Consider the following 576716-nt stretch of genomic DNA (forward strand, 5'->3'; position numbering starts at 1 on the left):
TCGTTAAAAAATGAACTATCCCGGTAAATAACCACTGTGAATGTAATATCATCAGCCATTAAAGCCTTGGTCGTGTTTGCACCGTCACCTCCACTTTTCATTTGGCCGATCGTTCACCTCCATATGATTGTTTACCCATTTTGAGGAACAGCTGCGAAGAGTGATTTCACCTAGCCATCCTTGTGACACTGCCGTGATTGGAAAATTCCAACCTGTACCTGGAATCAGCTGCTAACCCTGTTTATCACTCGTTCCTCAAAAGACGAGTCTTCTTTAAGCTCTTTTCAACTGACTCGTAAAATATGAAAAGATTGCCGAGTTTTGGCCTTCCAGCTCGTTAAAGCGACCGGAAGAGCTATCCCTCCTCTAGATTTTAATCTTTTTGGACCTGAGGGATTATTGCACAAAAAGATCGAGCGCTTGTTTTATTCGGCTCGTTAAAACTATCGAAAACTCATCCCTTCTGTATTGTTTTATACTTTTTCGGACTTAAGGGATTAGATGATGAAAAAGGACTTTTGGAGTTAACTTTATGTACCTTTTCAGACTCTCTAAAAATGAAAAGGACCGAGTTATCCTTGTCGTTAGACTCGTTAAAATCATTAAATAACGACAAACTTGTCTTTAGACGAGAACGAGTTTCACTATCGCTAGGCTCGTTAAAACATAGCGATGGGCTTGCCCGAAGGGCAGGTTATAGAACAAGCATATGTTATCCTCCTCAAGCTTGACAAAAATAAAGAGGTACTGGTCAGCAATGACTGGGGAAAAATTGGGAGAAACTAAAGAAAACTTTGATGGTAGCAAGTCGCTCTTGAACATGACAGTTTTCCTCCGTACCACAATCGGGTTGGGTTGTTTCATTCACCGGTCACATCCATGGTCTCGCCATACCATCCATATTTGGGGTAATGCTACCGATCCATCGCATCAGTGTCGCCATATGTTCAAGAGAAGTCGTTCAGAAAAGTCAACCGTGTCCCATCCACTGCCATACATTATCCTTCATCCTTTCATGACCGCCACCCTGAATCATATGTCACAGATCGTTTTCACCTCCATTAAAATCATTAGCTCCGTTCCGTGTCACTGATGTGGGATTCATTAAGGCCCTCCTTTGACGGATCGCTTCTTGTCGACATCAGCTCATTATCCAAGAAGTTGATCTAGGAACAACCCCTTCAGTACTTTGAAGCTTGCATGCCTCAATGGCAAGTTTCTCACTTCCGACGACAGGTATACATCAATGACCTTCGACCGAAAGATTTTGCGTGGTGTTCGACGCCAAATCCTTTATTCACACCACGTGAATTGTACTGCAGTACCTTGAGGGTCATTATCATTATCGGTGATTCCTCTCGCGCTTGTTAACGGTTTACATCATTGACCGGTAATCAAGCGATGTCTTTCCATGTTCGACTCCAGAACATTTCTCACATGGATCGACTTGTACTTAGAATGAAGATCGAATGAGTTTGAAGACCCCGGATCTAGTTTCATCCATCCGGGCTGCGATATATATTCAGGAAAGATAAAGACATTGACATATACATCATTGCAGCAGATAATCATCCTACTCAAAGGATGATAATTTCATCAAAATTATCAGTCTACCATCAGACGATTGTCTGTTCTATGTACAGAAAAATGAATTTATAAAGCTGAGCATGGGAATGCCCGCCTCAGCTAGATCATGAAAGCAGTATGAAAAATAATGTATTGTATTGTATCTTATTACAGGTCTCCTCCCAGCATTGGATGAACTTCGGATCCCCCTGATAAAGCATTTCACCCGATAAACGGCCTCATACTTTAGGGGGCAACTGTTATAGACATTTTTGTGCCTTATAGCATTGAGCATGAAATGTCCATAATCTAAGGGATCCAAAGTCCCTAAACATGTTGTTCCTACCCCTAGAGGAACAAGGCTAACAAACCACAGCAATTCACAGAAGTTCTCCACCAGAAACTGCTCAAAAACAAGTCAATTCAGGATCATTTCAGTGGCTACACTAGCTGTTTGCGCTGAATGTCAAAGCCAACACTGGCTACCTGCGTTGAATGTCAAAGGGAACACTGGCTACCTGCGCTGAACGAGAATGGACATGTGGCAAGCTCATTTCTCAAGGTGTCAAAACCCAGGAAGCTTCCAAAATGACACTTGCCTCAGGGAATTCGACTGGTGATGAGTAAGAGGTTCCAAATCTCCAAGTGGAAGCAAGAACCTCCAAGTGGAATCAAGAACTGACAGAGGGAGAGGACACTAGTCAGATCTCAAGCTAACTCATCCTCTCTCCAAACATCTATATATGGATCTCTCCTCCATGAGATCTGGAGGCTGGAATTTTGTTATTGCAAAGAATTGTTGTTGGTTTGAGACTGGAACTATTGGGTGCTTAATGCTTTGAAGGGGGTGAAGATAGGAATTCCATTTGCTGGGAAGGAGATGCTGGATTGGAGCCCTCTGGGTTGTATCTCTTCCTGAACCTTGTTATTCATCAATAAAGCTATCTTGGTTTCTCCTATATACTGATGTATCTTTGATGTATGATTGCATTAGTATGTTTAGTTTATTTCTAATCCTGAACTAGTTATGAATATGAATCCATGTCTTGTGTAGTGTTCTCTTCTTGTGATCTTGCAGAAACCTCTTGAAGCTGGGCGAGCGAGAAGGCAAGTAGCTGGGAATCCTCCAAGAGAAGAGAGACCGGATCGAGGGACAAACGGAAGACACCGGTTAGTCCATCTATCTCTCTTCATCCTTAATTCATAAAGGAAGAAATATTAGAATAGCTGTCTCTGTTTGTTGCTAAGGCACTGTCACACCTTAGGTGGATAGGATCGTCCTGCATAGGCATTTTTCCCCACAACATCTGTGACTACTCCGATGGAACTCAACTTCAAGAAGCTATGTGTAAGTGCTGCTGGGCCCGGATTTGCGAACCCTACAAAGTATCGTCAACTTGTGGGGGGTTGATGTTTTTGGTCAACTCACATCCTGACATATGATTTGTTGTGAACACATTGAGTCAATGTATGGTCGAGCCTCGTCACATTCATTGGATTGCTGCTAAGAATCTCTTGAGATATCTCTGGGGCACAATCCACTATGGATTGAGATACTCTGTCAGGAATTTGAGGCTACATGGATATATAGATGATGACTAGGTTGGTAGTGTTGTGGATCATAAAAGCATGTTTGGGTGTTGCTTCTCTTTGGGATCTGCTTCTATATCTTGAATGAGCAAGAAGCAGAAATCGGTTGCACTAGGCACCGCCGAGGCTGAATATATTGCTGCGAGTATGGCCTATTGTGAAGAACTCTGGTTGAGGAAGCTCTTCAGTGAACTATTTGAGCACGTGATAGATACCACAATGATCTTCTACAACAACCAAAATGGGATTCATCTATCAGAGAATCCCTTGTTTCACAACTGCTCCAAGCACATTGATATCATGCACCACTTTATCTGGGATATGGTACAATGAGGAGCAATAAGGCTCCAACACATTAGGACAGATGATCAGGTCGCAGACATTCTCACGAAGCCTTTGAGTAAGGTCCAATTCTTAATCTTCCAAGAGAAACTTGGAGTCATGGAATGACCCTTCTATGAGGGTCCTGTACGAATTAGACACTGAGCTTTGGGAGCTCCTAGGGCTTGGGGTACTTCTAGGAGCTATGAGCAACTATAGGGTGAGTGGTTCACCTTCCCCTACGATTAACATATGCATAGGATGAGTGGTTCACCTTCTCCTATGGCATATCAATAGGATGAGTGGTTCACCTTCGCCTATGGCGTATCAACAGGATGAGTGCTTTACCTTCTCCTGTGTATGCCCTGGCACACATCCTACCCATAGAGTCCAGGAATCATGGGAAGTACCTCTCATCTAGCCAATGAGTTGGGAAAAGATGGTTAGGGACCATAAAACTACTGATGGATGCATCGTATATTGTCGTACTCCCTATGACTAGGATGCATTGTGTTCAAAAACTTGATCTGGGATCAAGGACTGAATTTTATTGGTGGAGAGTGATATGATCTTATGACTCACTCTCGAACACTTCTTTTTCGTCATTACTTCAATGTTCAACAGAGCAGAGCAAAGTAGAGCAGTTAGCTGATGACATGGATGGTACATGATGATAGGATGGCATGATGACAGATGGATTGGCAGGTGGAATTTTCCCTAGTTGAGAGGGAGTGCTAAAATTAGAAACTAGGGCCAACTTCCACCTTAATACAACTCATATGATGATGATTATTATTGCATTAGATTCCTCTTTTTGAGAGGTACAATTTTGATATAAAGGTCATCTCATTCTGACAAGTAGAAATGGAATATTGAATTTATGATTTCTAATCGATAAATTGTCGAGGTCGACCTTAGTGAAATGTAATCATGAAGCCCATGGATGTGTCTCTTCACACTCAACGAAGTGTATAAATAGAAGTGACGCTTCTTCCATTGCGTATTTTAATGAAGAAGGTATTGAGAGGGAGCTCATTGTTCCCTATTATCCCGAACAAAATGGATTGGCCGAAAGGGAGAATATATCAATTGAAGAAGGCATTCGAACTATGCTCCTTGATCAATGCGTACCAAAATTATTATGGGGAGAAGCAATAGTGACAACCATGTACATTAAAAAATAGAAGTCCCCATGAAAGTCTTAATAATACAACACTCGAAGAAGTATTCACAAGAAAGGAGCCCAGTGTGGATCACCTCTGAATCTTTGGAAGTTCAACATACATCCATGTTCCAAAGAATAAGCGAAAGAAGTTGGACTCTACAAGTATCAAGGGAATATAGGTTGCATATATTCTCTCCCCAAAAGCATATATAATCTATATTAAGGAAGGAAGACATATTGAAGTAACCAGGGATGTCATATTTGATGAAAATCAAGCATACAAGAAATCAAAGGATATTCCTATTGATTCTGATGAAGAAGAAGTTCCCATATTTGAAGAAGAAATTCATCATGAAAACCCTACTACAAATCAAGAAGAAGAAGAAGGACCAAGTGAGCCTATTCAATCCGTGGTCATCCCAATCACAAGGAAAAGGCTAAATTGGTTAAGAGCTACATTAGAATATGTTGAAGCACATGAAGCTGCAAAAGGAACCTTCAAAGAATGTAAGAAACCAAAAAGATACTTTGTTTATACTACATACATGACAAAGTTAATTGAAGTCGAACCATCTACATTCAAGGACGTTTCTCATCAAGAGGTTTGGAAGAAAACAATGCAGGAAGAATATCAATCCATCATGAAGAATGGGGTTTGGGAAATTGTTCCTCGACCTAGTGACAAATCGTTTGTCACCTCCAAATGGATCTGTAAGAGCAAACATGTTTTTGATGGAAGTATAGACAAGTACAAAGCGACATTTGTTGCAAGGGATTTCTCTCAAAAGGAAGGCATTGATTATGAAGAAACCCTTTCTCCCACAACAAGGTACACTACCATTAGATCTTTGGTTTCATTTGCTACTACAATGGATTGGAATATCCATCAAATGGACGTGAAGACCGCATTTTTGAATGGGACCATTGATGAGGAAGTGTATATCGAACAACCTAAGGGATTTGAAGTTAATAGCAGGGAGTCTCATGTTTGTAGACTTACGAACGCCCTATATTGTTTGAAGCAAGCACCTAGGGCATGGTATGCAAGGATGGATGCATACCTACTTAGAATTGGGTTCATGGAGATTTTTTTTGGTCCAAATATCTACATCAAGGTTGTGAATAATAAGCCTGTCATTATTCTACGATATGTGGCTGATCTATTCATCACAGGTGTGGAGCGAAGAATTCAAGAATGCAAAAAGATCGTGGCAGTTGAATTTGAAAAGAAGGATCTAGGACTAATGCACTATTACTAGGGTCTAGAAGTATGGTCGAGACCTGTGGAGATATATTTTGGGCAAGGAAAGTACATCATCAAATTGTTGCAGAAATTTGGGATGATGGATTCCAAGTCGATGACTACTCCTATGATAACCAATCTCAAGAAGTTGAGGGGCTCGAACTCTAGTCTCTTGGATCCTACCTCCTATCAACAGTTGGTGGGTTCCCTAATGTATCTGGTAAATATTAGGCCATGTATATGTTTTGCAGTAAACATTCTTAGCCAATTTCAATTGGAGCCTCGGCATGATCAATGGATCGCTGCCAAACATATGAGCCTCGGCATGATCAATGGATCGCTGCCAAACATATATTACAGTATCTTCATGGCACTATACATCACTGCACAAAATATGATAGTAAGGAAGTCGGGCTAATTGGCTTCACAGATTCTAATTGGGGCGGCAGTGAGACTGATGGAAGGAGCATTACTGGCAGATGTTTTAGTTTGGGAGCTGCTATGATCTCAGGGATGAGTAGAAAGCAAGATCGCATTGTTTTAAGTAGTGTTGAAGCAGAATATGTGACTACATGTGAAGTAGGAAAGGTGGTCATTTGATTAAGGTAGCTTCTGAGATATTTGTTCAAGAAGTCTCTAGGTCCTACTGTGATTAATTGTCACAATCAAAGTTGTATCAAGATGTTTGGAGATCCTGTGTTTCATGCTAGAACAAAGCATATCAACAATAAGTTCCATTTTATTAGGACCTGGTGCAGGATGGGATCGTGAAGTTGGAGTATGTTTCGATAGATGAACAGGTAGCAGACACACTAACAAAGGCTCTTCCTAATAAAAGTTTGAATATCTAAGGAACTTGCTTGGTTTAGTAGATATTGTTGATTGTATTCATGATAAGAAATTGGAAGAAATTTGTTAATGCTTTGCGAGTGAAGCATTGCCTAGGAGGACATCTGGCCGACACTTTGTGTTGATGTCTAGATCCCAAAGTAGGGAAGGTGGTGTGGGTCATAGAGATCTGAACATGGATACACACTTAGGTCCTTGGGTTGGTGGTTAGCTAGTAAGCCTGATCGTACCTAGAGAGGCTGAAAGCTTGAGTCCAACTTATTCCCAATTGGATAGATTCCCTTGTTAGGAATCTAGTCCGTGGCATTACAGTGCCTAAATTGATGAGAGACAAATGGATAGATTGCCCTAGTGAAGAACCTAGTCCATGGCATTGTGGTGCCTAAAGTTATTTGTTGTTCATATAATTTGAGATCTTCCCTTGTATTTGTAGATTATGAATAACTCCCCAGTTAAGAGGGAGTGTTGGAAAATGTATATAGGTCCAGTTTTCATTAATGTATTTGATTCATCATAAAATGTACTTGTTAAAAGAATAAATAAAGTAATTTTTATTATTGTATCAATGACTTATTAAAGCATGGGTTTCATGCTTGGGTCATCATTATATTAATCAAATTCCCCATTATGGACTCCTAGGATTAATATTGAGTTTATAGAGTCATTGTACATTCAAAGAGACCCTTCTTGGGCTTTTGAATCATGTAAAAAGGTTTACTATTGAGTCAAACATAATTTATGTAACCTCCATGCCAAGTCAACCTAAAAGAGATCAAGTCGGCCAAAGGACATCAATTTGACCTCACTTGGAGCCTATTAATGGAAGGAAGTTAAATTCATTTGGAGCATCTCATCTCAGCCTAGTTTGATATCTCTTAGGAAGATGGAGAAGTGTGAAGTGGGTCTAAGGAAGCAAAAGTAATTGTGAGTTGGGTCAAATCTAAGGAGAAGAAGAAAATTGAAATTTTGGAGCTTATCTCTCTCTATTTCATGCCCTAGTTTGGGATATAGAAGTCTTCCAAGTTTTGATGTTGCCTGATGTTGGAAGTTGTTGCATAGTCGAAGTCACTAGAAAGCAAGTGTTGTTGGAAAGAGGTCGAAGATCTGAGAGGATGACTTGGTGTGGAGGGAAGGTTTGGTCTTTGCCTAGGGTGAAGAGTCTCAAAGAATACTATTGAAAGGAAGAGAAATTTTTATTGGGTTTTCCCCTCGAGGGGAATATTGATTGGCATAGTGCCTAAATCTTTTGTTTCTTTTGTGATCTTCATACATGCATAATATGGTAATTGTTTGATGAAATATAAGATAATAAAGAAGTAAAAGAAGCCAACATAGCTCACAAGTAATTATCAAGTAAGGGGAATCAAACCCTAATCTATATTCATTGATTCTCCAACACTTAGGACAAAAATCACATTGGCACAAAATGGGTTTTCAGAAACACGTTGAATGAGGATGGATAGGTAACCAAGAGTAAGGCATGATTGGTGTGCAAAGAGTATGCACATGATGAAGGAATATATTTCGAATATATATTTGCACCTGTTACTAGGATGGCAGCCATTAGTATGTTCTTAGCCTATGCTTGTTCGAGAAGGATCAAAGTGTACCAGATGGACGTAAAGTCAGCAATTCTTAACGAAGAATTGGGAGAAGAGGTCTACATAGAACAACCTGAAGGATTTCTACTTAGTGACAAGAAGGATTATGTTTCCATGTTGAAGAAGGCTTTATATGGTCTCATACAGCATCCTAGAGCTTGGTATGCCCATCTAGACAAGTACTTGCAGAAACAAGGTTTCAGAAGACAAAATGTCGTTAACAACCTTTATGTAAAGGTTGAACAAGACAATTTCACTATCATTAAAGTATATGTAGATGAAATCATCTTCAACAACGATGATGACAGGTTAAGTAAGAAGTTTTCATCAGACATGCAGAGACAGTTTGACATGTCATTACTTGGTGAGATGACCTTCTTCTTGGGACTTCAGATTTCTTAGGAAGACAAGGGCATATTCATCTGTCAAACCAAGTACATTAAAGAAATGTTGAAAAGGTTTCAAATGGAAGACAACAAACCAGTTAGCACTCCAATGGTGACTAGTTGCAAGTTGAGCATGGATGATAAATGCAAGGATGAAAACAAAAGAATGTATAGGTCAATGATTGTTAATTTATTGTACGTATCAACTTTGAGGCCAAATGTGATGCAGGAAGTTAGAAAAATAACATGTCCTCAAGTAGAACCAAAAGAATCTCAGGTTCTTGTAGTGAAGGCAATTTTTAGATATCTCAAGGGAACAACACACTTTGGCATATGATATGTAAAAGGAAATGATTTATCCATCACAACTTACACATATGTTGATTGGGCAGGCGGTGTTGATGATTGTAAAAGAACCATTGGAGCACCTTCTACTTAGGTGAGTGTCTTGTATCATCGTGGAGCAATAAGCAGTCTTCAGTCTCTTTATCCACAACAAACGCAGAATACTATCACCACTAGCATGTTGTACTCAGGTCCTCTGGATGAAACAAGAGTTGCAGGATATTCAACTGAAGTTTGATGAGTCGATTATGATGTTCTATGACAACACCAATTTCATACACCTCTCCAAAAATATAGTCATGCATTCAAAAATGAAACACATTCTTATCAAATACCATTTTGTTCGAGAATAGGTTGCAAAAAAGAACATAAAGCTAGAATACATAGGTACAAAGGAGAAAATCATTGATATCTTCACCAAACCTCTACCATGTGAGACTTTTAAGTATATTCGACAAAAGCTTGGGATTATACCATGTTCACATTGAATTTTGTTCTATCCATACAAACAAACAAGGGGAGTTAGATAGAACAGAAGAAGCAAGCAATTTGTCAGGGGCAATCACCCTTTGTCATTCATGCAAAAGGGGGAGAGAAAATAGGTTAGAATGATCAAAGGCATAGAGTTAAGGGGAGAAGTGATCACAGGGGGAGTACATGTGATGCCATCAATGACAAAAGGGGAGAATGTTGAAATGTGGTTGACATTGATGTCAACCCAAGTAGCACCATAAGACACATTTCCTTTGTTGACAAAAATGGCATAGAAAATCACAGTTTCTCAAGCACAAACCATATTCGTTAGATTCTCCTTGTCATGCCAATTCCTACGGTATGTGGCACACCATAAGGTCCCTCATGGTTTGACAGATATGCTTATTTAAAGTTGATATACCCATCTAGTGGTTAAAAACCCCAACAAATGGTTGATGTGGCAATTTATTATTAGTCGGAAAATCATAAAGTCTAAAGAGGTCTTCTATTAACAATTTAAATTAAATATTTGAGCTAAAATAATTCATTAAGGGAATCCAAATTCAAATTAAGACCTATATCAAGTCGACCCTATCTTTATTTTGAATTTTCGCTCCAAAATTTTTGAAATTCAACTATTGGCTTCAAATATAGGCCCTAGTGCTAAAGTTGTCTTTGTTAGCATTTGAATCTCGGTATATATTTGAAACAAAAGATTGTGCCTTAAACATCGATCTCAGGAAAATCCATGAAATAATAGTCATTCCTTGAATAATGCGTTATTGAGGCAGTACATTAGGTCAGGAAGAAGGCAACATACAAAGCAATGAAAGACAAGTAAATCCTTGCCAAAAGGCACAAGTATTATATCTCAATCTCATTGACATATGAGTTTACAACACACTGAAGAAGTTTGTTCATTTGTTTTTGAAGTTGTGCAATGAACAACGTGTACATCATAGGTCCGAGTAATTTATTCAGAAATTGAAGTAGTCTAGACTTTAACAATGGACATTATAAGGCATCTGCATGTCAAGGAGAACATCTACAAGTAGATGCATTAGCATATTCTTGGCAGCAATAAACATTAACATACTTTTGGCAATAGCAAATAAGGCAGAGAGCATCAAACCATCCAAGCTTGTCTACAAAGCAACATTTCTTCAAATACAAAGTTTTTGTTAGCAGGGTTAGGGTTTTATTTATTGAAGAAAGTGTAACTATGTTCAGTTTTCATGATGACATGATTTTTGTATTTGATGTAATAAAAGGAAATAAATTATTTTTGTAATCTTGCTACATGTGTTTCATGAGTAAGAAGTGTCTCTTGGTAAAAGACTTCTTCTTGAAGTCTTTAGGATTTATGCCTATGTCAAAGAATCATGTCATGAGTCCATGTAAATGTATACAAGTCTTCAACAAGTGTAGCAACCCTCCAAGACCAAGATTAATGCCTCAAGAACAAGCACAAGAAGTCTGCGAGCGAAGATGATCATGTCGGCTACAAAGAAATATGAATTAAATATATAAATACAAGTTATGTCGACTTGGTATAAAGACACATCAATTCATGAAGTTATGTTGGCTCACATATGAACCCTCACCACTATATATACCCACGAAGGGTTAGCTCAAAAGAACAGAACTTCACACTTCTATCTCTCTAAAATTTCGGGTAATAAAAAGTCGCAGTAAGAAGCCACAATAGCCGTAGTCTTCAGGAGATGGAGCCATAGACATAAGGTAGCCGTAGTGAGAGGTAGCTGCAGGCATAGAAGAGAAGCCGCAGTCAGGGAAATTAGCAGCAGTCAAGGCCTCGAATGAGACAGAGCCGCAATAGGGTTTGATTGCACCTTGTCTTGGGTTTTAGGTGCAATCATGATTGCGAGTACACAGTGGAGCAGGCAACATGTGATCTAAGCATACAAATGGAATACTCTCAGCATAGTTTCAAGTTCTGGGAAAAATCATATTTCGACATACTTGTAGATGCATGGATATCGAATGGATAAAAGAAGACTACACAGTATTAACATATGAGCTCTATGTATGTGTGTAGATTTGTGCTGAAATGCAGTATTGATCATCATAATCACAAGGGTCTACAACGATGTCACAGCCTTAATGAATGTACATAATAAAAGACTCACTGTCTCGGTCTGAAGAGGATTACAATGATCCCTATAGTCTTTATATGCTCTCTTGGCATACGATATTAATATACAGTGATGAAGATCATGGTGTTGCAGCAGTAATGAAGAGCATAATGTTGTAGCAGTAATAAAGGGCATGTTGTTGCAGCAGTGAAGAAGATCACAATCATGATGACCTATGTGGTGCAGCGAAGAGAATGATCTCAATAGTGACACGAAAAGGATTGATGGCTTGGTCTTGGAGAGGCAGATTGAGTCTTGGTCCTCGTCTTGGTATTCGTCAATAGAATCTCTATAATGATAATTTACGCATGGATTATCCTCTCCAAGAGGGAGAGCTTTTGGCCCTAGCAGAAATCCAATCACTTGTGTTCTTGTCTCTTTTTGTGTTGATAGCAGTTTGATGAAGCTAACTCACATATGTTAATAATGAAGTAACATTGAGCTAAAATAAAAATGTATGAACACTTCACAAATTGTTATCATGTATAAGAAGAATCAACCTAACTATGTTTGCACTAGATTCTTCAACATTATTTGCAGCAAGGTTTTTGTTGAAAATCTATGTAAGTGGATCATTGTCCTTGGTATGGGATCCCACAATAGTTGGTGTAATTTTTATCATTTTTAGGGTGGTAGGGTGGTGATATGCAAGTGATTGAAGTCACCTTTAGGTTTTTTCCTGAAAACACTTTAGGATGGTAGGGTGGTGCTAGTGCGATTTAGTGATTGCAAGGGTGTTGGAGCATCCTATCAGCGGCAACTAATAAAGCCATGGCATTACAAATCCCTTCTAGTTGGAGTTGGAGAATTGAACACTTTTCTTGAATACTAGGGAGTTGGGGCTTCCCTTTTTAATCGGCGTCAAAGCATTTAATGTACTCGTAAATTATTAAAGAAGAGTTCGATGGTTTTTCTCAAAAAAAGAGTTTCCACCTAATAATCTAGTGTCTACTATCTTTTTATTTTGTGTACTGTTGATTTATGTTTTGATTTCGTGTTGAAGATTAACTAATGCTCTATTAAAGAAAAATTCACTATTTGTAAGTGAAATATTGATTCACCCCCCTCTCAGTGTTTCCAACACGATCATCAAGCATAGTTGGAGTTTTTTATGGGTTGATGGAAGCAACTTTTACATGAGGCCAAATCTTGTCATGCGACGATGTATGAGACAAAAAGAGATTTATGATATATTAAAAGCTTGTCATGATGGCCCTTATTGAGGCCACCTGTTAAAATGGCAACTAGGCCCAACTTCCACCTTAAGACAACTCATATGATGGAGATTATTATTCCATTGGATTCCTCTTTTCGAGAGGTACAATTTTGATATAAAGATCATCTCATTCTGACAAGCAGAAATGGAATTTTGAATTTATGATTTATAATGGATAAATTGTCAGGGTCGACCTCAGTGAAATGTAATCATGAAGCCCATGGATGTGTCTCCTCACACTCAACGAAGTGTATAAATAGAAGTGACCCTTCTCTCAGTTGGACATCATCTCAACTCATCACATCATCTTCTCTCTCCTCTCTTGATTGGTTCGTATAACTTGGAGGCTCTCTACTTCACACGTGTGGAAGAAGACAGAATTCTGCACTGGTTTTGGAGGCCAAAAATTTCAGAGATTAGGGCATGCGTTGACTAGCATTGACTTGGAGTATTTGACTAGTGTTTAACTTAAGTTTTGTGGGAATAATTCTGATTTTTGTGGGCCGCATTCATTGGCACGTGTTTTGAGGAATTTGGGGACTACTTGACCATGTTTATTTTGGCATTGACTTTTTGTTTTGACCGCAAAATTTACTATAGACTTTGACTGGGTTGACCGAGCTATTTTGGGTTGACTTTAACTCCCTTGGTAGTTTTCATTCTTTTGTTGTTGACCAAGCTGCTTGGAGGACATTTTGGGGCAACTTTGACCATCATTGACTTTTGGTTAGGGTTGCATTGACTATTGACTTGGCAGGACTATTTTTGGCATGAAATTCTGATAGTTATACTCTCTCTCTCTCTCCTAAACTATTGAAGTATAATAAGAACATTTGATCAAAGGGTTTCCCCACATCGGGGTTTGTCATTGGCATCCACCACATCTTGTATCCTCTTGTCTTGGCTTGTTTCCTACACATGTTTTTAAATTCTATCTGCATTTACTATCAATATGTTTATGTCAATGTAATTGCTACTAGATATAATTGGAAATTATCATTGGGCTGCTAAAGGAACATTGAAGTAAATTGTGTTAAAGCATAAAACATACCATTGTTATCTAAAATTAACATGGTATCAGAGCTCAGGTGAAGACAAAGCCCAAGCAAGATTGAAGCAAAGCAATCACTAAGAGAAGTTGTTGGACAAGAACTTGGAACTAGTCCCAATGACGACTACATCTTTCTTCAAATCCGATGACAAGCTCAAGGAAAAATCTGACTATCATGCATGGAAGATGACTCTAGATTTGACATTGGAATAAAATGATGCTATCGACTATGTCAAAGAAATAATAGCAGAGCCTCCTTCAAATGCATTCACACCTGCACAAACAAAGTACAAGAAAGGTGAGGTTAAAGCTAAGAAGATTATTGTTGATTATATTCATAAGCCTTTGGCTGCCTATATTTCTGATTTGGAAACATCTAAGGAGATGTATGATAAGTTGGTTGGGATGTTCAAAGTAAATAATGCAAATCAAGTTTTCTTTCTCAATAACAAGTTGAAAGACATCATGATGGATAGAGGAGAATCCATCCAATCCTACTTCATGAGGATTACCAAGATCAAGAAAGATCTTGTATCTATTGGAGAATTCATTGGTGACAGGGAGCTAACTCTTATTGCACTTGGAGGTCTTACAAGAGATTGGGATGTGTTCAACACTACCATCCTCAACAATGACAATATTTCGAGATTTGATGAATTATTGGCTAGATGCACTCGGGAAGAATAAGAATGATGGAAAGAGACAAGCCCTCCAATGGAAACAATCCTACCACCTTCTCCTCTCATGCTACGAGGAAGAACAATGTTGGCCCAAGAAGACAAGGTCAAGGGTTCAAGCTGGAATTCAAAGAAGGAAGAAAAGGAAGATGCTTCAATTGTAATAGGTTTCCCCAATTTGCTCAAGAGATTGTCCTCACAAGAAGGATACTCCGAGATATGATGATAATAATAACAACTTCAAGGGTAATGGAAATCAAAGGAACAACAGGTTCAACAACAAAGGAAAGAGGAATGCTCTCACTACTTGAAATGGAAATGGTCGTCCTCCCAAGAAGTCGAGAAGCTTGAGGTATGAAGAAGTTAATTTTGTAAAGAAAAAATATTTTATCTTATTTCTACCCTCTCCACCGCCTATCCTCCAGATATATTAGATCATTGGTTGATTGATAGTTGTGCCTTAAGGCACTTCACTAGGTACAAAGAATATCTCTCTAACTTGATTGAAAAGAAGATGAATATGGAGATTTTACTTGGGGATAAAGCCACTTATCCTGTGCAAGGAATTGGGACTATTAATGTTCACTTAAATCAAGGTAAAATCCTCCACTTAGAAAAAATGTTATATGTACCTAATCTGATTTAAAAAAAAAAAATGTTGTCTCTATTTCTACTATGGAAGACAAAGGTTTCAAGGTGACATTCATTGATGGGAAGGTTCATGTTTGGAAAAGGAACCTAAGAGATGCATTTACTCTTTCATTCAGGGTTGAAGGTCTCTATCAGGTTGGAGGAAGTCCACTGGGAGTAATGACTTGTGATGCTTCTCTTATGGCAACGTAGATCTATAGTGACAGAATGGAGGTGATCCCAGAATGAACTATAGATCTACGTTGCTTACCTGAGCATAACGTAAGGGATATCCTTGCACTCGGAAGCGCAAGACCCTCCGGACCTTCCCAAGGGATATCCTTACCTTGGGTAGGATACCCTGACCTCCCTTCGCGGGGGCAAGGATGAGGGGACGAACTGCTTTCTGCACCTACCTTCAAATGGCCCGCCTCCTCAGAAGAGCCTGCCCCTCACAGCGGATGAACAACATAAACCAGCAAATCAATGGTAAAGGTCAGATCCTATCAGACCCCATCTACCCCCCCCTATAAGGCCTTACCCGCAGCGTGACTCAAGGCCTGTGGTAAGGTGAACAAGAATCTGACCTAAGGAACATGCTGAAGCGTGACTACAAGCAGCCAGTTATTTCTCTCTTTACTGAAGGTGCTACTTCTGGTTGAAGCCTAGCTTGCCCACTTCGTTGGATCCTGTTAGCTATCTCTCTAACATGCTTGTCAAACCATCCGAATTATGGCACCGAAGATTTGCTCACCTTCACTTCAAATCCTTATCCAATGTAAGGAAGATGGTCACAAGAAAGCCCAAATTCAGCTTAAATCCTAAAGGTGTTCGTCAGGGATTTGAAGTTGGAAAACATACAAGGGGACCATTCCCCTCAAGTGAAAATAAAACCAATGATATTCCTCAATTGGTCCATTCTGATCTATCAGGTATGTTGCCCATGACATCTTTGGGTGGATATTTGTACTATGTTATTTTTGTGGATGAATTCTCTCGCAAAACATGGATCTATTTCTTAAAGAAGAAGGACGAAGTGTTCAAATGGTTTCGTTCTTTCAAAGCCTTGGTCAAGAATCAAACAAGGAAGAAGCTCAAAATATTGAGTACCGATAATGGGACCAAATATGAGTCAAATGAATTCAAAGACTATTGTAGAGAAAATGGCATTAAGGAGACCACTACTGCATATACTCCTGAAAAGATGTTGTCTCTGAAAGGAAGAATCGTACTATTGTGGAAGCCACTCGTGTTATGATTCATGAACAAGGTCTTCCAAAGTTCTTATGGGGAGAAGTTGCCAACACCTTTGTGTATGTCCAAAACCGATGCCCACATCAAGCTTTGGACTTTAAGACACCCAAAGAAGTTTTCACCAGTAAGAAACTTGATGTTTCTCATATTAGAATTTTTGGTTGTCACGTATGTTTTCATGTGTCGAAAGAGAAAAGAAACAAACTAGATGCATCTGGGAAGAAAGGCACCTTTGTGGGCTACAATGAAACTTCGAAGGCATATCGAAACTATACGTCTAGTCAAAGGGAACAGGAATAAAGTCATGATGTCACTTTCGATGAAGATTTTGCTCTTAAAAAGATCTAAGATCTTCCTATCCCTAGAAAGAACAATGATGATGTTGATGTAGAAAAGCAAGATGAACCTCTATTTGATGAACCAATGCTCGACATTGAAGTTCCGATGGATCGCATTGATCAACCTCCTAGTGAGCCCTATACTTCAAGAAAAAGACCTTGTGGCTCAAAGATACTCTTGAAGATGTTGAGAAACATATTGCACCGAGGCAGATATTTCGTGAAAGCAAGAAGCCCAGTAGGTACCAAGGGTATTTAGCTGCAATGACTACCATTGTACAATCTGAGCCTTGTACATTCAAATGTCATGAAACAATAAGTTTGGAAGGATGTGATGAACGAGGAGTATGAGTCGATCATGAAGAATGATGTCTAACATGTGGTTCCTAGACCCAAGGACAAGTCAGTGGTCACTTCAAACTGTCTCTACAAGATCAAACATGGAGCTGATGGGAGTGCTAAGAAATTCAAAGCCAGATTTGTAGCTTGAGGCTTCTCTCGAAACAAAGTAGTAAACTACGATGAGATATTTGCACAAGTTTCCTAATATACCACCATTCATTCGATCATAGCCCTTATCGCTTCGCAAGGATGGAGCCTACACCAGATGGATGTCAAAACTGTCTTCTTGCATCGTTCACTTAACAAGGAAGTCTATGTGGAGCAACCCAAGGGGTTCAAGGTTCAAGACCGTGAGACACATGTATGCAAGTTGAAGAAAGCCCTCTATGGGTTGAGGCAAGCCCCTAGGGCTTGGTATGAGAGGATCGATAGTTATCTTATGAAGTTGGGATTTACAAGGAGCATGTTGATTTGGGGTAGAATCGGATGTGCTCTAAGCCTCAAATTTTGCAGGGAGGCTTGGGCACAGGTATTCCAAAGAACCCAGAAAGTGTTTTGGGAAATTCCACCCAGAAGTGATTTTATTAAAATAATTAATACTTTTAATGGGGTTCTATTGAAGCCCCGAAAATCGGGTCTACAACAAGGGGGATACCCACTCACTCCGAACCTTGGTTGGTAGCTCCTTTTCTGTTTGGTATAGCAGGTCCGACTGGGGATATGGGACCAGTTTCCCAATTTCCGTGTGTGTGAGAAAGATGAATACTTTTGTTTCTAACAGTTTCTAAATGGAATACTTCTACTCTAATTCTAATCTAATAATAAGGAAAATATATTCTAATAAACAGAAATATGTAAATTTATGCCAACCCGGGGTGTGATCTTTCTTCTATGCAATCTAAAATGATTTCAAACAACAACTGGTAATAAAGATCATTCAGCTATTATGAGAAAAGAATTCAATAAAGATGAACCACTTCGCATAAAAAGTTAGACGAAACAGTTGTGAAAAACATATCGCATAATGGGCTATTCATACACTAAGCATAAATAAATAGCTATCACCGTACAAAAGTGCCAAATGATAACTCAAGCATTCATACCTTAATATATAAATAACTGAACTGGAAATCACTCTAACACAAGGCAGAAATAGTTAAGAGATAGAAATACCATTTATAACTAGTCCTACTCATGAGCTTCAAGTGATCACGATTTATTTCTCCTTGATCAAATATCCACTAAGAGTACAAAAGTGCAACATCAGTAGCATATATCAAATGAAAACATCAATAAATCATGTTCCATTCATTCATCAAAACCTCCTCAGATGGTACAAAAGTGCATGTTCTGGGGATAAGTTTTTGATAAATTTCAGGACTCTTTTCTAAATGCATGAAAATGGTTTAAATACTACTAACTAATTCTAAAAATAAATTATTACAAAAATATAGGATGCGGTTTAAATGACCGTCATCTTTTCAGGAAAATAAAACAAAATTAAAGCTAAAATTGAATATAAAATTAAACTACTTCTGTATTTGGTCCTTGAAATCGCACGCATGTGGCATCTGTTTGAGAAGAGCTGGCTGGCTGACTTCCGCTTTTAGCTGAGCTGAGAAAACAAAATCGACAAGAGCTGGCGCCATTTTTCCGGCTGAATTAATGATACACTTTAACAGTCATCCACTAGCTATGTGGCTTTACCAAGTATGCCTAGTAATAATCCCAGTTCAACTTGGTTAACCCTTGGATTGCTTTTGCCTTTTCTTGAACTCTCTGTTTCCAATCTGCCTCTAGCGTTACTTTCTTGCGATTTTCAGGACTTGCAGGTGACTGGGCAACCAACAGCTTTTCTTTTCTAGAAATTTTTCTCAGCGATGCGCAATTAGCGCTACTGCGTCCGTTTCTTGATCTGGGTTTCCTTGATGCGTTTTTCGCCTTTTGCGCTTTTTTCTTCCAGCAGATATAAAGTTCAATATTTGTAAACATAACAGTTCCGTAAGCTCTTGACCTTGAGTTTTAAACTATCTATTTCTAATTTCTGCACTGTCCAGTATCCACTTGACCATGTCCGTGTATGGGAGGATTTTTGGCCTTGCTGCTATCCGGTGTAAGAATGAGCAAGCTAGCTCTGTAAGGGATGCTTCTAAAGAACCATTTGAGCCCGCGGTAGCAACTACTTCCATTACTATGGGATTCTCCTCTTCGAGCAGATTATACATGCCTTCCCACGTAGCTATTCCCGCGTCTCTGTTACAGGTCGTGTCTGTATACAAGGGCGCCATTTCCTTTTCTTCAGTGCTCGGGGCTTTGCTTTTCTTTCCCATTTTATCCAGCATATTGCTTTGTATTGGCCTCTGTTCTCCGTTCCTGCAATTCAAAAATGAAGTGAACATGAATGACAAGGAAGGGTGATGGGAAAGTTTTAAATGCCACAGACATACCAAGTATACCACCTTACGTGAAATGATTCTTTGAAAAGCACGCACCCATATTCCTTTAATAACTGACAACTAACTCATTTATTAGCATTAAAGCACATAACCAAGTGTCAGCTTATGGAAAATACTTTTCTTGAATAGCGTGCCCGAAAGATCTGCGATGGAGCGATTTTGCGATTTGCTTCGCAACATCGCAGATCGCAACATCGCAAAATCGCAGAATCGCAAAGTTAGCGACTCATGACATCGCATTATCGTATTATCATTGCATCGCTGTATCGCAAAATCGCAATATCGCAAATCGCATAATGTTATGCATCACAATATTTGTTAACCTATTTTCTGCGAAATATGATCTGGTGATCAGCGTCATCGCATATCGGCAAATTGAAGTGTTTCAATGTGAGTTGTGCTGAATGCGATGCGATATCTATTTATTATCGCATATCGCGATCTCGCAAATGTTGGAATTGTGCTTATAAGGTGGCATCCCGCTATCTTATGCGATGCGATATTTCCTAAGGAAAGATTTGCATTTTACCTTATCATAAAACTTAGCTTTTTTAGATTTTCCAAGGGAGGTTTCCTAAGCTTATGATGGTAATTTTATTTGAAAAGGAAACTTAACCACTACTTTGATTTCTTAGATTTTTAACTAAGGGTCCCCACTTATTTAGTATTAGGAATAACACTAAATAAGAAGGGGGGTTGTTGCTGGCCACAACAGGTTCCTAACTCTAAACTTAGAAAAATTAAAATATTAATGGGTATTAATCTAATCAGGGGTGAAACTTCTATAAAAAGCCATGGATCAATCCAAAATGATCTGAGCCTTTAATTATGTTTTAATCTAGGCCGTTGGTTGTCCAACAAGAAGATATAAGAAGGGGCTTGAGGGTCATTTGGAAAACACATAGAGAGATGGAGAAAATCGATTTTCTGAAGTGAAGTTCTTAGGAGGACAAATCGATTGAGAACTCTTGCAGTTGAGTGAAAGGGATAGCAGCTTCCAGAGAGATATATTCTCAACCGGAGATACACCAGCAGAGAGAGGCAATAAGTGATCCAGATGCCTTGACGTAAAGGCTGACGCAGGGCCAGAAGGGCCACGCAGAAGTGATGGAGAAGGAGAGAGAGAGTCGAAACTCAGAGCAGAGGGTTGGTTTCAGCAGTCGGAAGCCAGGGTGTGAAACTGGGACGCTGAGAGAAGTGACTTTGGGTTACTGATCGATTCCCCAGTTGGGTGATGCATTGCCTGACAGGGTTGACATTGGGACATCGTAGAGGCATCACAAGGCTACTGCAGTGCCTGCCAAGGGCACCTCATCCAACAGCCAGAACAACCAAGACTTTCTCTCAGTGATTGTGTGAGGTAAACTCATAAAGTTTCCGCCAGTATGCCTCTCTGTAACTGAATAACCCTGTGAGGTATTCAATGATGTATTCAGATTTTATACTACTTAATAATAATAAACCCTAAGAGTTGTTGCACCGGTTTTCCTGCATTGGGTTTTTCTAGGGACTTTTGTCCAAAAATAATTGTGTCCTATGTGCTTCTATTTTCCTTCCTCAATTTCTATGTTTCGTAATCATATTTAATTGGTGTAGGTTGCTTCAGTAATTTACTTCAATGTTTCATGAAGAAATCTGAAATAAACTTGTAATGTAATTTACAATTTAGGTGAAGTTGATTTAGCTAGTTGCAGAAGGATTCCTGAGATTGTTAGATCTAGGAAATTTCACAAAGCGATGTTGATCCGAACATATACATCAAGGTTGAAAAGGACAGACCTCTCATTATGGTCCTTTATGTGGGTGATCTCCTTCTGGCAGGTGATGTCCCTCTCATTCATCAATGAAAGAGGGAGTTGGCTTCCGAGTTCGGGATGAAGGACTTAGGACTGATGCATTATTTCATAGGGTTGGAGCTCTGGAAAAATCCAGGTGAGATTTTCCTTTCTCAAGGACAATACATTGTAAAGCTACTTGAGATGTGAGATAATGGAATTCAAGTATGTGACTACTCCGATGGAACTCAACTTTATGAAGATATGTGGAAGTGCTATTGGGCCCGGATTCGCGAACCCTAACAAGTATTGTCAACTTGTGGGGGGGTTGATGTTTTTGGCCAACTCATGTCCTGACATATGCTTTGTTGTGAACACATTGAGTCAATGTATGGTCTAGCCTCGTCACATTCATTAGATTGCTGATAATAATCTCTTGAGATATCTCTGGGTCACAATCCACTATGGATTGAGATGTAGGTTTCAACCCTATACAGAAATTACCTGCATACGAATTATAAAACATAGAAAATAAACAATGTGAGATCATAACACATAAAACACATATACACAGAGATTTTCCCCTAGATCCCAAAACCGGGACTACCAGCTTGATTTTTCATTATGTTCCTTTCAATGTTACATTACATATTTATACATGCCGAAGCATTCGATACCATGGACCGAAAACCATCACGTCCAAGAAACATGTGCAAAAATCATGCACAAAACCATAGGGGTCCGCCCATCCTAACATAGGTTCTAAAACCAAAAATTTTCGGGGCGCTGCGCCAGACCCCATAAAGTGGGGTTATGAGTGCCCCTCAAACCCCCTATTAACTATGTGGAAAGAATATAACACAACCCAACATTCTCTCACTTGTTGTTTTCTTTCCACAGGGGGCCATAAGAGAGCTTAGTCATTTTCCCAGCCCTGAAATGCCCATTGTCTCTCTACGCCAAGAGAACTTCTCAGAGCTCATAGATTTTGTCAATGCATCTGCAGTATTCTTCAAAGTGTCCATCTTTACTAGCAACACCTTTTTGTCTTCTATCATATCCCTCAAAAAGTGATACTAAACATCAATGTGCTTTGTCTTTGAATGATATGTAAGGTTCTTTGCCAATAAAATTTCACTTTGGCTGTCACAGTCTATCCTTATAGCTTCCTGTACTAACCCCATACTTGAACACAATCTCCGCAACCAAACTGCTTCCTTGCTTACATGAGTGGCTGTCATGTATTCTGCCTCTGTAGTTGATAGTGCCACTACAGATTGTTTCTTACTCATCCAACTGACTGCACCTCCAAATAGGTTAAACAGATACCCACCTGTAGATCTTCTCTGATCCAGATCTCCAACCCAGTCTGCATCAACAAAGCCACGAATATCCAACACTCTGTCCAATCCTGGTGATGAGCCCCAAAAATGGGTAACTTATTGGGCTCATTTTTCCTAATTGTTCTTCATCAATCCACCATTTTTCATAGTTTATGCATGTTTTTTTAGTATATTTATGTTAGTTGAACGAATGAGAATAGTCACTTGACCAAGAAGGCTCACACGTGGTTATTGCAGAGTTTTGGACAATTTTTGGACCAAGGCCAAGCATTTATGAGCCAGATGACAACCAAGCATGAAGGAACAAGGGTGAGGATTCGTAGGAAGAGTGTTTCCTGCACTAAATGGCCCCTTCCTCGAATTCTCCACCCTAAGCTCGGAGTTCAATAGGCCACCGAAAAGGATTCCCAAGGGCAGCCGAGCAGTTTTGTGTAAAGTGACTGATCACTGGCAGTTCGAGCAACCGAGCCCCTCGAATTAAGGACAGCTGTTGGAGACCCTCATAGTGCATAATAAATAGGAAGGCTTCCAGCCTTCGTAGGTTACTTTTTTGAACAATTGTATTCTGCACTATAGTGCTGCCAGTTTCTCAGCTCATTTTGTAGCTTCTGCTGTACAACTTCTTTTGTGACATGGTTATTTTTGAGTAATGGAAAGCAGTTTCATTTGGCACCAATTCTGAGCTTCTTCTTAGGAGCCTGCAGCTCTTGGGGTTGGACTCAACCCAAGTGCCAAGGCTTCCTTTGTATACTATTATGTGTTGTTGATGTCTTTATCAAATAATTTTTGTTAAGTAGATTACGGTCTTGCTTGGTTACCTAGGTCATTGTTGATGATTAAAAAGGCTTTTCATGTTCAGATTGGTTTGATAGGTTGATAACCGAGAAGATCTTCAGAAAAAGGCTATCAAGCACCCCTAATATCACCTCTCCCTCCGTGGGACCATGAGCTGGGACCAAGGTGTCGTTACCGCCACCAAAAACACTGTCTTTGCTTCGTCATGCAATTGTTAGTGTTAGATTCTCATTTGTGGAAGTTAATACCAGTTGTGGATACATGTTCAAGTCCATGATTGCTTAGGTTGCATAGCCATTTCACATGATTTTTTTGCCAATAAACTTCTATTCATTTTCTTTGCTGATATTTAGCTCAGATTAGGTTAAAGTAGCTAGGTCTTTGGTTTTCCAAGTCTTTGTTTGAATAGTTTGGAAAATAACTTGCAGAGCACCTGTGATACCTCTTTGCCTACCCCTACTCCATCAATACCGCCTGCTCCGTCCTCTAACTCTAATTCTTGCCTCACATTTGCTAAGTTCCCTCAATTTGACCTAATTTCCATATTTTTGTGCAACATTGCTCTACCCCTCCTTGAACAAATCCAACGATCCTTATCACTCACCTGCTTCGTTTCGCCAGGTTCTGGACCCCTCCACATCATCATCCAAACTCCATACCCACTTCTTCACCTTTTTTTCCTCCATCAACCCTTCAAAATTCCCTTTCGGAACATCCTGTAGAAACATCCTGTAGAAGTTACAGTACATCCTATAGAACCCTTGCAGACTTCCTGTAGAAGCTCACGAAAGCGGTTTCTTGAGATCCGAACACTGTGAAACTCTCTGGAAGGGTGCTAGGGACCCCTTAGGCCCTCTTCTAACCTTCCCAACCTCCTGCAAGCGCCTACTCCATTTCCTTTCGCCAATCAACCTCTGCACAGTCAAAAACAGTTAAAGCACATGCAAAATAATTCTGACAAATTACTCAAAAATGCAAAAAGATGTTTTCTTCATATTTCTCTTCAGAAGTAGCTTAGTCACATGCATTTTACCTTTCTAGAAGTCAATGGCATCCATTTCTGTAGCTTTCATCCTTTTACTTGCACCAGTAGGGTTAGTCGGTAAAACTAGGGTTTGCTAGGGTTTGCATTTCCTTTCAGCTTTCCGCTTCTTTTTGCAAGTAGATTAGCCTCCTTTGAGTTAGCTTTCGTCCATCATATTTAAAAGCTTCTTCTAAGAGCTCATAGAAGTTGGCTTAAGCTCCTAGCGGACTTGTGCCAGCTGATCAAGTGACAATCGCGACAAGAGCTAGTACTTGTGCATATAGCACCGTCGCTTCCAAGTTTGTTACGAACTACCGGGTTGATAAAAGTAAAGAGGGGAGCCCTAGGTGTTGCAACATTATCGCTGCAATACTGGAGCCCACCACCTGGTCTTTCTTGGTAGCACAAACCATAATCACTAGTGCCACGCAAATACTTGAAAACTCGCTTCACTGATGTTCAATGCTCCTTCCCCGGTTTTGACATAAACCTGCTCAATACTCCCACTGCAGGTGTAATCTCTGGTCTAGTACAGACCATTGCATACATCAGGCTACTAACTACACTTGCATATGGAACATGGGACATGTCCTCTTCCTCTTCTTGTGTCTTGGGACACTGTTCAATAGATAACCTCACACCTACAGGAATAGGAACCTTCACCGGTTTACTATCCTGCATATTAAATCTCTGCAATATTGTCTCGACATACTTCCTCTGGTTTAACCAAAGCTTCCTCTTTGCCCGATCTCTTTTAATTTCCATGCCCAAAATATAGTTTGTAGCACCAAGATCTTTCATGTCGAATTTGGAGGACAATTGGGTCTTCAAATCCTTGATAATTTCTTTGTCATTTCCAACCAGCAACATATCATCCACATACAAGACCAAATAAATAACACGGTCACCAATTAATTTAAAATACACACAATGATCTGCTTTGCTTCTGGTGAAGCCAAGTCCCCTTATAAATGTATCAAATTTCTGATACCACATCCTTGGTGACTGTTTTAACCCATACAGAGACTTCTTTAACTTGCATACCAGTTCTTTCTTACCCTTCGCTGCAAAGCCTTTAGGTTGCTTCATGTAGATTTCTTCTTCCAGATCCCTGTGAAGAAATGCTATCTTCACATCCACCTGTTCTACCTCAAAATCAAAAGCAGCAGCAATAGATAAAAGTAATCTAATAGAAGTTACCTTGGCAACAGGAGAAAAAATATCACCAAAATCAATTCCCAGCACCTGGGAATAACCTTTTGCTACCAACCGAGCTTTGTATTTCTCCACTTTTCCTTCTACATTTGTCTTCTTTTTGAACACCCATTTGCTGCCAATGGGTTTCCTTCCAGCCAGCAACTCCACCAGATCCCAAGCCTCATTTTTGTGCAAAGATTCCATTTCATCAACCATGGCCTCTTTCCAGAGTTTTCCATCCTCTGAATCTACTACTTCCTTTACAGTTCTGGGATCATCATCAGTAATAGATAAAGCAAAATTTGAACAGAAAGCAGATGGACTATACCTTTCAGGCTGCCTTCTTTCTCGAACTGATCTTCTCACAATCGAAGTTTGTGGCTCTTCATCTTTTGATTCCTCCTCTATTGTAGAGTCTGATTCTTCCTCCTTTAGCTCAAACTCTATCTTCTCAGGTTCCTTTCGTTGGACTTCATGCTTAATAACATCTTTCACCTCTCTGAACACCACATCTCGGCTGTACACAACCTTCCGTGTGACTGAGTTCCAAAGCTTATAACCCTTTAAACCATCCTTATACCAAATAAAGATGTACTTTTCAGATTTACTATCCAACTTGGTTCATTTCTCCTTTGGAACATGTACATATGCATCACATCCAAATACCCTCAGATGTGAAAGAGAGGGTTTCTTACCGGTCCATACTTCTTGTGGAGTCTTATCCTCCAACGCTGATGAAGGTGACCTGTTGACCAGCTAACATGCAGTATCCACCGCCTCTGCCCAAAATTCTTGTCCTAACCTGGCACCACTGAACATGCTTCTTGCCCTTTCCATCAACGTCTTATTCATTCTTTCTGCAACTCCATTTTGCTGAGGTGTATATGGAGTAGTCTTCTGTCGTGCTATACCACACTTCTTACATAATTCTTCAAATTCCTTACTGCAAAACTCTCCACCATTATTTGTCCTCGGCACCTTTATCTTCTTCTCTGTCTGATTTTCCACAAAAGCCTTAAATTCTTTAAACCTGTCAAAGGCTTCAGATTTCTTCTTAAGGAAATATATCCATGTATTCTTGAGAAATCATCTATAAATGATATATAGTACACAAACTTACCTAGTTATAGAACCTTCACAGGTCCAAACACATCACTGTGCACAAGTTCTAATATTTGTTTCACCCTCTTACTACTAGAGGGGAAACTCACCCGATTCTACTTCCCATATACACAATTTTCACAGAAATCAAAATCCAGAGAGCTATTACTCATACCTTTACCATGAAATATTCGAAGGCCCTTCTCTCCAATATGTCCAAGCCTTTGATGCCACAACATGGTCTTCTCTTCAGAGACCACTAGATTTTCTCTTCACTTTCAGGAACCACAGAACTATTGCACCCATCAATAACAGTGCTACCTTACAGCTTGTGCAGAGTTCCAATCCAAACTCCCCGCATCAATACCAGTGCTCTCCGAACCATCTTGCAGGTATCCTTCTCGAACACTGTTTTTACACCTGCATCATCTAGCTTGCTTACAGAAATCAGATTTCTGGCCAATGTAGGGATATGCAGAACACCTGGAAGTGTTCTAACTCTTCGACCTTGCAATTTCAACTTTACTTTTTCGCGACCAACGATTCTAGCCTTCCTATCATCCCCTAAGAAGACATCACCACCATCATATTTCTCATACTCGCAAAACCACTCTCTATGGGGAGTGAAGTGAAAGGATGCCCCTGAGTCAATCAACCATGCCTCATGATCTACATGTGTACTTGAAGAAACTAAGTACACATCCCCACTTTCATCTGAGGTGGTTTTTGCCTCTGCAGAAGGAGCCTCATCAGATCCCTTTCCTTTGTCAGGAGCTTTAGATTTACAGTTCCTTTTGTAGCGCCATTCCTTTCCACATTTCCAACACACCACCTTTACAGGTTTTCCTAGAGATTTAAATCTCCCTTTAGATTTAGATCTCCCACTCGATGACTTATTTTTGTTTCTGTTCTGGGTCCACCCTTGTACAGACAAAGCATCACCATTTTGGCTCTCCATATTTTTCTGTCTCATCTCCTCCATCAGCAAGGATGAGACTATTTCATCAAAATGCAAGGCAGTTGCATTGCTACCTATTGCAATAACCAGACTATCCCACGAATCTGGTAAAGAACACAACAAACTGATGCACTTATCTTCATCTAAAATTTTAATATCTAACTGACTTACCACAGTATTAAATGCCTTCAGATGCTCTATGACCGAGTCTCCATCTTTCATCCTCAGGTTATACAACTTTTTCCGCAGGAACAGTTTATTCACCAGAGACTTAGATTGGTACAAAGTCCCTAACTTATCCCACAAATCCTTCGCTGTAGCTTCCCATGATACATTCAACAATACTGAATCTGAGACACACAATCGTATTGTGCTCTTTGCCTTCCGATCCAACTTCTTCCATTCTTCATTGGACACTTCTGTTGGTTTAATACCTGGATCTCCCGCGATCCACTGATCTTTATCCACTAACAGATCCTCCATCTTGAGTTTCACAACTCAAAACTCTGACCATTAAATTTCTAGATCTCTATCTTTCCACTGCTCGCCATCTTCTTTCACCACCAAATCGATCTCGTAGATCTCCCACTGAACAGGGTCTACCACAGGCCTGAGCGAAACCCCTCACCAACAAAGGCATCCCCTTGAAGCCAAAACAGCTTTGATACCAAATGTAGATTTTAACCCTGTACAAAAATTACCTGCATACGAATTCTAAAACACAGAAAATAAACAATGCGAGATCATAACACATAAAACACATATACACAGATTTTCCCTTGGATCCCAAGACCGGGACTACAGCTTGATTTTTCATTATGTTCATTTCAATGTTACAATACATATTTATACATGCCAAAGCATCCAATACCATGGACCAAAAACCATCGCGTCCAATACTATGGACCGAAAACCATCGTGTCCAAAAAACATGTGCGAAAATCATGCACAAAACCATAGGTGGGTCCGCCCAACCTAACATAGGTTCCAAAACCAAAATTTTCCGAGGCACTACCCCAGACCCCATAAAGTGGGGTTATGGGTGCTCCTCAAACCCCCTATTAACTACATGGAAAGAATATAACACAACCCAACATGAGATACACTGTCGGGAATTTGAGGCTACATGGATATATAAATGATGACTGGGCTGGTAGTGTTGTGGATCCTAAGAGCATGTCTGGGTGTTGCCTCTCTTTGGAATCTGCTTCTATATCTTGGATGAGGAAGAAGCAGAAATCGGTTGCACTAAGCACCGTCGAGGCCGAATACATTGTTTCAAGTATGGCCCGTTGTGAAGCAATCTGGTTGAGGAAGCTCTTCAGTGAGCTATTTGAGCACGTGATAGATACCACAATGATCTTCTACGACAACCAAAGTGGGATTCATCTATCAGAGAATCTCGTGTTTCACAACTGCTCCAAGCACATTGATATCATGCACCACTTTATCTGGGATATGGTACAACGAGGAGAAATAAGGCTCCAACACATTAGAATAGATGAGCAGGTCACGGACATTCTCACGAAGCCTTTGGGTAAGGTCCAATTCTTAATCTTCCAAGAGAACCTTGGAGTCGTGGAACGACCCTCCTATGAGAGTCCCGTATGAATTGGACACTAAGCTTTGGGAGCTCCTGAGGCTTGGGGTACTTCTAGGAGCTATGAGCAACCATAGGGTGAATGGTTCACCTTCCCCTAGTGGTGCGTTGGATACAAGGTGAGTGGTTCACCTTCCCCTACGATTAACATATGCATAGGATGAGTGGTTCACCTTCTCCTATGGCATATCAACAAGATGAGTGGTTTACCATCTCTTGCAGATGCCCTGGCACACATCCTACCCATATAGTCCAGGACCCATGGGAAGTACCTCTCATCTGGCCAATGAGTTGGGAAAAGATGGTTAGGGACCATAACACTACAGATGGACGCATCGTATACTGTCGTACTCCCTATGACTAGGATACATTGTGTTCAACAACTTGATCTAAGATCAAGGACTGACTTTTGTTTGTGGAGAGTGATATGATATTATGACTCACTCTCGAACACTTCTTTTTCGTTATTACTTCATTATTCAACAGAGAAGAGCAGTTAGGTGACGACAGGGATGGTACATGATGATAGGATGGCATGATGACATATGGATTGGTAGGTGGAATTCTCCCTAGTTGAGAGAGAGTGCTAAAATTGGCAACTAGGGCCAACTTCCACCTCAGGACAACTCATATGATGGAGATGATTATTTCATTGGATTCTTATTTTTGAGAGTTACAATTTTGATATAAAGATCATCTCATTTTGATAAGCATAAATGGAATTTTGAATTTATTCTTTCTAATGGATAAATTGTCAATGCCAACCTCAATAAAATGTAGGCTCATCAAGCCCAATGGATGTCTCTCCTCAGCCTCAACGAAGTGTATAAATAGAAGTGACCCTTCTCTCATTTGGACATCATCTCAACTCATCACATCTTCTCTCTCCTCTCTTGATTAGTTCATACAACTAGGAGGCTCTCTACTTCGCACGTTTGGAAGAGGATAGAATTCCAGTCTAGTTTTGGAAGCCAAAAATTTTAGAGATTAGGGCATGCATTAACCAACGTTGACATGGAGTATTTGACTAGCGTTGAATTCGATTTTATGGGCAGAATTCTGATTTCTGTAAGCCACATTCATTAGCACATGTTTTGAGGTGTTTGATGATTGTTTGACCGTGTTGACTACAACGTTGACTTTCTAGTTTGACCACAAAATTTACAGCAAACTTTGACGGGTTGACCAAGTTTTTGGGTTAACTAACTCCCTTGGTAGGCCGCATTCTTCTACTGTTGACCAAGCTGCTTGGAGGACCTTCTGGGGCAACTTTGACCATTGTTCACTTTCTGGTTAGGGCTGCATTGACAGTTGATTTGACTAGTGATTTGGTAGGATTGTTTTGAACATGTAATTTTGATATTTGTACTCTCTCTCTACTGAACTATTGAAGAATAATAAGATTTGATCAAAGGGTTTCCCCACATTGGGGTTTGTCCCTGGCATCCACCACATCTTGTGTCCTCTTGTCTTGGCTTGTCTTTTCACATGTTTTTATGTTCTGTCTGCGTTACTATCAAGGTGTTTATGTTAATATGATTGCTATTGGATATAATTGAAAATTATCATTGGGTTGTTAAGGGAACATTGAAGTATATTGTGCTAAAGCATAGAACATACCATTGTTATCTAAAATTAACACCACCTTGCATATAAGAGGATGAATAATAAAGAACTCCATTAAGGATACTATTGACCCTCTATTTTCCAAGTTTCCAAACAATACATGAAGAGATGTGACAATGTTTCATGGATGGGAAGTCTTGTCAAATCAAATGAAATGCCATTATAAACACAACTACATATAAAACCCTTTGAAAAATGGGCTCTTAATTTCACTAGACCCACTAACCCTCCATCTTGATGAAACTCCTAGATCCTAGTCCGCACAAATTATGTTACAAAGTGGACAAAAGCAAGGACATTACCAGCAACAACAAAACAAGTAGTAATAGATTTTCTCCATGACATTACCAGCAACAACAAAACAAGTAGTAATAGATTTTCTCCATGGAGAATATTTGTTAGAATTTAAGTACCATGAAAGGTTGTTAGTGATGGAGGAACACAATCCACTTCAAGATTCATTAAGGGTATCATGGAAACATATAAGATCAAACATACGGTGACAATTCCATATCATATGTAGGCCAATATCAAACATACGGTGACAATTCCATATCATATGTAGGCCAATGGGTAGGTGGAAGGGGCATAAAATTATTGAGGCCATCATAACAAAGAACTTTCAACTCTACCTCAAGGACTACGTAGAAAAACTTCTTAAATCATTATAGGCCTACCAAACGACATTGAAAAATACCACTGGTTGCAATCCATTTGAGCTAGTATATGGAAAGAGAGTCCTTCACCAATAAAGACAAATGTATAGACCCCGAGGTCGACAATGCAACTTGGCATGAACTCATCCAAGGCATAGCAATAAATAATTCTTCAAATCAATGAGCTGGATGAACTTTGTCAAGTGGTGCTACATCGGGAAGCCATTACTCAACAACAGAAAGCTCTATGGCATGATAAGATCATAAAGAAGAAAAGATTCTACAGTTTTAGATTGGTCCTTGTCGTTCGAATCAATATTTAAGGACTTCAAAGAAAAATATCATATTGCTTGGCTTAGCCCATACAAGATCGACATTATATATGATAATGGGTCCATTAAGCTTTGTACCAATGATGAACAAAGTGTTGAGCATAGTGTTTCCATTGATGTCAAATGAGAAAGGTAGACAAATGCATGGTGATGTCAAGTTCAGGGGGAGTCCTATGGTTGCTACAACATTCAGTAGAGAACCATCATAGTAGAAAGTTATGTAAAAATGTTATAAAATATTATAGCTCTAATGGTTGGATGGCCAAGCATTTGAGAGAAATTTCTGCCTAGAGACCAGCTCATATGTATATGGAAATGCCTCAATTGGATAGTGCTATGAAAAAGCTTTCCAACGGTATGTTGAAGTCTAGAAAAGGCCTTCTAGATTAGGAGTTACAACCATACAAAGTATGCATATTGAAAGCTCAACAAGCAAGGATCCACAACTCAAGGTTCCTCCTCCCTTGAGTTTTGTTCGAAAGATTCTTCCATTGAAGACTTACACGGATTATGCACTGAGGTTGGGACTTAGGTGATTCGGGCCATGTTGGAAATATGGCCTTGTTGTAGAAGTTTGAAAAGGGAAATCCTCCCCAACCCCCAACTTGTGTGAGACCTGATCTTAGTCATGCCTTGTCAAAGGTCAAGCTACGCAACAAAGTTCGGCAGGAGAATAAAGCCCCAATCCCCGACCTTCGACCAATGTGGGACCTTGTTCAGGAAAACAATGGGCAAAAGTGATATGTGGAGCACAAGGAGCAACCAAAATGACTAATGATGTTAGCTCAAGGTGATACGATGGTAGAGGAAGAGGAACACTTGGCATGTGTTTTGGCACTTTCAAGAGGCTACGTGGGCCAAATCCAAGTGACACATGTCACAATGCAAAACATGCCACGTGGCTCTATTGAAGTGAGCATGACATAATTGTGATGTAAGCTGATGATGTGGCAGAGTTCTCGAGATATGTGTTAGGAGGTTGGTTTGGTGAAGTTTTCCTAAGTCATGCCTCCAAGCTCGACAGGGCTCTGAGCTAGTCGGGCATGTCGGGCCTCCAAGACTATTCAAGTACTTAGAGGTAAATACAAATGGATAGCAGGAAGAGCGAGCTGATTCACGACCCTATGACTCGTATTGAAAGGCATGCCCAAGGCATGATAACGGAGCAACGCCTGCAATAATGAACACCATCCCTAATCTTTAATGACGACTAAGGAGAATTGATAAGGTGGGCAATAAGCACGCAATAAGGACCATGACCTACAAAATAATGAATGGAGAGAGATGTTATCTGAACGAGCAAATTTAATGATGGAACGAAGAATTAATTATATGGATTGCAAAACCTTCAAAATATGTTCTCGAACTTATTACAGTCGAATCTGCTCTTAGAAGCTAAACAAAGAAACAATAGAGACCATACTTATCCTAGTTGGGTGAGTGAACTAATCACATATGCAAGCTCTTAATTGAAGACCAAAATGCCATGGTGTGCATTAAAGGTGTTGGTTGATGCACTAAGAAAGTGTAATGTTCACTATGCCATTGCTGAGAAAAAATCTATGGGAACATAGAGTCATCGGGGGAAGGAGCTATGTATGTTGAGTGAAGAGTGTAGACTGTTGAAAGTGAGCATGTACGTAATAGAAGAGATATGGTTGCCAAGAACTGATAATCATATTAAGAAACTAGTGGCCAAGACAAAAGCCAATTTAAGAGTGAAGCGTGTAGTGTGAATAAGGCCTGTAGCGTAGAGAGGAAGGTGCAATGTGGAATAGTTGACCTAGTTTTTGTACTTTTGTGCAACTGTTATGGGCCTTTGTTTTCTCATGTTGAAAATTGTACAAAAAGTTGAACAACTGGCTAAAGCAAGTGGTGGCCTGCATTCATAAGAGGGTGCATTCATTGGAGCCTCTTGTAAGTGGGTGCTCACAAACATATTGATATTCAATACGAGCTTAAATAAAGTCGTAATAACAAATAGATTGGTGGTTTTCTCCCTTTGGGTTTTCACATAAAAGTTTTGTGTCAATATATGCATGTCACTCAATCTGATGGTTTATGTGTCCATGTGAATGGTTTTACATTGTTGCCTATCTATTGTGTTGAGAATGCTCACGAGTAATTTGTGCATTTATGGAAACAAATCAAAAGTTACGTGGAAATCCAAAGATTATCGTAAATGACAAAGATCTCACTTTCACTACAATTTTTTTGACATAACTTTTTTGTTGTCTTAGTACTCAATTAGCTCATAGCTCATCTTATCATCCTCAACCAGATGTGCAAACTGAGATAATGAACAAATGTTTGGAAGTGCATCTTCGTTGCTTTATATCTGATAAACAAACACAATGGTTCAAGTGGTTACCTCTAGTAGAACGGTGGTATAACACTTCCATCCCTCAAGAAAAATGACCCCATTTATGGTGCTTTATGGATATCATCCATCGTCTGTCACTTTATCTTTACGAGAAAATTCTAACGTTCACACAGTAGAATATCACATCAAGCATCAACAACAATGTCTCCAACTATTAAAGGATAACTTGCCTTTGGCACAGAATCAAATGAAACACCAGACATATCAATATCGCGGTGAAAAAAGTTTTGATTCAGTTGATTGGGTATTTTTACGGCTACAGCCATACAAACAAATGCCCCTCAAGCAAGTTAACAAGGATTAATAAGTTATCACCCAAGTACTATGATCCTTACAAGGTGTCGCAAAAGATTGGTACTATGGCATACAAATTGGAGTTGTTTGCATCTTCACAAGTACACCTAGTCTTCCATGTTTTATTCTTAAAGATTGTTATAGGTAACAAGCTCCTAGTTCAAACTATATTGCCAGAACTATATGAGGAAGGAATAATCATATTAAATCTTGAAGTAATCATGGAAACAAGAATCCTATGACTATGGGATTGATCAATTTCAAAGTATTTCATTAAGTGAAAGAACTTACTTGTTGAAGATTCCACTTAGGAGGATGAATGTTACATACAAAATCATCTAGAAGTACTCAAGCGTTGAGACCAACACTTTCTTCAAAGGGCATGTTAAGTCCCTATTCTACTAGTGTAGCCCCCGATTCTTATTGTTGTGTCCCATAGAAGCCCCCTATTATTATTGTTGTGTAGACCCTATTTATATTTTGTCCCCTTAGACTCTTGTATATATCAACAAAGTCTTGTCATTTGAATCATCCAATAATTGTTCATTTATGTGATGTAAAGGCAGGTTTCCCCCTTAACTTATAGCCGTTAATCTATCTTTTTTTTTTTTATCTTTTTGTGTTATTTTCATCTGGATACATAACAAGCAGAGTTCATGGCTCGCAACAAATGAGAATATATTCATCACTCCATAACACAAATAGAGGTGTTCTCCAAAACAATTGTAAAGGGATGTGCTCAGTGGTGGAAACAAGGCACAAAAGATATGTGTCGAAAAGATCAATTCAATCCCAAAAACCTTACAATGGCTTCAGAAAGGGTGCACATATATATCAAATGCAGGAAGCACTGTGAAAATGAATAGAGAGGCCTCAAGTTTCACTACACAATGACCTAGCTACCAACCCCACAATATCGAATTGTTTATATAATTATTAAGAAAGAGGTGCCTACATACTACAAGAAAATTGAGAGAAAATTGAGAGAAAATATCATTCCTTCCCCTATGATGCAAGGGATGTTAATTACAACATCAACAACTTCCATGGGGGTCACTCTAACTTTGATGATTATATGGTTGTATGAGTACATGCAATGCTTTTAGCTGTGGGTTGATAGTAGGTGCCCAAATTGACATCTCCTTTCAACACGCATTCAACACATTTTTGAATGCCTTTTTATCATCTCATACCATCTTATAACTCATTTTTCTCACAACAATGCATTTTTTACCAAGATGCAGCATTTCTCTAATTATGTCAATTTTAATGTTCATTCTCATGTATTACAAAAAGAAGTCTTTTAATGCTAACTAACAAGATTCATGAAAAATACTTCATATAACCTCATGTAGGTACCCCTGGAGACAACAACAAAGGATTTGGAAAAAGTTCAATTGTGACAACACCTTTTTGTTGTTATAACACCTAGTGTTACTGCAACACCTTTATGTTGGTACAACACTACCGCCACATCATTATTGCAACACCTCCATTGAGTTTTTTTTACAACACCTTACTGATACTACAACATGTCTCAAAGTACAAATGTTGCAACATGTCAGTGTTGATGTTGTATATGTCTAAGTACCAATGTTGCAACACATTGGATTACTGATGCTACAACAAATCTATGTACCAATGTTGCAACATGTCAGTGTTGATGTTGTGTATGTCTAAGTACCAATGTTGCAACACATTGGATTACTGATGCTACAACAAATCTATGTACCAATGTTGCAACACATCTAAATACTTGTGCCACAAAACCTTGGCACACCAACAATGCAAGCAATTGCTACATCTCCTTACCTGCAATGTTGAGACTTCATGGATAGTTGTAGTAGTGCGACACAAGTCAACTACCAGATGCACAAATGTCATTACCAGTTGCCCCACAGAATGATTGACCACTTGATTCCAAACAAAGGAAATAATAATGGTGGTTGGTCATCTAACACGGAGAGATTGACCGTAACTAATTTAACCTGAAGGTTAAGTGAGTTGGTAAATGTCTCATTTTTCCATATTTTGACTATGTTGTTGTAACGAAGGGAAAACAACCTGAGGATTAAAGATTCTCATCATTGTCCCTTGATTTCATGATCAAATTGGGAGATTGAAGCATTGTATAAATGCCCCGCTCTACTTGATCCAACAGCAATAAAGAGAAAGAAAAATATTGTAACTACTTTTTGGTTAGTGTTAACTAAAAAGACCTTGTTAGTTCTTGTTCCATTTCCACTATGTGTGCGTGATGCACTGACAGTTTAGGCATGTTGCTGCAAATTTAACCAGTGCCTCGTTTAAGGAGGCAGTCCCTCCTCATTAGTCAGATGTTGTCTATATTTTAGTTATGGTAGTTTATATTTTCATTCACTATTTGATTGGTTTGATTATTTAGTTTGTTTCTTAATTATTCATATTGCTACAACTTGATAAGCAATTTACTCTATTTTCTAATTATTAATGTTCTTGCAAATCATTAAGTGATTTCCTCGGCTTTCCACTATTGTATCTCATCAATTCATGAGCATCTTTGTTGTGGAGTTTATGAGCATGCAATTAACTTGATCAAGTCACCCACTTACTTTACTTCTTGCGCATTTACTTTCTAGCAAGAGTGATTTTTTCTCCTACTTGTGATTACTTTCCAACAAGAAAGATTTACCTTTTTGCAAAAGTGTTATAGTTAATATTTCAATTCTTACAAGTGCATTATGATATTTCAATTACTACAATTGCAATATTTCAATTCTTACAAGTCTGGTTATTCAATTCCTATAATTGTAACTTTCAAGTCCCGCAAATGTGATTTACTTTAGTTGGTGACTTGTGAATGAACATTAACATCCAACTATGTCATACTTAATTAATATTACCTAACTAGCAATTACCATATTGCATTTGCATATACGATGCACTATAGATCGCAAGTTCTATACGAACACCCTATTGACAATTAAATGTACATCTTCTCACTTATCTACCAAGTAATTGAAAAGTTCATCATCTAACTCAACCCCTATACACATGCACATCGTCTAACTCTAACCCTCTATATATTCATTTCATGTAGCTCAACATCCTTTTCATTTGTTTCGTGAATGGGGTGTGAGCAAGTACATAGGCTTCTGTATGGCACAACTTCCCACACAAGTAGTTTATCTCAAAATATAGGGACAATTTCATCTATTCTTTTTGCATCACTATGCGACCTTATTGATCTTGAAATATTCCCTCGTTAAAAGGTATAACCAAGTAAACAAGACCCCTTCTAATAAATTTATCTTTTGAAAAAATTACTTTATCCCATTTATTTTTACCCACAAGTTTGCTTTCTTCCCAAGCCATATAGCAGAGAATAGGATTTTTTTTTCTTGAAATGACTTGTAGAAAACGTTGAAATGCCTAAATCTTTAACTCCTAAGATTTAACCCAAGAAATATATTTGTACTCCACCCTTGTGTCAAATGAATTTCTTTTATCTTCTACTAAAAGGAATCATTCCATCCAAGGTTTAGCCTACGTTTGAAATTGTGATCATATGTCACAATTAATGGCAAACCTTCCTCTGGAATATTGAATATATAAATCTCATTATTATAAGAAACACTCTACAGAGCTATATCACCCTTAGTCCTTAGATCAAATATATTGATGGACATCTACTACCACAAAAATATACATTTATTTAAATTTAAGAAATGAAATTATGGGAAAAATTGAACTAGAGTTCATGTAGTGCAACTAGAACTAATTGTTAGATTATAAACATACTGCTTTCTACTGCTAACTCTATCTTGAGTACTAACACATGGTTATTTCTTGTATAAATGAAAATGCTTCTAAAAAATAAAAGGAAACATTACAAGCCAATCTAATATAATGGAATTGGTAACTAACAACCACAAGGTGTAGCCAATTAAGGTTCAAGAAGACTTTGGCCTTACAACATTTGTCATTAACTTTTCTTTAACCTTCAAGGAGATCAATGATGATATTGACCTGAATGTGGCTAAAACAATGCCATCTACAATCTCCACACGAAGTCACCTCTTACGGAGAAGCTAATAATGAACTAGCCTAATGGAAAGGAATTGGTGAGTAATACCCATATAATGGAACCAATCAAGTGCTAGAGGATTTCGACCTTCCAACATCTACCATTGAATTTTCTTTAACCCTCAAAATTGATCAATAGTGATATCGACCTTATTGTGGGTAATGAATTGATGTGGCTAAAACAATGCCATCTGCAATCTCCACACGAAGTCACCTCTTACGGAGAAGCTAATAATGAACTAGCCTAATGGAATGGAATTGGTGAGTAATACCCATATAATGGAACCAATCAAGTGCTAGAGGATTTCGACCTTCCAACATCTACCATTGAATTTTCTTTAACCCTCAAAATTGATCAATAGTGATATTGACCTTATTGTGGGTAATGAATTGTCATTCTTTAACCCATTTGGTTGCTCCTTATGGAGAAACTAATAAGAAAGAGGATGGATCATTAAAAGGACAACAATCTAGTCCCTTTGTTTAAGCCTCATGTTGAAATGTGATTAAGAATGCCAAAAGAATCCAATAGTTTCAAGGCAAATTACTTCCTAACATAGAAATGTTACCTCAACATAAAATACAAAATGGGTAAGAATGGAGATTTTATGTTCGTTGAAATGAGGAACTATGAGACTTCTACCAGATGAAACCTGTAAATCATTAACATAGATTAAACACAACTTCTAGCGGTTAGCAATGGCATATCAAACACTGGATATGATTTTTTTAATCTAAACGATCAAATACACATCACATATTGAAATTTTGACATGCAACCAAAGAAATTGAATGGAATGCATGTCATGATATATATCAATCTTAATTTCATAGAAAGAATTATTTTCTTGAAACAAATAATCACTATCAAATGATTCTTATATTTCACATTTATAAAAATAATGTTTACAACATACCTTTTTACCATCAATATTATTCATTAAAATTGGGTTGACTACGTTAGAACTTCAATTACATTTATTTCATAACTTACGATTATAATTATTATCAACAAAAGAATTTTTTTTACTCTTTTAGAATTATTTTATGAATTTTATGTTAGTTATTAATATTTTGAAAACACTCTATAACTTATTTTGTAACTCATTTATTTGTATAAAAATTATATTTATCATGTCAAGAAAACCCTTACATAAAATGCATATTATAATGATTTGAATTTTAACACGACAATTCAAATTACAACGTATTCCAAAGCTCCATCAAGTGCAAGTACTCAATATAATCATTTTATTTAAAGGCATGCCTAGGTATAGAGATGACATATTGCATAACATAGACACTATGCACATAATCCAAGGGTGGCTAGATTAGGAATTAATTATTGCCCCCAACACACGATCCAAATAATGAAAATTAGCCCTGATATCATAGACCATTGGAGTCGACAATGATGGATCACATCATATATTTTTACTGATTTGAGCACTTTGTTGTTAGGCCAGGGTCTCATGTACATCTTTAGTTGAACCAACCCCAATTGTGAGAGTCAACCCATGTACTAATTTCCCTTCACTCAAAATAGTATTAAAGAAAGTTAATTATTACATTTAAACATGTAAGAACAATGAAATCTATAAACATTAATTAAACTATAATAATGATTATTGCCTAATAAAATTAATAAGCTTTGCAAGCATTAACAAATTGATACTTACGATAAATTTTCAATAGAATAAAAAACTATAAACGTTTGCAACTATAAAAAAATTATAATCAAATTCCATAAAAATATTTACAATTATAATCTTCATACAAAAAATATATACATTAATAAAACTTTAACCATTTTATTTTCTTCGAAACATCAAAATTATTAAACATAATTATCATAAAGCACCATAATTATAATATTCATTGTAATCAAAAGTTTGACGATAATCAAATATTAATGAAATTATAATTACTTATATTCTCTATTCATAATAATTAAAATTACAAGTATCCATAATTAGCCATCTTTAACAATCTTCCATTATTTGATAATTAATCAAAATTATAAACATATATAAACATGACATATTATAATCAAATTTTCATTAATATATTTCTACCATTTTCATTTTTCTCAATTATTTGATTGAATGAACACAACAATTTAATAACCATAAAACATTCTACTTAAAATTCATCAATCATTTTCGCAATTTTTCATTTAACCAACATATCAAAATTATAAACATTTATTTAATAAAAAATATATCAAAATTATAAACATTTATTTAATAAAAAATATATCAAAATTATAAACATCTATTTAATAAAATATATACAAAGTAGAACATTCTACTTGAAATTCATCAATCACTTTTACAATTTTCTTTTAACCAACCTATCAAAATTATAAACATTTATTTGATAAAAAAATACAAAGTAATAATGGCTAGGATTTCAACTAATCATTTGGAAATCTTTATTAATTTAATAAAAATGAAAAAATCTATAAACACTAACAAAACATTTTTTTTTCTTTTAATATTTTAAAATATAAATAATCATAAATTTATCATTATAAAAACATTTAAAATAATAAATATTAATAACAACCAATCATCTATAAAGAATAATAAAAAACATTATAATTAATATTTATTGATCAAAACTATAGATATTAAAAAAAAACCATTTAAAATCACAATTATAACATTTAAAATCACAATTATAGGTAATCTATGATAAAGAATAATAATAAAAACATTATAATATTGATCAAAATTATACACATTAATAAAAACATTTAAAATGATAAATATCAACCAATCATCTATAAAAAAAATAATAATAAAAAACATGATAATGATAATATTTTGTTCATCAAAACTATACATATTCTTAAAAGATTTTAAAAAATAAATATTAATAACAAACCAATCATCTATACAACCTTTAAAAAAATAAAACTATAAATCTCTGCCAAATTAAAGTATTATAATCAAAATTTTATGATTCAACTTCTAAAAAATAAATAAATTATCAACCTATAATTCTGATTATAAATAATATATAATAAAAAATAATAAAAGTACATTAAAATTAAAATTCTATTAATCAAAACTATACACATTAATAAAAATAAAATGATAAACATTAATGAGCAACCATCATTGTACAATATTTATTGTTTTATTATTTAATTTAAATATAAAATATATTTACTTTTAAAAATATAATAATGTGTACTGTTATTAATATTATTATGTATATAATAATATATTATAAACTTGGAAACCATTTATAAATCTTTTCTATTATGTAAAAACAACATTAGAATCCACAACTTACATTATCGAAGAAAAGAAAGAAGTCCAGTACCCCTTGAAAAAGAAGCAGATCAATGTAACCCTATATGGAAACTGTTATTAATATTATTATGTATATAATAATATATTATAAACTTGGAAACCATTTATAAATCTTTTCTATTGTTTAAAAACAACATTATAATCCACAACTTACATTATCTGTTATTAATATTATTATGTATATAATAATATATTATAAACTTGGAAACCATATATAAATCTTTTCTATTGTTTAAAAACAACATTAGAATCCACAACTTACATTATCTGTTATTAATATTATTATGTATATAATAATATATTATAAAGTTGGAAACCATTTATAAATCTTTTCTAATGTTTAAAAACAACATTAGAATCCACAACTTACATTATCGAAGAAAAGAAAAAAGTCCAATACCCCTTGAAAAAGAAGCACAACTTACATTATCGAAGAAAAGAAAGAAGTCCAATACCCCTTGAAAAAGAAGCAGATCAAAGTAACCCTATATGGAAACTGTTATTAATATTATTATGTATATAATAATATATTATAAACTTGGAAAACATTTATAAATCTTTACTGTTGTTTAAAAACAACATTAGAATCCACAACTTACATTATCGAAGAAAAGAAAGAAGTCCAATACCCCTTTACCCCTTGAAAAAGAAGCAGATCAAAGTAACCCTATATGGAAACATGAGCTTGATAGTGTTAGAAACATATTTCAAAAAATACAAAAAAATGAAACCGTAGCGTAAATTGAAGACAGTAAGAGATGAAATTATATGTGCGCCGCTAGAAAGCATGCTAAGTAGATTTTATTGTAATAATGATCTTACAACCACATCTTCTATTGGAATGTTATTATTATCATAAGAAGTTAGTTTTCTATATTCTTTAATTAAGGAATGGTATAAATAACACCATTATAAAGTCAGAATCCAACTTTAATCAGACTTTAAATTCATTAAATAAGTCAAAATCCAACCTTGATAAGACTTCAAATTAATTAAATAAGACCCAAGCTGGAAATAGATCTCTGTTTTGGGCGCTTTTTAGGCTTCATCCTTTTCTTTTTTTTACTCCCCCTCTCGATCCAGTGAATGAGTCAGAATAGTATTGGGTCTGCCAACTAGCTACAAGTCATCCCCTCGCCACGATTTGGTCCTCCAAGGCCTGCTCATGGCTAGATCGACCGGGGGTCCTCCGGCGCTTTTCTGATTCCCGCTCGTCTGTAGGGTTACCGGGCCCGATCGGCCTTACAAACCACTTGCTTGAAAGGGTCGGGCAGTATTATTGGATAAGGAGGGATGTGGGCGGAAGCGGGCAAATGAACACAGAAGGAATGGGTGGGCGCTGCTATCGGAACCATAGGAGAGAATAGAGAATGACTGGTCCTCTCTTCAATGCTTGCATCGGACTTGCTTAGCGACAGAGGGGCAAGAGCCATCCCGAACCAAGCTTATCACGTGAACCATGGCTTGTTATCGTACTCATGGGGAATAAATAGATAGGGTGAAGATCTAGTGCTGTTGTTGGGCTGGTCATCATCCCGACCTCGCTAGTTAGTTCTTGGGCTACACTGAAGAGGAAGTTTGGGGCTACACTCGCTATTCAGGGTTATACGTGAAGCCTACCCGCTTGAAAGCCTACTCTTGCCTACCCTCAATGAGAAGTTAGATAGATGTATACACTTTATGGTGCAGGATGGAAAGGAAACTTTCTATCTCCAACTACCCAAGCACAGGAATATGACCCGCCTTATGAATCGCTAGATGGGAAGGGTGAGGCGCGAAGCCCTTGCCTTTAGATTGTTTATCTCCCCGGCACGCCTAGTATGCTCTTCTACAAGCTTGGCCTGCACTACTTCCTCAACCGCAGCAAGAGGGGTAGGAGCCCCTTCCCCGAACGACTTGTGCCCAAGAATTCATGTCTCAATTTATTGTTTGAAGGTGGAATGTTGAGTTGAAAACTCCTCCCTCTCCCTATTCAAACCAATCCAATGCTCCAGGGCTTGCTTCTAGGAGGACTATATATAAAAAGACTCCATCTTCAGGTTCTTTGAAAAATAAGGCTCCAGGGCTTAAGGCTATGGATCTTCCAACCATATTTCACTTTCATACAAATAGCATTTCACAACGTTTAGAGCTATTGCGCGGGGGCATGGATAAGCTAGAATTGCTGCTATTGCTGGTACGGCTGGAATTGCTTTTAGGCTTGAGGAACCCGGCTGCTGCTGGCTTTTAGTTAGTGTAGGCATCGTTCGTTACTTGCCTCGTTAGTTACTGGCAGGCTGCTGGTTGAATTACCCCGGGCAGGAGGGTCGAACCCATAATGCTAGAACCTGTGACTAGACCCACGATTATGGTGCTTCGCGAAACAAGAGCATTGAACCCACCAGTAGTAGATTGACCTGGCTTGACATCCCACCCATTGTAATCAATACACAGAACGATATAGATTGAGATGAGTTCCCCCATGTTCCCATCAGAAGACATTGAGCCATGCTTGTTTACTTACGCTATGAATACCTAGGGATTTGAAGAAACGATAGGACACAGTGGACCTGCTTCGAACTTGCTGCTTGCTGGATAGCTGGACAGAATGATTGATGGTACCGCTGCCTAGAATAATGAAGAGGGTGCCTACAATACAAATATGATTCTGAAAGGAGGGGAAGGAAGAGCATATTTTCGAAAAAAAGTTTGAGTATGTAGATTTTCATATTTCAAAAAAAAGTTATGTGATTAGAATTTTGGATCTGTACTAACATTTTGGGTGGACAGTACACCCGTTCTCCTAGACCTTGGGTGGCCAGTCCATCCTCGTAGACTTTGGGTGGACAGTACACCCATCCTCATAGACTTTGGGTAGACAGTCCATCCATCTTTGTACTATCTACCCATTCTCCTAGACCTTGGGTGGACAGTCCATCCATCTTCGTAGGCTTTGGATGGACAGTACACCCATCCTCGTAGACTTTGGGTAGACAGTCCACCCATCTTTGTACTATCTACCCATTCTCGTAGACCTTGGGTGGACAGTGACCAGTCCATCCATCCTGGTAGACTTTGGATGGACAGTACACCCATCCTTGTAGACCTTGGGTAAACAACCACCCATCTTTGTAGACCTTTGGACAGTCCACCCATCCTGATGGTCCACCCATCCTCTTATAGACCAAATGCAAGCATGATGAAAAGAAAATAGTGTATGGAAATATTTATACATGGAAAGTATATTTAAACACAAAATGGTATATATATATATATATATATATATATATATGCTTGTTTTGTACCTTAACTATTTAATTATTTTTATATGCTTGTTTTGTAACTTAACTATTTAATTAGTTTTAAATAATACGAAATAACAAATTTTATATTAAAAATAAAATATATAAAATTATAATTGGATAATAATAATATGTTTATTTATGGGATAAATAAAAATAAAATTATAATTTAATAATAATAATTAATCTTATGTAAACTATGTGATTTGAGATTTAAATCTTTTATATTTACCTTGTGAATCATCACTGAAACACCGCACTTAAAGGTTATTTTGATATCAATTAAAATTTATCTAATGGTACATCTAAAAGTCATAATGATAACCATCTAGCAGTTCATCTAGAAGTTATACCTTCGGGATCATCAATGAACCACTATATATAAATTCACGTAAAGGTTACATTGATATCAATTAAAATTTACCTAAGGGTTCATCTAAAGGTCATAATGATAACCATCATAACAGGTCATCTGGAAGTTATAGATGAACACCATCATAACAGGTCATCTGGACGTTATAGTGCTTCATCTAGAAGGTCATAATGATAATCATCATAACAGGTCATCTCGAAGCTATAGTATGGTTCATTTAGAAGTTAATGTTATCTAAAAGTTATTCTAGTTCATCTAGAAGTTAACTGTTATAGTGGTTCATCAAAAAGGTCATAATGATAACCATCATAACAGGTCATCTAGAAGTTATATTAATTTATCTAGAAGTATAAAAGGTTATCTAGAAGTTATAATGGTTCATGGTTCATCTAGAAGTTAAAAGTTAGAAGTTATAGTGGTTCATCTAGAAGTTAATTGCCATCTAAAAGTTATAGTAGTTCATGTAGAAGTTAATTGTTCTTCTGGAAATTAACTGTTCATCTAGAAGTTATAGTGATAATCATCCAAATAGATCTCATAATTCATGTAGTTATAGTGATAACTATCCGAATAGACCTCATAACTCATGAAGAAGCTACAATAACACTGTTCCAAAACGACCCATATAGGAACTAGCCAATTCCTCTATGTACAAAAACCATAAATTATGAAATATTTAAATTTAATAAAATTCATAAGAACAAGCCCATTGCCAATTCCTCTATGTACAAAAAACCATGAATTATAAAATATTTAAATTTAATCAAATTTAAATAGGAACTAACCCATTGCCAATTCCTCTATGTACAAAAATCATGAATTATAAAATATTTAAATTTAATAAAATTCATAAGAACTAGCCAGTTGCCAATTCCTCTATGTACAAAAACCATGAATTTATGTACAAAAATCATGAATTATAAAATATTTAAATTTAATAAAATTCATAAGAACTAGCCCATTGCCAATTCCTCTATGTACAAAAACCATGAATTATAAAATATTTAAATTAAATAAAATTCATAGGAACTAGCCCATTGCCAATTCCTCTATGTACAAAAACCATGAATTATAAAATATTTAAATTTAATAAAATTCATAGGAACTAGCCGATTGCCAATTCCTCTATTTACAAAAACTATGAATTATAAAATATTTAAATTTAATAAAATTCATAGGAACTAGCTCATTGCTAATTGCCAATTCCTCTCTGTACAAAAACCATGAATTATAAAATATTTAAATTTAATAAAATTCATATAAAGTATCAATTTAATTGATGATAATATATTAAAATATATATCATCGAAATTTCTTCTAAAGCTAGTGGATAGAAAGGGCCACTCGGATACCAATAGTACGGGGCCCTCTTCAAATTATTAATATAAATTTCAATTTAATTAATAATAATAATAAAACAAAAGAGCGGCCCTTTCTTATGCCTTGACTGTATATTGGAGCTGCCGGGGAAAGTACCACAAACCGATTGCAAGTTTCGTGCTGGACACAGATGGACTCTCCACAGCCCCTCCAAACCAACAATATACTCGTCATGGAACCTCTTCATTTTCAAGCATCTTTGCGCTGGCCGCAGATAGACTCTCCACAGCCTCGGTTAATGTTTAAACCACCACTGTATCCGTTCATCCCTTAATTTTGTATTTTTATAGGTCCACAGCAGATAGACTCTCCACAGCCTCGGTTAATCTTCAAACCACCAATATATCGATTCATCCCTTAATTGTATTTTTATAGTCTACAAAATGGTATGCATGAGACTGCTGCGTGTTACCCAGCAAAATGGCGTTACACACCAAAATCGGTAAGTCAATCACTCAATAGGAGAAACAAAATTTACCCTAAGCCAACCAGCCAAACCAACAGTATACTCGTCATGAAAAGATGCTGGCCGCAGATAGACTCTCCGCAGCCTCGGTTAATCTTCAAACCACCAACATATCAATTCATCCCTTAATTTTGTATTTTTATAGTCCACAAAATGGCATGTATGATACTGCTGAGTGTTACTCAGCAAAAGCGTGTTACCCACCAAAATGGGTAACTCATAGGAGCCAGTAGCCCCTGATATTCACTTCTCGATAATGACATGCCATGTGCCTCCCCTATCTGCATCAGCCATACAACTCTCACCCTCTGCCATTTCCTCCTATATGTAGGTGGGCTGCTATTCAAAAGGTCTTTTGATCATTTTGCAGTTGGCTGCTTATACTTGTTTGTTTTGCACATATACTTGCTTGTTTTGAGCATTTAGTATAGATAAGGGATGATCTAGAAGATTGACCAATCTTGATCGTAAATTTGTTCTCACCTTACCAGAGGGTTAATCTGGAATATTGACTGATCTTAATTGTAAATATGTCCTCTCACCTTACTGCGGGTTAATCCTTATCCCCAGTCTACTGGGACCTCCCTCAAGGCAGGGTTAATCTGGAAGATTGACTGATCTTAATTGTAAATATGTCGTCTCACCTTACTGCGGGTTAATCCTTATCCCCAGTCCAGTGGGACCTCTCTCAAGGCCTTAAGGTAGCACTACTTGAAAAATGCACACTGATATCGCATGTTCACTTTCCTTACACCATACATGCCACATTACAAACCCCTTATATACCATCTTCATTCTTCAGGTCTAACTTATCATTGGTTCATTGGGCTTTGGAACCCTCCTGTCCACATCTTATCATTGGTTCATTGGGCTTGGGAACCCTCCTGTCCACATCCTAGAGTAGGGTCGGGAAACATTGCCCCGGAGCTTGATGCAACTTAAAGAATGAAAAAAGAATAGTATGACCACAATTAAAGGAAATCAAAATGCAAAAGATCACCTGGACATAAATTACTTACTGCATGGGCAGAAGCCTAGCATGAGCTCTACCTGCCTCATTAACCATCACCTGGACCCTGAGCATTTGATTCTCCATTTCATCGAAGGAACCCTTCCTTGATGAAGATAAACTACCTCATCTCAAGGGGTAAAATAAAATGCTATATCATGAAAAGCAGCATCAACACCTTAAGCTATGCACCCAAAATAAATGCATAATAAAAAAGAAGCAAAAGGCACACTAGAGGAGGGGAAAACACGGGCTGAAGAGGGTAATTCATGCATCCGTGATTGCTCCCTCCACCGGATTTATACACTTCAGATGTGGACTCCCATTAGTTGGTCCCCTTTGACCATGGCACTTGGCGATGAAGCATTTCACCTCCATTGCCACTCATTTACACTAACACCTATTCATTGAGGAGTTGATCTTGAAAATGCCACTTTCCCCTTGGGGCTTGGAAGCACCTAATAGGGTTTACTATTGTCCACCCCTATCAAGGTAGGGAACACCTTTATAGGACTTGGTCTAGTTAGATAATGAAATGAGATCCAAGTTTGAAGTATTAATATACCATTAACATGCAAGTTTGGTCCACTTACATGCTTATATGATCTTAGTCTCTAATGAATGGTTTCCTTTGTTGGAATTTAAGTTGGTCTTGTCAGGTGGTCTAGTTAGATAATGAAAGGAGATCCAAGTTTGAAGTATTAATATGCCATTAACATGCAAGTTTGGTCCACTTACATGCTTATATGATCTTAGTCTCTAATGAATGGTTTCCTTTGTTGGAATTTAAGTTGGTCTTGTCAGGGGGTCCACAACAGCACCCCAGGGCTTGAGGGAACCCACTCCAACAGTACCCATGCCTTTCAAACAGGTTGATGACTCGACAAATGCAACATTGCCCACATACATCAGATCGTTACGAATTGTGATGACATGAGCAATTGTTGCACATCCCATAGTACCCCTAGGCCATTGATCTTCTTTGACCCGTTTCCTTTGTTGGAATTTAAGTTGGTCTTGTCAAGGGGTCCACAGCAGCACCCCAGGGCTTGAGGGAACCCACTCCAACAATACCCATGCCTTTCAAACAGGTTGATGACTCGACAAATGCAACATTGCCCACATACATCAGATCGTTAAGAATTGTGATGACATGAGCAATTGTTGCACATCCCACAGTACCCCTAGGCCATTGATCTTCTTTGACCCAGCGCAGAGGATTCTTGATGATTACAATACTGGACCCAGCATGCCCCCAAGTCGTCCTTGACACTATGTGATGGGGAGGCCATGATTCATAGCCCAAATGAGGATCGTCTTCCATAAGACTAGGGAGGGCTTGTTACACCTAATGGAACCCTAACGCTTGAGAGAGGAGGCATTGCGTTGACCATTAGAAACCCATGGAGATGACATGGTAACAACCCAATTGGATTTTGGACCGTTGGAGCCGCTTCGAGGATAGATTTAAGGAGTGTTCCTCAATGATGGATGATCATGACACATGGAAACACCACCAGCCTTATAGTCCAAAAGGGGCATGATGTTATCATTTAGAGGGTTGTCTCACACATGTGGGTCTTTTGTCGCATTATTTCCACATTCAGTTAGTGGGTTGGCTTGTAACCCAAGGATTATTTTATGCTTACTCATTGTTAAACTTGTTTAGGGACTTCTCATGCTAAAATTAAGTGAGGTAGACCTCATATAAAGAAAGGCCACTTCACATCTCATTTCATCATCACTTGTGGACTATTTCGACCTAACATTTGTAGCCTTGTTCTCTTGTGTAGATGTGATCTTTGTGGATAATTTTCCTAATGGAATCTAGTCCTTGTTGTGGAGACATCACGTTGGCATATTGAAGGATTTGTTCATGAATATCTTGTATCTTTATTGTTAAATATCTTTTAATGGTTTCTATGTTCTTATTAATTGCATCATCTTTATATGAAATTTTGGTGAAATATTGTATGCTTTAGTTAGAGAACCTTGGACATCCGTTAAGGACCTCCCAGAGAGTTTTCCTCATGATTTTATCCCCTCATAAAGTGATAGCTAGGGTTTCAAAAATGGAAAACTAGGGTTTCCCCCCTTACTCCCTTATAGGGTTTGATATCTCCATAATAGTTGTCCTTAGACTCCATCACCCAAGAAGTAGGCATTTGCTTCCACATCAAAGATCAAACCATACCACAATTTTATTTTTCTCTTTCTCATTTTTGGCCCTCCAAGGAAAGTCATTAAGGCTAGGGCATAAGGACGAATTCAACTAGGGCTAAATCATTGGCTTGTTGAGGTGTTTCTTATGGATTAAACCTTATTGCATCAAAATCTAGCCTCTCACATAATTAGAAACCCTAAACCCTAGTCTAGCGTTAACGCTTCAACTTAAGGCTTGTTGATGACTTATGGTTCCTTTAGTTGATCATGACTAGTCTTCACAAGCATTTTCATGGTCTTATATGCCTATGTGACCCACTCTTGTTGCATATTCCTTAAATCCTAGGTTATAAGTACCCTTGATAGATTCCTTGGAGAGCACATTGTCCCTTATTTCATTGGACTGAGCCTTGTTATTAGTCTGAGTGCCATCATTGAGCTTATCCCAACAGTCATCTTTGAACCATTGTTAATTTTCCACAGTGTTCTATGTTGTTATAATCACTTTAAAAATAATTTCTTCAATTTCAATCACCCCAACAACAGTAAAGCAATTATAGACAGAACAATAAAAATTAAATGCACAATAGAAGATAGCCAAGCACACTGAAGTCTGAGACATTGTGTTTTGATCAAAGAACAAGGAAAACCCCACAAGGGGGAAAACACTTTGATCAATTCTTCTTCTTCATTAGTCAATCAATGTTCAACATGAGATACATAGTCCAAATAGTACATCCAACAATCATTCAAAGTCAAACCCTTGACTTGCCAAATGAACCAATCCAATATAAGTCAACAATGAGAGATAAAGTCAAATTTGGTCAAAGGTACAAGTCTACAATTTTTGGCCTTGTGAAAGTACGGTCAATCGTTGCCCTAACCAGTGAATGTCAACACGTCAACTGCTTAGAAAAGTTCTGTAAAACTAGCAATGAATTTGACCTCTCTTGCGCAGTCAAACCTAGTCAAAACAATCCCTAAATTCTTCCTCCAATTCGATCAAATTTCATAGTCAACCTACGCTCAAACCCAGTCAAAGTGCCCAAAACAGTTCGATAACCTGCAATAAATTGGAACAAAATCTCCCTGCAAGAGCTCAGTGAAAGCATGTTTGAACTCTCTCTCTCCTCCTTCGCATGTGTGAAGTAAACTTGAGGTATTTCAAATCAACTCAAACCATTTTGTGTGAATGAGATGTACCAAATGAGTCAATGATGATCTATTTATATGGTGATTTGGAGGGTCAATTTTTTACTTGAGGCCAACTTTACTTTTTGAAGATGACATGGAGCCTCTACACTGCTCGGCAGTTGAGTTGTGTTGGAGCCGCACCACTCCTCTCGATACCACTTCTCTAATGAAGTGGAAGTTGATCTCGATGTGCTTCGACATGTCATGGAATATTGAATTCTCTAAAACTCTGATCTCGCTTTGATTGTCATAGTATATCACGGTCGTATCAAGCACCTACTCAAACAACTCTACAAAAAGCTTTCACAACCACAATGCCTCGTAGCTAGCCATACTAGCTGCAATATTGTCTGCCTCCGCTATATTAAGAGCGACATATTTTCTCTTCCTGCTAATCTAGCAAATCATCGCAGATCCCAAGCTAAAGCATCATCCCAATGTGCTCTTCCTGTTAGTAACACTCTCATCCCAACTTGCATCTATATATCCATGCAATCGCAACTCATAGTCGATAGTATATCTCAAACCATAGTTGATCATCCCATGTACATATCTCAACACATGTTTTGCGGCCACCCAATGAGCAAGCAAAGGCTCCTCCATAAACTGACTTAAGGCGTTAACAACAAAACATATGTTTGGTTTTGTGTTGACCAGAAACATCAAAGCCCCAATCAATTATTGGTGCAAAGAAGGCTCTGCTAGAACTGGTCCTGCAACTTCACCACGTAACTTCATGAAATTTGCCTCCATCGGTATGTCCATGGATTTGCAATCCACCATCCCAAATCTTTCCAAAAGCTTGACAACATATTTTCCTTGGCTAAGGAAAATCTCACCGAGTCTCTGCTATTAATTTGGCAACTCCATAACAAATCCCAACAATTGCATTGAATTCCTCTTTTCGAGAGGACCAAAACTGACTTTTGAAGCACTCAATTCCGATAAGGAAAAGTGAAATTTTGAGGTCAAGCCCACAAGTACAAAAATGTCAAGGTCGGCCTTGGGTCAAATGACACATCTCAAGGATAAGATGGCACCCCTCAAGTTGCATATAAATTCAATTTGGGTCCTCCTCATTTGGCACCTCATCAACTCACAACATATCTTCTCTCTCCTGATTCTATTGGTTCGTACAACTCAAAATTTGCAGGATATAACTAACATGTGCGAAGGACAAAAGTCATTTTCTGATTGGGCTGAATTGCAGGATTGTTTCTCAGCATCAACCAAGAACTATTTGACCATCTTTCACTATGTTTTTGGGTGGAAAATCTTTGTTTCTCTAGGCCGCATTGGAGGGCACAAAGATCGAGGAAATTTAGGCAGGTTGACTCGCGTTGACTACATCACTGACTGCGGAAGCAAGTACAAACTTTGACCGAGTTTCACTAGTTGTTTTGAGACTATTTTGGATTGACTTTGACCAGCATTCTAGGTCGCATTTGTTGCTTCCTTGACCGAGCTCTTTTGGAAGGTTGACCATTGACTTTGTGGACTGGTTAGGGTTAAATTCACTATTGTTGATTGTTCCCGACTTGGACAAAATTACAATTGATTTTTGTTTACTCTCTCTCGTCTCTAATTTGACAAATAGAATGACATTTTGACTTGACTAGATATTGGCTAGTCGAACTTTCACTTTGACTCTTGGATGTTGTACTCTTTTCACTGAAAATTTGAAGACAATCTAATGGAAGAAGATTTGCAAAGGGTTTTCCCCCTTGTGGGGTTGTTCCCTAGTCATTGACCAAATATTGTGTCTCTTGTCTCTTGGTTGTCTTTCATTGTGCATTTGAATAATTGTTCTATCTACTATTGCTCTACTAAAGAAATGGAAATTGTTAAAATGGATGCTATTGGATAATGTTGAAGTAATACTTGTAGCATAGAACAATTGATGAAAACTTAACATCGTATCAGAGTTGAGGTGAAGACAAGCCCAAGACAAATAGAGCAAGAGAATCCATCATCCAAGTAGTTGATTGAAAGGGAAAAATCTTTTGGTAGAGATGTTTGCCTCTTATTTCAAGGACAATGATAAGCTCGCTGACTCATTTGGCTTTGCCGCATGTAAGACCAAGATCAATGTCACTTTAGATGAGTATAATGTTTGGGAGTACGTGGAAGGAAAGATCTCACCACCACCAGAAAATGCTCCTCAAGCCACCAAATCCAAGTATAAGAAGATTAAAGCTAAGGTGATTATTATTGATTCTTTAAGAGATCATTCACTTGTTTATATTTCATCCTTGAAGACTTCCAAAGAAATGTATGATAACATTGTTGGCATGTATAAGGTAAACAATCTGGGCCACATAATGGAATTGAAAAATCAACTCAAGGATTCTAAGTTGCATAAGGGAGAAATTGTGTAATCATTCTTTATAAGAATCACTGAGATCAAGGACAAACTCCGGACTGCTCAAGAAGTTATACCTAACAGGGAACTGGTGATGACTGCACTTAGTGGCCTTCCTTCTTCATGGGACATGTTCATTAATTCTATCAGCAATAGGGAAATGATCCCTTCTTTTTATGAGCTACTTGCTATATGCAATGAAGCGGAAAGATTGATGATATCTAGTGGGAGAATTAAAAGGCTAAATGAAGGAGAGTCCACCACCTTCGTTGCTCAAGGGAAGAAGCAAAATGTAAATAAAAGAAAGGGAAAGCCATCTAAATCAAAAAGACCTCTTCAATCCAATCGAGATTCCAAGGATTCAAGAAGGCGAGAGAGAGATGTTGAATGCTACAACCGTCATCAAAAGGGTCACTATTCTAAAGATTGTCTAAAAAAGACAAATGATCCAAGAAGAAACTCTTCAAGGTCCTACAACAATAACCATGGCTTCAACAACAACAGGTCGTATGAAAGAAGAGATGATAGAAGAGATGGAAGGAGAAATGAAAGAAGAAGAAGAGACTCTCCCGATGATTGTGAATATAGCTATCAACCACCAAATGCTAGTTTTTTGTAGCATCAGAGGTGTTTTAGTCTCGAAACTTTGTGTAGAGGCTAAAACACAAGAGTTCTCCATAACCCAGAAATCATTTATGGAAATTCCACCTAGAAATGTCTCAATTAGGTTATTAACCTATTTTTAAATACTTCCTAAGTCTAAACTTAGGAAAAGTGGTTAATTGTTCAGTACTAATTGAAAAATGTGTGAATCATTCAGAAACTCACACAGATCTATCCAGAAATAATCTCAACCATCGATTATGTTTTAATCTTGGGCGTTGGGGTCCCAACTAGAGATTATATTAGGATATCGATGGGTAGATCGAGAACATACGCTTGAGATCGATTTCCTTGGGCAACTCGATTCTCCAAAGAGCAGCAGTAGTTGCGGGAAGAGTTCAAGCCAGAGAAGGGAAGCAAAGATAGAGAGGGGCAGGGACAGTGAGTCTGGAGGAAGCCTTCCATATCCGGAGACTCAGCTACAAGAGGGTCGAGTTTCCTCAGTCAGGTTGCGCAGTGCTGATGCAAAAGCTTCAGAGGCAGAGATTGATTTAGCAACACAGAGGGTCGATTCAATTGCCAGAGGTCGGGAGAATTTCTGGAAGGGGCCAGCGAGTCATTCTCAAAGGTTGGATAGGGCAGACAACTTGATCGATTGCAGTTTCAGGAAAAGCGTAAAAGTACCTGCACAGATTTGACACAAACGTTGACGCAGGGGTTTTGCGGAGCCCACTTTGTGCCAGTTCCAGAGCTGGATTAGTGTCCGGTGAGACAAAAATTGTCTCACTAATTTTTGTGACCAGTTTTCTTACAGATGATTGTAAGTTTGGGTATCCAATTGTACTCGTATTTTTTCTCATTGTTGCCTAATAATAAAAAACCTCATCTGTTGCAACCGGCTTTCCCTCATTGGGTTTTTCAGAGGACTTTTGTCCAAAAATAACAGTGTCAAATTTTTGTGTGTGTGACAATTTTTTCCCAATTTCTGATTTATCCTCCGCAGAATTTAATTTGTGGAAATTGTAGTTTCTGAATAATTTTTGTGGCCAGTTTTCCTATAGAGGATTGCCAATTTGGGCATCCAATGGTACTTGCATTTTTTCTCACTGCTGCTTAATAATAAAAACCCTCAGCTGTTGCAACAGGGTTTCCCACATTGGGTTATTCCGATGACTTTTGTTCAAAAATAATTGTCAATTTTTTGTGTGTGTGCCAATATTTTCTCAATTTCCAGTGTATTTTCTGCGATATTTTTGTGAAGATTGCAATGTGATTATTTCATTGTTGTCATAGCAATAAACTAATAATTAGTTTACAGTTAGAAGAAATAATTCCAATGGCTGCAATAAAATTTCAGTAGTGAAATTTTCACACCAAAGAGGTCAAGGAACTCCAGGTATGAAAGTAATGCTACTAATCAATCTGAATATATTCTTATTTTTGCATCTCCTCCAGATACTTGGAATAGTTGGTCGGTTGATACTGAGGCCTCTCATCACTTCTTTGGATATAAGGAGGTTCTCTCTAATTTGGTTCAGGAGACCAATTTGAAGATTATTCTTGCTGACAACGCCACTCATCCCGTAAAGGCCTTTGGTTTTGTCAAATTTCAACTAGACTCTGGGGAATCTGTTTTCCTTCATGATGTCATGTATGTGTCGGGATTGAAGAAGAAGTTGGTATCGATATTTGCTCTAGAGGATAATGGAATGAGGGTTGCATTCATCAAATGAAAAGTACTTACTTGGCCTGCTGGATCCTAAATGAGAAATGCCTTCACATTGGGATCTAGGTTTGAAGGACTCTATAGAGTCACTGGAATACCCCTTCCATCTATGGTCCATAACAGAAACCATCAAAGCAAGTTGTGGCACCGAAGACTGGCCCATCTACATTATGATGCTCTTCCAAAATTGAAAAAGTTGGTCTCCAAGATTCCCAATGTTTAAGCTCAACATGAAGGAGTATGCCCTGGATGTGCTAGTGGCAAGTGTACAAGGGGACCATTCCCTTTAGCGAGAACAAGACGAAAGACATCCTTCATCTCATTCATTTTGATATATGTGGTATGATGCCTCTACATTCACTTGGTGGTCATCTCTATTACAACACCTTCATGAACGATTTCTCAAGGAAGACATGGATATATTATCTGAAGCACAAGGATGAGGCATTCAAAATATTCAAGGAGTTCAAGGCTTTGGTTGAAAATCATACAGGGAACAAAATAAAGCTCTTCAGGTCCGACAACGGCAAGGAATACATCTCAAATGAATTTATAGACTTTTGCAAGAAGGAGATTATTGTGCCCTACACTCCCGAACAAAATGGAGTGGGTGAGAGAAAGAATAGGTCCATTATGGACGTTGCCTGACCCATGCTCCATGATCAAAAGTTGCCAAAGTTCCTTTGGGCTAAAGTAACAAACACAACAATATATGTTCAAAATAGGTTGTCTCATCAAGCTTTGGACAACAAGACCCCCGAGGAAGTATTCACAGGGGTCAAGCCTGAAATTGGTCATCTCCGGATTTTTGGCTACGCCGTACACTTCCATTGTCAAAGGAAATTAGTAGCTCTGCTTGGTACGCTCTCCTCTCATTGGTGACACACTCCTTTAGGTCGTTAACGGTAAATGTATTAAGATAGAATGCATAAAGGATTCATACAATACGCCGGTGATTAGGAGCGAATAGTTCGTTTACCCATAGTGATAAGCAGTCCTTGGGCTTAGGGGAGGGTTTAGTCCCTCGATTAGTCAATTGAGAAATCTGATCAATAATGAAGTGGATGAGTCGCTGGCACAAGGGGATTAGTCCAAATGAAACAAGCTAGAAGCCACATGAAGAAAAGGTATGTTTGTTGGATATAGTGAAGATTCTAAAGCATTTAGAATATATATTTTTGGTCAAAGGAATATTGAAATTAGCAAGGGATGTTACATTCGCTGAAGATGTTTCCCTTGGAAAAGCAAGGGACCTCCCTCCGCCTCCTCCTCCTGAAGACAAGAGTGATGATATGGATATTCTAGAAGGTCCTTATGTGCCTGAATCTAAGAAGGACATCATTGATGATTCCATGGGGCCTATGGACCCCTTGGATCCTTCTCCATGTGATCCCCTTGCGAGGAAGAGACCACTTTGGCTCAAGGACACACTACAAGATGCTGAGAAACATGTTGTTGTTCATGGAACATTTACAGAAAGAAAGAAGCCATACAAGTACCAAGCATATGTTGTTGCTATTAGCAACATGATTAAAGTTGAGCCTCATACCTTTGAAGAAGTCTAGAAGGATGCTATGGCCGAAGAATATGGATCTATTATGAAAAATGATGTTTGGGATGTTGTGTCGAGACCAAAGGATAGATCAATGGTGACCTACAAATGACTCTACAAGATCAAGCATGGGGTTGATGGAAGCATTGAAAAATACAAGGCGAGGTTCGTAGTTCGTGGATTCTCCCAAATAAGAGGCAGAAGATTGAGATGATATATTTGCTCTTGTGGATTGATATACAACCATTCCTTCAATTGTAGTCCTCACTGCAAGCCTGGGATGGACTCTTCATCAAATGGATGTGAAGATTGCCTTCTTGCATGGTTTCATTCAAAAAGAAGTGCTCTTTGAACAACCTCAGGGATTTGAACTTCATGACAGGAATACCCATGTATGTCGATTGAGGAAAGCTATATATGGATTGAACCAAGCCCCTTGTGCTTGGTATGCGCGTGTCAATAGCTACTTGATGGTGGGATTTACAAGAAGCACTATTGATCCAAACTTGCACTTGAAAACAATCCAAGGTATGCCTCTCATTTTCGTATTATATGTTGATGAATTATTCTTGATAGGTGCAGACCCTCTCATTCTAGAATGTAAGAGGGAGTTGGCTTCTGAATTCGAGATGAAAGACCTTGGATTGATGCACTATTTCCTTGGACTAGAAGTATGGCAAAAGTCGGGCGAGATTTTTCTCTTACAAGGAAAATATGTTGTAAAAACGCAAGAGAGATTTGGCATGGTTGAGTGCAAGTCCATTCCTACACCTATGGAGATGAATTTCAAGAAGTTGTGTGGAGAGGTTGTCGGATTGAACCTAGAAAACCCTTATGAGTATAGACAATCGATTGGTGCTCTAATGTTCCTCGTGAACACTTTCCCTGATATATGCTTTACAATTAACACTGTGAGCCAATTTATGCCCGACCCTCACCATGTACATTGGGTCGCTGCCAAGCATGTATTGAGATATCTACATGGGACTATTAACCTGGATTGATCTATGCCGTAAGAGATGCTAGATTGCATGGATATACAGATGCAAATTGGGCTGGTAGTGTTGTCGACAGGAAGAGTACTTCGAGATGCTGTTTTAGTCTTGGATCCGCCATGATATCATGGATGATCAAGAAGAAGAAATCCGTATCACTTTGTATTGCTGGGGCCGAGTGTATTGTAGCCAACCTGACAAGTTATGATGCAGTTTGGTTGAGGAATCTCTTTGGAGAGCTATTTGAGCAAGTTTTGGACACGAAAATCATCCATTGCGACAACAAGAGTGGGATTCGTTTGTCAGACAATCTTGTGTTCCACAACAAGTCTAAGCATATAGAGATCAAATACCATTACATCTGAGACATGGTGCAGAGAGAAGTCGTGAGACTCCACATTGCGACAAATGAGAAAATAACTAATATCCTCACAAGGCTTTGCCAAAACAGAACTTCTTAGTCTTCAGAGAGACTCTTGGATTGGTTGAAAGGACCATTTTGAATAAGGGTCTAAGTTGATCAAGAACACTGAACAATGCTCTTTTCCCCCTAGTTGAGCTCCCAAGGTTAGGAATGGAGCTATAAGGCTCCTGGGGATGAGAGTGTTGAAGAATCTAGGGCAATTGTAGATAATGAGATTCTTCTTGCAGGATAACTATTTGTGATGTATTTAACTTTTCTTCTTAGCACAATCTTCGCTGGTTGTTACTATTAGAGCGTGTCTTCTTAGTTCATCAAATAGATACCAAAAACAAAGACAAGAACACACGATGTTGGCTTTCTGCCAGGGCCAAAACCTCTCCCTCTTGGAGAGGAAAACCCACACAAAATTCTTCTTATAGAGATTACAAATGATGAATACCAAGACCATGACCCCTGGCCTATTAGGCCACTCCAAGACCAAGACCATGACCCCTGGCCTATTAGGCCACTCCAAGACCAAGACACCAATCCTCTTCTTCGTCACTGCTGAGATCATCATCATTACTGCTACTTCATCGAGGTCATCATTGCTGCACCTTCACTGAGATATTCATCATGACAATGAGATCATTACTGTTGTCTTGACACTGAACTCTTCACCATATTGATGCTACAATTTGTAATTGCAACAAATTGTTATCTTACTGCACCAAGACAGGGGTATATTTCATTGTTCCATTACCGAGACTGTAATAGAGGTGGCACCACATAATCTTCATGTCTATTGGTTTTACGAGACCTCAGAGAGACTTCCGAGTTGCTTACTGCAATGATACCACAGCTAGGGATCCGAATGATGTTCTCCATTCAATCTGAGCTCTCTTACTGTGTCACTGCTCCGATGTTGATCTCCTTTCCACACAAAACGCAGAGATATTACTGAGCTTTCCTTCGTATCTTATCATCGAAATTTAAGAAGAGAAATCTGAACTGTATAGTGTAACATGATACCCTGAAACATATTCTCCAATACAGAGATCTGATTACTGTATCCTTTACTGAAATAACCCGAACATGATGACTGTGATACTTCTCCGAAATCTCAAAAATTGCGAGGTACTGTGACTGTAATTACCACCAAAATCTCAGAGGTATCCGAGTCCTCTGCTCTGTCTTTTTGCAAAGATCATTGCCACGTATTTATAGTATTTCGTCCTCCATAATTAGCTGACATGATAGTGTGAAGAGGTGTGTCCGTTGATGCAAGCCGACATGACTTATATTTAATTTGCAGGCCGACATGACTGTGTTTGTACATTGTTTATCTTGCAGACTTCTTTGTGCTTGTCTTGGAGGGCCTTTTAGACTAGTATGCATTTACACATAGGCTCAAGAAGAGCTCCTTATACATGACTATGACTCTTTGACTTTCCTACACTTATGAAATGAGAAAGAAACTCATTCATTTAATTTACAAAAATAATATTTCCTTTTCTTGACAAGTACAAATATCAAAGTTACATTTGTAAATACCAAATCTAGTTACACTTTATTTAACACTCCCTCTTAACGAGGGAGGTATTTATAATGGTACTTGGTCATTCTCAATCTGAAGAATTTTTCATAAGAAGAATCAGATTGGTAACCCATCTGTATAGCATCATAGTAACCAACATTGTTTCCACAACAAGGCCTTGACTGACAGCTCCATCTCTCATCAGATCAGATCAGAGCACAATGTTGGTGAGACCAATGAGTATAGACACCTTAGTCACCTTCATCATTGTCTCTCAAGGTACATACACACCCGGGTGTTCACTGAGTATGACCTTCTAGGACTATTCTTATCTTGGGTTCCCAACCCTCAAAGAATACCGGTCCTCTTGCCTACTCTTGTCTTGGATGCCCTACACATCCTCAAAGAGCATCGGATGCCAGATGATTACAGAATCCTCCATTCTTTCTTCCAAAGTGAAGACAAGAATGTTGTGTCTACATTTCCATTCATAGCCTTCACCTAGACTTACTATTGTTAGTCCTAGTCTAGTGCACGACACATGAGATAAGAAAACACAATTATCACTCCTTTTTAATCAAGGGTGATTTAATCCAAGCTCCCTCTTGATAAGGGACCTTTCAGAGCTCCCTCTTAGCTAGGGACTCTTCTATACATCAACAACTTCTTCGTGGGTCCTTCAACTGCTTGATCAACTTCTCTCTTGATGTCATGAAAATCAATTGAGCTTCTTCCTTGTAGGGCAACAGTCATCGATCACTTCCCTCCTTGGTTCATCATCTCATTCCTTTCTTCATGGAAAGTGCCCTTCTTCATATCTGGAACCTTCGTTCTAGGACTAGTTCTTTCTCATCATGCTTCTTCCATCCATCACATGAATGCTAGTTGTACTTGTATTTACAACTCTTGTTCGAGTAGCCCTGCATTATCCAGATATTATTCAAGAAATCAAAACATCATATTGGATCAAATCATACCTTACGAGATGGCTTTTCATTGTGACATCTTCTTGTAGGTATCAACATCCTGCACACATATTGATACATCTCCCAAAGATATCCATTGTCAAGGGTCTTCATCTTTTTCAGAGTTTCCACAGAGTTCATATCTTTTTGGGAGATTTCCTAGTCAAATCTTCTTGGTCTTTTGAATGTTGATTGCCTTCATCAAGGTTGCATATCTCACGATCTCTTCCTTCTCCACACATTCCATTCCGAGGTGCTTTTAATAAGAGTTTCTTAATTGTGGTCAACCACCTCATACTTCATATGAGGACATATTATGTTGATTTCATCTAGTATATTGTGGTCAACCACCTCATACTTCATATGGGGACATATTATGTTGATTTCATCTAGTGTGTCTTACGTCTTCTTGCATCCTTTTAGAGGAGGAGATCATTTTTTGTTGAAATTTGGTACCGGAGGACAGGTGGTTCCCTTAGGCTTTGATCTTTGGCCTAGGGAAAAGTGTCCAAAAGAATTTAATTTTTCTGCTAAAGTGACTTTATAATTTTATAAAGTTAAATCTAATTTAAAAGTGACTTTAAGTGATAAAGTTACTAAGTCTAATTTTAAAGTAACTTTTATAAAGTAAATGAAAAATTAGAAAGGAAAAGTGACTTTGGAAATAAATGACTAAGTGGGTCTTTATTAAAGTGGGGTGAATTAAAAAATAGAAAGTGAAATTTAAATGAGCATTTAATCTCAACCATTGATCTAAATCTATTTCAGCCATTGGATTTAGAGATCACCCAAAAGTCACTTGGAGTTATATTAAAGGAGGAAAAGGAGGAAAAGACCATTCATTCTTTCATGAGCAGATTGGGAGAAGGAGAGCAAGAGAGATTTCTGAGCAGGGAGGAGAAGGAGACAACAGCGTGGCACACATTCCAAGGCAGCAGTTGAGCAGATTTGTACAGCTGATTCAGCACATAGTGAAAGGCAGATTTTTGCACAAAAATCGAGGAGCAGTTTGCTGATTTTTTTGCACACAAAACGGAGGCCGGACAACATTTATTGCTGTCCTGTTTGCTGTAATTTCCAGATTGCTGTGAGGCACGGGAAAGGAAATAAGTTGTAAATTTGCTTGCTGATTTTTTGCTGAATAATTCTCACTGTAAAAAGGCAATTTTCAGAAATAAAGAAGAGCTCTCAAACTGGTTTTCCCCAAGAGTTGTAGGGGGTTTTTCCAGGGTCAAGTTGACCAAAAATATCAGTGTTTTAATGGCTGTTTTTGATTGCTGATTTTTAATTCTGCAATTTCCAGCATTCTAAAAATTTCCAGAATTTGTGTTTTCAGCAATATTTATTTTTTTCAGTCTGTTAAATGTATGGTTATGGGAATGGGCATTTAACTACATGGGAGAAATAAGGAGAAACTGAAAACCGGGGTGGGAAAACAGATATTTTTACATGGTATCGGAGCTTGAGTCCTGAAGGACAATTTGGGACAGCAAAAGGAAAAATTACAGTTGCTGATTTTTCACTCAGAAAATTCCAGCAAGCTGATTTTTTCATAAACAGCAGTTTTATCTTTACTACAGCAGTGCTATTTTTCAGTTTTAGGACAGCAGGATGTCATTGGGATTGAGAGTGGAGGATAGGCTGGATGGGCATATAAATTACAACGTTTGGAAGGAGAGAATGCAGAGTATCTTTGAGGAGGCAGAAGTCTGGGATATCATGGTGCATACCGCACAGAACCCTGTTGTTGTGCCCACTGATGTTACTCAGTTGGCTGAGTATAAAAAGAAGAACAATAAGGGTAAGAGGCTGATTCTAGACGGAATCAAAGACCATTGCATTCCTCATGTGAGAGGAAAGAGCAATGCCCATGAGATGTGGACAGCATTGTCCAATCTCTACCAGAGTACCAATGAGAACCGGAAGATGGTCCTGAAGGAGAAGCTGAAGAACATTAAGATGGGGAATGATAGTGCAGCTGGATATCTCACAAAGATTACCAATGTGAAAGATGAGTTGGCAGCGATTGGAGAGGCCATTCCATCCACTGAGTTGGTGCGTATTGCAGTGAATGGCCTCCCCCGTTCATGGTTGAACTTTGCTGATGGGGTTTGTGCACGTGAGACCGTTCCCACATGGGAGAGGTTTTGGAATGATTGTATTCAGACAAAGATCAGGAAAGGACAGCTTGGGGCAGCCAAGCCAGTTGAGCAGGATGAGGACGTAGCACTGGTGGCAAGAGGCAAGAAAGGCAAAGGGAAGAAGCAGGCTTCCACAAGCGGTGGTGGGGGCAAAGGCAAAGGTAAAGGTAAACAGGGGAACACACAGAAGGACTATTCCAAGGTGAAGTGTTGGAATTGTCAAAAGATGGGACACTATGCAGTTGTGTGTCCGGAGAAGAAGAAGAAGAAGAAGGGGAAGAACCAGGATGTGGCAGCTTCAGCAGAGATTGAGGACTTTACTGGTCGTTTTGACCAGGAGTTTGCGTTCACTACGTGTGAGTCCTCTAGTGCAGGATCACCTGCCACACAGGTTCAGAGGGAGCATGCTTTTCCCTCGATTAGCGGAGCATCTACAGGTATCTGGTATGTGGACAGTGGGGCTTCACGTCACATGACAGGAGTCCGTGAGTACTTCTCAGAGCTTTCAGAGTGGCACTGATATTGAGGTAGTACTCGGTGATGACAGAGTTGTTAGAGCAGTCGGGGTGGGGACAGTGACATTTCAGAGGGAGTCCAAACCTCCCTTGAAGGTGTCAGAGGTTCTTTATGTGCCAGGGATGAGGAAGAACCTCATATCCGTCTCAGCTTTGGAGGACAGAGGATATGAGGTACTGTTCAGGGGAGGACAGGTGTTGATGTATCCCAGGGACACTCCAGCTGATTCAGCTAGAGTGATAGGTGTACGCCATGCAAAGGTGTACAAGTTTGCATTTCAGCCCCTTTTGGCATTGAGCAGTAGTACCGACAGCAGAGCTAGCAGTTCTGAGCTGTGTGAGATTTGGCACCGCAGGATGGGACATATGTATCATGGAGCCTTGAGGACATTGCGGGAGATCACTACAGGTGTGCCAGATTTCAGTACTGATCACTTTGATACTTGCAGAGGTTGTGCGATGGGCAAGTTTGCCAAATCCCCTTTTCCCAGCAGTGACAGCAAAGCGACTGGGATACTTGATTTGATTCATTCCGATGTGAGCGGTCGGATGTCTCATGTTTCCTTGAGTGGATATGAGTACTATGTCTTATTCATTGATGATCACTCCAGGAGGACCTGGATTTATTTTTTGAAGACCAAGAGTGAGGTCTTCAAGCGGTTTCAGGAGTTCAGAGCTCTTGTGGAGACTCAGACAGGTCGAAAGATCAAGTCCTTGAGGTCGGACAATGGAGGAGAGTACACCCTTGGAGAGTTTGTTGACTATTGTGCGGAGGCAGGCATTAGGAGGGAGTTCACTGTTCCTTACAACCCCCAGCAGAACGGAGTTGCAGAGAGGAAGAACAGATCCATCATAGGGGCTGCCAAAGCCATGTTACATGATCAGGGGTTGCCATTGTTCTTGTGGGCAGAGGCCTGCAACACAGCTGTTTACTTGTAGAACAGGAGTCCGCATTGTGCCTTGGGGCACATGACTCCGGGGGAGGCTTTCTTTGGGAAGAAGCCTGATCTTGGTCATCTTCATATCTTTGGATGCATTACATACTCCTATATACCCAAGGAGAAGAGGACCAAACTAGAGCCCACCGCAGAGAAGGGTATCTTTGTGGGCTACAGTGAGACCTCAAAGGCCTTTCAGATTTACATTCCTGCACAGAGGAGAGTTGTTGTCAGACGGGATGTGAAGTTCGAGGAGGACAGGGCCTTTAGGAGGTCACGGGAGTTAGAGTATCTGGTTCAGCCAGACCCTCAGCAGCAGTTGAGTCAGTCGCAGGGATCCAGTGGGCAGGGATCAGGAGGATCCGGAGGTACATCTATGAGGATGTCAGGTCCATCAGTGAGCAGTGGCTCGCCGAGCCAGAGGGGTGGTGCTCCGGGCAGCATGCAGAGCAGTTCACAAAGCAGTTCACTAGGGAGTCCACTGATGGACAATTCACACGGTACCTCAGCTTCTACAGGTTCAGGTGCAGGCAGGAGGACAGCAGACAGACAGTCAGGAGTTTAGGCTACTGATGATGATGAGGAGGAGGAGTTTCATTCTCCAGTGGGAGAAGTGCGCTCAGGGAAGAGGAAGCCCAAGTGGCTTCAGGACACCTTGAGAGATGCCACATCTGTTGCTGAGCCGAAGAGGCCGGTCAGAGAGAGTAGACCACCTGAGAGGTTTTGTAGTTATATGACGATGGTTACCAGCATCCTTGACTCCGAGCCTTCTAGCTATGAGGAGGCAGCTAGCCAGCAGGTCTGGAGAGAGGCCATGCAGGAGGAGTATTCTTCTATCATGAAGAATGATGTTTGGGACAATGTTGCACGAAGCGGGAGCGAAGCGGAAGCGTTTTTTGGAAGCGGGGACGCCGAAGCGTCATTTTCCAAAAATCTAGGAAGCGAAGCGTCCGCGGAAGCGTCTGCTATATATATATATATATTTTATATTTTTTTGCATTTATACTCAAAACAAACATCCCAAATACCAAATTAATTGTAGAAGACATGAAAACATGCATATTTTTGCATAAATCAAGATAGATATAACATCCATTGTATATTAATGATCTAGAATCTAGATTCTTCTCCTCTTGTCTAGCCTTTGCCTCTACCTCGATTGTCTAGGGATATTAGTCAACATTGCCCAATTTTGATCAAACTACCTAATTCAAGACTTAAAATATGGTAGAAAACGCTTAACATGTTTGATCGATGATTTTGACTTGATTGAAAGGTAATTTTTTGCTAAGGGCGTGCCGCGTGACAAAGGAGTTCAACAATTAACACCACCAACACCAGGGTACATATAGGGCTTGGTGCTCTTGATTAAATGCTAATCGCATACCTTCATACTTGATATAATCTAATGAAATGCCACAATCCCATTGATCCTGAATACCTGAAAACTGTTAAGTCTGCTGAATTTTGAATAGGATATGAAATTCTATTTTCTCCATATGAAGTCCAATGAGGCTGGAACCACTCTCAAACATTCTGAGTCATTTCATGGTAATGTTAAAAATTTAAGTAAAATGATGAAAATGAAAAATAAAGGAGAATGTCACTTTTACTTTAAGAATTTAACATTACCATGAGGGAGCATCTGCTATATTTATATTTTTTTTTGCTTTCATTTGTCACCCTAACCCAAGGTGGACCCACCCCCAACAAGCAAACTCACCTAAAATTGAAAAAAAAATTGAAAAAAAAACGATTTTCTAAATGCTTTTCCGGAAGCTTTTCAGGAAGCGTCTGGGAAGCGTCTGGGAAGCGCCGTACGAAGCGCCAGCGCTTCCAAATTTCCAGGAAGCGTCTAAAAAAGCCGAAGCGGCGCTTCCGAATTTCGGAAGCGCGCTTCCGGCCAAGCTTCCTAGGCGCTTCCGTACGGGACGCGCTTCGGGGCTTGGAACGGGGGGGGGGGGCGCTTCGTGCAACACTGGTTTGGGAGGTGGTGCCGAGGCCTGAGGGCAAATCCGTGGTTACTTCCAGATGGCTTTACAAGGTAAAGCATGCTGCAGATGGCAGCATTGAGAAATTCAAAGCGAGGTTTGTGGCTAGAGGGTTCTCCCAGGTAGAGGGAGTTGATTATGAGGAGACCTTCGCTCCCGTGGCTCGATATACTTCGATCCGCTCCATTATATCGATAGCAGCAGAGATGGGTTGGAAGATCCACCAGATGGATGTGAAGACCGCATTTCTCAATGGCTTCATACAGGAGGAGGTGTACATTGAGCAGCCACAGGGCTTTGAGGTGCATGGGAAGGAGTCCCATGTGTGCAGACTGAAGAAGGCCCTTTATGGCCTGAAGCAAGCTCCCAGAGCTTGGTACTCCAGGATAGATACATACTTGCAGGGGATGGGTTTCACAAAGAGTGAGGCAGATCCGAACCTTTACTTTATTGTGATTGGTGAGGAGCCTCTCATTCTGGTGCTGTATGTGGATGACTTGATCATTACAGGTGCAGAGAGACTCATAGAGCACTGCAAGAGAGATCTTGCGGCGGAGTTTGAGATGAAGGACATCGGCCTGATGCATTACTTTTTGGGTTTGGAGGTGTGGCAGGAGGAGGGGCATTTCTTCCTGGGGCAGGGGAAGTATATTGTGGACATCCTTAGCAGATTCCACATGGAGGATTGTAGACCCATGTCGACACCGATGATCACCAACTGGAAGAAGCTTCATGCTTCGGATTCCGAGTTGGTGGATCCCACATTGTACATGCAGCTGATTGGTTCCTTGATGTATTTGGTCAACATTAGACCAGATATCTGTTTTGCAGTCAACACGATGAGTCAGTTTATGTGTGAGCCTAGGAAGGTTCACTGGGTGGCTGCAAAACACATTTTGCAGTACTTGCAGGGGACAGTGGATTATGGTCTGGACTACAGGCAGGGAGATGGAGTGAGATTGGCAGGATACACTGATTCTGATTGGGCAGGTTGTGCTTCTGATAGGAAGAGCACTTCAGGGTGCTGTTTTGGGTTGGGTTCAGCAGTAGTGTCATGGTTCAGCCGGAAGCAGCAGTCAGTAGCATTGAGTTCAGCGGAAGCAGAGTATATGGCAGCCAGTCTAGCTAGTTGTGAGGCCATCTGGCTTCGCAAGATGTTGTTTGGCTTATTTGGTCAGCCGTCGAGACCTTCAGTGATTTACTGTGATAATCAGAGTTGCATTAAACTCACGGAGAATCCAGTTTTTCATGACAGGTCAAAGCATATCGGGATCAGATATCATTTCATCAGAGACTATGTTCAGAAGGGAGTTGTGAAACTTGAGTATATTTCCACTGATGAGCAGGTTGCAGATATTCTTACCAAAGCCTTACCACGGGGCAAGCATGTCTACTTCAGAGACAAGATGGGTGTGGTGAGGAACACCTTCCTCAGTAAGAGGGAGTGTTGAAATTTGGTACCGGAGGACAGGTGGTTCCCTTAGGCTTTGATCTTTGGCCTAGGGAAAAGTGTCCAAAAGAATTTAATTTTTCTCCTAAAGTGACTTTATAATTTTATAAAGTTAAATCTAATTTAAAAGTGACTTTAAGTGATAAAGTTACTAAGTCTAATTTTAAAGTAACTTTTATAAAGTAAATGAAAAATTAGAAAGGAAAAGTGACTTTGGAAATAAATGACTAAGTGGGTCTTTATTAAAGTGGGGTGAATTAAAAAATAGAAAGTGAGATTTAAATGAGCATTTAATCTCAACCATTGATCTAAATCTATTTCAGCCATTGGATTTAGAGATCACCCAAAAGTCACTTGGATCACCCAAAAGTCACTTGGAGTTATATTAAAGGAGGAAAAGGAGGAAAAGGTCATTCATTCTTTCATGAGCAGATTGGGAGAAGGAGAGCAAGAGAGCAAGAGAGATTTCTGAGCAGGGAGGAGAAGGAGACAGCAGCTTGGCACACATTCCAAGGCAGCAGTTGAGCAGATTTGTACAGCTGATTCAGCACATAGTGAAAGGCAGATTTTTGCACAAAAATCGAGGAGCAGTTCGCTGATTTTTCTGCACACAAAACGGAGGCCGTACAGTATTTATTGCTGTCCTGTTTGCTGTAATTTCCAGATTGCTGTGAGGCACGGGAAAGGAGATAAGTTGTAAATTTGCTTGCTGATTTTTTGCTGAATAATTCTCACTGTAAAAAGGCAATTTTCAGAAATAAAGAAAAGCTCTCAAACTGGTTTTCCCCAAGAGTTGTAGGGGGTTTTTCCAGGGTCAAGTTGACCAAAAATATCAGTGTTTTAATGTGTTTTAATGGCTATTTTTTATTGTTGATTTTTAATTCTGCAATTTCCAGCATTCTGAAAAATTTTCAGAATTTGTGTTTTCAGCAATATTTATTTTTTTCAGTCTGTTAAATGTATGGTTATGGGAATGGGCATTTAACTACATGGGAGAAATAAGGAGAAACTGAAAACCGGGGTGGGAAAACAAAGATTTTTACATTTTTCTCTTGATCATGCTTCTCAAGATAGAAGTAATGATCCATGTTACCTGCAACCATATAACATGACATTATAATATTAAACATAAGCATACATACCTTATTTTACCATCAAGTCATCAAGGCTTTCATCAGAGATTTTTTAGGATCTTGTATATCCCCAACTGGCAGATGTTTCCTTTTTGACTTGATGTATGATGAGCCTTGTCCTAGATGACTTCTTCCTTTCCTTCAATGCCCACTGAGGTTCCCAAGAGCTATATCCTTCATGTTTGTCTGTCATGAATTTTGTCCTTCATGATTCCCATGGTGATGCCACGAGCTCTTGTTTCTAATGCTTCCATGATGCCACGATGCATCTTATTATCGTTGTCATATCTTATAATAGAAGCTTATGATAGGACCCTTTTGTGAGGGATACCATCTTACTCATGAGAGATTTGTTACTCCCTCTTTCCATGGCCCTTTTCTTCAGCTTCCTCCATATGTCCGGTGATATGAGCTTCCATAATTTTAGCTATACCTATTCTGCCTTGTTTGAGGACCAAACTTCCCTTTCCTTTCTGCACATGATTTAATCCTTTACCCTTCAATACTTTTGCCATCAACTTGTCTTTCTTTATTTAGCATAGAGACCATAAGTTGTCGAATGAGGTAACCTTCTTATCCCATGGATATTTGTTACCTTGATTGTTAGTGCATTATGGTTATCTTCCTTTCTAGGTCTTGTAGATGGAAGATATCCTACATCCTTTGATACCCTTTACTTTCATGTAGATCAGATTTCATGTGACCTCCTTCATTACATCTCAATAGAATGAGTTTATCATCTACATCCCTTTGATGTCTCCAATATTGCTATGTGAGGGGATCTTTCAGAAGCATCCCTTTCCATAAATTTAAAGGAGACTTACTGCTTCTTAGAGGACTATGACTATTCACCTTCTTCATGCAAGGAATCTTGATGACCCATCAACTTATAGATGTCCTTGCAATTCATGAAGTCATTTAACCAAATTTATAGATTGAAAAGATACTGACATGTCATGTGAAGATGAAATCTTCACCTTGATCATGTTGATGAAGGTTGAAGAAGATGTACAAGGGCTTCTTCTTGGATGATCTTCTTTCAAGTGATAAAGCCTTTCCTTAGAAAGGAAAGGTTGTTCCATTTTGATGAGGATGATTTGTTGCTTCCTCGAATGGTCTTTTTCTAGGGAAAGCAAATGATCCTTGCTTGATTATAAGATTGAAGATGGCAATGCCTTCTTGGCTTCAATATGCTCTATGGTCGGGACTGCTTCAATCTTTTTCAAAATGATGATACCTTTGAGGCCCTTTGCGTTTCATTGCCTTGTATATATCTTGATCAGAGTCTTGGTGGTCTTTTGATGATGGTGATGTGGAGACACAAGTTCTTGATGCGGAGTTAACTTGTTGTTATAGACTAATCCTTCAATCTTGACAAACTTCTTCAACATTGCTTTGATGCCCTTCTTGAAGACTAATCCTCTTAAAATTGGCAACTACGGCCAAACTCCTTGTGCATCATCTTCTTTATGGCAGCTGATATTTTTGTTGGATCCCTCTCATCGGGAGGTGTAGGATTGATCTAAAGATCACCGATTCCCATAAGTATTCATTGAGTTATGAATTTATTTGTGTTATAAGACAATTCCTCAACGCCGGCCAGCGACCAAATAACCCCCACATGTGCTCAACATTTTAGTATAAAAGGAGATGACTTGAGAGTCATTTCACAAAAACTTCTCTCTTGATTTCTCTCCACATGTCTTGGGTTTTAGTGTGAGAGAAATCTAGGAGGAAGAAGCCCTAGACGTTGGAGGAAAGGAGGCTGCCCTAGCCGCAGCAAAGAGGACAAGCGAGGGAAGCTATGGAAGGCAACTACATTGACCTAAAGGAGCTCATGGAAAAAGTTTAATGCAGCTATGCAGGAGGCCTTAACAAGCCCTAGCCACAGTCCTAAACAAGCCCTAGACGCAGTCCTAGCACAGCCCTAGTAACCTAGAGGACGCAGTCAAGAAGGAGGGTTATGACATGTCCTAGCCACGGCATACGGAGGCAGGAACAACGTGTTAAAGGAGGACTGTTTCAAGGTGATTTTTAGGATGACAAAGCTGCTGTTAGGAGGTTAGAGGAGCTGGGCTAGAAGGCCGCAATACTGAGACTACTTCAGCAAAGGAGAGGGGACGATAAGGTCACCTTTGTGACTGATGGCACAGACAAGCTACCTTGCTGCTGGCCTCATGGTGACTTTCAATGCATCACGATTTTCAAGGGTGTCTTCACAACGGTTCCTCCAAATGCTTCAAGAACTAGTCAACGATCTGCTCCAATATGTCCATTGTCAATATCTTCTTCACTTGTACAAGCTTCCAAGTTCACTGTTTAATACTTCAATGTCAAAGTATTTTACTTCTCTCCCACAGATCCTTCAATATCCTTTATTGTTCATTGTCCATTAATGCTAAATCATTATTTTTCATAGGACTGCAATCCAAGCATGTGATCACTGTTTAGAAGGTTGAACTGTGTCACTGGTATAGGTCAAACATACTGTTTTAACTTTTAACGAGGATCCAAACTGCTCAATACTTTCAAGTAATCCACCAGTGCTGCTATCTTGACTCTCCAAGAAGAAAATATCATTGTTCACCCAAGAGGAAAATATCCACAAGAAGATTCACCACAGGTACACCAGTAAATATAATTGAGTACACAATTGTCACAGCTGAACAAACTGAACATTGTACTGAGTAGACTGAATACAAAGGTGAAAACAGCAGTCTGAAAGCTGAACTAGTCCACAGTCCGAGGTGTCACTGTCCACAAATGTCTAGTGAAAAGAGCAGTCTGAGTGGTGAACTAGTCATAAAGCTGAAGTATTATTACTTCACTGAAGTCTGAGCACCGAAAGTCCGAATTTGAACAACACCCACAGTCCCACATTCAACGAAAAAAACAGTCCACAGTGCAGCGAAAATGTTTGATACACAATCCAAGTTGAAAAACACCCACAATCCGACCTACTTCAATTCTGTGGTGAGGACTATCTCCACAGGTTGTTGCCACACAGTTTTAGAAGTATCTCTCCACAAAATGTAGTCACTGTTCTGAGATCTGCACTTCTTTTGCTTTTAGATGATATTGATAACCCAATCACAAAAATTAGCCCAAACAGTCCTCCTCGACCTCCTATCCTGCTTCTGTTTCTTCTCTGAAATCTTGACAGAAAATTGTCCTTGAAATGAGTGTCTGCGCTTTGTATTTATAGTGATTTCGACTCTGGAATGAAGGGGCACGACCTTTGGAATTGAGGCCGACGAGATATAATTTTGCACAGGTCGGCTCACAATTAGGTGTAATTTTCCTTAGTCTTAAAAATTCAATATCTCACAAACTATAGGATTTTCGAAACAAGAGCTCGTTGGAAAGCTAAAATTATGCTCTTCAAGATGGTGTAGGTCTCATGGTGAGATTCTGCCTCTAAGGTGGAGAAAAAGATTTTTTAATGTGACTGGTCATTAATTAGTGCAGAAATGGAGGACATCAATATTCTTTCATAGATGGGCTTCTCCTTCATGAATGGATTTCTTCATTGTTTTTTCCTTCTACTTCATAGGGTCAACATGTCACCATGTCCTCAAGATAGTGCAGAGATATGTCATCAATCAAATGCAGCATCATGTCATCTTTCATCACCGGAGGTAAGGACATCAAGGATTGTGGCTTCACATCATTGGAGGTAGGACATGTCATCATGTATTCTTTCATTACGAGTGTTGGAGGTAAGATAGTGTATGTCATAGGGATACAATGGCAGTCTTCTAATTATGTACATCAAGAATGGTCATCAAGTGCTTCTAGATAATTAGGTACATGATTGGCACTTCTTTCATCAAGAGTAATTTTGACATCTTCATCATCATCATCGGCATCTACAAGAATATTTGCCATCCCGGCATGCCATATTGACATCATCATTTGGTACCAGGGATCTCAACAATATTTGCCATCTCGACCAATGCCATATTGACGTCAATGACAACCTTGATTAACAAACACTCCCTCTTAACTAGGGAGGTATTCATAATCCATACAAGGTACTTGGACATTCTGAATCTGAAGAATTCTCATAAGAAGAGTTAGATTGGTAAGCCATCTGTTTAGACTCATACCAACCAGCATCGTCACATAGCAAGGCCTCGACTAACAACTCTATCTCTCTACAAGATCAAAGCACAATACTAGCGATACCAATGACTGATAGACACCATCATCATTTTCTCTTAAGGCACATACCCCACCCAGGTGTTCACAAGGTATGTTCTCCCAGGACTATTCTTATCTTGGATTTCCCAGTCCTCAAAGAATGTCAGTCTTCTACGACTACACTTGTCTTGGATTCCCTACCTCATCCTCAAAGTGTATCAGATGCCAGATGTTTACCAAATCCTCCATTCCTTCTTCCAAAGTGAACGCAAGAATGATGGGTCTATCTCTCCTTATGGCCCTCACTAAGACTTATGGTTGTTAGTCCTGGTCTAATGCATGAGACATGAAGTAGAGAACAATATTTATCACTCCCTCTTAACCAAGGATGGCCAACCCATTCCTATAAGAGGAATGTACCCAAGCTCCCTGTTAACCAGGGACTTGTCCAAGCTCCCTCTTAAATAGGGACATGTTTTCAACAGCTTAGTGGTTCTTCAATGGAGATCACGGTACCTTCAGCTACTTGAAGAGCTCCCCCTTTCGATGTAATGAATTTCATCTTTATCATCATAGATCCTTTACCTTTTAGGACTTAGTCGTAGGGCATCAGCCATCCATCACTTTCCTTCATGAACTATGTCAGTCATGTCATCCTTTTCTTCATCGAAAAGCGGTCTTCTAACCCACATATGGCTTTTCTTCATTCAACTACCTCTTCCAAGTCATGTTTCCTTTAGGATCTATCATCCAACCACATGAGTGCTAGTTGTAGGTGACATCTACAACTCTCTTTTGGTAGCCTTGTATCAACCCATCCAAATATTGTTCAAAAATAAAAAACGAACATCAAATCAAAGATACCTTTTGTGATGACCTTTCATCATGACATATGCTTCTTGCAACATCCTACACAGTTATAGACATATCTCCAAGATTCCTAATGTCAAGGGTCTTCTTCCTTTTCAGATTTTATGAAGGTCTTCATACCTTTCCTATGGAGATATCATACCGAATCCTTCTAGTCATCGAATGTTGATTCTCTTCCCATAGTTGCATCTTTTACGATCTCTTCTTTCTTTCTTCACATATTGTTCCCCAGGAACTTCCATCCATAGTTCCTTCATCTTGTCAACCACCTCATATTCCATATGAGGACATATTATGTTGATTTCATCTAGTCAATATGTGAGCATGCCTCCATCCATCTTTTCATCGAAAGAGATCCCTTTCCTTTGATCATACTCATGAGGTAGAGTATCCATCCATGCTATCTAGTATCTACAACAACATCATGACATGACTTAATTCATTCAACATGTGCATACATACCTCTTTTCTTCTTTTGTACATCTAGGCTTCCTTCAACAGCTTCCTTTTCCTTGATTGAGAGTACCTCAACCATCTCGACACGCTGCATTCCTTTGTCACCATATCATCATTCTTCTAACTAATTAATCCCATCCGAGGTGGAATTCTCAGCGACGCACGCACTTCTTCCAAGAGGTGAACATTCTAATGAAGATTTCAATGGAGGATCTTGATTATCCTCATCTTGCAAATGCTCTGTTCCAATGGCGTATGATGAGCTTTACACTAGATGACTTTCTTTCAACCATATGCTTTCAATGAGATTACTAAGAGCTACTTCCTTTATATGATGAGTGTTATACACTTTTACTTCAGCTATCTTTCAAGCTTCTTATAATGATGTCATGAGCTCTTGCTTGAATCGTATGCTATTACGATGCCATCCCCTAAAATGATGCATCCTATCATGCTTTACAGTGTTTTCTACTTTACTGTAATTCTTTAACCATGGTAGAGGTTTTCCACCTTTCCTTATTCCTTGATATGAACTAGGCATCCATAGTTTTTCAATTACATCATGAATAGTACCTAACGGTCTAAGGGTTCGTATAGTTCCCTCCTTCCATCATGCTTTTCAAAACAAAGGATCATCCCATCCATCTTTACTTCTTGTACCTACAATATTTATTGACAAGCACGCCATGCAAAGTATATGATACCAAAACATGATGTCAAGTTATCTTTCTAGGGTTTTTATTCAATCAGGAGGTCATCCTAGGGTTTCTTAAGTTTAAACCCTAGATCATATTAATTTTTCTTCATGTCACACTATGGTTTATCCCATGCCCTAGAATCATAGAAGTCAAATCATAGGGAACAAGTACCTTAAGGTTAGGGTTTCTAGTTACTAGGGTTTCTTATGGGCCATCTATAGTTCAAAGTACAAACCATAAAGTCATGATTTCAACCCTAAAACATCTTATGATTGACCCCTGAAAATAAAAAATATCATACATACCTCATGGATACTAACCTGTAGTATTTAGTATTTTAGGATGCCATGGTTCCTTGAAAAAGGTATTGTTATCTTTGCTGACCTTTTTGCTACCTTCAAGACTTTCTTTTACTGCCCTTTTGATGGGACTTGTTTCTCCACGAGTTCCTTATAGAATAACTGTAGCTCCTTTCTGCTACCTTGATGGCTCCGGGACTTCTTTGCAACATAAATTCATAATGAAGATTCTTCTTGTTGCACTTATTTTCTGCCCGTAGTTCCTTGTTTCAATTGCTTATCAAAATGTATAGATGATTATCAAGGAAATTCCTTTGGAAGGCTGACCTTCTTGAATGCTTGATTGTGTAACAGAGAACAAGTATATATGATTGGTGTCTGTGTTATTAGTGCCATAGATGTTTGATTCATCACAAACTTGGGTTTTGCAATCAGTGAAAGGAATACGATACATCTTCACCGCCTTCACTAATTGGTCTTTTTGAGGATTTCGATTTTGAAGATGCTAATAGACTTAATTCTGAAGTTGCTACAGTAGGATTGTCTCTTTTGACGAAATGTAAACAATCCTTTCCTTTAAGGCTCAGGTATTTGTTATTCTTACTAGACGACTCAAATTGATTTGAATATTTGAATTAGGCCTTCGGCCTTTTGAAACAGTGATATAGTATCCAATGTTTTTAAAACCGGAACCGGTGACCGGACCGGTCCACCTAATGAACCGGTTTACCGACCGGAACCGGTCTAACCGGGACTGGTTTGGTCTAAACGAACCGGTTTTAAAAAAATACATTAAATAATTAATTTTTAATGAAACAAAACTATTTTTAAGATGTAAAACCATGATTCCAAGCCAATAGAGACAAAATATGCAAAGTTTGCTCATTTATATACCATGTAAAGGTGAATACATCAAAATGGCACCAAGTGCAATACATATCATCAACAAAATAGCAAAATACATAAGAAATGAGGCTCTAAATGGCCTATAAAGTCCAAAAACAATGCTGCAAGCTATGAGGCCATTGGCCTACTACAAGTCTACAGTATACACATGATCAATGATCAAGTTCATTACCACTACTAGACACAAGATCATCATCAGGAGCTACATAGACATCATCTGGTTCAGAGTCTGAGGATGCCTCAGCCTGATCTGCAACCTCAGTATCAATGCCACCAATGACAATAGAAGTGGACCTAATGGAAGCACGAGTTTGTCGACCTGGATGACTAGTGCCTTCCATTGGTTCTTTGCCTTTCCTTGATGCCGCTATTGATCCTGGTTCTGATGCCACCACATAATCTGCTTCATCCCCTGCCAAAGCCATGTCGATATCAAATTCAGCCTCAAACACAGGTTCTTCAGTCTCCTCCACCCATTCTGATGTTGGATCAATATCGTCCAACACAATGGGATCTAGATCATGAGCTTTTCTCATCATTTGGAGCTCTAATTGCATTTATTGTTTACCCCCAAACCATGAAATCCTGAAAACCATTAAGTCTGTTGAATTTTGAGTGAAATATAAAATTCTAGTTTCTCCATATGAAATCCAATGAGGTCGAAACCACTCTCAAACATCCTGAGTCATTTCATGGTAATGTTAAAAATTTAAGTAAAAGGATGAAAATGAAAATTAAAGGAAATGTCACTTTTACTTTAAGAATTTAACATTACCATTAATTGCCAACATTGTTAGGGTTGAAACACCCTTAGTCCCCCCCCCAAAACCCCTCAAACACAGTCAAAAACATGCTTTTTTAACTTTATGGTGGTTGTGCCTAAAACCGGCCGGTTTAGGACAAAACCGGCCGGTTTGTTACAAACCGGCCGGTTCCGTCCTAAACCGGCCGGTTTTCACCGGTTAGGGCACAAAAATGGAGAAGTCAGCATTCAAACCGGGTTTTTTGGCCAGTTTAGACCGGCAGGCTTGCTAACCGGCCGGTTAGACCGGTAACCGGTTTTTAAAAACGGTTTTTAAAACACTGATAGTATCCCTCTGAAATCACTTTTTTATGCACACAGTTGTTGCATTCTAGTAGCATTGGAAGTGCTCTAAGTCTCAAATTTTGCAGGGAGGCTTAGCCACATGTATTCCAAAGAACCCAGAAACAGTTTTATTAAAATAATTAATTATTTTTAATGGGACCCTAAGTCTAAACTTAGGAAAATAAAATAATTAAAGGGTATTAATATAAACTGTGGGTGTAACTTCTAGAAAAAGATGAGGATCAAGTAGAAATGATCTTAGCCATTGATTAACTTCTAATCTGCGCCGTTGAATGTCAACGAGGAGACTATTTAAGGAGGCTTGAGGGTCAATTGGAAAGACACACAGAGTGAGTTTAGAAGTTCGATTTTCTGAAGCAGAGCCACTGTCAGGAGAATATCGATAGTGAGTTTGTGTAGTGAGGGGTAGGGATAGTTGGGTTGGAGTATCTTCTCCAGAGCCCAGGATACGCAGCAAAGAGGTAGAGAGACACCAGAAGGAGGCAGCACAGGACCCAGGAGGGGTTGACGCTGAGCCAGAAGGGCTCACACAGAGGTTGACGCTGAGCCAGAAGGGCTCACGCAGAAGTAATGCAGTTTCCACGCAGAAATCTGAGTTTGTTGAGGGAGCATACACTTTTGAGTCGGGAGGGCTAAAACTGCTCCAGAAGACAAACTGATTCCCAGTTGAGTAGAAGCAGAGCCCTAAAGGCTCATGCAGGAGCAACGCAGAAATAATCGGGGACACGTTGGTTCAGCTGCCAGATCAGCCAAAACTTGCTGGGTAGAGTGAGGTAATCTCACAAATTATTTTTTCCAGTTGTATTTCTCTCTAACTAGATTGCTGGGAGGGCATTCAGATTCGTATTCAGAAAACTACTGCATAATAATAAAAACCCACAGAGTTTTTGCACCGGTTTTCCAGGAACATTCGTCCAAAAATAACTGTCACTTGTGTTGTATCTTTCTCTATTGTTATGTTCTTGTTTCAGCATATAATTTTAATTCGTGTAGGCTACAACGTGTTAGCTTTGATATTTGTTGTAGGAAGCAGTGAATAGTTTGTTTCAGTAATTAACAAATAGGAGAATTTTAATCAGTTGTTGCAGCAGGGATTCTGGTTTACGGAATTTTCACAATTTATAGGTCTACTTGGTGAAGGGTTGATATTGTAGCCAGAACTTCGCTTGACTTTTGGAATGATTTTGGTTCCTTTCAATGCCTTGAGAGAGAAATGTAGTTCACCGTAACTTCTTTGTTATTTTGAGATCAGACCTTGAGAATTTTGTGCCCAAAATTTTATCAAGCTTTCTTCTTAAACTTGGGCCTCAAGTATTCTTAAAGATTCAGCGTTTTCTTTGATGCCTTGATTGTTCTTGATACTCCTTTCGATGCCTCTCTTCAAGCTACCTTTCCTTATCCTGCTACTGTAGCTTTGATACCAAGTTGAGAAATCTAGGGGCAACAAGATGAATGATTTCTCTTACTTTGATCATTGCTTGTGATGACTTTTTACTTCTTCTTAATTAGATTCTTCTTCAACTTAATTATTATTGTGTTCCTTTCATCAAACAATTATCAAAACATAGAGAATAATGAGACAAGACGACAAAAGATATAGGCAATCATCCAAGGCCAAAATCTCTCCCAGTGAGAGGAAAACCCACAAGAATTCTCCTCTTCTTATAGAACTTCAATTGACGAATTAGAAGACCTATGACCCTTGACCGAAAAACTCCTCCAAGATCAAGTCACAATTCCTCTTGAAAACTTGACTTCTATCAAAGTCAACCCAAGTCTCTTAGCTTCAAATTTGTCTTCTCATCATAAGCTCGGACCTGCACCTTGACTGTGATTTTCTGCCCTTCCTAAAGTAACCCTAGCTTGCATGTGTGACAAAATTATGGTGAAGATAGCTTCTCTTCTCCTTTTCTTGGGTCGCAGTCCCTTCTCCAATGGCTCGGCTTGAATATAAATGCTTCTTCCATCCTTCGCTTTGTTTCTTGATTGACTATAGTTATGATTTACTGTAGATGATGAAATTCCCTATCCACAGCACGCATGTGTGAGAGATTACCCAAGATTTACTGTAGATGATGAAATTCCCTATCCACAGCACGCATGTGTGAGAGATTACCCAAGAACAGACCTTAGAAATACTCATTTTTCCTTGCCTTGCCTTCTCCTTTCTTCGCTATGTTCTGCACTTTAGATCGAGCTTCTAGTGATGCGCTTGAATGCCCTTAAAGGTGGACGACTAGCCTTGTATATATAGGCTTCTTCTATAGTCTCGATAGGCCGAGGTGATCTTCTTATGCAGGCGGACTTGTATTCCTTTGAATGTTGACTTGGTGTGACATTGTAACAAGGTCTTGGAGGGTTTTCTTGACATATTTGACTAAACAAATATTTTCTTTACAAGCTGTAACATGCCCACATCGGTCTTCCACACATGACAATGACTCAATTGAATTTATGACAAACCTAGAAGCACTCAATGGTTGCTTGACCTAAAAATTATTTTTTTCCTTGAGCATGAAACACATTCCTCAAGAACAACAATAATAAATGTATCTCTCTCTTTTCATTAAATACATAAAATCATGAGTACATATGTCATTATCAAAACCAAACCTAGTTACATATTTCAATAGATAGAATAGTAAAGGCAATGACAGTGGAACACAATCAAGAGAAAAAACAAAAGAGACACCAAATTTGGTTAAAGACCAAGGAAAAACCCCACAAGGGGGAAAACCCTTTCAAATTCTCCATCTTATTAGATTGCCAAAAAATGTTCAGCAAAGAAAGTACAATGATCCAATTCACCAATAAAGAGTCCAGGTCAATAAGGCTATAGTAGCCCATGTGTTCCATGATCCATATCATGAAACATGCCGTGTTTCACCATGAATCAGACTCTAGCAACTTCCTATTGATGAGTGGAAATTGATGAGTGGAAAAGTCAACCCAGGCTGTAGACTTAATTAGGTCATCTTGATCCATCCACTTTCCCCTGTCGCTTAGCGTATTACCAGGCTCTACCATGATCCTAATAGACAAATCTGATCAAAGTCAAAGTTTCCAAAACTGATCCAAGTTTGTGGTCATCGGTCAACATTACTTTAGGTCACAACCACGGGGACCCATTGACCATCAGTGCAACTATAGCCCTCCAGTCACGGGGAGCGCCCTATCAACCGAGCGATTGTAGCCAAATTTTCCTCGCTCCAACCCTGTGGCTCTAGATTATTTTTTTCTCCTCGCATGTGTGAGCTAAGACCCTACAATTTTGGACCTGTATGAACCAATTTCAAGAAGAGAGAGATCGAACCTCTAAGAGAAGAAGAATGAATGAGTGATTGATGTGTCCAAATGAGGATGACTTTACTTATATTTATATGCTTTCAAGGGTAACAATTGCACATGTGAGTTTTCATCTTAAAAATACATTTTTCCTTAACCAATTTAAATTTTTCCAAGGGCTAGGAGGGGTCATTCTTGATGACAAAGGTTGTCCAATGAAGCGAATTTTCCCTATGTTGCCAAATTAACACTGATCCTATATTGCAAAAATGAAAATCAGGCTCATTCCTAAACTTGGCACATGCAACACCCCTGTAACACGAGTACTTCTCCCAAAACACTTGAGTTTATCCAGTCCTTTTTATTATTCTCTACCTTGGACCGTTCGCTAGAGCCTTTCTTGGCCTTGCCTTTTCTTGCTAGGGCCATGTTCTCATCATCCTCATGTTTTTGGGTCCAACTGCTACCACTGCCACTAACAAGACTCACTCTAAGGTCCCTCTGAGTGAAATCACCCCACGAATGATCCCAACTCGATATTGTATCTCGTCCATTGATCACCTGAATGAATACATCACACTGTTTTCAGAACCCATTCAAGGTCTTTTTCACCAGTTCATCATCAGCGAATCAATCTCTGACAGCTGCCAACTCGTCCTTGTCAAGTCGAACACTAGTGAGGTTACTAACAACATATTCACACCTATTCATCCCAGTATTTCTCAGCTTCTCTCTAATAATCAACTTCCTATTCACGGTAGCATCCTGGAACAGTTCAGGAATGGCATCCCACATCTTCTTCGTTGTATCCAAATCTATGATACTTGGAACAATGTGATCGTTAACCCTATCAAGAATTATTCTTGTTGCCTTGGCATCTTCCTTCTTGTATGCAATGAGTTGTGTTGGATATATTGGTGCGTCTACAACATTGGTCACATATTCTTTGAGATCATTCTCTTCCAGCAACAACGAAATTATGGCTTTCCAGACACCGAACTTAGAAGCTCCATCCAATCTGTCCTAATCTCCTAATCCAACTGAAGCCAATTATGAAAACACTCGGAAAATAAACAAAACCCAAATAAATTTGAAGAATATCAAACTGGGTTTTATAAACTCTCGATTTCTCTTCCTATGGCCTGTGTTGATCCTCTTGTACCCTTAGATTTGCACTTCACTGAGTTGCTATGATACCATGTGAAAATATTGTAGTACTGGTTATTATTCTTCTATCTTCTGAGATTATTTGTCTTTTGTAAATGACTTACAGTAATCACAACTGCAATTTCACCAAAAATTAATCATAGTTACTGAGAAAATAACACACATAAAAATTGGACACCAATATTTTTAGACAGATTGTCCCTGGAAATTTAGTTCTACAGATGAGGGTTTATATTATTTTATCAGCAAATCAAGGATTACATAAATTACATGCATTTCACTAGCAAAGCTTCGACAACTTTTCTCTTCAAGTCAACTCACCAAATCGAACTAGGAAATCATGTGTCTCCCTCTGCAAATCAACTCAGCCTCTCCTAAGTCATTCGCACCTCCTCTAGCAACTCGCACTGGCATATTGGAAGGATGTGAATTGGCCTCTCTGAATCTCGCACCATCTCTAGAAATCAATCTCGAGTAATTCTTCCCCCAGCAACTCGACTAACCAACTCTCATTGCCTCTAGAATAACCTCATTGTTAGTGTCTCCCACACTATCACTGCAAATCTGCAGGTTACAGTTCTATGAACCAAAGGATTGTTGGAGTTCTCACGAACTACTCATTAGAGCATCTGGATCATGCACTCTATGGTGAACTCATGTCCCTGAGTTGGAGCCAAATGTTACCCACCAAAATGGATAACCCCAAGAAGAAAACTTTTCTCTTGTTCTTGACAACCAGTCGGTCAACCACATAGCCAACAGCCCCTGACAACCTCCACTAGCTGATGATATGCCACATATCTCTGCCACTTGCTTCAGCGATTTGCTTCTCAGCATTCGACATGAGCACATGCACGAAGGCGAGGTTGAACTCAAAAGGTACTTTGGTCATTTTGCAATCGGGTACTTATGCTTTTGTTTTGGGCATTTAGTATGGATTATGGGGTGATCTGGAAGAATGATAGGCTTCGACCATGATTTTGTTATCTCACCTTAAATGGGGGGTTAATCTTTGATCCTTGTCCAACGGGACCTCCATTAATGGCCCTATGGGTATAAGAGGGTCAATACTTGTGAAGCCTTGATTAAGAATCCAAATAGCATAAAGTTCCCTCTTCCCATATGTCATATATAACAATTACCATCTTACATTATAAGCCTTTATCTCACCTCCATTCTTCGGGTTCAACCTGTCAAGAGTTCCTTGGGATTTCGCACCCATATGTCCACATACCTGGGTAGGGCCCAAACACTTGGCCCAAGGAGGTTGATGCAACTAAAAGAAACAAAAAGAGCACATCGTGGCCACAACAAGATCATGGAAAGAAAAGTCAAAATGCAAAAGATGGCCATGGACATAAAGATTAGCACATGGTCAAAAGCATAGCGTGGGATCTACCTCACTCATACGGCCATCACTCAGTTCTTGAGCACTTATTTCTCCATCACATCAAACGAAGGAACCCTTGCATGTGCCAACCCCGATTAGCGATAGGTTGACTCATCGTTAAGAGGGAATACAATTGCTACATCATTCAAAGCAAGCTCTAATCCTTGAGCTATGAGCGAGAATACAAAGAAGAATCAAGAAGTAAAAGGCAGGCAAGAGGGGTGGAAAAATAAAGGCTGAGTTGGTAACTCATGCATCCATGAAAGCTCCCTCCTCACATTTATACACTTAGAATGTCGACACCTCCATTAACTCGCCCTTTTAACCATGGCACTTGGCCATGAAGACTTATACCCTTCGTTACCATCATTACTAATCACTAACACCTATAAATTGAAGGGTGGGCCAAGAAAGTGCTACTTCCCCTTTGCGGCTGGAAACACCTAATAAGGTCGACCTTTAACCACCCATACCAATGGAGAAAACACCATTGCAAGATCAGGGTCCTGATTTTGGAAGGGTATCCTTGTTTGAAGTATTAAATAGCCAAGACATTCAAGTTTGGTTCACTTAGATGCACTAATGATCTTTGAACCTAATGACTAATTGCTTTCACTAGAATTCATGTTGTTTTTGTCAAGTGGTTCAGCAACCCAGCGCTTGGGTACCTTCTCCACAAGTACCTAAGTACTCCAGAGAAGTATATTGGCACAAACAGGTGAAGTGTTGAGACTCTTAGGCCTCCTAGTAGGAGCATCAGATGACATATGTCCCAGAGCACCACTTGCACCAAGCATGTTGATTTAGGGTACCATCGGATGTCCTCTAGCCTCAAAACTTGGTGGAGAGGCTAAGACACATGAGATCTCCAATACCCAGAAATGGTTTGTGCAGATTCTAAACAGTTTGACAGATATTAAAATAATTAATATTTTTAATGGAGTCCCCAAGTCCAAACTTAAGGAAAATAAAATATTAATGTGTATTAATATAAAACTGTGTTAAAATGGTCCAAAAGTCATGGATCAAGCCGGAATTAATCATAGTCGTTGATTAGGGACTTAATCTCAGCCATTGAATAACGAGAAAAGTATAAAAGGAGGCTTGGGGGTCAATTGGAGAACACATCGAGTTGATCAAGATTTCGATTTTCTGGGGCTGGGTTTGTTGAGGAAGTCGAAAGAGCGATCAGAGTTGCAGCTGAGGGGCAGTGAATACAGAAGCAGAGAGGCGGAGAGAGTATCGAGAGGATCAGCGCAGAATCCGGGAGAGAGGGATGCAAAGCCAGCCAGAGGTTCACACAGAGCCAACCAAGGCTCACGCAGAGGCAGCTAGGAGCTGCACAGTGCCTCAAAGAGCCAGCGTGGGTGACACAGAGGCTATAAGGGTTGATGCAGTATTGGCAGAGGCTGACGCAGGGCAAGCCAGGGTGACGCTAGGTAGACGTTGGGTAGACGCTGGGCTGACACAATCCCTAGAGGCTGACGTTGGGGTTTTTGTCGGGCATATTGGCGCTGGGAGCTGTCGGAGTGTTTATCCAGGGTTTCAGTCGAAACATCTGTCTCCGACTGAGAGCTACTACTGCCAAGATTATTCTCTGTTGGGTGAGCCGGTTTTGGCACGCACATTGTATTCTGAAACTGCTTAATAATTAAAACCCTTAGATAGTTGCACTGGTTTTCCCGCATTGGATTTTTCCGGGGACATTGGTCCAAAAACAACGGTGTCACTTGTGTGCTTGTTTTGTTTCATTCAGTTGATGATATGTAATGTGTTGAGCATGTACTTGTATTTATTTTCAGTATTTACATGGTAAATAACTTGTTATTTAATCGAAACAAGTAGGCAGAAATAAATCAGAAAAATACATCAAGGGTTTCTAACAGTTAGATTTGGAAATTCCAACATGTTATCAAAGCGTGGTTGCAAATCACAGGAGAACTGAGGACATCGGCCGAGCAAAGCAGCAACAGTAGAAAACCGTTGTCCCGAGGGACAAAGGTTGTTCCTAGCAGAGAAGCAACAAGGAAGGGGTCACGTAGTGACTACATCATCAAGTTTGAGTCGGGAAGAGGATCAGCGCAGTGGCAGAAGGGAGAAGACTCGACCTGCACAGTGTCTGGTCATCTTTCTCAGTCAGGGAGGATTGACGCCCGTGGCCAGGAGGTGCGATTTTGCTGGTGCTGGGATTGCGTAGAGCCTAGAAGCTCTAACCTTCATTTTGTTGGGGCTTAGGAGGCTGTGGGTAAGTTGCAGAGTGAAGCTGGTGGGGTATTCTAGTCAGAACAGTACCTAACAGGGCAAGACCAAGGAGGAGGGAGTTTCTACCGAGGATTTCTAGCCAAGAAATCTGGATCAGTGGTGCAGTTGCACTAACGATCAGAGTGGGGGCATCGCGACATTGGCAGAAGGGTTTCCAGGAGGGAAATCAAGGCTCAGAGGTAGTCACACCAAGAACTTCCAGGAGGGAAGTAGAGGAACAGCGAGATGGCAGTGAATTGGGTAAGAGACCAAGATAGGCTGGACGGAGCCTTAAACTTCGTAGTCTGGAAGGCTAGAATCTTGTCTGTTCTAGACAGGAATCGTGTCAAGCACTTCGCCTTGAGGACAATAGCGATCCCAGTTGACCCAACTGAGAACAACAAGTATGAGGAGGAAATGGCAAGGGCTAAGAGCATCATCCTTGACAGGGTCAAGGACCATGTAGTACCACATACTGTCGAAAAGGACACAACAAATGAGATGTGGGAGGCCCTAAAGAAATTGTAACAGCACACTTCTGTGTAGAGAAGGATGATACTTGAAAATCAGTGGCAGTCATACCAGACGCAGAAAGGGGAACAGATCGACACCTTCCTCGGTCGATTGAAGGAGATTTGGGATCAGTTGACTTCCATAAGGGCCACGCCGGATAAAGAATTGATGGTGAGAACAAGCCTGAACGCAGTGTCTGAAGACCAGGAGGTGTTTGTCCAGAGCATACTAGGCAGGGCGACCCTTCCAAAATGGGAGGAACTGTGGACAACTCTTCGCCAAGAAGAGATCAGAACGCTGAGTAAGGCAAGCAGCAGCGGTAAGGGGATCAGAATCAAGGAGGAGGAAGAGGAGGATGCTGCCCTAGCATCTGAGGGAAAGCAGGAGAAATGGAAGAAGAAGGACCTCTCCAAGGTCAAATGCTTCAACTGTGGGGAACTGGGTCACTATGTGAGCTAGTGTCCGAGGAAAAAGAGCAAAGGAGAGGCTTCCGAGACCAAGTCTGCACCAGTAAGGAAGGAGAAGGAAGTGGAGACAGATGATGTTTGTGCCATGAGTGCTCATGTAGCACTTGAGAAGTGGGGAGACATCGAGCTATAGTCAGGCGGACTATGGCAATGATGGGCAGGATCCTTGAGGTACCCAATCTCTTGGATTATACCTTGCCATGGGAGCCCCGAAGAGGAGTAGCAGAGTTGGTGGATGGCAGTAGAGACGGATGCAGATGGAGCGTCAGAGGGAGCTACAGTGCAGGATCCCCAAGACAGCGTGAGGCAGCAGTGTGAGATATATAGAGTTGTTGCAGCATCACAAAGGTCAGAGAGAGAGCACTTGTCAGCGACAGAGGGAGTTTCAGCATCGAGGGTGTCTCTAGCTTGACAGAGATGTCAGAGTTGGGAGATCAGTTACATACCTCTCAATAACTGAGTTGCAATGCAACAATTAGTAGTGGCAGTGTTATGGGCAGCACGATGCAGCATGATGAGAGGGATTGCAATGCAGATGCAGCAGTGGTAGTGGTAGAGCCATGGGTAGCAACACGGATGCAGAGGGATTTGTTGTAAAGATGCAACAGTGGCAGTGGCAGGGCCATGGGTAGTAGTACATGATGAAGCGACGTCAAAGGATGTCGGGCAGCGGGCCTAGCATCAGCATAAGGACCGATGCTGAATGATTAGGGTGATGCTCAGTTAGGAGTATTACTAGAGCACAGTGGTTGCTAAGAGGGAGTGTTGATTTGGGGTAGCATCGGATGTGCTCTAGCCTCAAAACTTGGCTAAGAGGCTAAGGCACATGAGATCTCCAACACCCTGAAATGGTTTGGGCAGATTCTAAACAGTTTGAGAGATATTAAAATAATTAATATTTTTAATGGAGTCCCTAAGTCTAAACTTAGGGAAAATAAAATATTAATGTGTATTAATATAAAACTGTGTTAAAATGGTCCAAAAGTCATGGATCAAGCAAGAATTAATCTTAGTCGTTGATTAGGGACTTAATCTCGGTCGTTGAATTGTATAAAAGGAGGCTTGAGGGTCATTTGGAGAACACACTGAGTTGATCAAGATTTTGATTTTCTGGGGCTGGGTATGCTGAGGAAGTCGAAAGAGTGATTAGAGTTGCAGCTAAGGGGCAGGGAATACAGAAGCAGAGAGGCAGAGATAGTACCGGGACAATCAGCATAGAAGCCGAGAGAGAGAGACGTAGAGCCAGCCAGAGGTTCACGCAGAGCCAGCTAGGGATCACGCAGAGCCAGCCAGGAGCTGCGTAGTGCCTCAGAGAGCCAGAGTGGGTGACGCAGAGGCTCTAAGGGCTTACACAGGGCAAGCCAGGGTGATGTTGGGCCAGAAAGGGCTGATGTAGTCCCTAGAGGCTGACGTTGGGGTTTTCGTGGGGCAAATTGGAGATGGGAGTTATTGGAGTGTTTATCCGGGGTTTCAGCCAGAACATCTGTCTCCGACTGAGAGGTACTACTACCAAGATTATTCTCTATTGGGTGAGTCAATTTTGGCACCCAAATTGTATTCTGAAACTGCTTAATAATTAAAACCCTTAGATAGCTGCACCAGTTTTCCCGCATAAGGTTTTTCTGGGGACATTGGTACAAAAACAACGGTGTCACTTGTGTGCTTGTTTTGTTTCCTTCAGTTGATGATCCGTAATGTGTTGAACATGTCCTTGTATTTATTTTCAATATTTACATGGTAAATAACTTGTTAATTAATCAGAACAAGTAGGCAGAAATAAATCAGAAAAGTACATGAAGGGTTTCTAATAGTTAGACATAGAAATTCCAACAACGGATGTTTGATCACTTTGTACTAGATTTAGTGATTCTTCATGATGACACAATTGGACCCAGCATGCCCCTAGGTCTGCCTTGACACCAATTAATGGATGGCAATTGATTCAGAGCCTGGATGAGAAAAATCTCACCATGAGAGACTAGGGAGGTCTTGTTGCACCTGAGAAGCCCTCAAAATTGGAGCAGAGGAGGCCACTTTGAGCAATTGGAGACCCATGGAGACCACTTTGTGGTGCCCCAGCTAGATCTTGGGACCCCATGGGAGGAGATGAGGTGGATTTGAGGGCCAAACCTCAAATCATGGACTTGGCATGCATCTACACTACCTTGGACACCCCATCAACCTTTAGGCATAACATTTGGAGCACCTTCATTGGATGACGTCAACCCTAGAGAGCTTATAGCTCACATGTGTGGGCTAATTAGCGCATATTTGATTCAAGTTAGTGAGTTGGCTTGTAACCCAAGTACATTGTCGCATAAAACTTGTTTTAGGAGTGTGATTAGGTTAATTAGTACTCATCCTCATATAAATAGAGGAGAGTATCATTATATCTCATCATCATAATCACTTGGACTTGAATTCGACCTTCTTGAGAATTTCGACTTGGCTTATAACTTGGAGAGTTGTGATTCTACAGAGTATTCTTGTCTATTGGAGCTTTTTCTTAGAATTGGGGAAGTTATCTTCGACAAATAAAGGATTATTCATGCGTTTTATCTTGTAAGTGAACCTTGTACTTGATAAATCTTCAATTTTGATGTCTAATGTATGGAATGAATTGATGATCTAGGATTTTTCTATTGTTCTTTTATTATTCAAGATCTATTGTATAGAATCTAGATATCATCATTGTATGCATTACTCATGTATGAAATGTGAATGAAAATCCCCTTGGTAAACCTTTGTAATAGTTCTCCCAAGTGACCTTGATCCCTCACAAGGATAATGGTTAGTGTTTTGTGCTAAGGCATCAAAATACCCTTACTCCTTTGTAAGATTTAGCCATCCTTTCACATCCATAGACTCCATTAGCCCAAGGACTAGCCACTGGCCTTGACAATTTGGTGATCACACACAATTTCATCCTCAAACTCAAATTCGCTCTCTCGTTTCTAATTTCAGCCCTCTTAAGCATAAGTCGTCCATCTAGGACTTCGTGTCAATTAGCTTAGGAGGAGGATTTTGGAATGTGGAGAGATTCAACATTGATGGAAGAGTTGATTGCCTCAAAATCATCTTCCTTTAGTGGCCAATATTTCCATTTCAAGACCTAATTCTCTTGCCCTAGGTAGATTTGCCCTAGAAAATACCTAGTTGTTGTAGAGCTTCAACTTGAGGGTTTGATCAAGGTTCCTTGTTCCATTGGTTTGGTAATATTCATTACAGTGAATCTTTTCTTGGTCTATTGATCCTAGGATATCCCATTTGGCTTGTTATTTCTCAAGCCCTAGGTCAATTGTACCCTAATTTCGTCTTACTAAAGGATATGACTTGCCTCTTTTTCCTTGATTAAGCCTTGTACTTAAGAAGAAGCTTCCTCTATAAGCCTCAAGTGTCACCTTAATCCTTGAACCTAGCATATCTTTCATAGTTGACCTCTATAACGGGAAGCCTCCCATTGGTGAAAGTCCCTAAACAACCGGGGGTGTTGGCTATGGTGATGGTGGGCCACACCTCATTGTTTTCACTTAGTCTAGTGCATTACCTTGTAGGGTACGCCTCTACAAGACCTGCTAGATTTTGAGGCAACACCCGACACATAGATTATCCTTATAGGTAAGTACAGGGAAGCCTCCCTTTTGGTGAAATTCAATTAAAGAGCAAGAGGAGAAATGTTGAGGTGAAAATGGCAATATCTCCTCATTGTTTCTACAAGGTTTGGCCATCACCTAGTAAACGTCGTCACAAGGCCTACTAGATTTTATGGCAACAATATGGATGGGTACGACCTTTTGATCTACATACGAGTACGGAATTTGAATAATTGTTGTTGGGGCAACCCAGCGGCTAATCTACAACAATTCATATGGATTCATATAAACTTCAATAGGAGAAATTAACTACTTGATTCAACAGCTAGTATAGCCTGGGGGCTACAATTATTGTTTTCTTGTATGTATGACATCTACATCTAATTAACTGTTGATGTGTTGCTGTGGCTGACAAAATTGTCCAAACTGTGCAGCTCATCTCTTGCGGCTTGTTTTTTTTCTTGAACAATGCGCAACTTTTTACTTCTCTTGATTTTTGAGTTTCATTAATTGTAGTGGAATGTTATTTTCTTCACCAATACATTCTTCTAATTTTCTTTTTCAATCTAAAGTAGAATCGTCCTTCTTGAAACAAGGTTTTTTTGAACTATAATTGACCAAGGGTCAATAAATTTTTGGACAAAGACCTTATAATCAAAGAACACTCTAAAATTTTGAGTTTGCCTAAAAACCTATATGGCCCATGGCCGAAAATCAGAAACTCATATCTAATACCAAATGTGACAACCACAACCTCGCTCACCAATTAAAATATCTAAAATAGCTTAGAATATAGAAATATCTATTTAGGATAATAAATAATATATTGAATAATATATGAGAAAATGATATTATATAAAGATTATAAATCATGAGTCCTGTTGTCGCGCAGATTGGCACAACAACGCTCAGACCGGGGGCTGTCACTCTGATCCCAGGTCTCTCCGTTTGAGCCTGTCTCCCGCGGCTAAGGGGGGTAGACCCTGCAAGATGATGAGACCAACTGTCGACCAGTTGGTTGGGAGACACGAGACACGATAGCACTAAAATGGATTTGAAGTTAAAAGACCAGTGCCTTAAAAGATTTTTTAATGAAATGATTACTTGTTAAATGAGATAAAAACGTTAACCGTGAACAGCAATCATTTGTCATCAGCTAAATCATAATGCTCAAAACGATATCTGGCAACTGAAAATTTAGAAAGATGAATGCTTTAAACCACCACGAATCATAAACCATTAACTAGATATCAATTTCGCATCTCGGCTTGAAAAATTTAGATCTCAGCATGAAAGATATGACAATTCCCGAAAATAACTGAATCCTAAAAAATTTCCACAAAATTTTTATATTTTTTCGATTTTTTTTTTTTTTTTTTCTTTTTAAATAAAATCTAAAAAATTTATCAAATAAATCTAAAGGAAACTTGAACTAAAATTAATCTAAGTTAAACTAAAATCTAAAAAATTATAAATGAGAACTTAGCTAAAAATTAAAACTAAATCTAAAGAAATAAAATGAATCTTTTTATTTTTTATTTTTTATAATAAATCAAAAATCTAATTTAAAATCTAAATTTAAAATATAAAACTAACACATAAATCAAATCTAAATAAACAAAATAAAGTCTAATTAAAACAAAACCTAAAACATATACATTTTTATTTTTATTTTTTGATCTTTTTTTTTTTACTTTTATGAATTTATATCAAAATGAAACTAAAACTAAAAAAAGAATTAACATCTAAAAAAAACTACGGAACTATCATAAACTAAAAAAAATAAAATGAAATCTAAAATCTAACTAAATTTAAAACTAATATACATCAAAATTCCTAAAACCTAAATCGAACTCTAACTTAAAACTATTGCTATAAGAATGTTATGAAACGACTGAATATAACAAAAACCAAGTCGTAATACTCTGCGTGAAACACGGTTTGCGTAACAGGGTATAACACAAAATTTTCGATGGCGTACTGCCCGTTCGACGCAAGGAGGAAACCATGAACTACCTACGCTGCCCTAAGCGCATGAATCAAAACTCAAAGCTAAAATCTGAGATCACGTTTCGACTGCGGGTAACACGATATGGCATTATAAATTACTTTGATACTTACCTGGAGAGAACTGCGATGATGGTCGATGGTGGGGAACTTACGCTGAGATCAAAACGACGCAACAGTTTCACGCGTAACAGCTGTACACCGCATACACCCCAAGAAAAAACGGAAATGCTGGATGCTAGAACCCTACAGCTTCGATACACATTTAGCCACGGACTTTCAGAAGAAAAATGATGAATGCTAAAGTCTGGAGATGATGATGGTAAGAAACGCAGAGTGTTGAACGCTTTTCCCTTTGATATAGTCGATACACAGCATGTAACCTGAGCCGGTTGATGATTTTCGGCAAGTGACGGCGGCAGTAAACGCTTGAACAGATTTTGAAACTTTACTTGGGCGATGTCAGCGGCCTGAAATCGATTTTGGAATAACCTTTTATACAGTTGGTGCAAGGCAGCAATGATGCCCAGCTCATCACCTGATCCGCTATGAATATCGATTTGCTTTTCAATATGCTGGAGAAGAATATTTTTCACGCCGGCAGTTTTGCTTTGCACGCAGTCATGTCATGAGAGTGAAAGCGGATAACCACAGCAAAATGAGCAAGGAGGGGAAATTTTGATGCAGGATAAACAAAAAGCATGAAGGTCTGGCGATGCAGTTCGCTTGAAGAAAAACTAATTTTGAAGGGAACCAATGAACAGCAAGCCGACTGCCCAGAAAACAGAGAAGCTCTTCACAAATTTATATTTAGCAAACCCCTGAAGGAAAACCCTGTACCTGCAATTGCAAAGAGACAAAACCCTAATGAAAACCGAATAAAACAAAATCCAAAAAAACCTAATGAAAAAATTTGAAACTCTAAGACAGCTAATAAATTTACAGATTTTTGGCCCCTGAAATAGCCAGATTCAGCAAATAAGAGCAGAAATACTTTCAGATTTATCAGAAACTTTGAACTTCACTGTGAACAGAAAGAAAATCTCTCAATGTAAAACAGAAAAGAAACTCTTAATGATTAACCCAGGGCACAGTCAGCTGGGCTCTGCACAGAAGAGCCTGCGGGAGTTGGCTGGTTCAGCCGAGAACTTCCCCGAACGCCCACAAAATATCCTTCAAAAAAAAAATGTTTTCCTGCACATCTCAAGCAACCATCAGCAAAGAGAGAGAGAAAGCTGCTAGATCTTAGGAAATAATGGAGATACCTGCCATTATTTCAGAAACCCTAGCAGCCTTCAAACCCTAGCAGGTGAACAAGATACCTGCGCTCACACTACTCTAAAAACAAGCTATGATTAATGGCTGAAAACTGAAATATGCATAAAATTAAAGATCTCACAGCAATTCCAGAGAGTAACACCAACACGATTTAGACCCCAAAGTCTTCTTTATTAACCAGAAAATCAGATTACAAGAGAGCTTTCAGTACAGATTCACAGATCAGATGACTTGAAATGACCCCCTAAGACCCTATATAAAGGAAATGATCCTAACGGCTAGTTCAAGTGATCCATGTAGAAATGATCTCGACCGTTGATGAGGATCAAGACATCTCTTGATCTCATCCGTCGATTTATTAACTTAAAATATTATTATTTTATTAGTTAGGGTTTTTTGCTTGATTTTTTAAATTTTTTTATTATTTTTCATTATTTTATTATTTTTATTCATTTTTTAATTTTTTAATTCATTTTAAAATGGATCACTGAACTAAACCTTCGGAAACATCACCTAGGACCTAGGACTTAGGACTCATGAGGGGATTTAAAACATTTCTCGACCCTCAGGACACATTACATCATGACTTTTACAAAATTACATCTTAAGGGACAAACCCATTTAATACAGACCCTCACAAAACACCCAGCTCTGCGACACAACGATAATCTAGCAGATCAACACACTAGGATTCTCCTAAAGTTCTAATGACAAAATCAATCCCGGCTTTGGGGTCAGGTTTGAAGGAAAACTCTGTCGATCCGTGGATCGGTGAGACAAAAAACCTTCCGGGACGTAGATTATCATCAGAAAGTTAGGTCCACCTAGGCAAATTACATACATGACTTCATGTCTGCTAAGATTATTTACAGTTAATTCATGCAGACTGGGTTTACAATCAAAAAAATGAAGCTGCTGATGATGGAAGGATGGCACGGACATGCTGATCAGGTGCTGCTTCTTTCTGTCAAGAAAAACGGGGTGCACTGCATGGGTAGTTGACCAGTAGAGGTCAACATCTGGCTCTACTTGGGGACACGTTGCTGCTTGCAGGAATGTGAGAATCCAGAATCTGCATCCATACAACACAAAAAATAAGTAGCGTCCATCCCAAAATCAGCATATACATTAAGCACAGGAAAGATAAAAGCTCTTCATTTATTAACTATCTAATAACATGAAAAGTAAATCTAATCCCAAAACAGAAATGAAATGCTGAAAAGACGAGGAGTAGAGTTAGAAATACAATACAAAAATGCCTCACGGCATCAGATGTGTTCAATATAGTGCATACTGAGCATTTGCCTGCTTTCAGGCAAATCTGTCGGCTGCTTGTCGGATGTGCCATGCCCAATTTTGCATATGGTAGGACTCTTTCCTATCCGAAAATCAAGCTGCTCACGGCCGTCTGATGTATCAAATCTTCGTCTCATCTTCTTTCTCTTACGCTTTTTCTTTCTGGCAGGTTGAATTACTGATGACCTGGTACTTTCTGTTTCAAAGCTATCAGATGAAGTATGTAAGATATGCATGCTATGTCTTTCTTCATCTTGCATCTGATCTCTATCATTCTTAAGTCTGTCTGGATCACCCTCAATCAACCGTCTTTCAATCGAATCAACAACCTCCCAATAATAAGATGAATCTTGTTGCAGCAAATGAGAAGGCTCCTGATCTGTTGATGTTTGCTGGTTTCTCTCATCTTCCAATTGCCGAAACCTTTGAACTTGTATTTTAATGGCATCCATCTGACTAGAATGTTGAACCTTTATATTACTGATTTGTCTGGCATGGTGTTCTTGCATGTCTTTTATTACTTTAACATTCTTTTCCTTTATGTCCATCAAGCAATGTTGTATAAAATTTATTTCTTCTTTATGGTTCGCTTGTATGTCAGCCACTTGATTATTATGGTTGAACGTCATGATGGTCATTTCCTCATCTATGGTTAATAGCTTGTTTTGCATAGAGTCAATTTCCCTATCATGATCAGCTTTCATGGTCACCATATTTTCCTCTAAGATCGACAACCTGCTTTGCATGATTCTAATTTCTGTTTCATAATTAGTTTTTATGTCCTCAATTTCCTTAGCATGCTGGTTTTGCGTGACTTCAATCTCTCTATCACGTTTCTCCAGGTGAGTGCATAAAGTTTTCACATCATTGACATAATTGTTAGGATATTCCGACACATAGGATATAGTTAAGTTCAACTTGGTCTAGTATAGAGTTAGGTTAGAGTTAGGTAAAGTGTGTTTCTTTACCGTTGTACATTTTGTAACTTACAATCCGACGGTCACGATATGTAGTGATCCGACGGTTCACTCTCACCTCGGTATTACCGACACTTGATCCGTGGCTTGACACCCGATTGGTCCATGAGTTCTATTTAAAGCGCATGGAGGGTCATTGTTCGGGCAATCCGTGCATGAGAGAAGCTTATGTAAATTTTCATTCTTTGATTAATAAATTGTCTGTACCCACGTTGGGACAGGCCGTGGACTGTTTCCCTCCTTGCACTCTGAGGGTTTTAACCACGTCAAAAATACTGGTGTATTGATTTGAGATCTGGTTGTGAGCGGTGTCCTTTTGGTATTCTTCTGTGGAACTTACCCTGTAAATTCCTACATGGTATCAGAGCTATTTGAGGGCCGCGTCCGTTGGTGATCCAAATCTGAAGCCGGTAGAACTGCATGCGGCTGTCGTTTCCTAGATCTGCTGTTTCTGACTGCTTTCGGGCCGAGAGGACTGCTCTGTTGCATTCGGAGCATCTGTTTCAGTGAGGAACCCCTTTCGTTTCACGCGAAAAGGTTTCCGGTAGCCCTAGCTGCGTCATTTTTCAGATCGGGAGGTATACAGTGTTTTTTTTTTGCAGTTTACTGTCATTTTCTCTCTGCTTATTTCGGTTTCGGTTTATTTAGCCTTTTTTTTCCCGGATCTATACCTTTCATTTCTGCGTATGCTCTTTGCCCTGCGACTCTGTGCGATCTGGGCAAATCAGAAACAGAAAGAAAGGATTTTTCTCATGCGTATGCTCTTTTCCCTGCACCTTAGTGTGATCTCGGAAAATCAGAAACATTGAGGAAAATATTTAGTTTTTCGGCTAAAAGCTAACTTTGAGATTTTTTTTAAAATTTCTAGTTTTTTGGCTAAAGCTAACTTCGAGCCGTAAGGTTCGTTTTTTCTTTGGATATTCGTGTTGGGTTTTGTGTTTTGTGTTTTGTAGGGGAAAAGAGTCTTCCCAAGGCAAGCACGCAAATCGAGGCCCCCCCCCCCCTCTCTCTCTCTCTCTCTCTCTCTCTCTCTCTCTCTCAAATCTTTTGTATAGATCAATTGGTTCAAAGACCTTTTAAGAGAGTAGAGGTCTTGGGTTCAAGTCTCCATTTTGTGGGGGCGGATTTTTTCATTCCCGCACATTCGCGCACTTTGCCGGTTATGTCTTCACTCTTGGTTCAGGACCTATTACATGGGCTTGTAAGAAACAGGCTGCCATTTCTCTTTCGTCAGCAGAAGCAGAGTATCGTGGTGCCGTGGAAGCTAGTAAGGAAGCCTTGTGGCTTCGTCAGATCCTATCAGAGTTTGGCTTTGAGCAGCAGCATCCAACCACACTTTGGTGTGATAATCAAAGTGCCATTCAGCTATGCAAAGATCCAGTCCAGCATCAGCGCAGCAAACACATTGAACTACACATGCACTTCATCAGAAAGCTCATTCTTGACCATGTTCTTGAAGTGCAATATTGTCCAACGGATGATCAGGTTGCAGACATCTTCACAAAGGCTCTCACAGAGGCGAAGTTCACTAAACTTCGATATATGCTTGGAGTTCAGGAAGTTGTCACTAAGGGGGGATAGGCTCTAGTGCCTCCTTCCTTCTCCTATTGTGTCATATTTGTAAATCCTTCAATCCTATCCCAAGTTGTTCTTAAGGGGGGATGTTAGGATATTCCGACACATAGGATATAGTTAAGTTCAACTTGGTCTAGTATAGAGTTAGGTTAGAGTTAGGTAAAGTGTGTTTCTTTACCGTTGTACATTTTGTAACTTACAATCCGACGGTCACGATATGTAGTGATCCGACGGTTCACTCTCACCTCGGTATTACCGACACTTGATCCGTGGCTTGACACCCGATTGGTCCATGAGTTCTATTTAAAGCGCATGGAGGGTCATTGTTCGGGCAATCCGTGCATGAGAGAAGCTTATGTAAATTTTCATTCTTTGATTAATAAATTGTCTGTACCCACGTTGGGACAGGCCGTGGACTGTTTCCCTCCTTGCACTCTGAGGGTTTTAACCACGTCAAAAATACTGGTGTATTGATTTGAGATCTGGTTGTGAGCGGTGTCCTTTTGGTATTCTTCTGTGGAACTTACCCTGTAAATTCCTACAATAATTAGTTTGATTGATTTCCATATTTCTTACCAGCATCATTAGATCTCGTATAATTTGCTTTTGCTCTTCTTTTTCATTGTCATTTGTCCCTGATTTTTCACTATCATGAACTTGATCTGCAATATTTTCGGTGGATGAGACATTTTGACATGAAGAATCGTCCTGGGATCTTTCAGCTGGACCTCCTATCAAACTACTTACATTCTGTTGCACAATTTTAGAGGAAGAAGGCAAGCTGTTTGGATAACCATATCTATCTTCAAAAGCATTGATAATATCAGCCAAAGAAGAGAAAGAATCCTTAGGAAAATTGTTAAACCAATTCAAAGCATCATCTTTTAAAGAAAGGACAAATAGACGCATTTTGATATCACCATGATGAAACTGAGGGGGTCTGCAATATATGATCATGAAGCGGATAAACAAGTCAATATGCCTTTTAGCAGCGATTGGATCACCATCTGAAAAAATAGGCAATTCAGGAAGGGCCTCCTCCGGAAAATCATGGAGACGGTGAGTAAAACGACATGGTTTAAACGAATAATCCATGATGAACAATAAGGGATGATAGAACTAGATCTTTGCTCAAGAAAATCAAAAGATGAAAGAAGTGGAGTCGCCACTTGAACAACAAATCTGATTCTAAGATCCGAGAAGCAATCAACAAACAGATATGCGGTAGGCTTCTTGTCTGGGAAAAATGAGAAAAGTGGAGTCGCCACCCAAACAAGAAACAAAACCGAAGAGATGCTGCTGATGTATGATGAAAAGATGCCAAAATATTGAATCTGCCAGCTCAACCGAGAGACGAGAAAGATGAGAAGATGAATGATTGAAAGTCGTTGAAACACCAAGGACAGAAAAACTCTATCCCCGGCAACGGCGCCAAAAATGTTGTCGCGCAGATTGGCACGACAACGCTCAGACCGGGGGCTGTCACTCTGATCCCAGGTCTCTCCGTTTGAGCCTATCTCCCGCGGCTAAGGGGGGTAGACCCTGCAAGATGATGAGACCAACTGTCGACCAGTTGGTTGGGAGACACGAGACACGATAGCACTAAAATGGATTTGAAGTTAAAAGACCAGTGCCTTAAAAGATTTTTTAATGAAATGATTACTTGTTAAATGAGATAAAAACGTTAACCGTGAACAGCAATCATTTGTCATCAGCTAAATCATAATGCTCAAAACGATATCTGGCAACTGAAAATTTAGAAAGATGAATGCTTTAAACCACCACGAATCATAAACCATTAACTAGATATCAATTTCGCATCTCGGCTTGAAAAATTTAGATCTCAGCATGAAAGATATGACAATTCCCGAAAATAACTGAATCCTAAAAAATTTCCACAAAATTTTTATATTTTTTCGATTTTTTTTTTTTTTTTTTTTTAAATAAAATCTAAAAAATTTATCAAATAAATCTAAAGGAAACTTGAACTAAAATTAATCTAAGTTAAACTAAAATCTAAAAAATTATAAATGAGAACTTAGCTAAAAATTAAAACTAAATCTAAAGAAATAAAATGAATCTTTTTATTTTTTATTTTTTATAATAAATCAAAAATCTAATTTAAAATCTAAATTTAAAATATAAAACTAACACATAAATCAAATCTAAATAAACAAAATAAAGTCTAATTAAAACAAAACCTAAAACATATACATTTTTATTTTTATTTTTTGATCTTTTTTTTTTTACTTTTATGAATTTATATCAAAATGAAACTAAAACTAAAAAAAGAATTAACATCTAAAAAAAACTACGGAACTATCATAAACTAAAAAAAATAAAATGAAATCTAAAATCTAACTAAATTTAAAACTAATATACATCAAAATTCCTAAAACCTAAATCGAACTCTAACTTAAAACTATTGCTATAAGAATGTTATGAAACGACTGAATATAACAAAAACCAAGTCGTAATACTCTGCGTGAAACACGGTTTGCGTAACAGGGTATAACACAAAATTTTCGATGGCGTACTGCCCGTTCGACGCAAGGAGGAAACCATGAACTACCTACGCTGCCCTAAGCGCATGAATCAAAACTCAAAGCTAAAATCTGAGATCACGTTTCTACTGCGGGTAACACGATATGGCATTATAAATTACTTTGATACTTACCTGGAGAGAATTGCGATGATGGTCGATGGTGGGGAACTTACGCTGAGATCAAAACGACGCAACAGTTTCACGCGTAACAGCTGTACACCGCATACACCCCAAGAAAAAACGGAAATGCTGGATGCTAGAACCCTACAGCTTCGATACACATTTAGCCACGGACTTTCAGAAGAAAAATGATGAATGCTAAAGTCTGGAGATGATGATGGTAAGAAACGCAGAGTGTTGAACGCTTTTCCCTTTGATATAGTCGATACACAGCATGTAACCTGAGCCGGTTGATGATTTTCGGCAAGTGACGGCAGCAGTAAACGCTTGAACAGATTTTGAAACTTTACTTGGGCGATGTCAGCGGCCTGAAATCGATTTTGGAATAACCTTTTATACAGTTGGTGCAAGGCAGCAATGATGCCCAGCTCATCACCTGATCCGCTATGAATATCGATTTGCTTTTCAATATGCTGGAGAAGAATATTTTTCACGCCGGCAGTTTTGCTTTGCACGCAGTCATGTCATGAGAGTGAAAGCGGATAACCACAGCAAAATGAGCAAGGAGGGGAAATTTTGATGCAGGATAAACAAAAAGCATGAAGGTCTGGCGATGCAGTTCGCTTGAAGAAAAAATAATTTTGAAGGGAACCAATGAACAGCAAGCCGACTGCCCAGAAAACAGAGAAGCTCTTCACAAATTTATATTTAGCAAACCCCTGAAGGAAAACCCTGTACCTGCAATTGCAAAGAGACAAAACCCTAATGAAAACCGAATAAAACAAAATCCAAAAAAACCTAATGAAAAAATTTGAAACTCTAAGACAGCTAATAAATTTACAGATTTTTGGCCCCTGAAATAGCCAGATTCAGCAAATAAGAGCAGAAATACTTTCAGATTTATCAGAAACTTTGAACTTCACTGTGAACAGAAAGAAAATCTCTCAATGTAAAACAGAAAAGAAACTCTTAATGATTAACCCAGGGCACAGTCAGCTGGGCTCTGCACAGAAGAGCCTGCGGGAGTTGGCTGGTTCAGCCGAGAACTTCCCCGAACGCCCACAAAATATCCTTCAAAAAAAAAATGTTTTCCTGCACATCTCAAGCAACCATCAGCAAAGAGAGAGAGAAAGCTGCTAGATCTCAGGAAATAATGGAGATACCTGCCATTATTTCAGAAACCCTAGCAGCCTTCAAACCCTAGCAGGTGAACAAGATACCTGCGCTCACACTACTCTAAAAACAAGCTATGATTAATGGCTGAAAACTGAAATATGCATAAAATTAAAGATCTCACAGCAATTCCAGAGAGTAACACCAACACGATTTAGACCCCAAAGTCTTCTTTATTAACCAGAAAATCAGATTACAAGAGAGCTTTCAGTACAGATTCACAGATCAGATGACTTGAAATGACCCCCTAAGACCCTATATAAAGGAAATGATCCTAACGGCTAGTTCAAGTGATCCATGTAGAAATGATCTCGACCGTTGATGAGGATCAAGACATCTCTTGATCTCATCCGTCGATTTATTAACTTAAAATATTATTATTTTATTAGTTAGGGTTTTTTGCTTGATTTTTTAAATTTTTTTATTATTTTTCATTATTTTATTATTTTTATTCATTTTTTAATTTTTTAATTCATTTTAAAATGGATCACTGAACTAAACCTTGGGAAACATCACCTAGGACCTAGGACCTAGGACTCATGAGGGGATTTAAAACATTTCTCGACCCTCAGGACACATTACATCATGACGTTTACAAAATTACATCTTAAGGGACAAACCCATTTAATACAGACCCTCACAAAACACCCAGCTCTGCGACACAACGATAATCTAGCAGATCAACACACTAGGATTCTCCTAAAGTTCTAATGACAAAATCAATCCCGGCTTTGGGGTCAGGTTTGAAGGAAAACTCTGCCGATCCGTGGATCGGTGAGACAAAAAACCTTCCGGGACGTAGATTATCATCAGAAAGTTAGGTCCACCTAGGCAAATTACATACATGACTTCATGTCTGCTAAGATCATTTACAGTTAATTCATGCAGACTGGGTTTACAATCAGAAAAAATGAAGCTGCTGATGATGGAAGGATGGCACGGACATGCTGATCAGGTGCTGCTTCTTTCTGTCAAGAAAAACGGGGTGCACTGCATGGGTAGTTGACCAGTAGAGGTCAACAAGTCCCATATAAAAACTAGGTGGGAGTGCCCTTTCATGAATAGTCATGTCCTTTTGATAAGACACATCTTTTCATTACAATGACTTTTCATTAATTAAATATTATTATTTATTATTTATGTTATTTTATATTAATAACATTGATTTAATCCTTTAGCCTTTTTTCCTACTACTAGATCACTAAGATAATGAAAAATTCAAACAAAAAGCATTATACTTTTCAACATTTAGAAATGTATAGCAATCACACTCTATATGGGCTTCTAGAACATAGGTTGGTGAAATGTTCATGATGTAAACTTTTGTCATGAATTAAATTATTTTATTTAATCAAAGAGTCACTTATCATTGTGCAGTCTATACATGCATTGGAAACTACCATTAATAACATATCAATACATGGTAGATTCGTACGTTTGCCATGTTTGCCGTGTTGGAGGCAAAACACTTGATTCCTTTATTTAATTTACCAATTTTGAAGCATTCCCTCTAGATCAAGAGGGCACTTTCATCCTTCGTATATATGTAGTCAAGAAGATAAACAGACAAGATGATAAGGGCCATTGTTCTCTGAAGCAAGAGTTGTTAATAAATAGCGCAATCAAGAAAAGACAAGCACAGTGGCAGAAAAGGATTTCTGTCATTCTTCCTACACATTGTATTGATCTCATGACTTGAATTTATAGTGCATTAATTGGACCATTCTAGATCTGGATCTCATTGACAAGTCCAATCTTTTGTCATCTTCAATTTGAAATTGTTGAACTAATCTTCGATGAAGATATGCCTAAAAAATACACCAGTATCTGGACGTGAACAACTGTTATGTTTGAACATTCCATTTCTTTATGAATATCACTGATTTTCATTGATTTGAATAGACTGGTCACTATGTTGGAATTCCCAAACGATAAATGAATTTTAATTACTTTGAATCTTGAATCCTGACATATGATATCCCCCCTTGTCAGGTGCAAGGTGAAAAGCTTTTCAATAATCCATTCTGGAAAGGATCCAAGTTGTGTCTAACCATCTTCACTTCATTTGGTTGACTACTAACCATCTCCACTTCATTTGGTGGTTTTTTTCGTTGACCATTAACCATCTTCCATGGATATTGGTGGTTTACAGTTTACAACTAACTAATATGCTTTGAATAATGTGGCGGTTTCTGGATGACTACTAACCAATCTACTTTGAATGATGTGGTGGTTTCTGGATGACCACTAACAAATTTTCTTTGAACACTGTGGTGGTTTCTAGTTTACCACTAACCATTTTAACTTGAACAATGTGGTGGTTTCTAGTTTACCATTAACTATCTTCCATTTTATCAAGTTACTTTCCCAGCTTAAAGCTGTAGGAGAGTTTCTTTTACCATTGTGCCCCTGTCCATGAGGTGTGGAGAACACGATTTCTGACTTCAAAGAACATATAGAATTGGATTTGTGCCATGCCCAAAATCATCTGGAATACCTGCTTGACAGCACTTTGCTTTTTCCATTTCTTCCTTTTTCTGTCTTTATCTTTGTCTTGATGACGCAACAACACCGATGTAGTTGTTCTACCTCTTGTTTACATCTCCAAGAATTTATCCATCTGTAATGGATTATTTTCTGAGCTTTCTTCTTCTTTCGGCACCTTTCAAATGGATGGTTTGTCCTCCAACAATGAAGACAAGGGTGGAGATCAAAACACTAACTCTCTATGTGACCAATTCTACAGCAATGTTGGCATTTGTTTTTGAGATTGTGGACATCTTCAAGAAATCCTACGCTCACAAATAAATTGGTTTGGATTAATCCGAAATATGCAAGTTGTTTCTTTTTTCATATCCCAATCCATGTCGATTTCTATCGAATGATAACTCTTCATGAGGTCTGGCAAACATGTTCAAAGATGTCTTGTGTGTCACAAGTTGCATCAACCTTTTGTAATATTTCATATGTTTCACGTGTTGCATCAAAATTTTGGATAAGATCCTTTGTATCATATGTCTCATCAATATTCTCCAGTAGCTTCTTTGTGTCACAATTTACATCAACATTCTGGATGAGTTCATTTGTATCACAAAGCATTAGCCTTTTGTATGAGATCCTTTATGTGACAAATTGCATCATCCTTGGTTGTGGATGTTGCATCAAGCATGTCATCAATTTGATCTTGCTTTCTCGTAAGTTTATTTGAAGTGTGTCAATCAATTCATCTTACATATATATTTGATCTTGAAGATCAAAAAGCCAATTGTTCAATTCATTTATCTTTTAATTCCTTGATTTCTTGAAATGTGTTTTGTCATTGCTTTCCTCCTTTACCCATTTTTTTCGCACTCACTCGCTAGGCTTGCTTGATTTTATGTCGCCTTAGTTTGTCGGGTACCTACCGATCATGCACCCTAAAGTGATTTTTACAATGAATGACTTTGACGGCTCACTTGACCTCCTTATTGAATTCCAAGCAAGTCTTTTTACTATTAACTTTTGTCTTGAAGACATCATTTGACATGAAAAACTTTCAAGTGCACACTCGCAGTATCCTAAAACCCTTATTCCATTTCAACGTGGTCTAAGATTTCCCTGTTAACTTTTACCAAAAAAAATTGTTCTTTCAATACAAAGTTTCTCCCTTAACTAAAAGGAGATTCCTAAAAAAAAACAGTAACAAAATCAATTTTAAAAGACCCAATATGATTCAAGATGATGATGTCATCTCCAAGCGTAAATATTTTTGAAGGGAGAAGAAGAAAACTACATTTTTTAGTTGTATTTCCAACAAATCTCCTTATAGGTTTACTCAAATGTTCAATGTTGGCACCCATTGGATGCGGAATTAGATTCTACATCCAACCAGTACCCACTTTGCATATTTTTGAATAGACACGTACCAAAAAGAATTCAAAATACATGAAAAACATCTTTCTCTCTAAATACTTCTCAGTAGACCCACACCAAAAAGGATTCAAAATACATGGAAAATGTGTTTTTTTCTAGAAACACGTATTTTCAAGTATTTTGAATTCTTTTTTATAACACATTATCTTCATGTATTCGAATTATTTTCAATATGGGCTTACTCAAAAGGTGCCTACACTTGATATTTGAGTAAACCTATGAGGATGAAAGTATAAGATACAATATAAAAGTAATTTATTTCCTTTCCTTGAAAAATTGATAACTTTTATATTATGATTTTAACTATAATTTTATTATTTTTCTTAGGAATTCTATTTTAGACCTCAAAATTCCCCTAATGTATATGGAAAATTAATTTGGTGTTCCCTTTTGTTCAAAACTTGGTCAACCATTTTACAAAAAAGCGAAAATTCCTTCTATATATAAGCTCCTCTAATTTTCTTTCTTTTAATTTATCTTTCTATCGAAGTATATATAAAGGCAAAGACAAAAAGATGATATCGACATATCTTGTTTATAAGACGATGAAAAAATATAAATATAAATTGTGTTACCTTTCACAAATGCAACCATCAAATTCCATATTATCAACATTGGTGACAACTATGGATTGTTATTGTGTATATCCTAGAAAGCTATATATTTGTTATTTCAAGGTAAGGATCACTTTGAAAAGCCAGTGTGCACACTATGTGAGAGAGAAGAGCATTGAGCCACACAAATCTAAAGCATGAACTCATGATCTAGATAGTACATCTACTCCCAAACAACAAAACTACCAAGACGAAAAACAAGGTGAAGGATGCAACTATGCTTGAGAAGGATGCCACCGTTAAACCATATATGGAGACTCAAATGTTCGATACATTGCAAAACCAATAGAACAGAAACACCTTTGAGCCTCCCAATAATCTCTTACCTAGGACCTGCAACTAATTATGTTGCACCAAGCATACAAAAATAGGAAATCAGATCCAAAACAATAACTTGGATTTTAATTTTTCAAAGTAAAAAATAACCATTAAAAGCTCAAGATCTAGAATTATAAACCCTAAGAATAATAAAATTGTTAACATATAGTTGTAACCTGTCACAAATAACCAAATTATACCCCGCACTCTAGTTGATAAATGCATACTTCACTGAAAATACATAAAAAGCACCAAATTTCAAAATGCAACGAAAATGGTAACAATCTGATAGGGTTTTCCCTTTATTGCATATCATGCTTCCACTCCCAATGGAACTTCTCCTTAGCTATTCAAAACTCAATCTATGGGTCGGTGTGTCAGACCCTAATAATTAGAGAAATAAGAAATGGGCAGAGGCATGTAAACAAAGCTAAAATGTGATAGAATGATGCCAAGATCATGTATAGAGGAGGAGGCATTGATCCAGGGAAAAGCTCCAACAAATCCGATTTGAGGAACAAAACACTGAGTGTGTTGGTAAGAGACTCAATTGTGAGAGTTGAGAGTGTTGAACAATGCAATGAGCCACACCCAAAAGCCAAAAGCCAAAGCCATCACCTACTACATGGTAAAACCCTAAAGGTTGAAATGAAGCAAACCAAAAAACCATGAATTGTTTAAATCTAAGAGTTGTTCGCAACAATTTAAACCAATTATGAAGTGATAACCTAAATCCATGCCCATGAATTCTCTAAGAGGTCATGTTGGCACCTCATCCACAGATATCTTCAGCATGATTTGCAATGTGATCAAATCTAAGGTTGTGTCAATATTGGAATGCTAGTGGTGAAAATCTACTAATTGGAAGGAGTGCCCACAGAGTCTATAAGAAGTCAGTGAAATAGGCTCCACGAATCTTGCTTTCCTCCATAATGTAGCTTCGCTTCTTCCTTTTTCATGCGCATCTCGGCAGTATCCTCCATGAACTACAAAGATTGAACCTCCCATGAAAAAACTATCATGGAGAACCTTCATCATCAACCTGTAAGCCACTTCCCATGGAAAAGCTATCAGGCCCTAAGAGTTATATCACTTTGATACCATTTTAATAATTAAAGCAAGCAAGACAAGACAAGCAAAGTAGCGGAAAAGGCCTTATGTCGTTCTTCTTACACATTGTGTTGATCTCATGATCTAAATCAATAGTATACCAATTGGGCCATTCTAGATGTAGATCTCACCGACAACTCATCAGTGGATCATGACAACACCTCATCAAGGATAAGGTTTACAACTCGTGTCTATATGGTCTTGACTTTGTGATTGTCTAGGGACTCACAATCTAAAAAAAGTAGCACAGTGGAACACCCTTATGACTTGAAAAAAATTCCACTCGAAAAAAAAATGTCAAATAAATAAAACACACAATTTCCAAAACTACAAACTAAAAGGTGTAAGAATTAAAAAGTCTTGCCCCAATTTGTAAGAATCACCTACCTTGCATAATTGCCAACATTCCTCAAGTCCAGGTAGAAAATTTCAAGTGCACTCAACTTTTCTCAATCTATCTAGTCCCCATTAAAATTTGTTCTTCAATATTTCACACAACGCTTACCAGTTTTCCCTGTTGACATCTCTTAAATTAAAAATGTTCAAGTACACTTGCCGCTTCTCCGTGTATCTAGTCCCTGATAACTTTGTTTCATCAATATTTCAGACAACTCTTAAGATCTATCAAATTTTATCAGTTGACCCTCAGTATTAAAAGAGAGCGTTTCAGATGTAAAATCTAAGTAAATGTAAGTAACTTTGTTGATTATTCATACTTACCCAGGATTTCATATTTTTTTTGCTAAAAAACATGTGTGAAACAACTCACTAAAATAACTATAAGCACAGAGAATTTACAATTCCAAACCAACAAGAATAAAAAAAAAAATGGAAAAAAATGTACAACGTTCACTTTTTCTACAAATGTACGGGCTTCACATTAACAATCCAGATTCCACTTTATTTACAATATACATAAGAAATTGGATTCGTCCAAAACCCTTGGTGTGTCCCGAACTCCACGAACCAGACACGATTCGCTAGGACACATGTCCCATGAGAGTGTCTGATGTGTCCTGGAGAGCGGGATTCAGGGGACACACGAATTTCGACAGCATGTCCTGCGTGTCCCGATTTCTGTACATGGGTCCCCTAAAAAAGTGTGTCATGCAGCCTATAAAGCCCAATTTGGGCTCATTTGGCACTCATTCTTGAGTGCGTCTTCTGCTGTGAGTATGTGGAAGCTTGTAGCAAAGGGTTTGGGAGCATTTTGGAGGTTATTCAATCAACAAGTAAGTGCATTTTTCTTTTATTTTTTATGCATTTTTATTACAGCAGTTTGTATGTGCATTTTTTTTACAAGTCTGTGCATTTATTTTTACAAGTTTGTGCATTTTTTCTTTATTTTTTACAGCATTCATGGTTCAATCAAGGGCAGCAAGGAAGGGGCAAAGGATGGGGAAGAATGGGGTTTGGGAGCATTTTGGAGGTTATTCAATCAACAAGTGCGTGCATTTTTCTTTTATTTTTTATGCATTTTTATTATAGCAGTTTGTATGTGCATTTTTTTTACAAGTTTGTGCATTTTTTCTTTATTTTTTTACAGCATTCATGGTTCAATCAAGGGCAGCAAGGAAGGGGCAAAGGGTGGGGAAGAATGTCCACATTGGTGATGCCCCTCCTATTCCAATTTCATCAAGGTCTATAAGTGTTCCCTATATTGGAAGTGGGGTTGCAACAGTAGCTTCAAATGTTGAGGGCAGAATGAATTTAGAAAGACAACAGGCTCAAGGAAACAAATATCCCTTATGGAAATATGTCACAAGAGATCAAGGGTCAAGCAGCAAGTTGAAGAGAGGAGGCAATGTTACTTGGAAATGCAACTATTGCAATAATCATTTCAAGAGCACTTATTACCGTGTGAAAGGTCATTTGTTGGCCTTATCAGGCTGTGGTATTGCAGCATATACACAGGTGTCTTTAGCTAAGAGGAAAGAAATGGAAAAAGAGGCCAACGTTGGTGTGGCAAGGGTGGTTGCATCATCTAAAATAACAACAATGATGATCCCCTTTCATTCTTGAGGAAACACAGGAACAAATTTCCATTTGAGATTTTTGGTGGGGGTGTGGGTCAAGCAACAAAAAGAAAGGCAACAACACTTGGTCCAATGGACAAGATTTTCAAGAAAGAGAAATGGGAAGAGCTTGATCTCACCATTGCATTCTTTTTCTATTAGAAATTCATATCCTTTAATGTTGCACAGTCACCTTTATTTCTTGAGATGTGTTGAGCTCTAACTCAAGGGGTTCCATCAGGGTCTATGCCTCCTGGGTCAGAGAAGCTTAGAACCACATTGTTAACTAAGGCAAAAAAAGAGGTGGACAAAATGCTTGAGCCTATTAAATCAGCATGGCCAACATCAAGGGGTCAGTACTGTTTCTAATGCATCGGCAAATCCAGCACACCACCCACTCATCAACTTCATGGTGTCTTCCTTGAATGGACTGTTTTTCTTGAAACCAGTGGATGCACTTGGACAATACAAGGATGCAGAATATATTGGTGAGTTGTTCATTAAAGTTATTGAAGACATAGGCATTGATTCTTGTGTGCAAATAATTACAGATAATGCACTTGTTTGCAAAGTTGTTGGCATCATTGTGGAAGCTAAATATCCAAAAGTATTTTAGACACCTTGCATTGTCCATTCCTTGAATTTAGCACTTACAATTGCTTTTGATGTGCCTTTATTGGAAGTGTTATTGAGGATGCACGGCATATCCGCAACTTTGTACAAAATCATACAAATGCCCTCACAATCTATAAGGAATACACCCATCTATCATTGTTGAAGATTGCAGATACATAGTTTGCCTCTTCATCCATCATGTTGAAGAGGTTGAGGGAGGTTAACACCGGTCTTGGGGCAGTTGGTTATTTCAGAGTTTTGCTCTTTTTGGAGAAACACAGATTAAGCTGCAAAAGAGTCAAGAACACAGTGTTAGATGATGCTTGGTGGGAGAGGGTAGATCTCACTATTAAGATCATGGACCCTATCATTGCTTTGCTACGATTTGCAGATATAGACCAACCCATCCTAGGAGAGGTTTATGAGGGATGGGATTCCATGATTGAGTCCGTGAGGACCATTATTTTACAAAGTGAGTTCCCTGAGTATGGGACATCATCAAAGGCCTTCTTCACCACCATACAAGATATTCTTGTCAACGTATGGGACAAGAACTGCACACCTTTGCATTGTTTGGCTCACTCATTGAACCCAAAATACTACAACCATGAGCGGATGAATGGTGGACCTTCCCACAGATTCCTTCCTCACATGGATGGTGAAATTTCACAGGGGAGGAAGGATGCAGTGAAGCGGATTTTTCAGGATAAAGCATCCCTTGATGAGGTGGAGGAAGCCTTTGCAGAGTTTTCCATTGGCATTGGTCGATTTGCAAGATATGATGTGATCAGAGACGGGGAAGCTAAGAAGCCCTATTCTTGGTGGGAAACACATGGGGCAGCAAACCCTCCTCTACATCAGTTAGCCATGAGGCTCCTCTCTCGGGCGACTTCATCCTCTTGTTGCAAGAGGAATTAGAGCACATATGGGAATTTGTATAATGTCAAGAAGAGCAAGCTTGAGCAGTCCAAGGCAGAGATAATGTTGTGTGTGCACAACAACCTTTGTCTTATTTATAGGTAGAAAGATGAGTGGTTGAAGGGAAAGACAAAGAGGTGGGATGGCTTTCCTGATGATATGGGTTTGGACAACAGTGTTGTGTTGGCATTGGCCGACTTGGAACTTAATGAGCCAGTCCTAGAGCCCGTCACTTTTGATGATGGTAATACTCTTGAGGGGTCATCCACCACACCAGCGTCTACAAAGATGACATTAGATACAAAGGAGGATGCAGCAGAGGAGAGCAGTGGTGACCATGACAGTGATGTTGATTTTGAAAATGATGATTGATGACTCATGAGCTACCTACTGCCTTGTACTTGTAGTTGGTTTGTATTTTCTATTACTATTTTACGTTGGCATTGCTACTACCTATGTAAGACATTTTTTTATTTTGATAACTTAATGAAAAAACTGCAGTTTCTTGTCTTTCTCCTACTGGATTATTGATGAAATTGTCACAATTGTATTTGTATGCATATTGTTACTTTGTAAAACTTACAAATTTTAAATTTACAATGTAGAATCTAGATCTATGTTTGAATTTGTATCATGAATGAGAATTTGTGTAAGAAATATCTAATTTTTAATATATATATATATATATAACGTGTCCTACGTGTCCTGTTCCAAGGGGTCAATATGCCCATGTCAAACACTGAAATTTTTGTGTCCTATGTGTCCCATGTCCCCATGTCAGGTGACTTAGCAATATACATGAAAAGATTTCCAAATAAAAGAGTAAGACTTGTCATATTGAAAGTCAAAATAAACTACATTTTTTTGTCTTTTTTATTGAAAATTATCGCTGTTGATTTGGGGTAGCATCGGATGTGCTCTAGCCACAAAAATTGGTGGAGAAGCTAAAGCACATGAGGTCTCCAATACCCAGAAATGGTTTGGGCGGAATCTAACCAGTTTGGGAGATATTAAAATAATTAATATTTTTAATGGAGTCCCTAAGTCTAAACTCAGGGAAAATAAAATATTAATGTGAATTAATATAAAACTGAGGTAGAAAGGTCCAAAAGTCATGGATCAAGGCAGATCTAATCTTGGTTGTTGATTAGGGACTTAATCTCGGCCATTGAATTGTCAACAAGAAAAGTATAAGAGGAGGCTTGAGGGTCACTTGAAGAACACATCGAGTTGATCAAGAATTCGATTTTTTGAGCTAGGGTTTGCTGAGGAAATTGAAGGAGTGATCAGAGTTGCAGTTGAGGGGCAGTGAATGCAGTAGCAGAGAGGCAGAGATAGTACTGGGAGCATCAGCGCAAAAGCCGAGAGAGGGTTGACACAAAGCCAGCTAGAGGCCACCAGAGGCCACGCAGAAGCAGCGAGAGGCCACATAGAGGCAACCAGGAGTTGCGCAGAGCTTGAGGAGGGCCAGCATGGGACACACAGAGGCTCCAGAGGTTGATGCAGAGCCCCGAGAGGCCGACGATAGGCTGACGTTGGGCTAGAGAGGCTAACGCAGACCCTAGACGCTGACGCTGGGAGATTTCGTGGGGCAAATTGGGGCTGATATCTGTCTCCGACTGAGAGGTACTACTACGGGGGTATTCTCTGTTGGGTGAGCCATTTCTGGCACCCAAATTATATTCTGGAACTGCTTAATAATAAAACCCTCAGATAGTTGCATCGGTTTTCCTGCGTTGGGTTTTTCTAGGGACATTAGTCCAAAAATAACGATGTCACTTGTGTGCTTGTTTTTCCTTCAGTTGATGATCTGTATGTGTTGAGAGTGTACTTGTATTTATTTTCAGTATTTAAATGGTAAATAACTTGTTAATTAACAGAACAAGTAGGAAGAAATATATCAGAAAGTACAGGAAGGATTTCTAACAGTTACACTTAGAAATTCCAACATGGTATCAGAGCATGGTTGCAGATCAAAAGACAACTGAGGCATCAGCCGAGCAAAAGCAGCAGCAGCAGAGACAGTTGTCCTGAGTGACAGAAGTTGTTCCTAGCAAAAAAGCAGCAAGGAACTGGTGACGCAGTGCCTATGTCATCAGTTCGAGCCAGGAAGAGGATCAGCGCAGTGGCAGAGAGGAGCAGACCTGACCTACGCAGTGCCCGATCATCTTTCTCAGTGAGGAAGGATTGACGCCCGTGGCCAAGAGGTGCGGATTTCGCTGGTGCTGGGATTGCGCAAAGCCTAGAGGCTCTAACCTTCAGTCTGCTGGGGCATAGGAGACTGTGGGTAAGTTGCGGAGTAAAGCTGGTGGGGTACTGTGGTCAGAACAATACCTAAAAGGGCAAGACTAAGGAGGAGGGAGTTGTTGTCGAGGATTTCTAGCCAAAAAATCTTGATTAATGGTGCAGTTGCACTAATGATCAAAGTGGGGGCATCTCGACATTGGCAAAGGGGTTTCCAGGAGGGAAATTGAGGCTCAGAGGGAGTCACACAGAGAACTTCCAAGAGGGAAGTAGAGAGACTCGGAAGAGTCAAAAGAGGAGCAGCGAAATGGAAGTGAACAAGGTAAGAGATCAAAACAGATTGGACGAAGCCTCAAACTTCATAGTCTGGAAGGCCAAGATCTTGTATGTTCTAGACAGCAATCGTCTCAAGCACTTCGCCTTAAACACGATAGCGATCCCAGTTGACCCGGATGAGAACGAAAAGTACTACGAAGCAATGGTGAGGGCCAAGAGCATCATCCTTGACGAGGTCAAGGACCATGTAGTGCCACATATTGCCGAAAAGGACATGGCAAATGCGATGTCGGAGGTCCTGACGAAATTGTATCAGCATACTTCCGTGCAATGGAAGATGCTACTAGAAAATCAGCTACGATCATACCAGATGCAGAAGGGAGAACAGATAGACACCTTCCTCGGTCGAGTGAAGGAGATCCGGGATCAACTGACTTCCATAGGGGCCACGTCGGATGAGGAGATGATGGTGAGGACTGCATTAAACGCAGTCTCAGAGGATTGGGAGGTATTTGTCCAGAGCATACTGGACAGGTCGACCCTTCAACATTGGGAGGAACTGTGGGCGGCTCTTCGTCAAGAAGAGACCAGAAGGATAACTAAGGCAAGAAGTAGTGGCAAGCGGGTCAGAATCAAGGAGGAGGAAGAGGAAGATGCTGCCCTAGCATCTGAGAGAAAGCAAGGGAAAAGGAAGAAGAAGGACCTCTCCAAAATCAAATGCTTCCACTGTGGGGAACTGGGTCACTATGCGAGCCAGTGTCCGAGGAAGAAGAGCAAGGGAGAGGCTTCTGAGACCAAGGCTGCGCCAGCAAGGGCGGAGAATGAAGTGGAGACAAATGATGATTGTGCCATCAGTGCTCATGCACCTCGAGAGAATAGGTGGGGAGACATCGAGCTGTAGTCAGATGGACTACAGGCGATGAGGGGCAGGATCCACTAGGTACCCAACCTCTTGGATTATACCTTGTTATGGGAGCCCCAAAGAGGAGTAGCAGGACTGGCGGATGTCAGTAGAGATAGATGCGGATGGATCGACAGATGGAACTATAGTACAAGAGTCCCAAGACAGCATGACGCAGCAATACGAGATGCACACATTTGTTGCAGCAGCGCGGAGGTCAAAGGGGGAGCACTTGTCAGTGACAGAGGGAGCTTCATCATCGGAAGTGTTTCTAGCTTGACGAAGATGTCTGAGTTGGGAGATCAGTGACTTACTTCTCAGTAACTAAGTTGTAGTGCAACAGTTAGCAGCAACAATCTTATGGGCAACACGATGCAGCTTGATGAGTGGGGTTCCAGTGCAGATGCAGCAGTGGGAATGGCAGGGCCATGGGTAGCAGCACGGATGTAGAGGGAGCTGCCATACAAATGCAGCAGTGGCAGTGGTAGGGCCATGTGTAGCAGTACATGATGCAGCAATGCAGAGGATGTTGGGCAGCAAGCCTAGCATCAACACAAGGACTAATGTTGGATGATCAGGGTGATGCTCAGTGAGGAGTATTACTAGAGCACAGTCCTCGCTAAGAGGGAGTGTTGATTTGGGGTAGCATTGTAAGTGCTCTAGCCACGAAAATTGGTGGAGAGGCTAAAGCACATGAGATCTCCAATACCCAGAATGTTTTGGGCATGCTCTAACCAGCTTGGGAGATATTAAAATAATTAATATTTTTAATGGAGTCCCTAAGTCTAAACTTAGGGAAAATAAAATATTAATGTGAATTAATATAAAATTGAGTTAGAATGGTCCAAAAGTCATGGATCAAGCCAAATATAATCTTAGCCGTTGATTAGTAACTTAATCTCAGTCGTTGAATTGTCAACGAAAAAAGTATAAGAGGAGGCTTGAGGGTCACTTGGAGAACACACAGAGTTGATTAGGAATTCAATTTTTTGGGGTAGGGCTTGCTGAGGAAATCGAAGGAGTGATTAGAGTTGCAACTGATGGGCAGTGAATGCAATAGCAGAGAGGCAAAGATAGTACGAGAGCATCAGCACAGAAGCCAAGAGAGGGTTGACGTAGAGCCAGCCAGGAGTTGCGCAGAGCCCGAGGAGGGCTAGCATGGGACACGCAGAGGCTCTCGAGGCTGACGCTGGGCCAGAGAGGCTGACGCAGACCCTAGAGGCTGACACTGGGAGAGTTCGTGGGGCAGATTGGGGCTGATATCTATCTTCGACTGAGAGGTACTACTGTCGGGGGTATTCTCTATTGGGTGAGCCATTTCTGGCACCCAGATTGTATTCTGAAACTGCTTAATAATAAAACCCTCAGATAGTTGCACTAGTTTTCCAGCAATGAGTTTTTCCAGGGACATTAGTCCAAAAATAACGGTGTCACTTATGTGCTTGTTTTCCCTTCAGTTGATGATCTGTATGTGTTAAGAGTGTACTTGTATTTATTTTCAGTATTTACATGGTAAATAACTTGTTAATTAACAAAACAAGTAGGAAGAAAGAAATCAAAAAGTACAGGAAAGATTTCTAACAGTTATACTTGGAAATTCCAACAATAGCCACTTTTATAGTTGCATGTTTTAACAAAGAACCATCAAAAGATAATTAAATACATAATAGCATCTACCATACAATTTTTAGTTGTAAGATAAGATAAAATAAGATAATTTTATTAATATCCAATGAATGACAATAAATAGGTGAATGGGACTGAAGGATACAACCAATACAAGTACAATGTGCGAGTGCAAATGCAAATCCTAGAAAATGCCAAAGCTAAATCTTGGATAAAATGAAGTAAAGAAGGATACATTCATAGGACAGCCTCAAAAACATGTATATAACCAGACTATGTAGAAGGCTAAGTGAGCAAGTCCAAGGCTCGAAGTCGAAGATGTCAAGAGTGCAAAAGTGTGATAGCCGATAGCGAGGGGGGTAGAAATGGCATTGGTTGACTATTGGAGTCTTCTAGATCCAACGAAGAGTCTAGTTGCATGATCCTGGAAGCGATGTAGAAGCGAGCGTGTTAAAATTGGCAACTAGGGCGAAATTCCACCTTTGGAAAGCTCATATGATGGAGATGATCATTGCATTGGATTCCCCTTTTCGAGAGGTCCAATTTTGAATTTATTCTTTCTCATGCACAAATTGTCAAGGTCAGCCTCAGTGAAATGTAGGCTCATAAGGCCAATAGATGTGTCTCCTCACCCTCAACAAAGTGTATAAATAGGAGTGACCTCTCTCCTCATTTCGACATCACTCATCTCATTACATATCTCTCTATCTCCTCTCTTGATTGGTTCCTACAACTTGGAGACAGCCTTCTCTACTTCCCACGTGTGAAAGGAGGATGAATTTTTGGATTTTTTTGTTGGCCAACTTCAAGAAAACAGACCAACGTTGACCAGAGCCTATTTGACCTTTGTTGACTTCGATCTTGAGGGCAAAATTTTGATTTTTGGATGTCGCATTCATTAGCACAGAAATCAAGATGTTGGGATAGTTTGACTAGGGTTCACTTCAGCTTTGACCTCATATTTCACTGTAAAAATTGCAACAGTGTTTTCTCTCTCCCTTGACTAGGTTGACCGAACTGTTTTGGGCTGACTTTTACCCTCTTGGAAGGCCGAATTAATCAGTTGTTGACCGCGCTGCTTGGAGAACATTTTAGGGTTGCTTTGACCAGTGTTGACTTTTTGGTTAGGGTCTTTATTGACTGCTGATTTGTCAGGACTGTTTTGGGCAAGTTAATTTGATATTTGTACTCTCGCTCTCTGTTGAACTATTGAAGAATAAAAAGAAGATTTGATCAAAGGGTTTCCCCACATTAGGGTTTTTTCCCTAGCATCCACCACATCTTGTGTCCTCTTGTCTTGGCTTGTCTTCTGCACTTATTTTTATATTCTATTTGTATTTATTATCAACATGTTTAAGTTAATGTGATTGCTACTGAAAATTATTGGAAACTGTCATTGGGCTAATAAGGAACAATGAAGTAAATTGTGCTAAAGCATAGAACATACCATTGTTATCTAAAATTGACATGGTATCACAGCTCATGTGAAGACATAGCCCAAGCAAGAGTGAGGAAAAGCAATCACTAAGGGAAGCTATTGGACAAGAAGTTGGAACTAGTCTCAATGACAACTACATCTTACTTGAAATTCGAGGACAAGCTTAAGGACAAATTCGACAATCATGCATGCAAGATGTCTCTAGATTTGACATTGGAAGAAAATGATGACATGGACTATGTCAAAGGAACAAAAGTGGAGCCTCCTTCAAATTCATCCGCAACTGCATAAACAAAGTACAAGAAAGGTGAGGTTAAAGCTAAGAAAATTATTGTTGATTCTATTCAGAAGACTTTGGTTGCCTATATTTCTGATTTGGAAACATCTAAGGAGATGTTTAAATAACTGGTTGGGATGTTCAAACTAAATAATGCAAATCAAGTTCTCTTTCACAAGAACAAGTTTAAAGACATCAAGATGGATAGACAAGAATCCATCCAATCCTACTTCATGAGGATTGATCAAGAATGATCTCCTATCTATTGGAGAAGTCATTGGTGATAGGAAGCTCACTCTTATTGCACTTGGAGGCCTTAAAAGAGAAAGGGATGTGTTCTGCCATCCTCAACAATGACAGCATTTTGGGATTTGATGAGTTATTGGCTAGATGCACTCAAGACGAAATAAGGATGATGGAAAGAGACAAGCCCTCAAATGGAAACAATCCTACCGCCTTCTCCACTCATTCTAAGAGGAAGAACAATGTTGGTCCAAGAAATCAAGGTCAAGGACTCAAGTCAGGGTTCAAAGACGGAAGGAAAGGAAGATGCTTCAGTTGTAACAGGTTTGGCCACTTCACTAGAGAGTGTCCTCACAAGGATACTCCAAGAGATGATGACAACAATAACAACAACTTCAAGGGCAATGGCAATCAAAGGAACAACAGGTTCAATAACAAAGGAAAAAGGTATGCTCCCGCTGCTCGAAATGGAAATGGTCGTCCTCCCAAGAAGTCAAGAAACTCCATGTATGAGGAAGTCGTTTGGGCAAATTATAGACTTATAATTTGACAGACATAAATTATCAACCAAGGGTAGGTAAGCTTGTGAGATGCTGCGCAAAATATATGCAGGCTAATACCTTAAGTGCTTTCTAATTAAACCATTCATACACACAGCTCTAATGTCTCTTTTCTACATCAACACTTGGCAACAAAGACTATTGAGTGGATCCAATCATCCCTCTACAGCTCTTGATATTGCTGATGTTGATCAAAAAAGATAAAAGACCAAATAGACAGTCATAAAAATCAAGAAGCTAAAACCTAATTAAATGATTCCAAACGCATTTATCAAATAAATTTCTTCATCCAACCATTTCACATATGCTGCTAAAATTCAGAAAAGAGAAACACTAGTTGTGCAAATAACTTACTGATGCATAAAAATAATCAAAAGAAATACAAACACTGTAACTAATGGAGTTGTGAGCAAAGGGGGCCCTCCCTTACTCACAACCCGTCTACTGTTAAAGGAGTTTACACCAGGAGATCAACATAACATATAACTTTCTATTAATCTGAAGAGTATTACAGAGATGTAACTACTTGCTATCAATAACTAAACAGAATGAAAAATAGCTCTGCTGAGTTTGATCGATGACAGAAAGCATGGATGAAACTAATTTCCTTACATCGCTAGAGTTTTTTCCCAATACGGCCATCGAGAAGAGGACTGGAGATCTAGGCGGTTTCAATGATGAATTCGAGGCAACCAATAGGATAGCGTCCATGTAGGTGGATTTCCTCATAAAACCCATGTTCTCGTTCTTCTTTAAACTAAGTGGAACATATCCAACCACCGATTATGCTACAGGAAATCTGGGCGGTTACAGGAAATCCGCATCTACAGGAAATCACGAGTGTTTGCAGGAAATCCGCAACCACGGTTGTTTGCAGGAAATCCGAGACCACGACTGTTTGCATGAAATCACGGAGCTGCTTCAAATCATGACTAATTTGCATAAGATTTTGATCAGTCAAAATTGATAATTCAATTAGGAAACGATTAACTTCAAGAAATACTTAAGAACAAGGTAAAATAATACTTTTTAAGATAATTTGCATACCGTGAGCACACAACACCCTTTTGGTCAAAACTTAGGTAATATAGGCGAAATAGGAGTAGTTAGGAATCAAAAAGAGTTCAAAAAGGGGGCAGCAAGGTCTTAGGAGGCTATCAAAAAGTGAGCAAAATGGGACTCAACATCTCCCCCACACCTAGCTTCTTGCATGTCCCTTATGCAAGCAAAAATGTTGCATCCTCAGGAAAAAAAATAAGTTCGTGCCCTGTGTTGTAGCTACTGCAACCAAGTGGTCTAATTGGGCTCTGTTGGACTCTTCCCTAACCAGATTCTGATACTCCTCATTCTTTTTCTGCAGGTGATCAATTTGGGCCTGTTTCTTCTTCATAATTCGAGTTGCCTTCTGATGCCACTCATCATACTCCTTCTGCATGCGTAGGCTATTTGCCCTCAGGGTTTCGTTCTCCTTTCGAAGGACCCGCTCAGATAGAGTAAGCTCAGTAATGGTTTCCTCCAATTCCTTTCAGGATTGTTTCTTCTTAGAAGTTCCTTCTCTGTCATGGTGTCCTTGAGAGGACTGGGGAAAACTCGGCTCCTCTCCAACTATTTTCTCTTTGCTTTCCTGCAGCTGTGAATTCTGAAAAGGCGCGACCTCCACTTCTCCTCTGTTAATAAATTTAGCTAACACCACCTTCCCTTTCCTTTTGGACAAGTCTCAGGACCCCTTACTCTTTTTATCAGTTTTAATTGGTGGTACCCCTTCCTCTACATTTTCCTCTATTGCCAGCTTCGTAGCCTAGCTTCTTGTAAAGTGCTTGGCAAGGGTAGAAGGGCCCTTCAACTTGGACTTTTCCCTACGGTCTCCCCAGTCACCACCACTTCCTCTTCTGTCAACGGACCATGGGTTCGGGGTTTCTTTTTCGGATTTTCTACTAGCTCTTCCTCCTTGGGTTCTGACAAACTAGGGTCCTTCTCATCCTCCAGGAAGTAATTCTCTAACAAGAATTCTTCCCATGTTTTATTCTTCTTCCGCGAAACCTCTATCATGATAATTTTTATCAACCCATACTGATAGAGGTTTCCCACTATGTGGGTTGCCCTTGACTTGGTAGCAGTGGACATTTTCATCAGGGACAGCCTTAAATAGTAGGGCAAATTAAAAACCCTGTCTCGGAAGTGGCCGAGAAGATGCATATGAAACAAAAATGCTAGTTGAAAACAGCCTTCACAAGTTATGTATTTTTGCAAGAAAAACAAAATGTGTTGATACATACTTCTAAGGAAATCTTGTGGGATTCCCTTGCTCCAATAAGGATTTGCATGTTCTTTCCGGAGGAAGGGTGTGCAAATTTCTTTGTTAAACCGTTGATTCTTGAACCAGTGCTCCCCTTCCTGTGGGATGCTGCAAGATCAAGCAACTAGTTCCTCTATCAACCTAAATTGAACATTCCCCACCTGCGCTTTGTCGCCATTTAGATTCAAAGCAAAGGACTTTGTTACCTCTGAATTATGCCCACTAAATTTCAGAAACAGAGGCAGCCACCCTGCCTTCTCCAATCTCGCTTTACTTCAAGGGTCGACATCCAACGGCACGACCCTAAGGTTCAAACCTGACAGCAGAACGCATGTTCAACATAGCTAGGGACGGGAGAGAACAGAGTTGATTCAGCTCACAGAGATGCCTCTAAGACTTAGCGCAACAAAAAACTCAACAACGATAGTTTAAATTTGGAAGTATTCAACAAATATGGCAATTTTTGAAAAACGCAAGATGTGATCATGATTGTCATCATGATCCGTCCTGCAGGATAAATCTTGAAAAGATAGTCGAAGGATGTGTCAGAGCAATGATGGTCGGGAATGGAACTCGATTTATGACATAACAGCTCGTAACCGCCTTCTTCCACAAGGGTTACCATGACTTACTTTTATGCAAAATTTAAGAATTAAAGTATCATTACCTTTTACCTTAAACATTCTGTCGCTAATCATACCTTACCAACCTTACCTTTCAACGGTCTAGTACAGGAATGACCACTGATCATATGCACAATTGTATAGTTCATGGTCTCTATCAATAACTGTTAAATTGGCAACTAGGGCAAAACTCCATGTGGGTCAGCTTATTTATGGCAGCTGATAATTTTATTGGATCCCTCTCGTCGAGAGGTGTAGGATTGATCCAAAGATCATCCGATTCCGATAAGTATTTATGGAGATATGAATTTATTTTGTTTATGTAATTATTATCAAGCCGACCAGCTCTTATGTAGGCTCTAGAAGCCAAAACATCATGTCTATTCAACCTTACGCTTTTAGTATAAATAAGAGAGGATGTGAAGTCTTTTAGACACTCTCAAGGTGATCTCCTCTCCACGTCTTGGGTTTTTGGAGTAGGAGACACCAAGAGTAATACGCAGACCTACAAGACTTGGAGAAGAAACGCAGTAAACAAAGCCCTAAATTACAGTCATATATGGAACCCGCAGTCTATACAGGAAACACATTTAGGTATGGAAATACGCATAGCAAAGAAGAAAAGTAATACGTTGTTCTTGGAAAACCTAGCCGCAGTTCATGAAGAGATACGCATCAACTCAGTCATGATATATGCTCACAGGCCCTAATCCACAGTGAATCTGGAAGCGTGGTTACTCACAACACTTATACGCCGTTTATGAAGAGATACGTGAGTTCATATATACGTTGGGGTGATACGCTAGTCAATGGACAATGTATGCTGGTCTATGGGCAGTGATACGCTGTGACCTATCCGTAGCAATATATTTATATTCGCAAGCAAACCACGCAGTGATATACGCAAATAAAGATGACCACAGTAAATACCCTAAGCCGCAGATGTTGGATAGTCATATGCTAATATAAACATTGGACGCTGCGCAATAATATAAAAGCTGGACGCTGGGCAATCACTGGACACTGGACAGTATTACATAAACGCTAGAGTATTATAAACATTGGACGCTGGACAATTTTATAAAAGCTGGACAGTATTATAAACATTGGACGCTGGGCAATAATATAAAAGCTGGACGCTGGGCAAACACTGGATAGTATTACATATCCGCTGGATAGTTTTATAAATGTTGGATAGTATTACATATACATTGGACAATTTTATATATGTTGGACAGTCTTACATATACGCTATTTATAAATGTGTTTGTTGGGCAGTTGCATATATGCTGGACAGTTTTATAAACATGTTTGTATACACACAACTATGCCCTATACGCTGTGCAGACAAACGCATCTACGTAGTTAATGAAATACGCTGCTCGTGGAACACATCAAAGCAGTCAGTGAGATATGTTGCTCGTGGATACGCATCAATACAGTCAATGATAAACACTGCTCATGAGGCACTTAGCTGCAGTCCTCAGATGTAGCCACAGTCTACACAGTCATGGTTACCTATATATGTTGTTCTTTACGCAGGGCAGAAAAATTCATATGAAGTCATTCATATGACACGCACAAGACAACGAAGCCACAGTCATAATAGAGCCATAGTAAGGAATGAAGTTGCAGTCAACCGCAGTCAAGGATGGGTCTAGGGTTTGGCTGCGTCCTCAGATTGGTTAAGGAACCACAGAACTAAAGAAGCAATTGTGGTAATGAGATAAGGGTTCAATGAAGAGATCCATAGCATACAACACTCTCAACATGTTTCAGAGAACAGTGACAAGCATCATATATATGCATGATCACGATAATCTAAAGGGCAGCATGATCAGACAATGGGACTGCATGTTGATGTATGAGGCATCATCAATGAGACTGCATGCTTATGATGTATGATAATGGGCATGAGCAGCATGATGATAAATAGGGTTGCATAACGATGGAAGATGTTGCATGGGCAGCATGATGATGAAAACAGATGAGATGGTGCTACACGGTAAGGTGTGGTAAATGGAAAAAATGGATAGGTGAAGCTGCCACCTTAGAGAATCAGTTGAAGCAGAATGTCTTCAACTGATCTCAGGTATCATCATTATAGGAAATGATCTATGCTCAGATCCAGATAAGTCAAAGTGTTGACTTCTATTGTAAATGTATTATCTCTCTCTCTCTCTCTCTTTCTCTGCTGAACTTTGAAGATAAAAGAAGATTTGATCAAAGGGTTTCCCCACACACTGTGGGGTTTGTCCCTGGCTTGTGCCACATCTTGTGTCCTCTTGTCTTGGCTTGTCTTCTGCGATTTATATTTATGTTCTATCTGCAGTTTATCTTAATGTTGATGTGATTGCTAACTATGAAAATTTAAATAAATTGCTCTAGCATAGAACATACCAAAACTAACATGGTATCAGAGCTGAGGTGAAGACAATGCCCAAGCAAGAGTGAAAGAGCAATCACCAAATACAGTTGGGACAAGACAAAAGGATCAATGGGTTCCTCATAATTCACCTAGGGTGAAGTTGAAGCAGAGAATGTTATTAGAATGGCGCTGCAAAAAGTTCAGATCTAAGGGTAGGAAGGAAAGGTAGATGTCTTGGTTATGAGTTCGGCCCTTATGCGAAGGAGTGCCCAAATGACAGAGATGCGGGTCATCAAAGACAATGGTCGACTCTTCCACGAAAGCAAGGAACCCCAAAATCTCTTTTATGTACCTGATTGAACCTGATATCCATCTCGAAAATAGAAGTCAAAGGTTACAAGGTGGCACTTATCGATGGAAAGGTACGTAGATCTTTTGAAGATGTTTTTGAGTTCAGGGTTGTATCAAGTTGCAGGAAGTCCACTGGGGACCATGTCCATTGACTCAGCACCGGAGGTCTGTGAGACAGATGGTGACTAGGATGCCTGAATTCAAAAAGAAGCATGAAGGTACATATCTGAAAAGTACCGAAGGAAAATATTATAAGGGGACCATTCCCCTCATGCAGCAGGTTCACAGGTTTGGAACAACCCGAGGAGTTTGAGAATCATGATCAAGGAATCTCATGTATACAGGTGGAAGAAAGCCCTCTATGGCTTGAAGGAAAACACCTCGGGCATAGTATGAGAGGATTGATAGCTGTCTAATGCAGCTGAGATTCACTAGGAGTGAAACCGATCCAAACCATTACTCGAAGGTTGTGGATGATAAACCTCTCGTACCGGCACCTATGTCTGACAGGTGCAGACCCTCTCATTTATAGAAGACAGAGGGAGTTGGATTCTGAATGTGAGAAGATAAGCTGCAAGCTTGTGACTGCCTCGAGGATCTTAACTTTCAGAAGTTATATGGTAATGATGTCGGACCAGATTTGGGAAATGCCTCTGAGTTTCATAAACTCATTCGCGTTGATGTTCTTGGAAAACCTCCGTCCGGACATCTGTGTTGCAGTTAGCATGGTGAGCTCATATTTGGTTGAGCCTCACTAGATTGGTGCCAAGAATATTCTAAGATATCTTCAGGGCACAATCTCTCATGAATTGAGATACACTGCCGGAAATATGAAACCACATGATTATTAGAATGATGAGTGGGCAGGTAGTATGGAGGAACACTAGAGCACTTCTCAGTGTTGTTTCTCTTTGGAATTTGCCTCGATATCCTGGATGAGCAGGAAGCAGAAGTCGGTGACTCTGATCACCACCAAGGCAGAATGCATTGCTGATAGTATGGCCTTCTGTGAGGCAGTCTGGTTGCTGAAGCTCTTCAGTGAGCTGTTTGTACATATGATGAATACCACTGTGATTTTCTGTGACAACCAGAGATGGGATTCGATTATTGAGGAATCCCGTATTTGACAATTGCTCCAGCAGATAGACATCAAATACTGCCTTATCTGGGATATGGTAAGTCGATGAGCAAGGAGGCTCCATCGCATTGAGACTGATGTACAGGTCACTGACATTTTGACAAAGCCCTAGGGAAAGATCAAATCTGTGATTTTCCCATACGACTTCGAGTCATCGAGAGACCTTTGTAAAAGGGTCCTGCATGTTGCATACATTGAGCTCTGGGAGCTCTGGGGGGCTTACAGTTCTACTGGAGCAACATACGACCACAGGGTGACTCACCCTCCCCTGGTGGTGCGCACTGGAACAAGATGATTCGCTCTCTTGTGTAGCAGGATGATTAGTTCTCCTGTGAGGCCTGGATTGATGTGTTCTCCATGGCGATTGTAGCAGGATTGATGTGTTCTCCTGTGAGGCCTGGATTGATGTGTTCTCCATGGCGATTGTAGTAGGATTGATGTGTTCTCCTGTGAGGCCTGGATTGATGTGTTCTCCATGGCGATTGTAGCAGGATTGATGTGTTCTCCTGTGAGGCCTGGATTGATGTGTTCTCCATGGTGATTGTAGCAGGATTGATGTTTTCTCCTGTGAGGACAGGATTGATTAAGTTCTCCTGTCGAGGCATCCTACCCATGCAGTCTGGGACTCATGGGAAGTACCTCTCATCTGATCAATGAGCAGGGAAATGAAGTTAGGGGCCATAGTAGTACCGATGGACGCATCGTTGTATCTACCGTACTCCCTACGCTAGGATGACCTCCATTGATCTGGGATCAATCGTACTGGTCTGGGACCAGTGGTAGGATTTGTACATACTATGACGCTGACTTCGTGTCGGCTGAGACTGGTCTGGGACCAGTGGTACATACTCCGAGACTGACTTCGTGTCAGTGCAGGACTGGTCTGGAACCAATGAGAGTGGTACATACTATGACGCTGACTTTGGGTCAGTTGAGACTGGTCTGGGACCAGTGGTACGCACTCTGAGTCTGACTTCGGGTCAATGGAGAATGGTATGAGACATTCTCGATCAATTCTTCTTCTTCATAGTTCAGTAGAGCCAGCAGAGCAGAGCTAGCAGAGCCAGCAGAGCTAAGCAAAGCCAACAGAGCTGAGTAGAGTAGAGCAGAGCCAATAGAGCTGAGCAGAGCAGAGCTAGCAGAGCCAGCAGAGCAGAGCAGAGCTAGCAAAGCCAACAGAGCTGAGCAGAGCAGAGCTAGCAGAGCCAGCAGAGCTAAGCAAAGCCAGTAGAGCTGAGTAGAGTAGAGCAGAGTTGAGCAAAGATGGGCAGAGCAGTGCAGGGCACTGATGCAAGAGATAGTACAGTCGGACATATGGATCAGCAGATGGAGTTCCCCTTAGTTGAGAGGAAGTGTTAAATTGGCAACTAGGGCAAAACTCCATGTGGGTCAGCTTATTTATGGCAGCTGATAATTTTATTGGATCCCTCTCGTCGAGAGGTGTAGGATTGATCCAAAGATCATTCGATTCCGATAAGTATTTATGGAGATATGAACTTATTTTGTTTATGTAATTATTATCAAGCCGACCAGCTCTTATGTAGGCTCTAGAAGCCAAAACGTCATGTCTATTCAACCTTACGCTTTTAGTATAAATAAGAGAGGATGTGAAGTCTTTTAGACACTCTCAAGGTGATCTCCTCTCCACGTCTTGGGTTTTTGGAGTAGGAGACACCAAGAGTAATACGCAGACCTACAAGACTTGGAGAAGAAACGCAGTAAACAAAGCCCTAAATTACAGTCATATATGGAACCCGCAGTCTATACGGGAAACGCATTCAAGTATGGAAATACGCACAGCAAAGAAGAAAAGTAATACGTTGTTCTTGGAAAACCTAGCCGCAGTTCATGAAGAGATACGCATCAACTCAGTCATGATATATGCTCACAGGCCCTAATCCATAGTGAATCTGGAAGCGTGGTTACTCACAACACTTATACGCCGTTTATGAAGAGATACGTGAGTTCATATATACGTTGGGGTGATACGCTAGTCAATGGACAGTGTATGCTGGTCTATGGGCAGTGATACGCTATGACCTATCCGTAGCAATATATTTATATTCGCAAGCAAACCACGCAGTGATATACGCAAATAAAGATGACCACAGTAAATACCCTAAGCCGCAGATGTTGGATAGTCATATGCTAATATAAACATTGGACGCTGCGCAATAATATAAAAGCTGGACGCTGGGCAATCACTGGACAGTATTACATAAACGCTGGAGAGTATTATAAACATTGGACGCTGGACAATTTTATAAAAGCTGGACAGTATTATAAACATTGGACACTGGGCAATAATATAAAAGCTGGACGTTGGGCAAACACTGGATAGTATTACATATCCGCTGGATAGTTTTATAAATGTTGGATAGTATTACATATACATTGGACAATTTTATATATGTTGGACAGTCTTACATATACGCTATTTATAAATGTGTTTGTTGGACAGTTGCATATATGCTGGACAGTTTTATAAACGTGTTTGTATACACACAACTATGCCCTATACGTTGTGCAGACAAACGCATCTACGTAGTTAATGAAATACGCTGCTCGTGGAACACATCAACGCAGTCAATGAGATATGCTGCTCGTGGATACGCATCAATACAGTCAATGATAAACACTGCTCATGAGGCACTTAGCTGCAGTCCTCAGATGTAGCCACAGTCTACGCAGTCATGGTTACCTATATATGTTGTTCTTTACGCAGGGCAGAAAAATTCATACGAAGTCATTCATATGACACACACAAGACAACGAAGCCACAATCATAATAGAGCCATAGTAAGGAATGAAGTTGCAATCAACCGCAGTCAAGGATGGGTCTAGGGTTTGGCTGCGTCCTCAGATTGGTTAAGGAACCACAGAACTAAAGAAGCAATTGTGGTAATGAGATAAGGGTTCAATGAAGAGATCCATAGCATACGACACTCTCAACATGTTTCAGAGAACAGTGACAAGCATCATATATATGCATGATCAGTAAAATGCAGCATGATCACGATAATCTAAAGGGCAGCATGATCAGACAATGGGACTGCATGCTGATGTATGAGGCACCATCAATGAGACTGCATGCTTATGACGTATGATAATGGGCATGAGCAGCATGATGATAAATAGGGTTGCATAACGATGGAAGATGTTGCATGGGCAGCATGATGATGAAAACAGATGAGATGGTGCTACACGGTAAGGTGTGGTAAATGGAAGAAATGGATAGGTGAAGCTGTCACCTTAGAGAATCAGTTGAAGCAGAATGTCTTCAACTGATCTCAGGTATCATCATTATAGGAAATGATCTATGCTCAGATCCAGATAAGTCAAAGTGTTGACTTCTATTGTAAATGTATTATCTCTCTCTCTCTCTCTCTTTCTCTCCTGAACTTTGAAGATAAAAGAAGATTTGATCAAAGGGTTTCCCCACACACTGTGGGGTTTGTCCCTAGCTTGCGCCACATCTTGTGTCCTCTTGTCTTGGCTTGTCTTCTGCGATTTATATTTATGTTCTATCTGCAGTTTATCTTAATGTTGATGTGATTGCTAACTATGAAAATTTAAATAAATTGCTCTAGCATAGAACATACCAAAACTAACAATAACAAAAATGACTAGTACTTTTTCAAATTATTTTGGAATAATGTTCTGTCTATTCTTTGTTCTTCAGGCAATCAGTGGTGTTGCTACAAGAAATGGAACCGCAATTGCTGAACTTCTGCAGGATACCGTTTCTTCCCCTTTGTATAGTTCATTACACATGAATGGGGGTGTTGATGTTGAATGTGCAATGATCTCATTGGATTACCAGCCATTAATGAGAGTGAGGACCAAGGTACATCTAATGCATCCTATTAGGTGTGAATTTATGAGTTGTTGTCGAACCCCCTGTAGGATCCAACAGTCAAGGAGCCATAATGAATCCCCATTGTTACTAGCGAGACACCCTGTCATTAAGACAAACAAGCTTCAATGCATCACAAGACTCTGATCTTACACCCAGATAGATGTCAATGGGCCCAGGTTGTTGGAAGGAGGGCCTTAAGAAATCCCACATCAATCCAACACGAGCAAACCAAAAATTAACTAAACACATAATTTATTGAGAGGATCCCAAAGGATCTATTGACCTGTGATTTTATCGAGCCCAAGGTAGTCCATGCTCACTAGATTTCAATTTTAGAGAGTCTGAAATACTAAGAAAGAAGACTCCAAGGGGCTCCATTTCCATAAATAGTCCATTGGGCCTGGAAAAAGGAATAAACATGTACCCAATAGACATTCCTCTCATAGTTTACTGAGCACAAGAAGGAACAAAGTAAGCTTAGTTTATTATGGCAAAAAATCAAGAAGAGGTAGTGAAAGGAATGACTTCCTTCTCCACCATTTTCAGCGCCTTCACAATCACTTCCATAAATTCCTCCTTAGATTGGGGTTTTTGATATAGCTTGCATCTGTGCCATTCACCAAGAAGGTAACATTTCCATCATCAATTGTTTTAACCCGAACAAATCCATTATCTAAGACTCTCTCAACTTCATAGGAACCCATCCACTATGTGTTGAGTTTCCCTTTAAAATTCTTAAATTTCGAATCAAACAACAATGCCCAGTCTCCCTCTTTGAACTACTTTTTCTTAATGTATCTGTCGTGCCATTTAGCTTGTTGTTATTGGATCAGATCAGTATGCAGAAAAGCATCCTGCCTAATCTCATCCAGCTCATTGAGCTAGAGGATTCTCTGTTGTTGTACCTCATTAAGGTTTATACCAAAAACTGTTGCCATCTTAAAAGTTTTGATCTGAAATTCAATTAGCAGTAACACTCATTTTCCATACACTAATTCATACAGAGAGAAGCCAACGGTAATCCTCCATGTAATCTGATAGGGCCATAATGCCTCAGGAAGTCGATCAGCCCAATCCTTCTTATGCAATTACACTGTCTTTGTGAGGATTGTCTCCAACACCTTATTTGTTGATTCCACCTGCCCATTGCCTCTAGATGGTAAGGGGTGGACTTCAAATGAGTAATATAATATTTTTGTACAATTCCCTGCATAAGCTTTGACACAAACAGAGTAACCTGATCAGTAACAATTTCCCGGGGTAACCCAAATCATACAAAACATCAAAAAAAAAGAAATTCTACCACTGCTTTCTCCGTTGCTCTAGGTAGTGCTCTTGCTTCCACCCACTTCGTCACATAATCAGTACAAACCAAAATATACTTCTTACCTTTGGACATAGGATTGATGGGACCTACAAAATCAAGAGCCCACCTCTCGAATGGTTCTATGAGAACTTGTGGCTGCAAAGGCATTTCATCTGATTGGACAGGTCACCCTATTCTCTAGCAGTTATCACATTTACGCACATACTCCTTTGCATCTTTAAAAAGACTCGGCCAATAGTACCCAAAGCAGAGGATCTTATAGGTTGTCCACTTATTTGCAAAATGTCCTCCACAGGGTTCATCGTGACAAGCTCTCAAGATATCATACATCTCGTCCTCCCTGACACACCTGCGAATAATCAAGTCAGGTCCAGTGCAAAAGAGGTCTCCTTTTACCCAAGAGTAATTAGCACTTTTCCTAATAATTCTTTTCTCCTGACTAGATGAAAAGTAGGGGGGTAACTTTCCTGCAACAAGGTAGTTGGCCAAATCTGCAAACCAAGGTGTTTTAATAGAGATAGCAAACAAATTTTCATCGAGAAAGTTATCATTAACAGGAACATCTTCACCTGCATGGTTGGGCCTATATGGGATATTAGCTACCTGATTTTCTTTTCCGAGCCTGTCCAATACTATGACATCAAATTCCTGCAACAGCAAAAGCCACCTAGTAATCCTGCCATTAGTCACTGGTTTTTCCATGAGATATCGAATAGCAGAATGATTAGTATGTACAAAAACTACATAACCATTGATGTAATGTCTAAACTTAATAATATCATAAATTACAACAAGGAATTCTTTCTCAGTTATGGTGTAATTCAGTTCTGCAGGAGTTAAATTTCTACAAAATAAATAGCATGGGTTACGCGATTTTCGTTTTGGCTCAATACCGCTCCTATAGCAAAATCAAAGGCATCGGTGGAAATATGAAAGGGAAATTTCCAATCTGGACCTCTCAAGACAAGTGCTGAAAAAAGTTTTTCCTCGAGTGTATCAAATGCATCTTGAAACTCATCACTCCAATGAAATTCAGATTCTTTAATCAATAATTTAAACAATGGCGAGGCTATCTTTATAAAATTCTCAACAAACCTTCTGTAGTAACCTGCATGTCCGAGGAAACTTCGAACTCCCTTTTGACTAGTTGGTGGGGACAACTTTTCAATTACTTCGATCTTAGCCGAATCAACTTTAATTCCTGTAGCAGAAACATGATGACCCAAAACAATACCTTCAGCCATAATCATGAAACATTTTTCATTACTCAATGAAAGATTAGTTTCTCTACATCTTTGCAAAACTCTCCTAAGATTATGTAGAGCTTCTTCAAAAGTATCACCCATTACTGTAAAATCGTCCATGTAAACCTCTACGCAATCATGCAAAAGATTAGAGAAAATACCAAGTATCACCCTTTGAAATGTGGCTGGTGCGTTGCATAAACCAAATGGTAGTACCTTATATGCATAGGTTCCCCAAGGACATGTGAATGTTGTCTTCTCTTGGTCCTCTGGAGCTATCCTAATTTGGTTGTACCCATTGAACCCATCTAGGAAAGAAAAATACCTCTTCCCTGCTAGAGTGTCCAGCACTTGGTCTATAAAAGGCAAAGGAAAGTGATATTTTAATGTAGCTTTGTTTAGTTCCTTGTAATCCACACACACTCGCCATTTACCATTCTTTTTAGGAATGACAACCAGTGGGGATACCCATTGGCTGTATGAAATAGGATAAATAAACCTTACTTTTAACAATTTTTGCAACTCATTTTTTACAATTTCTCTCAAAGCGGGGTTCATTCTCCTTTGCAGTTGTCTCACAGGCTTGGCATTTCCCTCTATGTAGATATGATGAATGCATGTATCTGGGTGAATACCCCTCATGTCTGTGTATTCCCAAGCAAATGTATCCGAAAAGTCTTTCAATGTCTAAATTAATTGCTCCTCCTGTTCAAGAGTCAAGGCAGAATTGATATTTAGGGTTTTTCCAGAAGAAATTTCAATTACCTTACCTCCACATTCAGTCATTGAATATGCAGGAAATGCAGATAAGAGGGTTGAATGTAATTCAGTTGTTGTATCATATTTATAAGAGTTCTGCAGGTTAGTAATGATATCTAGATTAGGACTAAATTGCCCCTCTAAATGTTGTGAAAAATCAGGATTAGAAATATGACAATTTATCAGATTTTCCTCCGAATTTTCCTTAAGGCTCATGGCTTGGGCTATTGTCAATACTGGGTGAATAGCTTCTAAATCATGTTCTTCATCATCCCAATAGGTATTTTCCAACTTTAGGAGAGGTTTGGCAAGGGGGTATAGGTTGATGTGTTTAGTTTCAGCCCCATGAGCGATGGTCATGTTTCCAGACCTACACCCTATGTAGGCATCAACCGTAGCCAACCAAGGTCTCCCCAAGATCAAAGGATGCCCTCCCAAGTTGGTCTTAGGTTGAAGAACATAGAAATCTGTAGGGTATTCCTAGGAATCCAATGAAATGACAATGTCTTCTAATACACCCTTTGGCTTTACCTTAGACCTATCTGCCAATTCTAACATGGTAGGAGTAGGAAGTAAGTCAAAGGATCCTATGTGAGACAATGTTTCCATGGTCATCACATTGATGGTTACACCTAAATCGATTAGAGTGTTTCTTATTGGATACCCATTGATAAAGGTGGTAACCACAAGGATCCCAGGGTCTGCATATTTCTCAGTAACAAATCCGGTGGACATAAGACTTGCAAGTTTTCCACCTACTTGAATTGTAGAAGGTTCCTTTTGTCTCCCTAGTTTCTTAGTACATAGCTCCCTCACTATTTTGGCATAAATAGGGATATCCTTAATTGCTTACAGTAACGGGATCTTAATGCATACATTTCTCAGTTCAGACACAAGATTGAACTCGGGCTGTTTTATTTTCATCTCCAACCTCTTTGGAAAAGGAGGCTGGACAATATGAGACGAGGAAGGTTCTTGTGACTTTAAAATGATTTGTTCGGCTGGTTCTGGTGTGGTTTCTACTTCAAGTGTATTCAAAGTGTCTTCCTCTATAATCTCTTCTATTTTTCTGGGCCGAGTCACCACTTTTCCTGATCTGAGTTTGGTTTCCAGCAGCGACACAGGAAATTCCTGCAACGACACAGGAAATTCCTACAGCACGGGAACAGAAATTTCCTACAGAGGCTCTGGTGTAATGCAATAGGTAGTAAAAGTAGGATAGGTGGCACATCCAATATTGTGAGTAGATTGAACGGCTTTATTGTTGGGATTGGGTACTAGTTGGGCAGGAAGTTGTGTAGGTCGTGGTTGATTTCGTGGGGCAGGCAACTAAAGTTGTTGTTGTTGTGGCTGACCCATTTGTTGTGGCATGGATTATGGTAGATAAAAATTTTGAGGGGGGTAATTTAATGCAGCAAGATAATGAAAATTCCCCTGCCAATATTGTTGTGGAGGCCAAGGCTGCCAGGGCATTGGAATCTTCCACATCTGATTCTGAGCGTAAGGAAATTGAGAATGTTGTTGTAACATACCTGTAGGACGTGGCTGCCATGGTTTTTGAGGTGAAATTGCATAGAGTGCATTGACAGCTTCCTGATCTGCTAGATATGCTTCTTTAATCTCTGGAAGAGAAGGACACTGATCAGTAGAATGATCAACCTCACAAATTCGACATACCTCTATACTGTTTGCAGGACATTCCCTCAAGGGATGTTTCTTCCTACACTTGGAGCAAAACACAGCCAAGGCTTTCTCCACTTCCTCCTGCTTCTTCTTAGCCTGTAAAACATCTAACTGTGAAGACAAAGTGCTAAGAATGTCAGTTTTAAAATTTTCAAATAAGTTTCCCATTTCAGCGCTGGTTACCCCAGTGCCTGCAACTGATTTAGTGAATCTAGAAGAGTATTTCTTGATCATTTTCCAGCCTTATAATTTCCCCTCGAATATCATCGACACAACTCACACACATCATCATAACTTAATTTTGATACATCACCTACTACCATCAAGTTCAAAACCTCGAGAAATTCTGGTCTTATGGCACTCAGTAAGATTGTCCTCAGGGTTTCCTTGTTCAGCTGGTTCATCTTACATCTTTGCAAATTATAATGGAATCTCTCTAGGAAGTCTTCCAGGCTTTCTTCCGCCTTTTGGGTCATGCCAAAGATTTATTCCCTGATGTCCCTGGTCTTAACATAATCTTGGTACTTTTTCAATAACGCCTTCTTCATGTCATCCCATGTTGAAATGGAATTCGCAGTTAGTCCCATGAACCATCTGCGTGCTACATCCTTTAATGTGGCAGGAAACAACTTTAACTTTTGAGCATTTGAACAGATGTGTAGCTCCTGCACAATACATCAAACTCGAATATGAAAGCATCGGGATCTTCACTAGAGGTACCACGAAAAATAGGCAAAGCAGAGGGAGGAATGTTTTTCATCTGACTGGTCACAACAGAATCTTTGATAGGAAATTTGAATGTAAATGGTTCCCCTTCCTTCTCATAATAGTCCCCATCTGTCGTACCAGTACCCTCTAAATGAGCCATATTAAACCAAAAAGGAGTGGGACCTTGGTAAACTACAAATCCTTTAGAGTCATCTGCCTGGAACTTTGGTTCTTGAATAGGATTGAAGAGGAATTCTTCTTCAGGCTGACCACTAAGCAAAGACAATGTCCTCCTAGTAAGAGGAGATTCTTGATGAGCAGCAACAGAGGATTCTCTGTCAGAAGGATTCTTCTCTGTTGTGGGGGTATTGCTCTGCTTAGGATTAGTTGTCGATCCTTGTTCAGAATTGTCAGTCCTTGGTTCAAATTCCCCCTTGTTCTTTGCAAGCTTCTTTTTCCCTGCCAGTTTATTAGTGAATGAAGTGGTTCTCACACCACCACCAAAAATTCTTGAAAATTTATATTGGCCCCTATATTAAAAAAAAAATCAAAACTTCTACTTACCAAATAATCAAGACATGGCTTTGGCGAATTTTGATCTCTGCAGGTGCGTAGGCCTTACCCCACGTCTTACCACTTCGACTCCCCCAGTCCTGAAAAACTCAAACAAAAAGAAATCATACTAAAACACTTTCAGTATCATCCCTTAGCACCTCCCCGGCAACGACGCCAAAATGTTTGGGCAAATTATAGACTTATAATTTGACAGACAAATTATCACCCAAGGGTAGGTAAGCTTGTGAGATGTTGCGCAAAAGACATGCAAGCTAATCTCAAGTCCTTTCTAATTAAAACATTCATACACACAGCTCTAATGTCTCTTTTTGCATCAACACTTGGTAGCAAAGACTATTGAGTGGATCCAATCATCCCTCTATAGCGCTTGATATCGCTGATGTTGATCAAAAAAGATAAAAGACCAAACAGACAATCATAAAAATCAAGAAGCTAAAACTTGATTAAATGATTCCAAACGCATTTATCAAATAAATTTCTTCATCCCACCATTTCACATACACTGCTAAACTTTAGAAAAGAGAAACAATAGTTGTGCAAATAACTTACTGATGCATAAAAATAATCAAAAGAAATACAAATACTATAACTAATGGAGTTGTGAGCAAAGAAGGGCCTCCCTTACTCACAACCCCTCTACTATTAAAGGAGTTTACACCAAAAGATCAACAGAGCATGTAACTTTCTATTAATCTGAAAAGTATTACAGAGATGTACAAGTCTGATATGTTTGACCAACCAGTACCCTTGCAAATGAAACATAATGAAATTTATACAAGTTCAAAGGAATATGTTTGCCTGAATTAGGAAAACTACTATGTTGTAACTACTTGCTATCAATAACTAAACAGAATGACAAAATATCTCTGCTGAGTTTGATCCATGACTGAAAGCATGGATCAAACTAATTTCATTACATCATTGGAGCTTTTTCCCAATATGGCCATCGAGAAGAGGACTGAAGATCTGGGCAGTTTCAATGATGAATTCGAGGCAGCCAATAGGACAACGTCCATGTAGGTGGATTTCCTCATAAAACCCATGTTCCCATTCTTCTTGAAACTAAGTGGAACATATCCAACCACCGATTCTGTTGCAGGAAATCTAGGCGGTTACAGGAAATCCACATCTACAAGAAATCGCGGAGTGTCTACAAGAAATCGGCAACCACAACTGTCTGCAAGAAATCACGGAGCTACTTCAAATCATGACTAATCTGCATAAGATTTCGATCATTCAAACTTGATCATTCAATTAGGAAACGATTAACTTCAAGAAATACTTAAGAACAAGGTAAAATAATACTTTTTAAGATAATTTGCATACCATGAACACACAACACCCTTTTGGTCAAAACTTAGGTAATATAGGCGAAATAGGAGTAGTTAGGAATTAAAAAGAGTTCAAAGAGGGGGCAACAAGCTCTTAGGAGGCTATCAAAAAGTGAGCAAAATGGGACTCAACAAAAGTTAATGTTGTAAAGCAAAAAGAATTTTATCTTATTTCTGTCCTCACCACTACCCCTCCTCCAGATACATTGGATCATTGGTTGATTGATAGTGGTGCCTCAAAGTACTTCACTGGGTACAAACAAGTTCTCTCTAACTTGATGCAAAAGAAGAAGAATATGGAGATTAAACTTGGGGATAATGCCACTTATCCCATGAAAGGAATTGGGAACGTTACTCTCCACTTAAATCAAAGTCAAACTCCTCATTTAAAAGAAGTGTTATATGTACTTCATCTGAAAAAGAACTTCGTCTCTATTTTTGCGATGGAAGATAAAGGTTTTAAAGTCACATTCATTGATGGGAACATTCGTGTTTGGCAAAGGAACCCAAGAGATGCATTCACTCTTAGATTCAGGGTTGAAGGTCTCTATCAGGTTGGAAGAAGTCTGTTGGGAGCAATGACTTGTGATACTTCTCTTCGATCCGAATTATGGCACCAGAGATTTGCTCACCTTCATTTTAAAGCTTTACATGATGTAAGGAAGATGGTCATAGGTACGCCCGAATTCAACTTAGATCATGAAAGTGTTTGTCAAGGTTGTGAAGCTGGAAAACATACAAGGGGACCATTGCCCTCAAGTGAAACTCAAACCACCGATATTCTTCAATTGGTCCATTTTGATCTATCAGGTATGTTGCTTGTGACTTCTCTCGCAAACATGGATCTATTTCTTAAAGAAGAAGGATGAAGTGTTCAAATGGTTCCACTCTTTCAAAGACTTGGTCGAGAATCAAACAAGGAAGAGGATCAAATATTGAGGACTGATAATGGGACCGAATATGAGTCGAATGAATTCAAAGACTATTGTAGAGAAGTTGGCATTAAGAGAGAGACCACTACTACATATACTCCTGAACAAAATGGAGTTGTCGAAAGGAAGAATAGTACTATCATAGAAGCCACCCACACTATGCTTCATGATCAAGGTCTTCTGTGTTGAAGAATCTAGGGCACTGATTTCATGAGATTTTTCTTAGCATGATAACTATTAATGTTTAGCTTATTAGCATATTATTTAACATTAGTGCGTCTTCTTTAGTTCATTAAATAGCTATAATAACAAAGAGACAAGAAGACGACATGTTGGCTTTCTAACACGGCCAAAACCTCTCCCTCATGGAGAGGAAAACCCGCACAAAACTCTTCTTATAGAGATTCCAATTGACGAACACCAAGACAATGACCCTTGACTAACTAAGCCACTCCAAGACCAAGACAGTGATCCTCTTCTTCATACTACTGAGATCATCATCATCATTATACCATAGAGACATTCATTAATGCTACAACATCACTGAGAATATTACTGAGCTTCCTGATCCAGGAGGATCTTGTCAGCGTAGCATGAGGAGTCTTCAGTGGTATAAACATTGAAGTGATCGTCAAATGATCATTGGTCGATGAGGTCTTGAACTTTATCAGCTTTGTCAATATTCGTCATCAGAATTCAGCGTCTTCAGCTTTGACAGTGATGTTTATGTTTCAGGTTGTCCGATGTTGGTTTCAGTTCCGCCGGTGATGTCAATGGTTGATATTGTTTTCATGATGTTCGAAGGATATGGTTTTGTACCTGGTTGTCGACATGTGGGTGTCGTCATTCCGCCAAGGCTTGATTGTCAAACGTGGTCCATGGTTATCATCTTATGGGTTTGAATGTCACATTGTGACAATTGATGTAAAAGGGGTTTCTTTTAGATCAAGTCTAAATCCTAGCTCTAAAAAAAACATTGTACCATTCAAACCTAATGATAAAACCTAACACTTAAACTAAGTCTAAAAACCTAAAACCTAAATTCATGTATTAAAATACATTAATCCTAAACACTATCTCGGGCCATATCAATACATTACAAACCTTGTTAAAACACATAAACATTACAATATGACCCACGATCCCTAACCGTTGGCCTAACCACATCGAAACAAACCGCAGCGGGCCATGTGAGTGGACAAGGGATAAACCGTCAGGGTTAATCGTATTAGACCGTGACTGCGCAGGAATTTATAACTAATCGTTGACATGAGAACGCGGTGCAGTTAACTCGTAGTCATGGGTTATCTCAACGGTTTGGTGGACAGACATGGTCAGGCAGGGTTAGCAGTGGCATGTGAGTGTCGGAACTGCCGGATTAGCCGCAACAACCAACCATTAGCAAGTGAGTCACCGGAACCATCGGCCTAGAGGTTACCGCAAACTTGTTCACATGCGGTGTCAGTGCTTCCTCTACCCAGTTAGCTAGCCGCTAACGGATTAGGGTTATTATATGGTATTTTTGGGTTATGATTGTTGTTTAAACACTAAATTAATTCTAAGACCATGCAAGTCTATCCCTAGGTGGCAAATCATGACTAGACCGAGCATTTGTGACCAAAATTAGAGTTGATTCACTCCTAAACTTGGCCTAAGGAGGTTAGAGTGCATTTGCAAGGCTATAAAGACAATTTGGCTCGTTGAAATGAAGGAGAGTGGTTTTGAGTTCTGTATGCAGATTTTGGAGGATATAGGTTGTTTTGTTTTCAGTGTAACAGGAGCATCCGGACTCAGAATTGGGAACCATGACAGGCGTTGGAAAGCTATTCAGAGAGCTTTCTTGTGACAAAGACCAGAAGTTTCTGCATGCACAATCAGTCTGGTTAATTTGTTGTGTAATCAACCTCATCGGATTCAATCCTAATAAAGCGGTCACCCATATTGAAAGTGAACCCAGAGACGTAGTCCATCAGGGACGAACTCCGTAATCAATCTTGTTGTCTGGTATCGCTGTGTTTTTGTTGTTTTTCACTTCTGTTTACATATTGCTTATGTTTTAATACTGTTGTCAATTCATCCTTTTTCAATCGATTCTCACGGTTAAAGCACTTTAAGTTCACATTCGGTTCACTAATGGCATTAATCAATTCTACTTCAGTTTAATGTATGATCATTTTAGATCATATAATTCGGTATCAGAGCAAGTTGCGTTTGTAGAATTTTGCCAATAAATTTTAACCAGTTCGAAGTCGCAACGTGGAGAAGGAACACTCGAGGAGATTGATCCAGAGATTGGAAAGCGAAGAGTCGCTCATAAGTCGACCATGACAGGATCTGATGCAGGCGAAACCCCTGAAACTAAGATGAGCGAGGAACAGTTTCAGCAAGCATTCTTGAGTATGCAGCAGATATTTGGAGAACTCTACAAAGATAAGAAGGTGAGAGATGTAACAACTTCTTCAAAGACATCAAAGAAGGACAAAGGTAAAGGCAAGGCTGATAAACCTCCTTCACCTCCGTCATCTCCATCATCATCATCTTCTTCTTCTTCTAATGCAAAATCTGAAATAGAAAAGAAACCTAAAAAAACATCTCTTTTGAAACCTGATGTAAAATTTGAGTTACCTATTTATGATGGCAAAATCAATCGTGAGAAGTTATAATTGGATTAAGCAGTTAGAAGTGTATTGTCGTATTCAGAACATTTCTGACGATAAAATGAAAATTCAGTTAGCTACACTTAGAATGGGGGGAGCAGCTTTAATCTGGTAGGAAAGTAAAACCCAAATAGATGTAAAGCGGAAAGGTAAAGTCATCTCTTCATGGTCTAAGTTTTTAAAAGCTCTTAGAAAACAATTCTATCCTTTAGGATCCATGCAACACACTGTTATTAATTCGCAGCACTTGAGGCAAGGTAAAGGGCAGAGTGTTCAGGAGTTTACTCGGGACTTCAAAAAGAAAGCATTGGCGCTTGGTATTTCATTGTATACACGTGAAACTTTATTAAAACACATCGGCAATTTACATTCATATTTACAGCATCCTTTATTGATGTTTAATACTGATGATTTTGATGAAGGGTGTGTTCAAGCCATACATATTGAATCAGGTGGCAGACCATTCAAGTTTTCACCACAATCATCCAAAGAGTTGGAAATCAAGGATTCCAATGACAGTAAAGGGAAGAACAATTTGAAGAGAAAGAAATCAGCGACAGCTCAGAAGGAAAGACCTACTTGTTCTCATTACCAGAGAATCGATCATGATGAATCTAGGTGTTGGAAACTTCATCCCGAACTTAAGCCAAAGAAGTTCCTTAAGGAGAAGGATGAAAATAAAGCAGATGCAGCAATCCAACAAGATCTAGGCTCTGATTCAGGTGATGAAAGGAGGATAACTGCCATAGTTTCGACAGGTAAAACTTTTAACACTGGTTCAAGTTCGAATACTATTACATCTTCATCAAACATAAATCCTTCAAATGAGGATAAAAGAGTTGAATTATTTAACATAAGGATAACTTCTAAGCACACAAAGATAGATACAATGTTTGACAGTGGATCACAGGAAATTTAATATCTGAATATTTAGTTAAGAACTTGGGTTTGGAGACACGGAATCATCGAAGACCTTACCCATTAGGATGGCTAAATAAATCAACTCAGATAAAAGTCACAAAACAGTGTCGATTAAGATTTTCCATTGCAGCGAATTACATTGATGAAGTGGAATTAGATGTGGTTTCAGTAGACATATGTGGAGTTGTCTTAGGAAGTCCTTGTCTTTATGATCATGATGCAGTTTTTTATAGGAGAGAGCATAAATATCACCTTAAGAAAGATGGGGTTGAATTTATTGTCAAGGCACATAAAAGTAAAACTCACTTGTATTTAGTTGTTGCTAATCAATGAAGCGATCAATAAGTTCAAATAAGAGATTTGTACTCATGTGTGTAAACGAACATAAGAATCGAAATGATGTTTGTTCAAGTTATGAGTCCCAGTTTAAAGATAGTTTGATCGAAGAGGTAGAAACTTTTTCAGTTCTATTTAAAGAAACCAAACATCTTACTCATAAGCAGGGAATACAACATGAGTTACAGTTGATGCCTAAAGCTCCTCTTCCTAATGTCAAAATGAATCAATTCAGTCCAAGTTTGGAAGTTATCAGTTACAGGGATGCAGGTAAGTATTAGGGAAAGTCAACGTTAAATTTCTCTTGTATTGTGTCGACATTTCATGTTACAAACAGTTTGGAAGCCTCTTTTCAAGTGGAGAGGAAGCCCATTTGTTTTCATATCAAAGCCTTTTCTAAAGCAGTGTCAAAGTATCCAATACATCTAAGGGAAACTTATGCATCAGGGGAAAGTGCTAATCAATGGAAACATCATTTAATGAATGAAGAAACAATGATTCAAATAAATCATCCGACATTTCAATACTTTCAAAATCAAACTAAGTTGCAGCACTTTTCACCTTACAGTTTGATGAGTTTATTGCAGCAAGTTCACTTAGTACTCAAGAATCAGGAAAGTATATCAAATCAAGTCGTTGGTATGATGTCCAGAATGTCTTTGAATGTTTCTGTTATTCTGCAAAATAGATTGTTAGTACATGTCAAAAGTATTGAACAATATTCTGCAGAGACTATTTTCAAAGATGTTTATGAATCACTAATTCATGGTACTTCATGGAAGGAAGTCAATTGCCACGTTCATAACAAGTTGTTTGACCATCTTCGCAAGTTGTCATACTACAGATGGATGGCACAGGTCACAAATCCAGAGGATGTCATGATCAGCATCATCAGGGTCATCACTTTCAGGGATTGATTGAATGTATTGGTACATCTTCCAGACCAGGTGGAGAGTGAGGGAGCTCTACCCTCATCTACTATCCGTTCAAGTCACACTGTTGTGGTCCAAAAGCTTTCAAGTGGAGAGGATTGATCCAAGAGGATCTTGTCAATCCAGCACGAGCGGAGTCTTCAGTGGTTCAAACAGTGAAATGATCGTCAAATGATCATTGGTCGATGAGGACTTGAACTTATCAGCTTCGCCTAATCGTCATCAGCACTCGGTGTCTGGTGTCTTCAACTTCGACAGTGATGTTTATGGTTCAAGTTGTCCGGTGTTGGTTTCAGTTCCATCGGTGATGTCAATGGTTGATATGGTTTTCATGATGTTCGAAGGATATAGTTTTGTACCTGGTTGTCGACATGTGGGTGTCGTCAGTCTGCCAGGGCTTGGTTGTCAAACGTGGTCCATGGTTATCATCTTATGGGTTCAAATGTCACATTGTGACAATTGATGTAAAAGGGCTTTCTTTTAGATCAAGTGTAAATCCTACCTCTAAAAAAAACATTATACCATTCGAACCTAATGATAAAACCTAACACTTAACCTAAGTCTAAAAACCTAAAACCTAAATTCATGTATTTAAATACATTAATCCTAAACACTAAACCCTCTCGGACCATATCAATACATTACAAACCTTGTTAAAACACATAAACATTACAATATGACCCACAGTCCTTAACCCCTGCCCTAACCGCATCTGAGCAAACCGCAGCGGGCCATGTGAGCGAACAAGGGATAAACCGTTAGGGTTAACCGTATCAGAGCCTGACCGCGCAGGGATTTATAACTAACCGTTGACATGTGAACGTGGTGCAGTTAACTCACAGTGGGAGGTTATCTCAATAGTTTGGTGGACAGTGACGGTCAGGTGGGTTTAGCAGTGGCATGTGAGTGTCAGAACCGTCGGATTAGCCGCAACAGCCAACCGTCAGCAGGTGAGTCACCGGAACTGTCACCCTGGAGGTTACCATAAATCTGTTCACATGCGCTGTCAGCGCTTCCTCTGCTCGATTAGCTAGCCGCTAACAGATTCGAGTTATTATATGGTATTTTTGAGTTTTGATTGTTGTTTAAACACTAAATTAATTCAAAGACAATGCCAGTCTATCCTAGTGGCAAATCATGACTAGACCAAGCATTTGTGACCAAAATTAGAGTTGATTCACTCCTAACTCAGCCTAAGGAGGTTAGAGTGCATTTGCAGGGCTATAAAACAATTTGGCTCGTTGAAGTGAAGGAGAGTGGTTTTGAGTTTTGTATGTAGATTCTGGAGGATATAGGTTGTTTTGTTTTCAGTGTAACAGGAGCATTTGGAGTCACAATTGGGAACTGTGATAGGCGTTGGAAAGCTAATTCAAAGAGCTTTCTTGTGACAGAGACCAGAAGTGCCTGCGTGCACAATCAGTTTGGTTAATTTGTTGTGTAATCGACCTCCTCGGATTCAATCCTAATAAAGCGGTCACCCATCTTGAAAGCAAACCCGAAGACGTAGTCCATCAGGGATGAACTCCGTAATCAATTTTGTTGTTTGGTATCGCTATGTTTTTGTTGCTTTTCACCTCTGTTTACATCTTGCTTACATTTTAATATTGTCGTCAATTCATCCTCAATCAATTCTCACAGTTAAAGCACTTTAAGTTAACATTCAGTTCACTAACAACATTAATCAATTCTACTTCAGTTTAATGTATGATCATTTCAGATTACTTCCACTGAGAGACTCATCATAGCTATGAGCTTCACTGTCGCTGCATCATTACAGAGACCCTCTTCATTTCGAATACACCGAGACTATGAGATAGTGATCATCAATATAGTGACCGTGTCTATGATATATGTAAGTTGAGACAAAGTTTGATATAGATCCTTCTTGCCAAGGGTGTAGACACTTGTGACTGCATTTATCATAGCACTGAGATTTATATCATCTCTTTCCACCGAGGAGTATTAGCAATGCACCAAAACATGTACTAAGGAGGAGACTAAGATTTCTTGCAAGGTTTTAGATGTGACGAGATAGTATCTTTGCTTTATCCATCCGAGAGTGTATTCCTTCAAAGTATGCAAGGTTGCAGACCCTGTACCCATCTAAACTTCTTCAGAGATATGTGAGATTCTCTTCTACTGTTTTGCGGTGACTCTAGTTGCCTATTTATAGGTGTTATCTCTCCATATCAAGCCGACATGACTTTTATTTAAATTCTTTTTGTTGGCCGACGTGACTGTCTTTTTTCATCGTTTTGCTTGCTTGTCTTCAAGAGGATTGTGTTGGTCTTGGAGGGTTGTTCTCAGACATTAGGTTGACCCATATACATTATACGAAGGCTCAAGAAGAGATCCTTATATATGACTTTGACTCTTTGACTTTTCTAGTCCTATGAAATGAGCAAGAAACTCATTCATTTAATTTACAAAAATAATATTTCTTATTCTTGACAAGTACAGAGATCAAAATTACGTTTGTAGATACCGAACCTAGTTACACTTTTCTTCAACACTCCCTCTTAACTAGGGAGGTATTTATAATGGTACTTGTGTTGGAAATAATACTGAGAGGGGGGGTGAATCAGTGTTATCAAGTCAAATATTTCTTTCTCAAAATCAAATGATATACGCTACTTCAGTTAATTAAACCCGCATATATACGCAATTATGCAGAAGGAAACCCGCATATACAATGCAAACTTTTAAATGACTTTATCTTTCTGATGATGATTATTAATCTGTGTTCGAGAATCAAATAACCAGTAACCAGAAACAGTAAAACAGAGCAGAAAGACAATCGCACACAAGAACACAAGATATAAGGTGGAAACCCAATGTGGGTGAAAACCACCTGCTGCAATTCGTCTCTATCTTCTCTTTAATTACACTGGTGCAGTCCTTTACCAGTACGCAGGCTGCAACCTGCAGAGAGCTACAACCCTCTCTCATTTTCCAGCTTCTCCTGGAAGGGAGCTACAACCCCCTTAGCTCTTGCACTAGCCAAGATACTAGTATATAGGTGCTGGCCTACAGAAGGCTACAACCTTCTCTTTCTTTCAGGGACCACGTTTCATGAATTTTCAGACTAGATCCACAAATAGCATCAATCAAACATCAAGAATTTCTGCATCAACCAATCACCTTTTCACCAATCAAAACTGAATCAAAATAAACACTTCTCTGACGACTGTACCCAGATCACAGTAACAGTAACCACACACCAAATCTAAACCCAGAACACTGCAGCAATAAACAGAAGCAGCAAGATCACAACTCAAAATATATACGCTACTTTAATAGCCTGAAACCTGCGTGCATACGCTTCTGCGTATGGAACAACCTGCGTATACGTTGTTTTACTTCACTGAGCCAGCGTGTATACGCGCCTTCGCTTCACTGAACCTGCGTACAGATCTATAAAGGATAATACGCTCTTTCAGATATTCACACACTAATTAACCCAGATTATCAGTTTTATAGATCAAGCAAGCGCCACATATAATAGATCAAAATCATACAAAGATACTATCATTCAAGCTTAAGGATTATGATCCATCAATAGAACTTATCCATCTCTATGCGCTAAGGTTCCTCCTCCATTCAGATTCAGATCTGCACCATAACCCAATTACCAGTATTCCAGATCTAGCACTTTATCAGATATTCAATAACAATTCAAATGATCCCTTGCCACATGATCTCCTTCCTCTTTTATAGTTTTAGGCCTTCCACAATACCACGGTCCAAAACCATAATAAACCAATACCACGAACCCAATACTTGGGATCAACACGTCTGACGAGGTACCATGGTCCAAAACCATAGGTTCAAATACCAAGGACTAACTACCACGGACCAAAGGTAAGTTCTCCAACATATACGCGCTTTTCCTTGCATGAAAGTGCATGTATACGCACACGCGCCTTTGAAACGTCTAACCCGCGTGTATACGCGTCTTCATCTAGATGAACCTGTGTATATGTCTTTTCCTTCATTCTGAAAGCCTGAACTAAGATCTGTTACCAAAGAGAGTTGCCATCAAGGACAACACCTGTGCCATAGCTCCAAACCTGTGCCATAATGCCAACAACTTGGTCATTCTCAATTTGAAGAATTTCTCATAAGAAGAATCCGATTGGTAACCCATCTGTATAGCACTATGTTGCAGGAAACATGGGGTAGGAGCTCGTTTCCGTACGGAAACGAGTACGAAACGCTGAAACGCGTTTGGTACGGCCCTGAAACGCGTTTCAGGGCCATACGACCCACGTTTCAGCATTTACTTGTGTTTTTTTTTATTTTTATTTATTTATTTGTTTTCTAATCTATTCTTACGTTAGCCTAGTGACTTCTAGTTGCTTCCAAATGCCTGTCTAAAGTTATAAAAGTGAACTTTTGCCCTAGTGTTGATATGCAGTTCATGGTAATGTTAAATTCTTAAAGTAAAAGTGATATTCTCCTTTATTTTTCATTTTCATCCTTTTACTTAAATTTTTAACATTACCATGAAATGACTCAGGATGTTTGAAAGTGGTTTCGCCCTCATTGGATTTCATATGGAGAAAGTAGAATTTTAGATCTCACTCAAAATCCAGCAGACTTATCTGTTTTTCAAGATTTCAGGATTGAGGGGATTGCAATGTTTCCATTGGATTTTATCATGTACTAGGGTATGGAACTTGTATTTAATCGAGAGAACCAAGCCCTCTATGCAGGGGAGACTCCCAATAATCAAGAGAATGTAGGGTACTAGGGTATGAAACTTGTATTTAATCAAGAGCACTAAGGTCATTCGACTATGTAGGAGGAGATTCCCAATCAAGCACGAGACAAAAAATTAGAAATTTCTCGTGGCTGATTTTGGATATTTCTATTTTCATTATGTGATTATTCATGAGTAAATGCGACGTAAATTTAGATACTTATAGTTTATGCATTGACAATTGATAATTTTATCATAATGTAATAAATTAGAATGTATCATGTATGCTTTATGATTGCACATATTTCTTAAATGTCCTAATATATATATATATATATATATATATATATATAGATATATTTGTGTTTCCCCGTTTCCAAAATTTGGGGAGGTCGTGTTTTGTATCGCTTCCCGTTTCGGAAACTCGTACCCGTTTCCCTGTTTCGTGCAACCTTGGTAGAGCATCATAGTAACCAACATTGTTTCCACAGCAAGGCCTTGACTGACAGCTCTATCTCTCATCATATCATAGCACAATGTTGGCGAGACCAATGACTATAGACACCTTCATCATTGTCTCTCAAGGTACATAGTACATACCCACTTGGGTGTTCACTAAGTATGAGCTTATAGGACTATTCTTATCTTAGGTTCCCGGCCCTCGAAGAATATCGCTCCTCTTGCCTACTCTTGTCTTGGATGCCCTACACATCCTCAAAGAGCATCAGATACCAGATGATTACCCAATCCTACATTCTTTCTTCCAAAGTGAAGACAATAATGTTGTGTCTATCTCTCCCTCTTAGCTAGGGAAGATATTCCCATTCCTGTAAAGTAATGCATCCAAGCTCCTTGTGACCAAGGACTTGCTAGAGCTCCCTCTTAACACGGGAATCTCCTTTCCATCAGCAACTTCTTCTTCATGTGTCCTTCAATTGCTTGATCAACTTCTTTCCTTGATGTCATGAAATTCAGTTGAGCTTCTTCCCTGTAGGGCATTGGCCATCGATCACTTTCCTTCTTGGTTTGTCATGTCATTTCTTTCTTCATGGAAAGTGGCCTTCTTGGTACGTATCTGTAACCTTCTTCATCTGGATACTTCTTTGTCTTCATGCTTTTTTTAGGAATTTCCATCAACCACATGAATGTTATTTGTCCTTGTGCTTCTTGTTCCAGTAGCCTTGCATGAACTCATCCAGACATTATTCAAGAAATCAAGGCATAACATTAAATCAAATTGTACTTTTTAAGATGGCTCCTTATTATGACATCTTTTTGTAGGTATCAGCATCTTGCATGCATGTTGACACATTTCCCAAAGATATATATTGTCAAGGGTCTCTATCTTTTCTAGACTTCTAATAGTCTTTGTATCTTTCCAAGAGATTTCCTAGTCAGCTCTTCTTGCTCCTTGGATGTTGATTGTCTTTATCATGATTGCACATCTTACGATCTCTTTGCTTCCTCACACATTCCATTCCAGGGGTTTTCTAATCAGAGTTATGTAATTATAGTCAACCACCTCATATTTCATATGAGGACATATTATGTTGATTTCATCTGGTGTGACTTGTGTCTTTTTGCATCCTTTCAGAGGAGGAGATCCTTTTCCTTCGAGTATCCTTCTCAAGATAAAGTATTGATCTGCAACCATACGACATGACATTATAAAACTTTAATACAAGTATACATACCTCATTTTACCTTTAGGTTGTCCAAGCTTCTTTCAGCAGCGTCCTTGATTGAAAGATCTTCAACCCCTTGAACCGCTCTTACGTCATCATATCATTATTCATGAACTCCACAGATTGGAGTTTCTATTGAAACACTTGCTTCATCCCTAGATCAGTGAATCTTCTAGTGAAGATTCCATCAGAGAGTCTTGAGGATCTTAAAGATCCTTATCTAGCAGATGTTTCCCTTTTGTTGCATGATGAACATTCTTCAAATGTTTGAGTTCTGCAAAGTTGTTGCCTAAAACTTGCCTTCTTTCATAGAAACCCTAAGTTGTTGACAAAGGTATCTTACTTATCCTTGTGATTATAGTCACCCTCGTGATGATGTTAAGAAATCTTGTTTCTAATACTTCCCTAATGTCACATCATATCCGATAATATATTGTAGTCACATTCTTCACAAGATCTATGAGCCCAAAAGGAGACTTATAGAGAGAGACTAACTTAAAGAATTCTACTCCCTCTTACCATGGGCTACATTCAGCGTCTTCCATCTAGTGACATGAATTTTCTTTTCCTGCTATCAATGTTCTTTTAAGAACCATATTGTTCGTAATTCCTTTTCTAGCTTCCCTAATGTCTACCTTATGAATTCAAAGGAGAACTTATTCAACAACTTCACTCCTCTATCAGGAGTAAGACTATCCTCCTCATTCTATGCAAGGACCTTTTTCATGAGAACTATGACTATCCTCCAATATTTCTATTTCCTTGCAAAACAAAGTCATTAAACCAAAAACATGAAAGATACTTACTTGGCATGTGAAGAGGAGATCTTCACCTTGATGCTTCCTTTGCTTGAGTTGCCCATCATGAACCACTAGTATCCTTTTACCAAAACTTCTTTGGAGACCTTCTAGCATCATGACATTTGTGATCTTGACATCACCGAAACTGCTTTATGATCTTGAGATCATCTTGACTTCTAATTCAACTTCAAGGTGCTTTTGACTCCTACATTTGAAAACATTGTTGACATGCTAGTGATATTGTTGTCCCACAAGTGGACTTTATCACACTCAACATTCCTAGGAGTGCATCAACAAACACCTATATCAAGCATTATCCAAACAATGATAGTGATATAGAAGGACTCATGTGCTGATCCGAGCACTATGCTATTGAGATCATGTTTATAGACAAGATCTGAGATTGTGACAAGTATATTGTTATGACATTGTACCGAGATAGTGATATCTATGAGCATTGTACATACGAGTTGTGTAGAGAGACACTATGTTGTGAGAGCCCGAACTTCGAATTCATGATTGTGTTTTTATTGAGATCATCTTTTGTTGTACCACCAAGATCTTGATTGTCATTTCATCTCGAGGTCTTAATTAACTAGATCTTCAAGTTAAAATATGTATTGGAGATTTTGATCCATTGAGATCATGATTGTCTCATCATAGACTTTATCGAGATCATAACCTATGTTAGGATGATGACGGTACCTTGACCGAGAATATAATTGTGATCACCGCAATCTTACTTATCATGGTTGTGCAGAGAATATATATATATATATATATATATATATATATATATATTATTGTAGTAGTACTGAGTTTCTTATCCAACACTGTGTGCTTCCTGTAGGATCTTCACAACCATTATTCGTATCCCAAGAAATTACTGAAACAGAGATACCAAAATGAACACGTTAAGTCTATTAGTGTTTATTTCCATCATGATCATGCCGAGAATATATTACTTAGTGACTACGTTGAAGACTTCGATTATGAGGAGATCAAGACAGTGATTGCGTTGATGCCAAGAAAGTGTTTTCATTGAGACAAAAATCGTAAGAGTGTCGAGACAGGGTATTCTTTTCTTTCACCGAGGCAGAGTATCTACCGAGTTCATATACCAAGATATTATACTTTGATGTGCTCATCAAGACTGATACAGGAGTTTGAATATGTCACTGTTATGCATCACCGAGAGCCTGTACCTTCCGATACCATCTAAAATTTTAGAGTGATCTGAGGTTCTATTTTACTGTGATGACTCTTTGATGATGACTATAGAGACAAATTTTGTTGTTTGTAGATTTCTGGTTGTAGAATTGTTCCTCCAATGTCTCTTTTCTGCCCTTTATTAGATTGCAACCATAGCTCTGATACCATGTTGAAGAATCTAGGGCATTGATTTCATGAGATTCTTCTTAGCATGATAACTATTAATGTTTAGCTTATTAGCATATTCTTTAACGTTAGTGTGTCTTCTTTAGTTCATTAAATAGCTATCATAACAAAGAGACAAGAACACAAGATGTTGGCTTTCTTCCAGGGCCAAAACCTCTCCCTCTTGGAGAGGAAAACCTACACAAAATTCTTCTTATAGAGATTCCAATTGACGAACACCAAGACCATGACCCTTGACTAACTGAGCCACTCCAAGACCAAGACACCGATCCTCTTCTTCATACTACTGAGATCATCATCATCACTATACCAAAAAGACATTCATTATTGCTGCAACATCACTGAGAATATTACTGAGCTTCCACTAAGAGACTCATCATAGCTATGACCTTCACTGTTGTTGTATCATTACAAATATTACAAAGATCCTCTTCATTTTGAATACATAGAGACTGTGAGACAGTGATCATGAAGATAGTGATTGTGTCTATGATATATGTAAGCCGAGAAAGAGTTTGATATAGATCCTTCTTGCCAAGGGTGTAGACACTTGTGACTGCATTTATCATAGCACTAAGGATTGTATCATCTCTTTCCACCGAGTATTGGCAAAGCACCAAAACATGTACTAAGGAGGAGACTGAGATTTCTTGCAAGGTTTCAGATGTGACAAGATAGTATCCTTATTGTATCCGTCTGAGAGTGTATTCTGAGCTTCTTCAAAGATATGAGACATTCTATTCTGCTCTTTTGTGGTGACTCTTGCTGCCTATTTATAGGCAGTATGTCTCCATATCAAGCTGACATTACCAAGTGAACTGATGTGTCTCCTTTGCAAGACGACATGACTTCTATTTAAATTCATTTTGTTGGCCGACGTGACTCTGTTTTTTCATCGTTTTGCTTGCTTGTCTTCAAGAGGATTGTGGTGGTCTTGAAAGGTTGTTCTTAGACATTTGGTTGACCCATATACATTACATGAAGGCTCAAGAAGAGATCCTTATATATGACTTTGACTCTTTGACTTTTCTAGACCTATGAAATGAGCTAGAAACTCATTCACTTAATTTACAAAAATGATATTTCTTTTTCTTGACAAGTACAGAGATCAAAATGATATTTGTAGATATCGAACCTAGTTACACTTTTCTTCAACATTCTAAAGTTCTTATGGGGAGAAGTTGCCAACATTACTGTGTATGTTTAAAACAGATGCCCACATCAAGCTTTGGACTTCAAGACACCCGAAGAAGTATTCACCAGTAAGAAACCCGATGTTTCTTATTTTAGAATTTTTTATTGTCCTATATATTTTCATGTGCCGAAAAAGAAGGAAACAAACTAGATGCATCTGGGAAGAAAGGAACGTTTGTGGGCAACAGTGAAACTTTCAAGGCATATAGAATCTATGTCACTGGTTAAAGGAAAGTGGAATTAAGTCATGATGTCACTTTCGATGAAGATTCTGCTGCTAGGAAAATTCGTGAACTTCCTATCCCTAGGAAGGACAATGATATTGTTGATGCAAAACCTTCTTTTGATGAACCGATGCCTGATGTTGAAGGTTCAATGGATCCGATTGATCCACCTCCTAGTGAGCCCACTACTTCAAGAAAAAGCCCTTTGTGGCTCAAAGATACTCTTGAAGATGTGGAGAAACATATTGAACTGAGCGGGACATTTCATGAAAGCAAGAAGTCGAACATGTACCAAGGGTACTTAGCTGCCATGAGTACCATTGTACAATTTCAGCGTTGTACATTCGAAGAAGACGTGAAACACCAAGTTTGGAAGGGATGTGATGAACGAGGAATATGAGTCGATCATGAATAATGATGTCTAGGATGTGCTCCTAGACCCAAAGACAAGTCAATGGTCACTTCAAAATGGCTCTACAAGATCAAACACGGAGCTGATGGGAGTGTTGAAAAGTTCAAGGCCAGATTTGTTCCTCAAGTCTTTTCTCAAAAGGAAGGAGTAGACTATGATGTGATATTTGCACCAGTTGCGCAATATACCACCATTCGTTCGATCATAGCCCTTGTCACTTCGCAAGGATGGAGCCTACACTAGATGGATGTCAAAATTGCCTTCTTGCATGGTTCGCTTAAGGAGGAATTCTATGTAGAACAACCCGAGGGGTTTGAAGTTCAAGATCATAGGACACATGTAGCAGGTTAAAGAAAGCCCTCTATGGATTGAAGCAAGCCCCTAGGGCTTGGTATGAGAGGAATGATAGCTATCTTATGAAGCTAGGATTTACAAGGAGCGATGTTGACCTAAACTTATACTTCAAAGTTGAAAAGGACAAGCCCCTCATTCTAGTCCTTTATGTGGATGATCTCTTTTTGACAAGTGATGACCCTTTGATTCATCAATGCAAGAGGGAGTTGGCTTGCAAATTCGAGATGAAGGACCTAGGACTGATGAATTACTTTCTAGGGCTAGAGGTTTAGCAAAAGCCAGGTGAGATTTTCCTTTTTCAAGGAAAACACATTGTGAAGCTACTTGAGAGATGTGGGATGGTGGATTGCAAGTCCATGACTACTCTGATGGAACTCAACTTTAAGAAGCTATGTGGAAGTGTTACTGCACCAAGATTAGCGAACCCTTCCGAGTATCGCCAACTTGTGGGGGCCCTGATGTTCCTAGTCAACCCCCGTCCTGACATATGCTTCACTATGAACACGTTGAGTCAAGATTTCCGCCAAGAATCGCTTGAGATATCTCCGAGGCACAATCCACTAAGGACTGAGATACACTGCGAGGAACTTGAGGCTACATGGATATTCAGATGTTGACTAGGCTGGCAGTGTGGTGTATCGTAAGAGCATGTGTGGGCTGCTTCTCTTTGGGCTTTGCTTCTATATCACGGATGAGCAGGAAGTAGAAATCAGTTGCACTAAGCACCGCCAAGGCCGAATACATTTTTGCGAGTATGGCCTGTTGTGAAGTTATTTGGTTGAGGAAGCTCTTCAGTGAGCTATTTGAGCACGTGTTAGATACCACCATGTTCTTCTACGACAACCAGTGGGATTTGCCTATCAAAGAATCCTATGTTCCATGACCACTCGAAGCACATTGATATCAGGTACCACTTTATCCGAGATATGGTACAACGAGGAGCAATAAGGCTACAACACATTAAAACATATGAGTAGGTCAGAGACATTCTCATGAAGCCTTTGGGGAAGGTCAAATTCTTAACCTTCTGAGAGAGACTTGGAATCATGGAACAACCCTCCTATGAGGGTCCCGTATGAGTTGGACATTGAGCCCTAAGAGCTCCTGGGGGCTTGGGGTACTTTTGGGAGCTATGATCGACCATAGGGTGAGTAGTTCACCTACCCTAATGGTCCGCTAGATCCAGGCTGAGTGGTTCACTTTCCCCTATGATACCCCATGGTCATTAACATGTGTGTAGGGTGAGTGGTTGACTAGACTAGCAGTGTGGTGTATCGTAAGAGCATGTTTGGGTACTGCTTGTCTTTGGGCTTTGCTTCTATATCACGGATGAGTAGGAAGCAGAAATTGGTTGCACTAAGCACCGCCGAGGCCACATACACTGTTGTGAGTATGGCCTGTTGTGAAGCTATTTGGTTGAGGAAGCTCTTCAGTGAGCTATTTGAGCATGTGTTAGATACCACCGTGTTCTTCTACGACAACCAGTGGGATTCGCCTATCAAAGAATCTTGTGTTCCACGACCGCTCCAAACACATTGATATCAGGTATCACTTTATCCGGGATATGGCACAATGGGTAGCAATAAGGCTACAAGACATTAAAACATATGAGCAGGTCACAAACATTCTCATGAAGCCTTTGGGGAAGGTCAAATTCTTAACCTTCTGAGATAGACTTGGAATCATGGAACAACCCTGCTTTGAGGGTCCAGTATGAGTTGGACACTGAGCCCTGGGAGCTCCTGGGGGCTTCGAGTACTTCTAGGAGCTATGAGTGACCATAGGGTGAGTGGTTCACCTACCCTAGTGGTCTGCTACAGTGATGACGATTAACATGTGTGTAGGGTGAGTGGTTCACCTACCCCTACTCGGACACATGTATGTAGGGTAAGTGGTTAACCTTCCCCTACGATTGACATATGCATAGGATGAGTCGTTCACCTTCTCCTATGGCATATAAGCAAGATGAGTGGTTCACCTTCTCCTACTAATGCCCCAACACACATCCTACCCAGAGAGTCCGAGACTCATGGGAAGTGCCTCTCATCTGGCCAATGAGTTAGGAAAAGATGGTTAGGGACCATAGCACTACCGATGGATGCATCATGTACAGTCGTACTCCCTATGACTAGGAGGCATGGTGTTCAAAAACTTGATCTAGGATCAAGGACTGACTTTTGTCAATGGAGAGTGGTATGATCTTATGACTCACTCTCGATCACTTCTTCATTATTACTTCATGGTTCAGCAGAGCAGAGCAAGGCAGTGATGACAGGGATGGTACAAGATGACAGGATGGCATGATGATAACAGATGGATTGGCAGGTGGAATTCTCCCTAGTTGAGAGGGAGTGTTAAAATTGGAAACTAGGGCCAAATTCCACCTTAGGACAACTCATATGATGGAGATGATTATTGCATTGGATTCCTCTTTTCAAGAGGTCCAATTTTGATATAAAGATCATCTCATTCTGACAAGAAAAAATGGAATTTTGAATTTATTCTCTCTCATGCACAAATTGTCAAGGTCGGCCTCAGTGAAATGTAGGCTCATAAGCCCAATAGATGTGTCTCCTCACCCTCAACGAAGTGTATAAATAGGAGTGACCTCTCTCCTCATTTGGACATCACTCATCTCATCACATATCTCTCTCTCTCCTCTCTTGATTGGTTCGTACAACTTGGAGGCAACCTTCTCTACTTCGCACGTGTGAAAGGAGGACGAATTTATGGGTTTGTTTGCTAGCCAAATTTCAGGTAAACAAACTAGCGTTGACTAGGGCCTATTTGACCTCCGTTGACTTCGATCTTGAGCGAAGCATTTTGATTTTTTGAGGCCACATTCATTGGCACAGAAATCGAAGTAATTGGGATAGTTTCACCAAGGTTGACTTCAACGTGGACTTCAGGTTTGACTGCAGAAATTACAGCAGTGTTTTCTCTCTCCTTTGACTAGGTTGACCGAACTATTTTGGGCTGACTTTCACCCTCTTGGAAGGCCGAATTAATCTATTGTTCACCGAGCTGCTTGGACATTTTGGGGCTTCTTTGACCATCATTGGATTTCTGGTTAGGGGTGTATAGTTGACTGTTGTTGATTGTTGATTTGTTAGGATTGTTTTGGGCAAGTTAATTTGATATTTGTACACACTCTCTCTCTCTCTCTCTCTCTCTCTCTGTTGAACTATTGAAGAATAATAAGAAGATTTGATCAGAAGGTTTCACCACATTAGGGTTTTTCCCTGGCATCTGCCACATCTTGTGTCCTCTTGTCGTGGCTTGTCTTTTGCACTTGTTTCTATATTCTATTTGCATTTACTATCCACGTGTTTAAGTTAATGTGATTGCTACTGAAAATAATTGGAAATTGTCATTGGGTTGATAAGGAACATTGCAGTAAATTGTGCTAAAGCATAGAACATACCATCGTTATCTAAAATTAACAAAGGGATAGTCCTAACATCATAGGCCAAAGGAAAGAAGCTTTGCATAAGTCCCTGTCTGCTCCTTTATGGCTGGGGAGGAACCCATATAGGGGAGTTGTTCGGGAACTGTCTGGTACTAAACCCTCTGACGCTCTAGGTGTGAGCTCACTGATGTGTCGTAAAAGAACTAACTAAATATACAAGAGAATATACAATAGCTTCTAACTTAAATTTCCAATTGCAAGAGAATATGATATCTAAGTTTATGTGATCCTTTTTCTGGTGTTCCTTATGTCATGGTTAGGATGGACTTTTAGGATTGGAGGCAGACTAGTCACAAGTGCAGGTTTACATCATCAACAGGGCGAGGGCCTTTTGGAGATGTTTTATGGGGTCTAGAGGAGTTCACTTGCCATATTCCATCATTAGGATTGAATCCGCCACTTGCCATATTCCATCGTTAGGATTGAATCCACCACTTGCCATATTCCATCCTTAAGATTGAATCCGCACAACTTGCTTCTCGTTCCATTGTATTCTGACAAATCTCGTAATACAAGGTTATTATTGTGCCTAACTCAATTAATTACACTTAAGGTAGCATTCTAAGAGGAATACTTGGCGTAACACCTTAGTGTAAGAGCTTGTTGGAATTGAAATGGGAATATCTACGGGACGGGATGTTTAGAAGTGATTTTCAATGGCATAAGAAGGCATGGTGGCCAATTTACCATTTTCCCACATTAAAAAGTTATTTTAATTGAAATAAAAAGAGGGAAATGAGTTCGATGATTAAACTAATAATAAAATAGCAGGTTTTAGAGGGGTCCATCAGATCTATAAAAAGAGGAGGAGTAGAAGGTCAATAGAGAACATCTTGGATTTGATCTTTCTTCTTGTATGAGAGGTTTGAGAACTCAGTTCTCTACTTCATTTGTAGCCCAAGACAAAAAACCCTCGGGTGATTTAGTGAGATTGGGCGAGTACCCATCTCCCCTTGGTGAATTCATCATGAATTCACAAGAGAGTTTAGCAGTGCAATTCATGTCAGTTTGGAGGGTTGTTGCAGTGTAGAAAATTATCTTGCAACCCAAGTTTTCATCTCAGCTATTTTGGTTATATATGCATGTAACCCCAATTTACCTATTATAATAAAAGTTGAGATTGTTCCTATTCACCTTGTTGTTATTTTGTTGTATTCTATTGCTTATATTTTTACATGGCAATGTTTTGTCAAATGAATGGTAATTTTATGGAGAAATTCTGGTTGACTTAGATTTCTGCAAAATTAGTCAAAAATCTTGTTTGGGATATTACAGTGGTATCAGAGCTGGATTTTCCTACCAACCTCGAGGATTTCAATTTCAGTTGCAGCTATTACCGAAGGTTTTAGGATCATTTGCAGTGATTCCGCAAAGTGTCAAATTCCTCTATAATTTTGTTCCAAAAAAATAAAAATAAAAATAAAATAGAAACAAAACAAAAAAAAATCCGGATAAGCTGAACACCTAATTCCTGCAAATGAGAAATTGTTCGACAAAATTCTCTTATTGAATGTGCGACAAAACTCCTAACAAATTGTTGAAGACATAATTGAAATTAGACAAATCAACCCAATCTTATAACCAAGCAATCGATCAAATTATGGGCTCACCATAAATTTGGTCCTCGGATCAAAAAAAAAATTGGGCCATTATATTTTAGCTATACAAAGGACCAATTATTCATAGGAGAGAGGCAGTATTAAATTTAATATCAATTTTTTATCAAACGCTATCAAAAATTTTCAAGGGACAGCCAACGCATCAGTATTGGAAGGTCATAAGACCTCACTCATCAGCGTTGGTTCAAACAGTTAATTGAGAGAGTCAATTCATAAATTTGCAAGTGCGATGGGCATATTGCCACTGGAGTATTTGTGCCAAGGTCGAATTGTCTTATGAATTTACAGTAATCACAAAGGGGCAATATTGTGACAACAACTTGGAAGAGATTATTGCTTTAATATTGTTCCAGGCTTGAAGGGTGGTGCTAAAATCCGTCATATTTCTCAATGATCTGTCCCTCAAGAGGCCGAGGCAATTACTTAAAAGGCAACCGGGGTGTCGTATTTCTGTACAGGCAGAGTTCGTGGGATCACTTTGGGTCGACTTTCACATTCACGCAGGGGCAGTTTTCCACATACTCACTGGCGTCGAATCGAGAGATTACTAACCAAGGGTTCCAGTCTTAGATGTCACATCTTCTCGAGTGGAGCTTGAGTATAGGGACTATGTCAAATTAACATCATACGCAAAGGAGGTATGGTGTTGGGTCAAGGAACCAAGGCCCTGTCAACATACACACATGGTCGACAGGTTATGGCGGACAGTTGGGGCCAACACAAGACCAAACCAAGCCTAATTTCAAGAATCTGCGGTTGCTGTGAGGATAGTGGGGGTTGCATATACATAGCTGAGGCCTTAGGAGTTGTCCCACAGTGAACTGTAGAAGACATATGCGTGGGATTTGTGGAATGAATCAAAAATTGTGAAGAGTCATAATTCTAATGCCAAGACCATCAAAAAGACGTGTTGATCGGGTTGCAATTTTCCGTCTGGATTCTCATTGCCGCAGAGTCTTAAAATTGCACAAGATTGAGCCAAATCCCTAGACAACTAACAAAGACAAGTTGCAACAGGTTCAAGCTTCTCGTCACTAAATAAGAGTCAAGTCGACTCCAAGGACATTTGTTGCTAGACCGGATCGTGATCTTATTCATATTATGCAGTGCGGGATGCGTGGGCGGTTCTAAACAGCGTCAGCAATTGCTCGGCCGCACTGTCATACCTGGGCATGAAGATCAATTTGTCGCTAGATCTCGCTATTGTAGATGGCACTATATTATTGTTGTGAGTTTGTTGGTTTAGATTCCATCATGGCAGGGTGCCAACTTGATATGATGGCCAAAGCAAGTAGACAATCCCTGGAAAACTCAAAGACTATGGACTTGTGCATGTGATTGTCCAGCGTACTATTTTATTCCAGATTCGATAGTTATCAGATCGTATTTCCTCGTCAAAGGAAACAAGGGGTTTTGAGTGCCATTAGCCATAAATTTCCAAGGGTCCATACTCCATACACAAGTTGTCAAATTATTAGTGCACCAACCGTAAAAATTATAAGTCTGCATTCCTCATTGTGCATTTGCTGATCAAATCACTTCACAAAGTCAATGTGCTAGTTGTGGCTATTGTTGTTGGATGGGCATGATTAAAAGTTGTTACAGTGAGACAGTCAAAACGCCTTGTTGAAATTACATCTGCACTTGGTCACTGCTTTGGAGGGTGCCTAGCTGATCCTTATTCCATAAATTTATTGGAATAATAGGGGCATTTCTACAAGGGGATTTTACCTTGATTTTTTTTGGTATCTTTGCCATTGTTGTACTGGTCATAAGTCTTGTATAAGTCAGCCTGACGTACTGTCTTTATTAAACGAAACCATGGAGAGGTTCACAACACTCATGAATGAATTGAGAAAATTCAACAACATAGAAATTAGTTCCTTAAACCACCATGCAACATTGGACCAAAAATCCAAGAAAGACAACAAACCTTTATCAAGGGGGATCTACGCCATTCTTCAAAAAGAACAACCAAAGGATCTGCAGAAAGAGCTGAAGATTGTGTGCAAAATCTTTGCACTTGGGAAACTACTTTTCAAATTAGATGAACTGGAAGCACTCCTTTTCGAAGTGAACCAGTTAGAAGGGAAGTAACTAATTTGGGCTCTAAAACCAGCTATGCTTGCTCTCATACAACACAATTTCTTGGAGGAACTTTGTGAAAGGGTAAGACTTCCAGTTGGATCTTGTCTCAGTAACATCATGAGACTAACCGCCCCTATAGCTCCTTACAATGATGATGTTATGAGGAGAATTTTCAAGCTGATGGTAGAAACCTTGCGAGACTTGGATAACTCTGTGGGTCCTGTTGCACACATTTTGTCAAAGTTACAAAGGAAGCAATTGTACCATATTTTTTTAAAGGATCAAGATCATCAGCCATTAATTTTTGAGTCATTGTAAACCAATTCTGCAAAATTTGTAATGTGAATGATGTTAGTAAGACCCTGTATGTATGTGAAACCTAGTTAAGCCTATTATTTTGGCGACGAATTTCATCCTAGGAGGTTTTTCGTCTCACTGATTCATCTGTGTTTTTAAACATAGACAATCAGCAGAGTTTTTCCCTCCAGCCTCACCCCAAATCTAGGGTGGAATTTATCGTTAAAGTCTTAGGTGAGTCCTAGTGTTTTAGTCGAGTCTTTTGTAAAAGTGATTTGGGAATAATTTACGCTAATTCGCTAAATTATTTTACTACAAATCACTGGGTCTACTAGATCATATTGTGTCGCAAAATTGGGTGTGTACTTTGAGGGTCCATAACGAACAGGCGTTCCCCCTTTGAGGGTTGAAATGTAATTATCTCATGTAAAAAATATTTTAGTGCATGGTCCCTTGTACTTAGACACCATGGCTAAAATATTAAAGGGTGGAAAAAATATTTAATCCCTTCAAGTGTCAATCAATTATTTTTTCTGGCAAAACATAAAATTATAGGGTGGAAAAAATATTTAATCCGCTCAAGTGTCAATCAACTAATTTTTCTAACAATAAACTAAACTTAAGCCTAAGCAAAAAAATTAATTAATTAGAGTCAAAAAATTAAATTGCTACAGAAATTAAATGCTTCAAGGGGAAAAATTCGCGGGTCTTAAAGAAATTAACTTTTGAAAGTCCCCCGCCAAGGAAATATTGGACATTTCAAGAAAAATTGGACCCTTGGGCCTTGGTGGTGAAGTCAAAGTCAATATTTTGAGGAAATTAGCTCAAAATAGTTATTTTTGAGCTAATAAATAATGGATTAAATGAGAAATTCAAAAATTCCTAAAAAATAAGTATTTTCGAGGGCAGAGATTAAAAGTTGATCAAGGATTTATCAACAGTCGAGATTATTTTAACGCGGATCAAACCAACTAGCCGTTATTTTTCCACTTGGAGGATTTATCTATAAATTAGTGGTCATTTGTATCTCAAGCCATGATAAATTTTGGCAAATGTAACTCTGTAAAGCTATTGCCCTGCTGGGAATGTTTTGAATAATCACAATAAAGAATTTTGGTTACAGTTCATGGTGTCTCTGATCTACTGATTTGTGGTATGTGTTGGGTATGGGCGATTGGGATTTTTTTTGGGGGGATTTTGTAAATTTTGAATTTTTGCATATATTTGGGTTTTAGGTATTCGTAAATTCATTTTTGAGGTGAGATAAAATGCAAATTGTTAGAGCTAGATCTAGGCCCTTGAGGGTAAGATCTAGCCTCTACAAATTTTTAAAGGGCTAGAAACTGAAGAATTTGCAGGAAAATTGCATATCTGAAGAAAATTTATTTTTTGGTGAGGGTTTTGAAATTTTTTAGGGCCTTTGGACCCAACATCCTCCATCAGCGTCAGCCTTTTCCCCCTGCATCATCCTTTTCAGCGTCTAAGAGTCTGGCGGTAAGCCCTTGAGGGCCTCGACCTCCTCTCTAGCCTTGGTCGTGGGCTTTTAAGCCCTTGTTAGGCTTGGTTGTAAGCCCTAAAGGCTTCAGCCTCCCCTCTAAACCCTAGATGGCAGCACTAAGGGCTTGTCGTAGGCCTTTTAAGGCCTCTTCCTGCCTCGACCTCCTCTCCAGCCATTGTCATGGGCTTTTCAGGCCCTTTAGGGCCTGGCAGTAAGCCCTAAAAGCTTCAGCCTCCATCTTTAAGCCTAGATGACAACCCTTTAGGGCTTGTCATGGGTCGTTAAGGCCTCTAAAGCCTAGCCGCAACCCTTTTAGGGTCATTTCCTGGATATAGAGTAATTTACTTGTTGTTGTCGTAAATCTATCTTAACAGTGAAATATAAGTTACATAAGTGATTTTTATTGCTTCATGCTCTAATTAGTTCATTGTGGAGAAGATTTATGATATTGCAACCTAACATTTACTTATCTTGTTAAATGGTTTAAGTTACTTTGGGCAATGAAATTTAATTGGCATTTGAATATCTCTTTCTTAGGTATCTTGGTCTTGAAAGAATCTAAAGCGTTGTTCTAAATTGCATTCATTGATTAAGCATCTTGTGGAAGATAAGTTTATTTTTGGATTTGTTTAACATTGGCACCTGATAATTGGCACATCTTTGTTGATCATATTGTCTTTGCATTTTTAAGTACTCATGTCATTAAAGATCAATAATAACTTAAGTACTTAAACATTAAGCAATATTAACCTAAGCATCACTCTCGACCTTGCATAACCATTCTAGCTCTAGTTGCATCAACAACTTACCTCCAAGCATAAGCTTGGTTGATAATCATCTAGGGCCACCCTTTCTCACTTAGCTTGAGGGATTCAGCACCTTTCTAGTGGTTAACACGGTCACCTTGCAGTCGTCAGAGCCATAGTCTCTGCAGCATAGAAGGCATCAGGTGTTTGGAACACAGGAGGAGGTATCGTTAATCAAGACTTTGCTTGCTTCTCCTTGGTGTCCATCCCACAACCTACTATAAAAACTAGTCCCAAAACCATCAAGAGGAAGGTCTTACTTAGAATAGGCATATAACTAAAAGTAAACAAGATCCTTACATCATACCTAGGATTCAGGATTTGCATAGCATATAGGTTAGTGAAGCATCTAAGCAGCGATTGTCCATCCGGTTACTTGGCCTCAAACTGATAATAAGCGAGAAATTGAATCCATAAGGCACTAGTCTCAAATTTGAATTTATTCTAATCCTTAAATCTTACTTAAATTAACCAAGTAGCTAGACCACTCAATCGTGTCTCCCGGACTTGTTGGTTGCTAACTTATCCTTCATCTTCACATTTCCATAGTAGAACGGAGTGGGCAGGGAGCAGATTCACAACCCTTGCCCTAAGTCGTTTTCACAGTGTTTGTACAATCTAAGCGACAACATGTCCTACATTTGAAAAGAAGCTTGAAGTTTTGGAAATTATGGCCATAACTAGGACTTATGAAGTCATGTTTGATCTAGAGTGTGATGACTTGATTTTGCAAATGTTCCAATGCTTTTTCAGCATTAGGAGACATCATCCCGACTTAGTCAAAACAAACATGCAGTCCATCTTGTCATCATGTATGGGAGGTCATGATGTCATTTGCCAAAAGTTGTAGTCTCGATTGTTGTTCATTTTGAGGAGAGAACAGTTGGGCTCACCTGCTGCTTATGAGCTAGTTGAAAGGTTAGTTGAGCAAAACATAAATCTGCTCAGGACGCAGATGATCAAGGAGGAGCAACTGAGAGTTAATGGGACATGCAGCAGGAACGAGTTAAGGAGAAAGAGTCTGTGCTTCATCTGAAAGGAACCTTGGGGACTTGACAACTCATGCACAAGTGACACAGAGCGAATGATAAAGGAGATCAGAGTGAAACTCATTATGACTTTCCAGATGAGGATTCTTCTAAAGAGCATCAGCAAGCATGTAGGGATGGTGGCAGCAGCCATGTTATGCATAACTATCTGGTGGATAGGTTTGATGAGCAGCAGATTATTCCCATACGAGGAGGATAATGGGGAGATGAACTATCAATAGAAATCCAACATGGTGAGCACATAGAGGAGCTTGAGCAGATCTGTAGAGATGTTGACAACGGCCCAGATATACATTCGTGTTCGATGAGCCAGCATGTGCAGCACACAGTGGAGCATAGTATGCTTGATGGGCCATTTTTGGAGAGTCAACTAGCGGCTCATATTGAGCCCATGATGGAGGAGAATGTGCAACAGTCCCCAGGGCCAATCATTGATGGGGGGAATATGGTTGTGCAAGATGCCAGCAGAGAGGTAGTCTTTCCATACATTAGTCATCAGGAAGCATTAGGACCTCATAGGATAGTTTTGTAGGTGATGAATGGATCAGTGGGGCAAGGAGTTTTTGGTCAGATGAGGAAGGCTCTTTTGGAGATAGTGGTGCATCCATCTTTGGGTCTAGCCATTGACAAGGTGCTACTAGATGCAGTGACAACTAGAAAAGCTTTTGTATTTCCATTGTAGCAACCCTCTCCAGGAGTACATAGACAGGGCGTGCAGCATAGGTTGCCCAATTATAAGGAGATAGGCAGGTATCCCTAGACATATTTGGTTGATTGGTTGGGCATAGCTGCATGAGTTGAGCATGGTGTAGCGTAGTGGACTTATACCATATACAGGTGCACATGCATCCAATCCTTCCCACGGGATCGATTGGCAAGAGATTATGAGTTGGTATCCTATTGGTGGCACGATACTCTCAGTTGGGAGCATAGTGCAGCAAGGACCCTTCAACATGAGGAGTACTACATGCTCCAGTTGGTGGTGGGAGGTAGGCCAACAACTTTCAATCACTTCAGGCCTGAATCTACTTAGTGGAACTGGCCTTTGGCCCATGCCAACGGTTGGACTGGAGACAGGTGATGAGTTGGTACGTGGTTAATGCAACAGCATTCATAGCTAGAACTATAGCATAACGAGAGCCATGGGGCATTGATGCTTGTTCTAGGTGGCATTGGGATCCAGGAGGATTTGTCGATGATAGTCAAAGATTGGTCTGGGATCCGAGCATTCAGATGTCCTTTCATCGTGGGTTGACACAGAGGCATCACATCGCCCAACGGTTTGTATGGGATTCAGGCATTGGGTCCCAGTTGCATAGGGCCCTTAGACTGGTCAACAAGTTTGGATTGCTTCGCGGCAAGCAATCTTGGGGCGGGAGGATTTGTTATGTTCCTTTTTTTCGTGTTCCTTATGTCATGGTTAGGATTGACTTTCAGAGTTAGAGCCAAACAGGTCACAAGAGCAGGTTTAAGTCATCAGCGGGCTCAGGGGCTTTTCGAGATGTTTTATGGGGTCTGGAGGAGTTCACTTTCCATATTCCAGCATTAGGATTAATTCTACATAGCTTGCTTCTCATTCCATTGTACTTTGAATATTCCCATAATACAAGGTTATTATTGTGCCTGACATAAATAATTACACTTAAGGTGGCATTCCGAGAGGAATACTTGATGGAACACCCTAGTGTAATAGTTTGTTCGAACCGGAAAGGGAATATGTTTATTTGGGTCACTGTTGTTAAAATCGCGATAAAATCGCGATTTTTTCGGAAAATCGCGATTTTATTGTAAAAATTTCTGTTTTCCCACCCCGGTTTTCAGTTTCTCCTTATTTCTCCCATGTAGTTAAATGCCCATTCCCATAACCATACATTTAACAGACTGAAAAAAATAAATATTGCTGAAAACACAAATTCTGGAAATTTTTCAGAATGCTGGAAATTGCAGAATTAAAAATCAGCAATTAAAAACAGCCATTAAAACACATTAAAACACTGATATTTTTTGTCAACTTGACCCTGGAAAAACCCCCTACAACTCTTGGGGAAAACCAGTTTGAGAGCTCTTCTTTATTTCTGAAAATTGTCTTTTTACAGTGAGAATTATTCAACAAAAAATCAGCAAGCAAATTTACAACTTATCTCCTTTCCCGTGCCTCACAGCAATCTGGAAATTACAGCAAACAGGATAGCAATAAATGCTGTACGACCTCCGTTTTGTGTGCAGAAAAATCAGCAAACTGCTCCTCGATTTTTGTGCAAAAATCTGCCTTTCACTATGTGCTGAATCAGTTGTACAAATCTGCTCAACTGCTGCCTTGGAATGTGTGCCAAGCTGCTGTCTCCTTCTCCTTCCTGCTCAGAAATCTCTCTTGCTCTCCTTCTCCCAATCTGCTCATGAAAGAATGAATGACCTTTTCCTCCTTTTCCTCCTTTAATATAACTCCAAGTGACTTTTGGGTGATCCAAGTGACTTTTGGGTGATCTCTAAATCCAATGGCTGAAATAGATTTAAATCAATGGTTGAGATTAAATGCTCATTTAAATCTCACTTTCTATTTTTTAATTCACCCCACTTTAATAAAGACCCACTTAGTCATTTATTTCCAAAGTCACTTTTCCTTTCTAATTTTTCATTGACTTTATAAAAGTCACTTTAAAATTAGACTTAATAACTTTATCACTTAAAGTCACTTTTAAATTAGATTTAACTTTATAAAATTATAAAGTCACTTTAGGAGAAAAATTAAATTCTTTTGGACACTTTTCCCTAGGCCAAAGATCAAAGCCTAAGGGAACCACCTGTCCTCCGGTACCAAATTTCAACATTTATCCCCTACCCGCTTAAATCGCGATTTTTATACCAAAAAATCGCGGCCTTTTTTTTATACCGATTTTTTCGGAAAAAATCGCGTTTTTTTGAAAAAATCGCAATTTTTTCGAAAAAATCGCGATTTTTTCCATAAAAATCGCAGAAGGTCGGGGCAGCGGGCTTTTAATAGGCAAAAACGATTTTTTTTATGTCATTATGTTGTCTGCGCGCGGAGGAGGAGGAGAAGAGGTGAGGGAGAGGAGCTGAAGGGTTTCCGTCGAATTTGGGAGCGAATCCAAATGGTTTTAGGAAAAATCCAAGACAAGATCACCAATTTGTCCATAAAAAAGGTATGTAGATTAATTTTTTTTGTTTTGCTTCTATAAAAACTTTGTTTTACATTGTTTTTAAAGAATTTTTTGTAATTTTTCATTGATTTGGGATGGGTAATTTGTTATGACTATGAGAACCAATTTTTTATTTTTATTTTCTCATTTTTTTTAAACATTGTTTATTTTTTTTGAATTTTCATTGTTTTTTGGCATTTGCCATTGGCATTTGGTTGGGTAACTTGGGTTTGGAAATTGGGATTTTGGAAATAATTAACTTGTAATTTTGTAAATGCTAAATTGTAATTTGTATTATGTAATCCTAAATTCCTATTTCCTAATCCTTATTTTTCCATAGGTTTGCAAATTCAAAATTCAAAAACAAACATGCCAAGGAAATTGGATCCTTTCTGGGAATATGGTGAACCTAAAACTCCGAATGATAGACAAAACTTGTATTGCAAGTTGTGTGGAAAGGAGATATTCGGGGGGGTGTACAGGTTGAAGTTCCACCTTGCACAAATCCCTAGACATGATGTGGGGCCCTGTCTAAATACAAGTCCTGAAATTATCCAAAGAGCCATGAGAGCATTGGGAGAATTAGAGCACACTAGAGAGGCCAAAGAAGAACTCAAAGGGCAACTAAAAAGGTCAGCTGAAGGAAGTGGGCCAGGTGGCACTGGTTCTACTGCAGCGTCAGTCAATCCGGTAGCTGCATCATCATATTTTGTTCCTCGAACCACACCTGGTTCACAACCAACTATCGGTTCAATGATAAAAAGAACTGAAAAAGAACAAGCTGACAGGTTGATGACAAAATTTCTCCTCTGGAGTGATATTCCTTTCAGCATTATAAGGAATAATCCATTTTTCCAACCTACTGTTGATGTTATTGCTAGTGTTGGCCCGGGGTACAAAATCCCTTCTCTTCATGATTTCAGAGGCCGGCTTCTTCAAGATGAAAAGCGTGACTGCACCCAAAGATTGGAGGATTTTAGGGCATCATGGGCACAAACAGGATGCACTGTTATGTCAGATGGTTGGACTGACCAAAAGGGGAGAACCCTTATAAACTTCTTGGTTAGTTGTCCCAAGGGGACTATGTTTATCAAATCTATTGATGCAACTCATCAAATCAAAGATGCAAGAACTTTATGTGATTTGCTGGATGTGTTTATTTTGGAGGTGGGTGCAGAAAATGTTGTCCAAGTCATAACGGACAATGCTGCAAATTATGTTGCTGCTAGTAGAATGCTTATGGACAGGCATCCTACTTTATTTTGGACACCTTGTGCTGCCCATTGTATTGATTTGATGTTAGAGGACATAGGGAAAATTCTCTTTGTCAAAGAGATTGTTGACTCATCAAAAAGCATCACAAAATTTATTTACAATCACACATCTGTGCTTAGCTTGATGAGAAAATGCACCAACAACAAAGAGTTGGTGCGCCCCGCCATTACACGGTTTGCGACGAGTTTCATATCTCTTCAATCCCTCTTGAATTCTATGTGGGATTTGAAGAGAATGTTTCTTTCAGAGGAGTGGCGTGCTTCGTCAATGAGCCGCAAACCAGAAGGAGAGGCCGTGTGCAGACTAGTTTCATACCAGGAAGACTTCTGGGCGGGAGTGCAGGAGGTGTGCGCTGTTACTGAACCTTTGGTAAAGGTTCTTCGGTTGGTTGATGGTGAGAAGCCCGTAATGGGCTATTTGTATGAAGCCATGGACAGGGCCAAAGAAGCCATTTGGTCCTACTATGATGATAAGGGAGATGATGGGTTTCAGAGACAACTCCTTCTATGGGAAGTCATTGATGAGCGATGGAACAACACACTCCATCGTCCCATTCATGTTGCTGGGCTTTTCCTGAACCCTGCATTTTCTTATGCATGTGGGTTTGATTTTGATGTTGAGGTCGTGGAAGGACTATTAACCTGTGTCCAGAAGATGGTGAGATCTCCAGAAGAACGTATAGAGATCTCTAGACAAATTGAGACATATAAGATGTCAGGTGGCACATTTGGCTTTGAGATGGCTGTCACTGATAGGACGATTAAAATGCCAGGTATTTTTTAGTTTGTACTTTGTAACTTTGTTTCAAATTTCATTGTCTCTTCAAATTCCATTTTTTTCTTATGTTTATTTAAAATTTTATTTGTAATTTTGTTGTAGACGCATGGTGGAAGATGTATGGTGTCAGAGTACCCCTTTTGCAAAAGCTTGTCGTACGCATCCTCACCCAAACATGCAGCTCCTCGGGATGTGAGCGCAATTGGAGTGTATTTGAAAAAATACACAACAAGAAGCGCAATAGGTTAACACTTAAACATTTAAAATATTGCAAATTTCCAAATAAATTTTTGAATTCATTAAAGTTTTAAACAATATTTTTTTTATAATATTAATTATTAATTATTATTTCATGAACTTTGTACAGGTTGGAGTCCCATAGACTTAATGACATGGTCTATGTCTACTATAATCTTCGATTGTGGGTGAGACAACTAGAGAAGACACCTGATACGGAAGCCATCTCATTGGATGGGATTGACACCACTGCTGAATGGAGGGTTGAGACCGAGAGCCCTCTCATGGATCCCACTGATGATTGGTTAGTGCAGGATGAGGGGGAGGAGGAGGAGCAGGAGGAGCAGGAGCAGGAGCAGGAGGAGGAGCAGGTGGAGGAGGAGGAGCAGGAGGAGGAGGTGACACCGCCTACCCGGGCTACCACTACCACCAGTAGAGGACGTGGTCTCCGTCTACCTCAGCCTCCTGTAGCTGCTACTACTAGTTATTCAGCTTCTAGAGCACGTCAGACTCCACTGCCATTTCCACCAGCACAGGCACCAGCGTCTACATCTAGAGGGAAAGAGAAAGTTGTGCCATTTTCTCGCAAGAGGGGCAGAGGAAATCAATAGGATTAGACTTTCATTTTATTGTATATGACATTATGACATGATGAGATACATTATCATATTTTTTGTTGATATTTTGAGGCTGAGTTGGGACTCAGGACTTACTATTCAGGACATGATTCAATGTTATGTGTGATTTTAGCGCTAGAAATGATATTAAACATCTTATATATTAGTTTTTTTATCATATTTATGTGTCAATGTATTTATTTTATGTTGTAGATGGTTTAGATATTAAAAAAATTGAAAAAAAATGAAAAAAAATGAATATTTTTGTGCCAAACGCTTTTTTCCCGCTTTTGTCGATTTTTTCCGCTTTTTTCCCGGCGCCGATTAAATCCCGCTCGCGCTTTTAACAACATTGATTTGGGTAGCATCAGATGTGCTCTAGCCACGAAATTTGGTGGAGAGGCTAACACACATAAGATCTCCAATACCCATAAAGGGTTTGGGCAGATTCTAAACAGTTTGAGAGATATTAAAATAATTAATATTTTAATGGAGTCCCTAAATCTAACTTAAGGAAATTAAAATATTAATGTGAATTAATATAAAACTGTGTTAGAATGGTCCAAAAGTCATGGATCAAGCCAGATCTAATCTTAGCCGTTGATTAGGGACTTAATCTCGGCCGTTGATCTATCAATGAAAAAAGTATAAGAGGAGGCTTGAGGGTCACTTTGGAGAACACACCAAGAGATCAAGATTTCGACTTTCTGGGGCTGGGTTTGCTGAGAAAGTTGAGAGAGTGATCAAAGTTGCAGCGGAGGGGCAGTGAATACAGAAGCAGAGAGGCAGAGATAGTGTCGGGAAAGTTGACGCAGAGGGCAGAAGCCGGAACTGTCGGGAACAGCCGGAACAGCCAGGAAGGTTGCGCAGAGGGCAAAAGCCGGAATCGTCGGCAACAGCAAAACCTATCGGGAACTGCTGGAACTGCCGGGAGAGCTGACGCAGAGGGCAGACGCCGAAACTTTCGGGAACAACCTGAACTACCGAGAACTGTCGGGAAAGCTGACGCAGAGGGCAGAAGAGGTTGACACAACCACTAGACACTGACATTGGGGTTCTTCGTGGGCAAGATTGGAGCTGAGGAGTTGTCGGAGTGTTTATCCAAGGTTTCAGCCAGAGAATCTGTCTCCAAAGGAGAGGTACTATTGCCGAGATTATTCTCTGTTGGGTAAGCATCTGTCTCCGAAGGAGAGGCACTATTGCCGAGATTATTCTCAGATAGCTGCAACGGTTTTCCCGCATTGGGTTTTTCCGGGGACATTGGTCCAAAAACAACGGTTTCACTTGTGTGCTTCTTTTGTTTCTTTCAATTGATGATTTGTAATGTGTTGAGCATGTACTTGTATTTATTTCCAGTATTTACATGGTAAATAACTTGTTAATTAACAGAACAAGTAGGTAGGAATAAATCAGAAAGTACATGAAGGGTTTCTAATGGGTTAGACTTAGAAATTCCAACATAATATCAGTAGGATGGGATGGTTAGAAGCGTTTTTTAGTGGTCTGGAGAGGTATGGTGGACAATTTACTATTTTCCCAAAGTATAACAACAAAAAAGAAGAAGATATTTTAATTGAAATAAAAAGAGGGAAATGGGTTCAATGATTAAAATAATAATAACCTAGCAGGTTCTAGAGGGGTCCATCAAATCTATAAAAAAGGGAGGAGGCCATTAGAGAACATCCTGGATTTGATCATTCTTCTTGCATCAGAGCTTTGAGAAACCGGTTCTCTACTTCCTTTGTAGCCCCAAGATGGAACCCTTGGGTGATCCATCTCCCCTTGGTGAATTCTTCCTGAATTCACAGAAGAGATTAGTAGTGCAGTTCATGTCAGTTTGGAGGGCTGGTGCAGTGCAGCAAATTATCTTGGAGGCCAGCTTTTCATCTCAGCTATTTTGGTTGTATATGGATGTAACCCCAGTTTATCTATTATAATAAAAGTTGAGATTGTTCCTGTTCACCTTCTTGTTATTTTGTCGTATTCTTTTTCATCTCAGCTATTTTGGTTGTATATGGATGTAACCCCAGTTTATCTATTATAATAAAAGTTGAGATTGTTCCTGTTCACCTTGTTGTTATTTTGTCGTATTCTATTGATTATATTTTTGCATGGCAATGTTTTGTTAAATGAATGGTAATTTTATGGAGAAATTGGTTGAGTTAGATTTCTGAAAAATTAGTCAAATATCCCATTTGGGATATTACAGTTTAGCCAGAATCTAGGATGACTGTCAATAGGGCATCCATAGTGTGTTCGCTGCATGTCTTGCAATGACAGGAAGTTTTGCTAAACTAGAGCAGTGGGAAACTTCTAGTAAATCACTGAAGGCCCCATGACAGGAAGAAACCAAAGTTAAGAACTGGTGTGTCAAAAAGACAGGCTACTAGAAAAACAGCAAGAGAGCCTGTCCATGACGACCACTTTCTAAGCTGAAATAAAACTGAAGAATTAGCTTTGCTGCTGAAAAACTAAGACTGGTATAACAATATGATGTTTGGCAAAACATCCATGGGATTCATTCATAACTACCTCTCTTTCCTTTTTATCAACAAACGGAATGTTTTTGGGTTCTAGCTTCTTTCTGAATCTCAATCTAGATAAGACTGTATATGATGCACAGAATCCAACACCTTCAATAGAGCATGTATTGATCGATGATGTAGCAGTAATATGACCATTAGTAGTTGCAACACATACTAATCCAGAATTTGCAGCAACATTTGAATCCAGAATGCCCTTGGCAGGGTTCAAATTAGCATTGCACTCCATTGCAGAACCTGGGCATGAAGGAACACAGCTTAAAAACTTTGAAAGGCTTTTAGAGGGTTTGGGATCTTCAATATGCAATCCGACCAACATTGTTTCTGATGAGTTTAGTTCCAATTCCTGTATCTGTGGTCCATGCTCCAAAGAAGTTCCTGAATTATGTAGAACCTGTTCAGGTATTGAATCCTTACCTAAACATGCTGGTTGTGTTAGTATTCCTATAGCATTCGTAAATGCCGAGTTTTCACTTTTCTCAATGTGATCTATACTTGCTGGCTTATTGGAATCTAATAAATATCGTTCAGACACCGTCTGATCACTTGTTTTAGGATTGGACATTTTATTTCCCATAGACATAGCTGGCCTAGAATTCCCAGGGCTTGATGATGGTGTCAAGTCCAGAGACAGTGACTTGAAATCGTTCAGACAATTAGTTTCATCTTTCATAGTTGTCTGAAAGATATTATTGGCCATCTCAATTATCTCTGAAGGTTCCTTGTTTACAAATAGCCCATAAGGAGACAAATATAGAGGCATTGATGTTAAGTTATGACTAATAGCAATGCTTTTAACATCATCTACAGAATTATAAACAAAAGCAGCAGAGTTTGCAGCATCTACAATTTGATCATGTTTCTGAAACGACAACCCTGCACCCAACAAACATGACTTAAGTAGTTAAATTTTAGAATTTAATATTTTTTTTTCCACTTGTAGAGTAGTATCTTACAGCAATCATCAAAGAACACCATAAGTTTTGTCATTCTAATCAGATTTTTTTAGCGTTAAGAAAATCTTCAAAGTGTACATACCATCAATTTGACCAGCCATATACGTTGGCAAAGCTTCAGGCACAGAATCTTCATTTTCCCTGATATTCTGCATTAAAATTCACTTGGTGAGTGCAGCAAACCCCTATCCCTTTTGCTCCTCTTGTGCAACCAATGAACATCAAGACCTAATAAATTAATATACAGACGTGCAAACAAACATATTGATACATCCCACAATTCACCAATTTAATGAGAAAACAATGGCAACAAATACTGCTGCCACATACTTCACAGCAAAGCTGCTGATCTTTCCCAGTCACAAGAATGTGGATGCAGCAGGTGCTAGGTATGTCAGATAGAAGATTATCACATGTTTGAAAATCAGAAGCAACTATTTTGAGCTGTCTAAAACCTCCAACAAACAACTGTTAACTGTCATCATAATTTATTCAGTTTTTTTCTCACCTCTGAGTCCCATTTCTTCCCAGCAAATCGATCAAAGTACAGTTGCTCCATTTCTGGACCACTGCCATACCAATCATTTCGCGTATTCTGTGAATGTCTTACAGTTACATCTTTTTCATTTCTTTCTGAGGAATCTTCCATTTTGTGGAGTTGCATGCAAACTCCTCTTGTAGCTGTACCCTCAAATGAAAATCCTTGCTTATGACTCTGCAGAACTGGACAATGAGAGCATAACTGGATTCCGGTTTCCTCGCGATCAAAAGAGGAATAAGGAACCTCCCATAAACAAGAATCATGATTCTCCAGCTCCCCTATGGAAGGTATTAGATTCCTGACTTTTATATAACCTCCATTCAAAATATCATCACAGGTATCTCCAAGAGAAGTATGATATGCTTTAGAATTAGTATATTCCTGTGAGGCCACGGACAACATTTCTTCTAGCATCCTTTCTTCTTCAAAATATGCATCCAAACGTCCATTTGGAACTCCGTACTGAGGAAAGCTAATATTAACTGGAATATCTTGGAGCTCACTTTCGACAGATGGAAGACATGCAGATTCACATTGTATTCTTGGAGTGTTTGGCATAGCATCAACCTGAAAAATATCAAGATAGTTCACACAAGCTGTCAGATAAAAGGAGATCAGAACTTATTCGACATGGTATAACTAATAGACAGAGTAAGACAGGAAAGTAACAGGTAACAAATGTGAAATCCACTAGCCAATTGAAGGAAGAAATTGGAATGTAAGTTAATCCATGCTGCTCAAAGTTAAAATCCAATAAGTCAAATGAGTAAAATTATACACACTTGTTCAAACAGTAATGACGAAAGGGGATAATGTTCATTTGATTAACCTGCCTAAAAATTTTAAAAACCTCGGAAATAAACTAGAATTCCTTTGATGAGATATAACTATTTGAAACTATAAAGCAGGAAAGTAGCATGCAAGCAACACCAATGCCACTAAGTATTTGCATGGAGAAGAAATTGCAATATAAATAAATTTTTGCTCCTTAAAGGTAATATCCAACAAGTCAAATCAGTAAAATAATACACACTGGTTCATACAAGAATGAACAAACATGATGATGTGGGTGTTATAAACTTGCTTGAAAGTTAAAGACCTCATCCAGATTCCACATGCACGATGAAAATTATTGAGTATAGGTGTGAAGAAGACTCTGGAAACTACACTCTGGCTTTCAGAACATTTGAGCAAAAAGGGAAGTACTGCAAAATTCAATTTGCTTTAAAATCACAGACACAACAAAGACAGAAAAAGGATTCATTAATACTTTGGATGAAGCCAATAACTCCATAAAAACCTCAAAATAATCTAAACAAGACCTAAACATAAGCCATGCAATCAACCTTCCGAGAAGTAAGGGAGACATACAGAACCAACAACAAACCTGTGTGTGAATTGTGTCCTCATCAGCTGCTACACATGAAGGGTTTGGAATAGTGTCATCCAGCAATATGTCTAACCATTTATTAAGTGGTGCACTATCTCCAGTTGTATCATGTAGAATCTTGGATGATATTTTTGATGGTAAATGTAAATTTGCATCAATCCCCTCCACTGGCTTTGACGGATCTTCTGACTGCACTTCCATGTCACCAGTGTAACCAGGGGAGGGAATTTTCATTGTAGGAGATAAATCACCCTTCCCAAGTGGTGCCGTGTACTTTCCTCCACTTTTTGTACCAAGTCCACTCTTCTTGAAAACACGACATAAGACAAAAGCATTCTGCAAAACAAAAGCAAATTAGAGTCAATAGCCGCTTCAGAGACCGCTGATAATTATAATTCCACACTTATTCATGAACATTACTTAATTAAAGGACTTACATAACTTCTAGACTCTTAGAAAATGGAGAGAAAATTATAGGCACTACATCAGTGCGGTCTGTTATTCTCTAAAGTTGCATGATACAGGGAAACTGGTACAAGTTTCCAAAATGGAAATGTGTAGGAATCGTGAACCCTTTAAATTTTGGACATGGGGAAACACAAAACACACACACACACACACAATGTCCAATTTTTTAAATAGCACATTATATTGAGACTTTTCAAGAAAGCATTATGAACAAATGAGCAAGAACATTTAAATGACAAACATAAATGACAGTCAATGTTCCACCATCACGTATATTGTGATCCTCATCATTAGTATCACACTTTGCCTCTTACCAGGCCTTTGCCTCTACCTTGATCCTACATTGTGATTTTGATCACATTGATGGAGTTTGATGCTGCTAACTTGGAGTTGCTTGGATGGTTGCGAGTACATAGTCATTCTTTGCTTGGAGATGCTACTTATTGGTTCAGTTGGTGTTCTGGGTTGGAGAGGGCTCAACTCTTCTTTGGTGGATGGTTATGGTTGAAGGTCTTCTCATGATTGTAGGTGCTATTTTCACGCCTTTGGATCACTCTCTTGACATATGGATGTTTGCTATTTCATCTTTCATCTCTTCATGTTACATCCTCTTCTTGGAGCATCTTAACGACTTTTTATGTCGATGTTATGATATTGATTTGTCACTAGGGGCAGGTGACATACTACATAGTTTTTGAGTCTTGGATTTTCATCCATTGGATTTTTGTTATCGGGGCATACTTGATGATCAGATGCCATTGCACTTTCTCATGTCCCCTTCTCTTATGTTGTTCATGTGATGGAGTAATGTGTGTTGTCTTGGTTTGTGGACAGTGGAGCATTTCATCATATGACGGGATCTTGAGATATCATCACCAACATGGCCAAAGAACCTAGATACCTACATGTGAAGCTTGAAGACAACACCATGTATGCAATAGAGGGCATTGGCAGCGTTGAGCTTTAGATCGACTCAGGGGGTATCATGGATGTGCACCAACTGATGGTGTACCAGGGTTGGAAAAGAATCTCCTATAAGTTTAGGCCATGGCGGACAAAGGACTAGAGTTCACCTTCATGAGAGGTGAAGTAGTTGTTAGCTTGAAAGGAGTTGATCACAACAAGAGGCAAGTAATTGGGAGCAAGGATAACAACCTATATTTGTTGAGAGGACGGCTGGTGAAAGCTCTTGTACTAGAGAGTGACAGCCAAAGAGAGCTTTGGCATAGGAGGATGGTACACCTACACTACAGGACTCTTCCTTTGTTACGAATGAGGTTACAAGTTTTCCAGAGATCAGGGTGGAGCAGGAGGGAGTGTGCAAAGGGTGTGCAAAGGATCGAGAAGGAACTCACAATGCCTTACAAGCCTCAGCAGAATGGGGTTTCCGAAAGGAAGAACAGGACCATAGTGGGAGTAGTGAAGGCAATGATCTATGATCAGGACTTGCATATGGTTTTGTGGACAGAGGCCTGCAATACAACTATTTGTTTGTAGATCACGAGTCCTCACAGAGTATTGGAGGACAACACTCCTAAGGAGATGTTTACAAGAGTGAGACCCGAGGTGAGTCATTTACGCATCTTCGGCAATCCAGTTTATGTCCAAATTCCTACAGAAAAGAAGATAGAGTTGAACCCATCATCAAAGAAGGTAATTTTTATTGGCTATAGTGAGTACTTCTTGACCACACATGTGTCAAGGATCATCTTCATCATGCAGCATCTAGATTATCATTGTAATCCAAATACTGCAACCATGTGAGCCTTTATTGTAAAAATGATTCTAGCATGACTATGAAGCCATGTAAAAACATCTACCTAAGCCTATGATTCTTAGCAAACACTTTCACTCAAGAGAGTTTTTCACCCTCCGCTAATTATTTGTGTTTCTGAACCCAAATAATTGGCAGAGTTTTTCTCCCACACATACCCCAAAGCTAGAGTGGGGCTTGATGGTGTCTTATGTGAGTCATAGTATTATCAATTCTATGTATTTATCATACTAGATCATCTACGTTGAGTCACAAAATTTGGTTAAGTCAAAAGGTCATGTTGTAATTGTAAAATTCCCCTTTTGTATGGGATGTTCATGTAATAATTATTGTAAAAAGTGTTTTCTAGGAATATTTCAGGTGGATGATTAATCATAGTTAGACATCATTGCCTAAATATTTTGTAGACCCACTTTGAGGGTGAAAATATGTCTAATACCCTCTAGTCATTTTATTTATTTCTGTCAGCAAATGGCAAAATTATTAAGCCAGAAATTAATCAAAAAATTAAATGAGAGAAAATTAAATTCTCTCCAAGTGTAAAAAACTATATAAATTGATGAGGTACTTTTTCAAAGTCAAAAAACAAATGGCAAAATTATTAAGCCAGAAATTAATCAAAAAATTAAATGAGAGAAAATTAAATTCTCTCCAAGTGTAAAAAACTATATAAATTGATGAGGTACTTTTTCAAAGTCAAAAAATTAGAAAGGACTCATTTCCAGGGCAGAAAGTCTCACTCAAATATTTGTTGAGCCAGAAAAGAATATTTTCTCAAGAAAAATTGATTTTTTGGGTCAAGCTGGTTGGTTGAATGCGAGAATTACAATAATTCTATTTTTTTTTAAGATTTTCTAGTGGTCCTGTTGACCATGTACATGTCGACAATTCCAAGAAGCAGGGTATCAAGAAATGGATAAAAAAATTTAGTGATTATCATCATTGTAATCCCAAATACTATTATTTTTATGGTAAAAATGATTCTTGTATGATTGTTAAGCCATGTAACAACACCTAGGTAAGCTTATGATTCTCCTCAAAGGGTTTCACTCTAGGGAGTTTTTTAACCTCCCTAATTACTTGTGTTTATAAACACGATTAATTGGCAGAGTTTTTCTCCCAGATACACCCCAACGCTAGGGTGTAACTCATTGACAAGGTCTTAGGTGAGTCCAACTGTTATCGAGCCAATATATTTTATCATACAAGATCATGTCTCTTGAGTTGCAGAATTTGGTTGAGTCTTAAGGGGTTGTTTCTATGTGTACATTTCCCCTTCTATGGGTTGATTATTGTAATACTTTGATGTAAAAGTGTGTTTAGAAATATTTTTGGTAAATGGTTCTTCATAATTAGAACATCATTCCTAAAATATTTTTTAGATACACTTAGAGGGTGGAAAACTATTTGTAATCCTCTCTTGGGTCTATAATTTTGTTTTCTAGCAAATATAAGAATAAATTAGCCATAAACTGTCAGAAAATAGAATGAAGGGAAAAATTAATTACCCTCCAAGTGGAAAAATTATCCAAAAAATTATTGAGGTTATTTTCAAAGAAAATAATTCAAGTCAAAAAGAAAGCCATCATTTTCAAGGAAGGATGGACCAGTCCAGAAACTCGTTGGGCCAGAGAAAAATATTTTCCCAACAAATCGAAATTTTTGGACCTGACAATTAATTATTTTGCACAAGTAACGATAATTCTGTTTTTGAAGATTCTCCAGTGGTCCAAAATTAAAAGTTTGATTCCTCTAGCACAGTAATCAAGGAAAACCGAATTCTTTTGGAGATTTGTGCCAGCTAATCAAGGGGTTGAATTTTTTTCACAAGGATCAAGCCATGGATCGAGCTACTGGTCATTATTTTCCACCTTGAGCGATTGATAATTCTCATTTTCCTATATAAGGATGCTTTCTAGCTCCTCATTGTCATTTATCTGACGATAATCCAATGTACTGAGCTAAGCTCTTTTGGAAGATTTTTAATAAAAAATCTTTGTGGTTTCATTTCGAGGTGTGTCTCTCATGATGATTCATGGTATGTGTTGAATCTTTTTAATGCTCTAATTGTGTTCATTATTGAAGGTTATTGTTCCATAGCCAATGGTTGGATTATTTATTAGCACAAGTATCTTGCCTTATGTATTGGGCTAGAGTAAACACATTGAACATAGTAGATCTAACAGGTATCTCTAGATCTCTAGTTTTCTTGTGTCAAACAAACCACTTTGGAACTAATAATATATCTTTTAATTGTGAAGAGATCTTCAAGTGATTCAACCCTTGGGCAACCCCCACGCACATCGACTTTGAGGTGACCACACCTTGTTTGGACTTTGAGCTTATCTAACAATTTGTGGTGCAGGGATTTGGCTAGTACATCAAATAAAAATTATTTCTATCAATTATTTTCAAATTTCTACTTGGGCTAAAAAGATTAATTTGCTAATTAAAGCTTAAATTTAATTGTGAATAGTGTGAATAATTTGCGAATAATTTTGTAAATAGTTTTCTAACCCTTGTATATTATTTTTCTCTTTGTAAATAATATTTTGGGGCTTTTATTTTAAACTTTTCTAAATCTAGTGGTTTGGCTCTATTTATCTAACTTGCAGGTGCCATATCTTGAGGATTCAACGACAAATGTAAAGTCTATGTGTCTAGCCCTCACCTAGCCTAGACAGATAGGGTTTGGGGCCTGGGCCACATATTCAGCAGCCAACCTTAGAAGGAGTCGACCATCCTTTTGGAAGATAGCGTTCGGCCAAGGAAGGTTGATCCGGGCCTTAAAGATCTTGATCTGCAAGACCCAAGTCCCAGAAAATGCAACGCCTAGCCTCTTTGAGGGAGACGCTAGCCTTAGAGGGCTTATTTGCTACAGGAACTGGGGTTTTTCACAAGTATTTTCCATTTGAAGGTTTGGTAGATAAATTTTGGTGGTTGAAATCAAATTTTGTGGTTCATACTTCACTTGCTTGCTTGACTAAGGGCAGTCGCAGGGTTTTGGAGGCGCCTATTAGGCCTAGTTGCAGCCCTATCTAGGCCAAAGAAGCCTAGTCGTAGCCTTGAGAGGGCCTAATAGCCCTAGCCGTAGCCTTTGTTGACTTGAAAAATACTTCATTACCCATTTTTGGCATAAACAATTGGTTTTTACAAGCTTAATCATAATTTTCTAAGGGTTTCAAGGGGTTTCTCAATGAATATTTGCCATTGATCGATAAGGGTTTGAACTTTCTTGGTTAATCAATGGTTTTGCAGGGCCACAATCCACTTTCAAGAAGTTTTGTGGGCTAAATTTAGCCTTTAGTCTTAGTCCTAGGCCTGGAAGGCCTTTTCTAACTTAGTCGCAAGGGTTTTTTGGGCTATTAGCCCTAGTCGCAACCCTAAAGGGCCTCTGGACCCTAGCCGCTAGCTTGATTTATCATCGAAACCGATTATGGGGCTAACAAATTTTGTTTGCAGGTGTCCTTGAAGGGTTTTATCAGTTGTTTAGAACTCAAGATTGGTTTTCAAGGGCTTATACTTGACAAATCAACCTCCCAAGCCTAGTTACGAGCCTAAGAGGCCCCATTTCCCCTAGCAGTGAGGGATTGAGTGGCTACTCCTTTGTTTTCAGACTAACATCTTGTGGTTGCAAGTGTTAGGGAGCCTTCATTGCATCTTTGAAGCTTATCCAAGCATCATTGGTGCCTCAACTTGGCATACTTTGAGATTAGGACACAAGGCCTCAAGGGTTTGGTCTCTCTTTCTCCTTGTTTTCATTCTTTCCTTGACTATCATAAGTATTCAAATCTGAAGCTAATCATAACAGTGACATAATTTCATAATAATCATCTTGAAAAAGCCTAAGAACACTTCCTAATAAGCCTAAAAACCTATAAGATTGACTCACATTAAGTAAAGGCCTATTCATCATGGTTATTGCCTTGTTTGCAAGTGATTTTGGGACCATCTTCACAATAATAAGTGGACTGATCTGATTGGCATGAAATTCTTTTGAAGTTTGGTGCATCATTGATAAGAAGAGCATTGGTTAACTAATCGCATTTGTCTCTTTTTTTGTCTTGAGGATAAGCTAACTCTTGCATCTTTCTCTTTGCATTCTTGCATCGTTGCATTTTGTCTCTCTTCCTAGCATCCATAGTTAGTTAGATCAAGGTTGCGGGGGGAGCGCCACCCCCCTCAAATTACTCCTGAAGCATGCTCTACTCGGGAGCGACTCGGGAGCATGCTCCCTAAAAAACATTGCACTCCCTATTTTTTCAGGAGCGAACAAGGGAGCAGCCGAGAGCGCCTGCTCCCTAACCGCTCTCGTTCACTCCCGAAGCAATTCCCGTCAACGACAAAGGCGCACGACAGACGAGCAAGGGAGGGGAAGGAAAAAATGAGATAAAAGGCCCTCCTCCCCTCCCATTACTAACCATTTGCACATTGACAAAGCAAAAGAGGGCTTTTGGAATTGGAGCTTGAGTTGAGGAGGAAGATTGAGAGAAAGATTGAGAGGATTGCTTGGGAGCTTGCAAGGGAGATTGGAGCTTAGGATTGAAGGCCAAAGAGGTAGGATCTAGACTCTAATCTAGCATTTGTGTTTTTTTATATGTTTATTTCTAAATGAAAATGTTCTCCTCTCTTTCCTATTCCCATTCCTCAATTTTTTTGCAAGCAAGAAACTATAACTCCATCAAAGAACATCATGGCTACATGGCTTGCCAATCTCTTGATGTTGGTTCCTTTTTTTGTTATTATGGTGATGGAGAGTAGAAGAAGGAGGCTTGATCATGATGAAGAGGATGAGGAAGTGGGTTTTCGTGGATTTGAAAACCCTAAAGAGGAGTAGTACCTTGGTGAGGAGGAAAAGGAGAGTGGAGTTGATGAGGGCACAAAAACAAAAGCACAAACACCATTATGGAAATATGTTTCTAGGTTTTGAAGCAGGGAAAGGGGGTTGAACCACTAAATTTACATGCCTCCATTGTAAAAAAACTTACACAGGTTCATACACCCGTGCTAGAAAACACCTCTATGGGAAAAGTCCATGGGATGGAGATAAACAAGTAGGAATCAAACCTTGTGTGTGTGTGTCATCACCACATAGAGCCAAATACAGGGAATAAGAGGAAGCGCAGAGGAGGAAGTAGTACCTTGGTGAGGAGGAAAAGGAGAGTGGAATTGATGAGGGCACAAAAACAAAAGCACAAACACCATTATGGAAATATGTTTCTAGGTTTGAAGCAGGGAAAGGGGGTTGAACCACTAAATTTACATGCCTCCATTGCAAAAAAAACTTACACAGGTTCATATACCCGTGCTAGAAAACACCTCTATGGGAAAAGTCCATCGGATGGAGATAAACAAGTAGGAATCAAACCTTGTATGTGTGTCATCACCACATAGAGCCAAATACAGGGAAGAAGAGGAAGCGCAGAGGAGGAAGCCCAATACAGAGCTAAAAGATCAAAGGGTTTCACACATGATAGCCCACAATCACCTAGACAAAGAACACCGTCAACATACTCCAAAGCTAGTGGATATGGAGGCATGGGAACAAACATCCCTTTAAGGCATAGAACCATATCAAATTTCCTTGATGCAGGGTGTAGGAATAATGTGGATGCAAAAATTTACTAGTTTCTCTATGCATGTGGGATACCATTCAATGTTCTTCACTCACCTTATTGAAAGCAAATGGTTTATGCCATTAATGATGCCCCCAAAGGATACAAGAGCCCTGGGTATGACAATGCTAGACCCATGGGACTTGATCATGAAAAAGCAAAATTAACAAACGCTTTGAGTAGCATGACAAATTATTGGAATGAGCATGGGGTATCCATTGTATCTGATGGATGGACAAATGTAAAAGGAAAGTCATTGATAAATGTTCTTGTCGTGTCTACTAGTGGTGCAATCTTCCTTCTACCATATGATTACTCATAAGCAACATGCATCACAAGTGTTAAAGATTAGTCTTACAACAAATACAATAGATGTGCAAAAACTTGTTGGCATGTTAGTAGGCTTCTGAATTAAGCGAAAGTTCCAGACACATCGTTACACCATACAGCACTAACCCCGCATGCGGAGCGTTGGAGCCACTACTTACTCCTCAAAGAAAAGATTACAAACTCTCAAGGCTGTGCGGGAGGAGCTGAGGTGAAAGTCCTTTGCATGTACAAATGAGGGGATATTTATAGCCAAAGGGGTGAAATTGACTATAATATGTTGAGCATGCACCAGTGTTTATTTTCAGTATTTACATTGTAAATAACTTGTTAGGTAAAATAACAAGTAGGTAGGAATAAATCAGATAAAGTGCATGGAGGGTTTCTAACTAAGTAGACCTAGAAATTTCAACATTCGGTCACTGGTAGCAAAAAATACGCAGTTCCCGAGGGAAACTAGTAGTCAGCTGTTGTGTCACTAGCAGCAAAAACTACGCAATTCTTGAGGGGAACTGGTAGTCAGCTGGCGGGAGCTTGGCAGCAAAAACTACACAATTCCTGGAGGGAACTGGCAGTCAATTGTTGGATCTTGGCAGCAAAAATTGCAGAATTCTTGGAGGGAACTATCAGTCGATTGTCGAGACCTGCTAGTGGGAAAAATGGCGATGATGCAGGGAGGCTGGCCTGTTGGTCACCTCTACGCAGTTTCTGAGCTGAGCAGACTATTGGGCAACAGAGGACTTGCTCATGAAAACTGCGCAATTTTTTGGGTGAGTAGTCAGCCAACTGTTGGGAGGGTTGGCTGGAAAAACTGCGCAATTTTCTAAGGGAGACAGGGACAGGCACTGGGTGTGTGTCCGACATTTCTGTGCAATTTTCTCAGTCAGCGGAGCAGTCAAGGTCTGCAGCCTCTGCGCACTTTTTGAGGGGAGTCGATCTTGAGGTGGTTGCCGGGTCAAACTCTCCAGTTGACCAGCATGAAGGTTGATTGATTTGCTTGCGGACAGCGCAGCTTGAAATGGCTTGCTTTGTGCTTCTGCACTGTTCTGGGTGACAGTCGATCGGATTGATGGCGAGGTGATGGTCTGGTTGTCAGAGGGGAATCCAGTCGTCAGAACTTCAACAAAGTGACTAAGTGACTGAACGAGCGAAAGATGCATACGTGATCTTGCAAACACAAACTTACATGACTTGACGACGAAAGGGCTCAAACCATCCAGAGACATATGCCCAACATCACTGACCGACGGTGTAAATGACAAGCACAACACTTGTGATTGATCGTTGGTCAACCGTGATGACGCTTGTGCGACAGTGAATGTGACTCTGTGTGTGAGTGCAACAGATGTTTTCATAGCGAAAACAACAAGTACACACGAAGCGAAGACTTTGAGTATAACTAGAACATGGTCACAAGCATAACTTTGACATCAACATGCAAAACCTTGGGTGAAAATGAAGATAATTTTCACCATGAAATGATCAAGCAAGGTGGGTGCGAAGACTCACACAAGCTCACGGAGTGAACCCGAGTGTGTGCAGTCATCAAGTGAGACTCTCAAGGGAGGCTCCGAAATTGGGTGCAGGCCAAAATTTTGGAGGGTGGTTGTAGCCACTACAACAATTATATAAAAAATCACTTCCAATTCGCTCCCAAACCAAGAGCTTTTGAAAATCTTGCTCCCCACTTCCGCTCACACTTCCAAGTAACCAGGAGTTAGATGCATTTGTTAGTCTATTCTTGCATCGTTTATCATTGTTAGCAATCTCATTATTCCAATTGTGCTTGTTGCTATTGTGCTTAAAGAACACTAAAGCTTCTTCTGTTCCTCATTATTTCATAACATAAGTGTAAGAGAGCCATTCTAATTCAGGGATGAGCATCTTGAATGATTGAGTAATTGGTATTGCTAATCTTATTTCATTGAGATAAAGTGTTCTCTAAAGTGCTTCATTTATTTGCTATTTTCATCTTCTAGTCTTGTGTAACGTTGTGAGCATCTTGATTTCAAGTGGTTTAAAATTGTCATATTGGAGCATTTTACAAACCGTAATCTCATTGAAGCAATCACTCAATTGCATCTTCATTCTAGGATTACAAGTGCAGTTTTAAAATTTACCTCCAAGCATAGGCTTGGTTGAAAGAGAGATAGGACCACCTTCTTCATCCAAATTGAAGAGACTAGACCCTAGATCGCAGTTAATACTTTCTTTTGGAACAATAGAGCAAAATACTTTGGGGTTTATTCATGGTGGTGTTCCTCTTCTGCTTCTTGTGGTAATGTTTTCTGAATCGTGTGCTTAATACTCTACTAGATAAAATTGTGTAAGTTACTATTTCATTAGTCAGTTGCTCCATTAACTATTTGCAAGGTATCTAGCATTAGTTACTGAGTTTTAGAGAAACATTTCAATTTGATCTATCTAGCAAGTATCTCTAGATTTTGAGAGTTATTATGTTATTTATGCCTTTATTGATCTAATAATTTGATCTTAAGTGTGTAGAGACTTCTGGTATTCAGATCTTGGGTGTCGGGAAGTCTTTGGTTAAACCAACCCACTCTCAAGTCAAGAAAACTCAAGATCCCATCTTGTTAAATTTTGAGGCTTATCCAATGTTGCACGAAGCGGGAGCGAAGCGGAAGCGTTTTTTTGGAAGCGGGGACGCCGAAGCGTCATTTTCCAAAAATCTAGGAAGCGAAGCGTCCGCGGAAGCGTCTGCTATATATATATATATATATATTTTATATTTTTTTGCATTTATACTCAAAACAAACATCCCAAATACCAAATTAATTGTAGAAGACATGAAAACATGCATATTTTTGCATAAATCAAGATAGATATAACATCCATTGTACATTAATGATCTAGAATCTAGATTCTTCTCCTCTTGTCTAGCCTTTGCCTCTACCTCGATTGTCTAGGGATATTAGTCAACATTGCCCAATTTTGATCAAACTACCTAATTCAAGACTTAAAATATGGTAGAAAAAGCTTAACATGTTTGATCGATGATTTTGACTTGATTGAAAGGTAATTTTTTGCTAAGGGCGTGCCGCGTGACAAAGGAGTTCAACAATTAACACCACCAACACCAGGGTACATATAGGGCTTGGTGCTCTTGATTAAATGCTAATCGCATACCTTCATACTTGATATAATCTAATGAAATGCCACAATCCCATTGATCCTGAATACCTGAAAACTGTTAAGTCTGCTGAATTTTGAATAGGATATGAAATTCTATTTTCTCCATATGAAGTCCAATGAGGCTGGAACCACTCTCAAACATTCTGAGTCATTTCATGGTAATGTTAAAAATTTAAGTAAAAGGATGAAAATGAAAAATAAAGGAGAATGTCACTTTTACTTTAAGAATTTAACATTACCATGAGGGAGCATCTGCTATATTTATATTTTTTTTTGCTTTCATTTGTCACCCTAACCCAAGGTGGACCCACCCCCAACAAGCAAACTCACCTAAAATTTAAAAAAAAATTGAAAAAAAAAACGATTTTCTAAATGCTTTTCCGGAAGCTTTTCTGGAAGCGTACGGAAGCGTCTGGGAAGCGTCTGGGAAGCGCCGTACGAAGCGCGCTTCGGCGCTTCGGAAGCGCCAGCGCTTCCAAATTTCCAGGAAGCGTCTAAAAATTTCAGAAGCGCGCTTCCGGCCAAGCTTCCTAGGCGCTTCCGTACGGGACGCGCTTCGGGGCTTGGAACCGGGGGGGGGGGGGCGCTTCGTGCAACACTGGGCTTATCTAATGATTTGCTTTGCAAAGATTTTGGCTATTGCTCATCCATAAAAAAAAAAATTCTCATCTATTCCAATTTATTTGTGCAATAAAGATAGATCTACTAATTAGAGCTTGAAATTTATTGTGAATATTGTAAATAATTTTTCTAACCCTTGTAATCATTATTCCTTGTATGTATAGCCTGTTTGGGGTTTTATTCTCTCATTTTCTTTGTAGATTTGGAGGGACGACTAGAGATTTGTCATTTTGCAGCTGCCATACTTCAGGATCAAGACCAGTTTGATATTTTTGTAAGCATTGGCCCTCACCTCGCCTAGCGGCTAGGGTTTGGGCATCATTGCACTTTGAAGGAGTCGTTCAACTGATTTGAGGGGGGAACAAGGGTTTTGACCCTTGATCTGGCCTCTTAAAGCCTAGATCTTTCATACCCAAGCCTATTTTCCTCAATGCTCTATCAATTTTAGAGGCCGCAAGCCCTATAACAGTTATTTTCATTACAAATCAAGGTTTTCATAAGGGTTTATCATTTAAAATATTTTGCAAATAATTTTTTTGGCATGATCTGACTTTGGATTGTATTGCAAGCTCATTGCAAATTTTTCGAGGGCTGAAAAGTATGATCTCCAGTGCCATTTGAAGTAGTCGCAAAGGGTTTTTAGGCGAATTAGGCTTGGTCACAGCCTACAGGGCTAATAGGCCAAACTAGCCTAGTCGTAAGCATTGGAAGCATCACAAATTCATTACATTTTATCTCCATGCTAATTTGACCTTGTTGCAGGCCCAAATAGAATTTTTGCAAGGTAATATCATTGGTTTTTCATTGAAAATTTTCAATTATAAAGTTTTGATCGATTGAATGCTCGTTGTATTTTATTAGTGAACTAATTATGGTTGATTGCAGGACTAATATCATCTTGGGAATTCATTGGCTCATCAAATTTTCCTTTCTAACCCTAGCCGCGAGATCTAGAGGCCCTTCTAGCCTTGGCTACAAGTATGAATTTGTGGTTGCAGGTTAGTGTGGCTCTTTGGAAAGGGTTTCAATGTTATTTCAAGGCCAAAGCATAAATATTTGGGTCATTACATTGATATATCATTCACCAAGGGAAGGTCACAAGGGTTTAAAGCCTTGATCCTTCTCCATAATCATCTTTTGCGGACTATCATAACAATTAGATCTGAAGCATTTCATTGCAAACCCTAATCACAGGAATAATCATAATAATAAGAGCCTAAAAGCATTCAAAATTGTCACATAATAATCACAAGAATCATAGCAAGTATCTAGGCCCTTGTTTCTTGCCTTTTTGGTGACTCATCTTGTTAATTATGGACTGATCTTGACTAATTAGTAAACTACAGTAGACTGATCTCATCTTTACAATGGTTTCTCTAAGGTCTGATGCGTTTCTTCTAGCTTTGAGGTTAATCATTGTGCAATATTGTGTCATCTTTAATAGCGACAAGTAGTAGATTAGCATTTGTTTTGGTTCTCTAGTGATCTTGTCAGGGGTAAGCCTTTGTCTTCTAGTTATGTCACTAACCATCTTGTTAAAGGTTGAATAGCATGATTACAAGGTTGCATTTCATCATTTTAAATCATTGTTAGCAATCTCATCTAATTGTGCTTGTGTAATCGTAAGGTTCCACCTATTCTAATTGTTATATTACACAAGTGAAAGAGAATCCTAATAAGCATGTATAAGTAATCAAACACCATTGCAATCATTGTTCCATTGAGTAATTTTGAAGTGCTTCACTAATTGCAATTGGTATCTTGTAATCTTGGGCTGATGAGTGATACTTGAATAGTTTGGTTACAAGTGGTTTGACATTGTTCATATTGGAGCATTTCGCATAATTTTTATCTCTTTGAAACTATAACTTGGTCATCATCTTGCACTAGCATCCTAGTTTAGATTGCATCCTTAGCTTGTTGAATAGAAAGTTAGGGACACCTTCTCCATCATTTAATTTGAGAAGTTAGACCCCCATTCATGGTTAACACAGGTGATCTTGCAATTCTCTTGTGGGCAATCCCTTGTAGGAACGAAGGAACTTGGGTGGTTAGAGGTCCTGGGGAGGTATCGTTAAAAAGACTGTAGCCTCCTTCCCAACACTTCTTTCTACAACTTTTTTTGTGACTAGCTTCAAAACAATTGAGGAGAAGGCTTGACTTAGATTAGGCATTTAATTAAAAGTGACCAAGATCTTGCATTTCCCATTAGTTTAGATCTTGCATTCATTCATCATTGATCATTGGTAATTGGAATTGTGGGCTAAGTTTATAATTGCAAGTTTATTGTGTTTGGAATAGCATATTTTATCTTCCTTGAGATTGTCTTTCCTTAAAGTTTACTACTCATATCTCTGATTGTCCTGATATTTTTCTTGGGCTAACATTTCCTAGCAACATTGCTAACCTTATAGCTTCATTTGCCATTATGCAAGTTCTTAATTTATTGTAACTGAAACTGCTTAAGATATTTGCATGGCAGAAGAATGGTCCATCTAATGATCAAAGACGGCCAAATATGCTCGAATCTACCAATTTGGTGCATGATGCTCCGCCTTAGCTTGTGATGCCCTTCATGACGAGGTTACATGCCCTATGGTGAAGAAAATTTGGGATAGTGGAATGGCGGGGACAAGTGATCAGATAAATATTATCGATGATGAATATCATTTGCGAAGATTGGATAAAAGTAAAGGAAAATAGTCGTGATGTTAATTCTCTTACATCCTATTATAATGTCAATAACTTTAGTGAAGAAAGGATATGATATCTGAGTTGTTTGGTGAAAACCTACTCCAGAACAAGTCCTAGATATTGCAAAAGATAAAGGATTAACATATCAGCAAAGGAATAGAGAACAAAGTGATAATCATATTTCCCCTCGATGTTCTAACCCTGGTGTAAGTTCTAGTTCTGGATTGAATATTGATTTGGGAGGATGGTTAAATAATGCAAAAATTTGGGTTCCTGTCACCAAGATATTAAAGATTCCCTCTGTGAAGAATAAACTATTAAAGGCCATTGAAGCTCCTCATGTTAATGTTTATCATGAACAAGCCCCTGAAGTTGTCTATCAAAATGCCCCCTTATATTTGCAAACTTTGGCTTTGTATAACAACGATCATCAGTTGTTCTTCATTACTTTACTTGTTAATGGGTTTTGATTGTATAATTGCATGTTGGACTCTAGTGCTTCTACCTGTGTTATGACCAAGAGGGTCATGGAATACCTCAATTTGATTCTAAGAAGATTGAAATTCATGGGTTAATTGAAGATGCGTAGGTACATTTGTTGCTTTACCCTGATATAATGATTGCAATGGACATTGTTGTAGTTGTTGTGTCGAATGCTTGGGGTATGTTGTTATCTAGGAAATGGGCCTTTGATCTAGGAGGGAGTATTCAGAAGAATTGGCCATATGCTACAATTCCTTCTCCTAGAGGTAGTGGATTTGTTAGACTTAAGAGAGAGCCCGAAAGGAGATTCCATGTTGAAGACCCCAAGAGTCCCCATAATGAGATCATGTTGGATCAACCTAACCTTGGGAATTATGCTATTTTGTCTAACTCCATAGTTCCCTCAAATTTAAAGGTTTATGAAGTAGTTAGTGATTTAAAGAGTAAAGTATGGTATACGAATTTTGATGGTACATTTTCCACGTACGGTAAGCGTGTTGGAAGAGTATTGAAATCTCCCCTTCGCCATGTTTTCTAATTTTCCTATAGATTGGAATTTGAAGCTACTAATAATGTGGCTGAATATGAAGCCATGTTGTTAGGTCCTTAATTGGCGAAGGATTTAAAAATTAAATCGCTTAGTATCAAGGGAGATTCAAATCTTGTCATTATGCAAGTTAAGAATAAATTTAATTGTAAAAATGAAAGATTGAGGAAGTACTGGAATGCAATATGGGACACTATGGAACTGTTTGATGTTGCTAATATTGAGACTATCCCTACAGCAAATAATAATCAAGGTGATTAACTTGCAGTTGCTGCATCTACTTTGCAGATGTCTGATGATTGGTAAATGATAAGGTTAAAATTGAAATTATCTTTAGGCCTTCGGTACCTGATAATATTGAGCATCAGCAAGTCTTTGTTGATGAAAGACATGTGATTCACTTTCTTAATAATTTGGATGAATTTTAAGATTTTAAGGTAAGTTGTAAGGAGGAATGATATGATAATCATGAAGATATAACAAATCCTACTCCCAAGAATATTGCAGCTTTGCAGCAACTCATTGATAGGCATGACGCCACAAAAAGAGGAAAGAAGAGAATAAAATAGGTCCAAGGGAAATCATTGAAGTGAATATTGGTACCTCTAGTGACCCGAAGATTATTAAAATTGGAAAAGGTACTAATGAAGAAGAAAGAAAGAAAGAAATTGATTTACCTCATGCATACAGAGATGTTTTACCATTTTCTAAAGATGAGTTGAAGCGTTATAGGGAAGATGTTATGGAGCACACTATCCCTTTAAAAGATGAAAATGCTAAACCCTTTCGTCAAAAAATTAGGCAGAAAAATCCTAAGTTAGCCCCATTGGTGCAGAAGCAACTTCAAAAGATGCTCAAAGCGAGTATTATTACGCAAACTAGGCATTCTTCACGGTGTTCTAATTTGGTGTGTATTTTTTAGAATGTGAAAATTCCTAAACCCATAATCCCTACTACAGCATACTGATGTTACTTGTCCTACTTGTTAATCCGTGCAAGTTATTTACTAAGTTCTACGATAAATATCGAAGTAAATACAACCGCAGCATTCACGAATTAAAATAATATGCCGAAACAAGAAACTGAATAGGAAAGAGATACAACACACATCTACACAATTATTTTTGGACAAATGTCCTCGGAAATACCCAATGCGGGAAAACCAGTGCAGCGGCTCTTAGGGTTTTATTATTATGTAGTAGTAATTTCTGAATACAACTTCAAGATGCCTTTAATTTCCTAAGTTTAGACTTAGGGTCCAATTAAAAATAATTAATTATTTTAATAAAACCGTCTCCAGGTGGAATTTCCCAAAATGATTTCTAGGTATTGGAGAATGTATGTGTCGAGCATACCTGCAAATTTTAAGACTTAGAGCACATTTGATGCTACCAAAAATCAGCACTCACTATTAGTGAGGAATGTGCTCTAACAATGCAACATGTTGAACCATCACTCTGTTCTGTAACATCTCCTTCTGTGTTGCTGATGTCTAACATCTTGTCCACCAACTACTATGCAAATGTTGCATCTGTACTCTTGTTGACCATGCCACAGTCAACACTACATATGTACTGCAATTCCCTCTCAATTCTGCATTCGTGTTGCTGTTGGCACTACCACTGCCAACTACATTTGCATCAGCAATGGAAAAGTATCCCAAATTACTGAATTGGTGTTCAGTATGATGTATCTCGTTGTTGCAGTCTAACTGTTGCTAGTCTCTACGCTGACCCTCTGAAGCCTCTATGCTACTGCAGACCTCTGGTCTGTGCCATCTGCACTGCTGCCAACTCTGCTTTGCGCTGCTCAGTCTCTAGCGCTATTGCAACTGTCACTACGGCACTCCTCTGCACCGACACTGCTCCATCCTACTACTCCTGATTTGGGCTCCCATAGCAAGGAATTGATCCGAGAGGTGGACTCCACTAGGATCCTTCCCATTTGCAGTGCTTTCGAACTACAACTCTAAATCAACCCACCTCCCTCTTAGAGGTATCTCCGTTGTCATGGAAAACTAATCCTCCTCAATCTTTGCGACTGCAACCTTTGGATCATGCTTCTCATCTTTATCCTTCTTCCTGAGAGGACACTATGTTGCGTAGTGACCAGGTTCATCACCCCTGAAGCATTTGATCTTCGAAACATATTTCTTCTTCTTTCGTTGCTCCTAACACCCCTTGGATGTGAGGATTGCATTCTCTTCCTCCTCCTTGGGCTTTGACCCACTGTTGCTGCTTCCGTCAAGTTTACACTTGACCAAGTCCCTCCTCAGCTCCTCTTGCTTAAGATTTGCCCACATCTCATCCCAGTTTGGCAAAGTCGCCTTCCCTGGGATGCTCTGGACAAAGATTTTCCACTCCTCAGATACTGAATTTAAGGCCAATCTTACCATCTCAGAACCTTGAGGTGTTCACCCTACAGCTACCAGCTCGTCTCAAGTCTCTTGAAGCTTAGTGAGGAATGGATCATGTGTTCCCCCTTCTGCATCTGCATAGATCTCATCTTCTGCTCCAAGTACATCTTCCGCTACACAGAAGATCCTTGATACAGCGTCGACAATGCATCCCACATCTCCTTGGCAGTGTTTCTGCCAGCGATGTGACAGACTATATGATCCTTCACTCCATCGAGGATCATTGTTTTTGTCTTCGCCATTTCTCCCTTATAATTCTTGAGATGATCTGGATCTATGGGCTCAGCTACCACACTATCAACGTAGATTTTGAGAAAATGCTCATCTAGAAGGCATGACATCCTTGACTTCCACATCACATAGTTGGATGCCCCATCCAACTTGTCCTGATCTCTCAATCCACTGGTTGTCATCTCTGCCAATTGAAAAAGTTGAATAGCCTCCTCTCGCCTCTGCGCAGCACTGCACTACACACTCCCTTCTGGAGCTTGTAGATTTGCCCCTCTATGTTGTTGCTCAGGTAGTGAGAATTCAAACTCCTTGGATGGAAGTCCTCTGATGAAGAATTCCCTCAACCGTGTCTCTCTCTTCCCTCTAATGTCATTATGCCCAACAACTGCCTGCAGAACACTGCATCCCACTAGAAAATTCCTCTTCGTTGAAGCTTTTGCGATGCTTGCTTTGTCGCTGACAAATTTCGATCTGGAAATCCTACCTCTGTCGAATCACTCAGAGAGAGATTTACCAAGAAAATCTTGCCCTCTTGGCCTGACTGCTCAAACACTTTGGGGATTCGAATCGCTACCTCTGCAAGAATTTCGAATTCCTTTCTTCCTTCAGCAATTGGTCTTCCGGCTCTACTCTTCTTGCTTCACCTGCACCTCTGATACCATGTGAAAATTCCTAAACCTAGAATCCCTACTACAGCAAATTGATGTTACTTCTCCTACTTGTTAATCCATACAAGTTATTTACTGTGTTCTATGGTAAATATCGAAGTAAATACAACTGCAGCATGCACTATTTAAAATAATATGCCGAAACAAGAAACTGAATAGGAAAGAGATACAACACACATCTACACAGTTATTTTTGGACAAATGTTGTCAAAAAAACCCAATGAGGGAAAACCGGTAGAGTAGTAATTTCTGAATACAACTTCAAGATGCCTTACCGGCAATCCAGTTACAAAGGATATCACTGACAGAGAGATTTGTGAGATTACCTCACACTATCACTGGAAGTCCTGGTTGATCCAACCCTTGAATGAACAGCCCCTGGTTGCCTCTGTGTAGTGTGTGCGTTAGCCCAGCGTCACACTATATAGGATTTGTGTCACTCTTCTTGGATGATAGATTTGCCTCTGAGTTTCAGAGTTTTGCTCTCCCGGTCTCGCACCACGCCTTTCCGCTACAAAAATCGAACCCTCAAGCAAATTTTGGACTATCTCAAGGCTTCTGTGTGGCCATGCATAGCTCTACGTCAACCTCTTTTGACTCAACGCTGCCTTTCCTGGATCTCTCTGCCTCCTCTGTTGAGTAGTTCCGGATCAGGTGAAATCTCCAACCAAAACTATCCCTGTTGCTCACTGCAAAAACTCATTTCGAATTTCTCACTTGCAACTTTTCTGCTTCAGAAATTCAATCTTCTAAACTCTCTCTGTGTGTGTTTTCCAAGTGCCCCACAAGCCTCTTCTTATATCTTTCCGTTGCATAGTCAACGGCCCAGATTAACTTCTAATCAATGGCTTAAGATTATTTTCGCTTGATCCTCGCCTTCTTCTAGAAGTTACACCCACAGTTTAGATTAATACCCATTAATTATTTTAATTTCCGAAGTTTGACTTAGGATCCCATTAAAAATAATTAATTATTTTAATAAAACCATTTCCGGGTGGAATTTCCCAAACCAATTTTTGGGTATTGGAAAATGCATGTGTCTAAGCCTCCCTGAAATTTTGAGACTTAGAGCACATTAGATGCTACCAGAAATCAACATAGAAACTTTGATCTAGCATGTAAAAAGGATAATTACCGTTGCCTAACATGGAAACCATGTTGCAAAGAGTAACTGGTTCAGGAATGATGTCTCTGCTAGATGGTTTTTCTAGTTACAATCAAGTCTAGGTAAAGAAAGAGGATCTTCATAAGACACCCTTCAGCACACCAAGGGGAACATTTGAATATATTAGAATGCCTTTTGGATTAACTAATGTTGGAGCCACTTTTCAGCGGGCTATAGACTATGCTTTCAAGGGCTTAATTGGTAAAATCATTGAGATATATCAAGATGATCTTACGATCTTTTCCAAGGACGATATTAGTGATCATCATAAGGCAACCTTCAACACACCAAGGGGAACATTCGAATATATTAGAATGCCTTTTGGATTAACTCATGTTGGAGCCACTTTTCAACCGGATATGGACTATGATTTCAAGGGCTTAGTTGGTAAAATCATTGAGATATATCAAGATGATCTTACGGTTTTTTCCAAGGACGGTATTAATCATATAGATCAATCAACGAGATTTTTAACAGGTGTAGACAGTTTGGAATATCCTTGAATCCTACTAAGTCTGTGTTTGGAGTAACTAAAGGTAAGTTGCTTGGTCACATCATTTCTAACAATGGGATCAAGATTGACCCCGAGAGACTTAAGGCTATTCAGAAGATCCCCTTGCCTCACAATCTTAAGTTCCTTCAGTCATTCCATGAAAAATCAACTTTGTTAAGAGATTCATTCCAAACTATACAGAAATTGCTAAACCTATTCAAAGTATTTCGAAGAAGGATGCCAAATTGTTTGGAAAGATGAAGGAAAAAAGGAATTTCAGGAAATCAAGGATTCTATCATCAAAGGTCTTGTTTTACTTATCCTTGATTATTCTAAGGAGTTTTTCTTTTGCTTCAGAGGATACAATAGCAAGTTTATTGCTTCAGAAAAATAAGGAAGGTCATGAGCAGTGGATTTCATTTATGAGTAAACTGCTTCAGAACTTTGAATTAAATAATAGTACCATGGAAAAGCAAGCTTGTGCCTTGATTAAGTCCCTTAAGCATTTCAGGACATATGTGTTGTATTCTAAACTTATAGCTTTCGTGCCATATTCAGCTATTAAAGATATATCAACTCAAATTGATTGCCTAGGGACTCGAGCTAGGTGGGTCACAAAGATTCAAGAGTATGATTTAGAGATAAGACCCACTAATCTTGTTAAAGGTCAAGGATTGGCTCAAATGTTAACTGAGGCAAATGAGAAGGATTTAGGCTTGATTTGTGAGAATGATGTTTCAACTTCCCTTGAGCTTCGGAAATTAGGAGAGCTTGAATGGTACAAGGATATTATTTTTTATTTGCGAAATCTCACATGTCCTAACCATATAGTTGCTCATAAGGTAAGAGCTCTAAGATTGAAAGTAACTAAGTATTGCATTAGGAAGAATGGCATTGGATGGCGGAATCCTGAAGGCATAATACTTGGGTGTGTTGACGAAGTTGAATCTAAAAGGCATATTTCTAAGTTTCATTCTAGATATTGTGGTGGTCATTACGCTGCAAAGACTATTATCGACAAAATTCTAAGAGTTAGTTGTTACTAGCCTTTGATATTTTTTAATATGCACAGATTTGTTAGAAGTTGCCAAGCTTGTCAGTTGTTCACTGGGAAGGAAAAGTTAGTTGCTCTGCCTTTACAACCTGTTGTTGTTGAAGCACTTTTTTAGCATTGGGGTCTGGATTTCATCAGGAAATTTCATGAAAATTCTAGCAATAAAATGATGTTCAAAGTAATTTATTCTATAAATGTAGATTTTGTTGTAACCTAACCCTAATTTACCTTGGAAAACATAAAAATAAAATAAAATTTAAGGTTTTAAATTTAGTGATTTTAAGAGAATTGACATAATAGTAGACTAGTTCCTAAGTTGCACGAAGCGTCAAAATGTTTCGGAGTTTCTGAAATGGGCACGTTTAGAAACGTCACCTCCAAAAAATGGAAACATCAATCGAAGCGTTGTATATGTATATATATACAAAAATAAATTTATAAATAAGTGAATAACACATTATCTTGGAAAAAAGAAGGAATAAGACCATAGATGACAATTTAGAAGGAAAACCAAGTCTATATTAACTGTCCTAAATGATTACATGATGGTCGAGTTTCAGTCAAGTTTTGGAGTTTCGGGTACAGGTACGGCGTGAAACATCGAGTTCCTAGAAGTTTTGTGCAACATAAACTAGTTCCTTTCTAAATCAAGGGGCTTGTTACCCACCAAAAACGGTAACGCTATAAGAGAAAAAAAAAAATCTCCCACATTTGAAAACCAACCAGCCAAAATCCCATGACATTCACTTCTTGATGATGATATGCCATCTGCATCAACCATGCATCTCTCACCCTCTAGCATTCCCCTTAAGTAAAGGTGGGTTGCTACTCAACGTGTACTTTGATAATTTTGCAATCGAATGCTTGTTCTTTTGGGCATTTAGTATGGATAAAGGAGAGAATTGGAAAATTGACCAACCTTGACTATAAATTTGTTCTCTTGCCTTAACAAGAGGGTTAATCCTTTGACCTAGTCTAGTGGGACCTCCATTGAGGCCATAGGGTTATAGGAAGGGCACTACTTGGAAAACCTAGATTGAAATAGCGTGTTCATTCTCCCTTACACCATACTTAACAATGTCCATGTCCCAATATAAGCCCTTTATACACCATCTCTATTCTTCTGGTCTAACTTACCATTAGTTCATTGGGATTTGGCACCCTCTTTACCACATCCTTGAGTAGGGTCGTGAAACATTGCCATGAAGATTGATGCAGCTAAAAGAATGGAAAAGCATACCATGGCCACAATGAAAGAAAAAGAATATCAAAATGCAAAAAGCAGTCGAGCCATAAGTTACCGCATGGGAAAAATCTCAGCATGAGCTCTACCCTCAATATTAGTCATCACCTAGTTCCTGAGCATTTGATACTCCATTTTACCAAAAAGAACCATTGCATGTCCCAACCCTGATGAGTGATAAATTGCCTCATCTCAAGGGGTAGCAATTAAATGCTATATCAAAAAGAGCAAGCTCTAACCCTTGAGTTATGCACCCAAAATAAAAGCAGTATCATGAAGACGTAAAAGGCGCACTAGAGGGATGGAAAAAGCAAGCAGAGTAGGGTAACTCATGCATCCACGATTGCTCACTCCATTATATCTATACACTCGAGAAATGGACTTCCATCAGCTGGTCCCCTCACCACAGCACCTTGCCATGGAGTATTTCCACTCCATTGCCACTCATTACATCAACACCTATTCATTGAAGGGTTAACCTTGGGAATGCCACCTCCCCTTGGGGGATGGAAGCACCTAATAAGGTTGACTATTAGCCATTGCTACGAAGGTAGGGAACAACTTTACAAGACTAGGTCTAGTTAGATATTGGAGAGATAAATAGACTAGCAAATGTAGCTTTTCCCACTTATAGCAGATCATTTGGCGGTATGATGACTTGAGCAACTAATACACATCCTAGAGTACCCCTAGGACCCAAGATGTTGATCTTCTTTTGCCTAGCACAAGGGATTCTTGATGATTGCACCACTAGACCCAGCATGCCCCTGGGTTGGCCTTGACACTACTTGATGGGCAAGCCAAGATTTAAAGACAAAATGAGGATGGCCTTCCATAGGATGACTAGGGAGGGCTTGTTGCACCTGATAGAGCCCTTATGCTCGAGAGAAGAGGCACTACACTGACCATTGTAGACACATGGAGATGATGCGAGGCACCCAAGCTTGATTTGGGACCCTTGGAGTCGCTTTAACGTTGAATTTGGGGAGTACTCCTCACATGATGGATGATCATGATGTTTGGAAAGCCCTTTAGCCTTCATTTCAACATGACATAGCATTTGGAGCCCAAAAAGGGCATGATGTCATGATATTAGAGGCTTACAGGTCACCCGTGTCGGTCTAGTTTGGCATTAGTTCACATTGAGCTAGTGGGTTGACTTGTAACCCAAGGTTTACTTTTGTTTACTCATTATCAAACTTGTTTTAGGTTCTTCTTAGTTAAAATTAGGTGACATAGACCTCATATAAATAAAAGGTCATCTCACTCTTTCATTTCATCATCACATGTGGACTATATTGACCTTCTTAGAGATTTTGTCCTAGCTCTTGTACCTCGCTACTCTTATGGAGATGTGATATTTGTGGGTATTTTGTCATTGGAGACTAGTCCTTGTTGTGGAGACATCATTTTGGGATAAACAAGGATTGTTCATTGATATCGTGTGAGTACTTTTATCGTTGAAAATATTTTATGGTTATTGTATGCAATGTATCTTGCTAGGGTTTTTTTCTATATTCCATGTCTAAATGCATATCCTTGTATGAAATTTTGGTGAAATGTTGCATCGTTTAATCAAGAATCTTGAACATCCCTAGAGAACCTCCTAGAGAGCTTCTCCATTGCTTTTATAACCGTATTGAATGATAGCTAAGGATTTAAAGTGGAAACTTAGGGTTCTCCCTTTACTCCTTGTTGTCGCTCAAATTGTTCAAGAGAATGTGACAACGCTCAGAGCAGGGGTTGTCACTCTGATCCTTTCCCTCTTCGTTTAAGTTGTCTCCTAATTGCAGACTAAGGGCTAAACGGGGTAGTCCGTATAAATGAAGAGATGAACTACTTGTTGGAAACCAACAAGTAAAGGAGACACAACTATATGGCCTAGCAACTTGGTTAGGATTAAGAGGCAAGCATAATTATTAAGCACCAATTGATTAGATTTAATAAGATTGTTAAGTTAGAAACAAAAGAGATCACTTTCCAATACTTGCACTCACAAAATATTGGATCAAAACTCCAAGATCAGACCTTAAGGACTACTACAAACACAAATTGTTAGCCAAAATACAGGCACAAATAGTAGATCAGACTTATTTATAACTAGCTAGCAAGGCAAAGGTTTGAATTTGCAAATTTTGACCACCAACAAGTGGTGTTTAGCCCTTGAAGCTTGATGATCATCCCTCCAAAGATCTGCAACACAAATTTATTAACTTCAAAACCCTAAACGATGATGGATCAACCCTCTTAGAGCTAGCGGCTAGGGTTAGAAGGCTCTCTAAGGCTAGCAGCTAGGCTTGAAAGTGCCTTTAGGGCTAGCAACTAGGCCTCCAGGAGCTAGAATGATAAATCAAACCAACTTGTGGCCCTTAAATCCCTTGATGGAGAGCAAGCTTGCAAAACCATAGTTAGCTCACAAAATGACAAAAATATGATGGAAAACCATTTCAAACCCTTTGCCAAAATTCAGTGTAGGCCTGCAAAACAAAAGATTAACCTTGAAATCACTTTCAAAAAGTCAAATAAAAGCCTTCTAGGGTTGCGGCTTAGGCCTAGAGGCCTAATTAGAGGGTTGTGGCCCTCTTGGAAAAGCTAGAAAAGCCTACGGCTAGGGCTTGTTAGCCCTTTAACCCCAGCAATTAGGCCAAGAATGGCCTCTAGGCCTTGCGGCTACGCCAAATTAGCCTCAAAATGCCAGAAAATGCCTTCAAGCTCAAGAATACACCTGCAAGACAACTTCATAAGCCCAACAAAAACCCTAGTTGCGACTGCAGGAAAGCCCTTTATGGCTAACGACCTCTTCTTCCAATCTCAGCGTGCAAAAATGGGGACTTGGCTCTTGTAGATCTTGGTCTCCATACCCTACATCTACCCCCACAAACCCAATACACCTTGCAAAAAGGTAGGATGACTCCTAATGTTGGCATTCGTCTTGAAACACCAGCAGTTTAGGTTGAATAGAGGCTAGTCACTTCTGCCTTTGACACTTTGAGATCAAACGCCTACAAGATAAATAAATAGAGCCCAAGACACAAGATCCACAAACTTCTCAAATAAAAACCCAAAAATAATTATTTACAAGGGTTACAAATATTTACACAATTACTTACAAATTATCTACAGTAATTTACAAGAGGAAATTAGCTCTTTTTAGCAAATTAAACATTATTAGCCCAAGTAGATATTAGATGAACAATTTGATAGAAGTAATTTTGAATTTACTTGCCAAACCCTTCAAAATAAATCATTAGATTAAGTACTGAAGCCAAACAAATTCGATTTCTTCCCTCAATCTATGTACTTGGGATCTCCAAGGGCTAGAGTACCTGTAGATCTCTATTCAACTCAAAAGATTGATTGTTAGTTTCAAAGGTATTTGGATCCACACTTAGAACCCTCAAGATCTAGAGATACTTGTTAGATCATGTGAGTAATAAACATGTATCCAAGATCTAGCACCTAAGGCAAGATACCTATACAAATAGATGCTCCTACTACCAGCGATTGAAACAACAATACTCAATAATATTCCAAAATTAGAGCATGGAGCAAAAAAAAAACCAGTACATACCACAAATCAGTGACACAGAACCACCTTGAATTGAACCTCAAAGTCTTTATTAATGTAAAATACAAGCAGAGCTTATAGCTCAGTACAAAAAAATCAATCTAGTCAGATCCTCAAGCCATAAGGAGCTTAAGAGCATCCTTATATAGAAAAATGACGGACTAACCCCTCCAAGTGGAAATAACAACTAGTTTGACTTGAGCTTGGAGAAAAACAGCTAGAAGCTTCTTGGTCCATGCCAAAATCAAATCTTGTCCCTTGATCTTGAAAAAAATCGTATCTATTGATAAAGGCCTTGATCCCGATCCTTTTCCCTTGAAAATCGATCCTTGACTAAACTATCATGGTCCAAAGATTATTTTTTCTCAAAAATTTAACTTTCCCTTTGTTGGAGGACCTCATAAAATTTATTTTTTCCGAACCCACGAATTTTTTATTATTTGTGATATTTTCCACTTGGAAGGTAATTAATTTTCCATTCATTTTATTTTTTGGATAATGTTTGGCTTAATTTATTTTTAATTTTTGTCAGAAATTGAAATTAAAAAAGACATGAAGGGATTAATTATTTTTCCACCCTCTAAATGTCTCTAAAAAAAATTTAGTCGTCATATCTAAATATGAGTAAGCATGCACTAAATTATTCCTAGACGCACTTTTACATCAAATATTCCAATTTCATCTCTTGGAAGTGGAAATACACAGACATAGAAATTCAACCAAATTTTGCGACAAGACACATGATCTAGTATGAAAAATACATAGACTCGATAAACAATAGGACTCACCTAAGATCTCGTTAATGAGTTACACCCTATCTTTGGGGTATATCTAGGAGAAAAACTCTGTCAATTATTCGTGTTTACAAACAAACATAATTTGGGGAGGTTAAAAAACTCCCTACGATGAAACCCTTTGAGAAAAATCCTAGGCATAACTAGGTGTTGTTACATGGCTTAATAGTCATATTAGAAACATTTACAATAATTTTGCAGAATTTGGGATTACAGTGATGAAATTGACTCGAAAAAAAATTGATCCACTACTTTGTACTCAGTTGCTTAGACTATTGACACATGTGTGGTCAACATCTAACTCTACTTGGGGACACATCGGTTCAGTGTGAGAATCCAGAATCCTGTATCCAAGAAAACAAAATGACATCAGGGAGTTATCCGCTCTAAATCAAAATTATCATATATATATCATCAAATCATCTGTTGGAATAGAAATCTTATTCCAACAATGAAACTTAAAAACATAAAACATTAATGGTGAAACAAGAACTATAACATAAAACATAAATGGTGAAACAAGAATTATCTAATGACAAGCATAACACGATTTTAATAGCAAAACAAAAATTATTTAAGAGAGCAGGGTTAGAGATACAATAGAAAAATACCCCATGGCATCAAATGCCATCCTTAAATTCCGATCTAAAGAACCTGTCTGCTTACGAGTGGATCCACTGGATGTTTGTCAAATGTTCCTTATTGAATCCTAATTTGTTTGGGTTGATGAAGATTCTCAGTGTTGTACCAAATGTCCTCACCAAATCTGCTCCTTTTCCTCCTTTTGTTTGTGAGATGAGATGAGTAGAATCTTGGATAGGTTGAAACAACTGAGTTACAACTGCATTGTATTTTGTAGGATGTCCTTGTGCTTTAATCTCTTCATTGTCAGGCCTCTTTGGATTCTCAACATGATGCATGCTTTCGACTTCCCTATATAATCTGACAATACCACCCTTTGACATCAAAATAGTTGAGCATAGGATAGATCTAACTAGATACATCCTCCAAGATCGGTTGCGAACTTTCGCGACAAGAGCATTCACCATACATCAGGTAAATCTGTAATAGCAATATCCACAGTGATTATCATGTATGGGAAATATGCCAAACATACTTGCAAATCCTTTATCACGCCAAGAACTTCAATCTTCTTCGAATCCATGGAGCAGATGTTTTGATAAAGCCTCGATATTCTTAAATTCAACTAATCCATAACCTTTTTAGTCATAACATTGGTTGAATACCCAGAATCTAACATACAAATTATGCAGTAACCAATCATTAACCATCAAAGTCAAGAAGAAAGGATGATTATCTTCCATCGTCATGTAGTAGTTTAGATCCTTTAACTTTATTTCTTCATCCTTATGATGGTCTTCTATCTTCTCTTGTTGTGATATACTTATCGATTTTAGAAATGCAACTCTTTGAGATTGAATCTTAAGAAGCTCTAGGACTTGGACAAAGATTTTTGCATTGGTTATCCATGTCACCCAATAAATCTTTAATCTTGGATGATCAGTCTTATAGATGTAATATGTTGCTTGTTCTGGTTCTGATCTTTACTTTTCTTTTGATATGTATATCCCTTACTTCGAGAAATCTCTAAGATTTGTTCCTGAGATAGCTTCTCTCCATATATCTGCATAATTGGATCCTTTTCATCACTGAAATTATTGATGGTAAACAATGAACAAATCTTTTCCATGCAACAATCTTCTTCTTTTGTAAAGACGTGAAACTCTTAACTAATTATGTTTATTTGTTCACTTGTTCCTTCATCTAGGATCGTTTTGGCAAGGGCACAAGAGCTTCCTTTGTGAAAAATCTCACATGGTCTGCAAAATGGCACAAGTTGATCAACAATGTTGGTTGATTCCAGAGGATTAGGAGGTCTTTGCTCATTTGGAGGATTCCTTTTTGGCCATGCATTATTATTACCCCTGTTATTATTATTTCGAGGTTGGATATTCTGAGGTTGGGATCTTTCCATCTGAATTAGCCTAGCTTGCATGCCATTCATTTCTCTAGCATGTTCAAGCTTCATGTATTTAATCAACTGAGTTAACTCATTGATAGGATCATGCTCTACTTCCTCAACTTCTTTTGTCTTAGCCATAGCTGGACCACTTTCAAAACTAGGAAATTTAGACTTCCTAGATGCTTTCTTATCCTTTCCAACTCTTCAGCTAAAGTTTGAGTAGCTATTAAATCATTCAATTTAGCACGGCTTAATTCGTAAAAGGTATCAACCAAGAATGCATCCAAATAATACTCTTGCAAAGATTTATCAGTTGGTTTATAATCTTGATGCATTTCCTTGACAATGCCATTAAATTTTTTATTAAATTCATCAACAGTCTCATTTCCATTCTTCCTTATGTTGCTGATGGTTCTAAGCAAATACCATCCTTCACTTTTATCTCCATATTTATCTTTGAAGGCATTGATAGTGGCTTGCAGAGAATCGAATGAGTTGTCAGGCTTATCCAAATTCCAATCCATTGCATCTTCTTCTAGAGAAAGAACAAACAACTTCATCTTAATATCCTCATGATTGTAGGAAGCTCCTGTAGTATGCTTCACCAAGAAGGTTGTGAATGCTTTAAGATGGGCTTTAACATTTGTTGCATTATTCCCCTAGAAAGTAGGCATCTTATCCAAACCGGACTCTAGGAGATCATGAGGATGAACTTGAATGTTGCCAAAGTTGCAAGGAGCAAAAATGTCCATGATGTCTTGCCCGACAACGTTAGGGAAAAGCAGATGAATATCATGGAGGGCTTCCTGCCCCAAGAAAAATAGACGCTTACTAGAACGTAATTTGTTCAACTGAGCTATAAGAGCCTTCTTTAGATCAAGAGCGGGGTTAACCAAGCTACCAAAATTTCTTCTAGTCTAAGCTCTTGGGAACAGATGAATTAGTGGAGTCACCACCCAAATAGGAAACTAACCCAAATGTCAAGGTGATAGGAAGAGTGTGAAAGTGAAGATGAAAAGATGAGTGAAACCAAGGATGAAAAGATTATACCCCAATACTAGAAGATCTGATGATGTCAAGTCAAGGATGAAAAGAAAATGAGAGATGTGAAAACCAAGGAACATAAGATTAGAACCTGGCAGCAGCACCAGAAAATATTGTCACTCAAATAGTACAAGACAATGCGACAACACTTAGGGCAGGGGTTGTCACTTTGATCCATGCTCTCTCTATTTAAGTTTTCTCCAAATTGCAGACTAAGGGGGTAGTCCCTATGAATGAAGAGATCAACTACTTCTTGAAAACCAGCAAGTAAAGGAGACACAACTGAATGGCCCAGCAACTTGGTTAGGATTAAGAGCCGAGTATGATTATTAAGCACCAATTGATTAAATTTAATAAGATTGTATGTTAGAGACCAATGCCTTTAAATTGATTACTTCCTCAATTAGAATTAGAATTCCAAGTCATCGGATGAACAGCTGCTGCAATTTACAAATTCTATTCTATATGAAGTGTAGGACCTATATCTATGTGAAATGCAAGCACTTCGTTACTTTTAATTATATGTCTAATCTAACTTTATCCTTCTTCTCAATTCTTTTAGAACCAGTCTCGAATGCATGTTATAGAGAGAAGTGCGAAGGAAGGAGGCTAAGGCCTCATTAACGATACCTCCCATGGAGTTCTAATCACCTAGGTGTCTTCTTTCCTACAAGGGATTGCCCACAATAGAACTGCAAGGTCACCTATTTTAACTATAAATGAGGGTCTAGAGTCCGCAAATTGTTTGAAGAAGGCGGTCCCATCTTCTTAAAACCAAGCCTAAGCTTGGAGGTACATTTTATAGATGTGCAATTCTAACTTATAATGAAATGCAAGAGATGAGTTGAAGCTTCAATGAGATTACTAAGCGAATTAACTTCTCCAACAACATTTATTTGAGATCCAAATACTTGTAGTGATATTCAATATAAGAGGAATTGGATGAAGCACTTAAAAAAAAAATGACTATCTCAAATGAAGCATGGTATACAATCTCAATGAAACACAAGTGATGACACAAATAGGAAAAGACTATTAGAACTTGTTAATTTCACTTCTGATCACAAGAACAAATGAAACAATAAGACAATGCTGGTAATTTCAATGAAATGATATTAGCAATTCAAACTAGAGCTTATCAAATATGTCAACGAGATCTTATCTTATGATTAGCAATATTATTCAATGATTAGGCATAACTAGCAAGCTACCACTTAATCCATAAACCAATGAAGAACATTAGATGACAATAGAAACAAGCTCAAATTGAGATTGCTAACAGTGATTAAAAATGAGTACTAGATACACAACGAAATTATGTAATGATGCATTGGCCATGCAAAATAAAAGAAGAAGGCCAAGGCAATTATATGGCCAATTCAACAATAGATTTCTCCAATCTGATCATTTCAAATTGCACCAGACTTCAGCAAATTAGACCAGCAAGCTATAGATGTCAGAACAGTCCCAAAATTAGCAAAAGAAATTTATGAAAACAAGTTGTTTAAGCCTTTAGATGGTGTATGTTACTTCCCTAAGTTATTAGATTTATTTAGATGTGTCTTTTAGAGCAATATGTCAATGAAAAACATTGTTCTAGCGGTTAAATCAGGCTTATGCACACTCACATCAGACTTCTGCAATTAAAATCAGACCTCAGAAAAGTATATGACAGCTAACATAAACCAACCAGATTTCTGAAGCTGCTTCGTATTTGAGTTAATAGCTTAGTTATTGGGTTAATTACAATTATGTTTTGATAGATATACAACTGTAGTATCAATGATCAGATCTGATATAAATTATGCAGTCAACTCAACAGAGGATGAAGGTGATAAGAGGAAACCCCAAGGCCTAGTGGCCTATGCCACATTTGGAGATGAAAAGAGATCACTTTCCAATACCTGCACTCACAAAATATTAGCTCAAAACCCCAAGATCAGACCTTAAGGACTACTGCAAACACAAATTGTTAGCCCAAATACAAGCACAAATAGTAGATCAGACTTATTTATAACTAGCTAGCCAGGCTAAGGCTTGGATTTGCAAATTTTGACCACAAACACGAAAACAAGTTGTTTAGGCCTTTAGATGATGTATGTTACTTCCCTAAGTTATTAGGTTTATGTAGATGTGTTTTTTAGAGCAATATGTCAATGAAAAAAGTTGTTCTAGCAATTAAATCAGGCTTATGCACATTCAGATCAGACTTCTGCAATTAAAATCAGACCTCAGAAAAGTATATGCCAGCTAACATAAACCAACCAGATTTCTGAATTTGCTTCGTATTTGAGTTAATAGCTTAGTTATTGGGTTAATTACAATTATGTATTGATAGATATACCACTGTAGTATCAATGATCAGATCTGATATAAATTATGCAGTCAACTCAACAGAGGATGAAGCTGATAAGAGGAAACCCCAAGGCCTGGTGGCCTATGCCACATTTGGAGATGAAAAGAGATCACTTTTCAATACCTGCACTCACAAAATATTAGCTCAAAACCCCAAGATCAGACCTGAAGGACTACTGCAAACACAAATTGTTAGCCCAAATACAAGCACAAATAGTAGATCAGACTTATTTATAACTAGCTAGCAAGGCTAAGGCTTCGATTTGGAAATTTAGACCACAAACGTGAAAACAAGTTGTTTAAGCCTTTAGATGATGTATGTTACTTCCCTAAGTTATTAGGTTTATTTAGATGTATTTTTTAGAGCAATATGTCAATGAAAAACATTGTTCTAGCAATTAAATCAGGCTTATGCACATTCAGATCAGACTTCCGCAATTAAAATCAGACCTCAGAAAAGTATATGCCAGCTAACATAAACCAACCAAATTTCTGAATTTGCCTCGTATTTGAGTTAATAGCTTAGTTATTGGGTTAATTACAATTATGTTTTGATAGATATACCACTGTAGTATCAGTGATCAGATCTGATATAAATTATGTAGTCAACCCAACAGAGGATGGAGGTGATAAGAGGAAACCCCAAGGCCTAGTGGCCTATGCCACATTTGGAGATGAAAAGAGATCACTTTCCAATACCTGCACTCACAAAATATTAGGCTCAAAACCCCAAGATCAGACCTTAAGGCCTACTGCAAACATAAATTGTTAGCCCAAATACAAGCACAAATAGTAGATCAGACTTATTTATAACTAGCTAGCAAGGCTAAGGCTTGGATTTGCAAATTTTGACCACAAACATGAAAACAAATTGTTTAGGCCTTTAGATGATGTATGTTACTTCCCTAAGTTATTAGGTTTATTTAGATGTGTTTTTTAGAGCAATATGTCATTGAAAAACATTGTTCTAGCAATTAAATCAGGCTTATGCACATTCAGATCAGACTTCTGCAATTAAAATCAGACCTCAGAAAAGTATATGCCAGCTAACATAAGCCAACCAGATTTCTGAATTTGCCTCATATTTGAGTTAATATCTTAGTTATTGGGTTAATTACAATTATGTTTTGATAGATATACCACTGTAGTATCAATGATCAGATGTGATATAAATTACGCAGTCAACTCAACAGAGGATGAAGGTGATGAGAGGAAACCCCAAGGCCTAGTGGCCTATGCGGCTATGCCACATTTGGAGATGAAAAGAGATCACTTTCCAATACCTGCACTGACAAAATATTAGCTCAAAACCCCAAGATCAGACCTTAAGGGCTACTGCAAACACAAATTGTTAAACCAAATACAAGCACAAATAGTAGATCAAAGTTATTTATAACTAGCTAGCAAGGCTAAGGCTTGGATTTGGAAATTTTGACCACAAACATGTGGTGTTTATCCCTTGAAGCTTGATGATCATCCCTGCAAAGACCTGCAACACAAATGTATTAAAGTCAAAACCCTAAAGGATGAGCTAGCAGCTAGGGCTAGAAGGCCCTCTAAGGCTAGCGGCTAGGCTTGAAAGAGCTATAGGGCTAGCGGCTAGGCTTGAAAGAGCTATAGGGCTAGCAGCGAAGCCTCTAAGTGCTAGAATGATGAATCAAACCAACTTTTGGCCCTTGAATCCCTTACTTTATAGATAAATAGCTTGCAAAACCACAGTTAGCTCAAAAAATGACAAAAATATGATGGAAAACCACTTAAAACCTTGCCAAATTTGGTGTAGGCCTGTTAAACAAAGGATTAGCCTTGAAATCACTTGCAAAAAATCAAATAAAAGCCTTTTAGGGTTGTGGCTTAGGCTTAGAGGCCTAATTAGGGCTACGACGCTCTTGGAAAGGCTTGGAAAGCCTACAGCTAGGGTTTTTTAGCCCTCTAACCTCGGCGACTAGGCCAAGAATGGCGGTTAGGCCAAATTAGCCTCAAAATGCCAGAAAATGCCTTCAGGCTCAAGAATCCACCTGCAAAAAAACTCCAGAAGATAATTTACCCAAAAAAACTCCAGTTGTGGCTACAGAAAATCACTCTAGGGCTAGCGGTTGCTTCCTCCAAGCTCAGTGTCCAAAATTGGGTACTTAGATCTTGTAGATCTTTGTCTCCAGCAGTGAAACAGGAATCGCCGATTTTGGCGATTAATCGCGAGTCATACTCGGGTCGGCGGTGAAAAGTTTCGATTTGAAACTCTACGAGTCAACTCGCGTTGACCGAGTTTGACTCGTGGTCAACGCGAGTTTGACTCGCGAGTTTGGCGATTTACCCGATTCTGCGTTTTTTTGGCGAGTCCCGCCAGTTTTGCATTGGGTTTTGGGTTTCGGTTTGTGGCGGTAACGCGTTTATAACTTTATCATTTACGTGATAGCGCTGTTTCAATGTATTCATAGTCCCGAGTCCGCAGAGTCTTCAGTCGACACCGCCGCAGAGTCCTCAGTCGACACCGCCACAGAGCTGCATTCGACGCCGCAGAGCCGCATTCGACGCCGCAGAGCCAGATTGCTGAGATATTCATATACCTGCGTGAGCCTTCAGCCTTGAGGTAACCTGCGTGAACAGTGACGTATTTACTATTCGGTATTCCTTTTAACTTTATATGTGAATCGTGATACTGTGAGTGTGATGCGATACAGCAGAGAACAGAGATGCTAATGCGGCAATGTCGTATATATAACTGTGATGTCATAGTTGAGTGCTTAGTCGGCTAGTCCATCGACTCCATCCATAGATTCCATACATATAACTGCGATGGCATACAACAATAATGCCTGCACTGTCACAAACTCACATGTATAAATATAGCACTGTCACGTGTATATAACAGCCTTAACGCAGTGACATTGTGATTTTAGCAGCACATACAGTAGCTTATCTTACCCTGACTTGAGCAACAAACACACTTACCTTAAAGCATCAGTGTATATTCCAGGCATCATTAGATCATCAAACGTTCTCTGAATCAAATTCTACGCTATTTATGATTAGTCTCAGGCTCTCAACCTTAATCAGAGCTTTCCTTGGTAACTCTGATCATTGACTAAACTAAATGTTCTGTGGCCTTTGTTTAACCCTTCTCAAGAAACAAAGAAACTATCATTTGTTGTAGAAAGCTTTGATGGCACATGATATATCTTCAGAGGCATTCATAAAATAGTGACATATTGTCATATTCAATCTTCAAGTTGACTGTGATACATTGTGAGCCCTTTGATACAAGATAGAGTTGATGCTTGTGGATGGTGATTGACCTGACCTATAGATTCCATTGACAGTGACTTGACATATTAACATATAAACTTAACATATAGAGTCTAGATTCTAGAAGACTGAAGTATGACCGAGTGGTAGATTTGTTAAAACATGAAAGGAGACTTAGCATAGTTTTGAAGTTGTTGATTAAAATTTAATATGGCTAAAAGCCTAAAACATCAATGTTCCCCATTTAATTTTTAATGTGCTTTAGGATGTAAAATTATAAGTGACCATGAACTGTGACGGGCGTGAGAATGCATTGAGAAAAGCTCTTTCAAACGTCATATATATAGAAACAATTATTTACCCCGAGAGTGATATCCAAGTATTTTGAACTTCATACACAGTTTTGATTTGCCTCAGTGTTTCACTTAGGAGTCGAGAAAATCTTTCTGGAAATAAGCAAAGTTACAAACATAACTGTCATAACATGATGATGCAAGGAAGTCATAAAGGATAAAAGTTTTCGAAAAAAGTGAAGAAAGTAGGAAAGCATGCAAGGATGACCTAAAATACTCATAAGTGTTGAGATTCACAAGTGTTTTCAAGAGAATCAAACAGAACCAAAACCAACCCAAATTCTGCAAAGAAGAAAGAGTTAAACAACAGTAGGGCAGCCAAAAGAGGTGCAGCCCTACAGAGAAAAATAAACCCCAGCACAAGTACACTAGAGAGAGAAATAATCCAAGCACAACATAGATCAAAGTTATAGACTTGACAGTGATTTGACACATATATTTGATACATGGCAGAGATCTAAGTGATCTTGCAGCAATCTTCATATGCATAGATGACAGATGATGGCAGTTTCTTGGTGTGCTTTTGTGCCAATTTTTAGAGCTATGTTGTGCTCCATTGAATAAAACCAGGGTTCTGCATGTTTTTTGGTTTTATTGAAAGGCAACATTTCTATATGTTCACTGACATCTGTCTTCATTTAATTTTTAAAATTTCTAGCATATTTTAAATTTTTGGATCATTTTTAAATTTGATTTTTTGTTGTCTTTCACAGGAGCCACAAATTAAATAGAAGCCACGACTCCAAATCTTAACAGAAGCCACAAATTAAACACAAGTTCAAAGCAACAACAATGCCGAGAGAGATGGACGTTGCTTGGGCTTATTGTGACAAGATTCTCGGAAAATCCAAGCTCCTTTGTAAATTTTGCAAAAAGGAATGTAGTGGAGGCATTTATAGATTCAAGTTCCACCTTGCACAAATACTTGGCCATGATATAGGTATTTGCAGCAAGGTTGACGATAATGTCAAATACCAAGCAGCCTTGACCTTGAGATGTTAGATCAGCATAATGCCAAGAAAGCAAAGCAAAATACTGAAATAGGAACTCTTGGAGTTGATACTTTTTCTACCACTAGCCCCATGTCACCTCACTCTGTTGAATCCTCAATGTCGTTCCCAAGTTTTCCACACATGCCTCCAAGGCCAAGTCAAACTCAAAGCCATACGAGTCCTTCAACTCCTTCCTTCAACACTGGAGGTGGAAACATAAACACCTTTTTTGCTCCCCGCACAAAACCCGGTTCCCAACCTACCTTGGATGGCACTGGTTGGAAAAAAAAATATCTATAGTTAGGCAAGGAAGGCCATTGCTAACTTTTGGTACTATTCTGACATACCTTTCCACTGTGCCAGAAGTCCTTATTGGCAAGCTATGATTGATGCAACTGTTGTTGCAGGTCCAGGGTTCAAAGCCCCTACATCAGAGAGCCTTAGGACAGATATGTTGTTAGAGAGTGTTGAAGATGTCATGCTTGTGCTAGCTGAGTTTCGTTCATCATGGGTAGAAACAGGGTGCACCATCATGAGTGATGGATGGACAGATTAGAGGAATAGAACTTTAATAAATTTCCTTGTATCTTGTCCATCGGGCACAATGTTTCTCAAATCAGTGGATGCTTCAGACAAGGTTAAGACTGCCCAACTTATCTGTGAAATGATGGAGGAAGTCGTTCAAGAAGTGGGAGAAGAACATGTTGTACAAATTGTCACCAATAATGCGGCTAATTATATGGCTGCTGGTAGACTTTTTGAGATTGGCACCCCACTATTTTTTGGACCTCTTGTGCTGCCCATTGCATAGATTTAATGCTTGAGGACATTGGTAAGCTTCATTGGATACATGAGGTTGTGGAGAAGGAAAAATCCATAACCAAATACCTATACAACCACACTATTGTCCTAAACACTATGAGAATATACACTGAAGGTAAAGAAATTGTTCGACCTACAGTGACTAGATTTGCAACAAATTTCATATCTTTGCAATCTGTGGTTGAGCAAAAGATAAATCTGAAGAGGATGTTCTTGGGACCTGAGTGGATGGGATCTAAACATTCCAAGACCCTTGAAGGCATCAAAATTGTTGCACTTGTGTTTAATGATGGTTTCTGGAAAGATGCCGAAGAGATTATTGCTGTGACGGAGTCCCTTGTTAGAGTTCTCAGGTACTTCAAGTCTTTTAACTTTTTCATTTTTTAAATTTCATTTCAAGCTTCTTTTTATTTACAATGTTTCATATTTCTTTAAATTTGAATGCTTGAACTTTCAGGATGGTTGATGGTGACAAACCCGCTATGGGTTACATTTATGAGGTGATGCATCTCGCAAAGGAGGCCATCAAAAGAAGATATGGGGATGATGAGACAAAGTATATGCCTCTTTGGGACATTATAGATGCACCTTGGGATAGGCAATTGCATTCCCCCTTACATGCTACTAGGTACTTCTTAAACCCACAATATTTTTATGATAAGAGCAAATTTAATGAGGATGGGGAGGTTGGCAAAGGACTTATGACATGCGTGGAAAGGTGCTTCCCTGATCCAGAACAACAAAGTCGTGTCTTTTCCCAACTACAAGATTATAGGGCACCATCTAAATTGTTTGCCTATACCAGTGCTATAAGACAAAGGTCTAAGATGTTGCCAGGTACCCAACTTGAAGGTTTCATCAATTCATTAAATTTGTTTAAAGTTTAAGCTTTATTTGTATGTTAAATGTTTTATTAAATTTTCTTTTCTTTTTAAGTTTTTACTATTTACTAATTTAGTACTTCTACTCACAAACCCTTACCACTTGCTAGGTCTTTGGTGGCAAAACTTTGGTAGTGATACGCCAGATTTGAAGAGATTTGCCATTTGAATCTTAAACCAAGCATGCAGTGCTTCAGGTTGTGAACGCAACTGGAGCATGTTTGAGAAAATACATTCTAAGAAGCGCAATCGATTGACACAAAAACGCTTGAATGACCTTGTATTTGTCCATTACAATCTACGACTTCGCAACAAACAAATACAAGGTGAGATTCGAGAGCTTGAATTTAAAGGTTTCATAATCTAGTTCATACTTTAAAGTTCAAACTTCAAACTTCAAACTTCAAAGTGAAACTTTAATTCACATTTCAATGTCTCATGATAATGACAGGTATGGATCATTCACCAATCGACCTTGAAGAGATAGATTTGCAAGCTACAAATGCGGCAGACTGGGTTCAATTAGATGAGCCTCCTTTTTTAAGCCTTCATGACTTGGAAAACTTTGAGAGTCAAGCAAGCGAAGCAGTGGAAGGAATCGCTTCTAGTTCTCACTCTTAAGAGTCTTAGACTCTTAGTTGCTGATTTGTTTCTTATTAGTATGCAGTTTTTTGTAAACTTTTAGAAGCATATGCTTCTAAGGACTCAAGACTCAGTGCTTTGGATCATGTTTGGACTCATAACATATATGAGATACTTATTTATTCATGATATTTTGGACATGTATTGATATTATGCATTGTTTGGACATGCCTTTACCCAATATTAATGAAAAATGGTTTTTTTAATTCAATATATGTGTATATTTTTATTTAATGAATTCAACGATTTTTTGCCGATTTTTCCCCGATCCGATTAAAACTCTTCACTCTTTTGCCTCGCCAATTTATCGCCGATTCCGAGTCTGATAACATTGGTCTCCAGACCCTACATCTACCCCCACAATCCCAACGCACCCTTTAGAAAGGTTGGACAACTCCTATTAAGGTTGGCGTTGGCCCTGAAACCCCAGCAGTTTAAGCTGAATAGTTGCTAGTCACTTCTACCTTTGAAACTTTGAGATCAAGTGCCTACAATATAAATAAATAGATCCCACGTCACAATATCTAAAAATTTCTCAACTAAAAACGCAAAAATAATTATTTAAAAAAGTGCTAAACATATTTACAAGGGTTACACATATTTATAAAATTATTTAAAAATCATTTACAAATTATCTACAATAATTTACAAGAGGAAATTAGCTCTATTTAGCAAATAAAACATTATTAGCCCAAGTAGCTTTTAGAGGAACATTTGATAGAAATAATTTTGAATTTACTAGCCAAAACCTTCAAAATAAATCATTAGATTAAAGCCTGAGGCCAAACGAGATCAATTTCTTCCCTCAGTCTGTGTACTTGGGATCTCCAAGGGTTGGAGTACATGTAGATCTTTATTCAACTCAATAGATTGAGTGTTAGTTTCAAAAGCGATTTGGATCCACACTTAGAACCTTCAAGATCTAGAGATACCTGCTAGATCAAGTGAGTAATAAACATATATCCAAGATCCAACACCTAAGGCAATATACTTGTACCAATAGATGCTCCTACTAACAATTATTGAAACAACAATACTCAATAACATTCCAAAATTAGAGCATGAAGAACAAAAAGTACCAGCACATACCATAGATCAGCGAGACAGAAACACCTTGAAATGAACCCCAAATTCTTTATTAATGTAAAATATTAGCAGAGCTTAGCTCAGTACAAAAAAATCGATCTAGTTAGAGTACCAGTGTTGAAAATATCGGTATCGGCAAAATATCGGCGAGGGTCTAGAAAACATCATATCGGCAATATCGACGAAAATATCGGCAAGCATAAAAATGCATAATATATTCATTTTTTCTAGATTTTTAAACATATAAAGCAATAACAACATTAAATAAACACATTGGCATATAAATATGAAGAAATCACTAATATATATGTTGTCAAATAGAAATGATACATCAAAGATGATACCAAATTCTATTGATCCCTAATAATTGTCCAATCAAGGACTCAAATGTGGAGAACCAATACAAAATAACATCACATATATAAAAGTATCTCATCATCATGAGTTATATGTAGCAAAAAAAATAAAACTAGCAGCTATCTATCTGAAATCACTGCCCTCTCCTCCTTTTACGAGAAAACATGATGGGTTGTTTGCCAGGCCCACCCCTAGTAGTAGAAGGCCCTGGCCCTACCTCTGCACTTAATGTCAAATAATGAGTGCTAGGTATGGAGTTCTGCTCTCTTATATCTGTAGCAGATGGTGTTGATGTTGATGCTCCCACAATGTCCTCCTCCTCCTCCTCTTGCTCCTCCTCCGAGTGTTGCTCCTCCTCCGAGTCCTCCTCCTCTTGTTGCCCCTCCTCCGAGTCCTCCTCTTGTTGCCCCTGTTCTAATGGATCATCTGGCTCTAACCATGAAGGTGACTCCTCCAAGATGGACTTCGCAGACTCCACCCTCCACTGAGACAATACATCAATATTGTCCAAGGAAATGGCATCTAGATCCATTGGTGCTTCTATTTGCCTCACTTGAAGTCAAATGTTATAATGCACATACACTAAATCATTGAGGCATGCGAACTCCAACCTGTAAGAGTGTCAAAAAAACTAATGAGTCTTGACTCTTGACACTTGAAGGTCATAAATTAAAATTAGAATAAGTGTAATTGCTCAATTGAAGGTTGGAGCTCAAAGTTATACTTGTTGCGCTTTTTTGCATGTATTTTCTCAAATACACTCCAAATGCACTCACACCCTGAAGAGCTACATGTTTGACTCAAGATTCTTATGGCCAATTTCTACAAATTTGGTGGCCTTGCACCATAGCTTCGCCACCAAATATCTACAACAAAATAAAGAAATAAAAAATTCAAAGACTTAAACATAAATTAAACTTTCAAATAAAAGTTACATAATTGAATTTTTAAAAATAGAATTATAAGTAAGGAAATTCTAAATTGAAAATTTTAATTTCTAATGAGTGATGACTTGTCACTTATGTGGCATGAAGAGGGTCCTTTCCCTAATAGCATCATCAAAGCCAAATAGGCCAACACAATCCCGATAAAATTGTATCTCGCAATTGATTTTGCTACGAAGCTCAGGATAGGGTACCATCCTATGAATACAGGAATGGAGCCCTTCCATCACCTTGCCATCAAAATCAAAACCGCATTTGTATGAAAATGCGGGGTTGAGGAAGAGTGTTGTTGCATGAATGGGTCAATGAAGCATCCCTGTCCACCGACTATCAATCACATCCCATAACGTCATATGCCTATCAAGGCCAGCAAAACCCTTGTCTACATAATAAGAACGAATGGCCTCCTTGGCCCTATCCATGGCCTTATACAAAGAAGCCATTGCAGGCTTCTCCCCATCTACCAATCTGAGAACCTTTACTATAGGTTCACTAACTGAGCATGCTTCTTCTACTCCACCCCAAAACGTCTCAGAGTACACCATTTTTGCAGTGGCTTACCCATCCTGTCTCCTGTTGTATCTACAATTACGCCAGTCATCAGAGACAAACATTTGCTTCAACTCGAACTGACATCGAAGCAAAGATTGAAGAGTAATAAAGTTTGTGGCAAAACGGGTGATCGCAGGACGCTGCAACTCCTTGTTTCTAGTGAACTTCCTCATGAGGCTAAGAATAAAAGCATGGTTATAAATAAACTTGGAGACGCTCATAACCATATCAACCACCTCCTTGATGAAGGAGAGTTTCCCCATATCCTCAAGCAGAAAATCGAGACAATGTGTTGCACACGGAGTACAGAACAACGTGCGATGCCTCTCCATAAGCATCTTGTTGGCAAACACATAATTAGCTACATTGTCTGTTATGACTTGCACCACATTCTACACACCAAACTCCCGAATGAACCCATCTAACGACTCAGATATCGTTGCTGCATCTTTGATATGTTCTGATGCATCCACTTATTTAATAAACATGGAATCTTTAGGACAATGTACTAAGAAATTTAGAAGGGTCATACCCTTCCTATTTGTCCAAACCATCAGACATCACTGTGCATCCAATAACTTCCCATGTTTTTTTCAACTCCGCCAATCTAGACTCTAGAGTTGATGTCCTGCTTTCCTCCTTGAAAAATTGGCCCCTACAACTCCTCATATGTAGCACTTTTGTACCCTGGGCCCACAACAGCAATAGCATCACACATTGGCTGCCAAAATGGATTGGTTTTGGTGATCTTGAGAGGTACGTCGCTCCAGAAAAGACACCTCCCCATGACTTTATCTGCTTCCTGCTTCTCCTTTTTTTTAACAAGTGATTTTATGCCAGGATGTGATCCATGTCCTATTCGTGAAACAAAAAATGATAACCTCGCACTAGCAGTAGCAGGTGATGCTGTGGAGCCCCTCCAACTACCCTCAGCATCAAAATTAGGAGAAGATATCTCGAAAGATCTACCTACACATTCAGCCTTGTTTCTTTCTGTCTCTTCCTTCTTTCTGTCTTTTTCATCAATTGCCTCAAGAGCTTTTGTTTAAGCTCCGAACTAGAAACTTTATAAATCCCAACATCATGTCCAGTGAGTCTAGCCAGATGGTATTTCAATCGTGTAACCCCTCCTGTCATCTTGGTCCCACACAATTTGCATGTAAGATATGCCTGATTTGTCCCACCATCAGGTTGCCCATACTCCCAAAATGGGTCCAAGGCCTTTGGAATATTTGAATTTTGTATTGAGCTAACTCAAACCTAGGGCACCAAAAAAAAATTGGAATTAATAAGTAATAACCACCTCATTTTACAAAATAAATTTTTTGCTACATTATTTGCAATGTGAATTCAATGAAAAACAATAAATGACAATAAGAGGGTGCATTTGAAAGTTGAAAAAAAAATGGAGTTTGTTGTCCAAATATGGAGAAAACCCTTGCATTTGCTCATGGGCATGACAATCATAGCAAATGGAAAAAAAAAACAAGCAAAATGTTTGTCGGCAAATAGGCAAGCAAGAATAATCCTAAACTATCAAAAAATTCATTAACATAGGGGTCTATTTGAACATACCTGTTAATGGAAGAAATGAAATTGTCTCACTGCTCTTCAATCTTAGATCAACAAAATCTTCGTTGTCGGTGGCGATAATGGCTATTCAACACTTAAATCCTCCTTGGCAGCAAGCACATAGCTCTCCCCTTCCTTCTCCAGCAACCAGAAATGAAAATGAATGAAAAAAAAAAAACAAAATCGGCCTTTTTCTAGCCACAGCGTCAATTTTTTCTGTGCCTGGGCGATATTTTGCGTCGTAGCGCGATATTTTCCCGAGATATCGCCGATATTTCGGAAATATCGCGATATTTTCTCCTCAAAAATATCGCGATATCTCGTCTCCCCGAAAATATCATGATATTTACGAATATCGGCGATATCTCGACGATATTGTCAACACTGAGTCAAACCCTCATGCCATGAGGAGCTTGAGAGCATCCTTATATAGAAAAATAAGAGGGAATAACCCCTCCAAGTAGAAATCACAGTTAGTTTGACTTAAGCTTGGAGAAAAACGGCTAGTAGCTTCTTGATCCATGCCAAAATCAAATCATGTCCCTTGGTTCTTGAAAAAAATCGTACTTGTTGATGAAGGCCTTGATCACGGTACAAAAAATTAATTTTTCCCTTGACTCAACCATCATGGTCCAACTACTTTCTTTTTTTCAAAAATTTGACTTTTCCTTTGTTGGAGGACCTCATAAATTTTATGTTTTTTTTATGGACCCACGATTTTTTTATTATTTTTTATAATTTTCCACGTGGGGTATGATATATTTTCCCCTCATTTTGTTTTTTGGATAATTTTTGGCTTAATTTTATTTTTATTTTTTTACCAAAAATTAAAATTAAAAAAAAAACTCAAGGAGATTAATTATTTTTCCACCCTCTAAGTGTACCTAAAAAGAAATTAGCCATGGTGTCTAAGTATGAGTAACCATGCACTAAAATATTCCTAGACACTTTTACATCAAATATTACAATTTCAACCCTTATAAGGGAAAATACACATAGACATAGACTCTTGAGATTCAACCAAATTCTGCGACAAGACACATTATCTAGTATGAAAAATACAAAGACTAGATATTTGGGGTATATCTCGGAGAAAAACTCTGCCAATTACATGTGTTTACAAACACATAATTTGGGGAGGTTAAAAAACTCCCTAGGATGAAACCCTTTGAGAAGAATCATAGGCTTACCTAGGTGTTGTTACATGGCTTAATAGTCAAACTAAAATCATTTACAATAATTTTGAAGAATTTGGGATTACAATGATGAAATTGACTCAAAAAAATTTGATCCACTGCTTTGTACTCTGCTTCTTGGACCATTGACACATGTGTGGTCAACACTCCCTTCCAGGGTTTCATATTTCCATAATAATTTTCCCTTAGACTCTATCACCCAAGTAGTTAATAGGCATTGACATCCACATAGATGGTCAAAACTATAAAAATGTCCTTATTTTCTCTCTCCTCACCTAATTTGGCCTTAGAGGCAAGCCGCTATGGCTAGCGCACAACGCTGAATTCAACTAGGGTTGCAGCATTAGCTTGTTTTGAGGTCGTTCTTGTTGTTTGGCGCTTATCACATCTAAATCTTGCATTTTTCAAGGTTGAAGTAGCCTCCATAAAGTTGATGTCTCAAACCCTAGGCAATTCTAACCTAGGAAAACCTAAACTAGTATTAAGGCTTCAACTTAGGGCTTGTTGAAGGCTTGTGTCTCCCTCTTGTTGATCATATCTTTCTTGCAAGCCTTTTCTTGGTCTTATATGCCTAAGTGTGCCATTTTTGTATCACATCATCCAAACCCTAGGCTATAAGACCTTCTAGGTTCATTTAAGGGTATGATTATGTTATTCCTTATCACGTTAGGTTCAGAGTTGTTCTTAGTCTGAGTGCCTTATCTAAGCCTCTTAAAATTATCACCTTTGAGCTTTTGACTTAGAACATCCATTAAGCGACTTATACTGAGAAGCCTTCCTTGTGGTGAAATTCCACTAAAGAGCAGGAGGTGGAGTATCGAGGTGACAAAGGCCTCCACCCTATCGCTGTATCTTTGGTCTAGCGCTTGTCTTGTGAGGACTCTCACAAGGCCTGCTAGATTTTCAGAGAACAAGGCTAATGGAGTCATAAGGCAAGGTCTATAGAAGAGGACCAATGGAGTGATTTATGAAAGAGAGAAAAAGCTACAATGAGATTTCTCCACTCCACAAACCCTAGTGATTTTCAATCAAATTGGAAATAAAAATATAAGGAAGCTATACTAAGGTTCCTTAGTGGAAACTTGATGATAATATTGCAAAGAACATGTTAGAGCCCATAAAAGATTCAATACATTTGGTGAAAATTTCAATGAAACCATGATTCTACAATAAATACAAGATTCAAGAAGATACTTACCATAAATTTGCACAAAATCACCATAGTATCATCGAAGAGAAAAAAGATCCAATCAAAATATCCTTCCCAAGACAATTTACCCATTCAATGCTCATTGGTGACCAAGAGAAAAGAGACAATTGCACACACTCTCAAGTGTGAGCATGAGTGTGTGTGACAATGATCCAAGGCTAGATTTACTTCCTTCTATTCATATGAGGGCAATCAAGTTGATTGAGCCTAAAAATTGACTAAAAGCCCAAAAAATAATAAAATGTGATTACAAGTTAAGTACGTCCCAAGCCGACCTCATCGATATCTCAATGCTAAAACACAAAAAAAAGCCTCTTTTAACACACGTGTGAGCAAAGAGGCACCCAAAGGTGATATCATCATCCAAAACTGCATCTCTCATTAAATTATGCCATGTATGAGTCAATAGAATGATCCTTACTCAAAAGCCACATCTCCTCATTAAAAGGTATCTCATCGTCAAGAAAACATCCACTCAACAAGATGTCATCATCAAATAAGGTCCACCTCATTAATATAAGCCACATGAAGAAGACATCATGAATCTAGGGCATGACATCATCATCTAAAGAAGTGTAACATCCCATCCAGAGCGGTCTCAAGTCATCATCATCATTAGAACATCCCAAGAACAAGTAAACATCCTTCAAAAAGGTGCAATGCCAACTTGGGGGTGCCTTCCCATCTTTGTCGTACATCAACTCTCTATACAATGTCTCCTCTCAAATGAGCAATGTTTCAGGTCCTAGAAGGAGAAGAGTGTCATAAATTGTGTTGGATACATCCCAAGGTCAATGCTCCTCAAAAGGTGGTCAATGTTCTTTCTCTAATGGCTAGAGTAGTCATCAAATGGAGTTGGACGAAGTGTTGAAGAAGCATCATGCAATCCCTCAAGAAATGGTCTTTGTACTTGGGAGCAAGCATCTAAAACATACTCACGGAATCACGTAAGATCAACACCATATGTACAAGAACCATAAGAGTATCTGATTGAGCCATAATTAATGTATAAGGAATCAAAGTACTTCACACAAGCATCATCTTGAAATCTATTTCTAGCTTATGATTTGTAAACGAGTTACCATGCCTAGATATAGGAGGGTTATCACAAAGCCCTATTAGGTCCTTCCAACCTTGAGGGAAGGAATTGTTCTTAGGTCGACCAATCAATCAGTAGATACAATTGGTTAATGACACAGTACGGGCTTATTTCATGGAGCATGCCACAGCCTTTATACCAGTCATGAAATTGCATCATCCTCCAATGTATTGATGTGAAGAAGGAGAAATCGAGGGACATGAGTTACCCGTTTCCTCCGCCTATTCTTACCACCCCTGTTGTGAACATTTTTCTCCATTGATTTTCTTTTTCTTTTGCATACTCAGATTGGGTTACAAGCTTTATTGGAGTCATCACTAACCCTTTAAAGATGAAGTGTTTCATCATTCATCGGGATTGGGATAATCAAAGTTGTTTTTATCTAGCACACACTTTTCATTTATCCCTACCAATCTCTCACATTTTAACATTTAGGACACATGCTTTCTCTTTTCTTTCGACCACATCAACCTCTTCGAGCAAAGTTTTTGGGCCCCTACTCAAGGATGAAGAAAATAAGAAACCAATACTAGATACATATAGCAATCAACCTGAAGATAAGATGTAGATACGAGAGATGCAAAATGTCAAGTATGGGTTACAAGGGACTTGTACCATCAGTTAGAGCCTCCTATTTGTGCCCCACCCTAGACAGTGGAAATAAAAACCTCAAGAAGGATCACACTAGACTAGGAGCAAGTGATAAACCACCAAGGGAAGCATGACAACAAGGATACAAGCAAAGTATTCACTCATTCAATTCAACTTGTGATCCATACTAGAACGACCTAAAACAATAAATGAAAGCACTTGACTACAAAGCTAGTTAATGTACCTCAATATTTGATGACCCACCTTCACCAGATGAATTGACTAGATGTAATAAAGCATTGACTAGAGCATGAAAGGGAGACATCTAAGGCTACTATCCGTGGATTGTCATAAGCTTATGGCTAGCAAGCTTAAAAATAGGAGAAAAAATTTCTAATAGGGGTTCCCCACTTAGGTGTGTAACAGTGCCATTACCCATGGTTTTTCCTAGAATCTAATCATTATGGGCCTACATGTCCACTGAGAGGAGGCTTGAAGTTTTTGTATGTTTTGAGGATTTGGGGTTTTGTATCTTCATAGTTCGGGTTATATGTTCATACATTCCTTGAAAGTTTACCCTGGAAGAGCACCCAATTTAGGGGAGCTTTGCTCAAATATAGAAGTTGTTTCCTTTTAAAGGGCTACAGATTTCGTATTTGAATGGTAAATGCCCACCTTTGGAGGAGAGTTAAAAGCGTTGTTGTCACAACCTTATTGATCTATCACCCTTAAACCACTTTGAAGGAGGACTTGCAAACTTCGCATGATTAACGAAGGAAGCCTAGAGGGCTTTGTTTGCACTTATGGAAGTTTGTTGACGACTTACATGCTTCATAAGGACCATTGGAATTTTGACATTACCATTTTGAAGGGTCTTTGGAGGCTAGGCACTACACACTAAAGCCCCTTATACCCCTCATTCATAGAGACGAGTCACTCTTGAGGGCCTGTGCCCTTTGACAATTATACATGTGGCTTGTAGAATTCCATGTTTTGTATTTTAAAATTAATTAATAATAGAAAAGGGCCGTAACCCCTCCAGAAGCCAAATTAAGGGCTCTTAGCTTAGGAAATTAATATTTTAATGTAAAATAAATTGACCATCTCCTTTATAGATAGAGATGCACTTTCTCTCATTTTCTAATGGTCAACATGAGGGAGAGATCCCTTCGCAAGTTTGAAATTAAGGAAATTTGGCAATGTTATTTTGTAATAGATTTGGTGATATTAATGGAGGACTAAAGCACCTCATCGAGGAGACTAATTGTGGATGCTTTCTCAAGTTCGATGCAGGATTGTTGGCTAGGGTTTATGGATGAGAAATGATTTACCAAGGAAGTGTTTCTTTTAAGTTTTTGAGGACATGTTTATAGAATGTATTAACTGCAAATGTGCTTTTTAAGTGTTGAATGTGCATTTTCCTTGTTTTGTTCTTGAATAGATCTTACCTTGGAAACCCTAGGGAAATTCTAAAGTAGAACTTCCCTTGATATTGTCTGGAAAGCTTGCTAATGAACATGAGGATCCTCTAGGGTTAGTCATGGACATCCCTGGTTATCACCGTATAGGAGGATCTCCTAATGTATGTAGTGGAAAGCCCTAGGAACCACCTAATTTCAATAACTTGTTTTCTTTAAGAGAGCCCTGGCTAACCCCATATGCCAAATGGAAAGACACCAGTCTCTAGTCCTCCCATTATACTTCATATTCTAAATTCTTTCAAAACCATTTTGTCAGGTTTACTCTTCATATCACCTTAAGTTTCATTGTCTTAAAGCCCTAGTAATCTTAACCTAGGGAAGCCCCCTTGAGATAGAGGAGAGTTTAATAGAAATAGGTGAGCATATTTATTTGTCTTCTGGTTGTTAAGCTCCTCCTTCAATCTATCACTTTTGTCCTGAAGATGGATCCCCATTGGCATTCAAAACGTCGACAAGAGGCACACAATACTGTCGATGATCCAAATCACAAATCTCTAAAAGAGAGCCACATAAGCTTAAAATCTAACATAATTTCCCTATACGGAGGGGATATATGGAATGAGATATGTTCTCTCGAAAATTCAAGGATTAAGATTGAAGAAGAGCAGCTGACCTGAAATTTCTCACGTAGGCTTAGGTTTAGTTTTTAAAAATTAGTCGGCTTTTTTGTTTTTTTGCATTAAGTATTTATTTGCGTTCGGGTTGGTAAGCTCCTCCTTCAATCTATCACTTATGTCCTAAATACGGATCCCCGTTGGGATTCGAAACGTCAACAAGAGGCACACAATACTATGGATGATCAGAATCACAAATCTCTAAAAGACAGCCACAAAAGCTTAAAATCTAACATAATTTCCCTGTTCGAAGGGGATATATGACATGAGATTTGTTCTCTCGAAAATTCAAGGATTAAGATTGAAAGAAGAGCGGCTGACCTGAAATTTCTCACGTAGGCTTAGGTTTAGGTTTTTAAAATTAGTCGGTTTTTTTTGTTTTTATGCATTAGGTATTTATGTGTGTTCTAGTTGGTAAGCTCCTCCTTCAATCTATCACTTATGTCCTGAAGATGGATCCCCACTAGGATTCGAAATGTCGAGAAGAGGCACACAATATTGCGGATGATCCGAATCACAAATCTCTAGGTGAGCCTACTACACTAGAACTACAGATTTTAAACACTACATTAATTTATATTCACATTTTTAATGTTAGATTTGATTTATTTAATTTCAAATTGTTAAAATCATAAAATAATTTGTTGGAAAAATTCTGAGTTAATTAACATCACACCCAGAATTATGAAGATCAATTTCCGGTTAGCTGGAAATTGCATTTTCAGTCAAAATCTACTAGAGGGGAGGCCCCAAACCCTTTATAACCACCCTTTGGCCATATCACACATTAGGGTAACTCCCTAGAGGTATTTTACACATAGGGGATAGTTTGACTAAACAAAATGAGTTGTTGCCCCTGCATTTTTATGCATGTTTTCCACGCTGTCAAACAGGGCAAAAATCTATTCACTTCTAACTCCTTAACCAGACATTATAATTGATAAGTAATTACATTTTGGTTAGGATAAACTTTGTAGACCAAAATCCATAGTTCATATGCTATATCATGAGTTGTTTTGGCTACTAACGTATGTCACTAGAAATTTGCATTGTTTTAATGCAGGATAGCAGATTGATCAAGAACACATCCACTCCATTAACTCCATATAAGGAACTAGACATAAACTGGAGTTTTTGAGGGATATTTGGGGACTCCTCCCTTGAATTTTAGGGGGTGTTGGGCCTAAATAGTGGCAACTTGGGCCTGTTGGAAAAATCAAGGTTCTTGCATATTGTATTTGACTTTCCTTTAATGATCATTACTTGTGATGTTAGCTGGCCTTTTATTTCTTCTTATTTCGTGTTCATTAAGTAATTACAAAACAATGAAGATGACAAAGACACAGTACACAAGACAGGAGCCATGGGAAAACCCCTCCAAAATGGATATCCAGAAAGAATACTTCTCTTCTTATAGAATCAATTCAAAATGAGACTTCCAAGACCCAAAGACAAAAGCTAAAATTCCTCCCAAGCACCAAGTCATCTCTTCAAAAAGATCTCCTTCAAGCAAGATGAAATCTTCCAAGGTCAACAAAGATCAAACTTCTTCAAAGTCTACTCCAACTAGGTCTCAATCTCCACCTCAGATCTAAAATTTCGGCCTTGCAATTAGCCTAGAAACCCTAGATTCTTGCACTTGTGGACAAAATTAGGTCTGATTTCGTTCTTCCTTCCTTCGCTAGGTATTTCTCCTTGCCTTCTTGCACTTCGCACTTGTTTTCTTCTTCTTCAATTGCAAATCAAATGTCTTGAGATTTATGTAGCAAATGAGTCAAAGTTCCTTCTTATTTATAGCCTTATTGAGAGGTCGAAAAGGCTTCCCTCAGACCGGCTTGTCCTTATTAGCGCTAACTTGGTCTTGGAGGATAAATTAGTTTTCTTGAGTCATAAATAATTATTTTATTCCATAAGTCCAAATGGGACTATAATGTTAAAAAATGTAACTAGTGTTGCTCTTCATAATTGTATTTGAGTCATGATGTAATGTATTTGTCAAAAGAAAGAAGAAAAAATATTGTAAAAGAAACTGACTTACTCAAGCATGGATTTCATGCTTGGGTCAATGTTTAATAGGTCAAAGCCCCCATTACAGACTTCTAGAGTTTATATTAAGAGTCTTTGTCCTTTTTATCATGTAAAAGACCCTTCTTGGGCTGCATCTATCAAGAAAGAAATTTGTTTTAATGTAAATTAGGTCTCTTAGGTCTCCTCCACTAATTCGGCCTCAAGAAGGACAAGTCATTCTCATCAAGGGAATTCAACCTCATAGATTCACTATATAGAGGAATCAACTCAACCTCCTTTGGAACACATCCCATAAGTTCGATCTGCAATAGCTGGAAGAAGGAAAATGGTGTGAAATTCAAGGAAGGAGGAAAACCAAGCGAAGGAAAAGGAAGTCTTTGTCAAGCAAAAGAAGTCGAATTTTCTCTCTCTATCTCATATATGTGAAGGAACTGAAGCTCCAGGAGAGCCGAAATTACAGAATTGAACCTGGGCTGAAATTTTGAAATAGCTAGGCCAAAATTATGGAGTAGTTGGGCCGAAATTCTAGAATAGTTGGGTCGAAATTATGTCTTTCATGTAGCATTGTTGCAGTTGATCTTTGGAGTCTAGAAAGACAGTTTGACGTTTGACTTGGTGGAGTAAGAAGAGTCTTTTGGTCTAAGGTCTTAGCCTATCTCAACTTGATTTACTAGTGGAAGAGTTTGATCTGGTGTCATTGATCTTCATGTTTTGATTCGATGATTGCTTAATGAAAAGAAGAACATAAAGAAAGTTACTAAGACTACAAGAATATCACAAGTAATTAGCAACATAAGAAAATATTTCTACCTTTCTAGTTTCCTAACATGGTATCAGAGTTAAGGTGAAGAAGGAAGAAAAAGGCAGCTTGAAGATCTACTAAAAGGGTCGAAGGAAAGGATCATATAAGAAGAGGAAGGTCTACTATCTATATCAAGAAAATAAGACATGAAAATGATGTCTGAAAATAAGCTAGAAGGAGCCTCCAACTACAAGGCTTGGATGAAGAGGATGGATCTTATTCTTGCTAAGCATAAAGTTCTGTATTTTTCTCAAGGCAAAGTTAAGAAACCTGCAAATGATGTAGGAAAGGAAAAATACAAGGAAACTGGCATATTGGACATGAATCTAATAGTAGATAGAGTGAGGATGATCTAATCTCATACATATCCAATATAGACTTTGCACAAGAAATGTATGAGTCCTCTCCAAGTCATTTACCATCAAGAACATTGGCCACATAGTTAGTCTCAAGAATGAATTCAAAACAATAAAGATAACAAAAGACGACATTGTATCATCCTATTTTCTAAGGATCCCTAGAATAAGAGATGAACTCTGACCTATTGATGAAGTAGTACCAAAGAAGGAACCCCTAATTGTTGCACTACTAGATCTACCACATCTACCAAAATCTTGGAGCTCTTTTGCATCAAGAATTAGCAATTGGAAAGATCCACCAACCTTTGAACAAATGTGGATTGTATGCAGTCAAGAAGAAGCATGGATCTCATTAGTAAATAACAAGGAGGATGAAGAAAACAACACTTCAAATGCCTACTCTGCTCATCACAAGAAAAAGGGAGCATACAAGAAGTTCAAAGGTCCAAAGAAGAAAGTTAGATCTATCAAAGATTGAATGCTACAATTGTACTAAGATGGGACACTACAAAAGTCAATGTCCTGAGAATCCAAGAAATAAGAAAAGAGAAAGAGAATATGCAAATATTGTCGATGAATCTCCACCCGAGAAAAACAAGGCCGGAAAATCCGAAGTCAAAGACTTATTTTCTAAAGTCTCTTAGGGATACTATCTCTTGTATATCCTTCTACTTTCAATGTTTTCTTTTATGTTCTGATTTCTAGAGTTCGTAGCTCTAATATATCTTGTTAGAACCTTTTAACTGTTTATGTTGTAGGTATCCCTCAAAAAGACTAGATTACGAGGGAGTCTTCACCATTTTACCGAAAGATAAGCATATTGTTCTTTGTTTCATCTCTCATGTTTGGTTTCCTCCTCACTTCGAGATTTGTTTATATTGTATATTCATAACCTTTTTCTTTATATTTTCCTTGATAGAAAAGGATTGCAAAATACAAGAAGGTTATGGAGAAAAAGACTTGGGTCATGAAAGAAGCTTTGTTACAAAGGGAGCTCTTCAGAATGATACTTTACAAGGTTTGTTGAAGAACTCAAGGTATGTCTTAGACTAAAATTTTTGTTGCAAAAGGTACGATCATTCTTTTTAAATTTGTTTTACATTACTAGCATCTTTATGTGTAGGGTTTTCGAGGGAGCCTTCATCATTTTACCAAAAGATAAGTACATTGTTCTTTGTTTCATCTCTCATGTTTGGTTTCCTCCTCACTTCGAGATTTGTTTATATCGTATACTCATAACCTTTTTCTTTATATTCTCCTTGGTAGAAAAAAATTACAGAATACAAGAAGGTTATGGATAAAAGGACTTGAGTCATGAAAGAAGCTCTATTACAAAGAAAGCCCTTCAGAATGATACTTTACAAGGTTTCTTGAAGAACTCAAGGTATGTCTAGACTACAAGTTTTTTGCAAAAGGTATGATCATTCTTTTTTAAATTTGTTTTACATTACTAACATCTTTATGTCTAGGGTTTTGAAATGTAGAGATTCTTGTTAGGGTGAATAATTAGATTAAATCTATCCTTGTTATATTATCTCTTGTCATTTGTTTATTTTTGTGAAACCCTAATCTTTAGGGTTCACTGTTAAACCCTAGCCTCTTGATGCTAAGGGTATGTCAATGTTGATTATGAAACCCTAGTCTTCTCAGGGTTTGTTGATAAACTCTAGAACATATGACGAAATCCTATTCGTTTGAAGTTTAGGGTTTTGATAATGTCATGGCGAAAACCCTAGTCCCTTAGGCTATGGCGTTAGTAATGAAACTCTAGATTTTTAGGGTTTCGAGAATTAGGGTTTATGAACAAAACCCTTGTAATAGCTCAAGTAAAGTCCTAGGAATGAAAACCTAAGTGTATATTCTTCTCTATGATTGAAACCCTAGCCTAGTCAAAATTATAATCTAATTTTGGAATTTGATATTTGCATCTCGAGTTTACATCATAGAAAGAAATTGATACAAGGAAATAACAATGAAACCTTAGAGATGAAAAATGTTGGTATGCTAACTTGATTGATATTCATGTTTTAGTTTTTGAAATCTATGGTTTGTAACAAAACCCTAGTAGAGATTGATATTCTATAGCATCTTTATGTCTAGGGTTTTAAATCGTAGAGATTCTTGTTAGGGTGAATAATCAGATTAAATCCATCCTTGTTATATTCTCTTGTCATTTGTTTATTTTCGTGAAACCCTAATCTTTAGGGTTCACTGTTAAACCCTAGCCTCTTGATGCTAAGGGTATGTCAATGTTGATTATGAAACCCTAGTCTTCTCAAGGTTTTTTGATAAATTCTAGAACATCTGATGAAATCCTATTCTTTTGAAGTTTAGGGTTTTGATAATGTCATGGTGAAAACCCTAGTCCTTTAGGCTATGGTGTTAGTAATGAAACTCTAGATTTTTAGGGTTTCAAGAATTAGGGTTTATGAACAAAACCCTTGTAATAACTAAAGTAAAGTCCTAGGAATGAAAACCTAGGTGTATATTCTTCTGTATGATCGAAACCCTAGCCTAGTCAAAATTATTATCTAATTTTGGAATTTGATATTTGCATCTCGGTTTACATCATAGAAAGAAATTGATACAAGGAAATAACAATGAAACCCTAGAGATGAAATGTTGGTACGCTAACTTCATTGATATTCATGTTTTAGTTTTTGAAATCTATGGTTTGTAACAAAACCCTAGTAGAGATTGATATTCTAGAGCATCATAATGAAACCCTAGAAGTATATTGTTTTCGATTATTGATATGATTTAGTTTTGATGATGAAATCTATGATTTGCAACAAACCCTAGTAGAGTGTGACATGTAAAAGCACATTGTTGAAACTTTGAATGAGTTTTTGATATCTAAAGCTTTATGTCTCAAAAATGGAGTCTAGGGTTTATTGTGAAACACTAGCAAGGCAATGAAGTCTAATGTATAAAAGATGTGACCCTTGTTAATGATGAACCTAACTAGGTTTAGGTATTTGATGTCTAAAGCTTGAATGTTTTGATGCTTCCATTGTTATGACATGATTTTGATATAGTTAACTTCATGCTTTTGTATATTTGTATTTGGTTGTACTTCTTATTAAAGTTTCGCACTTTTTATTAAAGTTTTGCAGGTACATAATCTTCAAGATGTTGAAGATGTTCAGAATTGAAGATGATAATAATGATAAACATGATGAAGGAAGCTACAAGAATAATGATGATCAAGATGACCTTGATGCCATAAGAAATAAATAGAGCCTTGAAAGATTGAAGTCTCTCCAAAAGAAGGAAGTTGTTGAATTGAGAGGGAGCTTGGATAACAGAAAGGGTATATCTCCCCACTTAAGAGAGAGGGCATACCATCACAGCCATAATTAATACCTTGAAGAAAGAATGAAAGTACTACAGATAGATTTGCAAACTTGAGAAGCACTGAGGTTCTATTTGGTGTTATTGAAGAAATGAAAGAGGAAAGATTTCGACAAGTTGTATTTGGATAACTTGATGATGATATAAGTAGCATCAAAATGATTGACGACTCCAAAGGTTTGTGTTTACTTGCATATATATTTTTGAAGCATGCTTGCATTGTTTGATATATATATCTGGTTAAGTTGATAAGGAGAGATGAAGGATCTAGACGGCCTATGTGTTGATGTCTATATCCCGAACCAGGGAGGGAGGCGTTGGTTTTGGAGCTCTGACCTTGGATACACACCTAGATCCCTAGGTTGGTGTTAGAGCTTAAAATCCTGACGGTACCTAGAGTGGCTAAAGCTTGAGTACACTTTAGTCCCACCCGATTAGAATACCCTAGTCAGGTATCTAATTTGTAGCAATGCACGTGTTGTGACTCTTCATAGAGCATGTCATTTTGAGATCTTCCATATACCTTGGTATATATGTAATTATGAATACCTCACTAGTTACGAGTGAGTGTTGAAAAATGTAACTAATGTCAATCTTCATAATTGTATTTGAGTCATAATGTAATATATTTGTCAAAAGAAAGAAAAAGAAATTTTATTGTAAAAGAAACTGACTTATTAAAGCATGGCTTCCATGCTTGGGTAAATGGTGTTGAAGAATGTAACTAAAGTCAGTCTTCATAATTGTATTTGAGTCACGTATTTGTCAAAAGAAAGAAAAGAAAATTAGGTATTAAATGAAATTTGTATTGACTTATTAAAGCATGGGCTTCATGCTTAGTTCAATGGTCAAGAGGTCAAAGCACCCATTGAGTACTTCCGGCCTTTTGTTGAGTCAAAGTCTAAGTTATTTTGTAAGAAACCCTTATTGGGTTCATGATGTCAAAGAAATAAAGTATTTTATCGTCAAAAATAAAGTCTTGTCTCTCCTCCATCAAGTCAGCGTTTGTCTCCTTACAAGTCGGCCTCTTCAACAAGATAAGTTAGCCTTATGAATAGCCATGTCCACCTCGCAAAGGACCTTATATATACTACCACTCAACCTTGTGAAGCATCCAAACTACTTTAATATACAATTCAATGAGAAGGAAAATCCGTGGGAGATATGAAAAGAAGAGCAGAACTGGAACTCTTTATGGCTATAGAACTGAAACTCTTCATGGCTACAAGACTGAAACTCTCTTTGACTACAGCACTGAGACACCTTTTGATTACAAAACGAAGTATTTTGTGACTACAGGACCGAAGCTCTCTATCATCACAGGACTGGAATTCTTTATGAAGGCAGGGAGTTGAAGTTACAAAAGTATAAAGAAGGATGAGTATCTTGATGAGCTATATGTTGTTGACTTATGAAGAAAATGGACTAAAAGGCTGACTTGTTGGATGGAAGGTGTTCTTGGTCTAGGTAATAAGGGTCTTGGTCATCTCAACTTGATTTGAAACTATTAGTGGAAGAGTTTGATTGGGTTTTCCTCTCCTTACGAGTTTTTCCCTGGTTGAGTGCCTACATCATGTGTTCTCTTGTTGTGTTTGAATTTTTGGAAATTGTCGTGACGATAAAAATATAATAACAAAGAAGAAGAAGTAAGAATTAATCACAAGAAATTATCAAGTGAAAGAGAAATCATTTTAAAAAGAAGCCCTAACTATGTTGCCCTAGATTTCTCAACATGGTATAAGAGCAAGGTTCGTGTATAGAAGCGCAAGAAGAAGATCCTTAAAAACCTCAAGATGGTCAAGAGAAGACAAATGGCTAGGACCGAGCTCTTAGAAGTAATGGATCAGAATTTTGAGCATGGCAACTAGCCCTAGTCACAATATCAAATCTCACAGACCTGTTCAAGAAGTTCGAAAAGGTTTTGAGAGCCTAGAGGCTTTGTTCTTTGGGTCCAAAGGGTTAGTATTCAAGCTAAAGGAATGTTGAGTCCATCAAGATAGCAATTGAAGTCCAACGAAAATTCTTTAAGGTCTAAAACCATTAAGCTTTGGTGAAAATCAGTTCTTTAAGGGCCAAGAGAGAATTTTCACTTGAAAAAGTCCAACAACCGAGTTCATTGAAAAGCATGTCATAAGGTTACAATTGTCTTAAAAGGAGACGAGGCTCCTATTGTAGTCCTAGGCATAGATAGTAGTACTAAATTCTACAATCTCAGAAAATCTGAAGTATATCCTTGTGGGTAATCACATCAAGGAATAATGTATTACCTGAAGAATAAACAACCAGTTAAGAAAGGTATATGTCGAAGCTTCAATCACTACAAGAAAGAAGTTGTGACCGTTATGCAATAATACGAGAATTAGTACATCCATATATATATTGTATGAGCCTAAACATTGATATAGAAAAGCCGACTTGGATGGAAGACAACAAGACAACTTCTATATGGTCAAAGCAAGGATTTAGCATATCGGATCAGTGTTCAACAGCACTTCTTGGAAGCCTTCTATATGGTCAAAGAACTCACCTAAATCAAGTAAGTAATAATGTTACAATATATTTTTATTTATCTGACAATTTGCCTTTAGTTTGCAAAAGGAAACAAGCTCGATGGAACATCAATTTTCCAAAAGACAAAGGTATGCAATTCTAAGGTATGTATATCATGTTTTTAGAGTTTGGATACCTATATGTCTTTATGGGTTGGCTAGTTATTTAGGGATTGGAGACCCTAGAGAGTACAGATAAAGAAACTCTTATCTTATTTGCTTTCTCCCTCTATGAATCTCTATATCATGATATCTAAGGTCTATAGTTATATGACCATTCTTCATGAAAAATAGAATTGTATGATATTTAGATTTTGACATAAATCTTCTAGAACTAGTTAATTCATTCAAGGTAATATATTCTTGGGTTTATATCTAGTATATTCTTGTTAGTATTTGTCAAGAAATATTGCAGGTATATGGTGACTTGGCAAATCAAACCCTTAAGGCACAAGTTTAAAAACAAGGAGATGAAAATGCTTCAAAGTCAACCCTTCACTAAATTTACAAGGTTTGTAAAAGAAGTAACTCAAGGTATGTATAAAGATTTATCGTCAATCTTCTTCACATTACAAGGTGTGGTCATTTTAAAAGTTTGTTCTACATTACTAACTCTTTCATGTCTAGGTTTTTGAATCATGAGGATTCTTGTTTGGGCGATTAATCTTCAAATTGAATCTAACCTTATCATCTCTTGTTGTTTACTCACTTTGGTGAAACCCCAACCTTTAGGGTTCACTCTAAAACCAGGTTTCATGTTGCCTACGGTATGTTGACAATTAAACCCTTAATCTACTTGGGGTTTGTAAACAAAATTTAGAAATAAAGTCCTACTCTTAATGTTTATGGTTTGCAAATGTTATGAAACCTTAGTCTTTTAGGATTTGTTATTAATGTTTAGTATATATAATGAAACTCTAGATTCGTAGGGTTTAACATCAAAGCTCCTAAAAGGTAAAATCCTAGAAATGAAACCCTAGGTGTACAAGCTCTCGCATAATTGAAACCCTAGTTTGATCACAATTGTTGGGGTTTGATGTTCGTATCCAAGGTTTACAATAAAACCTTAATATGAGATTGATATGTGAAAACCCAAGATATTGATTACTAGTTTGCTAATTTGATTGTTGATATTCATTAAGAAGATCTCGGTTTGTAACAAAACCCTCGTAAAGTCTCAAATAAAATTCTATGAGCACTGCTTTTCTTGATGATATCTAAGACTTTCTGAACCAGTTGATTTTGCATACAATATAGCTAGAATGCCCACTAATCAACAACTTATTAGAAATGCAAGATAGCCAAGTCTTCGTGAAAGAATCTTAGGTTTATGACAAAACCTTAGAAGAGATTGATTCTATAGGGCATTATAATGAAACCCTAGAAGTATAATGTTTTCGTATTTGTGACAAATCTCTAGTAAATGTTGTTATGGAACTAGCTCACAAATCGATAGATCAACGACTTAAAAATTATCCTCTTCGAGGGGGAAAGCTCCTTTACATTACATAAATGAACAATTCATGGATGATACAAATGACAAGATCTCATTTGTATCTATCAAAGTCTAAGGGGTCACAATATAATCAGAACCTACAGAACAATAATAATGTGAGGGCACAACAATAACAATAGTGGGCTTCTATGGGCCACAACAATAACAATATGGGGGCTACATGGGCACAACAATAACAATAAGGGGGATACACTAGTATTATAGGGACCTAACATGCTCCTCTCCTTCAAAAAAGAGTTGTCCTGTCAGTAGCTCTATATGCTTCTATATAAAATTTGCATCCTCCCATATGGAACCTTCAACGGGTAAATTCTTCCACTTAATGAAATACTCTTAAATTGATCGATTTTGTAGTTGTTGGGTTCTTGTTTTTGTGACTGCTTTAGACTCAAATATGATTTTTCCTTCTTCGTCAAGTTCTAGCAACATTGTTTGAACTGGAATCTTGTCACCTATAACCTTCTTTAAGCATGAAACATGGAAAACTGGGTGTGCTCGAGAAGATGCAGGCAGCTACAATTTGTATGCCATAGTACAAATCTTTTGCAACACCTTGTAAGGACTATAGTAATTGGGTGATAATTTATTATCCTTCTTAGCTTGCTTGAGAGACATTTGTTTGTATGGTTGTAGTCGTAAAAATACCAATCACCTACATCAAAATTTCTTTCACTGCGATGTTGATCTACTTGTTGTTTCATTCGATTCTGCGCCAGAGTGAGGTTATCCTTTAAGAGTTGGAGAACTTGTTGTTGATGCTCGATGTGATATTCCATTATTTGAACCTTAGAATTTTCTCTTAAAGATGGTGTGGATGGTGGATGATATCCATAAAGTTCCATAAATGGGGTCATTTTTGCTGCGACATGGAAGGAAGTCTTATACCACCATTTAGCTAGAGGTAACCTGTTAATTTTAGGTATGTTCTATGCTTAGAGCAATTTATTTCAATTTTCACAGTTAGCTCCATATCTTTTCCAGATTAGCAATCACATCAGCATTAAAGTAAATTGCAGATAGAACATAAACATAAATCGTAGAAGACAAGACAAGCGAACACAAGATGTGGCGCTAGCCAGGGACAAACCCCAATGTCGGGAAACCCTTGATCAATTCTTCTTATATGTTCTTCAATAGTTCAGCAGAGAGAAAAAGAGATAGTACGTTTACAACAGCAGTCAACACTTTGACTTATCTAGATAAGAGCATAGATTATCTCTAAGAAGATGATACATGAGATCAATTGAAGACATGTTGCTTCAACTAATTCTCCAAGGTGACTCCTTCACCTATCGTTGTGCTGCATTTCATCATCATGCTGCACCTCACCACGCTGCACCCATCATCACTATGCATCACCTCATCATGCTTCATTAATCATGAATGTACCCATCATTGTACTGCATTATGTGCCATTGTTGCACCATGTTGCCATCCTGACCTATGTGTTGGTTGCACCTTGCTTGCTTGTTGTCCCTAGCATGCTTGTTGTCCTTAGCATGTTTTGCATGCTAGTTGTCCCTTGCATGCTAGTTGTAACATTGCATGCATGGTGTATTTGCTGCTAAGTACCATACAACTGTCCCAATGTTAGTTAGTTGTCCCTTGCATGCTGCTCTCCTTCAGAGACAGATGCTCCGAATGTTTTGACAGTTCCCGACAGTTCTAGCAGTTCCGGTTGTTCCCGACAGTTCAGGTTGTTCCCCGCTATTCCGGCAGTCCCAACAATTCTGGCTTTTCAAGCAATTCCGGCTTTTCCGACTTTTTCGACAATTCCGACTTTTTCGATAGTTCCGGCAGTTCTAGCAGTTCCGGCTTTTCTGGCTTTTCTGACAGTTCCGGCTCTTCTGGCTTTTCCGGCAGTTCCAGCTTTTCCGGCAGTTCCGGCTTTCTACCCTCTGGATCACGGCAACGTTATTCCTTAAGATCTCTCCTCCTACTAAAACACAAAGACAAGTAGAGAGAGGAAGAGATCCCAAGTCTGTTGAAATGACTTGAAGGCCACCTCTATTTATACTAAAACGTTGAGCACATGTGGGTTTTATTTGGTTGCTGGCCGACCTTGACGAATTGTCTTATAACGCAAATAAATTCATAACTCCATGAATAATTATCGGAATCGGATGACCTTTAGATCAATCCTACACCTCTCGATGAGAGGGATCCACGAAAAATATCCGCTGCCATAAATAAGATGAGCCACATGGAGTTTGGCCCTAGTTGCCAATTTTGACACTCCCTCTCAACTAGGGAGAACTCCATCCGTTGATCCATATGTCCGACTGTACTATCTTTGCCATCAATGCCCTGCACTGCTCTGCTCTAGTCTGATATGTTGAGCTCTGCTATGCTCTGCTCTACTTTGATCTGCTAAGCTCTACTTTGCTGAGCTTTGCTCTGTTAAGCTCCACTTTGCTGTTAAGCTCCACTTTGCTGAGCTCTACTCTGTTAAGCTCCACTTTGCTGTTAAGCTCCACTTTGCTGAGCTTTGCTCTGCTCTGCTATGCTCTGCTCTACCGAACCATGAAGAAGAAGAATTAATCGAGAATGTCTCATACCATTCTCTACTAACCCGAAGTCAGTTTCTTCTAAAGAGAGTGTCACATCACTCTCACTAACCCGAAGTCAGTTTTATTGATCCTAGATCAATATCACAAGAGAGTGTCAAAGCTCTACTCTGCTAAGCTCCACTTTGCTGAGCTCTGCTCTGCTAAGCTCTGCTCTGCTATGCTCTGCTCTACCGAACCATGAAGAAGAAGAATTGATCGAGAATGTCTCATACCATTCTCTACTAACCCGAAGTCAGTTTCTTCTAAAGAGAGTGTCACATCACTCTCACTAACCCGAAGTCAGTTTTATTGATCCCAGATCAATATCACAAGAGAGTGTCTCAAACCACTCATACTGATCCCACATCAATTTCATTGATCCTAGATCAATGTCACAAGAGAGTGTCTCAAACCACTCATACTGATCTCAGATCAGTTTCATTGATCCTAGATCAATGTCACAAGGGAGTGTTTCAAACCACTCATACTGATCCCAGATCGGTTTCATTAATCCCATATCAATGGAGGTCATCCTAGCATAGGGAGTACGGTAGATACAATGATGCGTTCATCGATAGTACTACTATGGTCCCTATCCTCATTACCCTGCTCATTGATCAAATGAGAGGTACTTCCCATGAGTCCCAGACTGCATGGGTAGGATGCCTCGACAGGAGAACTAATCATCCTATCCACAGGAGAACGAATCATCCTGTCAGTAGATGCCACGGAGAACTAATCATCATGGCCCACAGGAGAACTAATCATCCTGTTCTACAGTCGCCACAGAGAACAAATCATCTTGGCCCATAAAAGAACTAATCATCCTGTTCCATAGTCGTCACGGAGAACAAATCATCCTGGCCCATAAGAGAACTAATCATCCTGGCCCACAAGAGAACTAATCATCCTGTTCCACAGTTGCCACTGGAGAACTAATCATCCCGACCATAGGAGAACTAATCATCCTATTCCACAGTTGCCACGGGAGAACTAATCATCATGGCCCACAGAAGAACTAATCATCCTGTTCATAACGCACCACCACGGGAGGGTGAATCGCCCTATGGTCGTATGTTGCTCCAGTAAGTACCCCAAGCCCCCAGATCTCAATGCATGCAACATGCAAGACCCTTATAAGAAGGTATCTCAACAACTCCAAGTCGTTCGGAAAGTCACAGATTTGACCTTGCCCCCGAGGGCTTTGACAAAATGTCTGTGACATGTACATCAATCTCAATGTGATGGAGCCTCCTCGCTCATCGACTTACCATATCGCAAATAAGGCAGTATCTAATGTCTATTTGCTGGAGCAATCATCGTAAAAGGGATTCCTCAATAATCGAATCCCCCCTCTGGTTCTCACAGAGAATCACAGTGGTATTCATCATGTGTACAAACAGCTCACTTAAGACTTTCTGCAACCATGCAGCTTCACACGAGATCATACTCGTAGCTATGTATTCAATCTCGGCGGTGCTTATAGCAACAGACTTTTGCTTCCTGCTCATCCATGATATCGAAGCAGAATCCAAAGAGAACCAGCACTGAGAAGTGCTCTAGGGATCCTCCACACTGCCTGCCCAGTGAACATTCGAATAATCATGCAGTTTCATATTTCCGGCAGTGTATCTCACTCGATGAGAGATTGTGCCCCGAAGATATCTCAGAAGATTCTTGGCACCAATCTAGTGAGGCTCAACCAAATATGAGCTCACCATGCTAACTGCAAAACATATTTCTAGACAGAAGTTCACCAAGAACATCAACGCGAATGAGTTTATGAAACTCAGAGGCATTTCCAAAATCTTGTTCGACATCACTACCATATAACTTCTAAAAGTTAAGATCCTCGAGGTAGTCACAGGCTTGCAATTTATCATTCCACATCTAAAATCCAACTCCCTCTTACTTCTACAAATGAGAGGGGTTTGCACCTGTCAGAAATAGGTCGTTCTCATAAGGTGCCGGTATGAGAGGTCTATCATCCACAACCTTCGGGTAATGGTTTGGATCGGTTTTACTCCTAGTGAATCTCAACTTCATCAGACAGCTATTAATCCTCTCATATTACGCCCGAGGTGTTTTGCTTCAAGCCATAGAGGGCTTTCTTCCACCTGTATACATGAGATTCCCAATCATGAATCTCAAACACCTCGGGTTGTTCCAAACCTATGGACCTGCTGCATGAGGGGAATGGTCCTCTTATAAGATTTTCCTTCGATACATCTTAGACATGTACCTTCATGCTCTACTTGAATTCAGACATCCCTATCACCATTTGACTCACATCTGGTAGGGCCCCATAAGTAGACCTCCAGTGTTATAGATGCGATATGTCAATTGACATGATCCCCAATGGACCATCCTGCAACTTGATACAAATTGCCAACCCTGAACCCATGAGAAAAAGCATCTTTGAAAATTATATTTTTTAACACGTACCTTTCCATCGATGAATGGCACCCTGAAACCTTTGACTTCCATTTCGGAGATGGACACCGGGTTCTTCTTGCGATCAGGTATATAAAAGAGATTTTGTAAATGAATTGAGTTACCCTTATTCAATTGAGAGTTAACATTCCCTACACCCTTTCTGGGGTAGGTGGCATCAGCTCCAAGTATAATCCCATGATTGTTTCCATCTCTACCAAATTAGAGAGTGCACCCATCTATCCGATGAAGTGCCTTGAAGCACTACAATCTATAGGCCAGATTCCCAAAGAATCTGAAGGAGGGGGGCAAAACAAGATAATGCTTCTTTATCTTATCAAAAACAACATTTGATTCTTCATTCCTGGGGTTCCTTGTTTTCTATGAAGAGTCGGCCATTTCCTTGATGACCTGCATTATTTGTCATTCCTTTGATCATTGAAGATGTCCCTAGAATGATTGTTATCATCATCAAGTGACGTCCCTGCCATTCAGACACTCCTTCACATAATGGTCGAACTAGTTATCTGCCTTTCCTTCCACCCTTAGATCCGATCTTCCAATGAAGTGATCTTTAGGTAGGCCATATTCCGTTGCGCCATTCTGATAATGTTCTCTGCTTCGACTTCACCCTTGGTGAATTTGAAGAGGGATGAGGAATCCACTGATCCTTTTGTCCTTTCCCAACTGTCTTCGGTGATTGCTTTTTCACTCTTGCTTGGGAATTGTCTTCACCTCAGCTCTGATACCATGTTAATTTTAGGTATGTTCTATGCTTATAGCAATTTATTTCAATTTTCACAGTTAGCTCCATATCTTTTCCAGATTAGCAATCACATCAGCATTAAAGTAAACTGCAGATAGAACATAAACATAAATCACAGAAGACAAGCCAAGACAAGAGGACACAAGATGTGGCGCTAGCCAGGGACAAACCCCAATGTCGGGAAACCCTTGATCAATTCTTCTTACATGTTCTTCAATAATTCAGCAGAGAGAGAGAGAGAGAGAGAGATAGTACATTTACAACAAAAGTCACACTTTGACTTATCTAGATAAGAGCATAGATTATCTCTAAGAAGATGATACATGAGATCAGTTAAAGACATGTTGCTTCAACTAATTCTCCAAAGTGACTCCTTCACCTATCGTTGTGTTGCATTTCGTCATCATGTTGCACCTCACCGCGCTGCACCATGCTGCACCCATCCTCACTATGTTGCATCTCATCGCGCTTCATTAATCATGAATGTACCCATCACTGCACTGCATTATGTGCCATTGTTGCACCATGTTGCCACCTTGACCTATGTATTGGCTACACCTTTCTTGCTTGTTGTCCCTTGCTTCTTTGTTGTCCCTAGCATGCTTGTTGTCCTTAGCATGCGTTGCATGCTAGTTGTCCCTTGCATGCTAGCTGTAGCATTGCATGCTTGGTGTATTTGTTGCTAAATACCATACAATTGTCCCAATGTTAGTTAGTTGTCCCTTGCATATTGCTCTCCTTCGGAGACAGATGCTCCAGCTGTTTCAACAGTTCCCGACAGTTCTGGCAGTCTGGGCTGTTCTCGACAGTTCCAATTGTTCCCGGCTGTTCTCGACAGTCCCAGCTGGCAGTTCCGGCTTTTTTGGCTTTTTCGGCAGCTGTGGCATTTCCAGCTTTTCTAGCAGTTCCAGCTTTTCTGGCAAGTACGGATTTTCCGGCAGTTCCGGCTTTTTCGGCAGTTCCGACTTTTCCCGCAGTTCCAGCTTTCTGCCCTTTGGATCAGGGCAACGTTATTCCTTAGGATCTCTCCTCCTACTAAAACCCAAAGACAAGTAGAGAGAAGAAGGGATCCCAAGTGTGTTGAAATGACTTGAAGGCCACCTCTATTTATACTAAAACGTTGAGCACATGTGGGGTTAATTGGTTGCTGGCCGACCTTGACGAATTGTCTTATAACGCAAATAAATTCATAACTCCATGAATACTTATTGGAATCGGATGATCTTTAAATCAATCCTACACCTCTCGATGAGAGGGATCCAAAAAAAATATCAGCTGCCATAAATAAGATGACCCACGTGGTGTTTGGCCCTAGTTGCCAATTTTAACATAACCACTTGACCCATTGTGTTTGTTTGTCAAATACAAAGCAACGAATATATCCTTCCAAACATCTATTCACTATCTCAGTTTGCCCATCAAATTGAGGATGATAAGGTGAGCTATGAGTTGATTGAATACCAAGACAACAAAAAAAATTAAAAAAAAAATAAATAAATAAAATAAAAGAAATAAATAAATAAATAAAAATAAAAAAATTCCATCCAAAAATTTCCAGTTAAAACAGGATCTCTGTCACTTACTATAATCTTTGGACTTCCATGAAGCTTTTGATTTGTTTCCATAAATGCAGTAGCAATTGTGCTCGCCTTAAAAAGTTGAGATAATGCACAAAAGTGTGCATACTCCGTAAGTTTATCAACTACCACCATGATGACACTCTTTCCTTTAGACGTGTCAACCTGTGATAAAATCCATTGAGACCTCCTCCCAATGCTGACTTGGAATGGCTAAAGGTTGTAGCAGCCCCGGGGTCTTAGCTGTCTCAACTTTATTTTGTTGGCAAACCAAACATTCTGCCACAAATTTGTGAATATCAGATTTAAGACCATCCCAAAAAAATTCCTTCTTGACCCTATGGTAAGTTTTTAAAAATCCTAAGTGCCCTCATAAGGGAGAGGTGTGCAATTCCAAAACAATCTTTTGCTTGAGTTGGGAATTCTTACAAAAGATATAAGCGATCTTTGTACCATAATGAATCATTTTTCCAGCTAAATGTATCATATGTACTCAAATCTTACTGCAACTTTTGAATGAATGATCACACATCTTCATCATTCTTCCATTCATCCCTTGCTTCAGTTATCCACTCAGGTTGGATAATAGAAATGGCACAAAGCAATGCTTCCACATCCTCAACCTTTCTTGAAGTGCATCTGCAACAACATTTTTCTTCCCTTTTTTGTAGATGATTTCAGAGTCATAGCCCAACATCTTTGTCACCCATTTCTCTTTTGAAAATAATATTTGTTCCAAAAAGTATTTAAGACTCATGATTTTCTTTTACCTTGAAGTGTCTTCCCATTAGGTAAAGTCGCCATTGCTTTAGTGCATGTAACATTGCCAACATTTCCTTCTCATAAATAGGTTTGTGTAAATACTTTCCTTTGATTGAACATCTTTCAGAAGCAATGAGTCTTCTTTCTTGCATTAAAATAGCACCAATCCCATTCCCTGAAGCATTACATTCCACAATAAAAGTTCTTGTGAAGTTTCGTGTAGCTAAGACCAGTGCTTTGCACATTGCCTCTTTAAGATGTTCAAAGGCCTTTGTTGCTCCTAGAGTCCAAGAAAATCCATCTTTCCTCAGTAATGATGTTAGAGGTGTCACTATTCTCCCATAACAGACTTGCAATAATGTCAACCCGAGCAATACTCGAAGATGTTTTTTGGTTGTGGGGATTTTCCATTCATTAATGGCTTTAATTTTATTAGGGTCTACCTTAACATCCTCATGAGATATAATATGACCCAATCTTGTACTCCAAAGAAACATTAGGAGGTTTTTGCATCTAATTGTTTCTTTGCCAATAGTTTGAGCGTCCTGTTAACATGTTGAACATGATCCTTCCAAGACTTGTTGTAGATTAGTATATCATCAAAAAATACTAACACAAGGGTGGGTTTGAAAATGGAATTCATCAAACCTTGAAATGTGGAAGGTGCATTAGTAAGGCCAAATGGCATGACCAAAAATTCATGAGTTCTAAATGTTGTTTTCGGAATGTCTTCAATCTTCATTCTAATTTGAGGATATCCTAAACGAAAATCCAGCTTGGTGAAGTAAATTGCTCCATGTAATTCATCCAACAATTCATCAATGACACAAGGGGAAATTTATCTTTAATAGTGAGCTTGTTGAGCTCCATATAATTTGGACACATACGCCATGATCCATCCTTGTGAACCAATATTATGGACCAGAGAAAGAACTTTGACTAGGTTGAATTATACCATCCTCTAGCATTTCTACAACCATACATTCAATTTCACTCTTTTCGGCATAAGAATATCTGTAAGGCCTGTTGTTTGGAGGAATACTTCCTAGAATCAAGTGAATCGCATGATCATGAGCACGAATAGGTGGGAGGCCTTTGGGAGTCTCAAACACCTTGGATTGATAGTAAGGAATTTTTAGAGATTGGGAAAAATAGATGATTTCGATGTTTGAATTCCTAGTGAGCATAATTGTGCAATTACGTCCCATTGTTCTTTCCTCAAAACCCTTGGCATACCATTAGAGATGATTATCTTTCCTGGTTTCCCTGCGTACCCCTTAATTCAACTTCCTTTCTTTCCCAAAAATGTTTGAAGGAAAGTTCTCGAAAATTGAAAGTTATCATCCCCAAAGATTGTAACCATTGGACTTATAGTACAACATCAACGCCACCCATTCGAATGGAAAGCATTGGACTATTCAATACATATTCTCTCATGGTTAGCTTGATATTATGGCACTTTCCAGAGCAATTTATAGTTCCTCCATTTGCAACCATCACTTGACACTCTGTTGCTGGATATAGGAAGCAATTCAATTCCTTGGTTATCTTACAATGAACAAAATTATGTGTACTACCCAAATTAATCAGCACTATTACATTTTTCTTCTTGATATATCCTTCTATCTTGAGAGTTTGAGGAATGATAATTCTTGCTATTGCATTACAAGATATGGTCGGATTCATTTCTTATTCTCTAGGGTTGGTTCTTAGTGTATAACCTCCTCTTTTGATGTTTCTTGTTCCTTTTCTTCCTCCTCTTCACAATCTATGTAAAATAATTTCTTCTCAGCACACTTATGGCCTTTAGTGTATTTGCTATCTCAACTATAACAAAACCCTTTTGCTTTTTCTTCCTTCAATTGTTGTGGTGTCAACCTTGTAGGTTGTGAAAGACTAGGAGGAGCAACACTTCCATCTTTATAGTTGTGAGTGGTAGGGTTCCTTGTTGTCGTAATTTTGCTTTTAACTTTTCTTGCCACCCTGAATGCATTCTCCAATGAATCAGGTTCCCAAAGGTGAACTTCATGTTGGATGTTATATTTTAAAGTTCTTGTGAAGACATCAATCTTAAGCTCCTCTAGAATATTGGTTACCCTAATATTCAATTTTTGGAAGACTTCAATCTGCTCCACCATTGAACCCTTTTGTTTGAGATTTATCAATTGGCTAAAGGTGTTGCTCTTTGTATCTTCAATATGTGTTATCATTTCCTCCATAAAAATTGACCAGTTGACAAGTGGTTTACAAGAACAAAGCCATCTATACCATACAAACTGATTGGGTTCTAAATATAAAGATGCAATACATACCTTTTGTGAGGGTTGCACATCCTGTAGATCAAAATATTGCTCCATATGTAGTATCCAAGTTACCGGATCCTTGCCATCAAACTTCCTCATATCTATCTTTGGAATATGGTGGTTCTTAAACCCCACATTGGAGTCTCTAAAATCGTCAGTCATATGTCTTCAACATGATTTTCATGGATTGTCTTGTCATCACTGGGAGGACTTTCTTCTAGCAACTTCGCCAAACCTTCCTTCAACCCCTCTATCTTGACATTCATCATTGCTTCTATGCCTACTTTTAAACCACCATTCAAAACTCCCACATCCCTTTTTATACCATCTCAACTCCCATGTCCCTTTTTATACCATCTATCTTAACATTCATCATGGCTTCCAATTCATTTTTTGTTACCTTTTGCGAGAGTGAAATTTGTTGCACTTGGTCTTATAAATTTGATATATCATGTTGGTCTTCTTCATGCGTCATAAAGAGCTTTCTGGTTGCTTTCTAGGTTTGTCCATTTTTTTTTTTTCGAGATATTTTGGAATCAAACAATGATATATATACTTCAATATGACCCTTGAATCACTTCAAGCTCATTTTTCAAACAAAATTTATGCAAAAAATATTTTTAAAATGCACACATTTTTCTTCTTTTTTAGGAGCTAGATATTGCAGTTGTTGTATCTTTGTAATTGCGAATCTCTGAGCCCACGGGGCTTTGGATTGATGGTGAATGGGTGCGTTGTTAAGGCACTCCTTGCCATAGGTCACCGGTTCAAATCCCCCATGGGTACGTAGGTTAGTATTAACTATAAAAGAAAAGAAAAAAGAAAATTTGAATCTCTGAGATCTGAAATTTTGTCCTATAGTAGCCTTCTGAGTCTTCTTTCCAACCCAACAAGTCAGACCAAGATTGGATTCTTCAAGAAAGAGTTATGCCCAATCTCCCAAGATCCCCTGATTATATATTGGTTCAGTAGAGTAAACTTGTACGGAGTGCCACATGTCACTATTTCGACCTTTGGCCCTGAAAATGATACCCAAAAAACTACAATTCGTCCTCTTTCCGTCACTTTTTACGAAATGCAAATCTGATGCTCAGAGAGAGTTAAGACGATTTTCCATAGGTCACATGTTTGAAATGGAACTCTGGAGCCTGCAAAACCCCTAACTTCCTTGGATCATATCTCTCAAAATATAGCGAGACAAGATCTAAAATTTGTACACGAAGTTCATCAAGATTTTGGCTCCACGTGGTTGTAATTTCAGCTTCTGAAGCTTTGTAGATAAAAATTTATTGCAAAAATTCCAACATAAGTTGTTGCCTCAAAAATCACTCCTTGGTGGCCAATCTCTACATTTTCATCCATAAATTTTCTTACACTAGTTATTTGCCCATGGATAAAACCTTAATTTCGTTAAAACTTCAACTTGAGGGTTTGTTGAAGGTTTCATGTGCCTTTACCTTTTTAATACTCATCAATGGAAACCTTTTCTTCGCATCTTGACCTTAACTCATCCCAAATCACAGCATATCAATCAAAACCTAGGTCTTATGTTGCCTCAATTTGGCCTCTACTTGGGATGTGAATTGCCTTTTCTCATAGTTTGAACCTCGTTCTTAAGCCAAGCCATCCCTAAGTGTGTTATTTGTCGCCTTCACCCTCTAAAAATAGAATATCTCTTGTATGTGACCTTATATTGCGACTACTCCCATGGGTGAAAATCCATAAAGAGCAGGGGGTAGTAGTTATGGTGACAATGGGCTACTACATTATTGTTGTCACTTGGTGTAGTGATTTCCATGTGGGATACCCATCCGTAAGGCTTTGATAGATTTTGCGGCAACATTATTGGCGTCATTGTTGGGGAGGAATAGAGTCTACCTCCTCGCAGTTTGAAGCTCTAGCTTCATTCCTTTGAAGCAGAAAATCTCAAATGACAAGATAGATCCTCTACTAGTAATTCCATTGAGCTTAAATGTTTCAATGCTTGTAGGGTGAAGCAAGCATCTTTCAAGGCATTTTGAGTTCACCCTGGCAACTTTGTATATGAAGATTAAGAAATATTTACAGGACAAGAAATGGCTCACTTGAGGGGCCTCTTCTACATGTTTCATAATGATGATTCTCAGTTGAGTAATCATGGTGTCACCAATAACCAAGAGGAACTTGATACACATCTAGAAGAGTCTCTTACGAGTCGTGGAATTGATAAATCTCCTCAATGCCTTGAAAGGGGGTTGTGGTTCTTCCCAAGGTACAGTGACCTTACCATACCTTGCTCCTCCTATGGTGATTAGCGAGATGATTGTTGACGTGTCGGAGCCATCCATCTCCTCTTGTTATTTGCACCATGACTCTAAGGTCATTGATGAATGTTGTATGCCTGAAATACCCCTTGAATGAATGTTCGATTATTCCATATTCAGGTTGCAAGAGAAGATCCAATGGTGCTAGCATGATCGTTCTTTTCTCCCTCCATCTGTGACTCCTTTTCATCATATTCTTCCGACCTCCCGTCCTTGTGACTCAACATGTCAATCTTGTATAGATGTTTGTGATGCTTTCTTGTTCTATCTCATAATGCATAATAGGGGTAAAGGGTGTTACGTTGATCTAATCATATGTTGGTTGTGTTACCACTCAAATCAGCAGGGGTCCTAGGAGGGGATCCCATGGAGCAACTACTAGGCCAAGGGGCAACAATGGACCAATATCCCACTGTCACCTCAGCTAAAGCTCTATGCTCTTTACAAACTTTCACTAATGGGAGGAGACTCGGTATAAGGGGAATGATAATAATGAATAGATCAATGTTCAAATAAGAAGTGATCAATGCTCTCTTCTCAGACCAGAACTTGTTGTAGACAAACAATATCATATATTTGTCTATTCATGTCCAAAAGTCATACTTCAACAGTAAATAATTTTCTACATATTTAATGCAAATGACAATAGGTGAAGGGATCTTATGAAGGGTTTCTCCCTCTTAATGAGCAGCCCCTTCAACCATTATTATTCAAGTCATCAACCTATCTATAATATTGTCATGCATCAGTGGAACTGTTAGATCATAAAATCAAGCTATATCAAGTTCTAACACATATATTCATCATGGTCATAACATGTCGGTATCAGCTACTTCATCTTCTCGTGTGAACATGACATCAAACTTCCATCAAGGGTTAGAGTCATATGATCAAAGTAGATGTCAAGTGAATCATTCTTCAAAGATTACCACATAATTTCTTTATCATAACCATCACGATAGGGCATCCAGATTTATCACGTGACATAATTACTAAGCTTATCAAAACTAAACACAGGGCAACAAGAAGATCTTGAGCAATAATCTTATTGTTATACTTTTATCATCGTGATTATCATGATTATCACAATCATTAATAATCGAATAAAGCTATCATATATCAAAACAATGAGTTAGCCTTCTTATGAAATCTATCATGTCTAAGATGATAGATGTTAGCCAAACATCAAGTATACCAATATATCATAAATCAATATTTCTAAGTAAATTCATAGAATCAAGAAATTCATCATGTCTAGAAAGCAAGATACTTGTCTAATATCAAGTGCATCTTTTCATCATAAGTATCATGAATCGAACTTAATTTCATATGCATGCATGAGCCATTTGTGAAGGTGGTATTCTCATCATATCCTAGGGCTTACCTTGTCATCCAATATTGTAGTTGAAACCTAACATTGAAACAATACACCATTATACCTTGTAGTATTCAAATCCCTGTGCACCTTCTTATTTGACGTGGGCAGCTTGTAGCATTTTGTCTACTTTTCATCAGGTGCCTCTTTTCCTTTTCCAGCACTAGCTCTTCTCTTCCTACACTAGCCATATTTTTTGGCATCTTAGATGATCCTCAAGAAGGATCCACTTATCACATCTCATCAAGAGGTTATAAGTATCCAAATATTCACATATACATGCAAGAATTATAAGTAATAATCAAATTGATATATCTTAAACAAAAGTAAAGACATAAAGAAGTAGCATAACTCAAAAAGGTACTTCTCTTTTAACTAGAGAAGAGAAACTCCCTCTTAAACCAGCTCTCAAACCTAGAAGACAATTTGTCAGTCTCTGCTGACGTTGTCGCCTGGTCCTGCCTCTCCAACTTGTCCTCCTCCTTGAGAGGACATCGCGTACGGTAGTGACCGAACTCACCACATCTGAAGCACTTGACCTTTGAAAAGTCTTTTTTCTTCTTTTGTTCCCCCTGTGTCTGACTGGGACCCTTGGATGCTAGGGCCACATTCTCCTCCTCATTCTTCAGTCCCTTGTTGTTGTTGTCGTTGATGGTACTATTTAACAGACCCTTCCTCAACTCCTCCTGCTGCAGATCAAACCACACCCTATCCCACTTAGGCAAGGCGTCTCAGCCCAAGATACTCTGGACAAATGCCTGCCAGTGCTCTGAGACATTATTTAGTGCCAATCATACAAGCTTTGTGACTTGAGGTGTTGACCCAACAACTAAACTAATCTCGGACATCTTGTATCCGAGTGAGAAAGGCATCTATGGTCTCGCCCTTTTGCATCCTCGTGTTCCTCAGCGTTTCCTAGAGGTACATCTTTCGTTTGCTCAGAAGAACTCTGAAACAGCGCAGAGAAAGCATCCCACATCTCCTTGGCCTTCCCTTTTTCTGCCACGTGTGAGACTAGATGACCCTGAACACCACATCCAGAATCATCCTCTTGGCTTTTGCCATTTTCTTTCTTGTACTTCTGTTGATCGACATCCTAGATGACCCTGAACACCACATCCATAATCATCCTCTTGGCCTTTGCCATTTCTTTCTTGTACTTCTGCTGATCGACATCCTAGGGCACTGCTAGCACACTCTTTGCATAGGTCTTCAGACTATATTCATTTAGAAGGAATAACATCCTCTGCTTCCAGATGACATACTTGGAGGAACCCTCCAACCTATGTTGATCTCTAGGCCCAACTGTGGCCATCTTTCATCTAGTCGAAAACTCCTCCTTTCCCTCTGCTTGGCTGCTAGTTTTGCTACTCGCACTCCCTTCTCGAATGAGAATATATGCTCACAACTACTGCCAATCTGCTTCGGAAAATCGGACCTTTGAAACTCGAAGCCCCTGAGAGAAATTTTCCCTATGTGCGCTTTTCTCTTCCACCCAACACTGAATCTACTCTAGCAAACCGCTACAAATCCTTTGTGCCCACACAGGAATGTGCAGCTTTTATATACTAGGGATCCATGTACTAGGGATGGAGCATCTTGTTTGCAAACTTAAGAAGGTTTTATATGGCTTAAAGCACACTCCTCAGGCATGGTACATTAAGATTAGCAAATAATCAAACGAACACAGGTTCCAACAGATCCTTTGGGATTCCAATCTATAAATTAAAAGCATTGGTAATGATAAAATTCTATTGTTCATTTAGGTAGATGACATCAGTAATACAATAGTGAAGCAAGTTCTATTGAACAAACCAAATCTAATACCATGAAGTCTTTTGACATGACTAACCTAGGCCTCCTATATTATTGTGTACATGAAGTTTGCCAAACAAGTAGTAGCATTTTTATCTCACAAACAAAATAGGTCAGGATTTTGTTTCACACATCTAAATTGATAGATTGCAAAATCTTGTCTACGCCTACGGAGAAAGCATTGAAACATTCACCCCAGAGCAACTCTAAGACAGTTAATCAGTCAATCTACAGGCAACTAGTGGGGAGCTTGATATACCTTACAACCACTAGGCCTAATTTGAATTACATTGTGAGCTCCATTTCCAAATTTATGACAATATCGATGGCAAATCATTGAACTACAGCAAAAAAAATTAAGATATGTGAAGGGGACAATTGACTTTGGAATTTTGTATAGCGAAATAAAAGACAATAGGCTATGTGGGTTAAAAATTTAGACTAGAAGGTTTTGTGGTTGATAGAAAATCAACATTTCAATATGTTTTCAACCTTGGAACAAGTTTCGTCACATGGACTAGCAAGAAGCAATGTTTATATCCCTTTCTTCAACAAAAGAAAAATATCAAGGTGTAGCAAAAGAAGCATGTGAAACAGTGTGGCTCAAAAGGGTGTTTTTAGATATGAAGAGGCAACAAATGAAGCCAAGACCACTACTCTGACAATCATGCAATGCTCAAACTAGCCAAGGATCCAGTCTTCCATGAGCATACCAAGCATATTAAGATACATTGTCACTTCATCAAACAATATGAAGAAGATGGATCTATTTAAGTTGCAATATTATCCCATAGATAACAAAACTACAGACTTTTCACCAAGCCTTTGGGTCCTAAAACATATGTAAAATTTTGGGATCAACGTGGTGTAGTTAGTAAATTAACCATTAAGGGAGGGTGTTATATCATATTATAATATTCAATTAAATATTAAACATAGACATTATTTTATGGTTTTAAGCTTTATTTCAAGTTAGTGAGCTTTTTGGTCCATCCCACAATCATAAAGTCAATTGACTCAATAAGAAAACCTCTGCTTTTTCATTATTAATGCAATTTTGTTTCTCTTTATGTGATCATGTTATCATTATAAAAAAGAGCAAAGAGTTTGCAAACTCCATAATGGAGTCGACAATTAAGGTGTTAGTCAACATTTTCTATCTCAAAACCAAAAATAGCAAACAAATGGCCATGTTTGGCCAAATGGGAAATCTCACACCTCAAAATGGGGATTCAAATTAGCGAAATGTGAGACAAAGGTTTTGCGGAAAACACATTATGTTAAGAGTAAAAAGGTGTAAACAAGATTGCTTAGGTTTTAATTTTTCAATTAATGCAACGGCATGTTCCTTTGATGTCAGGGTCTTGATTATGTATCATTCACAATAAGGTCCCCATAGGTATAAGGGTCCCTCAGGTGGAGGCAATAAATTGTAAGACCACAACTCCATCAAATCCTTAACAATGTTGTTGCAAAAGAACCTAAGACCACATACTGATTGTACAAATCTAACGTAAGTCATTTATTAACGTTGGGCGTCCTCATCCATAGATTCCTTGCTTACTTAGGATTCTACTGTGTACAAAATTGAAAAGTTGAGATTGAAACTATTCTAAGCATTTAAAGTAATTACAAAGGTTGAAAAATTCCAAAAGTAATATAATTTAGGAAATGCAAATGGAAACTACACTAGTTGGGAAAGCAACTTATTGATAATGATTATACAAATTTAAGGTAATTTGGTTTATTGATGTTGGGGTTTCTCATCCATCATTTCCAAGTGTAATTAGGGTTTTGTTATACATAATTGAAAAGTTGAAATTGAAACTATTATAAGCATTGAAAGTAAATGCAAAAGTTGAATTCGGAGAGTAATCTAATTTAGGAAATATAAATGGAAATTATGCTAGTTGGGAAAGCAAATTACTAAAGATGTGAAATAAAACCATGCTACATTGTTGTGTAAAGTGCTCTATTTAAAGAAATTGAGAATGAGAACAAAGTGATTGCGTATTTATTTGTGTTTTGTTTTTACATGACATAAAACATAGTGATATCCAACCTACAAGAAAACCTGCAAGTAGAGAAAGAAGAACTTGCTCAAACAAAGAACTAAAGCAAGAAACTATCTTAAAACTATGCACATGTTTTTGCAACCTTGGGTCAGCAAACATTCATCCTAAAGGTAGGAATCACATTGAGATCGATTCATGAAACTTGACATAGAAGCCAATTTTTTGAATTTTAATGAAAGGAACCAACAATTGCAACTGGTTTTTGAACCAAGTTGTAAAAGGATCAGTGATTGAAAGATGATAAGTATACAAATAGTTCAAGATTGATGGAAAATCTTGGTGTTACCTTTCATTAACTAATACAAACATATTCTATCATTCCTTTTTAATGAAGGAAACCAACAATTGCAACATGTGTTTGAACGAAGTTCTAAAAGAATCAGAGATTGAAAGACAATAAGTATGCAAATAGTTCAAGATTGAAAGTTAATCTTAGTGATTTCTTTTGTTAACTAATACAAATTTATTCTATCATTCTTTTTATTAGTGAATTTATATTGTTATCTAAGTGAACCGATGAACTGAACCCTTAATAGCCCTATTGGGGAGCCATAAGCGTCAACTCAAATGGTCGAAATGAGATTAAGACCCCAAAGGAACAATGGTCATGCAGATCCAAACTATCATAATACCTTGAAAGCCAAAAAACTCATTTCGTAACCCTACCAAAACTTATCTAAGAACTTGAAATGAATGAAAAGTATAATTGTTGCAAGTTGTCTACTAATCTAGAAACAATCAACAAAGTAAGTAAAATAAATTTGCTTTTGGTTGTTGCTTTAAAAGATTGTGGAGAAAGAGGAAATTTAGCTTCTTCCAAACCCACATCTAATTGTTAGGTGCAAAACTTTTTGTGAAATTAAAATGAAATTTAATCCTACCAAAATCAGTCACAAGTTTTTCAACGTAATAAATGAAAACTAAGGTAGTCTTGCACTCATATCAAAGATGCACAAACTTCAACTTGTTAACAACTTGACAACTAAGGAAAACCTTGCTTCACATATCAACTTTTTTCATTGCCACCACTAAAATATGAGTAAGATAGTGAAAATAAGTATTCAATTTTGGAAATCTAGAATAAGCTAATAAATTGACCTATTTACAAATCATGTCTTCCTACCAAAAAATGCACAAACTCAAGCTATGAACAACATGACAACAAGAAAGAAATGTTCACACACCAAAAAGAGAGAATCTAACATGTATACCTGCATTACTCTAACTTCATGAAAATGTCGTCCTTACAAGAATTGCCTTCTATTTATAAGCTTTAAAAAGGTAGTCCAAACCTCTAGCTAAGGTTACAAAAACTATCCTTGGGTTGAATTCATCTCTACCCTTTTCCAAAAATCAAATCTTTTCAAAAAATTCATCTTATGTCAACATAGAAAATAAGCTTCGCCCCATTTTAGATTACAGAACAATAAAAGACTCACCCACTAAGTAGGCTTCGGAAATCCTCCACTTACATATTTTCCCATCAACTGAACTCCCCCAAACACATAAATCCATAAACAAAATCATCTCCTTATTACAAAATCATACAAGAAGGCCCACAACCTTATATTATTAAACAAATAGCTAATTGTTTACCAAGGTTAAAAGATAAAGGCCTCATTACAACAATTGAATTCACGCATGGCCATGAACTATAATAAAATATAGTATCACCCTTATGTTTCCGAAAATATAACCCCATACCATGAAATAAGGGTCTTTTTACCCCTCATGTCAACAAGGGTACATACATAATTTTGAAATATATATCATCACCATGGTAAGCCCAAGGTCACAAGTCTAAAGCATTGCCACAACCAATGTATTAGGCATCCTAGCCCTGGTGTCTTGTTCTTATTTTATGTATCTTGTTGTTTTGGATGGACCATGGTCGATCCCCTGTGGTTCATCTAGAGATCCTTTCGTCATGAATAAGAGTTGAGGGCCTTAGGTGGGCTTACTGAAGGACTCATGGTTTTATAGGAGCCCACTTTTGTAGGGATGATCATCGATGTATCTGTCGCGCCAACTCATGTCAAGGTGCACCCATGCCTTACCACATGGTTGAGTCTGTAGGTGGCCTTGGCTTTGGTTCAATATCTCTTAGATAACTCTCATGCATGACAGTCTCATATTAATAACTTTCACAATTTATGAGGCATGGTTCTCAATGCAAAGTGGTCTCGGTGGTCAAACAATGAACTTCATCTCAATTTGTTCAACTTGATGAGTGTCCATGCCATGTAGAACTTTTCCAAGCAGTAAAGGTAGTGTCCAGTTACAGCGCGGTTAATGTTCGTCAAACAAGTCAAACAAGTTTCCATGTGGCAAAATAGGGTCAACGTTGCGAAGTATGGTACATTCATTATGTTAGGAGTTGTCTACAGAGAAAGAGATAGAAAAACCAATGTCAAGGCGTTAGAGAACTAACACAATGGGTAGATGACATGGAAGGAGAAATGATGATGTGGCAACTCTAGGCAAGAAATGAAGATTTGGAGGCATACCTAGTTCAAATCAAGGCCAATTTCAGCATACTCAGGTGCCAGATTGCTCAAAGTCCTTAAGGCATTGGAGATCCTAAGGTCCATGAGCTAAATCGAGTTTACTAAAGGGTAAAGTCGAAGAAAACTAGTCGTTGGGAAGTCTAGCTAGTCGTTGGGGATGCCTTCGACCAACAACTCGAGAGATCAACCTATAAAATAGTCATTAAGAAGTCAACTAACCATTTCAGGTTCATCCAATCACTATATATACCCATTAGAATTCATCTCTTAGCAAGCAATTTAGATTGGTTATATACCTTTTGTTCACACGTGAGAAGCAACAGAACGATATTTTTCTAGGCCAGACCGAGTCATTCAGGGAAGATTGCTAATTTTTTAGCAGGTCGAATCTCTAAGGCAGGCAAAAGACCAATTTTATGAGAAGACCTATTTGTAGGCAAAAGGTCGGGTTTATGGGTAGACCTATCTCCATGCAGAAGGTCGAGTTTATAGGCAATTTTATTTCTAGGCAGAAGGCCAAATTCTAGATAGATCAAATCTATGGGAAGAAGGACAAAGTCCTGATCATATTGACCCCAGTTGAGTAAGCATATTTGTAAGCAATTTGACCAGGTTTGACCTAGGTTTTGTTAATGGTCAGTTTGACATTCATTTTTACTAGAAGGTTTAGATGTATCTCTTGTTGAACTAAATAATTCCTTTAAGGAAAAGGTTGTTGGATTTTTCCCCAAAGTGGGTTTTCCCGGGAAAAAATATCCGTGTCTCATTTGGTTCTCTTTATGATCCTACAATCATAATTATTTCTATTGTTGATGTCTCATATGTAATTGCTTAACGATGAAAATGAATGTGAAAAGGATTAAATTAATAAAAGTAATTATCAGTTTAGAAGACTTCGAAAAATCAACACATATTTCTTCAAGAAAACCCAAATCTTTTAATTTTCTATTTATTAAACAAAATAAAAGATATTTACTAGATTGCAATTTCATATTATCATCTTAATATTAGTTATTCAACTGTTAGGGTTTTAGGCCATAAAATTAGATTTTATCCAAGGGAAAAATATACCTCATTTTGGGCTTTTAAACACGCATATTTCACAAGGTATTTTCAGTTATTTTTGCAAATCTGCATTATTTACGGTCATACATTCCTCAATTTTGGTTGAATTCAAGTCACAAGGGCTTTTCCAAGTAAATATTAATTATCCACACCTGTGTAAAAATTTCCATATTTGCTTTTCCAAGTTTTATTATCATTCTGGGAACATTTAGAGACTATTCCAACCACTATAAACTAAAATCAATCCCTAAAATAAATTCCATACACTAGAAAGTAAAATCAGTTGTCGAAATAATTTTAAGGGATTTCACCCAGTAGGGATTTGACCCCTAGACCTTTGATACAAGTTCCCAACTTTTTGGAAACGCAAAATTGTTGTAGATCTGAAGTTGTCCTAACTTCCTCCACCTCTAAATTATCAATCTAAAGTCTACATACACTTTTGGGTGGCCCTGAAAGGGCATTTTCTTTGTTTTTCTGTGTTTTTTTCAGACCTACCATCAGAAGATAGTGTTAAAATTGGCAACTAGGGCCAAACGCCATCTTGGATAGCTCATATGATGGAGATGATATTTTTATTGGATTCCTCTTTCTGAGAGGTGCAAGATTGATCTAAAGGTCATCTCATTCTGACAAGTAGAAATGAAATTATAAATTTATTTCTTCTATGGACAAATTGTCAAGGTCAACTCTAGTCGAATGTAGGCTCATGAATCCCAACAAATGTGTCTCTTCACCCTCAACGTTGTGTATAAATAGGAGAGACATTTTCCTCATTTGGATGCCATCATCTCAACACATCTTTCTCTCTCCTCTCCTCATTGGTTCATAAAGCAAGGAGCAACTCTTCTTCTTCTCTTCATTGACTTGGGTTGACCGAAAATTTCAGGTTAAAATTTCAAGACTATTTTTGGGCTATTTGCAGCAATGTTGACCGAGGGTCAAACCTCCACCTTTGACTGCATTTTTCAAGAAGAAAATTTGATTTCTTTAGGCTACATCTCCTGGCACAGAAATCGAGGTATTTGCAGTTGTTTGACCTGCGTTGACTGCAGGCCCTTTGACCGCAAAGTTAACTGTGCGTTGACCGAGCTTGACCGAATTTTTCGACACTATTTTGGGCTAATTTGGACTGTCTTTGGAGGCCGAGGTGACTGGGTTTGACCGAGCTAATTTGGAGACTTTCTGGTTAAGGCATCCTGTTGACTGCAGTTTGACTGGACTGTTTTACAGTGATTGGGCAAGTAAATTTTGTATGATGTACTCTCTCTCTGCTAAACTTTTTAAGAATAATAAGAAGATTTTATCAAAGGGTTTCCCCACATTGAGGTTTTTCCCAAATATTGTGTCCTCTTGTCTTGACTTGTCTTCTGCTTATTATTTATGTTCTATTGGCATTTACTATCATGTTAATGTGATTGCTAATCTGGAAATTGATATTGGGCTAATAAGAAAAATTGAAGTAAATTACTCTAAAGCATAAGAGCATACCATTGTTATCTAAAATTAACAGATGGCAATACAGAATAGCACAAGACAACCCCTTACCAAACGTACACTTCGAGGATTCTTTTAAGCTTTTCACAAGTTCCATATCTTGAGTTGGCGTAAATTACATTGCTAGTATGCACTATTATTCCACATAGATATCATTTCCAGATCAGCATAGTTAGAAAGAATTAATTGGTATCTTCACCCTACACCCCACTTAACACACTAGTCTATTGATTATTGGGTGAAGCACCTATTACGGTGAATCCTCCCATAACCATTCAAGTAGGAGTTGGGCTTAAAGAGAGCAGACTTGTGTCGAGCTGACAATGGACACTTGACCTATATGTGTTATTTCACTTGAGTGTACAAGGGAGCGCTTACATTATTTCACTGCAAAAAAAAAAAATTAAGCATTAAATAACCCTACCATCATACATAATAATTATAGGAATATATTGAATTGAATATTAACACATACACCTATATTATAATTTTCTTATATATAACTAGAAACCCCCTTTAAGTTTGGATAAAAGCACCTGCTTCATATTTGAAAATAAAAGCAAGCTCCCCTTCTATGATAACTCAAACTTTATACTTTATATCAAAATTTAATAACAAACAAAAAAACCCCCACTTTATCACATTCAAATTAAGAAGATTTATGGTGGAGCCTTTTATAATAATTCTTCTCCCACGATGGAACATTTTAAAAAATATCAATTGAAACTTTATGAGAGACAATGAAAATATTTTTATTATAATGTGAAAAGTAACTTGCATTTGTTTAGGATGGCGTGACTTTTTCAAATTGGAAAACATAAGGGGTTTGCTTGATTCAAACCCACCTTTCCTCTTCTTTATTATATTCCCTACTAAAAGGGTTTGATCACCATATTTGGTAGAACATTCCCCCTTTAAGGAGCTTGTAAGGTTGTGTATGCATGGACATGAAAGTGGTATGCAAGAGAAAGGGACCCTACAAGTATAAGATAGGTCACAACCTTTAAATTTCACAACCCACAATCGTTTGTTGTGGAGGAAGAGAGGGAAAGGAGTGGGTGGTGTAGCTCCATGTGGAAAGGAACACATGGAGAATCAAGTAGCTGGGAGAGTGTAGAGAAGGTTGGACTAACAAGGAAGGCCACTAACTAACAAAATGTGAGGTATGGAGAGGGTGGAGTCAAGTTGTGCTAAGAGAAGCCAATAATGGTTGATATAGCTGTTGAAATTCAAAAAAGATATACAGTGGAATTCAACCAAGAACAAACCCAAATTTCGCAATAATAACCAAGCACAATTGTGGAAGAAAGAGAATAGATACTCAGGCACATGAGAGTGAGTTGAAGAGAAAAGAATCAAAGCAAATGACAACACAATAGGCATGATGTTTGTTGCCGTAAAATCTAGTAGGCCTTCTGAGGGAACTCACAAGGTGAGGGCCAAACCCTCAGCAATCTACCTCTTGTTTAGAAAATCTTCGGCAAAATCACATAACCAATCTTTTGTCGACGCGTTTCGAACCAACCAGTGTGGTTCATCGTCAGGTCCTGACGATGAACCACACTGGTTGGTTCGAAACGCGTCGACAAAAGATTGGTTATGTGATTTTGCCGAAGATTTTCTAAACAATGTTATGGATCACAGAAGTCTAAATTCCTTAATAAATCTACCTCTTGTTTGTTTAATGGAATTTCACCACAGCGGATGCTTCCCTGTATTCACCTATAAGGGTATTCTAATTAGAGGGTTTAAAGTGATATAAATAGGCTAGGGAAAGATACCTTAAAGATGGAATAGGCTCAAATCTTCTCTATAAAGGAGCAAGTATTCTAACCATAGATTACCTAAGGACTACTACAAACAATGTAAATTTTGAAATGGGAACTGATACTGTTACCCGTTTCGTAGAGATAGCAAAAAAGTGACCTGATTTTGAAAAGGGGTGATACAGAACACACGTTTTTTTAGAGCATAGTTTTTGGCGCTTTAATTTTTTTATATACATTGCATTTTAAAATGGTAGTGATTTTCATGCTGATTTAAAAAAGTAGTTATTCTGCATCAAACCCTTTTTTTAAAAGACATATTTTTTTACTTTATATTTTCTAATGTATGAAATGTAAATAATTATTTTGTAAATTTAATAATTTTTGAAGTGGTCGTTTTCTTCCTTTTTTTTTGTTTTTATTTTAATTTTAATTTTTTTGTAGTTAGGTTTCTATTGTTTTGCATTTTTAAATTAGAAGGTCGATATTTTGAATTTTCGATATTCTACATTTTTGTACATCCTTAATTAATTTTTCAATCCACATGAAATAATTGTTTCTAAAAAACAATATTTTTTAACAATGGACATAAAGATAACCATTTTTAACACAAATATAACTAAAAAACTATACGTTTTGATAATTTTTTGCTAAAATTGACATGTCAAAATCACAATTTTTATACGAAAATTTTAATTAAAATTGGTTAAATAATAGTTTTTTTATAAATTTCCTGTCAAAAAAATAATAATAATCACTTTTTTTTTTCAAAAAATAATGATTAACTTAAAAATTAATGCGAACATCACATATTACAAATATTGAACGCATAACAGTATCAGTTCCCGTAATCGAAATCGAACAACCACCGCCTGACTGCCCATGGGGGTGGCTATCCGATTCTCGAAATCGGATAGCCACCACCCGGCCACCCCCACGGGAAGCCGAGCAGTGGCCATCTGATTCTGAGAATCAGATAGCCACCCCCGCAGGTGGTTGGGCAGTGGCTATCCAATTCCGAGAATCGGATAGCCACCCCCATGGGCAACCGAGCGATGGCTATTCGATTCCGAGAATTGGATAGCCACCCCCACGATGGTGGTGGCCACCCCCAAGGGAAGTCGAGCAGTGGCCATCTGATTCTGAGAATCAGATAGCCACCCCCGCAGGTGGCTGGGCAGTGGCTATCCAATTCCGAGAATCGGATAGCCACCCCCATGGGCAACCGAGCGATGGCTATTCGATTCCGAGAATTGGATAGCCACCCCCACGAGCATCCGAGCGATGGTTATTAGATTTCGATAATCGGATAGCCACCCCACGGGTGGTCGAGCGATGGCTATTCGATTCCGAGAATCAGATAACCACCCCCCACCGGCGGTCAGGCGGTGGCTATACGATTCTCGGAATCGGATAACCATCTCTTGACCGCCCTTGTGGTGGATATCCGATTCTGAGAATTAAATAACCACCACCCAGCCACCCCCATAGGCGGCTGAGTGGTGGCTTGGATAGCCACTGCCCAACCGCCTGTGGGGGTGGCCGGGAAGTGGCTATTCAATTCTCGGAATCGAATAGCCACCACCCGGTCGCTCGTGGGGGCGGTGGCCGATAAAATTGTTTTTTTTTAATAAAAAATAAATTTTGTTAAATATGTATATATATATATAATGTTTTTTTTATTTTATATATATTTTAAATATTTTAAATGTTATTTAAAAATATCAAAAATATATTTAGCTTTTTTTAATTTTAATGTTCTTTTGAAAATGATGTTTAATTTGAAAATATGTATTTTTTTTAAATTTTAATTGTTTTTCGGGTTTTTATTTTATTTTTAATTTCAGCATATTTTTGTTTTTTAGGATTTTTTTTAATGTTTTTAATCTTAATTTTGTAGTTTTTTTTTATTTTTTTCCTTTTTTTGTTATTTTTCTATTTTTTAATCTAGTTTGTTTTTAATGTTATTTTATTTTTTTAGTTTTTCTTAATGTTTTTTTTAATTTCCTATTTTTACTTAATTTTATAGTTTTTTTTTTCCAAATTTTTTTATGGTTTACCACATTAAAAAAAATTGTTATTTTTTTGAAAATATGTTTTTCTTATTATTTATTTCTTTAAATTTTTTTAATTTTTTAATTCTTATATTTTATAGGTTAATTTTGTTTTTTTAACATTTTTATGATTGATTTTTTTTTTTTTTTTTTTATGTTTTGTTTTTAATATATATTTTTATTTATGTTTTGGTATTTTTTTAACCTTTTTTTTGTGTTTTTTCATTGTTTTTATTTTTAATTTTATGTTTTTATTATTTGTTTGAAATTTTAATGTTTTTCGAAGTCATAACAAAATCTTTTACACCATTATTTCAAAATGTTGAAAATTTACCCAAACAAATAAAAAAAAAAAAAAAAACAACAAATGTTATTTGAGCATCAACACTTTTCATTTTGAGGGTGTTTTTGGCACAAATTTTGCACATAAAAATTCGGTTTTACTTGAATTTTTTTTAAATGTTGAAAATTAATCCTACAAAAAAAAGAATCCATCATTCCGTTATTAGCACTTTTCATTTTCAGACTGGTTTTTGCACAATTTTTGCACAAAAAATTCGTTCTCACTGCCATTTTTAAAACATGTTCAAAATTGACCCTAAAAAAAAACCAATGTTCTAGTATACACACTTTTCGTTTTTAGCACTGTTTTTCATGTTTTTTCGGGGTTTTTTTGGCAGAGTTCTCATTTTGAGTTTATAATTCTCATTTCAAAGTTTACATTATTTACAAGTTGAGGTTTATTGATATGAGATCATAAAGGAGTATCTAAGCATGTAGAAGTCAAAGAAAGGGTTCCCTTGATGATTAAGATCAATAAAGCAATCGGGGAAACCCTCAAATACGCTTAAAGTTGAAGGTTGGCAAGGGATTGGGGTTTCCAAAGCATAAAGGAATTTTGGAAAGGATGATCGCAGCCCTACTTAGGGAATTTTCACCACCATCAATGTTAGATTTTGTGTTAAAAGGTTTCATAGCGGAAAAACTTGGCATTTCATCCACAAACATCCACCCAAAACAACCCTACAAGCAAATCGACCCAAGACAATCCTTAGCAGCTTGTCTTAAAAGGCCTACGAGAGATAAAAGAATGGAAAATATTTAAGGTTTAATGAATTTTTATCAACACAACCTTGGCCAGTGCCTAATCCTATTTGGGCAAATGGAGATTTAGAGAAAAAAAAAATTAAAGATGAAATTTGATTGGAGTATGGGGGGGAATAATTTTCCTCTTGTAAAAACCCTGACTATCTTTATTGTGAGGAGGGGAATTAAATACAAAAGATGCACCCTAGGAGTTCTTTTATAGGTTTCAAGGAAGAACAATTTCAACATGCAAAATTTCAACAAGATTTCCAATAAACTATATGCATTTAGACATGGACCATTTCAAAACCTTAGGATAAATTCATTCACATGTAAAATATAGAAAACTCAGCAATAAACTTGCACGTTCTTCCAAGAAAAATCACATTTTTCCCAATAGCGAATTAGGCAAAAGAAATTTGCACTCTCTAAGGAGGTTGAATTCACATGTGTGATGATGTCTAAATGAAGTGGAAGGATCCTCTATTTATATGACGTCTATCCCTTTACTTTTACAACAACAAAAAACTTATAAGCCCTAAAACAAGTTTGAATTTGAGTTTTTGACAAGACAAGGGGTTACAAGCCAACCCCATAACTCAAAACAACAAAATAATGCCATAAATGCCCCCATATGTTTGGGTCAATGTCCTACAAATCCATGATGTCGTCTTGTTTTTTAGCAATAAATGCCAAAAAACAGTGTGGGATGAACAAATGAGATGTGTTGTCATCATAATCAACTCCAAATCCTAAGGGGAGACCTCAAGAAGTGCCTCAAAGTGCCCCCATGTCCAAGAACCATGTTCTAGGTGCCCTACGTCACTCTCTCACGAGCTAGGTGGGTGACATGGCATTATCTCTCTCCAGCGTTGGGGCTCCAAGAGTGAGTACAAGTCCTCCCTTGTCATCTTAAGGATAACCATCATCCTCTAGACTCTAAATCAAGCAATGTCCATCAAAATGTGTCAATGACAGCCTAGACCATCCTAGGTTCGCTAGGTAAAACATCAAGTAAATCAAACACCAAGCAAGAAGTGCTTGGCATTTCAGCATATGGGGTTGCTCTACAGTGCCAATCATCATCTAGAATCATCAAACTGCCCAATGCTCTTCTCTATAGGAGCAACACGCATCTACAAGGTCGTCACTGCTCTCTGAGAGGTGCAAAATGCCCTGGGCAAGATGTGTAGTGGAGTTATGTAATGAGTCCTCAAAAGCTCTATTGTTAAGTGAAGAACCACATGGTAAAACCATCTCAAGACCAAGTGAAAGCCACAATAATTAGGGACAATGACCATAGATGCATCATAGTAGACCATACTTAATTAATAAAGGCCTAATAACACTTCAAACTGGGATCACCTTCAAATATCTAACTAGACTAACTCTCATAAAAGTGTTCCCTACTTGTGATAGGGATAGCCTAAATATTTGACCCTATTAGGTGTCTCCAGACCCTAAGGCAAGGTGACATTGTTAAAATTTGGCAGCTACGGGATGAATTTCTCCTCAAAGAAATCATATCTTTAAGTTCTGTTTGAACCACCTACAATAAAATTTCATTTTTGACAATTCTAATATGACTTTCCAAAAATAGTAAGTCACATCTCAATTTGGAAGTGACTTTCCAAAAATAGAAAGTCATGTCTAAATGATCAAAGATAATCTCGACATATGGAATCTACTTTAAAATCAAATCAATCATCATTATACAAGTCAAGAATTTATATTTTTATCCTTACTAATATTATTATTATTATCATGATACAAAATAGTCTAAAGTCATTCACCTTTAATAGATTAATAAAAATGAATTCTCTCATGGAATAAGTAAATTAAATTGAGAATCTCTTACTTGGAAAATTGAACGTCTCTCTTGGAATAAAATAGTAACTACACACTTAAGAGAATGTAATTATCCCTCTTTAACTTGATGTGTGACAAAAGTGTAACTTCCCCTAATTAAATGCACTTGTAACTCTTTCATTCTATTCGATTTGTAACTCTCACCAAATATTCTCTCATGTCTAAGTGTAACTCTCTCTTTCCCTAATTCAAATTGTAACTCCTCAAGATAAGTGTACCTCTCTCTCTATTCTTGGGATGAGTTACACTTTTCCTCAAGTAACTCCTCCCTCATGGAATTCAATTCTCTTATTATTGTCTCAAGGAATGAATTAATTTTGTAACTCTTCTCCTTTCTCATCTATTTAAGCAAGAGAAAGTGAGAGTTGAGAGTAACATGTTCATTGTGAAGAAAGAGAGCTAGAGTTGAGTGTGTGCAAGAGAAGTGTGAGAGCAAGTGAAGAGTAAGAGCAAGGCAAGAGTTGGAGCAAATGTGAAGGACAATATCTAATCAATATAAAGAGGAGATCTTCAAGCAAAGTGCAAGATCACTTCCGCTACAAGTTGATTAGACATTAGTGACTTTATTCATTCTCATTCTCTCTCTTTGTACTCTGTTGAACAATTGAAAAAATCTAATAAAAGAAGAATCATTTGGGTTTTGCCCTGGTCATTAGACCTAACACTCAATGTATTTGTGTTTGGTTGTCTTCATATGATCCTTAAGTTTATGTTCTATCTACAATCGTTGATCTTAAAAGTTGTGAAGAAAAATCTGCATTCTAAGTAATTGTAACAGCGTAGAACATTTGATTTTCTGAAAAGTACATTAAGTTTTCTGCAATGTACATTCAACATTCTGCAAAGTACATTCAATTTCATTTAGTTTTCTGCAAAGCATTCAATTTTTTGTAAATACATTCAGTTTTTTGCATAGAACTTTGAAGTTTCTGCAAAGAATTTTTGAATTTCGACATAGAACTTTCACATTTTAACATGGTATCAGAGCCTTGGTGAAAACAAGTCCAAGGAGACCAGAAATCCCCTGAAGAGACTCCACTTGTTGCCAAAGTTCTTTTTATCAAAATGACTTCGTCCTACTTCAAGGTAGAGGACAAATTGAATGATGCTTCAAACTTTAGTCTATGGAAAGCAAGGCTAGATATCACTCTTGAAGAACACAAAGTTCTGGAGTATGTTGAAAGCACAATAGTTGATCTACCAAAGAATTCAAATGTTGTTGTCAAATCCAGACATAAACAGGGTGAAATCAACGCCAGAAAAAATATCTTTGATGCTCTTAGTCATCATCTCATTACCTATGTTTCTGGTTTGAAGAAAGCTAAAGAAATGTATGACAAACTAATTGGCATGTTTGCAATTAGTAACTTAAACCAAATTATTCTCTTGAAGAATCAATTGAAGGACATCAAGATGAATAGAGAAGAGACGGTTCAAGCATACTTCCTAAGAATGACCAAAATCATGAATCAACCGTCAATCATTAGTGAAGTTGTACTCAACAAAGAAATGGTGTTGAATACGCTTTGAGGCCTTTCTCCTGTTTGGGAGACTTTTGTCATCACCATCAGCAATATCAACATTATTCCCACATTTAATGAAATCCTAGGAAAATGTATCCAAGAGGAGGCCAGAATGATCTCCTGAGGGAGAATTTCACATGATAAAGAAGGAGAGCCTACTACATTTTCAGCCTACGACAAGAGAAAAAAATGCAATAAAAGAAAATCTACTTTCAAATAAACTAAAGGGAATCTAGACATGTCAAAAGTTATATGCTTTAACTGACAAAAACATGGTCACTTTGCTCGTGACTTTAAAGAAAGAAGAAAAGCACCTAGATTCAAAAACAAATCTGATTATAGAAAAGACTCTTCTAAAAATCAAAAAAAGGGCATCATAAGAAAACAAGAAATCCAAGATATAGAAATCATGCAGCAGAAACTATATCAAAATATTTTCTTGTTTCTGCTCTTTCCAGTTCTTCTTTTGCATATTCATTTGATAGTTGGTTAATTGATAGTGGGGCTTCCAAAAAGAAACCGGATTCGCTGAAAAGAGGCCACGTGTCCGAATCCCGCGAACCGGACACAATTCGTTGGAGATTCGAACCCTAGAACGGGACACATCGTGTCCTAACGAGACACGTACGAATCCTAAGGGTTTGGAGCAAGGAGCTAAGGGTTTGGAGCAAGGAGCTAAAGGTGTGGAGCGTTCGGCAAGGAGATTCAAGCACTAAGTAAGTGCATTTCATCTCTATTTTTTTGCATTTCTATTACGGCAGTTTGTATATAATTTTTTTTTACAAATTTGTGCATCTTTTGTTTATTTTTTTACAGTATTCATGGCTCAATCAAGGGCAACAGTTAGGGGGCAAAGGAAGGAGTACAGCAATCTATCATTGTTGAAGATTATTGATACATGGTTTGCCTCTTCATTCATGATGTTGAAGAGGTGAGGGAGGTCAAGACCACTCTTGGGGCCATGGTTATTTCTGAGTTTTGGTCTTTTTTGAAAAAGACAGATCAAGTAGCCTCTAAAAGAGTGAAAGACACAGTGCTAGATGATGCTTGGTGGGAGAGGATACATCTAATTATTCAGATCATGGACCCCATCATTTCTTTGTTTTGATTTGCAGATACAGACAAACCCATCCTAGGAGAGGTTTATGAGGGATGGGATTCCATGATTGAGTCTGTGAGGAGCATTATTCTACAGAGTGAGTGCCCCGAGTATGAGACATCACCAGAGGCCTTCTGTGGTACTATATGGGATATTCTTGTCAGCATATGGGACAAGAATTGCACACCTTTACATTGTTTGGCTCACTCAATGAACCCAAAATACTACAACCATGAGTGGCTGAATAGTGGACCTTCCTGCAGATTCCCTCATCACATGGATGGTGAAATCTCACAAGGGAGGAAAGACGCATTCATGCGGGTTTTCCAGGATAGAGCATCCCTTGATGAGGTGGAGGATGTCTTTGCAGAGTTTTCCATTGGCACTGGTCGATTTGCAGGATATGATGTGATTAGAGACAGGGGGCTAAGAAGCCCTATTCTTGGTGGGAAAATCATGGGGCAACAAGCCCTCCTCTTCAGCAGTTAGCCATGAGGCTCCTCTCTCAGGTGACTTCATCCTCTTGTTGCGAGAGGAATTGCAGCACATATGGGAATTTGTATAGTGTGAAGAAGAGCAGGCTTGAGCAATCCAGGGCAGAGACAATGGTGTATGTGCACCCCAACCTTCGTCTTATTTACAGGCAGAGGGAAGAGTTATTGAGGGGAAAAACAAAAATGTGTGATGTCTTTCCTAATGATATGTGTCGGGCAGCAGTGTTGAGTTGGCATTGGCCAACATGGATCTCAATGATCCAGTGCTAGACCCTGTTAGATTTGATGACAGTGATATTTTCAAGGGGTCATCCTCCACACCGGCAGATGCAGAGGTGACTATGGATACAGGGGAGGAGGACGATGCAGAGGAGAGCAGTGACCACGATGATGAGGACATTAAAGTTGATTCTGATGATGACTACGAGGATTGTTGACTCATGAGTCATGGGCTCCGACTACCTATTGCCTTGAGGCTTGTATACCTATAGTTGTTTTATATTTTCTATTTCTATTTGCCATTGCGGCATTGCCATTGCACTACCTATGTAACACATTTTGATTTGATGACTTAATGAAAAAACTACAGTTGTCAGTGTTGGCATTATGATACAGGTAGGACACGAGTGTTGTCCTTGATGGCAACTCTCTCAGATGAAAGATCACAATATAGCAGGTAAACAGCAAGAATGAAGAAAGAAAGGTATACGCAGGTTCACCATTGACCAAGCCTCGTATACACGCAAATTCACTGTATACAAAGTCGTGTATACGAAAAGGTATATGCAGGTTCACCATATACCAAGTCGCGTATAGATGCAGGTTCACTATTTACAAAGGCGTGTATAATGTACACACGCACTTTCACACAAGGAAAGGCGCGTACATGTTGGAAAACTAAGTTTTGGTCCGTGGTATTTGAACCATGGTATTTTGGTATTGGTCCATGGTATTTGGTCCGAGGTATTGACTCCATGTATTGGGTCCAAGGTATCGGTCCTACGTGGTTTTGGACCATGGTATTGACAGAGGCCTAAACCTATATAAGGAGAAGAAGATCATTATCCCAAAGAGTAAGTGTGCAAGTGATGAATATCTGATGAAGTGTGAGATCTAGTATGCAGGTTATTGGTACGTGATGCTTTGCTAAGGATGCACCTATGTGGCGAATGAAGGTTGATGGACCAGGATCATGAAGACTAAAATGCATTATCATTATATGGTATGATCATGAATAGTTCATATCTGAATACTGACGCATGTCTTATCCTTTATATCTGATGATCTGGGTATATCTGAAGTAGAAAATTGCAGCAAAGGTATAAGTAATTATTTTCAGATCTATACGTTGGTTCCCTTTGGTGAAAGGGCGTATACACGTTGGTTCGACACAACCAAGTAGCGTATACATTATGAGATTTGATATTTGAGGTTGTTGTTGGTTCTAGTGGTTGTTGCAGAGTTCTAGGTTCTGCTCTGTGTTCTGGTGACTGTGTTTTGATGACAGGGTTTCAGTGATTCAGTTGTTGGGTGATTCAAAGATTGATGATGTAGATATAGTTGATAGTTGTATTGCAGTGGTGATTGTTTTGCATTGATGGATCCAGTCTGAAAATTTATGAAACGTCGTCCCTGGAAGAAAAGAGAAGGTCGTAGCCTTCTATAGGTCGGCGCCTATGTACTAGTAAATATATCGGCTAGTACAAGAGCTAGGGGGTTGTAGCTCCCTTCCAGTAGAAGCTGGAGAATGAGAGAAGGTTGTAGCCTTCTGCAGGTGGGTTCTTGCGTACTAGTATGAGTCTGCGTCAGTGCAAGATTGTAAATAGGTTTTTCTTATCTTAAAGAAAACATCAACAGGTGGTTTTTGTCCCGCATTGGGTTTCCACCTTGTATCATGGTATTCATGTGTGTCTCTTATGTGTGATGTTCTGTTCTGTTTTTATTGCACCTGGTTACTGTTTATATGGTTAATGATGTTCTGATGCACTGATTAAAGATCAACATATGATAAATTAACTAAATCATAAGTTTGTTGGATATACGCTAGTTGCATTAAACACAGTTGCGTGTACACGCGAGTTCCCTTAACTAAAGTAGCGTATATGAATCTGATTATGGAAATGAAAAAGTTATTGATTTAATAATATTGATTCACCCCCCCCCCCCTCAGTGTTATTTTCAAAAATTGGTATCAGAGCAGGTCCTTTAGAAGAAGCTTGATCGCTTGAAGGAAGATCCATCATCATGAGTAATCAAGAAAGAGAGGGATCCATCAGACCACCAATCTTCGATGGGAGCAATTTTGTTTACTGGAATATAAGAACCACAACCTATCTACAATCGCTTGGAACGGATATTTGGGAAATCGTGGGAGGATATACATTTCCATCAGCAATTCCTACAGATACAGCAGGCAAAAAGCAATATGAAATCAATGCCAAAGCTGTTACTATCTTATCGGGAAGTTTGTCAAGGTCATGCAGCTCAAATCAGCCAAAGAAATATGGGACAAAATCATTCTGAGCTACGAAGGAGACTCTCAGGTAAAACGTGCTAAGCTTCAAACTCTCAGAATACAGTATGAAACTCTTAAGATGCATAGTGACGAAAGCATAGCTAGTTACTTCCTACACGTATAGATGAGATTGTCAATTGCATGAAGAATCTAGGTGAAGAAATTAAGGAAGTTGTCTTAGTTGAGAAAGTTTTGAGATCCTTGTCTGCTAAATTTGAATCCAAAGTGTCTGCCATAGAAGAAAAGCAGGATCTGCAGAATATCACTATGACGCAGCTTCACGGAATCTTAACTACTTTTGAAATGAGAAAAGGAGGACCATCAGATATGAGAGAAGCCGCATTTAAAGTATCAACAAAGGGAAAAGAAAAATTCAATGAATCAGGATACATTTCAGAAGAAGAATATGAGGTAAATTTTGTCAAAAAGCTTCAACGGGGATCTAGAAGGTTCAAAGGTAAGCTACCTTTCAAATGTTTTTCTTGTGATAGAGTTGGTCATTACGCTGCTAGATGCCCTCATAACAAAGGAAAGATGTCTAAAGAAGGTAATAGAAGTTATTATACTCATGATAATAGTAATGACTTATCCAATAGTGATGAAGATAATCAAGAAATTAAACTTCTCATGGCATATGAAAATAATGACGTAGAAAAAGAAGAAGTTACCAGATTAAAAGTTCAACTAGAGACAGTAACTAGAGTAAGGGAGCAGATGCAGGATGTAGTAAAAGATCAGAACATAACAATCTGGAGACTTGAATCTAAGATCCTCTCTCTAAAAGATGATCTTGAAGAATCAAAGAAGCCGAATGAAGAAGCTCTTGAAGAACAAGAACATGAAGTGCTCGAATTAAGGCAACAAGTGGAAAAAGGAAGAAAAGTTGAAGAAAACATAAAGAAGCAATATTTGGAAAAGGAAGAACAACATCAAGTTGAGGTAAATATCTTAAAAGGTAAATTAGAAGAAAAGGATAAACTGTTACGATTTCAATACAGTACTAAGATTTTAGATGATATTCTTAGTAGTCAAAGATCCCCTGCTATCAAAACTGGTCTTGGTTTTTATGAAACTGTTGAAGGTGAATCTAGCTCACAAGGTGAGGCAAGGAACTCTAATGCAAAACCTGAAATGCTCAACAAGGAGATAAGAGGTCAACCCCAACAACAACCAAGGAAAGAAATTCTTCAAAGAAAATCTTTTGCTCCTAACTGTGGAAGTGATAGATGGTTATTTCCTCCAATGAATAATGTTGAATGTTATGAATGTCATAATCTTGGACATGTTGCAGCTAGATGCAAAAGTAGAATGGTTCAAGACCATCACACAGAAAGATCATCACGTTCCAAGTACTTTAAGGGATATTGTTTTGCTTGCAATATGTTTGGTCACAAAGCTATTGATTGCAATAAAAGGAATATGAAACATGTAAGATGTTATGCATGTAACAAGTTTGGACATAAAGTAAAGGAATGCAGGAGCAAAATTCGGACACCAAAGCAAAAGGAGCATACATCATCTCAATCCCAGGTATTGAAGAAGACAGAATTATTGTCAGAAAGATGTGGCATAACTCAGTTAGCAAACATAACAGACCCAGGGGAAGCTAAAAGTGTAAACCTTCAATATTCCAATTTGCATACGCAGCTATTATGAAGAAAAGTCGCGTATATACGCGAGTTAGAGGCTGCACAGTCGTGTATATGGTGCTCTGAAGAAAAAGCAGCAGGACAAACTCAGGAAAAGAAGTCTGATATGGTTTGGTCATGGTATGTGTTGGTTGGCATAGGTTCAGGGGGAGCATATGCTTCGAATAATGCATTGTTGGCATTATGGTTAGAAGTCTTTGGTGATGATGCTTATGTGGCTAAATGATACATCTTGCTACTTATTGTTGGTTGGTCAAGAGAATGGTATTGCAGGTCACAGGTCTGGATGTTGGTGACAGATGCTTATGGTGCAGCTCATATATGGTGTACGATAGTTGCTAATGACTATCATGGTCTTGTTTAGATTATTGGTCATTGTTATAAAAGTCATAAATATCATTTAGTGTAAAGGTCTTGCAAAGACCTAATTTGTACCCCCACTATGCATAGGAAGGATGATGTAATAATTTCTATTCTTAGTCATGTATAAACTTTTGGTATACCCCCACTTGGTTGGGTGGATGAGTCAAAATGGTGTATCCCCACTTAGTTGGGAGATTGATGTATGTATGAGTCATTGGTGATAGGAAGGTCATACTCACTTAGTTGAGTTGTAGAGTCATGTTATTCTTTTGAAAAATATTTTTGCAGACTCGGCATGTGCTCAGGGGGAGCATGGACGGATTGATACATCTTAGCATGTACAAAGGGGGAGCTCAATCAAAGCTTTCAGCGTGTACTCAGAGAGAGTATGGACAACAAAATGTATATGAAGGGAGAGAATATATTGGTCCGCCCTTTGCCCTTGATGTCAAAGGGAGAGAGTGAGTTGGTGTGGTTGTTGCCATAAAGTCCAAAGGGGGAGATTGTTGGCATTATGATACAAGTAGGGCACAAGTGTTGTCCTTGATGGCAACTCTCTTCAGATGAAAGATCACAATATAGCAGGTAAACAGCAAGAATGAAGAAAGAAAGGTATACGCAGGTTCACCATTGACCAAGCCACGTATACACGCAGGTTCAATGTATACAGAGTCGCGTATACGAAAAGGTATACACAAGTTCACTATATACCAACTCGTGTATACACGCAGGTTCACTATTTACAAAGGCACGTATAACGTACACACACACTTTCACAGAAGGAAAGGCACGTATTTGAACCATGGTATTTGGTCCGAGGTATTGACCCCAGGTATTGGGTCCAAGGTATCGATCCAACGTGGTTTTGGGCCATGGTATTGACAGAGGCCTAAACCTATATAAGGAGAAGAAGATCATTAGGCCAAAGAGTAAGTGCGCAAGTGATGAATATCTGATGAAGTGTGAGATCTAGTATGCAAGTTATCGATATGTGATGCTTTGCTAAGGATGCACCTATGTGGTGAATGAAGGTTGATGGACCGGGATCATGAAGACTAAAATGCATTATCATTATATGGTATGATCATGAATAGTTCATATCTGAATATTGACGCATGTCTTATCCTTTATATCTGATGCTCAGGGTATATCTGAAGTAGAAAATTGCAGCGAAGGTATAAGTAATTATTTTCAGATCTATACGCTAGTTCCCTTTGGTGAAAGGGCGTATACACGCTGGTTCGACACAGCCAAGTAGCGTATACATTATGAGATTTGATATTTGAGGTTGTTGTTGGTTCTAGTGGTTGTTGCAGAGCTTTGGGTTCTGCTCTGTGTTCTGGGGACTGTATTTTGATGACAGGGTTTCAGTGATTTAGTTGTCGGGAGATTCAGAGATTGATGATGCAGATATAGTTGATAGTTGTATTGCAATGATGATTCTTTTGTATTGATGGATCCAGTCTGAAAATTTATGAAATGTGGTCCCTGGAAGAAAAGAGAAGGTAGTAGCCTTCCATAGGTTGGCGCCTATGTACTAGTAAATATATCGACTAGTAAAAGAGCTAAGGGCTTGTAGCTCCATTCCAGTAAAAGCTAGAGAATGGGAGAAAGTTGTAGCCTTCTGCAAGTACATACAAAACCTATATGTGGGTGCCTGGGTACTAGTATGAGTATGCGTCAGTACAAGATTGTAAACAGGGTTTTCTTATCTTAAAGGAAACAACAGCAGGTGGTTTTTGTCCCGCATTGGGTTTCCACCTTATATCATGGTGTTCATGTGTGTCTCTTATGTGTGATGTTTTGTTCTGTTTTTACTGCACCTGGTTATTGTTTATATGGTTAATGATGTTCTGATGCACTGATTAAAGATCAACATATGATGAATTAACTGAATCATAAGTTTGTTGGATATACGTTAGTTGCATTAAACACAGTGGCGTGTACACGCGAGTTCCCTTAACTGAGGTATCATATATGAATCTGATTATGGAAATTAAAAAGTTATTGATTTAATAATACTGATTCACACCCCCCCCCCTCAGTATTATTTCCAACAGTCAGTGTCTTTATCTTACTATCTTGTAACTGTAAATTGTCTTTCATTTATGAATCATGATTTATCATTTTATGTGAAATGTTGATGTATTTGAATTTGGTATGTAGTATGCATGCTAATTGCCATAATGTTACTATTACTAACTTACTTTGTAAACAATAAAACTAGCATGCCATAATGTTACTATTACTAACTTACTTTGTAAACAATAAAACTAACATCTAGATGATCTATGCTTGAAATCAATGAATTTGTATCATTAATGAGCATTTGTGTAAGAAATATCTAGTTTTTAATATATATATATATATGTGTGTGTGTGTGTGTGTGTGTGTGTGTGTGTGTGTTTATTTTATATATATATATATGTGTGTGTGTGTGTGTGTGTGTGTTTAATAAAATAATATATAATGAATCCTACGTGTCCTGTTCCGGGGGGTCAACGTGTCCAAATACGACTCTCGAATCCCTGTATCCTACGAATCTCGAATCCTCATGTCAGGTGACTTAGGTTACAAAGAAGCATTATCTAATCTAGTTGAGAGGAAGACTAATTTAAATGTTATCGTTGGAGATAATTCTACTCACCAACTTAAAGGTTATGATTTAGTTCCATTTCAATTAGATGATGGCAAATCTATTTTTCTGCAAGAATTTTTGTATGTACCTGGTTTGTTCCGGGGGGTCAACGTGTCCAAATACGACTCTCGAATCCCTGTATCCTACGAATCTCGAATCCTCATGTCAGGTGACTTAGGTTACAAAGAAGCATTATCTAATCTAGTTGAGAGGAAGACTAATTTAAATGTTATCGTTGGAGATAATTCTACTCACCAACTTAAAGGTTAAGGTTTAGTTCCATTTCAATTAGATGATGGCAAATCTATTTTTCTGCAAGAAGTTTTGTATGTACCTGGTTTGAGAAATAATTTGTATCCATATCTGCTCTAGAAGATAAAGGAATGAAAGTTGCTTTTATTTTCTAGCTTGCCCTTTGAACTCAAATATGAGAGAAGCATTCACACTTGTGAAGGGCTTTACAAAGTCAATGGTAAACTCATTCATGCGTTGGTCCATGATATTGATCTTCAGTGTGAGCTATGGCACAAAAGATTCACTCACCTACACTACAAAGCCTTACATCATGTAAGGAAGTTGGTTTCTGGAATGCCTGAGATCAGAATGAATCATGAAGGGATTTGCCCAGGATGTGCAAGTGGAAAGCATATAAAGGTTTGATTCCCTTCATGTAGAAGAAAACTAGTCAGGTATTTCATCTCATACATTCAGATTTATGTGGACCTATGCTTGTTACTTCTCTGGGTGGCTACATATATTTCATGATTTTTGTTGATGATTTTTCTCTCAAGACATGGATATTCTTTTTGAAAAAGAAAGGGGAAGCATTTGACATGTTTAGAGATTTCAAGGCTTTGATTGAAAATCAAACTGAAAAGTTATCAAAGCTTTCTAATCTGATAACGGGGGAGAGTTCACCTCCAATGAGTTTAATGATCTTAGCAAAGACGTCGGAATAAAGAAAGAAACCATTGTGTCGTACAATCCACAAAAAAATGGTGTGGCTGAGAGAAAGAATAGAACCATTATGGAAGCACTCTGAGCCATGCTACATGATCAAAAGTTATCAAATTTTTTGTGGGGAGACGCTGTAAATATTGTAGTTTATGTACAAAACAGAAATCTTCATCAGGGCTTAAGACAATAAGACCCCTGAAGAAGTCTTCACAGAAACCTCCTGGGAAATGTTTTCGGCCCAAACTCAAGGATTTGGATAAAAGAGTGTAAATCCCAATGAACCAATGAGCACAAGCCCAAAGAACGGAGATGAGATATGATGAATAATTGAAAGTGGGAAGTATGGAATATCATGGACACACTGTATCAACCCAAGTCTCCCAAGTAGTACCCCTCTTACAACCCAAAGGCCTCAGAGGAGGTCCTTGTTGAAAATGTAGTGTGGAAGGTCTTCTGGCTTGTGCCTTAGCCAATGAAGACCGTGAATTTGTCCTCCTCTAGCATGAGCGTGAGTTCATCAAATAGGCTTCAGTTACAATGAGTTGATTTCCAGTTTATGGTCATCAAGTTTGCATGCGTAGTGATGGGGCTTCAGTTACGTGGAGTCTTCTTCAGTTTGACTACAGGACAAGGTTGCAATTACAAGTTCATTTAGAATGAGTTAGTCTTTAGTGTTGATTGGAAAGAGAACAAGTTAAGACTCCAAGAGTTGATTGGAGAGAGGACAAGATGAACTCTCAGCTAACTCACAATCACAACTCGAACTTCTAAATTGAACTAGGCCTTCTTGCATGCTCAAATTCTATCTAATGAAGGCACAAGATCATCATATTCTTGTGATATCATTGTTTGTATGTGTGTGCGCATAAATGAGGAGCTTGTGCGCTAGGATTAAGTAGGCCACAAGTGCGCAAAGAAATATGGGATTTGCACTAGAGAATAGGAGCCCAATTTTGCGCTAGGAAATAGGAGGAAGTGCGCAAGGAAATAGGGGATTTGCACTAGAAAATAGAAGCCCAATTTTGCGCTAGGGATTCTCAGCGCAAGTCAAGGCTATTTAGCAAGAGAACAAGTGCATTCTCGGAGAAAGATTGTTGACTACAATAAGTAGCTTGAATTGTAATAGATCCAATCATTGAAGAACAATCAATAAAATACCACAACATCTACAAGTAGGCATCAGGGATTCTCAAGGCAAGTCAAGGCTATTCAGCGAGAGAACAAGTGCATTCTCAGAGACAGATCGTTGACTACAATAAGTAGCGTGAATTGTAATAGATCCAATTATTGAAGAACAATCAATAAAATACCACAACAAAGAAAGCAGGTTTTCCCATTTGGGTTTTTGTGTGCATGTGTTTTTATCTTTGGTGTTTTTCTACTGCTTATAAATTGTTACGAAACTTTGTATCTTGGTGAAAGTAAATTTGGTTTCATTTTTTAGTTGCCTTGTTTTCAGTAATTCACCAAGTAGGTGTAGAGTTTCAAGGAAATTTAACATGGTATTAGCGTAGATTTCAACATAAAGACCAACACCAAATTGATCAGTGAGTGAAGAGCGTAGACCAGTCTGAAGGCTTGCACTAGAGTTTTGAAGAGTAGTTTTTGGATAAGCAAGATGTCATTCCAAGGACTAAGGTCAAATCATTGTTTAGAGGGAGCCTCAAATTTATGCTCATGGAAGGAGCGAATCTCAGTGGTGTTGGAAGACAATGGGGTGCTAAAATTTGTGGTGCATCAAATAGTTCCACCTCAAAATCCCCAACGGTTGATCCAGCATAACAAGAATGACACGAAGGCCAGAAGGATCATTTTTGAGAGGGTCAAAGGCCATGTTATCCCTCATCTCCATGAGAAGTCAACATACGAGATGTGGAAAGCCATCTTAGATTTGTATCAGGGTTCCAACGATGTCAAGAAGCATGCTCTGAAGGACAAGTTAAGAAATCTTTGGATGAGCAAAGGAGAGCCCATCATTACGTACCTTTCCAAATTATCATTGTTTAGAGGGAGCCTCAAATTTATGCTCATGGAAGGAGCGAATGCCAGTGGTGTTGGAAGATAATGGGGTGCTAAAATTTGTGGCGCATCAAATAGTTCCACCTCAAAATCCCCAACGGTTGATCCAGCATAACAAGAATGACACGAAGGCCAGAAGGATCATTTTTGAGTGGGTCAAAGGCCATGTTATCCCTCATCTCCATGAGAAGTCAGTAATTCTTTTAGTTTTTAGTTGCCTTGTTTTCAGTAATTCACTAAGTAGTTGCAGAATTTCAAGGAAATTTAACAATGCCACTAAGCTAGGGTCAAAAACTAATCTCCCTAGTAAATTGAGGGAACAAGTTTACAATCAAGATCGATCAATCATTCAAATCACCCCTTAATCTGTGTTAGAATGTCCACATTAAGTAAAATCACATGATTGTTAGATGGTTAAAGTATCTGCCTAATGATGACCCACCTTCCTTCAAGAGGAATGTCGGATGGTGAGAGGTGTCAAACTAATGCAAATGGTGGAGGATCATGGCATAATATCATGTACTAAGAAAATGTAGGGTTGATGGTTGGATGGCTATCCAAAGGAGAAAAAATTTCTCCCATGGGGTCACCCACATTTTGGTGGGTAATAGTGCCTATAAATTAAATAACTTTTATAGAAAGTGAATAAATAATTGAATTAGTATTACAAATGAAAGTTGGTAAATATATACAATATTCAAGGAATACAATGCTTTCCCCAATAAGGATTATGAGACTATGTTGATTAGGTTAGCCTCAACCAATAATACAAATACAACTACTATTTAAATTGCCCTTATTGTTGAACAAAGAGCATATAGAGAAGTCATTACACATCACCCCCCCTTGAACACCAAATTACTTCCATTCTTATCTAGTGGGATCTTTTGCAACATTAATCATGCAACAGAGCATCAGTGGTAGATGAAGGTTCAAGTCAACGGGCATATCATTGACCATAGTGAGAAGAGCCCCTAGAGGAGGTTTCTAATGAGGTTATGATGAGCCTATAAGAAAGAAACAGTGAATGTGGATATTACCCATTTAGGCTTAGGCTTTCACCTATCGAATGGATGAGTAGTCAGAGAAAACGGATCACTTGAAAAATCATCTATCATTCTCTAGCAAAGGATTGGCATCATTGAATTGATCATCTATTGGAGGAGTGCCATCACTAAACTATAGATCTAATGGACGAGTAATAGAAGGAATATCATGTATAGGAAAAGAGACTTCATGAATTTCGTTATATTATCCTAAAACCAACTATCTAAGAAAATCGATCAAATCTAGTTACTTGTCAGAATTATTAACTATTGCATTAAACGGTCTAAACAAAAAAAAAACAAAAAAGCAATCACAAAGTGCAAAATTATTTCTGCTCTTCTAGATCAGTGCATCATTTAAATTTATCTTCAGAACTTACAAGAGCTCCCTTACATGGAAAATGGCTCTGAAAAATTAAGTATGATTGCTCTTTTCCTTCTTGTTGATTGGTTGCATGTCATTGTTGAAGATTGGTTTCCTTCTTCGTAATGCTAGAGAAGATTAACAAAAATCTCCTCAAAGGAGTTGTGTAGCCCGTGACAAATAAAAAATATTATAAATGTTGATAGTAAAGGATTTAAATGTTGGAGAAAGATTTTTTTGTTAATTTAAATTGTAACTTTAAATATTGTATTAAAAATTTGCATCCAAGGCACAACATTTCATAAAAGTGTAAAATGATTTAACCCAACTCTTGCACAGCATTTCATAAAAGTGTAAAATGATTTAACCCAACTCTTGCACAGCATTTCATCAAAAGTGTAAAAGGATTTAACCCAACTCTTGCACTATTCCAGTTGCCATAGGCATGCGCAGAGCTTTAGCTACAAACTTACATCTCTATATATACTCTTTGTATAAACACGACAAAAAGTCCCCACAAGCATAACTACACGAACTTGCATACTACGAAAATTAGTCGGGGGCTTCATCTCTATTCCAAGAGGTCACTTGTTTCTGTATTAAAGCAGGGACATTTAAACCTGGAAGAAGGAACCTTTCCATTGTTATATAGTTAACAGCAGAAACAGAGGAATGAAGACCCCCACTAGAAGTTGATTGCATTTTTTCAAATTGTTGGCAAAGACTAGTAATCTTGTTCTCTAATTGTTGAATCTTTGAACATTGTTCAACGAGAATCTCAATGGTGGTGGAGACAGAAGTCACGATTTTCCAAACCCTGAGTTGCATGTGTGTTGTAGGATAAAATCCTTAGGCTAGGGTTTATAGCCCCAATATGCGGGATAAAATCCTTAGGCTAGGGTTTATAGCCCCAACAGAGCGGAAGTAATCAGACAATAAAGAAAACCCAAACAACCATACAATATGCTTTGATTGACAAAGAGAGGTTTAGCCATTCATAGATGGTTCCTACATCTGATGTAGATCTAGACAGTCTTGTTGACCATGTACATGTCTACAGTTCCAAGAAGCAGTGGACAAAATTTTTCAAGATCATTGTCATCGACTTCAATTTCATCATTATAATCCCAAATTCTGCAATTTTTTTGTAAATGATTCTAGTATGACTATTAAGCCATGTAATAACATCTAGGTAAGCCTATATGATTCCTCTCAAAGGTTTTCATCCTATGGAGTTTTTTAACCTCCCCAAATTATGTGTATTTGTAAACACGGATAATAGGCAGAGTTTTTCTCCCAGATTTACCCAAAAGCTAGGGTGGAACTCTTTGACGAGGTCTTAGCTCAGCCCTAGTGTTTATAAAGTCTATGTATATTTCATACTAGAGCATGTGTCATCTCACAGAATTGGGCGAAGTCTTGGGGGTCTATGTCAAATGTGTACTTCCCCTTCTAAGGGTTGATATTGTACTATTTTGATGTAAAAATGTATCTAGGAATAGTTTAGTGAATGGTTACTCATATTTAGACACCATGGCTAAATTATTTTTTTTTAAAGATCCAATTATAGGGTAAAAAATATTTATTCCCCCTTGTGTATCTAGGAATATAAGGTTCAGAATTCGGATATTCCACAGTTTTCATTTTTGTGTTGTCTACGTTTCAAGTCTAGAACAAGTCTCATCCTCAGGACTGATTTACAAAAAAGTGAAGCCCTAGTTATAAATATGTTTCAAGGAATTGTAAAGAAAGCCGACTAGTTCAATTTTGTTAATTTTATTTTTATTATTTATTGTTTTCTATATTATTTCATTAGTGTCTCTATTATTTATTATGTTTGATAATGATATGTTGATGTATTATTATATTTTATGGTTATAATACTTATGTTATTAATATACTTTACCTTATGCTTTTTTATTTGTGAGATTGGTTTCTTTAATTTTGTTATTTTTATGAGAAGTGTTTTATATAAAAATTAATTATTTGAAATTATATTTTAATTAATTTATCATTAGTTTGTTTTGACTATGGTCATAAATTATTATTTTATTTTGGGAAATAGGTTTAAGATTTATTTGTTTATGTTTAATGGTTAGTTTTCTAAGGTAATAAATGAATCCTCCTATTGATTTATATGAAGACAATTTATTGAAGTGTTTAATGTAAATTTGATTTATTAGGATTATATTCTAATTAAATTTTTATTAGTTTGTTTAATTATATGTAAGGAGTTATGCTTTATTAATATTAAATATGTTTTAATTAAATTTAATGGTTAACTTAATATAGGGTGAAGGGTTCAAAATGAAGTCACTCTATATTGTATATATAAAGTTAATTATTGCCATTTAATTATATTCTCATTTAAATTAAATTACAATAGTTTATTCAATTAAGTGTTGAATTATTGCTATAATGCTTGTATTTCTTAGGTAAGTTTTTTATTATGCTATTGGTTAGCCATAAGGAATTTATTAAAATGAATCTTAATGTTGTTTTAAATTAGGGTTGATATATTGAAGAAAGATTAGAGAATCCATTGTGTTATTTATTTATACTTGGTTAATATTTCAATTTTTGCTATATTATGCGTAAGTTATTTTCTTATTTAATGTTTGATATTAATTTTTATTGAGGTTATGAGAGGGGACATGTTTCTCCTATGTTTAGGGTCAAAGAAGGGAGGTTTAATTCAACTCATGGTAGGGGTTATGAGAAGATGAAGATGAAGATGAAGAAGAGAGCTGAGAGGTTAAAACTGAGGTAAGGGGTGAAGGGGACGGGAATGACAAAAAAATGGTGGTCTAATACCTCAACTTAATCATCTATAATAGCCCCAAGACACATTTAAGACATTGCATAAGCTAAATAGATATGAGTGTTTTTCATGTAATAGCATTCTACATGTATCTTAAGGGCTGATATAATTTTTCTAAGGTCTGATATGAGCATTTAGAAGTCCGATATATAAGTTAACAGTGGTAAGAAAACACCTTGCTAAGGCTTAACGTCATAAGAACTCATTTCTAAGTCTTGAGAACATTATGGTAAAGTGTTAAAGTAATTGCTCCTATGAAATCTTGTTTATCTCTAAGGTGGTAAAAAGTATCCTTGAATGCTTTGGTCTTGTTCTCTTTGCATCTAATCACACATTGGGAAATCATTGTTAGTGATCTCATTTCAAGATAATTGTGCTCTAATTGGCTCTAGTATTGGTTTCATTGATTGCAAGAAGTAAATCTTAATTGGCATAAATGAGAATTTTGGATAATCTTTGTGGTGAATGTCTCTTTGTCTCTAATTGACATATCAAGTTTAAAGAGATCTTGCCATTAATAGTTCTTGCTATTGGTTAATTGAGAGAAATTGGTTAATTCATGAGATCTGCTAATTGCATTGTTTATTGTCATTGAGTATCATTGACGAGCATTGATTTATTGGAGTAGTTCAAATGTTTTCCTCTTTTGAAAGATCTTTTCACTTTGATATCGCAAATTGGGCAGCATATCTTGTGGCATTGTGATTTTAAGTTCCTCTTGTTAATTGTGCTTCATAATAAGTGTTGGGAATCAAATAAATCTTGTTGAGGAACTCATTTCGATCAATAAATTTCATTAAAGCAATCACTCACATCTTGAATTTCATTCTAGGACTAGAAGTGCATTTGTAAAATATACCTCCAAGCATAAGCTTGGTTGTAAGAAGATATGACCACCTTTCTCACCCAACTTGCGAAGTTTAGACCCTCATTTGTGGTTAACACAAGTGACCTTCCAGTTCTCTTGCGAACAATCCCTTATAGGAACGAAGGCACTTGGGTGATTAGAATCTCACAGGAGGTATCATTAATGAGGCCTTAGCCTCCTTCCTTTGGGATTCTCTCTACAACCTACATTCGAGACTAACTTCAAAACAGTTGACAGAAAAGACTCACCTAGATAGGGCATTTAAACTAAAATCTACCAAGATCTTGAATTTCACTTAGATCTAGGATTTGCAGTTCATTTAGGATAGATTTGCACCCTACAGCAGTTGTTCATCCGGTAACTTGGAATTTTAATTTATATTATGCAAGTAAATTGACTCCTAAGGCATTGGTCTCTAACTAATAGTTTCAACAAATCTAATCAAGTGGTGCTTAAATAATCATACTTGCCTTTAATCTTAAGCAAATTGCTAGGCCATTTAGTTGTCTCCTTTACTTGTTGGTTTCCAACAAGTAGTTCATCTCTTCATCCATATGGACAACCCCCCTTAATCTGCAATTACGAGACAACTTAAACGGAGAGCACATGGATCACAACCCCTATCTTGAGCGTTGTCGCAATCTAGTGTACAATTTAGGCTACAACAAGTCCAAACCATCGCTCTCACTCCTTATGCACAGATCTACAACACAAGCAACAAGCATACAAGCAAAATAGCAACATCAAAACATACAAAGGTATTTTATATGTTAGTTAAACAATAATTCAATTACATAATTAAGAACACGCCATATGAACAATTGAATAGGAAAGGAACATAAGGTTATTTATTAAGATGTACATCAAAAAGGTAGTTATGCAATTCCCTGACCCTTGTTGCATGCACTAAAAGAAATCGTCCTCCAAATCCGTCCTTCCCGAGCCACTAAAGGTCTCCTCCTCTAGCAAAATCTCTAATAGTTTGAAATAAAGAAGCTCAACACTACAACATGGAAATGAGGGTCTCCAAAATAAGGGAGAGTGCTTAAAAGCACAGGGATAACAGACCTCATCAGTGATAATTTTGCCAGCGTTAGAATACAAAGGGAAAATCATATGCTTAGTGCACCACCCAAAGTGTGTATAAATACCACTAGAAATTGGTGTGGGTGGTTATGACACGGCCTACAATAGGTGGCTTCTAGTCTAGTATATAAATCCCGTCTAAAAATGCGCATATTTTATATATATTTTTTTATGTATTTTAAATTTTTAAGGCATATGCGGGTTGCTTTACGAGCACCTGAGTATATACGAGTTTTGTATGTGGCATCTCACGTATGGAATTTGATTTTTTTTTTTTTAAAAAAAAAGTCAGGTCTATACAGGGATAAGGGGATTTTGCCCTAGCCAAAATGTGCATCTAAAGATAAGTGTGGCAAAAGATGCTATAACAATCTACAATATAGCATCCCAAAGTTCCTTAGAGTTAGACTCTTGAGAAGGAAAGCAGAAGTGATGGGCCATACTAAGGACAAGAGATTTGTTAACGAAGATTTGAACCAACTAATGAATCTTCCTTGTTTGGACCCCCATGAATAGGCGTTGCCTTGGCCAAAATGTGCATCTAAAGATAAGTGTGGCAAAAGATGCTATAACAATCTACAATAAAGCATCCCAAAGTTCCTTTGAGTTAGAATCTTGAGAGAGTGGAAGTGATGGGCCATACTAAGGACAAGAGGTTTGTTAACGAAGATCTGAACCAACTAACAAATCTTCCTTGTTTGGACCCCCATGAATAGACCAAAAATTGCTAGGAAGAAAGAGTTGGTATCCATTGAAACAACTCAACCTAATCCAGGCTTCCAATTTCTCGAGAGAAAAAAGAGGAAGCCTCCACGTTCTTCTCAACAATAAAACAATAAGCCAGTGAGCCCCATAAGATTAATTCTAACATGGTTCCCACCCTCCAACAAAACAACTTTAACTATACCTCAATTTCACAAAGTTATTGAATTGCCCAAGGAGCTAGCAAAACCTAAGTTACTGAAAATGTGGATCCCCGTTTCTGAAACAGAAACAGGGACGATCCTCCTCCAAAACACCACAAATACATTTTTTTGCAGTTTCCAAAATTTTGAAACGCCGATTTTGTAAACGAAAACGTATTCAAGAGGTTTTCAAATTTTTTTACGAAAATCGAGATCCATTTTCAAATTTCTAGAAACAGGGCCACCTTAAAAGCCTCGAGAACGAGTATTAAAAACAAATTAAGTTTCAAGTTGCACATTAAAAGTGACGCTTTCAAGTGATGATCTCGTGCAAGCCCATACGCACGAGGGAGAATAAGTAACACCATATGGGCTGAGGACAAACTCAATCAAAACTACATATGCCAGTGGTTCCTTTGTCTTGTGTAACTCTTGAAGGGCTATGGGACCATCTTGAGGAGGCCAAGTGCCTGATGTTCTAGGCTAGGTGCCTAGTATTGTATTGGGATGCCGAAGTCTGGTAGGGGTGTAAGGACTTCGATGCCCGGGGTTGTGCGCCTTAGTGAGTTGTGGAGGGAGTGGGCCAACCTCGCGAGATGCCCGAAGTCATTGAGTACTGTACCGGATGCTTGCCTTGAGGGAAAATGAGGTCTGAGTCAGGCGTGAGCCTTGGGGCCAGCCTTGGACTAGGATAAGACCGAGGAGGCTTATGCCTGATTCCAAAAGTGGGAGGCTTATTCCTGATTCCTAAAGTGGGAAAAATGACAGAGATTCCTTAGGATTTCCCAGGTGTGCCGAAGTCTGGTAGGGGTGTAAGGACTTCGATGCTTGGGGTTGTGCGCCTTAGTGAGTTGTGGAGGGAGTGGGCCAACCTCGCGAGATGCCCGAAGTCATTGAGTACTGTACCGGATGCTTGCCTTGAGGGCAAATGAGGTCTGAGTCAGTCGTGAGCCTTGGGGCCAGCCTTGGACTAGGATAAGGCCGAGGAGGCTTATGCCTGATTCCAAAAGTGGGAGGCTTATTCCTGATTCCTAAAGTGGGAAAAATGACAGAGATTCCTTAGGATTTCCCAGGTGTTGTGAAACTTTCGATCCCTGCTAGTTATACTAGTTCAGTAGAGGGCGTCGAGACTGTTACATGAAGTAATAAATAACAAAATAAATGTAATGTCCCTTAATAATAAATAATAAAAACTTAACTTCGGGACGAAGTTCCTTAAAGTGGGGGAGTATGTAATGTCCGTTAATAATAAATAATAAAAATAATAACTAATATAATATAATATTAAATAAATAATAAACAATAAATAAAAAAATGGTAATAGTAAATAAATAATAAATGAAATAAAACAAGAACGCAGTAAAAAACAGTAAAGCTATCAAAAAGTAAAAACAAAAGAATAAAACAAGAAAGCAGTAAAGTTGCATGCTGACACATGGAGTGTGTGCATGTGGTTCCCCTTCCAATGTTTGTTCTATTTAATAGATGGGGAGGAAGATAAGAGGCATTCCATCATTCCATGATTCCACCATCCATCCTCTTGGGAGAATAGTGTTGTGAGACAAAAGATACCCTGGCAGTGGTATGTTGATTGAGGGCTCAAGGGTGGCCAGTTGTAGCAATATTTTGTGCAACTAAGCCTACGATTGGGTGGAGAGTCGTCCCCAAAACCTTGTTGTAGTTAGCAGACTTCAACTGAAATCACAGATAAGTGTCTCTACTTATAGTTTTGAACTTTGATGTTAATTAGTTGATAATTGTATGTTGATTATAAATTGCTTGATTAATCTAATTAATTACATGATTATTTTGGGCTGTCACACATATGAATTCTTGTATGCTATCATATTTATTTTGGATACTCCTACCATGAACATTGTTATTGTTACCACAAAATAGAGCAGGCCAAGTGCAAAGCCCCTATGCAAATCTAAACCTTATGGCAACAAGAGATTGGCCACCATTGTCACTTCAGCGACCTTTCTCTGGTTGTTTAGTGATGAATTGAATCCCACAAGGGAGGCTTCTTTATAAAGAACACCTAAAGATATTCAATAAAGGAGGATTTAAGGTTATGCAAGGTCTTATGATTGGAGGAAATGTACTAGTAGAGGCTAGAAAGGCGAATAAGATTTACCAAAGTTCAAGTACTATTTGCTAGGACCTCTTTGATAGATTAGCCACTGTTTATAAGTTAGGGTATTAGTGATATTCAATAATATGGCATGCAAATATCATATAATAGCTAGAAGAATAAGTCTTTTGAGCATAGAGCAATAAAGAAACACAACTATCAATTAGGTAAGCAAGTTTTAGAGTAGAAAAGTGAGTTTTTATGGCTAAAACATGCATATAACAGCAATAAAAGAGATGATATCATCCCTAATAACATTTTACCATGAAATTATTGCTAGATTTTATCTTTTTCATGTTATTAAATGCAATCCCTATCAACAAGGCAATAGCACATCAAATAAAATTACTAATAAATACAATTTCATGAATAAATTCTAACTATAACCTTAGATACATAAGAATTAGAGAGGAGAGAGAAAATATGTGATACAGACGGGTTGATCAACAACTACTAGATCATTAGGCGATGGAGTCTTTTAGGGCAAACTCTAAAAACACAACCTTGATGAAGAGGGTCAAAGAGAAAGAATCTCTAATTAAAAACTCTAACGACTTCCTTAGATAGGAGATTTAAAGTTCAAGATATGCATATATCAAAGTTCTCTTGAAGGATTCAAGGAAAACAATTTCATAGACCTTGAAGAATCAAGATTTCATGAAATAAACTACAATTTTGACATGGCACGCATAGAAGCCCTAATTCACTTATTAAAGCATGCAAAAATTGATAAAGGTCAACATTAAACTTACAATATTCAACAAGAATATCTTCAATCGATCCCAAAGAACTCTCTTCAGGCAAATTTCCTCCCCAAAAGGCAATCTACTCCATAAAACTACATTGTGGCCAAGTAGAAAAGACAACAATAGCTAGTGCGTTGTGCACAGTTCCAAAGAGAGAGAAGCCTAATGAATGATGATCATGAATGAGTGAGTGAGACTCACCTCTATTTATATGAGGGAAACCAAGTCTCATTTCACTAATTTTATAAGAAAAATCCATAAATCAAGTTAATTTGAGCGTTCAAGGATGTTAAAGGTCACAAGACAACCATGAGATAGCTCTAAAACATAATAAAATGCTAAAAATAACCCCCACGTGAGGGAAAAAAATATCACCATGACATCATCCTCCAAGAATGATCAATAATGCATCAAGTAAAAGTGAGGCAATGGTCCAAGAATGATCCTCACTCCAATAAACCTCAAAGCACATGTGTGCATCTCCAAAAGGCACCTCCTCCACATGATATCATCTAAAAAGAGGACTACATTACCCTTCCAAGGCATGTAGGAGTGATGTAGAACCATCTAGGGAAAGCATTGGCATTAAGGAAGAATGGGCTAGCCCTCCCAAGTCATATCAATGACAACCATCCTCGTTTGGGCTTCAAAACAAGGCATCGTCGATTAAACAAGGTCAAGGCCGACCTAGGGATGTGTTGGTTCCATCTGGGCACGTCAACAAAAAATTCAATGCCCAAGCTTTCAAGCTTTGTATTTCAATGTTTAGAGGCACATCAATAGGTGTATAATCATGTAAAAGTTGCTCAAGGCCCAACACCCATCTTTGGAGGGGCAATGTTGGGGCCACAAGGTCATATATGCTCTCAAAACAAGACAAACTATCCTTTGGAAGGTGTTGGGAAGGAGTCAAGTTATCCCTCAAGACATCTTTGCACCTAACACCACCTAAACAAAACATTTCAAGATCAAGTGAGATCAACATCATTAGGGACATAAAACCATTAAAGCATCAAAATGGACCATATTTAATGCTAAGGGAACAAAAATACTTCACACAAAACTCACCTTCAAATGTCTAATTAGCTCAAGACCTGTAAACAAGTTACCTCACTTATGTTAGGGAAGATTAGGTTAATAACCCTATTAGGTGTTTCCAGCCCCCCAGGGGAGTGACATGTCCTAGGTAGACCCATCAATCCATAGGTGTGTGTGATAATGTGGTCATGGTGTGGGAATGACTTCAAGCAAGACGCCACAACCATGAGACCAGCAAATGGGAATCTTGAGTGTAATGATCAATGTTACATTTATTGTTATCGACAATCTATCGCCAAGGGTCCAAAATTTAAATTATCTGCAATATTGGGGAAAATAACGGAAATTATCATAAATTATCATGAAATTTTAAAAAAATACAAAAATAACGATTTTTTTTCGATTCTTTAACTTCTAAAACAACATCAACATTAAACAAACACATTGTTGCATAAATATGAAAATATAATCGATATATAAGATGTATAACATGTCAAGTGATACATTAGACATCGATATTGAAATATGATACTTGTCATGAGCCATAAGATCTAATAGAGTGATACAAAATCATATCAAAACAAAAATAAATGTATCTCATGAGATGAATCATGGCAATGAAAACAACAAATTTCCCCTTGTTTGCTTGATGGAAAATGGTCATAATATCCTCAACAATGCTATTAGAATTGGACCAACGGATTGGTTGACCAAAAAATACATAAAACATTTAAATTTTGAAAAGAACATATAATTCATATTCACCCATATGAATCTGAATTATTATACACAAATAGGCATAATTTCTCATGTATATAGAAAGGGTGCATACTATAACCAAAATATCACCAAGGGAATCAAAATAGATCAATAAGGAATCTCTAAATTGTTAATTTTCCAGTGTTCTATGCTTAACACAATCACTTCTTTCAATTCTTCTTTAGTTAGCAATCAATTTATCCAATATAATTTTATCTTTCAACGACAATAAGGAATTGTAGATAGAACAGTAAACCAATGCACAATAGAAGACAACCAAGAACAGTAGAGACACAAAATTTGGTCAAAGACTAGAGAAAAAACCCACAAAGGGGAAAACCCTTTCAAATCTTCTATTAGATTGTCATCAAATGTTTAGCAGAGAGATACAATGTTCCAATTCATCAACAAAGAGTCAAAATCAAATCTTCGACTATCAAAGAAACAAACCAACCAATATCCAAAAGATGAGCCTAAAAGTCAAATCTACAATTATGGTCAAAGTCTACAGCAATAGCAGGAACTCCAATCAATCAATGGTCAACGGTCAACAGTCCTCCAAAATAGCTCAGTGAAATCAACATTAAATTTGGCCCTCCAAGATCAGTCAAAGGCAGTCAAAACAGTCAAACTTCAACCCATACAAATTCGATCAAACATACGTCAACCCTATGTGCAGACTTGTCGTGGGTCAAAGTGCCAAAAAAACTCAGTTTAATGTGGGTTAGAGAATTTGTCCCCGAGCTGCCAAATTAACATAAATGACCTCTGAAATCCAAAGAAAATCATGTTACAACAAATAGCTACATAACATCAAAATCATTGCCTATATTGGGATCCCCCTCTTCAGATCACCCTCTAGGCATTAAAATAACATAGAAAAAACTTAACATCCTAATCAATGATTTTGCTAGAGTGAAGTGTACATTTTTACTAGGGTCATGAAGGATGAGCTCAACAGTTAATGCCGCCAACATTGAGGTACATAGAGGGCTTGGTGATCTTGATTAAATGTTAGTTCCATACCCTCATACATCACAAAATGTAGTAGAAACATTGCGATCTCGTCAACCCTAAAATCCTAAAAACTATTAAGTCTGTTGGATTTTGAGTGGGATCTTAAATTCTACTTTCTCCATATGAAATCCAATGAGGTCAAAGCCACTCTCAAACATCTTGAGTCAATTAATGGTAATATTAAAAATTTAAGTAAAAAGATAAAAATGAAGGATAAGGAAAAATGTCACTTTTACTTATCACGATAATCACTATCGATATTATCACCAAGGTTGGTTTGGTGATATTGTCGCGATAATTCTGATAATATCACGATAAGTGCAACACTTGTAATGATGTAGGGAAGGAGAAATCCTGGTGGCATGAGTTACCCCTTTACTCGGCCTACTTTTTTCGACCCCTCAAATGCACCTTTTACATTAACGATTTATCTTTCTTTGGTGCATTGTTTAGTAATCGAAGTTTGCTTTATGCTTTTCCAATATCCCTTAAAGATGTAGAGCTTTCTCGCTCATCAAGCTTGGGACATTCAAGAGTTCCTTTCTTTCAGATGAAGCATTAAATGCTTGAGTGATGGCTAATGAGGGGGGTAGAGCTCATATTATGCCTCTTCCCACGTGCTAAATAAGTCCCAACCATCCTATGCATTTTACATTGTCATTTTATAGTGGCTTTATATGCTTTTATCGTTATTTTAACTGCATCAACCTCCAAGACCAAGTTTTGAGGTCCTAACTTAAGGATGTGGATATAGGGTGCCAATGCAATGACCAATGACTCTACACCCCAAGACTCAAGACAAGAATCGGGATGGATGGAAAGTGGAAAGTATGGATTACCCTAGACAAGCTATATCAATCAATGCCTCCCCAATAGTGTCGTTCCTAAACCGTAAGGCCTCAGAGTACGTCCCAATGCCCTAGAATCAAAGACTAACCTCCCAAGTGAACTTTGGGAACAAGGATACAATTAAGAGCAATCAATCATGCAATTTGCCTAAAGATTCATATTAATATGCCCATAACATTAAATGAAAGAACATGATTGATAAATTGGATAGATTACCTACTAATAGTTGACCCACCTTCCTTCAAAAAGATTGATCGAGGGGTAAGAGCATTGATCAGAGCAATAAGTGGATAATTATGGCATTATGTTATCTAAAGATTATCATATGGTTGTTTGTTGGATGGCTATCAAATCAGGAGAAGTATTTTATCCTATGGGTTACCCACTGTTGTTGGGTAACAATTATCAAATCCCAACTTGGGTTGATATTCATGGGTTGACCTATTGACTTAAAGTCAAATATTCTTGTGCAACAACAAAGTTGTGGCCAAAACACATTTTGCATTCATCATTGCAAGTTGGTGGCCATTTTGCTTCCAAAAAAGTATCACAAAAAATTATGTTGCAAATCTAAAGACAACTTTGATGAAGAGGCTGGCAAAGTAAGAATCTCAACTTAGAAACCCTAGCAACTTCCTTAGATGGGAGATTCAAAGTTCAAGAGATGCACATATCAAAGTTCTCTTGAAGGATTCAAGGAAAACAATTTCACAAACCATGAAGAATCAAGATTTCATGAAATAAATTACAATTTTGACATGGCACACAGAAACCCCGACTCACAATATTATAGAATGCAAAAAAAAAATTAAGGTCAACATTAAACTTACAATATTCAACAATACTCTTTTCAATCAATCCCAAAGAAGCCTCTTCATGCAAAATTCCTTCCCAAAAGATACATAAAACTACATTGCAGCCAAGTAGAAAAGTCAACAATAGCTAGTGCACACTTCCAAAGAGACAGAAGCACAATGAATGATGATCATGAATGAGTGAGTGAGACTCCCCTCTATTTATATAAGGGCAACCAAGTCTCATTTCACTAATTTTACAAGCAAAATCCCTAAAACAAGTTAATTTGAGCGTTCAAGTAGGTCAAAGGTCACAAGTTGACCTTGAGATAGTTCTAAAACATAATAATAATGCCAAAAATAACCCCCATGTGTGGGTAAAATGATCACCATGACATCATCCTCCAAAAATGGTCAATAATGCATCAAGTAAGTGAGGCAATGGTCCAAGAATGATCCTCACTCCAAGAAAACCTCAAAGTGCATGTGTGCATCTCCAATAGGCACCACCTCCACATGATATAATCCAAAAAGAGACCTATGTTACCCTTCCAAGGCATGTAGGAGTGATGTGGCACCATCTAGGGCAAGCATTGGCATTAAGAAAGAATGTGCTAGCCCTCCCAAGTCATATCAATGATAACCATCCTCATCTACATTTCGAAATAAGGCATCACCCATCAAACAAGGTCAAGGCCAACCTAAGGGTGTGTTGGTTCCATATGGGCACATCATCAAATAATTCAATGCCCAAGCTTTCAAACTCTGCATTTCAACATCTAGAGACACATCAATAGGTGCAGAATCGTGTAGAAGTTGCTCAAGGCCCAATGCTAATCTTCAGAGGGGCAACATTGGGGCCACAAGGTCATATATGCTCTCAGAACAAGGCAAAGTACCCTCTGGAAGGTGATGGGGAGGATTCAAGCTATCCCTCAAGGGATCGTTGTTGCATGTGATACCACCTAAACAAAACCTCTCAAGATCAAGTGAGATCAACATCATTAGGGGCATAAAACCATCAAAGCATCATAATGGACTATATCTAATGCTAAGGGCACATAAATACTTCACACAAAACTCATTAAGGGTTTCCAACTCCGAAGAGGAGTGACATGTCCTAGGTAGACCCATCAATCCATGTGTATATGTTATAAAGTGGTCACGGAGTGGGAAAGACTTTAAGGAAGATGCCACAACCAAGAGACAAGCTAATGGTTGTCCAACATCTTGTGTAAATGATGTAAGGAGGGAGAAATTATGGTGGCATGAGTTAATCCTTTACTCATCTAGTTTTTTCCACCCCCTGGGTGCGCCTTTTACTTTGATGATTTATCTTTCTTTGGCTCATAACTTAATAGCCCAAGCTTCCTTTGTGCTTTTCCAATATCCCTTAAAGATGTAGTGCTTTCTCGCTCATCAAGGTTGGGACATTCAAGAGTTCCTTTCTTTTAGATGAAGCAATAAATGCTTGAGGAACTAAATGATGGCTAATGAGGAGGTTAGAGCTCATACTAGGCTTTTTTCCACATGCTAAATAAGTCCCAACCATCGTCTACATTTTACATTTTCTTTCTGTTGTGGTTTTATATGCTTTTATCATTGTTTCACCTGCATCAACCTCCAAGGCCAAGTTTCTGGGACCTAACCCAAGGATGTGGATATAGGGTGCCAATCCAATGACCAATGAATCTCAACCCAAAAATTGGAGATGAGTAATTGGGAGAGATGGAAAGTAGTAAGTATGGATTACCCTAGACATGCCATATCAATCAATGCCTCCCCAGTAGTGCCCTTCTTAAACCATAAGGCCTCAGAGCAGGGCCCACAACACTAGAGTCAAAGACTAACCTCCCAGGTGAAGTGTGGGAACAAGGATACAATCAAGAGTTATCAATCATCCAGCTTGCCCCGTGATTCATATTAAAATGCCTATAACATTAAATGAAAGCACGTGATTGTTGAAATGGTTAGAGTACCCACTGATAGTTTAACCCACCTCCTTCAAGAACAATGCTAGACAGGTGGGGAGCTCTAATCAGAGCAATAGGTGGATAATTGTGGCATAATGCTATTTGAAGACCATCATAGGGTTGCTCGTTGGTTGGCTCTCAAATGAGGAGAATATTTTCTCCTATGGGTTGCCCACCACCACTTTTGGTGGGTAATAGTTATCAAATCCCAACTTGGGTTGATATTCATGGGATCACCTATTGATTTAAAGTCAAATCTTCTTGTGCAAGAACAAAGTTGTAGCCAAAATGCATTTTGCATTCATCATTGCACGCCTATGGCCATTTTGTTTCCAAAAACACATGCTTCAGATTTGAAGAGAAACCTAGAAAACATTGCAAAAACGATTCAAAGATTGCCTACAAATAGATCTAGCTTGCGAATATTTTTCAAAGATTATAATCAAAAAGAAAAATAATAAGATAGACACAGACACCAAGCAAGCTTAACTGTCTCGATTCAATAGAAGTAGATAAGACCAGCAACACACCTGAAAGGGAAGACATCATTTTTATTAACATTTGTCATCGCTTAACAATTCAAGACGATGCGTCTAGGCTATCAAATTAGCATCTATGACCAATCACTTGGTTGCACATCAAGTGATAAATACAACTTGGGGTGGCTCACATGAGAATTGTTGTCTAGCCTTGAAAATCATTTATGTTCTAAGGTTACCATGAAAGGCCCTACACCAAACAATGAAGTTAATTTGATTTTCACCAAAATTAGTAATACAGATTGCAATCAACCATAATGCACAGGTGACATGTAAGGAATAATCACAAATGGATGAGATTAGCCATTTCTCCTTTTGCAATAGATGGAATTCATCATGCCATCATGGAAGGCGGGTCATGCTAAATTAGAAAATTATCAAGGTCAAATGACATGTCTCACCATTGGGAAAATATTTTGGTTGTTGATTAACAAAATAAAAGATATTTAAGAGAACATGAAGGTGATAACATAATGTCAATTATACAATTTTGTATATAAGCTAATATTTGATTCTAAATAGTTTAAAACAATATATTAAAAGTACCCATCTTATGCGCCAAAATTCCAATGAGAAAAAGGTTTTGAGAAAAGTCCCCAAAATACTACCAAGGTGTGAAAGAGATAATAATGATAAGGTTACTCTACCATGGTGTGAAATAGATAATAGCGATAAGGTAAACTTCAAAATTGACTAACCCAAGAAATAAATATTATCTAACATGAGTGAGACCTGTCTTATCAAAAGTAACCATGGTATACTCATATCGGAATGAATAGGTATAAATGAACAAAGAATTAAGGAAACTCCTACTCAGCGAATTGAAGAATATGTAGAAAAAATGAAATTAACAATGGAAATAAGATCGCTTGCTACAAAAGTTGACTAAGTAAAATGTGAAATAGAACAATATCAACAAAATTAGCAAAACCCAGAACATGGAATGCAAGAGTGTTAATTTTAGGTATGTTCTATGCTTAGAGCAATTTATTTCAATTTTCACAATTAGCTCCATATCTTTTCCAGATTAGTAATCACATCAGCATTAAAGTAAAATGCAGATAGAATATAAACATAATCACAGAAAACAAGCCAAGACAAGAGGACACAAGATGTGGTGCTAGCTAGAGACAAACCCCAATGTGGGGAAACCCTCGCTTAATTCTTCTTATATGTTCTTCAATAGTTCAGCAAAGAGAGAGAGAGAGATAGTACGTTTACAACAGAAGTCAACACTTTGACTTATCTAGATAAGAGCATAGATCATCTCTAAGAAGATGATACATGAGATCAGTTGAAGACATGTTGCTTCAACTAATTCTCCAAGGTGACTCCTTCACCTATCGTTGTGCTGCATTTCGTCATCATGTTGCACCTCACCGCGCTGCACCATGTTGCACCCATCATCACTATGTTGCATCTCATCACGCTTCATTAATCATGATTGTACCCATCACTGTACTGCATTATGTGCCATTGTTGCACCATGTTGCCATCCTGACCTATGTTGGCTGCACCTTGCTTGCTTGTTGTCCCTTGCTTGCTTCTTGTCCCTGGCATGCTTGTTGTCCTTAGCATGCTTGTTGTTGCATGCTAGCTGTAACATTGCATGCTTGGTGTATTCTCTGCTAAGTACCATACAACTGTCCCAATGTTAGTTAGTTGTCCCTTGCATGCTGCTCTCCTTCAGAGACAGATGCTCCCGTTGTTTTAGCAGTTCCCAGCAGTTCTAGCAGTTCCGGCTATTCCCAGCAATTCCGACAATTCCGGTTGTTCCCGGCAGTTCTGGTAGTAACGACTTTTCCAGTAGTTCTGACTTTTCTGGCAGTTCCGGCAATTCCGTCTTTTCCGACAGTTTCAGCTTTTCTAGTAGTTCTGGCATTTCCGGCAGTTCCAGCGTTTCCGGTAGTTTCGACGTTTCCGAATTTTCTGGCAATTCTGGCTTTTCCGACAGTTCCAGCGTTTCCGACTTTTCGAGCTTTTCCGGCAATTCCGGCTTTTTTGTCGTCTGGATCAGGGCAACGTTATTCCTTAGGATCTCTACTCCTACTAAAACCCAAAGACAAGTAGAGAGAGGAATAGATCCCAAGTGTGTTGAAATGACTTGGAGGCCACCTCCATTTATACTAAAACGTTGAGCACATGTGGGGTTTATTTGGTTGTTGGCTGACCTTGACGAATTGTCTTATAACGCAAATAAATTCATAACTCCATGAATACTTATCAGAATCAGATGATCTTTAGATCAATCCTGCACCTCTCGATGAGAGGGATCCATGAAAAATATCAACTGCCATAAATAAAATGACCCGCATGGAGTTTGGCCCTAGTTGCCAACTTTAACACTCCCTCTCAACTAGGGAGAACTCCATCCGTTGATCCATATGTCCTACTGTACTATCTCTGCCATCAGTGCCCTACACTGCTCTACTCTGCTAAGCTTTGCTCTGCTCTGCTTTAATCTGCTGAGCTCTGCTCTGCTAAACCATGAAGAAGAAGAATTGGTCGAGAATGTCTCATACCATTCTCTACTGACCCGAAGTCAGTTTCATCTGAAGAGAGTGTGTCACATCACTCTTACTGACCCGAAGTCAGTTTTATTGATCCCAGATCAATATCACAAGAAAGTGTCTCAAACCACTCATACTGATCCCAGATCAATATCACAAGAGAGTGTCTCAAACCACTCATACTGATCCCAGATCAATGGAGGTCATCCTAGCATAGGGAGTACAGGTAAATAAAGCGATGAATCCATCAATAGTACTACTATGGTCCCTATCCTCATTTCCCTGCTCATTAATAAGATCAGAGATACTTCCCATGAGTCCCAAACTGCATGGGTAGGATGCCTCAACAGGAGAACTAATCATCCTGTCCACAAGAGAACGAATCATCCTATCAATGGATGCCACGGACAACTAATCATCTTGGCCCACAGGAGAACAAATCATCTTGTTCCACAGTGGCCACAGAGAACAAATCATCCTAGCCCACAGGAGAATTAATCATCCTGTTCCATAGTTGCCACAGAGAACAAATCATCCTGGCCCACAGGAGAACTAATCATCCTGTTCCACAGTTGCCACGAGAGAACTAATCATCCCGACCCACAGGAGAACTAATCATCTTGTTCCACAATTGCCACGGGAGAACTAATCATCCTGGCCCACAGAAGAACTAATCATTTTGTTCATAGCGCACCACCAGGGAGTGTGAGTCACCCTGTGGCCGTATGCTGCTCCAGTAAGTACTCCAAGCCCCCTAGAGCTCCCACAGCTCAATGCATGCAACTTGCAGGACCCTTATAAGAAGGTCTCTCAACGACTCCAAGTCGTTCGAGAAAGTCATAGATTTGACCTTCCCCCGGGGGCTTTGACAAAATGTTTGTGACCTTTACATCAGTCTCAGTGCGATGGAGCCTCCTCGCTTATCGATTTATCATATCGTAGATAAGGCAGTATCTGATGTCTATCTGCTGGAGCAATCATCGAATACGAGATTCCTCAATAATCGAATACCCCCTCTGGTTGTCACAGAGAATCACAGTGGTATTCATCATGTGTACAAACAACTCACTTAAGAGCTTTTGCAACCATGCAGCTTCACACGAGATCATACTCGTAGCTATGTATTCGGTCTCGACGGTGCTTATAGCAACCGACTTCTGCTTCCTGCTCATCCATGATATCGAAGCAGAATCCAAAGAGAACCAACACAGAGAAGTGCTCTAGTGATCCTCCACACTGCATGCCCAGTGAGCATTCGAATAGTCATGCAGTTTCATATTTCCAGCAGTGTATCTCAATCCATGAGAGATTGTGCCCCGAAGATATCTCAAAAGATTCTTGGCACCAATCCAGTGAGGCTCAACCAAATATGAGCTCGCCATGCTAACTGCAAAACATATGTTCGGACATAAGTCCACCAAGAACATCAACATGAATGAGTTTATGAAACTCAGAGGCATTTCCCAAATCTGGTCTGACATTACTACCATATAACTTATGAAAGTTAAGATCCTCGAGATAGTCACAAACTTGCAGTTTATCATTCCACATCCGGAATCCAACTCCCTCTTACCTCTGCAAATGAGAGGGTCTACACCTATTAGAAATAGGTCGTCCTCATAAGGTGCCGATATGAGAGGTCTATCATCCACAACCTTTAGGTAATGGTTTGGATCGGTTTCATTCCTAGTGAATCTTAGCTTCATCAGACAGCGATCAATCCTCTCATACTACGCCCGGGGTGTTTTGCTTCAAGCCATAGAGGGCTTTCTTCCACTTGTATACATGAGATTCCCGATCATGAATCTCAAACTCCTCGAGTTGTTCCAAACCTGTGGACTTGTTGCATGAGGGGAATGGTCCCCTTATAAGATTTTCCTTCGATACATCTCAGACATGTACCTTCATGCTCTACTTGAATTCAAACATCCCTATCACCATTTGACTCACATCAGGTAGGGCCCCATAGGTAGACCTCCGGTGTTATAGATGCGATATGTCAATTGACATGATCCCCAATGGACCATCCTGCAACTTGATACAATTTGCCAACCCTGAACCCATGAGAAAGGACAGCTTTGAAAATTATATTTTTTTAACACGTACCTTTCCATCGATGAATGCCACCCAGAAACCTTTGACTTCCATTTCCGAGATGGACACCAAGTTCTTCTTGTGATCAGGTGGCATCGGCTCAATGTATAATCCCACGATTGTTTCCATCTCTACCAAATTAGAGAGTGCACCCATCTATTCGATGAAGTGCCTTGAAGCACTACAATTTACAAGTCAGATTCGCAGAGAATCTGAAGGAGAGGGCCAATACTGTAGGTTTTATCCCCGTACAGAAATTACCTACATACGAATTCTAAAACACAGAAAAATAAACAATGCGAGAGCATAACACATAAAACACATATACACAGAGATTTTCCCACTAGATCCCAAAACTGGGACTACCAGCTTGATTTTTCATTATGTTCTTTTCAATGTTACAATACATATTTATACATGCCAAAACATCCAATACCATGGACCGAAAACCATCACGTCCAATACCATGGACCGAAAACCATCGCGTCCAAAAAACATGTGCGAAAATCATGCACGAAACCATAGGTGGGTCCGCCCAACCTAACATAGGGTCCAAAACCAAAATTTTTCTGGGCGCTGCCTCGAACCCCATAAAGTGGGGTTACGGGTGCCCTGCAAACGCCCTGTTAACTACGTGAAAAGAATATAACACAACCCAGCATTCTCCCACAAGAGAACTTAGTCATTTTCCTAGCCCTGAAATGCCCATTGTCTCTCTACACCAAGAGAACTTCGCAAAGCTCATAGATTTTGTCAATGCATCTGCAGTGTTCTTCAAAGTGTCCACCTTTACCAGCAACACCTTTTAGTCTTCTATCATATCCCTCACAAAATGATACTGAACATCAATGTGCTTTGTCTTTGAATGATGTACAGGGTTTTTTGCCAAGACAATTGCACTTTGGCTGTCATAGTCTATCCTTATAGCTTCTTGTACTAACCCCATACTTGAACACAATCTCTGCAACCAAACTGCTTCCTTGCTTGCATGAGTGGCTGCGATGTATTTTGCCTCTGTAGTTGATAGTGCCACTACAGATTGTTTCTTACTCATCCCACTGACTGCACCTCCAAATAGATTAAACACATACCCACTTGTAGATCTTCTCTGATCCAGATCTCCAGCCCAGTCTGCATCAACAAAGCCATGAATATCCAACACTCTGTCCAATCCCAGTCTTCCTTGGTAGCACAAACCAAAATCACTAGTGCCACGTAAATACCTGAAAACCCTCTTCACTGTTGTCCAATGCTCCTTCCTAGGTTTTGACATAAACCTGCTCAATACCACCACTGCATGTGCAACGTCAGGTCTAGTATAGACCATTGCATACATCAGGCTACCGACTGCACTTGCATATGGAACACGGGACATGTCCGCTTCCTCTTCTTGTGTCTTGGGACACTGTTCAGCAGATAACCTCACACCTACAGGAATAAGAACCTTCACCAGTTTTACTATCCTACATATTAAACCTCTGCAGTATTGTCTCGACATACTTCCTCTGGTTTAACCAGAACTTCCTCTTTGCCCGATCTCTTTTAATTTCCATGCCCAAAATATAGTTTGCAGCACCAAGATCTTTCATGTCGAATTTGGAGGACAATTGGGTCTTCAAATCCTCGATAATTTCTTTGTCATTTTCAACCAGCAACATATCATCCACATACAAGACCAGAGAAATAATACAGTCACCAATTAATTTAAAATACACACAGCGATCTGCTTTGCTTCTAGTGAAGCCAAGTCCCCGTATAAATGTATCAAATTTCTGATACCACATCCTTGGTGACTGTTTTAACCCATACAGAGACTTTTTTAACTTGCATACCAGTTTTTTCTTACCCTTCACCGCGAAGCCTTCAGGTTGCTTCATGTAGATTTCCTCTTCCAGATCCCCATGAAGAAATGTTGTCTTCACATCCATCTGTTCTACCTCAAAATCAAAAGCAGTAGCAGCAGATAAAAGTAATCTAATAGAAGTTACCTTGGCAACAGAGGGAAAAATATCACCAAAATCATTTCCCGACACCTGGGAATAACCTTTTGCTACCAACCAAGCTTTGTATTTCTCCACCTTTCCTTCTGCATTTGTCTTCTTCTTGAACACCCATTTGTTGCCAATGGGTTTCCTTCCAACCGGCAACTCCACCAGATCCCAAGCCTCATTTTTGTGCAAAGATGCCATTTCATCAACCATGGCCTCTTTCCAGAGTTTTCCATCCTCTAAATCCACTGTTTCCTTCATAGTTCTGGGATCATCATCAGTGAGAGAAAGCAAAATTTGAACAGAAAGCAGATGGACTATACTTTTCAGACTACCTTCTTTCTCAAACTGATCTTCTCAGACCTGGAGTTTGTGGCTCTTCATCTTCTGATTCCTCCTCTACTGTCGAGTCTGATTCTTCCTCCTTTAGCTCAAACTCTATCTTCTCAGGTTCCTTTGGTTGGACTTCATGTTTAATAACATCTTTCACGTCTCTAAACACCACATCTTGGCTGTACACAACCTTCCTTGTTAGTGGGTTCCAAAGCTTATAACCCTTTAAACCATCCTTAAAACCAATAAACTTGGTTCGTTTCTCCTTTGGAACATGTACATATGCATCACATCCAAATACCCTTAAATGTTAAAGAGAGGGGTTCTTACTAGTCCATACCTCTTGTGGAGTCTTATCCTCCAACGCTGTTGAAGGTGACCTATTGACCAGGTAACATGCAGTATCCACCGCCTCTGCCCAGAATTCTTGTCCTAACCCGGCACCACTGAGCAGGCTTCTTGCCCTTTCCATCAACGTCTTATTCATTCTTTCTGCAACTCCATTTTGCTGAGGTGTATATGGAGTAGTCTTTCGTCGTGCTATACCACACTTCTTGCAGAATTCTTCAAATTCCTTACTGCAAAACTCTCCACCATTATCTGTCCTCAACACCTTTATCTTCTTCTCTATCTGGTTTTCCATTAAAGCCTTAAATTCTTTAAACCTGTCAAAGACTTCATATTTCTTCTTAAGGAAATATATCCATGTATTCCTTACCCAGTGATGCAATCTTCATTGGTCCAAACACATCATCACTGTGCACAAGCTCTAATATATGTTTCGCCTTCTTACCACCAAAGGGAAAACTCACCCGATTCTGCTTCTCGTATACACAATTTTCATAGAAATCAAAATCCAAAGAGCTATTACTCATACCTTCTACCATACCTTTACCGTGAAGTATTCGAAGGCCCTTCTCTCCAATATGTCCAAGCCTTTGATGCCACAGCATAGTATTTTCTCCAGAGACCACTAGATTTTCTGCTCCACTTTCAGGAACCACAGAACTGTTGCACCCATCAACAACAATGCTACCTTGCAGCTTGTACAGAGTTCCAATCTGAACTCCCCACATCAATACAAGTGCTCCCCGAACCATCTTGCTGGTATCCTTCTCGAACACTGTTTTTACACCTGCATCATCCAGCTTGCTTACAGAAATTAGATTTCTGGCTAATGCAAGAATATGCAGAACACCCGGTAGTGTTCTAACCCTTCCACCTTGCAGCTTCAACTTTACTTTTCCAGGACCAATGATTCTAGCCTTCCTGTCATCCCCCAAGAAGACATCACCACCATCATATTTTTAATACTCACAGAACCACTCTCTATGGGGAGTGAAGTGAAAGGATGCACCTGAGTCAATCAACCATGCCTCATGATCTACATGTGTACTTGAAGAAGCCAAGAAAACATCCCCACCTTCATCTGAGGTGGTTTTCGCCTCTACAGAAGGAGCCTCATCAGATCCCTTTCCTTTGTCAGGAGCTTTAGATTTACAGTCCTTTTGAAGTGGCCTTGCTTTCCGCATTTCCAGAACACCACCTTTACAGGTTTTCCTGGAGATTTAGATCTCCCTCTAGATTTAGATCTCCCACTCGATGACTCATTTTTGTTTCTGTTCTGGGACCGTCCTCGTATAGACAAGACATCACCATTCTAGCTCTCCATAATTTTCCATCTCATCTCCTCCATCAGCAAGGCTGAGACTATTTCATCAAACTACAAAGCAATTGCATTGCTACCTATTGCAATAACTAGACTATCGCACGAATCAGGTAGAGAACACAACAAACTGATGCACTTATCTTCATCTCAAATTTTAAAATCAACAAGATGCTAACTGACTTACCACAGTATTAAATGCGTTCAGATGCTCTGTCACAGAGTCTCCATCTTTCATCCTCAGGTTATACAGCTTTTTCCGCAGGAACAATTTATTCACCAGAGACTTAGATTGGTACAAAGTCCCTAACTTGTCCCACAGAGCCTTCGCTGTAACTTCCCCTGATATATTCAGCAATACTGAATCTGAGACACAATCGTATTGTGCTCTTTGCCTTCTGATACAACTCCTTCCATTCTTCATCGGACACTCTTGTTGGTTTAGTACCCGGATCTACCGCGATCCACTGATCTTTATCCACCAACAGATCCTCCATCTTGAGTTTCCACAACTCAAAACTCTGACCATTAAATTTCTCGATCTCTATCTTTCCACTGCTCGCCATCTTCTTTCACCACCAGAATCGATCTCGCAGCTCTACCACAGGCCCAAGCGAAACTCCTCAGCAACAAAGGCGTCCCCTTGAAGCCAAAACAGAGCTGATACCAAATGTAGGTTTTAACCCTGTACAGAAATTCCCTGCATACGAATTCTAAAACACAAAAAAATAAACAGTGCGAGACCATAACACAAACACATATACACAGATATTTTCCCACTGGATCCCAAAACCGGGACTACCAGCTTGATTTTTCATTATGTTCCTTTCAATGTTACAATACATATTTATACATGCCGAAGCATCCAATACCATGGACTAAAAACCATCGCGTCCAATACCATGGACCGAAAACCATCACGTCCAAAAAACATGTGCGAAAATCATGCACAAAACCATAGGTGGGTCCACCCAACCTAACATAGAGTCCAAAACCAAAATTTTCTAGGGCGCTGCCCCAGACCCCATAAAGTGGGGTTACGGGTGCCCTTCAAACCCCATGTTAACTACGTGGTGTTCAGAGAAAGTTCACCAAGAACATTTCCCAAATCTGGTCCGACATCACTACCATATAACTTCTGAAAGTTAAGATCCTCGAGGTAGTCACAGGCTTGCAATTTATCATTCCACATCTGGAATCCAACTCCCTCTTACTTCTGCAAATGAGAGGGTCTACACCTATCAAAAATAGGTCGTCCTCATAAGGTGTCGAGCCCTCCTTAGGATCTCTCCTCCTACTAAAACCCAAAGACAAGTAGAGAGAGGAAGAGATCCCAAATGTGTTGAAATGACTTGAAGGCCACCTCTATTTATACTAAAACATTGAGCACATGTGGGGTTTATTTGGTCGTTGGCCGACCTTAACGAATTTTCTTATAACGCAAATAAATTCTTGAATTGAGGCTTCTGTGATCCATAATATTTATAAGTAAGACTTCGACGTAAATCACATAAAGGGAGACATTTGTGGACGCGTTTCGAACCAACCAGTGTGGCTCATCGTCAGGACAAGTTGAAGAAACAGATCCAACCTTTGCATGCTAAATAGTCTGAGCAGAGCCTCCAACGGCTATCTTGATCAACGGCTAATTTTGACTTAGGGATAGTAGTTAAAAAGTCAAAATGATAATTTAAAGGGAGTTAGTTAGATTATAGATGTTGATTACGTTAATAGTTTAATAAAATCGCGACTTGTATGGGAGTTAGTTAGATTAAAGACCTGACTTATATATATATATATATATATATATATATATATATATAAAAGTTAGTTACATAAAGGACCTGACTTATATATATATATATATAAAAGTTAGTTGAAGGTTTGATTTAAAAATAAAGTAAGGGGAATTAGTTATGATAAAGACCAATATAAAGTTAATATTAAATATATAAATAAAAGATAGTTGAAAGGTATAAATTAAAAATAAATTAAGGGGAATTAGTTATAATAAAGACCAATATATATATATATATATATAAGAGGTAGGTTAGTTAGTTATAAATACTAGAGAAGAAGAAATAATATTATTTTATATGGTGATTACTTATTGGTTGGTTAAATTTTTTATTTCTATTTTATTTTATTATTATTATTTGTTTACTTATTTATTTATTTATTTTATTTTATTTTATTTTATTTCATTTTTTATTTTTTTATTTTTCAACGGAAATTAGTTAGATAAAGGAACTTATTTTCATAAATATATTAGTAAGATAATTTAAGGTGATAGTTATAGTAATTATAAATTACTAATTTGCTAAAATAAGAAGGAAAATTAACTAAAAATAAAACTGAATAAAACTAATTAAGGAAAATAATAATAATAATAATAATATTTACGATCATATTTATATAATAGTTACGATCATGATCATAAAAAACTATCAGGAAGAAGTAAATAGAAAGAGCGTCAGAAAAGAAGGAGAAGAGCCTGAAAAAGCCTGAAAACAAGAAGGATAAGCACTAACGACAACAAAGAAGAAGAAAAAAGAGGGGGGGGGGGGAGGCAGGAAGAGAAAGACTAGGATGAAAGGGCGGGGATCCAACATCTACTGATCTTCCAGTCGTCATCCCTATTGAGATTGTTTGGCCTTCTTTCAATCTCAATATGTTAATTAAGAAAGAGCCTAAAGAGCATCGTCTAGGTGTCCATCTTCCCTATGTCCAAGGAACCACGGACAAGATTGCTCGGATCCTTAAGAGGTATGAGATTCCCTCAACCTTTAGGGCCCCTCAACACCATTCGCAATTCCCTCCGATCAGTGAAAGATCCCATTAACCCCAAGGACATGAAGGGCGTCTACTTGATCCCTTGTTCTTGTGGGACCCCCTATATTGGGGAAACGGGGCGCTCCATCCATCAGAGGATCAGTGAACATGCAGCCGACCTAAGACATGGGAGATCCAAGTCTTTAGCTTTGGCGGAGCATGTAGAAAAGACCAAGCATCAGGTGTGTATAGAGGAGGCCAAGGTTGTCGCCAAAGTTGCTCATTTTCATCATCGTAAATTTAGGGAAGCTATTGAGATTGAAAGAAGGCCAAACAATCTCAATAGGGATGACGGCAGGAAGATCAGTAGATGTTGGATCCCCGCCCTTTCATCCTAGTCTTTCTCTTCCTCCCTCCCCCCCCCTCTTTTTTCTTCTTCTTTGCTGTCGTTAGTGCTTATCCTTCTTGTTTTCAGGCTTTTTCAGGCTCTTCTCCTTCTTTTCTGACGCTCTTTCTATTTACTTCTTCCTGATAGTTTTTTATGATTATGATCGTAACTATAATATAAATATGATCATAAATATTATTATTATTATTATTATTATTATTCTTAATTAGTTTTATTCAGTTTTATTTTTAGTTAATTTTCCTTCTTATTTTAGCAGATTAGTAATGTATAATTACTATAACTATCACCTTAAATTATCTTACTAATATATTTATGAAAATAAGTTCCTTTACCTAACTAATTTCCGTTGAAAAATAAAAAAATTAAAAATGAAATAAAATAAAATTAAAAAAAAACAAATAATAATAATAAAATAAAATAGAAATAAAAAATTTAACCAACCAATAAGTAATCACCATATAAAATAATATTATTTCTTCTTCTCTAGTAATTATAACTAACTAACCTACCTCTTTTATATATATATATATATATAGGTCTTTATTACAACTAATTCCCCTTAATTTATTTTTAATTTATACCTTTCAACTATCTTTTATTTATATATTTAATATTAACTTTATATTGGTCTTTATCATAACTAATTCCCCCTTACTTTATTTTTAAATCAAACCTTCAATTAACTTATATATATATATATATATATATATATATATATATATATATATATGTATGTATGTATATATATAAGTCAGGTCCTTTATCTAACAAACATTTATTTATATATTTATTTAATATATTTAATACATATATATATAAAAGTCAGGTCTTTAATCTAACTAATTCCCATACAAGTCGCGATTTTATTAAACTATTAGCGTAATCAACATCTATAATCTAACTAACTCCCTTTAAATTATCATTTTGACTTTTTAACTACTATCCCTAAGTCAAAATTAGCCGTTGATCAAGATAGTCGTTGGAGGCTCTGCTCAGACTATTTAGCATGCAAAGGCTGGATCTGTTTCTTCAACTTGTCCTGACGATGAGCCATACTGGTTGGTTCGAAACGCGTCAACAAATGTCTCTCTTTATGTGATTTACGCCGAAGTCCTACTTATAAGCAAATAAATTCATAACTCCATGAATACTTATCGGAATCACTACACCTCTCGATGAGAGGGATCCAAGAAAAATATCAGCTGCCATAAATAAGATGACCCACATGGAGTTTGGCCTAGTTGGCAATTTTAACAAAGAGCTCAAGAGAAATTTTGCCAATGACAAGAAAATCAATCATCAAAAAAGACATACTCAAAATTTTATTAATAGGTGAGGTTTCTTTTGGACGTGGTCCACTTTACTATTGTTGACCTCCCACAGTGTTCTGTAAAAGGGAGGAAAGAGTCATTTGTGTTGGATTTTCAAGTTACTTCAAAAGTATTTACACCATGTTTGTGGACACTCCATGAGATTCAGGGTACATAGTGTATGTTCAATAGCTGCATGGTCCAAGATGGAATGTAGCATAAGAGATGGTCCATGATGGATATGCACAGTTGACATGGCTTGCTCAATGAATGGCCATCCCTTCATTGGGACCTCATTGAGCAACCACTTTGTTTAGGGGATGTGGAGATTTGTGCATCCTAGAGGAGGGCTTCAAGCCCTAGTTGACATGTGGCAACTTAGTTTCCTATTTGGAGGATTTGAAATGGCCTCAAGATGCATAAAAATTCCATAATGTTCTTGCAAGGGATAGTTGATCGGCTAGAGGGCACTTCCAAAGATGTTGCTCACAACAAGTACAGAATCAATTATGTAACAGAGTGCAATCATGAACAATTAAAGCGAAGGCCACATATGAACCCATAAATGAAGTAGGCAAAGTAGGATGGTCTTCTTATTAATGAAGAACCAATAATGCATCATTCTTCAAGTCTGATTTCACCACATTATCAAGTGGCCTAAATGTGCCACACCTAACCTTCAACCTTAGTTAGGGAATCACTAAAAAATAAAGTGAAAGACCTAACCTAGAAATTGCAACACCAAATATCCTTGAGTAAACACAATGATTATAGCAAAAACAATGTGAGGGTTTCACCTCAACCTTCACATTTACTTATTGGAACAAACCTACCCTTGGATTATACTAACATGTTTATATTAGTGATTTCCAACAATCGAATCAACCTAAGAAAAATAAAAAAAAAGATGAACCTCACGTTGAAATGCCCTTCAACTTCTTCCTCCCAAAGATATTCATTTAAGGTTGGAAGGGATCTCCCACACTTCCAACCATGCCTCTAGAAAATGAATCTTTTGAACCAAGATTTTGGTCCATTTTAGTATTTAAAAAGGGAAAATGATATTTTAATCCATAAATGTTGTCATTTAAACCAAGATTTTGGTCCATTTTAGTATTTAAAAAGGGATTTAATCCATAAATGTTGTCATTCCACTGAGGGTGTATCCCCTAGGCCTTATTCATGGATGAATAATGCATTTTGTTAGCTTTAAAGTTACTCTAAAAGTGTTTACACCATGTTTGGGGGTGTTTAATGAGTTTTGAGGTACATGGTGTATGTTTAGCCCCTAGATGGTTCAAGATGTATTGCAAATGAGAGATGGCTCGTGATGGATTTGCATATTGGAGACAACTAGCTTAGTAGTTTCTTGCCATCAACTAGGTGCTTGCTTGGTATTCTACCCTAGGGCATTGGAGTTCTCTTGATAGCTTGGGAGACATCCTTATGATGGCCACGTGGTAAGGTTTAGTTTCTTTGAGAACACCCTATTTAGTTAGAGAAGTGTTGTACATCTTTGAGGGCATCAGATAGCATGAGATAGCTTGGATTCCTATATGGAAGCTTAGAGTTACCTCTGAGATGCCCTAGGTTGCAACAAAGTTCATGCAAGGGGAGTGGACCAAGAAGAGTGAATGGTTTAATAGAAGCAACGGAATTCATGTGGGCTAGGGGCGGAGGAGCATGGGCACACCTTGTGTAGCTACATCATCTCAAAGCCCTCATTGTTTATGAGATCACCTTGGAGCTTTACATTTGTACCCTTAGAGTGAAGCACTTCACTTGTGTGAACATAGATGTGGTTACTGTAGGTTGCTTGAAAGGGATTTGGCCCACATTGTATTGTTGGACTCCCTTACCTCTCATATATATAGGAAAAGGAGAGTCCTTCACTCACTCATGCCATACGCATCATTCTTCCTCACTCTTATGTGGAGAGATGATTTGGATGAGCGCACTAGTCATCCTCTCTCTTACATTTTCATTTGTACTCTCTCTCTCTCTCTCTCTCTCTCTCTTAGAGTCGCTTGGGATTCTTGATCTTCTTGGATCATCTTGGAGTCTAGGGTTAGGGTTTTATCCCTTCGAAGATTTTGAGATTCGGGTTTTGAGATGAAACCACAACTTATGTTTGGTGAAGAAGAAGAAGAGGAGGCAACATCTTGCTTTGGAGAACTAGCTTAGGTGATTCATGTTGGATCTCCTTGGTTGAGCTACGGTTTTTCATTGTTATCCCTAGTTAGGGTTTTGGAAAGCTAGTGGATTGTACTAGCCATTTGAGAAGACTATGTACAACAACTTGATCTTATGCATATTACTGAAGTTCTCAATTGTTCAATACTTTTGTAAATTGCAAAATTGATGTTCAAACATCTATGTTCTTCATGGTTTCTAATTTCCAATGGCCTTCCAGGTGATTTAACAATGTAATGGAAGAAAATAGGGGTTGTTTTACCAATGTATTTATTGTTGTAAATAGGAGCTTTCAAATCTGGGTTATGCATGATAAGATTGCCATAGAGTAAATAGGAGTTTCAGATCTAGGTTATGCATGATAAGATTGCCCTAGAGGATTGAAATTTATCAAAACACTTTGGTATCTTTTCTCTTGGATTGCCTAGATGTTTAGCGTTGTTGAGGATTGAAATATTGTCCACTTTTGTCATTGTTTTTTCATAGCATACCTAAAGATGAAATTCACATGGTTAAGATCCACGAAACCTCTTCTTAAGAGGTGAAATATATGTTTTGCATTATTTTCCAAATTTTCATAACTATTTGCATGTTATATGAAAGCATCTCACAAATTTCCACACCTTTCAAACTCTATCGCGGCTCTTTTAGAGCCCACGAACCCTAATGTTACTCTTCATGAGTGAAAATGATTCTTTCACTGTCTTCTATAGGGCTTATTATAGGTATAATTTTGACTCGGGTCCACATTCACCATTGCACAAGTCAACTTGCCACTTGAGATTTTTCTAATTTGTCAGAGTAGGCATTTGATCTTTGTTTATAGGTTTGGATCATGTTAACCATGCCACATGGCACTTTCTCATGGAAAGAGATCTCCTTTGAATACGTACAGCATGCCTTGAACAAAGTATCATTGCCCCAAATGTCTCAAGGCTTAAACAAGGATTCCTAAGACAAGAGGAATGAAACTCCTAGCAAAGAGATAAAAGTGTTGTCCTATGCAAAAAAACACTAAAAACATGGAGATTAGGTGTCGCCCTTTTAATGTCATTCCCATTCCTTCAAACATTGTTCCCTTAGCTTTGCTAATTTAACGCTTTACATTTCTTGAAAACCCTAATACCTCCTATTTGCCCAATACTTATTTCAGATTGGATAGCAACTATATAAGAGCATTTCTCTAAGTGCACGCGCCATATCTAATTGTATGTCACAATCTTAAATCCAATTCCATGGAACTCAAATGGGGCTTTTCTAGTCCATTCATTATATTTTAGCCTTGAAGTAAATATCTTTAAAACAAAAGAGGTGTATGTATGTGCATATGTCTCTATCTATGTATATGAATATTAACGGTGTTTTCAATATGATAGTATCCAAACAAATACATTTCACTTAAAAACAGCATCCCAAAGAATGAATAATTGATAAATAATACCTGCAAACAGGGTCCTGCCTCACATTCATTTTCCTCAAGACGATATTCATGCATTATCCAATCAGTTCGTTCACCTTGTGGAGCCCGGCCTCTATAGAATACTAGAGTCTTTTTTATTCCTACTGTGTTTGCTCGAGAGTAAACTTTACGATCCCTTCCTGTGGCTTTCCAATACCCAGCTTCAGTAGCCCTATTAGTGCGTGAACCATTCGGATACTTCCTATCACGAGGACTAAAGAAATACCACTCCATATCACTGCTGGGCAGGAAGGATTTCTCTGCAAAATTGCAAAAGATTCAAGCGTGAGACATTGTACTCATTGCTGAATTTTACTTATCATATAATCAGGTCCAGGAACATGTGCAACATCATGTTTCTTAACACCAATATTTAATTTACAGGAAAGATTCGTATGCAAAACACACAAGCTCATTTCCAATATGAAACATTATGTATATTGAGTTTAATTCAAAGAAAAGAAGTGTCAACGGTCAACCTATACAAAGCCAATTTTTTTAACACCAAAATTTACTTTAAAGGAATAATCCGCGCAGAATTGCACAAGGTTCATTTCGATCAGGAATCATTGTCCACTAATTACTGAATTGCAGTTAACATGAAAACCGTATAGTTAACGCGAAAATCTTTGGGAAACTATGCAACAGTAATCATCATGTGTCTTCTTACCAGAATTTTTACCCTTCTGCAGACCCAACTGAGAAAATCCAGGTTATCCCATTAACTACTGTTACTGAAAAACTGAACATAACTTTTCCAGGAAACTTGATAAGCTGCATCAGTCCACTGTCATTAATAATTATTATCGATATACATATTCTAAGCTAAGAAGCTATGAAAATAATACTTATTCAATGCTAGGCCATAATATTTCAACCGCCAGTGGGAATAAACAAATATTTCTTTGGAGTAATACTACCTACATCTATTTGAACGTACCTAACTGTTAATACTAAAAATTCAAGAGCCATTGTGGTGGACTGTTCTAGTTTAATTACTTTAACACAACCTACGATAACCAAAAAGTTACTGTCTCTATATTTAGAAAATTCGAATTTACTATTGGAAGCACTAGGAATCAGTAAGCCCTTACATTTACTATTTACCAAAATTGACTTTAAAAGTTCAGTTGTATTCTCTAATTGAAATTTTCATTAACATAACCAGGTTTGGCAATCTGCAAGCCATTGAATCCTTGAATGTCCCCATCTTGGAACCTACTTAACAGAGCCACCTGTTCCGATTCAAAGTCGTTGGCTTGAATATGTTTCACCCTATTGGCATTCTATGTAAACCGTTAAAGAAAATGGGGCGGCCACGCAATTTACTCGCGTTGAAACTACTTCTAACATAACCACCCAAGGAATTTGATGGGCTAATTCTGTGAGCTACTATCCAAAGATAGATAGGTTAGAAGACTTGCGAATAACGGATTCCTGCCACAATCTAATACAGTACTTCAGTAACATCGACTCTGTTCAAACGACCTGCTGTTATATCCTATGTTACCATAACCTGCAGTTACATTCTCTGTTCCTAAAACCTAGAGTTACCACGGTTTAAGTTAGTGAGTGAAATTCATTAACAGGTAGGTTAATACTGAAATCTACTTTAACATGACCTGTGAACAGGAACCAGAAATGCAACCCATGGACCATCATTTTACAAAAGACTGCAGTTACCGCCATCATCTCAGCTCGCAATTCCACTTAAAAGTCTACCATATGCTAACCCCCAATTAATGGGTCAAAATGTAAGCCTAAGACTTCGTTAGAGCCGCCATGAGAACTAATGCCTATGAGAGATTACTTCAAAAGCATAATCAAATTACTACTACTTAGCGAGATCCCATAAATCTGTCGATCAGGAAAATAAAATTGAAGTTACCAGGCAAATCCCAGGGCTCGTTTCTGTAAAGGTCGACCTCGCTAATAACCTTGATCTCTGCTTCTTTAAGGCCATGATTGAGTTTGCCCTTGAGATAGCAGGAGATAAGTTCCTCGTCCGTGGGATGGAACCTGAAACCTGGAGGTAAAGCTAATGTTCCCATGAGCAAAGAAAGGGGTATCGATTCCCCTCTACCAACGCTTGAGCAAAGAAAGGGGTATCGATTCCCCTCTACCAACGCTTAAGCCTAACAGGTGAAACCAAATTCCAATCCCTCATATTGACACAAACAAACCTCTCCACTCGTCTCCCTGCTCCGTTTTCTTTTGCTGTTGATAATTTATCTGCCGTCTTTCTGTGCTGCTGGCTGTTAATGTCTCCGCCCACCTATTATTTGTATGTCTCTCCGCCAAGCCCAACCGACATACTATGTAGGGCGTCCATATTCGCAGAATAAAACCCAATGAAAATCGGGGCAGATATTTTGCGCACACGTGTCGCTCTTCAGTGATTACTGGGAACAGTAACAGGGTTCGTATTTGGGATAGATAGCTTGATCACTGTCGTCGCTCTCCCGTCAAATAACGGATACCCTAACGGAGACCTAGTGTGTCCACATTTGCAGATTAAAATCCAATGAAAGTTGGGCCAGATATTTTGTGGACACGTGTCGGTCTTCGGTAGTTACCAGGAACGGTTTCGGCTGGACAGCTTGATCGATGTCATCGCGAACTCGCTCTGCCGTCGAACCCAAGCTTCCATAAGTAGACCCTTTTTCACCTTTTCACAATATCGTGAGATACGGGTAAATCATATCGCCCGGTTATTTCACTGCTTTTCTATCCCTTTATCTAATAAACTAAAATTCTCACAGAATTTGTTGGTCCGCATTTTAGCGATAGGAGACAAATTGAAATTTTCAAGCTCCATGATGTAAATTTAGATAAGGCATAAAAGTAGGTCTTTTAAAATATTTTGAAATTATTTGGGTAGATCCATCTCAAGTGAAGTTAGAAACTCGGTTTATGAGTAAAATTGTGAGGAGAATTGACTCGTGATTTTTCATTAGTAAGGTGTTTTAATGGAAGAACTCAATCAATTGAGCTAACCCCTTTAGAGCTTGTTTTTTATTTTTATTTTATTTTGACCAACTTAAAATGTTTATATTTTTTTACATAATGTTACAACATTTCTTAGGGCAATTAATTCCTTTTATTATTAATAATAATTATTAAATAAAGTTATAATTTAGTTCATTTATATAATTTCTTAAATTTTAATAATTTAGAGATGTATAAAAAAATAAATGTTTTCAAAGCCCCATGCGCCAGGCGAGTTGGTAATCACAATGCGGTGAAGTTCTTTGGAAAGGCAAGCTTCGTACTGAAGGTCACGAGTTCAAGTCCCTCCGACTTACCCTGGAGCTGTATAGAGAGGCGAGCTGGTAATCACAATGCGGTGAAGTTCTTTGGAAAGGCAAGCTTCGTACTGAAGGTCACGAGTTCAAGTCCCTCCGACTTACCCTGGAGCTGTATAGAGAGGCGAGCGCATAAGGCAGCTCCCAGTAGTTGTTGTTGATTCCACTGTAATCAAAAAAATAAAAACTAAATAAATGTTTCCAAGTTTCTTATGGATTAATACTTATTAACATTTGTTAACCATTTAATTTATATGATAATACTAGTTTAAAAAAAAATTAATAAATATAATATAAAATTTTAGATGAATATAAATTTGAAATAATAAACAAATAGTAATTTTATAACTTTTAATTTATTTAAAATTTTAAAAATGTAAATTTCAATTTCAATAATTTTTTATTAAAAAGATTTTGCAAAATATAAAACCATTTAAATATTTTATATTTTTCATGATAGTATAAATTTCATGAATATTTTTACTTCCATTTAACATAATACCATATAGTTTTGAATTTTTTATAAAATTTAATAAATTAATTTAACATAATAATTAATACACTTTTTGAATTCTTAGAAGTATCAAATAAGATTCCAATTTTTGTATTATGTTTTAGTTCAATTTTATGGTCATTCTAGGGCTAAGTAGAATTTCCTTTATTTTCTTTCCTCTGAGTGGTAACTATCCCAAATCTCAAGAAACTAAATATTTTGGACTTTTTGCAGGTTTATATTAAAAAAAAAAAAAAAAATTAGGTTTTAAACAAAATAAGTGAATGGAAAATATTAAAAGGAGTAAAGTCATGACCTAGGAGAACAAATGAATTATTAATTTTGTAGAAAGGCCTCAAGATTTAGAAGTCAGTATGGCATGGAATAAGGTATATTTGAAGTGTTTCAATTAATTTAATTATAGCCTTTCACACATCTCATCTGTTTAAATAAAAATGGCAATTAAATTTTATAAATATTATTTCATATGATTATATATAGACATTATATATTTTTTAAAATTTGCAATTTAGTCATTAACTTAACAGTTTTAAAAAATGAATTAAATGTACATTAATAATAATGTGTATTTTTTAAAATCATTAATATGGAAGAGATGTTGTGATGTCTTGCTTTGTCATGTCTTATTATGTTATGTCAACAAAAATAATAAAAATAAAAGTTAAAATAATTATAAGTTAAATAAAAATAAGTCACTGACCTATGGTATTCATGTGGAATATAGTTTATTTAAAGCGGGGAAGAGTAGCCTAGATCCTTCTTAATTCAAGATCTATTAAGCATCTAAAACTATTTTAAAGTGCAAATCTTTTTGAGTTTCATTGAGGAGATGAGGAGAATGGCCGCTGCGATAGTCAATGTCCAGGCAACCTCTGTGTGCGCGACGGGAGTGACTGGTTTCGTGGGTTCCTGGCTAGTGAAGGGCTTCCTCATCCAAGGTTACACAGTTCATGCTTCAGTGAGCGATCCAGAGAATGAGACGAAGATGCGCCATCTCATGGACATCCCGGGTGATGCAGAAAGGCTCAAGCTCTTCCGAGTGGAACTGTTGGAAGAAGGCAGTTTTGACGCCGCCGTCACTGGGTGCGGCGGTGTTTTTCATGAGGCTACTCCTTCCGAGTCCGCACCCAAAGATCCAGAGGGCCAGGCCTTTCTTCTGGCAGCTTCAAGCGTTCCCCAAACCCTTTTTCAATGATTGTTCGACAAGCTTTCCACGGAGACTTTCGATGGAGGCAACTTCTTCTAGATCGAACTCGGCGAAGAGGGCAAGCAGAGGCGCCTGGTGCTATCCTGCAATGCCATGGCCAAGGACTCCAACGTCTTCCTCATCGTTCATGCGTGGCCCTTCAGGCTCCCACACGCTCGCAATCAGAAAATCGAGGTTTGTGACGCCGTCAGCACTGGACTAGCAACCCCATTTTACGGATCTGCTACCTCTGCCCTTGGGAAAACGTTGTAAGGAGCCGGGATGTTCACTTCAAGCATGGGAAGGTACAAAATCCCCAGATCCGCCATTGATCAATCAGATCGGGCTCTCAACAAACAGATCGGCTAAGATCTTGCAGGTCTGACACCCCGGATAGAAAATAGCTATGGCAGATCTGCTCTAGGAAGCACAAGAAGCCCTGGCATGGGGTCAAGGCACTTCTCTAACTCCTTTTAGATCCTAATTTCTCAGCCTACAGGCAGAACCATCCTGCAATGGGTCAGTTCTTCAGATCTGGTGCAGGAAATCAAACTAGATCTAAAACGCCGGATGGGGATCCCTTCAAGCCTTCAGTGACTTCTCTTTCAAGGTAAACAACTTGAAGACCTTCTTCCCCTCTCTTCTTACAGCATTTCCAGGAACAGCTCTTTGGTGGTAACCCTTCGTCTGAGAGGAGGTGCAGCAGGACAGCCATCCTCTGCTCGGCCCTTCTCATACAAAGATGCAGTACACTCTTAGAACCCCAATCCCCCGTAGGCCCTTAAATCTAAGGCCTTCCTGGTTGATAAGATAGAAGAAGTTCCCTCTGTTGAAATCACCCATGAAGATCTTGCAACCCAACTTCCAGATTTTGCAGAAAGAGCCATCATTTGCAGATTTAATGGACTGCGGCCGCGATCTCAAGATCTCTATGGATGGATCCATGCAAACTGGACTCATCATTGTAAGATCTTTTTCTATTCAAAAGGTTACTTCATTGTTCTATTTGATAATAGTAAGCATTATGAAAAGGCCTTAGAAGAGGGCCCTTGGTTCATGGGAACTGCGGGGCTCTTCTTGACTCCTTGGTTCCCAAATTTTGATCCAACAACTGCAGTCATTACCAGGACACCTGTATGGATCAGGCTTCCAAACTTACCTGCCCACTTATGGAATACTCGTGTCTATAGAGCTATAGGCAACACCTTGGGCAGCTTCATTAGGGGAGATTTCTGGCGGGAATCCAAAGGTCTCAACTCATATGCAAGAGTATGTGTGGAGATAGATTTGAGCAAAGGACTTCCAGAACAAATCAATCTCAAGATAAACGACTTTGTCTGGACCCAGACATTGGATTACGAAAATACTGCATTTCGTTTCCGCCATTGCCACCAATCAGGGCATTTGCAGAACACCTGCCCATCTCGCCCGACAAAAAAGACTAAGGATAACCTCTCCAAGCCCAAGTCCAAACGATGGACTCCTTGCTCTCCACCTCCAGTCGTGGTTTCTGATTCCTCCAGCTCTGAAGTTGAAGGTAGCGATGAAGAATTGGATCAAGCCCCTCATTCTGTGGTCCCTTCCATCGATGGTCCGGCGCCTTCCTCCAATGCAGCCACCGCTCAGAAACGCGTCCATTTGACCTCCTCCTCTGATTCAGAAAAGGAGGGCTCCCCTGTGGAGAACCCCAATCTTGAAGTTGTTATTGCTCATCCACCTCAACATGGTTGGGTCGAAGTCAAAAAAAGGAAAGGGAAAAAGCTTCGTGTTGAGGCTTCTACCCATTCAGGGTAGAAGTCAGTGTTTCTTTTGGCTTCCAGCCACATGTTGTAGCTCCTTGTTTGTTTCACTCCTTCTCTGGGACCAAGGTTGATAGTCCTATCATTTCCGGTTGCCGATTTTCTATCTCTCTTGAATGTATCCTCATGTACCATATTTTGAATTAATAAAATTAGTCCAATTCAAAAAAATAAAAAATAATAATAATAAAAATAAAAATAAATAAATATAAAAAATAAAATAAATAAATAAAAATAAAATAATATCTTTTTTAAAATGAAATTAAAATCAATCTAAACTAATATATAATAAATAATAAAAAAATTAAACCATACATACCAATCAAATTTTTCATTACATTTCACAATATCAATAATAATAAAATTATTACTTTTAAATATATTATAGAATCACTTTTATAATGTCATCAACACTTACATATCCAACATTTTAATGACATTTCACCCCAAAAAAAATACAATTAAACATTGTTTTATTTCACGTTTCCCTTAATAATAATAAATATTTTTTAAAATTATATATATGTAGAGTCTTATCTAGCAATTGGTGAGTCGGGGTCCCTTACTGAGTTGTTTTTCTCTCTTTCCCCGTAAAGGTCGGGTCAGTTAATGAAGTGGAATAATAGCACACGAAATCACGGTGTTTCCTTTCAGTGTTTGGTGTTATTTTATTATATTGTTGTATATTTTGAGTACATATCTATTGAATTTTACATATATTTTTTAATTTAATGAATATTTTGATAGGTTAGTTAGGGTAGTTAGGTGTTTTGAGATTTATGTGAGGTTATTGGTCTCTCTAACTTAATTATTTTTGTTATGTGATTTATTTAATATTTTTATTAAATTATAAGTTGTAATTAGTATTGACAAATTGACTCTAAGTATTATGTTTAAATGCAAAAAATATTTTTAAAAAAAATATGTGTATGTATATATTTTAATAAATAAAAATTTACAAAATTTATATTGTTTTAGTGAAATTTTACAATTATCTAAGTTACGTTGATTGTATTTTAATCCTGTGAAAGAATATGGAAAAAATATAGAAGTTTGTGTATCCATATTGCTAATGCATACTTATAATATGTTCTTCAACTTGTTATTTAAGAACCATTGCACAAGTCATGTCAAGCTGAAAAATTGGTATAATGTAACTTAGTTCTTCAATTTTGAATCAATATCTCTACTTTTTGTCCATTTGATAGAAAAATAAAAAGATAATATGGAGAAGCCCCCACAGACCTAATGCAATTGGTAATATATATATGACAATGAAGCGTTATGTACCAAGAGGTTCAAGGTTCAAATCCTCTTAATTTATTTGTATTTACGAAAGGGGTGTGCATAGGCACCTAGAGTCACCCCATGTCATGTGAAGCATAGGCACCTAGAGTCACCCCATGTCATGTGAATACCAATCATGTGAATACCAAATCGGCCTAGTGGCAGGGATTGAAATCAATAGAATAATCAATTGCCTATCATGTAAATACAAAATTCCAACCTTGTGTCATGCAAGTACGAAATTCCAACCGAGGGCCAGGCAAGTACTAAACCATCTCACTTGTTGACTCGTCTAGGTATTAGAGAAAAAGAAAAAGCGAGAAAAAATAACACTAAGAAAATTATCTTTAACTCATAAATTAGAAAAAGCAAACACTTCAAGTATCAAAGCCCATGAATAAATGCAATATATATCCTTAACAATATAAAACAAATACAATTAAAGATATTACATATTCTTATAATATATTAAAAACCTAAACAAATTACAAATACAAATCATAAAAAAAATTAAACAAATTCTTAAACTTAATTAAAAATATAAGAAAATTACATAATACGATTCATAAAATTATAAACATAAATATTAAAAAACTAATATTTTCTTAATACTATAATATTGCTCTAATCCCTTGCCCTCATTCACCAAAAATAAATTTAATTAATTAATTAAATAAAAACAAAGCATAATTATGATGATGTTATACTTACTCTAATTCCTTAGAATTATAAGGATGTTATAATTCTCCTAACACTATTTTTAAAAGAAAAAGAAAATTTATTTTTTAATTATTAATAAGGTATAGCATTTTAAAAAAGAAAATTTATTTTTTTAATTATTAATAAGTTATAGCTAGCAATTATTTCGCAATTTCAAATTTAAATATGGTAAAGTATTAAAATTGTAAAAGTGCAAGGATGAATTATAGCTACTTATAAATAGAATTGGTCTCCTTAAAATTCACGAAAATAGTTAAAAATCAAAGTTTAAAATAAAATAAAACAAATATATTTAGGATTTTAAAAAAATTTAAGACTTGATTTTCTCAAAAAAAAAATTAACAAAATAATAAAAGAAATTATTAAATATATATACTTTTTTGAATTTAAGCTTTTATGATTCCTATTATATTTGAGAAAGTCTTGGCTAAACACGCCGAGAAGAGAAGCACGGCATCACTATTGAGGATTCTTTGTCAAGATTGATCATTTCCATCACCATAAGTTTAAAGGAGAGCGTATTGAAATTAAAAAAAAATATGTCACTTAATAAAAATGATGATCTGAAGATAAGTCATTGTTGAATCTCTTTTTTTTATTCCTAATTTTTCTCCCTTTGTTCTTTCTTGGTTTTTTTTATCCCCTCTTCCTGATTTCTTTACCTTTTACTTTTTGACCTTTCATTTCATTTGTTTTTGTTTTTATTTAAAGTTTAAAATAAAATAAAACAAATATATTTAAGATTTAAAAAAAATTTAAGACTTGATTTTCTCAAAAAAAAATTAACAAATTATTAAATATATATAACTTTTTTGAATTTAAGCTTTTGTGATTCCTATTATATTTGAGAAAGTCTTGGCTAAACACGCTGAGAAGAGAAGCACCACATCACTATTGAGGATTCTTTGCCAAGATTGATCATTTCCATCACCATAAATTTAAAGGAGAGCCTATTGAAATTTAAAAAAAAAATGATGATCGAAAAATAAGTCATTATTGAATCTCTTTTTTTTATTCCTAATTTTTCTCCCTTTGTTCTTTCTTGGTTTTTTTATCCCCTCTTCCTGATTTCTTTACCTTTTACTTTTTTGACCTTTCCTTTCATTTATTTTTGTTTTTATTGGTTTATTTTATATTATTATTCTTTTCAGTGGAGAGATCTTTGAAGGCCAATAAGGTGGCATGGCAGTAATGCTGGCATTAAAATAGATATAGTCAGGAAGATGTCAGGGATTAAAAATATCCCTATAAAAGGAAAAACTTACGAAAACGGCGCCTTCAATAAATCTTTAAAAACTATGGCAGATCGAGAAAGAGTCATATCAAAATATTGTTTTAATTGCAGCTTAAAAAACTGTAAAAATTTATAAAATATATTGTTTTGGGATAATCCACTTGTGTTTAACCAGTGGAGCCTGCAACAAAATATCTAAATACTTTGGCAGCTTGTTCAACTGTGCACAGTGCCACATTCATTTTGGTTGGCTCTTTCATAATTGAGTATTGAATTAAATGCAGGTGATAATGACCTCTCTTAGCCTTCCTCAAAGGAACAAGTGCTGAAGACCCCAAAGGTAAGATTTTAGAAGAGGAGGAAGAAGAGCAGGAAACGAACGAATCAGAAGAGGAAGCGGAAATAGGAGAGTCCCAAACCTTGATAAGAAGATCTACAAGAGGCCGGAAAACTGACAGGGAAAAAAGGGAGCAAGAGACTTACAAAGAAAAACTCCAGGGCAGTCAACCAACTTTGGAAAAACTGCTAGCTCCAAAGCCTAAGATGTTGAAAAATCAGCCCCAAGGCTCCAAGGGAGCCCACCAGAAACATAAATAATGAAGGTCATCTCCTGGAATTGTAGAGGTATGGGGAGCAAAGCTAAGGAAGAAGCCATCAGAAGCTTAATCAGAACAGAAACTCCAGACATACTTCTCGTCCAGGAGACAAAGTTGGAAGACATAGTCTTCCTTCAAGCAAGCAAGAAACTTTGGTTCAAAAGTGAAGCAAGAGCAATCTCTGCCCGGGGTGCCTCGGGAGGAATTGGCACTCTATGGAACACCAGCAAATTTGCAGTCCTATTTGAGGCTAGGAATACTCACTGGTTGCTGCTGAAAATGCAGAATCTAGACACTAAGGAAATTTTTTGTCTTTTCAATGTTTACTCTCCAGTCAATGTCGGGGAAAAAAAGGACTGTTGGGATTCTATAAGGCACCAAGCAGACTTGACAAACCTGGAAAATATAATTATTGCTGGAGACCTCAATCTCACTCTCCATCCATCTGAAAAAAGGGGAGGCAGCGTAGTACGAGATCCGACAAGGGAATGGGTGGAGGACATTATGCAGGACTGGGACTTGTTGGATATCAAACCTTCTTCCGGTAAGTACTCTTGGTCTAATAAAAGAGTGGGCCCTGGACATATTGCTGCCAGGCTAGATAGATTTTTTATTCAAAGTTCCTATTTGTTGCTAGGCCTAGAACCCAGAATGCATATTCTTGCTAGCAGCATCTCGGACCATAAGCCCATAAAGCTAGAGCTCCTAGCTCATCTTGATCTGGGACCTATCCCCTTTAGATTTAGCCCTCTCTGGGTAAAGGAGCCAGACTTCATGCAAACTGTCAAGGAATGTTGGAATCAGCCTGTCAAAGGATCACCTTTCTATATCTGGGAGGAAAAGCTTAGAAGGGTAAAAGGAGCTCTAAAACGATGGGTCAAAACTCTGTCCAATCCGGTTACAGAAAGGAAATCCATTAAAGCCTCTCTTGTCTCCCATCAAACGCGTATGGAGAACGCCATAATCACAAAGGAGTTATTAGATCAAGAAGCTCATCTGCAACAATGCTTCCACAAGGCCTGCTTAGCTGAAGAAGAATATTGGAGATTAAAATCTCGTAATCTCTGGCTCAAAGCAGGGGATAGGAATACTGCTTTTTTCCACAAACAAGCCCAGGCAAGGAAATGCTTCAACACTATTTCTGAGATTAAAGAGGATAATGACACTCATAAGGATTTTGATTACATAAAGAAAGCAGCCTTTTCTCACTTTCAAAACTTGTATAGTGAAGACAAGGATCCGAATCAATACTCAGATCTGTTAGACATTATACCCTCTGTAATTTCTCATCGTATGAATGAGATTCTTGAGGCCAAAGTCACTAAAGATGAAGTGAAAAAGGCCCTCTTTGATATGGATCCGGATAAGGCCCCTGGGCCAGATGGTTTCTCTGCCAGATTTCTTCAAGCTTGCTGGCCGATTGTTGAAAAGGACCTTCTCAAAATGGTTCAAAAGTCTCAAAATACTCAGAAAATAGGAGGCAGCACAAACTCTGCTTTCTTAGCCCTCATACCCAAGGAAAAAGGCGCCAACAACTTCAGCAGATTCCGTCCGATTTCCCTATGTAATACTGGATACAAATTAATCACCAAAGTAATTGCAAACAGACTGAAGCTCATTCTACCCAAAATAATCCCTGAGAATCAAGGAGGCTTCATCCAAGGAAGGCAGATCGTGGACAACTTCATTCTCGTACAAGAGGCAATTCATTCAAGTCTTCTCCGAAAAGAGCAAGGTATGGTGATTAAACTTGATTTAGCCAATGCTTTTGATCGAGTAAATCATAGCTTTCTTTTAAATGTTATGAGCAAGTTTGGTTTTGGAGCAAATTTCATTAAATGGATCCAGGCATGCATCTCGGAGCCATGGATTGCTCCTCTTGTAAATGGAAGAGCCACTGATTTTTTCAAAGCTTCGAGAGGACTTAGACAGGGGTGTCCTCTATCCCCTCTGCTTTTTGTCATCCAAGCCTCTGTCCTCAGCTTCCTGTTAGACAAAAAGATGCAAGATCAAGATATCAATGGATTGTGTATTGCAAGAGGGGTCAAAAACATAAATCACGCCTTGTTTGCGGATGACACTCTGTTATTGGGTTCTGCCTCTCTCTCCTCTGCCTCAAAATTTAAAGCAGTTTTGGATGAATTCAGTGAGGCCTCAGGCAGCGTTGTAAATAAGAGCAAATGCCACATCTTCAGCTGGAATACTACGCCCAGATTGCTCTCTGACATTTCTAGATGTTTGGGTTTTGCAGCCTCCTCCTCCTGGTCATCTTTCAAATACTTGGGTCTCCCTGTATTTCATAAGAGACCTGCAAGCAAAGACTGGCTCCCACAGCTGGAAAAATTCAAGTCTAAGATTCAAGCCTGGGGTTACTCCTGGCTCAATACTGCTGGCAAATCAGTCTTAATTAAATCTGTGCTTACCAGCCTCCCTTTATTTCAATTTGCTGGGCTTCTTGCTCCGGCAATCATTTTAAAAAAAATGGAAGAATACATACGGAGGTTCTTTTGGAAGGGAGGAAAACAAAATGAAAACAAGATTCCCCTTATCAGTTGGGAAACCATCTCCAAGCCATTGTGGGAGGGTGGTTTAAATTTCAAAAATCTCTGTCAGCAGAATGTGGCAATGGCAGCAAAGATTATATGGAAGATCATTGCACCCAAGCCTGGCTGGGCCCAATTGGCTCTCTGGAAAAAGTATTTCAGAGGACCTCGCACCAGATGTTTAGAAAATGTAATTCAATTGCCTAACTCGGCATTCCTGAAACTGTATGCTAAAGCTGCCCCTCTAATTACTGCACACTCCTACTGGATCCCAGGTAATGGCAAAAAGATCAGCATCTGGACTGACAAAATCATGAATAAGGACCCAATTGAAGACAGAGCCTCCATTAGAGCGCTGCGTTGCTGGATGGACAGAGAGGGACTGCGATCGTTGTGGGACATTTCTCTTTGGAACAATTCTGTTTGGGCAGGATGGAAATGCATTGAGGTGCCGGATCACCTGACCAACGAATGGGCCACGTTGCTTGATTTCTTGCATGGCTTGGCGCCCACGCACATGAGGAAAAGAGACTTGAAAGGTTGGGGGCCGAATGCTAGAGGTTACGCAGTCTCCTTGGGGTACGCCAAACTGAATGAGAGGCCATACGTCCCCCCTGACCCAGCTCCTTGGCGAGGTGTCTGGCGTATTCCTTCATGGCCCAAAGTTGACTTCTTTGCCTGGCTTCTCTGCCATGGCAAAATCTTAACTTATGACATTTTGCAGAGGAAAGGGTTCTACGGTCCCTCCATCTGCTCATTGTGCAGTGAAAATGCAGAGACAACAGTCCATTTAATTCTAGAATGTAACTTCTCCAAGCAGATCTGGTTTTCCTTTATACATAATTTGGATCCAAATTTCATGCTTCCTTGCACCACTACTGATCTCTTTTCTAATTGGGCAACCAGATATCCTGGCCCAGCTCCTAAAAACCAGATAATTAAAATTGCGTGGGCTGTCCTTCCAAAGGTTATCTGTTGGCAGATATGGCTAGAACGTAACAGAAGAATCTTCAGAAATACAAAGCAGAACCACAAGGCCTTAGAAATCAAGATCAAATGCCACATAAAGGAGTGCTTGACTGATATAAAAGACGACTCCAATCTCAGCCAACAGGACATCACTTGGGGATCGATTCTAGAACTACAATTTCAACCAGCAGTTAGAAATGCCCCTACCATTAAAGATTGGCAAATAAGGAAGTCTGAAACTGACTTTCAAGACTGGATCAAAATGCAAGCAAGACACTCTCTCTTTTTTTATGGGGCAGCAAAGGGCAATCTGGGCAAAGCTGGTGCAGGAGGTGTTGTTGTAAATCCAATTGGGGAAAAAATCCATTCCTATGCTTGGGGACTTGGATATTCTTCCAACATTCAAGCGGAGGCCTTGGCCCTCTTTCAAGGCCTCAAGATCCTCAAAGAATTAAACATAAAAGAAGCTAATGTTATAGGTGACTCCCAGATCATTATAAACGCAATGGCTTCCAATTCCCCAGCTCTGGATCTTAAACTAGCAAGGCTGATAACCAGAATCAAAGGCTTGGAAAGCACTTTTCAGAACTTGAATTACTATCATGTGCTGAGAACTCATAATAAAGAGGCGGACATTGAAGCCAACAAAGCTGCCCTCCTCTCTGCCGGGGTCAAGATGAAAGACGAAGAAGAATCATGGGAACCCATTCCATAAGCTGATTGCTGCCATGTTTTACTGTTTGCTATTAAATAAATTTGTTTGTATCTTCAAGTGGGGGAAAATCTCTGAAATTGATTCCATGGATTCCTTATCAAGGAAGAAATCTTCAAGCTTCAGCTGCATCCTCACTCTTAGCAGTGAGAGGCAACAGGATAAAGAAATCTCCAATGTAATCAGAATTTCGGCATTCAGGCCAAGATGAATATAAACACTCCATAACCGTTTCTGTAAAAAAAAAATAATGTGTGTTTTTTAAAATCATTAATATGGAAGAGATGTTGTGATGTCTTGGTTTGCCATGTCTTATTATGTTATGTCAACAAAAATAATAAAGATAAAAGTTAAAATAATTATAAGTTAAATAAAAATAAGTTACTTACTTATGGTATTCATGTGGAATATAGTTTATTTAAAGCAAGGAAGACTAGCCTAGATCCTTCTTAATTCAAGATCTACTAAGCATCTAGAACTATTTTAAAATGCAAATCTTTTTTAAAATAAAATTAAAATGAATCTAAACTAATATATAATAAATAATAAATAATTAAAATATAAATGCCAATCAAATTTTTCCATTACATTTCACATTATCAATAATAATAAAGTTATTACTTTTATATATATTATAGAATCACTTTTATAATGTCATCAACACTTACATATCCAATATTTTAATGACATTTCACCCGAAAGAAGAAAAAAAATAATACAATTAAACATTGTTTTATTTCACGTTTCCCTTAATAATAATAAATATATATATATATATATTTTTAAATTATATATATATAGTCTTATCTAGCCATTGGTGAGTCTGGGGTCCCTTACTGAGTTGTTTTTCTCTCTTTCCCCGTAAAGGTCGGGTCAGTTAATGAAGTGGAATGATAGCACACGAAATCACGGAGTTTCCTTTGAGTGTTTGGTGTTATTTTATTATATTGTTGTATATTTTGAGTAGATATCTATTGAATTTTAAATATTTTTTTTTTTTAATTTAATGAATATTTTGATAGGTTAGTTAGGGTAGTTAGGTGTTTTGAGATTTATGTATGAGGTTATAGGTCTATCTTTAACATAATTATTAATTATTTTTGTTGTGTGATTTATTTAATATTTTTATTAAATTATAAGCTGTAATTAGTATTGACAAATTGACCCTAAGTATTATGTTTAAATGCGAAAAATATTCTTTAAAAAGAAATATGTATATGTATATATTTTAGTAAATAAAAATTTACAAAATTTATATTGTTTTAGTGAAAATTTTACAATTATTCAAGTTACGTTGATTGTATTTTAATCCTGTGAAACAACAGGGAAAAAATATAAAAGTTTGTGTATCCATATTGCTAATGCATACTTATTATATGTTCTTCAACTTGTTATTTAAGAACCACTGCAAAAGTCATGTCACGCCGAAAAAATCGTATAATGTAACTTAGTTCTTCAATTTTGAATCAATATCTTTATTTTTTGTCCATTTGATAGAAAAATAAAAGGATAATATGGAGAAGCCCTCAGGGACCTAATGCAATTGGTAATATATATATATGACAATGAAGCGTTATGTACCAAGAGGTTCAAGGTTCAAATCCTCTTGATTTATCTGTGTTTATGGAAGGGGTGTGCATAGGCACCTAGAGTCACCCCATGTCATGTGAATACCAAATCCGCTTAGTGGCAGGGATTGAAATCAATAGAATAATCAATTGTCTGTCATGTGACTACAAAATTCCAACCTTGTGTCATGCAAGTACAAAATTCCAACCGAGGCAAGTACTAAACCATCTCACTTGTTGACTCATCTAAGTATTAGAGAGAAAGAAAAAGCGAGAAAAAATAATTCTAAGAAAATTATCTTTAACTCATAATTTAGAAAGAGGAAACACTTCAAGTATCAAAGCCCATGAATAAATGCAATATAAATCCTTAAAAATATAAAACAAATACAATTAAAGATATTACAAATTCTTATAATATATTAAAAACGTAAACAAATTACAAATACAAATCATAAAAAAATTAAACAATTTTTTAAACTTAATTAAAAATATAAACAAATTACATAATACAATTCATAAAATTATAAACATAAATATTAAAAAACTAATATTTTCTTAATACTATAACATTGCTCTAATTCCTTCCTTGTCCTCATTCACCAAAAATAAATTAAATTCAATAAATAAATAAAAACAAAGTATAATTATGATGATGTTGTACTTACTCTAATTCCTTAGAATTATAAGGATGTTATAATTCTCCTAGCACTATTTTTAAAAGAAAAAGAAAAACCAATATTTTTTAATTATTAATAAGTTATAGCTATATATATATTATAGCAATTATTTCACAATTTCAAATTTAAATATGGTATAGTATTAAAATTGTCCAAAGTGCAAGGATGAATTATAGCTACTTATAAATAGAGTTGGTCTCCTTAAAATTCACGAAAATAGTTAAAAATTAAAGTTTAAAATAAAATAAAACAAATATATTTAGGATTTTAAAAAAATTTAAGATTTGATTTTCTCAAAAAAAAAAAATAACAAAATAATAAAAGAAATTATTAAATATATATAATTTTTTGAATTTAAGCTTTTATGATTCTTATTATATTTGAGAAAGTCTTGGCTAAACACTCTGAGAAGAGAAGCACCACATCACTATCGAGGATTCTTTGCCAAGATTGATCATTTCCATCGCCATAAGTTTAAAGGAGAGCCTATTGAAATTAAAAAAAAGTATGTCACTTAATAAAAATGAGGATTGGAAGATAAGTCAATGTTGGATCTCTTTTTTTATTCTTAAATTTTCTCCCTTTGTTCTTTCTTGGTTTTTTTTATCCCCTCTTCCTGATTTCTTTACCTTTTACTTTTTGACCTCTCATTTCATTTATTTTTATTATTCTTATTATTCTTTTTATTTTTTTTGTTTTTATTGGTTTATTTTTATATTATTATTCTTTTCAGTTGAGAGATCTTTGAAGGCCAAGAAGGGGCAAGAGCTATTTCCAACCCCATAACATATTTATGACGCCTGACATGTTCGGGAGATAGCCGTTTATAACGCGCAGCTTTTTCTTTTTTTCTATAATTATCCGGACGCGGTGTTATAAAAGGTTTTTCTTTTTTTCTATAATTATCCGGACGCGGTGTTATAAAAGGTTATTTCCGGCACATGTCAGAGTGTCATAAATATGTTATAGGATTGGAAATAGGACTCGCCCCAAGAAGGTGGCATGGCAGAAGGTGGCATGGCAGTAATGGTGGCATTAAAATAGATATATTAGGAAGATGTCAGGGATTAAAAATATCCCCAAAAAGGAAAAACTTACGAAGACGGCGCCTTCATCGAGAAAGAGTCATATCAAAATATTGTTTTAATTGCAGCTTAAAAAACTGTAAAAATTTATAAAATATATTGTTTTGGGATAATCCACTTGTGTTTAACCAGCGGAACCTGCAACAAAATATCTGAATACTTTGGCAGTTTGTTCAACTGTGCACAGTGCCACATTCATTTTGGTTGGCTCCCCCAGAATTGAGGATTGAATTAAATGCAGTTGACAGTGACCAATTTGGTTGGCTCCCCCAGAATCGGAGATTATATTAAATGCAGGTGACAGTGACCAACCAACTATGATTTTGGCGTTTTCTTCCTGCGATCCAATTTTTGTTTTTAAATAGTAACTTGTTACTTTTTATATATTAATTTCGCTGTTTTCGAATTGTTAGTGTTCCGTTTAGTTTAATTATTGAATTTTGAAATATATGAACCAAGTATTGTGACATATATTTAGATATTTGAGTTCCAATTTAAAATGTAAATTTTTATTTTTTTTTTGTTGATTTTTTTTTTTTTTTCAAAAGGTGGAAAAACCTATCAAACTCAGTTTGTCAAACCAACAGTGAGGACAGCCATCTCTGGCTGCTATCCGCGAATGTCAGTTGACACATCACTGTTATCAAGGAAAACCACGCCACCTGAAATAACCCGCTGGTGGTCCGTAAGGGAGCAGGCTATCACTCCTGCCAGATGCCTCTGGGTCTTGGGCCGTTAACCTGTTTCCTTAAGTCCGAGGAAGACGAGCTCTTAGCCAAGCAGAAGCAGTTTTAGGGCATACTCCAGGCCCCTTTTTTGTTGATTGTGTGGTGTGTAAAAACAATGAAGACTTTTTTCTTTTCTTTTCTTTTTTTATTCATATTATTTAATACTCACTGAAATCATTGGAGTCCGCACATATTATTTCATGTTCTTCATCATTAATGAAAATTTATATATGCTTAGCATGTTCTCCCATGTGCAACTTTATTATTTATTTGCAAATATAATTGAAAAATTGTATTTGATGATTTTTTTAGTTAAAAAGATGCACATAATGTATTTTTTTAAACTATACTCGTAATTGTTTTATAATTTGATGCTTATTGAAAAGTTACACGCTAAAATTTACTTGAAATTTATTTAAAACAAATGTTATACAGTAGCTAGTAGTTTAAATATAGTTCACCAGAATTCACCAAAATCCAGCAATACAATTGCAAGATTTGTTGTTTTTTAAAATACATTTTGAATGCATAAATCGATTCAGCACCCTAAAAACCACGGGGCACTCCAATTATGCATATTAAACAATTTAAACTCAAGTTTAAAAAAAAAAAAATGTCGGATTTTGATTAAAATTAACCATCCTGGAAAAAAAAAAAAAAAAGGAGAAGAAGAAAGAAAGAGAGAAAAAAAAAAGAAGAAGAAAGAAAAAGAAAAAAGAAAAAAAAAAGAAGGAAGGTGATTTCGTCTATAAGTTAGACTAGGCCTTTACTAATTGGTAAATTGAGATATTTTGTTAATTGTAATGCTTCATTGTGATAGTGGAGAATCTAATCCTACTCAAACAGCGATAGTCTTAATATATTTCCATGGACATTTTCAATAGCTATAATTGTTCTTTTAAAATATATTATTTTATATACCTTATTAAATTTTTTCCAAAATTAAATGATTATAAGAACATTTTCAATAGCTATAATTGTTCTTTTAAAATATATTATTTTATATACCTTATTAAATTGTTTTCCAAAATTAAATGATTATAAGAATATTGTAGTTAAAGAAAACAATTTTTTTATTTATTTAAAAAAAGAAAGATAAAATTATAATTCTTTCATAGTTTAGTCTCTAAAACTTAACTATGTCATTGAAATTAGATTGTTATTAATCCTCTAATTAAATTACCTTATTTTGTACTTATTATCATATCAGAATATAATTAATTTGTATTTATTATTATCTTAGAATTGAAAAATATAATTTAATTATTATTAACACTATTAAATTAAATTTTTTTCTCTTATCCCTTCTTTTCCCTAACAAACATCTTGTCTTGTCAACAAGAAATTTTTGGACGAACGCGCGCGCTGCTCTGAACCGCGGAGCCGAGAGTAGGTTTGCCGCCGCCACAGTTCTTGGACGCAGCCATGAGCGGACCTGGGGGTGGGGAGTCCGCTCCCACCCCACCATTATCCTCCGAAGATGCATTTCGAAGACTGTTAACGCAGAAAGGGAAGAAGCAACAGCACTCTGAGGTGCCGAAATTCATAAAAAAGCTCGATGAAATACCAGAGATAGCACTTCCAGAGGAACAACCGATTAAAATTGCTCTTGCGCTGTCTGACAGAGGCCTGGTAGGGCAGTTTATGGGCCGATGGCCGTCCACTAAAACCACGGACGATTGGATTCAGCGAAACTGGAGACCTCAGCTGAAAAATAACGTGATTTGTTATGCTGTAGGACGAGGCTATTTCATCTTTGAATTTACCACCAAAGAAGATCGCGACCTGGTATTCAGAAACGAGCCGTATTTTATGGGAAATCAGGGACTGTATCTCAACAAATGGAGTCCTGATTTTGACCCATCCGTCGATGTCCCCAAGGAGGCGCCGGTCTGGGTTCGCTTACCTAATCTCCCTCTACACTGTTGGAGCTATCAATCTCTGCAGAAGATTGGTAATGGGTTGGGTCGATTCATTGACAAAGCTGATCACAAGGGCCAATATACATGTGCTAGAATCTGCGTGGAAGTCGACTTGGAAGCCGGGCTACCAGAAGCGATCAAACTCAAAGTTGGAGAATGGCAGCACTACCAGAAGTTGGACTACGAGCAGTTGCCTTTCAAATGCCGAACCTGTCATGAGCACGGACACTTCCAGAGAAACTGCCCAAAAGCTCCAACAGGGAACACAGTTGAAGAAGAAGGATGGAAAGAAATCAGAAAGGGAAAGGCTGTTCCAAAGCCTCCGGGACAGAACAACTCCGCTCCAATGGGGAAGCCTCACTTTAACCCAAAAGCCGCTGCTGCTTCTAAAGATGGATCCTCCTCTGGAGAAAAGGTGGATGATAAGGAGACCCAAGAGGAAACCGAAAATAAGGAGAAACAAGGGAAAGTAAATGAAGTTGAACCAACAGTCCCTCCACCCGAGGAGTGTCAGAGGGGAAATGAAGGCAATGAAGAACACATTAGTCTAGCCTCAGACTCTGAGGGAGAATCAGAAGAGAGAGATTCTGAAACTGACAACTCGCTAGTCACTCCAATCAAGACGACTAGAGGGCGGAAATCCAAGAAGAAACAGAGAGAGGAAGAAACTTACAAAGATGTCCTCCAAGGCTCCCAAAAAACTCTCAAAGCAATGATGAATACCAGATCTGGGCGCAAGAGTAACAAGGCTCCAATAGGAGCCTCATCTCCCCAAAAAAGTAAATAATGAAATACGTCTCCTGGAACTGCAGAGGTTTAGGTAGCAGGTCGAAAGAGGAAGCCCTGAAAGATATAGTGAGAATATACTCGCCTGAAATCCTCCTCATCCAGGAGACAAAGCTGGAGGATCTTCCTCTCCTCCAATCCAGTAAAGTTTTTTGGAAAAAAGGCCATGGAAGAGCGGTTAGTGCAAGAGGCGCCTCTGGTGGAATAGCCACCTTCTGGAACAGCGCCATATATGACTTTATTCAAGAAAAAAGCAGCCCTCACTGGCTCTTCATTCAGCTACTCCACAAGGATTCTGGTCAGCAAGTAAGTATGTTTAATGTTTATGCTCCTGTATTGCCAAGCGAGAAAAAAATCTGCTGGAATTCGCTTCATTCATTTCTTTTAGAGCAAAATCCCGAGAATATCATCATTGCAGGTGACCTGAATGTCACCCTTGCTCTTGATGAGAAAAAGGGAGGCTCCATTGTCAGGGATCCTGCCAGAGAATGGGTTGAAGACATAATGCTGGGCTGGGACCTGGAGGACATTAAACCTTCTTCAGGTAAATTCACTTGGTCCAATAAAAGAATAGCCCCCAATCACATTGCTGCCCGGTTGGATAGATTCCTTGTCCACTCTTCTTTCCTAACCTGCGGTCTTATGGCAACCTCTAAAATTCTTCCAAATCTCACCTCTGATCATAAGCCCATTCTTCTCGAGCTTTCCCTGGATTGCAATCTAGGCCCCATCCCATTTCGGTTCAGCCCTCTGTGGATCCAGCAAGAAGGCTTTCAAGAGGTGGTCTCCGATTCTTGGAATAGGCCCGTCCATGGTTCTCCATTCTTTGTGTGGGAAGAGAAAATCAGGGTTCTAAAAAGAAATCTTAAAGATTGGGCTAAAAGACTGCAATCCCCCACAGCCAAAAGAAAAGAAAATCTAAACAGGCTCGCTGCTCATCAGCTAGATATGGAGCATAGTCCTGTTTCTCAAAGCCTGCTACTAAAAGAAGTCGAGCTCCAAAAAGAGGTTCATAGATCTAGCAGGGAGGAGGAAGAATTTTGGCGACAGAAGTCTAGGAACCTTTGGCTGCAGTCCGGAGATAAGAACACCAGCTTCTTTCATAAGCAAGCCGAAGCCCGAAAGAATTTCAAATCAGTCTCAGAGATTAATTACCAAAATACTGTGATTAAGGATTTCGAAGGCATCAAGAGAGCTGCATATTCCTTCTACCAAGATCTTTACTCGGCTCCTGAAGAACCAGCTATTGATCCCCATTCCTATCCGATCGATTTAATTCCCAAATGCGTCAAGGACTCGGACAACGCCATGCTGACAGCTCCGATTAGTATGGAAGAGCTAAAGGATGTTCTGAACAACATGGAGCCTGATAAAGCCCCAGGCCCAGATGGGTTCTCTGTCAGGTTCCTTTTGACTTGCTGGTCAACAATTAAAAAAGACCTATTGAGGATGGTCAGAAAATCCCAGAATTGTGTAAAGCTAGGCGGTGGCATCAACTCAGCCTTTCTCGCCTTGATCCCAAAAGAGAAAGGCGCCTCAGATTTCAGCAGATTTAGGCCAATATCCTTGTGCAATTCCAGTTATAAGTTGGTCTCCAAAATAATAGCCAACAGGCTGAAAAACATTTTGCCAGACATCATCCCTGAAAATCAAGGCGGATTCATAAAAGGAAGAAAGATTTTGGACAACATTGTGCTGGTCCAAGAAGCAGTTCACTCTAGTTGCCAAAGAAAGGAGAAAGGTATGGTGATTAAGCTCGACTTGGCTAACGCATTTGATAGGGTGAGACATGAATTTTTGTTTGCTGTGATGAAGAAGCTAGGCTTCTCAACAAACTTCATAAACTGGGTGAAAGCCTGTATTGCCTCACCATGGATCGCGCCTTTGGTCAACGGCCGTTCTACTGACTTCTTCCAAGCTTCTAGGGGCCTGAGACAGGGATGCCCTTTGTCTCCGCTCCTATATGCTGTCCAGGCCTCGGTGCTTAGTTTCCAACTAGATCATAACCAGCAAAATCAAACTCTGCCTGGCCTCAGAACTACTCACAAGGTGAAAGACATTAATCATGCCCAATTCGCCGACGACACTTTGCTGCTTGGAGGAGCCAGCATAATCTCTGCCAGACATTTCAAGAGGGAACTGGACATTTACAGGTTGATCTCGGGCAGCAAAATCAATTATCGAAAATGCTCTATCTATGGCTGGAACTGTTCGACCAAAGAGCTGTCTGACATTGCAAGACTTTTAGAAATGGATGGAATTCGAAACTGGGAGTCATTTAAATACCTCGGGATTCCTATCTTCAAATCTAAGCCTAAAGTTGCTCACTGGTTGCCTCTGCTCGATAAGATAAAGAATAGAATCCAAGCTTGGGGTGCCTCTTGGCTGAATAATGCAGGGAAAGTCATCCTTATGAAATCGGTCCTAATAAGTATGCCTCTATTCCAAAACTCTATTCTCCTTGCCCCCAAAACCTTTCTCAGCAAATTGGACAGCCTGTTGAGAAGATTTCTGTGGGAAGGTGGGAATAACAATGATAGAAGGATCCATTTAGTGAGCTGGGAAACTCTCAAGCGACCATTTCTGGAAGGAGGCCTCCATCTGCGTAACTTGGCTGCCCAAAATCTTGCTTTGGGATCCAAGATTCTGTGGAATTTAGTCTCTGGAAATACTAGCTGGAGTAAAAGAGTCATTTGGAAGAAATACTTCCAAGGGCAGCGCTTGAGATGCCTGGATAAGCCTCCAAGAATTCTAAAAGGTTCTCCAATCTTCAATCTTTGCAATGCTGCTAGGGAGCAATTCAGCCAATACCTTTATTGGATCCCTGGTAATGGAAGGAAAATCAAAATCTGGGATGATTCGATCTTGGGTGACCAGCCAATGAATCATGTGGAAGGTCTTGCAAACATCAAAGATTGGCTTCAGTCTTGCAATCTGCACACATTGTGGGATATCTCGAATTGGAAGGAAGCTCCTGATAGAACCTGGGATGGTTGGAACCTGGGGGAGGTCCCCATAATGCTGCAGGGGGAAGCTTCTTTACTATTAGATATGCTCCAAGGTAAATCTCCTTCAAAGGCCACTGCTAAAGACAAAAGAGGCTGGGGATCCATCTCTGGCCATTATACTGTTTCCGAAGGTTATAAAAGAACTATGGCTGTCCCATATGCTCCTCCAAATCCAGCCCAATGGAAATTTATATGGGATTTCCCAGCTCTCCCAAAAATCGACTTCTTCTGTTGGACCGTTGCCCACCAAAGCATTCTTACCAGAGATAACTTGCGAAGAAGAGGGATGGAAGGACCTTCCAGATGTCCACTCTGCTGGTCTGCTGAAGAAACTATCAGTCACCTGTTGCTGCTTTGCCCCTTCGCTCAAGAAGTCTGGAGGGGAGTTCTGCTGTTAGAGCCAACTAACCTTGATCTTCCAGATAACATTCCTGCCCTGTTCAGAACTTGGGCCAGCTTATCTCCCTTCTGCCTTAAAAATAAAAGTCTTCTTAAAACCAGTTGGATGTGGATCCCTAAATTCATTTGCTGGAAACTATGGTTGGAAAGGAACAACAGAATTTTTCGAGAAGAAAGTTGCACTGCAATAAGAGTTATCTCAAAAATAAAAGCTTTGCTGGGCGAGGCATTGGAAGCCAATACTTCATCAAGGAACGAAATGAGTCTGGTCAAAGAAGAGGAGAAATGGTTCAAAGAATTGGTTCCAAATCTGAAGGAAAGGCCCTTTCATCCTGTTTCCGTACATGCCAATTGGGAGATTAGGCTGGAAGAACTAGAGTTCATTAAGTGGAGATCGGCCCTGGAAGATCACTGTTTATTCTTCGATGGGGCCTCTAAAGGAAACCCTGGGGTTGCTGGCAGTGGTGGAGTTCTATTGAGACCTGGAGGTTCTCCGGAACTGAGATTCCATTGGGGTCTGGGAATTGAAACCAACAACAGAGCGGAGGCTCTTGCATTGTGGCAGGGGCTGACACTGGCGATTAAAAGAAATATCCTTTCTCTCTCAGTCTTTGGAGATTCAAGACTTATCATCCAGGCCATGCTACACCCTAAGACCTCCCATCAGGTTCAGTTAGCCACCATCATCAGGAAAATCAGGCTATTACTGCCCAAATTCAATAAAATTTCCTTCTTCCATATCTTAAGGAACCTCAATTCCCAAGCTGATACAGAGGCCAATCTTGGCTCCCTCTGTTCTCGGAGATCCCTGGTGGTTAACTCAACTGAATCTTCTTGTTCCATTCCTTAAAATACCTGCTGTTCGACCCTCCTTTCCTTCCTGAATTAAGGGCTGCCTATTCCCCCCTCTTTCCTGCTCTTCGGGACCTATGCTCAAATCAAACTATGTAATCCGATAATTCAAGCCTGATATCAGCCTCCGTTTATTGACCTCTGTTTACTGTTATGTTCCTGCTTCCCAAGAGCCCTCAAAGGAACCTCAAGGGCGCATCTCAGTTTCAGATTTGATCTTCACCCCACTCTCTATCCTGAAGGTTTGGTTCAGCATAATCAGAGCCTCTCTCTTCCGGAAAGCAGCATTCGCTGTTCTACCCAAAACTGCGTTGGAGCTCCCAGCTGATGAAGCAATCTCTCCAAAGCGTGGTCAATCAGGTTCCTACGCCATTGATGCTTTTTGGAACAGCAATTTCAAGATCCGCAGGAAGATCAATAGCATCGATGCTCTGTGGCACAGTAAGTTCAAGCTCCGTTTGAAGTCCTCTGGCACTGTGCGTCGATTCATCTATTCCAACAGCCATCACTATGCGATCTTATGTCAAAGTCGACGTAGCTTAATTCTCTGTCTCAGAACACCGGATGGACTGGCAAATCTCCGGATTAGAGGCGAACATTCTCTTCTCCATTAAGAATTTCCCAGTTCTCTGTCTATGAATCTCCAGAATTGTAAAAGCACGCGGTAGCTTGTTTACCGCCCAAATAAAACTAACCGTTACTGTCAAAAAAAAAAACACTATTAAATTTATTTATATATTAAAAATATATATTTTTATTAAAACAAAAATACAAACATAAAACAACAATCAAACTATATTGAAATAATAAACAAAATTATAAAAAATAAATATACTTAGAATATTATTGAAATTTTCTTGTGATGAATGGAGTTTTGGCATTTTGTCCAATAATATGGGGAAAGCATATGCCCTTCTCCAAGATCTCATAATATTATTAAACTTAAAGAGTAAGAAATGAAAATATTGGGAGATTAGTTATCAAATATATGGCTCAAGGTCATCTCTCTTAGACATTTGCTTCTTAGTCATCATTACAAGGATTTGATATCTCTATTATAAGTTTGAAGTAATAGAGTGGTTTCATATTCTCCATGAGCTCAATAAAATAGCAAATGGAAATGTTAGCAAAGCTTCTAAGTGCCATAGAGGAATTCTCTATATCAACTCTATTCAATATATTCATGACAGTCATTGATCATATAATTGCTAAGAAGTCTTTTCTCATCCCTCTCAAGGTTATATATGAGCCACTATGACAAGCATCTACCATTTAAGGCCACATCATTACAAACGATGGAGCCATGCAACATGTTCTCTATACTAGTTGCAAGGACAACAAGGATTCAATAGGTAGTTAATCCTCTCATGATGCATCTTTTTCACAAGAAAGTTAATGAATGTCTTTTCATTCATATGTGAGGGAGTGGTGGTATATTACATAATTTGCTCTTGTTAATGGGATATGTCAATCTTGATTAGATTGTCATCTTTTTGATTTAGTGGTTTGTTTGTCTAGTGAAGAGGGCATTTTCAAATGGGATTTTCTTTGCATTCAATAATTTTAACACCTCTAGTCTTGTTTTCTCTCAAAATAAAAATATCAATTTTAATCTCTCAAAATAAAAATAAAAATGACCAAAAAAAGGTTATAATTGAAAAATACATATCATCACATCTCAAAAAAGGTTGATAAGATATAAATGCATATCACCACATCTCAAAAATGTTGATAAGATTTGAATACCAAGGTTAAAAAAAAAAAAAACAAACTCATAGGGAGATTAGCCTAACACTATGAAGTTTTTTGTTTTTTTGTTTTTTGTTTTGTTTTTGTTTTTGTTTTTAACACTTATATATATATATATATATATATATATATAAACACTCAGTTACTAGCATCAGCTCAACGCGTCATTCCATTGACAAGTCTACCATGTGCTAAGGTTTCAGCCTTAATGGGGCAAAAAGTGACTTTGAAATTTCGCTAGAGCAGCAATGAGAACTAAACCCTAAGAAAAATTACTTCAAAAACATAATAGAATTCGCAGATCCCATGAATTTTTAGATCAAGAATGGGAAATAGAAGCTACCATACAAATCCCAAGGCTCGCACTTGTAAAGGTTCACCTCGGAATAACCTCATGCTCTGCTCCTTTGAGGCCATGATTGAGTTTGCCCTTGAGGTAGCAGGAGATCAGTTCCTCATTCGTGGGATGGAACCTAAAACCTGTAGGAGAAGCAAATGTTCTGATGGACTTAGTATCGATAATGCCCGCTACCAATTGTCTATTAAGCCTTACAAGTGAAACCAAATTCCAATCCCTTGTATTCACCAAAAGACACCACCAGGAGTCCAACAGTTCTAGTGTGGATAATGCCCCTTTCCCACCTAGTATTGTTATAGCGGATAAATCCCTCTTGCTGACAAGAGAGATTTCCTTAGATCCTAGATGGAAACTACAAACAAACAGACAATTGACATGACTCTTTCCCTAAATTTATCTCATTTGAATTATAGATATAAAAGATGGTAAACGAGCCTCTTACCTGCTCGCAAAATGCTTGATGAAGATCCCTTGTTGTTTCTTGATGCAACCTCTTAATCCTTGATAAAACTTGCAACCATAAACATAAGAAGGATCAAAAGCATATGTGACATAATAATTCAAACAAACTTAACCTAATGATCAAGGAGATTAGGAATTGAAATTGCTTTAATGAACATCTAAAGAATTATAGACCATTCATCATTCTGATAAGACAATTCAATGGGGAAAAGCATTCATTTGTATTAATCAAAGATAAAGAAGAGCCTTACAACCTTTGCCTTGATGTAGTGAGGTTCCTCCCAAATGCATCCAATCTCCTCCTTAGATGATAAGCTTTCCAATCTCAAACTAGTAGCATAAGTTTATCTTCTCTGAGTTCTAACCTCCTCAATCCCTCTGCCCTCTAGTCATTTTATAGGCCAAGAGGAAGAAGTTTTAGATCCAAAAGAGGAGGGTGAGATCCTCTAATTGAGGGATTAGGGTTCCTTGAGGAAATGGATTAAGATCCATCATTTGAGGGTTATAGCTTGAATAGGCATCACCTGGAAGCTTTCAGTTGGGATATATTCGACCAACTATGTTTCTAGAATGTACTTTTTTATTTTTACTTTCTTTGATTCACCTGTGCGGTCCACAATGGTAGACAGAGCACAGTTCTGCGTTGTTCTCAGGGATAAGTTCAGCAAATGCGCAAAAACTTCTAGGTAAAAGCGCGCATGGCCTACTTAACAAAGTATACAAGCTATTTTTCCCAAAGTTCTCATCTTCTTCAAGGTATTTTTGGTTGTTTGACCTCTAAGGGAGTTCAATGAAACATGTTCACGGATGGCGAGAAATCTGTTTATATCGATCAAGTGTCATGGTGACAAAAATGATGTGTAACACGTATGTTTTAGAACTCAAGTACAAGTTCTTCTAATATTATCAATACTATGTGTTAATACCCTAAATGTTATGTGTTTTTATAATTTTCTTACACTCGCCCAAAACAAAACAAAAAAATAAAATACAAATTCTTTTGATCTTAAAAAATAAAATGCAAAAAAATATTATATATATTTATATAATTTAATTTAATAATTAAAAAAACAAATATAATTATTTATTTAATAAACCATCATAAGACCATTATAATCATAAAGTAAATGTAATTATGTTATTTCATTAAACTTATTATATATATTGTTTTGCAGTTTTAATTTTTCAAAATATAAAATACCAAAATTCTAAAACCTCTAATATACTAGTGCAATCATATAAATTAAATGGTCAAAATTCTAAAACCTCTAATATACTAGTGCAATCATATAAATTAAATGGTCAATAAACCCTAATAGGCATCAATCTATGATAAACATCAAAATACTTACTTCATAATACAAATAACATTGCTAAAAAAATACTAAATTATAACTTATTTTAAATTATTATTATTATTATTATTAAAAAAAACATATATATACATCGAAAAAACATATAAGATTCTTAACCATAGAGATTCTCAATATGTAAATAGGCTTTGTCACAATACGACATGCCCAAAAAAAAACTATGACTCATTTTACATGACACTTGTTTTAATTCATCAATTCAATTAAAAGAGAAAAAAATGCTTTACTACTTTGAAGATAAATATTAACTTTTGATTTGTCAAAACTATTAAGAATATTTTAGAACATTCTATTAAATATTAACTTTTAATTTGTCAAAATTGTTAAGAATATTTTAGAACATTCCATGGATGTTAAATCCTACCATCCACCTGATGGTTTGACCTATAGCCGCGTCAATTTTGGCCCCACAAAATCATTGGAATCCAACCAATTTTTTTACAAAAAAACTGATAGTAAGAGTGCGTGAATCTTACTTTTGATGGTGGAAATGGATTCAACACCATCAAAAACTCTTCCAACACCTAAAATATTAAAACTTGAGAATTATAACCCATAATTCAAAAAAATTATTAAATTTGATCAAATCTTATAAGAATTTTTCGACATAAAATTTAAGCCAAATTAAACTATACTCTACCTAATAATTATTAATAATTAAATTAAAATTCTTAAATTTAAAAAAAAAATTTAAAATAAAATAAAATTATCTAAAATAAAAACCAATAACTATATATAGATATATATACAACTTCACTCCTATGATGCAAACCATAAAAGCCCATCTCCCATGTCTCCACTGTTCACGTTCACGTTGCAAATCATCCAGATACATCCCTACCTGCTGTGTCAAAAACAAATTCCCTACCAAGTGGCTCATTAGAACTTTTGTTCCTTAAAAAAGTACAATTGTACGGTGCCGTCATAATGATTCCAAAATAAAGATAGAGCCAGATTAAGCCAAAGAACGTTAAATGGAAAATGGTGCCAATAAAAGAGATTCGTTCGGTCTTCCTATTTGAATTTCAAATATTTTTTTCAGTTCGACCTTAGTGGAGGAGAAAATTTCGCTCGAAATTATTTTTAGTTAGAATTTTGTCTTTTTTTTCTTCAAAAAAATCTAATAGTGGAAATGTTTGAATCATATTTTGATGTGGAAATAGATTTAACATTTAAAAATTTCTAAGGCATTCAAAATCTTAAATTTTTACAATTCTAATTAAAATTGCCAAAAAAATCTACCATATTTTATCAAAATTATGTTTTGGCCACTCAAAGTCAAAAATTATGAACTAGTATAAGGAGGTCATAAATTTGCCTAGAAAATAGTGGAAATTCAGATCCCACATAAATTTTGGGAAATCTGGGTTACAACTATGAGTCTTCATGATTTTGGGTGCCCCTATGGTTTTTGATACTGTTGAATCCATATCCACCTTCAAAAATTTGATTTAAACATTCTTTTTTTTTATAACAGAAACGGATAGATTGATATATTAATTTCTGGCCAAAATGCCGCAAAACTGATTACAAAATGCTAACCAAATTCCAGAAAACTCCTTGGCCAGGATCGGAGTGTCTTTTTCTTTGCTACGCCAGAGGTTTTTACAAGCTATTTTTCGGGCAACCGCCTCTATCTTTCCCACTTTAAAAATGCAGACAAACTGCTCCAGTAAAAGACAGTAAAACATATTCACCAGCTAGTTAAGGAATGGGATCCCAGCCTTCTTCTCCATCTCTGAGAATGACTCCGAGGGGGAGGAGAATAGCTTTATTAGCTTCAGCGTCAGCATCTTTGTTGTTGTCTCTCTTGACATGATAGAATTTCAAGCTCTGAAAGGAATTTGACAGGGTTCTTATTCTGTTGATCAATCTGGACAGTCTTAGATCTGAAGGGGAAGAGCTGTCTACAATGGTTTTTATGATAGACTGAGAGTCTCCCATCACAATTGCATCATTTATACCGAGAGATTTAAGTTGCTTCAGACCTTGGAGAAGGGCCAAGGCTTCAGCTTGGATGCTGGTATTGAAGCCCACTCCCCAAGCATATCTAAGAACAGTTCTGCCATTAGCTCTTTTAACAACTCCACCAGCTTCGGAACTGCTCGGATTACCTTTAGCTGCCCCATCAAAGAAGAGAATGATATGCACCTGCTTTGTGCAAAGAGCCAAGAAATCTAAAGCATTAAGTCTAATTTGCCAATCTTTGAGAGGAACGGGAGACCTGGCAATTTCAATGAATCGGAGGTCCAGGATATCGCTCCAAGCAGCATCGTGGTCTCTCAGGCCTGCCCCGTCCAGCTGATCTCCGACACATTCCTTTAACTGGCTTTTGATTTTAACCCAGACAATCTTGTGGTCTCTCTTCTTATCTCTGAAAATCCTCTGGTTTCTTTCCAACCAGGTGTGCCAGCAAATTAGTTTAGGAAGAATGCACCAGGCCGCTTTGATATGTGCGTTCTGAGGAGGGCCTCCAGGATACGAATGCAACCAGTTCGAGAACAGATCGGGAATGCTATTGGGGAGGACGAAATCCAAACTCCAAGGGCCTAAGGCCTCATTCCAAAGGTCTGTCACGAATTTACATTTGAGCATCAGGTGTGCAGCAGTTTCTGCGTTTTCTCCGCACAGTGAGCATCGAGAGGGGCCTAGATAGCCTCTTTTCTGTAATCTATCATCAGTCAAGATTCTCTGATGACATAGGAGCCAGCAGAAGTAGTCGATTTTAGGAAGCGAAAACTGGGACCAAACCCCTTTCCATGGTTTCGGATCTGGAGGAACGTGGGGATGCGCTAAGATCTGCCTGTAACCCTGAGAGACTGAATAACGCCCAGGGGTCAGACCCCAGCCACGGGTATCCAACTTCTTGTTGTTCAAAGGAGCCTTGCCATTTAATAAGTCTAAGGAGATTGCAAACACGTTGGACAGAATCTGGGGCACCTCAATGTTGATCCAGCTGTGCCAGTTTCCATTCTCCCAATTAGATATATCCCACAGAGTAATGTAACCTGCTCTGTACATCCAGTCTTTCAACAATGTCAGGGAACGATCATCAGCCAGAGGATCGCAGCCCATTATACGATCCTCCCATATTCTAATTTGCTTGCCATTACCAGGGATCCAATGTGCATGTTGGCTAATTAAGAAGGAAGATTTTGCACAGAGCTTTTGAATTAGCGAGCCAAAGTTTGTTATGGGATGGTCCAAACACCTTTTTCTCTGCCCACGAAAGAATTTTTTCCACAAGGCGAGTTGAGCCGACCCCGGATTTGGGGCAATAATCCTCCAGATCAGCTTTGCTCCCAATGCAATGTTCTACGTGCAAATATTCTTAAAATTCAGTCCGCCTTCCAATCTGGGCATGGTGATTTTAGTCCAGCTTATTAAAGGGATTTTCTTATCATTTGCTTTCCCGCCTTTCCAAAAGAATTTTCTTATATGATCCTCCATTTTCTTCATAATTCCAACTGGAGCTAGCATCACAGCAAACTGATAGATGGGGAGGCTGTTTAGGACTGCTTTTATAAGCACTGACTTGCCTACCAGAATAAGCCAGTTAAATCCCCAGGAGTGGATCTTAGATTCAAACTTTTCCAGCAGGGGCAACCAGTCTTTGCTGACAGCACGTTTTTGGAAAATAGGGAGTCCCAAATACTTGAAGGAAGACCATGACGAGGAGGCCGCGAAACCAAAGCAACTGGAGATGGCTTGCAGCGTGGTGGCAGGGGTATTCCAGCAGTAGATGTGGCATTTGCCTTTATTGAGGTTGCTTCCTGAGTCTTCACAATAGTCATCAACCACATCTTTGAATCTTTTAGCTGAGGACACAGAGGCAACACCCAGCAAGAGGGAATCATCCGCGAATAGCGCATGATTTATATTATTAACTCCTCTCGCAATGTTCAGGCCCATTAATTCTTGATCCTGTTGCTTTTTGTTCAAAAGGAAGCTAAGGACAGAAGCTTGAAGGACAAAGAGCAGAGGGGATAGGGGACACCCTTGCCTCAATCCACGAGAAGCTTTGAAGAAATCTGTGGCCCTCCCATTCACCAGAGGGGCTATCCATGGCTCACTGATACAAGCCTTAATCCAGTTGATAAATTTGGATCCAAACCCGAATTTGCGCAGGACATCCATCAGAAAACTATGTCTCACTCTGTCGAAGGCGTTTTCAAGATCTAACTTGACAACCATACCTTTCTCTTTGCGAGCCAAACTAGAGTGAATCGCCTCTTGGACCAGGATAAAGTTATCCACAATCTGTCTTCCCTGAATAAAACCTCCCTGATTCGCAGGAATGATGTCTGGGAGAATGATTTTTAATCTGTTGGCAATAACTTTCGTTATCAGCTTATAGCCTATATTACAAAGGGAGATAGGACGAAACCGGCTGAAGGTGTTGGCTCCTTTCTCCTTGGGAATGAGGGCCAGGAAGGCCGAATTAGTGCTTCCCCCAATTTTCTGACACTCCTGAGATTTCCGAATCATTCTGCTTAAGTCTTTCTCCACAATCTGCCAACAGGACTGCAGGAATCTGGCAGTGAAACCATCGGGACCCGGGGCCTTATCCGGTTCCATAGCGAAGAGGGTGTTTTTTATTTCATTGTTAGAGATCTCAGCTTCCAGGAATTGATTCTTTCTGGCGGTAATCAGGGAGGGCACCTCATTCACAAGGGTAGAAACATGTCCCAAGGCCTCTTCTTCACTATAGAGGTTTTTGAAATGAGTGAAGGCAGCGTTCTTTATGCTTCGGATTTCTCTATGCGTGGTGGTCTCTACTTTAATTTCAGAGATGGAGTTGAGGCATTTTCGGGCCTGAGCTTGCTTATGGAAGAAGGAAGAGTTTCTATCTCCTGCCTTGAGCCAGAGACTGCGAGATTTCAGTCTCCAATACTCTTCCTCTGCCAAGCTAGCCTTAAGGAGCATGTGCTGAAGATTAGCCTCCTTGTCAAGAATTTCTTTTGTGATCTCAACATTTTCCGAAACCTGATGATGCATCTCAAGTCGTTCCTGAATCATTTTCCTTTCCACAGCAGGATTTGGTAAGGTTTTTACCCAAGTTTTTAGAGCAGCTTTAACTCTCCTAAGTTTCTCCTCCCAAACGAAGAAGGCAGAGCCTTTGACTGGGAGCTTCCAGATTTCTTTTATCAGAGGCATGAATGACTGTTCCTTGACCCAATGAGAATTGAATTTAAATGGAATGGGACCTTGGTCCAAATGTGCCAGCAGGTCAAGTTTAATGGGGCGATGATCGGAAACACAACAAGGGAGAATATGCATTCTAGACTCTAGACCATGAAGAAGAAAAGAACTTTGAACAAGGAATCTGTCTAACCTTGCAGCGATATGTCCCGGGCCAATTCTTTTGTTTGTCCAAGTGTACTTCCCGAACGAAGGCTTAATATCTATCATGTCCCAGTCTTGAAGCAAGTCTTCAACCCATTCCCGCGTCGGGTCCCTAACAGTGCTTCCTCCACGTTTTTCTGACAATGATAAGGTGAGATTAAGATCCCCTGCTATTATTATATTAGCCAATTCTTCAGAATCTGCCAGACTTCTAATGGAGTCCCAACAGTGCTTTTTCTCTCCTGCGCTGACAGGAGCATACACGTTAAAGAGGGAGAGTATCATATCTGTTTCTACGTGCTGTATCTTTGAGAACAACCAGTGGGTGTTTTTGACTTCTCTGATCTTTATGAATTTGTTAGCATTCCAAATAGTGCCCAGTCCACCTGAAGCACCTCGAGCTGAGACTGCTTGTCCTTCGCTTTTCTTCCACAACTTCTTACCGATCTGGAGGAAGGCATAGTCCTCCATTTTAGTCTCCTAGATAAGGAGTAGATCGGGAGATTCTGTTCTTATCAAGCTTCTTATGGCTTCTTCTTTTATTCTGCTCCCCATACCCCTACAATTCTAGGAGACGATCTTCATCACTTGCATTTTGGATGGTGAGCTCCCCTAGAGCTCTGGGACTAATTTCTGTTCTTCTTCGGAGTATTTGCCAAGAGTTTCTCAAGGGTTGGTTGACTTCCCTGAAGTTTGTCTTTGTAAGTCTCTTGCTCTCTTTTTTCCCGAGCATATTTTTAGCCTCTCAGTGATCTTCTGGCCGATGTTTGCGAAGCTCCTATTTTGCCTTCTTCTTCTGATTCCTTCGAACCTTGCACATCCTCTGTCTCTTCAATGAGGATCTCTTTTGATTTGTCTTCATTATTTTCCACATGCTTTGGTCCCAAGGGGGACTCCTTGAGGATCGATCCTTCCTTCTGCATCTTTGGTTCTTGGGTGCCTTCTATTGCTGAGCTTAACTGAGCAAATTTGTTTCCTTGCTCTTCCATGATAGGGGTTTGGTTTCTAGGGGTTGCCTGAGGGCCATTGCCATTTGTATTACCAGTTCGAATGGCTTTATGGGCATTTTTGGATCTTTTAACCTAGATCCAACCTTCATCCTTGCCTTTCTCCATTTCACTATTCTTTGGACAGTTTCGAGCAAAATGACCATAAACTTGGCATTTCCTGCACTTGAACAGAAGCTTCTCATAATCAAGCTTTTGAACATGAGTCCAACTTCCAACCCTGATCTTTACTGCCTCGGGCAAACCAACCTCCAGGTCGACTTCAACGCAGATTCTAGCACAGTCGTATTGGTCTTTGTTATTTGCTCGGTCGATGAATTTGCCCAAGGTGTTTCCGATATGCTTTAGGGACTCCCAATTCCAACAATGCACTGGCAGATTGGGCAGCCTAACCCACACAGGAACGGCTGTGGGAACGTCAACTGATGGATCAAAATCAGGCGTCCACTTGTTGAGATACAACCCCTGAGGACCCATGAAGTAGGGACCATTCCGGAATATCAGATCCTTATCATCCTTGTCAGAGAATTCAAACATAAAGAATCCCTTCCCTAGAAAATACGAGGTGACACCATTTTTAATCAACGGAGCCCAGTTTCTAGCAACCCAGCTCTCCGTGGATTTGGGGGAGGGCCAGAGGCCTGTGAACTGTCCAACCAAAGCTCTCTCAGCTAGAGAAAGGGCGACCTGGATCGGACCCTCAGGGGGAAGCGCAATCTCAGGGATGTCATCCAATCGTTTCACGAACTTCGCAGCCTCCGAAACTTTCTTCTTCGGCAGGGATTCCAGGAGTTTGAGAAAAGCTTCAGCATCAGAAGGGGGAGGCGAAGGGGGCGGCTCCATTGCTGCAGCGACCCAGCGATCAAAACCGAACCCCTCAAGTCATCGCAGAAGAAATGAACAGAGAGATAAGGAGCCCCAGCAAATCCATAGTAGCGGAGGCTCAACTCGCCGCGCAGGGAGACCAGAGCGCTGCACAGGGGATCGCCGCACAGGAGGAGGACTGGATCACAGCCCCCAGGAGGTCTGCGGAGCCCACCGAAGCAGCCAGAGGGCCGAGCCAAAGGAGTTGCAGAGCGGCGGCTAGGTCGAAAGAAAAAACCTAAACAATTTCATCTTATTTAAACATTCTTATGATTGGATTTTTTAATAAAAAAATGGTGAAAATTGGTTTTCCCAACAAAATTGTGGCTTAGTTGAATGGTTTTTTTTTTTTTTAATTGAATTTATTTATATATTCCAAAATATATTTTAAATAACAAAAAAAATTATAAGGTTTTGAGTATGCCCTAAAATTACTTTTGTTTCTCTAAGAGTTTGTCTTTCTGAGTTGTAAGGAAATAGGTTAATAGCGGAATAGGCATGTGGCAGGTGCGAAAGCCCCTTATGAACCACCCGCCTATAATTTCAGGTGGTTTGCTTTTCCTTGAATAATAGTGATGAGTCAGCATGCATTCTTGGATAACACCCAGTTGCTCGTTTGACAACTGAGTTATGATAGGGTTTTTCACTATGTCAAAAGAAACTAAAAAAAATATTATATCATTTGAATTTGTAAATAATTCTTTTAAAAAATTGACTATGCATATTATCAATAATTATTAGAGGGATGGTAAGGATGTCACCTCTATTGAATATTTTTGGTAGTATACACAAATAAAAATATCAGATATATTTCCAAAGCAATTATGTTTTTCCTTTTTAATTTAATTCATTAATTAAAAAAAATGTCATATGAACAATTAGTTCACCGTAGTGCAACAAAGCTGGTTTACAAATTAAGAATCTCCATGATAAATTGGGATAAATCTCCATGATTAAAAATCTTGTTACATTTATTCATATATATTTCCACATGGTGTAATCATGTTGATAAATTTTTAAATAAATGTTGTGGGCAACTTTTTTGATGTCCACGTTTCAAGTGGTCTCACCACTCATTATTAAAAATTCAAATAAACAAGATGATCTTACATGTTTTTTTAATATACACATATGTTTAATTTATATATTAATTATGTTTTATCATTAATTAATACTATTATTCTTTTAAATAAATTTATAATTTAATTGTTTTTTATATAAAAACACTAATTTTAATTATGACAAAATAAATGTGGTGATATTTATTATAAATAATTTATTATTTATAATTAATTTATATGACATTTATATATTAAAAACATTTTAAAAACAAACAAATTTATATTGTAAAATCCTTAAAAAAATAAGAAGAAGCATAATTGAAAATAATTAGACTGCGCTCCCAACTTTGCTGTCCCTACTCTGGTTTAGCGTTTTTTCTTCCTGCTATCCGCCGCTGTTTTCACAGTCAAAAGATAGAATATTCGTATGATTAATGAGGCGGTGAGGGTCAGGTTGGTGGAGTTGAATAAAGTTCATAAAATCCGGCGCCATGCTTTGTTTTCTTGGAGAGATATCTCACGTGATTCCTCGTGGGGGTGGAAGAATTGTTTTTACTGAACTGTCCCACGTCATCTTTTATATTTAACTCCACGTGGAGAGATATAGACCTCCCATGCATCCGTAGCTTCTGAGTTTGTGCCTTTCATAAAATAGCTTTTCAATCACGTGGCCACAGATAAAATGAAAAAATTTAAATCGATTATTTTACTAATTTAAAAAAACATGACATAAATTAGAAGTGTATGATGTAATTAGTATTTAATTTTTTTTAATATTTTATTAATTTTTTAGTGTTGATATTATTTTTTAAAGTTAGAAATTCTATTAATTAAGAAGATGAAATATTATACAATTTTTTGTGACCAAAAATTAGATCTCATAGCCTATAAGGAGAGTGAGTTGAAAGGCTTATATATTGTATACAAAATTAACTATATTCTTAGTTATAAAAGAAATTATTCTATAATGCAAAAAAACAACATTTTATGGAGGGTTTGAACAATCTAAAGATGAAGTTTTGGAGTATGAATTGAAGGTCGGTGGATAGGACCTAGTTTAGTAGAGGCATGCAACTTGGAGATGATGTCTTTAAGCCGAAGTTGAATTTCATCCAATTGTAGCATAATTCCCTCCTTGGCCTCATCACAATCCATTAACAATCTCCCAACAAGCGTTTTGAGGTGACAATATAAAGCAATCGTCTTCTAGTATTTTGTATCATGGGCCCTTGAACTCTTTGTGTGAGGGATCCAATTGCCAAACTTTGCATCAATATCCTAGTCATGTATGGTACCCTACTCCTATAGTATTTTAGTCTCCATCAATTATATTTCCTCATGAATGTGCAAAGGAACTTACTCCTAAAAAGAATTAACTTCCTCATGAGCCTCAAGTTGAACATGAAAGGTGGAAGAACTTGCCTGGGCTCCAGAGGAGTTGATAGAGCCTGATCTGCCCTGCTGACCTAGACACGAAGATTTGCCTGAGGTATGGTGACACAAATGAAGATAAACCAAAACCACAAAGGATACGCTACACATAGAAGACTAAAAGGAGTGTATGTAGCCCAAGCAGATGGTGATTATGGGGTGTAATGCAACCAACTGCTTTGAGAATAAAACACCTTCAAATTCATGGACAACCCATGAACTAAAATGAACCAAATAATACGTGCCTTACACTCTGCGTCAACTAGAGCTTGCAATGAGCGTCCACTCAAAAATTCCATGTGGACAAATGATGGTTGCAATAGATTCTAGAATCAATCCTATACTAGGATGGTCTGGCAATGGATATGATTGAGTGTTGTTTCCATAAATTCCTTGAGCTCAACTTGGTATAAGCCATAAATCATGCTAAGACATGGAGCTTGCATGAAATGTTGAGGTTCATGCTTTCATGTCATGAGCTCAATAAGTGGGTCATGGTAATGGTGGTATGTTGTCATGTCCAAGGTCACTTGTCCCTTCTCGCCCCATCCGAGGGTTTGGTATCCTCTTGAGAAAGTGAGAAACACTGGGTAGATAAGGGTTTAGAGTTGGCTGTAGACCATCTTCAATCCAATGAATTATCGATTAGAGAGACACCCTCAATTGCCAATTTTCACGCTATTTTATTGCCTCTACGTCAGCCATGTGAGGGAATAAGTATAAGAAGCTAGAGGAGAAGATCTTGAATGTGTTCAAGGCCACTAGCTCTCCATTCTTCTTGAACAACTCTGATCTTTGTGCTTCCTTCACAACACTCAACTCCTTTATGGCATGGACCGATTAGACTTCCTCCAAGTTGTTCATCCAAGCCACTCCTTTACGGCATGGACCAATTAGACTTCCTCCAAGTTTTCCATCCAAGCCACTCCTTTTGGACAATATTCAACAAAATGCCACCTTTAACATATGCAACACATAATTCCTTTGTCTTTGTGAGATTGTTCCATGGCGAAAATACTGCTTCCTTCGATGTTCCCTATATTAGATATATCCATCTTTGACACTTAGTAAGCGTCAATGTTAGCCAACAACTTCGACACCTTTTTTGTCTCATGAGTTCCCTCACACAATGGTTTCTCCCATCTTGGATAGGCTTTGGTTTTGTTTCTACAAATCGACTTTCAAACTCATGTCATTGCAGATCATTCCCCCTTTTGTCATGTTGTCCCCATCACTCATCTCACTCATCAAGCTTGTCTTGAATGATTGGATGAAGAGTGACATGTGTACTTGTCAATACCACCTGTAATAAAGTTTCGACCTATCTGGATCTTACTCTTAATACCACTTGCCTCTATCATGTGGTAAAGAACCTTGAATTGTCTTTGTTTCAATTCTGATACTAATTGCCATGCCCCCACAATCACTTAGACACTCGACTCGACTTGGCACTTCCAAGTTGTTGATCACTGTGGGGAGTACAACACCATGACCTGTTTCATCTTGCCATCTTACTTGATACAAAATTATGTGATTTTTGACTATTAATATTCTTGATACAAGAAATTTAATTACATCATGCAACCATAGGTATAAGAATATGTGCACAATCCTTTTTATAGTTGGGTAGTCATCCCTATCTAACATCTTATTATAATACACAAGTACAAAGAATATAACAAAGTTAGAGCTCGTACAAAGATTACAATTTCATGCATGTGACTCCCTAATAAAAAAATTCGTGCCACTTCTTGGCTTACAAAATTGTACCAAGTCTTCCCATACCTTGTGCGACCAACCAACCTAATTCCAGAACCAAGTGACCACGCATACGAATAATTGTATCCATGCGAACCCCTTAGCTTCCTCTTCATTTTAACTCAAAGATTCCTTGCCTTGCGACTTCACCCACTGGCTATAATAAAAATCATCCATGCGACTCGTTCACTTGTGTAACCTATTCATCCACTCATCTTGCAACTTCCTCTTCACTCGACTTGTGTCTTCCACCCTTTGGTCTTGTGTCATAATAACCTCAATTGAATGCCTATTTATATGTTTACATGACCCTACTCTTGGAATAGTTGTGAGTTGATCGTCGTGTCATTAGGTGGTGCCATTCCACCTAGCACATTTTTGGTTGACCTACATGCCCACACTTCCAAATCCACGTGCATCCTTACGGTAGTTGTTTGACCCATGTATGCACATTCCCATTCTCGTATACGCTCCTTCATTGGTAAACCAACCCTATATTTCACCTTACTCTTTTTTGTGTCGATACACACACTTGTGAGTCAACCCAGCATGAATTGTAATCCAACTCCATGCTACTTTATCATGCAACTTACTTATCTCAAATTGATAAACCATGTACCCTATGAATTTCTAATCCATCACAGTGTTTGTTCACGTGCTCATTCCCTGATTATCCCCCTTAGCATGACTACATACCTAAAATAACTTGTTTTCCTTATGCCTCATGTGATGTTTTTGTTCAAATCTCCTTGAGCCCAGTGTAGGCTTGGATATTTCCACATTATGTAGCCCAGGGTGTGAACTGAAGATGTGGTGATTGTGCCTATGTGCACGTCTTCATCCAATGTTCAACTCTAGGGTCTTACAGGGGGTTCCCCATCTGTGAGGGGAACTAGTTTCAAATTTCTTCAGACGTGGGAAGAGGGAATTTTGAAGTTTTTTAAAACATTGTAAAATTATACTATTTATCTTAACGAATTTAGATTTAAAAGCTCTTCAAAATTAAAATTATATTTTTTTTGTAAGTTGAGAGTTTTCCATTAAGAAAAAGGCTACATTTTTTATCTCAATTTTTACAAAATTATACCAGCCTCACTTTGACTAGATTTGTTGGCTGATGTGAGATATGCCAAAGTTTTTACATCAAACAACATGGATTGCACAACCCAACACATCATATATCCAAAGGACCAAAAAAACAACACAAATAGTTCAAAACATATAGACATTTATAGTCAGATAATGTCACAGGAGTAGGGTCTTTCGGTCTAGTGCCTGGGGGTACTGGAAGCTTGAATTTTCACTCTATGTGCTTTTCCATATGGGTCATACGAGCTTCCAGTCAATCAAGGTGTCCTACATTCTCCATTGGTTATGTTGTAGGTCATTAAGGAAGGATATGATTTCATTTCTATCACCATGCTTCTCCTTGAGAATTTTCCCCAGTAATGTTTTTTGCTGCCAATGAAGAGTAACCATATGCATAACCTGATTTCTCCTTCCCCTGGTGTGCCCAGGGTCCGGGAGCCAATGAGAAACTTCTTCCAAAAGTTCAAAATTTGAAAAGGTATACCTATCCTTGTGGTCATGCTTTCCAAGTCGTTGAATATTAGTCTTAGTGCCTAGAGAGGTCGCGACCTATTAAGCAGTGACCGCCTCCTGGAAGAAAGTGCTAAACTTATTAGTCTGGCCACGCTCCCCAACACCTCATCGACTATGCCCATGTTGGCATGGCATGATAACCCAAAACCTTGTTGACCCCAAGAAGGCAACAAATGTGCTTCCCTCGAAAGTTAGAGCAGTCAAACTCCTTAATTGCGGACAAAGAATTCCAACGATTGAAGGGAACTAGACTCTCCCCCCTTACCCAAAACCAGATGACAGATAAAACCTTCTTGTCCCTTGTAGAAGAATGGAAGAAAACCATAGCAATACTAGAATACCAGGATCGAAACCACAAGATAATAATGAAAAGGTGATGATGGTGAAAGGCTAGTAGCCTAGGAAATGAAGTCAAATTCAGGTAAAATAGAGCCTTTGATAGCAAACCAACCTAGATATCCATAAACTCTTTTAGGAATAAGGAAAAAGGAACCAAAACCACCATGAAACTATACAAAATGAGATAATAGAGAAAACAAAGGTAGGATCATAAGGTTATCTCAACATGAATCCTGATGGATGGAAGTCGCCTTACCACAAACTATCTTCGAACATTGTTCTGTTGTATTATTCCATTCAAAGCCAAGTATTAAACAATATACATAAGCTTTCGTCAGACCAAAATTCTCTTCTTGATGACCTACCTCCGAGAAAGAACGATTTCCTTACACTTCTAGAGATGGTAAGATTTTGCTTTTGAGAGGAATAACTACTAGATAAAACTTGGTAAACCTTCACCACTCTATATTTTCCACTACAAACTCCCACACTACTAGGCATTCACCATCATCAATTATTGAACCTAGGATCGCAGGGATGCCTGAAAAACACTTCTATGGCCCATGCTTTCCATTCACAAAAGGCATTGGCTTTCTAAACAATTGAAGGATCGAGAGAGAATGTATAGATATTAGGTGACCCATTAAGAAAGATGAGGAACTCCACATGTATAATGCTTGGAGGGGGCATGCCATGCCACCCACCTCCTCAATTGTCTCATGACTTGGTGAGGTGGAAGACACCCCCCCACCCCTAACTCCACCCTTGTATGTTCCTCCACCCCCATCAGGGTGTTATTATCTTCTTCTAGAATGGTTTGTAACCGATTTCTCTAGCTTGGACAAATATTGTCTGACTAGGGAGAGCTAAAGTTCATTTCATTTTCCTAGCTTCCTAGATTAGCTAGAAGGTCAACAAATTTATTCCCAATTCTACGTGTATGAGAGGTAACAACATATGGTATTGAAGAAAGTAGCTTCTGAATGTGAGAGATGAGGAGTTCTAATCACTAGCTCTTGACCAGTTTAGAGATAGGTGTACCATAGATAAGTTCTTGAGATGTAGAGATAGCCAATTGAGAATCCCCATCCACTTGAAGTTTCGAGTAACCAACTTCAATTATTATCCACAAACCCCGTTCTAGGGCAAAAAAATCTACGCTGTTGCTAGTTATGCCACAATTGGATGTGAACGCTCTTAGAGCTGCCTCATTCCAATATCTGAAGACATCGCCATATCCCACTGGGCCCATATTCCTTTTGGATGCCCCATAAAATTTAACTTAACAAAATTGAGGGGAAGGGGTGTAAAATATGAGGGGGAAGAGTTGGAAAGGGGAGGAGACCTGGGATTTCCTGGGGATGTCATGGCCTAGGTAATCTTGTTGGCTTGATGGGGCCTGACCCAGGTTCAGAGTTAATTAGCCAAAAAATCCCTACACTACTATCCCTTTCGGCAACAGCCCATGGAGCGCGAACTGAGGTCTCAACCGAAGCAGTATGGGGGGATGCTGGAACCAAGTTTCTGCACCCTTGAGATGTCTGAGGGGTTGATTTAGTCTAATTGTGAATGGCTTCGCGTAGGTCACTTTGCACACTGCCCTAACCTGCGAGGCCTTTGCGATCTGTTATAATTGCCTTCACGCAGCCCTAACCAGGGGCTGAGGTGCTTTCGCGCTGCTAAGGCAGCGATCTGCGTTATTTCCCCAAGTTACACCACGAATCTTACTTATCTTCTTATAACTATTAGTTAACTTCGCGTAAACAGATACCTTATCTTATATTCACTTAATCAACACAATCATATATGTTCGCACAACATATAAACAACAGAAATGGAATTTATACCCAATACATTCAATGCAGAAAACAGTAAATAAATACACAGGAATGGTATAAAACTTCTCTTTATTAATGCTTCAATCGGTTACAGACTCAACCTGCCCTGCGCACTCAGCTACAGGGGTCCGTGCACTCAGCTGTGGACTACTAGGCCTCTGTGCACTCAGCTACAGAGCCTTCTCCTACTCTACGATCCAAAGACTCGACTCTACATTTAGATAAGACTCAATTCTTCTTCTTCTATTACATCATTAGATCCTATTTACTTACAACTTAGAGCCTCTCTCTATTTATACAATCCCATGGTTCGCGGACCATGGGTAGATCTCTAAAGCCGACATTACATTACAAAAATGAGGGCGGACAACCCTATGACTCATTTACAAGCTCGCGCTTTGCACCCACAAAACATGGAGTCTTTACATCAGATTTAGTCAAAATTTGGGCTTTAAGCCCCAAAACTTCCCTTGGGGGATCCCGCGCCTAATAGGCCCCCAACAAAAACATCGTGACTTGCCCTCGAGTCACTTTGTCGGTGCGAATATCTTCACGCGGAGACCTCCCAAGTCTGCTCGGACAGCTGCAAGGTCGACAACGAACTGAGCGGCTGCCTGCTATACCTCCTGGACACGTTGTTCAAAGACTGTTGTACCTGAATTTCTTCCCTGCATCTGCTCCTGCGCGAGCTTGGATTCGATTGAGGCTGTAATGATGAAGGCCTCATCAATCCATGGTTGGACGCACGCCTTCAAAACCGCTTCCTTATGTCGCATTGTGTCTACCTGCTCCTTGAGCACTTTTGCCTGTTGCATCCGCGCGAGCCTCTGTGTAAGGGCCACCGTCTGCGCGGTCCCTTTTATATCATCGTACTTTTGCTGCAGCTCACGCGCCTCTGTTTCTAAGCGTTGTATGTTCGAGTCCTCCTGCAGAGTGGTGAGGACCTCGAACGACTCTTCAAATAATTTGGTGCAGTCCTTCACTGCACTGCTGATCTCCTCTATTCTTGTTGTAATGGCGCTGGCACGCTGTTCCCTCACCTCTGGTGGAGTTGAAGGCTGTGCCTTCAACTGCAGCTCAGCTATTTGAAGGTTCAGCTCCAGCTGAACCTTAGCCATCTCTTCCTTCGCCTCGCGCACCCTTACTGCTAGCCTCCAGATGCGCGCTTTTGTTGGTGCCTCTGCTGGGATGGCCAACTCAGGGACCATCTGGTAGGCTTCTTCAACCACCTACACAATCTTCCAGTTCTGCACCACTACCTCGTCGTGCTGCAGGCATGGTTGTTCCATGTTAATTTGTTGTTTGCTCATTACCTGGAGCACGCGATTCTCCCTAGCCCACAGCTCTGCAGTCACTCCATCCTGCAGAACATAGAGCGTCTCCCGTGGGAGCACAACCATGTTTATCCCAACTCCCTTCAACACACTAACCATAGGCCTGTCAGCCTCATTTTCTGTAACCAGTGCCCCTTCTAGTAGCACTATAGTGTTGGTTGTGCGGGTGCGCAACATTTCCTCAGCTGCGGCCGTGCCTACTGCGAGGCTGGTCGATAGAGTACCAGCCTGAGGAGTGCGCACCTGCAACTCCTGTATCTGTGCCTGGAGGGCCCCCAACACCATCTGATTTTCCTCCGCGGTGACGTCGCGCACCGTCTCCCCTATGTCATGCATATCCCCCTCAGTGAGGGTGATCAGGTCGAAAGAAGTCTTGGAGGCTTTTGACTTCTTTCGCTGCCCCATCTACTCTCTCGGGCGCTGCCGCTTCAGTTGTGTGGACGCTATTTGTGGGTCCGCGCCACCTTCCTCTGTTTCGGGCTCCTATTCAGGCGAAGGTGACTTCTGGCCTTCACGCTCCTTCTCAGTTGCCTGCTGCTGTTCTGTTGCTACCTTCGCGGTGTCTCGTGCCTCCTGTGTCTTGGCCGTTGCTGCTTCATTCCTTCTTTTCTCTACCAACTGCACCATCTGCAGTTTTGCCTCCTCCTTTTTCCTCTACGCAGCAGACTTCTCAGATTCCACCGCGGAGCTGGCTGGAGTGTGCCACTCCGGTGGCCACGACTCAAGCACGACGAATATGACATCGTCCGTGGCCAGGTAGGGGAGCTCATTCCATTTCTTCGTGGGATCCTTGCACGCTCGGATATATACGTGATGGAAGTCTGCCTTGAACTCCACGAAGCTCTACAGACTATTGTAAACAGTGGGCGATAACCGCAGCTTACGGTTAATCCCCATTCTGATGTTCATCTCCATGAACACCCATAATATTTTGTTATCTCTGATCCTCTGCATGTCTTTAGTTTCCCATAGTGAATCATACTTCGCTACCTCCGAAAGATCCTTCGCCATTGTGGGGAACTGGCTATCCTAGGGAAATTCCCAAGCTACCAGCACTATGGACAACAGAAGCCATGCATAGTGGAAGGTCTTCCCCTGTTGCTATGCCTCACGGTAATTTTCCAGGAACTCCTTGCACAAGTACTCCGACCAGTTAAACTGGACCACCTCTATGCACTGCGCGACAAGTGCTACCACCGACACAGGCACCTCATCTGCGGGGCACTTCCGCATAACCTTGCCAGCCAGTACCTGTGTCGCAAATTTGATTGCATTATTGTTGATACTGGAGATCGCGTACCCTCTTTTCTTCTTCCCCAGCTTGAGTTTTGTCTTCATGGCCTTTGTGATGGCCAGATCATTACTATTACCCTCCGAAATATCTGTTGGGTCCTCCCCCTTACAAGGGAGTCGGGTAATTCTATGGATTAGGTGGTCCGTGATGGGGATGGGCTCCTCCAACCACAAACACCCATCATGCACCAGGCAGAGCAACTACCTGATGACAAAGATAGTTACTGGGGCGTGATGGTAATGCGGCACCCAGAGCAGGTTTAACAACCCTGCTTTCTCTACTCTGCGTAACCACTTGTGTGGCTCCAACTCTATGACTCCTGCTGCTGTGTTTTTCTTCGGCTGCATTAGCTGTGCGGTTTCCAAGTGTGGGAATTTTTCGTGGTCTGCGAGATCCCAATCTTCAAACTTTAGAGCCAGCACCCGTCCTAAGTGCGCTCCTTCAAAAATGATATCATCGGGGAGCAGCGAAGTCTGCAGAGAGATTTTTCTCTCATCTAGGTCCTTGGGCACCCTTGCTTTTCCTTTCGCGGAGGAACATACTCGCGCAACCTGGTCAGAGGGTCCGCACCCTGGGTTTCTTCCTCCATTTCTTCGTCCTCCTCCTCTTCCACCAGGATTTCCTTAAGGTCTTCCTCCTCCTCATCGGCTTCCAAATTAATTGCCTTCCCCTTTTCTTCCATGGTCAATTTAGTTCTCAGCGGGTTTCTAGGGGACACACGCACTGGTACGATGGGCTGCTTGTCTTTCTTGGGCCTCGGTGTCCACAATGATTTAGGGATTTCTGCAACTATCCCGACGCTTTCTAGGGCGTCTCTTGTTGTCATGGCCTGCGCGGCCTCTTCAGCGGTCATTTCTCTGATATCCATGGCTTCCTCTAGCGTGGTCATACTGCTGTTCCACAAATCTCTCAACGGTTCAGGTAGGTGCTCAAATAATGCCTTCGAGTTCAAAGAGTAGAACAGATTAGAGTTACTGAATCTAAAGACACACAATAGCTCAATTCTCAAATGGCCAAGTGTTGTTTGTTGGGCAACCCTTTTCAATTTATAGCGCCTTTTGAATTCGAATTCGATCATTCCCCCCAAATCCGGTCCATTAATTCTCCCTTGGCGGCAGATTTTCCCAAATTTAGCCCATAAAGTTTGCCTTAATTGCCTGCTTCCCGCTCCATTTGGTCTCAAACCAAGCATCACATCGTGAATAGTGACTATAACGGTCACTTTCCAGCGAACCCGTGTGGCACACAGCTACCCTTGCGTTGTCGCGGACTTTGTGATACCTCGCTACTACGCACAGTCTGACATCGCCCAGCTCTCGGGTAGAGTAGTTTATTGTCCCGCACCTCCTTTCAATTTCCTGGAGCGCTAAGACTGTGCTTCCTACGGCTAGTAAGCTGGCCGAACCACCTGTATACGGCTTCAGTTGACTACCATTTACTTTTCCTGGAAAGACTTCACCTTTTAACTTCATCAACTGCACCGCGCCACCATATGTGGTTTCCTTAATAACATACGGTCCCATTCAATGCATTAAATCGATAAACTCTCGGCGGTAGTCCCCAGGTTTTTCAATGTAATCACGCTCATCTTGTTCTATTACCACGGTATTTTTATCAAGAAAGTCCCTCTTTATTTATTCCTCAAGCTTCTGGACTGCTGCTACCGCAATGGCGCTTTTCTCCCTCAATCGAACTCTTTCATTCATGAGTTCTTGGAGCCTAAGATCACCCTGCTGGATCTCGTCGTCGAGTCCCAACTGTTCGTCTTTGCGCTCTTCTAATGGCGCGAGCCTTTCTTCCAGGGCTCCGCGATTCATTACCCCTGTGAGCGCCACGAGGCGCAGACTAGGCATGATAGACTCCATAGGTATTACGACCTCTACTCTATTAACCAACCGAAAAAGCGTCTGTCCAAGTACGCGCAGGTACCAACCACTTCGCTGCACGTTGCATACCTTGTCAAATGCTTCCGCGTGGATAACCTTCTGCGAGATTGTTCTTCCCACATACTCTCTGTCCAACCTTAAGAGCCAACTGCACATCTGCCCCCCCAACACAAGTTTATTGACCATACCTCTCAACATGGAGTTCATGCGTATCCGCGTAGGTTGTTTTCCATATGTCAGCATCCACCTGGCTAGATGTGCGTGTGGATTATCTTGTCCGTCATACTTGTCTGTTAGTCGCATCTTAGGCTTCCCAAACCGTGTGCACATCATTCTCCCGCATTCGCGCTAGTCCTCAAAGCTCCCTTTGTGCATACCACACCACCTTGCGGGCGTAGAGTGCAGTACCCAATTCAAGGCCTGGAGACGTTGCTTTTCCGGTACCTCCCTTTCAAACTTATCTAGGAAAGTATCTACCTCACTTAACCCATCATAAGTAGGCAAATCCCTTACTTCTATCGATACGCAGCGCAACGATCTTGTCATCATATTACAGTTCAGTGTGGTTACCTCATGTAACCAGTTCTGCCATCGCTCTATCTCCTCATCAGAATCCAACGTACAGGAGCTTTCACGCTCCCATGAGATCCGTCCGTCCGCGGTGGGATTTACCCAATCTTGCTCTCACGCGGTTATTTTGTAGATGCAATCCAAATCATCGTCACTTTCATAGTCGCGCACTGGCTCTATATAGCGTGATCCTTCCGCAGGGTCCAAGGGTATAACTACGCACAGAGACTTTTTTTCAAAAATCATCTTGTGCTTCTTCAGATTAATCACCTCGTTCATGTCAGTGGCCCAATCAATTCCTAAGAGCGCAAGATAGGGATTGTTGTCATCAACAATCTCTATTACTTCAAAGTCTGCTAGCGCGCTCGCTCCCTCAATATCCACGGTGATTCCCTACAATCTCCCCATAGGTATTATCTTCTGCTGGTTCGCCATTCGCAGCTGAATAGGAGACCGTTGCAGCATAGGCCTCCCCATGTGCTCCCATGTCTGCTTCGGCAGAACATTCACGTCTCATCCTAAATCCAGAATTACTTGGTCCATCTCATATTCTCCAATTTGCACGGATAGCCTCATTTCTCTTGTCGTCCTCGTCTTATGCTTTCCAATCTTCTGGACTACGCGCGGTTCTCCTGGCGCGGTCCCAACGCATCTGTTAATGAGTTCTTGCAATCCCTTTACAGCTTTACTGTTGCGCAGTAGCTTCATGCATGTTTCCAGGAACGTCATAAGCATAGATGAGTCCATCTCCGGCTCCAGTCTATCTTTGCTTCCTAAAGTGGAGGCATCAGCGAACCTCTTCTTAGCTTCCATGAAGGTTTCCTTAGCGCACTCCAAATCAAACTCCGCTTCTTTCGTCAGAGACTTGCGAACCCAAGTACTATCTTCGGGTTGTTTGCCTTTATCATCTCCCATCGCGATTCCACTTCGGAGCACAATGTTCACATTCGGATCTTCCTCGCGCAGCTCAGACCTCATCATCTACAGGTTTTGACTCGGGGGAGGTGGTAGCGCTCCCTTGTCGCGTATCCTAGCTATCAACGTAGGACAATCTTCTGTCTCATGATCAAACAAGGTACAATACAGACATGATGGACGCGTTGGGTTCGTACAATCACAGGCATAATGTCTTGGCCCTCCGCAATTGTAGCATATCAGCTATCTGCGACCTCTTCCAGGTCCTCCTCCACCTCGGCCTCGTCCGCGCCCCTAAAATCATGTTCATGCCACAAAAACGTTCTGGTCTAGGGGTTGCGTTTCGGCTTGAACCCTATAGGTGGGATTTCTATCCATCATTAACTCATAGCTTCTACAAGTGCGCTCATCGTGTCCCACTGACCTACAAAAGTTACAGAACAATTGCTGCGAATTTTGTGTATACTTTTGTAACAAATGGCAGTTGTCCGTAGCGTGTTTCCCTCCTATTTGACAAATCGCACACCACAAAGCGGGCGCCGCGCTAGGTCTTGCTTGTGCCTCCGGTCTTAACGACATTGGTCCTCCTCCTATGAGGTAATTTGCGAACACCAGGCCATGGTCCTTATCATGACCCTGACCCTTGCATTTTACGCACCACACTTCTTTGCGCACTTCTGGGCGAGCTATCCTGTCCTCTTTCAGACTCTGCATCTCAAAGCGTAAGTTTTTCAACTGCGCATGGATCTGCTGAACTCCCAAGTTAGGATCCTACATCACGGTCTCATGCAGCCTCATCGTGATCTCTAAGGCCTTTGCCGAAGTCATTAACTTCTGTTGCGACAACACGCTCCTAAGATGTGGTGTTAGCGACGCTACAAACCATTCACGGTGCTGTCCATCCTTCAGATTCATATTAGCTTCGTGAATCATACACTTCAACCTCTGATCCAGCTCCCAAGGAGTCTCGCCTAGTAGCATTGTGATCTCTTTGAATCCAATGATCAATTGCGCTTCTGACTTCGGCCTGCTAAATTCTCTGTTTAGTGCTGTTTGGATATCCACGATTCCCACATTTGGATTATCATTGGAGTGCTTAATATACTAGGTCAACACATGGTCATGCAGAATGCTGACCAGCGTCGATTTCTTTATATTATCATCTGTAACTCCCTGCGCTTCCCATACAGCCCTTATCACGAACCAAAATTGGTCCGGATCTTCATTTCCTACTCCCTTGAACACAAGCAACTTTATCGTGCTTGCCATGTTGACTCGCGGTGGTGGCGGAGGTGGTATGGGTGAAGATGGAGGTGAAGGCGGTGAAGCTGGTGGCAGTGTGGGTGGGGGTGGTATGCGCGGAATCCTCTGCCTTATCAAATGGATCGCACTTCACGAAGAGACCTTCGTGAGCTCTTCCTCGTCCCCTCACAGAGGTGAAATCAAAGGGCTATTCTCTAGTCCCTTACTTCCTTCATTTATGTAGGTTTTTCCGCTTCGCGTAGCTCCGAACATCAAGGTAATTGCATAACCCTCTTTTCACACAATAGCATTTTAATCCAAGTATTCAGAGACTTTACGTACTTACCTCTCGGTCCTTTGATAAAGCGTCACTCTAACTCTCTATAGTTGACTAAAGTATCTATCGCGAACTCAGTAATAAATCCTCCTATAATCTGATCGAGCCAGTGATCAATAGCGCGTGCGATCTTATCCTCTGATGCTTCCAATTTGCGCACCAACTCTAGGGTCCACACAATAGGACCATCGAGCTTCCACCCTCCTTGGCTATCTACTAACTTCGCGATCTACTCGTACAACTCAGTAGGGAAGGATGTGAAAAAGATCTCGTGGATTTTTGTGTACAGGTAGCAATCTAACCACTCTTCTTTTGCCAGTCGCAGATTCCTGTTCTCCTGCGTCGCGAAGTCGTGAATCCTCATGTCCAACCAATCTTCAATTTCCTTCTTAGTTGGATTCCAATGATACGACATCAGACATCTCTATGCAGATTCTGGTCCCGGTAACATAACCGTTTGTTGGCTTGATGGGGACTGACCCAGGTTCGGAGTTAATTAGATAAACAAATCCCTACACTACTGGCCCTTTTGGAAATAGTTTGCGGAATGCGGATTGAGTTCTCACCCAAAATAGTATGGGGGGATGCTGGAACCAAGTTTCCACACCCTTGAGATGTCTGAGGGGTCGATTTAGTCCAATTGTGAATGGCTCCGCGCAGGTCACTTCGAACATTTCCCTGACCTGCGAGGCCTTCACGATCTGTTATAATCGCCTTCACGCAGCCCTAACCAGGGGCTGAGGTGCTTTTGCGTTGCTAAGGCAGCGATCTGCGCTATTTCCCCAAGTTACACCACGGATCTTACTTATATTCTTATAACTGTTAGTTAACTTCGCATAAACAGATACCTTATCTTATATTCACTTAATCAACACAATCATATATGTTCGCGCAACATATAAACAACAGAAATGGAATTTATACCCAATACATTCAATGCATAAAACAGTAAATAAATACACATGAATGGTATAAAACTTCTCTTTATTAATGCTTCAATAGGTTACAGACTCAACCTGCCCTGCGCACTTAGCTGCAGGGGTCCGTGCACTCAGCTGCGGACTACTAGGCCTCTGCGCACTTAGCTGCAGAGCCTTCTCCTACTCTACGACCCAAAGACTCGACTCTACACTTAGATAAGACTCAATTCTTCTTCTTCTATTCCATCATTAGATCCTATTTACTTACAACTTAGAGCCTCGCTCTATTTATACAATCCCATGGTTCGCGGACCATGGGTAGATCTCTAAAGCCGACATTACATTACAAAAATGAGGGTGAACAACCCTATGACTCATTTACAAGCTCACGCTCCGTGCCCAAAAAATGTGGAGTCTTTACATCGGATTTAGTCAAAATCCGGGCTTTAAGCCCCAAAACGTCCCTTGGGGGATCTCGCACCCAACAAATATCCTAATAATTCAGAATATAAGCCTCTTGTTGATTGAATTTCTGGTGACGGTCTGGGTACAGGCAGGAGTGTTAATCTCCCAAATTGTGAGATTATGTCTTATACCTCTGGTTGCAGGTGTAATTGTTGGTCCAATGGGCTCTCTTTCATTCACTGACAACTTTAGAGCTTCCGCTAAGTTAGCAGACCCTTCCAAAAGTCGCAGAGTTCTGCTAAACTTCCACTAATCCGGACTTGACGTAACACAAACCTCAGTTTAATAAAGTTTGAAATCCGCCCTTTTAAAGATTTGTCGGCACTTCTCCACCATTGATCTGTTCAAGGTCCAACGGACACATCACTTCCCAACTTTGAAACTTGTTCCTCATCTTTCAACCATCGATCCCGCTCTACTAGATCTAACGACTCACACGTATTTCAGTCGGTTAACTTGCGCACTTGAAATCTACCCGAGAAGCGGTTTTCCTCTCTCGCTTCACTGTTATGTGTCACTATGTGTGTGGAATCGGAGCCAACAGAGAATTACCATTTACAGCCTTCCCTCCACCTGAAATCCACTTGTGGGTTTCTCCAACCTGCTTCTACTCGTTAACTATCGAGTAACTTCCTCGCCGAACACCGTAGATCTATCTCAACCAAGATCTAACGGTCCAAATTCAATCTTCATGCCACTGCGTCCTTGGTCTTCCTCCACTGATCTCGACCGTCCGCTCAACACATTAAGAATTCACGAGAAACAGTTAAAAAAACACAGAATTTGACACAGTCAACACAATTTCATTCAATCTCACAGAACACCAAATAAACTTCGAATTCCACAATAAACACAGAGGTTTCGAAGGAGATTATCCTTCGGGATTTGACAGAGAATTTCTCATTCACATACACAGAGACTAAATTTCCCCAATTTATTGGATTCGCTCCAGGAAAGCCAAATTTCTTCAACAGTCAAAATCCTCTTACAATAGTGTGAAAATTACATAAGTACTGGTTCATCCTAACAACCAGATCCTAATTCAAAGGCTAAAATTTATTGACCTTATCTGTCTTGCGAGACATTCTCCTCGAGAATCTCCACTACAACTAACTAACTAAAATTTATTACATCATTATCAAATCCTATATTCTAGCTCTATGCTTAACTAGAAAAACATGGAAATTGATGGTTAAAGGATCCCACTCCTTTGCTTGTAATATTTTTTTTGTATTTTTGGAGTAATTCCTCGAATTTGTCTTCAAGCCTTATGCTCATGCATCATACTCCTAAGGACAAAATTCTTCATGGGCTCCTGTCCATGAGCTCTTCTACATAACTGCCCAATTTCTGTAGCTTGTTTTCTGTTACCCAAGTAGCTTGAGAAATTGGCTGATCCTTCCATTTAACCAAATACTGAAAGTACTCCTATCCTCTGGTTTTCTTGAACACTTTCTTGTCCAAAATCCTTTCTGGTTGCCATTCCTTTGCTGTAGGTAATTGTTTTACCCAGTCAATTTCCTGTGTTTCTTAATCTTTTCTTGTATCATCTGCAATTTCACATTCATACTTGTACAAATCAGCAACATTGAAAATTGGAGATATTCCAACATCAGGGGGTAATTCAATTTCATATCCATTTGTAGAAAATTTCCTCAATACTCTGCATGGTCCAATTTTATTGAACTTCAATTTGTTATACTCCCTCTTTGGAAATCTTTCCTTCCTTAGGTGTGCTAAAACCAAATCTCCAACTTTAAAGTTCACTTCTCTTCTTCTCATGTCTACTTTGTTTTTGTACTTCATGTTGCTATCCTGTAGTTGTTGTTTCACCTGTTCATGCATTGCTTGTATTTCTGAAGCAAAATCTTCTCCCTTTGCACTTCTCATCTCATCTTTTCCCAAGTTTCTTAACCCAGACACTCCTCTTGGATGCATTCCATAAACTATATGGAATGGACTCTACCCTGTATTCCTGTTAGGTGAGTCATTATATGCATATTCAGCCTGTGCCAATACTTGATCCCACTGCTTTGGATTTTCTCCAGTAAGACTCCTTAAAAGATTACCCAAACTCCTGTTCACAACTTTAGTCTGTCCATCAGTCTGTGGATGATATGTAGAACTAAAACTCAGTTTAGTTCCCAGCTTCTTCCATAGTGTCCTCCAAAAATTTCCAACAAATTTGGAGTCCCTGTCTGAGACAATACTCTTAGGCAACCCATGCAATCTTACAATCTCCTTGAAAAACAAATTAGCAATGTGAGTAGCATCACTAGTTTTATAACATGGAATAAAATGTGCCATTTTCGAAAATCTGTCTACTACAACAAAAATTGAATCACTTCCTCTTTGAGTCTTTGGTAAGCCCAAAACAAAATCCAGACTTACCATATCCCAAGGCCTATCTGGAATTGGTAATGGAACATACAAACCTGTGTTTTGGCTTCTTCCCTTTGCATATTGACATACTTTACAAGTTTTCACATACTTTTCCACTTCAGATCTCATTTTCGGCCAGAAATAAAATCTGTTCAACTTCTCATAAGTCTTATCTATGCCAAAATGTCCCACAAGTCCACCACTATGTTTCTCTTTGATTAAATTCTCCCTCATAGAAAAATTTTGTATGCACAACTGATTTCTCTTAAACAACAATCCATCTTGTAAGAAATAATCCAACCATTTATTCCTATCCATCAAAATAGGATTCTTACAAGCTTCAAATGCCTCTTTAAAATCTAAATCTTTCTCATACAGTTCTTTAAGAAAATCAAAACCCAACACTTGAATTTGACTCTCTTGAAATAATGTATTTCTCCTACTTAAAGCATCTGCAACTTTGTTTGATTGGCCATTTATATGCTTTAAGACAAAATTGAAGCTCTGAAGATACTCTACCCATTTGGCATGTTTCTAGTTAAGCTTTGGCTATTGCATAATATACTGCAATGCATGGTTATCTGAATAAAGTATGAACTCTTTTGACATTAGATAATGTCTCCACTTCTTCAATGACTACACAACTGCATAAAATTATTTATCATAAGAAGAATACTTCTTCTTTGAATCATTTAGATTTTCACTAAAATAAGCTATAGGTTTGTCTTCCTGACTTAAAACACCTCCAATAGCTTCTCCACTGGCATCACATTTCACTTGGAAAGGTTTACTAAAATCAGGTAGAATCAAAATAGGTTTTTCAGTGATCTTCTTCTTCAACAGCTGAAAATTCTTTTCTGCTTCAGCAGTCCATCTAAATGGTTGCTTATCCTTCTTTATAGTCTCAACAATAGGAGCATTGATCTTACTAAAATTCTTTATGAATTTCCTATAAAAACTAGCAAGACCATGAAAACTTCTTACCTCAAAGATACTTTTAGGTGAAGGTCACTCCATGATTGCCTTGATCTTTTCTGGATCCATATTCAACCCTTCAACGGAAATAACAAAACCCAAATACACTAATTCCTCTTTCATGAATGAACATTTCTTCAAATTCAGCAATAATTTCTCTTGCTGTAACCTTTGTAAGGCATAATTTAGATGTCTCATGTGCTCCTCCTTACACTTGCTATAAACTAATATATCGTCCAGATATACTATTACAAATTTACCAATAAACTCTTTAAGAACTTCATTCATGAGTCTCATAAATGTACTTGGTGCATTTGACAACCCAAAAGGCATTACTTTCCATTCATACAATCCTTCATTTGTCTTAAAAGCAGTTTTCCACTCATCCCCTTTTCTTATCCTTATCTGATGATACTCACTCTTAAGATCTAGTTTTGTAAAATACTTTGCTCCACTCAAACAATCCATCAAATATTCAATTCTAGGTAAAGCAAATCTATATCTGATTGTGATTTTATTGATGGCTCTTGAATTAGTACACATTCTCCAACCTCCATCTTTCTTTGGACTCAACACTATCAGTACTGCACAAGGACTCAAACTCTCTCTGATTAGTCCTTTGTCAAGCAATTCCTAAACCTGCTTTCTAACCTCTTCATTTTCTGTGGGAGTCATTCTGTAAGCTGCTTTGTTTGGTAGATTTGCTCCTGGAATCAAATCTATATGATGGCTAATCCTTCTAATGGGTGGTAACTCATTAGGAAAATCATCAACAATGATATCACAATAGTTGTCCAACATTTCTTGAATTTCAATGGGTAAATCAGAAACTTTAGTAGAAGTCATTATTACCTTGGGCTTGCAAATTACAACAAAATTTACCTCATTTTCTTCAATCTACTGTAAGTATTCCTTTCCTCCTAGTAATAGAGTTTTTGGATCAGTCTTCTTTCCTGATGCATCCTCTTCTTTCATAGGCAGCAATGTATGATTGACACCATCTTTACCAAACTTGTAGGTGTTTCTTTTCCCATCATGCATAGCTCCTCTGTCATATTGCCAAGGTCTCCCAAGCAATATGTGACACACATCCATAGGCATCACATCACATACAATTTTATCCTTATATTTGCCCAACTACAACTCCACTTCACACTGTTCATTCACTAACAACTGATGTCCCTTTTGTAACCATGACACCTTGTAAGGTGTTGGATGTCTCATTGTCTTCAACTTCAATTTCTCTACCACTTTTGTAGAGACCAAATTATCAGTGTTGCCACTATCAATGATCATCTGACAACATTTCCCTCGAACCTTACACACTGTTCTGAACAAAGTCTTCCTTTGTGATGGTTCAACTATCTCCTTTGCTAGCTTGAGCAAAACTTTATTAACTACCAAATATTCTCCTCTCTCTGGTACATTTTCTTCTTCTGTCACTGCTGCTGCTTCTTCCTCAACTTGAGCAACAATTTCATTCCTTTGACTTGTTCCTGCATTCTCTGGGCACTCAAAAGCTCCGTGTCCCAGCTTGTTACACCTGTAACATCTAAATTCTCTTCCTCTTCCTCTAGAAAAACTCCCTCTGCCACCTGCATCACCTCCTGTGGTTGCATGCTGGGTTGAGCTGCTGCTAGCTCCATCTCTAGGTGTTGTAGATCTTCCTCTACCACCTTGACTTCCTTTTCCTCGAAAAGTACCTCTTCCTCTGGCAGACTGCTTCCTCATGAGTTTTTCTTCAGCTTTCAGTACCATCTGATAAGCTTCTTCTACTGTTTTAGGAGACAATATACTTATCTCATCTTGAATGTCCATCCTAAGACCATTCACATATCTAGCCACCTTCTCATCTGTATCTTGAGTTTGTCCAGCTCTTATACTTACCTTATATAATTCCTCTGTATATTCTCTCACTGTCATAGACCTCTGTCTAAGATTTTGCATCTGTCTGAACAAGGTTTGCTGATAATTACTTGGTAAAAACTTACCTCTTAGCTTTGCTACCATCCTATTCCAATTTCTGATTGGTTGTTTGTCAAGACTCTTTCTTTTTGCCCACACTCCATCCCACCAAAGTGCTGCATGTCCTTTTAGCTTGGTGACAGCAAAATTTACTTTCTTCTCATCTTCTATCTCTTCATAATCAAAGAATTTCTCCATGTCATTAATCCAGTCTATCAATTCTTCTGGATTTAATCCTCCTGCATATATTGAAACCTCAGTTTTTGGCCTAGCTATGGATCTCAACACTGATTGGAAGAATCTCATCTCAGGAGTAACGGCTATAGTTTCCTCCTCTTCTTCAGTTTCAACCTCAGGCTCACTAACATCTCCATCATCTACATTTCTCCCTGCTGTTAATGCTTCTAATCTAGCTTGCATCTGTTGCATGGATTCCATCACCTCAGCATTTGCAACTGGTCATCCTCTTCTACCACGTCCTCATACCCTTCCAACCCTGAAAGCCATATTGGATTTCCTTCTCTTTCTTCTGAGATTCAGTTCAGTGTCAACAGGTTGCTCTGATACCACTAATGGCAGGTTGCTCTGATACCACTAATGGTGGCGGTCTCAGTACAGGCAGGAGTGTTAATCTCCCAAATTGTGAGATTATGTCTTCTACCTCTGGTTGCAGGTGTAATTGTTGGTCTAATGGGCTCTCTATCATTCACTGACAACTTTAGAGCTTTCGCTAAGTTAGCAGACCCTTCCAAAAGTCGCAGAGTTCTGCTAAACTTCCACTAATCCAGACCCGACGGTAACACAAACCTCAGTTTAATAAAGTTTGAAATCCGCCCTTTTAAAGATTCGTCGGCACTTCTCCATCGTTATTCTGTTCAAGATCCAACAGACACATCACTTCCCAACTTCGAAACTTGCTCCTCCTTTGTCAACCGTCGATCCCGCCTCTACTAGATCTAACGGCTCACACGTATTTCGGTCGGTTAACTTGCGCACTCCAAATCCACCCGAAAAGCGGTTTTCCTCTCTCGCCTCACTGTTACGTGTCACTGTGTGTGTGGAATCGGAGCCAACGGGGAATTACCGTTTACGGCCTTTCCTCCGCCTGAAATCCACTTGTGGGTTTCTCCAACCCGCTTCTACTCGTTAACTATCGAGTAACTTCCTCACCGAACACCGTAGATCTATCTTAACCAAGATATAACGGTCCAAATTCAATCTTCACGCCACCGCGTCCTTGGTCTTCCTCCACTGATCTTGACCGTTCGCTCAACACACTCAAAATTCACGAGAAACAGTTAAAAAAACACAGAATTTGACACAGTCAACACAATTTCATTCAATCTCACATAACACCAAATAAACTTCGAATTCCGCAAAAATACAGAGGTTTCGAAGGAGATTATCCTTCGGGATTTGACAAAGAATTTCTCATTCACATACACAGAGACTAAATTTCCCCAATTTACTAGATTCGCTCCAGGAAAGCCAAATTTCTTCAACAGTCAAAATCCTCTTACAATAGTGTGAAAATTACATATGTACTGGTTCATCCCAACAACCAGATCCTAATTCAAAGGCTAAAATTTATTGACCCTATCTGTCCTGTGAGACTTGTTCAATTACCAGGAATGGTTTCGGCTGGACAGCTTGATCGATGTCATCGCGCAACTCGCTCTGCCGTCGAACCCAAGCTTCCATAAGTAGACCCTTTTTCACCTTTTCACAATATCGTGAGATACGGGGAAATCATATCGCCCGGTTATTTCAGTGCTTTTCTATCCCTTCATCTAATAAACTAAAATTCTCATAGAATTTGTTGGTCCGCATTTTAGCGACAGGAGACAAATTGTAATTTTCAAGCTCCATGATGTAAATTTAGATAAGGCATAAAAGTAGGTCTTTTAAAATATTTTGAAATTATTTGGGTAGATCCATCTAAAGTGAAGTTAGAAACTCGGTTTATTAGTAAAATTATGAAGAGAATTGACTCGTGATTTCTCATTAGCAAGGTGTTTTAATGAAAGAACTCAATCAATTGAGCTAACCCTTAGAGCTTGTTTTTTATTTTTATTTTATTTTGACCAACTTAAAATGTTTATATTTTTTTACATAACGTTACAACATTTCTTAGGGCAATTAATTCCTTTTATTATTAATAATAATTATTAAATAAAGTTATAATTTAGTTCATTTATATAATTTCTTAAATTTTAATAATTTAGAGATGTATAAAAAAATAAATGTTTTCAAAGCCCCATGGGGTAGGCGAGTTGGTAATCACAATGCGGTGAAGTTCCTTAGAAAGGCAGGCTCCGTACTGAAGGTCACGAGTTCAAATCCCCCGGACTTACCCTGGAGTTGTATAGAGGGGCTTATAGAGGTAGCGGTCAGAATCGACCCCATGTAGCAAGGCTGCCCTTGTTGCTGATTCCACTGTAATAAAAAAAATAAAAAATAAATAAATGTTTTCAAGTTTATTATGGATTAATTGCTGATTCCACTGTAATAAAAAAAACAAAAAATAAATAAATGTTTTCAAGTTTATTATGGATTAATACTTATTAACATCTGCTAACCATTTAATTTATATGATAATACTAGTTTTAATAAAATATAAAAAAAATTAATAAATATAAATTTAAGATATAAAATTTTAGATGAATATAAATTTGAATAATAAATAAACAAATAGTAATTTTGAAACTTTTAATTTATTTAAAATTTAAAAAATGTAAATTTCAATTTCAATAATTTTTTATTAAAAAGATTTTGCAAAATATAAAACCATTTAAATATTTTATTTAAACTATTTTTCATGATATAAATTTCATGAATATTTTTACTTCCATTTAACATGATATCATATAGTTTTAATTTAACATAATAATTAATACACTTTTTGAATTCTTAGAAGTATCAAATAAGATTCCAATTTTTGTATTATGTTTTAGTTAAATTTTATGGTCATTCTAAGGCCAAGTAGAATTTCCATTATTTTCTCTCCTCTAAGTGGTAACTATCCCAAGTCTCAAGAATCTAAATATTTTGGACTTTTTGCAGGTTTATATTAAAAAAAAAAATATTTGCTGGTAAACAAAATAAGTGAATGGAAAATATTAAAAGGAGTAAAGTCATGACCTAGGAAAACAAATGAATTATTAATTTTGTAGAAAGGCCTCAAGATTTAGAAGTCAGTATGGCATGGAATAAGGTATATTTGAAGTGTTTCCATTAATTTAATTATAGCCTTTTACACATCTCATTTGTTTAAATAAAAATGGCAATTAAATTTTATAAATTTTATTTCATATGATTATATATAGACATTATATATTTTTTAAAATTTGCAATTTAGTCATTAACTTAACAGTTTTAAAAATTAAATTAAATGTACATTAATAATAATGTGTGTTTTTTAAAATCATTAATATGGAAGAGATGTTGTGATGTTCTGTTTTGTCACGTCTTATTATGTTATGTCAACAAAAATAATAAAGATAAAAGTTAAAATAATTATAAGTTAAATAAAAATAAGTTACTGACCTATGGTATTCATGTGGAATATAGTTTATTTAAAGCGGGGAAGACCAGCCTAGATCCTTCTTAATTCAAGATCTATTAAGCATCTAAAACTATTTTAAAGTGCAAATCTTTTTTAAAATGAAATTAAAATAAATCTAAACTAGTATATAATAAATAATAAAAAAATTAAACCATAAATACCAATCAAATTTTTCTGTTACATTTCACAACATAAATAATAATAAAGTTATTACTTTTATATATATTATAGAATCACTTTTATAATGTCATCAACACTTACATATTCAATATTTTAATGACATTTCACCCTAAAGAAAAAAAATTAATACAATTAAACATTGTTTTATTTCACGTTTCCCTTAATAATAATAATAATAATTTTTTTTTTATTTTATTTTATTTATTTATTTTATTTTATTTTTTATATATATATAGTCTTATCTAGCCATTGGTGAGTCTGGGTCCCTTACTGAGTTGTTTTTCTCTCTTTCCCCGTAAAGGTCGGGTCAGTTAATGAAGTGGAATGATAGCACACGAAATCACGGTGTTTCCTTTGAGTGTTTGGTGTTATTTTATTATATTGTTGTATATTTTGAGTACATATCTATTGAATTTTAAATATATATTTTTTAATTTGATGAATATTTTGATAGGTTAGTTAGGGTAGTTAGGTGTTTTGAGATTTATGTACGAGGTTATTGGTCTATCTTTAACTTAATTATTTTTGTTGTGTGATTTATTTAATATTTTTATTAAATTATAAGTTGTAATTAGTATTAACCAATTGACCCTAAGTATTATGTTTAAGTGTAAAAAATATTCTTAAAAAGAAATATGTATATGTATATATTTTAGTAAATTAAAATTTACAAAATTTATATTGTTTTAGTGAAAATTTTACAATTATCTAAGTTACATTGATTGTATTTTAATCCTCTCAAACAATATGGAAAAAATATAGAAGTTTGTGTATCCATATTGCTAATGCATACTTATAATATGTTCTTCAACTTGTTATTTAAGAACCACTGCAAAAGTCATGTCAAGCCTAAAAAATTGTATAATGTAACTTAGTTCTTCAATTTTGAATCAATAACTTTATTTTTTGTCCATTTGATAGAAAAATAAAAATATATGGAGAAGGCCCCAGGGACGTAATGCATTTGGTGATATATATATGACAATGAAGCATTATGTACCAAAAGGTTCAAGGTTCAAATCCTCTTGATTTATCTGTGTTTACTGAAGGGGCGTGCATAGGCACCCAGAGTCACCCCATGTCATGTGAATACCAAATCGGCTGTGGGAGGGGTTGAAATCAATTCTCTGTCATAATCAATTCTCTGTCATGTAAGTACAAAATTCCAAACTTGTGTCATGCAAGTACGAAATTCCAACCGAGGGTCAGGCAAGTACTAAACCATCCCACTTGTTGATTCCTCTAGGTATTAGAGAGAGAATAATCAATTGCCTGTCACATAAGTATAAAATTCCAACCTTGTGTCATGCAAGTATGAAATTCCAACCTAGGGTCATGCAAGTACTAAACCATCTTACTTGTTAACTCCTCTAGGTATTAGAGAGAAAGAAAAAGTGAGAAAGAATAACACTAAGAAAATTATCTTTAACTCATAACTTAGAAAGAGGAAACACTTCAAGTATCAAAGCCCATGAATGAATGCAATATATATCCTTAAATATATAAAACAAATACAATTAAAGATATTACAAATTCTTATAATAGATTAAAAATGTAAACAAATTATAAATACAATTCATAAAAAAAATTCTTAAAATTAATTAAAAATATAAACAAATTACATAATACAATTTATAAAATTATAAACTTAAATATTAAAAAACAAATATTTTCTTAATACTATAACATTGCTCTAATTCCTTGCCCTCATTCACCAAAAATAAATTAAATTAATTAATTAAATAAAAACGAAGTATAATTATGATGATGTTATACTTACTCTAATTCCTTACCATTATAACGATGTTATAATTCTCCCAGCCCTATTTTCAAAGGAAAAAGAAAAACCAATTTTTTTTTTAATTATTAATAAGTAATAGCTATATATATATTATAGCAATTATTTCACAATTTCAAATTTAAATATTGTAAAGTATTAAAATTGTACAAAGTGCGGAGATAAATTATAGCTACTTATAAATAGAGTTGGTCTCCTTAAAGTTCACGAAAATAGTTAAAAATTAAAGTTTAAGATAAAATAAAACAAATATATTTAGGATTTAAAAAAATTTTAAGACTTGATTTTCCCAAAAAATAATTAACAAAATAATAAAAGAAATTATTAAATATATATAATTTTTTTGAATTTAGGTTTTTGTGATTCCTATTATATTTGAGAAAGTCTTGGCGAAACAAGCTAAGAAGAGAAGCAACACATCATTATTGAGGATTCTTTGTCAAGATTGATCATTTCCATCACCGTAAGTTTAGAGGGGAGCCAATTGAGATTAAAAAAAGTTTAAGTCACTTAATAAAAATGATGGTTGGAAGATAAGTCATTATTGGATCTCCTTTTTTTATTCCTAAATTTTCTCCCTTTGTTCTTTCTTGGTTTTTTTTTATCCCCTCTTCCTGATTTCTTTACCTTTTTCTTTTTGACTTTTGATTTATTTATTTTTATATTATTATTTTATTAATTTTTAAAAATTATATTTATTATTAATAAAATTAATTGGGGTTTTCGCCTCTTTATATAAGATAATTTATATTACTTATATATTATAACATTATTTAATAAATTAATAAATAATTTTGTTACAAATTTAATAATAAAAAATAAATGATTCTAATTCTTTTAATTTGTGATAGTCAAAGAATGTTGTCCTCTAAAAAAAGCACAAACGCGTGACTCCGAAACAAAGGGGGAGTCAGTTGAGAAATCTTTGAAGGCCCAGAAGGTGGCATGGCAGTAATGGTGGCATTAAAATAGATATATTCATGAAGATGTCAGGGATTAAAGGTATCCCTAAAAAGGACAGGTTTTATCTGTATCCCTGTTTGTTAACACTCATAGGCAGTCTACCAATGCCTTCTATCTTATCCAGCACAGGATCATTCCCCTCCCTCATCAGTTCAATCATTGGTCCATAAGAGGCAGCCAGGCTAAAGAGCTCATCGCCGCCCTGAATTTTATGAAAAATATTTCCAACAGCGAAATCTCAAATCCCTCAAGCCCCAGTCATAAGGAATGTGAAGAAAAGGTAGAGGAATACACAGCACAGCATCACAACAACATTAGCATAGATCAGAAATGATTTGTCAATGTCAATTTCTGCTGTTCCAATTTGTAAGAATCTACTTCTGTTGAGAATTTCTTACAACAAGAACAAACAGGATTAAGGAGAACTTTCTGCTATTGTAACTCCTCAGATCTTGAATTTCTTCGACATCTATTATATTTCAGGAGCCCTGACTCCCTCTTTTTTTTTTCAAAGATTAATATAACAACCGAATTTGTAAAAAAAAAAATATCCCTAAAAAGAAAAAATTACGAAGACGGTGCCTGCAATAAATCCTTAAAAACAATGGCAGATCGAGAAATAGTCATATCAAAATATATTTTTAATTGCAGCGTAAAAAACTGTAAAAATTTATAAAATATATTGTTTTGGGATAATCCACTTGTTGGCAGATCGAGAAATAGTCATATCAAAATATTTTTTTAATTGCAGCTTAAAAAACTGTAAACATTTATAAAATATATTGTTTTGGGATAATCCACTTGTGTTTAACCAGTGGAGACTGCAACAAAATATCTGAATACTTTGGCAACTTGTTAAACTGTGCACAGTGCCACATTCAATTTGGTTGGCTCTTCCAGAATCGAGAATTGAATTAAATGCAGGTGACAGTGACCAACCAATTCTGATTTTGGCGTTTTCTTACTGCGATCCACTTTTTCTTTTTCAAATAGTTCTACGTTATCTTTTATATTAACTCCGTTGTTTTTGTAGTCACTGCTATTCGGTTCATGATATATATACACGGCCATATAGTTAGTGTTCTTTGTGGCTTAGTTTAATTATTGAATTTTAAAAAATATGAACCAATTGTTTGTGATATATATTTAGATATTTGAGCTCCAATTTAAAAAATATATATTTTTTTTCTGGTTGATTGTGTGTAAAAATAATGAAGACTTTTTTTTTTTTATTCATATTATTTAATATTTACTGAAATCATTGGAGTCCGACAATATTATTTCATGTTCTTCATCATTAATGAAAATTTATATATGCTTAGCATGTTCTCCCATGTGCAACTTTATTATTTATTTGCAAATATAATTGGAAATTTGTATTTGATGCTTTTTTGTTAAAAAGAATCACATCAATGTGTTTTTTTAATACTATACTCATAATTGTTTTATAATTTGATGTTTATTGAAAAGTTACAAAGCTAAAATTTACTTGAAATTTAATTAAAACAAATGTTATATAGTAGCTAGTACCTGTGCCTTAGTTTAAATATAGTTCATCGGAATTCACCAAAATCCAGCAACACAATTGCAAGATTTGTCGTTTTTAAAAATACATTATGAATGCATAAATCGATTCAGAAAACCCCGGGGCACTCCAATTATGCATATTAAACAATTTAAACACAAGTTTAAAAAAAATGTCGGATTTTGATTAAAATTAACCATCCTGAAAAAAAAGTCAAACAATTTAAACACAAGTTTAAAAAAAAAAGTCGGATTTTGATTAAAATTAACCATCGTGAAAAAAAAAGTCATTTCGTCTATAAGTTAGACTAGGCCTTTACTAATTGGTAAATTGAGATATTTTGTTAATTGTAATGCTTCATTGTGACAGTGGAGAATCTAATCCTACTCAACAACAACAATAGTCTTATTAGTCCCTCACATAATATAAAAATATATTTCCATGGACATTTTCAATAACTGTAGTTGTTTTTTTTTAATATATTATTTTCTATACCTTATTAAATTGTTTTGCAAAATTAAATGATTATAAGAATATTGTAGTTAAAGAAAACAATTTTTATTTTTATTTAAAAAAAGAAGAAGATAAAATTATAATTTTTTTATAGTTTAGTCTCTAAAACTTAACTATGTCATTGAAATTAGATTATTATTAATCCTCTAATTAAATTACCTTATTTTGTACTTATTATTATATTAGAATATAATTAATTTGTATTTATTATTATCTTAGAATTGAAAAATATAATTTAATTATTATTAACCATATTAAATTTATTTATATATTAAAAATATATATTTTTATTAAAACAAAAATACAAACATAAAACAACAATCAAACTATATTGAAATAATAAACAAAATTATAAAAAATATATATACTTAGAATATTATTGAAATTTTCTTGTGATGAATGGAGTTTTGGCATTTTGTCGAATAATTTGGGGAAAGCATATGCCCTTCTCCAAGATCTCATAATATTATTAAACTTAAAGAGTAAGAAATGAAAGTATTGGGAGATTAGTTATCAAATATATGGTCTCAAAGTCATCTCTCTTAGACATTTGTTTCTTAGTCATCATTACAAGGATTTGATATCTCTATTATAAGTTTGAAGTAATAGAGTGGTTTCATATTCTCCGTGAGCTCGATAAAATAGTAGATGGAAATGTTAGCAAAGCCTCTAAGCGCCATAGAGGAATTCTCTATATCAACTCTATTCAATATATTCATGACATTCATTGATCATATAATTGCTAAGGAATCTTTTCTCATCCCTCTCAAGGTTATATATGAGCCACTATGACAAACATCTACCATTTAAGGCCACATCATTACAAACGATGGAGCCATGCAACATGATCTCTATACTAGTTGCAAGGATAACAAGGATTCAATAGGTAGTTAATCCTCTCACGATGCATCTTTTTCACAAGAAATTTAATGAATGTCTCTTCGTTCATATGCAACGGAGTGGTGGTATATTACATAATTTGCTCTTGTTAATGGGATATGTCAATCTTGATTAGATTCTCAACTTTTTGATTTAGTGGTTTGTTTGTCTAGTGAAGAGGGCATTTTCAAATGGGATTTTCTTTGCATTCAATAATTTAACACCTCTAGTCTTGTTTTCTCTCAAAATCAAAATATCAATTTTAATCTCTCAAAATGAAAATAAAAATTACAAAATAAAAGTTATAATTGCAAAATACATATCACCACATCTCCAAAAAGGTTGATAAGATATAAATGCATATCACCACATCTCAAAAATGTTGATAAGATTTGAATTCCAAGGTTAAAAAAAAACAAACTCATAGGGAGATTAGTTTAACACTATGAAGTTTTTTGTTTTTTGTTCTTTTTTTTTAACACTTATTATATATATATATATATAAACACTTAGTTACTAGCATGAGCTCAACGCGTCATTCCATTGACGAGTCTACCATGTGCTAAGCTTTCAGCCTTGATGGGGCAAAACGTGACTCTGAAATTTCGCTAGAGCAGCAATGAGAACTAGCCCCTAAGAAAAATTACTTCAAAAACATAATAGAATTCGTAGATCTCATGAATTTTTAGATCAAGAATGGGAAATAGAAGCTACCAGACAAATCCCAAGGCTCGCACTTGTAAAGGTTCACCTCGGGAATAAACTCACGCTCTGCTGCTTTGAGGCCATGATTGAGTTTGCCCTTGAGGTAGCAGGAGATTAGTTCCTCATTCGTGGGATGGAACCTAAAACCTGTAGGTAAAGAAAATGTTCCAATGGACTGGGTATCGATAATGCCCGCTACCAACTATCTGTTAAGCCTTACAAGTGAAACCAAATTCCAATCCCTCGCATTCACCAAAATACACCACTAGGAGTCCAACAGTTCTAGTGTGGATAATGCCCCTTTCCCACCTAGTATTGTTATAGCGGACAAATCCCTCTTGCTGACAAGAGAGATTTCCTTAGATCCTAGACGGAAACTAGAAACAAACAGACAATTGAAATGACTCTTTCCCTAAGTTTATCTCATTTGAATTATAGATATAAAAGATGGTAAACGAGCCTCTTACCTGTTCGCGAAATGCTTGATGAAGATCCCTTGTTGTGTCTCGATGCAACCTCTCAATGCTTGATAAAACCTACAACCATAAACATAAGAAGGATCAAAAGCATATGCGACATAATAATTCAAACAAACTTAACCTAATGATCAAGGAGATTAGGAATTGAAATTGTTTTAATGAACATCTAAAGAATTATAGACCATTCATCATTCTGATAAGACAATTCAATGGGGAAAAGCATTCATTTGTATTAATCAAAGATAAAGAAGAGCCTTACAACCTTTGCCTTGATGTAGTGAGGTTCCTCCCAAATGCATCCAATCTCCTCCTTAAATGATAAGCTTTCCAATCTCAAACTAGTAGCATAAGTTTATCTTCTCTGAGTTCTGACCCCCTCAATCCCTCTGCCCTCTAGTCATTTTATAGGCCAAGAGGAAGAAGTTTTAGATCCAAAAGAGGAGGGTGAGATCCTCTAATTGAGGGATTAGCGTTCCTTGAGGAAAGGGATTAAGATCCATCATTTGAGGGTTATAGCTTGAATAGGCATCACCTGGAAGCTTTTAGTTGGGATATATTCGACCAACTATGTTTCTAGAATGTACTTTTTTATTTTTACTTTCTTTGATTCACCTGTGCGGTCCACAATGGTAGACAGAGCACAGTTTTGCGCTGTTCTCAGGGATAAGTTCAGTGAATGCGCATAAACTTCTAGGGAAAAGCGCGCATGGCCTACTTAACAAAGTATACAAGCTATTTTTCCCAAAGTTCTCATCTTCTTCAAGGTATTTTTGGTTGTTTGACCTCTAAGGGAGTTCAATGAAACATGTTCACGAATGGCGAGAAATCCGTTTATATCGATCAAGTGTCATGGTGACAAAATGATGTGTAACACATATGTTTTAAAACTCAAGTACAAGTTCTTCTAATATTATCAATACTATGTGTTAATACCCTAAATGTTATGTGTTTTTATATTTTTCTTACACTCCCCCAAAACAAAACAAAAAAATAAAATACAAATTCTTTTGATCTTAAAGAATAAAATGCAAAAAAATATTGTATATATTGTATATAATTTAATTTTAATAATAAAAAAAACAAATATAATTATCTATTTAACAAACCATCATAAGACCATTATAATCATAAAGTAAATGTAGTTATGTTATTTCATTAAACTTATTATATATATTGTTTTGCAATTTTAATTTTTCAAAATACAAAATACCAAAATTCTAAAACCTCTAATATACTAGTGCAACTATATAAATTAAATGGTCAATAAACCCTAATAGGCATAAATCTATGATAAACATCAAAACACTTACTTCATAATACAAATATGATAAACATCAAAACACTTACTTCATAATACAAATATGATAAACATCAAAACACTTACTTCATAATACAAATAACATTGCTAAAAAAACTAAATTATAACTTATTTTAAATTATTATTATTATTAAAAAAATTTAAACATATATATACATTAAAAAAACATATAACAAGATTCTTAACCATAGAGATTCTCAATATGTAAATAGGCTTTGTCACAATACCACATGCCAAAAAAAACTATGACTCATTTTACATGACACTTGTTTTAATTAATCAATTCAATTAAAAGAGAAAAAAATGCATTACTACTTTGAAGATAAATATTAACTTTTAATTTGTTAAAACTATTAAGAATATTCTAGAACATTCCATGGATGTTAAATCCCTACCATCCACCTAATGGTTTTGTCTATAGCCGTGTCAATTTTGCCCCCACAACAAAAATAGTTGGAATCCAACCATTTTTTTTACAAAAAAATTGATAGTAAGAGTGCGTAAATCTTGTTTTTGATAGTGGAAATGGATTCAACGCCATCAAAAACTCCACCAACACCTAAAATATTGAAACTTGAGAGTTATAACCCATAACTAAAAAAAAATGTTAAATTTTATCAAAATATTGTAAGAATTTTTTGACATAAAATTTAAGCCAAATTAAATTATGCTCTACCTAATAATTATTAATAATTAAATTAAAATTCTTGAATTTTTCAAAATAAAATTAAAAAATAAAAAAATAAAATTAATTCCTAAAAAATTGAAAAAATAAATAAATTAAATTACCTAAAATAAAAACCAATACCTATATATAGATATATATACAACTTCACTCCTATGATGCAAACCATAAAAGCACATATCCCATGTACTAGTATCTTATAAATGTCTCCACTGTTCACGTTGCAAATCATCCAAACACATCCACTCCCTGTTGTGTCAAAAACAAATTCCCTACCAAGTGGCTCATTAGGACTTTTGTCCCTTAAAAAAGTACAATTGTACGATGCCGTCATAATGATTCCAAAATAAAGATAGAGCCAGATTAAAAAAGAAATAGTCTATAACGCGACTTTTTGAAAGCTTTTCCGGCGGGTTTTTCCGGTCGAAATCCAGCAGGAATTTATTGGAATCTCAAGTTTGATAGCTAGTTTCTGCACAATGAAAGCGTCCTAGGGGTTTTCGAGGGTGCTGAATCCAAATATGCAGTTAAAAAACCATTTTAACTGCAACAAATCAAGATTTAACCTCAATTTCTTCCGCCGGATTCCGTCACCGGAATCTCCAAAAAATCGCATTATAGACAACTCCGATTAAAAAATCTTCAGGCCAAACAACGTTAAATCTAGAATGGTGCCAATAAAAGAGATTCGTTCAAGAAGATATGGTCTTCCTATTAGAAAAAATATTTTTTTTTTTTTTTTTTCAGTTCGATCTTCGTGGAGGAGAAAATTTTGCTCGAAATTATTTTTAGTTAGAATTTTGTCTTTTTTTCTTCAAAAAAATCTAATGGTGGAAATGTTTGAATCATATTTTGATGTGGAAATAGATTTAACATTATTAAAAATTTCAAGGGATTCAAAATCTTAAATTTTTACAATTCTAATTAGAATTTCCAAAAAAATTTACCATAATTTATCAAAATTATGTTTTGGCCATTCAAAGTCAAAAATTATGAACTAGTATAAGGAGGCCATAAATTTGCCTAGAAAATAGTGGAAATTCAGATCCCACATAAATTTTGGGAAATCTGGGTTACAACTGTCAGTCTTCATGATTTTGGGTGCCTCTATGGTTTTTGACAGTGTTGAATCCATATCCACCATCAAAAATTTGATTTAAACATTCCTATGATTGGATTTTTTAAGAAAAAAATGGTGAAAATTGGTTTTCCCAACAAAATTGTGGCATAGTTGAATGGTTTTTTTTTTTTTTTTTTTGATTTAATATTATAAGGTTTTGAGTATGCCCTAAAATTACTTTAATTTCAGGTGGTTTGCTTTTCCATGAATAATAGTGATGAGTCAACATGCATTCTTGGATAGCAGCCAGCTGCTCGTTATGAGAGGGTTTTCCACTATGTCAAAAAAACTAAAAAAAAAATATTATATCCTCTGAATTTGTAAATAATTCTTTAAAAAAATTAACTATGCATATAGATATGCCTATTATCAATAATTATTAGAGGGATGGTAATGATGTGAACTCTATAGAATATTTTTGAATATTTTTGGTAGTATACACAAATAAAAGTATAGATATATTTTCAAAGTAGTTATGTTTTTCCTTTTTAATTTAATTCATTAATTAAAAAAATGTCATATGAACAATTAGCTCATCCTAGTGTAACAAAGCTTGTTTACAAATTAAGAATCTCCGTGATAAATTGAGGTAAATCTCCATCATTAAAAACTTTGTTACATTTATTCATGTATATTTCCACATGGTGTAATCATGTTGATAAGTTTTTAAATAAATGTTGTGGGCAACTTTTTTTGATGTCGAGATTTCGAATGGTCTCACCACTCATCATTAAAGACTCAAATAAACAAGATGATCTTACATGTTTTTTTAATATACACATATGTTTAACTTATATATTAATTATATTTTATCATTAATTAATATTATTGTTATTTTAAATAAATTTATAATTTAATTATTTTTTATAAAAAATCTAATTTTAGTTATGACAAAATAAGTGTTGTGATATTTATTATAAATAATTTATTATCTATATTTTTTTTTTTTTACAAGAACGGTTATGGATTGTATTAATGGGTCGGTCTGAATACCAATCTTCTGATTACAATAGGAGTGGGCACGATCCAATTGGATTCGTCCTTCTGAGAAACTATGAGGTTTGCTTTCCACTTCCAGCTCCTTTTGGGATCAGCAATTGAGCTTATTTCTGCAATTTGCCCAAGTTTAAATATACAAACAAACAGCTTCAGAATTAAACAAAAAAACATATCTGCTGAAATGATTTAAGGAATTGGGACCCATGTTTCTTCCCCGTCTCTTTTCATTGCCCCGGCCGATAGATGTGCAGCTTTATTGGCTTCAAGATCTGCCTCTTTGTTATTGTCTCTCAGCACGTGAAAGTATTTCAGATTTTGGAACAGCTTCGTCATGCTTCTGATTCTTTGGATCAGCCTTGCTAATCTTAAATCCCTTGGTGTAGAATTAGTCACCATGAGTTTTATGATCACTTCGGAATCCCCAAAAATATTGGCCTCCTTGATTTCCAGATTCAAGAGCAGCTTGAGTCCTTGGTAGAGGGCAAATGCCTCAGCTTGGATGCTGGAATTGATTCCTAGACCCCAGGCAAACTGGAGGATCGATGTACCTTCAATGTTTTTAATAACTCCTCCTGCTCCAGCGTTGCCCGGATTACCTTTTGCTGCCCCGTCGAAGAAGAGGGAGTGCACCTTTTGCTTGAGGATCCAGTTTTGAAAATCCTCGCTATTTTTTCCCCTTATTTGCCATTCCTCAGGAGGAGCCATGCTTCTGATATTTTGGTGGAATTGCAGGTTCAAGGAGGTCCCCCAATCTCTGTCTAGCTGGCTGAGGTTTGAGTCGTCTTTTTGTTCTCCCAAACATTCTTTTAATTGAATCTTTACCTTGGCCGCCACCGTCTTGGCATTATGCTGAATGCTTCTAAAGATTCTGCTGTTGCGCTCTAGCCATAGCTGCCAGCAGCAAATTTTAAGCAGTGATGCCCAGGCCGCTTTGATCACTTTATTTTTAGGAGAGGGTCCAGGATAGCAGATTTTCCAAGTGGCGAACAGATCTATTATGGAGGCAGGGAGCTCGAATCTGGGGTTCCAATAGTCCATCAGTTCTCTCCAGACCTGTATGGAGAACTTGCAATTGAGGACCAGATGCGTGGCACATTCCTCAGATTCTTTGCACAAGGAGCACCTGGACGGACCGTGGAAGCCACGCCTCTGGAGTTTGTCCTCAGTTAAAATTTTTCTGTGGCATAAAAGCCAACAAAAAATATCAATTTTTGGCAACGAAGAGATACCCCAGACAGCCTTCCACGGGGCCGGGTCCGGAGGCACGTTTGGGATTGCAGCAAGGTGCGCATAACCCTGGGCAACAGAATAGCCGGCCGACTGATCGCCCCAGCCTCGCCTATCTTTCCTGCTGATGTGCGTGGGTGCTATCCCGTTCAGAAGCTCGCGGAGGTGGATGAACTCTTGATGGAGGTCTGAAGGCGGATCCGACAGACTCCAGCCCGCCCATTTCGTTCCATTCCATGAGGATATGTCCCACAGTTTTATTTTTCCAATTGCCGTCAACCATTCTTTCAACGCTTTCACCTTTGGGCAGTCTCCTATGGGCTCACGATCCATAATACGATCATTCCATATGCTTATTTTTTTCCCATTTCCGGGAATCCAGTAGGCTTTGGATTGAATCAACGGGGCAGCTTTGGAGCAGAGGCTGACGAAAGGCGAGGCTCCTTGAGGCGAAGGTCCATCTAAACATCTCAACCTCGTGCCTTTGAAGTATTTTCTCCAGAGTGCTGTCTGTGCCCAGCTTGGTTTAGGCGCAATTAATCTCTAGAGGAGCTTGGCTCCCATTGCTATGTTCTGCAGAGGGAGCTTCTTAAAATTGAGCCCACCCTCCATCTTAGATTTGAGGACAGTCTCCCATTTAACCAGCGGGAATCTTCTCTCATTGTGTTTACCCCCTTTCCAAAAGAAATTTCTGATATATTGCTCCATTTTCTGGAGTATACCAGTGGGCGCAAGAAGCACTGAGAACTGGTATAACGGGAGGCTGCTAAGGACGGCTTTAATGAGAACTGTTTTGCCTGCCATATTTAGCCAATTAATTCCCCATGCCTGGAGTTTGCTTTTGAATTTTTCTACCTGTGGAAACCAATCCCTGCTATAGGCGCGCTTGAGGAAAATAGGTAGACCCAGATACTTGAACGATGTCCATTCTGAGGAGGCTGTAAATCCTAGGCATCTGGTGATGGTATTGAGCAGAGAGGGCGGAGTGTTCCAGCAGTAAGTATGACACTTACCCTTGTTGAGGCTGCTTCCAGACTCCATACAATACTCATCAAGCGTCTCTTTAAATCTTCTGGCTGAATGGATCGAAGCTGCCCCAAGAAGCAGAGTATCATCTGCAAATAGGGCGTGGTTTATGTTTTGGACCCCCCTCGCTATGGATATCCCTGAAATCTCCTGCTCTTGCATTTTTTTGTTTAGGTGGAAACTGAGAACTGAGGCTTGAATAACAAACAGCAGTGGAGACATGGGACAGCCCTGTCTTAGTCCTCTTGTAGCTTTAAAGAAACCTGCAGATCTACCGTTGACTAAAGGAGCGATCCATGGTTCCGAGATACAAGCCCGGATCCAATTGATAAATCTCACCCCAAAACCAAATTTTTTCAAAACATTCAAAAGAAAGCTATGATTAACTCGGTCAAAGGCATTTGCTAGATCCAGTTTGATAGCCATACCTTGTTCTTTGCGCTGCTGACTTGACAGAATTGCCTCTTGGACTAGTATGAAGTTGTCCACCAAATGCCTTCCGTGGATGAAGCCTCCTTGGTTCTCTGGAATGATTTTAGGAAGAATATGCTTCAACCTGTTAGCAATAATTTTTGTGATCAGCTTGTAGCCAATGTTACACAGGGATATGGGGCGAAACCTATTAAAGGAGTTGGCTCCCTTTTCCTTGGGAATGAGAGCAAGGAAAGAGGAGTTAGTACTTCCTCCTAATTTCTGGCAAGCCTGCGATTTTTGAACCATTTTATATAAATCTTTCCCCACTATGTGCCAGCAGGATTGGAGAAAAGAGGCGGAAAAACCATCAGGGCCCGGGGATTTATCTGGGTCCATAGTATAGAGGGCACTTTTGAGTTCTTCCATTGTGACTTTGTTTTCTAGATGATGATTCATCTCGGCAGATATTGAAGTGGGAACCCCGTCCAACAAACGAGAGTTCTGGTGATAGTGGCTTCTTTAATTTCAGTTATGGAGTTGAAACCTTTCCTGGCTTTAGCTTGTTTGTGAAAAAAAGAGGTATTTCTGTTGCCTGCCTTTAGCCAAAGACAGCGCGATTTGATCCTCCACGTTTCCTCTTCGGCCAGGCATGTTTTATGATACTGCTGTTGGAGATGTACCTCTTTGTCTAAGATTTCTCTAGACATATGTGCCTCTTCCATGATCAGTTGATGGGCGTCAAGCTGACTTTGGATATTTTTCCTTTCAGCTGCTGGATTGGCAAGAGATTTGGCCCAACACTTTAGGGCTGCTTTCAATCTCCTGAGTTTTTCTTCCCAAATATAAAATGGAGATCCGCTGACTGGCTGGGACCAGCTTTCTTTGACAATCTGCAAGAAGCTGGGTTCCTTGATCCACAAAGGACTAAACTTGAAGGGAATGGGGCCAAGGTCGGTGTGAGCTCGAAGGATTAGCTTGATTGGCTTATGATCAGAGGTGCTACAGGGAAGAATGTGCATGCTAGCGTCTAGACCAAGCAAAAGAAAGGAGCTATGCACAAAGAATCTATCCAGCCTTGCTGCAATATGGCCAGGACCTATTCTTTTATTGGACCAAGTAAACTTACCTGAGACAGGCTTGATATCTAGCAGATCCCAGTCTTGGAGGAGATCCTCTACCCATTCCCTTGCCGGGTCTCGCACAATGCAGCCTCCTCGCTTTTCAGAAGAGTGCAGCGTGATGTTCAGGTCACCTGCTATGATGACATTTTCCAGATTGCCCAGATCTGCTTGCTGCCTTAAGGAGTCCCAACAGATCTTTTTTTCTCCAGCATTGACCGGTACATAAACGTTGAAAAGACAAAAGATTTCTTTTGTAGTTAGATGCTGCATCTTTAACATCGCCCAGTGGATATTTGATGCCTCTGACACCAGCGAAAACCTGCTTTCATTCCAAAGAGTACCCAACCCTCCAGAGGCTCCTCGGGCTGAGACAACTGTTGCATTACTCTTTTTCCAAAGTTTTTTGCTTACCTGAAGAAGATCTGACTCCTCCATCTTAGTCTCCTGGAGAAGGAGTATATCAGGGGCCTCTATTCTTATTAGATTTCGTATAGCCTCTTCTTTGATTTTGCTGCCCATACCCCTACAGTTCCAGGAGATTATCTTCATTATTTACCTTTGCTCGGCTGGGCTCCCTTGGAGCCTTGATGCTGATTTCTTACCATCTTCGGCTTTTTTGCTAACAACTTCTCCAAAGTTGGTTGACTGCCCTGTAGTTTATCTTTGTACGTTTCGTGCTCTCTTTTCTCCCGATCCATTTTGCGCCCTCTTGTAGATCTCCTTACAGAGGATTGGGATTCTCCTATTTCTCCTTCCTCCTCCGAATCTTCTGAATCTTGATCCTCCTCCTCGACTGCATCGGGGGTTCCTTTTGAGCTTTCTGCAGCTCCCGTGTCTTTAAAGTTGGGGGGTTGGGAACCTTTGTCAGGGGACACTGGCTTTTGAGCTACCACTTCATGGGAGTCCTCTGGTTGGGAGCTAAGAGGATCAAACCTGTTCTCTGGGGTGAACTTGGGCTGGGTCTGCTGGATCTGCTGGACTGGATCCTGCTGAGGGCCTTTGCCGCTAGATCCTCCCGGCTTCTGGATCTTGGAAGACATTTTGGTTCGTTTAACTTGGTTCCAGCCGACCTCCTTCCCTTGAGCTGCTTCGTTGACCGTTGGGCAGTTTCTGGCGAAGTGCCCATAAACCTGGCATTTCCGGCATTTGAAGGGCAGCTGTTCATAGTCTAGCTTCTGCACATGCGTCCAGCTTCCTACTTTGATTTTGATGGCCTCTGGGAGCCCCTCCTCCAGATCCACCTCAACGCAGATCCTTGCACAGTCATATTGATCCTTGCTGTTCGCTCGGTCTATGAATTTCCCCAGGGCATTTCCGATGTGCATCAAAGAGTCCCAGTTCCAGCAATGAACTGGGAGGTTAGGAAGCCTAACCCATACCGGGACAGCTTTGGGTACGTCTACTGCTGGATCGAAGTCAGGAGTCCATTTGTTCAAATACAGACCCTGGGGGCCCATAAAGTAAGGACCATTTCGGAAAATCAGATCTTTGTCGTCTTTGGAGGTGAATTCAAAGAGGAAGAATCCTCGCCCCAGAAAGTATGAGGTCACACTTTCTTTGATCAGCGGCGACCAGTTTCTTTTGACCCAACTCTCTGTGGTTTTGGGGGATGGCCATAGACCAGTGAACTGGCCTATGAGAGCTCGCTCGGACAAGGACAAAGCAACCTGTATCGGGGTTTCCGGAGGAAGTGAGATCTCAGGGATATCATCGAGTTTCTTGACGAATTTCGCCGCTTCTACATTTTTCTTCTTGGGTAGCCCATCCAGAAGCCGGCTGAACGCCTCAGCTGAGGAGATCGTCGACGCAGGAGGAGAAGGAGGGGCCTGGGGGGTGCCCAACACCTCCATGGACGCTAGATCTGGCTTGACAGGTGCTCTTGGACAGGTCAATCCCCCATGGCCAGAGGGGCCTCGCTTGGGCAGATCCGCAACTGATCGGGCTCACACGCAGTCTGCGCAGGGCTGGAAAGGCCGAACAGGGGCCGAGCTGGGGCGTGGAGCAGCGCTCAGAGCTGATCACAGTCAGTTTTTTCCCATGTATAATAGTATATTACCAATTTATTATCTATAATTAATTTATATGATATTTATATATTAAAAACATTTTAAAAACAAACAAATTTATATTGTAAAATCCTTAAAAAAAGAAGAAGAAGCATAATTGAAAATAATTAGACTGCGCTCCCAACTTTGCTGTCCCTACTCTGGTTTAGCGTTTTTTCTTCCTGCTATCCGCCGCTGTTTTCACAGTCAAAAGTTAGCCGCTGTTTTCACAGTCAAAAGTTAGAATATTCGTATGATTAATGAGCGGTGAGGGTCGGGTTGGTGGGAGTTGAATAAAGTTCATAAAATCCAATGCCATGCTTTGTTTGATTGGAGAGAGATATCTCACGTGATTCATCGTGGGGTGGAAGAATTGTTTTTACTGAACTGTCCCACGTCATCTTTTATTTTTTAACTCCACGTGGAGAGATATAGACCTCCCATGCATTCGTAGCTTCTGAGTTTGTGCCTTTCATAAAATAGCTTTTCTTTCGATTGGATGGTAGCAGGTGGCCAGAGATAAAAAGAAAAAATTAAGTCGATTATTTGACTAATTAAAAAAAAAAAAAACATGACATAAATTTAAGTGTCAGATGTAATTATATTAATCAAAATTTAAAAAACATAGCTTTTCATATTTATAGAGTATTTGATTTTTTTTTATATTTTATTGTTGATATTATTTTTTAAAGTTAGAAATTCTATTAATTAAGAAGATGAAATATTATGCAATTTTTTGTGTGGTTAGCTTGTTATTTTTCAAACCAAAAATTAGATCTCATAGCCTATAAGGAGATTGAGTTGAAAGGTTTATATATTGTATACAAAATTAACTATATTCTTAGTTATAAAAGAAATTATTTTATAATGCGAAAAACAACACCTTATGGAGGGTTTGAACAACTTGAAGATGAAGTCTTGGAGTATGACTTGAAGGTTGGTGGATAGGGCCTAGTTAAGCAGAGGTATGCAACTTGGAGATGATGTCTTTAAGCCAAAGTTGAATTTCATCCAATTGTAGCATAATTCCCTCCTTGGCCTCATCAAGATCCATTAACAATCTCCCAACAAGCGTTTTGAGGTGACAATATAAATCAATCGTCTTCTAGTATTTTGTATCATGGGCCCTTGAACTCTTTGTGTGAGGGATCCAATTGCCAAACTTTGCATCAATATCCTAGTAATGTATGGTACCCTACTCCTATAGTATTTTAGTCTCCATCAATTATATTTCCTCATGAATGTGCAAAGGAACTTACTCCTAAAAAGAATTAACTTCCTCATGAGCCTCAAGTTGAACATGAAAGGTGGAAGAACTTGCTTGGGCTCCACAGGAGTTGATAGAGCCTGATCTGCCCTGATGACCTAGACGCGAAGATTTGCCCGAGGTATGGTGACACAAATAAAGATAAACCAAAACCAAAATGGATACACTACACATAGAAGACTAAAAGGAGTGTATATAACCCAAGCAGATGGTGATTATGGGGTGCAATGCAACCAACTGCTTTGAGAATAAAAGACCTTCAAATTCATGGACAACCCATGAACTAAAATGAACCAATTAATACATGCCTTACACTCTTCGTCAACTAGAGTTTGCAATGAGCGTCCACTCAGAAATTCCATGTGGAAAAATGATGGTTGGAATATATTCCAGAATCAATCCTATACTAGGATGGTCTGGCAATGGATATGATTGAGTGTTGTTTCCATAAATTCCTTGAACTCAACTTGGTATAAGCCATAAATCATGCTAAGACATGGAGCTTGCATGAAATGTTGAGGTTCATGCTTTCGTGTCATGAGCTCAATAGGTGGGTCATGGTAATGGTGGTATGTTGTCATGTCTAAGGTCACTTGTCCCTTCTCACTCCATCCGAGGGTTTGGTATCCTCTTGAAAAAGTGAGAAACACTGGGTAGATAAGGGTTTAGAGTTGGTTGTAGACCATCTTCAATCCAATGAATTATCAATTAGAGAGACACCCTCAATTGCCAATTTTCTCGCTATTCTGTTGCCTCTACGTCAGCCATGTGAGGGAATAAGTATAGGAAGCTAGAGGAGAAGATCTTGAATGTGTTCAAAGCCACTAGCTCTCCATTCTTCTTGAACAACTCTGATCTTTGTGCTTCCTTCACAACACTCAACTCCTTTACGACATGGACCGATTAGACTTCCTCTAAGTTGTCCATCCAAGCCACTCCTTTTTGACAATATTCCACAAAATGCCACCTTTAACATATGCAACTCATAATTCCTTTGTCTTTGTGAGATTGTTCCATGGCGAAAATACTGCTTCCTTCGATGTTCCCTATATTAGATATATCCATATTCGACACTTAGTAAGCGTCAATGTTAGCCAACAACTTCAACACCTTTTTTGTCTCATGAGTTCCCTCACACAATGGTTTCTCCCATCTTGGATAGGCTTTGGTTTTGTTTCTACAAATCGAATTGCAAACTCATGTCATTGCAGATCATTCCCCCTTTTGTCATGTTGTCCCCATCACTCATCTCACTCATCAAGCTTGTCTTGAATGATTGGATGAAGGGTGACATGTGTACTTGTCAATACCACCTGTAATAAAGTGTCGACCTATCTGGATCTTACTCTTAATACCACTTGCCTCTATCCATGTGACTTCCTAATAAAAAATTCGTGCCACTTCTTGGCTTACAAAATTGTACCAAGTCTTCCCATACCTTGTGCGACCAACCAACCTAATTCCAGAACCAAGTGACCACGCATACGAATAATTGTATCCATGCGAACCCCTTGGCTTCCTCTTCATTTTAACTCAAAGATTCCTCGCCTTGCGACTTCACCCAATGGCTATAATAAAAATCATCCATGCGACTCGTTCACTTGTGTAACCTATTCATCCACTCATCTTGCAACTTCCTCTTCACTCGACTTGTGTCTTCCACCCTTTGGTCTTGTGTCATAACCTCAATTGAATGCCTATTTATATGTTTACATGACCCTACTCTTGGAATAGTTGTGAGTTGATCGTCGTGTCATAAGGTGGTACCACTCCACCTAGCACATTTTTGGTTGACCTACATGCCCACACTTCCAAATCCACGTGCATCCTTTTGGTAGTTGTTTGACCCATGTATGCACATTACCATTCTCGTATACGCTCCTTCGTTGGTAAACCAACCCTGTATTTCACCTTACTCTTTTTTGTGTCGATACACACACTTGTGAGTCAACCCAGCATGAATTGTAATCCAACTCCATGCTACTTTATCATGCAACTTACTTATCTCAAATTGATAAACCATGTACCCTATGAATTTCTAATCCATCACAGTGTTTGTTCACGTGCTCATTCCCTGATTATCCCCCTTAGCATGACTACATACCTAAAATAACTTGCTTTCCTTATGCCTCATGTGATGTTTTTGTTCAAATCTCCTTGAGCCCAATGTAGGCATGGATATTTCCACATTATGTAGCCCAGGGTGTGAACTGATGATGTGGTGATTGTGCCTATGTGCACGTCTTCATCCAATGTTCAACTCTAGGGTCTTACAGGGGGTTCCCCATCTGTGAGGGGAACTAGTTTCAAATTTCTTCAGACGTGGGTAGAGGGGATTTTGAATTTTTTTAAAACATTGTAAAATTATATTATTTATATTAATGAATTTAGATTTAAAAGCTCTTCAAAATTAAAATTATATTTTTTTTGTAAGTTGAGAGTTTTCCATTAAGAAAAAGGTTACATTTTTTAATCTCAGTTTTTACAAAATTATACCAGCCTCACTTTGACTAGATTTGTTGGTTGATGTGAGATATGCTAAAGTTTTTACATCAAACAACATGGATTGTACAACCCAACACATCATATATCCAAAGGACCAAAAAAACAACACAAATAGTTCAAAACATATAGACATTTATAGTCAGATGATGTCACAGGAGCAGGGTCTTTCGGTCTAGTGCCCGGGGGTACTGGAAGCTTGAATTTTCACTCTATGTGCTTTTCCATATGGGTCATACGAGCTTCTAGTCAATCAAGGTGTCCTACATTCTCCATTGATTTTGTTGTAGGTCATTAAGGAAGGATATGATTTCATTTCTATCACCATGCTTCTCCTTGAGAATTTTCCCTAGTAATGTTTTCAGCTGCCAATGAAGAGTAACCATATGCATAACCCGATTTCTCCTTTCCCTGGTGTGCCCAGGGTCTAGGAGCCAATGAGAAACTTCTTCCAAAAGTTCAAAATTTGAAAAGGTATACCTATCCTTGTGGGCATGCTTTCCAAGTCGTTGAATATCAGTCTTAGTGCCTAGAGAGGTCGCGACCTAGTAAGCAGTGACTGCCTCCTGGAAGAAAGTGCTAAACTTGTTAGTCTGGCCATGCTCCCCAACACCTCATCGACTATGCCCATGATGGCATGGCATGATAACCCAAATTATCCGCAAAACCTTGTTGACCCCAAGAAGGCAACAAATGTGCTTTCCCCGAAGTTAGAGCAGTTAAACTCCTTAATTGCGAACAAAGAATTCCAATGATTGAAGGGAACTAGACTCTCCCCCCTTACCCAAAACCAGATGACAGATAAAACCTTCTTGTACCTTGCAGAAGAACTGAAGAAAACCATAGCAATACTAGAATACCAGGACCGAAACCACGAGATAATAATGAAAAGGTGATGATGGTGAAAGGCTAGTAGCCCAGGAAATGAAGTCAAATTCAGGTAAAATAGAGCCTTTGATAGCAAACCAACCTAGATATCCATAAACTCTTTCAGGAATAAGGAAAAAGGAACCAACACCACCATGAAATTATCCAGAATGAGATAATCGAGAAAACAAAGGTAGGATCATAAGGTTACCTCAACATGAATCCTGATGGATGGAAGACGCCTTACCACAAACTATCTTCGAACATTATTCTGTTGTATTATTCCATTCAAAGCCAAGTATTAAACAATATACATAAGCTTTCATCAGACCAAAATTCTCTTCTTGATGACCTACCTCCGAGAAAGAACGATTTCCTTACACTTCTAGAGATGGTAAGATTTTGCTTTTCAGAGGAATAACTACTAGATAAAACTTGGTAAAACTTCGCCACTCTATATTTTCCACTACAAACTCCCACACTACTAGGCATTCACCATCATCAATTCTTGAACCTAGGAACGCAAGGATGCCTGAAAAACACTCCTATGGCCCATGCTTTCCATTCGCAAAAGGCATTGGCTTTCTAAACAATTGAAGGATCGAGAGAGAATGTATAGATATTAGGTGACCCATTAAGAAAGATGAGGAACTCCACCCGTATAATGCTTGGAGGGGGCAAGCCATGCCACCCACCTCCTCAATGGTCTCATGACTTGGTGAGGTGGAAGACACCCCCCCACCCTGAACTCCACCCTTGTATGTTCCTCCACCCCCATAAGGGTGTTATTATCTTCTTCGAGAATGGTTTGTAACCGATTTGTCTAGCTTGGACAAATATTGTCTGACTAGGGAGAGCTAAAGTTAATTTCATTGTCCTAGCTTTCCAGATTAGCTAGAAGGTCAACAAATTTATTCCCAGTTCTGCGTGTATGAGAGGTAACGACATATGGTATTGAAGAAAGTAGCTTCTGAATGCGAGAGATGAGGAGTTCTAATCACTAGCTCTTGACCAGTTTAGAGATAGGTGTACCATACATAAGTTTTTGAGATGTAGAGATAGCCAATTGAGAATCCCCATCCACTTGAAGTTTCGAGTAACCAACTTCAATTGTTATCCACAAACCCCGTTCTAGGGCCAAAAAATCAACTACATTGTTTCTAGTTATGCCACAATTGGATGTGAACGCTCTTAGAGCTGCCTCATTCCAATATCTGAAGACATCACCATATCCCACTGGGCCCATATTCCTTTTGGATGCCCCATAAAATTTAACTTAACAAAATTGAGGGGAAGGGGTGTAAAATATGAGGGGGAAGAGTTGGAAAGGGGAGGAGACCTGGGATTTCCTGGGGATGTCATGGCATAGGTAATCTTTGTGGCTTGATGGGGCCTGACCCAGGTTCAGATTTAATTAGCCAAACAAATCCCTACACTACTGGCCCTTCGGCAACAACCCGCGGAGCGCGGACTAAGGTCTCACCCGAAGCAGTATGGGGGTATGTTGGAACCAAGTTTCCGCACCCTTGAGATGTCTAAGGGGTTGATTTAGTCCAACTGTGAATGGCTTCGTGCATGTCACTTCGCACACTACCCTGACCTACGAGGCCTTCACGATATGTTATAATTGCCTTCGCGCAGCCCTAACTAGGGGCTGAGGTGCTTTTGCGTTGCTAAGGCGGTGATTTGCGCTATTTCCCCAAGTTACACCACAGATCTTACTTATCTTCTTATAACTGTTAGTTAACTTTGCGTAAACACATACCTTATCTTATATTCACTTAATCAACACAATCATATATGTTCACGCAACATATAAACAACAGAAATGGAATTTATACCCAATACATTCAATGCAGAAAATAGTAAATAAATACACATGAATGGTATAAAACTTCTCTTTATTAATGCTTCAATTGGTTACAGACTCAACCTGCCCTGCGCACTCAGCTGCAGGGGTCCGTGCACTCAGCTGCGGACTACTAGGCCTCTGCGCACTTAGCTGCAGAGCCTTCTCCTACTTACGACCCAAAGACTCAACTCTACACTTAGATAAGACTGAATTCTTCTTCTTCTATTCCATCATTAGATCCTATTTACTTACAACTTAGAGCCTCACTCTATTTATACAATCCCATGGTCTGCGGATCATGGGTAGATCTCTAAAGCCAACATTACATTACAAAAATGAGGGCAGACAACCCTATGACTCATTTACAAGCTCGTGCTCCGCGCCCACAAAACGTAGAGTCTTTACATCAGATTTAGTCAAAATTTGGGCTTTAAGCCCCAAAACTTCCCTTGGGGGATCCCGCGCCCAACAGGCCCCCAACAAAAACATCGTGACTCGCCCTCGAGTCACTCTGTCGATGCAGAGATCTTCACACGGAGACCTCCCAACTCTGCCTGGACTGCTACAAGGTTGGTAGCACACTGAGCAGCTGCCTGCTATACCTCGTGGAAGCGTTGTTCAGAGACCGTCGTACTTGAACTGCTTCCCTGCATCTGCTCCTGCGTTCCCTGCATCTGCGCGAGCTTGGCTTTGATCGAGGCTGTAATGATGAAGGCCTCATCAATCCATGGTTGGACGCGTGCCTTCAAAACCACTTCCTTATGTTGCGCCGCGTCTACCTACTCCTTGAGCGCTTTTGCTTGTTGCATCCGCGTGAGCCTCTATGTAAGGGCCACCGTCTGTGTGGTCCCTTTTATATCATCGTACTTTTGCTGTAGCTCACACACCTCTGTTTCTAAGCGCTGTATGTTTGGGTCCTCCTGTAGAGTGGTGAGGACCTCGAACGACTCTTCAAATAATTTGGTGCAGTCCTTCACTGCACTGCTGATCTCCTCTATTCCCGTTGTAATGGCGCTGGCGCGCTGTTCCCTCACCTCTAGTGGAGTTGAAGGCTGTGCCTTCAACTGCAGCTCAGCTATTTGAAGGTTTAGCTCCAGCTGAACCTTAGCCATCTCTTCCTTCGCCTCGCGCACCCCTGCTGCTAGCCTCCGGATGCGCACTTTTGCTGGTGCCTCTGCTGGGATGGCCAACTCAGGGACCATCTGGCAGGCTTCTTCAACCACCTGCACAATCTATCGGTTCTGCGCCACTACCTCGTCGCGCTGCAGGCTCAATTGTTCCATGTTAATTCGTTGTTCGCTCATTACCTGGAGCGCACGATTCTCCCTGGCCCGCAGCTCTGCAGTCACTCCATCCTGCAGAACATAGAGCGTCTCCCGTGGGAGCGCAACCATGTTTATCCCAACTCCCTTTAGCGCACTAACCATAGGCCTGTTAACCTCATTTTCTGTAACCAGTGCCCCTTCTGGCAGCACTATAGTGTTGGTTGTGCGGGTGCGCAACATTTCCTCAGCTGCGGCCGTGCCTACTGCGAGGCTGGTCGACAGAGTACCAGCCTAAGGAGTGCGCACCTGCAACTCCTGTATCTATGCTCGGAGGGCCCCCAACAACATTTGATTTTCCTCCGCGGTGACGTCATGCACCGTCTCCCCTATGTCATGTATATCCCCCTTAGTGAGGGTGATTGGGTCGAAAGAAGTCTTGGAGGCTTTTGACTTCTTTCGCTGCCCCATCTGCTCTCTCGGGCACTACTGCTTCAGCTGTGTGGACGTTGTCTGTGGGTCCGTGCCACCTTCCTCTGTTTCGGGCTCCTATTCAGGTGAAGGCGACTTCTGGCCTTCGCGCTCCTTCTCAGCTACCTATTTTTGTTCTGTTGCTGCCTTCGCGGCGTCCCGTGCCTCCTGTGCCTTGGCCGCTGCTGCTTCGTTCCTTCTTTTCTCTACCAACTGCGCCATCCGCAGTTTTGCCTCCTCCTTTTTCCTCTACGCAGCGGACTTCTCAGATTCCATCGCAGAGCTGGCTGGAGCGCGCCACTTTGGTGGCCACGACTCAAGCACGATGAATATGACATCGTCCGTGGCCAGGTAGGGGAGCTGATTCCATTTCTTCGCGGGATCCTTGCGCACTCGGATATATACGTGATGGAAGTTTGCCTTGAACTCCACGAATCTCTACAGACTATTGTAGACAGTGGGCGATAACCGCAGCTTGTGGTTAATCCCCATTTTGATGTTCATCTCCATGAACACCCAGAATATTTTGTTGTCTCTGATCCTCTGCGCGTCTTTAGTTGCCCACAGTGAAGCATACTTCGCTGCCTCCAGAAGATCCTTCGCAATTGTGGGGAACTGGCTGTCCTCGGGAAATTCCCAAGCTACCAGCACTATGGACAGTAGAAGCCATGCATAGTGGAAGGTCTTCCCCTGTTCCTGTGCCTCGCAGCAATTTTCCAGGAACTCCTTACACAAGTACTCCGACCAGTTAAACTGGACCCCCTCTGCGCATTGCGCGGCAAGTGCTACCACTGACACAGGAACCTCATCCGCGTGACACTTCCACATAACCTTGCCAACCAGTATCTGTGTCGCAACTCTGACTGCATTATTATTGATACTGGAGATCGTGTACCCTCTCTTCTTCTTCTCCAGCTTGAATTTTTTCTTCATGGCCTCTGCGATGGCTAGATCATTACTCTTACCCTCCGAAATATCTGCTGGGTCCTCCCCCTTGCAAGGGAGTCGGGTAATTCTATGGATTAGGTGGTCCGTGATGGGGATGGGCTCCTCTAGCCACAAACACCCATCATGCACCAGGCAGAACAACTACATGATGACAAAGATAGTTACTGGGGCGTGATGGTAATGTGGCACCCAGAGCAGGTTTAACAACCTTGCTTTCTCTACTTTCTGCAACCACTTGTGTGGCTCCAACTCTATGACTCCCGCTGCTATGTTTTTCTTCGGCTGCATTAGCTGCGTGGTTGCCAAGTGTGGGAATTTCTTGTGGTCCGCAAGATCCCAATATTCAAACTTTAGAGCCGGCACCCATCCTAAGTGCGCTCCTTCAAAAATGATATCATCGGGGAGCAGCGGAGTCTGCAGAGAGCTTTTGCTCTCATCTAGGTCCTTGGGCACCCTTGCTTTTCCTTTCCGTGGAGGAACATACGCGGGCAACCTGGTCAGAGGGTCCGCACCCTGGGTTTCTTCCTCCATTTCTTCATCCTCCTCCTCTTCCACCAGGATTTCCTCAAGGTCTTCCTCCTCCTCATCAGCTTCCAAGTTAATTGCCTTCCCCTTTTCTTCCATGGTCAATTTAGTTCTTAGTGGGTTTCTAGGGGACACACGCACCGGTACCATGGGCTACTTGTCTTTCTTGGGCCTCGGCGTGCGCAATGATTTAGGGATTTCTGCAACTATCCTGACGCTTTCTGGGGCGTCTCCTATCATCATGGCCTGCATGGCCTCTTCAGTGGTCATTTCTCCGATATCCATGGCTTCCTTTGGCATGGTCATACTGTTGTTCTACAAATCTCTCAACGGTTCAGGTAGGTGCTCAAATAATGCCTTCGAGTTCAAAGAGTAGAACAGATCAGAGTTACTGAATCTCAGGACGCACAATAGCTCAATTCTCAAATGGCCAAGTGTTGTTTGCTGGGAAGCCCTTTTCAATTTATAGCGCCTTTTAAATTCGAATTCGACTGTTCCCCCTAAATTCAGTCCATTAATGCTCCCTTGGCGGCAAATTTTCCCAAATCTAGCCCATAAAGTTTGCCTTAAATGCCTGCCGCCCGCTCCATTTGGTCTCAAACCAAGCATCACATCGTGAATAGTGACTATAACGGTCACTTTCCAGCCAACCCGCGCGGTAGCGCAGCTACCCTTGCGTTGTTGCGAACCTTGTGATACCTCGCTACTGCACGCAATCCTGATATCGCGCTGCTCTCGGGCAGAGTAGTTTATAGTCTCACGCCTCCTTTCAACTGCCTGGAGCGCTAAGACTGTGCTTCATGCGGCTAGTCAGCTAGCCGAACCACCTGTATACGGCTTCAGCCGACTACCATTTACTTTTCCTGGAAAGAGTTCGCCTTTTAACTTCATCAACTGCACCGTGCCACCATATGTGGTTTCCTTAATAACATACGGTCCCATCCAATGCATTAAACCGATAAACTCTCGACGGTAGTCCCCAGGTTTGTCAACGTAATCGCGCTCATCTTGTTCTATTACCACGATCTTTTTATCAAGAAAGTCCCTCTTTATTTCTTCCTCAAGCTTCTGGACTTCTGCTTCCGCCATGGCGCTTTTCTCCCTCAACCGAACTCTTTCATTCATGAGTTCTTGGAGCCTAAGATCACCTTGCTGGATCTCGTCATCGAGTCCCAACCGTTCATCTTCGTGCTCTTCTAACGGCGCGAGCCTTTCTTCCAGGGCTCCACGGTTCGTTACCCCTGTGAGCGCCATGAGGCGCGGACTAGGCATGATAGACTCCATAGGTATTACAGCCTCTACTCTATCAACCAACCGAAAAAGCGTCTGTCCGAGTACGCGCAGGTCCCAACCACTTTGCTGCACGTTGCATACCTTGTCAAATGCTTCCGCGTGGATAACCTTCTGCAGGATTGTTCTTCCCACATACTATCTGTCCAACCTTAAGAGCCAACTGCACATCTACCCCCCCAACACAAGTTTATTGACCATACCTCTCAGCATGGAGTTCATGCGTATCCGCGTAGGTTGTTTTCCATATGTCGGCATCCACCTAGCTAGATGTGCGTGTGGATTATCCTGTCCATCATACTTGTCTGTTAGTCACATCTTAGGCTTCCCAAACCGTGTGCACATCATTCTCCTACATTCGCACCAGTCCTCAAAGCTCCCTTTGTGCGTACCCCACCACCTCGCGGGCATAGCGCGCAGTACCCAATTCAAGGCCTGGAAACGTTGCTTTTCCGGCACCTCCCTTTCAAACTTATCTAGGAAAGTATCTACCTCACTTAACCCATCATAAGTAGGTAGATCCCTTACTTCTGTCGATACGCAACACAACGATCTTGTCATCATATTACAGTTTAGCATGGTTACCTCATGTAACCGGTTCTGCCATCGCTCTATCTCCTCATCAGAATCCGATGTACAGGAGCTTTCACGCTCCCATGAGATCCGTCCGTCTGCGGTGGGATTTACCCAATCTTGCTCTCGCGCGGTTATTTTGTAGATGCAGTCCAAATCATCGTCACTTTCATAGTTGCGCACCGGCTCTGTATAGCGCGATCCTTCCGCAGGGTCCAAGGGTATAACTACGCACAAAGACTTTTTTTCAAAAATCATCTTGCGCTTCTTCAGATTAATCACCCCGTTCATGTCAGTGGCCCAATCAATTCCTAAGAGCGCAGGATAGGGATTGCTGTCATCAACAATCTCTATTACTTCAAAGTCTGCTAGCGCGCTCGCTCCCTCAATATCCACAGTGATTCCCTGCAATCTCCCCATAGGTATTATCTTCTGTTGGTTCGCCATTCGTAGCTGAATAGGAGACCATTGCAGCGTAGGCCTCCCCATGCGCTCCCATGTCTGCTTCGGCAGAACATTCGCATTCGATCCTAAATCCAGAATTACTTGGTCCATCTCATATTCTCTAATTTGTGCGGTTAGCCTCATTTCTCTTCCCGTCCTCGTCTTATGCTTTCCAATCTTCCGGACTATGCACGGTTCTCCTGGCGCAGTCCCAACGCATCTGTTAATGAGTTCCTGTAATCCCTTTACAACTTTACTATCACGTAGTAGCTTCATGCATGTTTCCAGGAACGTCATAAGCATTGATGGGTCCATCTCCGGCTCCGGTCTATCTTTGCTTCCTGAAGTGGAGGAATCAACGAACCTTTTCTTAGCTTCCATGAGGGTTTCCTTAGTGCGCTCCAAATCAAACTCCGCTTCTTTCGTCAGAGTCTTGCGAACCCAAGTACTATCTTCGGGTTGTTTGCCTTTATCATCTCCCATTGTGATTCCACTTCGGAGCACAATGTTCACATTCAGATCTTCCTCGCGCAGCTCAGACCTCATCATCTACAGGTTCTGAGTCGGGGGAGGTGGTAGCGCTCCCTTGTCGCGTATCCTAGCTATTAGCGTAGGACAATCTTCCATCTCATGATCAAACAAGGTACAATACAGACATGATGGACACGTTGGGTTCGTACAATCACGGGCATAATGTCCCGGCCCTCCGCAATTGTAGCATATCAACTGTCCGCGACCTCTTCCAGGTCCTCCTCCACCTCAGCCTCGTCCGTGCCCCTGAAATCCTGTTTGCGCCACTCCTGCGTTCTGGTCTAGGGGTTGCGTTTTGGCCTGAACCCTATAGGTGGGAGTTCTATCCATCATTAACTCATAGCTTCTACAAGTGCGCTCATCGTGTCCCACTGACCTACAAAAGTTACAGAACAATTGTTGTGAATTTTGTGTATACTTCTGTAACAAATGGTAGTTGTCTGTAGCGTGTTTCCCTCCTATTTGAAAAATCGCACACCACAAAGCAGGCGCTGCGCTAGGTCCTGCTTGTGCCTTCGGTCTTAACGGCATCGGTCCTCCTCCCGTGAGGTAATTCGCGAACACCGGGCAATGGTCCTTATCATGACCCTGACCCTTGCATTTTACGCACCACACTTCTTTGCGCACTTCTGGGCAAGCTGTCCTGTCCTGTTTTAGACTATGCATCTCAAGGCATAAGTTTTTCAACTGCGCGTGGATCTGCTGAAATCCCAAGTTAGGATCCTGCATTGGGGTCTCATGCAGCCTCATCGCGATCTCTAAGGCCTCTACCTAAGTCGTTAACTTCTGCTGTGACAACGCGCTCCTAAGATGTGGCATTAGCGACGCTACAAACCATTCGCGGTGCTGTCCATTCGTCAGATTCATATTAGCTTCGCGAATCGTACACTTCAACCTCTGATCCAGCTCCCAAGGAGTCTCGCCTGGTAGCATTGTGATCTCTTTGAATCCAATGATCGACTGCGCTTCTGACTTCGGCCTGCTAAATTGTTTGTTTAGCACTGCTTGGATATCCGCGATTCCCGCATTTGGATTATCATTGGAGTGCTTAATATACCAGATTAGCACGGGGTCATGAAGAGTGCTGAATAGCGTTTCTTTCTTTATATTATCATATGTAACTCCCTGCGCTTCCCATACGGCCCTTATCACGAACCAAAACTGGTTCGAATCTTCATTTCCTACTCCCTTGAACACAGGCAAGTTTATCATGCTTGCCATATTGACTCGCGATGGTGGCGGAGGTGGTATAGTACAAATGATGGAGGTGAAGGCGGTGAAGCTGGTGGCGGTGTGGGTGGGGGTGGTATGCTTGGAATCCTCTGCCTTATCAAATGGATCGCACTTCGCAGTGAGACCTTCACGAGCTCTTCTTCGTCCCCTCACGAAGGTGAAATCAAAGGGCTATTCTCTGGTCCCTTACTTCCTTCGTTTTTGTAAGGTTTTCTGCTTCGCGTAGCTCCAAACATCAAGGTAATTGCATAACCCTCTTTTCATATAATAACATTTTAATACAAGTATTTAGAGGCTTTACGTACTTACCGCGCTGTCCTTTGAGAAAGCGTCACTCTGCCTCACTATAGCTGACTGAAGTATCTACCGCGAACTCAGTAATGAATCCTCCTATAATCCGATCGAGCCAGTGATCAATAACGCGTGTGATCTTATCCTCCGATGCTTCCAATTTGTGCACCAACTCTGGGGTCCACATAATAGGACCGTCAAGCTTCCACCTTCCTTGGCTATCTGCTAGCTTCATGATCCACTCATACAGCTCAGTAGGGAAAGATGCGAAAAAGATCTCGTGGATTTCTGTGTACAGGTAGCAATCTAACCACTCTTCTTTTGTCAGTCGCAGATTCTTGTTCTCTTGCGCCACGAACTCGTGAATCCTCATGTCCAACCAACCTTCAATTTCCTTATTAGTTGGATTCCGACGATACGACATCAGACATCTCTATGCAGATTCCGGTCCCGGAAACGGAACCATTTGTTAGCTTGATGGGGCCTGACCCAGGTTCGAAGTTAATTAGCCAAACAAATCCCTACACTATTGGCCCTTTCGGTAACAGTCCGCGGAGCGCGGACTGAGGTCTCACTTGAAGCAATATGGGGGGATGCTGGAACCATGTTTCCGCACCCTTGAGATGTCTGAGGGGTAGATTTAGTCCAACTGTGAATGGCTCCGTGCAGGTCATTTCACACACTGCCCTGACTTGCGAGGCCTTCACGATCTGTTATAATCACCTTCGTGCAGCCCTAACCAGGGGCTGAGGTGCTTTCGCGCTGCTAAGGCAGCGATCTGCGCTATTTCCCAAGTTACACCATGGATCTTACTTATCTTCTTATAACTGTTAGTTAACTTCACGTAAACAGATACCTTATCTTATATTCACTTAATCAACACAATCATATATGTTCGCGCAACATATAAACAACAGAAATGGAATTTATACCCAATACATTCAATGCAGAAAACAGTAAATAAATACACATGAATGGTATAAAACTTCTCTTTATTAATGCTTCAATCGATTACAGACTCAACCTGCCCTGCGCACTCAGTTGCAGGGGTCTGCGCACTCAGCTGCGAACTACTAGGCCTCTGTGCACTCAGCTGCAGAGCCTTCTCCTACTCTACGACCCAAAGACTCGACTCTACACTTAGATGAGACTCAATTATTCTTCTTCTATTCCATCATTAGATCCTATTTACTTACAACTTAGAGCCTCACTCTATTTATACAATCCCATGGTCCACGGACCATGGGTAGATCTCTAAAGCCGCCATTACATTACAAAAATGAGGGCGGACAACCATATGACTCATTTACAATCTCACGCTCCGCGGCCACAAAACGTGGAGTCTTTACATCGGATTTAGTCAAAATTTGGGCTTTAAGCCCCAAAAGTTCCCTTGGGGGATCCCGTGCCCAATAAATCTCCTAATAATTCAGAATATAAGCCTCTTGCTGATTGACTTTCCAATCCTCAGGGGAGCACAACTTTGAAAGGACTGCCCCCCTAATAATTCACTTTACCATTTTCCAGACATACTCACTAGATCGTTGTTTGTTTTGAAATATCCTCCAATTATGCTCTTTCCATATTGTCCACAAGACAAAACCACCAACTAGGGACCATGCTATGTTGACATCTGGATTATTAAATAAGGATAGTTTCCAGTTCTCTAATGTTTCAATTAGAGTGTTGGGTGAGCGATCCAAGTGACCAAAGAGATGAACGACCTGACTCCAGATATTGTCTATGAAAGGGAAAGAATTTAAATTATCTTCCATTGTTTCTCCATGTTCCCTGCATAGATGCCATAAAGAGGGGCCTTGAAAACCTTTTTTTCGGATGTGATCCCCTGTAAGGAGTTTTCTCCTTCCCACTAACCACAAGAAATGTGCCATTTTTGGCCACAAATTATATGTCCAAATATTGTGCCCCAGGGGCTCTCTTGGTAGGTATAGATGGCTCGCTAACAGGGTACACACTTGTTTAGGAGAAAACATACCTTTCACTTGATGACCCCAGAATAATTTGTCTGAATCCTTTGCTATATATATTTTTTCTCCTATAGGTCTTGAGCCAGCATTGGCCATGAATTTAATTCCTTGTGATCCAACCAGTTTTCATTTGATTTTCATACTCACCATACATTGGAGATTTGATTTTATTTATAGTAATCCACTACCTTATTAGCTCCCTATTCCTCAGTGTAATCCTTCAGTTCACTTAGGTCTTTCTCCCAAGCAAGGAAATTGTTGCCAAGCCTCTTCCTAGAAGAGAGTTGTTCTTCCATTCCTGATCTTCTAGAAGGAATTGTCCTGAATCAGGTGCTTGTTTTCCTAGGCTAGATTACAAAGAGATGATCTTGAAGGGTAAACCCTTGCTCTTAGCTTGTCTACTTGAGAAAGAGACAAACTATATTTTATGTCCCAGATTTGTTTCCAAACCTTGTGATCCGAGTCGTTGGAGGAATGAGACATAAATATTAACAAGCGAATAAAAAATTAAAACTTCCTAGCATGTCACCCATCCCAATGCTACTATGGCCCAAGCACGCTTAGCTGGAAAGTTCTCATGCGATCTAATGCATTAATGTCATTATGATCCAAGTTTTTTAACAAAGGAAACTTCAAAAATGGAAAATGAATATGTCACAATGCTAAAGAGAAATATTGTAGCACAATAGTATAATAAGAACTCAGAATATGCCATGATGCATAAAAGATATATTGTATAAAAACATTATAATAAAAACTCAATGTGTATGAGAAATATTGCAAAAAAATAACAAGAGGAACTCAAATATTTATTGAAATGGGTAATATACCATGAGATTACATTATGAAAATATACTTTTTATAGGTATCTTTCACCGAGAGTCATGCCTCCTATTACATTTCAAATAACATGGTTTACAACATCCATGGGTGAATGCCATGGGAAAACATAATACATTAGGACACCATGAGTAGATATAATAAATTATGATACCAATGGTAAATACCATGGTTTACAAAATCCATGGGTGAATACTTGGGTGAGTATTATAATTATGATGGTAAAATTGAAATCATTGTGCGATTATATTCTCACTTTAATATTATGATTTATTTTGTTTATTATCATGCGTTATCCATAGTTTTAATAGCAATTGATAGAAAAATAATCATTAACTGCAGTAATTATTTTCCACTTGGATCAATCCTCCCCCCCTTAAGAAGCAATGGTCCCCGTTGCATAAATTTACCTCCGAGGAAGTCTTTGTTGAATAGGAGCATAACTGTGGATTTGTGGATGACCCAAAACCAAGTGTTGTTGAAGGCAAGGGTTTTACGTGGTTGACCCATAACCGTGGGTTTGTGGATGACCCTTAACCATGATGAACGAAGATTCGAGGATAGATATACCTTGTAATTCTTGCGGGACAATTGTGATGTTTATAGTGTGTGGCCTCGCAAATGGACTTAGGCGGTAAGGTTTTTGTGTGGTTGACCCATAACCGTGATGAACGAAGATATGAGGATAAAGATACCCTATAATGCTTGTGGGCTAACTGTGATGCTGATAGTGTGCAACCTAACAAAGATACTTCGGTGGTAAGGGTTTTGTGTGGTTGATCCATAACCGTGCTGAGATAGTTCTCTTGTCGTAGGAATTTACAGGGTAAGTTCCTCAGACAGAACACCAAAGGACACCGCTCACAAACAGATCACAGATCAATACACCAGTATTTTTGACGTGGTTAAAACCCTCAAAGAGGGAAACAGTCCACGGCCTGAGCCAACGCGACCACTTCAGGCAATTTATTAATAAAAGAATGAAAATTTACATAAGCTTCTCTCATGGACAGTTACACTACAAATGACCCTCCATGCTCTTTAAATAGAGATCATGGACCAATCGGGTGTTAAGCCACGGATCAAGTGTCGGTAATACCGAGGAGAGAATGAACCGTTGGATCACTACATATCGTGACCGTCGGATTGTAAGTTACAAAATGTACATAGTAAAGAAACACACTTTACCTAACTCTACACTAGACCAAGTTATACTTAACTATTTCCTATGTGTTGGAATATCCTAACATCCCCCCTTAAGAACAACTTGGGATAGGATTGAAGGATTTACAAATATGACACAATAGGAGAAGGAAGGAGGCACTAGAGCCTATCCCCCCTTAGTGACAACTTTCTGAACTCCAGCCATAAATCGAAGTTTAGTAAACTTCGCCTCTTTGAGAGCCTTTGTAAAGATGTCTGCAACTTGATCATCTATTGAACAATATTGCACTTCAAGAACATGGTCGTGAATGAGCTTTCTGATGAAGTGCATGTGCAGTTCAATGTGTTTGCTGCGCTGATGTTGGACTGGATCTTTGCATAGTTGAATGGCACTTTGATTATCACACCAAAGTGTAGTCGGATGCTGCTGCTGAAAGCCAAACTCTGACAGGATTTGACGAAGCCACAAGGCTTCCTTACTGGCTTCTACGGCACCACGATACTCTGCTTCTGCTGAAGAAAGAGAAATGGCACCTTGTTTCTTGCAAGCCCATGTAATAGGTCCTGAACCAAGAGTGAACATATATCCTACAGTAGACTTCCGATCATCAGGGTCACCAGCCCAATTGGAATCAGTGAAACCAACCAATAGAGGAGATGCTTCGGCACTGTAATGAATCCCAAACTGAACTGTACCTCGAACATAACGAAGTATTCTTTTAGCTGCTTTCCAATGACTTTCATGTGGGTTTTGCATAAACCGAGCAACAAGGCCAACAACAAAGGAAAGGTTAGGACGAGTATGGGTTAGATACAAAAGTTTTCCCACAAGTTGATGGTATCAGGTAGCATCAACTTCAGGAGAAGTACAAGTGACTGAAAGTTTGACTCCAGACTGAAAGGGAGAAGGGGCTGGCTTACAGTCTTCCATGTGAAAATGGCGTAGAATATCACAGGCATACTTGGATTGGGAAAGGGAAATACCTTCCTTGGATTGCAAGACTTGAAGACCAAGAAAATAATGTAAGCGTCCTAAGTCTGTCATTTCAAACTTCCTTTTAAGGCTAGACTTCACATGGTTTATAAGGTTGGGATCACTACCAGTCAGGATAAGATCATCAACATAAAGAACAAGAATGATAAGAGACTTGCCCACTTTCTTGGCGTGGACAGTATTGTCAGAATGACACCTAGAAAAGCCAGTTTCTAAAAGAAAGTTATCCATTTTGGCATACCAAGCTCGAGGAGCTTGCTTGAGACCATAAAGGGATTTCTTAAGCCGACATACAAGGCTGGAGTCTGTTTGTATAAAGCCAATAGGTTGTTCCATATAGATTTCTTCATGCAAGTCCCCATGCAAGAAGGCAGATTTACGGATTCCATAGAGGTGCGGTGATTCTTCCAACACCTCCCCTCAAACGCAACTCGAGGGAATCGAACCTGGGTCTAGGGTCTGATACCATATAGGAATTTACAGGGTAAGTTCCTCAGACAGAACACCAAAGGACACCGCTCACAAACAGATCATAGATCAATACACCAGTATTTTTGACGTGGTTAAAACCCTCAAAGAGGGAAATAGTCCACGGCCTGAGCCAACGCGGCCACTTCAGGCAATTTATTAATAAAAGAATGAAAATTTACATAAGCTTCTCTCATGGACGGTTACACTACAAATGACCCTCCATTCTCTTTAAATAGAGATCATGGACCAATCGGGTGTTAAGCCACGGATCAAGTGTCGGTAATACCGAAGAGAGAATGATCCGTCAGATCACTACATATCGTGATCGTTAGATTGTAAGTTACAAAATGTACATAGTAAAGAAACACACTTTACCTAACTCTACACTAGACCAAGTTATACTTAACTATTTCCTATGTGTCGGAATATCCTAACACTGCCTGGTAGAGATTTCGTGGCTTATCTTTGTAAATTCTCACCATCCAATGAGATTTTGTAAAGGCTTCCATCATCTCACTCCTATGTCATGTATGTGCTTCCTCGGGCAACAGTTTGACAATATCTCTTGCTCTGTCATTTTTCTTTTTGTCTTCCATTTGAGGTTGCCGGGGTCGGTGAGGATGATCTTGCAAAGGTTGCAATAGTTCGAGTTTGTATCCTGACCTCATTGGGGACATGCAAAAAAAAATGAACAAGAGTAACCCCACTTTGATACCATTGATCTAAATCGTTGGAGGAATGAGACTTAAATATTGACACAAGAATAAAAAATTAAAACTTCCCAGCAAGTCACCCATCCCAATACTAGTATGGCCCAAGCACACTCAATTGCAAAATTCTCATGAGATCTAATGCATTAATGTCATTATGGTCCAAATTGTTTAACAAAGAAAACTTCACGAATGACAAAGGAATATGTCACAATGCTTAAGAGAAATATTGCAGAACAATAGTATAATAAGAACTTAGAATATGACATGATGTGTAAAAGAGATATTGTATAAAAACATTATAATAAGAACTCAATGGGCATGAGAAATATTGCAGAAAATTAACACAAGAGGAACTCAAATATTTATTGAAATGGGTAATATACCATGAGACTACATTATGAGAAAAATGATGGTTTACTCCATGAAGTTCCGTATTTATACTTTTTATGGGTATCTTTCACCGAGAGTCATGCCTCATGTTACATTTAAAATACCATGGGTAAATACCATGGTTTACAAAATCCATGGGTGAATGCCATGGGCAAATATAATACATTAGGACACCATGGGTAGATATAATAAATTATGATACCACAGGTAAAAACCATGGTTTACAAAATCCATGGGTGAGTATCATAATTACGACAGTAAAATTGAAATCATCGTGTGATTAGATTCTCACTTTAATATTATGATTTGTTTTGTTTGTTAATTATCACAGATTATCCATGGTTTTAACAACCATTGATAGAAAATAATTATTAAATGCGGTAATTATTTTCCACGTGGATCACCTTATAGCCATCTCCACCATAATTTAGCTCCCAAATCCCTATTTAAGATTTCTGGGTCTTGCACCCCTAAACCCCCAACCAACTTGGGAATGCATACCTTCTCCCACACCACTAGATCCCATTTATTAGCTTTTTTGGCTCCTTGCCATAGAAAATCTCTAAACTTGGAGGTGATGGCTTTGAATATAAGCTTGGGGGTTGTTGTTGGGTCTCCAAAATGTCATTCATTTCACCCTCTTTTCTTTCACTTTGCTTCAAAATTTACCATATTTTGTAGCTCCATAACCATGCACTAAGACCATATTCATAATTAAATATGGGTTTAGACACATTATTTTCCAATACATTTATTTTGGTATTTTGAGTGAATTTATGGTTAAATATTAGAAAAATAACATGTACTCACTTATATATAAAAGTTGGATGAGTTTTGTGACATGTGTAGGCATATTTGAATATTCTAAGACAATCATATTTGGCCTCCAAGACTCAAATTCGAATTTCCTCTTCAAACTCTTGAAGATTTGAGGAATATTTGAGATCATTGGTCAAGCACATTTCATGGAGAAAGATCATGGAAGTTTTCATAAGTGTCTCCTATCAAAGCTAGGAGAGATTTGTGAGAGGATATGAAGAGATGCTAATTGCTAGATGTCAACACATGGTTGTAACCACATGAGATATTTGTGGATCTAGGAGAGATTTGTGGATCTACATTTATGAATTAGTTATCTTAGTTTTGTATAAATAGGAGTGCCTTCTCCTCTCAAAGGGTGTGAAAAGTTTGGGAGTTATGCTCATTCTTCAATGTAGAGTTTTGGATGTTAAGGATTGACACTATGCTTATGATTGATGTAATAAATACCATTGTAGTTCACTTTGATATGGTTGTGCCTTGATTTGGTGTTTGATCAAGAATTTTCTCAACTTTCCACCTCTCATGCACTTTGGGATTGCCACCTAATGAGTACGGGATGTATTCTAATGTTTTATTTATTTTTAGTTTCTTTATGTTCGTTTTAAGTCTTTTGATTAGATGCTTTGTTTACATTCTTTCATACTCATTCCAATTATGTTCTTTTGCAGGTTAAACGTTATTGCTCTCATTTCATATTCATTGCTTTCCAATTTGTTTGATAGATATCCATGAATGATTCTAATTTGACAATGCACACATTAGTAATTTCAATTGATCTCTCACTGCTTTCAGAATAGGTTGCCTTTAAATTTCATAGTTTAAGAATTTAATGCTTTCTTAGTATAGGATTTGCTACTTTCTAGATTAAATTTACTTTCAAGTCATTAGAATAGATTTGTTTTCTTGTTGGTAAAATAGATTTACTTTCATGTTGCCATAATAGATTTATTTTCATGTCAATAGAGTAATTTTACTTTCATTTCAATTGTCATTTCAATTTCATAGATTAAAATACATCTTTCCAAGTTCCGAATTTGAGACTTTTGAAAAAGAAAGTGTGTGCATGCTCACCTTAGACATTTTTCATGAATAGGTTTTATTTTAGTTTTGTCATTTCTTTCAATAGATTAGTATTTTGTTTTGAAATTCAAAGTTGATTCCTAGCATATATTGTGCACGCATACTTTGCAAGTTCACGAACCTTGAGTTTGACAATTTAATGACAAGTAATTTAACTGACAATTAAATTACCCAACAACTGCTAAAATAGAGAGTTGATAAAGTGGAAATGCTTGAAGCATTGATTTATTATGAACCACTCTAACTGCCAGATTCAAGGAGAAAAAATCTCGGTTGTCCAATCTAGTTGTGATCCTCTGTAGAATATATTGTGAGTAGGAGGCTCACAATGTGTTTTCCATGAGAGGGATTCCAAGATATCTCGCGGGAAGGTTTCCAATATGAAAGTCCAGTAGCCTTGCTAAATGAGATTGCACCGACACATTGGTGTTGAAAAAATAAATATTTTATTTATCTCCATTAATCATAGTCCCACAAGCTTCCATCCAATAAGATATTCTTTAATGTCCTTGTTTCACGAAGGGAAGGCTCACCAAAAAGCATGATATCATCAACAAATTGTTGATGCGTAATATTTAGGTTTGAACGATAAATATGAATTCGTCTTAGGATGCCTTGGCTCAAATATGCATGTATGTACACGCTAAGACCTTAAGTAGCCAGGATGAACATGAAGGGAGAAAGAGGATCATCTTGTCTTAGAGTACAAGATGGACAAAAGGTCCTGGTAAGAGAACCATTGAGCAAGATGGAGAAAAAAGGGGTGGATATGAGTGATTTGATCAATTCAATCCACGAAGGAGAGAAACCATAGGTGTGAATTACCTGGAGAAGGGAATCCAATTTTAGCCGATCATAGGCTTTAGAGAGATCCATTTTAATCAACATACCAGGTTTCTTCATTTTTGTAATGGAATGAATAACTTCGTGAGTCGTTACAATCTCATATAAGATTTTTTGGCCTTCAATAAAGCCAATTTTCTTAGGAGATATAATATGACCGAGGAGGGGTTTGAGACAATTGGCTATCATAGAGGAAATGATTTTATAAATCACATTACATAGAGTAATCATCCGTAAGCCACTAGGGTTAGTAGATTTACCAAGCTTGAGAATTAGAGTGAGAAAGGTAGCGTTAAGTCTAGACCACACCTTTTTGAGTCTCTGAGACTCCTCGACCAATGCAAGCACTTCTGATCTAATGAAATACCAACATGATTTGAATAAATATATTGTGAAGTTGTTCGCTCTGGGTGCCTTGTTGCTGGCCATAGCCTCCACCATCTCTGCGACCTCAGAAAATAAGATCTCCTGCATTAAGGCATCATTCTGTTCAAAATTTATTAACTAGGGAATATGGGCCGAAATGCATCGAATAACATCATGTCTGTTAGGAAAATTATCTGTGAGTATATCTTGGTAATATGAGACAATTTTTTCTTATAACTCCTCATGTTGCAGGAGTCGTTGTCCCCCCTTACTATGAGGGAGAAGATTTGGTTATGGTGATGCTATTTGATCATAGCTTTGTGACAAAATTTAGAGTTTTTCTCCCCCTCGCTTAGCAATTAGATTCAATATTTTTGTCTCCACATAGTCTGCATCCAAGGCCATTGATTCATAACCTTTCCAACAATGATCCATAATATCATTGAGTTTTTTGCTAGACACTTTTGTTTCGTGTAGAATAATTATCACAGGCTTTTCTCTTACTATCCTTTCTCGAAGGTGCCTCTATTTGCCTTTGTTGTTGAAGCCCCGTATATTCAAGGTGATGATTTTCATTGAGAAGAGTGTTGATAAGGGGGAAAATATGTCAGAATTGAGACCACCTACCCTAGGTTAATGAGGAAATTCCCCACATTTTTTATGGCTTCTTTGTTCATTTTCCTTCCCATCTTCTTGCTCTCCACGGTTATCTGTTCCTTGCCTTTTATTGTCTGAGAGGAGCCACCATAATCTTGAATTATTGTCTTAATTTCTCTCTCGTTCCTGACGGTGCCTCTGCCATTGGAGATAAAGCTGGTGGTATTTAATCTTTTGTTCATTTGGGATATCGTTTGACTCCACTATGGCCCATGCCTTAATGATCTCCATCATTTACCTTTCATCCTCGCTGAGGGTTTCCTGGTTATCTTCCATCTCTGCATCCACGACCAATTCTTTGATCTCTGGAACCTTTGATGGGCTTCAGGGGATTTCCATTTAGGGGTGGGTTTCTCTCGCGGAATGCCTTCATTTGATTTGAATTCCATGGTGTTCTTTGACAACACAATGTTCTCCTCTAGAATCACTGTATCCAAGCATTCCCACTCAACAAGGCTTGCATGCCTTGAGGGAAATGCTGCTTCATAGCTCTGCTGAATCTTTCTCCTCTAGGGATATTGATTTCCTAGTCTCTGCAGCCGAACTTGTTCTTTCTTGGCACTTTCTTCAGTTCAATGGTTGTTTCTATCGACAAGTCCGGGGAACCGCTATGGGAAGCAACTTTGCTGTTGTCTATGCTTGTCTCTTCCTTTGTCATCTTGAGCAGGAAGTTTTCAGAAGAATGCCTTCACCAGAGATTGAGCTGTTTAAACGCTTCATCGATGATGGTTGCATGGTTTGGGCTGGCTCCAAGGATAGATTGCTCCAGTTTCTGGATTGCTATCAGTCCATCTATCCTGATCACATTCATATTACTTACTGCATCTCCTCCACCAGCATCAACTTTTTGGATTTAGTTCTTTTCAAAGGCTCAGATTTCCAAGCCTTTGGAAAGCTCTCTACCAGGTGCTATCAGAAGCCGCAGAATGCCTATCAATACATTCCATTTTCTTCTTGGCACCCTCGTCATCAAAAGGTTGCTTTTGTGGTAAACGAGTTGCAGCGTTATCTTCTTCGGGAAAGCAGTGAATCAGGTTTTTTGGAGCTACAAAGATCTTTCTACTACAGGCTTCGATCCAGGGGTGTTACACAAAAATATCGTCACCATGACTATCTGCAGTCAGTATGGGTCCATCATAACTTATACTGTCCTCCTAAGCAAGTCTCAGACCTCAGCTCTTTAAGTCAAGCTTTGAAAATGAGAGAAAGACATTGAAAATCATTAAAAGCTCTGGTTCCGCACTTTCTCCTACTGTCACCTGCGGGCCCGCACCCTTTGTTCGTGTCAACTGCGTATCTGCACGCTCTGTCTGTAAAGGGGTGGGTGCGTACCCCTGTGAAAGTTAAAAGGCGCAAAGTTTATCTTAAAAAACTCACTTTGGGTTAATTCTAGAGGATTCTAGAAGGAATTTTGACGTGGATGGTTCGCTCTGAGGTGGTTCATGCATCCCAAAAGAGAAGGAGCTAATCCCTTGACTAAAGGAGCTATCCCTTTGAAGGAGGGCTTTATCCCTTTGAAGGAGGACCTAGTAACTTCCCTCCATTGCACTATAAATACAGGCATTGGGGTGAGGACTAGGGAGGTTAGAAGCTAAAGGTTTTGAGGGTAAATGCTGGTGAAATTAAGACTCTTTGGTTGAGCTTGAGAGGAGAGATCACATACCTCTTGGTTCCATTGGAGAGTGAGTGAAACTTGTCAAAGTAGAGGAGACATCTTGTTGGACCCTGGGAGGAGCTTGTACAGCGTCAAGGCAAAGGTTGTAAAGTTCTTCTTCTTTTGAATTAATACAATCAAACTCGTTTTTCTCAACAAGTATCTTATGTTATTTGTTTCATGGACTCCTTGACTTTCATGTTAAATATGTTTTATGCAATTGGTTTTTCAGGTGCTATTTAATTTGTTTGCCTTGTTTGTGTTTGCAGATTCGCGAAAAGGAGCATTTGGATCAAAGGAGCGAGGGCATCCACAAACTTGCGAAGGACCCAAGGTAGGCCCCAAAAACACTTGTTTGCCATTGTTTTTAAAAGCATATTTAGAGAAAGATAGTGTCTGGTTGGTTTGCTTGTCATTAGGTCTTCTTTAGATTCTAGGAAGGTCTATCTTGTCCGCAAGATCGACTTATTCCGTGTGACAAGGGGGTATCCTCCTGATTTTCTTCAAGCTTGCTTCGCCAAAGTTCACTGGGATCAGAGGTCTGCTCTTCTTCAGCAGGTTTATGCGCGAGGTCCAGTACACACCGACCTCAAGAGGGCCCCCCTGGTGTTAAAGCTAGACTTCTGTGAAGCTACCAGAGCTTTAAACCTTGGGGGTTCCCTAAACCCTAAACTTCATGGAGAATTCCAGAACTTCCCTCAGTTGCAGCATATACCTAGACCTTTGATCTGTTGGCGAAATCCTAGAAAGATGGGCACATTCTACATGAGCAGTGCCGATCCTCGATCTTGACACCCTCAGGAGCATCATTCTATAGTTCTTCATAATTTTTTAATTAATTAATTAATTACAATTATGATGCATAACGGCTAGTTTGTTATAACGGCTAGTTTTTGTAACGGCTAGTTTTTTGGAAGCTAGCACTGCTCCTGTTCACTTTATAAGGACAGCTTGCACTCCTTGCTTATGTATCACTGATGAGTCCTAGTTTGGACGAAACTAGTTTGATGTATAATACATAAGTTTTTATGTGCATCTCTTTTGTCCTTTGTTTCTTTGTTCTTAAGTTTTAATTTTTCTGGGTTTTTAATGATCATACTTCGAGATTATTTCCGCCTTTATTTTTGGAACCCTAAACCCTAAACCCTAAAAACCCTAAACACTAAACCCTAAACCCTTTGCCACTAGTTGGGTCCATTGTGGCAGTTGCTCTTCTACCGCTGCTTAGGTCTGTCGTGGAAAATTAAAATTCTATTCTTTATAAATAAATAAAAATAGATTAAAAAATTCTTCAAAATTCACAAACACTGATGATTTTGAAACATAGAAATATTAATAAAATAAAATAAGATAAAATAATCTCATGTTTTTTTAAAAATCGAATAAACCAATTCTAATTTCAATAAATATTATTTATTATAATCTTTTTATTTCTCCCAATCCCCAAATAAATTTTTAAAACCACTTTATAATTCTTTTCTTTTACCAAATCTCCACCCATTATTTTTTTAAATAAACAATCTGCAACTTTTTAAAATCCATTCTCTAAACAATCTACAACTCTTGCAAAATAAAAGTTAAACAATGCATATAATTAATTCAAGCAATAATGGGTTTTTACAATGGTTCAAGTTTCTACATAGTAGGCAGGTGTACCATGTGAAGTATACCTAACAATAAAACAAATAAATTAATTAAAAGCTAAATATATTACAAAAATAATTTAATAAAAATTTAAAATTTAAATGGTTAATTATAATATTATAGAATATACTTTTTATTATATATATATATATATAGTTTTTATTATGTTTTACGATATTCGTATAAAGTAGTTAATAGTCCTGGTCTATGTTTAATTGATCATTTCAAAAAATGGTTTAGTATACTTTTATAATTTTTGAGTTTTATTATTGTTTTAAATTATTAATATAAAATAATATACATTTAGTAATATGTTGAAGTAAATTTTATTTATTTTGAGTAAGTAAAGGAATTGGAATTAGAGACAAAATGTGTTTAGTAGAATTTGGCTTCTGGTGGTTAGGGTTTTTCTAGCCGCTATGGGTTTTTTTCACAGGTCCAGGAAAATTGCTTCGAGCCCATTTTGTAGAGACGTCATAGATGCGTGGATCGTTGATCAATGTGTGGCTTCGCTTTTTTAGACTCCTTGATCTTGTAGCTTCAATTGTTTTCGCCACCAATCATTTTCTGTTTGCTGGTGTGTTTGAATCGTGCCTCTGTTCACTGTGCTATGGAGGAAGAGGTTGCATTCAAAGCCTTGGTGTAGGCTCAAAAACCTAGGGGGACTTCTTCTCCCCCCAAAAAAATTGTGAAGAAACTATTTGAGAACCCTATGGTGGAGCTCTCTCCTTAAGATCCATGTAAGAGAGCCTTAGCTCTCTAAGAAAAAACGTTGGTCGAAAAGTTTATGGGTTTGTGGTCGAACCCAAAATCTATTGAATTCTGGATAACGGAACAATGAGCCCCAAGCTTCAAGGTCAGGTAACCTTCTTTGTAGCAGGAAGGGGATTTTCTGCTTTTTTTTTGTTTCTCAATAAAATGGAAAGAAATTTTAACTTTAGATTAGGATCATATTTCATGGGGTCTAGAGGCCTCTTTATCACTCCATGGACTCTGGATTTTAACCTAGATTCTAAGATTACTGCCATGACGATGCAGGTCCGACTACCACACCTCCCTCTTCATCTTTGGGGGCCTAATGCACTAATACATTGGAAACAAGCAGGGTCGCTATTTGGATAAAGCAGAAAAAAAGGAGGTCAATTTTCTTGTGCTCATATCTATGCTTTTTTTTTGTAAGCTTGGTAGGACTACATCTTCATCATGTCCATTATATACCCCAATTAGGGCAGGGAATTGAACCTGTGACTTCACATCAAGGAGTGCCTTAACAGAGCACCCGATCACCATCTATCCAAGACCCTGTGGACGTTCTCATATCTATGTTGAAGTAAACCTCCATGAAGGTTTACTGGAGGCCCTAAAGATAAATATGGGAGAATGGAGCCACATCCAAGAATTAGACTATGATAAAATTCCTTTCAAGTGCGTTGGTTTTGATTCTCACGAACACTTTGCCAAGAACTACCCCGATTGAGAAAAAGACAAGCATGCCCAAGCCCCTATTCCTAGAGAGGCTAGTTTCCAACCAACACAAAACCGAAGAAGGAATCAACAAAACAAGGTTGCAACCCCAAATAAATCTGCTGAAGTAGATACTTCCTTCAACAAAAACTCTTTTAAGGATCTTCAAGATCCACAACAAGATGAATATATCCCTATGGATTAAACCACAAATGAGGATAAGGGAAATACAAAAGTGCTGGTGGAAAATGAAGAGAAATACCCTTCACAGGTTGACCCTCCAAATTCAGAGTCGTATTTTGAGGCAAGAGAATTGGAATTAACACCGTCCACTCTTGTGGAGATGAAGAAGTCTACCCCAAAGTTTTACCAGAAAGCTAAGGCATTTAGAGAAGCTCATGCAAAATATGACATGGGAGGCAACACTAAAAAATACTTCTCCTTGAATGCAGTGGAACCACCCCTCACAAGATGCAGGAAATTCAATTAAGAAAAACAAGAACGTGAAATGAATTCTAATTTGGCTTCAAGATCCCTACTCTGTGTGGAATCTTTGCTCCAAAAGCCTCCCAAATAGCTCAATGTATTGTTTTTGCATTATCTCATGCTGGAAATACGTAAGAGTTTAGTCTTGTAAACATGTAGAAAGATTGAGTTGTAGTACTTGTGAAAAATATTGGGTTCTGTCTCCTATGAATTTAGTCATTTCCTTAGAGGAATATCCCATAGAAAATTGGCAATGTAATGAATTCCCTGTGTATTTGTTGCGACAGGGAGTAAATTTAATAAAATCACTACTCATTTGTGTCAACAAAATAAAAATAAAAATTAAATATTAATATAAAGTATGTAATAGTCACTGTCTAAGTTTAATTGTTAATTTCAAAAAATGGTTTAATATGCTTGATTAAAAAAAATTGTAGATCATAAAGTTCACACATGTAAACTTAGACAAATATCATATAAACTTGTCCAAGAAGGGAACCATGTTTGGAAAAAATACCAATTATACCTGTGTAGAGAGGGAAATTGGGCCATAAAGTGTAAAAGACATATTAACATAAAGCTTAAGGGACTGCCATATAGGAAACTAGGCTTAAGAGGTCCATAAGTTTGTAAATCGTTATGACTCAAAGTAGAAGATTACATATAAAACAAAATAACATAAAAATTTAGAAGTTAAAGAGAAGTGTTGCGACCTACCTCCTCTGAGGAAAAATGAAGCACGATGGGGGTTCTCTTGGATGAAACTAGAGTGTCCATTAAAGTTTTACAACCATTCTTTTTGACCAACCATGAAACGAAGGTGATTAGGAAATTCTTTTAATTCTTAATCGACTTGAGATGTTCAAAAAGTCCCTGCCAGTCCTGATCCTTTAACATTAATTCTTGGCCCACAAAGGTTTTTTTGTGGCAGTATAAATTCTAGCATACAATGGTACTTTATCCCCATGGTTTAGTTGGATCAAGTGTCCAAAATGAAGGATTGTTACCTCAACCTCAAATTTGACTTTTTCCAAGAGACCTCACGAACCATAAACCTTTTCTTCAATTGACTACACCTGATTGTGCAGACTCAATGAGGTTGAATGGAGGAATTCCAATGTTGTAGTAGCAACATTTTCCTCTGCCCTAGTTCAATGAAGAGGAGGCTTGCAAGGAGATTTTCCCTTGTAAGTCAAACTTGGTGCCATGGAGCTTGAAGGCCAAATGTAAAATAGAGCCAGAAACCAATTTGAAAATCAAACAGAAAAATCGACTGAGTAGTAAGGAGATTAAGAGGTGAATTAGGAAAATTACCCCAAGAATCTCCATAAATCCCATGACTTTGTCATTAATGGCCAACCTTATCACATATGGTGGATGGAATGTCATGCTAATCTTACACACACTGCACCATAGCCCACTAGATTGCACCATTGTTTCCAATAACCGAGTTAGTTGTTTGTGCCTATTGTTGCCATTGATGCACTGATACCTTAGCATTTCACAATGAAGGGATCATATTAGCCTCAAGTGGACAATAAATACAGTAGTGAGTGCATTTCATGGGAACAATTCTCGATAGCCCATACTCCTTTACCTCATTACAACAATGTCCCCATACCACCCTATGTGGGGAGAAAACTTATCTATATTTATTTTGAGGATAGTTTTTTTTTTTTTTTTTTTAATATTATCATAGTAATATATTCAGAATGAGTTCATCATGACACTTGTGGGAATTGAACTTGGGTGGGAAGGATATCAATCATTCCTTTCAACCACCCAAGATAAATCTAATTCACATAAAAGGGTTGAGGGTGGGAGTCACCTTGGAGTTGAACCCAACCTACTTGTTTTAGCTAGAAGATGATCCAAACAAATGTTATATATATATATATATATAAACTCGATTGTGCAACTTCTTTATCTCAAGCCAATAAGCCATGTACCCTATAAATCTCTCATCCATCACAATTTATGTCCACATGCTCATTCCGTGACTAGCCCCCTTAGCATGACTACAGACTCAAGGTAACCTACTCACCTCTATGCCTCATGTAAAAAGATAATAAAATGATAATAAATGAGGTAAAAAGATAATAAAATGAATTTTCAACAGGTAAGACCTAAAGTGCTTCCCCGCCTTGTAAGTTGTGTATGCTTGCTTATCTATGGAAGGATAATTCAATTTGGATCCCTGTATGCCAACACTCATAAACAATATTGGCCGCTCATTTCCTTGATTGTCCTTTTGTGTAAGAACGACTGCAATAGATGTGTCAAAAGCAAAAGTATACAACAAGAAACCTTTATTAAAGTATGGACTATATAGTGTTGTGGCATCGACAATCGCTTCTTTAATCCGGGAGAAATCATCTTTCTCCCTCTGGTCCCATTTGTATATCACATCCTTCTTGATCATCTCTTGCAAAGGTTTAACAATTTGTGCATAATCAAAGATAAACTTCTAGAGAAAATTTATCTTCCCCAAGAAGGATTGCATAGCTTTCTTGTTCATAGGAAAGGGAATCTGAGCAATAGTCTTGACCCGCTCCTGGTCCACTTTAATCCCACTCTTGGCTATAATGTGTCCCAAGAGGTTTCCCTCAGACACTCCGAAGATGCTTTTCTTAGGATTTAATGATATGCCATATTTCCAACATCGCTCGAAGATTTGCTTTAGAAGACAAAAAAGGTCAGATATTTCCTTTGAAAATATCGTAATGTCATCCAAGTAAACGACCACACTCTAGCTAATAAGTCCTTGGAATGCGATGTCCATAGCTCATTGAAAGGTATCACCTGCATTTATAAGTCCAAAATGCATTTGCCTAAATGCAAATGCACCCCATTTAGTCCTGAATGTTGTTTTTAATTTGTCAAGTTCCGCTACTAGAAGTTGGTTGTATCCTGAAAATCCATATAATAGAAAGAACATCTATGAACCAGATACTGTCTAGAGTATCTTCTCCATAGATGGCACAAGATAATTATCCTTATCAGAAGCCCAATTCAAGTTGTTAAAATATACACATAAGTGTATTTATCCATACTTCTTCCTAATTGGAACCAAATTAGAAACCCTGGTAGAATGATGAACTTTAAAGATGATCCAAGCATCCAACAACTTCCTTAGTTCTTTCTAAATCATGGGTTCAAGAGTAGGATGGAATTTTATCAACTTTTGTTGGAATGGATTTACCCCTTCATTTATAGGTATCAAATGATGGATGATTAATGTATCATAAGTCCACACGAACACATCTCAATATTGTTTGAAAAGATGAATAAAACCTTGTCGCTCTTGGGGAGAAAAACATGTACAAAGGTTCACATATTCTGGATCTTCCTTGGTACCTAAGTTAACTTGTTCATTCAACAATGTGGAACTGTGGGTCTTGACTCTTTGTGTTGATTGGTCCCCTAAATTGGTTTTGCAAGTCATAAAGCTTCTCTAAATATACCACACCCTTCGGCATGGGGTTTCCTTTCGGTGCTTGAGTTGTCTCCTACAAAGCCCTTTTGTGCTCATCTTCGTCGATTTCTACATTCTTGAACACATCAACATTATCCATGAAATCTAGTATTTGCTGCTCGTCATTGAATACACGTAAATTAATAATGTTGTTAGGAATGGATGGCTTATAAACAATCTCAATAGAAAAACCATCTCTAAGTAGTGATGACCTAGCAAAATGCATTAGCTAAAGTGTCCATGACTGCATTCTGAATCCTAGGAACATAATTAACATTAAATGCTTGAAAGAAAGATATAAGACCCCATACCTCTTGCTGGTAGTTTCTAAGATAAGGTGACACACAATGAATAGTGTTTCATACCTAACATGTAACAATCTACGAGTCACCTATTACCTTTAACGCTTCCACTTTGAGGTCTATGGCTTTCGTTAGTCCCCGTATGAGTGCTTCATATTCTGCAATGTTGTTCGTACACTCGAACTCCAATCGACACGATAGCATATACTTGTTCTTCTTGGGGTCAATCAGAATGCAACCAACTCCAAAATGCTCCCGTGTTTTAGAACCATCAAAATACAAAGTCCAAACTTTAATAGCAACTGGGTTAGTTTCTATGCTAGTACAATTTACATCTATGTTACAAAGGTCATTTGCACCATTTGGATTACAAGGAAGGAGTTCCAACTATTTATTTGGTGGTACAAGGTATGGCTGCGCAAGATAACATCCATGATCAACTTCTAAAAAACAATTTCTGAATATTACTTGCTACAAGCTAATCAAATCATTATGTGCCTCAAGTGTTGTAACAATATGCTTCATAAAAGGTTTACTTTCAACTCGAATCTGATTATTCTTGCCTTTATAAGGAATCCACAAATGTGACAAGGTAGTAGAAAAGTGTCCTTGCAACTTGCTAGACCAATCTCTACTTAGAAGCAGTCCATAAGCTTTTGGAATGTCCACAATAACAATATCAATGCATTGGTTAACTATATGATTAGAAGATAAACAAATTATAACCTTTTTTAGTTCACCAATTTCCTATACAAATGATCTATATAATTGTATGATTTCGGTGTTAGTCTTTCCCATTTTGCATTGAATTTCTTTGCAATAGATAAAGGCATAATGTTATAGGCCATTTTGTTTCATCTGGTCAATAGGCCTTCAAACGGGACCAATTCGCATCCTTCAACATATTTTCATCATCCCTACACAAATTCCTAAGCACGACTATGTTGATTCCCTGCGTTTCTTCTCTTGACTGATGAGTTTCCAAGATTTCAAGGCCCAGCACACCCTGATTCTTTAGGGACCAACGTTGACCACCAGGTTGACCCTCTCTGCACCTGCGTTGATCACCAACAGGTTGCTCAGTCTTGGTGGTGTGCTGATTCTAGAAATTTAGAAAAAATAAAAAGAATCCTAGAGCTTCCTCTTTCAGAAGCTTCCTGAGGTTGTTTCAACCATTTACCTTGGATAAGAGTCTCGAATCCTATTATATCCTACCTTGAAATTTTCACCTAATATCCCTTGAGCTCATCCTCTCATCTTAAGTGGATCTCAAGCCTAGATTAGTAAATGTATAAGGAATTCGTGAACTGCCTCCCTCATCTACATATTTACATCCATCCATGGGCAAGTGGTTGGCTTTTGGAGATTGATTCTACCCTCATGTTGTTGCTTTGAGAGTGATTATTCCATGCATTAGGGTGACATAGAGGCATACTTTGTGGCAAGAAAATGACAAATCAACTTGGCGAGCTCTTCTACAATATCAACTCCTATTTTTAGTTGTAACTCTCTCCATTTCTATTAATATAAAGAGTATACTATTTTCCTATATATGATGTTATGATTTCATGTATTTTAATACCATGTTGATCTATTGAATTAAGTGATTAGATTATGCTACATAGATGTTGTAAATATTTGGCTTCTGTTGTTTGATTGTGGAGGTTCTAATTATAGCAATCAGAGCTAGGATTGGAGTGTACAAGCTGAGGAAGGAGTGAAGCTTGCGATAGATTCCAGGTAGGCCTCATCCCATCATTAAATTACTTTAAGGAAGACATTGTGCCCTTTGATTTCTGTCATTCTAGGTCAGTCCACCAGGTCTAGGGAAGACACTTCTGTTCAGAGTCGTAGATTCCGTATAATAAATTGGTGACTCCATTGGGGATTGATTCAATCCCTTGGTGGTTTTCTTTGCCCTTAGTGTCTATTTTGCCTCTTGTTTTGATCTTTATAGTTTCACTCAGTCTTGATTAGACATATGAAGACATGTCATTAAGATCCCATTGTATTTTTTTGTGTCGGAACTTGAGATTCCTTGATCAACGCACCATCTGGTATGGAGATTGTACGTTGCAGTGCACCCTAGCCTTCCCTGTACATGCATTGCAGTGCACCCCAACCCTTTTTGTTCCTACGTTGCAGAGCACTAGTGCCCCTTAAGCACCTACGCTGATCCCTGTTTCATGCCAAAATTTTCCTTGTTTTGGTTTTCTCTCTGTCCAACCTTCTTCCAACTGCTCTTCCTTGTGTCCCTTAGTGTCTTAGTGTCTCTCAGAAGCCTCCATATAGTTTTCTTGTGGTTTTGATTGCCTTTGATAAGAATTTGTTTATATTTTCCTTTATTCTTGTCATTAGGTCATTAACGAACTGATTTTTTTAGTCATTGAGTACTTGAAAGAATTGGTGTTCCAATCATCGTTCTGAAAAGTTTGTTTTTATCAGTGATTAGACATGCATCTTAGTTTTCTCTCATTTTGAAAATTAAGAGGAAATTGAAAAGAAAAATCTCTTTACATTGGCATCTAGGGTTTTGTGAGTAAATTTGAATTGGAACAGTTGCATTTTAGGGAATTTCACTTAGTTATTGTTTGTTGCATATTCTTTGTCTCTTCCCTCCTTTAGATAGATTCTCATTGAAAGTGAAAATTTTCATTTCTTCATGCTAACTTGCATTTTAGGATATTCAGGTGAAATTCACGATGAGCCATGAAATTCAAACCTAATCAAAGATAAACTTTAAAATCTTTTGAATCAACCTAAGGATCATTTGTCACATTAACGCAAACACTTAGATGTCTAAGCTAAAGACGTGTTCCAGTGTCGTTAAATGTAGGATTGTTGTTTGCCAACGTTGTATCCTGGGGGTGATATCCCGTTCCACGTACGTAAGTGTATGAGATGGCTCTCCACACATGATAAGTATATGGGAAATCTCTCATCGAACGGTTACACACTAGACAACATTACTACAGACTGCGCTTCCACGTACCGTCAAGTATATTTTGGAAGTCCACCATAGGTAACTGAGTCGGTCGCCTTGTACACTGTGATACACTGAACAAAGCATTCGGGGATACTTCCTTCCCATACATAAATAATTGGTTTTCCAAGGTGGTATATTGTAGTTCACAGTTGCTTGGTAAACCCTTTTGCCTAGTTACCCCTCTTTTTTTTGTCTCAGGTAAATTTCAACATTTTTTAGCAATGGCATTAAGGATAAAATATCATGACTCTGAAAAACCTTAAAATTCCAATGATTTTTAGGGATGACATTAAAGATAAAATATCATGTCTCTGAAAATCCTTAAAATTCCAACAATTTTTAGCCATGGTGTTAAATATAAAATATCATGACTTAGAAAACCCTTAAAATTTTGACAAATTTTCAACCATGGAATTAAAACCAAAGATCATGACTACAGAAAACCTTAAGTTTTCAACATATTTCAACCATGGAATTATGAAAATTTTCTATGACTATTTAAAAAAAAAATGAATGCTTGAATGAAAGAGTCATTATACTAAGAGTAATTTTTTTTTCAAATGCTAAAAGTATAACAACTTTAAAATCTTAACCTAAGACAACTTGACACATTGCAACAAAAATTTAAAAATCAACCATCAAATTGACACACAGTGTAGGCAAACTGACCCATTGTAATGAAAGCTTAAAGACCAACCATGAAATTGACATATTGTGGGGTCAGACTCGATCCATTATAACGAAAACTTTAAAATCAACTATCAAATTGACACATAATGGGATTGGGTTGCTAGTCGAGGATCGACATGGACCCTGCAGGAAAAAATAAAATAAAACTAAGGTGTTTATTATAAAAGATTCAATTATCATCATTTATTAGTTTCTAATAGTAGGATGTCAAAAGATCTATGAATAGATAAAACAACTATGAGAGAAATCTATATAATATTTCAATGAAACATACTTCCAAGTTAAGAGAGGGTTCAACAAGGAGGTAGATAGAATGGAAAATATGCGAGTGACATTAAACAAAGGTTTGTCTATTTTTTGTGATAGTATGGGGACAAAAACATCTCCTTAACTTTCCTTTAGTCAAGTTTCAATCTAGAATCATGGCTTTAAATCCCACAAAGAATGTTGTCGTAGGCATTAAATATGGGGGCCCTCCCCCATCTAGTGGTCATGTTACTTGCATGGGGTGGATAAGGGTATTAAATGCCACTACTTGTTAACCTCCACTCTACTGCTCATTTTGACAATGGTCATTACAACCAACACACATTTGTTTGACCCATCCATGTGTGAACCTTTGCAGCTTGGTTTGGGGTTAATGCATGTCTTATTTAACATGGGAAATTGTTGGTGTATTGATTTTAAATTGAGAATCCAGGGAGATTGATAGAGATTCCTCTTTAGATTTGTATGCAATCTTGTTGTTTGGGGTAACTTAGAGTGGTAGGAGGAAGTGGTGCCTCAGGTCACTCACACTCTTTGGCATCTGTCTAGAAACTTTGGTTCCCTTCTCAAATTAGAAGGATGGTAGAGCTGGCAGCCATGTCTTGTTGTTTTTATTTATTCAGGGGAATTCGAGGATTAAAGAAAGGTCTCCATTAGTGTGAAAAAAAGCATCATGGAGGCCATGGGCATGTCTGCCTCCTCGATTATGGAGTGGGAAAGGTGGGAGAAGACCATAGAATAAAATAGCTTAAAGGCCACAAAGAAAAATACCAACATTCTCTAGAGGTTAGTAAGCACCTTTTGAGTTAAGGATTAAGAGAAGAAATCTCGAGTTATATTGCTTCTATTGAGGGAAAGACAATCAAAATTCTCAACCTCCTTACACACTCTCTTCAACTTGGCGGCACACATCCTACTCGATGCAGCTAAGGACCAACCTAGATCTTTACTGAACCTTCTAAAGGTTATGCTAGCAAACTTAGCAACCTAGGCGGACTCTGTTGTTTATGCCCACCATTCCAGACCTTAATTTCTATTAATTTATCTATATTTTACTAAGTAATTATATTGTTTTTTTAAACCAGAATGAGTATAGTTTATATTAAAGAATTCCTGCCCGTTCGCAACAAAATCGGGTCTCTACATCGATTTATCACTGCTTCAAAAAGCTGATAAAAATTTCTTGGTCCATCTAGACTATTGCAGTAGCTATGTCTATCCTTCTTACAAAAATTTCCCATTCTGGGATATCTACAACTATAACTTCGACAAAATTGAAATAAGAGATATATACATTTACAGTTCATCATTTTGATAAAACAAAAACAAAACCAATACAAAGATGGTCAGATATCCATAGGGGTTGGGTTTTTTATATCCGGTCCCGAGGAGGCCTCTTATGAGTCTTTGGAATTCTCTTGGTCTGTCACACCCTCCAAGTTTGCCTCCAAACCATCCTCTATTGCATCCACCTTGAGCTTCAAATTTTCTAGCTAATGACGTAGTGCATCCACTTCGTCCTTAAGTTGCATGATACGTTCCTTTTTCTCAATTTCCCTTTCCTGCATGGTCATATTCTCATGCATTTGATGATGCATGCTGCGTTGGAGTTCTGACAGTGCTTCCCACAGGTCCCAATTATCTTGAACACAGGTGAGACATGAGGGTCTATATCTACCACCTTGCACCGAGGAACTAGCTCTCAGCCCATTAGACCTCGGCTTGTGGCTTCCCCATGTGCCCGACCAAGGACTATCTTCAGAACCTTGCATGGTGGATTCCAAAACCGCGCTTTTTATCGATCTCCATAAATTGTCATTGTTTTCCCCGATCTCCCATAGCCAAGCACCCTCTCACGCCCACAACAGACTGTCTTGTTCCTCGATGAGAATGCACCGTCCAACCTCACTCTGATTCCAATTCTCCTCCCTCTTCTGGAGATAATTACTAACCCACCCAGTGTCCCAAATCCAGTCCAACTGCAAAGCCTCCAGACAACCCAAACCCAACACCCACGACCTTCCAAATATGCTCAAAATTTTTTGATTTTCCTTCAAAACCTCAAACAGACAGACCTTCCAAATATGCTCAGAATTTTTTGATTTTCCTTCAAAACCTAAAATAGAAAAACCTTCCTTCCCTCATTATGACTTTTTACAGCATAATGCCCAACCTCCATGACACAGAAACTGATACACAAAAGCCTCGACTCTAGCCACCAGGCTTTCGCAGAGGCCATCGTCCCACACTCAAACCTTAGAACATACAAACCCACATACCTATTTGCACTTTATGCCTGCTGCATGACCTGGAGGTGATGCAGAGATGAGTGAGGAGATTGCTGCAATCGAGATCCCATGAGTACTCCATCATAAATCCACCCTCCTCCATTAATTTCCCACCAAGCTCCTAATCTTTATAAGTCATTCCTACAATTCTCCCATGAACGAGCCCGACTTCACTGAGGTCTTGAATTAAATTTTGCTCTGTAAAACTCAAATCCTTGCAGATGCCCGAGGTGCTGTGCCACCCAATTCTCCAAGAACCAAGGCCGAAACGATGAGGCCGCACGCTGTGACTTATTCTTGAAACAGGTGTGGTACAAAATTTCCATGGGACGCCACGTTTTGAGCGAGTCTAGGTGTCCGGCTTGCCACGAGTCCGCATGGATGACAAGAGCTTGCAGAGGGTGATGTGATAGGGGGAGGAGGAGCCCAGGGTAGAGGTTATAATGTAGAGGTGGAGGTTAGAAAGGGGAGGGGCCACAGGGAAGGGGGAAGGGGAGGGAAATGAGGAAGGGGAGGGAGAATGGGAGAAAGGGGAAGGGAGGCGGGGGGAGAATGGGGGAAAGTATAGGAAGGGGGAGGAGGGGGGGGGAGATGATAGGAGAGAGCTAGGGGGAGAAGGGTGGGGCTTCATTTCATTATGGAATTATAGTTGCAACTTTTCCACCTCCATATCTATCCATTGAGGCTTTATTTCCAGCCTACATATGACACTCTTCAATTTATTAAGGAATTTTTGTCATGCTCACGACATCGTTGATTACACATTTTCCCTCCTCTAGATGGCTTGCCTTATTGGCTTGTTTGTCAACATCATGATTATTTCCCCTCAAGACATGATAGAAGGTCACCGAGTCAAAAGCATGGATCAAGTTCTGGGATCTCATAATGATTTGATTCAGGTTAGAGATATTAGCCTTTGAAGTGTTAATCATATGCCTTATCTCCTAGCACCTGAATATTTTTTATCCCATTTCTATGTGCCAGGATTAGTCCCAGGAGAATTCCATAATATTCAACTTGGTTATTGGTCTTTCAGCCTAGCCCCTAAGCATAACTATATTCAATGATTTCTTCGGGATTAATGAGAATCCCTCCCCCTCCTGCCACCCCACTAAGTAATTATATTGTTAAAACAACTTATTTGGGTACATACATGCAAAATTTTAAGTGCGATAGATTGGATTGACTATGTAATGTCCCACTTTGCTTTCCATATAACTAGGATGTTTATCCATTGTTAGTTCAATGGGTTGTATTATTTGTGATGTGGAAGTTAGTGATTTTTATGTAGACTACTTATGTGCATATAGATGTGTTTGAGTGCATACACATATGTTATGTGTGATTATATTTGATTATGAAAATGCATGGAATGATGTTAAGTTGGTTGTTTATGTAACGACCACTAATGTTTTCAAGGGAGTGGAAATTGTGGGAGGTTGGCCAATTATACAAGACACGTAGATGGAGAAGTTTGATAATTCCCTACGATAGCTGTCATGAGGCTAGATAAGCCAGTGAAGTACAAACTCCTAATTGCTATAAATGGATAATGGGATGCTATGAAAACATATTTGGATAAAAATCAATGAACTAATGTTTGAATGTCGTGAAATCATGTTGGCATAGGTCTCATGATGATGATATTTTGCTTATATTGTATAGATATCCATGTGCATATGTTGCATTATGTTTTTCATTAATATCGATGATGCATCCAACTCATTGTTAATATTTTAGGAGAAATATAGGCCGAGAGTCTAACAATAAGGTTCATGGAAGTTGGTAACTTATCATGTTGATTATTTAGAAGAAATCTAGGTTAAGAGTTAGATAATGAGAATCGGGAAGAGTCACTTATGAAGTTAGGCGTTTTGATTTTGATTATGTTATACATATGTGTTTGTGTGATTCATGCATGTGTAGGAGACAAGATGAAGCCTTGCCAACTTGATAACATATGGGTGTGGGACATCCCAAAAAGGCTTCAGTTTCAATATTTTAGCATAAGTAGTGGTGCTTTGGCATACATGCTCATTTCCAAATGAGATACACGAAGGTTATTAGGATGTTTTGGATTCATCATTTTGGAATGAGTCATGGTGCTTTGGCTCACCCACTTAGTCCCACAATGGGAAAGAAGTCGCAATATTGAGGTACATAGTTTCTTTACTAAATATGTGGGATAAGGAAGTTGAGTAGTTTCGAAACACAATTTTATCTAGGGGTGAAGGTGATTTGGTTTGTCATGTGAAAATTTCAATACTGAAATCCTATTGTAACAATTGGAAATTATTCTTCTAATTATTAATTAGTTTAACAATTTATTTGCTACGACAAATACTTAATAAATCACACTACAACCTTCACAAATAAAAATTTGGAAATAAAATAGTGCTAGAAACTGAGAAAATACTAGCACACACACACACACACACAAAAATGACACCGTTAATTTTGGATAAATGTCCTCGGAAAAACCCAACTTGGGAATACCAATGCAACAACTGATGGTTTTATTATTATACAACAATGAAATCTGAGTGCAATTTGGATGTGTGAAATCTGGCAATCCTATAGAGAAAATACTCGCCAAAATAACTAGAGGGAAATTTCCCTCACTTTGGGCAATTACGACAGTGGACTGACTTTGAAAATAAAGTCGTCCAACTGGGCCTGCACAGGCTCTGCATCAACCTGATGCCGCATGCTACAACTATTGCCTGAAGTGATTACTAGTCTAGCTGTCCTGCTTGTAGTTGACTGGGAAAACGTCCCTTCGACACTTTGGAACCTCTACCCGACCTTTGGAACTGAAAACGCATCCTTCCCAGGAAATCGAACGACCTTCTTGAGGCTCTGCGCTGCCTCTCCACAACATCCTGGATCTGGAAAAATTCCTCCAGCTTCACTGTCCTTTTCCCTCACTGTCTATGCTTCGATCTCTGGATTTCCGGCAACTGTTGCTGCTCTCTAGAAATCGATCTGCCGAGGAAATCAAACTATTATTGTGTCTAGTGTGTCTTCTCCGAGTTCCCATTGAATTCTTCTTATAATCCTATATTGGGACTCCAACGACCAATATTAAATCTTAATCAAGGGATAGGATCATCTTGAAGTCGATCCGTGTGAGTTTCTAGACTATTATCACCTTGAATTAATTAATTATGATTAATTAACCATATTCCCTAACTTTATACTTAGGAAATATTTAAAAATCAGTTAATAATATAATTAAGTCATCTCTAGGTGGAATTTCCAGAAACGATTACTGGGTTTTGGAGATCTCTTGTATTCTAGCCTTTCCACCAAATTTTGTGGCTAGAACACATTAGATGCTACAAAAAATAACACTCCCTCTTAGCGAGTACTATGTTCTAGTGTTGCACACCCTTCCACAAAACTCTATCTCTATATCATATCCTTTCACATTGTTGATGTTTGGCCACAGTGATTGCCTACCACTACCCACCAACCACTGCGCAACTCTGATGCTACATCCGTGTTGTTGCTGGCACTACCATACTGTTTCCAACTCTGCATCTGCACTGCAACTCCCTCTCATCTATTTTTGTTGCAATTGAGAAGCATCTAAAATACTGAATCAACTATGTTTAGTATGATGCATCTGTCTCCCAAGTCTTTGACTACTACAAAAAATAACACTCCCTCTTAGCGAGGACTGTGTTCTAGTGTTGCACACCCTTCCACAACGCTCTATCTTTGTATCATCTCCTTTCACGTTGTTGATGTTTGGCCACAATGACTACTTGCCATTGCCCACCAACCGCTGCGCACCTTTGATGTTGCATCCATGTTGTTGCTAACACTTCCATACTGTTGCCAAATCTACATCTGCACTGCAACTCCCTCTCATCTATTGTTGTTGCAACTGCAACTATTGCAATTGAGAAGCATCTAAAATATTGAATCAACTATTTTCAGTATGATGCATCTGTCTCCCAAGTCTTTGACTACTGCTAGCCTCTACACTATCTCTGAAGAATCTGCACTATGCCACTCTGCACTGCTGCCAACTCTGCACTGTGATCCCCAGCATATGAATGTTACTAGTCTTCAATTATCACTATGGTACTGACTGCATCAACTATCATTGATCCATCATGCTACTAAATATTGTGGGCCCCCGTAGCTAGGTAATGGTCCATGAGGTGGACTTCTCATTGGACCCTGCCTAAATCTATAGCTCTCTGGGGCTACAACTCCAAGTCACCCCACCTCACTCTTGGAGGTATGGCTTCCATCATTGCAAATTCTTCCTCCAACATGGAGGAAAACTTTTTGATCTCAACTGACGTTGCTTGTTGGTCCTGCTTCTCCCGCTTGTCCTTCTTTCTGAGAGGAGATTGCGTGCTGCAGTGACCGAGATTGCCACATCTGAAGCACTTGACCTTTGACAAGTCCTTCTTCTTTCTCTACTCCCCCTGCCTCTGACTAGGACCCTTAGATGCAAGGGCCACATTCTCCTCCTCCTTCACCACCTTCGATCTGCTACTAATACTACTACTGATGGAGCTCTTTAACAGGGCTTGCCTCAAATCCTCCTACTGCAAATCATCCCAGATTCTATCCCATCTTGGAAAATTGTCTCTACCCAATATGCTTTGTAGAAACACTTGCCAATCCTTAGAGACAATTTTTAGTGCCAATCACACTAGCTCTGATGGTTTAGGTGCTAACCCAACAACTGCAAGCTCATATTGGACCTCCTGAATCCTGGTGAGGAAGGGATTTATGCCTTCTCCGATCTACATCGCAAAGCATCTCAAATTTTCTTCCAGGAACATCTTCCGCTGCTTGGAAGTACCTGATATATCGTGGAGAGAGCATCCCACATTTCCTTGGTTGTTCCCTTGTCTGCCACATGTGAGACTATATGATCTCAGACTCCATCCAAGATCAACCACTTCACCCTTTCCAGCTCCTTCCTGTATTCTTTCTACTGATATGCATTGTAGGGAATTGTCACCACATTATCTATGTAGGATTTCATGTCATATTCATCTAGAAGGAAGGACATCCTAGCCTTCCAGACGACATAGTTGGAATATCCATCCAACCTATCTTGATCTCTAAGCCCAGCTGTGGCCATCCCAAAAACTATCGAAAAACCCCTCTTTTCTTCTACTTGGTTGTTGCTTTGCTACTCGCACTCCCTTCTAGAATGCACAGATATGCTAGCTACTACTTCCAATCTGCCTGGAAAAATTGAACTTCTAAGACTCGAAGTTCCCTGAGAGAAATTTTCCCTCTGCTATGTGTGATTTTTTCTTCCACCCGACGCTGGTTCTTTTGCTACAAAACCCTTTGTGCCCAACCATAAATTTGCTCAGCGAAAAACTGAGCTGTTGCATCTCCCTCTGAATGTTGGAATCATTAATCCCGGGAACTTGATTTTTCTGCAGCCATGTAGCTAAAAAACAAATTTTTTTCCCCAGTGATTTGGCCTGCCTGTCTGAGCACTGCGTTGCCTCTGAGAATTTCGTCTTGCTGCTCCCACTGGACAACAGAATTCTCACCTCTTCTTCTAAGCTTCCTGGTTGATCACTTGTGCTCTGATACCATGTGTAAATTTCAATATTGAAATCCTATTGCAGCAACTGGAAATTATTCTTCTAATTGTTAAATAATTTAACAATTTATTTTCTATGAAAATACTCAATAAATGGCACTGCAACATTTGCAAATAAAAATACGGAAATAAAATAGTGTTGGAAACTGAGAAAATATTAGAACACACACACATAAAAATGACACTGTTATTTTTGGACAAATGTACCCGGACAAACCCAACTTGGGGAAACTGGTGCAACAACTGAGGGTTTTATTATTATGTAACAATGAAACCTGGGTATAATCTAGATGCCTGAAATATGGAAATCCTACAGAGAAAATACTGGCCAAAATAACTAGAGGGACATTTCCCTCACTCCGGGTAATTCCAGCACTGGACTGCCTCTGAAAAGCAAGCCGTTCAATTGGGACTATTCAGGTTTTGCATCAACCCGATGCTGCATGCTGCAACTGTTGCCTAAATTGACTACTATTCTAGTCATCTTTCCTGCTACTAACTTGGAAAATGTCTGTTTGATTCTCTGGAGCCTCTGTTCGACCTCTGGAACTGAAAACGTCTTCATTACCAGTAAATCGAACTGCCTCCTTGAGGCTCTGTCCTACCTCTGTGCAGCCTCATTGAGAAATCTCGACCTCTCTGAAAATGCACTCTCTAGATCTGAAAAAATTCCTCCAACTTGACAGTCCCTCCCCCTCACTATCTCTACTTCGATCTCTAGCTTTCTTGCAACTGCTGCTACTCTTTGGAAATCAATCATCCAAGGAAATCGAACTGATGGTGTGTCTAGTGTGTCTTCTCCAAGTGCCCATCAACTTCTTCTTATAAGCCTCTGTTGGTACTCCAACGACCAAGATTAAATATTAATCAAGGGCTAGGATCACCTTGAAGTTGATCCATGTGAGTTTCTAGATTATTCTCACCTTGACTTAATTAATTCTGATTAATTAACCATATTCCCTAAGTTTAGATTTAGGAAATATTTAAAAATCGGTTAATATTCTAATTAAGTAATCTCTACATGGAATTTACAGAAAGGATTTCTGGGTTTTCGATATCTCATGTATTCTAGCCTCTCCACCAAATTTCGTGGCTAGAACAAATATGATGCTACAAAAACTAACATGTACAACTTGCCTACTATGAACACTTTTAGCATGGGAATAAAGGGATACATTACATATTTCATGGTTATGATTGGGGTCACACACTGATTTGGTAAGGTTATTACTCCTTGGCAACTAAACCTCCTATATGTCAAGCTATGATGTGGTAGCTATTTGTGAACCCTTGATGATATTGGTTTAGCTAAAAAATTGTCCACTTTTAAGGAGAACTTCAAATAGTAATATTTAAATGAAAATAAAAAGTCTCTATTATGAAAAGTAAACTAATAGAGAAAAATACACTAGGTGAAACCTAGAGGGTGATGAAACAATAGTGTTAAAAAAATTGAAGAAAATAGTGGGGTGGCCACCTAAATGGTGAAAATTTTGAAATTAAGAAATGAAAAGCAATTGTGTAAAATACATGGGATGAGGTGTCAAAGCTCATGAAGCTTATAAATACAAAGGGATCCATGGCATGTTTTTAAGTAGGGTCCGCAAGGGGTGGAAGCATGGCGGTAGCTAAATTATAAGGAAATGTGGCCAAAGTTATATTAAGAGAATGTGGAATTGAAATTTCATACTAAATTGGTTTTGAAGAAATTTGAGCATTATTACTACAATAATCCCCTTGTGAAAGGTGTAGTGGTTTACCTAACATGTACAATGATAAAAATTCACATTAGATGGAAACCCCATCACTAGTGCATATTCTATTGGTAACTTTCCATTCTAGCTCATGGTTGTGATCCCACATCAAGAATAATTGTGTATTTCGATGTAACACCCCAAGGATGATCTGTGTGTGTATTGCACATATCATGTTTAGGTTGGTGAGCTAGCTAATACTTTGGGGCATGCGCGCCCATGTATATATGTGTTTTAGGCTAGTTGCTGATGTATATATATGTATGTGTGTTTTGAGGCCAAACTATCAATGTGATTTTAGGCGAGTGAGCCTATGTGCTAAATGTCAATGAGCCGAGCTATATAAAAATGTAAGCAATTGATAAAGTACATCATTGCTGTAGACAAAGTTATATAAAACAATACAAGGGGATAAGACTCCATTAATGGGAAGCGTGGGTAAAACCTAACTGACATGGGGCTTAATCCTTTGGGGCTAACTCATTATGAAAATAAACATAAAGTCAAAAGTACATATGTTTAACCCTAAGTCGATAAGTGACTTCCTTGAGTTCCACTTGTCAAAAAGGGTATGTGCACATAAAAGTGAGAGTTTTAGTGTACTATATCATTCCATTTCATCATTTTAATCAATATATGTGTGATTCTAATCCTTGGAGGGGGAGAAGGGTGTGACACTGTGCCATGATTACCCTATTGATCTTAGGTGGATTTGGGGTAATGGGATAGGTTTCCCTGGTGTGAGGCCATTTGGGTATGTGGAGGCTCTTAATGGAATTTGAAACTCTTGGAAGTCACAAGGATCTGATACTCCAGGTCAACTTAAGTGGAAGTTGTAAAAGGGTAGTGGCACAACTTGATGGATTGTGGGTCCAAAGAAGGGGGTGAACTACCTTGGGGTATGTAGGCTAATGAGGGATGATAGACTAAATGTTGGAGGTTGTTAAAGTCAAGCCCCTTGGCCTGAGACCTTTTTGGAGTGGTCTGTGGACCTTAATGGATTTTGAAATCCTTTTACCTTGATGGATTCATAGCGCCAGGTCGGGGGTGGCTTGTTCCTGAGAGATTATGAGCAATGTGGTGTATGATTGGGTGGAATGTTTAAGATTTCCAACTAGTTTGTGATACATTTTAAAGATACGTGTTTCTTCTTGTGTCTATATGTTTTATGTTATGTGTATTTCATGAATTTACACATATTTCTCATGGATAATTATTTTGTATAATTTATCATGATTTTATCATTAGATACATGTTTTCACTGCCTAATAGAATGCATCATAAATGTATTACATAATTGTGTGAAATGAAATTAAGGGAAGTTTTTAGATTATAGATTTGTAGATGTTGTAGTATGCGCTAGTCGATGACTTGGGTGTTACAAACTGGTATTAAAGTGAAGGTTAAAACACTCAGGAAAATGTGCCAGACTTCACTTGCAGAGTAGAGTTATAGGTTTCATGCTACCTATTAGACAAAATGCTTTAAGGAGAAGAGTTTCAAAATGGGGAAAAATCCCCAATTCTAAGTGGACTTCATAAGAGAAAAATCCACTTAGAAAGATAGATGTATAGGTATAAGAGTCAAATTGATGACTGCTATCTTGGGTTGAGAGGAAAAGCGGGTTAATTGTAGAAGTAGAGCTGCAAATTTCATGTAGATAAAAATTATGGAAAAGAAGCTTTATTGATGGAAAATTTTAAGAAGTATGAAATTTTAAAAATTTTAAAACTTTTGTATCATGAGATTGATACAGTGAGTTTGAAATGCCAGTTTTAGCTGAAGCTATGTGTAGAGGACAATAGAGTGAAGATATGTGTCACAACTGAATGGAATTAGAAGTCAACGGGTTGCTAAACCTCATCACATACTCAAATTTGATATTAATCTTAGTCATTGGATTAGGAGATCATCTGTTGTTTGATTCATTAGGCACACAGGTCCTAGCATGTTCATGTCGAATATCGATATGAACCATTGATCATGATTAAGATCTATTATTAGATCTGTTGGGTGCACAAGTAAAAATAAAGTTTCATCTAAGTCCACACCCAATATTGATTTAGACCGTTGATCTGCATGGATGTAAGCCATAGGATTGATCAAGAGTGCAAGTCAAGGTAAACCATCACACATGTTGCCACCCAATATGGATTGTGGATCATTGATTTACTTTTGGATCAACCATCAGGTCTACAAGTGTTCAAGTTACATGCTCTAGGAAAATATGAGGATTGACCATACATGTTGTCGCAAATTATAAAATGATGTGAAAATTTCACCACTGAAATCCTATTGCAACAACTGGAATTATTTCTTCTAACTATAAATTAATTTATCAGTTTATTTCTACGACAACAAAGAAATAATCACACTGCAATCTTCACAAAAATACTATGGAAAATAAAAGTGTTGGAAACTGAGAAAATACTGGCATACACACAATAAATTTGACACAGTTATTTTTGGACAAAAGTCCCTAAAAAAACTCAACTTGGGAAAACCGATGCAGTAGCTGAGGGTTTTAATTATTAAGCAACAATGAAATAATCTGAGTACAATCTATGGATGCCCAGTTGGCTATTCAATCAACAATTATCTGACAAAAGTAAATAGAGAGAAAATTCTCTCACTCCATAAGCAATCCCGACACTAGCTCCTCTAGAAAAAACTAGTTGTCCAAACCCTTGCATAGTCCTTGCGTTGCCTCTCACACGTGTGGATCTGTTCATCCTCTGATCAAGTTTTCCTACCTTTCTCTACTGTTGGAAGTGACTCTCTAGGCCTCTAGAATACTTTCCTGACCTTTGGAAACTGAATCGACTTCCTCTCCAACTAAATCAAACTGCTTTGTTGAAGCTTCTACACAACCCTTACATAGCTTCTATGTGGAATACTTTTTCCACTTGTTGTTGCCTCTCTAGATCTAGAAATCTTCCTCTGGATTCTCTGTCTCTGCCCCTCTATCTCTGTTTCCCTTCTCTGGCTTGAACTTTTTCGCCAATTGCTGTTGCTCTCTGGAAAATCGGATTGCCCAAGAAAATCGATCTCAAGTGTGTGTGTTCTCCATATACCCATCAAACTCCTCTTATAATCTCTAGTTGGGACTCCAATGACCAAGATTAAAACATAATCAATGATTGAGATAATTTCTGGATCGATCTGTGCGAGTTTCTAGATGATTCATACCTTTCTCAATTAATACTGATTAATTAACCCCTTTTCCTATATTTAGACTTATGAAATATTTAAAAATATTCTAATAATCTAATTGAGACACTTCTAGGTGGAATTCCCATAAATGATTTCTTGGTTATGGAGAAGTCGTGTGTTTTAGCCTCTCCACAAAGTTTCGAGACTAGAACACCTTTGATGCTACAAAAACTAACAAATGATTCCACATGGAAAGGTGGTAGATGAATTGGGATCCTACCATCTTAGCGAAGCCTAATCACACACCACAAAATTTATGGGGCCCAAGTGGGTATTAAAAGGCAAAGAAAATAGGTTGCGTGGGTGCCAAGTGTTTAATGAAAGACATGCAAACCAAGTTTGTGTCCAATGAGAGTTGAGGGGTATATATATACATAATAGTACTTGCCATTAGGGGGCCAAAATCCATAAAGATGATTTGTATGCCTATAAACTATTACAAAACAAAGCTATAGAGAATTTTTACCAATTTGAGGTGTTATAATAGTAGGAAAAATTTGTAATTTTTAGAATTTTCACCAGTTATTTTAGGTCATTAAATTGCAAGGAATTTTGAGGCCCTAAATGTTGTTGTTGGGTGGGAAAACCCAAGGAAAATTATGTGTATTGGTACACATAATGTTTGCATGTGATGAACCTTGCACCTTAACAATGATAAGAAACTAATAATTACAGTCCACTTCAAGGGGAAAACCTCCTTTCATAATGAATACAATGTATAATACAAGATTTGATGATCCTAAGACTGTAGAAAATCCTATAGATTCACAATCTCATGTGATCTACTAAAACAAGAGACAAGAATTTGCTTCTACTCTTTACAATGGAAGCACATAAATATCAATCAAAACAATAATGGACAAGAGGAATAACATCAATGGCACATAACACAATAAATATCCGGGGAAATCCACAACTCAAAACCCCACTATCTGTATTGCATTAATCAGAAATCCAAGATGAGATTACAATGCTTGTTCTCACAAGAACAATCCCAACACTCAGTAAAATCAATCTCCAACTCACAAGCAAACTCTTAGCCAACACTTAGCCAATTCTGCAGCTCTCCAAGTCGATATTTCCTTGCACAATTCCTATGGCTGATTAGCCCATCTTAAAGGGAAATTAGTGCATCCAAAACTGCGCAATCCCTTCTAGGTTCAGTTCCTGATTGCATGCACCATCTGTACAACTCAGAAAATTATACAACAAATAGTACACTGTCCCTACACTCTAGTCTCAACTGGGTCTTTCTTAGAATCGACATGCATGAGTTTCTGATGAGGGAATCTTCAGTTAATTGGAGTAGCACTAGTTAATGCATTAGTGCACCAATTGACTGTTAACTCACTATTAGTTCCTCAAATAGTTTGGAACTAATTTAACTGGACTTAACTCAGTAAACTAAGTTAACTAATTACAACTCATACTTAACTCATCCTGGACCCCTATAATATAGGGAGAACATATACATGACTTCAGAAAGACTTCCAACTCGAAATTCCTAAGTTAACTAAGTCAACTCACTCTAGTTAACTATTACAAGTTGCTATGAGAATAGAATTTGATTTTAATTCTCAGTTTAATTCAAGGACAAATTAAACTGGAATTTCTGGATTATATTTTTATCATTTCTTGTTGCTATTTTCAACATTCCCTCTCAACAAGAAAGGAATTCAACTTGATCCCGATCCTAAACCTTTGGAATGTTCTGCATGTAACACTTCTCTCTAGTGTTGTTGCTCCAACAACTCCAGAAACAAAAAAAAACATCCAACCTGAATCAAAATGATGCCTCTGTCATTAGAGTCTTTGACTGCTATTGCCTATGTTGACTGAAAACTATACGCTTCTGTTGACTCTGACTTTCTACATTGTTGTCAACCCTTCTCTACGCTTCTTCAATGTCTGAATACTCTAGCCTCTATCATTTTGATCTCTGACTGCATCAATCCCACTGATTCCTCTCGCTACTATGTACTTTGGGCTCCCGTAGCAAGGTACGATCCATGAGATAAAACCACTCAATGGACCCTACCCAATTTCAACCTTGTTACGACTATTACTTCACATTGCCCCACCTCACACCTGGAGGTATGGCTGCATGTGATCCCTCTGCCCACCTGTCTCGAAATTTCCCCCTACTGGAGGTCTCTGCATGACTGAGTGCCTCCACTCAGTCTCCTCTCAGCTTCTCTAGTTGTGGCTACTCCATAACTTCCTGAAGCTGCTTTAGAGGCTTCTTCTGGGGCTGCATGTTGAGAGGTAATTTACTCTCCCTCTCAACCACCAAGTCTCTAACCTTTGCCTTGCTCCTCAAGGCTTTGCATGCATATTTAACCTCAAGAGCATATAGGTTCTTAACCCGTGCACCGATCTGTTTCACCTGTCCTGTGGTGATGTGTCTAAGGAAAACCTTTCCCTTACTAAAAACCACATCATAGCCATGGTCTTCCAATATCGTGACTGAAACACGATTCTTCTTTAGTCCTGGAACATACATCACATTTGTGATCTTGAGAGGGGATCCAGACTCCCTCTGAAAGGTAACCGTACTGATCTCGGTAGCTCTATACCTCTCGTCATCTCCAAACTCTATGCTCTGCTTGAGGCCTTTCTCCTCAAAATCACTAAAGAGATCTCTATTCCTCGTCCGAGGGAATGAGGCACCACTGTCAAGATACAACACACCTCCCATGGTAGTGTCGGCCATTCATGCAATGAGAGTGAAATCAAGTTTGAATTGTGAAGCTAAAGCTTCACCTGCTGCTGCTACTGTCGACACCTTCTTGCTTCCCTTCTTCTGTGGGCAATTCTTGGCATAGTGCCCATGCTCATGATAGTGAAAACACTTGATTTTCATCAATTCCATCTTCTTTCCACCCTCCTCACTTGGGACATCTTTTCCTTGGCATTATTTGCCTTACTCGCTAAGGCAAAATCCTCTTCCACTTCCTTGGAAGAGGTCCCATCTCTGGTGTTCCTCCTGATCTCCTCCTGCATCAAATCCAACCACAGTTGTTCCCAATCTGGCAGCTTCTCCCGACCATTGACAGAGTCCTGATAACTATGCCAACTCTTTGGGAGTCCTATAAGAGAAAGACTCATCATATCATCCTCGACAACATTGATTCAAAAACTTTCAAGTTCATCGCGACATTGAGTGAACTTGGTCAAGTAATTTGGAATTGAGTCGCCCGCCTCCATCTTGATTTTTCGAAGTTTATCTTTTAGTGCCAACTTCCTTTGGTCACTGCTATTCTGGAAAAGGTCCTTCAATGCTTTCCACATAGCATGCGGAGTTTCCTTCCCATGGAGACTCGAGACAATGTGGTCTCGAACTCCCTCAAGGATTATCTGCCTCACCCTTGCCACACACTTCTTCCATTCGGCCAGATTCTAAGCATCCGATGCTGGTGGCTTAGGAATGTCCTAATCAATGAATTCCTTCAAGCCATTGTCTTCCAACACGGCCTCCATCCTGTCCTTCTAGGCTATATAATTCGAGCTTCCATCCAAGGCATACTCGAGCCGCAAACCGTAGAACGCCATCTATCAATCTTGAAGTATGTATTGCAAATTCGAATTTCACTTGTAACCCTGAACTCAAAACTTCGAAATCTCCTCTAGTATATTGTTATCATCTCCAATACCATGTAGAAAATTTCTACGAAACATGGCTCTAATACCATCTAGAAAATCCTATAGATTCAGAAGCTCATGTAATCTACTAAAACAAGAGACAAGAATCTACTTCTACTCTTTACATCGGAAGCACATAAAGATCGAGCAAAACAATAAGGGACAAGAGGAAGAACATCGATGGCACATAACATAATAAATATCCTAGGAAAGCCACAACTCAAAACCCCACTATATGTATTGCATTAATCAGAAATCCAAGATGAGATTACAATGCTTGTTCTCACAAGAACAATCCCAGCACTCAATAAAATCAATCTCCGACTCACAAGCAAACTCTTGTCCAACACTTAGCCAATTCTCTAGCTCTCGAAGTCCCTATTTCCTTGCGCAATTGCTATGGCTGATTAGCCCATCTTAAAGGGAAATCAATGCACCCAAAACTGCGCAATCCCTGCTAGGTTCAGTTCCTGATTGCACGCACCTTCTGTACAACTCAGAAAATTATACAACAAATAGTACATTGTCCCTTCAGTCTAGTCTCAACTAGGTCTTTCTCAGAATCGACATGCATGAGTTTCTGATGAGGGAATCTTCAGTTAACTGGAGTAACACTAGTTAATGCATTAGTGCACCAACTGACCGTTAACTCACTATTAGTTCCTCAAATAGTTTGGAACTAATTTAACTGGACTTAACTCAGTAAACTGAGTTAACTAATTACAAACTCATACTTAACTCATCCTGGACCCCTATAATATAGGAAGAACATATACATGACTTCAGAAAGACTTCCAACTTGAAATTCCTAAGTTAACTAAGTCAACTCACTCTAGTTAATTATTACAAGTTGCTATGAGAATAAAATTTGATTTTAATTCTCAGTTTAATTCAAGGACAAATTAAGCTGGAATTTCTGGATTCTATTTTTATCATTTCTTGTTGCTATTTTCAAAAAAGACTAGGTCTCCTTAGTGTGCGTGTGTATATATATATAGGAGAGAAAGGGTACAATTATAATGAAATCGTACGATGAAAGGCTTTAGTCGAAATAATAATATAACAATTGAATGTAGTAATTCAATATCTAGGGCTTAATAAGGGATTTTATGGTTAACATGGGGTTTATATAAGGCTTAACATACCACTCACGTTCAAACAAGTGTTTTCCTCAACACTTGACCAACTGCTGGTATTTCTGCATGAGCAATTCATATTCCCACATCACTTCTTCCACAGACAGGTTCTTCAATTTGATGAGGTATTAAATAATTGCTTAATTTCTCAGCTGCTTAATTATTGTTTCCTCAATTCTTTCTAGTCCTAGGATGATTTCCCCTTCTTGATTAATCTTTGGTAAAATAGGTTGGAATGGGATCTTATCATTGATTACCTTATTTAAGCAAGAAACGTGGAAGACCAGATGTACACGTGAAGATGGAGGCAACTCAAATTTGTGAGCCATACTTATAATCCTATGCAACACCTTATAGGGACCATAATACCTCGGTGCTAATTTGTTGTACTTATTTTATTTCTTGAGGGACATCTGTTTATTGTAGTCTCACAAATACCCAATCCCTACTACAAATTCCCTTTCACTGTGATGTTAATATACTTGTTATTTCATCCTATTTTGCGATATAACCAAGTTGTCCTTTAATAGTTTGAGAACCTATTATTGGTGATCTATGTGGTATTCCATTGCTTGATCCTTTATATTCCCTTTCAAGGGTGATGTGATGGATGGAGGATGATATCCACAAAGTGCCATAAATGAGGACATTTTTTATAAAGGATGGAAGGATTTGTTGTACCACCATTCTGCCAAGGGCAACCACTTGAACCATTATTTTTGTTTATTAGATGCAAGACAACATAGATATCCTTTTAAAAAATTATTTCCAGTCTCAATTTTTCCATTAGATTTAGGATGGTAAGATGTGCTATGAGCCAATTGAGTACCCAACCAAGAAAATAATTTTGTCCAAAAATATCTAGTGAGAATTGGATCTTTGTCACTTACAATAACCTTCGGTATTCCATGTAGCTCTTTGACTGTTTCCATAAATTCATTTACCATTGTACTTTCTTTAAAAGAATGTGAAAGAGAGAAAAAATGGGCATGCTTTTTCATTTGCTCTACCACTACCACAATGACATTCTTTCTTCATATTTGGGTAAACCTGTAATAAAAGTCCATTGAAACTTCTTCGTAATGATGGCTTGGTATGGATAATGGTTGCAAAATCCCTAGGGTCTTGATTGTCTCTACCTTTTGTTGGCATACCACACATTTAGCCACATTTTTTTTAACAACTGCTTTAAGACCTCCCAAAAGAAATCTTTCATGATACTATGATACGTTTTCAAGAACACTCAATGTCGTCCTGTAGGAGAAGTGTGTAATTCCAAAAGGACATTTTGTTTGAGTTGAAAATTCTTACATAAGTATAAGTGATATTGATACTACAACAAATCATTCTTCCACATAAATCTTTATACTACGTCGGGGTACTTCTTTAGTTGTTTAATGATACTTCATACCTTCTCATCTTGTTTCCATTCTATCCTTGCTTCTTACACCCATTCATATTGTGGAATAAAAATAACACATAGTAAACCCTCTGTGTCTTCCTCTTTCTTTGAAAGTGCATATACCACAATATTTTGTTTTCCCTTTTTGTAGATAATTTCAAAGTTATAGCCTAGCATATTTGTAACCCATTTTTGTGGCTCATTTAAAGATATTCTTTGTTACAAGAATTACTTCAAACTATCATGATTTATTTTTAGTTTGAAGTATCTTCTTATTAGGTATGGACACCATTTCTTATTTCCAAGTAATATGGAATTTTTTTTTTTTCATAGATGGGTCTAAGTCAATTATTTCCTTTAAGTTCACTACTTTCAAAGGAAAGGGGCATTCTTTCTTGCATCAAAACCACACTAATTCCATGGCTTGAGGCATCACAATCCATTATTAAGGTTTTTGTGAAGTTAGGTGTGGCCAGGATGAGAGTTGTACACATAGCCTCTTTAAGTTTTTCAAAAGCTTCAGTTGCTTCTTTAGTCCAAGAAAATGCATCCTTCTTCAATATTTTTGTTAGAGGTGCTCGTATTTGACCATAATTTTTGACAAAATTTTGGTTATATCCTGTTAATCCTAAGAATCCTTTGAGTTTTTTCAAGGTCTTAGGGATTTGCCTTTTCCTCATAGCTCTTATTTTATTAGGGTCCAATTTGATACATTCACGAGATACAATATGACAAAAATATTCCACTTCTTGAACCCTAAAGGAACAATTGGAAGGCCTTGCATATATTTGTTGATCTTTCAATAGTGTTAAGATCTCGTCAAAATGTTTTACATGCTTTTCCCAAGATTTGTGTTAGATTAGTTTGTCACCAAAAAATAGTAACACAAATTTCCTAAGGGTTTGAAAGTAGAATTATTTATGCCTTGAAATGTTGAAGGTGCATTTGTAAGTCCAAATGGCATAACATAATACTTATAATGACCTTCATGTGTTCTAAAGGCTATTTTGGGAATGTCTTCTTACATCATTCTAATTTGATGATGGTTGGAATGGAGATCCAACTTAGTAAAGGAAATTGTACATTGCAATTCATTTAATAATTAATCAATGATAGGAATATGAAACTTATCTTTGATTGTCATTTTGTTGAGTTTTCTGTAATTTGGACACACATAACATGAACCATTCTTTTTTATAACCATCACCATTGGAGGAGAGAACTTTGTCTAGGTTGAATGATGCTATCCTCTAAACTTTCTTGAACCATAAGCTCAATCTAACTCTTCTATGTATATGAATACTTGTAAGTCCTAATGTTAGGTGGTACACTTATAGGTTGCAAATGAATAGCATGGTCATGATCTCAAGTAGGTGGAAGACCCTTAGGCATCTCCTGAAATACCTTGGAATTATTGTTGATAAATTTTTGGAGATTCACTTAGCAGAGGATATAGATTTTTGAACATCTGGAGAACACAATTGTGCAAGTACACCATAATGTCTCCTTTTTAGAGTATTTTCATGCTATTAGAGCTTATCACTTTATATGGTATCGAAGGGATACCTCTAATCTCAATTTCCTTTCCTTCTAACAAAAATCTCATGAATATATCTTGAAAATTTGGGGCTACTGTTCCTAGTGATTGTAACCATAGGACCCATAATACAACATTAGCACCACCCATTTGGATTGTAATCATAGGACTATCTAATAAATACTCCCCCATATTCATCTTAACAATATGGAATTTCCCTAAACAATTTATGGTATCCCCATATGCAATCATTACTTGAAATTATAGTGTTGGATATACAAAATAGTTTATAGGTTTATCCAATTTGTAATTTATGAAGTTATGGGTACTACCTGAATTAATCAACATTGTTACCTTTTTATTTTTGATATATCTTTCTATCTTGAGGGTTTGTAGATTACTGATGCCATCTAATTCATGATAATATATTATTGGAGTAGTCTCTTGTAGTTCTAGATATTATGATGGTTCTAATTCTTGATCTTCTTGATCTTCACATTCTATGTAGAATAATTTCTTTTCATTGAATTTATGCCTCTTACTATATTTGTTGTCACAATTGAAACCTGATCCCTTTTTTCTTCTTTCATCCATTTTCTAACGTTTCATCCTTATCGATTTATTAGAGGGAGAATTCTTTTCTCTATAGTTATTAGTGACCAATTTTCTAGTAGCTATACTTTACTTTTAACTTGCCTTGCTAGGATTAAAGCATGCGCTAGGGATTTAGGTTCAAAGAGGCACATCTCATGTTGAATGCTTTCCATTAGAACTACCACAAATAGGTCTAACAAATTATCCTTTGAAATGTTCTTTACCCTAAGATTCAACTTTTAAAATTGTTGAATGTGTCCTATAATTGGATCTTTCTTTTTCAAAGATTTACCAATCGACTAAAGAATGTATTGCTCTTAATATCCCCATAATGTGATATCAATTCCTCCATAAAAATGGACCAAGATACAATAGAATCCTTTTTCTTTTAACTAATTCTTTGATACCATAAAAAATGATCTCGTTTTAAATACATGGATACGATATTTACCTTTTGTAAGGCTGTCACTTGGTGTATATCAAAATATTTCTTCATCTAGAATATCATTGTTATAGGATTGTTACCCTCAAACTTCCTCTTATTGATATTTGGAATGTAGTAATTCCTTGGTGCTGACTTAAAGCCCTGATGATGTGGACCTTGCATTGAAAAGTTATAATTATGGTTCCAAGTTTTAATATTTGTGCTATCCAACTGTGATAAAATATTCCCCATATGTGATTAAGTCTCAAAATCATGCTTCTCTTTATGTTCACGATTTCCTTGGATCTCCATATCCCTTTTAGGAATATGCTTTAATATAATGGCTTGTAATTTTTTTATTTCTTCCTTATTTTTAGTCATGGAGTTTTGTATTTCTTTTTTAATGGATACTTGTATATCTTCCTTGACATTTTTCATTTCTTCCTTGTTTTCCTTCATCCTTTGCTCCGTATGTGACAACTAACCTTCCAACTTGGATACCCATTTTTGGAAATCTTCTACTTCTTCATGTGTCATGGATGAGATTTATGGAGGTTTAAGTGGTGAAGTATATTTTGAAGAACCCGTAGGGGCCATATAAGTAGATAACAATGCTCCTATTTTTCCTCTTACTCACAAGCAAAAATAGATCTTTGAATCAAAATTTATGCCAACTATAAGTTATATACCTTTCAAAACCATAATTTATAGACTATTTGGATGTCTAGGCTTTGTCCTGATATATATTTGAATTTTGATCCCTTTGGAATATGAAATTTTGGCCTACCATAATTTGATATGACTTTCCTACGATTCTATAGGTTTGACCAAAATTTGATGTGCCAAGTTAAAGGTATGGTAAATCTCCCAAAACTTGTTAATTTTTTGGCCTCTTCCCAAGAGCAAACTTGTATAGGGTACCACATGTCCAAGTATTCAAATCTAATTCTAATTTTTTTTACCTAAGACACTCCAATGTGTCTCCTAATATATTTGAAATTTTACAGTGTTAAGTGTCCCAGAAAAAAGTTATAGAAAAAACTCTATGATAATTCATTTGAAATTGATATTAGGACCATTCACAAACCCTAGATTCCATAGGGTATATCTATGCAATTACAGAGACCTGAAATGTAAAATTTCTACCATATGTACCTTGAGATGTTTTCACAATATGCTCAATATTTCATCATCCAAATATTTCCACAAAAAGAATTATAAGAAAAATTCCAAGATCAATTATTTGAAACTAATTTCAAGACCATTCACAAACCCTAATTTCCATAGGGTATACCTTTGAAAGTATAGCGCATTAGAATCCAAATTTTTTAATAAACATACCTTGAGATGTATTCTAAATCTACTCAAAATTTCAAAGTTTGAAATTTCCTTGTAAAACGTTATAACTAAAATTCTAAGATTAGTCATTTGAAGCATGAAAACCATAATATCATAGTTTAAATGAAATATCTTGGAGAGAGATTTCCAATGAGATAATATACTTACAAAATAGAGCATGTATGAGAGAGTTATGATTAAAATAATAAAAGTGAAAAATTAAGGACCATTTTACTTCTAGAAGCCGAAACTCTTTAATCGGGGTTCAAATTGGGACACATAAGCAGTCAGTAGAAAACTCTTGGATAATAGAACACAACCACACATATAGATTTGAAACATGGATATATTAAGTCTCACAATTAGTAGAAAAGTGTTATAGTAGAATAAGTGGAAATTGTGCAAAAAATTCCAAACTTCAACAATCCATAACTTTCAACCCGAAGATCATAATTGGTTAAGTGAGAAATTAACAAAAAGATTTTGAGGAAAAAAATACATGCATTAACCCAAAAGTTTGATTTGGGTAGCACATTTTCTTAAAAGATCAAGAGGACTCTGGTGGTCTACATGAGTAGGTTCAACATGAGGATCAACAGTATGGATGAAGCTTAGAGGTCCTACAACCATGAAGTGGTAAGAAGTATGAATGTTATTATGGGTAATGCTAAGATAGAGTCAAATGGACGTGGAAGGAGTGGGTCGGAGAATAGAGACTTAGAGGAGACCATGTGGAGTATGAAATTGGAGGTGCTTCATTATAAGTCTGATAATGAAAGATTTATTAAGGAACAACACCAAATTAATACTAAAATTATATAAGCTCAAATAATTTACAAAGGTATATGGATAAGATATTTGATTCAAGGTAGGAAAAGGAACATAATTCTCAAGTTAATAGGGATTTTGTCAAAAGTTCAAGGCATTCTAAGAGTGTTAGTAGGCATCAACATCACTCATCAATACATTCAACCAAGAGGGATTATGTTTTCTCAAAATATAGCAGTAGTCCAAGCATATCTTGAGTTAAATAAAGAAGGAGGAGATCTGAATTGGATAACTTGCAAGGAGAGCTTAAGAAGATTTATCCTCCCACCTTTGATGGTGAGCATAAGAAGGGTGATGAAGATGAAGCTTGTTGCTGGAGATAAGGAAGTATCTCCAGTTGTACAATTCTCATCCAACTTGGGGGCCCAAATTTCAATTTATCACTTGAAGGGAAAAATAAACATCTGGTGGGAGTAACTTAAGGAAGTTAAACATTTGGACGAGAAGAAGATCTCATGGAGGTAGTTCAAGAGGTATTTCCAGAAGAAATATTTGTCGAAACATTACTATGAAAAGAAAATGCCGAATTTATTTGGACTTAAGCTAGGGAGCATGAAAATGGAGTATGAAAGGAAATTTATTGAATTACTAAGGTATTTTGGTTTTATTAAGGAAGAAAAGATCAAAATACAAACATTTTTAAGTGGGTTATCACCATTTTATAGTGAAAGAGTTAAATTTGATGAGCCCAAGACTTTGGATGAAGCTATGAGGAAGGAAGAGTACCTTTATGAATAGAATACAAATAAGCCAACTTTCTAGAAAATTTGGGATGACAAGAAGAGTGCTAAAGTGGAGAAAAGAATAAGGGATATAAAACTTCATTTTTCAGAAGTAGTTCTCAAGAAAATCAATATAAATAACTAGGATAAAGTGAATCATGGAGAGATAATTCCTTGGGAAAATTACCAATATTTCAGCCCATCAGGTGTTGGGATTGTGAGGGATAACACGTGTATATAGACTTTCCTCACAAAGGAGACAAAGTGAATACTATACACCATCTTCAAGGAGTTAATACAATGGAAGACATAGGCATAAGCATTCAAAAAATCTACATTAGAAAACCAATAGGTTGATCACTAGGCTCACATGATTCAAGTTGAAGGTAAGATAAATAATCAACCCATTGCAATTTTAATTGATTATGGAGCTAGCCATAGTTATATTGATCCTAAAATTGTTGAAATATTTCATTTGAAGAAAACCAAGCATGGAAGAAATTGGTTGGTTCAACTAGATACAAGGTCTAAGAGAAGGATAGCTAAATTACTTAAGGAATTTCAAATTCACATGAATGGTTTGAGTACAGTTGTAGATTTAAACATTATAACTTGGGGTCATATACTTTCCTAATTGTTATGGATTGGTTGGACAAGAACCATGCTACCATAGACTACTATAAGAAAGAATTTACTTTCTTTGATAAAGAAGGGAAACAAAGGCAGGTGCAATGGATTCCAAGGTTACTTTCTATAAGGGGAAATATCAACCATGGAACTGAAGAAGAATTTTAGAAAAGGGTTCCAAATTTATGCATCTCACATAGAAGAGGTAGCCAAGGATAAGGTATCAAGCATTGAAGAACATCTAGTACTTAAAGAATTTGAAGATGTATTTTCTAAAATTCCAGATTTACGATCTAAAAGGGATATTGACTTTTCCATAGATTTGGAACTAGGAGCTACCTCATTGTCCAAGAAACCATACACGATGAGCACACCAAATATTAAGAAATTGCAATTACAGTTGGAAGAAATTTTGAAGAATTGATAGATACATCCAAGTGTGTCACCATGGGGTGCCCAATACATTTTGGTAAAAATAAAGATGGTACACTGAGGTTATGCATATACTTAAGGTAGCTAAACAAAGTGACAATGAAGAATAAACATCCTTTTCCAAGGATCAATGACTTGTTAGACCAACCGAGATGAGCTAAAGTGTTCTCCAAGATTGACCTAAGGTAAGGGTACCATCAAGGGAGAATTAAGGAAAAGGACATCAACATGATAACATTTAGAACTCGGTATGGACATTATGAGTTTGTGGTGGCACCATTTGGGCTATCCAATGCACTAGGTGTATTTATGTGCCTCAAGAATGAGACATTTTGGAATTCCTTAGACAAGTTTGTCATTGCCTTTTTGGATGACATCCTTGTGTATTAAAAATTTGAGGAAGAACGTGAGTAGCACTTGAGGATGATGTTGAAAATGTTGAAAAAATATCAACTTTATGCTAAGTTGAGAAAATGGTCATTTTATTAAAATTAGATTAATTATTTGGGCCATTTCATCTCAGAAGAAAGGGTGTCAATGGACCAACAGAAAACAAAGTTATCAGAAAATGGGAAGCACCTAAAAACATGATAAAAATTATATCCTTCATGGGATTAGCGGGCTACTATAGGAAATTTATTGAGGGATTCTAAAAAATAGCACATCTTATCACTTCTTTTGAAAATAAGGGTGTTAAATTTGAGTGGTCTCATAAATGTGAAGAGGCATTTCAAAATTTGAAAATATTATTAAAAAATGCACCAATTTTAAGGATAGCGGATCCAAATGAATATTTTATTGTGTGCACCGATGCATGAACGGAAGGGCTCGGACGAGTCCAAATGAAAATGGGCATGTAAGATGTTATGAATCAAGGAAGCTAAAGGAGCATGAGAGGAATTAAGCCACTCATGGTTTGGGTTTGATAACCATCATTCATGTTTTAAAAATGTGGAGGCATTATCTTATGGGAAAAATACTTAAATTGAGAACAAACCACGATGATTAAATGCAATTTGTTTGGACAACCAACTTTGAATGCTAGATAAATTAGATGGCTACTTTTTTTGTTGACTATGGTTTTGAAATAAAGCACATAAAAGACAGGGAAAGTAAGGGGGTCGATAAGCTCAGTAGAAGGGCATATACAATTGAACTACAAACTTCTTTATACCGCGAGAGCTTTGGTCTAGTTAGGGCGGTGAACCCTAACCGTCCCGACCCTCTAGCTCGCCTTCTGTCAACTTGCGATTACTTGAGCTCTCTTCTTCTCTGGGTGTTTTCATGCGGCCTATTGGTGGGTGTTGTGTTTGGGTCTTTGCTGTAGTCTTCTATGTGATGCAACCATATGTTTTTGTTGGGGTCCACATTTTTCTATTCGTTGCCACTATAGTTTTTTGGTGGGGAATTTTCGCATGGATTCGTCATCGCCCTATTCCAGCCACTGCTACCTATGTTCTGCGGCCGGTTTCATATATTGCCTACTTAGACGTGATCATGGTTTTGCTGAGCAGTGCTGCACTTTTGGGTTGTCCAGGTAGCCTGTGTCCAATTTACTGGATTTGATGTTAGCAACCATCATCGTTGATGTTTATTTTGCAGCTCGCCTTTGCGTTTTAGGCTGAATTTTGGGCTTTTGATGTACTTGTTGGGTTTTTTTGGCCCTTTATAGTTATGCACCCATTGGGGTTTTTCTGGCGGCCTATGTCCCTGGCGGTTTGTGATGAGGCTTGTCAGAGCCTCTCCAGGCACATCCTTGCTAGGTAGAGTATCTTCCGACAATATTTATGTAATGAGGTCAGAGCATCTCCAGGCACATCCTTTCGAGTCAGAGTATCTTTTGGCAGAAAGAATTAGGTTCAATGGCATGTAGGTTTTCTGTGGGTTGTTTATGGAGAGTTATGATGGGGTTTATTGACCTACATTGTAAAGTTTCACTTCTTGTTGTTTGGGCTTCAACTGGTGCTCCCTTCGGGGTTCTTTGGCGGGCCTATGTGCCCTATTTCTTTAACTGATATAGTTATACTATCTTGGTAATAATCAAATAGCTGAAAATGTGATTTTGGTATATCTGGATATATGTAACTAGTTTTATATATTTCAATACAAATACTAGTCGGTTTTTTCTTTATGAAAAAAAGAACAAGGGCACATACAATTCATGCTACAACCATATGCATATGTAAATCTAATTTAAAAATTAAAATTTGAAAGGTTGAAAATTCAGATAAAAAATACATGAAAATAAGAAATGAGCTACAACAAGGTAATGTACAACCAAAGTCTAGGAATTATGAGCTAAAATAGGACATAATGCTCATGTACAAGGGAATTTTCTATGTGCTAAATTCTCAGCGGTTGAAAAGTATAATGTTAGGTGAAATGCATAAGGTACCTTATACTAGACACCCAGGGTCGAAAACAAATTTCAACTATAAAAATTGATATTTTGTCTAGGTATGAAAAAGAAGTAGCTAATTACATAACCATGTGTTTGATATGCCAAATGGTGAAGGCTTAACATAGACATCCAATTGGATTGCTAAAACCAATACCCATTCTTGAGTGGAAATGAGAAATTGTGTCTATTGATTTTATCACAAATTTTCCTAGGATTGTAAGGTAGCATGACTCCATCATGGTAGTGGTGGATAAGCTCACTAAGGCTTCTCATTTTGTTCTAGTGATCTCAACATCCAAGGTTGCAAATATTTTTGAAATATACATGAGCGAAATTGTTAGGCTACATGGTGTGCCTAAGGCAATTATTTAAGGCAAAGGTCCCAGTTTTACATCAAAGTTTTGGAAAAGTTTATTCAAGGTATTTGGAACCAATTTGAAATTTAGTATAACATATCATCTAGAGTCAAATTGGGAAACATACATCTTCAAAATTAGGGTATAATTCATCATTATAATTCTATTTTCAGATCCTTCATATGCTCTTTTGGGGTTAGCAATTGTTAAAAGTGAACAAAAAGATTTCAAAAATCATACAATTAAAGATGACATGGATGAATTGGAGAAAGAAAGTAAGGATAAATTTGAGAATAATAAGTTGATGTTTTAGAAATTGGGTTGAGTTGCACTTCAAGCTAAAAAAAATTTGGATTAGGATATGAAAATATGATTTCGACTTCTTTAATATTCCTAAATACTTCAAAATTATTCCATTTGTGAACATAAGGTTTCTTGATGATGATTTGCAAAGTTACGCTATCAACATTGATAAGTTGGATGAAGTACTTGAACTTGAGGATTATCATGAGGATTGGCAATATAAGAATGATGATGATGCAAATGATGATTTTAAGTTGTATAAGTTGGATGAAGTCCTTGAATGGTGCCAACATTGTCATCAATTTGGCCATACAAAGTTGCATTGTTTTGATCTTACCCAATGCAGTTTATGTGGAAAGAAAAATCAACTTTGAAAAATGTGTTGAAGGTGATTAAAGGCCAAGGGAAACAATTTAATTTTGCATGGTCACATACTTGGTGCTAGACTTTAGAATCCAGGTTACTTGAGTAGTCTTATTGTAAAGTTCATACACAAGTACAACCATGTTTATTGGGGAATATATATCTATGGTAGATTAAAATGAATTTTTTGATTTAGGAATTGATGACTTTAGGGCATGATCAAGGCCCATTTGATGTAGTCTTTTGAGTTAAAGATCAAGTCCTAAAACTCGTCTCAAATATATTTTGGTTATCCTTTTCCACTTTCAAAATGAGTTCATTGGCGTTGTTGATTTATAGATCCTAGGATTTACCATCTTTTAATTGATGAGGCGGGGTAAGATGGGGGGGGTATATTAGTGATAATTTTCAAAATTCAAGTTTTGAAGTCTACTAAGTGATTTTGAGGATTGCGAGTTCTTTAAAATTTTGGACTGAGGATTTTATGATTATCAAACTTCAAGTTTTGAAGTATACAAAATTATTTTGAGGACAGTGATTTGTACGAAATGATGGATTGATGATATTTTATTTTGGTTTGTTGGGGATTCTAATGTTTGGAATATCATTTTAGGATAGAATGATGGATTGACAATGGATTGTATTTGATGATGTTGACATAAATCACTCATAGAGAATTTTGGATTGGTTTGTTTGACCTCCAAAAGATATTCACTAGGACAATTGAAGACTTGATGTTTTTTAAGGATTTTAAAATGTTTGATGATATTTTGATGGAGTTTTAGGATATTGATATGGATGGATGTTTTGTCAAATTTATAATTTGAGGATCTATTAACTTGTATATTTTTGACTTGCAGGATTATTTGATATGTTTGATCAAATTTTTGGTTTTTAGGTTTGGAGAATTACGAGCAGTTCATCTAGTTTACCTCTTAGTGTATTTTGGCTTGATTATGATTCAACCATTGTTAAATTACTCATATTCTCTCATATAATTTTTTTATAGGATATAATATTGGGATTTTGATCGACACTTTTTTCTACCGACTAGACTATTGATAGTTTTTTATGTGTGATTTTCTTTGAGCAATTTTGTGAATACATTTATTCACTTGATAATCTTTGGTCTTTACACAATGATTTTTTGATCTTGTAATTGACAAATGAATATTCTTCATTTTTTCTTGTGACATTGTATTGTTGAACATTTTTCAAGGTTTGTGATGTGTTATAATTGTATCCAATTCACTTCTCATTAGGTTTTGCTCTTACTAATTTTCGGTTTTGATTGGTGGCATTTAGAGGTTATCTACCTCATTTGATGCACAATGAGATTTCTAGATTTAGTATTTGGAATCCACTCTTGGCATATTTTTGGGTGTATCTTCATTGGCAATCATGGGCTTTTAGACCATGAACTATTAAGTTGAATACTTAGATATGTTATCAAAAGTTACACTAGTATTTGTTGCTTAACAGGAACAACTGTCCAAAATTATCTTTAAAGGGGCAACTTGTAAGTAATTTTCCTCCTAATCTTGATACCTAAGATCACCTTATGTTGATCTTGGTATATACTTATTATGCTAGGTAACATATGTTTAGTTATGTTGACCATTAAAGGTAGTTATTAAAGGATTGTATTATATATTGTATTCAACATGTGCAAATTAATTTGAATAATGAATTCGATTTTGTGAATTTACACTAATTAGTGGTCTTCTTGTTCTTCATAATGTATTTCAACAATTACAAGATAGTATGGAACAAAATATGGAACAATCGCAAGATCACATGGAATAGAACATGGAACAATTACATAAATCCATGAAAGGCATGTTCATACATGCCTCATATATGATTCTCCCTAAAAATGATAAGGCAACTCTAGGAATTCATGAAAATAAAGATACAACAATTTAGGTTAAGAAAACTTCCACGAATAATTATATGCCAAAAGGATTTAACTCTAATATTGGAGCTAATAATGGATGGGTTCTTAATGGTATCCACTTTACAAAGGTTGAATTAAGAAAGTTTGATGGAACATGTGTCTTTGCATGGGTGAACCAAATAGAGAAATGCTCTTACTTGCATAAGATTATGGATTATAATGAAATATTTTTCTAGAAACTTGTATTTTGAGACAAAACCATACCAATGGTATAAATAGGAAGTTAAAAGGAACCCCATTCTTATCATTATACCTGGTTTTTATTTACAAAGGACTTAGAAGCACAACGTGGAAAACTTTTGGAACAAAAATACTTCAATCATATAGCAAGCATCAGACACTTAGGTTCTCTTGAGGACTATAATTCAAAATTTTAGGTATTTCCCACAAGCGAAAATAACATAAGTGATGGAAATATATTGGAAGACTATATGGGTGGATTAAAATAAAACGTTAAACATGAGCTTAAAAAAAAATCCATAAAATCTTAAAGAAGTTATGCAATTTTGTCATCATGTTCAAGCCAATAATATGGCTACTTGTAAGTCTACCATTGGAACATATATAGGAACTAGAGATATATTTGTTCTTCATAGGGAAACCACCAATCAACCCACCCAAATATTACAAAAGGAAATGGATGAAAGAGAAGAATAAAGGACTATTTGTTCCTCATAGAGAAACCACTCATCAACTCACACATACATTATAGAAGGAAATGGATGAAAGATAGGCAATTGGGAATATGCTTTCATCAATGTAATAACAAAATGGTCAAAGGGGCATAAATTTCAAGAAAACAAATCACATTGGAAAATAATGACGTGGAAATAAAGAGACCATCACAAATGAGTGAGGGAGAAATTGTGATCCCAAATAAATAAGGAGAGGATGTGGATTTTTTAAATAGAATACATTAATATACCAAATGTGAAATATCAGTTCATGCATTTGTATCAACATCTCAAACTCTCAATATCGTAGGATACATCACAAAGAAAAATTTCATGGTAATTCTTGATTCAATTGTTTTGGGAATTTAATAAAAAATATTCAAGAGTTGGTTGTTAATGGGGGAAGTATTTATTGTGGACGAAATGCCATACCATCAAACTTAGAATGGGAGATTATAACATATAGATCGCCACATATGCCATTCCTATTGGAGGAGTGGATGCGGTTCTATGGATTAAATTGTTAAGATCCTCGGTTACAATTTTCCATACTATAATGATTTATTCATGAGATTCAAAGGAGAAGGAATGGAATATGAATTAAAAGGGTTAAAATCCCTAACCTCTTAGATGATCATATCACATAGAATGAAAAATATTCTAAAAAATGGTTGTAGTGGATTTATTGTTGGGATTTATTTATGGAAGTGAAGAAAGAAGATGAATATATTCCACTAGAATTATAATGTACCTTAAGAAAGCATCATATGGTCTTCCAAGAAATTCCTAAAAGGTATACTTCCATCTAGAGATAATGAACATCAGATTGAAATGATAATTGGAAGTACACCTCCCAATAAAATAACTTATAGATTTCCATATCGACGAAATTGTGATATTGAGAAAATGGTACAATACATGTTGGATGAATGTATTATTTGACCAAGCAAGTGTTCCTTTTCCATCCCTAGTATTGATAGTGAGAAGAAAGGACAACTCGTGGAGAATGTGTCTTGATTACAAAGATATAAACATGATAACCATGAATGATAAATTCCCCATTCCAATATTGATGAGCTATTAGATGAGCTTCATGGGTTGGCTTACTTAACAAAGTTAGACCCTAAATAATGTGACCATCAAATCAAATTGATGGAATAGGTCATTCCCAAAAAATATTTTAGAATTATGATGATCACTATGAGTTTTAGGTCATGCTTTTTGGGCTAAATAATGTTCCTTATAGTTTTCAAATATTTATTAACAAAACCTCATCTTAGAAAGTTTCTGTTGGTTTTCTTTTATGATATAATTATATATAGAAAATAATGGGAAGAACACACTAAGAATATGGATAATGTCTTAAAAATACTTGATAACAACCAATTGCATATAAAAAAAGGTCCAAATTTTCATTTAGGAAACAAGAAGCATAGTACTAGGGTCATATTGTTTCATAGGAAGGGTACAAGGTTGACCCTCAAAAGATTTAAGTTATCACAAAATATCTCATTCCTCAGAAAATCAAGGGTCTTAGATGATTGTTGGTTCTTAAAGGATATTAAACAAAATTGTTAAGCTTATGCACACATTGCAGACTCAATGACATCACTCTTGAAGAAAAGTCATTTCATGCAAGGACGAGACCACCTTAGCATTCTCACACTTAAAGGATGTCTATCTAAACTAGCATTAGAAACACTTGATTTTTTTAAAATATTCATACTCAAGTGTGATGCATTAGGACAAGGAATTGGAATAGTATTGATGCAAGAAGGTATACTGCTAGCTTTCAAAAGCAAACAACTTAAGGGAAATGATTTGGTAAAAAATAAATGACAACTATTTACATGCAATCATGAAACTACAATAATATCTCATTGCAAGACATTTTAAATTTAAGATAGACATGACATCCTAAAGAAGATTTTGGAACAAAGGTTGTCATGAAAAGGGCAATGAACATGGATATCTAAAATATAGGGATTTTATTTTGAAATGATATACAAAAAGGGGATGGATAATGTGGCAGCATATGCCTTATCCAAAATAGAAAAAGCATCTAGTTTATATTCCATTACATCTTACATTATTGTGTGGTTGGAAGAATATCATAATGAATCACAAGAACATAATATTACTAGATAAAAAATATAATTTCTAAAAGAAGTGAATAACTCTATGGGACATTGGGATTGGAAGAGAGATAATTTTTTTTCTACAAAGATATAATATTTGTAACCTCTTAATTAAAGTTGAAACAAAAAAATTGAGGAAGTCTCACAACTTTCCTATGACGATACATTTGAGGTTCCTTAAAACATATCAAAGGATCAAAAAAGATATCTTTGGGGGAGGAATGATGAAAGATATTCAAAAAATTGTAAAATAATGCCGGGTATGCCAAAATAAAAGGAGAGACTATCAAGATTTCGAGATAACTTCAACCCTTAAACAAACCTAATCAAAGATGGGAAAATATATCAATGAACTTCATTAATAATTCACCAAAATCAAAAGGTAAGGATGCCACTTTTATGGTTGTGGATAAAGGAAAAAAATATACATATTTTTGTGGAATTCAAAACATGTGTACTGCAAGCCATATCATAGAATTTTTCATGAAAGAAATTCACATGCTTCATGGATTTCCCAAGTAATAGCAAATGATAGAAATCAAAAATTCATAAACGATTTTTGGAGGGATTTATGGAAGATAATCGGAACAAAATTAGCCATGAGTTCAACATAACATCCACAAATAGATGGTCACACAAAAATGTGAACACATGTTTAGAGGGTTATCTTTGTTGCTATTATTAAGGTAAACAATCTTAGTGGATCAATTGGGATACTTTAGTAGAATGGTGCTATAATATAACTTGTAAAATGGATACCAAGATCTCCCCATTTCAAGCTCATTATGTATATCTGACTCCTAGCATTTTGTAGGACCATTTTAAAATACAAGCAATCGACTCACATATTGAGAAAACAAAAAAACTTCCAAATAATTAAAGAAAATATTTGAATGGATCATATTAGGATAAAGAAATAATCATATCAATATCAAAGTGAGATACAATTTGAGGTGTGGGATTGGGTATACTTAAGAATCCAACCACATAATTTTTTAAGGACTCTACTCTCAATCAACAGATGTTAATGTTAGTTAAAAATGGTATGTTCTATGCTTAGCACAATTACTTCAATGATCCTTAGCATCCTAATGAAAATTTCCAATTTAGATTTCCAATAGCAATCACATTAAACATATTGACAGTAACTATAGATAGAACATGAATAACAAAGTGCAGAAGACAAGCCAAGATAAGAGAACACCAGATTTGGCGGATGCTAGGGAAAACCCCCAATGTGGGGAAAACCCTTTGATAAATTATTCTTATTATTATATAAAATGTTCAATAGAGAGAGAGAGAGAGAGTACAAAAATTCAAAGTAGACTTTCCAAACCAAAGTCAAAACAACCCTGTCAAATCTACAGTCAATTGCAGTCAAAATCAACCCTAACTAGAAAGTCAAATATGGTCAACACAAGAGTCAAACTTGCCTCCTTGAGCTCGGTCAACCTTAGTCAAACTCGACCTTCCTTGTTGGTCAAAGTCAACTCAAAACAATCCTTCAAAGTCCTATCAAATTTGGTCAAAAGAGAGAGAAATTCTGTTGTAATTTTATGCTGTCAAAGTTGCAGTCAACCCTGAAGAACGCTGGTCAAAGTGCCAAAATTTTCTTGATTTCTGTTCCCAACAACTTGACCTTCCAAGATCGAACTTAAGACCCAAAAATCGTAGTCCAGATTGGTTAATGCAGCCCTGGTCAATGTTGGTCAAACTTGCAATAAAACTCTGAAATTTTGGCCTGTAATTCGTCCTCCTTCTTGCCACACGTGTGAGAGAAAATAACTGCCCAATAGATGTACGACCCAATCATATGAGGAGAGAGAAGAATGTGTGAATTATGATGATGCCAAATGAGGTGAGAGATCACTTGTATTTATACAAGTCGTTGAGGGTGAAGTGACATGTCTCTTGGGCTTCATGAGCCTATATGATGTAGTCGACTTGAACAAATTGCACATGTGGGCATAAATTCAAAAACACACTTTTGCTTGTCCAAATTAGATGATATTTAGATCAATTTTGGTCCTCTCGAAAAGAGGAATTCAATGCAATCATCATCTCCATCAAATAAGCTGTATAAAGTGGAATTTGGCCCTAGTTTCCATTTTTAATACTCCCTCTCAACTAGGTAGAATTTTACCTGCCAATCCATCCATCATCATCGATCATCATGCCATATTGTCATCATGTACCATACCTGTATCTGATTTCATCTCTGCTCTGTTGAGCACTGTTGGACCTCAGAATTACTCTCTCTTTGACAACTTTTCTCACTTCTTTATCTTATTTTTCCATGAAAGACAGATCCCCATCACTGATAAATGATAGATTTTGTCTCAAGGAAGACATTAAATGATTGACATGTTATACTTTTATGTTTTTGCTATTTGAAATAAGTTTTTGCAAATTAGCTACGGAACGTAGCCCATTCTACAGCTAACCGTGTGTTCCGTAGCTACTTCCATGGTTGAACAGGTTACAGGTGTCAAGCAAGGAAACCGGCCACATGGGCATCTCTGGAATGGTCACGACATGGATCCTATCCTAGTCACCCAGCCCAGATCGACAAAAAATCCAGCTCAAGACCACAGTCAAAGGTGGAGTCAAATGAAGAAACCTGGGAGCAATAGGACTCTATGTCCACTCTTTGTGGCTAATTAATAAATCCGACAGTTTTGTTGTAGCATTAACTCGAACCAACCACCGGTGATAACAGTTTCATGCAACCATCTTGCTGACTTAAAGTCACCTGTAGCTGATCAACCGTTTACGCAGATCTGTTGTAATACGTGGAGACCACCTATAGCTAAATTCTCTCAAAAGACAGTTAGGAATGTTTCTTTAAATATCAGTTGTACAAAAATGAGAAGGAGTTCAAATTTTTGCATGTATTAAGCTCAGACTTATAGCTATATAATTTTCGAACTTATTTTCCTGTTAATAATATGAAGCCGTGTTTGACGAACTGATCATTTGAAAGTCTTCAGCTAGTTAGCAGCTCAACTCAGTCAGTTGCAGAGGGCCCCTGCACTGAAGGAGGTTTTTCTTTTGTTATTTTGTTTACTGTTCAGTTTAGCTTCATTATTTACTTTTAGCAGTGTTTGTAGTTTAGGTTGATTTCCTATAGTTTGTTTTCTTTTAATTCTGTTTAGTAGCATAATGTTAGAATTCGATGGTGCAGTCTTGTTTCTCCTATCTATTTCATAAATGAAACTTGTTTTGTTTTAACAGGGTAAGGTGGAAAAGTAACAAGGATGCATTGTTTATTAGTTTACTTACTGTTTGTTTCCTCTGTTATTTATTTCCTAGTTCAGATTGCCAATGCACTGTGTGGATAAATGTTTTTGGTCACCATTTCAAGCTGATATCCATCCTAAACTAAATGGTTAAACATTCATTTCACACAAGGATTGTAATCAATTAGTTACTCTCTGCATATTTGATTTAGTTCTTTAAAACTATAAAGTACAGTAAGTGCTTGTTTGCAATCTCAAGAAAGTTTTCTTTCAAAATTGGAGGCTTGGACAACTAAAAGTGCTTTAGTCAGTTTCATTCTCTGTAATTATTTCAATTTGCCTTACAAATTCACCTCTTAATTTTTGACTTAGGATTAAATGACAAGATAGGATAGATGCTTTGTTTTTCCTTCCTTTAACTTAGATTTTGATTAGTTCACCTTTAGGAAATTTAGACTCAGTTTCTCATAATTCAGACTGTACATCATTAGGAATCAAGGAAACCCCCAAAACAAAACAATATAAAAATACAAAACAACGAAGTAAGAAGGGTTAACTAGCACATACAATGCACTACACTTCATTAGCTTACGAGCCTCGGTTGATAATTTATGCAAAGCAATTTAGGAAACTAAATTGACTAAACAAGCACTGATATGAATAATGAAGAATAATCGATCGAGAGTGAGTCACAAGACCTTACCACTCTACACTGACAAAATTCAGTGCAGAGGTAGAACCTCAATTAGACTTGATCCCATATCAAGTTGTTGAACACCATGTATCCTAGACATAAGGAGTACGACAATACACGATGTGTCCATCGGTAGTGCTATGGTCGCTATCTACTTTTCCCAACTCCTTGGCTAGATTATAGGTACTTCCCATGAGTCTCGAACTACATGGGTATGATGTATGTTGGGGCATCAACAGTAGAAGGAGAACCAATCGCCCTACTCATATGCCATAGGAGAAGTTGAACCACTCATTCTATGCAAATGTCAATCATAGGGGAAGGTGAACCACTCACCCTACACACGTGTAATCAATCGTAAGGGAAGGTGAACCACTCACCTTACACACATATCAACCATCATGGGGTATCATAGGGGAATGTGAACCACTCACCCTGTACACAACACACCAATAGGGGAAGGTGAACCACTCACCCTATGGTCGCTCATAGATCCAAAAAGTACCCCAAGCCCCCAGGAGCTCCCAAAGCTCAATTTCCAACTCAAGTGTCCACGAATCCAAGTCTCTCTCGGAAGGCTAAGAATTTTACCTTCCCTAAGGGCTTCATGAGGATGTATGCGACATACTCATCAGTCCTGATGTGTTGGAGCCTTATTTCTCCCCACTGTACCATATCTCGAATAAAGTGGTACCTTATATCAATGTGTTTGGAGCGATCACGGAACACGAGATTCTCTGAAAGGTGAATCCAACTCTGGTTGTCACAAAAGATCACAATGGTATCTAGCACATGCTCAAATAACTCACTAAATAGCTTCCTCAACCAACCAACCTCACAACAGGCCATACTAGCTGCAATGTATTCAACCTTGGTGGTGCTTAGAGCAACCGATTTTTGCTTCCTGCTCATCCAAGAAATTGAAGCATACCCCAATGAGAAGCAACATCCAGACGTGGTTTTTCGATACACCACACTACCAGCCCAGTTAACATCAATATATCTTTGTAGCCTCAAATTCTCGACAGTCTATCTCAGTCCATAGTTGACTGTGCCACAAAGATATCTCAAGAGATTCTTAGCAAAAATCCAATGCATGTGATGAGGCTCGACCATAAATTGACTCAATGTAATCACTATGAAGCATATGTCCGAATGGGAGTTTACCAAAAACATCAGGGCCCCCACAAGTTGTCTATATTCGGAAGGGCTTGCCAATTCGGGCCCAAAAACACTACTACATAGCTTCTTGAAGTTGAGTTCCATCGGAGTAGACACATACTTTCAATCCACCATCCCACAACTCTCGAGCAACTTTACAATGTATTTTCCTTGAGAAAGGAAAATCTCACCTAGATTTTGCCAGACCTCTAGGCCTAGGAAATTGTGCATTAGTCCTAGGTCCTTCATCTCGAACTTGGAAGCTAACGCCCTCTTGCATTAACAAATGAGAGGGTCTGCACCTGTCAGAAAAAGATCATCTACATAAAGGACCAAAATGAAAGGCATGTCCTTTTCAACCTTGAAGTATAGGTTAGGACCATCATCGCTCCTTGTAAATATCAGGTTCTTAAGATAGCTATCAATCCTCTCATACCAAGCCCTAGGGGCTTGCTTCAACCCATAGAGGGATTTCTTCAACCTGCATATGTGTGTCCTTTGATATTGTATTTCGAACCCCTGAGGTTTTTCCAAGTAGAATTCCTCCTTAAGTGAGCCATGCAGGAAAGTATTTTTAACGTCCATTTAATGTAGGCTCCATCCTTGAGTGGAAACAAGAGAAATAATATACCATATAGTGGTATATCGGGAAACTGATGAAAATATCTTGTCATAGTCCACTCCTTCCTTTTGAGAGAAGCCTCGAGCAATGAACTTGGCCTTATACTTTTCAACACTCCCTTCAACTCCATGTTTTATTTTGTAAATCCATTTATAGGTGACCACATACTTGTTCTTGGGTCTAGGCACCGCGTCTTAGACATCATTCTTCATGATAGATTGATATTCCTCATTTGTTTTTTTTTTCACGAAATCGGTTGCTGTATGTATTCAAAAAAAGGAAGGGAGACTAAGCTCCAGCATTACAAGAGAAGAGCTCATAGGATGAGCTTGCAGCTGTATTACATTGAAGGATTCCACTGAAATGCTTTCATAATCAACTTGAAGGGCTCTAACACAGGTGTAAATTCGGACAAACTGAAACAGAAGCAAACTGACTTTACAAAACATCTAATCTATACTTAAGTGATTGATCTGTCGAGCAATGGAGTCCTCCGGGTGGCTGTCAGCTTCTGCGACCCATGGTCCATCCAAAAAACTTCAAATCGGACTTGAAGCGACACTGAAAGAAGGCTCCCACAAGCTGTAGCAGCGACAATGGTAACCAAAATGAGGATCAGAGTAGCAGGGGAGAGAGTTGGAGGGGGTCTCAGAAACTCGGAGACAGAGCTAAGGGAAATTCCAGACTTTAAGACAGAGACTAATGCTGAGCGAGAGGAAGCATGGATGAGCAAAAAAAGAATGCGATGAGGCAAGCTGGTGATCCTTGTCAGCGCAGAAAAGGAGGATCGGACGGGAAGGAGCCTGTGTAATGGAGCGAAAACAATAATAGATATCATAAGCCAACTGCTAACCAAGGGAGCGAGAGCAGAGGGGTAAACGAGCATGAAGAGGGGGACTTGCGGAAGAAAGGGAAGCTTCCAGGGATAAAAAGCAGGCGGGCAGAGGCCCAAAAAGTGCCGGATCACGTGAAAGGAGCTAGGGCGTTCACGGATTCCATAGGGGTAGCATGGATTTAGAGTAACCGCGAAATCTGCAATGGGATATGAGGGGATTTTCGGCGGTTTGCGACAGAGGGCCTCGGGATTACAGTAGATTTGGTCGGGGTACACTTTGGCAGAAACGCAGGACATTTGACATAAGCTATTTGAAACAATCATGAAAATCAAGGGAGGAATTGATATAAGTCTTCATTGTTGCAGAGAAAGCTTCCTTTGGCCCGAGAGCAAGCTTGGCTGGCCCGTTTGTCAGCTTCTCGGTTGATGGATCGAAGAATGTGATAGAATTGGAATTCCTGGTCATGGTTAATCAAGACTTTGCATCTGCTGATGATTTGCTGCAAGAAAATATTGGAAGCTTTCCGCTTACTATTCATTAAATTAATAATGATAGCAGAGTCGCCGAAGATGAGAGCTTTTTTGATTCCCTGAGCCTGTAGCTGAAGAATGCCTTGATAGAGGGCCAGAGCCTTAGCTCTGTTGTTTGAGAGGATCCCCAATCCCCATTCAAAGGAGACTAAGGGCTCACCAAAGGGATTGAAGATAATGCCCCCTGCTCCCGCTGCTCTCGGATTTGATTTAGAGGCACTGTCAAAGAACAAGGAGTGGGTGTTACTTGAGCGAAGCCAATTGTTGAAGTCGTTATGCTTTAATCGAATTTTCCATCTGTGACTGTTAGCTTTGCCCAGATTGCTGCAGGATTTCACTGCTGAGGGGATACTAATCTTGTCTATTAGATTTCTTATGAAATCTTTTTCCTCAGCCCAAAGACTAGTTATGTCAATTTTTTTTGTGAGCTTAGAAGCAATAGTTTCGATCGCCAGACTTTTTGCCTTGATACAGAGATGCCTGATTGAAGTCTCTTTATCTCTAAATATCATGTTGTTTCGAGCGATCCAGATCCTCCATAAAAGAGCAAAAGGGAGGGCATCCCACACTCTCTTAGCAGGGTTATGTTTCATGGATTTCCAGGGATAATTTCTTTTCCAATTGTTTAGAGCTTCTCCAATGGATTGCTGAGAATTCCAGATGGGAGGCGCGGAAGGATTGATGTTGCTCCAACAAGAGACTGCGAAAGGGCATGAGATAAAAAGATGCTGTATAGACTCCTCTGCTTCTTGGCAATTAGGACATCTGGAAGGTCCAACAATGCCTCTTTTTTTAAGGTTCTCTGCAGTGAGAGTTTTTTCTTTCAAAAGAGTCCACATGAAGAATTTTACCTTAGGAATTGCTTCTGCTTTCCATACAGTTTTCCAGTGTATCCATGTTGGCGCTGGGTGTTCCTTGCTGTTCAAATAATCATACCCTGCTTGTATTGTGTAGCTGGTGCCTGTGGGGTCCCATCTGAATTCGTCCTTGTCTTTTTTGAAGGTGGGAGCAATGCTGTGCAGATGTTTACAGAAGTTGTCAAAGTTGCCTTTGAGGCGTTGAGGGATGGGAGGAAAATTCCATCGCATCCAAGCATGGGTTATTGCATCCCATTGAGAAATTTGGTCTAAATTGCATATCCCTTTACTTTGGAGGAAGAGTATTATTGAGTCCATACCTGGGAGACTGTTGATTGGCGGATTTCCCATGATTTTATCAGTGCCGATGTTGACTTTCTTACCTCCTTTAGGCACCTTGGAAACGTTTTGCGCCATGAATGTGATGGATTTTTTACATAGCTTCCAAATCTTTGTGCAGTTTCTGTTGGGAATCTCAGATGCAAGCAGATGCTGCCTTGGTTGGCTGAGGTATTTTGCCTCCAGGACTTTTTTCCACCAGGCTGTTTGGTTTTCAATGAGTCTCCATATCAACTTTCCGCCAAAGGCTATATTCATGAGAGTTGGGGATCTAATGCCAAGGCCTCCTTTCTCCTGGTTTTGGATGACTTGTTTCCATCCAACCAAGTTGAATTTTTTCCTCTCATTTTTCCCTCCCTGCCAAAGAAAGAATCTGAGGACTCTGTCCATTTTGCGGAGAAAAGAAGCTGGAGCTTGGGCCAGGGAAAATTGGTAAAGGGGAAGAGAGGAAAGGCCCGATTTGAGAAGCACCAGCTGTCCAGCTGGATTGAGCCATGAAGTTCCCCACTTCTAGACTTTTCTTTTCATTTTGTCTAAGGTTAATTCCCAGACATCTGCCCTTGCATTCCCTATACTCACCGGCATTCCCAGGTAGCTGAAATATTCCCAATTTAACTTGCAAGGAACACCAAATATGGTGGCTATGCTTTGAATCGTTTGAGCTGAAGCATTCCATCCGTAAATACAACTTTTGAGATGGTTAATCTGGCCTCCTGAATATCTCATGAATTGATCTAGCAAGGATTTGAATCTTCGAGCTATGATTGTAGTCGCCCCTCCCAGCAGCAGAGTATCATCAGCAAATTGGGAATGATTGATGTTTTTCACTCCATCTTCAAATTTAATACCAGTGATGAGACCTGCCTGCCTCTTATGGTCAAGCGCACAGCTGAAGGACTCTGCCATTAAGAGGAAAAGGTAAGGGGATAAGGGGCAGCCTTGTCTTAATCCTCTTGAGGATCAAAAGGAAGGTCCAGGTCTACCATTGATAAGAGGAGCAATCCATGGCCCAGAGATACAGGCTCTTATGATATCAAGTAAGGAGGAAGAGAAGCCCATTTTCTGAAGTATAGCAAAAAGAAAAGAATGCCTTACCCTGTCGAAGGCATTTGCCAAGTCCAATTTCAAAATGAAGCCCTTTTCATTCCTGGAATGGCTTGAATGAATGGCTTCCTGAACCAAGAGTATGGAGTCAGAGATTTTCCTGTTAGCCATAAAGCCTCCTTGGTTTTCTGAAATTAACATCGGCAGGAGAGGTTTGAGACGGGAAGCAAGGATTTTTGTGAAGATTTTATAGGAGGAGTTGCATAATGATATTGGCCTGAAGCAGGAGAAGTTAGAAGGGCGGTTCTCCTTTGGAATGAGGGCCAGGTGTGTTGAGTTTGTGTAGCCTCCTATTTTGCCTTTTCTCTGAATCCATTTGAAGTATTTTATGAGATCCTTTTTTATCAATTCCCAATATTCTCTATAAAAACATATTGAGAAACCGTCCGGTCCGGGTGCCTTGTTGGGCTGAAGGCACCAAATTGCTTCCTTAATTTCTTCCTCTTTTATCTCTTCTGTCAACCTTTTATTTAAGTCTGCTGTGATTTTTGTTGGCAAATGCTGCAGGAGGTCAGCGTAGAGTTCTTCCTCCCCTGTTTCAGTTAGGAGCTCCTTGAAATGGTCTGAGGCAACACTTTTGATGGCTGTTTGATCAGCGTGTTGGGTCCCTGCATTGTCTATGATGGCTGTTATGTTGTTTTTAATTTGCCGAACAATGGCTTGCTTATGAAAGAAAGAGGTATTCTTATCTCCGCTTTTCAGCCAAGTCTGCCTAGATTTTATACGCCATTTTTCTTCCTCCTCTCTTTTGATACTGCATAACTGATTATAAAGATTTTCTTCTTGAATCTTTTCAACTTGATGATACCCTTGATTTTCTATTGTACAATGAAGATCTTCAATTTTGGCTTTCACCTCTCGTTTTTTTTTCTCTGGCTCCTTATACTGCGTTTTGGCCCAATTTTTGAGCGCTTTTTTCACATTTTTTAATTTGTTTTCCCATATAAAGCCTGGAGATCCTTCAATATGCTGACACCAGGTTTGCTGAATCAGACTTTTGGCTTCTTGATAGTCGCTCCAAATATGATTGTATTTGAAGGGAAGAGGCCCAAGAGGGCAGTGCGAATCAATAGCTAAAGTAATGGGATAGTGATCTGAGACAACAAAGGGCAGAATGGTGGCGTTGACAGCTGAAAATGTGGAAAGAAAGGAGATATTAACCAGAAACCGATCCAGTCTCTCCATAATATTGTTGCTACCCAATCTGTGATTACTCCAGGTGTATTTTCGATTTTTTGGAATGATGTCGATCAGATCACCGTGTTGCATTATGGTTTCCAGCTGATTTCTAAATGGGTCTGGAGTGAAACTGCCCCCACGTTTTTCATTGGCATGTAATATTAAATTTAAGTCGCCCCCTAAGATGATATTGCTGCTGTCTTCTTCTGTTATGTTCTTGCTGAGGGTATCCCAACAAACTTCTTTGTCCCTGTAATGATTGGGGGCGTAGACATTGTAAATTACAATCTGCTGTTTGCTCATATTGTTCCTCAACACTGTCTTTACCCAATGTTGTTCTATTACTTCAGCTTCACTGTTCCACTCTTCCTGGCTCCAAATAGTAGTAATCCCGCCTGAGGCCCCTCTGGATTCACATGTACATCCTTTATAGCGCTTATGATGGTCAATAATCTTGTTAATTTCTGTCTTTCTCTGTTTTGTTTCCTGCAATAAGATAATGGATGGTTGCTCTTGATTTATAAGATCCTTTAAGGCATTGGTTTTGGAGGGGTGCCCTAGTCCCCTGCTGTTCCATGAAAGAATTTTAATCATTTCAAAAGTGTGGTTCGAGGAGTTGCTCTCCCTCCCTTATCTTTGCTTGCTGTTTCTTTATCTATTGATCCTTGTATGTATGACTCTATAGGATTCTGGAGTCCTAGAGCTATGTCTTTTTGCGCGTTCTCATCCCTGTGCTATTTGGAAGACTTTCTTCCCGGCTTCTTTTGACCATCTAGAGAGGACCCATGTTCCTTGGAATTGCTTCGAGTGATTCTAGGAGGGGGAGGATCTGATGGGAGGGAGGAGGGAATGACCAAGATACGGGGAGAAGAGGGAGGCTCAGATTGAATCAAGGAGGCAGGGGAATCTTCAGGAAGGGAAAGAACATGAAAGGGATTGGAGGAGGGAGAAGAAGGAAGAGGATTCAGCTGGCGGGCAGAAGATTGAGGCGGTTGAGGGGAAGAGGGAAGAGGGGAAGAGGGCGGGGGGGAAGGATTGTGTGAGATGGGAGGGTGATGAGTGGAAGGTCCAGCTTCATTGGGTAGCTTGTGGCTAGGGGCTGTTTTTTTCTTTTTGACCGTTTCCCATTGTTCTTCTTGCGGATTATTATCAACATTAGAGAGCTTAGTGCAATGATTAGCAAAATGACCATACTCGTGACATACCTTACACTTGAATGGGATCTGCTCATAGTCGAGTTGCTGAATGTGCGACCAGTCGTCAACTTTAAGCTTAATGGCCTCTGGAAGACCTTTACCCAGATCAACTTCAACGCAAATACGGGCACAAGCCTGCATATTATCTCTTGGCTCGCTCCGATCAATGTATTTCCCGACCGCATTTCCAATGGCACGAACTGATTCGTCTCCCCAGCAATGCAATGGGAGGTGAGGGAGACGAACCCAAACCGGGACCACATTAGGGATATCCAGCTCCGGGTCGAAGTCCGGTGACCATTTGTTTAAGTACAAACCTCTAGAATCCATGAAATAAGGTCCGTTGTGGAAAATCAAATCCTTGTCTTCCTTTGTCTCAAAATGGAAGGTGAAGTAACCCTTCCCACAAAATCTGATAGAAATTTTCCCTTGAATTTTGTCTGTCCAATTCCTTTCCACCCACCTCTGAACAGTTTTTGGTGAGGGCCAGAGACCTGTAAATTGCCCTATAAGTCCTTTTTCCGCAAGAGCAAGAGCAGCCATTCTGGGCAAAGTAGGAGGGAGAGAGACTTCCTGTAACCCCTCGATTTTTTTAACAAACTTGGAAATCGAAGGGCGAGCACGCGGAGGAGGTAAGGAATTTATCAATGCTGAAAAAGCTTGCTGTTGCGCTGCCTCCTCCGGTGAAGCCTCCGGAGGGGCCATCCGAGCAGACGAGGGTTGATCAAGCAGGTTGCAGGCGTCGGCGGGAGCGCGCGCGCAGCAAAATCTCTTGTTGTTTCGGAAAAACTTCTTTTAAAATATGTTAGCCCACAGGGGCTGCCAGGCGGGAGTCTTCAGAGAAACACCGGACCGAAGGAGAACAGGGCGCGGGAGCTCCTGAAGCCCAGCAGCAGGGCTGCCAGGCGGGGGCTAGCTGAGAGCCGCAGGGCCGAAGGAGGGCAGGGCGCGGAGGCTCAGAGCGCGTGCGATAAAAAACTTTGATATTCCTCATTTGTTACATCCTTCCAGACTTGGTGCTTTACAAATTCTTCAAACAAACATGGCTTAGTTTGAACAATAATACTCATAACAACTAATTACCCTTGATACCTGTTTGGATTCTTACTTTCATGAAATGTCCCTCTTCGAGCAGTGTGTCTTTCATCATCTTCGAGAGTGTATTTGAGCCACAAAGGTCTTTTCCTTGAGGTAAAGGGATCACCAGGAGGTGGATCAATGGGATCCATCGAGCCTTTAACATCGGGCATAGACTCATCTATCGGAGGTTCATCCTACTTTTCTGCAACATCATCATTATCCTTCCTTGGAATGGGGAGATCTATGGCTTTCCCAAGCTCAGTGTCTTCATCGAAGGTGACATCATGGCTTACTTCCACGTCTCTTTAACCAGGCACATAGATTCTATATTCCTTTGAATTTTCATTATAGCCAACAAATATACCTTTCTTCCCAGATGCTTCCAACTTGTTTCTTTTCTCTTTAGGCACATGAAAATACATGGGAAAACTAAATATTCTAAAATGAGAAACATCAGGTTTCTTACCAGTGAAAACTTTCTCGGGTGTCTTGAAATCTAATGCTTGATGTAGGTTCCTATTTTGAACATACACGATAGTGTTGGCAACTTCTCCCCATAAGAACTTCGGTGGAACTTGATCATGGAGCATGGAACGAGTGGTTTCCATGATTGTTTGATTCTTCCTTTCAACAACTCCATTTTTCTCAGGAGTGTATGGAACGATTGTCTCCCTCTAGATTCTAGCCTCTCTGCAAAATTCATTGAATTAAATTGATTCATATTCGGTTCCGTTGTCGGTCCTCAATATTTTGATCTTCTTCCCTGTTTGATTCTCCACAAAGGCTTTGAAAGAACGAAACCATTTGAACACTTCATCCTTCTTCTTCAAGAAATAGATCCATGTTTTGTGACAGAAGTCATCCACAAAAATTACATAGTATAAGTATCCTCCCAATGATGTTACAACCAATATACCAGATAGGTCAGAATGGACCAATTGAAGAATATCTGTAGTTTGGCTTTCACTTTAAGGGAATGGTTCCCTTGTAAGTTTCCCAGCTGCACAACCCTAACAAACTCCTTCATGATTCATGTTGAAATCGGGCATACTTGTGACCATCTTCCTTACCCCACATAAAGCTTTGTAATAAAGGTGGAAAAATATCTGGTGCCATAATTAAGATTGAAGAGAAGTATCACAAGTTAAGGCTCCCAAAGGACTTCCTCCAACTTGATAGAGACCATCAACCTTAAATACAAGTGTGAATGCATATTTAGGGTTTCTTTACCACATATGTAAGTTTCCATCAATGATGCTACCTTGAAGCCTTTATCTTCCATCGCAGAAATAGACACCAGGTTCTTCAAATCGGGCACATACAATACTTCTTGTAGATGAATGTTTTGACCTTTATTTAAGTGAAGAGTGACAATACCTATCCATTTCATGGGGTAGGTGGAATTATCTCCAAGTATGATCTCCAAATTAGTCTTGTTTTCAATCAAATTTGAGAGGGCCTCTTTGTACCCAGTGAAGTGCCTTGAGGCTCCACTATCAATGTACCAATGATCCAAAGTATCTCGAGGAGAGGTAGTAGATAGAACGAAAATAAAATAAAACTCATTTTGCTTTTCTACAAAATTACTTTCCTTATACCTGGAATTTCTCATCCTTTTGGGAGGTTGACCATTTCCATATCGAGCAGTGGGAGCATTCCTTTCTCCTTTATTGTTGAGCTCGTTGTTCCTTTGATTTCCATTGCCTTTGAAATTTTTGTTGTTGTTGTCGTCATCCCTTGGAGAATTCTTCTTATGAGGACACTCTCTAGCATAGTGGTTGAACTTGTTACAATTGTAGCATCTTCCTTTCCTTCCTTCTTTGAACCCTTACTTGAACCCTTGACCCTGTCTCCTTGGACAAACATTATTTTTCTTCTTTGCATGAGCGGAGAAAGGAGCAGGTTCATTTCCATTTGAATGCTTTTCTCTCTCCATCATCCTTGTCTCTTCTTGAGTGCATCTAGCCAATAATTCATCGAAACTAGGAATCCTGTCATTGTTGAGAATGGTGGTGTTAAACACATCCCATTCTCTTGAAAGACCTCAAAGTGTAATGAGAGTGAGATCTCTGTCAGCAATAACTTCTCCAATAGATAGTAGGTCATTCTTGATTTGTGTTATTCTCATAAAGTAGGATTGGATAGACTCCCCTTTATCCATCTTGATGTCCTTCAAATTGTTCTTGAGAAAGAGGATTTGATTTGCATTGTTTACTTTGAACATCCCAAACAACTTGTCATACATATCCTTCGATGTTCCCAAATCAGAAATATAGGCAACCAAATACTTTTGAATGGAGTCTATGATAATTCTTTTAGATTTGACCTCACCTTTCTTGTACTTTGTCTTTGCAGCAACAGGTGCATTTGAAGGAGGCTCCACCACTCTTCCTTGCACATAGTCCATGGCATCATGCTCTTCCAAAGTCAAATCCAAAGTCATCTTCCATGCATGATAGTCAGATTTTTCCTTGAGCTTATCCTCAGATTTGAAGTAAGATGTAGTAGCCATTGAGGCTAGTCCAATAATCTTGTCTAACAGATATCCCTTAGTGATTTCTTTTCTCTCTCTTGCTTGGGATTTGTATTCACCTGTGCTCTGATACCGTGTTAATTTTAGTTAACAATGGTATGTTTTATGCTTAACACAATTACTTCAATTTTCCTTTAGCAACCCAACGACAATATCCCATTTAGATTTCCAATAACAATCACATTAAGCATATTGACAATAACTGTAGATAGAACATGAATAACAAAATGCGGAAGACAAGCCAAGACAAGAGAACACCAAATTTGGTGGATGCCAAGGAAAAATCCCAATGTGGGGAAAACTGTTTGATCAATTCTTCTTATTATTATATCAAATGTTCAACAGAGAGGGAGAGAGTACAAAAATTCAAAGTACACTTGCCAAATCAAAGTCAAAGAAACCCTATCAAATCTGCAGTCAACTGCAGTCCAACTCAGCCCTAACCAGAAAGTCAAAGATGGTCAACACAATAGTCAAACTTGCCTCCTTGAGCTCGATCAACCTTAGTCAAACTCAACCTTCCTTGTTGGTCAAAGTCAGCCCAAAATAGTCCTTCAAAGTCCAGTCAAATTCGGTCAAAAGAGAGAGAAGGTCTACTGTAATTTTTTGTGGTCAAAGTTGCAGTCAACCCTGAAGTCAACATTGGTCAAAGTGCCCATATTTTCTCAATTTTTGTGCCTAGCAACTCAGCCTTCCAAGATCGAACTTCTGACCCAAAAATCGCAGTCAAACTTGGTCAATGCACCCCTGGTCAATGCTGGTCAAACCTGCAACAAAATTATGAAATTTTGGCCTGCAATTCGTCCTCCTTCTTGCCACACGTGTGAGAGAAAATAGCTACCCAATAGTTGTATGACCCAATCAGATGAGGAGAGAGAAGAATGTGTGAATGATGATGATGCCAAATGAGGTGAGAGGTCACTTGTATTTATACAAGTCGTTGAGGGTGAAGTGACATGTCTCTTAGGCTTCATGAGCCTACATGATGATGTGGCCGACCTAAACAAATTGCACGTGGGGGGCTAAATTCAAAAACACACTTCTGCTTGTCCAAATTAGATGATATTTAGATCAATTTTGGTCCTCTCGAAAAGAGGAATTCAAGCAATCATCATCTCTGTGAAATGAGCTTTCTAAAGTGGAATTGGGCGTAGTTCCCAATTTTAACAACAGAAGAATAAAAAAATAACTTCAATATTTTATGGACCATATAAGATCCTTCATGGGATTGGAGAAGTGGCTTATGAGTTAGATCTTCCTTCTTAATGCATTTATAAGGTTTTTCATGTATCTTACCTAGAAATTTTTTTGGGATAGGTTATGCCACTATAGAATGAACTTCCAAAATTAAGTGAAGCGAGAAAATTGATTCTTAAACTAGAAAAAGTTATATATCAATGTCTCTTTCTCTTCACAATAGAGCCATTATGAAGTACCTAATAAAGTATAAGAATACACCTTGAGAGGAAGTCATATGGAAGGATTAGAAGTTCATGAAGAAGCACCCTAAATTAGAAGCTTTGATGGGAGATTTTTTTAAAAGAGGAGGGCTATGTTAACATCCTAACCCACTTTCATTATTATTATTATATATGTTATAGTTAGGTCAACCTAAACTGTAGGATACATCATGCACTCTTTATCTCCTATAGAACGAACTTCATAATTAGGTGAAGGACGAAAATTGATTCTTAAACTATAAAATGTTAGAGATCGATGTTATCTTTCTCTTTGGAATAGAGCCATTATGAAGCACCTAATTGAGTGGAAGGATATACCTCTAAAATAAACTACACGGGAAGATGAGTAGTTCATGAAGAAGCACCCTCAATTACAAGCTTTGAGTGGAAAACATTTTTAAAAGAAGAGAAATCTGTTAATATCATAACCCACTTTCATTATTATTGCATTAGTTAATTAGTTATAGTTAAGTCAACCTAGAGTGTATGATACATCATGCACTTTTTATCTGTTATTTATAAATAACTGAGATTATTTTGAATAAATATGTTGTGAGTTTGATATATTATAAAAGGAGGTTAAGGCTTCTTAATCATGAACTCTCTATGCTTCTCAAGGTGTGGTATTACTTATGCCTTTTATTTTTGGGGGTATTTAATACATAACAATGTGTTAGATTTGAAAGTTTTTTTTTCCCCAAGAAATTTGATATTTTGTTAATATAATAAAAATGAGAATTCTCTAGAATAATGTCAATTAGTTATATTTATGCATAAACTTAAGCATAGTAAGGATGGAACATATTAAAGTAATTCTTTATGATATATATTAATTTTGATGTTTATAGTACATATGTTTATGATGTTGCCCATGAGCTAGTTCTAGTTCTCTTAACTAATATACTTGGATATGAATCCTTAAGTGTGAAATGAATGTCCGTAAAGAAGCTTGTAAGTTGTATGATAGAGTTGAATGTGTCTCAACCATAAAGAGAACCTCATATGAGACGAGAAACCATGGAGTACTTCCCTACATTTCGTGGATGGTAAACTGAGTAAACATTGACCCTAATTACAGGGCCTCACCCTAAGGAAATCGAAGAGAGTCGAACCCGTGATCGGCAACAACAAGCAAAAATATTGAAGAACTTCATGTCTGGATCTAGACCACTTGAGCTAACCCTTGGGTCTCAGATGAGCGTGTCTTATGAGAGTTGATTGATAATTTGATTAGAAAATTTTATAATTTTCCATGAAAGCTAAATTTATTTAGAGTACACTTACACTAAGCAATATGAATGCATTTCACTAAAATATGTATGTTTATAATATAAGAGCAATTATGGAAAGATATACTACTTTGTTGAAAACTTTTATTATTTTAAATTGTTTGTTCTTTTATAGATTAGTTTTGTTGATTTGTTAGTTTTGTAAACTTAATACTCGTAGATATTAAAAATAAGTTACATGTTTAAATTTATATTTTCATTTTGACAATAAAACAAAAAATGCCTTAAATTTTCTATTATCTAAATGTTGATCACAATTTTATACAATAAGTTTAATAATACCAAATAACCATTACCATAAAGAAAACAAAAATAATACAACTTCATCCTTTCTTCAACATTTTAATTCTAACTAATTTTTTGTGTTTCTTATAAAATATTAAATATTATATTAATTCTAACTAATTTTCTGTGTTTCTTATAAAATATAAAATATTATATTATATTTATTTCTTCAAGATTGAAATATTTTTTTTAATAAAAATGATTTTAAATAAAAATACTTAACAAAAACATTATTTAAAAAAAAAAATTCACATAAACTTCCTATTTCATTTCTAACCTATTATTTATCAAAACTGACCTAAAAAGACATCATTTTAATAAGTTTGACATAAACCTCCTATTTCATTTTTCAACCTATTTTTAGTAAAACTAACCTAACAAAAATATCATTTTAATGAGTTTGACCTAAACCCACTATTTCATTTTTCAACAAACTGACCTAACAAAAACATCATTTCAAAATGAATTGACATAAACATCATACTCATTTTCCAACTTCTGAATAAAGAAAGATTTAACAAAAGGTTAACAAAAATATCATTTCACAATGAGCTAACCTATTTTCAATGTATATGTAAAGCTAATGTCTTTGAATCAAACAAAAAGTATATAACCATGTACCTTTATACAAATATTTCCTTAACTTACATCATCAACAATTTTTCATAATTTCTATTTTTAAAATAAAAAATAAAAATATCATTCTAAATGAAGAAAGATTTCACAAAAACATCATTTTAGAATGAAATGGCATATTTTTTCATAAATATAAAATCATATACATTTTGAATAAAAAATAAAAATATTTGGACCGTCCACCCCGTCCAGTGTTTGATGTCTCCATTGTCGTGTAAATGGGGACATGTGTAGTAAAAGGTGTTGTTGGAGAATATTGTTTGCATTATAGGAATTTTGGAAAATATGCTATTTAAAAAAATTAAATTGTTCTCTCTTTTGGTTGTTTATACCTGTGGGTCTTATTTCACAAATTAACAAAATTATTATAAATGTTTACAATTGGACTAATCCTCTCTTTTCCTTTGTTTCTCTAAATAGGTTACTTTATAAAGGCAATGCTTTTAACATTTTTTGGGATTGGACTTTTAACATTTTTTTGGCTAGGCAAATCTTCCTTCCTTGTTGTATTGTTTAAATGCTTTATTAACTAAAAAGTGTAAGGTAATATTAAAATTGATAAATCTCAAAGTAATTATATTTACTTTATATTGATTTACATTGATGTCTCACGTATTTTATTTTAGTGAGATGATTAGTGGTTAGAACAATAATAGGTCATTTTTTTATTTGGTTTCAAATTTTATAGGGACATTTTTGGTGTGTTGTGATAAGGCTCAAAGAGTAGACTCCCCTATCTTTATGGAGTCTTGGCTCTTAGTGGCAGCCCCTAGGTTTAATCTTGGGCATAGCCCATTTTACTCCATCAAGTTACCGATTTACCATGGGAAAAAAATAAATAAATTATATTTATGCATGAAATATTTAAGTTATTTTATTCATTAAAATAATGACTACAAAATAAAATTAATTCACTCTATATGTAATATTATTCATTCAAATTTATGTTTTATTTATTCTTACGCATTAAAAAAAATAAAAAAATAAAAAATAAAAATAAAACATTTACATCAAAATAGAAAAGACTTGCTTCAGAGATTTACACTGGTTCTATGTTCTAGTACAACAAAAAAAAGAGCTTTCTCCACCCTACGAGCCCTGTGGACTAAAATATCACACTCGTATTTTGCATATGACCGATAGAAATGACCCAAAATCAAGACATACTTGCAATACATAAAAAAAAACAACATTAACCAAAATATGAAGGCTCGACTTCCTCGCTGGAGCGTTTGTTCCCTTTGCTCGATCCTGTGCCATCATCTTCAACGCCAATATCCATATACTGCTGGGTGAGAGCGGGGTCAGGTAGCCCAACAATTATCTCTTGCACCTCTGCAAACATATTGTTTCTAATCAACTCAGAATTGGATGTAAGAAGGTTGGTTTCCAACCAAATAATTTTCCATTCCAATTTTGCCTCCACGCTCTCGAATTTCGCATTGATGTGGTCTACATTGACAGCTTAGTCCTTTTCCAACAATTCTACTTGCCGTGTAAGGAGGTCGAGCCTTCCCATCAACAACGTGAATAAGAATTCAAACTCCTTCCACTGATCCATGTCGGTCTCCGAAGGCTTCCCTCCTGACAATGTCATCACCAAACTACTCAGAAAGACACAATTGCTTGGAATATGCTAAAAAATTAGGTGAGCAAATGCCTATGGTGTAGGTAGGGTCGACTTATATAACACATCCTCTCGAGTCTCGCTATTGCACTCCGCCCTCACCATTAATGCACACAAATATCTAATCTTCATCCCCATTAAATAATTGTCCTACTCGAGAGACCTGTTGATCCAAATAGAAAATGGCATCAACCCATGGTATTCATCCACCCATGTTATTCATCCACCCATGGAATTTACCCATGGTATTTTCCCATGGTATTGTGACATCCACGCATGGTATTCATTCACCCATGGAATTGACCCATGGTATTGTAAGTGACATCCACCCATGGTATTCATCCACCCATGGTATTTTCCCATGGTATTGTGACATCCACCCATGGTATTCATTCACCCATGGAATTGACCCATGGTATTGTAACAGAAAAATACTATAAGTAACAAGTCGCATTTTGTAAAAGGACAGTTTGTCCGCCACAATGTAGCTTTTACAGTTATTCTCCGATTTAATAAAAATTTTCTTTGTGGTTTTGTTTATTGGGCATTCTACCCTTTTTTTTTTCTGGAATTTAATTTTTCAGATATTGGGGGCCTCTCCCCCAAAATCCATTTCAATCTTTTAGATCTTGGGGGCCTCCCCCCAAGATCTAGATCAGTGGTATCAGAGCAGGTTATGATTCCATGGGAATGAGGGTTTGATGCATATTTTAGTTTCAAAATTTTCAGCAATATTCAACAAACTTAAGGCATGTGCTGCGTCCTCCATAGAGCATTTTCTTGGGCCAAGTGGGAAGAATTTTTCTTTTTTCATTTTTTTGCAAGATTGTTTTTGGGCGATGAGTTTGCAGATTAGATATGAAAATTTTGGTGCACAATTTATAAAAGAAAATAACATATCTAGATTATTTTCGAAAAAATACCCAAATTCAAAAAAAAATCTGCCGAATCGGAGTTTGGATGAAGGAGATATCGTTGATTTAAAATCAACGATGTTGCAGAAATGTTTCTGACGACAATTCGTGGACGACTGCTTTATTATTATTTCTTTTCACAATTTTGGTGCCTAATTTCAGAAAAATGATTGTAGATCTGAGCTCCTCTAAAAAAATCGCTCAATTTAAAAAAAAAATGGGTTGAATCGGAGTTTGGATGTGTGAGATATCGCTGATTTAAAATCAACTATTTTTTCAGAACTTTTGTGACGACGAAAAAGTTGCAGCGTGAATCTGAGATTCTAGAGTATCCAGATAAGGATTTCCAACACACGGGAAGATGTAAAATGGTCTTTATGTTTCCAAAAGTAGGTTATAATAAATATTATGAGTTATATTGACCGAGTTATGTCCATTTTAATTCTGGAGCAACATTTGGAGCGGGTTCCCTTTGGAGACGTGCCCTCCCACCCCGCTTTAGTAGGCACCTGCTTCACATTCATTAGTTTCAGCATAACAACATTCGGCTTGGGTTCTTTGGAGATGTGCCCTCCCACCCTAGGCTATGTAGGCACCTGCTACTTCATCAACAACCAACATCACGGTTATGGGTCAACACACAAAATACTTGTCATCGAAGTCCATTTGCTAGGCCGCACACTATTAATATCACAGTTGGTCACAAGAATTACAGGGTATCTCTATCCTCGAATCTTCGTTTTTCATGGTTATGGGTCATCCACAAACCCACACTTCATCAAAGTCCATTTTCTAGGCCGCACACTGTCAATATCACAGTTGGTCACAAGCATTACAGGGTATCTCTATCCTCGGATCTTCGTTCATCATGGTTATGGGTCATCCACAAACCCACACTTCATCGAAGTCCATTTGCTAGGCCGCACATTGTCAGTATCACAGTTGGTCACAAGCATTACAGGGTATCTCTATCCTCGGATCTTCATTCATCATGGTTATGGGTTAACCACATAAAACCCTTCTCTTCAGTGGCTCTTCATATTCAACAAAGGCTTCGCAGGAGGGAACTTCACGCAATGGGGACCATTGCTTCTTAAGGAGGGAGGAATGATCCGAATAGAAAATGGCATCAACCCATGGTATTCATCCACCCATGTTATTCATCCACCCATGGAATTTACCCATGGTATTGTAAGTGGCATCCACCCATGGTATTGTAAGTGACATCCACCCATGGTATTCATTCACCCATGGTATTTGCCCATGGTATTGTGGCATCTACCCATGGTATTCATTCACCCATGGAATTGACCCATGGTATTGTAACTGAAAAATACTATAAGTAATAAGTCGCATTTTGTAAAAGGACAGCTTGTCTGCCACAATGTAGCTTTTACAATTATTCTTCGTTTAAATAAAAATTTCTTTGTGGTTTTGCTTATTGGGCATTCTCCCCTTTTTCTTCTGGAACTTTAATTTTTCAGATATTGGGGGCCTCTCCCCCAAAATCCATTTCAATCTTTTAGATCTTGGGGGCCTCCCCCCAAGATATGGATCACTTGTTTAACCAACCTAGTAGCCAATTCGCAGTTGTGCGAGGTGGAATTTGTCTTCGTCTCTTCGACATTATAACTCCTACTTGATATGTCGTCCTCCCGAGAAGGTTATTAAACGACCTGTCTACGGAACCTCTCTATTAGCGCTTGAGATTTCACCCTAGGCTGAGGAAGGTAAACCTTCAAGGCAACATCAAACCATTTCACCTCGTAGCTAGCCCTACGGGGTATGGGAAGGCTCTCTCCGGTCAAACTCGGTAGATCTTTCAATAGGATGAGCTGACCCAATTAGGAACACTGATATTAGGCTAGTAAACTGATAAGGAGGGTTGATTTAAAGTTTTTTGGGGTTTTTGGTGGCAATTGGAGGGAGTGCAATTCAGGGTGCGGGGATTGAGCTCAGTTTTTGCAGGTGGGTCTTTGGGGCAAGGTAGGAGTTTGTGCTGATGCCTTTAGCTGAGATGGATGATCAAGGAAGAAAAAGGAGAAGCTAAAGAGGGCAAACAATGACTTTGAATCCTCTCTAGACAGTGGAAAACATAAACATTAAACAAATTTGAAAGCTGAGCATGGCAAGCATGAATTCAAACTTTATCCCTTCATTTGTTTAATAAGCTGCAGTAAAGAAAGAGATGGAACACATAAACACACTTACAATTACAATAAGAGAACACACCATCAACACAAGAGTCCACAAGAATCCCAATGATGTCTGCAAAACCCTGGTCTTCCTTTTCCTCAAATTGCAGAGATACAAGTAAAATATACAATAGGAGCTTCTCCCTCAAGAGTCCAACCATGAAAATGAGCAAGAGAAGGCATAATATAGATGATCTAACTCCTTTCCCCACCTCTAGGGGTCGAGCTCAGCTTCCTAGGAGCTGTTTCAACTAATTCCAAACTAAGCACTAGATAATAGGCAGTCAAAACAACTTGCCTCTAAAACTTAGGAAACCTATCCATGCATTAAATATTTACCATTTACATTCAAGAAAATTCTAGAAGTGATCAAGGAGAGTAAAAGTATCTTAGAGCCATGAAAGTTACATAAAAATCCATGATTTACATGCCCAAAACATTAAACCAAGTGAAAACAGTGTTTTTCTGGCCGAACTGGTCAAAATAGGCAAAATTCCCTGACATGCAGCGCACATTTGCCTGACACATAGTGCACATTGAGAGGCCTGTTTGAGGGCGTTCCCGGTGTCCAAATCAGGTGCAAGATAGCTCATTGGAAAGGTCTGCGAGTCTTCTTTCCAACCCCTCCCGAATTTTTGAATTTGGAGTTCATTTGACCCCTCAAAACTCAATTCTCCCAAGACAGCTTTCTGCAACTCAAAATAAGGGCAGAAAGTCAAAACTTGCATGTATTTTGAGCTTTTGGAAGCCCAAATCTCCATAAAAACTGAAGTCCATCCATAGGTAGGTGTAACTTTGCATGAAAATTCCAAAAATGCTGAGTTTTTCCCGTTCTGAGTTGCCCCCATGTAGCGTAGCGCACGGGGCGCTGCATGTCAAAAGGCCAAACCCTGTCAATTTCCCAAAAATGCCAAAAATGCCTCAAAACTTTCAAAATTTCTTGTGCTAGCTGCTAGGAAGAGGCTAATGAGTATCATGGTGAGTGAGAGAGGCCTCAGCCAAAATACGGAGTGGGTTGGTCTTCTTCTTCCTCTTGAGGGCCTCGGACAACCTTCTTTGGACTTGGGGGAGGGATAGGATTTACATATTAGGCCATGAGGGAAATTTACATTTCTTTGCAAATAATAAGGGCAGAGACATAAGCATGACTTTGTGAAGAAAAGGGGGAACAAGGGAGGGAATCAAATGGGACCAAAAAAACCTTGAAACAAACATAAAACCTTAACATTCTGCCCACATTGACAAACAGTTACAAATATCTTTTTTCCTTGTATTCTTGGAGGCATAATCGCAAGCATGTAGACCCATAACCATCATCAACCCATCAAACAACATGTATAGAGCCTACCTCAACCCAATTTGCAAATTTGAAGAAGATTTGAGTGAGTTTGAGGTGATTCTGGCTTTTACAGCTCAACGGGTAGCGCACCTCCCAACATGTAGCGCCAGTTCAAAATTAACACTGCGGGCAGCCTCTCAACGGGTAGCGCACCTCTCAACATGTAGCGCACATTCACAGCCTTGTTTGAGGGCCTTCCCTTTGTCAGAATCGGGCGCAAGATAGCTCGTTGGAAAGGTCTTTGAGTCTACTTTCCAACCCAAGTAGAATTTTTTAATTTGGAGTTGATTTGACCTATCAAAAATCAAATCTCCCAAGACTGGTCAAAAAGTGCCAAATGAGGCTGCCTGAAAGAAGAGTTCTATTGCAGTCAACTTTTGAATGCCTTCCTCAACCCCAAATTGAGCTCATGATAGCTCATTGGAAAGATCTTTTTGTCTAGTTATCATTTTACCCATCAAGAAAATCATTTGGCCTACCCAACTAGGAGAAAACTTGATTTTCCCAAGGTCACTTCAGAGGTGTCTTTGATTCTCCTGAGGCAACGGAATTCTTGACATTTCTCTCAAACCATGACACCTGTGTAAAACGTAAAGAAGGTTTTTCTTCTGTGGCATGTTTTGGACAATAACCTCTCTCAGTTTCCCAAAATTCATCTTTGATTGCTCTGAAACATCATTTGAGTGCAACTTGTCCCGATGTGTGAAACAAGGAATTTTGTCGAAATGAAGCGGAATGAAGGGGATAGAGGGCTTCTAAATTATTGGGGAAATTTTTGGGAGTGGGTAGGGATGGTAGGAAGCAGGGGAAAGTGGAATCTCAGTGATTGAGTGAGGGGAAGGGGTCCAAAAGGGCAAAACACAGGCCCAACCTAGAAAATTGCCAGGTTGTAGCTAGAAACTAGGGTTTGTGTAAAAATGAGGAATTTGGCGGATCTAGGGGATGGGAAGTGTTTTATAAGGTACTTTAAGGATAGGGGAAGGTGTATGAACATCAGGAAACAAGTTTTGCCGGTGATTTGACCATCCAAGAGAAATTACCTCCAAAACCCTAGGAGAGGGGAAATGACCTTGCCAAGGCACAACTGAAGCATGAACAAGGCGTGAAATGACTCATTTGACACTGACATGATAATGAAAACCCTCTGAAAGATGATACACTCAGCTGAATGATGACATGGACTGACATTTGGGCAAATTTACAAGGAGTTAAAGCAAACCCTAGACCTAATGCCTAGTGACCAAATTTTGCTTGAAGACTCATTAAAATGACAAAATTTGACCTTGACACTCTGAGACCACTTTGTAAGAGCATATTTGATCACTGTAGGAAGGCTGGAAAGACTGACACTAACATTGGCTCCAATGGGGATGGTAGCTCCTTGGAGGTGCCAAGAACCTTAGACCTCTGGGAGAGCAGACCAGTGCCTTTACAATCATTGGGCAATGGAGTCAAAAACTCAAACTGAAATGCATGACTGAAAACTGACACAAACTAACTTAACAACAAGACTAAAAATGGACTAACAAAGGACCCATGACTCAACTAAAAACTGACTCAATACTTAAACACAATCGACCAACTGAAAATGATGCTCAAAGTGGAGCTTATTCATCAAAACCTACTCTAACAGTTTCATTCATCACCTGATCAAGTGAAATGAAACAACCAGTGCAACCAAGTAAGTATACCATCTGCTGTTGGAATTCTCTGCAAATGCTCACTTATGACCAACAAGAGAGAACTAATGAAATGCAACTCCCATGACGACTTAGAAACAGATCCGTAGAATGATATGAATTCTCTATCCACCTCCAAAAACACTGCATAAGGATCTTGAAATTCAAGCACACTGGAACTTAGCTCATCGAATGGATTACTTCTCTTTTCCTCATACCGTGAATGCACACTTTGATCTGAGCCTAGTGACAAGACCGCTGCTGAAAATGACAAAGAAACCGGCTGCCGGATCAAATTCATATCAGCACATGATTCAAGCTCACATGTAGTCAATGGAGAAAGACTTTGACTGCAAACCTCATCCAAAACATCAACTATTGGATCATGAAAAATGTGAAAAGACTGCTGCAATCCCATTTCTATTGGTTCCATTGTGATTACATGATTGCCTACATGCTGCTCATCTTGTTCTTGAGAGATTTTATGAGAATTCTGCCTTATAAACTGAAATGCTTCAAAACAAAAGGGTATAGAATCTTCCTGCATCATCAAATCAGGTATTTCGGCTGCCACACCTTCATCTATAATCTGCCCTTCAATTTCATTTGGTAACTGCAAATCTGATGTTACAGGCTGCTCAAGAATTTTGTTATCTGTCTCATTCTCAACATTAAATGATTTACTATGCAATCTACCCTTCAAAAACTGAATTGATTCAAAACAAAATGGTATGGAGTCACCTTGAATCATTAAATCATGTGTGTACACTTCCAAGTCTTCAGCTGCAACTTGACAATCAATGGCTTGCGGGGGTTGCAAATCTGAATATGAAAAGTCTTGAACAAAATTTTCTTTGCTCTCAAGATGGTCTAAATCAAAACTTGTTGAAAACTGATTTCTGATTGCATGGTAGTTATCTCTGATGAACTGAAACGAATCAAAGCAAAAAGGCAAAGATCCTTCACTTACTTCAAACTTTGCTGCACTTTCCTCATCGATGTCATAGCTGATATGTGATGGCTGAACATTATATTCAAGCTGCTGAAAATGAACTTCTTCCTCCCACAAACTAGCTGTTGATTTATCTACAAGATTAGCTTCTTTTTGGAGAACATAATCATCATCATACTCATCAAACTGAGGCAAATCATCATCAAACATACACGTCATATCAACAGCTCTCTCTTCTTCACAATGATCTATAAAACAATCACTATGAAAACTGGGATCAGAAACAAAATATTTTGAATCAGCAACTTGTTCTTCTTCAATGAGCGCGCCATGATCTTGAACATCATAAGCATTTCTTGTGTTGATCTTGTCCATCATCTTTTCCATGGCACTTACCAAAATGTCAAGCTTTACCTCTAAAGATGCCGATTTTTCCGGATCTATGTTTTTCATTTCTTCTTCCTTCAACCTTGCCCGTCGGATCAGCAGATGAGCCTCTACATTTACTGCACTGTTTTGCATCTCGTGAAGTGTTGCAATATCCCTTTCTCTCAGCTGAAACTCCATCTCCAGATCAAAGGCACCCGGATAGTGCAAGAGAGCAGATCTAAGAGTAGGCCTTATATCAATTGGGATCGAATAATAAACTTGGTTAAACCTGGCCGAAAATTGTTGTACTGTCTCCCCTGGTAGTCTTTTTAGCTGGTTATACTCTTCTACAATCAAGAAAAGGTTCTGCCCGATCATCCACCTATCGAGAAAAACTTTGACGAACTGCTGGAAATCTGAGATGCTTGCATGAGGCAGGGCTTTGAACCAACTCTTCACTTCAGCTTGCAAAGAAAGAGCAAAAAGCCTCATACTAACATCTTCATCATCAACTTCAAAAAGATCTAGAAAATTCTCAAAACTCTGGACATGTTGCTCAGCGTTGACATTCTTACATTCACCATCAAACATCGGCAAGTATAAATCATAATTTTTGGGGAAAGCATGAAGAACGGAAGGTAAAACAAGAGGTTTATACCGATCTGGAATTTTACAAGGTGTAGGGGTATGTACAGCAGGTATAGAATTAGTCTTGGTCTCTTGAGTTTCATCAATTTGAACACGGTCATCACAAGATTTGGGAAAAGGATCTTGATCAAGCTCAAAGGCATGCAAATCTTTGGTATTTACAATCTTCAAAGGGAAAGAATCAACTGCAGGCCTGGGATCTCTTCTCAAACATAGTATACTTCGCAACGCAGTCTTGACATTCTTGGGAAAAGAGAAGAAATAATTTATGACAAAGAACAAAATATCTTGGATGAAATTCCAACTTGAGTACCTGATCTTGCCATATTCTCCTTTCATGTTTCTGCTGGTCGGGATCATCCTCCAGTGGAGTCTTTGGATCTGATCTTCAAAACTGATTTAGAGTCGCCAAGTGAATGATTTCAGCCTTGCAAGTGTCTGATCGTTGTCCACCATCAACAATCAGATCTGAATTTGATACATGTACTGGGGTAAAGAGTCAATGAAGTGCTGTATTCACAAGCTCACGGAGATTGACTGAAGCAGCGTTTATCTACTAACGCTGATGTAAAACAAGAGCGTTTTCGAAGGCTACCTGGCGTAACTTCAGGCTCCGTCTAAGCTTATGAATTAAACACGCCAATAAGCAAACAATCAATTTGTTCTCCCCAGTATGGTCGCCAGTATGTTAGCGCTTGAGATTTCACCCTAGGCTGAGGAAGGTAAACCTCAAGGCAACATCAAACCATTTCACCTCGTAGCTAGCCCTACGGGGTATGAGAAGGCTCTCTCCGGTCAAACTCGGTAGATCTTTCAATAGGATGAGCTGACCCAATTAGGAACACTGATATTAGGCTAGTAAACTGATAAGGAGGGTTGATTTAAAGTTTTTTGGGGTTTTTGGTGGCAATTGGAGGGAGTGCAATTCAGGGTGCGGGGATTGAGCTCAGTTTTTGCAGGTGGGTCTTTGGGGCAAGGTAGGAGTTTGTGCTGATGCCTTTAGCTGAGATGGATGATCAAGGAAGAAAAAGGAGAAGCTAAAGAGGGCAAACAATGACTTTGAATCCTCTCTAGACAGTGGAAAACATAAACATTAAACAAATTTGAAAGCTGAGCATGGCAAGCATGAATTCAAACTTTATCCCTTCATTTGTTTAATAAGCTGCAGTAAAGAAAGAGTTGGAACACATAAACACACTTACAATTACAATAAGAGAACACACCATCAACACAAGAGTCCACAAGAATCCCAATGATGTCTGCAAAACCCTGGTCTTCCTTTTCCTCAAATTGCAGAGATACAAGTAAAATATACAATAGGAGCTTCTCCCTCAAGAGTCCAACCATGAAAATGAGCAAGAGAAGGCATAATATAGATGATCTAACTCCTTTCCCCACCTCTAGGGGTCGAGCTCAGCTTCCTAGGAGCTGTTTCAACTAATTCCAAACTAAGCACTAGATAATAGGCAGTCAAAACAACTTGCCTCTAAAACTTAGGAAACCTATCCATGCATTAAATATTTACCATTTACATTCAAGAAACTTCTAGAAGTGATCAAGGAGAGTAAAAGTATCTTAGAGCCATGAAAGTTACATAAAAATCCATGATTTACATGCCCAAAACATTAAACCAAGTGAAAACAGTGTTTTTCTGGCCGAACTGGTCAAAATAGGCAAAATTCCCTGACATGCAGCGCACATTTGCCTGACACGTAGCGCACATTGAGAGGCCTGTTTGAGGGCCTTCCCGGTGTCCAAATCAGGTGCAAGCTAGCTCATTGGAAAGGTCTGCGAGTCTTCTTTCCAACCCCTCTAGAATTTTTGAATTTGGAGTTCATTTGACCCCTCAAAACTCAATTCTCCCAAGATAGCTTTCTGCAACTCAAAATAAGGGCAGAAAGTCAAAATTTGCATGTATTTTGAGCTTTTGGAAGCCCAAATCTCCATAAAAACTGAAGTCCATCCATAGGTAGGTGTAACTTTGCATGAAAATTCCAAAAATGCTGAGTTTTTCCCGTTCTGAGTTGCCCCCATGTAGCGTAGCGCACGGGGCGCTGCATGTCAAAAGGCCAAACCCTGTCAATTTCCCAAAAATGCCAAAAATGCCTCAAAACTTTCAAAATTTCTTGTGCTAGCTGCTAGGAAGAGGCTAATGAGTATCATGGTGAGTGAGAGAGGCCTCAGCCAAGAAACGGAGTGGGTTGGTCTTCTTCTTCCTCTTAAGGGCCTCGGACAACCTTCTTTGGACTTGGGGGAGGGATAGGATTTACATATTAGGCCATGAGGGAAATTTACATTTCTTTGCAAATAATAAGGGCAGAGACATAAGCATGACTTTGTGAAGAAAAGGGGGAACAAGGGAGGGAATCAAATGGGACCAAAAAAACCTTGAAACAAACATAAAACCTTAACATTCTGCCCACATTGACAAACAGTTACAAATATCTTTTTTCCTTGTATTCTTGGAGGCATAATCGCAAGCATGTAGACCCATAACCATCATCAACCCATCAAACAACATGTATAGAGCCTACCTCAACCCAATTTGAAAATTTGAAGAAGATTTGAGTGAGTTTGAGGTGATTCTGGCTTTTACAGCTCAACGGGTAGCGCACCTCCCAACATGTAGCGCCAGTTCAAAATTAACACTGCGGGCAGCCTCTCAACGGGTAGCGCACCTCTCAACATGTAGCGCACATTCACAGCCTTGTTTGAGGGCCTTCCCGTTGTTGGAATCGGGCGCAGGATAGCTCGTTGGAAAGGTCTTTGAGTCTAATTTCCAAACCAAGTGGAATTTTTCAATTTGGAGTTTATTTGACCTATCAAAAATCAAATCTCCCAAGACTGGTCAAAACGTGCCAAATGAGGCTGCTTGAAAGAAGAGTTCTATTGCAGTCAACTTTTGAATGCCTTCCTCAACCCCAAATTGATCTCATAATAGCTCATTGGAAAGATATTTGTGTCGAGTTATCATTTTACCCATCAAGAAAATCATTTGGCCAACCTAGCTAGGAGAAAACTTGATTTTCCCAAGGTCACTTCAGAGGTGTCTTTGATTCTCCTGAGGCAACGGAATTCTTGACATTTCTCTCAAACCATGACACCTGTGTAAAAAGTAAAGAAGGTTTTTCTTCTGTGGCATGTTTTGGACAATAACCTCTCTCAGTTTCCCAAAATTCATCTTTGATTCCTCTGAAACATCATTTGAGTGCAACTTGTCCCGATGTGTGAAACAAGGAATTTTGTCGAAATGAAGCGGAATGAAGGGGATAGAGGGCTTCTAAATTATTGGGGAAATTTTTGGGAGTGGGGAGGGATGGTAGGAAGCAGGGGAAAGTGGAATCTCAGTGATTGAGTGAGGGGAAGGGGTCCAAAAGGGCAGAACACAGGCCGAACCTAGAAAATTGCCAGGTTGTAGCTAGAAACTAGGGTTTGTGCAAAAATGAGGAATTTGGCGGATCTAGGGGATGGGAAGTGTTTTATAAGGTACTTTAAGGATAGGGGAAGGTGTATGAACATCAGGAAACAAGTTTTGCAGGTGATTTGACCATCCAAGAGAAATTACCTCCAAAACCCTAGGAGAGGGGAAATGACCTTGCCAAGGCACAACTAAAGCATGAACAAGGCGTGAAATGACTCATTCGACACTGACATGATAATGAAAACCCTCTGAAAGATGATACACTCAGCTGAATGATGACATGGACTGACATTTGGGCAAATTTACAAGGAGTTAAAGCAAACCCTAGACCTAATGCCTAGTGACCAAATTTTGCTTGAAGACTCGCTGAAATGACAAAATTTGACCTTGACACTCTGAGACCACTTTGTAAGAGCATATTTGATCACTATAGGAAGGCTGGAAATACTGACACTAACATTGGCTCCAATGGGGATGGTAGCTCCTTGGAGGTGCCAAGAACCTTAGACCTCTGGGAGAGCAGACCAGTGCCTTTACAATCATTGGGCAATGGAGTCAAAAACTCAAACTGAAATGCATGACTGAAAACTGACACAAACTAACTTAACAACAAGACTAAAAATGGACTAACAAAGGACCCATGACTCAACTAAAAACTGACTCAATACTTAAACACAATCGACCAACTGAAAATGATGCTCAAAGTGGAGCTTATTCATCAAAACCTACTCTAACAGTTTCATTCATCACCTGATCAAGTGAAATGAAACAACCAATGCAACCAAGTAAGTATACCATCTGCTGTTGGAATTCTCTGCAAATGCTCACTTATGACCAACAAGAGAGAACTAATGAAATGCAACTCCCATGACGACTTAGAAACAGATCCGTAGAATGATATGAATTCTCTATCCACCTCCAAAAACACTGCATAAGGATCTTGAAATTCAAGCACACTGGAACTTAGCTCATCGAATGGATTACTTCTCTTTTCCTCATACCGTGAATGCACACTTTGATCTGAGCCTAGTGACAAGACCGCTGCTGAAAATGACAAAGAAACCGGCTACCGGATCAAATTCATATCAGCAAATGATTCAAGCTCACATGTAGTCAATGGAGAAAGACTTTGACTGCAAACCTCATCCAAAACATCAGCTATTGGATCATGAAAAATGTGAAAAGACTGCTGCAATCCCATTTCTATTGGTTCCATTGTGATTACATGATTGCCCACATGCTGCTCATCTTGTTCTTGAGAGATTTTATGAGAATTCTGCCTTATAAACTGAAATGCTTCAAAACAAAAGGGTATAGAATCTTCCTGCATCATCAAATCAGGTATTTCGGCTGCCACACCTTCATCTATAATCTGCCCTTCAATTTCATTTGGTAACTGCAAATCTGATGTTACAGGCTGCTCAAGAATTTTGTTATCTGTCTCATTCTCAACATTAAATGATTTACTATGCAATCTACCCTTCAAAAACTGAATTGATTCAAAACAAAATGGTATGGAGTCACCTTGAATCATTAAATCATGTGTGTACACTTCCAAGTCTTCAGCTGCAACTTGACAATCAATGGCTTGCGGGGGTTGCAAATCTGAATATGAAAAGTCTTGAACAAAATTTTCTTTGCTCTCAAGATGGTCTAAATCAAGACTTGTTGAAAACTGATTTCTGATTGCATGGTAGTTATCTCTGATGAACTGAAACGAATCAAAGCAAAAAGGCAAAGATCCTTCACTTACTTCAAACTTTGCTGCACTTTCCTCATCGATGTCATAGCTGATATGTGATGGCTGAACATTATATTCAAGCTGCTGAAAATGAACTTCTTCCTCCCACAAACTAGCTGCTGATTTATCTACAAGATTAGCTTCTTTTTGGAGAACATAATCATCATCATACTCATCAAACTGAGGCAAATCATCATCAAACATACACGTCATATCAACAGCTCTCTCTTCTTCACAATGATCTATAAAACAATCACTATGACAACTGGGATCAGAAACAAAATATTTTGAATCAGCAACTTGTTCTTCTTCAATGAGCGCGCCATGATCTTGAACATCATAAGCATTTCTTGTGTTGATCTTGTCCATCATCTTTTCCATGGCACTTACCAAAATGTCAAGCTTTACCTCTAAAGATGCCGATTTTTCTGGATCTATGTTTTTCATTTCTTCTTCCTTCAACCTTGCCCGTCGGATCAGCAGATGAGCCTCTACATTTACTGCACTGTTTTGCATCTCGTGAAGTGTTGCAATATCCCTTTCTCTCAGCTGAAACTCCATCTCCGGATCAAAGGCACCCGGATAGTGCAAGAGAGCAGATCTAAGAGTAGGCCTTATATCAATTGGGATCGAATAATAAACTTGGTTAAACCTGGCCGAAAATTGTTGTACTGTCTCCCCTGGTAGTCTTTTTAGCTGGTTATACTCTTCTACAATCAAGAAAAGGTTCTGCCCGATCATCCACCTATCGAGAAAAACTTTGACGAACTTCTGGAAATCTGAGATGCTTGCATGAGGCAGGGCTTTGAACCAACTCTTCACTTCAGCTTGCAAAGAAAGAGCAAAAAGCCTCATACTAACATCTTCATCATCAACTTCAAAAAGATCTAGAAAATTCTCAAAACTCTGGACATGTTGCTCAACGTTGACATTCTTACATTCACCATCAAACATCAGCAAGTATAAATCATAATTTTTGGGGAAAGCATGAAGAACGGAAGGTAAAACAAGAGGTTTATACCGATCTGGAATTTTACAAGGTGTAGGGGTATGTACAGCAGGTATAGAATTAGTCTTGGTCTCTTGAGTTTCATCAATTTGAACACGGTCATCACAAGATTTGGGAAAAGGATCTTGATCAAGCTCAAAGGCATGCAAATCTTTGGTATTTACAATCTTCAAAGGGAAAGAATCAACTGCAGGCCTGGGATCTCTTCTCAAACATAGTATACTTCGCTACGCAGTCTTGACATTCTTGGGAAAAGAGAAGAAATAATTTATGACAAAGAACAAAATATCTTGGATGAAATTCCAACTTGAGTACCTGATCTTGCCATATTCTCCTTTCATGTTTCTGCTGGTCGGGATCATCCTCCAGTGGAGTCTTTGGATCTGATCTTCAAAACTGATTTAGAGTCGCCAAGTGAATGATTTCAGCCTTGCAAGTGTCTGATCGTTGTCCACCATCAACAATCAGATCTGAATTTGATACATGTACTGGGGTAAAGAGTCAATGAAGTGCTGTATTCACAAGCTCACGGAGATTGACTGAAGCAGCGTTTATCTACTAACGCTGATGTAAAACAAGAGCGTTTTCGAAGGCTACCTGGCGTAACTTCAGGCTCCGTCTAAGCTTATGAATTAAACACGCCAATAAGCAAACAATCAATTTGTTCTCCCCAGTATGGTCGCCAGTATGTTAGCGCTTGAGATTTCACCCTAGGCTGAGGAAGGTAAACCTTCAAGGCAACATCAAACCATTTCACCTCGTAGCTAGCCCTACGGGGTATGAGAAGGCTCTCTCCGGTCAAACTCGGTAGATCTTTCAATAGGATGAGCTGACCCAATTAGGAACACTGATATTAGGCTAGTAAACTGATAAGGAGGGTTGATTTAAAGTTTTTTGGGGTTTTTGGTGGCAATTGGAGGGAGTGCAATTCAGGGTGCGGGGATTGAGCTCAGTTTTTGCAGGTGGGTCTTTGGGGCAAGGTAGGAGTTTGTGCTGATGCCTTTAGCTGAGATGGATGATCAAGGAAGAAAAAGGAGAAGCTAAAGAGGGCAAACAATGACTTTGAATCCTCTCTAGACAGTGGAAAACATAAACATTAAACAAATTTGAAAGCTGAGCATGGAAAGCATGAATTCAAACTTTATCCCTTCATTTGTTTAATAAGCTGCAGTAAAGAAAGAGATGGAACACATAAACACACTTACAATTACAATAAGAGAACACACCATCAACACAAGAGTCCACAAGAATCCCAATGATGTCTGCAAAACCCTGGTCTTCCTTTTCCTCAAATTGCAGAGATACAAGTAAAATATACAATAGGAGCTTCTCCCTCAAGAGTCCAACCATGAAAATGAGCAAGAGAAGGCATAATATAGATGATCTAACTCCTTTCCCCACCTCTAGGGGTCGAGCTCAGCTTCCTAGGAGCTGTTTCAACTAATTCCAAACTAAGCACTAGATAATAGGCAGTCAAAACAACTTGCCTCTAAAACTTAGGAAACCTATCCATGCATTAAATATTTACCATTTACATTCAAGAAACTTCTAGAAGTGATCAAGGAGAGTAAAAGTATCTTAGAGCCATGAAAGTTACATAAAAATCCATGATTTACATGCCCAAAACATTAAACCAAGTGAAAACAGTGTTTTTCTGGCCGAACTGGTCAAAATAGGCAAAATTCCCTGACATGCAACACACATTTGCCTGACACGTAGCGCACATTGCGAGACCTGTTTGAGGGCCTTCCCGGTGTCCAAATCAGGTTCAAGCTAGCTCATTGGAAAGGTCTACGAGTCTTCTTTCCAACCCCTCCGGAATTTTTGAATTTGGAGTTCATTTGACCCCTCAAAACTCAATTCTCCCAAGACAACTTTCTGCAACTCAAAATAAGGGCAGAAAGTCAAAATTTGCATGTATTTTGAGCTTTTGGAAGCCCAAATCTCCATAAAAACTGAAGTCCATCCATAGGTAGGTGTAACTTTGCATGAAAATTCCAAAAATGCTGAGTTTTTCCCGTTCTGAGTTGCCCCCATGTAGCGTAGCACACGGGGCGCTGCATGTCAAAAGGCCAAACCCTGTCAATTTCCCAAAAATGCCAAAAATGCCTCAAAACTTTCAAAATTTTTTGTGCTAGCTGCTAGGAAGAGGCTAATGAGTATCATGGTGAGTGAGAGAGGCCTCAGCCAAGATACGGAGTGGGTTGGTCTTCTTCTTCCTCTTGAGGGCCTCGGACAACCTTCTTTGGACTTGGGGGAGGGATAGGATTTACATATTAGGCCATGAGGGAAATTTACATTTCTTTGCAAATAATAAGGGCAGAGACATAAGCATGACTTTGTGAAGAAAAGGGGGAACAAGGGAGGGAATCAAATGGGACCAAAAAAACCTTGAAACAAACATAAAACCTTAACATTCTGCCCACATTGACAAACAGTTACAAATATCTTTTTTCCTTGTATTCTTGGAGGCATAATCGCAAGCATGTAGACCCATAACCATCATCAACCCATCAAACAACATGTATAGAGCCTACCTCAACCCAATTTGCAAATTTGAAGAAGATTTGAGTGAGTTTGAGGTGATTCTGGCTTTTACAGCTCAACGGGTAGCGCACCTCCCAACATGTAGCGCCAGTTCAAAATTAACACTGCGGGCAGCCTCTCAACGGGTAGCGCACCTCTCAACATGTAGCGCACATTCACAGCCTTGTTTGAGGGCCTTCCCTTTGTTGGAATCGGGCGCAGGATAGCTCGTTGGAAATGTCTTTGAGTCTAATTTTCAAAACAAGTGGAATTTTTCAATTTTTAGTTGATTTGACCTATAAAAAATCAAATCTCCCAAGACTGGTCAAAAAGTGCCAAATGAGGCTGCCTGAAAGAAGAGTTCTGTTGCAGTCAACTTTTGAATGCCTTCCTCAACCCCAAATTGAGCTCATGATAGCTCATTGGAAATATCTTTGTGTCTAGCTATCATTTTACCCATCAAAAAAGTCATTTGGCCAACCCAGCTAGGAGAAAACTTGATTTTCCCAAGGTCACTTCAGAGGTGTCTTTGATTCTCCTGAGGCAACGGAATTATTGACATTTCTCTCAAACCATGACACCTGTGTAAAAATTAAAGAAGGTTTTTCTTCTGTGGCATGTTTTGGACAATAACCTCTCTTAGTTTCCCAAAATTCATCTTTGATTGCTCTGAAATATCATTTGAGTGCAACTTGTCCCGATGTGTGAAACAAGGAATTTTGTCGAAATGAAGCGGAATGAAGGGGATAGAGGGCTTCTAAATTATTGGGGAAATTTTTGGGAGTGGGGAGGGATGGTAGGAAGCAGGGGAAAGTGGAATCTCAGTGATTGAGTGAGGGGAAGGGGTCCAAAAGGGCAAAACACAGGCCCAACCTAGAAAATTGCCAGGTTGTAGCTAGAAACTAGGGTTTGTGCAAAAATGAGGAATTTGGCGGATCTAGGGGATGGGAAGTGTTTTATAAGGTACTTTAAGGATAGGGGAAGGTGTATGAACATCAGGAAACAAGTTTTTCCAGTGATTTGACCATCCAAGAGAAATTACCTCCAAAACCCTAGGAGAGGGGAAATGACCTTGCCAAGGCACAACTGAAGCATGAACAAGGCGTGAAATGACTCATTCGACAATGACATGATAATGAAAACCCTCTGAAAGATGATACACTCAGCTGAATGATGACATGGACTGACATTTGGGCAAATTTACAAGGAGTTAAAGCAAACCCTAGACCTAATGCCTAGTGACCAAATTTTGCTTGAAGACTCACTGAAATGACAAAATTTGACCTTGACACTCTGAGACCACTTTGTAAGAGCATATTTGATCACTGTAGGAAGGCTGGAAAGACTGACACTAACACTCTCTACACACATATGAAGCTCTGCAGAGGTCTTAACAACTTACCTCGATACTCCAAAACACCGCCAAGTGGGTACCCTTCTTGTTACATCAACCACTTCCCCCCCATGCAAATAATCGTATTGTTCATAATGTTCCCATTGGCGCTATCATTTATGGCCATGCGCTTCGGATAAAACATAATGCAACTAAGGTATGTGAATGATTCCCAGGTCTCGTCCATTTAATTCGAATTTTCCCGCCCCTAGGATTGAGCCATAGTTCGCCATTTCATCAATATCCCGATTAAGATGGCAGAGTGTTGAAAATGGCAACAAGAAAATCCTGATTTAATTTTCCCTTGAATTAAATTAGGAGAAAATTGTGATTCCACATCACAAGACAATGAGAATGAGTTAAATAAGTTAATTTCAAATAGTTGGTTCAATTAATTCGATTTGAGGGCCTACCTTGAGTCATGTAGAGTGGTTCCTAAATTTTAGGAGCATAGGTTGAGTTTAATTTGAGTTGTAATAGTTTAATTCAGTTAAACTGAGTTAATGTCAGTTAAACTAGTTCCAACTGTTGGAGGAACTAGTAGGAGGTCTAGCAGTGGGGTGAAACTTCATGTGTTCAACTAGTTAATTGATAAATCAACCATAATTAACTCATGCATGCATGAAATTCGAGTTACCCAGTTGAGATTGGAGTTCAAGGGAAGTGTACTATCAGTTGTATAATTTTCTGAGTTGTATAGGTGGTGCATGCAGTCAGAGAAGGGCCTATAGAGATTGTGAAATTCAGGATGGTGATTTCCCTAATTAATAGGGGGCTAATTCCTTGAGAAACAACGCAAGGAAATAGGAGCTTGGTAGGCAGAAAAATTGGCTAAGTATTGGCCAGAGTCAGCTTGTGAGGCAGTGAGATAGATTGTACTAGTGCAGAGGTTGCTCAGGCTTGAGCAAGCATTGTAAATCTTCTCTATTTTTTCTGATCTAATGCAATATACAGATAGGAAGGGGTTTTGAGCAACAAGCTTTCCCCTTAGATAAATATCTGAGCATATGTGATTGAATCTTGTCTCATGTTTTGTGATTTCTCGATTAATTAATTGTTTCCACTGAGGAGTAGAGTAGATTTAGGTATTTTGTTTTAACATATGACATAAGCAATTTGAATCTACAAGGAATTTCTACATGGTATTAGAGCGAGAATCACAATAGAAGAGAAGAATTCGAGTTTGTCTTTACAGGTAAATCGAATTTGCAAGATCATTCTTCAGAGCCAGCAGGATGTTGTTCTATGGATTGAGACTCGAGTATGCCCTTGAGGGTAGCTCGAATTATATTTCTTGGAAGGACAGGATGGAGGCAATGTTGGAAGATAATGGGTTGAAGGAATTCATATACAACGATATTCATAAGCCTCCAACAACTGATGCTCAAGACTTGGCAGAGTGGAATAAATTTGTGGCAAAGGCGAGGAGGATCATACTATAAGGAGTTCGAGATCATATTGTCTCAAATATCCATGGGAAGGATACACCATATGCAATGTGGTAAGCCTTGATAGACTTGTTTTAGAACAACAGTGACCACATGAAGTTGGCACTGAAGGAAAATCTTCGAAAGATCAAGATGGAGAAGGGTGACACAATACCATAGTACCTAAGCAGGTTCACCCAATATCAGGATGAACTTGAGAGTGTTGGTATTACAATTGTTGAAGATGATCTGGTAAGCCTAACACTTCTATGCCTTCCCAAGAGTTGGCACAACTACCAGGATTCGGTAAATGGGAGGGAGAAGCTACCAAATTGGGAGCGATTGTGGTCCGACTTGGTGCAAGAAGAGATAAGGCGGAACACTAGAGATGGAACCTCATCCAAGCATGATGATGAGGAGAACTGTGCCTTGGATGGAAAGGCAAAGAAAGGGAAAGGGAATAAATCCCAATCCAAAGGATATTTTGTCAGGCAGGCAAGAAGAAAGTCTTGTTAAAGATTAAATGTTTTCACTATCATGAGCTAGGACACTATGTGTTAGGTCACTATACTATGAGTGTAACCCCTTATTGTTATTAGTACAACCCCATTATTATATTGTTGTGCCCATGTAGTCCCCATATTGTTATTATTGTGCCCTTACATTATTATTGTTATGTCGGCTCTGATTATATTATGACCCCTTAGACTCCTATAAATAGAAAGGAGGTCTTGTCATTTGTATCATCGAAGAATTGTTCATTTGTGTAATGTAAAGGAGGTTTCCCCCTCGAAGAGGCTTATTTCTAAGGCGTTCATCTATCTTTTCTATCTTTTTGTGAGCTGGTTTCATAAGATTTGGTATCTGAGCTGTGGATTCTAGGGTTTTGCTGCTCCAAACAGGTCATTATGGCATTTTCACTATAACTTTTTCGCTACGAAGTTTCAGAAGCTAAAAACAAAACCCGTTTGAGAATAAATCGGTTTGAACTGTGCGTCTGAATTTGAGATCTTGTCTCGCTATATTTTCGGAGATATGATCTGAGGAATTTAGGGTTTTTGCAAGCTCCAAAATTTCATCTCAAACAGGTCATCATGAACGTTTCGCTATAATATTTGTTCTACGAAGGTTCAGACTCTGAAATTAAAACCCATTTGAAACGAAATCTTGGTGAAGCTCGGGTCTGAATTTTAGATCTTGTATCGCTATATTTTCGGAGATATAATCTGAGACATTTAGGGTTTCTGTAGACTCTCGAATTACATCCTAAACAGGTGACCTTGGGAAAATCGTCATAACTTTCTCTCTGAGCATAGAATTGAAATTTAGTAAGAAGTTGTAGAAATAGGACGAACTGTAGTTTTCTGTGTATTGGTTTCAGGTCCTAAGGTTGAAACAGTGACACGAGGCACTTCGTAAAAGTTCGATCTACTGAACCAGTCTATAATCGGGTCATCGTGGGAGATTTGACATAACGCTTCCTTACAGAATCCAATCTTGATCATACTTTCGGGGTTAGAAAGAGGACTCAGAGCTACTACAGGACAAAATTTCAGAACATGGAGATCCGAAATTACAGAGTTACAGTCGTTTCAAGTTCGAGCTCCTAAAATCAAGAAAAGACAATATGAGGAAGTTTGATGGCAAGGATCCGGTAAATTGGATACTACAGATGGAGCAATATTTTGATCTACATGGTGTACCATTGTTACAAAAGGTATGTATTTCATCTTCATATTTAGAACCGGATCAATTTTTATGGTATAAAGGGTTTTGTTCTCGTAAACAACTTGTTACGTGGCCAATTTTCACGGAGGAAATGATAGCACATTATGATGATACAAAGAGTAACACCTTCTTTAGCCAATTGATAAATCTCAAACAAAAGGGTTCAATGGCAGAGCACATTAAGGATTTCAAAAAATTGAATATAAGGGTAAATGATATTCTAGAGAAGAAAAGGATTGATGTCTTCATAGGGACTTTAAAGGATAACATTCAACATGAGGTTTGTCTTTGGGAACCTGATTCATTGGAGAAGGCATTCAGGTTGGCAAGAAAAATTGAAAGCGAAATTATGGAAACAAGGAATCCCACCACTCATGACTATAATTATGGAAGTGTTTTTTCTCCTAGCCTTCCACAACCTACAAGGTTTACACCACAACAATTGGAAGAAAAAAGAGAAAAAAGGCTTTGTTACAATTGTGATAGAAAATACACTAAAGGTCATAAGTGTGCTGAGAAGAAATTATTTTACATAGATTATGAAGAGGAGGAAGAAAAGGATCAAGAAACATCAAAAGAAGAGGATATACACCAGGAACCAACCCCAGAGAAAGAAGAAATGAATCTGACCATATCTTGTAAAGAATTGGAAATAATTACCACTCCTCAAACTCTCAAGATAGAAGGACATATCAGGAAGAAAAAGGTTCAAGAAGTGAAAGATCACATTGAGAAAGAAGAAATGAATCCTAGCATATATTATAATGCATTGGAAGAAATTACCACTCAAACTCTCAAGGTAGAAGGACATATGAAGAAGAAAAAGGTTCAAGCAGTGAAAGATCAAATCAAGCATCAACAACAAGTTCTCCAACTTTTAAAGGATAACACCACTTTGGTGCAGAATCGAATGAAACAAGAGGCAGATCAACATCGCAGTGAAAGAAGTTTTAATGTAGGCGATTGGGTATTTTTACAGCTACATCTCAAGCAAGATATTGATGAGAAGGAAATGTTGGCAATACTACATGCACTTAAGAAATGGCGACCTTACCTAATGGGAAGACGCTTCAAGGTAAAACTGGATCATGATAGTCTGAAATACTTTTTAGAACAAAGATTATCTTTAGAAGAAAATAAAAAATGGGTCACAAATATGTTGGGTTATGATTTTGAAATCATCTACAAAAATGCGAAGCTAAATGTTGTTGCAGATGCACTCTCAAGAAGGGATGAGGATGTGGAAGCATTGTTTTGTGTTATTTCTATTATCCAACCAGATTGGATAGACGAAGCAAGGGATGAATGGAAGAAGGATGAAGAAGTGTCGCCACTCATTCAAAAATTGCAGAACATCCCAGTTCAAACAATATTTCCAGAACTTGACAAGGAAGGAAAAATCATATTGGAACCTGGAGCAATCACAGAAACAAGAACCCAACAACTACTAAATCGATCATTTTCAGAGTATTTCATCAAGTGGAAGAACTTACTCGCTGAAGATTCCACATGGGAGGACAAGAATTTATACAGAAGCATCAAGAACTACTCAAGTTGAGGACAACACTTTTTGAAGGAGAGGGGCATGTTAGGTCCCTAAATTACTAGTGTAACCCCTTATTGTTATTAGTACAACCCCCTTATTATATTGTTGTGCCAATGTAGTCCCCATATTGTTATTATTGTGCCCCATAGAAGCCCAATATTGTTATTATTGTGCCCTTACGTTATTATTGTTATGTCGGCTCTGATTATATTTTGACCCCTTAGACTCCTATATATAGAAAGGAGGTCTTGTCATTTGTATCATCCAAGAATTGTTCATTTGTGTAATGTAACGGAGGTTGCCCCCTCGAAGAGGCTTATTTCTAAGGCGTTCATCTATCTTTTCTATCTTTTTGTGAGCTGGTTTCATAACACTATGCCATGAAGTGTCTGCACAAGAAGGCCGACAAGAAGCCCTTAGGAGGAGCGGTAGGTGATTCTCTAGCTTCACAATTCGAGTTGGATTTCACACTCATTGCATGTATGGTGACGTTGATGATGGGTAGTGTGTGGTATCTGGATAGTGAAACCTCATTCCATGTGACAGGAAACACATAATTTTTTAGTGACTTGGAGGAGAAGGACCTCTAGATGCACATCGAGATGGGAGATGATGGAAGGTATAGCACAACAGGTATAAGTACAGTTACTTTTCATAGAGAGTCTATTTCTTCTCTCACATTAAAAGATGTCATTAATGTTCCAGGTTTGAAGAAGAATTTTGTTTCAGTTGCTCTCATTGTTGGAAGACTGTGGCTATGGTGTGATATTTAGAAAAGGAAAGGATTTCCTTAGACATATCGCCATAGGAAAAGTGAAGCGGATTAGGGAAGAAACCATGTGTGTCACACTTAAGGATCTTTGGTTAATCAGTTTACTGTCATGTTACCAAGAATGCAAGGAAAAATCTAGAGCCGACAGTTGAGTTGGGCATATTTGTGGGGTACATTGATACACCTCACAACTATCGAGTGTACCTTCCATCTCACAGGATGACAATTGTTCATAGAGATGTGAAGTTTGATTAAGAGAAGGCCATGAGATGTTCCCTTGAGAGGGAGCTTCAGTTGCATGTAGATGAGGAGATTTTGGATCCTAAGGAAGAACCTCAGGATGACATCCAAAGATGGAAGGAAGCGCACCAGAGACGCTGACAAATTATTGCATGATGCTAGAGAGAATGTGAGAGCACCCACGTCACAACACAAGAAGAGGAGGTCACCAGATCGATACCAGGGTATCTTTTAAGGATTTAAATATTTTCTTATATATAGTATTGCAGGTGACTATTCTAGTTTGAAAATTAGTATGTATACAAGGTAGTCGAATATTCAACAAAAAAACATGTAATTTACTATTAAAATCGGTAAATTTTTGCAAATATCATCCACTTAATCACATGTATATGTAAAAAATAGGTGATTTTTTAACCAAATTGGTGAATATTTTTTTCAAAAAATATCCAAAAAGTAGCCCATTTGTGAAATTTCGCCCCTAAAATTTTCCCTAATCGGTACACTGGGTACATGGCTATGATGAGTGAGCTAGTTGAGACAGAACCATCCTCATTTGAGAAAGAAGTGCAGAAGCCAGTATGGGTTGATGCCATAGTAGAGGAATATGATTCCATAGTCAGAAACAATGTTTGGGAGGCTGTCCCAAGGCCAGAGAACAAATCAGTGGCGGGTTCCAGGTGGATCTACAAGGTGAAGCAAGCAACATATGGAAGCATCAAGAAACACAAGGCCATATTTGTGGCCAAGGGATTCTTTCAAGTGTAGGGAATTGATTATGATGATAACTTTGCTCTAGTGGAAAGGTACTCTTCTATCATATCAATTCTAGCACTTGCAGCACATATGTGATGGAAGATACATCATGTGGATGTGAAGACACCATTCCTCAATGGATTGATTGAGGAAGATGTGTACATTGAGTGTACAGAAGGATTTGAGACCTTTGACAAATATTCACATGTGTGCAGACTCAAGCGAGCACTGTATGGATTGAAACAAGCACCCCGTGCTTGGTACAACAGGATCGGAAGCTATTTCACCAGGACGGGCTTCACCAAAAGTGAAGCAGATGCAAACCTTTACCATATTGTGGTTGAAGGTAAATTATTGATTATACTATTATATGTCGATGACTTAATTCTAACAAGTGATGAGAAGCAGGTCAATTCTTGTAAAGAGGATCTTGCAAGAGAATTCGAGATGAAGGACCTGGGGCTCATGCATTATTTCCTCGGTATGGAAGTATGACAAGGAGATGGGGACCTATTTGTCTCTCAGGGCAAGTATGCCAAGGATATACTAAAGAAGTTCCATATGGAGAGCAGCAAACCCATGGAGACTCCTTTAGCAGGGAATTGGAAGAAGGAAGATGCTGCTTCAGGTGAAGTAGTGGAGGCTACTATTTACACGCAACTTATGGGTTCACTTATGTATTTGGTGAACACATGACCAAACACGTGTTATGCAGTTAACCAACTTAGTCACGCAATGGTTAAGCCAACCAAACTGTATTAGAAGGTAGCCAAACATGTGTTGAGACACCTCAGAGGCACCACTCAGTTTGGTCTCTGGTACAAGCGGAAATAGGTGTTTTGGAGAATTTAGTATCTACGGATAAATACTAATTCCCTAGATAAGTAGCTGTATCTAGAACAACAGTTTAAAGTGTTTTAGACTTTTCCTATAAGCAATAGATAAGATGAGAAGATAGAAGGCCTACCTGTAGTTTCGCTTTCCTCTCATCTCCCTTGTATCGATTCCGTCGCTCCTTCCCGTACTTAATCCGCTTGAGAAGTACCCTGTAAACACAACAGAAGACAAAAACCGATCAAAGCATACGATCTATTGAATATAAGTGAAAGGAATCAGATACAATTCACACACATAAGCATTATGAAACAATACAAACATATGGGAAAAAGGTTCAAACACTTTATTAGATAGAAGAAGGAATTACAACCATTGGTGTTTGATTCAAAGCCATTCCTCTAGCTTGGATCCCATCCACATCACATCAAAAGCATGAAAAACCTGTAGCATCACAATACTTGCTTCAAAGCCAAATCTCATAGCAACATTATCTCCTTACAATTCAACATAATCCAACCCCTGATCACTTAGATGAGTGGTAAATTTATAGGAAGATGAAGGAGGTTTTGTCATTAATGGTGGCATTGAATGGCCTTCCATACTTAGAATTAGTTCCATGGAGGAAGGGATGAGAGGATAGGATGCACCTTAACTCATTCCTCATCCATTTTTGAGCTCATAGGAGTTGATAAGTGAGGGAAACTTCTAGATGACTCCAAAAGATAAGAATATTCCCCAAACCCTATGTGAATTTTGCTCATTCTCGCCCAACGCAGGTGAAAGGAAGCTTAAGTGCTCTGCAGAGCACCCTGGCAGTGGACTTAACTGCTCTGTAGTGCACCTTCATAAGGGCTTACCTGCGCTGGTCCCTCTAGAGGCTATTTATGGATGTCTTCAAGTCATGAAACTATCTGGGAAGGAGGCATTCAAAGGGGTGACTTGTTTAGGGCATGAAGCAACTAAAATTAGGGTTTGATGAGCCCTAAAACACTGATCTGGATGTTGGGATTTGATGTGCCCAAATGGATCTGTAACAGCTACCCCTTAAAGCATGAAGTCGGAAAAATGCTAATGTCGAATGAAATGCTTTACGATGTGATGAGGAGGTATCAAAGTGGAAGGTGACCTACATCAATTACAATACATATATCATGATATTTGATTTTACATGAATTGTTGAGGGAAGGCATACCCATGCTCAGCTTATAAACTTTCATTACATGTACATAAACAGTCATCTACAGATATAGACCCATGATCGGAATGACCATCAATGTACAGCCACTGTACATAGGATTTAGTACTCTTGATATCGCAGCCCGGATGGATGAAACTAGATCCAGGGTCTTCAATCTCATTCAACCATTCGCTCAATTACGAGTCTAACCATGTGAATATGTGATTTGAAGTCGGACATGGGAAGACACCATCTGATTACCAGCCAATGATGTAAGCTATTAACAGATGCAAGAGAAACCACCGATAATGATAATGGTCCTCAAGGTACCGCAATACATTTTGCATGGTGTGAATGGATGATTTGATGTCGAACACCATACAAAGTCTTTCAGTCGAAGGCCATTAATGTATGCTTGTCGCCGGAAGCGAGAAACCTTCCATTGATATATGCAAGCTTCAAGGTACTGAATGGGTGTTTCTAAGTCAACTTCTTGGATAAAGTGTTGATGTCGACAAGAAGTGACTCCTCGTAGGAGGGCCTTGATGTATCCCACAACAACGGCACGAAACGAGTGTGGTGATTTTAGAGATGAAATTTGACTGACGACACAAGGTTTAGGAATGGCGGTCATGAAAATGAAGGTTTATGGTATTGCAAAAGATGAATTTTGACTGAATGACTTCTCTTGAACATGTCGGCGACACTAAAGTGAATTGGTAGCATTGACCCAAAACAAAGTGATGGATGGTATGATAGACCAACGATGTGATAACCATCAAGCTAATAACCCAACCCAAATAGTCACAGTGATGGAGTGAAAGTGTCATGTTCAAGAGCGACCTGCTACCATAAAGTGGTTTTCCCCTTTTCCCATTTTCCCCAGTCATTGCTGACCAGTACCTCTTTATTTTTATCAAGCTTGAGGAGGATAACATATGCTTGTTGTATAATTTCACCCTTCGGGTGAATCCATCGCTATTTGATGTTTTAACGAGTCTAGCGAAGGTGAAACTCGGTCTTGTCTAGATGGACAAGTTTGTCGCTATTTGATGTTTTAACGAGTTTAATGACAAAGATAACTTGGTCCTTTTCATGTTTAGAGAGTTTGAAAAGGGACAAAAAGAAAACTCCACAAGTTATTTTTCGTAAATTAATCTCTCAAGCCCAAAAAAGTGTAAAATAATACAAGAGAGATATCGTTTCCAATCCGTTAACGAGCTGGAAAGGACAAGCGCTCGACAATATTTTCATATTTAGAGAGTTTGAAAAGAGCTTAAAGAGGACTCCAAGGGGGTTCCTTTTTCATTTTTAACAAAGCTCGAAAAAGAGATAAAAGTGTGCTCTGTGGTCAAAGGTACAACTTACAATCAAGCACGTTGAATTCTGTAGATCAGTTGCAAAACCTGCTCAAGGCATCATCAAATGGATTAAAAATATCTGTTTCATAGGCAAAAATAGGTAAGTACTAATGTTTAATTGATTAATGAACATGAAATAAACATAAAACAAGTTTTTACCATGACATTTTTACCATTTGGAACTTACCATTCAGTTTTGTGCTATGAGCTTAGTTTTTACCTCGACTTTCACCAGCTGATTGCGAGAGATTCTACGGACCATTTCTCGAGCCGTCTGGACCAGGTAGGAACTAAACCTCTCTTCTTTCTTTTCAAGTCATTCTTTTATCATTTCATGCAAGTTTTAGGGTTTTTTGGGGCCCCTAGGGTTTCATTTTTTTGCCCTGGGATCAGCGCAGGCTTTCACATCAAAAATTGCACTGAAGAGCACCCAGATAGAAGGCTGCATGCTCTGCAGTGCACTGTCTCTATGTCTAGGCTGCGCTGGGCACATTTCCCAAGTTTGTTTTAGCTGTTTGCTCCAAAATTTGTCCTGTTTTTTGCATGGAAAGGATCCTAATTTAGCTTATGATTGTGTTTCAGGCTTTCATCGGATCAGAATGTCGATTACATGGTGAGAAAGAGAGCATGAAGAACAAGACATGGTTGCCCTAAACAATTCGGGTATAGTTGAGGCCCTCAGAAATTGTGGGTTACTCAAATACTTTAAGTTGTCCAAAATGAGGCAACAAATAGAACTACTGCAGTTCCTTGTTCGTGCATGGGATCTGATAGATCAGACTTTTCACATTAGGGACAAGATGATCCTTATTACGTTGATGATATCTACTTTCTTATCGGACTGTCGAGGCAAGGTGCCCCCATCTCACTTTCTGGATTTGCCCGTGGAGGTGAATCGGTGAGAGATTATATCAGACAGTTTTGTCGGCCAGGTACACAACCTAGCAAGGATGGGAAAATAAATATTAGGGATGTAGGTGATTTTCCTTTAAGAACGATCCTCTTCACAATCGCAAAATTGGCTGGCAGTGTGACACTCCATTTGGTGAACATATCTTATATGCAGTATGCACTGGAGTGTCTAGAACCAAAAGTTTTCAACTGGTGCGAGGCTGTGCTTTCTTTGCTGAAAGAACAACTGACTAAGGTAAAAAGCGGTAAGACGAAGAATTTCTGCTATGGTTCGATCTTAATTGCTTTTGCCTTAGAAAGAATCCCATTGATGCAACCACAACATGTTTCACTGGGTGTGGCTGGTCCTAGAGATCCACATATGCAGAGGTGGGTAGAATTGATGGCTCGACATGCGGGTCAGTCAACAATCATTTTCTCCCCTGCATTTTTCAGCTGGCTTGAGCGACAACATCTTGTTATCGAGAAGCATCCATACTCAGGGATGGATTTCCGTGGAGATCCAGATTTGATTTTACTAGTTGGAGCACAATGGGGTGCTATGGGTAAGTTGTTTGACCAAAGTGTTTTTTGATTTTTTCAAGTTTCTACATGTTTTTTGTGTTTTCAATGTTTCCAAGACTAAACTAAAATTACTCTTATGCATGCAGATGTGGGTACTGTTCGACCTGCGGGACACCAACAGGTTGCAGGTGGGCCAGCGCAAAGAAACATCGAGAGAGCAGTTCTCTAGGACTTGGATTTGGCCGAAACCTTAGCAGAGTTGTAGGATCACATAGAGGGATTAACCCTTGGTATTCTGGATATCCGGATTGAGGAGTTACCTATGAGGCTACAACACCACACTATTGGTGTTCCTAACCGTTGGGCTAGGCTTTTGCGCATGATAGCACAGGCTGTGACCTGTTACCATGAGCACCACTAGATCTACTTAGGATGTTTTGTATGCATTTTTGAGTTTTTGGGTCAGATGACCAAATGTGTCTTGGGCACAAATTTTGTAAAAACTTTTAAAACACCTATCTATTTTACTTTCAGAGTTTTTCTATGGTTATATGTAATCCTATTCAATTGATGATGTGAATTGAAAATACTACGTTTACATGTGTCGCAAATGTCTATTTAACACATAATTCGCTAGAGAATCAGTTAATGTGTTAAGATTTATGGAAATATGTTGATATTGAATGTGTTCAAAACGTCTTTCCAAAATACGAACTCTAAGGAACATACGAAAAATTGTTGGATTTTGGATAGTATAAATGTTTGTTAGTTGTAGTACAACGAGTTGCGAGTCTAGCCTAACGATGATTCGGTGAATGCCAAGTGAAATGGCATCAGAGAGTAGTTCAATCAACGCGCTATACTCAGCGATGTTGTTCGTCGATCGACCGATACAAATCCCTTGGAAACTCACTAACTCGCCACTTGGAGCGAAAATAGCCCATGCTGCAGAAGACAAATTCTGCGTACTACGACTAGCACCATCGATGTAACCAACAAAAGGTTCCGAAGACTCCGACATCTGCAACAAATGCAAAGCGGATTACTAACCAGATAAAAATCTCTAAAAGAAACACACACACACATGCAATGAAAGCATATATACAGTGAGTTTTACTACACTTAATCAAGCATAGTAACGTTTGAGGTACAACCCGTTTCGGGGCTGCGACAATGGAATCCCATCATAATCTACTAACTTGTAGGCACCTTTTGCCAGAACACACTTGACAACATAAGGGCCCATCCACATTGGTTCGAATTTTCCTGCTCCAAGTTTATCAACTTCTTGATCGTAAAGCAAGACCAGGTCTCCTTCTGAGAAGATACGAGGCTTGACATTTCTATCATATTGTGCCTTAATATGTTTCTTATGCGCTTCGTTAGCCAATGCGGCATCACAACAGGTTTCATCCAGATGGATTAATTCCAAGAAATGCGCTTCTTCTTTAGAAGTGTCGGGTAACAGGTCAATCGCGAGTTTGAGTGATGAAATTTCGCATTGTATCGGTAAGATTGCTTCCAAACCATACACCAACTGAAAGGGTGTGAATCCAGTTGCATTTCTTATCGAGGTTCGATATGCCCACAAGGTAGAGTACAGGATTAAATGCCAGTTTCTCTTATGAACCCCTATCATTCTTTGCAACATCTAGTTCAGGACTTTGTTGATGGCCTCAACTTGTCCATTCGCTTGCAGGTAATAAGGGGTAGAACTATCATGCGACAATCCTAACTTAGCAGTCAATTCAACCATCATGTGATTGTGAAAATGCGATCCATGATCTGTAACTATGGCTTGTGGTACACCAAACCGGGCAACCACATGGTTAAAAAAGAAAAGAGCAACCGTTTTGCCACTGTTGTTCAATGTTGGCATCGCCTCGGCCCATTTGGTAAAATAGTCAACAACGACTATAATATACCCATGCCCCCCGGCCGAGGTGGGGTTACATGTCATAAAATCAATGCCCCATTTGGCGAATGGGCCAACAGCAACGATTGGATGCAGTGGTGCAGGTGGTAATCTGGTTTTTCGGTCATATATCTGGCATGCATGACAACTTCTGACAGCAATAATACAATCTTTAAATATAGTTGGCCAGAAGTAACCAGCACGAAGAATTCTCTGTGTGGTTGCATATCCTGATAAGTGTCCACCACAGGCACTAGAATGGCAATCATTCAATGCTTTCTCAGCTTCCTCATGCGTGAGGCACCTCCGTAAAACCGTATCGATACCACGACGGTAAAGTGTGTCACCAATGATTAGATAATCTTTGGCTTGGTAACGAATACATCGCTGTTGTGAGCGAGAGGTATCTTGCCGGAAAGTTTGGGTCTGGAGATAGATCAGTATATCTCCATACCATGCGTCAGATGACGAAATTAGAAACAGAGACTCATCCAATATTGATGGTTCAGATGTTGAATCAATGGAGGTCGAGGGAAGGTCACATAGTAACTCAGCAAAACTTAGAGATTTCTTTGATTTGGACTTAATGAATTCCAAATCAAATTCCTGTAAAATAACTATCCATTTTGAGTATTTTCCCCCTAGCAATTGATGTGACAAAATGTATGTCATAGGGTTGCAATATGAAATGACAGTTGTTTTCCGTAACATGATATAATGGCGAAATATTTGAACAGCTTGCACAACTGCCAAAGCTAGTTTTTCGACATAAGAGTACTTACTTTCTGTCTCGTTGAGATTACGACTCAAGTAATAAATCGGATGTTCAATCCCATTTTCTTCCTAGACTAAAACCATGCCAATGGTTGTATCTGCAGTGACGAGATACAGGTAATAGTCATTTTGGTAATTTGGAGAATACATTAATGAAGCTCTAATCAAGGTATCTTTAAGAGCATCAAAGGAAGCTTGTGCGACCTGATCCCAATGAAAGGGTATCTCCTTTTTCAAAAGATGTGTAAAACCTTTAGCCATCTCAGCGTAATTAGGAATGAACCTCCTCAGAAAGTTTGCTTTCCCTTGGAGTCTCTGTAACTGTAAAAGATTTGAAGGTGGAGGCAAATCCAGAATTGCCTGAACCTTTAATGGATCAAGTCGAATCCCCTCTCTAGACACTACAAATCCAAGCAATCGACTAGAACCAACGCAAAACACACATTTGTGCGGATTGAGTCATATCTTGTAGTGTCGGCACCGTAAAAATATTGCTCTCAAATGTTGCGGGTGATCAGTCTGCTTTCGTGAATGAGCAGGTAAATTGTCAAGGTAAGGTTGAACAATGTGATTAATGTCATGGAAGGCATAATTCATTGCCCTCTGAAAAGTGGCCCCAACATTCTTCAAACCGAATGGGAGTTTCCTATAGGCGAATGTGCCCCATGGACAAATAAAAGCTGTTTTCGATTGGTCCTGTGGGTGTATATTGATTTGATTGTAACCAAAAAAACCATCCATAAATGAAAATATTTTGCATCCGGCACATTCGTCAATAATTTGGTCGATAAAAGGAGTAGGATAATTGTCTTTTGGACATGCCTGATTTACATCCCTATAATCGACGCACACTCATATTGTTCCTTGTTTCTTCATGACAGGAACAATATTGGAAACCCAGTTAGTAAGAGGAACAAGGTAGATAAAACCAACCCGCAAAAGTTTTTCAACTTCTTCCTTAATTGCAACAGCTTTCTTTGGATGAACAGGTCGAAGCCGCTGTCGAACTGGCTTGACATCAGGGTACATTTTGATTTCGTGTTCAACAATACTAGAGTCAATGCTTGGCATCTCCTCGTAAGACCATGCAAAGATATCTCTAAATTCACAAAAGAGAGTACGATAATTATCAAGTTTTGATGGAGAACAAGATTTGCCGACATGAATATTCTCTACAATATTAGGCTTTGTCGAAATATTAATAGAAATTGTTTCTTCAATATTTGACAGGTTTCGCTCAGATTCTACTGTGTCTATGAAAACTGAATTCGATAGGAAATCAACAATTGATGGGTGGTTTAGTTCATTTGAATAATCTTCGATGTCATCTGGAAGATGGGAACAATGATGATAATCTCCCCATGGTTCTTCTCCTATCATCATTGATTGGATGATTCCTTCATCCGTAGAATGTATACGTGAAAAAGGATCCGAAGAAGTACCATATTCTAATGAATGGTCTACCCATACAATCGTTGAGTGCGGATTTGGGTTTGCCGCACAAGCCTGAAAAATTGATTGCTATGATGATTCAATGGGGCTTAACGGCATTACCTCAATATTGCTATCAACTTCAACCTTGTTGGTAATCCTCCTTAAATCAGATGAGGTGGAGGAAATCATATTACAAGTCTCTACTCTTGCCACTTCTGCCAAATCAGATGGTGACGGTAGGGTAAAAGTACCCATTAGGGAAGGATCTTTAAAGAGACCTACTCCAACACTTTGAAGTGACAGCGGGGGTCCGTGTACCAACGGAATGCTTCCTGTAGCCTGTGAACTATTGGCAAAGAAGGCTAGCTGATCAATGACTGTGATTCCACCCTTAAAAGGGAATGCAATAGTACGAAAGTACGTGGAAACCACAGCAACCATAACATATACCCATGGCCTTCCCAGTAAAATGTTGTAATTGAGGGGTCTGTCAACTACCTCAACTTCAACAGTAACTGTTTTCCCCCCTAGGAGTATATGTTCTTCCATAAAAAGCTTTCAATGTGGTTGGTGATCGTGACAACGACGATGAACCAAGTGTTTTCCAACAGCTCATTGACATAATGCAAGTAGATGCCCCCTCATCAATAATAGTTCGGTGAACATTCTTATTGAGAGCTTTTACTTGAATTAGGAAGGCTAACTGCGCCGGTAACTGTGGTGTATATCCCGCATGGTTAAAAACCACAAGATTAGAATCCGTAGGATCTACTCCACCTATTGCTGACAGTAAAGCTTGCTTCTGGGAGGGACAATTTTGTAACACCTCGAGTGTCGACATAGCAGAAGGTGATTGAGCAAGATCTTCCACTATGTTATAAGTCTGAGCTGATGAAGGTGATTTGTGCATAACTCCCTTTGGTAGTTTTATTGTCAATTTTGGTACAATAGGTGGAATATTTTCAGATGAAGTCGAAGTCGAAGGATGAGGTTGATCAGTGGCCTGATTATTTGACGATGATGGTGGATTTCCATAATCTTTGTTTCTCATTGACACCAAAGCTTTGTTTTGTGGCTTTGTGATGGATAACATATGTACTTGGGATGTGGAAGCATGGTCTGTTGCAACCAAATGTGTCTTCAGGTTTGGAAACGAATCAGTCAACACTGCCGATGTGTTCGAAGTCTTTAAAAGTTTAGAGAACTCAGAGTGGTGTGGACAATCTCTCGTAAAATGCTCGTCATTATAGATTAGACATGGATAACGAGGTTTCCTTTCCAAAGCAGAGGAATCAGATGATTTCTCTGGAGGGGAATTATCCTGTTTCTTCTTATTTTTCCCCTTTTTCTTGCTTCTTGGTTGCTTTGGATTTTTTCCTTTGTCAGATGACACGACATTAATTTCGGAAGCAAGAGTATTTTCTGATGCATTGGTAGTTTGATTGGTAACGACAAGGGTTTGACCAGATGGTCTTCCCACCGTTTGCGTGCTCGAAGAACCGATCACACCATCGCCGGCATGAGAGTCCTTACTTGATTGTGGAGGAGGAGGAACAGTGAAAGCTGGTCGGGGTGCATTGGGAATTTTATCATAAAGCATGCCAGATTGTGTGTAAATCAAATCCAAGTATTGGGCACGAGCAATTACTTGCTCTTCTGTGACAACTCCACCTTTTGCCACATCCTCGGTGATTGATGGCAACAAGGATTTTATCAACCACTCAAATAAAAACTAATCGAGAACATATGTCTTAACCATCCGACGACAACATCGCCACTCATGAATATGATCAGATATATGGGTAGCAATCATCTGTTTAAAGTTGGTTAGGAGTTTCGTTCCAGTCTCGTATCTGATGGGTAACTGGAAGTGGGTCAAAAATGTAGTGGCTAAAGTGGTGAAATTGTCAAAAGAAGCTCTTGGTAACTCAATGTACCATTTAACAGCTGGACCAGTAAGTGTTCTTTGGAAAAGACAAAGTCTAACCGAATCATCATTTAAGGAGTTTGATGAACACCACAAATGAAAGGTCATGACATGATTTGATGGGTCTTCTCCAGGATTTCTGTTAAATTTCGGAATGTTAGATGGTAACTTATGCAGAATTATTGGCCACCACGGTGCATATAAGATTGGATCATTAGTGAGACGATTTAAATATGGTAATTCTAAAGTTGCTACAAATGGCAACTGTCGATTCAAGTCAGGTTGAGCATACCCAGGATATGATGGAATTGCCTAAGCAATAGGTCTTTGCATATTGACATAGGGCATCTGCATTTGGTAACCTTGGTATGGTTGTTGTTGAAAAAAACCAGCATAAGGTGGTTGTTGATAACCAGGTTGAATGTGTGGTTGTCCATAACCTGCAAAGCCTTGTTGACCAGGACCTTGGTAAGCTTGATATTGACCAAACCCAGGTTGAGCCTGTTGAGCAAGTCCAAATTGGGGTTGGAATTGCTGGAATTGGGGTTGTTGAAATTGAGGCTGCCACGGTTGTTGAATCAATTGTTGTTGTTGTTGGTACAACTGTTGTTGATTTAACAGTTGTTTTTTGCCCAGCAATGAAAGGTTGGCCAGGTTGTGAATAAACTATACCAGTGTAAGCTTGGGTCAGTCCAGATAAGGGTATACTAACCTGAGGTTGTTGTTGAACCCCAGAAACAAGTGGTTGTTGTATAGAAACTTGAGGAATTTGAACTTCTTGACTTGAAACTTGTGGTTGCAAGGTAGAAGGATCAATTTGTACTGGTTGAGATACAACAGTTTGAACTTGTGACTGTGGTACAGTAGTAACAACAGGTGTAGTAGGAATAACTAACACAATTTGGATTGGTTGTGTTGGATACACAAGCCTGGGTTGAACTGGCATTGTTGGTTTCCATTGACAAACGCTAATTCCATATTGACCTGAATACTGCGGGATATTACCATATGACGGTCCTCCAAAATAAGGAGGATACAGTGAATAAGCATATTTCTCTCCATATGGTGGCAATCCAGTATTTAATGGATACATAGGTCTTTGTTGACCAGATTGCCCAGCTTGATATTGATATGCAAGATCAAACTGTTGAGTTCCCGTTAGAGAAGAACCAGGTAAAATTCCGGTAGAGGACATAGGTGATGACCATGGTGTAGAAGCAACGCCTGAGTGGGTTCCATATAAAGACTGGTAACCAACCGGGACAGACGGTTCACCATAAAGGTGTGACTCAGGTGTGGTAGAAAACATCGAGGAGGTTGCAACAGAAGATTCTGCTGCAGCTGCATCAGATGATACAGTCTGAGATGTTGACGGTTGTTCAGCCATAGTTAACTGACCCAAAAGTTGTCCTAAAGAATCGACGGGTACTTGAAAATAAGCAGGATCAAATGGAGCAGTAAAATGAGGAGTATGAGGGTAAAGATAAAGCCTAGCTCCAAAGTGGAAAGGGGTTCCAGGTGTAGAATCTTCTTCTAATTCTTCCTCTATAGCAATTAGACCTGGTGGAAGAACTTCACCGTCAGGTCCATAAAAGATTTCTAGTGTTGATAAAGTTGAAGTTTCAATAGTTACTGATGTCTGAGGGGTAACCGGTTGATCATCTTCTGGTAAAGTAACAACTTCTGAATGTTCAAATTCGAAGTCCAAATGTTCAGGTAAATGAACAATAGTTTCAGTAAGAGGTTCCTGAACAACTTCAGGTTCAGATGTAACTTCCGTTTGAACTGGGATAGGTTCTGGATTAACTTCTGGTTGAACTGATTCAAGTTCAGAAGTACTTTCTTGTTGGGAAACTTCAAGTTGAGGATCAACTTGCTGTTGAACAATATCGGTTACTGTTTCACTAGGATCAGTGCTAATGTCCTCAGGTAATTGTGAAACTTCTTCTTCAGAAACAGATGTACCAGAAATGGTTGGAGTAACTGGAGTCTCAGTACTTACCGAAATAGATGATTCAGGTAATTCAGATGAAGAACTAGGAGTTCTTGATGTACTAGACTCAGTTAAGTGAGACTGCTTTGTCCGAATAGGTGTCGCTTCGGGTGGCAAAGGCAGTTTTCTCGCTATTCTCTGCGAACGACGGGGTAAGGGTTGATGTTCCTCCATGATTTCTGATTAATTTTATTATCAAAAAATAAATAAACAAAAAGGGGTATACTAGGAAAAAGGTTTACCAAGCAATTGTGAACTGCAGAATACCTCCTGGCGAACCAAGAAGTACGGGCAGGCAATCTCCCCGAATGCTGTGTTCGGTGTATCACAGTTTACAAGGCGGTCGACTTGGTTACTTAAGGATGGATAGCAACCTAGAGTTGTCCTCCCATATATACTCGAAGGTACGTGGAGGCCCAGTCCGTATAAGCGCTGTCTAATGCAAAACCGCACAATGAGAGCATTCCCATATACTTTACGTACTGTAACACCACCCTATATACCCGAAGGTACGTGGACGAGCTACGATATACTCATGTACGTGGAATGAGGTATCACACTCGGGATGTATTGCAGACAAGTTAGCAACAACTGCTTTGTTTTACGATGCCGGAACACGTCTCTAGCCTAGAACCACTAAATGTTCTCGTTAATGACAATGCTCCATTAGGTAAATTGATGTTAATTTTAAGTTGATCTTGCTTAGGAATTTTCCTTTCAAGTTCACCACGTGATGTATTATGAAATTCCTAGGAATGAAACTATCATGATAAGCATTCTTTCCATTCAATTTAACAATGAAAATCCTAGCTACTTAGGGATAAAGCAATCATATTTCTTTTGATCAAAGAGCAAAGAGCACAATCTAAATGCAATTTCCCTACACTATTCCTATGAGCACACACAAACTTTTTCAATGCAACATGCATGTATTTATTTTCGATTTCCTTAATGTGAATATGAACAAAAGGAAATATGCACATACAATCAATCAATCTTTCATAAGAACGAAGACTTTTATGACAGTTCTAATTCAAAGGAAGAGAAGACTTTACGACACTTTCTTTCGAATGAAGATTAATCAATTATATCCTAACTTTGACTATTGATCGATAATGACAAAGAAAACATGAAGAAACATTAATCAATCCAATCAAAGTTGGGCTAGACCAGGAGATAACAACTCATTTTCTGAGACATAGCATTCATTGATCAATCAGCAAACAATCAAACAGAGAAAATTTGGCAAAAAACTCTTTCCAAAGGTGGGAAACTGATCCTAGGAGGATCAGCGCAGCCCAAAGTGGGAGACAATGCGCTTCAGAGCACTGTCCCTAAGCCAGGGGTGCTCTGCAGCGCACTGTGTCCCTCACAAGCCTGCGCTAGTGACAATAAGCCATTTCAAGAGGCAATTTGACACAGTTTTGACCAATTTTTCAATGTAAACAGTTGAATTACAATCTATGAACACAAATAAGGTCTACAAGGATGTCTTAGGAGGTGGATAAGCTACTAGGAAAGAGGATTCTTCCCCAGCGGAGTCGCCAATTTGTTTTGGAGAATTTAGTATCTATGGATAAATACTAATTCCCTAGATAAGTAGCTGTATCTAGAACAATAGTTTAAAGTGTTTTAGACTTTTCCTATAAGAAATAGATAAGATGAGAAGATAGAAGGCCTACCTGTAGTTCTGCTTTCCTCTCGTCTCCCTTGTATCGATTCCGTCGCTCCTTCCCGTACTTAATCTACTTGAGAAGTACCCTATAAACACAACAAAAGACAAAAACCGATCAAAGCATATGATCTATTGAATATAAGTGAAAGGAATCAGATACAATTCACACACATAAGCATTATGAAACAATACAAACATATGGGAAAAAGGTTCAAACACTTTATTAGATAGAAGAAGGAATTACAACCATTGGTGTCTGATTCAAAGCCATTCCTCCAGCTTGGATCCCATCCACATCACATCAAAAGCATGAAAAACTTGTAGCATCACAATACTTGCTTCAAAGCCAAATCTCATAGCAGCATTATCTCCTTACAATTCAACATAATCCAGCCCCTGATCACTTAGATGAGTGGTCAATTTATAGGAAGATGAAGGAGGTTTTGTCATTAATGGTGGCATTGAATGGCCTTCCATACTTAGAATTAGTTCCATGGAGGAAGGGATGAGAGGATAGGATGCACCTTAACTCATTCCTCATCCATTTTCGAGCTCATAGGAGTTGATAAGTGAGGGAAACTTCTATATGACTCCAAAAGATAAGAATATTCCCCAAACCCTATGTGAATTTCACTCATTCTCGCCCAGAGCAGGTAAAAGGAAGCCTAAGTGCTCTGCAGAGCAACTTGGCAGTGGACTTAACTGCTCTGCATCACACCTTCATAAGGGCTTACCTGCGCTGGTCCCTCTAGAGGCTATTTATGGATGTCTTCAAGTCATGAAACTGCCTGGGAAGGAGGCATTCAAAGGGGTGACTTGTTTAGGGCATGAAGCAACTGAAATTAGGGTTTGATGAGCCCTAAAACACTGATTTGGATGTTGGGATTTGATGTGCCCAGATGGATATGTAACAATAGGGAGTGAAGATGTAAGTCTTCGCAGATGTAGATTGGGTGGGTAGTCCATGAGACATGGAGATCACATCAGGAGGAATATTCAGTATCAGGTCAGCAATAGTTTCTTGGTACAACATGAAGCAAAGGTAAGTTGCACTCATTTTAGCAGAAGCAGAGTACATGATTGCTAGTTTAGAAACTTGTGAAGCTATCTGGATGAAGAAGATTCCTGTTAGGTTATTTGGTCAGATGATGGATCCTATTGTGATTTACTATGACAACCAAAGTTGTATCAAACTCTATGAGAATCCAGTTTTTCATGATCGGTCCAAGCATATCGACATCCGGATCACCATATACGAGATTGTGTGCTAAGGAGAATCGTGTTGTTGGAGTACATTCCTACAGAGGAACATGATGCAGATATTTTTACAAAGGCATTGTCAAGAAGAAAATTTGAGTTCCATAGAGGTAGTATCAAGGTAGCAGATAATCCCTTTCTTGTTGAGAGGGAGTGTTGAAAATAAAAACAATAAAATCCCGATTTAATTTTCCCTTGAATTAAATGAGGATAAAATTATAATTCAACATCACAAGACAACGAGAATGAGTTAACTAAGTTAATTTCACTTAGTTGGCTTAGTTGATTCGAGTTGAGGGCCTAACTTGAGTCATGTAGAGTGGTTCCTAAATTTTAGGAGCCTAGGTTGAGTTTAATTTGAGTTGTAATAGTTTAATTTAGTTAAACAAAGTTAATGTTAGTTAAACTAGTTCCATATGTTGGAAGAACTAGTAGGAGGACTAGCAGTGGGATGCAACTTCATGTGTTCAACCAATTAAATTATAAATTAACCATAATTAACTCATGTGTGCATGAAATTCCAGTTACCCAGTTTAGATTAGAGTTCAAGGGCAGTGTACTATTAGTTGTATAATTTTCCGAGTTTTACAGGTGGTGCATGCAGTCATATAAGGGCCTATAGAGATTGCGCAATTTAGGATGGGGATTTCCCTAATTAGTAGGGGGCTAATTCCTTATGAAACATCGCAAGGAAATAAGAGATTGGAAGGCAAACAAATTGACTAAGTATTGGCCAGAGTCAACTTGTGAGGCAGTGAAATAAATTATACTAGTGCAGAGGTTGCTCAGGCTTGAGCAAGCATTGTAAATATTCTCTATTTTTTTTGATCTAGTGCAATATGCAGATAGGAAGGGGTTTTGAGAAACAATCTTTCCCCCTAGATAAATCTCTAAGCATATGTGATTGAATCTTGTCTCATGTTTTGTGATTTCTCGATCGATTAATTGTTTCCGCTGATGAGTAGAGTAGATTCAAGTCTTTTGTTTTAGCATATTACATAAGCAGTTTGAATCTACAAGGAATTTCTACACGGAGGATGTGGAATAGGGTTATATTTCCATTTTTTTCATGTTAAGATTGATCCTCTTTACTATTGAAGGACTCAAGTGGCCGGGAAAACATTCTAATCACTAGGAGGGAGTCGCTTATGAAATTCAATTCCTTGATTCCATGAGTTAGAGTGATGTCCAAGCCTTTCCAAAGTGCAAGAAGCTCAACCTTATTGTTGGTTTTTGTTCCTAATCCCCACGCAAATTTGAATTCAACTTGTTCGTCGGGGCAAAGTATCACCACTCTTGCTCCTTCCGCCCCTTATGATATTAACTATTTTTAATCATGTAAAATAATATAAATTAAATTGATTATAAGAAAACTATATATAGATATATACGAGGAAGATGATTAACATCTACTAAGACCTATAAGGTTTACTCGAACTATAAAGGTAAGAGATTAATTTGAATTCTTTAATATTTTAGTCCTATGCTTGAAAATAAGTGAGAGAAGCGTTCCTAAATCACCATAGTTACGTTGACTTAAAAGGTTAACAAGGTTGGTAGTGTGATAAATATTTTGAAAATTAGATCAAATGTAAGTATAAGATGAAAAATATAAGAAAAAATGCTTTTCATCCTCAACCCTCTTAGTATCGCACATGTGATAGACTCTTTCATCTCACAGAGTTTTGGGAATTAACCAATGTTCAATTTCACTATGAAGCTCATGAGAATTGGTTCTTATCTTAGCAATGTTCATTTTCTTCTTAACAAAAGTTAGGACAAAAATATAACTTTGGTTTTTGAGATTGGGGTTGATCACCTCCTTATAATATCTTAGTTTCCTTTTCCCCTCTAACTCTTTATCACCCCAAAATTTCTCCTTAAACTTGAAAGTAATAATATTTTCAATATTATCCTTATTTTGCAATATGATCTCTTTATCCCCCAATGGGCCAACCAAGCCTCGTCATCCTTATGCCATCCTAATTTTGCACGAAGGTGGGAGTTTTTCCTATAGTTAGAAGTAATTTTAGGAAACATATTAGCTTCCATGTTGTATAAATTCTTCTTATACATAAGATACCTAGTCATAGCCTTGCTTTCAATGGGGGAAAGACTTGCTTCAATCAGGAGGATATGTTAGGGAGTATTTCCTTTAATCTTGAGGTTGTTGGTTATAAACCACTTTTGGATTGTTCAATCTTCCTCCACGAATCTCTAGATACATTACAACTACAGACCTCACATCCATATAAAATAACATGAGTGACGAGAGTATCAAAGAGGAGCTTTTTGTTATCCCAAATCCATAGATTAACCGACTTATAGTTGTTTTCAAGCCGATAATAAGCTTTCCAACCTCCATTTATCCTTTTCTCAATGCTATAATTCCAATTGAGTTTATGATGAAAGTTTATTCCCAAATATTTATATGAATAAATTTCCTCCATGTAGTTTCCATGATAAAGAAATGTATCCTAGGAACTCTTTTTGGAATTAATTATCATGACTTTAGTTTTGTCGATATTAACTTTCATGCCCATCTTGGGGCACACATATTGGAGGATTTGTAGTTTCTTGCCTAGACTATAATGGCTCCTTGCCAAAAGAACAATATCGTTGGCATAAAGGATAAGAGTTATGACTATACTAGTGAGTGTGGGCTGACACAACCACTCTTCTATCTTAGCAATGTATATACTAAAAGGGGTGGGGGATAAGGGACACTCTTTCTTGAGTCCAATATAGCATTTAATTTCTTCCTTCCAACCCTTAGTGGTCATAAGCTTGGTAATAACATTCTTGTACAACCTTGTCACAACTACCCTCAACTTGAGAGGAACCATAATCTCTTCTAGCCTCTTCCAAAGCTTTGCTCTAGGAATGGTGTCAAAATATTTTCTAAATTCAACAAAACAATAAAAGAGATCAATTTTATTATTGCAACATTCCTCTGCAATTATCCTAAGAGTAACATAATGGTCCACCATTGAATGATGTATCCTAAACCCAACTTTGCCTTTAGCTATTTTACCATTTATCTTATGCCAAAGGCCAATCTTCTTCCATAGAATAAGCTCGTACAACTTGGCTAAAATGTAATGGTCCTGTAGTTAGAGGGAATTTTTTTATCCCCACTTTTAAAGATAGGTACAATAAGGCTCCACGTCCAAGGCTTAGGGAAGCCTCGCTTCATTTCCAAATTGAAGAGCTTTTGTATGTGAGGGATGAGGATAGGCCCTCCCATTTTAAAAATTTCATCTTGGTAGCTTTCAATATCCTTAGATTTCCCCTTAGCGAGGCACTTAACCCCAAACTCAATGTCTTCCAGAGAAAATATATTATCCTCTATAGAGGCATTCAAAATGGTGTCCATGGCGTCAGGGGAATCATAAATAATTTTAAAGTAAATATTCCAAATCTTCAAGGGGATCATATTATTTTCATTAGTTTTTTTGTATCAAAATTTTCCTCCAAACTTTCTAGGATCATATCAAAAAGGTGCAACAACTACTCTTACTTTGTATGCATTTATCTTATCAAATTTTAAGGTTTCACTAGGAGCATTCTTAATCACTTTTCTGGAAATTTTACAATCGTTATCATGTCAAGGGTTGATAGTTGTATTGGTCTTTGTATATGACACCTCGATAGAGAACTTGATAATGGTAGCAGAGAGGGTTGTAGTAAAGTTATGATAGAGGTTATCAATGTTATCCTTATAAGTTAAGTGGTGCAAAGCCCTATTTAAATCCTTTAAGAAAAGATCCATTATACTTTGTCAAAAAGCACTGTTGTGAAGATAAATCCCCTTTGCGGACAGAGATGATCTCTCTAGCCCAATGAGTGGGTCTAGCAAAAAACTGAACAAACTAATGTAGAATTTCCTCGCTTATGTTTAAAAATTCAAAGAGAGAGAGAAACCTACCTCACTCTGATGCTAATTTCCCAATCCTTTGGTGATGGCTTCGATCCCTTAGCTTCCAGGATCACTCCTAGCTTGTTCCTTACGTCCAAGTACCTGCAAGAGAGATCAAAGGACAATACAAGATACAAGAGCATACATAGTGTATATCAAACATAAACTACTTGATAGATCAAGAAGTATCAAGCTAAATGCATAAATATTTAAACATTTATGGAAAGTGAACATAAGATGTATATATTAATGAATAAAAAAGGGAATCATACAACCATTGCCTTGATGTTGGAGACCTCCTTTTGGTGGATGTCCAAGTCCAAGCCAAGAATCTTCAAGAACTCCTTCTCCAAGTTAGATGGGCAACATTTAAGCACAATCTCAACATAGGATTGCAGGCAATCAATGACCAAACATTTAGGGATGGAGGGGATTTGATTTATAGGAAAGAAGAGGAAGTTAGGGATCCGCAAAGGAGGGAGGAAGGTCCACATCTCAAGGGGAATGCCCTTAAAGGTAGGATCAAGAGCTCCAAATGGGAGATCTCGACCATATCTCAACCCAACAACATCCAACTCGCTGTTTCTCGAAGTTTCCAGCATACGAAGCTTCTCCTCCCTTTTGAGAAAACCTGCCAAATGAGGTTCAGCGCGGGTTTTCATATCAAATCCCATGCTGGTAGCGCTAGGTCAAAGAACTACAACCTACCATCAACATGGGCAAGCAGTGGAGCAAAGAGCGTTGGCTCTGAAATTTAGGGTTTCAGTCAACCTTCTCCGAAATTGACTCAGGGAAATTTTTCTTCCATTCTTCGGGGATGTTTTAGTATGTGTTTCATGATGAGTACACTTCACAGTTGTCAACATTTTGGCACTTCGGGATGTGGAACAGGAAGTGAACATGAGGTGTGACAAAATATTGTGTAACAGATGCCCCCTAAAGCATGAAGGAAGAACAAGGAATGATGGGTGAAATGCTTTACAAGTCAAGGCAAGGACCGAAAAAACATCGTCAGGAGACTTGCAAATCAAACATATACATATACATATCTGACATCTATGATATAAACATGCACAATGATACATGAATAGGCATCTAATGATAGATGAATCCACGAAATGGGCACAACCATCCGAATAGAAGGGATCATGTGCATGGATCCACGATATGGACGCAACCATCCGAATAGAAAGGATCATATATATGGACCCACGGTATGGTCGTAGCCATCTATATAATCATGTGTACAATCATGAATAACTCACAACTCCATGCAACCTGGATTTTATCAGATGGAACCCAGGGTCTTGAGCTTTGTCCCCATGTGATCAATGTACGAATTCTAGCATGCAGATAGATGTGTCGAAGTCAAACATGATAGAAAACCACCTGATTACTGATCAATGATGTAAACTGTTAACATGCATGAGAGAAACCACCAATAATGACAATGGCTCTCAAGGTACAATCAGCACAATCCACGAGTGTGAATAATGAAGCTAAAGTCGAACACCTGTAGAATCATTTGATTGAAGGCCAATGATGTAAACCTATCGTCGAATGCGAAGAACTTGCCATTAAGGCATGCAAGCTCCAAGGTACTGGAAGGGAGTTTCTAGATCATCTTCCTGGATAATGAGATGAAGTTGACAGGAAGCGATCCATCAAAGGAGGGCCATAATGTATCCCACATCACCGACACAAAAAAAGGGATATAGTAGAGTAGGTAAGTTTGATTCAGGACTGTGGCAAAAAGGTTAGGCAATGTATACGGGGTAAAAATTGCAGATAGGAATTCTCTTGAACATATCGGCAACATGACTCCGGAGTTTGGAAACATTTGACTCAACATGGTATCAGAGATCATGATGACAAAGCAGTATAATCAAATGAGAGGCAAAATGGATTTCCTAAACCCAGGAAGGCAAGTGATTAAGTGAGGATATCCCAAACCTGACATGAGTAACATATAAGTGTCATGTTCAAGAGCGACATGCTGCCTTTACACAAAATACAAGAAATGTCTGCTTTCATTTTCCCCCCACTATTTCTAGTGAGTACCCCATTATTTTTGACCGCAAGCTTGAAGGGGATAACATATGCTTGCTATATAAGTTGATCCTTCAAATGAATCCATCCTAGTAAGTTTAACAAGTCCTAGGAAGGAGAAACTTAGTCGCGTCATGGTGACACGTCCTGCATCGTTTAAGTTTTACGAGTCCGACATAGGTGAAACTAGACATCTTTTTAATGTTTAGAGAGTTTGAAAAAGAGGCGAAAAATAAAACTCCAAAGGTCCCTTTATGTAAATTGTCTCTTGAATCCGAAAAGGTTGAAAACGATATCCAAGAGAACCTCTTAGCCATGTTTGACTAAGGTATTCCTTTTTTGTACAATAGTCTATCTCAGTTTGAAAAGGGTTAAAATTATACTAAGTAGACATCATTTCATTTACTTTAACGAGTTCGAAACGACAAGTACTCGATGATCTTTTCATGTTTCGAGAGTCAGAAAAGAGCTTAAAGATGACTCCAAGGGGTCACTTTTTCATTTATTTTTTACGAGTCTGAAAAAGTGATAAAATAAAACTCATTGAATCAGTCATAATTAATCACTGTCACCATGTTCCATGACCTGTCGCTGCACAAGTGAAATGTACATTACCAATTTCGAGGAAAAATATTAAAATATAAGTAAAAAATGCCTTAAGTTAGTAAAAATGTCATTTAAAAACTTATAAAAACTCAAAAAAGTAAATCACTTTTACCTTTTTACTATTTTGCAAATCAGAGAGCATATTTACCCTATTTCACCTCGATCTTCCGGCAAGGAGTACAATCCATCCTGGACACCATTCGTCAAGCCGTTCTTTGCAGGTAAGAGATTTGTCCCTTCCCTTAATTTTGGTTGCAATTTCATGCATTTTCATCCATATATTAGGCTGTAAGGAGGGTTAGTCAAAATTCATGTCAAAGGCGATTAGCGCGGGTTTTACCCATCGGACCTGTGTTTTTCACCTTGCGGCCAACTATGGCATTGCGTTGGAAGCGCGAAACAATGTATAGACAGACGCATTGGGACAAAGTTGCAATTTTTTTGGAAAATCCTCCATTATATTTAATGATTTATTTCCAGATTTGTTTCCATAGAAACTCATGAAATGTTGTTTATGGATGTTTTACAGGTTAACCAACCAAAATTGGTGATAGAATGGAAAGAAAGAGGACACAAAGCCGAAGACCATCAAGCAGCCTAGGACCCAAATTGCATTGCTTCCCTTCGAGACTGTGGGTTACTGAAATTATTCCGGATTCCTGGGATTAGGAGCCAGGTAGAGTTACTATAACATTTGATTTGTTGGTGGGATGTGGATCGCCAAATTTTCATGATTGGGGACCAAGAATTTGAAATAGATGTCGCAAACATTTATTTTATTAATGGGTTTTCCAGAAAGGGACAACGAATTCAGTTTTCTGGTTCTTGCACTAGAGGGGAGAGCACGAATATGTTGATTGCTAGACATTGTCCAGGCACTCAAAAAACTCAGAGTGGGAAGATAGATATAAATACCATCACTAATATCCTGCTACGAACAATCCTTCATACTATGGCCTGAATAGCTGGGGCTCAGGCTTTGCATGAAGCAACAAAGTCTCATTTCCAGTATGCCATTGATTGTCTAAGTCCCATGGTTTTCAACTGGTGTGAGGGTTTGTTGGTCAATATGAAGAGCCAACTTACGAAGTGCAAGTCAGGAAAGCTGAAACAGTTCGGCTATGGATCCATCCTGGTGACGTTCTTCTTGGAATGTGTGCCATTGTTTCAATATTAGTGGATAGAAGTGGATGCACCAGCACCTAAAGATCCACGGTTGATGAGGTGGGGTGAGTTGATGCCTCGACAGGGAGGTGGTCAGCGGATGTCTTTTCCCCTAGAATTTTTTGGATGGATGTGACAAAAACTAATCATGATAGATGATTGGGCATACACTGGCATGAATTTCTGAGGAGATCCCGACCTTCCAATTCCACTAGGCACATAGTGGACTGATGCAGGTAAAAACCATTTTTTTAAAGTTTTTGAATTTTTTGATTTATTTTTATATGTGTACTGAGATTTGACACTTGTGATTTTTGTAGATGTTGGACCAGAGAGACCTCCAGGGGTTTCTCCAATAGCCAGGCGAGTGGCACTTACATTTTACTATTTTGCAAATTGGAGAGCATTTTTACCCTATTTCACCTCGATCTTCCGACAAGGAGTACAATCAATCCCGAACACCATTCATTGAGCCGTTCACTGTAGGTAAGCGATCTGTCCCTTCCCTTCATTTTGGCTGTAATTTCATGCATTTTAATCCATAAATTAGGCTGGAATGAGGGCTTATCCAAAATTAATGTCGAGGGCGACCAACGCAGGTTTTACCCATCGACCTGTGTCGCTCACCCTGCGACCAATTGTGGCAGCGTGCTGGACGTGCGGAAAAATGTATAGACAGAAACGATGGCACATAGTTGCGATTTTTTTGGAAAATCTTCCATATTTAATAATTTATTTCTAGTTTTGTTTCCATAGAAACTCATGAAATGATTTTTTATGGATGTTTTATAGGTTAATAAACCAAAAATGACGATCGAATGGGAAGAAAGAGGACACAAAGCTGAAGATCATCAAGCAACCTAGGACCCAAATTGCATCGCTGCCCTTCTAGACTGTGGGTTACTGAAATTCTTTCGAATTCCTGGGATTAGGAGCCAGGTAGAGTTACTACAACATTTGATTGGTTGATGGGATGTGGATCGCCAACTGTTCATGATTGGGGACCAAGAACTCGAAATAGAGGTCACAGACATTTATTTCATTATTGGGTTGTCCAGAAAGGGACAACAAATTGAGTTGTCCAATTCTTGCACTGGAGGGGAGAGCACGAATATGCTGATTTCTAGACATTGCCTAGGCACTTGAAAAACTTAGAGTGGGAAGATAGATATAAAGACCATCACTAATCTCCCGCTACGAACAATACTTCATACTATGGCCCGAATAGCTGGGGCTCAGGCTTTGCATGAAGCAACAAAGTCTCATTTCCAGGGAGTCATTGATTGTCTAAGTCCCACGATTTTCAATTGGTGTGAGGGTTTGTTGGTCAATATGAAGAGCCAACTTATGAAGTGCAAGTCAGGAAAGATGAAACAATTTGGCTATGGATCCATCCTAGTGACGTTCTTCTTGGAACGTGTGCCATTGTTTTGATATTAGTGGATAGAAGTGGATGCACCAACACCTAGAGATCCATGGTTGATGAGGTGGGGTGAGCTGATGCCTCGACAGGGAGGTGGTCAACGGATGTCCTTTCCCCCAACATTTTTTGGATGACTTCGACGTCAACTAATCATGATAGATGTTTGGGCATACACTGGCACAATTTATGAGGAGATCCTGACCTTCCACTTCCACTAGGCACACAGTGGACTGATGCATGTAAAAACTAGTTTTTTAAAGTTTTTAATTTTTTTTTTTATTTTTTATTTTTTATTTTATATGTGTACTGAGATTTGACACTTGTGATTTTTGCAGATGTTGGACTAGAGAGACCTCCAGGGGTTTCTCCAATAGCTAGGTGAGTGGCACGCCAGATAGAGGATGCTCCCTATGAGGAGGGAGCAGACCTGATCGTTGAGGTAGAACGCAACCTGAAAGTCTTGACAAGGGGCATTCCATAATATGCATCGATTGATGAGGTTCCACTACGATATCAGAGGCATACTGTAGGGGTACCTGCCAGAATACGTCGGTTACTTAACCGAGTCATTAGAGCTGTGTCATGCTATCATGAGCACCATGTGGGCACATAGCCGTCTCTAGTCTTTAGTTTCCACACTTATGTAGGCTTGAGAATCCATGTGTCTTAGAACACAATTTTGACATTTTGATGTAATAAACATTTTGAAAAATCTCTCTCTCTCTCTCTCTCTATATATATATATATACACACACACACACACACATGTTTTCCTATTATGTTCACTATGTGATGGTTTTTTGTTTTACATATGTCGCAGATGTCCCTCTAATACATAATTAGCCAAAATATCTGTTAATGTGTTCAAACGTCTTGGAATATGTTGATAAGTGATATAATCAAAGTCTCGTTCCAAAAGACGAACTCACAAATACATTCTCAAAATCTGAGGGTTTGTAACTGAATATTGTCTGTTAAGTTGTAGTACAATGAGCTGTGAAATAAGATTAACGACTAACTCTCTACTGCCAAGAGCATTGGCTTCAGACAAAAGCTCGATAACTGCACTATATTCGACAATGTTATTAGTAGTACGACCTAAACATATGCTTTGTAAATTCACTAACTCGCCATTAGGGTCATAGATTTCCCATGTGGCAGAAGATAAATTTTGTGTACTACGACAAGCTCCATCAACAAACTGACATAAATATTCGATGACATCTGCAAACCAAGTAGAACACATGGTAAGTAGAGGAAAACACGTTTGCAAAAGCAAACAAACACACCAAAACCAAACTGCACACTAATGAATAACACACTAATGTACAAAGTATTTACACGAAATCACACATAATACTTCTTGAGGTAAATCCTGTTTCGGGGCTTAGCCAACTGATTTCCTTCATAGTCAACCAACTCATAGGCACCTTTTTGTAATACTCGTTTAAAAATGTAAGGCCCATGCCACATTGGTTCGAATTTCCCAGCTCCCAATTTATCATTGGCTTGATCATATAACAAGACCAAGTCACCTTCAACAAAAACACGGGGAGTAACAATTTTATTGTATTGTGCTTTAACTTGTTTCTTTTGAGCTTCAATTACTAACACAACAATACGGCGAGTTTCATCAAGCCTTTCAAGGTAAAGTAATCGTTCCTCCTTCGGTGAAGTTCCAGGGAGTAATTTGATATCTATTTTAATGAAGGAATCTCACATTCAATCGGAAGGGTTGCCTCTAGACCATACACCAAATGAAAGGGTGTGAATCCAATTGCTGTCTTAGCTGCAGTTCGGTATGCCCACAAAGATGAAAATAACATAAGGTGCCAATTTCATTTATGCATCCCAATAGTACGTTGAAGCATTGTAACCAAGACTTTGTTGACTGCCTCAACTTGGCTGTTGGCTTGTGGATAGTAAGGAGTTGAGTTGTCATGACGTAGGCCCAACTGAGCAGTAAGCTCTCTCATCATATAATTTCGAAAATGAGAGCCATGGTCAGTGACGATGGATTGAGGGACACCAAATCGAGCTATGACATGATTAAAAAGGAATTGAGCCGCAGTTTTACCTTCAGAATCATATGTGGGCATCGCCTCGTCCCATTTAGTGAAATAATCGACGATGAAAATGATATAACGATGTCCCCCGACTGAGTGAGGGTTACATGTCATGAAATCAATACCCCAATTAGCAAAGGGTCCGACAGTAATAATTGGGTGCAAGGGTGCAGGTGGGGCGCGCTGTTTGTGGTTATAAATATGGCAGGCATGACATTTTTGGACTGCTAAAATGAAATCTTTGAAGATTGAAGGCCATAAATAACCAACACGAAGGATTTTTTGAGCCGTAGCATATCCCGACATGTGACCACCACAGGCCCCAGAGTGACAGTCATTTAAGACTCTCTCATCTTCTTCAAGCGTTAAACATCGACGAAGGATTGAATCAACACCAACACGGTACAAAGTATCTCCAATAATTCGATAAGGTTGGGATTGATGTCGGATGCATCCACATTCATAGTTGGACAACTTTGGCCAAAATTTTTGGGTCTAGAGATAGGTAATGATATCTCCATACCATGGATCGACAGTACTGATGAGGAATATATTTTTGTCAGGAACCAGCTCGTTGGATGCAGTAGACGTGGGTGCAGAAGGAAGGTCACAAATTAACTCGACGAAAACTAGTGATTTCTTCGATTTAGCTTTAACAAATTCCAAATCAAATTCTTGTAAGATAACAATCCATTTAGAATACTTTCCCCCCAGAAACTGTCGGGTCAAAATGCATATCATGGGGTTGAAGTCAGAAATCAGAGTGGTTTTTCGTAAGAGAATATAGTGACGAAAGCATTGAACAACGTGAACAACTGCTAAAGCTAGTTTCTCGACATGGGCATATCGAGATTCAACATATAAAAGATTTCGACTCAGGTAATAAATCACGTGTTCGTCTCCATCATCATCGTCCTGAACAAGTACCATGGAAATAGTACTATCGACGGTGGCCAAGTACAAGAAATAATTGCAGTGATAATTTGGGGGATGTAGTAAAGGAGCACTAATGAGGGCATTCTTCAATGCATCGAAGGATTTTTGAGAAACTTCATCCCAAATGAATGACAAGTTCAGCGTAATTTAGGACAAAACGACGAAGGAAATTCGCTTTCCCTTGTAAACTCTGCAACTGATGTAAAGAAGATGGAGGGGAAAAATTCATGATGGCCTCCATCTTAAGGGGTTGATCTGGATGCCTTCCTTGGATACGAAAAACCCTAAGAGATGAACAAATTCTACGCAAAAGACACACTTATGCGGATTCAAATGAATATTGTAGTTTCGACAACGAAGAAAGATCTCTCGAAGGTGATTAATGTGGTCGTGACACTTAGCAGAATGTGCTAGTAAGTCATCGAGATAAGGTTGAATGATATGCTTAATATCATGAAAGGCATAAGACATCACTCGTTGGAAGGTAGCGCCAAAATTCTTCAGACCAAAAGGGATTTTTTTGTAAGCAAAGGTTCCCTAAGGACAAATGAAAGCAGTTTTATGTTGATCGGCAGGAAGAATGTTAATCTAGTTGTATCTAGAAAAACCATCCATAAAGGAAAAAATCTCACTCCTGGCACATTCATTGATGATTTGATCTATAAAGGGAGTCAGATAATTATCTTTAGGACATGCCCGATTGATATCACGATAGTCAACACAAACACAGATAGTTCCTTGTTTCTTAGTCATAGGAACAATATTTGAGACCTAATCTGTCAATGGAATAAGATAAATGAAACCAGCTTTAAGAATTTTTTCAACTTCTCCCTTTATGGAAACTTCCTTTCTAGGGTGCATGGGATGAAGACATTGATGAATAGGCTTCACATTTGGATAAGTAGGTATCTCATGCACTACTATACTTGGATCTATGCTAGGAATCTCTTCGTACGACCAAGCAAAGACATCACATAATTCTTTGAAGAGGGTAGTATAAATCTTGATCTCATCCGGAGAATAAGAAACCCCAATATGTATATTCTCAACAATCTCTGCTTTGACAAAGATGTCGAAGGGCATTGTAGCTGAAATGTTTCTCATGTTTCCTTCGGACAACACTTCATGAACCAAAATAGGTGTCTAAAGTGGATGAGTCGGTACATTGGAAACAAGGGTTTCTAGACAAGAAGAAATTTCACCAAGGCTTGGGAGAAACGAGGAATGATGATGGGAATCATTCCATGGAGTTTCCTCGAGAGACATAACTTCTATGATACTCTCATTAGTCAGAAATGTATCATTCAAAGGATCTGGAGAATCCCAAGAACTGAGCCAGGGAGACTGCGAATATGCATCTAGAATCATACTGAAATGATCATGAATTTCAGAAGTTGTCGTAGAAGCTGAAACATACAATTGAGATGATTTCTCTATGGGGCTAAGTGACATAAAATCACCAAAATTGTCAATCTGATCAGGACGGGGAATGACCCAAGGATCATGACAAGTCGAGACCATGTTAATTGAAGCAATGTTCGGAGGTGGAAGGGAAAAAGTTCCCATAAGGGAAGAGTCTTTAAAAAGACCCACCCCAACACTCTCATAAGGAATATCAGTATTCCCAACATATGGCACATTACCATTTGAGGAGTTGGAAGAGAAAAAGGTGAGCTGATCGACAATAATTATTTTCCCTTGATTAGGAAAACATAGCACACGAAATAAAGTGGAAACCACGCAAAACATTGCATGGGTCCAACTACGACCAAGTAGAATATTGTAATTCAGATTGGCATCGACAACTTCTACTTCCAGGTTAATGGTTTTTCCTTCCAATGATATCGACAAGTCATTGAGAATACCATATGGGCGAGAACCTATACCATCAAAGGCTTCCAAGGTATTGGGGGACTGGTTGAGAGGTGGAGAGCCAATAACTTTCCTACATGAAAGGGACATGATGCAAGTAGAAGCACCCACATCAATAACAATCATATGAACAATATTCCCCTTGATAATAACTTGTATAAAAAAGGCAAGTTGATGCGGGAGACGATGAACATGGTTTTCAAGATCAAAAGTAATTAGATTCGAATTTGTAGGATCAATCCCTCCTATGGAGGATATTAATGCTTTCCTTTGCAATGGAAAAGTCTGGAGGACTTCCAAATTTGACATCGCTGAAGGCACTTGAGCTAAATCTTCCACAATATTATAATGTTCAGTAGCTCGCGCATTCAGATTATATGATGGCTTCCAAAGAACACCTTTGGGAAGTAGTCAGAAAATGGAATCATTACTAGGTCGTTCAATATGAAGAGGACCAAAACTGGGCGGAGTGGAGGTAGAAAGTGTATTAGTGGCATCATTTTCTACAACCGATTTGGTTGAAGTATGATAATCGTTTAATTGAGTAGCAACAGAGACAAGTATTGTTCCACTCATAAAAACTTGAGAACCTAAAGATGTAGAGGATTGAGGTTGATCTACCAATGAAGTCTGTTGTGACAGAAAGGGTTCTTTCAACACAGCCAATGTCCCTGGGGTGCCTTTTAACAGATGACTAACCTCAGCACAGTGGGGACAATCCTTGGTATAATGATATTCATCACATATAAGACAAGGATATTTTGGCTTGCGTTTGGATGCATCATCAACAGATGGTTTAGGAGGATCCTGTTTTGGGGTATCATATTTAGCCTTACCTTTACCCTTCTTTTTTCCTTTCGAGGCTTTGTCTGCTATGGTAGATTGGACAACATTCACCTCAAAAGTTTTACCAGGATTTTTGGGAGTATTCGAAGGAGGAGAAGGTGCAGTAGTCGGAGTAGATTTCTGCTTCATAGAAGTAGAAGAAGCATTACTAGAAGTTTGAGCTACTAACCCAATAATACCATCAATGGGTGGTGTCTCCGCAGGTTTAGAAGATGCCGGATCAGTTGAAGGTCACAGAGCATCAAGTAAGAGATCATAAAGCGTGCCAGATTGCAAATATACCAAATCTAGATACTAAGCATGGGCGATGGCTTGTTCTTCGGTCACACAACCACCCATAGTTATGTCTTTGGTGATTTGATTAACAAATGACTTAGTAAACCATTCGGTTAAAATCTCATCAGGGATTTCGAATTTAATAAGACGACGCTGACATCTCCATTCATGGATGTGATCAGAGATGTGGGTAGCAGTATTCTGTTTCAAAGACGTTAGGAGATGGGTACCAATTTCATACCAAACTGGTAGCTAGAAGTGAGTAAGAAAATCCATAGCCAAATTATTGAAATCTTGAAAGGCACCTTGAGGTAACTCGATGTACCATTTGGTGGTAGCACCCATTAGGGTTCAGTGGAAAAGATGCAACCGAATGGATTCGTCGACGCAAGAGTTGGATGAACATCATAAATGGTAGGTCATGACATGAACTTGGGGGTCTTCTCCAGACATCCCTTCGAATTTTGGACAATCTCCAAGAATTTTGGTAGTAACCAGAGGCTAATATGGAGAGTGAAGTATTGGGTCGTTTGTGAGCCTTGACACATCTGGTAACTCCAATGTAGCTAAAAATGAAAATTAAGGATTAAAAGGCATGAAAGGCATTTGATAAGGTCCAAATTGAGGATTCCAACCTTGTTGGTACTGATTTTTCCACCATAGTGGCGGATTTTGACCATAGGGATTTTGAAAATGCTGCCACTGGGAGGAATTTTGACCATACAAAGGTTGAGTTTGTCCCCACAGAGGTGGGTTTTGACCAGGAAAAGCTTGATATTGACTCGACACAGGCTGTTGATAACCATAAGGGGGATAGACAGCCTGTGAGGAGTATTCAATATAGGGTTTCTGTTGCAACGGTTGACCTTGCTGATACAATGATTGACCTTGCTGATGCAATGGTTGACCTTGCTGCTACAATGGTTGACCTTTTTGATACAAGGGTTTACCTTGTTGTTGCAATGATTGACCTTGCTGTTGCAATGGTTGCCCTTGTTGTTGCAATAATTGCCCTTGCTTCTGCAATGGTTTCCCTTGCTGATGAAAAGGTTGTTGATAAGACCCTTGTTGCATGTAAGGTCCTTATTGTACAACAGACCCTTGTTGCTGATAGGTTCCTTGTGGAATTTGATAGGTTTCTTGTTGATATTGATAGGTTCCTTGCTGCAATGGTCCTTGTTGCAAAGGATTACCATCTACTAAAGGATAAGTTCCAAAAGCATACTGAAACTGACTAGATGACCCAAATGAGGGATTAGGACCATACTACATTTGGGATCCTGCCTGTTGATTGAAAGGTGGATTTTGAGGTTGCTATGAACCATAAGGAGGGTATGACTGTTGGTAAGGTATTTGAGCCGAAAGAGGCTGCTGATAAGGAATTTGACCAGATCCAGAAGGAATACTACCAACAGTTTGACTTGCTCCCATAATGTGAGTTTGGGATCCACTCACATAGGTTCCACCAGAAATAGGAGGTACATATGGAGGAGGTGGTTGCCCCCCATGCGATGGGATAGGGGGTGGTACATATTTCCCACTCAATGGAGGAGGTGTAACCACTGTAGAGGTCGAAAGAGGAGTTGAAGAACCTATAGGGACATTAATTGTCCCAACCGTGACTGTAGGTTGAATAGGAACTGAAGAAACCACAGTTTGAACAGGAATTTGGGAGGCCACGTTCGAAACAAACGGGCCAGAGGTAGGCGTAATGCCAGATGACCATATCAGATGATGATAAAGTGAAGATGTACTTGGAGTACCTGAAACTAAATGACCAAGAGAGGTATAACCTGGCGGGAATAAAGGTTCACTACTTTCAGGTGGTGGAGTTGGCCCACTCCCCATATGAGGAGAAGAAACATATGGAAAGCCTTCAAGCGGAAAGTGATATTCAAATTCATCACCAAGACTCGAAGTATGAGTGGCTGAGACTTCCGGAGGAGATGTTGGAATCTCACCATCTGATGCCATGGGTGGAAACAATTGGCGAGGAGGAATCTACGATGATCGAGGAGAAATTTCCAAAGGTACACCAGGATTATCAAACAGACTATATGGGCATTGAGGAGATATTATCAAAGGATCGTAAAGCGGATTCGGGGGAAACAACAAAAATTGTTGAGGAACCTCAAGACTTTCTGGGTTAGATTCCTAAGATGATGACAACGACTCTCAAGGTGGAGGACGAGAAGCAAGGGGTTGAATACTTGGGACAATTCCAAGTTCAAAACCTTGACCTTCAAGTGACTCTGGAATCTCAGGGTGGACTCCTTGTGGTGACCCTTCAGTGTTAGATTGTGAAGGGGATATGTGAGGCGAACTTGGCGGTTCTGCCACGATGACCTTTTCTCAAAAACAAAAGGAGAGGAGGTGATTTATTTGAGCTTCAATTAAAATTTACCATTAATAAGGCATAATGAGGCCAAGGAGAACTGCATGGGTAAGACATGTTATCGTGGGAAGTAAATTTTAGAACTTAAAACAAAAAATAAATAAAAAAGGGTAATCTAGGCAAGAGGGTTTACCAAGTATCCGTGAACCGCAATATACACCTTAGCCAAAACCAAGGACTTAATGTACGACAACCAATCTCCCCAAATGTTGTGTTCGGTGTATCACGTTTACAAGGCGGCTGACTCGGTTACCTGTGGCTAAAGGATAAAAACCTAGTGGGGTCTCCCAATATATAAGCAACTGTACAGGGAACACAAGTCAGTGTTAGCACTGTCTAATGTATAACTGTTCGATGAGAGAATTCCCATATACTTTCAATGTGTGGACCGCCTTATATATACTCGAGAGTACTGGAGAAAAATCCTATATACTTCCTCATGTGGAACGAGATTTCACCCCCGAGATACAATAATGGCAGATAACGAAAACTGCTAGGTTTGTAGATGCCAAAACACATCTCTAGCCTAGAACTCTAAATGTTTTCGTTAAGTTCCAAATGATCCTTAGGTTAATTGAGTAAATTTTAATGTTTATCTTGAATTATGTTTCAATTTTGGGCTGAAAACGATTTTATGTGAATCCCTAAGATGCAACTATATGAGAAAAAGAAAACTTTCTACTTCGTTGAAAGCTCGACTAATCAAGGGAAGAAATTTCAATCAATAATGCATCAAACAAAATTCCTTCCACTAACTTTCACTTCGATTTTCAAATGCAATGCGCAAAATAAAAAATGATCTTCAATTTTCACTATCCTAAATGCAACTTTTTCGAAAGCAAAATGATCTTCACTTTTACTAAGATGCATTTATATAAATGATGTTTTTTCTTTGATTTTTGAATTCTCTAATGTAACTAAAGCATCAATTAAAGAAAAATGAAAATTTGATTCAAATGCTCTAAAGCAACTAATGCATCAACCAAATCAACACCAAAATCCAATTCAAAAGCAAATAAATGAAAATAACTTTCACTTTTTCCGTTTGAACAAATAAACAATGCACTCTTTCAACTTGAAAATTAAAACAATGTAATCTATGCTTGATTAAAAACAAAGATGATTTCCAAATGCAAATGACCTAATGCAACTTGAAAAACAACTTTGTGAAAGACAAGCTAAAACAAATGCAAATTGATGTTTTCAATGATTTCCATAGAAAACAAGACTCAATCAATCAACAAACCAGTATCTCAGCGACACAACAAGAAGCAAGTGATGACGAATTGACCTAGAAGCCCTAGAACTCAATCAAATTCTCACATCAATCACTTCAAAGCCAAAAAGACTAATTTGATAATTAAACAATACCAGGAGACAAAAACACTGGCAAATCCAAACTTAGAGGACAAGAAAAGACCTTCAAAGGCCAGGATACACTAGATCCTAGGGTAGAAACCCTAATTTTTCTCAAATTTCTGAGTCGTCATTTTGCTGTGAAGATAAATCTCCCTTGCAGACAGAGGCGATCTCTCTAGCCCAATGAGTGTGTCTAGCAACAAAGTCAACAAACTAATGCAAAATTTCCTAGATTATGTTTAAAAATGGACAGACAGAGAGAAACCTACCTCGCTTTGATGCTAATTGCTCAATCCTTTGGTGATGGCTTCGATCCCTTAGCTTCCAAGCTCGCTCCTGGCTTGTTCCTTACGTCTGAGTACCTATAAGAGAGATCAAAGGACAATACAAGATACAAGAGCATACATAGTGTATATCAAACATAAACTACTTGATAGATCAAGGAGTATCAAGCTAAATGCATAAATATTTAGACATTTATGGAAAGTGAACATAAGATGTATATATTAATGAATAAAAAAGGGAAGCATGCAACCATTTCCTTGATGTTGGAGACCTCCTTTTGGTAGATGTCCAAGTCCAAGCCAAGACTCTTCAATCACACCTTCTCCGAGTTAGATGGGTATCATTTAAGCATAATCTCAGCATAGGAATGTAGGCAATCAATGACCAACCATTTGGGGATGGAGGGGATTTGATTTATAGGAAGGGAGAGGGAGTTAGGGATCCACAAAAGAGGGAGGAAGGTCCACATCTCAAGGGGAAGGCCCTTAAAGGTAGGATCAAGAGCTCCAGATGGGAGAGCTCGGCCATATATCTACCCAACAACATCCAAATCATTGTTTCTCAAAGTTTCCAGCATACGAAGCTTCTCCTCCATTTTGAGAAAACCTGCCAGAAGAGGTTCAACGCGGGTTTTCATATCAAAACCCGCGCTGGAAATGCTAGGTCAAAGAACTACAGCCTGCCACCAGCACGGACAAGCAATGGATCAAAGAACACTAGTCCTGAAATTCAGGGTTTCAGTCAACCTTCTCCAGAATTGACTCAGGGCAGTTTTTCTTCCATTCTTTGGGGATGTTTTAGTATGTGTTTCATGATGAGTACACTTCACAATTGTCAACATTTTGGCACTTCAGGATGTGGAACAGGAAGTGAACAGGAGGTGTGACAAAATACTATGTAACAAGCATGTGCCTTTGACTCTTGCAATTCTCTTGCATGTGGTTGTTGTGCATGATAAATTTTAGAGTTAAAGTTAAAGGTATATGATCAAAGTTAGTCTCATGGTCATTTAAAAGATCAAAATTAACAATTTGGTTTGAAATAGAGATATCAAAAATCACAAAATCCACGACACTATTTCCAAGCCCATAAATACAAGTCATATGGATGGAGTTTGGATACTTGATTATGCCATTGCAAATTGTAAGTTCTTGAGAACTATACAGTTTTACAAACTCGATACCAAATAAATTTTCAGTCAGGCCTTCAAAGTTTCTTTTGATTTTTCTAGCGAAATCAAGATGCTCATTTAGCCAAATAGGATTAGGGTTTGAATCATTACTTAAAATAATAGCTTGGTTAGTTGTGGTTCTGGGATTGAAGTTTTCTAATAGGAGGATATTATCATTGTTCCTTAGACTGTGCATATCCTATTCTAAGTTATTAGAAGGGAAATTCTTATCTAGATTGTTTTTCTTATAAAAGGTAGAATTGATAGGTGTGAAATAAACAATTGTGACATAAATCCTCTTAGCATTAATGTAAGATATTTCAATCCAAAAGTATTGATCGAGGGGGTCAATTTTATGAATTCAGGTGTGAGGAGAAACATTCTTATATATATATATATATATATAACAAGCTATTCCTTCAATCCCTCTTCGAGAGGACTTCTTGTTCCATGCTAACAAGATGATGAATCCACCTATATGAGGGTCCCCAGACTCATCATTCTCCCAAGTTTTAACTAAAAAAATGATATCAATTTCCCTTGGGATCCAAGAAACATTAGACCTTTCCTCCATGGAAATTCATGATAGTTCCAAAAGAGGATCCAGAGTGTTCCAAATTCATATTTATTACTCTCATGTTGGTCTCTGTCCCTGATAACAATTTTCCTATCTCTAATGATTTCCCATATACCTTCCTTTTTGGCCTCCTTCACCTTTTAAACATACTTGTTTTAGTGAGTTTGGTGTACTAGAGTGAGGCCCTCATTTATAAATATTCTTGTTGCTTTTCGGTTTGGAGATTTATTGAATACACAAAATTATGTCACTACAACTTACCCTAACACACATCAATGTATATTTATGCTCGAAACACAGTTTCTGATCAAACGAGAAAATTACCTAGTACTCGTTTTTTTGAGGTAGAAAAAAATCACTTGATTTTGAAAAGTGGTGATTCAGAATACACATTTTTTTTTGGAGAATATTTTTGGCACTTTAAATTTTCTTATGTATCAAGTATGGACATTTTTTTTAAATGTTAGCGATTTTCACGCTGATTTTGGAAAGTGTAGATGCAACATCAACACATTTTTTTAGAGGGCTTATTTTTGACACTTAATTTTTTTTATGTATCAAGTATGAATATTTTTTTTGTTAGTGATTTTCATCTTGATTTTGAAAAGTGTTGATGCAACATCAACCCTTTTTGTTTAGAGGGCTTATTTTTTACACTTTAAATTTTCTAATGTGTTAAGTGTAGATATTTTTTTTTTAAATGTTGGTGATTTTCATGTTGATAATAAAACATAAAAAAAATAAATAAAAAAACATGACAAAAAAAATAAAATATAAAAAATATATAAAAAAGAAAAGAAAAAAAACAAAATTAAGTTGTAAAAATAAAAAACTAAAATAAAAATGAAATAAAAAACAAAAAAAAATATCAAAAAATTCAAATGTTCAAAAAAATTAAAAACAAAAAAAAAACACAAAAAATAATACAAAAGAAAACAAAAATTCAAATATTGAAAAAAATAAAAACAATAAAAAATAAAAAAACAAAATTAAAAAAAATAATAACAAGTAATAAAACATAAAATAAAAAATAAAAAAATATGACAAAAAAAATCAAATATAAAAAATATATAAAAAAGACAAAAAAAACCTATAAAATGTAAAAAAAATCAAAATTGACTTGTAAAATTAAAAAATTTAAACAAAAATAAAAAATAAAAAATTAACAAAAAAATAAAAAATTAAACATTTAAATAAAAACTATTTAAAATAAAATAAAAATTAAAGTAAAAAATTATAATAAAAATCATTTAAAAAAATAAAAAAAAAAGAATAATTTTTTTTTGAAAAAAACCGAAAAAAAGACCTTGGGGTGGCAGGGGCCGATTCCCGGAATCGGCCCTTGCCAACCCAAGGCCTGTTGGGTAGCGGGGGTAGGTGGGGAGAGAGCTGCAGGGGTGGGCGGGGAGGGAGCTTCGCAACTCCCTCCCCGCCCATCCCCACGAACAGGCCCTAGGGTGGCAGGGTAGCTCCCTCCCCGCCCACCCCCACGAACAGGCACTTGGGTGGCAGGGGCCAATTCCCAGAATTGGCCCCTGCCACCCTGACGACCCAGCCTGTGACGCCCCTATCCTGGCAGTAGTCTTTCAACCACACATAGGCAGGTGTGGCATCGCTACCCGATTTCTTTTCACCAATACTCTTAAGTACGGAGTACGCCTAACTTTCAACACTTAGAATATTTTTCATTTCACTAAACATTCATCATTCTTTTACACATCAGAAACATTCCTCTTTATCATCATTCATATAAAAGTACACAAGTACAATATTCTTTAGGGGAGGGGAAACTCCCTGGTTAGAGCTTGCCCAACAATATATAATAATCCAAAATTTTCAAGTTTACAACATCAACCTTTTAAGGCAGCCCCAAATTTACCTTGGCAAAACTGCCAAACTTTGCTTTCTAACTTGGCTATCGTTCAGCCTTGCCCCAGTTCGTCATTCAGCCTTGCCCGGGTCTACCGCTCAGGCTTGTCCCAACTCATTGTTCAGGATTTCCTGACCTATCATTCAGGGTTGCCCAACCTTCATGTCGCACTGTCGGCTCGTGTCACTGTGCCCACTCGTCGTGCCTGCGCCCTTGGCTCGACGTGTCCGTGCCCTTGGCTCTTAGTGCCCAACTCGTATCACCCGCGCCCTCGGGTTACACCGCCCAACTCGTGGGTCGGGTGCTCGCGCCCATGCAGCCTAGCCGCACTTCAGGTTTGGCTCACCCACCGTGCACGCGCCCAACACTCCACTCGCCGAACTATTCCACTTGTCCACCGACTGTCCACCCGAACTGCCCACCGACTGTTCGTTCACCAAATTACTTGTCCGCCTGGATGTAAATCCCATTCAGAACTTTGGGCAGGTGCGCCCACGGCAACTCGCCTTGAGGCAGGCCGCCCGAATCGCCCAGGCAGCTCGCTCGGCAGCCCACCCACCAACCTGTAGCTTGGTTTTCTGCGTTTTCAGCCTTGTGCTTCGGCCTGACCTGTCGGCTTGCACCTCGGCCTACACCTTATGCTCCTCGCCCTTCGCTTACCAAACTCGCTTGGTGTTGCTTGGATGAATTGCGTTGATGCTTATTTGATGGTTTCTTCCACCATGCGTCCTCCTCTAATAAATATGGTTCCACCATGGTTAACAATGGGTTCGCCTTGCCTAGGCCGACCATACAATTTGGTCACCCACACAATGGTTCGCCTTCACTTCATGTCGGCACGCCCAACTCGTCGGTCGGCTTCACCCCACCATGCGGTTTTCCACCCTTCATATAAACTCGTCCCATCGTCACATTTTTCGTCACACGCAACTCGTTCCTTTGTTGCATTTCGTCGCACACAACTCGTCGCACTTCGCCAATGATGACTCGTGGGCATGACATACTCCCCCACTCTAAATGGTTTTCATCCTCGACAACACCATCCCGGAAACCACCATCGCCAAGACTGTAAGTCCACACAAATGTGTGTATGGGTAATCCAGATGTGTCCACCTCTGACCTGCCTCATGCCATAGATATGCCAAACTCTGCAAGAAAATCATGTGTTGGTACCCCTCATGTCGGTGACTAGTTGGGTAGCTAATCCAACCATACATCACCTCCATAAGAACGCATGCCCCTACATCATCATGACTCATCACTACACACTGCTTGCCAATCATGTTCATCTCACCCCAGATGTCTGCTCAAAATGTTGGAGACTCACTGCCATGAGCAGCTAACAATGAGCCTCATCTCCATGATAGTCTAAGAAGATGGGGAGGAAGTGGAGCCTGAAGGCTCTCCCTCTTCCTCACATATCAGCTCAATCCACCTATCAGGATATTCCACTTCTAATCTCTGCAAGTATGCTTCTCGACTCTTCGTCTGATCATCTGGTCTAGCGTCCTCATCCTTCTCCACTGTCTCTAGTATGCTTGATAGATCTAAGATACTATCAGACAATACTCTAATCACCTGTGACTGTTCCATAAGTTTTGCCTCCATAGAAGACAACCTCTTATAGACTTCCTCATCTTGCTTGACATCCTCCACATTCATCGCTTTCAACTTACATTCGGCTGTCGTAGCCCCTATGGTTGGTACACTAATGGGTACTTCCTCTCGCCCGTCGTAAATGTACAACTTCTTCATGTGTGGAACTATCATAGCTTCAAACTGCTTCATAAATTCCATGCCTAGTATAGTTTCATAGTCATCTATCCTCACGACTGTGAAAGTGACCTTCCCTGTCCATTCACCTAGTGTCACATCGACCTTCTCAACGACACCAATCACATAATCACGTGGAGAATTCACCACTTTCAATTGTGCTTGAACTAGTATAAATTTCAGCCAAATCTTCCTCGTAATATCTTCACTCATGAAGTTATGAGTTGCACCACTATCCACCATAGTGAGAACAATGCTTTTCCCAATCTTCATCTCCACATATTCCAACTGGTTCCTTTCAGGATCTCTTCGTGAGATCGCTTCCATAGCCACTGCAACTCCTAGAATTTGCATAACTCCAACGAAATTTCCTTATTTCTTCTTCTTCGCATCGGACTGTGCCATTGCTGCCACTTTTGGTCTTGAAGGAAAATTCTTCACCATATGTTGTTCTTCACATATCCAACACTTCAAGGGCTTCTTTGTCTTTGTCTTGTCATACGATCTTGAAGGCTCTTCTTTCGTAGACTTCTCTTTCGGTTTATTAGTCTTCTTCTTCCTCTCTTCGGTTCCTTCATCATAATGTTCTACCAAGCGATCAACCACTACAAAAGCTTCTTCAAGTGTCTTAATCTTTTGCCTCTTCACCTCATTTCATGCCCAATGTTTCAATCCTATAATGAAATTGAACACCTTGTCCCTTTCCGCCATATCAGGTAGTTCCAAAACTGCACTTGAGAACTCTCGTTGATATGCTTGTAGACTCTCTGATTGCTTTATGTATTTTTATCTTCATCCTTGCATCTAATGTCTCGTCTTGTGGACTAAAATGAGCTTTCAAAGCTTTCTTCATGTCATCCCACGAAGTGATTTTCGCAGCATCGCCATTAGCAATCTGGTCCATCTTTCTTCGCCACCACACCGTAGCATCCTTCGTCAAGAATTGAGCAACTACCTTAACTATGGCCTCTTCATCAGACCTACCCAAATGCTCCAAGTATTACTCCATAGCCAATAGAAAGTTACCAAGAATTTTTTCACTTCTTGTCCTGTCATAAGAATCAGGTTCCTTGACCTTCACATGAGCAACTCCTCCACCACAAATTTTCCCAATTGCCTTCCTCAGAACCGCTATCTCATTCTCAGCATCTCCAAGATCTTTCTGCAACTTCAATATTTCTGCCAAACCTTGGTCCCTTGCAGCTCCAATCTCTTTGACTTCTTTCTCTGTTTGTGTATACATCCATTCTGTATACTCGTATTAGATTTTGAGGTCTTCAAAATCTTCCTTCAACTTCGTATACTCAACCTACAACCCTGCTGCCATATCTCTATGTTCAGCATATTCAGACTTCACCGAAGCTAAGTCAGATTCCAATTCCTCAATCCTATCCACCACTCAATCCATAAGTTCTGGTTCGGCTTCCCTGCTAGATTCCCCCGTCACAACTTGAGGTTCCTCCGCTTAACTTGCCACAAGCTTCCTTTGTGATGTAGTAGCGACCATAAACTTCTTCTATCGTTCAACTTGGCCCTTCACTATCCCCCGTCAAACTTCTTGTAAATCTGGTTTAACTGAATCAACCTCTAATACCAACTGTCATGCCCCTATCCTGGCGGTAGTCTTTCAACCGCACATAGGCAGGTGCAACACCGCTACTCGATTTCTTTTCACCAACACTCTCAAATACAGACTATGCCTAACTTTCAACACTTAGAATATTTTTCATTTCACTAAGCATTCATCATTCTTTTACACAGTGGAAACATTCATCTTTATCATCATTCATATAAAAGTACACAAGTACAATATTCTTAAAGGGAGGGGAAACTCCCTTGTTAGAGCTTGCCCAACAATATATAATAATCCAATTTTTACAAGTTCATGTACAACATCAGCCTTTCAAGGCAACCCCAAATTTACCTTGGCAAAACTGCCAAACTTTGCTTTCCAACTTGGCTGTCGTTCAACCTTGCCTCAACTCGTTGTTCAGACTTGCCCTAGTCTACCGTTTAGGCTCGCCCCAGCTCGTCATTCAGGCTTGCCTGACCTATCGTTAGCCTTCGTGTCGCATCGTCGGCTCGTGTCACCGCCACTGCTCATCGTGGCCATGCCCTTGGCTCGTTGTGCCCAGCTCGTATCACCCGTGCCCTTCGGTTACACCGCCGAACTTGTGGGTCGGGCGCCCACACCCGTGCAGCCTACCCGAACTTCGGGTTTGGCTCACCCATAGTGCATGCGCCCAACACTCTACTCGCCGAACTGTTCCACATGTCCGCCGACTGTCCTCCCGAACTTCCCATTGAATGTTCGTTCACCAAACCGCTCCTCCGCCCGTCTGTAATTCCCGTTCTGAACTTCGGGCAGACACGCCCACGATAGCTCGCCTTGCGGTAATCTGCTCGACTCGCTTGCCGGTCCACCCACCAACCTACATCTTGGTTCTCTGCGTTTTCGGCCATGTGCTTCGGCCCGACTTTTTCACCTGCACCTCGGCCTGTACCTTATGCTCCTCGCCCTTCGCTTACCAAACTCGCTTGGTGTTGCTTGGATTAATTGTGTTGATGCTTGTTTGATGGTTTCTTCCACCATGCGTCCTCCTCTAATATATATGGTTCCACCATGGTTAACAATGGGGTCAGGCTTCCCAGGCCAACCATACAATTTGGTCACCCACAAAACGGTTCATCTTCACTTCAAGTCGGCTTGCCCAACTCGTGGGTCGGCTTCACCCCACCGTACGGTTTTCCGCCTTTTGTATAAACTCATCCCATCGTCACATTTTTTGTCACACCGAACTCATTGCACTTCGCTGGCTTGTCGCACTTCGCCAATGATGACTCGTGGGCGTGACACAACTAACCCAAGGGTGGCAGAGGTTGATTCATGGAGTCGGTGCCTGCCACCCTAGGGCCTATTAGGCCGTGGGGGTCGGGAGGGAGGGAGGTGCGAAGCTCCCTCACCACCCACCCCTACGACCCAACAGGCCTTGGGGTGGCAGGGGCCGATTCCAGGAATCAACCCATGCCACCCGAAGGCCTTTTTTTCAATTTTTTAAATTTTTTAAATTTATTCTTTTTTAAATGATTTTTATTATAATGTTTTACTTTAATTTTATTTTGATTTTTTTTAAATGGTTTTTATTTTAATGTTTAATTATTAATTAATTAATTTTTTTTCATTATTTTTTCTTTTCTTAAATTATGTGTATTTTTTAAATATTTTCCCATTTTTTTGTTTAAAATTTAAAATTTTATAAGTTATTTTGATTTTTTTTAGATTTTATAGTGCTTTTTTTTTTTTTTCTTTTTTTTTTAATATTTGATTTTTTTTTGTCATGTTTTTTATTTTTATTTTTTATGTTTTATTATTTGTTATTATTTTTTTATTTTTTTTTTTGTGTGTTTTGTTTTTATTTTTTTCAATATTTGAATTTTTGTTTTCTTTTGTATTATTTTTTGTGGTTTTTTTTTTTTTATTGTTTTTATTGTGGTCCATGTCGATGCTCGTCTAGCTACCCGATCCCATTATGTGCAATTTGGTAGTTGATTTTAAATTTTTTCGTTGTAATGAATCGAGTTTGTATCCACAATGTGTCAATTTCATGGTTGGTCTCTAAGTTTTCATTACAATGGGTTCAATTCACCTACACTACATGTCAATTTGATGGTTGATTTTTAAATTTTTGTTACAATGTATTAAGTTGTCTTAGGGTAAGATTTTAAATTTTTTATACATTTAGCATTTAAATTTTTTTACGCTTGGTGTAATAACTCTTTCATTCATGTGTTCATTTTTAAAGGTGTTTTAGTCATAAATTTTTTCCATAATGTCATGTTTGAAATATTTTGAAAACTTAAGATTTTTTTGTAGTCATAATCTTTGGTTTTAATTCCATAGTTGAAAAATTGTCAAGATTTTAATGTTTTTCTAAGTCATGATATTTTATCTTTAATGCTATGGTTGAAAACAATGATAAGTATTTTTTCTTTAGCACCATGCTTGAAAATTGTTGGAATTTTAAGGTTTTTCAAAGACGTGATATTTTAAATTTTATGTCATGCCTAAAAATCTTGGAGTTCTAAGGCTTTTCAAAGATGAGATATTTTAGCTTTAATGTCATGCTTGAAAATTGTTGGAAATTTAAAGATTTTTGGAGTCATGATATTTATTTATTTTATTTTTTATATTTTATTTATTTATTTATTTGTTTTCAGGGTGTTTTTTACTGCCATTTTTAAAAAATGTTGAAAATGTACCCCCGAAAAAAAATGTTATTCTAGCATCAACACTTTCGTTTTCCGCCTGTTTTTTTTATTTCCCAACCTTGTTACTTCTATGAGATAAGTTGTTTCAATTTGTGACTTGCTTTTTAGTTCTTCTTTTACTATTTCTAAAGTGTCCTCATTTTTTTGTTCTTTTATACAGACAATTATAAGATTCAAGGCTCTTTTATTGCACTCATGATCCAACTCAATTAGCTTGTTCATTTCCTCTTTAATGGGTTTGATGTCTAGTTTATTTTTTGTACTACTTACCGCCGAATTATTATTTAGATTTTCTTTTAACTCTTTAATCTTGTCTTTCAAGATGCAATTTTATTCAAGCATTGATTATTTCTGATTTTTAATTTCTTAAAGCCTATATTTCATTCTTTGCATTTCAGCCTCGAATCCTAATATTTTATTTTCTAAGAATTTGAATTTATTGTCAATCATTGTAGCAAATTCTATTTTATGTTCCATTTTTCTTTCTTCTCTCCTTTTTTCTAGTGCATGAATATTATCATACAAAATTTCTAGGATAACTTTCCTCAGCCTCCCTTTGTGATATGAAAATGGAGGAAAGCTCCTCATATTAAAAACCGACTATCGTCTGACAATTTGCAAGTTAAAAAAATGGGTCTTTAAAGGTAAAATAAGTTTCACATCCTCTTCAAGATTGTGAGTTAAGTTTTCACATGAACTTAAAAGAGAAACACATTCATATGCAACTCAAGATGATAAACACGAAGAGAAGAAACCAACATTTGATGACGGAGTTCACCCCTCCTGGGCTACGTCTCTGGGCCTGCTCCAATAGCTAGACCACCATATTGATTTCATAAACAAAATGAGTATATACAAGTTGTTGAGAATAGAGTGGCTTGTTTCTCCTACAAAGAAACATTCTCCTATAAATAATTCTCACTCAGAAAAATGACTCCCTACAACAAGTCATGAAAATGTCAACATAAAAAGGACTCTCACACAATAGGTCCTTGTACTCCACCTGAAATCAAAAGCATAAACATGCAACTCCTTCACAATGAAGAGTTAAAATGGCTTCTCTCCTTAACACATTGAGAAAAGGCTAAAAAGAGTTCCTCTATTGTAGTAATAACTGTTGCATATGAAACTTGAAGGTTGAAAAACCTCTAACTAAGCACTCTCCATGCTCAAATATGCCTCCATACTGCTTCAAAATTGACTCTGCCTCTACCAATAAAAGACTTGATTATGTAAAAATTCCATCATAAAGTACTCAAATTAGAAAACTAAGGCTACCATTGAGTACAGGACGCTAAAAAACCCCCATCTAGGCTCTTCTTGAGCTAAAAAATGTTAAAAATTGAGCAAGATATGCTTCTCCAAGCCAAGCTCTGCTATCTATCCTGCAAATTGACAAAACCTGCTAACTGTGTGATGGTTTTTCCCTTTACAATGTCTACCGAGCAACAATTTCGCTTGGGACTAGAGAGATTCCCGTCGCAAAAAGTGTAATTTGTTGCCTCTTTAATTTCGCCAATATCCCCTATGTGTTGGATCAGGGTCACGTGGCACCCACAGGGCTAGGGGCTGGGGCCAACCGCTCACCCATTCCGGCTTTGGCATCCTATCCGTCAGGATTTGGTCATGTGGACAGTGATGTGGCCAGGGGCTGAGGCAAACTGCCCGCCCCCGCCGGCTAACCTCCCAACTGTTTCCGCTGGTGGTCATAATGATCGCCGAAAACCAGGAGCCAGGGCCTATCCACTCGACCCCTCCACCTAACCTTCTGCTTGCGGTTACATTAGCTCTCATATGTCCAGGGTCGGAGCTCTAACTCCTCCCATATCCCCTTCATGACGCCGATGGTCCTGTGGGCCGATCGTGACCATGGGCCAAGGCTTACAACCCTACCCTCTTCGCCAAGTGCCTCCGCGTGGTCATGTAGGAATACGCCTTGACCTTGGGCTGGGGCTAACCGCTCAACCCCTCCTCCCAATGTGAAAAACATATGACCTTAAATATAACTCACCAACCATATGGGTTAAGAACTTGTGCGATGATGTGATGGTTAGGCATTGAACTGTGTTGTGGTGGTTCGAGGGGTCGAACCTCGCCGATTCCTTCGGGCCTATTACAAAAATTTTGGCCAACCACGGGGCACCACGTGGTGCCTTCTCATTGGATCACATTGCGGCCTTTGATTGGGCCACCTCAAAAACGCACGAATGAACCAAACTGCACCACCTTCACCCATACGAAGATGCCACATGTCAAGACCTAATTGGTCCTCCGCCAACAATACCCTGCACAGTCAGGTGTATGGACTACCCAGTCATCAGCCTAGTCAACCTTGTTGTTGACTTTTTAGCTGTTGGTCAAAAACTTTGGAACGCCATAGCTTCTTCATACAACGTCAGATTAAGGCAATTCAAGTGTCGTTGGAATCAGGATGACGAACACTACAACTTGATACTAGTTTTGGGAGATTCCAAGCACTTTCATTTTTGAGCCTATTTTTTTTTGTAATCTCCGAGTCACTTTGCTAGGTTGAGGTGTTGAGGTTTTGACATATATGGTGAAGTGCTCATAATTAAAAAAATAAAAATAAAAAATAATAAGAAATAAATGAGATAAATGAACTTATGCATCTCGGTTACGAGCATCGAAGTATGTTCAAGATGTTCTAGACTATACTGTTGAATTCAAAGTGTTGAAGATGTCATGTGTCATGCCTCAGAGTTCAAAGGATCCACACCTTTTAAAATTGTGCCATACAGTTCAAAGTGCAATAATTAGGTTAGTTTAATGAGATATTCTTCAATAACACTCAACTTCCTACTTCGATTAATATAGGAAGACTGTAGAAATACTTACACCGTGAATCACTACAGATTACATAGAACTATAGGCCACACCATAGACCACCATCGACTATATAATTAACACCATATATGATTATAAGTATGTATAAAAAAATAATTCAAACTACAAATAACTCACCATTACAAATATGGAAACCCACAACAAGCACGAATATCATCGTTGGCACAAATTTTATCACCAAAGATCCAAATATTATATCACCACAAACACTAATATATTATATCATTGCAAGCCACCTAGCATAAATGATAATATATGATAAGCATCACAAATATGGAAGATCCAATGCAATTAATTCTTATAAATTGAAATTAATAATATCGATTTATATAATATATATTTTATATAGAAATGTGTAAGCAATTTATACATTATAAATTTGTATAAAGTAAAAATAACAATATTGAATATTATGAAAAGTTTTATGTCGACGTTTTGAACCAAAAACTGTGGTTCATCTTCAAGATGCATAAATGTGTGGAGAATTGATCTAACCATGGGAAACTATTTACAACATGCTAAAAGTCGTAGAAGCCTAAAATCTGAAATATTGAATATTTTTTATTTTTATGAGTTTTGTTTGTGAGAATACAAAATTAATGTTAAATTTTAATATTCATAAAAAGTGGTAGAATAGAAGAAATAAAATATTTATTAAAAAAATGTTTTAGCCAAACCAATGATTAAACAAAAGTTAACGCTAGCATTTGCACCAAAAGGGTGCAAAGACATGTCGATGAATGTAGTGTGTTTTTCACTTTTTGACTGGGTTAAGTGTGTGTTTCACTTTTTGACTGACTTATAGTTTAGATCATGTGTTTGACGTTTTATCCACTCATTAACTCCCAATTTTCCCTTTCCGGTTAAGATAAATAAATAAGAACTTGGAAGAACTTGAAACTTAGTGTAATATTCCCATCGGGCCAGCTGCCTTATGTTGGCTCCAAGAGTGTTGTATGTGGTGGGTCCATGTAGAGTGCGCCTTCAAAAGCATGACTTGGAAACCAAATGCAAATGAAGAAACATAAAATCTAATATTTTTTAAAAAATAATATATATATATATATATATATATATATATATATATATATATATATATATATGGAAAATTTATTATAACTCAGTGGTCAAATCAACGGTGGGACAACCATCTCTGGATATTGTTATATGGAATTTGTATCTATGGATAAACACATTTTCCCTAAGTGGGTAGGTACACTTAGAACAACAGAAAGAAAGTAGTTTAACCTTTTCCTATAGTAGATAGATGAGATGAAATAACTTACTTGTAGTCTTTCGCTTCCTTGATCTCCTTTAGATTGCTCCCGTCGCTCCCACTTGAACTGAATCCGCTCAATTGGTATCTGTATCAACAGAAACAGAGACGACAACGATAAAAGCATACATGACCTATCTACTATAAACCAATGGAATCGACAACATTGAAACACAATCATCATAGATATGAACGAGAATATGAGAAAAGGAATAAACAACTTTATTAATGTAGAAGGAAGAGTTTCACCCAATATGGTTCGATCCCATGCTACTCATCCAGCTTCAGTCCAACCCTCGTCACACCAAAATCACACCATTGCAGCAGCATAACATTACTTGACATGAAATCAAATCTCAAACCAACAATATTTCCTTACAATCTTCAGATTCTAGCCCCCTTGATCACTATGATGAGTGCTCAATTTATAGGGAAATGGAGGTGGTTTTGTCATAAATTGGGTATTGAATGGCCTTCCAAAATTGGAGTTAGTTTCCATGGAGGAAGAGATGCGAGGATAGGAGGTTAATTGATCCATAGCCTATCCAAATTCGAGCTCATAGGATGAGATAAGAGATGGGATCCTTCTAGAATGATCTAGAATCAAGGAATATTCCCAGAACCCTATGCAAATTTCGCTCATTCTCGCCTAGTGCAGGTGTAAGTGGGCCTAAGTGCACTAAAGTGCAGACATGAATTGGCCTACCTGCAATGCAGTGCAGTTACCCCTGACCAAGGTTGCGCTGGTTTCCCATGGAGGCATTTCTGCAAGGTTTCAGGCTAGGAAACTTTCATGGATTGAAGCATTCAATGTGATGACTTGTCTAGGGCATGTAACAAATGAATTAGGGTTGGATGAGCCCTAATTGTACTGATCTGAATGTCGGGACTGATGTGCCCAAATAGACCTATAACAATTTCCCCCTAAAGAATGAAGTAAAAAATGATAATGTCGAGTGATATGCTTTACGATGTGACGGGGAGGATTTGAAGCGGACGATGACCTGCATCGATTACAATACATAATATCATGATATTTTGAATTTTTTCATGAATTTCTGAGGGAAGGAATACCCATGCTCAGCATATAAACTTTTCATTACATGTACATAAATCAGATAGTCGTCTACAGATATAGACCCTTGATAGGATGACCATCTGTGTAAAGCCATCGTACAGATGATTTAGTACTCTCCTGAAATCGCAGCTCGGATGGATGAAACTAGATCCAAGGTCTTCTATCTTGTCCAATTGTTTGCTCAAGTATGAGTTTAACCATGTGAATATGTGATTTGAAGTCGAACATGGGAAGACATCGTCTGATTACCAGCCAATGATGTAAGTTGTTAACAGACGCGAGAGAGATCACCGATAATGATAATGATTCTCAAGGTACTACAATACATTCTGCATGGTGTGAATAGATTTTTTGATGTCAAACACCATACAAAGTCTTTCGGTCAAAGGAAAATGATGTCAACCTATCGCCGGAAGCGAGAAACTTGCCATTGATGTATGCAAGCCCCAAGGTACTAGAAGGGTGTTTCTAAGTCAACTTCCTGGATAATGTGCTGATGTCGACAAGAAGCGACTCATCACAGGAGGGCCTTGATGTATCCCCCATCAACGACACGAAACGAGTGTAATGATTTTGAAGACAGAATGTGACTGACGACACAAGGTTCAGGAATGGCGGTCATGAAAATGAAGGTTTATGAGTATTGCAAAGGATGAAGTTTACTGAGTGACTTCTCTTGAACATGTCGGTGACACTGAATGAATTGGCAGCATTGACCCAAAACCAAAGTGATGGATGGTGTGATAGACCATAAGTATGATAACTATCAAGCAGATACCCTGACCCAAATAGTCACAGAGATGAAGTGAAAGTGTCATGTTCAAGAGTGACTTACTACCATAAAGTGATTTATCCCTTTTGCTATTTTCCCCAGTCATTGTTGACCAGTACCTCTTTATTTTTTAACAATCTTGAGGAGGATAACATATGCTTGTAGTATAATTCCACCCTTCGGGTGAATCCATCGATATGTGATGTTTTAACGAGCCTAGTGAAGGTGAAACTCGGTCTTGTCATGATGGACAAGTTTGTCACTATTTGATGTTTTAACGACAATGAGAACTCGATCCTTTTCATGTTTAGAGAGTTTGAAAAGGGACAAAAAGAAAACTCCACAAGTTCTTTTTCGTAAATTTGTCTCTCAAGTCTGAAAAAGCGTAAAATAATACAAGAGAGAACCTATTGACCATGTTCGATCAACGTATTCCTTTTTCGTAAGTAATCTATCTTAGTCCGGAAAAGGGTTAAACTTATACTGAGTAGATGTCGTTTCCAATCCGTTTACTAGCTGAAAAGAAAAAGCGCTCGACAATCTTTTCATGTTTCAAGAGTCTACAAAGAGCTTAAAGAGGACTCCACTTAGAGGAACGAGTGGTGTCTAGGATAGCAACTGGTTCTGGTGATGTTGGAACTTTTAAAAACATGTTGATTTATGTGAAGAGGCTGGCTAATAAGACCACACATTGCAACTGTTCCTCAAAAAGGGTAAAACAACCAAGTGAAAGCGTATGATTGGCCAAGCAGATAGTGACGATGGAAGGATAAAAACAAAGGCTCATCTAACGGAAGAGACTGATAGAATGGAAATCACGAGGGTTAAAATGGAGATGAGTTCATTTTTACACAAGCTTGAACCATAGGGAACTATGCTTGGATTCAGTTTCATGTTTACACAAAATTGAAACGAAAAACTATGCTTAGATTCAGTTTCATGTTTACACAAGCTTGAAACGAAAAACTATGCTTGTTTTCAGTTTCATTTTTACACAAGCTTGAACCATAGGGAACTGTGCTTGGATTTAGTTTCATGTTTACACAAGCTTGAAACGAAAAACTATGCTTGGATTCAGTTTAAATGCCCCTAGCATGATGACTCGATTCTAGGTGCATGCCCCCCAAGATTCATTACATTCACCTAAGTAGACTACTCGTGGCAATCAGGTGGATGGAATTAAGGTTCATTTACGAGATCAAGTGAAAGAATCAACTGGGATTTTACAAGATCTAATAAAATATTCAAATTGGAACTTTGCTCTAGGGGACCTTGTTTCATTTTTTAATGAGCTTGACACAAGATGAGCAACTATGCTCTGGGACCTGTTTCATTTTTTTAATGAGGTTGACACAGTAAAAGAACTATCCTCATATTCCTTATCTCATTTTTTAACGAGCTTGACACAAGACAAGGAACTATGCTCATGGGACCTGTTTTATTTTTTAATGAGATTGACACAGTAAAAGAACTATCCTCATATTCCTTGTTTCATTTTTTAACGAGCTTGACACAAGACAAGGAACTATGCTCATATTCCTTGTTTCATTTTTTAACGAGCTTGACACAAGACAAGGAATTATCCTCATATTCCTTGTTTCATTTTTTTAATGAGCTTGACACAAGACAAGGAACTATGCTCATATTTCTTGATCACGACCCATAAGAGGTCATGACTTCCAAGAGGTTCTCATCAGATGGGAGAACAATGCTCTGGAAGGGATACATAGCAAGGAATCCATTAGAGAGATCTGGTTCCAATGCCCCCAGTACATAATGCACAACATCACGAAATTGATCGTCAGTTGATGTAGGCATGGAACGGGTTGCCACATAATTGACCCGTGGTGGGGAAGATACCATTGGGACAAAAGGACCATTTAGGGAAGATGGTTGACTGGAAGCCATATTTGGACCAGGAAATGAAAGCTGGTCAACAATGACAATTCTGCCTTCATGCAGGAAACACATCACTCGAAAGAGTGTTGAAACAATAGCTCCCATGTCATAAACATAGTCGCGCCCAAGAAGTAAATTGTAATCTAAAGGGCCTGGGACTACCATCACATTGAGATAAACAATTTTTTCTCCCAAAGTAATAGGCAACTGAGGAAGGATCCCTAATGGTTGACTGGTTCCTCTGTTAAAATTCAACAGATTCTGGGTAACAGGCACAAGTGGCGCGAACCGAGCACTTTCCAAGCAGTGGAGGAAAGGATACTCACAGATGCACCTTCATCTATAATAGTTCCAGATACAATCATATTATAAACTTGTACTATGATTTGGAAAGGCACATAAGAAGGAAGACGACATCTTGCCAGTCGATTCCAATCAAAGGAAGTGACCAGACTACTTGGAGGGGGTACCGTAAGAACGAGAGAATTACCCCCTTGAGTTACGAGAACGAGATTATTTTCCTCCTGTCTTGATGGAACAGGAGGGTTGCCTCCAAGCTCATTGGAATATGAAGAAACGAAAATAACCTGAGTGGTATCATACTTACTCTCTACAGGAAAGGTACGATTAACTGAAGGTGAAATCAGGTCAACTGTTTCCTCGACCTGTGATTGGTCAGGCATAGACTGATGGGATTCACATTCAGAGAGAGAGGGTTTGACCGATGATCGATTTGGGTCAGTCACTTCATCAACTAGTGAAGGACTAATGGAGAGTCTCCTGTAACCAGATGGAAGTCACTGTGGAGAAGCATGACGGTTATCCAACACTTTTTGGGCTTTATCCAGATAGGGACAAAGGTGAATGGGGTGATTCCCTTCGCATAACCTACATGGAAACTTAACTTCACCCTTCTTTCCATGAACTTTACTACCACTAGTTGATGGTGTGTCACCAACATGATCTCCAGAAGTTGATGACACAGGATGATTTGAACGAGATGACCATTCTTCTAAGATCTGAGGAATAGCAAAAACTTTTCGAAGAAGATGGTTTCCCGTACAAAGTTTTCAAGGATATCGAAGTTTGCGAGGCTTATCGAACGTTTTGTCATCAGAAGTTGCATTCGAAGCAATGGTTGCTTGGTTGCCCCCTTGCTAAATTTTCTTCTTCTTCTTCTTCTTCCCTTTCTTCTTCTTCCTATCCACCTGGTTACTAGTGTCAATAGTTTCACCAGGTGAAGAGGAAGAAGGGGAGGAAGAAATAACCAACGAAGAAGGTAAAAGGTCAACTTTAGGATCAATTGGAGGTTGATTTTGTCTAGTTGTGGGAATATTCAATTGTGGGGCCAAGGAAATTGAGAACAACCATACTGGCAAGCCAATGGTAAGTCACGAAAGGGACAATGTAGCCATATAAGGAGCACCAATATTTCCGAAAGAAGGAAAAGGACTAGGATTCCCATCGAAATGAATTCCTTGATCGGTGGACTCCGGAGTTGTTGCCATATGTCTCAACCTAAGATCAACTAAGGAGTTACGTGGAGGATGTTTTTTGCGGTCAATTAATTTTTATTTTAATCACAATAACATAACAAAACAAAAGAGGGATAATCTAGGCAAAATGATTACCAGGTAACTATGAATTGCAATATACTGCCTCAGTAAACCAAGGACTTAACATACGTGCAGGTAATCTCCTTGAATGTTGTTTTTGGTGTATCACAGTATACAAGGCGGCCGACTCGGTTACCTATGGATGGATAGCAACCTAATGTAGTCCTCCCATATATACCCGAAAGTACGTGGAGGCCCAATCCGTGTTAGCGTTGTCTAATGCGAAACCGCACAGTGAGAGCATTCCTTTATACTTTTCATACTATAACACCGTCCTATATACCCGAAGGTACGTGGACGAGCTACGATATACTTACGTACGTGGAATGAGATATCACACTCGAAATGTATCGCAAACAATTAGCGACAACTGCTATGTTTAACGATGCTGGACCTCTGAATGTTATGCGTTAAGTTACAATGCTCGATTAGGTTAATTGAGATAAATTTTAGTTGATCTTGTTTAAAAGTTTGCTTTTTAGGTTCACCGCGTGATGTTTTTGAAACTCCTAGAATGAAACTATGATGAGAAAAATTCTTTTCGTTTGATTTGAACAATGAAAACCATAACTAAAAGGGGTATAGCAATCAGAAACTTTAAACAAGGAGCATAGAGCACATCTAATGCAACTTTCCCTATACTATTCCTACAAGCATTCACAAACTACAATATGCACAATGCAAGTTTTTCTTTTCAGTCCCTTTAGTGTTTAGATGAACAAAAAGGAACTAGATGCACAAATGATCAATCAATGCTTTTCACAAGAAACAAAGCCTTTACGACAGTTTCTTTTTCAAAGAAATGAAGACTGTACAACAATTTTTTTTCGAAAAGTAAACACTAATCAATGTAAGCTAACTTTGACAATGAATTGATAATGATAAAGAAATCTCTTAAGAAACACTAAAAAATCAAGGTCAAAGTAGGGCTAGGAGAGGAAATTCAAATTGATTTCAGAACCATAGAAAACATTAATCTTTCAGCAAACAACTTCAGAAGCAAATTTGGAACAAACCATCAAAAGGTGGGTTTTTTGGCTTGAGGAGGATCAATGCAGCCCAGAGTAGGAGATAGTGCGCTTCAGTGCACTGTCTCTAAGCAAAGGGTGCATTGCAGTGCGCTGTCCCCTGACCAAGGGTGCACTGGTACCAACCCATTCCTCGAATAGGCATTCTAGTGCAAATTTTGACCAAAAAAGCTTGAAAATGACTGAAAAGAGATCAATGAAGTCAAGCATGGTCACCAATTTGTTATATGGAATTTGTATCTACGGATAAACACATTTTCCCTAAGTGGGTAGCTACACTTAGAACAACAAAAAGAAAGTAGTTTAACCTTTTCCTATAGTAGATAGATGAGATGAAGGAACTTACTTGTAGTCTTTCACTTCCTTGATCTCCTTTGAATTTCTCCCGTCGCTCCCACTTGAACTGAATCCGCTCAATTGGTATCTATATCAATAGAAACAGAAATGACAACGATCAAAGCATACATGATCTATCTACTATAAACCAATGGAATCGACAACATTGAAACACATAATCATCATAGATATGAACAAGAATATGAGAAAAGGAATAAACAACTTTATTAATGTAGAAGGAAGAGTTTCACCCAATATGGTTTGATCCCGTGCCACTCATCCAACTTCAGTCCAACCCTCGTCACACCAAAAGCACACCAATCCAGCAGCATAACATTACTTGACATGAACTCAAATCTCAAACCAACAGTATTTCCTTACAATCTTCAGATTCTAGCCCCCTTGATCACTATGATGAGTGCTCAATTTATAGGGAAATGGAGGTGGTTTTGTCATAAATTGGGTATTGAATGGCCTTCCAAAATTGGAGTTAGTTTCCATGGAGAAAGGGATGAGAGGATAGGAGGTTAATTGATCCATAGCCTATCCAAATTCGAGCTCATAGGATGAGATAAGAGATGGGATCCTTCTAGAATGATCTAGAATCAAGGAATATTCCCAGAACCCTATGAAAATTTCTCTCATTCTCACCCAACGCAGGTGTAAGTGGGCCTAAGTGCACTGAAGTGCAGACCTGAATGGGCCTACCTGCAATGCAACGCAGTTACCCCTGACCAAGGCTGCGCTGGCTTCCTAAGGAGGCATTTCTACAAGGTTTCAGGCTAGGAAACTTTCATGGATGGAAGCATTCAATGTGATGACTTGTCTAGGGCATGTAACAACTGAATTAGGGTTTGATGAGCCCTAATTGTACTGATCTGAATGTCGGGAGTGATGTGCCTAAATAGACCTGTAACAGATACTATCTGCAAATGCAGACAGACTCTTCACTTTTATTCAAGGAAAACGCACGACCTTGAATGGCCTATTGGTGATCCCCAAGGGGGGAAGAAATTCACTCTTTCCATTGATCCCTAAGGGGTGAGATTTCACTCCTGCCAGATGCCTCTAGGTCTTGGGCCATTAACCTACTTATTTAGATCCAATAAAAAGAAGCTCTTTACCAAACATAAGCACTTTTAAGACATACTCCAAACTCATATAATATTAATTTATTATTATATATGTTTATATTTTCTGTTCTCCTTTTCTACATATAAAAAATAATTAATTATATAACAAAAATAAATAATTCTCATGACCCATGCAATGGTTTCGTTCGATACCTAGGCACTCACTAACTTACGTATTTTTCTATCCATATTTGGCATGTCAAAGGATGTGATTGCATTTTATGTTAAAGTTGTGCCCCACACTGCAAGTTAAGCACCATCATCTGACTTTGTTCCTTTGGAATACAATAATTTAACTAGGAATTATCGTTGATCGATAAAGTAAAAAAAAATGTCGACAGGTGTAAGAGGATCAGGTGAATCTAGTGGGAGAAGTTGCCAAGCGTGTTGAAGGGTTTCCTAAAATCAAGAAAGAGGCTTAAACCCCATTAACACTGCATTTGGCTCTGGTATGAATATTGAGGGGACGGTCACTCTGAGATTCAAACAAGACTTCAGACGTTTACCAGGTAAAACTCAATGAATCTTTCAAGGAATCTACGGTTACCGATTAAATTCATTCTCACGACAAAGAAAATCATTTGTGCAATGGATATTTCAAGGAGTCTGGTCACCGATTAAATTCGTTCTCTAGGCAAAATAAACCGTCTGTTAAATGCATTATGGAAAGATATTGATCTATTAAATTCCTCCTTGATCTTTTTTGCTAAAATTATTAAATCCCTTAAATCCTTGATCTGTTGTGCTAAAACAATTAATCTCTTAAATTCGTTGGAAAAATATTAGAAAAGATTTTATGGAAAAATATTTACATCGACAATCCTCACAACATGTTTTTCTAGCTTGATAGGAGAAAAAGTGAAAATTATGGCGATTTTATGTAAAATTTGTGCGTCAGAAAGAACTTTGGATGATCTGCTGATTTTTCCCTTATTTTAAAGTTATTTCACTGAATGTTTACCGTAATTACAATATTCGTGGATGAAGGAAGTAAATATTGTCGGGAGGGACATATTTGAGGTTTTTGGGGGAATTTATGTCAGCTTAGTATGAACATTGGTTTGTCTCAATGAGTTACTCTAGTGGTGATGATTCAAAATCCAGATAGTACTTTGCAGGGTTTCTAGTCGTTTTGCTTAAATATTTTACACGGATCATGAACGCTTAAAGCCCTTCACGTGTATTTAGAGATTCTGTGAGAGTAGTGACCGAGACCGGGCTTATAAGCAATGAGGAGGGAAGGAGATTGGGAATACTCATTAGATGGTTTCCAGGCCATGATTTTGAAGTCGCACTTTAATGAGGCATTCAAAGACACTGGCATAATCCCACACATGCGAGTGGTCGTGCCAAAGAAAAGGGTGCTTACCCTGCAATTTAATAACGATATGCCTATCGATCTCAGGAGTTCTACATTGTTCTAGCTGTGCCGTATCCCTCTCGGCCGTCCACCACCGCACATTCCCCTTGGTCACAAATGGGTCATTGTTCTAGTTTTATTAGAAATTTTCTCACTCTTTGATGAAGTAACAACAACATGATATTTTTCCAAATTAACACAAGGGGGTGGCTCTTCACCATCATCCCTACTGGAATACCATTCATTACTCTCTCCTCTTGCTGCATTTGTCTCTTGTATTTTGAGTGCTAAAAAGGAACTCTAGTGAGTTGGTTGAGTTGATGAGGATTGAACGTATGTAGGGTTCTTCCCTCTTTGTCTAGTTCTATTTTTTTCTCCTATTTTTTTCTCCTGATTAGTACTAAATAGTGTGACTAGATCATAATTCTATTTAATATTTTCCTAATATTTTTCCCTTGATGTGTCCACTTCATTATCTCCATTTCCCTATGTAATTTTAGTAAACAAGTTGCCGTATTTTTTTTTTTTTTTTTTTTTTGTGTAAGCTTGGTAGATCCCCTTTTCTATTAATATTTCATAATAATAAGTTTGATTTCAACAAAACTGTAGGTGGCCTCAACCTGCCCGCAGGAAACCAGGTCTGTTGGCCACCTATCTGCATCAAACGCTGTCCAAAATTTAAACAAAGTTATTCTAATCATCCATGCTACATTGGCGACTTTATCTTCTATATGTTTCTTGCTGAAAAAGTAAATGCTAACCGTCATCAAAACAAAAATTAACTAGCAGGGCTGCTTCATTCATCTGAAGAATCAACTGGGGCTGGGGCTTTCGCGCTCGATCTCGGAACTTCACTTCACATCATATTTTGGAGACTCTGTTCGACCCTATTCAGGTAGAGGTTGTTTTGATACAACTGCATTTGGACAGATTGTATCTCCCTCTGAAGATCCTTCAGACTTGGCTCTTTTGGTCTATCCTCTTCCAGATCTTCTCTTTCCTTATAGGTGGTCATAGCACGAGCTAGGATGTTTTTCATGACCCAATACTGTTGGATGGTCTGCCGAAACAAAGTTTGGCGGCCTCTGGTATTACCTGGATCTTTGACTATTGTCTCCCATTCCTCTGCCTGAATCTCTTCATTTTCGATGTTAGCGTTTAGTTCTCTTTCCCATTCAGAGATGACAACTTTCACCTCGGCTGGGGTTCCTACGTAGTATGCGTTGATGAGGTTCTGCATACTTTCCTTCCCTGTTTTCCTGCCTCTTTTGCTCGGTCCTTTTCTTGTAGTCGGTTCCAGGCCTTTCATCTTTTTCTCTATCTTTCCCGGTCTTCTGTTTCCTTTCCTTCCTTCGCCATCCGATTCGTTTTGCTGCTTTTTACTTTCCTGTCCAAGTGGCTCACCTAGACCGAGGCTTGGTACTCACTGGCGTGGTTCAAGTGCCGTGCCGTCAGAGTCTTCTGCACACTGGTTTTTAAGCTACCTATAACAGAAACCAGAATTAAAACATTATGAACCGTCATCAAATTTTCCATAGTGAACACATAATAATTTATGCTCTGTAATTTGGTCTTGATTTTGACATAATTCCTTATATTCTTTCTTTGATACTCGACCTGAGAATTGGCCTTGATCCTTTTAGGATTCCCAGCATGCTTCCCCAAATCCGGATGAGACTGCTCAGGAGCAGTCTCTTTCATCCGCTCCGTGCCCTCTTTACTATTTTTACCCCAGTCGACACCCAGGTTCCACACGCTTCCCTCAAGGTTTTGCAGGATAGTGACAACACCATCTTCTAGGTTGCTTCCCATGAGAAATTGAATTGCCCCTCTGTCCGGCTCCCGCAAGACCACCCTGCACCTCCAACATTCTATGCTCCCAACCCTGCCAACTGGTTTCCCAGAGTTCTTTCTTTCCTGGGTATCGCCACCCAGAGGGCAAGACAATGCTTCTCACTTTCCCACCAAACTACAGTTCTATCCCTGGGCCGTGAAAGTCCTACCCTTCGCTAGTCAATCCCCTTAGAGGAGTTGAGCCAAAGCCCAATTTGGACGTTCTCCCTTCCCCGGTTTCGGGGCCAGTTACAACACCCTCTTCTGCCAGCCTGTTCCAGGTCTTGCATCGACATTGTACTAAGGGTTTACAGCCAGGCCGTTGGGTTGGAGGAGGCATCAAGGTCAGATATCGCTTCAGGCCTCCCGTAATTTTCTTTGAAACCTTCCCTCTCAATCCACATACCCATCCTTAACTGCCTAACGAAGTTATTCCTACAGACGCAGTTAAAATTTCTCAGGATGACACTGCTGGCATCAATATGATCCAACATTCTCCTTCTGCCCCAGGACCTAGCTACCCTGAGACGAAAATCAAATGTCCCTTCCCCCCCTCCCCGGATGGCTAACCAGTCAATCCCACCCCAGGTTGACAGGCCAATTACCCAAGGATACCGGGAGGCCTCAGTTCTTAAATCGACACGGAACACCATAATTATTAACTAGTAATTGTCTACAGGATTCATTACTGTGCCTCTTTCTAACTGTAATCTTCGCAGATTCAATTCATATTTTCTGAACCAACGCAAGTGAAGGTAGGGAGCACATACCAGGTTTTACAGGCAAAAGACGAACGCTGCTCGACGTCCCCCAACACTCGGCACTTGCCACCTCCAACTGCACGTCCTACCTTTTCTTCCTTCATGCAATTGCTTCTCAACCTTACCACCTTTCCCTTTAGTTTTCTCATCCACCTGCCCGACATCCCTTCCGAGAAGACTGCCACATGATCTTCTCCGTTGTCCGCCTCCCTTCCTCTCGCGTGTGGGTCTCAGGATGGGAGTCCACTTACCTTCCCATAAATTCCATTCATTAATCCTTGACTACCGCCGACTGCTCTTGCCATGAGTTGCCTGTTTCTCCCTCGCCGCTTGCCAACTCTCATGCCAACCATTCGAGCCTTCGTCCTTTTGCCCGCCATGCCATCTGACCAGCTTCTCTTTCCTCTACCCACCTTGACAGTTGTTCCTGACCTGAGTTGCACGTTCCTCCACTTCCGCTTGTCAGCTCCCGTGGCCCCTGACTAGCTTCGCTTCCGTCTGCCCAGCCGTGCCATCTGGTCGACTTCTCTGTCCTCGGCCTGCCGTGATATTTGGACAACCTCTCTCCCCCCTATCCTGCATGGCCCGTCGCACCCCGATCGGGGGTCCAAGTTGCCACATTTTATTGATGATAACCGTTGAGAAAATAATCCTTTGGGATCAAAACCTTGGAATAAACCAACCTATTTCAAATTAAAGGGTTTCAACATCTCAATTGAATCTGCTAAATGTTAATAATTCTTCACAACAAATTTTTCAATCTTAGATGGTAATGAAATAAATTGTTTCTTCTTTTTCCTATCAAATAGGATTGAATAGGAGAAATATTGTCTACATAATTCTGCAAGAAAATATCTATCACAAATAAACATAGGGAGTAATAAATGACTTCCTTGATACAGATAAATTTTTATATATGTATGGTTTTCTTCTTGTACACATACTCTATTGATAGTGTTGTCATTGATGTCAAATTCAGAGGGCTAAGCTAACCAAGCCGATTCAAGCAACAAAAAGCAATAAGCAAATCAAGACGAGAAGGGAGAGACCAAGAAGGCAAGGGTTTATAAGGCTGAGACCGAGAAGGTTGAGAATAAGATAGTCCCCAAACATTGCTTCTAGTCACAAAGGGCCAACAGGGGAAGCTCCCAAGGGCTAAGATCCTATTGGCCCACAGTGCATCGACATTGTTCAAAGGCCCTAAGTCTCTCTGACCTTTCGATATCCAATATCCCAAGGTGATGTGGTAGGACATGTGGAATGGATGATGTGGACACCAGCTAGCAGGACAACTGATGTGGACGCATGAGGTGGATACACGTGGTAGGATGATTTGGAATTTTTGACAAGCTAAGTGAACATTTGGTAGGTGACACATGGAAATATAGGTGGTAGCAACGAGTAAGTACCTATGGAAAGTATTGAATGGATGCAAGGGATGATATGGAAATCATAGTGGTAGGTGATGCGGTAAATGATGCATACACTATGGGTACCATTTTGGTAGTGGGATATTGAGGCACTTTTAAATTGTTAAAGAGGAACAATATTGGATCGACCCAAGGGGTGAAGTTTTAAAGTAACGAGAAATTAATCGTCAATTGCAGATGGCTAGGATTGGTGTTTGTTGAAGGTTTGTATATCATGTCTCAAAACGTAAAGACATCGACATTTGAAAAGCAAGTAGGAGAACCGATCCACCAATATCTGATTGGGAATAGTCAATGGTCATGAAGCCAAGTCATTTGGAGGTAAAAGTTGAAGTCCCTGGAGCCAAACACTGATGCTAGGATGTTCAGCAAAAAAAAGGTACCATATTGGTAAGAATGGTCACAGTTCCAACATTCAAGGTTCTTCTGGGGACTCATTCACAAGGCTCAATCCCATAAAATTAAGAGATAAATCACCTAGGTAGGAAAATGCGTCGAGAAAGATCCAAATAGAGAAAAGAGTGTGAACACAATTATAAATAGAAATAGGATGTTAGAGAACAACACGATTATTAGAGCATATACGCCATTAGGAAGCATGAATGAGTTGAGAATATGCATAAGTAGAGCATGATATTGTGGAGAGAATATGAGTGAAGTGGATGTGAAAACTATGCAAAATGAAGGGAGATCTATAGATATTTGGTCTAGTAAGAGATAGAACAAAAAGCACAAACAATGCATTGGTAGATATGAGAAAGCAAATGCAATCATAGTGTGTGTAGTTGAGAAGTGTAAGATATGGGCCAATAAAGAGCATTTAGAATAGAGTGTTATATGGTGTAGCATGGTAGAAGACTACCAGTAAGCCAAAAAGATAAGGCTATTGTAGAGAACAAAAAACAAGGAGGGAGATTGAAATTAAAGATTTCTAAAGCATAAGAATTGCAGATATGTGCCTCTAGATCTAGTTTGAGAATGTGATGAAATAGAGATATAAAATGTAAAAGGAATTGGATTAGCAGATCCAAAGGGAATTGGTGTCCCTTGCAAGTTGGTGCTTACAAATCTGAGGGGATTGATGTCTCCTGCAAGTTGGTGCTTGCTGTTGGAATATATAGATCAGAGTTGAAAGATAAACATGAATTTGTTTATCATTCACAAATATGTACACATCAATACATTATTTAACCCTTGTTTCATATTCCAAGAGGTGTCTTGGACTTATATGATTGTTGGAGTTATTATGTGCCAACCCTTACGGATTAGGTTTCCAACATTCCCCCCTTAATTCGAAGGGGTGTATATGAGTCCAAGAAGAGAGCTTAAATACAAAAATGAAAAAAAAAAGCATGACAACAATTGGTTGAATGTGCTCTCTTAAATGGTGGTTTTTAAAGGAAGACCAAAAACCAAAAGATGGGAGAAATCAAGGTCTCAATCGATGGTGGTTTCAGGATGACCACCAACTCTGGAATGCTTGATGCAATTCTTGGAACTGTTTTGAATCTGGCTATAAGTTGAATTCTTTTGCTAGTGGAAGTTCTCCCTAATATTCTTAAAAAGTGGGAAACCATTGAGGTTTCAATTGGTGGTGGTTGAAGGTTGACCACCAACTCTGGAATGATTGATGCAGTTCTTGGAATATTTCCAAATTTGGACAAAAGATGAAGTCTCATGCCAGTGGAAGTGCTCCCTAATATTAGTTTGAAGATGACCGTAAACCGAATCACGCTCATAACTTTGACTCTGGATACAACTTTGATTCTAGTTCAGGCTTAAGGCTCTGATTTTGGCTATTGCTCTGACTCTTTGAAATTGGTAGCTGATCATCAATTCCCCCTATCAGATATAATGTGAGAATATGATATCACTGTTTCTCAGTTTTGCTTGTACATGCTTGATTAATAGGGCTTCAAAACTATAAGCCTCACTGTCAATCCCCTCTTATCCCATTCAAAGTGACAAGATGAATATCTTTCTAGAGTGTTCACATGGATGAAGATAAAAAACCATGATTCTCCATGCGAGAAACTCAAGAAGGGCATCGATTTGTACTAGAAATGCTTCCATTTACAATGCAATTTAACTGGTAAACTGACAAAAAAACACCATTTGCAAGTTACCATCATTTTGTTGTTTCTTCCCAAGCAAGTTATCACCTTATGAATCCATAAACCCATGGACCCTTGTAGTCAAATTATAGTAATAATTTGCAATGTAATAAACATGCTGGGTGTTTCCCAAATCTCGTGCTTGGCATATTTTTGCTGTATTGGCTGAGTTCTCCGTCTGCACATTTTTCTTCACGCAACTTTAAATATGGATACAAATTTAGAAAGGGTGTCAAAATTCTCCAAAATGCTGGTAAAATTGTTAACATTTATAAAAAAAATTATACAGACAAATTCTCATACCATTTCCAAGTCTTCCACCCTGCAAGATCTTCTTTTAATTTCTTAGCAAGTTTCAACAACTTAGACATATCTTATTCAACGATACCTTCTCTCTCTCTCTCAACTGCTGATAGTTTCTCCAGTCTCAATGCTGGCACCTTTGGTGAAAATTTTTCCTTGGGAACGCCGCCATGAGTAAATTATTCGACATCCAATATAGTGGGGTAATTTGACGTGGCTGTTGCTGCTACTACTAGTTGTTATTTTTTAATATTTGTCCTTGTGTGATCATTTCTATCTTTGGGCAATTTATACGCCATTAGAATACCTTTGTGACTTTGATTTTCAAATTTGCCAACTAGGTTCAAATTTCAATCCTTAACTTGTGATAAACCCTTGGTTACACAATTAATCGATTGTTGTTCGACTATCATGAGCTAAGGTAAAAAATGGTATTAAGGCCAACTCAAATTCCTTGCGGTATTCTCTGTAACTATCCTTAGTTTTAAGGTGAAATGAAATGATGAAATTTTTTATTGTGGTTAATTCACAATACATAGGGAGGTTAGGTAAGGGAAATGGCTAGAATAGGCTGAGGAAATGTCAGAGCCCAAAAAATTGTCCACCTTTGCGTTCACTTACTTAGAGAATAATTTCATTGAAATAGGAGGCTGAAATTTATCCAAGGCCAGGATTGATACAGGAAGTGACCATGATTCATCTCCACATAAAAGACTAGAATACATTGCAAGAATGCATCGATCATCTGACCTGCGATTCCTCCTCTGCTAAATAAATAAAATGAAGGTTCCCATGATATCAATGGTAAAGTATCCAACCAAGTAGAATGGAATAACCATGGCCATTGGTATGGGAATGAACCAAAAAAACTTTTGGTGGGATTCAAGGAGCTCTCATCGTGCAGAGATGGTGATATTGACATTCTAATTATAAGTGATTTAGATGAAGAAACTAATGGTAGAAACCATCACGATCAAGTCAGTCCCAGTAAATCCACTCTTAAATCTTCCAGAAAAGAACATTGAAGCATGCAACTTCCTATGTAGTGTTAAAAAAACTAACCTCTGAGCCAAAAAAAACTCGAGCTTTACATAACCTGGGAACGGGGAGGGTAACATATAGGCATAACGCACAGACAGGTTCCAAACCTGATAGACATGATAGAGGGGATGTTTCTGAGGAGAAAATGACAGACAAAGATGACAGGGAAACAAACATTACCTCATCTCATGGGAGGTCACAAAAAGGAAAAGAAAATAAAGGAGCAGGTTTGAGTAGACAAAGAACAAAATAGATTGGTATAAAATGAAACTCGAGTTTAGTTGAGAGGAGATTCAGAATTACAAACTTGGGTGACGAATAATTGCAGAGTCTCAGAGGGACAAACTTGAAAATTTCATAGGTCAAGGTAGAGTGTAGAGATAATAGGCTCTAGAAAGTGCCCAGACCTGGCAGACTATGACACCATTGTTGGAATGTGCAGACCAAAGTTGAAAGATAAACATGAATTACTTTAATATTCACAAAGATGTACATATAAATATATTGTTTGACCCTTGGTTTCATATTCCAAGAAGTCTCTTGGACTTCCATGACTATTGGAGTTCTTACACAACGACCCTTATAGATTAGGTGTCCAACACTTGCAAATATAAGTGGATTGATGTCTCTTGCAAAT

The 576716-nt window shown here is 38.5% G+C and overlaps 3 protein-coding genes across 6 annotated transcripts; all 3 read right to left on the minus strand.

Moving 5' to 3' along the window:
- Positions 1-19314: 19314 nt before the first annotated feature.
- On the minus strand, positions 19315-316652 carry LOC149218453 (NAC domain-containing protein 54-like). 4 transcript variants are annotated; one of them, XM_089384057.1, is made up of 6 exons: positions 316177-316618; positions 314271-314548; positions 176611-176949; positions 175191-175790; positions 174765-174831; positions 19315-19577 (listed from the first exon to the last, which is right to left on the minus strand). In XM_089384057.1, exons 1-6 carry the CDS (start codon positions 316337-316339, stop codon positions 19444-19446), a joined length of 1581 nt encoding a protein of 526 aa, XP_089240183.1. In that variant the 5' UTR covers positions 316340-316618; the 3' UTR covers positions 19315-19443. The 4 variants fall into 4 exon arrangements, with proteins under 4 accessions (XP_089240183.1, XP_089240182.1, XP_089240181.1 ...); XM_089384056.1 differs by lacking the exon at positions 19315-19577 and adding an exon at positions 132244-132646 and having other exon boundaries at positions 316177-316619; XM_089384054.1 differs by lacking the exon at positions 19315-19577 and adding an exon at positions 173620-174602 and having other exon boundaries at positions 316177-316626.
- Positions 316653-350551: 33899 nt separating this feature from the next.
- On the minus strand, positions 350552-351319 carry LOC149218454 (uncharacterized). Its single transcript, XM_089386562.1, has one exon. The coding sequence runs from the start codon at positions 351317-351319 to the stop codon at positions 350552-350554; it is 768 nt and encodes a 255-aa protein (XP_089242688.1).
- Positions 351320-391502: 40183 nt separating this feature from the next.
- Positions 391503-394021, minus strand: LOC149218455 (uncharacterized). Its single transcript, XM_089386563.1, has 2 exons — positions 393105-394021; positions 391503-392694 (listed from the first exon to the last, which is right to left on the minus strand). The coding sequence occupies exons 1-2, from the start codon at positions 394019-394021 to the stop codon at positions 391503-391505; spliced, it is 2109 nt and encodes a 702-aa protein (XP_089242689.1).
- Positions 394022-576716: the final 182695 nt, after the last annotated feature.

The sequence above is a fragment of the Pinus tabuliformis genome, chromosome Q (genome assembly GCF_031772625.1).
Source record: "Pinus tabuliformis cultivar Carrire ecotype Pingquan chromosome Q, CPIR1, whole genome shotgun sequence".
Lineage (NCBI taxonomy): Eukaryota > Viridiplantae > Streptophyta > Pinopsida > Pinales > Pinaceae > Pinus > Pinus tabuliformis.

Coding starts and splice junctions, on each gene's coding strand:
- LOC149218453 (XM_089384054.1), bottom strand. CDS start 316,339: ATGGGAACATTAGCTTTACCTCCAGGTTTCAGGTTCCATCCCACGGAC. Junction 174,832..175,190: donor GGAAGAAATGGGACTCAGAG/GTGAGAAAAAAA, acceptor ATTTTAATGCAG/AATATCAGGGAAAATGAAGA. Junction 174,603..174,764: donor TATGGCTGGTCAAATTGATG/GTATGTACACTT, acceptor TGTTGGGTGCAG/GGTTGTCGTTTCAGAAACAT.
- LOC149218455 (XM_089386563.1), bottom strand. CDS start 394,021: ATGGAGGTGTTGGGCACCCCCCAGGCCCCTCCTTCTCCTCCTGCGTCG. Junction 392,695..393,104: donor AAGTTCACCCCAGAGAACAG/GTTTGATCCTCT, acceptor CTGGAACTGTAG/GGGTATGGGCAGCAAAATCA.
- LOC149218454 (XM_089386562.1), bottom strand. CDS start 351,319: ATGGAGCCGCCCCCTTCGCCTCCCCCTTCTGATGCTGAAGCTTTTCTC.